The sequence below is a fragment of the Pieris brassicae genome, chromosome 4, assembly GCF_905147105.1.
Source record: "Pieris brassicae chromosome 4, ilPieBrab1.1, whole genome shotgun sequence".
In the NCBI taxonomy this organism is placed as follows: domain Eukaryota; kingdom Metazoa; phylum Arthropoda; class Insecta; order Lepidoptera; family Pieridae; genus Pieris; species Pieris brassicae.
The window spans coordinates 966661-1521052 of NC_059668.1; the positions used below are offsets into that span (position 1 = coordinate 966661).

The window sequence follows — 554392 nt, forward strand, 5'->3', positions numbered from 1 at the left end:
ACCTACGACCTCAGGGATGGGAGTCGCACGCTGAAGCCACTAGGCCAACACTGCTCAAATTTTATTAGATACGATGTTTTAAAGAAATTTTATTTTGTGATATCTCTAATGATATTTTGTTTTTATTTTTTATTTTTATAGAACAGGCAAACCGGTAGCTGATGTTAAATGAACCCGCTGCCCATAGACACTCTCAATGCCACAGAGCTCGCGTGTGCATTGCCGGCCTTGTATGAATTAGTACGGCGATGCTTTAGTAGGCAGCTGGTTCCACATAGTGCTGGTGCGCGGCAATAACTGCATTATAAAACGCTTAGTTGTGGAAAAAATCACTGAAATCGTTAAAAAGATATTTAGTTTTTGCATTTGCCAACTATTTCTATCGAACCAAAAACTTACCTAGTTGTATGCCAATACTGTTATAAAAACCTAGACGAAAAAGGGTCTTTCATTTACGTCATACATACAAAAGTACGGGTATGTCGTAAGCATATTATTAAAATTGTAATATTTCCTCTATTTTCAGATGATGTATAAAATACATGCAGCAGTAATCCTAAAATTATTGATAGGTACCGCAGCACAGTTTCCAGGTCCAGGGCAATATGCTTTCCCTCAGATGTCAGGGCCTATGGGACCAATGCCAGGACCCATGCGAATACCAGGACCTATACAGATGCCAATGCATTCCGGAGCAATGTCTATTGGACCTCATCCCATGAACCTCAACTCTCCCTTTCAAATTCCTCAACAGCGATTACCTGTTGTAGTCATGCCTTATCGGTCTAAAGCGTCTGACAGAAAACATAGAAAACGAAGAAGGATGAAGAAGAAATTTAGAGATTCCTCGTCGAGTTCCAGCAGCAGTGAAAGCACTTCATCGAGCAGAGAATATGCATTGAGAAGTAAAAAAGAGAAAAAAAGGAAAAAAAAGAGACAAGTTTTGACACCGGTTATATCTTACGTGACTCGTAATGGAGATGTCGTTTATCAAAAGAAGGTAAAAAAGGAAAAAGCAGGAGATTGGCTGGATCTTGGAAAAAGTAAGTCAAGATTTGAAGACGAGAGTAAAGAAGATATCGAAAATATCGATAGCCAAGAGATGACAGTTCGTGATCTAAAACATAAATTTGATTTGAAGTCGAAGAAGCATAAACATAGGCATTAATCTTTTTGTAGATTTTTACATAATTAATAATTTTATAACATTAAATATGCGTTTGTAAATAGTAACTTGGTTTCAATCATGGCAGAATGACAAAAAATCCAAAGTATAAAGAATAACCTAATGTCGAAATAAATCGTAATAAAAACTAGTTCAGTTTCTGCATTGTTTCAGTGCCGTACACGTTACATAATATAGTGCGAAGCACGGTTAAAATCATTATTGTTTGCAATTTGCTGAAAAGTCGACGGTTTTAGTGTTTTGCTTTCATACCTTAATTTAAATCCTTAAACGTCGTGGTCAATCAATTAAATATAATGAGGCGACCACATATAACCATGTTAATTTTCACTGTTATCCTAATTTGTGGCAATACAGAGAGTCAATATGGCAACCCCAAACCAAAATTTTATTGGCCTTGGATGCCAGGCTATAGATACGATTACCCCAATTATGTATGGCCATATTACTTTTCTGGCTAGACGATACATAATTAATTGATTAGTTGCACACCGAGTACGTATTACGGTTAATATCCGATATGGAAATTAGTTTACGTAAACGGGACTTGAGACATACACTCTGCATATGAGAGAAATGGGTAAGAACTGAAACCGACCTTGTCCACAGAACATATTTGCATTTGACAGGGTACTCAGCGGCAATGTAATTTTATCCTATTATATTCATAACTTAGTAATAATAAATAGCTGATTAACTAATGAATATTAAATAAGAAGCTGTTTAGTAGGTTCTTAATATGTCAAATTAGTTTTATTGTGTAAAGAGTATGTAATGTTTTTGTTAATTTACCGCCTTTTATTTGTTTATGTCCGGGCACCAAACACAAAAAAATGAGATTAGACTTATTATTATCAAGACATCACATCGAGAATTAAATATTATCTATGTTTAAATTAAGTCATAGACTAGACAGAGCATACACGAGACCTAGATATTAACTAAAACAGACAGGAGCATAAAGTATCGACTACGAGGATTATACGAGGAGACTTTTCTTTGTGTAGATTATGGTCGGTTTATGGGTTTTGTAAATTTTTTAGTCGTTCTTAATTTATAGTATTTACATTTAGTTTTGTAAAATATTATTAAACATAATATTAACAAAGCCTAACGAAAGTTTCTTTTTATAATGTCGGATACATAGTTAGTTATTTTAAAAAATAAAAGTGATTTTGTGTTGTTTCTTTATATATGTTCCTCTTATTTATACCCATATTATGGCCATCAAAAATAAAAATACAAATAAAATTACTTACATCAAAGGTACATAGAGAATTTTATGCTAAATTATGTATCTTATGGTTACAGAATCTTAATTTCTGTAACAATTGTTTTTTATACAGACACACTTAAATATTATTCCTATATATAATTTCTTTGCACTGACTTTTAACAGTTACAAAACAAAAAAAGAAAACTAAAAAAAGGAAATTAAAGTAACAAGAACAATGAATAATAAATAGAAGTACATATGTAATTTAACAAATAACACACATATTACTGCGATGACGTCATACCCTGAAACTCGCTAGCGAAATTATTCTGGCCGCTAAGCATTTATTTATACAACTTATTAACCACTGAGGCCTCTTAAAAGGCGCCAATTTTGTTGACACATGTAATCGACGCAGATTTAATAGTTGCGCTCCGTCAAACGTCAGCATACTCCGTAATTTGTGCAAATTTTTGGCACAAATATTTTTTTTCTTTTTGCTATAATTAGATTAGAATGGACATGTTTCTGTAGGAATTTATACAAGAGAACTGATATGCGAACAAATTTTTGATTTCAAGGACCAGTATCACAAAATATTATTGCTGTTTGTGCTCTATGATTAAAGTGGAATAAAGATTTTATAATTTTATTTGCAGTTAGCAAGCCTAATTTTTGGTACACTACCAATTATTTCAATAAGTTAGGATAATCGAAAAAATGTGAGTTTCATAGGGTTTGTGGATTAAGAGTGGGCTGGTATTCGCATGTTATTGAGGGTATTATATTTCCTAATTTTATATAACCAACGGTTGTGAAATATTTGTAAAAGTAATACCAATTGGCTTCGGGTAAGTTATTTCTTGTATGTTACTAACAAGTTTGGAAGGAGCGTGTAAAACACTGCATTTATTGTTTGCTAAGATATTCATAATTTCCACATCTTTTTAGGGCAATGGTATAAGTTGGCGCCACTATAGCCACTTTATTAAACGCCAAATAATTGGGATAGACGTGTGGAGGAAGGATGACGGTATCGTAAACACTTATTTGGCTATTTAATATTTTGTCTCAAAACCCTGCCAAAAGATAGTCCTAGTTTACAGAAGTTTCTGAAAAGAAACTGGCAACATATAAAGTTTAGCACAGCTGATGCAGTGATGCCAACTTAGAGGTTTTCTCCCGCAAATTAAGGGGATAATAAGATATTCAGGGAGGTTTTAAGGGGATGGATTTATTTACGGGGATTTTGAAAAAAACCAAATCCAAACCAAAAAACTAAATCAAATATAGACTCCAAACGTGGCTAAACCTAAAAGGTTATCGGGTAGTAATGTACAAAAAACTCCTAAAAATCATGTATGGAAAGAAAATGAGATGAAAGGAAAATATATATATACTAATAAAAATACATTTAAAGAAAGAAACGTTAAGAAATATAATCATTATACATATTATTAGATCAATAATTAATTTACTATATAATTGAGAATGACAATAAATTTTTAGCAGTTGTTTCTCGATACTTAGGGGTATTAGTAGTCGGTATATTGGGAACATTCTGTAGGAGTTGGTATCACAATGCAGATCGGTGCTGCCAGATCAGAGGATTTCCCCCTAGTTTTAGGGGCAGAATAGGGGGAAAGAATATTTGGGGGATTTTTTAATGGATATTATAGAAACACGCCGAATATTTGCTATTGTATATCACATTTCAGATTTTGGAACTAACTTAAGTACGAACGCTTCTTAAGAATAGGATCCGTGTGGTTAACCTATTATATAATTATTATAATTGTATATTCGTTAAAACAAAAACCGAATAAAACTTGAACCAGGCAATCCATTTTCTATAACAGATACTTTGCGTAATGCCTTTCATTTCCGAACAATCCCAACATGATCGCCACTTTAAACAATCGCGCCTTGGCCCATGGGCCATGGGTGGCCTGCCACCATCCGCTTGGTGAGGGCATTCTAGGGGATTTCTGGGGGGAAATCAAATTAATCTAGGGGTACGTCGCCGAGAACATCTGGCAACACTGGTCAGTTGTGAGTACCTTAATATGGGTATGTTCACTAGCTACGACTGTGTACATCTCTGATTAGTTAGGTATTACTTCAAGTATTCAAATATGTAAAAAGTTCCTCACAGAGTATTTAATGCCGGCATCTATTTGTTTACCTGAGGATTTCTTAGAGTAAGTGGTAAACTGTTGCTGACATGTGATGTGAAAAAGATGCAATGAGTTTGTGTAACATGAGATTATTATTACTAAAACGAAAATAGTGTTATGTCGTTTATAAAACTTGTATTCAATACTCATTAAACGTGTTTGTAAAATGGTTTCGAGTGGCGACAAGGAATGGAAGTCTAAATTTGAGTTTCCCATCAATTATGATTCTGGCCAAAGTTCAGATGATGATTTGTAAGTATTAACAATTATTTTTTTACCACTACTTTAAAGGTTTATTTACTTAACCACTGTTACTATGCACTATACTTTTTAATAAATTCAAATTATGAAATCTTAATTGATCTAGAATATAAACAATTTATTGACTTTTGCTAATTACAATTCTTATTCTGTAGACTAGTAATAAACTTTGTTGTTTGCTTTTATATTGACACTCGTTAATTTGAATCTCTCCATAGTTTAAAGATTTTTTAAGTCCCTTGTTCAATTGAATAAATTCACTATTCATTGGATATTTGAAGTTTCCTCTATATAATTAGAAGTGTTTATCATGTATGACCTGTTGTTTGCTTACATGCAGATCCATCAATTGTATACATGAATGAGATATGGGTGTTTGCATTTGAGTCTTCTTTCAAATATTAATTAGTCTGATGACATCCAGACAATGATAGACTGAAGTCACTCATTCAAAAGAAGATTATGGATTTATTTTAAAAAAATTTTTTTAAACAATTGTATTGTTGTCTTTAATTGTTAATATAAATAAATTAATAAATTGAAATTATAAAGAGTCGACTGTAGTAAAGTAATGATTTAGTAGTTTAAACCTAAGAACATAGTATTTTGAGTACAAATAAAGATAAATGTATCTTCAAATTATATCCCTATTATATATAAGTTAATTATTACTAAGCTATTAATTTAGTAGCCTAGAGTATATATTTTTATTAAATAAACTGGTATAAATAGTATAACAACAATCTTAAAAGGTACTTGGAAGTAGGCCTGTTTAGACTACATATAGGTCACCAAAACTTATCATGGATTTATCGTTTATATATACATAGATATGAATGAAGATAAGTATATAAAAGTTAAGTACAATTTAAATTCAAAGATATTTGTTTGTTCAATTTACAATACATTAAATATTAAAAGGATTATTACCATGTAAAATGAAGTGGTTGTGCTATTAGGTGCTATAAATGTCAGATTCATTATCTCTATATCAGCGTTACGGCTGAGTGCTGATAGTACTGTGTAAACACAATTGCCTCTTTAGTTTTAGTCTATAATATGTTGTATAATAAAAACATAATTGGAGCTGAACTCTTTTTAATATGTATCAAACATATGCATGACCAGGCTTGACATTTTTATACATAATTGTATTAATGATTGTAATTTTGATACCTTTATGAAATAATCTTTCTGCTATGTTTTGACTTTGAATTTGAACATATGAATTACTGTTTAAAAAGTACAATTATGAGAAAAGTGCAAGAATTTTGAATTGTATTTTCTTGAGCTAACTAGATACTATTGTGTTATAAGATTATTGACAAAGTTCATAACTATACTAGGAAGTCAATCTAAGATTTACATGATAATATAACACATTGTTTTTTTATGATTATAAACTGGTTTATTTACAAAACACAAATATACAAATCATATTTACAATATTCTTAACCTACATAGTATATAATCAAAAAATATGTTAAAAAATTAATAAATAGAAAATTAAAAGAAAATAAACTAATAACTAGCAACATTTCCTTTCTATATTTCTGTACTTATTCGTCGAACGTCGAACCGCTACTAGATACCAGACTCTGATTTAAAATCGTTAATTAGCTTTACTTAAACTCTACGGCTCAAGAGTCTCTATTCCAAAAAATTCAATGTTGAAGGAACGACTCTTTTATCTTAAGAAATTTATTTATCTTTGAAATAATGTTTTTATCTCTTCTTAATTTATTTTTATTATTTTGTTTTGCTTTTAATTGATTAAATTATAACACTTTATAGATAAGATTTCTTCCTGAATTCTTAGCAAGATTTTTAAAATTTTAATATTTAACTATATTATGATATCAATTATATGAAATTCTTGTGGTATCATTTGATAATGGGTCCATTAATTCTTCTGATAAGCTCAGTTATGGATAGTTAGTTACACATTGATAATATTTGTGAATATGAAATGTCTACAGGATATGAATTATTCTGCAACATAATAGTTTAATACATTTTTTTATCGAGTTCAAGGTTATAACTAGAAGTATTTAATTCTTTTAAGATAATGCGTTTACTAGTTGAATATTCAACAAATTTATGTGCCTTTCCATCTTGTTGAATATTTTCTTTCGGGGTAGTCGAGGGGGTGGAGGCGTATGTTGTAACGAGAATAAAAAAAATATAATGATAATCGCGTGATTAGAGATGCTGTTTACGAATGACATTCAAGCGGTTCATACACATCATCGTTTCGAGAAAGACGTCTTACCTGTTCGTCTGGTTCTGGTTGGTCAGGGGTTTGTTTGGTTGTTGAAGTTGCAGTCGACTCTCGATAATGTGATACTCGTTTATTTTATTCTTTCGAAAATGACTTTTACGATCCCTTGAAAACTACTCGATAAATTGAATAAAATTCATGTTAATTGGTCCCCTATGTAATTTGTAAGGGAAGGGAAAAAAATAGTATTGCTCGCCAACAAGCGATAATTTGAAGTCCAGGCTTGTCTACTCTTTTTATATTACATATACTGTCTTATTTACTTAGACATAGACATATCATTTATTACTAACAAAACACACACACAGAAACATAAAATAACAATAATTTTCTTAAAAAATAAAATGGATTAATTGTGTAATGCGTGTGTGCTGTGGTTGTAATTGGCCCTGGCTCAGTATTATGCTGAGGAGCAGAGTTGTTCCACAGCGCTGGTCTCTGCCAGAGACCACAGCAGCTAGTTTGCGCCTCAGTCGCAAAAAAAATAAGAATCTAATACTCAGTAGAAATAAATAATAATAGTAAAACTTACCAGTGTAAGCAATGAAGAAAAAATTTTTTAAATTAAATTAAATTAAAAATAAGAATAATTGGTAAGAAGTAGATAAATAAATATTTTGACTACTTGACTCCCCCACTTGGTTATTTAAACACTTGGTAATTTTAAATTTATCCCTGGTCCCTTGAGTTTCAAATTATGGAGAGACGACTGTATAACTTTTTCACATTCTTCCTTGATTTTACCTAAATTAAATTTAAATTAAGTTTAAATTTTTAATATTTCGTGGAATTATCAGTGACATTAGAAAAAACTGTTTTTTTAAAATCATATGAAAGATATATTTGCAGTAATTTGTTTTCAATTCCACACAACCTGTTTAGTAAGACGCGGTCATCGACCCTGTGGCAATGGTGATGACAACGAACAAGTGACCTTTGTGAAAATTATGGAATTATCAACATAGTGAAGATTGTATAAAATTTGCAAATTACTTAAATCTCGGTAACATTGACTTGCTAGGTCTCTTTCAGCCAGTCATGCAGGATATCGTATTAAACAATAGAACAATAGGTTTGGTAAATATTCTATATTTGCACACTAATTTAGACATGAATTTTTGTGACAGCATCTAATTAATCCCTGTAATAGAATGCCCACCCGAAACTAAGACCTGCCGACGGAACATAGCTCTTGGTTGTTCCGCCTTTAACCATTTATAATATCCGAGAGAACGCCAAAATTTTTCCGAGAAAAATCAACTTATCGTGGGGCTTATCAATAAGGTTGTTAGTTACAAAACTACATTAAACGTACATCAATTTTATCTATTTTAAGTACTTATAATTTAAGATACTAATAATACAAATCATATATTAATTAAATTACCTGAATTTTAATAAACTCGTATTTATTGCGTAAATCACCGGATATTGTTGTATAAAGTATCACATACCTAGCGGTTTCTGTGATCGGTTGGCGCCTTCGCGGGAAAATTGAGGTCAATCGTGAGGCATACAATATAAGTGTTATTTATATCCTAATTGTTTTTATTAAATACATTAAGTATATATCAACTATTTCGATATAGCCTAACCATAAATAGAAATATTAATTATGGTATATATGAAAAGAGGAAAATAAACACTCATCTCATAGTCTCGTCTTGGTCATAGATCTGCGTGATCGCTGGTCTGATAGACTACTCCTATTAATTTAAAAAAAACTCGGCAACAATACCAGTTTAACTTTGATGCTATTTTGTTACAATGAGCAAATAACATAGACCCACCAGATCTTGTTTAAGTAAATAAAGTACTTTTTTAGAAAAGGGGAGATGAGGCAGACCCGTGCTGGTTAGCTTCCTGGCCACAGATCTGTAGGCTATTAGGGGTCCCATATAAAAAAAAACTGCGTCTAGTATAAATTATAACTGTGTACATCTATGTTTGATATTTGATAAGGAGAATTTTTTTCTGGTTATGTTTGAATGCATTATAAAAAGTAATGTAAAAAATAAAAAAACCCACTACAAATGAATTTTAACTGAAGAATATAAACGATTATATTTCGAAGACACGGATACGAAACGAGACATATAGATACGCATTCTCAGAAAATACTGAATCCATTTTCATGAAACTTCCACTGTGTGAATCAATGTGAATCAACTGTGTATATGACTTAATTTGTAATACATTAAATTTAGTACACGCATTTGGAAACTATAAATCATAGTCAAATATGATTCAATTATAACAATATTATGTGGTAACTTCCTTTATTTAATTTTTTTTTTTACAAAACCTAATGAAAAGTGTTAAAAAATAGTATTGTTGCTATTGCGTTCTTGCGTTTATGATAATTACTTAATGTATAATTTTACAGGAACTCCAAGGATGTAGTGATGCGCCATCCTCGGTCCTCGCATGTCCTTCTGGAGGAATGTGGTGATGGGTCTGAAGCTGATCTCTTGGGGAGCACACCACCGCGGTCCAGGATCCGAGATAAGGAGAAGAGGAGGTGAGTTTAACCCATTTAAAATTTAAGTATAATTTTATGGTTGTATGTATAAAAAATAATTTAAGTATATAAGATTACATATGGTCCTTACATATGAAATTCGTTCGTTCGTTAAAGTCGTTCACTATAACATTCTTAAATCTGGTCAGACGATTACGGCAGATGTCTATTGTCAGCACCTACAAACCATGATGGAAAAGCTAGCTATTAAACAATCATGGTCAATCGCTCTAGGCCACGCCTGCTTCAGGACAACGCTAGACCACGCACTGAATAACAGTCTGCTACCAAATAAGAGGAATTTTAATTGTAATGTCTAAGCTCTAATACCGTACTCCACGGAGCTTGCTCCAACACATTAAGCTTTTAAGCAAGGTAAAACTTTAAACTCTAAGGGGAAAATCGTAACCGTCTTCAAAGATTTTATTGTTTCCCGTCCGAATGTTTTTTTTTAGTAAAGGGATCAATGAACTACCTATACGATGGCAATAGTAAATACTTTGTTTAATTAAATATATTCTATTTCTTTTCTTATAACTCGTACCCCAATAGCTGCAACTGCAACGCTTTAGAATTAGTTCATAACCATAAGTACCTGGGGCTTACAATAGATGACCGAATGTCCTGGAAAATGCACATTAATTCTGTCTGTGATAGGCTAAGAGCGATACTTGCCAAATTCACTTTAATAAAAAATAAAATACCACTTAAAACTCTGCTACTATTATACAAAGCACTAGCCGAATCCATTATAACATATGGACTTACAAGCTATGGGAGAACATGCAAAACTTATCTAAATCAAATATTTGCAATACAAATACGTATTTTAAAAACAATTGCTCCCTTAAAATTAAAATCACAATATAAAGCGGACTACAGAAAGCTATTTGCATTTTTCAAAATTATACCTATACACGAGAAAGTACAACTAGGATTATTAAATGAAAACTACTTTACAGAAAATTATCTCAAAACAATTAAAACTCACTATCACTACTCAACACGTAGAAAATTAAAAAACGAATTTCTATTACCCAAATACAATAATTTATATGGGAAAAAAACATTAGATTACATTATTCCAAATTTAATAAACTCGATACCAGCTACACTTCTTACGAATATAACAAGAAACAATATTAAATTTAAATTAAAAAAATACTACATAAGTCAAACAATTATAAATTATGCATAACATAAATTATGCCATATACGTCATTAAAATATATATATATTCGAATATAGGAACTCATCCTGTATGTGAATAAGAATTCTCGACAAGAACAGGTTTCCTGCATCGGCTAAATATGGCGCGTCAGTGTTTAGATTTGTTTATGACGTTTTACGTGCAATTTTAAATCGTTTGAATGGTTTGATTGTTATAAATTTACAGTTTATATGTCACTGGCCTTAGTATATATATATATGTGTGTTAATGATTTAATTATGTTCGACGTCCTGGTGGATAGAAAAACTGTGCACAGTTTGTGTTTCCACCACATCAACTACCTTTATATTAAGAACACTTATACAACAATAAATAAATAAAATAAATAAATAAATTTAAAAAAATACTTTGTTCTTCCCATACAAAACGCCAATTTCATATGTAAGGACTACTATAATAAATATATTAGAGTGTGATTGAAGAATTTCAAAAGCTCGCTGAAGACAGTAGTTACGATTGATAATAAATAGTAATAGGTACTCGCCTAGATTTGCAGTTGATATAAAATATTTTCACATAAGTAAGCTATATAGGCAATACATAGTTCTTATTTATATGGTAAATATTTTCATATATGTTTATCATTCGTACTATAAATCCTTATCACGTAATCAATTGTGAGTCAGCATAAGAAGGCGACCCAGTCGGTATTGTCCCCTGACTCATAGTTGCGGCAAAACAATACGTTGTTTGTGTGTGATAACCAAGTTTGATGTATAAAAAATTGTTTTTTTTTTCTATGAAAACCCACGTTACGAAAGCTTTGTTAATACTATAAATTAGTTAATACATGTATTAGATATTTCCTTAATTTTTAAAAACTTTTAGAATATTTTTAATATTGTTACGAGCTAGGGGATCGGATAGAAAATGCCGTAGATTTATTCAAAGGTTTATTTCTTGATAAATCTATGAGGAATTTATGGGCACAAATTAATTGCAGAGATGCACTAATAACACACAAAAACACAGTCACTAATTACTTCACTTATGCACACTTTACACAGTACTTTATCGCTTCGGTGTTTCGCTCTTGTTATCGCATTCCAAACTAAAGGCGACTAGTCGCGTTTCGGCTCGCTTATATATCCCTGGGAATAATTATAAACATTATTCGAGAACTTTCTAGGCGGGCTTGCTGCTGAGTAGCGATTGCACAATTCTAGAACGTCCGCACTCTTTGTCTCTTTCGCACGTTGCTCCGTCCTTGTCGTACCTCAGTCTAGTTTCGAGAAAGTTCTGATCTTCTCTCTCTCTCTCTCTCGTATCATTTCGTCCTTGTCTCACACCTAGGAAGTTCGGTCTAGAATATTCCTTCATCAAAGGGGTATACATAGGCCTGAAAACGTCTGAAAACGGGGCTCCTGAAAACTGCACCAATCGACTACACATGTTCTGAAACTGACTGAAAAAAGGTTTCAGCTTCCTGAAAACTAGGGTAACATTATGGAAATTACAATTTTCTAATATGTGATTGACCCTCTCCTGAAACGGTCAGAAATCATATTACAGCCGGCTGAAAACTAGTGGAAAAATCTAGAAACATTGCAGTCGACCCGTCTTCGTAACAACAAATTGATGAAAACATATTTTATTAGGCTTTAAACTAAAATATAGTATGATAAGTGTTATATTTTTGTGCGGCAAACAATGTCGTATAAAAATCAATGTAGGTGATAAAATCATTCCAAATCTTACGTTATGTAAGTGTAATATTTTGATACATTTTTGTAAGTTATTATATTGATAGACAAAAGGTTAAAGTCCATTACTAATGACTCAATTTTGTCTTAATTGTATACATTGTTGACCTTTTATTTTATTTATAAATACGCATCGATACGCCTTTTTGCCGATGCTTTGTGAATTTAAATTAAGTTAAGGTAAAATGTATCAAGTTTGATTAAAGTTTTTAATTTTCTTTTTAAATATAAACAGTCGTATACTTTGAATAAGACCTAAGGTTTAGTTAATTAAAAATTAAGAGTAATAATTAAATTAAAAACAAAAACTGATAATACTTACAATTAACATTGATTAAATTTTTGTTTAAAAAACAGAGCATCCTCATGTTGTGGGAAGAAAGTCGTTGAGGTATAAGATATAAGACCTGCGGTGGAAAATAGACTCAGATGCGACAGAACTTATTTTAATGCCATATATAGTAGCAAAACATATATATATATATATGTTTTGCTACTACTACTACTACTACTATACTACTATATTACTACTATATTACTATATATTTGATAATCCATATATATATGGATTATCAAATGTGGAAATTTCAAAATGATTCTATATACCACTTCTGTGTTTTGAAGTTGACACGACAAGATCATTCAAACGTTTATTTAATAATTCATCCAACGAGCCATAAACGAATAAATTACGATTTGTCATTCTGTATTTTATTTAATTTGAAGCAAAAACGCGGGGATTCCCCGGGCATAGATCCGTGCTTCCTTTGGCAATATATATATCGGCAAACCCAAAGTATCGCCGATATATGGGTATCGGATGGAGGTTTAAATAGGCTCCATCCCTGTCATTAGTTCTTGCAGATCACTCAGTAGTGCTAGTTGTGGCTGATACATATATTTTTTTTGAGTATAAACCAATCAATATATAAAATATAAACTCGAATTGCTATCGGATTCATCTCAAGCCCCCTTTGGCTCCCGAATATAACACCGCTTCTGAATTTTCCGACTAAAACTTACTTCACCCATCTTGGCCAAGGCCGGATTTAGAGGTCTGTAGGCCTCGGAGCAACAATGGAGTGGAGGTCCCACTGCCCGTGAACTATTTTCCAAATATAATTAAATTTCAGAAGAGTTTTTCAATCAATAACTTAATTTGAAACCAACAAGATTATTTTAGTATTTAACAATCATATAAAAAATAAATACAGATACATATAAATATAAATACAGAAGCGAAAAAAAAAATCAAAGGAAAAATGCCAAAACTACCGCTTTTTGGTTGAAAAGGTTGTCAATGTGGAATTCGTATACATTAATGTTTTGAATAACAATTGCTTCTAACTTAAATTAGTAATACATATGTACCGAGTTACAATGCGCTTTTAGTTTGCACATTAACTGAAAAAACCCGTGGAATTGTATTCACAACCTTCTTTGACCCCCAATGATATCAATGCTTGTAATCGTTAATCCAAATTTTGGTTCAACCAATCACCGATAGCCTGAATCCTTTATATCGCGAGTTAGTAAGGACACCATAACATAGAGATACTGGTGGTGCAAGGGAGGGTGGGAAGGAGAACTAGTGGAAGGTCACATATGAGGTGGGCTGATCAAATCAAGAAAATAACGCGCTTTGAGATTTATTACTTTGTACCACAATTTTGTAAATGATTGAGAAAATCTCTTATATTAACTGTAAGTGTAGATTTTTTGTCCATACTTATTATTTATGTTGCATTCGTTTTGCATTAATATTTTTACCGGTTTCTTGGGTACACCAGCATTCCGTATCACACCTATTATCCTCAACTAGAGGACTGGTCTTTAAATTCCAAACGACAAATAGTTTTTTTACTTGTACAGGAGTAATTTTTAATAAATACTACTATATTCAAGGGATTTTCCGTAGGCGAAATTGTTTAACCGCCTGGCTGGAACTCTTCCACAATTCGTTTCCATATTTTAATGATATTTACAATTTAAGGAGTTAACGGAAGAAAATTGAACAAGCACTGGTAGTCACTGCCAGCTCCACTTTTCAACGAAAAGTAATATTATGTGAATTATGTAAGTGGTTATTTTAATTCTGTTAATGGAATCGGTCTGGAGTAAATAATAAAAACAGCAAGGTGATATTGAATTACCTAAGAATATATAATTAACAAGCCACCTTACATAGCTTTTATCGACTATGCCAAAGCGTTTGACACAATGTATCACGAGGCCATTTGGGAAGCCCTAAATATGTCACATAAACAAGAATTATGTTAGAGTACTAAAAAACATCTACAAGGGGTCTACATATTAGTGTTAGCCAAGTCAAGACTAGAGTCACGAGGTCCGGAGATACCGATTGATAGAGCTGCTTCCCAAGCTGTTCATAATGATACTTCAACAAATTTTCGAAAACCTCAACTGGCAGTCGGGAGGGATAATATTTACCCAGGATCGACCTACACACCTCATATTCGCGGACTATACTGTCTTATTCGATGAAACAAATAAGGAACTAGAAAAGATGATAATTACCTTAAACGAAAAAATTAAAAAAAGTAGGCCTTAAAATGAGCGAGAACAAAACTTAAATAATGACAAACTACGCGGTTGCTACAAACATTTTGCTGCTAAATTAGCCTCCAAAAAGCTTGGTGTGCTCAGCAAGGCGAGACGGTACTTCACTCCGGGCCACCGCTTGCAACTCTATAAAGCGCAAATACGGCCCCACATGGAATACTGTTCTCACCTCTGGGCGGGGGCTCCCCAGTACCAGCTCCTTCCACTTGACCGTATCCAACGAAGAGCGGTTCGAATCGTCGATGACCAATCCCTCTCCGAGCGGCTCGATCCTTTGGCGTTGCGTAGAGATGTGGGGTCACTCTGCATCTTCTACCGCATTTACCATGGAGAGTGTTCAGAGGAGTTGTTCGGATTAATACCTGCAGCTGAGTTTCAGCATCGGACGTCGAGGCAAAATACAAAATTCCACCCGTATCACCTCGACGTCCGACGTTCCACGACTGAGCGTTTCTCAAGGCAATTTTTGCCGCGCACCACCGCTATGTGGAACCAGCTGCCCACTGAAGTATTTCCGAACCTATTCGACTTAGGGTCCTTCAAGAAAAGAGCGTACAAATTCTTAAAAGGCCGGCAACGCACTCGCGAGCCCTCTGGCATTGAGAGTGTCCATGGGCGGCGGTATCACTTAACATCAGGTGAGCCTCCTGCCCGTTTGCCCCCTATTTTATATAAAAAAAAAAACACTACAGTATACCTTAACGGACAGCCCCTGGAATATGTTAAAGACTACATATACCTTGGTGAACAATTATCATTTGTAGATAAAAATGAAGAACTTGGTAGACCGGCGAATTGACATGAGCTGGAAAAAGTTTTAGTCCGTGAAGGAAATCTTAAAAGGACAATTTCCCCTACACCTCCAGAAAATTGTCTTGGACACTTGTATCTTACCTACCTACTCTCACATACGGCTGCCAAATGTTAACTTACAACACGGAAACCAAACTAGTAGCATGCAGCGTACTAAAAATAAGAAAATTACCTAAAACAGAAGAAAAGACCTAAAACAGAAGTGGCAATGGCGGGGCATATACGCAGTTAAAGATGGACTTTAAAGACAACTGTATGGAAAGGACCAAGGGCAAGAAGGAGAAGAGGTCGCCCCAAAAAGAAGAATAAGAAATAGAAGCGGCAGCAGGAAGCGAATAAACAGAGTCAGTTGGAAAAAGCTGGAGGAGGCCTTAATGTATAAAATATAAAAAATCTAACCTGCATATTATCTTTTTTTTGTCATTGTGCTTCAATACCTACGAGTATATGTATAAAGTTGTTTTGAGTTTCAGTTCAGTAACACTACAGTCTCCATTTCGTTCTTGTGTTATATGAAAGCGCTGCGGCAGCCGCCTTTAAGGCTATCCCGTAGACTTGTTCAAAAAACACATCACAAATCTAACAAAAGTCATTACGTAATTTCTTAAAATCGATTAAAAACCTGATTTACGTGTTATATTTTTCAGAAACATGATAGATTCGAGTTTGTGCTACCACAACATAATAGACGGAAAATCGGTTGACAGTTTCCCTGCAACTCAGCCCACACCACCAGGTAACTTTGTTATTGAGAGAGAGAGAGAGAAAGAGAGAGAAAGAGAGAGAGAGAGGGACAGATGAAACATTTTTTATACGTTGGTAATAATTTTCACTATTTTAATGTGTTGAATAAAACCGCAGTTATTTACATGAATGAACTTGTTGATTAGGTTTATAAAGTCGGACTATATATATATATATATGTTTGTTATCATAAATGTTTTATTTAACTTAGTTTTCTTAATTTTTTATTACTTCCTTTCTAGATTATTAGATGCACACTTACATTGATAATCTAATCACTATACATATCTTACGTTACAACGAATGTTAAATATTTTTTAAATTCGTAACATCATTTACGTAGACAATAACGTAAATTTAAAAATACTCTCCAGGTATTGAAAAATAATTTAAGTAGGTTATGAAAGGATTGTTTTAATCATTGCAGGATTTTTTAGCTTAATTATTAATGAAAATTCATAAACTTTCTTCTATAATATTTTTATTTGTAGTATTTCAGTGGCTGAGAACTGCCCTATACACAACATTTAGTTTAGTTTTGTGGCAGCAACATAATTTCATGTTTTGTAGTTCCGACTCGGGATAGGCCGACATACAATGAGTAAAACATTAATTTTTTCCTGATGACAGATTTTTTATGGATAATTGTTCACATCTTGAGTTATATTATTGCATTTTTATTAGGAATCCCTATTTTTTAAAAAAATAATATAGTCTTATATCAGTCAGTGAAGATGCAGCTTTCTAATGGTGAAAGAATTTCTGAAATCACCCCAGTAGTTTTGTCACAGCAAACATTACAAATATACGTACAAAAACACAAATGTTTCCTCTTCATAATATTAGTATAGATAAGTGTTTTGTAATTTATAATTTACTAATTATAATTATAAAAATATTAGTGTAATTTTACAATTGTTTGTTGTCTTTATGTGTTTTCTATTAACACTACGAACGACAGTGATTTACATAAAATATTATGTACATTTCGTCAAACCTTAAACTTATGGTAACACACAGACACACACATTTAATTAGCGCCCGTGTAATTGAGCTCCACGGCTACAGAGCCTCTACACTACACTGTTTGATTGAGTCACACACACTAGACATATTTTTGGTTAAATCCGGCTTCCGATGGTCATCCGCTGAGCTGATACGAAAACTTTTGAGGTGTTATCAATTTTTTTTTGTAGAGCGCTTAAAGAAACGGGCCAGTATGAAATACATACGTGCCAAAGAGAGAGACTGGAAGCAAGACTTTGGGCAGATGGAGATTAAAGCAGATTCCCTGCCTTCACCCGGTGTTATGCCTGCTGTACCTACTTTGGTGAGTTATTTAGCTTGTCTGTAAGATCATATTTTTTTAATAATGATGTGATATACATTTTTTGCGGAGTACATATATGTTTTTGAATTTGTGGTCCTGACTCTTTGAATTTTGGATCTTGGATCGGTAATAATCTTAAGTTAGTAAATAAAATAATTAATTGTAGACATGATGTCAGGTTTTAGATTCACGATGTATACAGTACTCTTATTAAAAAATGTTTTTTAACTGTAAGTTTGTGAAATGTGTTTGTATCATTTATGTATGAGGTGCAAAAAATAATCCTAAATATTCTACTTACTGACTTCTACGTGATTACGTGGATGGTATATTATTTGTACTGTTTTTTTTTTTTAAATGTTGATTTTAATGTCGAAACAATGGCAGCTATACAGTATAGCTTCAACATTAATAATAAAAACTATGTGATTACTATAGACTATCAAATAGTCGTTAATTTGTAGATCTATTAATATTGGCAAATCAAATAAACCGCAATATTGAACTAATTTGACTTTCATTAAATTATAATGACAATGGATGCTGAGCAGCGCGATTGCTCCGACATATATTATTTTTTTGAAAAGTTTGAAGACCTCGATTCGAAAGCGATAATTCAATAATCGAAAGACAGTATATGTTAATGATTTTTGTAATGATCCTCTTGGGTATTCAGAAGGTGGAATCGTGCAGTCGCTTTATGTCCCTCGTGTCTCGGCCGAAGTGTCGGCAACCGGAAGAAGAAATCAGGGGGTGTTGTGATGATGAGGTGCCCGCCAGTCGCATCAACTTCCACGACACATTCAGTATGCTCATCAATATGGGGAATATGGAAAAAGGATGTCGAAGAACTGTGAGTATGAAAATTTTGTTATGCTTTGAACGAAATCTGTATGACGGTTCAGCTCGACTAGGTTTTGTTAGTTAATAAATAATTGCTTATTTTTACGATATAAAATACAGTTTTCACTTCTCTAAGCATCCTTTGTTCGCGGACGACAAATATGTTTTCATAAAAAGAAAATCCAGAGTTAATTGTAATCAAATTCAACAATATCTCAATAGGTCATAAATATATTACAAACAAAATAAACATTCAATAAAAATTGACAAATGTAACTTTTTCGCGTAAAAACAAAAAAATATAATACCTTTACAAAATCGACAGCATATAATATAATATATATAGCGATAAATTACGTAAAACTAGTAGACTTTGGAATATGATTAGTTGGAGAAATGGGCAAAAAATGACAAGCAAGGCATAACTAATATTTGTCAAGCGGACATGCATGTCATTTTAAAACATAAATTGTATAAAGTGTCTTTAGTTTCGTAATGTCAGAAGTGTGCTGGAGTTTGCAAGTTTCATCTGGTCTCCACACTCTATAAAAGCTGTTGAAAATGTACAAAAAAAAAACGTTTGTAAAATTCCTTATCTAGTATCAATCAAATCAACATACGTTTACTTAGTTTAGATAGGTTGTTATGAGATGAACTGGCAAGAAACTCCGCAAGTATTTCCGTCCCTTCATAATGCCATAAACCACAGCGTCATTAATGTTACATAAGTAAACCTGTCCTGTGTTTACCACAATTTTTCGATAGTTATGTACATTCTTAGTATTGTCTTTTGTTAAAATAGCTTTTACACATTAAGAAAAACACTTTTTGAACGGATTAAAGCTATGTATTATTATTAAAAACTTATAGTTATTTATATAACTCTAAATTTTAATTTTTTTCCGACGTTTCGCGTGCTTTTCAGCGTGCGTGGTCACGGTGACTGAAGACAAAAGGTGTTAAATGTCGAAAAGGACCAATCCGCGAAAACAGAGGACACCGTGAGTCATTTGTGAAAAAAAACCCGTCATCTTTTAGTCGATATCAACTTCGGGGCAATAAATACAGATAAAACAACTTTCTCTGCAGCTGTGATACTTTTGACATTTAACACCTATTGTCTTCATTCACCGTGACCACGCACGCTGAAAAGCACGCGAAACGTCGGAAAAAATTAAAATTTAGAATTATATAAATAACTATAAGTTTTTAATTATAATACATAGCTTTAATCCGTTTCAAAAGTGTTTTTCTTAATATGCAGATTCTTGCAAATATTTTAATTAAAGCTGATTAGAATGTCCACGGAGTCAACGAGGCTTATTATTTTTGATCGATATTCTTATTGGGCGGATAGATATTTATATTTGCTGTATTTAATTCTAAGACTCCCTCTACCACGTGACAAGACTCTCAAAATTTTCCCAGACAGAATTCCCTGGATAATTCGCGAATATTTCGGATTTTATCTAAACACCAATTATGAGAATATTTATATTTTCCACTTCACCAACGAGGATTTGGGGGAAATATTTGAAGGGTCGGGAAGACTTTGACTCGGTTTAGTATTAATCTTTGAAAATATTAAGTATTGTCGTTTTTTTTAATGTTAAATTTCAGTTTTATATGAAGTAGGAAATACAGCCATTTCAGTCAAATTTTGGTTTTGAAACCAACTCCTGTTATCTTTCAAATTACCTAATGAAAAGAGAGGATTAAAATAGCGGTTAGTTAGTTAAAATGGCGGAAGACTGTTTTTTTTAAGAGCCGTCGCTCATTAAATCATTTTTCTACTTTTTTATTCCCTATTTTATTTAACAGATAAGTCGTGAAGAGCAAGTATGGCAAAATGAGCTAAAGGACCTCATATGGCTGGAGTTGCAGGCCAAGCTCTCTGGACGGACCCTTGAACAGCAGGACGATTTCCTTTGTACTCAGAGAAACGTTATACCCAATATTGTACAACGGATTTTAGATTATAAGTAAGAAGTTTTTAATTAATTAAAGTCAAGGAAGGTACTTTGTCCAGAACTCCGATGACGAACCAGCTGCTTATCTTAATATATATAAATCTCCTGTCACGATGTTTGTCCGCGATGGACTCCCTAAACTAATTAACCGTTTTTAAATTAAATTGGCACACCGTGAGCAGTCTGGTCCAACTTTAGAGATAGGATAGCTTAGATCTTTAATTATAGTCGCAAATTATTTGTCTATTATATGTCTTATAATTAATTGACAGTCACAATTATCTGTTAACTCCAAAAGATTCTAACAGATGTCGATACTTTTCGACTGGATTGAGTAAGTAATCAATAGATGGCACTGCTATGGTAAACCGACAAACGTGTCATATAAGCTACAATTTAATATCATGATTACCACGTGTTATTGAGGCTAAAGTATAAATTAAAGGTATTATATAATTATTTCTACGTTTTAAATTTTTGGTGTTAGCATAGCCAACCACGTGTTACTTAGACCGAAGTGTAAATATAATTCAAATTATAGTGACGATAATACAGTGAAATTATTCTTTCGTGTCACGGTATTAAGGCTAACTAAAACCACATTAAGGAGAAACTTATTTGTATTACTTTATAGAAAGTGGTCATCCTGTTCCGCGTGACACGTGATTATTATTGTGTATTTTTTTCAGATTTGTAAGTTCAAAACCAGTTTGTAGATCAGGCACGAGATTGCAGCCGACCCAAGAGTGCTCCAATGAAGATCTATCTTTCGATTGTTGCAACGATGGAGCCAATCATGATGGTAAGGTGTTTTTAATGTAAATTCATTTGTTTTTTGACAAAATGCTTTGAGAAATACAGCGGCGGTTTTTCGGTACAATATATATAATATAGTTTTTAATATGAGCTGTGTGAAACTGTCTTAAGTACGTTTAAAAGAAAATATCACTAAAATAGAATTAACTAATAACTTAATAAGAAGTTATTTTTATAAAAGGCGAAAAAATTAAATACTCCGACACTGGATTATCACGAAACATAAGATCTTTATTGCTTCATATAACTGATATATATATAAAAAACAATTGATTTATTAACTATTTTAAGCTGATACATTTTTTAATGAATATATGTGTAAATTAACAGGTGTAATTGCTAAAACAAAATGTGTGCCTGTACTAGTGTACACACGTAAGTGAACTTATTCTTCGAAAAACGATCTACTATATGCAACTTTACAGAAATTGGTTAAATAAAGTTAACTTAGATAAAGTTTAACTAAAGGCTGTTATTAACATAGACATACAATTGTTTCATTTCACCTTATTACTGCTAAGATTATTACAGAATATCATTAATTGCATTAGAATTATTAGTATCATTGTTATCGTTATTATATATTTTGTTTTTAAATGGCTTCGAATCTCTTCGAATCATCCGTGCTAGGGATCAGAAAAAGATGGTGCGTAACGGAAAAATGTGACGCGTAACCGAAAAATGTGACGGTATTTTTTTCCCAACGCCGCTAAAGAAGTTTCACTTCAAAAAATATTAAGTTGTTGTATTTATAGTGTGTCGTACTATATAACTTCCAATAGCAATACCGATTCCAAAGCTTTTGTAAGCAATTTCGGCACTGTTCTAGCGCTGATGTCGCTGATGTTGATCGGTCTTTGATACTAATCCGGATGCCGCGGTTTTAATCTCTGGCTATGTATCTTGTGGCCCCTTGCAGTTGCATTACACGATTAATGAATGCAAAAACAACATTTTATCGTGCATAATATTGATAAAATATGTTAGTAGACTGATACGGTATAATCGTTCCAATCTGTAATCAAAAACTAGGTATTTAGGTACAATTTTAATAGGTCAAATTGCGCCCCAGTATATGTCACATTCATTCTATTGCTATTCTAATATTTTCATCACATTATCTAATATCAATTCATCAAAGCCATATTTGACCATACAGCGATTAATAAATAGAACCAAAAATACTGGTCTACAGTGTGTGTTGGGGCGTAAGCGTCTCTTAGCTATTTCCACTTATTTCCATTCTTAAAGGCAACACTTGCGAGCCTTCTGCCAATGTGTGTGGGCGACAGACAGGCAGTCAGCTGCCTGCCCGTCTGTCCGCGATTTGCAAATCTGGTCAACTCTAGGCTGCACTGGCCCCATATTATTTCCAGACTATCGATCGCCGACCTGTCTACTTCATTTTGTGGCTGCCGTTTGAAGATAATTCTTGTCCATTTCTCACGACAAGATGTGCTAATACCGCCATTTTTATGCATACAATCAAAATGTACATAATAACTTACAGATATACAAATCCAGCTGGGCTGTCTCAGTATAGACTGCACAGTATGCTCGGACGTGATAGGAGAAGCGATGCGTGAAGTTGGTGGGATTTTGGACGCATTTGACAATGCTGTTGCATTGTACCCCTCGTCTACAGCAGCCAAGCACGATCACCCAGCTCTCGCGTCACCTGAACTTAATGATAGAATTAGGGTAAGCTTTCTAGGAGTCTGTGCGAAGAGTCATTCCTATCAAACGCAAGTATCACGTGTATATTTTCGGTCGTAATTAGACGAAAATGATATGACATGAATAAGTTTGGTTTTGTATTTATTTATTAACACTTCGTTGCATTACAATATAAAAAATGAATATAATTAACTGAAAAGGAGGCCAATTGGCGGCCTTATCGCTTCCGAGCGATCTCTTCCAGGCAACCACTGAGGAAGAAAAAATGTATTTGGGAGCCTGGTCTAATTGAAGGATTTTTTTACAAAATCCGTGTGTTCAGAAAAGCGTATTATAACTAACTACCGCAAACGCAAACTATACCAGAAAATATTATTTTCGCTCCGGCGTAATTAAGCAAAAATCATAAAATAAACTTTAGGACAAAGATCGAATTTATTTGTCTGTTCATTTATGTTTTTTTTTTGCTACTCTTACTTTTTTTTCTACATGTGTAACTATTATTATTAGTTTTCTATTCTATTTTTGTTATTACATTATTTTTCTCATTTGAGTCTGATCTGGCGCAAAGTAACTGTTGTGGAACACGTCTACTTCACAGCACAATGCTCAGCCAGGGCTAGTTACAACCACAACACACACACACATGACACACTTATTCCTTTTGTTTAGTTCCATAATTTTTAGTTTTCTTTTTGGATTATAATAATGATTTTGTGTGTTTCGTTAGTTGTGTGATTGGCACAAAAAAAGAAATTAAATTATAAAAACTCCACCCCTGCTTTGTCAATTATATGTGTAATACAAAATATATAGATCTAATAATTCTTATTATTTTAGGCAATGTGTCTTTGGTACAACACAGCTCTTCACATGCGGCTCAAGTTGTTATCAGTACGTCGCATGCTACGTACAGTACGCGCACGCAATCGTCGAAGAGAAATGCAACACAAACCGTCAGTTGATTCTACTAGTAGCAGGTTACTACTTTAACATATTTTAAAGCCGTTGTGGATTAGTCTGTATGATTCTACCCGAAATAATAATCGTTTTTTGTTACTTACCTTTGTGTACCTAATTTAATTATCTACTTAATATTTAATGTTTTATTTATTTTATTTACATTTTTTGCATCTTTGCTTACACTGTTAACTTTTATTATTCTTATTTGTTTTTTTTGCGACTGAGTCGCAAACTAGCTGCTGTGGTCCCTGGCAGAATGACCAGCGCTGTGGAACATCTCTGCTCCTCGGCATAATACTGAGCCAATTACAACCACACACACGCATTACACAATTAAACCTTTTTCTTTAATTTTGTTATTTTTTTTTTTAATTTTACGATGTTTGTGTTTCTTCCTTTACCGTGCATCAAATGTATGCGCTTAGACAACTTTCAGACTTGACTTACAAACTCATTAACATTGCCCTAAATAGTTTATGTGTGGCAGTAAAGTAGTTAAATCCGAGAGTTAATTGAATCTTAAGACAGTTAATTAAAAATCAATATTCAATCAAGTCGCTAAAGTTCCGTGAGACAAGTGATAGACGAAACGTTTAACGAGTTTCCTTAACGTCCCTAGGCAACATGACTAACCTAACCTAACCTTTTTTTTTTTTGTATGAGGTGAAAATGCGCTTGCGCAGGCTCGCGCCAAGGATATCGAGCTTGACGCGGGGACTGTGGGGCTGGGTCTACACTCTGCTATTCAGAGGGGTAGCGAGACCCGACCCACTAAAAACACCTCAACCCTTCACACGCCCTTAAGATGGGCCCTCGGGGTTCGCCAGGCATTCTACCCAAGGAACCTAACCTAACCATTTACAATAAAGTAAAACACGGAATATCCAAGCTCTCAGTTCTTCATGATGAAACCGAAATAACAATAACATATGAAATAATCATGGCGGAGTGTACTTATCTTGTTTTAAACATTGTTAATCAACACGCTGGCTTTCGGTCAGACAGATAGTTAAACGTTTTCGACGTTGCTTTATTTAAATCAAAATTTTAGCGACTTCATTGAATATCGATCTTTAATCAACTGTCTAGAGATTCAATTTACTCTCCTATTTAACTACTTTACTGCGACATATGCATTAAGATGAAGCATGTCGCCCTTACTTCAACAAATTAAATATTTTTTTATAGATCTTCAGATGCCCACTCGAGCCAGGTGCGCTTCAATATAACCACTCCGAGTGGTTCCAATAGCAGCGCATCCAGCGGACAGTCGCATGACGATAAAAAGTCCGGCTCGGAGGACCATGAGAAAGAGCAAAAACCTTTGGATAACGAATCTCTTAAACAGGAAGATGACACAACCGACAGCGGATATAGTAGATCTGGTTAGTTATAAACCATTATGTACATATGAGACGACACATTACATACGATATGTATACATACGGGACGCCATTTTTATTTTTAACGTTCCATTGAATTGAATTAATTTCAAAGCATTTTCCAGATCGAACAGGTGACGCAACTCCCGAGATTGTATTGGATACGGACACGAACGATTCTGAAGATTACGCTTCCATCGAACAAGAGTGTTTACGCGGAGATGCCTTCTACATTGGGCCGTTGGATGATTTAACACAAATGAGGCTGCTGGACCGACAGCAGGTCTCCGTTTATCGGTAAGTTTTATCTATAATGAACAATAAATGTGCTTGAAAGAGTTCGGTGGAGGTTATTAAATGGATCTTCAAATAAATAAAACACTTTGTTTGAAGCTAAATGTCAACTGTCTTTAATCGTTTGACAAGAGTTTATTAGTGACATAACATTACGGTAGACGGGACTAACAAAAAACTAACTTGACTTGTCAATGGGCCTTAAAACTAATGTATGGCTCAAAACTGACGTTTTACAATTTATTGGGTACGAGTGAAAGATTAACAATTGGTTTTTATTAATTACAAATATATCGAAAGAAAACATTTATACAGGATTAAAGCTATGTATTATTATTCGCGTGCGTGGTCACAGTGATTTTCACATTATCACACACACATTCAAATCATCGATTGAAAAATATCCATAATTCAAAATTTATATTTTTGTGCGTCAGTCACGTGGCTCAAAACTGTCACTAATTAGTAGATTGACAATGACGTTTTCGCTTGTACTTAACAAAATAAAAATAATAATTTTTATGACCTCCTAATGATAGCCTAATGAATAACTTGAAAGGGTACTTTTTTTTCCAGCGACTATCATTACGACATGCTGAAGACAGCGGGAGTTCGACGTTGTATGATGTTCATGAACAAGATTTGGAGTAGTATACTGCACAAGGTCTACCATGTGCTGCAGGAACCACAGGTAAAAAATCATTATTTCTATCTTCAGATTTTTGTACCAGTTTCGAGAATTATTTCTCTTAAAAGGCGTTGGTCATCAGCCTCCCGTGCCTGATAGGCCGTAGTAGTGAAAGTCGCAACCTCGAATCACTAGGCCAACAATTCTTATAAGCATCTCGGCTGTGTATATGTCGCAGTAAAATAATTAAGTCAGGAAGTTAATTGAATCTCTAGTCAGTTAATTAAAGATCGATATTCAATCAATTCGCTAAAGTTCCGTCAGACAAGTGAGTGAACGAAACGTTTAACGAGTTTCCTAAACGTCCCTAGTCAACATGACTTTTTTTTTTATGAAGGAGGTAAAAATGCACAGCTGCAGGCCCGCGAGCGCATGCAGTCGCTATCGCGGGGACTGTGGGGATGGTTAACTCTTATCCCTCTGCTAATCAGAGGGGAGAAACCCGACCCACTAAAATTTCCTCCTGAGCCCTCCATATCGCCTGCTATGCCGGACACATTCATTCTGAATGAATGACGTCTGGCACCGCATTGAGTCCCCCGGGGGTCGCACTAGGCATTCAACCCAGGGAACTCAGGCGAATATGACTGCATACGGACTCAGCGAAGGCGCAGGGGGATACTGTTGGGCAAACGCTCCTCGCGTCTTGCCCCCGCACCCCCGCCTCGCCGCCGCCGAGCACAACCCCTTCGGCCATCGCCACGCACCTCCCGCTGACGCTCGGCAGCCTCCTTCTGCAGCAGGACATGCTCACAGAAGAAGGCCACCGCACGCCATGCCTCTTGGCTACCAAGCATTGCTGCAACAACGCTCGGTAGCGAGAGGTCCGTCCCGACGACCGACACTAGGTCATGGCGTTGCCTCGACCAAGTGGCACAATCGGCCAGGGTGTGCTCCGCCGTGTCCTCTGGGGCACCACAATGGTGGCAGATGGGAAGGGTTTCCCGCCTCGCCACCCTGTGCAGATACCGCCCAAAGCACCCATGCCCAGACAGTATCTGCGCCATCCGAAAGGACACGGCTCCACTCGGGCGATTCACCCATTCCCGTAGGCATGGGCGAATCGCCTCCACGGTGCGTACTCCCGCCCTAGGCATAGCCAGATCATGGGCCCATCTATTAAAGGTGGCCTCCCTGGCTTGCCTCCTTGCCGGTCCGACCAGTTCAGCCCATCGGCCACCTGCCCTAGTCTCACACTTGAGACGATACAGGTCGCCTAGGGCCAACGCCTCTAACTCCCAGGGGGGAGTCCCCGCCAACAGGCACGCCGCCTCGAACGAGACGGTCCGGTAGCATCGAGCCGCCCGAACCGCCATCACTCGCTGTGGCCTCCTGAGTAGGGTGCGGTTCCTCGCCCTCAGCCTATCATCCCATACAGGGGCCCCATACAATGCCATACTGCGTATGATTCCGCAGTACAGCCTCCGCACACTCTGCTTAGGGCCCCCAATATTCGGCAATAGCCTTGCAAGCGCCCCCGCCGCCCCTACAACCTTCCCCCCGAGAGCTTCAAAGTGGGCCTCGAAGTTCCAGCGGCCATCCAAGACGAGACCAAGGTACTTCATCTTGGACGCCACCGGAACCCCCACTCCTTCCACCATCAAGACCGCCCCAGGAGGTGGACCATTCCTAGGGCCATGGAACAATAGGGCGTCCGTTTTTTCAAGAGACACCCTAAGGCCCAGGGCCCTTATCCGTCTCACAACAAGAGAGGTGCCGACCGTTGCGAGTCGAGCCACCTCCCCATAACTTGCCCCGTTGGCCACTACGAGGGTGTCGTCTGCATAGCAGAAGACGCGCAATCCCGGAAGAAGCGCGCCCCTCAACACCCAATCGTAGGCCATGTCCCACAGAAGCGGCCCAAGGACTGAGGCTTGAGGAACCCCACACCGCACAGGGTGGTAGGAGATCGTGCCCTCCATGTTGGAGTACACGATCCATCTTTCCGCAAAATAGTCCCCCACTATTTGGCGCAGATACAGTGGGACCTCGAAAAACTCAAGTGCCTCTCTGACCACACCAAAAGGGAGACTATTGAAGGCATTCGCAATATCTAACGATACTGCCAATGCCCCCCCCCCCCCCGTCCACCACCCCACTTGTGTGGGACCTCAGGTCCCAAAGAGCATCAAGCGTCGACCGTCCCGCTCGGAAGCCGTACTGCGCCTCGCTCAGATCTGGCCCCTCAGCAGAGAGGTGCCGGCACAATCGAGACGCCACAACCCACTCCAGCGCCTTGCCCGCCTCATCCAAGAGGACGATAGGGCGGTAAGCCGCCGAACTGTCTGCCGAGCGCCCCTCCTTACGCACTAGACACAGTCGTCCCGTCTTCCAAGCCACCGGGAACCGTCCACTGCGTAAGCATGCAGTGTACAGCTCCCGGACGGAGACCTCCATATGAGGGAGGACTACTGCCAGGACACGCGCATGTACACCATCCGGGCCAGGAGCTTTCTTGCGGGCCTTGAGACGGGTCAAGATAGCCTCCATCTCTATGTCAGAGACTTCCGGAGCCATCTCTCCGGCCGCTTCCACTACAGTCGCCGCCATACACGGAGGGACAATGTCGGGAGGCAAAGGAAACAGGTCCGCCACCACTCTGTCCAGAAAGGCCGGCTCCAGACTCTCCACAAGAGGCATTCCCGCACCTTTCCGCCTTTTACGAGCTGATCGGTAGGGGCGCCCCCACGGATCATCATCCAGACCCCGGAGTACCTCCTGATGGGCCCTTTCCTTTGCCTCACAGATAGCGCCCCGGAGAGCCCTCTTGCGATAATTATAGATAGAGCGAAGGCCCTCCGTGACATCGGGACCATCTCTCCTCCTCCTCTGACTCCTGTAGTAGGCCCTTCTGGCCTCGCTACATGCGCCACGGAGATTGCCAATCTCCGACGTCCACCAGTAGACCGCTCTCCTCCCCTTCGGCGGCCTCCATTTGGGCATTGCCGCATTCGACACCCTTCGGAGACTCAGACCCAGTTCGCCAGCTCCTTCATCCACATCCACAACACTAGTGGGCGCACACCATCCCTCTATAATGGCCATCTCCTCCGCAATCTGGCGGTCCAGTCGACGTACCGACCAGCGGGGGAAGCTCTTCCGACTCTGGGGAGTCTGGCCCCGCACTCCCCACCTCATCGAAGTAGAGACCCACAACCGGATATATCGGTGATCCGATAGGGTCTCCACTTCGTCCAGAACGCTCCACGCCGTCGTAACTCGGGCCGCCGCCGCAGAAGCAAGGGTCACATCGACCCTTGAACTGCCCTGCGGGCGGACGCAGGTGGGCTCCGTTCCCTCATTTAGGAAAACGAGGCCCAACTCCGCCGCCCACTCCTCCAGAACCGGGCCCCTCCGACACGACACCCTGTCACCCCAAGTGGGAGACCTCGCATTTAGGTCTCCCATGAGGATAAGGGGGCGCGGAAGTGCCCTCTGTACGGCCAAGCCCATGGCGTCAAGGAAATCCTCGAAATGGCTTAGACGCTGATTGGGGGAAAAATACGCTCCAACAAGCGTCCAGTCCCCCCAATCAGCAAGAACAAACCCGGAACCTCTCTCTCTTAGAGAGAGAGGAGGTCCATGCGGCTGAGCAATCACAGCCGCATCACCTCGAAGGTCCCCCACCCACGAGTTCTGCCGCGACACATAATAAGGCTCAGTGACGACGGCAGCCATCACACCCCACTCCGCCATCGACTGCAGGAACAAGTCCTGAGCCGCAGCGGAGCGTCTTAAATTCCCTTGTAAGAGGCTAGTGTCGCTGTCAACCATTTTATTTGTTTGACAGCTCCAGACCAACCTCCATGGGAGTGTTCCTTACCACCGTGCTGGACGCTTTAAGGGCATACGGGGCCCTCCTGAGCCTTGGAGGGTTGCAGGCCCTACCTGCCATTTTGTGGTCCGCCGGCTTCCCAGCCTCTGAACAAACCACACAATGCAACTCTTTTGAGCTGCATTCATTGGCCTTATGGCCCGCAGTCCCACACCGGTGGCAAACCTCCACCAGGTCCACCACTGAGTCACATGTCGCACGTACGTGACCCAGCTTTTGGCACTTATAGCACCTCAATGGACGGTCCTCCCGGATTTCCACCCGGCAGGAACTCCACCCAATGAGGAGCCTCCCGTTCTTTACCTTATTGGCGGAGGCAACCGGGCATAGGAGGAACATCTCCCCCATTCCCTGCTCCCCACGCCGCAATATCCTCCCTGGTTTAATGGCGGTCACTGGGCACCCCCCCATGGCAGCCACCGCCTCTATCACGTCTCTCTCAGTGACACTGTCATCAAGGTCTCTGATGCGGAGGTCCGCACACTTGACGGGCCTCCCCACCAAGGCCTCCTCCGACAGCACCTCTCTCAATCTTTCCGCTAGGCGGTTGGCTTTCTCCTCCCTGCCTTCTCCAGGCACCTCCAGCATCCGAGCTCCGGTCGCTGTCACCCGGATACCAACACGCTCTATGCCCAAGTCAGGCAGACTGATAGCCTGCCTGGCCTTGGATAAAGCAGCGGCGTAGGTGACTCCCCGCTCCACCGCCCCCTGCAGCAGTGTGATAACCACTGCAGCAGTTGTCGGCGGAGCAAGGGAAGACTTCCGCACCCCAACAGACTTCTGCGCAACCACCGACTGCCCCGCCAGAGGACCTATACCACCCTGAGCAGTAAGAGCGGGTACAGCGGGAAGACTTTCCGGCTTCTTCCCCTTACTCTTCTTTTTCTTTTTCCCGGCCACTGTCGCCCAGCTTCCACCCACTGGAGGCTTCTCTAGAGAGACCCCTCCAGCCGATGTCTCCATAGCCGGAATATTTCTTCCGGGGCCCTTGGGCCCCGAGACGTTTGAGACCCCGTGGGCCTCGACCCCTGCGAGACCCTCAGGGGCTCTCCTGCCCCGGGGCCCCGACTGATCTGAAGCCACCTGAGCCCCCTGGGGGCCGCGGGCTGATGCCAGAGGCGGACGCATCACAGGCTCAGGGAGGAGCCTGTCCCCGATCCCCGCTATCTTGGCATCGAGCATGCCACCCACAGCCCTCATCAGCTCCCCCATCAGGCTCTCCCTCACCTCGTGAAAAGGAATGTTGAATTACTGACCACTTGTAATTTCCATTCTCGGCCTAGAACGTATTTGCTACATTCTAAACCTACACAGTCTCCTTTCTATAGTTCGATGCCCACTGCATACTATAGAAATTCGACCGTGCCCTCCATGTACGGTTTAAGCACTCGCCCGGTACCGTACAACCCTACCAAAGGCCGAGAACAAATTTAAAACTTGCACTCGAACCGGGAATCGAACCCAGTACCCCTCACCACAGCAGTCACATACAAAGACCGCTAGGCTATGAGGCCCCTAAAAGGAATGTTGAATTACTGACCACTTGTAATTTCCATTCTCGGCCTAGAACGTATTTGCTACATTCTAAACCTACACAGTCTCCTTTCTATAGTTCGATGCCCACTGCATACTATAGAAATTCGACCGTGCCCTCCATGTACGGTTTAAGCACTCGCCCGGTACCGTACAACCCTACCAAAGGCCGAGAACAAATTTAAAACTTGCACTCGAACCGGGAATCGAACCCAGTACCCCTCACCACAGCAGTCACATACAAAGACCGCTAGGCTATGAGGCCCTTCAAAAGGAATGTTGAATTACTGACCACTTGTAATTTCCATTCTCGGCCTAGAACGTATTTGCTACATTCTAAACCTACACAGTCTCCTTTCTATAGTTCGATGCCCACTGCATACTATAGAAATTCGACCGTGCCCTCCATGTACGGTTTAAGCACTCGCCCGGTACCGTACAACCCTACCAAAGGCCGAGAACAAATTTAAAACTTGCACTCGAACCGGGAATCGAACCCAGTACCCCTCACCACAGCAGTCACATACAAAGACCGCTAGGCTATGAGGCCCTTCAAAAGGAATGTTGAATTACTGACCACTTGTAATTTCCATTCTCGGCCTAGAACGTATTTGCTACATTCTAAACCTACACAGTCTCCTTTCTATAGTTCGATGCCCACTGCATACTATAGAAATTCGACCGTGCCCTCCATGTACGGTTTAAGCACTCGCCCGGTACCGTACAACCCTACCAAAGGCCGAGAACAAATTTAAAACTTGCACTCGAACCGGGAATCGAACCCAGTACCCCTCACCACAGCAGTCACATACAAAGACCGCTAGGCTATGAGGCCCTTCAAAAAGAATGTTGAATTACTGACCACTTGTAATTTCCATCCTCGGCCTAGAACGTATTGCTACATTCTAAACCTACACAGTCTCCTTTCTATAGTTCGATGCCCACTGCATACTATAGAAATTCGACCGTGCCCTCCATGTACGGTTTAAGCACTCGCCCGGTACCGTACAACCCTACCAAAGGCCGAGAACAAATTTAAAACTTGCACTCGAACCGGGAATCGAACCCAGTACCTCTCACCACAGCAGTCACATACAAAGACCGCTAGGCTATGAGGCCCTTTTAAAAAGGAATGTTGAATTACTGACCACTTGTAATTTCCATTCTCGGCCTAGAACGTATTTGCTACATTCTAAACCTACACAGTCTCCTTTCTATAGTTCGATGCCCACTGCATACTATAGAAATTCGACCGTGCCCCCTCCATGTACGGTTTAAGCACTCGCCCGGTACCGTACAACCCTACCAAAGGCCGAGAACAAATTTAAAACTTGCACTCGAACCGGGAATCGAACCCAGTACCCCTCACCACAGCAGTCACATACAAAGACCGCTAGGCTATGAGGCCCAAAAAGAATGTTGAATTACTGACCACTTGTAATTTCCATCCTCGGCCTAGAACGTATTGCTACATTCTAAACCTACACAGTCTCCTTTCTATAGTTCGATGCCCACTGCATACTATAGAAATTCGACCGTGCCCTCCATGTACGGTTTAAGCACTCGCCCGGTACCGTACAACCCTACCAAAGGCCGAGAACAAATTTAAAACTTGCACTCGAACCGGGAATCGAACCCAGTACCTCTCACCACAGCAGTCACATACAAAGACCGCTAGGCTATGAGGCCCTAAAAGGAATGTTGAATTACTGACCACTTGTAATTTCCATTCTCGGCCTAGAACGTATTTGCTACATTCTAAACCTACACAGTCTCCTTTCTATAGTTCGATGCCCACTGCATACTATAGAAATTCGACCGTGCCCTCCATGTACGGTTTAAGCACTCGCCCGGTACCGTACAACCCTACCAAAGGCCGAGAACAAATTTAAAACTTGCACTCGAACCGGGAATCGAACCCAGTACCCCTCACCACAGCAGTCACATACAAAGACCGCTAGGCTATGAGGCCCTTCAACCTAACCTAACCTAACCTAACCTAACCTAACCTAACCTAACCTAACCTAACCTAACCATTTACAATAAAGCAAAACACGGAATTTCCAAGGTCTCAGTTCTTCACGATCACACAAAATAATCATGGCGGAGTCTTGTTTTACATTGTTAATCAACACGCTGGCTTTCGGTCAGACAGATAGTTAAACGTTTTCGACGTTTCTTTATTTAAATCAAAATGCTAGAGACTTGATTGAATATCGATTTTTAATTAACTATCTAGAGATTCGATGAACTCTCTGATTTAAATACTTTACTGTGACATATAAATTATGTTCATAAATAATTTTCAGCAACTAGATGCAGCCATGGAGGATGAAGCAGAAGTCGACCCTACCAAAGATGACAAAGAGACAAATGCAAAAAATATTTATGTTTTAAAAAGGTATCAAAAATTCTAATTTTATTACAATCGTTTAAACAATTTATTTTATATATATATTTATATATATATAATTTTTTTGAAATTATAGAACAGGGTCAAACGGGCAGGATGCTCATCTGGTGTTCGAGTGATACCGCCGCCCATGGACACCCAATGCCATAGGGGTCGCGAGTGCGTTGCTGGCCTTTTAATTACTTACCAGTGATTTTTAATGTTCGTTGTCAGCGAGTGAGAGAGAACTAGGATTGTATGTCATCAATCTGTATTTAAGTGTGAAACTTACCCTAAGTCCGACTCCTGTACGTCAAGAACGTGTTCGATTTTGACGTACGGAAGTTGTCGGATGTTTATATCTTTCATTTAAATCACGTATTAATTAGTTTTATGAATAATTAACTAATTTGTAATATTATTTAATAGATATGGCTGCTGGAGCCCCGAGAGTATTTCAATGCAGCTACCATCCTTCCGGAACCATTTTCTGCTGCTGAACTGCATTTGTATGGAAGCTTTGCATGACTACCTCGCCCTGCGGGTTGACTCGCGTCCTGATCAACCGTCATGCCTTACTATTAAACAGGTAAAACTATTTGATTAATTGCGATTAAAAATCAAAAATCGCATTTTTTCGCAGGATGTTAAGCGATACCGCCGCCCATGGACACTCACATCGCCCGAGGGAGGGTGTTGCCGGCCTATTAGGGATCGGTACGGTACGGTAATAAATATGAAGATTTGAATGAATATATATATATAGAACCTATGACTTTCGATAAGAGCGTTATAGATACCGGCAAACATCTTGAACAAATGTCCTTGCCTATACATAAGCGATTTTTAGGCGGGAGAGTGACGACGTGTCGATCACGTGATTGGTAAATCAGTTGACGTTTGTGTCCCGCGCTGTGTTCGATGCGCAAACTTTCCCCCACTCCCTTGATTACTGCTCAAGAAGTTTGCCGGTATCTGTACGAGACTTCATAACTTTGAAATATTTAGCATCATCTAGTGGAGGTTTTGTGTTAAATTGTGTTTAAACTATGTTTCTTCTAAAAAACTTTAGCAACAACGGTGGAAAATAATAATTTAATAAAGATTTTTATTTCGAAACGAAAACGTATTTTCTTCATTAGAAGCACATTATCCCTGATTAACATAGGCTGTACATTAATCGATAATAATAAATAAAGTCCAGCCATACGAATACTCTAGTGCGTTTCCCAACGTGAGGCCCACGCCTCACATTCGGTTTATTTTTTAATTATTTGGAATTTGAGTTTTAGTTTTTTATTATGTTTTGAAAGTTTACTTACTGTGTTTAAAACCTATCATTTAAGGTTCTTAAGTGTATTTTTAAATATTTAAACGTATGTATGTTACACCCACATACATTTTTTAGAAAGGTTAGGTATGGCTCAAAATAGATTGTTACGTAAACAGTACGTTTATAAACATTTTTTTAACGTATCCATTTTTTTTTATGAATCTAGTGGCGCACTCTTTAAACTAATGTTTCGTCTCTTTCCATCTAATTGTGTTGACGCTGTTATGAAAAGAGAGACATGAGTATAAGAACGTCATTCTTGATTATAAATGATTTATTGTGAAATTATTCCGAATATTGGATTTTTTTTCTAACTTTGTAAGAGCTTTGGGAAACGCCCTTAAATAAAGTGTATTGTCTCATAGAAAAAACAATTTATTAATGTATGAAAAATCAATCGAACTGTGGAATCGAGCTCTGGTGGGGGTATTTCCTAAGAGATCTCCAACTATTCAAAGTTTGAGTGTAGTCCTACCTCAAAGGCCGGCAGCGCACCCACTAAAAATGGGCTGCGATTACTTCCCTTTTTCGGCATACCCTAGGCTTGTTGTCTCCCCTATATAAAAAAAATAATTACCACATAAAAGGATAGTTTAAATATCCTCCTGGTGGGTTAGTTATTTAAATTAATTTTAAGATTTAGTTGTGGTTGTACGAGCCAAGGCTGTACATTTTGCTCACTCAGGTTTTCTCAGTTTTATAAGCGTGGTGATTTCCAAAATCATCGGAGTTACGGCCCTAGAGTATAACTCAGACGTATTACATTCAGAGTGGTTAATTATAGAGTACAATTAAGATTCTCTATTATTTAAAGGAACCGTACAGTTGTAAGGAAGATTTAATAAAAAAAATTAAATCTATTTCCAGTTAATTCACGAATTAAAAGAAGGTCTGGATATAGCGGCCGAGACGCGCGCCTCTTTCGCACGGAACGTCGAAGCCGCGTTACGGGGTTGGTCCATAGCGCCCACTACGAGGCAGGATCTCCTCATGGTGCTTAAGACATATGACGCCACGGTGGATACTTGCACGCAGGTAATACATTGCTAATAATAATTACTGCGAATAATATATGCCAACACTTATAGCATTTTAGATTTAGTTTATACGGTATCTTTGGTCCTTCGGTAAAGAATACAGTGTTAATAAGCCAGATGTGTGGCTTCAGGAAAATTAACATTTACGTCTCCTATTTGTCTGTAAAAACCAACATAGGAGTTCAGGCATCTATCTACTGAATGAAAGCTACGTATTCAGAGCTTAAATATTCGGTAGTTGGCTGATAAATTTAAAAAAAAAACCGTTGCCTAACTACCTATCAGGTACCTAATTCGAATTAGGGAAGTAAATAATTACTAAATAGGAACTAAAATTTCAAGAAACTTTATTTTCTTCTCTATTTTGGAAATTTAATATTTTCATTATTTGTGTGTGATTTATATATATGATGTGGTGTACATTAATAATTAAATGAAAGTATGAAAAGATTATATATATATATATATACTTGATGTGGTCATGATTCCTCTAAAGCATATGAAACAAAATATCTCCGGTTAGTATTGCCTTTGTTAACATAGCTTTTACACATTTAAACAAAACACTTTTTGACCGGATTGAAGCTATGTATTAAAATTATGTAAAATAATTATAAGTTATACATAGCTTCAATCCAAATCCTATCAAATTTAATAGAAATAGATGCTAGATACCAAAAAGGCAACATTTCTTGAAATAGTTACAAATGTCTGGCAAATAAATAAATACCTAGGAATATTAGGATACGTACAAACATAAGGAATGTACATAGTTATACACCCAAGAATGTCTGCAATAAAAAAAAATTGCAATTATGAATTTATTTTTAGCTTTACCTGTCATACCTCCGTACAATGTCGCTTCAAGAGTCAATGAGTCGCGCTGCGCTTTCCGCTGAATGGGCATTCGCCATCCGATTGGCTGCGCGTGCGCCGCCCGCGAGGAAACTAGCGCCACCTGCTTTCGCGTTAGTATATTTTCAAACCAAGCTAATTAGACGACAGAACTTTTTGATTAGCAATTTAATCTTAAATATATTTTTGGATTTTTACGTTTTTGAATAAGGGTTTTTGGCCTTCGCAACTCCACAAAAAGAATAATTTTGATTATGTCAAAGATTTTAGCCTTACGGTAGTCAGTTTGTACAGTCTCGACTAGTGAATTAGTGAGAATTAAATTTGTAATGATTTTATTATTAGCCCAGACTATATATTCAAATCCAGAGATTACACTAATGGCACTTAAAAAAATTTTTTTTTAACTATAAATAGTTAAAATTTGGAGTAAGGGACGTAGCTTAACCGTTTAGTTTAATCTAGAATTCTATCTTGCCTAACTTAATAAATAGTTGAAGATTCGTGATTGTGGTAATATTTTTATGAATTTTAATATAATAATCAAAAATATGTCTTCCAGTGATATCGCGTGTAACCAGTTGGATAGGATTTTAAAACAGTATCAAGAAAAATTCCGTAACTTGAAGGAACTTGAGCTGAATGATAATACTGAAGGTGACGCCCAGAGGTTGGTAACATTATTCAATCTAGGTTAAAGAAAGGTAGACTAAAAAGCTTCTTAAACGTTCGTCAGGTCTGCGTAGACCAAAAACAATTTCAAATTAGTTTCCTGTCTTGGAGCAGTGAATCGTTTTAATATTTAGTATAAAAAATATGTTGAAAATGAGTTTTTACAAACCTTAATTCTGATTTCACTTGAAAAGGATTTTCATTTATTTTATGTTTATTCAAATAATCATTTTACGATTTAATATCGAACTAAAAAGGATATGGCAAATATCCTTTTCGACCAAGTTTATGACATAAAAAAGCATCCAAAATTATTCAAATCATTGAAAGTAACTGTATCAAACGAGGGATTCAACATGGCTGTAGGTGTCTGCACGTTGCACTAAGATGTATTTAAAAAATGTTACGCCATGGCTACCAAATTCTTTCATCACCCTCCCAGAATTCAGAATAGATCACCGCGTAATGCTTTCAAAAGGAAGGTGATGAAATTATTAAAGGCAAGGTGCCTTTATAGCGTGGGAGAATATTTCGACCATAAAGAAAATCCTTCAAGAAAAGAACAAATTCTTAAAGGGCCGGTAACGCACTCGCGAGCTCTGGCATTGAGAGTGTCCATGGGCGGCGGTATCACTTAACATCAGGTGATCCTTCTGCCCGTTTGCCCAAGTTTTGACAACAATCATAATTAACTTAACTGTCTTATTATTACGGCATCATGATGATTAATATGACATATATATGCGACTGACTGTGCGGTTATTTTTTTAAAATAATCAATCTAAATATACCACTTTCGTTGCAATTTATTATGATTTATTTAATGGTCACGTGGTTAGCTGTATAAATTGTTAAACACAGTTTATTTATTAATTGGGGGTTATAAATGAGGAAACGATTTTGCGTTCGTTGATTGTGATTGGTCAACAGCACGTCTACGTGTTGACGCGTGACATGATACGCCCGTTTTACGAACACAAACGTACACAATTCCGTGCATCTTTATATGCTAAAAGAGCCATTTCGTAAAATAATCAATGCACATTAGGCCAACGTATATAAATTGTTATTCTCAGATACGTCGTATACGTTCTCTGTCGCGAGGCCCAAACGATCTATACGGGATCTCGAGAAAGCGCACTTCAGGCCGCGCAATGGGCGCGGTCGCTCGCCAACAGACTGCCTCCACACCACGCACGATATAAGGCGCAGATATTTGTAAGTAGATACGAAAGTTTATTAAATTACGATAAATCGTTTGAATTATATTCATTTATTAACGGTTCACAATTGATAATTTCTAAATAATAAGTATTTTTCTAAAATATTTTTAAACGACTGGCCGCTAGTTATCTTTTAAATAAAAGATTAGATGAATAATGAGCGTGTGTACTAGATGAAATAACCACCATTTTTTTGTATTAATTGATCGATTTTATGTTTTAACTATTACAAAAATTTATTAAAGCATATTGTCATCCAATAAGTAACAAATGCGCACTGGCACACGTACTACTCAGGTGCGCCTGCGTGCACGCGCGTAACAAATAAGACCTGTTTTTATCGTTAGAATTTTAAGGTAAATATAATGTGGAATTAATACATAATTTATATGCTACAATGACATAACTTCATATTAATTGTGTTGGCAAAATTCATATTCATATATTTATTTGCATTCCATAACGTTACAAAAGATGTTTATGAGGCTTAAAGCTAGGTACAATATTATGGACCCTGTTAGGGCATAGAAAAAGAAGGCTTTGCAAAATTTATATTACATAATTAATAGTAACAAAATAGTACATAAAATTTTACATTTTAGGTTAGTATTAATTATATAGAATAACATTTTTTTTATTTTTATTTATTTAATTTTGAATATTTAGGGATTAATAATCATGAAATTAAGCTATATTTTTATCTTCTAGGTACTCATTAACGCTATAATAACATTTACGTATAAGAAGTTTTTTTAGTTTGTTTGTAAATATATGTATCTTTTTTTCATTTCTTAGTGTCTCCGGTAGTTTATTATAAATTTTGATTGACATGACTAGTGGGCTTGATTACAAAAATCGGGAATTCTAACCCAGTTTTGCGTATAAGATAAAAACACTGTAAATACAACTCGCAAGCCCTCTGGCATTGAGAGTGTCAATAGGCAGTGGTATGAGTGGTGAGCCGTCAGCCCGTTTGTTCCATTTTTTTTTTAAAGGAGTCTATCTGAGAAGATCTGGCAATACTGTCACAGTACTTTTTAATTGCGTAATCTTAGAGAGAAGAATGTCATAATTCTGAGCCATACCATATTAGTTTTGGCAAATTTAATTTTCAGAACAGCCTAATGGCCCTACGCAATTGTCTGGTAGATCACACTAAACATATACTAGAGCGTAGTCGACTTCCCGCGACTGATCCCACCATTTCGACCGAATCGTGGGAATATCTCAACGCAAGAGTACGTGAATTGCTGCTTCAAATCTACAAATTGGGATTCGAGGTGATAAAACTTTCTATAATTATGTAGATATCAAAAAAAATCTAGTTACACCTTCAAAGAACTGTAATGCACTGTAATGTCGTCTATCACAAGTCTAATTGTCCTCTTTTAATTAAAAGTTTCTTCTCTTTTTGTCAATTTGTGTTTACGCTGTGATGAAAAGAGATAGATGAGTACAAAGTGTATGCAAAAGTCTTGCTTTCGTCATAATACCATCCATTATTTTATTGTATTTAAGTGTATTGTTACGGTAGTAGTAGTAATGGTAATTTATTCTAACGTGATAGTTAAAAAAAACTAACATAACCAAAAGTATTAGCCGCTTTTTATGTTACTACCAGAATATAGCACGAAAAGCTTATTAACACTTTGTTAGTGTATTCTGCACTTTGTGAAAGTTATTAGTGTCCGCCTGTCTAGTTTTATACTTGTATTGAATACAGCACTCAATTATATTCACTAGAGTTTCTTTCAAAAATTACTAACTAACTTAAATATGCCAATATTACAGTCTTTAAGCCAATTATTTATTCTGGATTTGAACTAAAAATCATACAGTTATTTTATAGAGGAACACTATACTATTAAACTATTCTAAAAAAAAAAAACATTTATTCGTAGTCACTTTGCACGTGCACGTACGCATGCCCGCACATAAGCAGTTCTATGTTCGCAGTTGCACATGGAAATGCACAAGTTCGCTCAAGCGCCATTCAAACTTCAGCGCGAAATGCGCGCGCGGCGACTTCGACCGTCTTCCTTGCAGCCTTCAAGAGTGGAAAATCCAGTACTGAGACGCAAACGTCCCGAGACGGTTCTCATTCACGAATCTTTCAATCCTATGGTAGAATCACAGGTCTTTCGGCGCTTTGTGCTATTGTCCGTTTGGCTTTTTGGTGTTTTGGTTGTTTATGCTTTTGTCGTGTTTTGGGATGTTATTGGCTTATCAATTTTAAATATGGGTCTCGAGAAATTATTTAATGAATTTTGCTTACAATAACTCAAAAGTTTGTTGTTTTTTTTTTTAATATCCAAATTTGTGTTCGTCATCGGCATTCTGGCATCATCAATCATTCGTTAAATACTTTTAAATTTCTTAGTAAATTTGGGACCCAGTTAAGATCTATTTCTGTGTTTTGGCATACCAGAAGACTTAGGGAAGAAGGGGAATTTGGGAATATTTCTGACAAAGTTTATTAAACTAGATTTATATGTCCACAGCTGCACAAAGAGTTGCACAGGTTCGTGAGCGACGCTCCGACTTGTCGTCCGATCGGTCGTCAGGCTGCTCCTGCGCGTCGCGTCCGGCTGATGAGGTCTGAAAGTATCGGCGAAGAGGGGGAAGGAAGCGTATTAGATGACATATGCTTGAAGGATGTCGTAAGAATTTTTTTTATCCGTATATACTTAAAAATACATGAAACTATGTTTTGTAAACGATACAAGTGTGATGCGGATTTTAATTGCTGTTTGAGGCTTATCATATTACAATTTTTTTTACTTTTTAGATTGTAATTAGTAGTAGTAATACCGCCTGCATTTGATTTTCTTGTTTAATGATTTGAACACGGATTCCTACAAATAATTAATACGTTTATGTACTATTATTTTTTAGAGCTTTGCTTACTTTCGCTGACAAAAAGGGGGGGGGGGGTGATAAATTGCAGTAAATCAGTTTACGTAATATTTGAACGACCGTTTAAGTATTTAATGAAATAATAATTAAAATCTAAAAATACTTGAAACTATGTTTTGCAAACGATACAAGTGTGATGCGGATTTTAATTGCTGTTTGAGGCTTATCATATTACAATTTTTTTTACTTTTTAGATTGTAATTAGTAGTAGTAATACCGCCTGCATTTGATTTTCTTGTTTAATGATTTGAACACGGATTCCTACAAATAATTAATACGTTTATGTACTATTATTTTTTAGAGCTTTGCTTACTTTCGCTGACTAAAAGGGGGGGGGGGGATAAATTGCAGTAAATCAGTTTACGTAATATTTGAACGACCGTTTAAGTATTTAATGAAATAATAATTAAAATCTAAAAATACTTGAAACTATGTTTTGCAAACGATACAAGTGTGATGCGGATTTTAATTGCTGTTTGAGGCTTATCATATTACAATTTTTTTTACTTTTTAGATTGTAATTAGTAGTAGTAATACCGCCTGCATTTGATTTTCTTGTTTAATGATTTGAACACGGATTCCTACAAATAATTAATACGTTTATGTACTATTATTTTTTAGAGCTTTGCTTACTTTCGCTGACAAAAAGGGGGGGGGGGGGGGGTGATAAATTGCAGTAAATCAGTTTACGTAATATTTGAACGACCGTTTAAGTATTTAATGAAATAATAATTAAAATCTAAAAATACTTGAAACTATGTTTTGCAAACGATACAAGTGTGATGCGGATTTTAATTGCTGTTTGAGGCTTATCATATTACAATTTTTTTTACTTTTTAGATTGTAATTAGTAGTAGTAATACCGCCTGCATTTGATTTTCTTGTTTAATGATTTGAACACGGATTCCTACAAATAATTAATACGTTTATGTACTATTATTTTTTAGAGCTTTGCTTACTTTCGCTGACAAAAAGGGGGGGGGGGGGGGTGATAAATTGCAGTAAATCAGTTTACGTAATATTTGAACGACCGTTTAAGTATTTAATGAAATAATAATTAAAATCTAAAAATACTTGAAACTATGTTTTGCAAACGATACAAGTGTGATGCGGATTTTAATTGCTGTTTGAGGCTTATCATATTACAATTTTTTTTTTTACTTTTTAGATTGTAATTAGTAGTAGTAATACCGCCTGCATTTGATTTTCTTGTTTAATGATTTGAACACGGATTCCTACAAATAATTAATACGTTTATGTACTATTATTTTTTAGAGCTTTGCTTACTTTCGCTGACAAAAAGGGGGGGGGGGGTGATAAATTGCAGTAAATCAGTTTACGTAATATTTGAACGACCGTTTAAGTATTTAATGAAATAATAATTAAAATCTAAAAATACTTGAAACTATGTTTTGCAAACGATACAAGTGTGATGCGGATTTTAATTGCTGTTTGAGGCTTATCATATTACAATTTTTTTTACTTTTTAGATTGTAATTAGTAGTAGTAATACCGCCTGCATTTGATTTTCTTGTTTAATGATTTGAACACGGATTCCTACAAATAATTAATACGTTTATGTACTATTATTTTTTAGAGCTTTGCTTACTTTCGCTGACAAAAAGGGGGGGGGGGGGGGGGTGATAAATTGCAGTAAATCAGTTTACGTAATATTTGAACGACCGTTTAAGTATTTAATGAAATAATAATTAAAATCTAAAAATACTTGAAACTATGTTTTGCAAACGATACAAGTGTGATGCGGATTTTAATTGCTGTTTGAGGCTTATCATATTACAATTTTTTTTACTTTTTAGATTGTAATTAGTAGTAGTAATACCGCCTGCATTTGATTTTCTTGTTTAATGATTTGAACACGGATTCCTACAAATAATTAATACGTTTATGTACTATTATTTTTTAGAGCTTTGCTTACTTTCGCTGACAAAAAGGGGGGGGGGGGGGGTGATAAATTGCAGTAAATCAGTTTACGTAATATTTGAACGACCGTTTAAGTATTTAATGAAATAATAATTAAAATCTAAAAATACTTGAAACTATGTTTTGCAAACGATACAAGTGTGATGCGGATTTTAATTGCTGTTTGAGGCTTATCATATTACAATTTTTTTTTTACTTTTTAGATTGTAATTAGTAGTAGTAATACCGCCTGCATTTGATTTTCTTGTTTAATGATTTGAACACGGATTCCTACAAATAATTAATACGTTTATGTACTATTATTTTTTAGAGCTTTGCTTACTTTCGCTGACAAAAAGGGGGGGGGGGGGGGTGATAAATTGCAGTAAATCAGTTTACGTAATATTTGAACGACCGTTTAAGTATTTAATGAAATAATAATTAAAATCTAAAAATACTTGAAACTATGTTTTGCAAACGATACAAGTGTGATGCTGATTTTAATTGCTGTTTGAGGCTTATCATATTACAATTTTTTTTTTACTTTTTAGATTGTAATTAGTAGTAGTAATACCGCCTGCATTTGATTTTCTTGTTTAATGATTTGAACACGGATTCCTACAAATAATTAATACGTTTATGTACTATTATTTTTTAGAGCTTTGCTTACTTTCGCTGACAAAAAGGGGGGGGGGGGTGATAAATTGCAGTAAATCAGTTTACGTAATATTTGAACGACCGTTTAAGTATTTAATGAAATAATAATTAAAATCTAAAAATACTTGAAACTATGTTTTGCAAACGATACAAGTGTGATGCGGATTTTAATTGCTGTTTGAGGCTTATCATATTACAATTTTTTTTTTACTTTTTAGATTGTAATTAGTAGTAGTAATACCGCCTGCATTTGATTTTCTTGTTTAATGATTTGAACACGGATTCCTACAAATAATTAATACGTTTATGTACTATTATTTTTTAGAGCTTTGCTTACTTTCGCTGACAAAAAGGGGGGGGGGGTGATAAATTGCCGTAAATCAGTTTACGTAATATTTGAACGACCGTTTAAGAATTTAATAAAATACTAATTAAAATCTAAAAAGTAAAAAAAAAGATGGAATATGATCCTCTTCATAATGATAAGCTTCATATAACATTTAAAATCCGTCACAAGTACATTAACTCTACTTACAATCTTTACTAAGGTGAAGATACTCTGCTCACTCACCACTGTTCATCACTGAAGTCCACTACTTGGTTTTGTAATTCTTAAAGAAAACACTTATTTTACCGGATTGAAGCTATGTATAGTATTGTTACGAAGACGGGTCGACTGCAATGTTTCTAGATTTTTCCACTAGTTAGAGAACTTTTCAGCAGGCTGAAGTATGATTTCTGACCGTTTCAGGAGAGGGTCAATCACATATTAGAAAATTGTAATTTCCATAGTGTTACCCTAGTTTTCAGGAAGCTGAAACCTTTTTTCAGTCGGTTTCAGAACATGTGTAGTAGAGTGGTAAAGTTTTCAGGAGACCCGTTTTCAGGCGTTTTCAGGCCTATGTATACCCCTTTGATGAAGGAATATTCTAGACCGAACTTTCTAGGTGTGAGACAAGGACGAAATGATACGAGAGAGAGAGAGAGAAGATCAGAACTTTCTCGAAACTAGACTGAGGTACGACAAGGACGGAGCAACGTGCGAAAGAGACAAAGAGTGCGGACGTTCTAGAATTGTGCAATCGCTACTCAGTAGCAACGCCGCCTAGAAAGTTCTCGAATATTGTTTAGAATTATTCCCAGGGATATATAAGCGAGCCGAAACGCGACTAGTCGCCTTTAGTTTTGAATGCGATAACAAGAGCGAAACACCGAAGCGATAAAGTGTGAATAAAGTGAATACAAGTGATAAAGTACTGTGTGAAGAGTGCATAAGTGATTGTTTTTGTGTGCTATAAGTGCATCTCTGAAATTAATTTGTGCCCATAAATTCCTCATTGATTTATCAAGAAATAAACCTTTGAATAAATCTACGGCATTTTCTATCCGATCCCCTAGCTCGTAACAGTATGTTTCGGGTGCTTTACAGCGTGACTGTGACGTCGGGATAAAAATTAAAATTATGTAAAATAATTATAAGTTTATAATAATACAGAGCTTCAATCCGGTAAAAGTGTTTTCTGTAAATGTGTTAAAGCCATGTTAATAAAAGAAAATACTATTGTAATTCTTATTTAACTTTATAACGCCATAAAAGACGCAGGAAACTCGTGTTCTTGAATAAAAATCTAGTTTCTCACCACCACTCATTTTTTCCTTATCGCCATGTTAACGTTGAAAAGGTTATAAAGGCATTATAAAGGGTGTGTCATTCTTGGAAGATATATATTTTCCAGGTCCAAGGCAATATAGAAACGCTACTTTCGGGTTCGGAAAGTCCCAGACCATCGGATCGTATGGAACCATGTGTAGAGCCCACAGCGGAGGAAGCAGACTGGGCGAAGCAGATAGCGCGCGCTGTCATCGAATTCGCCAGGTGCTGGATGATGTTCGTCGTTGAGAGATGCGATCGCGGAAGAGGGTTGAGGCCTAGGTAATTATTTTTATCTTCTTAATACCTAATTGGAATGCGGATTAGTAAATGCTTAAATCGCCAAACACACCGAATTTATTGCGAAATTTAAAAAAAAAATTTATATAAAGTGTGACTAAAATACCAAAATGCCGTGATACAGCACCCAGCTCTTCCATAACAACTACAATTTTTTTTACAGTATGGTCCTAGACTGCTATTTTAAGATAAATAATTAACGCAGCATCTTATTCAAAATTGGCTGAGGTCAAAGGTAACCAATGTACAGTTATGAACGTCAATGCTTCTAATTTTACATTAACTGCCAGTTCTCAAATCGAGAGCGTAGAACGGAAGAGAAGAATTGGCAATAAAACTCTTCTTTTGTATTACATATCGTTTGTAAGGAGCTGCAACCATTACACCATGTTCCACGTGACATCTTAAGTAATAAATAATAATAAAATAAATTAAAAACAAAGATTTGCCTCGGACTGTCAAAGATCCTCCATCCATTCCTGTATTGTGATGTTTATAATGATTTGTACGCTTTGCTCATAACATAGATCTTTATTAGAAAAGTTAAACGTGATGCACATGTACATAACGCGTTATACGTCTCACAAGCGAGAATAATAGGAGTGTTGTATAACGCGGAACCAATCTACCGTGTTATAAGAGGGAATACTGTAATGTGGTAATTGTTCACAGATGGGCGAGTCAGGGTTTAGAGTTCCTAATGCTTGCTTGTGATCCTTATAACACGAAGCATTTGACTGACGAAGAGTTTGAGGTTCGTAAATTGGGTTATATTTTATTCAATTCATTGTGGCGTTTGTGTGATGGGCTTTTTTTTTTATAAAATAGGGGGCAAACGGGCAGGAGGCTCACCTGATGTTAAGTGATACCGCCGCCCATGGACACTCTCAATGCCAGAGGGCTCGCGAGTGCGTTGCCGGCCTTTTAAGAATTTGTACGCTCTTTTCTTGAAGGACCCTGAGTCGAATTGGTTCGGAAATACTTCAACAATAATGTTCTATAAGTTATATAAGTCTATAAGAGTCTATAAGTTCAACAATAATGTTCTATAAGTTATATAAGTCTATAAGAGTCTATAAGTTCAACAATAATGTTCTATAAGTTATATAAGTCTATAAGTTATAAGTCTATAAGAGTCTATAAGTTCAACAATAATGTTCTATAAGTTATATAAGTCTATAAGAGTCTATAAGTTCAACAATAATGTTCTATAAGTTATATAAGTCTATAAGAGTCTATAAGTTCAACAATAATGTTCTATAAGTTATATAAGTCTATAAGAGTCTATAAGTTCAACAATAATGTTCTATAAGTTATATAAGTCTATAAGTTATAAGTCTATAAGAGTCTATAAGTTCAACAATAATGTTCTATAAGTTATATAAGTCTATAAGAGTCTATAAGTTCAACAATAATGTTCTATAAGTTATATAAGTCTATAAGAGTCTATAAGTTCAACAATAATGTTCTATAAGTTATATAAGTCTATAAGTTATAAGTCTATAAGAGTCTATAAGTTCAACAATAATGTTCTATAAGTTATATAAGTCTATAAGAGTCTATAAGTTCAACAATAATGTTACACAGAAGGATAAAGATCCAGAAAAAATCTGGCTATTCGATACCTTCTTCGTTCCTCGCATCTTTGGAGATTGTTATTGTTATGATATTGTTACAAATTCTACAAAGCAAGTGATGATATTAATTCAACACATGTTAGACGTCCAATATAACCCGGAGTCAAGCTAATAGCCAATGCGATAGTTGTGTCGGATTGCAGCAGAGGTTCATCATCGGACGTCGAGGCAGAATACAAATTTCCATCCGTATCACCTCGACAACTGAGCGTTTTCTAAGGCAGTTTTTGCCGGGCACCACCACTACGTGGAACCAGCTGCCCACTGAAGTATTTCCGAACCAATCCGACTTAGGGTGCTTCAATAAAAGATCGTACCAATTCTTTGAAGCCGGCAACGCACTCTCGTTTATTGAGAGTGTCCATGGGCGTTGGTATCACTTATCCGCCCGTTTGTCCCCTGTTCTATAAAAAAAAACTATTACCGTTATATTATATGTTATATGATATTTAACGTTTTTGAGAAATCGTTTTGATGTCCATATAACGATAACGATCGTTTCGATGGCAGTACCATAGTGATAAAGTAGAATAAAGCACTGAAAATGCTTTAAGGGCGTTCTAATAACTCCCCGTGAGACAATAAACGGTAAATATCATAAGTGATGGTATAGGCACCATCCTTGGTACATCTTTGGTAGCTTCCGTAATACAATATCTATTAGTATTAAATAAGGTTTTTTTTTTAAATTACTGGTTTGTCTCATACAAACTATCATGCAGGATCTGAAGCAACTGATGGATGGGTGCATTTCCCACGTGATCGGTTCACGCCCAACGTTTCCTTCGTTATCGCCGACGCCACCTCACAGGCATAGACTGAGATTACATGTGAGTATCAGCCTTAATAATTTATTTATTCAAACAGACAATTGTATGACGAAATAGTTGTCGTGTTAGTTACAATATTGTCCAAAATATTATATGAGTAGGTTAAAGTGTGTTCAATTATAAAATTTTAATTCAGATTAATAAGTTTAAGTCTCATTTGGAGGTCAATCCAATATGTAACGTATACGTAAATATTGAATGCCGAAGGTTCTAAATTTAGTACCCATTCCCAAGGGGCGTAGAGCAGGCGAGAAGTGGCAAGAAACTCTCCGCCTCTCTTCGCCTCTCTTCGCCTCTCGCGAAGTTTTTAGTTTACCAGGCAATTGTAAGGCAACCATGCTCCAATGTATTGAATGAGTTATGATAGAAAAATTAGGAATGCTTACCATCGGCAGGCCCCGAAATTAGGTTTTTGCTAAATATAAAACTAAATAAATAAAAACTAAATATAAAACTGCCTGGTCAAATTTAGAAATCCTCAAAAAATAATTTAGTTACAACGGTGTTCTTCAGAAGGTAGCTCGTGTTCAGACACGAGCTACGTCTTGGTCTGTTAGGAATGATCTGGAGCGGACAATCTGTTTCAACCAGTTTCTGTCCAGCTCAAAACAGTGTACAGTTTTGAGGACGATTAGTCTTCCACTTGATCGGTACGTCTGGTTGGTGAACTGCCACCTGATCTTTTGCCTTTTTTGTTATCAATCACGATTCATTTCATCAAGTTCTTATTGCCTCTGCGTATTGTATAACAACGGTGATGTTATATTTATTCAGTAGTCTGTTGTTCATAACAACTTCAAGGCTATACAGGAAATAGAGGGCTTTGTACATCCTATGTGATGGAAATAATTAAATATTTTCCCAGAGTCCAATACCAAATTCTAGTCAGAACAACAAAGAAGCCCAGTCTCCACCCAGCGAACAGGACACATCACCACCTGTATTCTCTGCTCCTGAAGCGCCAGGTAATTTTTAAGGGATTTGTTCTACTAGGGCACAACAATAAAGCCTTGGATTTTGATTTAAATACATTTTATTGTACATTTGAAAAGGTGTTAGTATTGCTAAACTGGTATAAGAGTTTCTCTTTTCTTTTGTAAGGAGTCATTCTTTAGATCTTTAGAAATGTCAGCAACAATATTCCAAAGGTCTACGATTGCGGTACGAATTTTGGTCTTATTATTGATATAACATATAACATTTGATCCTTTGAAGTCGCAAATTAATTGATTTAATAAAATTATCAAGTAAGGCGTGGCGGTGTACGTCAAATGTCCTCCAATAACAACCAAGATAGACGAGAAATCTAATCTGGTAGACATTATTATTGGTATCTGGTATTCAGGCATCCAAAAAGGGAAACTAAAAATCATTTACGTGTATTTATAGTCCGGTTTTTTTTTTAAATTACTTGTATTAATTTTTAAATGTTGTTTTAAGTTTCAGCTTACAGCAAAAGAGTCCGAAACGCAGTTCAACGTCTAGACGAGGCTCGGGATGAGAAGCTGCGTGAAGATAAACGAGTCGGACGCGTTTTAGGGGCTGCTGTCAAGTGCTACGAGCCCAAGTTACGACAGCTCACGTTCAAATGGCAGAGGGGTTTGAAAATCGGTGCTGGCACTTTTGGAAAGGTGATTGATAAAATACTTTTTACTCAATTGATCACCCCCCTGAGTCCTCGGCATTTTTTATTTCGAAAGATAAACCGTAACGTTCTTATTATAAAACATGGACTATAGATAGATGTGTGCTTGTTACTATGGTTACGATGTTATGTATATACGTCATTTGAGCTTGATGCAGCTTCGCATTATATTGAAACCGCGCGCTGCGTACGTTGTATGTGTACGTTGCGTGTACGCATCTTTAACGTAGTGTCGATAGTCTGTCGCATTACAACGTTTATTTGTCTAAAGGTCCTGTATTTGACTTACTGGACCTTTGACTCTAAAGATCTTCCTAACCTTACGAGCAATAATTGCAGAACATAAATCATCGAATGATCTCAACATTAATGAATATTTCAGGTATACACAGTAGTCAATACAGAGAGCGGTCAGGTGTTAGCGATGAAGGAGTTAAGCATAGGCGCAGGAGACAGACGTGCGTTGCAACGGGCAGCGAACGAACTGCGCGTACTTGAGGGCGTTGTACATCCCCACCTTGTCAGATATTATGGCTGTGAATTACATCGGGTATGTATATTGTTTTAATTACGATACTGGTTAATTATTCTGTCAACAGATGGCGCTGCCGGCGCAATATAACGCGATGACAAGCCGTTCTTTGATAAGTGTAAAAGGGAAAGTCTTTCAAGTAAATAGTCGCCCTTACCCGGGAAGGTGTGGTCTCCTAAAACGTACTTCGCTCACTTCAGCGAGCTTCCGTCTTGCCCTTCAGGCGACTGACCCCACGATGAGTCAAGCCGTGGTCCGAGTCTCGCTAGAGACGCCCATCTCGGCTGAGCTGTGTTCGAACCCTTGAGGGCCAACAGCGAAAATACAAAAGAACAATGTCATTCTCGTCGAATATGGCGTTATCAATGAGCTCCCATAGGTAGTGCAATATTAGAATATATATCAACTGAGAAAGTAATATCCCTATTGTTATATAATATTGTTACGAGCTAGGGGATCGGATAGAAAATGCCGTAGATTTCTTCAAGGGTTTATTTCTTGAAAAATCCATGAGGAATTTATGGGCACAGTTTTATTGCAGAGATGCACGCAAAAACACAGTCACTAATTACTTCACTTATGCACACTTCACACTGTATTTTATCACTTGTATTCACTTTATTCGCACTTTATCGCTTCGGTGTTCCTCTCGTGTAATTCGTGGTAATAATTAATGGCATTCAAAACTAAAGGCGACTAGTCGCGTTTCGGCTCGCTTATATATCCCTGGGAATAATTCTAAACAATATTCGAGAACTTTCTAGGCGGGCTTGCTACTGAGTAGCGATTGCACAATTCTAGAACGTCCGCACTCTTTGTCTCTTTCGCACGTTGCTCCGTCCTTGTCGTACGGCGTTCTAGAGTGCTCGTCTAGTTTCGAGAAAGTTCTGATCTTCTCTCTCTCTCTCTCGTATCATTTCGTCCTTGTCTCACACCTAGAAAGTTCGGTCTAGAATATTCCTTCATCAAAGGGGTATAACTAGGCCTGTTCTCTAACTAGTGGAAAAAATCTAGAAACATGCAGTCGACCTGTCTTCGTAACAATATACTTTCAGATTGTAGGAATCAGGTGTCTTATTGTATGAACGAAGTTTAATTTTTGTTACACTCTAGATACTCAAAATGGTTTTTAAAGGCTCATCTGATGTTAAGTGCCCATTGCCAGAGGGCTCGCAGATGCGTTGCCGGAGTATCCTTTTGTTTAAAAGCAAATTTCGAAGTTTTCAAAAACAAAGGCAAAAATTGTCTTTAAAAACGCTCAGTTGTGGAACGACGGAAGTCGAGGTGATACGGATGGTATTTTGTATTCTACCTCAACGTCCGATGATGAAACTTAGTTTCGCGTACTTAATTTAATCAGTTTTGTCTACTATAAATCAATAAATGTTGCTCGAACGAGATTCGGTCAGACATACTGGTTGGAATTGAATAAATATTATTTTAATTTTTTTTTGTTATGTAAAATTTGTAATATACGTTTCTCTTATTAATATATACGTAAAACACGTGTCCCGTTTCAGGAGGAAATGCTGTTATTCATGGAACTCTGCGTGGAGGGTTCTCTGGAGGCGTTGATAGCGACCAGCGGCGCGTTAGCCGAACACACAACGAGAAGATACACAAAGCAACTGCTATGCGCTGTGAACGAGCTGCACGCGCGGTCTATAGCGCATCGCGACATTAAAAGTAAGACAAACAATACCGCAAGCATCCCATCATCTCATTTGCTCCTCCTTTCAGAAGAAGGTGTTTTGACCAAAACTCACCAATATCCAGATTGAGCCTTTTTTAAATAGAAGGCAAACGGGCAGGAGGCTCATCTGATAAGTGATACCGCTGCCCATGGACACTCACATTGCCAGAAGGCTCGCAAGTGCGTTGCCGGCCTTTCAAGAATTGGTACGCTCTTTTCTTGAAGGACCCTAAGTCGAATTGGTTCGGAAATACTTCAGTGGGCAGCTGGTTCCACGTAGTGGTGGTGCCCGGCAAAAACTGCCTTAGAAAACGCTCAGTTATAGAACGACGGACGTCGAGGTGATACGGATGGTATTTTGTATTCTGCCTTGACGTCCGATAATGAAACTCAGCTGCGGGTATTAGACCGAACAACTTCTGATAAACGAGCTAAGTTTGAATATCCATAGTTGCGAGCACACGTTATTGTTTGTCAATTGTCAACTTGAAGTATGTCTTTTACATTTTTACTTATATATCATTCTGTTATCTGTATAACTGGAATATTTAGAATAATGTTACTTAATATTTTATTTGTATTTTTCGGTACATATGTCGAAGTCATAAATAATTTATTCATATAGGTAACACAATGTATACTTATGAACGTCAAAAAAAAATACATTAAATGCTTCTAATTTTACATTCACTGCCAGTTCCAAAATCAAGGGCTTAGAACGGAAGAGAAGAACTGGCAACAAACTCTCTCCGCAACTCTTTTTAATCGCCAAGTTTTTTTTGGTTTACACATGTCTATTTCGCTATAAAGCATATCTAACTAACCTTGTATTTTTTATTTTACTTAATTTAGCGAAACTACCCTTTGACTGTTCCGTATAAAGAAACATAGTTAATTATATGCTCGTGTATAAAAACACAAAATTCTGTTCTGTTGCCATAGAAACGTAAGCTCTCCCAAGCAACTTTGGTCCTTCCCTGTTCCTGTCATTCGAAAAAGTCTATTAGTAAATGTTGTTGACAGGTGGCAATATATTTCTTACAAATGAAGGTCATTGCTTGAAGCTGGGTGATTTTGGATGTGCTGTTAAGATCCGAGCCAACACCACTGCGCCGGGGGAACTGCAAGGATTCGTCGGCACACAAGGTTCTTATTTCACACTAACGGACCAGATAGACGCCCTGTCTTAACTATGAATATTGATTTCCATTTGGTATAATTAACTAAAAATGCTTTATGATATACAACATTCTTTGTTTGTTTTTCTGGTGCGTATATAAATAGTTGCTATTTCGACATATAACTGGCCATGTGAAAAACATGGATTTTCAAGATTAATGCCACAAACAATTAGCGACTGTAATTATTTTATATTTATTTTATCAATATAAAAACTCCGATCGAAACATTCGTTTTAAACTATATTAATTTTTCTGACATCCTCTTTGACGATATTTGCAGCACGCATTCTGTCAATGTTATGTCAAACGTCATAAGGTTACATTAAAAAAGTTTGAATTGTAAAAGCGCTATGTACTGAAAAAACAAAAGTCATGATTACTTAATAAGATTAAGTATTCTTAAATTTTCTAATTTTCGCGTTATTTTCTTTATTTTTTCTTTAATAAGAACCTTCTCCTGACAATAACGAACACAACAAAAAAATAATTAGCGAAATCGGTCCAGCCGTTCACGCTTGATGCCGTGACCAAAGGAAATAATCATTTTTATATAAACAGTTTCAATTTTATTTTATTTTACTGGATTAAAACGCGTTAAAAAAGGAAATTTAAATTACACAACTGTACCAATATTTGATGTATTTGTCACCACACGTGATCACGCCTCAGAAGATGACACTTACATCATTTTGATATTTAAAATAAATAATTCATCATTTATCAATCATCATTTCCATATGTGCAGCATATATGGCTCCCGAAGTATTCATGAAGTCGTCGGGCCACGGACGCGCTGCTGATATCTGGTCTCTGGGATGCGTAGTCACTGAAATGGCTTCTGGGAAGGTAATTATCTTCAAATAATATGATATGACGTCAAGCGTTCGCCTATCGCTCGGTAGTACGTTCTTACGTACGCACACGCGTACGGTGAAGGATCGTCGGCCTTGACCAGCGACACTTGCTGGTAACTTGCTTATTAAAAAACACATGAGCAGGCACAACGTTTAGAACTTCTAAACGTGGTTCAATAACACTACATTATCATGTTTCCTGTTAGATTTTAATAAATTCTAAAATTTTGATACGAGATCTAAATTCACTAGATTGTTTCGAAATTAATATTGTTATGCAAGTATGTTTTGTGTGGAGCGCGGGATGTGTGTATGTTGGATTGTTTTGTTTAAAATAGGGTTATTTTGAAGGTTGACATACTTTTTCTTGCCTCTTTAAAAAGTAATCGTTATCAAAGTGTAATTACGCTTGTCTATTTTACTAACCGACAAAATAAAAGAATGTTTTTGGCGCGTTTTTTTTTCTTTTTTTTTCGGGCGAATTTTTAACAACCAGTAATAATATGTTCAAACTATATTCGTGATATCAATCTCTTTGGTGAACATTTACTATTTTCTTTTTGGCATTCGGCCAGGCTGTCTTGAGACATATATAGCCTTGTCGTGAAAATATTTTTTTTTCTTCTAAAAATTCTTCAATTTTTATGAACGTTTTCAGCGGCCGTTCTCCGAATACGACAGCAACTACCAGATTATGTTCTTAGTGGGAATGGGTGGAAGGCCACACATCCCTGACTCTCTTTCTAAAGAGGGGCAGGACTTTTGTATGACCTGTCTCACTCACGACCCCGAGAACAGACCGCGCGCTGAAGAACTAAATTTGCATCACTTCTTGATGGTACGTTAATTTGTGTTACTCGTCCCCCAATTGGCCATGGGGAGATATATATACTTCCATTACAACTTTTTTAGTTTAATGATGTATCTATACTTCCAAGTACATATGTTAAATCTCGTAAGAGTGTATGCATTTGTGTCCAGCACTTTTTGTATACGAAAAGTCAAGATTTTAATTTTAATCGAATTCAAATTAGTAATTTTGTTAAATTATAAATATTATTTGGATGTTTTTTAAGGTAAAATCAGACGATGACTGTACCTGCGAATCAGCACGACTCATGAGATGAAAATAATTAATTTAATTATTTAAAAAAAAAATGTATTCTAACCTGTACTTAAGTTGATTGTTGTCTGTGATTGAAGAATTGTTACAAATTAGTTTTTGTTTAATCATCTAAAAAAGCGACATTAGCCTATAACCAAACGAAGAAAGTCTTTAAATTTCAACTCACGTATGCGCAGAAATATTGTATTATGAAAATATTCGCGCGTCGTCGCTTGACTGCGCGCGCGCACCACTCGTGCGCAGTGACGCGTCAAACGCCGGCCATAACCCACTAGAGGTGTAAAAATAACGAAAAAATAACCTTATTACTGTCGAGCGAGCACTATTCACGAATCTACAAGTCTCGGAACAGGAACAGCATTTTAATGATGAAAAACATGGCGTCTCGTGTCGCTTGACTCTGCCACAATGTGAGATGAGCCTAATAGTATAGGTATAAAATATTTAAAATAAATCTACGTAATTAGAAAGTTAGTTCGTTTCCCCTTATAAGGACTAAAAGATACGGCACTGTAGCTATACTTTATCTCTTTCTGTCGTATGTGTCTAAGTTGTGATGAAAAGAGACAAGAGTACTTTTTATTACAGTGAGACTATTTTTATATAATTTATAGAATTAATCAAATTATGGAATAAAAACTTTAGAATTGGGTTTTGTATATATAAATATGATAGTTTAATGTTTATAAATTGTTAGTATACGGACGTCCGGCGTCATGTAAGCTGTTTTATGGTAGCTATCAATGTCCGGAACAAATTCTTTGTTGAACTATAGGGAGGAAGGTGTTCCAAATGTGGACTCTGAGCCAAATAGATTAAAAATTTATGTAATATGTTTGAATAAATTATTATGAAATATATATAATGTTATTTTTTATATGACTTTTCTTTATGACCTTTATATGCTTAAATCAACATAAAAATAACCGTTTGGGATGTACAAATAACCATACAAAAATAATTTATGGTATGCTCTATCTTGTTAAATCACAACCCATTGTTAACGTTCTTAATTGGTTTATTCAACAATATCTTCACTCGTCTCAAAAGTCTCTTCTGAGCGACGTCTCGATTTCTTCTTTTCTTTCCTATATCTATGTTGCCACATACATCAAAATCTTATTGAAAAGAAAAACACTTTTCACCGTGACCACGCACGCTGAAAAGCACGCGAAACGTCGGAAAAAAATTAAAATTTAGAATCATGTAAATAATTATAAGTTTTTAACAATAATACATAGCTTTAATCCGTTCAAAAAGTGTTTTTCCTTATGTGTAAAAGCTATTTTAACAAAAGACAATACTATCTTATAGAAAATCCTACATAATACAGTATGTACACTTAAGTGTATATCTACGATACGCTACAAATATAACTAACTATTATACAATTTAATCATTAAATAGTGGGTATGTAGTTAATTGTTTTATCGTCAAACACTGATCGTTAAATTAAGTGATAAATTATACGATTCGCCCACAATGTCCATAATCAACCAGGAGCTAGTTATATGCAGTTATGGTTTTGGTAGTCTAAGAGCCTTACTTAAGGCTTGTAAAGGTTGGTTACTCTGCCAAGAGATGGCGTTACAATTTTTTTTTATGTAATAGCAGGCAAACGGGCAAGAGGCTCACCTGATGTGAAGCGATACCGCCGCCCATGGACACTCACATTGCCAGAAGGCTCGCAAGTGCGTTGCCGGCCTTTCAAGAATTGGTACGCTCTTTTCTTGAAGGACCCTAAGTCGAATTGGTTCGGAAATACTTTAGTGGGCAGCTGGTTCCACATAGTGGTGGTGCGCGGCAAAAACTGCCTTAGAAAACGCTCAGTTGTGGAACGACGGACGTCGAGGTGATACGGATGGTATTTTATATTTTGCCTTGACGTCCGATAATGAAACTCAGCTGCGGGTATTAGACCGAACAACTCTTCTGAACACTCCCCATGGTAAATGCGGTAGAAGATGCAGAGGGACCCAACATCTTTACGCAACGCCAAGGGATCAAGCCGCACGGAAAGTGATTGGTCGTCGACGATTCGAACCGCTCTTCGTTGAATACGGTCAAGTGGAAGGAGCTGGTACTGGGGAGCTCCCGCCCGGAGGTGAGAACAGTATTCTATGTGGGGCCGAATTTGCGCTTTATAGAGTTGCAAGCGGTGGCCCGGAGTGAAGTACCGTCTCGCCTTGCTGAGCACACCAAGCTTTTTGGAGGCTAATTTAGCCTTCCCTTCCAAATGACCGCAAAACTGGACGTTATTCGATATGTCAACACCCAATATTCCGATGTTAGCTGAGGTTTTAAGGAGAGTGCCTTCAAAGAGGGGAGTAGCGACAAAGGGAGTTTTTTTAGCGGAAAACGCGCATACTTGTGTCTTCTTGGGGTTAAATTGGACTAGATTTAGTCTACCCCAGTCCGAGACTCCACGTAAAAGAGTTTCGACTTCAGACACAAGTTTGTTCCGGCACTCATCAACAACAGCCCGAGAAATACCTGCCCGGCCCGTGTAAAAAGTATCCCCAGTGCTGTCGTCCGCATAGCAATGAAGGTTGCTAAGTTGCAACATATCATTAATATGCAGAATAAACAGGGTCGGGGATAGGACACCAGCATTGACGGGTTTAAGGTCGGAGCATGCTCCGTCGATGACGACCTTAATGCTCCGATCAGCGAGAAAGCTGGAAATCCAGTTGCATAATTTCTCGGGGAGCCCATAGGCTGGAAGCTTCGAGAGCAGTGCTCTGTGCCACACCCGATCGAAGGCTTTCGCGATGTCCAAACTTACCGCCAGCGCCTCCCCCTTGGACTCAATTGCCTCTGCCCACCTATGTGTAAGGTATACAAGGAGGTCACCAGCTGAGCGACCACGACGAAAGCCGTACTGAGAATCGCTAATCAGCTGGCTGCCCTCTAGATACCTATAAGAGATAAGAGCTGGCCGTTAATAATGGTTTCCATTATTTTGGAGAACAAGGAGGTTATTACGATTGGGCGATAGTTGGACGGATCAGAGCGATCGCCTTTTTTAGGGATCGGATGTATCAAAGCTGTCTTCCAGCACTTCGGAACAGTGTTGAGGGAGTACAGGTACCGGAAAAGGCGCGTTAGGACCGGAGCCAACTCAGGAGCACAAGTACGCAGCACAATTGGGGGGATGCCATCAGGCCCGCTCGACTTATGGATGTCCAGGGAAAATAAATGTTTACGGATAGCACGTTGCCGGAATGTAACTTCAGGCATCGTAGTATCACACCGCAATAATGTCGGTGGTTCCTTCCCCTGATCATCCAAAGTTGAGTTCGACGCAAAGAGACAGCCTAGAAGATCGGCCTTCTCTTTTGCAGTATGGGCCAGTGAGTCATCCTCCCTATGCAGTTGTGGAATAGAGGGCTGACAGAAATTCCCTTGGACAGCTTTGGCAAGAGACCAGAAGGCTCGAGTTCCAGAAGGAAGGTGGGCCAATCTCTCACCAAACCTGGCAATATGCTCTGACTTTGCCTTAGCGATTTCCCGTTTGAAGGACCTAGAGGCTGAATTGTATGCTTTTTTACGTTCGCCGATAGCCGTATCACGGGATGTCGCCGCTTCTGCCCAGGCTTTACAGCATTCACGCTTACGGCGCAAAGCCTCTTTGCACGAACGCCTAAAACATGGCTGGGACTTGCCACCGACCGGCACCGCAGAGAATGGAATAAAAAGTTCCATGCCCTGCAGGACCACATCAGCGACAGAGTCAGCGACGGCATCCAGAGTACTCAACAAAAAGCAAATGGGCCCCCAAGGGTAGGACGCAAAAAAAGACCGTATCCCGTCCCAATCTGCTAACTTATAGTGCCACACACGGCGACAGCCCGCAAAGCTAGGCCGTAAAGGGCGCGTGAGCGACACAATGCTCCATACCACACAATGATCTGATGAACCCAATGGCGGGTCAACAGAGACTTGGTAGGTCTCCGGATGTGAAGTCAGCAGAAGGTCCAACAAAGAAGGTTTATGACCATCCACATGTGGTATTCGCGTAATCGCAGGGACCATTTGCGTCAAGTCGTAGGCTAAAGCAAAGTCGTGAAAGGATCTTCCCGCGTGATCGGTGGTTTTAGAACCGAGCCAATCGGCATGGTGGGCGTTAAAATCGTCAAGAATCACGATTTCAGCGGTAAGAATCCTTTCGAGCAGGGAATCTGTAGCCATTTGGATGTGCTCAATGAGTCGGTCAGTTTCGGTATTTCCGCTATGGGACCTATACAGGCATGCGTAGAATCGCGGATGGTCATCGTAGTCTACGCGCAGCCAGAGGTTAGATAGGTCCCTTCCTACAAGCGTCCCGAGGCGACGAGAACAGATATCCTCTCTGACGTACACGCAAACTCTAGCCCGCGGCACAAATGAATGTTCCAATTTGTACCCCGGGTAGGAGAGGTAAGAGGTATCAGCCGGGGAGGAAATCTGAGTCTCTGTAAGAAAGAGCAAGGCCGGCTTCGCAGTCTCTAAATGATAGTGGACAGCGTGGATGTTGGAGTTGAGCCCCCTAATATTTGTGAAGTCCACGGCGGGTGTGGTACCCCCCTGGGGTAGATTCTGATTCTTGTGCACCTTCATATTTCTTGTAGGGGGGGGGGGGCTCCGGGAATCTTTCTCACCGCACGAAACGCGAGTACAAGAAGGCGAACCTTTTGTATCACTTTACGCCGGTTTTCTGAAAGACAGTGGTACTACCCCGGTCGTGGCTGCCGGTTTGGCTGAAGCCAGGAGGCAACAGCATGGCACTCCCACTAGGAAGGGATTGACTGATTGCGCTGGTGAAATAACCTCTGTAACAGGTTATTTCACCAGTGGGCGATGGGGTCGTCACGTCCCGACGCCTATAATACTAGCCCCATCGCGCGTTTTTACTACTATTTGACAATAGTAAAAACGCAAAAAAAAGTATTAAGGTTAATTAATTGTCAAATTACTGTTATTATCTGTTAATTAAACAATATCTAAAATATGGCGAGGGGGCCGATGGCTGACCATGCGTCATACTCGTGAACGGGTGCTACTTGTGGTGTGTGGTGTTGAATTCGTGCGGTGATGTTAGTTATTTTTGACTATGTTTTTGCGTGTATTTCCCACGAGAATGTAAGTGCGTGCTCCTATTTCACAATGCCTCCTGCTGATAGAGGACAAATCGTTTTTAATTTATTTTATTATTAGTTTTTACTTAAGCTGTCACGTGGAACATGGTGCAATTGTTGCAGCTCCTTACAGACGTTTTGTAAAAGAGTTGCCAGTTCTTCTCTTCCGTTCTACGCCCTTCTAGTTGAGAACTGGCAGTAAATGTACAATTAGAAGCATTAAATGTATATTTATTTTTTTGACGTTCATTATTAATGTACATTGTGTTTACTGTATGCATAAATTACTTTTGAATTTTGTCTCCGCGTTGCGGGCCAAAGCCAAATAAATAAAAGTCTTTTTACACCAACACTTTATTACGGCAACATTAAATATCTTATATCTAATGATATGTTTACATTTCAATACCCGTACATTGCACTAGAAAATAAAGCGAAGTAATGTTTGGTTTTAAAATTTTCTAACGCGAAATCTGTAAAGAAAAAAACTTTGATATTTGTGATTAGTGAATTCTACACAGAATGTACGCTTAAATGTTTATATAGAAGTTGAATGTTTGTAACCATAATTATTACAATCGAAAAACAACGTTAAATCTCTCAAATTAATTAAATATCCAAATAATGTAAAAATAATTGTATATATTTCAAAGACATATAAAGAATATTTAATATGACAACTAATATAAATAACAGCTCTGTTAGATTTGACACAAATAGGAATCAAAAGTGTTTAAAAATGTCTAACAATCAAGAATAAAATAAGCCCTAACACAGGTACACTTATATTTAGTTCGCGCGCTTTAACATGACAGACGACGCCCTCGCTCAGGTACGAAGCAGTACGATTGGGTTTAGGAGCGAGACAGACATACGGCATTCAATCTCCAATTTAAATCCTTTATACATTATTGGACATAATAGTTTTTAAACATTAATGTACATTTCCCCGGAAAAGAGATATTTTTAGAACGACATAATAACTTGTGCCTCTATATCTGTTGTGCTATAAATATAACACTCTACAATCGCTAAAACTAACCTTTTCAAAAGCTAATATACCGCCGAGGCCTTTACTACATCTAACATTTAAAAACATATATTTTTCTACAATTTGAGATTTCATTTTAAAGTGTTCTATATTAACTTACAATTTTTTTTATTCTAGTTTTATGCTCACATTTCAAGGAATCTTATACTTATGAGCTAACTACATCTACTATTTTGTAACATTTTTTGCGCGCCATTTTACTTAAATATAATTCTGAATAAAATGTGTAGTGATACGGACAATTTACGCCTACAATCACTGCGAAGATGTCATACGCACTAACGAAGTTATTCCGTCCGCAGAATCCTTCCTTCGAATAGATTTTTTTATAAAATTTTATTTTGATTATAAGTACCTTAATATTTAAATGAAATCCATTCCATAATTTATATAATTCCATCAAAACTTACTACCAAACAGTGCCGGATTAGTCACATAGCTAGAGTAGTAAATGCTACGGGCTCCCGAATTTGGGGGCCCCGTAACCTTAAAACATCACTTCCACTTGTTAAACCCTAAGGTAGGTACAAATTTTTACCGTAATGTTTAATTATAATCGACATATTTTGACTAGTATCTATACCACATCTACCTTTCAAGCGGCCAGATTTTTATTTCTTTATAAGAACGTCTTAAGCTCACTTTTTTGAGTAAAGACCATGATTTGATTAAGGGCTTTATTGAAAGTGTTACTTTGCCGATATTAAATCCAGAAAAGTTTATTTGTAACGGTTTTGTTTTATTTAAAACCCTAAACTTGAGAGCCTCAAGCAAGCCTTTGATAGAATTTGTTACAGGCCCCGCGCTGGCTTATTCCATCACTACTACCAAACACGCATTTCCCAATTTCTAACAAGAAACAATGTAAAGAAAACTAGAGTAGCAATAGCTCTATCTATAAATAGCTATTTAATATATATTTACTGAGATCGTCACTATGGTGACTGTAATTTGTAAATACTACGAACTTCTAAATCTGTGTATAACTACGCACATCCTAAGAATGAACACACACTAAACATCAGCATAGAGCTCCCATAAAAAGTACCGCTTATCATTCAAATAAATGCTGGTCAGCATAACAAGTGTATATACAAGATGTAACTGAAGTATAACTTCAAATAATACAGCAATTTACGGTCGGCATACAAATATATAACATTCATTCGAACTGGTATATCTATGTAAAATAAATGAGATTCCTTTAGATTTTTTGCCTTCAGATTTTTTTCATTTCACGCATAAATTAAAAATAAAAAAGCCGTCCAAAAATCTTGGTCGAGTTCGTTTCTTTTACATTTAAATGAGCAACGGAATTTTAGTAAAACTAACTGCAACATATCCCAGTTCGAATATAAACTGTAACAAATATAAAACTGTAAAAATAATAACGTAATACAATATAATGATTAATTTATAATAGACATTTTAATATTTCTAACCTTAATTCTAAACTTTGATATGTTTGAGATATTCTTGGCCATGATATACATGAAGTCCAACATTGATATGTTTGATTTCCTTACAACTAAGTTTATCCTATTTATAACTATGCTGAACTCAAATGCCAATCAATGTAAAAATAAATTTAAGTAGCTAATAAAATTTTCATTTACTTACAATGTAAATTCAATAATATTATTACCAAACTGTATGAGATCAAAAACATTTGGGTATATCAACGAGAAATATTATTATGTATAACTTAACACTCGGTTAATAGTGATTTATTGCATAATACACAGATAGCCATTTGACATTTTTTTTGACGAATTGTTCTCGCCATTTTTATACAGTATATTTTCTTGAAGCATTATTATTGAAGAAATGTATATATTAAATATATAATAAACTCTGTCAACTTAGATTCAAGCTATGCTCAAAATAACATATTGTATATATTTCAATTTAAGTATAAAATAACAATGTAATTGATATAATATCAATTTTTCAAAATTGCGTAGATTGTATACACGTTGCAGCCAACTAGCTTATTGAGGCGTTCAATTAAAAGCCTAGCCGTTTAACTAGCGGCCTGAATGATGTTCAGCCAGTTGATCAAACAGCTAGGCAAATGACGTGGATCGATGGCGTCTCATTACTTTACGTCTGTTGACTGTTAATTTAACTTTAATTCCATTTTCAGCCACTCTCAAACTCGAAACGAAACTTTGATGGTGTTTTCCAAAGTTTCATGTACAAGTACAATTGAAGAGGTTAGTGACAAAAATAATGTGAATGTGACTAAAGCAATTCAATTTTAAAAGAAGTTTATCATGCTTCATATTTTTTATTTCTGCCAAATAATGACTATCGCACGAATTGCCTAAGCAGTAGCCAGCCAGTTTGTTAAATGTTGTAACAAACGCTACGGCTGAACATCATTCAGGCCGCTAGTTAAACGGCGCCGTTTAGTTAAAAGGCTAGGCTGTTAATTTAACGGCTGATTAGGCTAGTTGGCTGCGACATACACATATAATAATCTTAAACATTGTATAATTTTTGTTAGACATAACAATGTAGATAAAATCTTGCATACATAAGTATTTGTTTAAAATACTTCCAAATAAAGACAAGACTTTTAGCAACAATCTCATAAATCGATTAAAAATTGACCTGATTAGAATCCTAAATTTTTTAATAGCCAAAAAACAGCTAGATATAAATATATATTCATAAATATTTAAGGATAAATATATTTGTATATGTTTCATAAGTCATCATTGATATGTATCGTAATGTGCGTTTTTTTATACTACGCTTTAATTCTTTAATTTATAAAGTATTTTTAATTTTAACATGTACCTAACACATAAAATATAGCATTTAATATAGGTGGTATATTTTAAAAGTAAAGAGTTCTACTTTTCCATATTACTTTTCATTCTTTCGGCTATCAAACAAGGCTTTCATGGAGTCTAAAGCCTCTTCCAGCGACTGTCGGAATGCTTCTGTGCTGGTGACGTTCGATGCTACGAAAGATGATATGCAGAAGATGACATGATCTTTCTTTGGATTATAGCTGCAGCCGTAGCCGTCGGGTACTACAGCACCGTAACCCATGAAGGTACCTTCTGTTGTGGTTGCCACCTGACAATGTAAATACAATTTATTAAGTTGTGTTGTTGAAAAACAGTTGTGTTTATCTATCTTATGGAGCATTCTATTCTTCAAAGTTTGGTTTGCCAAGCTTTCCGTCCGATTATAATTCTTGTTTACCTGTAAACCTCGAAATTGGTTATAAAATGATAGTCGTGTTTACCTGACTAGTACTGAGTTTAAACTCTATCATCTTCTGGTAAGCTGGGTCGGTAAATAAAGGAGGTAAAGAGCCAAAGGTTTCTCTTGCTGCCTCACGTAAGCCCAGCATATGATTATCAGTTCCCTGTCCTTGGATGTTAGCTTCCATTATAGTGGTCTGCTTACGAGCTGCCTCATAGAATAAGTCTATTTTCTTTTGGCCCTGCATAAAAAGCGTTTGTAGATTATTTTTTTGTATTACGAAATATAAAATCTTTAAAATATCAACAATTCTATCTGAATAACAATATAGTAATATTTATATTTATCAAAAAATAAAATAAAAGAAATCAATGGCGCTACAAGCTTTTTGTTACCATTATTTGATATAAAAAGTTTTCGTTGATATATTAATGTTTAATAACCAAAAAGATTTATTTTCACTCAACATTCACTTACCTCTTGCAAATCAAAAGAGACCTTCTTTTGCCCATCATCAGTCTGGGCTGTAGCAGGAGACTCAGGTGCACACATAGCTGTTGCCCAAGCGAGCGCTGCGCTGTGGGACGATCTTATGTTGTCTACACGTCCATTCCGGAAGCGTCGCAAAGAACACGACTCATACGTGGATACCAAATGTCCGTACATCCTGGAATATTGATAAATTTTAGCTTCTAGTAGTCCGGCCAAATAATACTTACTTATGTAACACTGACCAACTGTTTGAGCAGTGTTGGCCTAGTGGCTTCAGTGTGTGACACTCATCCCTGAGGTCGTAGGTTTGATCCCCGGCGCATTCTGTTTATGTGCGCATTTAACATTTGCTCGAACGGTAAAGGAAACCGGAGGAAACCGGCTTGCCTTAGACCAAGAAAGTCGCGTTTGTCAGGCACAGGAGGCTAATCTACTTGCCTATTAGATTGACTAATAATCATGAAATATATACATCAGATGCCTAGACCTAAAAAGGTTGTAGTGTTAATAATTTTTATTTTTAATTATCGAATCGACTATGACACAGTTAATTTATAAGTTCAATATATATTAATTATAATATTCACGTCTGTGTATGTCTATCTTACTTGAAGTAGGCATACTGCAATGCAAGCTGAATGTAAACGTCAGGGCTGGTACGACACGATTTCATGTATTCGCGGCCGTAGCTGCGGTATGTATACACACGGAGGTCCAGGTCCTTGATAGCCCTGCATGATAGATATTAATTTTTTTTACGAAACGTAACTAATATAATTAAAGTACATTATAATACTTTTGGCGTCTATATATACACAATATTTTTTTTAGGTAGGTACCTCTAAAATAATTGTATCCCCTTGAAATACAGAAAAAATAAAAAAGGATCGATTGTTAGCTTAAATACAAATACCATATCTTGTTTATGTGTGTGACTTTTTAACGATGCCTGTGGTCTTTTGGCATGATTGAGTCCGACTTGTAGACTAGACAATTTTTCATAATAATAATAATAATCGTTTATTTGCCAAGATAGTGGTACAGTGGTTAGATCGATCAATTAAAAATCCGCACAATGAGCCATATATAAATAGGCATGCAAATGTCATATCAATTGGTACAATGTCTTATTCATAAAATAAAATAATGTCAAAGTTAAATTATTTACAAACGGTGTCAAATCTATGGTCCAAATACTCGCCTACGCTATAAAGACACTTTGCCTTTAAATATTTTATCACCTTCCCCTTGAAAGAATTACGTAGCAGTGATCTATAACGTCTAGGAAGGTCATTAAACAGTTTTATAGCTATGGCATAACAATTTTTTGTATAGATCGTGGTGGAGCAAGCATAACGTAGACAACTCCACTGAGAATACATTTTTATGGTTCAAATTGATCAAAAATCGAGGTATCTCACCGGTCGAAATCCAGTGCCGCCTTTTCAATAGTACTATTAAGTTCTGGAGTTAGCTTCCACTGGAGCCTCTCAGGAGCAGGTAAGAGGGTCGGGGGCGGTTTGGGCCGGTCTGCTACTTCCGCACGTTCCAATGCGCGTTCAGCCAGCCTCACTACAGCCACTCCCTCTGCCGGGCTGTGTTCGTAACACATACCCACAGTACCGTCTGATGATATTATGAGCTGTAGATAAAAAATATAACTAATATAGATGGTATGGGATGCTACTTGTGTTGATACGTTTGCCCCGTATCACCCGCCTCAGACCAGCAAATCGCGAGGGCGGCCACAGAGCAGGCGGGAAATAATAATCGGCTCACATATAAGGGTATTTCGTCCAACTTCGATTTGGTTCCCTTTAGAGTAGAGCAATCGCAATACAGCGAGAAAATGCTTTACTTGAAATCTTTTTAAATTTGTTTTAATTATCTATTGATTATTTTTTTTACTAGTAGGCTAATTGTAAACATTGAAAATGCTGTATTTGCATATATCAATATATGTTGTTTACGTAAGATGTACGTGTTTATCGATTGGCATGTCTAATATCTTATAATTTCAGGTATATAACTTAAGCCTACAACTTATATGCCAAGAGTTCGAACCAGCTGTGCACCAATGAATCCTCTATATCTTCTCTTCGACCACAATGTACGCACCTGAACTGTTTTGTCGAACCAACGGTTAGCTGAATGATGCTGTGTCCCTGCACCGTGCATGGCTCTCAGGAGTGCGTTTGTATCTGAGTCACAGTCACGACGATCTCCACCACTTTCATCAAGACACACCAGGCACAACGCCCGGTTTAGGAGTTCCAAGTTGTTGCGATTGTTTTCATCTAGAAAACGCTGCTGTTGTGAATGACTAAACTCAGTAGCTCAAAAGAATCTTATAACAGATATTAAGTAGGTTTTAGAAAAATTATCATAAAAATATATTTATTCTATTTCGATAACTTTGCTTGTATGGAGTGCACCCATTTTTTTTCTCTTGTGTATGTTACACAAGTTAGGAGGGACCTTACTATCACATTATATCTTTTTAAGGTCCTCAGGTAAAATATATAATAAGTAAATGTTGGTGAGACTGGGTCTGCGTGTTCCAAATAATCGCACTCGTGGTAAGCAGTCGCAATTGATTGCAGTGCCTCGATCGGGGGAAATTTTTTTTCACCATTTACGCATGTCTTGCGCAACCTAAATATGATTGGTTGTGAGACGGATATACTAAGTTGCACACTGGCTAAGTTCACAAGAATTGCATTTATTATAATTATGTAGTTATAAAAAGGTTTGTATATTGTTGTTTTGTGTATATTGTTTTTAGTTTAATTTTTATATTAATAGTTTTCTATGCAATAAGGAAATAAATACACTAAGATCCTTTAAAATCTAATTTGAGTAACTACCAGGTTAAAAGGATTATAATGTTATAATTAAGTAATATTTCATCAACGAATATGTTTTTTGGGTCGACATTTTAATTGATCATTCGTGTTGATCTAGTAATGTAATGAATTTTGGTTTATATCAGTTGAAAAAGATTTAATTCCCAATAAAAAAATGATAAAAGTATTCAATATTATTTTATTAAATATTTCTTTTAACAATAACGTAGTGTACCTTTAAAAAGTTGTTCCCTTGCTCTCGCCCAATCATCTCGGTTCATAGCAGTGAGCAGCCCTACGCGAGGGGCGACCGGCGCAGCTGATGCATCCACTAAGGCGTGTAGAAGTTGTGCCTGAATTTCACCCGCTGAGAGTCTTCCACGGTCTGGTGCCTTCACTGGCACCGCATAAAACTATAGAAAGGATTTTACACGTATGTAATATACTTATTATTATGTGAATGCAAGTGTTAATAAATAAAAATACTTAAAGTAGTACGAGCTATCGTCCATGACAATAAATGTTTCGCTGGGAATCGAACTTCTCCGATTAACACCAAGCCACTGAAACTAACTACTTAATATACGATTGTTTTTATTTTTAATAAACATATTTATTGTAGTGTTCCTTCGCTTGTCACCGGCGTGTTTTAATAATCATTTTTGGTAATTCGATATGAAATGAAATGTGTATACGGCGATACAATATTTATATTATTTGATTCAATAATGAAGTTTGTGAGTGCCTTTGTGTTAACAATGACACAGCAATTCATTTTTCAAAGTTAACACTTAATTCTCGACATATTATTGAATTTCTAATGATTATTGAGTCGCGAGTTATGTAACCTAACATTAGTTGAGTAACATATACATACTTTAAGTTAAGAAGCGCAAAGCGCACACTTGAAGATAAAATGGGTCGTTTAGTTCCCACACTCGTAAACTGTACTATAACATTCTCGTTTCACATAATGTCCAAAAGGGTCGACTACACTCATATTCTTTATAGGTAACATAAGCATCACTTAGATTTATGTATGTTATTATCTCATGTACTAAATGTAGTTAACACCCAACTTCTGAAAAGAGTTAGATTTAACATATTGTTACGAAGACGAGTCGACTGCCATGTTTCTAGATTTTTCCACTAGTTAGAGAACTGTAATATGATTCTGCAGGCTGCAGGTCAGCAGGCTGTAATATGATTTCTGACCGTTTCAGGAGAGGGTCAATCACATATTAGAAAATTGTAATTTCCATAATGTTACCCTAGTTTTCAGGAAGCTGAAACCTTTTTTCAGTCGGTTTCAGAACATGTGTAGTAGAGTGGTGCGGTTTTCAGGAGACCCGTTTTCAGGCGTTTTCAGGCCTAGGTATACCCATTTGATGAAGGAATATTCTAGACCAAACTTTCTAAGTGTGAGACAAGGACGAAATTATACGAGAGAGAGAGGGAGAGAGAAGATCAGAACTTTCTCGAAACTAGACTGAGCACTCTAGAACGCCGTACGCCAAGGACGGAGCAACGTGCGAAAGAGACAAAGAGTGCGGACGTTCTAGAATTGCGCAATCGCTACTCAGTAGCAAGCCCGCCTAGAAAGTTCTCGAATATTGTTTAGAATTATTCCCAGGGATATATAAGCGAGCCGAAACGCGACTAGTCACCTTTAGTTTTGAATGCGATAACAAAAGAGAAACACCGAAGCGATAAAGTACTGTGTAAAGTGTGCATAAGTGAAGTAATTAGTGACTGTTTTTGTGTGTGTTGTAAGTACATTTCTGCGATTAATTAGTGTTCATAGATTCCTCATTGATTTATCAAGAAATAAACCCTTGAAGAAATCTACGGCATTTTCTATCCGATCCCCTAGCTCGTAACAATATATTTGAACATCCCTACAACCACCGAACCTAACTCGCGGTGTCCCGAATTATCTACAGCTAACATTATTACGGCTTCAAACTCAAACTCAAAATAACTTTATTCATATAGGTAAACAAGTAGACTTATGAACGTCAAAAAGAAGTTAAATTAATTGTAAATTTACATTTACTACCAGTTCGCAAGTCAAGGGCGTAGAGCGGGGAAGAAGAGCTGGCAAGAAACTTTCCGCCACTCTTTTTAATCGCCAAGTATTGAGTCATACAAATTGTTTGAACTGGAGCAAATTCGTCAAATTTATAAAAAGCTTTATTGATTAATTTACGTTTAACGAGGGCTTTGAATTTATTTAGTGATAATTCTCTAACTTCCCTTGGGATTTTAACTAGTAGTATAGTTGAAATAATTAAAATTATATAAACTTTCACTTTTAGATCTAATCTTGTAGAAGCAATGAGTCTTTCATGTCAATCGTCGATTTTCTATCATTAATTACTTTACAAACCCTTTGTAGATGCCAATCAACTAAGAATTTAACCTATTCAAAGTCACATCAGTTTCCCAAATATCGGCGGCTTTGAACCTTAATGCTTCAAAACAACTTACGATAACTTGACTCGGGTCTCGTTGAGGCAAACGAAAACTCAACTTATTAAATTACGAAGGTCTGATTACATAAGTTGATAGCGGTTTAGTTCCCCAAACTTTACAGATTGCGGTTGAAAGTTATAGAACGCAGATTTCAATTTAATTTTTTTTTATTAGTCACAACATGCATTTTAGTTAAAAATATTTACATAAGCAAATACACACGAGCATTTAATTTAACTGTAATCCCTCACGTAGCCGGCATAACACTTATCATATACATCTAGCTAAAATCAGAACCGCAGCGAGTCTTTAGAACAGCTTGCCTCTTGAAATACGGGAAATAGTAGCAGTGGATCCGTTACGAATGCGCCTGCGAAGTTTTTTGGTAGATGGACTCTAATGGAATAGCGTATGACGGTGGCGGGATATACTTAGCTTTTTATAGTGTTCTTTTATTTAATTTCAGTGACATGTATGTTTTTAACGACTTAAGTTTCACGAAATAGATAAACCTACATAGTTCCTACAAGCAACGATGACCAGCTCTTCACAGTTATCAGGATCTGGTGGTGGTATTGGCAGCGACAGCCTATCCTTTCCTTCACCTGGTACTCTGCAGACGCCCAGCAATCGATAGAATTGTTCCATGCAGAGAGGCTGACCCTTCTCGCGACTTGTGGCTCGCTCCTGTGGCAGTTCGTCTCTGTAACATGTGTTAAAAATTTATTTGAAAAGACAAATACAATATGAATGTATTATGTGTTGTTTACGCCCCAGAAAGGGTACCCATTAATTGTTATATGATATGTAACGCTGTCGCTCCGATACTCCAAATACATACGTCCCATACAACCATTAGATTTAAAGAGTACAGAGTGATCATACTGGCAGCAGCCCCATCTGATGTTCACGGCCCATGGACACTCTCAATGGCAGAGGGCTCGCAAGTGGGACCCTAAATAGAAATGGTTCGGAAATACTTCGGTATGCAGCTGGTTCCACAAAGTGGTAGTACGCGGCAAAAACGGGCTTACAAAAACGCGCAGTTGTGTAACAACGGACGTCGAGGTGTTACGGATGGTATTTTGTATTCTGCCTCGACGTCCCATTATGAAACTGCGCCAATACTTGTTTAGAATATGGGCTTGGATAGCCAGGTTCCACAGAGATTAGTCCATGGCGAAATCAAACTGAAGCATTTCAAAATATGTTTTTGAATATGGCCTAGATGTCCTAGGGGACCAAATATATAATCATGTTCTTACCTATCTAGCATTTCTTTATAGTCGAGCAAATCGTCAATATATAGAGCGGCGAGATCAGCCACTTCATCCATCTTAGCGAAGTGTTTCCGAGGGAAAACCATCCCCGGACTAGAATTAATAGGTAGCGGCAGACGCACTTTCAAATACATGTCATCTAACCACCAATCTGTCACCTGTTAAAAGAAATGTATTAAATAATATATTTATTTATAATAAAAACCAGTAAAATGATTGAAAGATACAAGAGCCTTTGATTTCTGTCTTGATATATTTTCTACATTCACGTTTATATTATTTTAATATATTTGAAGAAGAAGCATTATTTGCATTACAAGCAATAAGAACAAATATTACTAACATTACAAAATCATATGTTACTACACAGTATTCTCCCAGGTTTTATTAATAAATAGAAGGAAAGATATACAAATAAATAAAGTGGATAATTTGCCTAATGTTTAACTCACCAGACATGGACATTTCTTTAACTCACCTACAATAAACTATATAACTACTTACTACTAACAGGTATGAAAAAAATAGAAATATTTATATATAAAATCATTTATTTACTAAAAATAGCGATTGTAGGGAACTGTTGGACTTAAAAAGAAAATTGTTCTTGGTTTTCTTCTTGTGTATTTCACGGTAGTGCGTATATTTGTCGTTGTTTCAATCCACTCATGCCTTCTGAAATTGAACTCGGGTTCCCTGTAAACTGCATATCTATCGATCTCTCCAGCAGAATCAGAAGCTCTTAGATAATCAGAATTGTGAACATAATTCCTAATGGAATCAATCCTGTCCCTAAAGAACTTCGGTTTTCTTTGTGGAGGTAAATACGCGGGTCGCTCTAAGACTGTTTGAGGTTCTTTAGTCGTATCACGGACATAGTCGACCTGTTCTATTAACGATAAACCTTTACCCCGGTTACGCGGAAAGTGATTTTTATAAAAACTATCACTTTCAATTAAAATTGGTTTGGGTCGAAAACTTCGAGGCTTATCTATCATCTTAAATGTCGGGCGTATAATGTATTCCTTAGGTATAGGAGTTAAGTAACCTTTTCGTAAAATACCATGTGAATTTCCTCCTGATTCACGATGTACATCGATGTGTCTTCGAGAGAAGAAATCATTGGTGTCCATTGCCAATAATTCTTTGTTCTTATGCAGACGAATTCTTTTCATTACTTTCCTCTGGCTTGTTGATGGAATTCGTTGCACGGGGTATAGATTCGTTTTAGCTAAAGGATCTATAACACTTTTTGTATGAACAATTATTGTTCTCATGTCTTTGACCGGCACTTTGGGTACTCCGCTGTATTTCTGATTATTTAAATATTTATTTTTATTGTTACTTATTTTCTCTTCTTTATTTGTAGTTCTGCTTAATAATCGATAATCAGAATTGGTTACCAATTTCTGTACAGTATTTATAGTCGAAAACTTTTTTTTGTTAAATTTTAATATTGTTGTGTCCAAATCCTCCTCAGTCTTGGGTTTGTATGTGTTATATCGAATTTTCTTAACCTTTAAAAGTGGTGTGATGCTCTTTGCTTTAAGAACATTAATGAAGGAAGACGTAGTTAATGTTTTTCTTGTGGAAGAGTACGGGGCAGTAGTAAAATATTTGTAGATTGAAACTTTAGCAGGCTTAATCGTGCTTCGATTTATTTCAGTTGCAATGTAAGAAAATTTTCGTTCAGTCGGTAATAAGTTTAAGTTACGATTTGGATTCGTTTTTAGGTATGCGATATTTTTACTTTCAGTGGTCATAGGCCACGCTGTTTTTGTTAATATTATCTCTGTCTTTGGATTCATTTGCTTAAATTTGAAAGCGTTTTCAAACACATTCTGTTTATCCTTTTCAGATGAATATTTTTGGTCTATGATTTTACTTGATATGAAAGTTGATATATTTTTCAAGTAATCGGAAAGTTTGTTTTTAGAAATTATGTTGCTGTAATTACTATGAGTGGTGTTTTCAACAATATTGTAAGAGAAGTTACATACATTCACGTCATTGTGATTAGCTACTAATATAGGAATATTTAGGTAAATGTTCTGTAAATACACTGCTTTATAAACATCTGAACAGTAGTTTGTTTGTTGATTACTATTTGTTACATTTTGCTGATTTTGTATATTTTGCGAAGGAGACATTGATCGGTTTTGTAAATGTAATTCTTGTGTAGCTTTGTTTTCATAACTTGCAGTTCCAGTTCCAGCTATTTTATATTGACTTAATAGAAGAGTTTTATTTTGTATTGAAGTAATATTATTAAATCCAAAATTATGTTTCAATATACTTAGATGATCATCAAATATTTTTGTGGTTTGTGATGTAAAGGTAGTTCCTAGCAAATTCATATTTTCTGAACGCACTCCCATTGTATATATATTCTTAAACGGATAGTGTCTAGTGAAAGCTTTGTTATCTTGTTTGATTGGAGTAATGGAATTTGTTGTTTTTAAGAAAGTCTCTGTAGGTGTCTTCATTGGTAAATGCTTCGTTGTAGTTAAATTTCGGTCTATCTCCAATTCCATTTCTTTTACTTTCGACGTTTCACTTTTCAGAAGCCTTTGGCTAGTTGCTACAACTTCCGTCGGTATACTAACTTTCAAATCTATGATATTTACAGGTGACGTTATTCTTACTGATTTCTTTATCAAGTCATTGTCAATACTTATAGGACTTACCTTGTGCTTTGATATTTTTTTATTAAATTGTTTTGATAATAAAGAAACATTACCAGTATTATAATTCATTGTAGTTGAGTTATTGTATTCACCTTTGCCTCCGTTATTGACTTCAGTTATGGAAGATAATATTCTCGTGGTATTTTGGACATTGATTATTTTTGTCGGTAACAACAGTGTTGTTATGTCTGACGGTTTCTTGTTGTATAAATTCTTCTTTGATGTGTTCATGATATTTTCAGATATTAGATTCATTGCCTTAGTTTTACTCATAGCATTAGAGTACTTAGCAGCTTTGCTTTTAAGTTCCATTGTAAAATAATTATCTTTGTTTGCAAACCCGATATCATTTGGTTTGCGATATTTACTAAATATTGACATTTCTGTAGTTTTCTTTATATGACTTTGTTGTACTGTGAATTTGTTATTTGTCTTAGTTGCTGGAACTGTATTATTAAAAATAATATCTCTCTCATTTTCAGTTACACCTCTTAATATATTTTGTCCTGTTTGTGTTTTTTTACTAAATTGTGTTGTAAAGTAAGCTATAGAAGGTTTTATAACATTTGTAAAAACCAAACTTTCCAATTTAATTGCACTCGTGGTTGCTTTTTCAGGATAACTTTGTACTGGTTGTGTTGTATGAGAGTGACTTTGATTTAATAATAGTAATCCATTCTGCACATCAGTTAATAGTTTTGGTGATAATGTTTTTACCGTCCAAAGTTTAATATTTGGTTCGGTAAGCGGTAAAAGTGTTGTCCATTGCTTTAATGAATTAGATGCAGTAAACGCGCGATTGTTTTTTGTTTTCCGGTATCTGAATTTGTTCTGTAATGTAATGCTTTGATGGACATTTAATTGTCCTTGATGCGATTCGCTTTGTAAACTGTTTAATGTGGTCGTACTATTTTCTTGTACACTTGTTCTATTAGAATTATTCCAAAATTGAGAAGTAGGGGTTTGTATAGTAACATTTTTACTCGATGAATCGGTGGTAACTATAAGCATATTCATTTTATTTTTTAAAATTTTCGTGTCTTCGACTTGAATTTTTTTATAAATTCTTCGAGTAACGTTTAGTAAGATTATTTTTGGAGTTGGTGTACTTTTATTACTTGCGTATTGATAAGTTGTTTTTTTAGCAGTATTAGAGTTTCGATTTATAAAATAAGTTAATTTTCCAGGGTCAAAATGTGATAATGCGGTGGTTTGAGAAAGATTCAATGTCCTTGTTCTATTATTTTTTTTTCGATGTGGTGTAGAGATAGCATTTGTTTCAGCTTTAACGCTAGAATTTTCCAGATTGCTTATATTAGTTAAAATCTTGCTTGACATCCACGTTTCTGAAGGAAATGTTACTGTTGTATATTCTTTCTGATGTCTCAAGGTAGCTACAGAATTAGAATTATTAACCTTATATTCTGTAACCGTAGCTTTTAGATTATATGTAGTTATTTTTTCTGTTTGATTATATTTTAAAGGTTTTGGGGAAGAGTGTTTTGTTGTTCCTTCAATATTCTTCTCAATTATAGATTTTGTTTGCTTAGTAGAACTCAAATTGTTACTGCCATTATATCCCATAGTGTAATTTGTAATTACGCTGGCATCGCTGTATAACGTTATTTCTTTTTGATTACCAATTCTTATAGCTTGTATACTACTGCCACTTTTAGGGGTTGGAAAAAGTACAGTGGTTGTAAACATTTGCGAGTTGAATCCTATATTATTTGGATAATAAGTTTTTATTGTAAAATATGTACTATAATGTTTAGTTGCCTTTTTCAATTTAAGAAGTCTATCTAAACTCTTTGTCATTGTCCATAATGGAGAAATAGTAGTGGATGCTAAGTTCGTTAAGGTATCTTCTATATTTTTGTAGTGGGCTGCCGAATTAATACCTAATGGTATATTTTTTGATCTTGATACATTCAGTTCAATGTTTGTTTCCACGTCGGTGGGAACGATTCTCAAGGTTTCGTTTTTATTATTATTACTTATTATATATTGTAAGTTGTCTTGCAGTATTAGAGTTGGATTATTACTGCTGTTATGTTTTAAGTTCACATTATGTGCCGATAAAGTTTTAGGTACTACAATATTCGATTTATTAACACTTCTATTTGCGATGTCCTTATTCATTACAGTTTTTAATGAGCTTGAAACAGTTCTAGACAAAAAGGGCTTTACTTGAAGTTGTATATCAGACGGTTTTGGGGAGATGTTAGATGTTGATGTTATTTTATCAAAATAGTTGGCATTCACATTTTTAAACTTACCAACAATTTGTTGTGAAATATTAAACTGGGTCACCAATAACTGTTCCTTTTTAGGGTTAGTTATAATATCGTTTTCTGCTGTTATTAGTGTATATTTCGCTTTTCTTAAGTCTGTTGCATTTTTTATGTTAATGTTGTAAGTTGTATCTGGTGCTAAATTAGGTATTTCATTTTTCCTTAACAAATCAGAGTTGTTTATAGCTTTGTTATTGACTGTTAATCCTGTTGACTTCTGCGTTTTTCGTAAAAGTTTTTTTTTGTTTTCTTTGTACGCTGATGGAACTGATATTGTAAAATTATTATTATTTCCATCATTTATCTGCACGAGTATTTTGTCATATCTTAATGTCGTAGAACTAAATGTATCTTCTTTAATAAAATATCTTTGAGTGGGTTGGTAGTGGGTTGCATGGGCATGAGCATTTACGCCTTTAAATCTCATCTGATTGTTTTTTTGAACGTTATCTCGAGTTACAGGTGTTGTTAAATTTGGATGATAATGAGTTTTTGGCACGGTTACCTTTACTTGTAATTTATAATAAGGTGTAGCTAAACTTAGAATTTGTTTACCAGTAAAATTATTTATTGCAGTTTTATTTTTTTGTGTACTTTTCTTTTCACTACCGTTAATATTGGTTATTAGTCTTTTTTGGCTAGATTGAATTGGTGTCGTACTATTTTCTTCTGAATTTTTGGGTGCCATTGTAATTAAACAATCTTGAATACGAAGATTATCTTGTACAGTATTTTTTTCTTGATTATTTTTAAGTGTACCTATGATTAAAATTGGTTTATCTGTAGGATATAGTGATGTTTTTAGTTTTTGAAATTCATCTCTGGATACAGCTGTAGTTGTATTTTGGTAATAACTACTTTTCATGCTACTAAAGCTTCGGTTTAAAATATAATTCAGTTCAGCATTGTTTTCTTGAATATTTTTAAGGCTTAGATTTTTATTAGTCATAGTAGCTAGACTTTGACCATTACTAATGTTATATTGAGTGATAGTTGACGGAGTAAGGTTATTTTTAACAATCTCCAAACCGTCATTTTCATTATATTCAAAATTGTCTCTATTAGCTGGGCCTATTCTATTTTTAAAGAGGCTTTGAGTCGAAGTCGATATATTTAGACCTTTTATAAGGTAGTTTTTATTGGTCTGGCTATAGGGTGCTTTATGTGTATCATAATTTCTTCTTAAACTTTCTCTACTGGTTAAATAGTTTTTCGTAACACCGTATGGAGTATTCGTTTGATATTTTTCTTGCATATTTTTTTTTAATGTCGTTTCTTTAAATCTAGCACGTAAGATACTTTGAGTAGACGGTGATACATTTTGACTACTCAAATCGTTACTTTCTCTAAATTGAAGACTCGTAGGTACATATGTCTGATGACTGTGTTGTAAATTATTTCTTGATGTCGTCAATATAAATTTATGGGCATTACTTAAATAAACTTGTGTATTATTCTTGTTAATGTTGAAAGTTGGATCTGGTGACAAATTAGGTATTTTAGTCTTCCATAACAGATCAGATTTATTATCATTGTTTTTGATTGTTAGTTCTGTTGACTTATGTGTTTTTCGTAAAAGTTTTTTTTTGCTTTCTTTGCGCGTTGATGGTACTAATGTTGTAAAATCATTATTGTCTTCACTATTAATCTGAACGAGTATTTTGTCATATCTAAATGTCGTAGAACTAAATTTATATCCTTTACTAAAATATGTTCGTGTGGGTTGGTGGTGGATCGCCTGGGCATGATCTTTTTCGCCTTTAAATTTCATCTGATTGTGTTCTTGCACATTATCTCGGATTACAAGTCTTGTAACCTTTTCTTTAAATTTATTATAAGGTGTAACTAAGCTTAGAATTTGTTGCCCAGTAAAATTATTGATTGCAGTTTTATTTTGTTGTATAGTCTTCTTTTTATTACCTTTTACCATATTTATTATTATGCTTTGCTGACTCGATTGAATTGGTGTCGTACTATTTTCTAGTAAATTATTTATGGGTGTCGTTTTAATTAAAATGTCTTGAATATGAAGATTATCTTGTGCAGTACTTTTATCTTGAATATTTTTAAGTGTACCTGATACTGAAATTGATTGATCTGTAAGGTTTAGTGCTGTACTTAGTATTTGAAATGCGTCTCTGAATGCAGCAGGAGTTGTATTTTGCTGATCACTAGTTTCAGTCCTAAATCTTCGGTTTAAGGTAAAATTCAGTTCAGTATTATTTTCTTGAATATTTTTATCACTCGTCGAAGTGGCTAAAGTTTGCCCATAACTATTGTTGTGTTGAGTCGAAGATAAGTCATTTTTAACATTATTTAAAGATAATCCATTATATCCTCCTCCTCCTCCATTATATTCCAAATTGTTTCTAATAGCTGGGAATAGGCTATTTTTAAAGATACTTTGAGTCGAAGTCGATATATTTAGACCTTGTATATGGTTGTTTTTATTTGTCTGGCTATAGAGTGCTTTATGTGTATCATAATTTCTTCTTAAACTTTCTCTACTAGTTAAATAGTTTTTCGTAACACCGTATGGAGTATTCGTTTGATATTTTTCTTGCATAATTTTTTTTAATGTCGTTTCATTTAATCTAGCATGTATGTTATTTTGAATAGAAGGCGATACATTTCGACTACTCAAATCGTTACTTCCTCTAAATTGAAGACTCGCAGGTACATATGTCTGATGACTGTGTTGTAAATCATTGCTTGATGTCGTCAATATAAATTTATGTACATTACTTAAATAAACTTGTGTATTTTTCATGTAAATGTTGTAAGTTGAATCTGGTGATAAATTAGGTATTTCATTTTTCCATAACAGATCAGTGTTATTTTTATCGTTTTTGATGTTTAATCCTGCTAACTGCTGCGTTTTTCGTAAAAAAACACTTTTTCCTTTGTACGTTGATGGTGCTGAAGTTGTAAAATCATTATTATTTTCGCCATTCATCGGCATTAGTATTTTGTCATATCTAAATGTCGTAGAACTAAATTTATATTGTTTACTAAAATATCTTTCAGTGGGTGGTCTCATATTATAATTGTTATCTTGAAAATTATCTCGGACTACAGGTGTTTTAACATTTTCTTTAAATGTATTGTACGGTGTAGTTAAACTTAGAATTTGTTGACCAGTAAAATTATTTATTGCAGTTCTATTTTTTCGTGTACTTTTCTTTTTACTACCTTTAATAGTTGTTATTAAGCTTTGCTGACTAGATCTCATCGGTGTCGTACTATTTTCTAGTAAATTAATTATGGGTGTCGTTGTAATGAAACGATCTTGAATACGAAGTTTAACTGGTACACTACTTTTTTCTTGAATATTTTTAAGTGTACCTGAATTTGAAATTGGTTCTGTAAGGTATACTACTGTACTTAGTATTTGAAATCCACCTCTGGATGGAGCTGCAGTTGTATTCTGATCACTAGTTTTAGTCCTATTAAATCTTCGGTTTAAGACATAATTCAGTTCAGTATTACTTTCATGAATATTTTTATCACTGGTCGTTGTAGCTAAACTTTGACCATTAATAATGTTGGTTTGAGTAATAGTTGTCGGAGATAAGTCATTTTTAACATTCTTCAAAGCATCATCTTCATTATATTCAAAATTGACTCCATAAGCTGGGCCTAGGCTATTGTTAAAGATCCTTTGAGTTGGAGTCGATATATGTAGACTTTTCATATGTTTGTTTTTACCCATACTTTTGCCCTTGAGATTTGTTTGATATTTTTCTTGCATATAAATTTTTAATGTGTCGTTACTTAATCTATCACGTAAGTTATTTTGAGTAGAAAGTGATGTTTGACTACTCAAATCATTACTTCCTCTAAATTGAAGACTCGCAGGTACATATGTATGACGATTGTGTTGCAAATCATTGCTTGATGTTGGCAATATAAATTTATGAGCATTAGTTAAATAAACTTGTGTAGGCGGTGACACCTCACTAAGTGTTAGATTTCGACTATTAGAAAAGGTTTCTTCTGTCAATGTCGTTGTCGTGATGCTTTGGTTACTCAAATAGACAGGAGTAGACCTGGATACATAAGTTTCAGTTTGAGATATCAAAGGTAAAGTATGCGTCAGAGTTTTTTCGAATCTGCCAATAGTTGTCGCGGATATAAAACTGTCATTATTACTAGAACTTTGGTCTATTAAATTATTTTGATATTTTTCTTGGAAGTCATTGCCAGATGCCGGGGAACGTGTGTCACTAAGCACATGTTGATTTGTAATTGGTACCTTTGGATTGTCAAAATTTGTTAAATCTTCACTTACATCGTTTTCATTCGTTTTCGATGTAACAAAATTTGTTTTTAAACTTAAATTTGGACCACTGCTAAAATTATTTTGGGTCAGTGAAAGTTGAATGGTAAAATAACTATTGGTATCGGCAAAATTATTTGCATCCCCATAATCATGTCTTAGGATTGGGGTAGTAAAACCTTGCTGATTAAGAGTATTGTTTGCCAAACGTAGTGTAAATAAACTAGTGGCATTCGTAATCATTCCATTACTTGTTGGCATAGCAGTATCAGAAAAAGTAATTTTGTCTTGTTGATCACTTGTCATACGTATTATTTTTTCATTATTTAACATCGGATTCGATTCCAAAACAATAGGTTTTGTCAATTCCTTAGACTGACTTGATTTTACTTTCGTTGTTATTACGGATACGGTACTTCTAATTAAACTAGTTATATTGTTATCTATTTTATTTATGAACGAAACGTTAGGAATTGGACTTACTTCTTCTGTTGTATGACGTTTTGATAATTTATCTCTTTTGTGACTATTTTGTATAGAGCCATAAGCGCTGTTGTAACTTTTCCATATCTGTCCATTTTTCTCTTTATTGATGTTAGTATGGTTTATTTCTTGTTTTGGGAAAAACTCATGAACCAAATCCTCACTTTGTAAAATATTTTCATCATTTTTCATTTGATCACACTCGTTTATATCCATTTCAGAGGCATTCAACTCACTATTTTCAGTATAAAATGTTACCAATGATTTTATTTTTTGTAAAGTATTTCTAAAAGCACTGACCTTTAAAGCATATTTCTCGAGGTTGGTATTTTTGATCGATATTCGTTCCTTGCAGCTTGATGTAAGGGAACCATTAACACAACACAGAGTTGTTAAGTCATCATGAACATGGTCTGTTATGACATCCAAATATATTTTAACTGATTGATATTTCCGAAGTACTTTAAATACATGTGTTTTGTTATTTTTGTGATGTAATGCCAAAAAATTGTAAATTGAATACAAATTGCATAGGCTTACTGAATCGGATTTGGTGTTCGCATTTTCTTGAAAAGATTTTTCATATTTCGTGTCAATTACGTCAATCGCTATGGAACTGTTGATATATATTAATTTTTTAATATCATTTTCATCCAGATGAATATTTTTCTGGTCGTTATTTTTGGATTGAAATGTAATAATGACGATTACATTATGTGTAGGGTTTTCTAAAAATGTCTTCCTACGTAGTAAACTATACTTATGGATTGAATAGTTGTGAACATCCTTACTTTCTATAAGTGTTTGATAAAGTATTTCTTCTACATCGTAACTGAACGAATTGTTTGACTGGTCTTTGAAATATTTCTGTCTTCTGTCATTTTCTTCCCTATAGCGCGCTTCGTTTAGATCAACCCAATCTATTTTCTGAGAAATTTGCTGTTGCAATTGTATACAAGTGCTGTTATTTACCTTTTTATATAATGAGTTCTCATCATTCCAGATTAATATGTTCGATGTTCTATCAAACGAATTGTCTCCTTTAAATTTCTCGTTTAAACACTGGCACAAATCTTTTAAGAATTGAAGAGTCACGTTATATAAATGCTCATCACTTTTAGCGGCGTCAATAGATTGTAGAATATTTGCAAAAATTGGAGTTTTATTAGGTAAAACACTTGGTGTAAATGATGTATTTATCCCACTTAATGGAAAACAAATAGCGAAGAAAAGGCGGTAAAATATTGAGAACATTTTAAACCGAAGTCGCGCTTATTGTTAGGCATATTTGTTTTGTTTGAGGCGGAAACAAGGCGCGTAATGCAATTGTTATGAGTTACTGAAGGGAAACTTCGTCATTCGCCTGATAAGAAACGGAGAAGTGCTTTGAATTTAAATTTAGGGTAATGGCATTTTTATCGTTCGACATAACGCAATAAACTGTAATCTGCCATCTTGATGTCGGGGACTGATTGGTGTTATATTTTGTCATTATTCTTCACGAAATACTCTTCAGTATTTAAAGGCAACTTCTTGTCCTATAGCTTATTTGTGTAGAATACTATTTACAATCAAAATTTTGTCAAGTTAACTGGAAATATTTTCGATTACAACAAATATAAAATAAATGGAACCAACGTTAATAGTTATTATTACGTACTACCAACTATACAATTCTAAGTCTTCATATTACATCTATATATTACTAATATAAGGCACTGAAAAGTTACACAAGAGTGTAATCAAAAGCACATTATGCAATTACTCACCCAATTGATTTTGTCCTTCTGCATTTGCTGCAGTACATTCTGCAACTTTGGCCCCATATCATCGCAGAACTTCTTAGCCAACTCCTGTGTATTCTCCTGCTGCTGGGGACTGAGAAGCACCGAAGTGAAATCCAGGTAGGCGTTGATAGTCGCCTGTAACTCTGGCACCGGCAGTTTTGCGACCGTTACGTGCTGCAGTGAGAGATAAGAAAGTTGGTTTAAACATGTTGATGTAAAGTTTAAAAGTATGTAAAATAATGAAGCATTGTGCAGATACCTTGATTGAACATTCATAACACCTAAGTAACATGCCTACAGGGCCAATATATTTCAATAAGTTTATTGTTTGCATTCGAATCCGAATCAGAGCGACGGTAGTATACGTTCCCTGTGACTAAGCCGTGAGGGTCAGAAAATGTTTGAAACTAACTATGGATATTAAATACTGAGCTCCAGAAAATGGAGAGCCGGGAGTCGGGATACCGTGAAATCTCTTACATCATGGCGATGCCACCTTATAAGTTTTAGCTTCAGACTAAGAGACTACATTAGAGAGAGTTCTGCGTCGTGATTAATAAGGAAGATGGTGAGCCTTCTGTGTCACACATGTCGAGTGGTAACTGGAGGTAGTGGTATATATGGATGGCTATGGATCTTTTGGATCTAAGGAATGGCAGTTACCTGACGATTTTACCGAGGAAATCTTAAATGCGCACATAGGCAAAATTGTGACCATTGAGGTCTCTATGCTTGTATTAAAAAACAAAACACAAATATTTAACTGTGATTGTAAAAACTTAAATATATTTAAATAAAGAATACTAAAAAACCGACACAACTAAGTTCAACGGCACAATTAGTTTTTTATTCCCAAACCTTTGCCATATATTTCGGTAATAAAACAACGCAACATGGCATTTAATGTAGCCCTATTGGAAAGGTCTTTCGCATCAATGCCAAAAGGCATCGAGTAGTTCTAGAATATTACAAACAAGAACAACCAAGAAGAAAGTTATAATACATTTATTTCAGACCAAAGACTATATAATGTTCTACCAAATCTTATATATTAACATTTTTTCTTAATAGTAATCTTTGTTGGTAATGTTAGTATACATATATTTACTATCTAAGCAAGCGGGTCACTTAAAGTTAAGTGTTTACTGCCGCTCATGGACACCTGGAAGATCAGGAGTTTTGTGTCGCCGGCCTTTTAGGTAAAAATACTCTCTTCTATTGAAGGGCCCTAAGTCGTAGTAGGAAATGCCTGGTATGGCAGCTAGTTCCATTGAGTAGTGGTATGTCGCAAGAAGTGTCTTAAAAAGATATAGATTCGAGCTGCGTTGTTTGCGTTCAAAAGTATGGAGATTTTATTCTCTAATAGGAGAGCCTCTACCTACAGGCCCAGAATCCTCTATGTGGTGTTGGGAACGAAACCTATAGCAACCTCAACCCAGGGACATCCGACAGCAAGCACCTCACCTTATTCTTCGCACTTCTATACTTTGATCAGTAATTTGATTAATATTAAAGACTTTGAGAACTAATCTGCGTTATAATAGTTTGATAGATTTATATTCTCGATGAGTTGGTTGGCTTGGTAAAATCGCAAGGGCTCTAAGATGATGCATCTACGCTTGTGTCTGTGAGACTTTGGGGTCACATTCTACTATTACACACAGACCTTTACTGGTGCAGGGAATACGGATATCAAATTCACTTCTACAAAGTGCATGGCTGATTCAGCAATTCTTAAAAATTCTCACCATCCTTGTACTACTATCGTGGTAAACAATTAGTAATAAGCTATATATTTTAGGGTCCCAAACTAACCGGACATTCGTCGTCCTCTGTTCCAGACATCTGCGTGCTCAGCCATTTCCTTGGCAGAGAGAGAAGAGACTCGCGCCATCCTGAAACAAATGATAATAAATTATTAGGAACAAGGATTATTTTTTGTAAAAACATAACCTCCTGACACCATTATTTTTAGCAACTCGATTCTAAACTAATGTCTTCACAAAAAGACAGCACTTACTTTGAATCTTAACAAATGTGCGCTGGGTTTACTTAATAAAAACAAAACCAAGTTTTATTGCTAAAACGTTGAGTCTATTCATGTTATAATCATTATTATTTATTTTATTTATTCATTTGGGAAACAAACAGATGCATCTCTAAAAGTATAAATCAGAAAAGAAATATAAACATAAAATTAAAGCTTTGGATATATCCACAAATAGTTTCACTGATAAAAAAGGATATAAAGCAAAACAAAACGCGACATGACAGAGAACAAAATATTTAAGTAGACAATACAAAGTTTATAAATCGGTAGAACGACGACAAAACACATACTAGTAGCCAAAATAAGAAGAAAGATACAAGGTTTACTACTCGAATAGTTGTTTTAACCTATTCTTAAATGAAGCAGTAGAGGAGTGCGAAAAAAGATCGATATTAGTAGCAGTATCCAAAGTAGAACACATCCTGTGAAGAGGCTCACGAAACCCAATGTTGGTTCTGGGAGTCTGAAGGTTAAAGATTCTCTGCAAGCGTAGAGATCTGGCAGGAATATTGAATCTTATGAGTTCGAGAAGATTTGAACAAGTTAGTTCATGTACGCATATTTTTCTTATAATGACACTTTTAAGTTCGATGTATTTAGCCTTTAGTATTTAGTAAAATTTCTTTTGTACAGCCTCCAGTTGTGTGACATGTATAGCGTAGTAGGGATTCCAGATTGGACTAGCGTATTCCAACTGAGACTGCACAAGCGTCTTATAGAGGTGAATATATGTGGTTTTGTCTTTGAAAGGTTTGGTGACACGCATTATGCAACCCTACATTCGGTAGCCTTTATTAATAATCAAGCTTATGTGTTTATCTAGGGATAATTTGGAGTCAAGAAGGAGCCCAAAATCACTTACAGAGCCCACACGTTCAAGGGAATGGTTTCCAAGGGTGAAGTTGGCCGTGATTGTTTTGTGTATTTTCCTTGTAAACACGATATTTACTGACATTTACTGTATTTTAATAATAATTTGTTTATTTTGCAGTAGTCATCTAGCCTATCGAGATCTTCCTGAATAACTTCCACATCAGAAAGTACAACAACCGTTTTATATAACTTTAAGTCGTCTGCGTATAACAAGTATTTGCAGTGTAAAAACATTTAGATATGTCGTTGATAAATAAAGAAAAGAGCAACGGCCCTAGGATTGAGCCCTGGGGGACACCGGATGTCACTACTATGTGAGAAGAAGTAAATCCATTTATTACCACTGATTGAACACTATTAGATAGATATGCTGTAAACCATCTTAAAAGATTGCCCTTAATACCATTAAAAGACCGCTTTTGTAAAAGCATCATATGGTCAACCTTATCAAAAGCCTTCTAAAAGTCCATGTAGATTGTATCTATCTGATGTTTATTATCTAAACCGCTAAAAATATAATTAGGAAAAGCAAGGAGGTTAGAAAGAGTAGATTTACCAGCTGCGAATCCGTACTGTTGGTCTATAATAATGTGCCTTAGGCTGGAATAAATTCGTCGGTGAACTATTATTTCCAAGATCTTAGGGATTGCAGAAAGTATTGAAATCGGTCGGTAATTTTCGACATCACTCCTTTCACCAGTCTTAAAGATAGGCGTTATATATGATAATTTTCAGCAATCAGGAAAAGTGCCACTGGACATACACTTATTGAATATAATCAGTAAAGGGACACACAATGAACGATGTGTATGTTTTAGAATAACTGGACTAATGTGAACTGGACCAGGACCTTTACTCGGATCAAGCAAATATAGTTCCTTACTGATCTCGTCTACATCGAAATACAAGTTATGCACAAGGATCTGAGAGTCACTAGAAAGGCTCTCTTCAACTGTGTACACAGCGTCTCCGAGTGAGTTTGAGGTTCAAATACTGACTGAAAATAACTCAACTATTTGTTTGGGATCGTCGGATGAAATCCTACCATACTTCATTAGTATGGCAGCAGTAGCGATTATAACAAAGTTTCATAAGATTTTTAACACGCGCTCTTAATAAAGAAAACTCTTGATAGCTGTCGAGCAAGCTTTTGTAGGTCTTCCAGCGACACCAGAGTTTCTTCTTACGATTAAGAGCTCTAATCAGCCCTCTGCTAAACCAAACTTATACTTACGGGATTTAGGTTTAGAGAATGGCAATCTACCTTATCGATAGCATTATTTATTAAGTCATAATCTGCATTAAAAAAAATTATTTGATTGAAAGTAGCTGATGTCATGACACAGTACTAAGAATGTCTAAAGGCGGGTGATGAGGAACAGGACCGAGTAAAGGATCATCAGAGAAATCAACACGCCCGGGAAGTGTTGTTAGGACTAGGTCCAGACCGCCGCCCATTGTTGTTGTGGATAACTTCATAAATTCATAAAAGACATGGTATGCAACAACAATTTCGATGACTCAGTATTTGCAGATTGTAGGGTATCTTGAGAGGATGACCAGATGAGATAAGGTAAATTAAAGTCACCTGTAATTATGAAATTACAAAATCGAGCGCTAGCAGCTAGTCATGCAGTTTTTGAAAGAATTTTAAGTATGCAGAGGTATGAGTAACGGGAGAAAAGGAACAAGCAGTCAGGAGGAGAGCAGCATGAGATGGCAAGTGAATGTATATTTCCTCCAAATCCGGGGCTTCAAACACAGTCAATCTGATAGATTTAATTCCTCTTTTCACCATAACTAAAACTCCACCGCCACCTTTTTTACGAGAGAATTGGATGTTTCTGTCCCGTCTAAATACATCATAACCTCCCGAATGCAACTCTCCATCAAAGACAGAATCCATCAACCAAGTCTCAACCAGAACAATAACATCAAATTTCCTAAGAAGAATACTATTTTTGAGTTTATCTATTTTACTCTTGATGCCTACACAGTTTTGATAGTAAATAGATAAGGTATTTTGAGCCATTATCCATAGTCAAAAATATGAAAGATAGGAAACAACGTGAAAATTATAGAAAAATGCAGTTTCGCAGTCCACACCGCAGTTAAAGAATATTTAAAGATCAAGATACTAACAAAAAAATATAGAAAATTTGAATACAATATAAAAAATATGTAAACTATACAAACGGGAATATAGTCATACTAATTCGGCTAGATCATCATTGGATCACACTTCGATGGCTTTAGCTTCATCAGTTTTTCTGACAAACATACAAAAGTTTTTACCCATACATACTTGTACCCTTTTTCCTTAGCGAGTTGCCTGACCTTACTGAAAAGTATTTTATTTTTCAGGGTAAGGTGCTAATTGACGTAGAATCGATTATTGTTTGTAACGCCATACACTGCCGCAGATCCTCCAAGCAATTGATCAACTGATAGAGTGCCACGCACACGCCGCGATAAAATCATCACGTTTTCTGCGACTGCAGTATAATATTTTTTGGGCGACCCGCAGGTACACCGGGCGCAACGCGGTGTACAGTTTTTATGTCAGAGTCTTTTAATTCGACGTTTAAAATGTTGCTGAGTGTAAAAGAGAGTTGTATAAGGTTTTCACCTTTACTTTCGGGCACATTTTGAATCTCAACATTGCAATTTCTAGAGGCTTGATCGAAGTGGTCGGGCCTGTTACGCAAGGTTTCAAGCTTGTGACGTAGTGACGCATTTCCTTCTATGTAGTGGGAGGGAGAGTAGAGGATCTCAAGACAGCCATTATGATTATATATTAACTTTTGCATATTTTATAGTTTATTAAAAATAATATTTATTTAAAGAATAATAAACATACAATGCTGCTTAACATCTACCCGCTCACGGTCTACAATCTATAAATACGACTAAAGGACTGGCTCATGAACATACCCTACGCAGAGTTGGAGCTTCTTCTGAGGCCTAGTATGTAGTACAGACTTTATTCATTCACTCACTGACTCACTCACACACTCACTTATGCACTCCAGTGTGTTGATAACAGTTAAAAATCAATAACAAAAAAAAATTACTAAATTATATATAAATTAAATGTTTTAAGGAATGTATAATTAAGTTTGTTATGAAAGAGGTTCCCAATTCTTACACATTGTAATGCAATTGTACTTAAAATGAATAATAATATAATAATAATAAATAAATAAATAAAATATGTTTATTATTAACTTTTATATACAATATTTCGTATTAACATTATAAGCAAACAATTTCCTATTCACGAGAATATTGTCACGAAAGTATTCAAATGATGTAAACAGTTAATTATCCTAAACAAATACCGGCTCAGTAGGAAGGGGTCGGATCTGTAATATCCTGTTAGGAATTGCGCCTGAAAGCGATTGCGACGTTTGTACAGGAGTAGTATATTTAGGTGATGGCCAAAACGAAGGAACTTACGTAAAAATCGATGGAGAATTATTTGGCTTTTGTTTCGCTTTTGTGCTTTTCCCTTTAAAAAAGGGTTAAATAAATATAAGCAATTAGTATTTAACGATATCAAATATAAAATAAATATGTTACTAGCGTATTTCTGTTATTAAAGAACTATTTTTATGAATATTTTTTTATTGAACCGCTTGAATTAGTCATCACACAGTCAATTAATACATAAAAATAATCGATTTTAGATAATATTTTACTAAATCTTTTTTTATTACAAACCTACAATAACTTCGGAGAACCTATAGAACCAACGGACATTTTTATTTAACTTTACGATACTAGAGTCAGGGAGACCTCGACATAAGATTTGTTTCCATTTGGGTAGTAAATTCATTATACTTAAATAACAAACGTCTGAAAACACAGAACTAATTTCCCGCAGGTAAATTTAATTAGAATTAATGAAAAGGGTCCAGAGGGTAAAAGACGTTCTAGCTAAATTGGCTCGTTCGTCACTGCCTTCGTTCGACACTGACCGAAAACCACTATACCCTGTCAAAAGCCTTTTACACATTTATATGACACTAGATAATATATATCATAATAAACTTAGAAATTCGAAATAATTTCCCAATTAAGCCCTTAAAACTGTTACTTAAATACCATCCGTATGACCTCGACGTTCGTTGTTCCAGAACTAAGCGTTTCTTAAGGCAGTTTTTGCCTATGTTGAACCAGCTGCCCACTGAACTTTCCGAACCAATTCGACTAAGGGTTCTTCAGAAAAAGAGCGTACCAATTCTTAAATGGCCGGCAACTTGCGAGCCTTCTGGCAATGTCCAGGGGCAGCAGTATCACTTAACATCTGGTGAGCCTACTGCCCGTTTGCCTCCTATTACATTTTTAAAACCATGACAATATGGACCTTTACTAGCTTTTATAGCCGACATTATACGGTACGCGTTTTAAATTATGTTAGAGTCTAAGTTTCGTAAATTTTTGAAGCTTTTTGTAAATATTATGTATTGTATCATTGTATAAATCTGTAGTATAATTGCATTTGGTCATATATAATTTAAGTTATAATACGTAAATTGCAGTAAGAGTAGACTTGTATATAAATAATGACCCACCGAGCCTTTCAATAACGAAACAGCTGCTAAAATTACATAGATTCAAAGTAAGGATGATAATCGAAAAAAAAGTATATGTAACAGAATTTTACAAGTTATTAAAAAAAATATAAATTAAAGATGATAAATTATGTGTTTTAATCTATGCTTACCGCGAAACAAATTAATATTTCGAAGGGGATTAAACGCGGGAACTGTGAGTCGAACAGCAAATGTATTATAACGTCCCTGGTACGGTTTGCTTTAAAAACAGTCTTACTAGTTAGTATGTTCAACGATTCCCAGGTGGAAATATTATATCTTAATAGAATTATACTTGATATAGAGATAATAGAGAATGAAACTTATAAATTTCTACAAAATATAAACCTCCTCATTCAATTTTAAATTCAATTTATGCAGTCTATTTACGTTGAACGTATTTATTCCTGTCTGGAGTCTAGGTCTTCTATTTCACTCAGAACGCACCTGAGACTAGCGACTTATCTTGGAACACGAGATCCTCATTAATAAGATTCTCAGCTTATAAAGGTTTTTTAAACTACGTCTTAAAAGAATACTAGAGAAAGGTATGGCTATCACCAAAGAACTTCATTTTTATGTGCGCATTTAACATTTTTCACGTACGATCAATGAAACATTGACAGGGCACGCCATTTTGGTGACGTTGATACACGTCTGTCTGTCCAAGAATAAATCTGAATAAGATGACGCATGTATTGAATTCACCACATAGATTTTGAGTAGTTATAAATAAATTAAAAGGCCTTTTTATTTCTCGCAAAAGAAAGTAAACTTAACGCTGTTAATTAAAAAAAAAACATTTTTACTTTTCTTTTTGTGTGGCTATTTATATGTTCGTCTAACTACTATAAACTGATTGAAACAATACGGCTTCTAGTTCCAACTATTAAGGGTATTAATGAATAGTCTATCATGTTCATGACATCTTTTAACTTTTCTATCTTATTGAAAAAGAGAATCTAGTTAAAACGATCCAATTATCATCATATAAATCAGTGGAGCAACCTTTTTTTAGGTCTGGGGCTCAGATTTTTGAGTCTGTTTCATGATCATGTCTCAATCTAATAGTGATCAGCCTCCTGTCGTCGGCGTCGACTTTTTGGGCCTACGGCAAGCCGGTTTCCTCACAATTTTTGAGGTAATGTTAAATACGCAGATAGACAGAAAGTCCATTGGGGATCGAACCTACGACCTCAGGGATGATAGTTGCACGCTGAAGCCACTAGGCCAACACAGCTGCAATCAAGACAATTACACTAATTTATTTTTATGAATACATTCGATGGAAAATAAACGATTTTAGTTTATAAACTATGAAAACGAAATAACGATTACCCTGGATATTTAATTGGTAATACAATTGTTAAAACCACTTTGAACTTTATTAAACATAAACAAACTATAGCCGTAAAGTGGGGAGTAAATTTTTCATTAAGGTATCATGTATAAAAGTAATCCGTTTTGCCCCCTTCGCCCCACCGGCAGATGTTTTTTTTCCCACGGGGATCGTATACGAATATTTGCTCAGTAACTTACACCTACAACTTGCCTGATATTACCCATCGAGATAAAATTCGTGTTGAATTCATCGTTTCAAGACTGTATTAAGAATCCTGCAATAATAATATACCAGTACTTCATTAAATTCATGGCTTCTTTTCATGTAAGTAACTTTGGTAAGAAATATTTACAACGTTTTTAACTTAGTCCAACATACAATCTCAAAATAACTACATATATTCATATACTAGTAGTTAACCAAGTAAAAATATGAACGCTAACAGAATTCATGTTAAATTGTAATCAATTTAACATTTACTACCAGTTAGAAATTAATATTATATATATTTCAAATATTTATTTGAATTGGAGCAAATGCATCCCAAGGATTAGGATCATTTTAATTAAATTAATAGTATAAATTTAATTTCGCTTGGGAGTTTTTTGTATAGACTCGTATATATATTTTTTAATGATTTGACTTAAATATACGTTGTTATGAACGGAATAATTGTTTAATTACCGACTATACAGGCACTCCCTAGTGTCCCTATAAGCGGTATATGTATTGTTACATACTATATTCCTGTCAATCATAAAGTTTTTTATTATTATTATTGATGAAATGGCAATTTCGTGATGGTTTTTCTTCCATAACCAGCCTCACGTTTGACACATGATAATTTTAAAGTGTTTCGTATAAAATTCATGTGTAATGGCCGACAAAAAACTTAGTAATTTATCTTAACATTTTTATAATAAAGTTATCAAAGATAAGTGACAGGGATTTTACAGAATTCTAATTTTATCAACACAGTCGATTTTTAATTAAAAATTGAAACTTCATATGTTACATCTACAAAGAAAGAAACAAATTACTTTATTATATACAGGAAATTTAGGTACAGTAAAGTGCACTAGATATACAGGGAATCCTATACTATATTAATACATTGCATGGAGTTCAAATGCCGATAAGACTTGAAGCCTAAATGACAAACCAATGAATGCGCTATTGCAACATGCGACATGCAGTTAGTCAGACAGTATTTCAACGTGAAGTTTAATAATTACTTTATTTATTTAGTTGGTACTAAATAATAACTTCGTTATATGTATAACAGATAACACAAAAATTTTAACAAATGCAACGGGCTTCCATTTCGCTAACAAGCGACTCTTCCAGGCAATAAATGTGAGAAAATTAATTAAATCAGATAAGTGCAAAAAAACATATAATATATTAAGACAAAACTAAACAGGAACCAAAAACAAACTAAACTAATAAAAGGATACATAAGAAATTATCGTAGACTCCGGAATCTTCTACATGGGTAACACTGAGAATGTTTAGAACGGGCCAGTTAGAAACATTGCTATTGATTTTTTTTTTTAATTTCAATTTTAGAACTCTGTGGTAAAGTAATTTTGTATATTGCATTCATTTGTCATTTGTTTTTGTGAATTGGCGCCAAATCTGAAACTCTTGTTACACGTGAAAATAGACCTAACGCGAAAAAAAATTCGGTCAATGATTTAATATGACTTTCACGGTGGGCTTACTCATGATAAAATGCGATTTCTTCATGAAGCCCCATCTGCTGCCACTATTTACAATTGGTTTAACGAGTTTAAGCGTGGACGTAGCAATCTCAATCATGATCAGCGCGAAGGTCGTCCTTTAACAGCGACTACTGAAGATAGCATCAGTGCTGTGTGACCCATGATAGAGGAACATAAGAGGATGACCTATAAGCAGATACGGGCAAGCTTAGTCATTGGTTTGAGTCAAGTTCAAAAATTATTACACGTACATTTAGGCGCTAGGAAGCTTTGTACCAGATGGATTCCCCATACTTTAACCGACAACCAGATACACTGGCATGGACTGATGAAAATTTGACTATGGCAGCTGTCGAGATAATGAGTCATCCGCCATACAGTCCTGACCTGGCGCCCTGTGACTTTCATTTATTCCCAAGAACTAAAGATACAATTCGAGCTATTCGCTTTACGAGCCCTGAAGATGCGGAGAAAGCGTACGAAAATGCCATAGAAGAGACCCCGAGGGAAGAATGGGCCCACTACTTTTCTCAGTGGTTCCAGCGAATGCGACGATGTGTAGAGAGCAACGTAAATTACTTAGAAAAACAATAAAAGTATTGGCAACTTTCTACATTAAGCCGTTTTTCATTTTCTAAACATTTTCAGTGTTACCTTTACTAACAAAAGTTACATTTCTACGAAATATGTGTTAAAAACCCGCTGAATCATTTTCGCCGTGTCTATTACGGTCCCGTAAATAGATTTCTAAAATTGCGCGCTATAAAAATGTACGAGGTTCATTTTAAACAGAATTTGCAGTAACATACGTTGGTCTAGTTCACCCTTCGAAGCCAGAGTTTAAAAGTTGCTTTCATGAAACAAGCTTAGTATGTAGCAGTTTCAGGTTTAATGAATTGCATTTTAAATTTCATTATTTAAATTCGTATGTTTAAAGGAATATTGCTTAATAAAATATACTTATAACATTTTTATTTTCTTTCATTCGTTATTTGTTTGGATAAAAAAAAACATTATTAGCAGTAAATTAGCAAAACTATTGTAAATCAGTTGGAAAATGTAATAGACTCGAAACAGGTTAATTCCAAAAGCTCGCTATCACCAAGTGTAGTGTGTCCTTATTTGTTTTTAAATATCGCTTCCGCTACCTTGTATGCCTTGTACTTCAAAGGCGGGTTACCATGCCTACGCAGGTGCGCTATCGATCGCAGGTGTGCCACTACCCCGACACCCACGTACCGGGCCAAAAACCACGTACATAAGCTACAAGATTTATTATCATTTCAACAGTCTACGTCGCCTACTGTAAAAAGTACTCACAAATTGCTGTTTAACATTAAAACAATATATTACGAGGTTGGTATAGAATTGGGGCTTTTCGCAGTATCACAAGAATCTCCTCGTGCCTTCGAAGTTTCTGGTTCGATGTTCAAAATAACATTGGTTTCCGATTGCCACTTTCATATATATAAAAAAGATCTTCCGCCCTCGGCTGTAGATAACTCGATAAACGAATATAGCACCATAACAAAATGAGTATTTAACAATTACTTATTAAGTATTATTTGAATAATATTTACCTTGATACTGATAATACAATAACCAAAGTTTTGCATAATGTTCCTCGCTAATGATATCTGGCATTATCGCGTGTCCTGTTACAAAACCCTGATGGATGCTTACACGAGGGGAATGAGTATGTTATGTTTGTAATTCGTTTTGTTGAGATCGTGATAACGTTACACTTAGTAGCAGAATTGTATCAATTCGATTCGTTTATGCAACAGAGTATATTGAATTTTTATAACTTAGTTAACTTATCGAGGTGATTTTAACGATATTTTTAAATATGTTTTATTAAAAGAAGTATCAAAAATGGTACATACACTTTTTGTTATTAGCTATCGTAGTCCGACCTACGGCGTAGCACCTATGCAACCGCGTAGCATAATTTATGTTTCACCGTAACTAGTTTTTATATTTTTATCTATAACTAGAGGACCCGACAGACGTTGTCCTGTCTTAACTATGAATATTGATTACCAATATAATAACTCCGATGAAAATATTTCTTTTAGACGATGTTTATTTTTTTACATCCTCTTTGACGATATTGCTGAACGCATTCTGGGAATGTTATGTCAAACGCCATAAGGTTACATCAAATAACTTTGAATGAAAATAGAAAACAAAAAAATTGGTTACCGTAACAAATTAAGGATTACTTAATATGGTGGTTAAGTATTCATAAATTTTCTTATATTCCGCGCAATTCATAAGAACCTTTTCCTGACAATAACAAACACAACAAAAAAAAGAATGAGCCAAATCGGTCCAGCCGTTCACGAGTGATGCCGTGACCAAGGAAAATAGGGATATTTATAGATGACAATTACACAAATATATCCATCCCGTTACATTATACCCGTTTGGTCTTAGTATTTGTATAATTATATAAGACATACAAATTTCAGGATAAATATTTTCTATGTCAATAGATAAAAAAATATCTAACAGTTACAATACCTTTCCAAGCGGCTTGATCTCTTGGCATTGCGTAGATATGTGGATATTTGTACTGTATTTTCTAACGCATTTAACAAGAGTGTGAGAGAGAGTTATTCGGATTAATACCTGCAGCTGAGTCATGATCGGACGTCGAAGCAGAACACGAAATTCCAGCCGTATCACCTCGACGTCCGTTGTTCTACAACTAAGCGTTTTTGCAGCGCACCTATGTGAAACCTACCCTACTGAAGTATCTGCTAACAAATTCAACTAAGGGTCTTTAAATAAAAGAGCGCGAGCCCTCAAGCATCGAGATTGCATCAATATTTACCTGTGAAGCCATGAAACACCAACAAAATGATGACATGCTATCATAACTTCCTTTCAATTTCGTTCTGGTGTCATGCTTTAAGTTATTATAAATAAATGTAATAGATTTTTATCTCAACAAACAAATATAATTATTAGCAGCTATGTCCTTTACACAAGTATTGGATATGTTTTTCTTGTCACGTGAGTGATGAAGATCTTTTCAACGATAGTAACACAATTACGGAATTTGAACATATCTCTTCATTTAAATAAGTGACCAACCGTGTAGGAGCTTACGTATAAATGTAACCTGCTAACGTCGCATACGTTTAAGTTACCTAGTATTATACCTACCAATTTCATATCATTGTCCAAATAAAATTTCTATATACACGCACCGTAAGGAAGATTAACAATATACAAAATATATAATTCAATGCTCACGTTTCAAAGCGTTATCGGCAAAGGCTTTGTAGTTTGTACGGCGTAAGTAATTTAGTATTGAAACCACGTACTAACAGCGGTTTAAATATTGGAGGGGCGAGACCGGTGGGCGAGCTTGTTAAATTTTCACGGCTCGCTTCACCCCTTCCTCTTGAAAGGACGAAGGACTATTGTATTTTTTAGGATCGTGTCGAATTAGGTAATAAAAAATCGTGTAGGGTTAGCACAATAGATGAAGTTAAGCAATGTCAATAGAAGGTGTAGTAGTCCCGAGTTAATAATTAATGAGATTTTGTTCAGTTCAATATTTGATTATGTTAAATAATTAATTAAGTTTTGGTGTCTGTGGTTTGGTGTCATGTTTATAACTATGAAGAATAGAAGATTATGGAGAACTGTACTACCACGTGTTCCCGTAAAAATTATAAATCATTACTTACGTCTAATACACATATTTATATTTCTATATTTGGATATTACACGATATTATACAACGTGCTAACCCACGCCATCCAGCTAAAATTCCAATTGGCGGCCATATTCCATAGATAAAAGAAGGACTGCTGAAGTCACCCGCTGGAGAGGGCCTCCAGATAACACAAAACGTATGAAACCCACAAAAGCGATGGGATGATAACATAATTACGGTTTTGGGGAGAAATTAATGGCGGAAGCTAAGAACAGTTCCAAATGGAAAGTTTAAGAGGAGGCCTTCACCAAAAAGGTGTACTGTTCAATCGGAAATAACAATAACTGACGTAGATCAGGAGTATTAAAAAAAAATTAATCCTTTTGATATGTAATTTTTAACAGTATGGAATTATTAACGGTATGGATAATTATTATGTATATAACAAACAATAATTATACTCAATTGTACCACAGACAATTTTTATACTGAACCTGTTGTCAATAAAAATAAATATTGTCCAATTAAAAGTGTCTAACTAAACGAACCCTTTTCCGTTTATAAATTGACTAGAGATATACTAAGCTCAGTGTAATCAATAGAAAACAAAGCTTGTATGAGTGGCACTCGGTCGAGAGCCATCGAGAGGGTAGAGTGAGCCTTTTCTAATTAATCCAACGTAATATATTTAGTATACATTAAATGAATACCTAGTTCTGATCATGTTGTATTGTCTTTGGTTAACATAGCTTTTACACATTGAAAGAAAAGAATTTTTAACCGGATTTAAGCTATTTGTATTATTATAAACTTATAATTAGAGGACACCGCGAGTCATTTCTGCAAAAACCTGTCATCTTTTAGTTGATATCAACTCCGGGGAAATAAATACAGATAACACAACTTACCCTACAGCTGTGATACTTTTGACATTCAACACCTTTTGTCTTCAGTGACCGTGACCACGCACGCAGTAAAGCACGCGAAACGTCGGAAAAAATTAAATTTAAAATTATGTAAATAATTATACGTTTATAATAATACAAATAGCTTAAATCCGGTAAAAAAATTGTTTTCTTCCAATCTGATCATGTTGCTATTAGGTTCTCATAGAACAGCAAATGAGAATAAATTGAACATAATAAAACTTTACAAATCATATAATTATAATAGAACGTTTGTCAGTTCACTCAACGGATAATATAAATAGTAATTTCATTTTCATTAACTATCATAATGCCACATGCATTCCTTTTCAGAACGTTACTTCACACTATCCAAGGGTATGGATAGTTGGGGTGGTTGATGCCTCCTTCTTATGTACTGACCAGGCGCACTGAGGCATGAAGCACTGCTGACTTGCAATGCAACAATTTTCTTTCAGTAAGCACGAATCCTTGTACTCTCAGCTTGGTGGAGCCAGCAATAAATATTGGCCTACGATTGCCATGGATAAATAAGGTCGATACTTAAGGGAGAATGGGGCAAAATTTTGTTTAAATTAATGCTATTAAAGCCTTTGAAATGAATAAATAAGGCAAATTAATGAGTTTAATTGTAAGTAGTTAGTGAAATTGTAGATGTCTGTAATTACGTATGTAAAACAATAATTATTAGGAGTGGTGCGAGGTCGAATGAAATAAACATTCATTTGATTTTAAATATGGAATATATACACTCCAGATTCACTATATTTTTAAATGGCTTTCTACTGCTCACTTATCTGCTACTTTTAAATGTCCAGTGAACTGGCTATCTCGCTCTTACAACTTAATTACTAACGTTTATAACAATCCAACTTAACGCCACTTTGTTTATTATGCTCTTAATGAGGTTCAATTTCTATTTAGTTCTGTTTTTTTTTATGGTTGCTTGTCAAATTATTTATCTTGTTAGCTTTCTAATGTTCTAATATAATTTGTGTGATTGATGGGTGTGGGTGAGTAAAATTTGTGATGTCATATTTTCTTGTATAATTTAATACATACATGTTGTATTTGAAATTAATAGATAAAATGATAAATATATTTTTATTATCTGAAATGTTTCAAATTTTCTTTGTGTATATAATTTAGGTATATAAAACGCCAAAAATATATATAAAAAAACGTGTAAATGAATAAAGATCACAATAACAGTTGGGCTAGTAATTAACCGACAGCAATTCTGAAACCCCAGTAGAATTTTAACTACCCGTTAATTAAGATGGACTACGAAAAGTAAAAACGTAAACATTTTCTTCATTAGACTAATTTCTTTTAGTTTAAGTGGTATTAAAAATTCATGTCTAATTTTAAATTACGTAGCGAATTGTCTAATTTTAAATTACGTAGCGTTGCCTTACTAAACAAAAGCCAAAATACGGTCGTACCAGCGTTTGATAGAAATAAATATTCTCGGGATTCAATTACGTGACACACATATAAGTGAATGTATTCGAACAAAAATAGCTGATGCTGACCAACATGCCCTAAAACATAAACGGAGATGGGCAGGGCACGCAGCCCATGATACTGATGACAGATGGTCTAAAACAGTCGCGGAATGGACGTTTACTACAAGAAAAAGCAAAAAGGGCAAATCAATAGACCCATTGCCTGACGGAATAAAACGTGTAGTTGCAAAAAATTTGATGATGAGGGCACAAAATAAAATAGGGTGGTACCAGTTGAAGGAAGCCTTCTCCCGGACATCGCATCTTAGAGTATTAAAAAGTGTATTTATATATTTTGTTAATGTATGTCGTGGATTCTGGCTTATTATTATTATTATGTGTTTTGTATATCTTATTATATTTCATTATAACAATCGCACGAAGCGAAAGCAAATTTGGTACCGATAACAAAGTTTAGTAAACTATCTATTATACTAAATAGGTTGCTTAACATCTACCCTCTTACCGTCTACAATCTAAAAAAACGACTAAAGAACTGGCTCATGAACATACCCTACGCAGAGTTGGAGCTTCTTCTGAGGCCTAGTATGTAGTACAGACTTTATTCATTCACTCACTGACTCACTCACTCACTCACTCACTTATGCACTCCAGTGTGTTGATAACAGTTAAAAATCAATAACAACAAAAAACAAGTTAATAGAAGATGTAACTAAATTATATATAATATAATATTTTAAGGAATGTATAACTAAGTTTGTTATGAAAGAGCTGGAAACCCTGACACAGGTATATTTTTTACTTAAAAGGGTTCCCAAATCTTACACATTGTAATGAAATTGAACTTAAAATGGATAAACATATTTTATTATTATTATTATTAATTTATTGCTACTATTTTGCGCCATCTCTAAGCCCTGCCACAGTTTCACTCATAATTAAGATAATTCTTAAAGTAATCCAGTATTTGAAAATAATTGCCCATATTTTGTTTTAAGACATAGACAAATAATTTATTACTTACGAAACACACAAAATAATAATAAATATTGTTTTTTCTTTTAATGAACAAGGTACGTTTTAAGTGTGTGTTGTGGTTGTAACTGGCCCTCAGCATTATGTGGATGGGCAGACTGTTTTACAGCGCTGGTCATTCTGACAGAGACCACAATAGCTAGTTTGTGCCTCAGTCGTAAGTTTAGAAGTCTTGTGTATGTAGTAAAAGTATGTAGTAAGTAAAAAGATAAGAATAATTTTAACAGATTAAGGCGATCATAATAAAAATCTGATAGTTCACGACAGTCAAACTTATCCATAGTTGAATTGTTGAAATGACTCTAGAGGTATTTGCACATAGCTCCGTCCAGCATTGTTCATTATGAATTGCAGCAATTTCTTACAACTTACCAGTAAACCTCAATCTTCTAAATATTCTTAGCTACCAGGATCTCCAAAGACTTTAAGGTCATTCAACTGTACGTTATCAAAATTGATTTATGTCTAAAGAACATATAGAAAATCCCATGATAATTGGTGTAACAAGTTTATTCGATCACTGATTTAAGTTTGACCACATTATACAATTATGATTAATTTGATTACAACTAATACCTACGTAGTATGTTGACAACCACTGCAACATTGCTATATGCAGTCTAAATACTATAAACCTCTTAGGATTCAAAGAGTTTGTTAGTGCGATCTAACTGTCAAATAATGACACTGACAGATGACAAATGTCATATTTAGTTTCGAGGCGTCAAGTGATTATCAACATATCAGCTATCACGCAGTTGTTAAAGCGAAGGGCAAAATTACAAGCTTTTAGCCGTCAAAGAGAAAAACGAAAAATATAAAAATAACATGTCTAGTTTATACATTAATCAATTACAATTCGCAAGTTTAACTATGTTCTGATTTCTAAGAGACAACCGTTTTTAACATACGAGACAGTTTTTTGGGAAGATTTATATATATATTTATTTATATGTCGGAGTCGGAAACTCTCAGATAACTAAGATCTTCTAGCCTTTATCAAACTCTAACAAATTTTAAGTCAAAAAATTAAGAAAAAAGGGAAATAAATGGGAATGACTCGCACGGCGTTTTAAATTCTTGTTAAATTCAGAAACACTTACAAGATGCGATTTGTATATAATTTATACATTTTCTTATAGCTAAATCTCAAACCAATTGAAAGACACATAACACCTAACATAAACTAATGACTATCCAAGAACAATACAAATTCATAAAACAATATTCCAAACAGACAACGATATTTGCCTTAATAACTCTTTGATTCAATATTCACTCCAAGTTCCTATATCTAACTAATAGCTTTTTTAACATTACTACACGTCTACAGGAAATGCGTGAAATTGATTATACAAACTAGGTTTTAAAAGGTATGCTATCGTATGATTAATAATGATAATATTCTTAAATTACATTCATAATACTAACTTTTAACGTAATTTACACACATGTTATGAGTTTAACAATTTAAATTCCCTACATAAATACTAATATTATAATTATATTGCACTGTAAAGAAATACACGTATTTCCTGAGGTGATCATGATAATCTAATTAATTATAATAATTATTATAGTAATAATTTTTCGCTAAATTATTTAGCAGTTTCAAAATTATACCGTATTAAAATTATTTATAAACTAATTATTTTATTTCACTGTACAATTTCTTTTTCTAACGCTTCACAAGCTATTATAATACTCTACACTCAGCTTTTTATATTATATTAGCTGTAATTGCATTAAATAAATGTAATAACATTTAACATAACGCCATATTGTTCAATGTACATGGAAATAACATTCACATGAACAATAATTTGTGTCCTCGTAAATATTCCACATGAATCTACACTATCGTGAAATATATAATTTTACAACGTACCTAACGCATATTTCTATAATGATTATAATTTAAGATTACGATATATAAGATAATGAGCTAAGCATAGCCGCAATGCGACTGGATATGACGTATATAAGTCTGCATCAAGTATTTGTATGAAAAGTAGTAGTGCATTTCGCTTCCCACAATACCAGGAATTTCCATTCGAATATTAGTTTTTTTTTTAAATAAGCAAATGAAACTGTCAATTTAGCTCTACCTGCTATTAGTGGTTGTTACAAAATTTCCTTACGATCCTGATACCCGGTACTAAAACTTTGGCTTCTTCATATATTACTCGAAAATTATTGATCAAGATCTGCTTCATTTATTGAATAACTATGCGTACAGAGATATAATTATTCAGATATGCTCGTTTGATGTACATAGACATATGTTAATGAATCTTTAACTGACCTTTAAATGTAAGATTTTAAATTATTTTTTAATTAAGTTTTTAACAGTTTTGATATTGCTTTAGTAAGCCTAAGCTTTAAGACGCGAACAGGTATATAGTTTATCATAGAATCGATTGAATTATCACTCATTTCTGTGTGGGCTTCAATATTTACACTTATTAACTATGATATATTATATATACTAAAACATTGAAATAAAAAATACTAGCTTAAAAAACGTAATAAAAGTTACTAACTCTTATCTTAGGATGACTTAAATAAGGAAATGTCAAAGTTCAAAAGACTATCAAAAAGTATTTTAAAAAAGGGTAACTATTAAAAAAATCAACTAAGGCGACAGATGACGTATGACAATTAGAAGCTACGGACGGGTATAGATCAAAGTATCAAACCTAACTGCAAACAGAATTGTATTTTTAAACGTCAACAAAAAACAAACTTGGAATTTTAGGTGGATTCCGATATTAGAACATAAAAATACTTTCAAAAGATGCAGACATTCCGTTTTTTTGAGATACTTCATTTCGATCATAGGTCATTTTAAGCAGTTAGATTTGAAGGATAATTCTAAGATTTTCTGAAATTATGAAGAACTAAAATATATTTTTGAAGTTGATAATATGTAATGATATGGAAAGCAAGGTCCACTACCCTAGACTCCAATAAACCATTAAGGATTAATGAACAACTATGAGTACTTTAAGTGAATAAATTGAGATTAAGTTATTTATAATAAAATGTTTGATATGTTTAAGATATGGCAAGACAAGTCAGATCCATTGAATTTTCAATGCAATTTACGGCAAATTTTAAATTTTTGTAAATATGTCAAATTAAAAACCATAAATAATATACAATATACGAAAAATATTATTTAAAAATATATCTTAATAATTATATATTAATCTCATTAAATATTATGTGCGTTACTGCTATGTATAATATATTCTTATGTAAAATTGTATATCTTAAATCTAATGATATGTATGTGATACAGCTGGTTATGTTATTGCTACGATAAAATAGACACAAAATCACTATCTTACAGAATAAATTCAGTAATATTCAATCTAATATGTTCCTTTTGATGATAACTTTTTATTGTTTTCTTCATTTATATAACAAACAATTTTATATTATATTTTTGAAAAAATCTCTCCGGTCTTAAAAAAATATTCAGTTTTTCATCTTCGTTGTTATGTACGGATGTAAATAGTTTAGAGGTTGTAACATTTACTGCAGATATAGTATTATGTATGATGAGGTAAACTTGAATAAATAATATGTGATGTTATGATATTTTATTGTGGTCTAAATTCGACTGTAAAACACCAGTATTCTGACCAATCAAAACGTACGTTTATTTATTTTTACGTAAAAACCGTGAGGAATTTATTCTTCAAAGTCATCATCAAAAGTCACGCTCAATCTTAGTATAAGCATCTCTCAGCACATTGACTACTTATTAATTGAATTTCGGGAGAATTTGACACGAAAATTGACCTTAACTTACATCAACAGACTCCTCACCTTAACACCTAATTAACCACATCAAAAATATACTTTTAACAAAGATTAGAAAAAGACAGTATATTCTGAAATTATTGTGCTTTCGTGTTTGAGCACGTAAATTGTGTTTGTGCTTCGTAAGTTTTTTGTGCATTTACTACAACTCCTATTGTACTTTGCAGGCTAATTTATCTGTTTCCAATCAATTCCAACTCAATAAACGAAGGCTTTGCATTAAAATTCTCCTTGTTAACTTTGCCGAATTTAAATATTTTTATATATATTTCACAAATATAATGCTTCTTGCTCTCTGTACATTCAAATTGACTTATCGGGAACGTCACAAATATACAAGTACAAATAATAATTTTTTTGCATTTTAAATTTAAAACTCAACATTTAAAAGAGCCTTTGTCACGTGACATAACTACAGACCTCCATCATTACTCTACTTAAACACATTCTACGTCTAACACTCAAAAATATCACTAATACTTTACATTATTCTAAATGAATCAAAAGACTCTGATATGTTTATTTACCTTGGTTGCAACTCTTTATCACAAGTTGATCACTAACTTACCTAAGTAATAGTAATTGATATACAGTTATAAATTGATATTAAATCTTATACTAAGTATTGCTGAAACAATTAGATGCTTTATATTAATAAAAGGCAAAGATTGTAGAGACGGTTAAATATTACAACTTTGAGAATAATGTACATTTTCGTACTTATGTATTCATATGAAAAATTGATATTTACTATACAAGTAAGACAATTTTAATTCAGTACCTTAGAGCTCTATGGTTGACGTATTTATTTCAATGTTTCAAACGTCACTCAAACTACACTTGTTCATATACGAATAAGCTGGTATTGGTTCTCAGCTTAAGTGTTTACGGACGTAATTAGTTTAATATTATATTCAAACTTAACAAATACGTAAACTGTAGAGCTCTACACACTGCTCAAATGAACTTTTAACATTTTTGATTTCAATTTGGAAATTCAATAAATTAAAACGTATTCCAAATAATACAAGAGCATTTTATAAATACAGATTTTCAGATGAAGTTAAATGTTTCACCTGTTTAGGCCCTAATTTAATTCTTGATAAATTTTATACTTACTATAATATCGTGCTTTTTATGTACAAAATATCTTAATATTATACGAGTGATGTATTCTCGAATATAAAGTATAGATTATATAAACTTTTATATCATGTTTTTCTAAGTCGAATTTATCATCGAATAGTTTTATCTCTGTGAGAAAGTATATAAGTAATAGAACATTAACAGGTAAGAACAATATCAACAATAGGCTGTTATAAAAATGCCTTCTCAGTTATCAAACGCAACAAACTACAACATGTAGAGCTTTCAGTCCTACTGAGGTGACATTTCTAACAGTTAAAACTACGACATTAAGCACAGCTAGATAAGAAAAGTCGCAAATGGGAGGCGACTCAGTGATCGAAATTACCTATAAGATACAACAAGTAATATTAGCAAATTTACACAACAACACTCAGTGGCTCTAGAAGCCTTGCCGGAAGGGATTCTTTACGGGCGGCGCTGTAGGGCCCGCGGGTGCGGCCTCCGCCCCCCTAAAAGGGTTACTGGCTGGAGCTTGCGGCTGCGCAGGTAGCTGGCGTGGTTGACTGTAGTTCTCCTGCTGGTAACTTTGCTGCTCGTATCCCTGTGAATAGTTTTGATACCCCTGCTGGTAGTCCCTCGAACTATCCACATTCGACTCTTCCACGTTATCCTGACCCTGCACGTTTGAGTATTCAAGATGATTCTTGTATTCCCCATTTACCGGTCTTTGGTCTTGCATGCTGTACGTCTGATACTCTTTATCTGGTGGATCAGCCATTAAGATATTTGCCTCATTTTCAAATGGCTTGAAATCGTAAATATGTCTTAAGTACATGAGTACGGGAGCATACAGGAGGTTACTGAATGCAATAAATAGATTTAATGCAGTAAATCCGATCGCTTCGACAACTTCACCAGCGATTATCGGTCCGACAGCATATGCGAATGAATAAGATATATCGGCGATAGCATATATACTCCCATATACAGATACATATCTGACATCAACCAGATATCCAAGAGTAGGCAGAAGCGCAGTGTCAATCAAAGCTATACCAAAGCAGATCCCACAAATAGGTATCATCAACATTTTGTAAGAGGTTGCGAAAGGTATAATGAAACAGCAAAGTCCTTCTAGCGCCAATCCTCCAGCAGCCATCAGCCACTGATGTTGAGGATATTGTTTTGCCATTTTTACTGTTATTATTACACCAAGTACATGAGGAAAGAATGCAGGTAGCCATATCATTCCAATTTTCCAATTATCTTTTGTGAGGTGATCTTCCATCCAGAAGGATATTGTAGGTTCTAAAAATGCCAATGCGACGTTTGACATCATGAGAGCTCCTGCGCATACCGCTATGTAAGGGTCCATTAGTAACTTCCATATAGGCGTACCATCTGGTTTCGGCTGCTGTGCTTCTTTTATTTGCGTTTTCAATGGCTTCATAACCAAAAGAAGCATGAATCCATCCAATAAAGAAATCAGGGCTAAAATAAGAAATGGAACTTCCTTTCCAGCAAATTGATATAAAGCGCCTCCAAATGGTGGTGCTACGAGACAACCAAAGCTAATAAATGCTAATGCGATTCCGAGAGCTTTTGATCGCTCCGACTCTTCTGTAAATCGATCAGCTATCATAGCTAGCCCTGATGTATCGGCAAAAGCGGATCCAACACCCTGGAGACTTCGAGCGAAGAAAAGCATGCCATAACTCCTTCCACAAGCAAAGATCGATGTTGATAGAAACATAATAATCAGTCCGATCATCATCGGTATATCATACCCTATACGATCGATTAAGGCACCAGAGAAAGGATTAATCATCAGTTGTACTATAGCTTTTGAAGCAAAGAGTAGTCCTGTAGCCGAATCTTGCCCTTCATGTGAAGCGGGAATTATTTTAGTTGGTATAATCGTTCTGTTGCCTTCTTGTATTGGTGCTAGAGTTACGACATGATCAAATCCTGCTTCTCCCCATGCACCGATGTACCTCAAATAGTCCGGTATGATAGGTACTATTACCATGTACAACATGTTATCTAGGAGCAAGGCTATAGAAACTATGACTAAGATGATCTTTCTCTGGGAAGTCGGTTCTTTGATCTTGTCCCATAGTACTTCCCTAACTTCTCTCACCTCCAAATTAACGACAGGTATGACGGTGTTGTCGATCTTCTGCCAGATCGATTGCGGTCCTTCTTCCGCCATTTTGAGTATCGTTATTTATTTTCAAGTAAAAATATAAGCCAACTGCATATCGGAATATATCAACTGTTACTTCGTTGCTAATGTGCGCTCAGAGGACATTAGTTAATCGTTGACCCTCGCCGTCCTCGAATGGGACTTCGGAACCTGACAACAAACAGAAATGATCATTAATATCATTTCCTCGTCATATAACGTGGGGGAGGAGGTTGTTTCAAAAGGAATTTGAGTCGATCTTTGTTTCTGTTGGTTGACATGGTTCCTCTATCCCATTTCTACGAGACCTTCGAAATCCAAAGACGATTCAGAGTCCTTTTGAAAATAGTACACAAATAATTTTAATTAATTAATTATAATATAGTTAATTTATATATATATGGTTGTTAAATATAGTGTTTTTGTTGTAAAACGAATAGTTTAATTACCGCATGTAAAGGATTATAACCTGTCTCATATATACAATAGAATGAGATAATATAGTCCTAAATTACGTCAAAAGACACCCAGTAGCGAGATAAAGAAGTCAATATTTCAGTGACAGGATACTAACGACTTGTTTTGAAGAAATCCAATTTGCGTGGAAGCTCGTCAGACAACGTCATTATCCGCACTGAGGGGAGCTTTTTTGTTTCTTGATTCGTACCCAGTTTTACCGACATATCTTTTACTAGGTTTAATCAAACAAATAGGTCAAAATCGATCTAACATAATTAGTGCGTAACTCCATGCGAACGCTATGGGCAGGAGATAAGTCAATAAATAGCTATATTTTTATCGAATATTGATATAAGCAATCATTTGAAACCTTAACAAGTCTTATAAAAATTCTGTACTGATGCTGAAGATCTGACATGGGTCGCATCTAAACGAGGGGATGAGAAATGTATAAAGGAAGGGTGTTACACGCTCGATGTGATAATGTCAGGGTTGTAAAACATTATTATTAGGAAAATAGTTTTTTTTTTATGTGAAAGCAAGAATTACACATATTTCAGTAAAGTTCTCGAAAGCCGCTGACATATAATTGTAACGCATACAATACATTTCTTGATGACTATTAATATGTTATTTTATAAGTATTTATGAAAGTAACCAAAAGAGATTATTTGAAACCCTTTTTGCTTGTGATTTAATTTATCGAGAAATATATAGTGAATGTTGAACCACAGCCACGATTTAACTTCCGGTATACGGAACAGTGCGACTCACGCGAGGTGGTGAATTTCTCAGAAATATTTTCGTTATAGTCCTTGGGCTATTTTTAAACCAATACCGCAATATTACGTGAAACAGGAAACTGATAAGTTATGCTACCCAAAATTTAAGAAATATTATTTTAAATATTTATGATTGTCGAGTGAGTTTGCTGATCTTGCCGAAACTGAGTACAGATTTTTGAAGACGATTTAAGGGTGTACAGTGTTGCAACAATGTAAGTCTCATTCTATGTGCGAATTTAATATTCACTCGAACTCTGAAGGAAAACATCGCGAAGAAATCGGCTTGCCTTAGACCTAAAAAATCGACGGCGTGTGTCTAGCACAGGAGGCTGATCACCTAGTTGCCTATTATATTGACAATTTATCTTAAAATAGATACTGAAATCTGATGCCCAGACCTAAAAAAGGTTGTAATGCTGATTTATTTATGAAACATGTTAAAAGGAGGATTGTAGGATAAATAGGAATGTGTGACAATTACATGAGAGTAGACATATTCCCAGCATTAACCAGAAAAAACCGGTTGTTTTTGTAAGAAATAGAATATGAAACAGACAGAAATTAATAGCCAAGGCTAAAACGTCACTAATATGTGTAATGTTTAAGAAATTGTTACCATATATTTCTGTACACTGTCAAATAGACTTTGTTTATTTGTGTACACTGACGGAGACGCCGTCGGCTACTAGTGTATACGGATAAGTAATGATTCATATTTCTACTCGCTTTCCCTCCCCACGAGACCCGTGGTGAATGAAGGTAAACAGACGCATTAAACTTTAATAAAATTGCTGTTTCTATGAACGTGGCGCGCCGGTTGCCTTTGTGCTTCAAAGTACAGTTCCGAACGAAAATGCTATTTTAAAATTGACTTAATTATGCAAAATAAAGTAAACATTATTCTGGACATTATTATCGTTGTGATTTCTATCTCAGTACTACTAAAGTTTCCCGTTAATGGAATTAGTTTTACTTCTTTCATTACCAACGATTATATTAATTCCTTATCAATCACCTATTCACTAAAATTGAGGTACAGTTCTGTCTCTTTTTATCATTGTGTCTCTCTCCCTATGGCGAGGGGGCCGATGGCTGGCCATGTGTCATACTCGTGAACGGGAGCTTCTTGTGGTGAATTGACTTGAATATGTATTTGCGTGTTTCCACAAGAATGTAAGTGCGTGCTTCTATTTCACCATGCCTCCTACTGATAGATAATCTTTAACAACCTGAGACAAATCTTTGTTCTTAATTGATTTTATTATTATTTATTACTTAAGATGTCATGTGAAACGTTGTGTAATGGTTGCAACTCCTTACAAACGTTACCAATATGAATAAATAATTTTTGACTTTGACTTTGAATTTGTGCACACATTACTGGAAAGAAAGGAACGAAAGCTTTCTAGACTGTTTTGTTTTTACGATTAAGAAGCTTACTAGCTCAGATGTGCCAAGTGCCAACACATTAGTAAAACTGTAACTTTTTAGTATTAAATACATTTCGTAGTGATTGTACGTCGGCAACTTCAATCGGCAGGTGAGGGTTATTTTAGAGGGTTCTGTCCCAAGAGAGGTAGGGCGATTGACCTGCTCTTTATAACGAGCTTACATACGAATTCAAGCCTCAACGCTAAGAGAGAAAGTTTAAAATTGTATAGCATCATGATAATGATTTTGACACGGAATTACCAGCCTTATGACAAAGAGATAGAGGTCAAGGCGCTTCAAAAGTGGAACAGGGTATAGCTTATGCTATGGTTTTGAATATTTAATGAACGTTTCCGAGTAACGGGCTTTAAATGTTTTATGACTTCAATAGCGGAGTATTTTGCAAAAATATAAAAGTTAATTTTTCAGTTTATAGCAGTAATCGTGCTTTATACGTTTTGAACATCAATAGCTTTTAAATTTAAAACGATTTTTTTAACAGACATGAATGAATTGAATGTTGAATGGAAAAAGTTTTATTTCAAAACTATTTTGCTCTTCAGAATTTAATGAATTATTGTTGTCTGCATTCCTGGAATTCCCGTATGGGGTACGAAGATCGAATACTATTCTTAATTAACTTGTAACGTCTAAACTGAAACAGAGGACTTTCAAACGTATGCCTATATGAATAAGGATATAAATTCTAATACCTATCACATTAAATTAATCCACCCTTTATAACGTTATATTTGTTGCGTAACATGAATGCACCTCTACGACAGGGCTACGGTGCTACGCGTGGCTACAAAAGGTTACGCACAGCGGGCTACCGTAGCTTTTGTTCCTCTCTGGTAATGACAACCGTATTGCACGGGCTTTGTGCTCTTATAATGAACATTAAATAATATCGTATAGTATCTGCTGTTTTATATTTATACAGATTACTGTATCTGTTTATTCACCTTACAAGCGACTGTTTAATGCGTACATAGAAAAAAACAAACAAGTGTACAAAAGAAACAAATTGTAAAATAAGCTTAATCACTATGCAGTACACTGAAATAAGCTTTACGAATATTTGACGTTTGTCACATTATCAAGTATTTTTGAGGACTTTTGAGCCGGTTTAAACAATGGCTAAGGGCTCTCGTCACACGCGATAGGGCACGCTTGACCTCTATCCCCTGTCAGGGCAAATGTGACCCTAGCGCTTGAAAAATTGTATTCAAACTATAGCCTTTGTTATTAGATATTATATATTACTAAGGGCTTTAAATTATTTGTTTCAGGAAACTTTATATTCTAAAATAACAAAAATAATGAATATTGCATTGACGCCAGTTTTCATTGGCGTTTTCGTTGCACATAGGCGTTTCAAGTACGTCATTGCCTTTTACATATATATAATAACATATAGTGTAAAAGTAAAAAAGAAAATTTTACGTATAAAATACTACAATTGTCAATGATTTATTGATAATTAATTATATGTATTATTATTATTTATTTTTTCTTGAATCAATGTCACATGAGCATATATTACTCAAATTGTTTAGATTGCGTAACATTAATAGCAATATTACATAAGAAAAATGTAACCTTTTCTGTATTGCGTAATTAAACACAATAATTTTATATATTAAATCGGTCGGAGAATATTCGTACAGGTCAATTATATATTTTTCGGAAATCTGATAAATAGAAAATCTACAGCAACTCATTCCTTTCACTGTCAGTAATTGAACACTTCACACAAAAAGCATAAAAAATAAATAGCTTTTTCTGAATCCTATTTGAGGAAGAATGGGCAAAGTGGATTATATCGCCAGCGTCCCCTGGGAGGCGACAGGGGAGGCACAATGTTGCCCAACTCGGTAATCTTGTTTCGCGAGTTTGGTTAGAGCTATTTCAAACATTTGCTTAAGTTTACAGTCGTTTCTGGCTTTAGGCTGTCGCTCTGTTTGATAAGATCAATACGATCGAGTACCGAGTTAAGTAGGTAAATAGAAAGGGTCTAGAAACCGACTAATAAAGGCACAAAAGTTGCTGTGTATGTACAAGTTATATTATTTTTATATAATCACGCCTTTATTCCGGTACGTAGGGAGGTATCTCCATATTGCTGTAATCCCTACACACTTCTCTCGCTTCAAATCGATCACAACTAAAACCTTTTAGTTTTAATGGATATACATTTCACGTATTGTATAATGTAGCCAATTTGACTCTTAAATAAAAATAGAGGGTCTGTACACATTAATTTTATATTTTTTTTAAAAGCATATAGTACTGCTGGTACTACTCACCTAGGAATACATTTTCGACTATGTACGAGTTTTGCCCAAACAATTCGCCCTTTTATTTTCTGGCTTCATTTGTGCTGTTCGTAAACATTAAGTAATAAAGACGGCCCAACAGAAATAACGTAACGTACGGTATATCCCCAAGGCAATCTGAAGTTAACGCCTCCCTCGGGCGAATGATAGGAATGCCCAGGCAACGGCACTTTTCAGAAATGGCAAGCGAACAATTCGCATTTGTTTTGACAACAGATTGAAATGTCAACAACGAGGGGAGATTCGGATTATAAGGCTGTTTAAAATATCCTTTTTAAATTTGAAAGGTTGTATATATAAATAATTAAAGCGATTGATCGAGCCTAGACGTAATCGTGTATATAATTCCTCACCAATGTCTTAGATTCGCCATTTTACGTCAAGAGATTTACGACGCTCCTTTGTTTTAAAAGCACACAACACACCTATAACACAAAAGCAAAAATCTGTAGAGGTAGTCGAATATTACTTAAAATACCTTGACATACATACAAAAATGTTTTTAACAAGAATCAGGTTCAAAAAATATCATACTTCACTATCACTACCATAAACCCGACAAAATAATATTCCTTTATCATCTGGTTGCGCATTTAGCTACTATTCGGAAAATAAAGCGTTTCCAGCAAAAGCCATCAAGTATGGTGAAGCACTTTGCTCTTTCCATTAGCCATTTGTTCCTCCCTTTGTCGTTTTATCTCTGGGGAAGGCCTCGTGTAATCCATATTACACAAGCTAGCCAATGCTAGTGTTATATACATATCTTTTTTTGTCATTCGGTCAATTTTAAAAAGAGTTTCCAAACAATACGTAATAGAACGTAAATTCCTAATTTACACCTACATTGATATTGCAACATCAAATCTCATTTTTATTTTTTCACTTAAAACATTCATTGATTTTTAACTCCTTTGTCAAGCAAAACACAGAGCACATTATATTACTGTGTTGTCTATTTAATTAGGTGTTTAAGCATACTATCAAAAACTTTCTTATTTTATCTTTCGTGTATTATTTAATAATAACTTTTTATTTTACTTATTATAGTATCAGTATAATTAATAATAAAAACGATTAGAAATTGTCTTGTTGCAATTCAATATTCAATTAAGTTAGGCATACCATGAACAATTTATTATTTTATAATGATTTCTTTTTATTGTGAATTATTACGTACTTGCTCTATTATTAATCTGTGTAAATAATAAAAAAAACCTTTAGAAATTGTCTTGCTTTATTTTATCTTTCGTGTATTATTTAATAATGAAATATTTCTTATTTAAATATTAATTATAACGTGACTACTAATATAAGCAATATTTGTAAGTAATAAGATCGTTTAGAAATTGTCTTAAAATGAACGAACTCTTAGTAAGACCGACATAACTCACCCCAAGCTTTGTACGAGGTATTGTTGCGGCAAGGAATTACGTGCGACATGGGGTTCATTACAAAGGAAACAATTTATTAAAATTGCTATTAGGTTCGCAGGATGTTTTCTACATTTTCTTTATGAACTATTTTAATCACAATACAGGTGATTTATTTTACCATTAATAATAATTTAAGACATCTGCTTCAAGTTTTTAAGCTTTTTTTGCTATCTTCTTTTATCTTAATAATAATAATAAAGCCCGTTTAATTTCTAATCATAAAAAAATAAAATATACAGCTTAGATTTTTTACATTTTATACATGATTTTATTTATATTTTTATCCCATATATATATATATATATATATTATATATAGGCCTTTACCCGCGAAAGCCTTTTCTCTTACTCGTACATAATGTTGTTGATTTACACATTTTGCTCACTTTGGAGTAAATTTTACAATGTCTTATTAAGAACATAAAATAATGTCGAAGTTAAATTATTTACAATCGGTGTCAAATCTTTGGTCCAAATACTCACCTACGCTATAAAGGCACTTTGCCTTTAAATATTTTATCACCTTCCCCTTGAAATAATTACGTAGCAGTGATCTATAACATCTAGGAAGGTGATTAAACAGTTTTATAGCCATGGTGTAACAATTTTTTGTATACATCCTGGTGAAGCATGCACCATGCATCCCTCTGTATATAAAGGCAAGTTTCTTTGTATGATTTGAACAATTTTGGATATATTTTTACGGTCATAACTGCTTCAAGAATATATAAACTTGGTACTGTCAAAATACTGAGTTCGTAAAAAAATAATCTATATCTTACCAGAGGTCCAACGCCCGTAATAGAGTAGAGACTTTTGGGTCGTGGGTTTCTAGGTAACACTTATTAAATATTTATGTTGTGTCACTGGTATATAGTACCACTGACCCCAGAGATGATTCTTTCATTGCGAAACGAGCTAAATACATCAAGAAATGTTTCCAGCGTTATAGTTTCACTGCCACAGGGACCAAACTTTTTTAATTTGTTTTAATTTTCTATTTACAAATTTGTATTATTATTAGTCGGTTGAAAAATTGTAAATACTATATATTTGTGAGACATTATATACAGATGATAAAAACGGTTATATAATCATAATTCATTAAAGTTTATATATCTTGTAAAACATTTATACCACGAAAATATTTCTTGGATACTTCCCGCTATCATCCAAATAGATGACTATCAAATAATAGACGAAACATGTGGCTCCATATAAAATGTAATGATGCGTGAAAAATAACCGATATATAATGGCGGGGCTGGTTCTAACACCATAATAATCGCGACCCCAGACATTTATTATTTAGGGAAGCTGCTATCTTGACTTATGAGACAATTTCGATAAATATTTGCACTAGGGAACATATCAAATGTCCCGTGAAGCAATTTCTCTACTATTTAAATAATAATAGTGACTGGATAATATTTAAAACAACTTGGGTTGATTTGGTTAATATTAAGTGTCGATTTATAGATTAACTATTTGAATATTATTTATAGTCCCTAACTCCACTATGGGACATGGGGCTGACACATTGTTTTACAGAAAAACAGTTTGAGTCAAGTAGATATGTATGCTTCACAAGGTGTGTTTACCAGTAAGCAATGTCGCACAGAAGATATACACTATGTTAACACACATTAAACATCCCCTGTATTGTTCAATTTTCTCCGGTATGCCCGGGCTAAATTAGCCGTCAGTAACGCGAGGGGAGAAGGGCCCCGGATGATTTGTGTCTCTGATAACGGACCTGCTAATACGACCCTCGTAATACGTTCGTGAGGAAAATTGACCAAGATTTACATCTTTAGGGTGCGCGTCCTCGAAACTAACCAAAGCACGGAAGTATTCCACGTATTACGTACATTGTATTATTTTGTTTTATATTGCTTTCTGTTAAGGTTTTTCAAATTAAAAGTTGTACATCAGTAATTCATACATGAAGTATAGTATCTGGGTGGCAGGTTGTTATTGGAGTTATAACTTTATATTGGGGTCGAAAACAACACAATAAGAAAACTTGAATAGTTACTTAGGTTCTTGCTTGTAAAAAACAGGATTTCAAATTTTACAATCAAGACAATGTGTGCGTGTACTAGTGTACACACGTAAGAAGTGAAACTTTTTTATGACCTCATTTTTCGAAAAATTATCTACTATATGTTACTTTACAGAAATTGGTTAAATAAAGTTTAACAAAGGTTTAACAATGGGCCTATATTATCATAGACATGAATACTATTAATACAATTATTTCATTTTACCTTATTACTACTAAGATTATTACAGTATTTCATTAATTGTAATAGAATTATTACTATCATTGTTATTAATGGCTTCGAATCTCGTCGGATCAACCGTGGTAGGGAGAAACAAGAAGAACAAGCACAACATCAAGCAAGCACAAGAAGAAGCAGACCAAGAAAAAGATGACATTTAACGGAAAAATGTGACGCGTAACCAAAAAATGTAACGGTAAATTTTTCTCCAATGACGATAAAGAAGTTTTACTTCAAAAACAGACAATGTTATTGTTTTTATCTCCTGATTAGTTACATTTGACAATTTAAGATTTCATTAGATATTTTTCATATAAGTTATGCCATATTAATATTTAACTTCCCCTTACCGGTAACTATTAATTACCAGCCAAGTTACAAAAATCCCATTTGTGTCTTGTAATTTTGGAACGATTATTTGAGATTCGCCATACAAACAATGCTTTAATATTAATTTATTTTTGAACATATAATAATAAACATCCAGTTGTTCACACAGCAAGTTTTAAAAGCAGAAAAGCCACGACTATCAGATTACGTCACGAAATATTCGCAAATGAACGGAAATTGGAAATGTGCCAATGACACAATTAAGCTTCCAAAGATTTTCAAGAAGCTTGTCAGATTGCGTCTGAATTTATGCTTAAAACAAAAAGTTTTATAGATAAACCCTGTTATTTATATAAAAAAATCGGACTTATTACATCATTCTAAGAACTCTTAATCACAGCGTAAAAAATGGCAAGATGAGAGTATTTTGAGTCTGTATTGACACCGGTATCACGGTATATGAGATCAGTAACTGAACGATAATTCCGTAGTAGCATATAGCAAAAACATATATTTAGGCCCACCAACATAATTTTCATAATTTCATCATCAACAATACAAATTTAATTGACGTCTGTAAAAAAGCCTTCCTTGAGTAATATACGGTTTCTGGATCGTCGGGGTGCTTTAAATAATAGAGGCTTTTAGTTTTACTCTTTATTAACCACTCGTGTACAACAATAGAATATAAGCGATATAAAGAAATATTAATTGCTATCTAACGAATTAATGCAACGTAATAATTGACGAGAGTGCCTACGATTATATACTCCAACGATTAAGGAACTGGCCACGCTTATACAACTAAGAAAGCCTGAGTGAGCAAAATGTACAGTCTTGGCTCGTACAAGTAACAGGCAACTAACCAAATCATTAAATATTATTGTACATATTATTAACTAGCTAAACGTTTAACCGTGTCTAAGGCATTCTTGCGTGTAATGAAGATCAAAGTATCTCTTTCACTTTTCACGCGTCACATGGGTAACACTCTTGATATGAAACACAGACTATATAAACTTGTGCTTGGCCATTTGTAGCCGGCTACACAGATCAGAGTAAAGAAATTTATTTGACGTATTATAAACACAATACAGATTATATAAGCCTCACGTTAACTGAGTAATAAAAATGAATTGTTTAATTAGTGGGTTCAGATAAAGGCTCATTACTAGAGACGTTATTCAGTAACATTTTCATTCATGAAGGGGAGAGATGCGTGATTAGGTGATCACGTTCGTGCCCGCAACAAATCGCTGGAGGGGCAAAGGGCGCTGATTACATTATTTACGATCGATTTTGATTTAATTACTCTCGTTATATACGATTTTTGGATATGTTCGAACATAAATCTTCTAGTGAATAAACTGAATCTCATATATAGGGATATAAATGAATGTATAGTTATTTTTGAAGTGAATAAAATTAACGCAGATTTTTATACAGGTACATGATCATTAATTTACAAAGAAGTTTCACTTCTGACATTTGCACTTTGTACGCACGCACTTTTTTTTTAATAGAACCCTGCAAATGGGCACGCTCATCTGATGTTAAGTGATACTGCAGGTGGCCAATCAAAGCCAGAAGGCTCGCGAGTGCGTTGCCGGCCTTTTAAGAATTAGTACGCGTGATTGCTAAGTCGATTTTTTTCGTAAATACTTCAATTATATTTTGACGGTTACTTATTTCTTGTAATAGTATAAGCAGCTTACAATAATAAAATAAGGTTTTCATTAGACTTATTAACTGTGTCTACGTTGTCATTAATTACAAAAATCATTAGATTGTTTACTTATCAATATTTATATTATAAAGAGGTTCGATTTGTAATTTTGTATATTTGTAACTAACAAACTTGGATTAACTCTTTTACCGTGAGAATGTTACATTTCATAAGAATTACATATTTAAAAAAGGTAAAATATAATATAGTTAATAATATCATTCATTCATAACAATCAAATGTACAGTATTTAAAAATCTTGACCTACATAGTATTCATAAAAAGAAAATTTTAAACACATAGTTTGTTCCTATGGCAGTGTACCTTTAACGCTGGCAGTATTTTCTCGCTGTATTGCGATACATATCCGTTGTGTGCGAAAAGCACTAGCTCTGGTGTCACTGGTTTTATCTACCAGACGCCAACTTAAATCTTTAATTAACGCCTGTGCTCTTGAACCCCACGGCCCAAGAGTCTCTACTCCAGAGGGTAAAATTATATTTCTTATCAATTAAATAAAAGCAAAAAGTATACCTTAAAAATTGCTCTCGACGGACATTATCTAAATGAAAGACCATTTAAATATTCCAATATGAGACACACGTAGCTCACTAATTAACTGATTAACATTTTATCAGATGGTGAACCCCAGCTCTGAGTATCCCGTAAAATCCATTTGTCATGGGTCTTCATGGTGGCGGGTCGCCACGCGACACAATCACGATTGTTATTAGAGTGGCTTTATTACTATTTCATATCCAACTTTTAATTTCATTAATACATTTATAATGTGTTTTATATAAGTTGCGTGTGTTTACGTTTATTTTCAATCAATTGACCAATATAAAGTACGTCGTTCTAGTTCATCTAATTATCAGCTGAAATTGTTAATTGATAATATTTTAATATTATTAACGATTTTTTTATAGAACAGGAGATTAATCTACTATTAAATGGTAGCGCCGCCGGACTCTCTCAGTGCAAGAGGGCTCGCGAGTGCGTTGCCGTCTTTAAACGTGGCAACAATAAATTTGTTGTTGGTGGTTTTATAAATTCAGTTCCTTTGGCGATCCACTTATTATATTTTTATTAACTAATTAAAAACATAAAATCATTGTTAATTCTTTCACGTTTGATCGTTCAGGTCGTTTTTTTTTTACAATTATATATAGTGAACCAGGACTGGCTGAATCAACGCAGAAAAACCGTGAGATTCTGTATCACAAAACTCAACAACTTATGTATGTAAAATTTTATTTTCTACATTCGATTTTACTTGCTAAAGTTACTCAAAGGAATAAATTATATTAGATTTTTTGCCTATCGAGAAAACGATCTAATTTGTATGTATAATTTCGAGTAAATGAAAGACAACTTATCTCACAGCCTAGTCTGCCTATAGAAATTTTCGTCAAAAAAAACCATCAACTCAATGTGAATTGAAACATTTTCAAGGCAAGTGGCAACCGAACTACGCCAAAGCTCTCATGTTGGGTGGAAAATCAATAATTCCCATTACGGTATGGCCCGCAGCGCGTTATCCAATTTACCTGCGTAAATAATAAAAGCTCTTTCTATATTTACCAGGTATAAACGTCATTTAACGCTAAAAGAATATTTAAAACACATTAAGTCGCTATTATTATTTTTATCTTCCATGGAAAGATGTGAATAAAGAGAAGGTAGTTTTATTTGTAATTATAGGCAAGTTAGTCTTCTGTAACTACCAATTAGTTTATCGCTGGAACCTTTTACTATGTGCGTCCACCACTAAGATACCACTGACAAGCTAATAATATTAGGTCTTAACCTGAAAGTCGTAGATTCGATCCCCGGCAGTGCACCAATGGACTCTCTTTCCATGTGCGCATTTATCAATCGCTCGAACGGTGAAGATAAACATTGTGAGGAAACTGGCTTGTCCTAGACCTCTACGGTCGGTACTGTTTGCCTATTACATTAACAAATGATAATGAAACAGATACAAAAATCTAAGGCCCAGACCTAAAAAGGTTGTAGCTACAACTACAATCTGTGGCTTCTAAATAGTACAAATAGTTCGCTAAAGATTCCGACCGATACAACATACATAACATATCCAACTGGGGCCTTCGAGCCACTCCAGTGGCTCCGGTAGACTGGACGAGGATCTGCCCTTTAGGTCGGAGGAACCCACAATTTTCCAGTTTAAAATATTGCATTGTATCTATGTTTATAACATACATAGAATTGATGAGTTTCATGAAAACATATAGTGGCGGTGGAAATGGTTAACCATATGGTTGAGTCTTCATAACGTAAAGAGGTCTATCTATTTCAGGCAAATATTTATCTAAAACTCTGTATTTCAAATAATATGTATCTAGGTTAGAATAATGCAGCGTAATTTTGTATTTGCACAGTACAAGGGTTCCGACTTGTGCCGGCGGCGTCGTGTCAAATATTTATGACGAGGGAATTGCTGAGCGAGCCCCATCCCCGAGCTTGAAGTATTGTTAGAAAATTTCTCTTTAGAGATAAATCTTGTTTTACATCCTAACTTTTTTCACAAACCAACTACTACAACTACTGTTAAAACTTTATTTGTTTTTTTAGGATTTGTTATAGGCTACAGGACCACCAGTCACTGGAAAGAGTACGACGCCTGAGATATAAATAATAATCCACATATATATTTTCAATATAACAGTCGTAATTGCTACGACTTGATTTTTTATATAGCCATTAATATATACAACTAGATATACATGATATTTTATTCCTGGACCTATAGGTTCTATATTCAATATAACAGTCGTAATTGCTACGTCTTGATTTTTTATATAGCCATTAATATATACAACTAGATATACATGATAATTTTATTCCTGGACCTATAGGTTCTATATTCAATATAACAGTCGTAATTGCTACGACTTGATTTTTTATATAGCCATTAATATATACAACTAGATATACATGATAATTTTATTCCTGGACCTATAGGTTCTATATTCAATATAACAGTCGTAATTGCTACGACTTGATTTTTTATATAGCCATTAATATATACAACTAGATATACATGATAATTTTATTCCTGGACCTATAGGTTCTATATTCAATATAACAGTCGTAATTGCTACGACTTGATTTTTTATATAGCCATTAATATATACAACTAGATATACATGATAATTTTATTCCTGGCCTAAGAGAGTAGGAAACACGAAACATTCTACTAAATTTTTTTATAAGGACAATTTCTGTCACAAATTATTTTATCTTAAGCTGACAGAATTGTGTCTGACATCATTTAGACATTACCCCAAAACACGTAAACATATTTGCAGTTACGAGACACCGATTTTCGAATTTAGGTTTGCCAGGCGAGAAGATAATTGATCCAATTAGTCAGAAGACGAGGGTGAGACGAGGAACACCCTTTGAACTTGTGTTTCGCGGTTCCAGACGTGTTTGGGAAAATATAGTATTTTTAATATTGTGCATTTCTATATATTTGGTTGACATAGAAGTGATTTAAAAAGCGACCAGATGTCAGAAAGCGTTTTTTGTTTTTATACAATATATCGGAATCGCTGTCGTAAACTACGTTTTTGTCTTCGTACTTTATATATTTTAACTAATAAATAATTCCATGATGACATCGTGAACAATGAGAAAAAAATTCACAGCTCTTAAATCTCGGTTTTAGTTCGATTGGCAATATATTTCATTATTTGACTATAAAAGTGAGATACCAGTGTAAGCGCAAACGTTCACGTTTATAATTACTCGATTTAACCAAAAATGAATTAATCAAAAACCATAACGCAATACACCAATCTTGCATAGAACTGCATGCTTCTGTAAGACTTTTTAATTAAATAATACAAAATTCATAATTTCTTAAACAGCCTAGAGCCATTATGTGAGGATGAATAATGTCGTTAATTTCACTATTGAAATTACCTACCGTCCTGTTATTCTTATATGAATGCAATGGAAGTGAAAGAGGCAATATTGGTTCTAGAACAAAATTGCAAGCTCATTATGTATTAGCTGGTCGGTTCGCCTCGTGGTAGAGGGTACGCGGCGTAGGTCGTCGCCTGTTTCCCTACACAATTGAGTTAATTCTTGTTGGTAATTGGAATTATTTCGTACACTAATTGCTTGTCGTTAGAACAGAGACAATTTGCAGGCGTAGGTTAATGAATATCATTAAGTTGACGAAATAATCGCGGTAGATAATGAAACTTTAATATTTCAAAATTTTATGTTCCTTGTCATTTAAATACCAACCCGTGGTGAGTAAGCAAGTTCCGTAAGGAAAGCACTGATCTGTGACCACAGAATGAAATAAACAAAAAAAATTGATTAGTCAAAATCATGTCCGTACAATACGGAATATTGTTATAGTAGTGTAGCTGTAAAGGCCAGACATAGTTGTAATATCTGAAGAGACACATAGAGTACCAAAATTATTCAGAAATTTCTACAATATCGTACAATCTTAAACGTTCTTGAAGAGTTCGATCCAACCCTGACGGCTAAGTTGGGGCTAACTTTTATTATCGTGAGGCACGCAACAGAGGGAAAAGTAGCTTAGCTCCGATGGCTTTGTTAAATAACATTTATATGTGTAAAAACTACACTTTTTATAAGAATGGACGAGGTTTTTAACTGACCCACTCTTATGCTCTGTTTAGTACTTTTGATTCTCAAGTAACTTATAATAGGGAAACCGAACTCAATTGTGAGCATTACCACGTACAAGTTTTCTTTATATACATAGGTGAAGTCGGCTTGGGTAGGCCTTGTACATACCTGGATAAAATTCAATATGTGCTAGAGAAGGACATTAAAAGTACCCATAGCTGATGAGCATGCATGGTATCAAGTAGAGATTCGTGGTCTGCCTACCCTTCAGGAAAAAGGCGTGATATAAATAAATAAGTTTTCTACATCAGAGCTTCGGTATGGTCCTTTTAGATTATAATTATTATGACATTGGCACTCTCTTATAAAGTGGTGCCGTTAAGGGCAACATAAACTAGAATATAGATAATGTGAATGTTTTTGTTTCATTGTGGAGAGTGAGAATCAAAGATATACACAACAGCTTTATCTCGACATCATTCGCATTGGATGGAATGGTTTGTGTGTCTCAAAGTATGACAGTACATTTTGCAATTTGGTCAGTTATTAGTAACATAGCTATTTATATATATTCATAATTAATTAGCGCCTGTACACTTTAAATTAATTATAAAATTATTGCGTGGTAGATACTTAACGCTTAACTTGTTGTATTGCGAATCAAAAAACGTTTAAATTACTGTTTGTTTATTTTTAACTATTATTTCAGATATTTTGTACAGCAATATACTTTTTAAACTAATAAGCCCTATCTTATAACGTCATACATTGCGCTATCTTTCGTTCGCTTATGAATTAACCTACTTATAAACGACATTATTAGCAAATAATAAAACAATTGTAAATTGTATTTTAGACCAACTACGCGCCCCATGTTTGCCTTCATTACGTCATAGTGACTGGACACGGGAATAACAAGACATTGTTTTACAAATATTTACTCATCGTTAGAAGTCTCCTCTATTTGCTCAACGTGTTTTGATAACTTCCCCTGCTGTATCCGATTGTGGGTAGAACCATTTGCTCATGTAATAACTTGTTAGTTAAAAGGAAGCGTCATAATTTAGTATTATTTGTATTTTATCCTAGTGTTCTAAATTATTACAGTTATATTGTTGCGAATAAAGTTCAATTACTTTCGAATTACTAGTCAAAGACATGAATCAGTTCTTAAAGGGAATTTTGTGCACGAAAATGTTCTTGGTCTTCCAAATAAAAAGGCTCACATTCGATCTCGAACAAGTGTCTCGCCGATTATTCTACTAAAGTTTGGGTGATAGAGGAGGATTTGTATTTGATACTAAAGAATTCATAGTTAAGATCTCTCACCTGTGTCTCTAAGTTGCAGGGATCCGACTTTGTCGAGATAGCCCCTGATAGAGGTAGCGACGCGCGAGGGCGAAGCGGCCGCGGCGCCGCCCCTGAGCGCCCCCTGCAGCCGCCCGAACAGAGCTCCCCCTTCGTGCTCCACGGTCGTGGCCTCGGGGCTACTGCCCCACACAGTTGATCTCAACACTAACGTTTAAAAATGGAAAAATTGAACCCTTCACTTGGTTTTATTCTAATTTTAATCTTAGCTGTATATTCTGTGCTTATAATGCTATCAGTGCATGTTTGATATGTATTAGTTGTTCAGAGCTCGCCCATGGTGCGCCAAAAATCTGCAATATATCAAAAATAAATAATTTTATTCAATCTTACAAATCATATTCTTAATAATTTTGTTTTAACTGTATTGAAGTTCCCATTATCAACAATGAAAGTTGTAATTTAGAGGGGTTACATTTACGTAGTAAAGAGAGCGGAAGTCATAAACTGTGGCGGTTCCGCAAAATGGCGGCCGGATACGTCTCGAGAGACTGTTTCCGGTGGGTCACATCCGAAAGTTATTCTGAATTTATACTCTACAGTGAATAGGTTGTAAACAATTCGATGTCTTTTATTAAGTAGCGTTTAAAAGAAAAATAAAATTATTACAATTATATCAATTTAGCTATCCTCATAAGTATGAAAAAATCTATTTAGCCGTTTACCTAATCAAACGTAGAATTGAGGCATTTTTTAATGCTACGTACAAGTTTCAATTAAAAACAGCAGTTATTTTACTTTATATTTCTCATAGTCTTTCGTAGTTCACCAAATAAAATATATGAACTCAACATACACAGTGGCAATTATTTATTCGCCGAAATAAATGTTACTATGTAAGTGTATCTTTCTAGAACAAGTCACGAGACAATTATGTAACATTATGTAACATGCATGCAGAAATACGTAATAAGGCGCGCCGTCGGCCGCCCGCCCTAACGAAGTTAGTTTGCCGCGCTTTGTCCGCTACGGTCAAACAGTTCTTAGTTATTCATAAGACTTTAATAACTATAATACTTTGTTACATATATACGTTTAGTGGAGGGTTATTAGATATGGTTTTGAATTAACACTGTTCTCGGCTTAGTTGCTGTAAATATTTTTAGCAAAAATATTAATTTGAACAATATTTTAACACTAGGTAACGAATTAAGCTTTCCTAATTCTGAATGATTAAAGATCTTTGTAACTTATTTACATAATTTTTATCCAGAAAAGCACTGCAATACTAAGAGTATTGTATAAATGACCTCTCTTTCTCTCCTATGTAATAACAAAAGCTCTCTCCCTCACACTATTACGTAACCACATTATAAAACTACACAAAATTACATATTACACACACAACATGAAAAATACATCACAGACAATTAAAATAAACTGTTTAATACTAAAAATATAAGATTTAAAAATAACCTTTGTTTTGTTGTCGCGAGCTTGGCACACCTGGGATTCGCAAGCCCAGACTGGCAGCCTTCGGGAGATCTCCATCGAAGCCTCCACGGACATGCGCAGAGGCGACGCGCGTGGTTGGTGGATTGGGAATTGTGACGTCACACCCTGTCCACCAATCGGCGGGTCCTGAATTTCATGTAGGTATAGGTTGGGTCGATCACTAAAAATAGGCCCGAGGGCAAAAGCTCTGGTCGATATAAACATTACTTATGTGCTAGTCAACGGATGGCAATACTTCTGTGAGCTTAAAGCTAAATCGACTTTATGACGTCGCATCAATGATAGCTAGCTATACTGAATAAGAACTAAATGTCTATTAAAACCTGTCCCTGGTTTGCACGTCTGTATTTCTTTTATTTATTTATTTATTAAGGAACACCAACAGATTACATGTATACATTTTCTAATTAACAATATTGGGTTTTATTCTAGCATGCAATCTAATAATAGGTGTACACAACATTGACTCTAATAAATGATAGCGGACAGAGTTTACTCAAGTATTTGTATCTTTAAACATAAATAAATTGAAACGTGGAAAATATTACATGACTTATGGCTGAGATGACTGAATTTTTTTCTTAAAACTAGGAAGTGAGTCATAATACACGTCAAGACCATATCTACAATTACATTGGTTAAAATTCCTAAGTATTATATTGAGGGGCGCATGTTTACCTAGATTGGTTAAGGACTGTGGAACGACAAAAGTATCAGTCTGTCTTCTTCTTGCGTTGAATATTTAAGAACCGTAGCAGCCATAGCCATAACCTGGGACATCAAGCTCAGAGGTTATCTAGCATTATAATAATGAATTAATTGAAATCGGACCAATTAGCATTTGAATTCTTTTATAATAATTTTAGATACTTTTACATTTAAACACATAAATCTGATTCTTTCTAGGTATCTGTGTTCCATTTTTTAGCAAAGGCCTCCTCCAAATGCCGCCATAACTGTCTGCGTTGTACCACTCTCTGCCATGTACCAACTGCTGGTTCCTTAATATCAATCCACCTTTTAAATTATCTTCCTCATTTGCGTTTATTGTACATTAGGCATCAGTTTAGTACTTTCTTGCTCCACTTTTACTTGCCCCGCCTAATTCCACTTAAGATTATTTATTTGCGGATAGAATTACAAGTGAACTTATTTTATTGCATCGAGGATTTTTATTCAGCACATTTACTAGCCAATTCTCATAAGTTTCCCTTTAGTTCAGTATTTTCGTGCATTTCTTTAATCGAGAATAAAATTTTACTTTACTGCCAATGTTTTTATTAGTTTTCGTATATTTTTAATACTATACGCACGTAAAATAATGATATATACAAATAAATTTCAAAACAATAATACTACATAATTAGTTTTAAAAAAGCTCACCTTGAGATGCAATGGTCCTGGAGTCAAGATAAAGCTACTTTATCTTGACTCCGTCTTCATCGTCAGTTTGGAGCTCACTCAATTGTGTTGATTAATAATCTTTAATTTATACAAAATAACTGAACTTCATTAAGTCTTTTTTAATTTTATCAGAAATCCCTATAAGAACAATTTCCTTACTTGATGATCTAAGAAAAATATCACTTTGAAGGCATTCTTCAAATCGGCCTACGAATCTTAGTTATTGAGTGATAACTATAATAAATATTATCTGGTGTTTGATACCAAAAACTGATTTCATATCAAAATTCAAGCAGAAATTATACCTAAAACCAAAATATCAAATATCTAAAGATAACTTGGGGTGGAGGTTATAATATTAATTTGAATTGTAAATGACGGGTCAAATCGACTGCGCGCCAAGCTCGCACTTGCAATACTTTAAATGTAAAACTTGCTAAAATAAATCTACATTTTTATAAGACAAAACGAAATAGCCGCGGGAAAAATAATGTGGTTATAAACTAGTAAATCCCTAATCGATCGCCTATTGTCTCATGTCTGCCTATCCGAATAAATTGTTTTAATCAAAAATTTATTCTAGGACACCCAGTTTGTACGGCTAAACGATTACCTGAGTTAGGTTAGGTAAGCGACACTTTTGTATAAATTGCGAAATAAATATGTTTGTTTAGATTGGCTGTAATTTTATTAATTTATTAGTACATGTTACATATTAAATTAAATAAGGTCCTAGTTAACTATTGTTATAGTTTGAGCGCATACATCTATAACAGTACTACACATATACATACTCTTCTCTTGAATATATTCCTGATTTAAAACATAGTGTTGCATATCAATGTAAACTGTATATAGAAAAATGTTCTCATTATATCAAATCAAAATGTAATTTATTCATGTAGGTAAGTTAATTTATTGTATTAACTTATAAGAGACATAACACATAGTATGCTAATATTTTAACACATATTAGAAAATAAAGGCAGAGGCTTATGTTGCATGTAATCCATATAAAATGCATTTGATGTTACGACTATACAACCAAAGTGCGATTCTTTATTTACTGTCAAAACATGGGGTACCTAAGGAAAGCTATTATTTTAAAATAAATCTAAACGTAAATTAACAAACAACACGCTTAGACTTCTTTTTATGGCAACAGTTGTCATTAATTAAAAACTAAGTAACAGAACATCAAAAACCATCTTACGTTTGGTGGCCATTGATTCACCATGTCTATTAACTTACTATTATAATAATGAGGGCGTAGTCCTGGAATGCGTGGCTGTGACTAACCAACGTACAGAAGTCCTCGGAGCAGTGGAATCGCTCAGGAAAGCCTGCGAAGTGCCAATGAGACTTCTGTGCTTCTGGAACGAGCTTGAAAGGCTTAGTTAGCCAGGACTTTACGCACAACGAACCTAATGAGAGTCTAAGTTGAAAACTGAGTCCTACAACCATTAACCATTATTATACTGAGAGCGTAAAAATATAATCAACATCGTCAAATATCACAATTACGTTTATGTCTAAATCAGCGATATAACAAAGCCAAAGAGAAAATCTGAAATCAAAAATTGTATACCGAGGAACATGAGGAAATAATTAAAAATAAAAGTTGGTTATTTAAGTGTTGTGTTATTAATTCCAAAAGATTGGTGTGGTATAAAACTAAGATACTTCTTTTGTGAGTTCTGCTATGTGCAACGTTTATTTGTAACATAAGGGAAAATGTCTTACTTATGACAATTGTTATACATAAATAAGTCACCACTACTGCTTTCGCTGTATGCAATATATTAAACATTATATAATCAAAAGAATTTAATTCGTAATAATTTCATATAAAAATGTTCATGATTAATATATCAATTTGAGTATGTTCTATATGACATCAACCCACCGTGGGAGCGCGCAAAAGGTGGGAGCGTAAAGTTGTGAAGAGCGTGGTTTGCGCAAGCGCGCGAACATCGACCCTAACGTCCACCTGCACACATTGACTACGTGTGTGATCACCTGTTTTTTTATACATTTTGGCGAATCATTCATGACGTTTCTTATAGAAATAGCTTGATAGTAAGGGAAATGCGTGGCTCGGCACCTTCAATGTCCCAATTACGTGCGTAACTGCTCTTTAATACTTACGAATGTACGTTATTAAATAACGTCTTGTAACATTGTTTTAGGTAATACCTAAAAATATTTTTAACATATATTCCTTATTATTTATCAAATCAATCAACGTTTATGAACCAATTCGACTTAGGGTCTTTCAAGAAAAGAGCATACCAATTCTTAAAAAGGCCGGGAACGCACTTGCGTGCCTTCTGTCAATGTGGGTGCTAGAGTGTCCATGGGCTATATATATATCACTCCCACAGTATTATATAACACTTAACATCAGATGAGCATCTAGTCCGTTTGCCTTCTATCACATTTAAAAATAAAATGTATGCAGTATATAGTACCTAGTTTTCTACATTGAGTGTGTTGTGGAGTGTGTGTATCGTACTTTTGTCATTAAATAAAGAAAGTTTAAATGTGTCTAACTTGTATTATTCTTGAAAGTTCTAAAAGAACGGATAATAAGCATCTTATTACTATATATATTTAAATGTACTAAACATTTTGATTGAATAATAATTGTAATGCACAATTAAAAACCATTTTTGTCACACCCAGAAACCGTTAATTTAATTATTTTGCGAAGGTTCTAGGTTCGAATCCGATGGTAAGGAAAACGTTACAGTTGAAATGAATAAAGTTCATATAAAATTAACAAACCAGCTAAATAACTTCATGAATACACGAAGAATTCAATTAGAATACAGTTTTAATCTTTATCTAGGCTTCAGTAATTGCCTGACCACTCAATGAATACGCAATTTACTATATATTGTTTGGAAAAGTCTTTTCTAAATCGGTCACGGTGTCACAAGTCACTATCAGACCACAAAACAAACCCAACGAAGCAAAATCCTTCTGTAATCCCTTCAAAACCTCGCTACATGCTGTAATGCTTCTAATAAAACTCAGCGCAAACAATTATACACTCTATCACCATATAATAAAACACATTTCCGGGAAAAAAATTTAATTCCTTGAATAAAAAGAAAAATCTTCGTGAGAAAATGTCTAGTGAAAATTTTTGCTCGCCAATTTTAAATTGTATGTCAAGATGAATACTGCGAATTTATGATGTATAACAGTTTTTCAAGTTTCTCGCGACGTTAAATTCGATGTGCAATATATATTTTTAGATGCATTTACAAAAACTAAAGCTTAATGTTTGTTTGCTTGATGTTAGTTTCGTTTCTATCATTTAGATTCGATTTATAATATACATTTTCTGGCATTTATTCATTTGAGTTAATTAGTAAATGTGTTTTTACACACACACATAATCTTTTAAATAGTATATATTACTATTGTATTGTTATTTTTCTGTTCTTATTCTATATATAATATAGCTATTTACTAGGGACATTTATTTTATTTGACGCGCAAAACGCGGCGATCACCGCAGCGCCGCACCGCCGGGAGGATTACGGGTGTGTTGCCGGTTTTTGTCATTCATTGGAGACATATAGGTCTTCGATTAATGACTTGTAATCGTTATCTGCGAGGCCTAAGTAAATTAATATAAATATAATACTAAAAAAAAACAAAAAAGCCTTTTATTTCTTACAAAAGAACAAAGAAAACTTAATCCTATTTTTATATCTATTTCCTAATTATATTGCAAGAACCCTTCCGCAGGTGAAGGACTCCTTCAAGGATCTCCAGGTATCTCGGTTTTGGGTGAGTTGCTACCAGCTCGAGCCAGCCGTTTTAGTAATGACATCCGTCCAACTCGTGAGCAGTTACTCTGTTTCGTTTCCCAATAGGTCCTCACCACCGGGTCGCCCATAAGACCATATGGTCCATCCATCATCAGTCTACATGCCCTGTCCATTTCCATTTAGGCTTTAAAGTTTAGCGCTTTTTGTGTCTTATTTCATATTTTTTTCTATTTTTTTTATAATATCGATAACAAAATGTACACTTAAGTACGTCATTAAAAAATCATCAAATTTAGTGTCAATTGACAAATCAACAACAAAGTTGTTTAGTTTTTAACACTATTTTTAATTATAAGTTTTTTTTGTTCTACACAGTAGTACGAACATTAATTATTATTATCCAACTATGATATTTTCTTGCCTAGAAGCATTTTGACATAGAAATAAGTCTTATAAAAGTAAAATTAATGAAGAGTAAATATAAGCATTATTTTGTAAGAAGTAAAAGATAAATGAGCGCTCTTAACGAATCAGACCATCTTAGCCTCTGGAACCTTTGGACTGAATAGGAGACAAATTGTATTAATTATATGATTTATTTGCGTCCTCTTCAATAATTTCTCAGTTCTCCGATATTTTTCCTTTCAATTTAGGATATAACAAGTAAATCATTCTCGAATCCTCTTGAACATACAATAAATTTCATCAAAATATGTCATGCACAGAAGATTTAAATAAATACCAGCTGTTTATTTTCTATATAGATAAATAACCTTGTTACCAACTGCAGAACCATCTGCTAAACCATCTAGGATGCCATCCAGGATCCATCCAAACGCCTACAAAAAAATGAATTCAAATCGGTCCAGCCGTTTCAGTGACATACACGCGTACAGTTAAATTAAATACCTAGTCCAGCCACAAGATCTGTTACAAATGAAAATGCATTATTTTAATGAAGTAATGTATATTATTAAAGATTATATCTACATATTTATTAGTCTCAGAAAAAAAAATTCGAAATGGCCACCTCTAGCCTTTTATACAGGTTTAAACGCAGAATTTAACGCACTGTTTGCTCAAAGATTTTTAAGACTCGATGTCGTGTCCTTTAGAGCAGGCCTTCTCCCCTTAAACTGACCATATTTTGAAGTCTAAAGGGTTGAGGTTTGGGCTAGATGAGGACCAGTCTTCAGCTCTATTAAATTCCGGAACGTTGGCTTCTAACCAGGCTTGGGTAGTTCATGCCTTGTGACCAGGTGCAGAATCCTGCTGCAAAGTCCACGGTATATTTTTAAAAAGTGTATTGCTGACAATTTTCACAACATGATCCAAGACTATCGTGATATACTTTGACTGAAGTTATCACTCCTTTGTCACAAAATTATTGGTTTGTGACTCCTTGAAAACACATGACACACCAAGCCACTTGACCAGCTTCTTTAGAACTGTGAGTACACTTTGTTGTAAAGATTGATTTAGGGCATGTCCTGTATATCAACGACAAGTATAGTTTTTGTTTTACAATACGCGATGGAGTCCTAACACGGATCGTCATTTCTCGCGATTAGTTTTTTTGCTTCCTAATGGGGTTTCGGCGAATTCAGACTTTAACTGCATCAACAGCCTTTGTTTACGACAGACAAAGTGTTGTGGTATCTGTTGATAGTACAATATACGAACAAACACCTGATACCAAACCTTTGAAGTATCTAGATTATGACCGACGGCTCCCACTTTGTGCAAGGCGATCACTGTTATCCTATTTTCTTTAACACCCCATACCATATTCTAATTTCATAATGAACCCGAAAAAATATGTGAAATGGAGCAAAATCAAAAGCAGTTTTTAAACGTATACGTGTTCCAAATTCAAAATAATTAAAAAGTTGAAAAACAGAAGGAAACTTTTCATGTAACAAACTTGTGTATTTATGGCCAAATTAGTTATAAAAGCTTTTAATTTTCTTCCTTATATTATCATACTTTTGTTTTTGTATTATTGCGTAATATTATTTTTATAATACCCGTTTTTGATTCTCACAAGAGTACTCAAACCACTTCTGTATATATAGTTGACCTTTCAAACATCCAGATTAAACTTTTTGAGCACATCTTCTATCGACCGGCCACGCCCACCGCCCCTTACCCCGCACCACAGACATCCCCCGACCACAGTACACAAATGAATTATTACTTGAATTCCGTCCAATTTTCTCTTTCTTCTTTTAATTAGCCACTTGTATAATAAATCGTCTGAGTTCGATCTATTTCAATTAGGTACGAACAAGGATTAGTACCTTTATATATATAATTAGCTATCTGCTACATGACAAATACATATAAAATTATTTTTTTTTTAAACAATACAATAATTTAATTAAAAACCCCCTTGATATATTGAATCTACCTATGTCCTTAATACTTAATAAACACGTGAACAATTCGACTGAGGGTCCTTTAATAAAAGAGCGTACCAATTCTTAAAAGGCCGGCAGCGCGATTACGAGTACTGGCAGCCTCGTGTCCAGAGGGGGCGGTACCACTTAACATCAGGTGAGGTGTAACATAAAAAAATTCAAAATCAGTTACCGATGTTAACCGTTAGTCAGAATCTATGTATTTACAATCAAAAAGTATTTAATTTCAACAAAATATAACATCTGTCTCCATTTGTATGATTCAACACGATTATAGGCGTTTATGACATCTAAACTAAAGAATTGGCACCCGTTTTTATAAATTTATATCAATAAATATGACACAAAAATAACATGAAACAGAATTTATGGTTTCAGATAGACTTGTCAATTATTTTTTTATTAATGAATATTGTTGGTCCTGTCTTGTCTGTCTTGCTAACCAACCGCTGATTGAAGGTTGTATTCAAAGGCTAACATTCAAAAAGGATAGCTTGACGAATATTTGTATTTTTCTAATATCGATATAGTTATCTAAATATCCTCATACAATACTTGCCCTCCGCCGTTTCATAACTCAACTTTGAATTTTAAATCGCCACTGCTATGGCTCTTGAGGCTTACAGAGTACCATTGCAGGCGGTAGAGCACGCAAACCATCGTGGGAGTTTAATATTTATAAATCCCATCCATTCCATCGCCAACGACCTAGCCAGACCAAAAAGTCAAAAGTCATTTATTCATATAGGTAACATAATGAACGTCAAAAAAATAAATATACATTAAATGCTCATAGTATTGTCTTTTGTTAAAATAGCTTTTACACATTAAGAAAAACAAAAAAAAAAAAAATTAGAATTATGTAAATAACTATAAGTTTTAATAATAATACATAGCTTTAATCCGTTCAAAAATTGTTTTTCTTAAATTAAATGCTTCTAATTTTACATTTACTGCCAGTTCTCAAATGATGGGCTTAGAACGCCAAGTTTTTTTTTGGCCCCTATACTATTCTCAAACCTGCATCATTTAGTGATGCTGACTACGAACCAAATAATTTAAATTATCCCGTGTACTTCCCACAAGTTCCATCCATTATATTTATAATTATAGCGTCATAAATTAAAACAATTCCAAAGGTGCGAACAATTCAGCCGCATCGAGTAATGAGTGCACTAGTGCAGTGGCGTGCCAAAGAGATCTTATCAACAAATGGATGTTGAGGGCCTCGTCTCATATCGGATTAATTGGGCCTTTCATTACTGAACAGATCGTTTTCATTCATCAGAGACATTATCATTATTGGGATAGGGAATGTTTATATAAGGTTGAAATGGTACAAATGTTGTGTATAAACTAAGCACGTCGATGTGGATTGGAAAATCGTTTTCCAAGTTCCGTTTGCAATTGAAAATAGAACGGGGTTTTTTGTTTAATTTTTCATTCCGATAGAGGCATGGATCTTAATTTACCTAAAACCTCAATGCTCATAAGTTTAGAAAGGAATATAAATATCTTTACAGGATAGCCTTGTTTATTTAAAATCAATCAATAATACTTTTGATGTTAAGTGTTGCCAATATGAAAAAATTAAAAATAATAATATATCCAGTGGCGCCTTATTAGGTCTGGGACTCAGATTTCTGTATCTATCAAGCTAATAGGCAAGTAGGTGATCAGCCCTTTGAGCCTGACACACGACTTTTTGGGTCTATGGCAAGCCGGAACTCACGATGATTTTCATCAACGTTCGAGCGAATGTTGAAGTCCGCGCATAGAAGACCATTGGTGCACAGCCGGAGATTGACCGTCAGGCGTCCTGATCACGCTGAAGCTCCTAGGCTGACACACCACCTCCATACATTATTTTACTCTGTAATATTTTACTTGTTAAGACAATCTCGCCTGATGGCATTCAACAAAATGTCTTTATGTTTTATCTGACCATTTTTCGTAATCTTAATATCTCATCGTTAAGCGTTATTCCACATTTCCAAGGCATTACAAGCATTGAGTGTCCATTGCCGGTCATCACTTAACATCAGGTGATCTCCACGTTTTACTCCTGTTTTTTTTTTAAATAAAATAATAAAATTTAGTTTATAAATAAATTATTAATGTTAAATAATAAGTTGGGTGTTTCCTAGTTGAGGAAATTCTCAAAGTTTATAAATACATTCGATATCAAATAAACTAATTACCAAATTAAATTTAATACGTCGTTTGAAACGTATCCATCAATTTTCACGTTATACATGACTGATACTCCAAAGCCGCTCTATATCCCACGAGAATATGATGGATCTGGCCGTTACCGTATACGTGTAAAAGGCATATTCTTGTATTGTATAATAAATTTATTCAGAATATCGACAACGCTACGAACACGGAAGGACGAGAACGGCTTTTGACCAGAAAAAAAAACGTTCCTAATTTTAGCTTACCATGATTGGTTAAAAAAATCCTACAAGGAAGTGGATTTCTTTCACCATACGAGCAAACGTGCTTAGGAAAATATACTATTTATGAAAATCTACACAATACTATCTCACGCTCGGACTAATTTGACTAACACTGTTATTAGTGTAATAATAATGCATATATAGAAGCCGGATTATTTATTGTCAAAGAAAATTCAGGTTAATAATAAGTATTACGATCTCCATAGCAAGTGACGGCTAGGTGAAGCCGTCAAAATAATAAAATGGAGGTTTACAAGTCAAAGTTAAAATAACTTATTGGTAAACAGAAAATTACCTCAAAACAATTAAAACTCACTATCACTACTCAACACGTAGAAAATTAAAAAACGAATTCCTATTACCCAAATACAATAACTTATATGGGAAAAAAACATTAGATTACATTATTCCAAATTTAATAAACTCGATACCAGCTACACTTCTTACTAATATATCAAGAAACAATATTAAATTTAAATTAAAAAAATACTACATAAGTCAAACAATTCTAAATTATGCATAACAAAAATTATGCTATATACGTCATTAAAACATATTCGAATATAGGAACTGATCCTGTATGTGAAGGAGAATTCTCGACAAGAACAGGTTTCTAGCATCGGCTATATATGGCGCGTCAGTGTTTAGATTTGTTTATGACGTTTTACGTGCAATTTTAAATCGTTTGAATGGTTTGATTGTTATAAATTTACAGTTTATATGTCACTGGCCTTAGTATATATATATGTGTGTTAATGATTTAATTATGATCGACGTCCTGGTGGATAGAAAAACTGTGTACAGTTTGTGTTTCCACCACAACCACTTCCTTTATAAATATAAAATAAATAAATAATAAGTACACTTATTACATTTACTACCAGTTCGCAAGTCAAGATAACGCGGAGGATGTTAAATATAATAAGTAAGTATTATCGTCACGTGTCATTTTGCATTTATTGTTCGTGTAAAGCCGGTAAATTCTTAATTTACACTGCACTATCTAATGTATGAAATTCTCGTGTCACAATGTTTGATCCCATACTCCTCCGGTAAGTCTGAGAATCGGCTACTATATATCTTTCTAACCCCTAAGTGATAAGGCGTGAAAACCTAAAAAGTTTTCATTCCGGGAAATCGAACAGGCTCTGGGATAGCATAGCAAAACGTCCCAAATGGGTATTTACTAAATAGGTAGGCTAAGTAAAATCACATTAAGGAGAAACGAAGTTCGCGGGTGGTTAAATCAGAGAGTTAATTGAATCACTACACAGTTAATTAAATGTCGATATTCAATCAAGTCGCTAGCATTTTCATTTATATAAAGCAGCGTCGCGTTAACCATCTGTCTGACCGAAAGCCAGCGTGTTGATTAACAATGTAAAACAAGACTCCGCCATGATTATTTAATTTGTTATTGTTATTTCGGTGTGATCGTGAAGAACTGAGACCTTGGAAATTCCGTGTATTGTAAATGGTTAGGTTTGTTTAGTCTTGTTGCCTAGGAACGTTTAGGAAACTCGTTAAACGTTTCGTCTATCACTTGTCTGACGAAACTTTAGCGACTTGATTGAATATCGATTTTTAATTAACTGACTAGAGATTCAATTAACTCTCTGATTAAACTACTTTACTGCAACATATATATATAAAGATATATTTTAATCTACAATTGTTTGTCAAGTATAACAACGAAACTTGTAATATTAAAAGTAATAAACATTCTAAGAAGCAATTCACACAGGTCATTGCCATTGAAATGTTTTTCTTTGGAGTGCCGCCGACTTAAAATATACGTTTATTTAACATTTGCGGTATAATATTTAATAGCTTTTAGCAGGAATCACAATGTTTTGCATACACCTAAGAGATTAAAAACAGTTGCCATATATAGATTTTTTCATAACTAAAAAGGTTGCGCCTATTGAAAACTTAATGGCAAACTTGTTTGACCATATAAGGGGCAAAACGTTGAAGCCAAAACAGGTTCATTATAATAATAATTGGTTGATCATAAAAGCGTTATAGTAATAAATAAATCTTTGTGTGCAAATTTACATTTTTCAAATGCATATGACCTTTCAAAGAAGGTTTTATTTCCGTTTGGTAAATATAGAATACTCGTTAATTAAAATAATTTGAGTATCTGTCACATAACCTGCTACTGGATGTATAAAACACAGCTTCAAAAAAATTTAAAGGTTGTACTTACAACTGTTAAATTAAAAAAGATCGGTTGGATTAAAAAAAATAATGTTTAGGACACAAGAACAAGAAAATAGTACTTTTCTCCGTCGTTCGATTTTAATATTACGATGATTTTGTAATGTCTCATTTTATATTCTCCAATTTTTTCTTTATATTGCACCTTAAACTTCTTTTAAACGTGCTTGTTCTTGTACTGATAATAGATATGATGATTTGACCTTTGAGCTTTAGGGTCCGGTTACATAAGTCATTTTTTTCCTTAGATAACGTAATTGTATAGATGTTTATCGGTCAGTCGGTCATCGCCTCGCAACCTCAATACATTAATTTTACATATTCTTGCGATTAACCTCTGCAAATTTTAGTATTAAAAATTACGTATGAATATACAGATAACATAATTCGTTCTAATTATCTGGAATTATAACTTAACAAATGCTTTAAAAAACAGTGGAGCAATATTCCAAATAGCCTCAGATTTCTGTATTTGTTTCATGATAATTTGTTGTAGACTTTTTCGGTCTTAGGTAAGCCGGTTTTCTCACGATGTTTTCCTTCACCGTTTGAGCGAATGCGCACACAGAAAGAAAGCCACGGTCATTGGTGGACAGCCGAGGATCGAACCTACGACCTCAGGGATGAGAGTTGCTGTCGCTGTCGCTGAAGTCGCTGAAGTCGCTGAAGCCACTAGGCCAACACTACTTATATTTCAGGTAAAACTTCGTGGCCCCTATTTTAATATACTTAGTTTTTGTTTTATGTAATAGGAGGCAAATAGGCCTGATGTTGAGTGATACCGACGCCCTTGGACTGCCACTGTCAGAGGACTAGCAAGTGAGTTGCCGGCCTTTAAAGAATTGGTAGGCTCTTTTCTTGAAAGACGCTAAGTGGATAGCTGGTTCCAGATGGATGTGGTGCGCGGCAAAATTTGCCTTAAAAAATCCTTAGTTATGTAACGGACGCCGAGGTGATACAGATGGTGTTTTGTACTCTGCCTTGATTAGTTACTGGTCTATCTTCTGTTAGACTACTCTTCTGGAGCAAACTGCGTTTAGCAGTGAGAATTCCCGTTAACGTCTCGTTATTTTTTATTTATTTCCTGTTGTGTGTATTGGCGTATATTATTATGTATTTTTTATAGGACTTAGGCATTAAATACACAAATTAGACAATTGTATGATAGTAATAAGCGGTTTTGTAACAAAGTATGAAAGTATAAAAACATCTCGTAATATGTAAATGATAAAGACAAACAAAACTTGCACAAGACGGTTAATTCCTACTTTGAACATCAATTTTTATATAACTTAGTGAGGCAATGACTCATTATTTATTCGTATTTCATTATTTCTATCGCATTCGTATGTAGTACATTGTTTTTCTATGTATGTAATGGTGATCACATCTACAAACAAGAACGGGTAAAAGTATCAGACATCGTGAGTTCATAAGTTCATAAATAGGTGTATCATAACTCATAAGTTATTAGCTATAACTACCCTAAGTGTAAACATATTTTAAGTTAGTCTATTGCTTTTTTTTGAAATATATAAATAATAATAATAAGCCTTTATTCCACATCTTTGACATACATTTGATAAAAAAAAAATTATAGTTTTACTAAGATGCGGCCCCTGTCCGGGAGAAGGGCTCCTCCAACTTTTTCCACCCTAATTTATTGTGTGCCATCGTCATCCAATTTCTACCAGCTACCCTCTCGATCCCGTCGGCCCATCGCTCTATAGGTCTTCCTTTGTTCCTTTTTCCTTTCGGACCCGTCCATTCGGTAACTGCTCTAGACCATCTGTAATCTGTACAACGGGCTACGTGGCCTGCCCATCTCCATTTAAGTTTAAGGGCATATTGCTCAGCATCAATAATGTTGGTTTTTCTGCGAATATATTCACTTTTATGTTATATATAAATAGTTGGACTAAAATAATTTTATTGTTACCAATCCAGGTAATTGTTAAGAACTTAATTATATGTAAAGATATGTTTAATGGCGTAAAAAGAAGTGTATATTTACTAAGTTAGTTAATAGCTGTTAATCTTTCTCAATAAATAAAATATAAATATATTAGTCCTGAAATCCAAGTATTACAAGAACTTCAATTAATCCAAGACTTCATAACTCTAGAGACCATGACCAAACACATCCTAGGCGTTAGATTCTAGTCTATTTTATTGTGAGAACGGCTGCCAGTTGCCACCTGAAGTATTTCCGAACCAATTCGACTTAGGGTCCTTCAAGTAAAGAGCGTACCAAGTCTTAAAAGACCGGCAACGCATTTGCCAGCCTACTGGCTATGTGAGTGTACATGGGCAACGCTAACCTAACATCAGATGAGCCTCCTGCCCGTTTGCCTCCTATTACATAAAAAAACTAATCTAATACCAACGATCCATAATAAATGTCAAAGATCCTATGCTTTGAAAGGATTTTGTTAATAACCTATATAATTGTATGATGTGTTTCCAATTAAAGAAACCAGATTTCATTTAATATTTAACGGTGTAAAAATGTATTTTGATATTTTTGTGAGTGAGTGGTACGCTCACTTAGATATATTGATTTCACAATTTTTTAAGTAATTATATATTAAATTCACTTTTCTATATTAAGTTCTCCAATATTGGAACAGTTACAACACTGTTTCTCATTCACTAAATTTTGTAATAAAGAGGTATGCCTTTCACCTGAAAACAATTAGATAAAATGGACGATACAATGTGTAACATTTGTCAATCTCAAAGACCTTAGGTTAACCTTAGGTTGTTAGGTGATCAGCCTAACACACGCCGTCGAATTTTTGGGTCTAAGGCGAGCCGGTTTCCTCACGATATTTTCTTTCAGGTCGAGCGAATATTAAATGCGCACATAGAATGAAAGTCCATTTGCACAGCCGGAATCGAAACTGTGACATCAGGGACGAGAGTCGCACGCTAAAGCCACTAAGCCAACTCTGCTCTACGAAGTATAGAATAATGTATGTAAATACACAATGACCACGTAAACCACTGCAACATTTTCAATTCAAGGTAAGGGATTAGGAAGCAAGTCGCAACGGCATTAGAGATTCGCCTTGTACGACTTGAGTTACGACACTTCTTGATTAAGGTTTTTAAATAAATATTTTATTTTCTTGGCCTATTTATAGTGTTACAAAGTGTTTATGTTAAACAATAATTTAATATTAGTAGACCACATTTGTTTTTAACTACGTTATTTCGGACTGTACATTTTTGTCTGCCAGTTGACTGAAAAGTGTGTTAAAATATTTAATAATAGTCAGTAGTCTCTGTATAATATATATAGTGTATGTATTAGGAATTAGGCACTAGTTTATCGTGCTCTTAATGAGGTTTAAGTTTTCATTTAGTTTAGGCTATTATTGTTATTTTGTTTTTTATCTTTTTAGATTTATTTATTATTATTTTTTGTTTTCACTTTAATGTGTTTGTTTTAATTTTCTCCTTCGATAGTTTAAGTTTTCATTTAGTTTAGGTTATTATTGTTATTTTGTTTTTTATCTTTTTAGATTTATTTATCATTTTCACTTTAATTTTATATATATATGTGTCTTTACTACGACATCATGGAACATTACGATCTAGCCTAATTTAAGACTAATAAGTAATTTAAGTCTAACCTAATTTACTAAAAAGGATTGTTATCATAAGTAAGTGTCCAATAACGCTACTTATAGTCTCTATTAAAGGGAAGACACTCTGTTCTTGTATTTTCATTTTTTCATTCACTGTTTAGCACTTAATATTAAAGTACACTAACACTAATTCACTAGTTCAAATGGTTTTATCCTTTTCAATCTTCTCACTAGGTCAGTGGTATCAAGGAGTTGAATAGCCTCGACATTCACGTGATAGTGGAGCCTATGTTCGTGTGCTCCAGCAGCCTTTTTTATTAATGTGGTGACGTCCTCTTCATTAAGGTCCCGATGGAGGTCGTAATTGCGAATGTACCAGGGAGCTTTTCACTTTAATGTGTTTGTTTGTTTTAATTTTCTCCTTTGATTGATTACTTATGTCCTAATAAAGTGTATGTGTGTGAAATTTGTGATGTCATATTTTCTTGTATATTTTTAGGCATACACATTGTTTTTGAATTTAGAACGTATAAATAAATATGAGAGGGTAAGACCGAACCTAACAACCCTACTAATGTATCCTAAAACATAAATAGTGAATATACGTACGGGAAATCTGCACTAAGATGCCTAAGGTAACAGACGGAGCCCTACGGTTAGGATCATAGGTTCAAGGATTATCTCAAAGCCTGCCCGATAAAGCTAATTAAGGGCTAAAAGGAGTTTTCGCTGACTTATCAATATAAAACAATATCATTTAACAAGCAATGAACGAAATCATAAATAGATAATGCATCTCGAAATGTTATTCAACCTAACATGAATATAGTAAGAATCTAACAAAACAAAAACGACAAGTAGCACGACCTACTTTAAATTTAGAACCGGATGAGACGTTTTTAAAAATTGATAAACCTCAGTTTTTCAAATGCGTTCATAACTAGAGTAGCTATAAGGCTCCCTAGAATTACAATAGAATTGACGTCAGATGAGTGCAGCCTTCAGTTCGCGAGACCACTTGCTGCTTGCTTCATCGTTATTAAGCGCGGGTCAAGTAGACCGTCGCAGTACGATTGTAATACGACACGATTTTTATCTCTAACGTATGTTATTCAATATTGCCTTGGCTGGGTTTCTAGTAGAAAGAAACACAATTAACCGTTATATTTTGGTTTTTTTTTACGGAAAAACTGTCTGAATAAATGTCATGAGGCTCACCAAAGAGATCAGAACAATACGTGACAACCAACGCTAAACTACACGATAGTATTATACGATAAATTATTCCTCTCAAAATTCGTCAAATCGTCCATTGTTAAGTTTTATAACCAAAAGATAGCTTTAAAGTGCTTGACCCCGAGCCTAAAGCGTGTCTAGGTCACACGTTATGATGTTTAATGAGATCATACACATTTTGCCACGCCATACCTGTACGCACGATGCAATTTCGTTGCATCACTTTTAATACTAATGCCAATCAAACATGGATATGCAATCATCTGTTACGAATACATGTAGCTGCCCCACGGGATATCGTGCTATGGAGCGAAGGTTATCAATTAAGGTTATATTTTAGCCACAAGCGAGCTGTACAAGTGATTTCATTTCTAGTATTCATATTAGATAATTATCATTCAATAAATTAAAAACTCTCGTTAAACGTAAATAAATCAGAAAGCTAATTATTCATTTTACGATTATTTAAATGACTCTAATCCTTAGCATTGATTTGCTATTTTGATAGCTTCTTGCCAGCTCTTCTTGTGCGCTCTACGCCTCTGTTCCTACTATATGAATAAAGTTATAGTTTGAGTATATTTTGCAAGTGTCAAAATAAGAGGAAGTGAGAGACACTGTACGTATTTTGAATTTGGACTCAATTGAATTCGATACCATCGTAATTTATACTCTTGAATACTTTCGTGTTCTAGTTTCAAATTTCGATTACATCCATTTGATCTATACTAATATTATTATTAAAACTCAAAACCAATACTGTCTAAACGTATAGATGCGACATGGTCCCTAAGTTTCATTTGTTGAGAAATTATTTTCAAAGAATAATGTCTAGCTGTACAATGCCTACAGAAGTACTACAAATACAAGAGATAGTGATGCATCTCATTATAGAATACCTTGTATTTGGAGTCTCCAAATGCGATCTGGAGCAACAAATCGATATAAAGGTAACTACCAAGCCTGAAATATTAAGAAACTTTAGATCGCAACTGGCAGATTTTTGAGTAAGCTAGTGAAAGCGTCACTAACTACAAGAGCATAGCGGAAGCCCTCACTTGCCTATGAGTATAGAATAGGAATATTAGGAAATTTCTAAACATATATATATTTGTACAAAATATGCGTAATTGTGACGCACCACAAGAGTCGGGGATTACAAATTACAAATTTATATAATAATAAAAAAACAATGCCAAATTTGATTTACGGTTTGACTATACTTATAATAGGTAGATCGATTCGATTGATCAAACTTAAGTTAAATTAGGTAGTTGCTCAAATCTTCTATGTATTCTCAGTATCCAAAATTCTGGATACATAGCTTCAGTATTAGCTTTGACGAACGCCAAAGTGTGTATCTCTCACTTTCATTGAAGAAATTCTAGTAACTATTTATCAAATAGTTAACAACAATATTTCTAGCAAACATCTGGGCTTTTATTGTAATTCCATAAACACCCAACACCATAAGCGAAACAACAATTTGGGTCTGCTGTATTACTTGACAGAATAAGGTAATCCAGGAGCTAACAAAATCAACAGAATCATCCAAATTCCGTCTGTAAAAACATCTCTTATTCAAATTCTACGCAAATACAATAGAATAAACGCTACTTTTCAGAACATATTATATTCGGTGGAGGGCTGAAAATTTTCTCTATTTTAGAAATGTCTAATTTCTTTTTGTAATATTAATGTTCACCGTAACTGTCATGTATATTATTAGTATTTTAAAAATATTTATACAGTAGTTTATCAACCTACCTAAACAGAAAATGTGTCTTATCTGGCCTCCAATTCTGACTTTGAATACGCATGTATTTAAGCAAAATTCGCTACAAAGTGTCCATTGCGTGTGAACTATTACGTCATTGTACTATAAAAGGTGCCAATTATACATTGGTCACATTGCGAAAAGTCATAACATCACCTTTGTCTAAATTCATTGGAAACTCAGTTCCGTAATTTTATAGCATAGTGTACACAATGATATTTGTTGCATTCAAGGAAAAAAATTTAAGCTATTCAAGACGAAATTAAAAACATCAAAGTAAATAATTTACACTTGTTGAAGTTGGTCAAAAATGAAGTATTTAAAAAAAAATACTATTTCGTTTATCTCGCTAAAACTCGAGAATGGCTGGACATATTTGGCTCATTTTCATCTTGAAGTATTTGTGAAAGTTCAGGGAAGAGAACATATAGGAACAAGCAAAGAAATATACTTAAAATGACTATTATTTCTCTAATAGAAACTGTACCATATAGTATTTTTTTTAACTGTAACTTGGTTGTCGTATATCTATAATGCCTTCAACAATTTGTATTTCGTATTAAGTTTCTACGCAAATATATATGTTCAATGGGTCATCTAAATAACACACGTAAAACATAAATTCTTTGAATGAATTTCTTCATATAGAAAAATAGTAATCCAAAACAGTTAGGTGATGTAACATTCACTTAGCATTAACGTTTAGCAAAAAATCCTTTTAAATGTAATTACTATTGTGTCATAATGTGATTATTGGTCTAGTAATGACGGAACCAGAGAGCAGCTACTTCCGTAGAGTGGTTGGAAATGTCAAGTGATGTCGCGAATTTACTGCTCGCGTCGTTATCAAATGCCATTCAATATAAAGATTTATTACGTTTTCATATTCTTCAAATTTATATTGATTGTTATAGTAAAATTTATTTACTGCTGACCCGGTGTACGTCGCATTACCAACATATATATGTGTCAAAAAACATTTTTTTTTAAACAAACCAAAGAGATTGGACATTATCAACAGTAATTCTGCCAAATGGCAGTTTTTTTTTTTTTTAAACATCAAATCATGACAGCTGGGAACAGTTTATACAATTTATATTGGAAAATTCAATTTCCGTTTTTAGTATTTTTTTATTACTATTTAGTTTTCCTCTTAAACGCTTATATTAACCACTAAATGGTAGAAACCTTTATTACATAGCTTCCATATTAGTCTACAGATATAGTTATTGTTACAATATCTACTAAGCCAATTTATTGATCTCTTACTGTATTTTTCAAACGCCATTTTCAAGAATTAAAATCTAAAAATCTTTTTTTATATTTCTTAGTAATATAATTTCATTTATTACCACCAATATAGGAATTCAGTTAAAATCCAAGTTATGGTGCGCAACTAATTGAAGACTGTTGTAACCCCGAAAAGACGTTCGTGCGATCTCCTAATAACTGTTTAAATTTTAATGGGTTCACGGTGATTTGGACATCACACATTACCTTTCGTCATTGTATGTAACATATGTGAAAAAATCTTGGTAATATTCAACGAACTGATTCATTACATATCGTCTTTGGAAATTCTTAATATGACTTGTTTCTTAATATGATTTTGTTAAGAGAGAGATACCAACATTTGAGTTGATATTAAAATTATAAAACGCGATGTTTCACAGTTGTACAATTGCTAGAAGCGCAACCATCCAGTCGAACTGTATATCAATTAAAACGTTATGAATAGCAACAAATTATGCCGGAACCATATGCTTGTCGGTGCAATGAGGTCAATGTACTCAATGTCCACAGACAAATCTTGATTGAAGTCATTACAACACTTTGTTTTTATGACATCTTATAACATATATATATCTGTATATCTTTTAGAATTTCTTGCCAGTTATTTTTATACTTTAAACTGGGCGTAAATGTAAATTGTGTACGACACAAATAGTGTACATTGTGGAACCTATATTTATAGATACATTCTCAAATTATATTAAATAGTAAATTTAATCGAAAAATATAATTTTATGGCGCTAACAAGTTGATCTAAGTTACAGAATTTATTTGAAACTAGCCGACCCGACCTTGTCCTGTCTTAACTATGAATATTGATTTCGAATTGGTATAATTAACAAAAAATGGTTTATGATATACAACTTTCTTTGTTTGTTTTTCTGGTGCGTATATAAATAGTTGCTATTTCGACATATAACGGGCCATGTGAAAAACATGGATTTCCAAGATAAATGCCACAAACGATTAGCTTGTAATTATTTTATATAACTCCGATCGAAGCATTTGTTTGACGATATTCGCAGGACAACAGGAAAAAGTTTTAATTGTAAAAACGCTATGCACTGAACAAAAAGAAATTGCTATCGTAACAAAAGTCATAAATACTTAATATGGTGGTTAATTATTCTTAAATGTACTTTATTTCATAAGAACCTTCTCCTGACAATAACAAACACAACTAAAAAAGCCGTTCACGCGTGATGCCGAGACTAAGGCAAATAGGGATCCATTTTTATATATATATAGATGATATACTCGTAGATAACAGTGTTTGTTTCAATGCGTTTCATGCGTGAACTATAAAAATGTATTAAATCAAAGAAATTTATCCTTAAATTTGACTATACAATAGGTACACTTACAGATAAAAATGGTCTAATCATCCCGACCCAATATTATACATTCCGTTACTTAACTGAACTGTTAAATGACTTAAATGAAAGTAAAAGTTCCTTAATCATATCGGATGACACAGCAATTAAATAATACGTTAATTACAATTTAATTTTACGACTTAACAACGCGGAAATCTTTTTAATTTTATCGTCAGTTGAACATCTTATGTTATATAAATTCTTATGTCCATTTGTAGTCCGTAATCGTTAACAATGTTTTTGCACTTGGTACAAAAATCAAGATTACTTAAAAATTTGACATCAGCGAAGCTCACGCTTTTTGGCGGATTATTTATTTATTTATTCACACTTCGTTACCTTTTACAAAAAAGACATATAAAAAACAGGTTGCATAAGTAATTTGCCAACGGGCGGCCTTATCGCTAACAAGCGATTTCTTCCAGGCAACCCTTAATGGAACTATTAAAAAAATCACCTACAGAGGGTAAAGTACGTAAGTGGATAACTATAACAAAAAGGTACACAAATTAACATGCAAGACTATCTATAAATAAAATAATTTAACAAATTATATATATGTAATAATATGTGTAAACAAAATTTATTTTTTATAGACATGACATTGGAAAGTATAACACAAAACCACCACGAATAATTTGAATATATTAATCAAAATTAATACTGCGTAAAAATGATGCTGAAAATGATCAAAGACTGTTTTTGAGACATAAATATTATCAAGTTTCACTTTGCTACGGAAATTAAAATTCTGCAGAGACGTCGCTATAAAAACTTCTTAAATAAAAATTCTTTGTGCGTAAAACCAATTTCAGATAGAGACTTTGCTACATTTGTTACGCAATGAGTATACGTTGTTGCTTGAACTATTTATTCAAACATTCATTATATAAAATTATAAAAAAGACAAACACTTTTTATTTATCAATTTATATTATGACTGGTGTACTTCAGAATGCTACAGCAGAAATTATACTTAAGATAATATAAAATAAAATTATTAATAACGTTAATATATTAAACATATATTACTTTTATTTATTAACTTTATTTCACTAAATATAACTATCTTGCCGAAGCCGCGCACAAGTTATTTGAAGAGGTCGATTGGGTATGAGGGTGTGGAACTGTTTAATCTAAAATTTGCCATCTAAAATTCGTAATATTGGCGTGTTTGACAGATTCAGGGGGGCATTCAAAATGCATGTCAAAGTGAATGTAGTGGACTGAAATTGGGACGTGTATCACGCTCGTATATACACTATATTAAGTTTCTCATGTAAATAAAATAAATTTTGTAATGATAAATAAAGTTCTTTAAACGTTATATATACACTTCGTTGTATACAGTACAATTAAAATAATTAAATAAAAAGAACCCTGGCTTAATCGCTTTCGAGTAATTTCTTCCAGGCACCCACAAGAAGCGCAAAACTACATAACTACAACATACTTAGTAAGGATTGAAATGAATGAAAACATATGTAGACAATAAAAAGAATACATGAAAAAATAGGTACATACATAAGAAATACGCAGATTCGTAATCATTTTATGATAAATGTTATCTTTCTGCATTTTTATTCGATCGTTACACTCATACTCATGTTGCATTAATATGACATTAATCACCACACAGCGCCTAAAATTTTTGCATCATTACGATTCTACTTGTCTTATACGTCACTATATTGTTAACTGTCACTGTCAACTAACCTCTTGCCGGTTTTATTTCCTGTTACCGCGTATGATCCGTGGCTTTGATTCCACTGAAAACAACAAGCTTTCGATTATTGTCAGACAGAGACGATCTAACGATCTTTAAGACAAGAGCTTTTAAGGCTTTAAACATACGCATAAATGAGACTGCCCGTCTTATTTATTGTCTAACATGCGCTTAAAAACATGAAACACATATTTAAAACATGTGATACATATTAATAAAGTATACTTTTCATCAGTAGCTGCATTTTAACGGTCGACTTGCCAAGACACTTGTAACTGTATCTGGCATTACCTTGATAAGCTATCAATCCTATTGAGACGTAAGTAAGATTGTGTAACCGCAGAAATATGTCAAATAGACAAAAAGCAGCTGGTATCGGGTGACCAGACTGTATTAAGTGACGCCGCGGTCTGATGCACCTCAACCTTGGCTAATAGAACCTGCATTATGCATTATTTTTATTTAAACCATTAAGAGAATGAATATTGAAGCTTTAAGCCAATAAATAACATTTTTATGTTGAAGCTACTTGAATGTTGAATAAATACATATAATAGTGATACTATTGTTATAATTTACTAATTCTAATACAGTTATACCAAGGACCTTTTAAGGTGTGAAAATACGCCAGGCTGCGAAACTGATGTCGAGAGAAAGAGGGCTGCGATATAAAAAAAAGTGTTTTCCAAGGATAATTCGTTAATTAATTGTCGCTGTGTCGCTAATATATCTTGGACACGTAATAAGTTTGCCAGGTAATTAAATTATTATATTTCATAGATCTCGCCTAGATCTGGCAGCTAGATCTTATTTCTATATAACATGTTTAAGTCGAACAGTGTTAAAACCCAACAATTTCATCGTGAATTTGTATTCTGTAATTACCATGGATACGGGAAAATCCAAATGACTTATTGAAGCCGCAGTGGAACGTGGTACCAGCAAAAATTATTTCAATAATAAACACGGTAAATAATAAGGTATCTTATAAAATAATAATGTAATATGACTTGAGAATAAATTGATGCTTGCCACCTGTTCATTACGATAAAAACAACTTCCTATATGAAATGTATAAACCCGGATACATAAAACTGTCCGTGACCTTTTCATCACTCTATTAAAAACCCAGGGCCCGGGTAATCCAAAAAAGGATGTTAATAAACTATAATTTTTATTGAAGATAACTCCAAAAGTCACTTAATGACTTGTAGTAATATGTCGGTTGAAAATTTTCTTCCCATTATGACCAAAGGTCCTTCAAGAGTAAAGCGTAACTTTAAAGGCCGACTACGCTATTAGGAATCCTCCTGGTATTTAGGGCAGCGGTTAGAAGTTAACCCTAAGTGATGAGCCTGGTCGTTTGCCTCCTGTCCCATAAAATAGATATTTTTTTAAATATGAAATATTTTTTCATTGTCAAACGTGACAAATTAATTTGATAGGCTAATGTAATTCTTTATTTCTAGGTACACCTATGACAATTGACAAATGTTCCACGGCCAAAAAACCCACTTGTCTAAAGAAAAGTCATCTAATATATATTACAGACAAGACAGACAATTATTATAGACAAGTAGACCTATACATAGAGCTACATAAATTAATAAATATAAACATAAATTAATACAACAACTAAATAGAAAGTTCTGTTGGCGCCTGGTAGATAGTACCGGTGACCACAGAGCTGGTGCTTTCCTCAACCTAACCTTAACTCAACCTAAAACTGTCGCAATACAGCGGGGAAATGTTGCCAGCGTTAAAAGTACACTGCCACAGGGAACAAACGTTCTAAATTTGTTTTAATTTTCTATTTATCGATTTTTAACTACTCTTATTATTACATAAGATTAAGAAAATTGTCAAATACTTTTAATTGAAATTAAGCTTGAAGCTGTAAATGTACAAATGAAATTATTCTGTATTTATAATAGAGATACGGTAATTCAGCAATGAGACATGACAATGGAGTCACGTGGAACTCCAATAATGTCAATTAACTCTGACACGCTGAGATGAGAATTATCATAATTATTCTGATTACATATTATTATTTTAACACCTCGAATGAGATGTCAGACGTACCCTTTGCATGTTACCATTTAATTTCACTAATTACAATGCAATTTTATTATTTTCACAAAATTTACTGTACTTCAAAGACTAGCATGAATTGCTTGTTTAAATTACAACTAACATATGCATTACAAAAATCATATGAAGATACAGCCAAAAGAATACATCTCTATGTAATTATATATCGAGAATATATCTATATATAATTCCCGTGTCACAATGTTCGTGTCCTCCTCCGAAACGGCTCGCCCGATTCTGATGAAATTTTATGCAAATTCAGTACTTCTGAGAATCGGCTACTATTTTAAACCCCGAAGTGATACGGGGGGACCGACCCAAATTTTTGGTTTTTTTTTTATGATACATCATACAAAAATACATGTAACCCTTAGTTTTCACCCCTTCACTATCAACGCCTATACTTGTTAATTTAAAAATTTTGACTTGAACTCGGAGGATTATATTGAGAAATATTCACAGAAAAACCTAAAAAGTTCTGTAAAGGTAAAAGTAAAAAGTCTCTGGGGTAGCATAGCAAAATGTTCCATGTTGGTACTACAAAGGTAAGCTAGGCAATTAAGGAAAAGCTAAGTTCGCCGGGGCAGCTAGTAATATATACAAAAAAGTTCAAACATTTAAAGGAAAATTCAATAAATATTATTAAATACGTAATAACAAATTCGGCTTGTATGTGTGATGGTGAGAAAGTGTGCGTATGTATACGTGAGCGTGTATAGGGTGGTCAAGATGGAGGTTATTTAGCGCTTTGGATATTTTTAATACTCCTTTTACGAATATTCCGCGATGGCTTTATCATGTTGAGGCGAGGTTTGTCTAAGGAAAATCTACTTATTAAATATTCTCTGCTCACCCATCTACAATAATAAATCTCCATTTAGCAGAAATGTATCTCATCATGCTGAAAATTAAAGACAAATAAATAAGTACTCATTAGTAAAAAGTAAAACAAAGTAATTTTTATTTTAACTGCAATGAGGGTAGACCCTCTACTCAAAGAAACTACTCATTAATCGTGACATTTATAGAATGACGCCCTCCCTCAATATATCCATTACGACACACACTTTAATATGACATCCGCAATGCAAATACAAGAGGCTAATCCACAAGTGAATGCAGATGGAACGTATGAGATCTGAGATCAAAGTGACGGGGTATGAATATTAAGTCAAGTTATGCCTCGATGTCTGAAGAAAGTATAGCGGATACTTGAGGGATTTCTTGTTATAAATAAATTAATAAAATATACTTAGAAATACCCTAAGATACACTTACACAGATACACAATATTCTACAGCCATTATGTTGTTTAGTACTTAATCAAAAAAAGTTTTTTTGGTCAATATTTTTCTTCTGATAAGTAAACTGTATCTTGTGCATATGTGCATATATGTTCTGTGTTTTTAGTGTAACGTTTTCTTTGGGTGTTTCTGTGTATTGATTGTGTGCCTTGTAACACATAAATAATAAAAAGCGAAGTCGAACGCGATGTTATTAATAATTCTTGTTGCATGAATTTGGTGTTGTCGAAGGATCCTTTAGAGACATGAAATGGGTGAATGGATTTTCTTATAATAGCACAAATTATATCGACCAACTTTATCTCTATCCAAAGCTAGATATTTTAAGACAAGAATATTACAATAAGTAGCCCAAGGTATCAAATAATTATCAATATATTATTAACACATTTTGGAACCATCTCAGATACAGCCGTAAAAAAATACGCAATACTAAATTATATTTTTTAATGACTCTAGGTTTCATATTAGTTATAAAGCGAGTTGTAAAGCACATGTTCTACTGTTCTACTACGCGGAATCAACCTTAAATAACCTTGAAGTTGTTCAGTCCTTGCCCATGACATAACATACACGTAAAGTCGGCGAGATGCAAGCAAAACCGGTTGATACATAAATTCTCGAAATACACCAGCGAATTTGGCAGAATAATCCTTATCAAATGACAAAGAAAAGTACTTACTACTTAGTAGACTTTGAATAAGTGGTCGAAAACCTTATGTTTTTTACATGCCCCTCGACATATGCGTGGATCTTAAAAACTACTAAACCGATTTGCATGAAACCTGGGAATTTGGTTAGAATGCACTAGATTGAAATCAAAATCATGTCGATATGACTTGACGAAATAAGGCATTTTCTGCTGTGCGCCACCGCTTTGTGGAATGAACTGTCCATTGACGTATTTCCGAACCGATTCTACTTAAGGTCCCTCATGATAAGAGCGTACTTCTAAGGCCGACAACTTGCAAGCCAGGCAGTGTGAGTGTCCATGGGCGTAGGTATCAGTTAACAACAGTCTCTTGTCAGTTTAAAAAAATTGCCGCGTTTCATTTAGCCCGTATGTCAAAAACTCATTGAATATGACATGCGGAAGTCATACTTAAGACTAAATGTCGACTTAGAATCTGTGGGATAGACTCACTGTCCGGTTATGAATTTTGAGATTAACCTTTCAAAGAAGTCATATTGATAATTTCCCGTAATTTCACACGAATCATATCTGTTGAAAGAGGTTCAAAACTCAACCTAAATGCCAGCAATTAAGAGACCAAAATGTCTGTACTGTAGAATATATTCTATATATATGCAAGTTAAACAGATCGCAAAGTTCATATTAAAATAACGGAATAATTAAACATGATTTGCATGACACACAGGTGTGGGCACATTTTTTGCCTATAGATCATTACAAAAATCTGTGGCGCTACAACCTTTTTAGGTCTGGATTTATATTAGGTCCTTACATATGAAATTGTCGTTAATCTTCCCAATTTGCTTCAAGTGAATTAAAACAGTTTTATCACTAACACCGCAGCCTGCAGCTAACTCGGATGTGGTTTGCGATGGATCCGCTTCCACAATAGCCTTCAATACTTCATTATCAACTTGGGTCTCAGGCCGTCCACGGGGCTTCTTTTGCAGGTCGAAATTTCCAGAACGAAAACGTTGGAACCAAAAACGAACTGTGTTTTCTTTTGCAACATGACCGCCATACACATCATTCACCCTTCGAGTCGTTTCCGCAGCACTAGTGCCACGGCGGAACTCGTACTCGTAAATAATGCGATACTTTAAGTTTTCCATTTTGTAAAATGAGTGACGCAAACAGAAAAAAACAGAAGAAAAAAACAAATGAATGACGGCCATCGAAGCACAAATACATGAGAAAATAGCTGTACAAATTTGAATTTGGAATTCCTTACCAAAGAGGAGAACATCGTGATTAAAGTGGCCAGTACGAAATACGCCAATTTCATATGTAAGGACCTAATATATATGTTTCATGATAATTTGTCAATCTAATAGGCAAGTAGGTGATCTACCTCCTGTGCCTGACACACACCGTCAACTTTTTGGGTCTAAGGCTGAAGCCGGTTTCCATACATATTGTTCGGAAATCGAATCCTGCGTTATCAACTAAGTAATTCTAATTATCTAATAATACGATTATTATTAAGAGAAAAGATTTGATTGTAAAGGATAAACTCCAAAACTACTGATCCAATTCGTCTATAAATAAAATTAAAATGTAACATTTACGCATGACATCAGTAAAAACAGTTAGTGCTTTTAAATTTACTGCCAGTTCTCAAATCAAGGTCGTGAACTGGCAATGAAGACTGTCACTTATTTATTAGTTACATCACGCTCCTCGTCACAATATAAAGCAAGTAATATACAATATTTATAATTTTTAAATAAATGAATCAAATCGTTTTACCTCTATCGGCATTGTCAAATAGGAGCATGCAGTTACCCTGGGAACTACACGCCAACGCACGAATCAAGACGGAATAATGAAGATTCAACATACATTAATTCAACTTCGACCTGACACCACAACTAGCGCAACCCAACATGAAGTTACATTATCAGACAATAACAAAAACATAGATTCTAAAGACGACCGGTTCAAAAAAAATCGTATATATATAAACTTTATTACTTGCCTACTTAATAGTAAAGATGAGAACGGTCAAATACAAATTCCAAATTCAAAAACTTGTACAGAACAACAACCATTGAAAAAGTTTTCATAAAATAATTAAATAAAAATAGTATTGCCTAGTTTATGTGAAAAATGTATAAGACACGAAGAAAAACATCGGTGTTAGTCTTTAGAACAGCTTGCCTCCTGAGATACGGTTACATTAAACCTAAAGGATCAGCAGGCTAACTACTATTTTAAAGCGGCAATGTAGCATTTACCTAACAAATTAAAATAAAAAAAGTACAAATAGATGGATAAAGTTTTATTTTTCATAAATAATAAAACACGAAGATGGTTCAAAGGAGTTGGACTAATACCTGCAGCTGAGTTAAGAATACTATCCGTATCACCTCGACTTCCGTCGTTTTTGCCGCTCACCACCACTATGTGGAACCATCAACCCACTGAACTTTCCGAACCAATTTGACAAAGGGTTCCTCAGGAAAACAGCGCCTTAAATGGCTGGCAACTTGTGAGCCTTCCGGCAATAGCCATGTGCAGCGGTATCACTGAACATCTGGGGAGCCTACTGCCCGTTTGTCTCCTATTACATTAAATAAATGCGTTTAAATTGTTAGACTTTCACAGTAATTAATTAAAAAGAATTTGATTCTTATCTATGATTATGCAACAAGATGAACTAGCTTCCGCTCGTTGTTTTACCTTCGTGGTTATGTTAATGATTTTAAATATACATTAACATTCCATAAAGATAAAAAAAAAATACATATTTTAGAAAATTATTATTATTATATTTGTTATACAGAACTGACCAGACGTTTTGCCACAATCCCACCTAACAAATGAACCCATAATACACTGTCTAGGGAAGATGAAAGGGGGCAGGGAGAGTCTTGCTGTTTTTATAAAAACAAATGAATGAATTAGTAATCAATAAGTCGCTAAAACCTTTAAACATTAAACAAATGTTAATAATATGAACAAAAATTAAACACTCCTAATCGTAATCGCGTCCGAACCGCTAAAGACGCACGCCCCGTTGTAGGGTTGAGGCTTAACAAAGAAAAAAATTCACATGAAACGTTCAATTAACATTCCATAAAGATAAAAAAAAATATTACATATTTTAGAAAATTATTATTATATTTGTTATACAGAACTGACCAGACGTTTTGCCACAATCCCACCTAACAAATGAACCCATAATACACTGTCTAGGGAAGATGAAAGGGGGCAGGGAGAGTCTTGCTGTTTTTATAAAAACAAATGAATGAATTAGTAATCAATAAGTCGCTAAAACCTTTAAACATTAAACAAATGTTAATAATATGAACAAAAATTAAACACTCCTAATCGTAATCGCGTCCGAACCGCTAAAGACGCACGCCCCGATGTAGGGTTGAGGCTTAACAAAGAAAAAATTTCACATGAAACGTTCAAGTGTACGTGTGTCAATCAAAGATTTAAGTTGGCAGTTGCCACCTAGTAGACAGTACTGTTTATCTCGGAGCTGGTGCTTTCTCGTTCAACGAATAAGTAAATACAATACAAAATGGAAATGCTGCCAGCGTTAATGGTACACTGCCACAGGGAACTTTTTAGTGTTTAATTATATTTTTGTTATAACTATATTATATATATATATAAATTAATGAATAGTATTAAAGATACCCAGCAGACAATAAAAATAAGATAGCCTTATTACATCAAAACATAGGCCGGCTTGATAAGTTTTATATTTAAAATAATTACTCATCATAACTGTTATTTATATATAACATACTACTTATTTACTTACTTAATGTCCTATAACCCCTAGGTGGGGCAGAGGGCGTCCACAGTGAGTCTCCATCGCGTTCGGTCTTGAGCCTCGTTTTTCACCTCGCTCCAAGTCTTTCCGGCTCTCTTTGCCTCGTCCGCAACTGTTCGGCGCCAGGTTTGTTTGGGACGGCCACGCTTCCGCTTTCCTTGCGGATTCCAATCAAGCGCCTGCTTGGGAATATGATTGAGATCCCTTCGGAGTGTATGGCCTATCCAATTCCATTTGCGTCGCTTGATCTGCTGGCTGATCGGGGTTTCTCGACAGCGCTCCCAAAGTTGCTCGTTAGAGATCTTTTCAGGCCAGTAGATGTTCAGAATACGGCGAAGACAGCGGTTAACGAAGACTTGGAGTCGGTGCGAGATGTGTTTGGTGACCTTCCAACTACCCTATGGTGGGGTAACTATGGTGACCCTCCATATATAACATACACACAATAGAAATCTGATGAAAAATTTAATATCAGGCAATCCATCTCCATCTTCATACCATATGAGAAAATATAACACCGTTTTTTGGACTAAATAAAATTGATAAATAATTTTAATGTATATTTTTTATTAAATATATGGATGTTGTTGATCTTGACATTAGAGTATGTTGCTGCAGTTTCGTGGGCCGACAAAACATTTTCATTGATAAGGTGTTGAAGTAACTTACTTTAAAAAACCCATATGTGGCGACACATATTTGTTTCTTTGTTATATTTTAAAAACAAGTAGATGTTCAGCCTTCTGTTGCATGTCGTAGATATTGCCTGTAATCTTAAGCTGTATGAAAGGATAAGTATTCATGAAAAGCAATTACTTAATTGGCAGCTTGATAAACTTAGTTCTTTCAGAGCGTTACATAAGTCTCTCAAGTCCTTTCAAAACCCGCAAACTATATATTAAAAGGCTAGTTAATACTACGATATTATAAAAGACAGTTCTACAACACCAAGTATTTCATAATTATTCAAATTGTTCAATTTACGTTCCGCTAATTTTGAGACAAATAGATGACAACCTAGCAGTTTTTTCATCACTGTACACAGAATCTCCAGGTTACTACTACAGTACAGGTTGTAATTGATTCCTTTAACACTTGAGGATCATCTTTTAATATGACTTTTAGAGATATCATTGTTCATTGTTGACCTTGTATTAACGATACATAACTGCGTTCGTAATTTAACAGTTTATATATCCTATCATTCTTAACTGTGCGACAGCATTTCTTTATTTAATAGTTGTACAGTTGTGAGATTTTGTCATCATTAAATGGTATTAAAACTTTCTTACGTTACCTTTTATTATAAATAACGATTAGTTCTCATAATCATAGATATTAACGGTTCATTAAGATTAGCAATGATTAACAAGTGCTAAAATGCAAAGTTTTCCTAATTCGTTCATTTTATTTATTCTATCTGTCATTATTTACAGATTTTATTTCAAATTAACAACATGTAATTTACCATAACCTTATCCGAGATAAATAATTGTATGTATAGAGCTCAGAACCACGAATTATTACAGATTAAAAATACCTTTCTTAAGAAATATATGTTCAGTAAATATAGTTTTAAAGAGGACTTTGTAAATCTTAAAGAGAGGTTGCTTAAACTAATCGGCTACTGAGAGTTTCATACTCTACATTAAATCCTAAACCCTGACTTTAGACAATGTGTATCAGATGTCTCAGTGGTAGTGGGAGGACTTATATAGCGCGGATGGGACATCGTCTCTCAGTACGCTATCGAACTCGTGTTCATCTCCACCTGTGTGTGTGATATTTGGATAAATTACCTGAATTGGTAAGTTTTTATTTATTTGCGAGGGCTAAAAACTTCTTTGATTTAGCAAAATTATTATATCATTGTATATACGAAGTAAGATGAAAATTAAAAATATTGATGCAATATATGTATTAAATTATATTAAATAGTATTCAATCCACAGAAAAACATTAGAACAGTTCTATAATTTCAAATTGTACTTAAATAATTGTAGCATTTCGCCGATTTATTATATTTAAGTAATTAATTATATTAAAAAAAACTATCCAACCAACACAAATATAATTAGTTTGACAATATTATTGTTTTTTACTAAAATAGTAAGTAACCTTAAATTATAATTTATAATAAAATTGTATCAAAAACTTGTGTTTGTTAAGTCAAAAACTGTATTTATTATTATGTAGCCAAGGTCAAAATATTATTATGCACTATAATTTCGTTTCCCAATTTATAATTACATTCGAGACATAATTCCGTAATCGTGACAGATCTTCTGCTAGACTACAATTTATAAAATAGTTGCGAGAAAAACTCGATTTAATGTCTAAATTTTCTGAAAACAAATAATGCCAAGTGAAAACTCCAAAAAAATCGTATTATTTTACTTACTTTGAATTTAAATTGATTTTAATTACATTTTAAAGCTTAGAGCTACTTGAAATAAATTGTTAATTCAAAACATACGCTAATGTAACTAATAAACACTGTTTTTTGTCAATTATATTAATAACAATTGTTTTACAGACTGACCTACGACACAAGATGACGCAACTACAGATGCTGGTAATTATAATTTTTTTTATTAATAAATAACTCTGATTTTTTTTGTAACATGGTTGTTAGAACCTACAAAATTCTCAGCTGCTTAAACATATATATTTTGATAAAACACTTTTTTGTTTAGAGTTATGTATTTGAGCCCACGATACATTATAAATGTATTCTTTTAGGTGCATTAATAAGAGAAATGACGACTCGTAATTTCAGGTTTGAAAAAAATGAATGAAAAGCTAAACTATTTTGTTAAAACTTGTATGGTACATAACGCCTTTCTTTAATACTATGCAATGTCTCACACATATATATAACGATCAACAATTTATTGTCCAATTTCTAAATATTTTAGGTGACTAATAAAGTTTCACGTATGCGGGCAGACATATCGATTTTCGAAATATTTGTATTCTCTGTACGCGCGAGTATAGTTGAGTTGTATCCCATGAGAGGAGGGAAGATCAGTTGCTAAACTCAATTATTTTTTAGACAGTTTCTTTTACTTAATAGTAGCAAGCATTTTTTCTATAACACAATTAATTGTAAATTGTTGTAAGTGTTACAATATTTGAATATAATGATATATCATGATTGTAAAGTAAAGGGACTTTTGAATTATCGATTGCTTTTAAATTAATATCAAACCGCCTTCATTTATATGCATTGTATACGATGTCATATCTTGTTGTCATACGTGTATACAATAAAACGTGTTTCGCAAATACACGAATCACTATTAATATATCCAAAATATTTGTAGTAATAATTCATAAAAACATAGTAGATGCAGTTTGAGTGCTTGGGATTAAAATTCTGACAAAATAAGACCTCCTTTTGCAAAATAAAATTCTTAATTAAAAAAAAACAATATTTCTACAATGTCAATCTTAGATGAATAAAGTATAGGGCTAGTCATCAAACTTTGTTACGTGATCATTGCGTCAGTGTTGCTGTGCTGTGCGGCGGTATGTCACTCATTGTTAGACATTTATTGCCATGGGAAAAGCGACCTCAAACTCGCTGCTATTAACATACATAACTCAAGTGTTACCGATTGCTAACTAAGATATTAACAAACCAACGACAACTACGGAGTATGGCATATTTCTACAATTTTTTTTTTTTTCTAGAATCCGTGTGAATTGTGGAAACCTGAATGAGACAACTTTGTAGACGAAAAAACTTTCTTTAAATTGTATTTATTGACAAAATTACTTTAACGTCCGTCACAAAATTTATGCGCACGTTGTTAATTAAAAAATATATCTGGCGCTTGTCACACGTTTTTCATTGTTGAAAATCAAAGACATTATAAAATGATTGATGACAGTTGACATTTGCATTATGAACTCACAAATGTTGGCATTTTTCAACGATACCGGAAAATCCTACACGTCATTTTCTGTCTTTCGTTACTTCCTGGAAAAAGTACATTTGAATTAGACAAAGCACTAAGAAGGTCAAGGGCGTGCCGGCCCCGTGTGATGTAAGCACGGAAGCGTCCGCGCATCGTGCTCTATGTATGTGACATAACTATTATAAATTTGGCTAGTATTATTATTTTTCCTCATTTCATATAACGGTCATCTTCACTTAGAAGCTAAATTGACAATAACGTCTTGGTTTTTTATCTATGTAACTATAATTAATTGACAACTAGTTAGGAAGTTGGTACAAGAAACAATCGTCTTAAAAGTATCGTTGAAAACCACTGCGTAATATGCAAAAATTCTTTCTTGCCTTAGAAAAGGTTTTGCAAAAATATTATCGAAACAGAATTCTCACATTAACATGTTCTACGAGAAACTTTTTGTCAACTATTGTAAACATTGTATTGTGAGGAGACATGATCTATGAGTCGCTTAGTGTGGAGACACGACACTTAACAAAACGCCTACAAAACATTGGACAGTTTCACTTTAGTATCACGCGAGGGCGAGAATGTTCATCTGTTTCTATTTTTGAACACATTTATTTACTAATTACTAACCTAGAACGATTTATACATATGTTTAACCGTATCTAGAACTTTTGTTATAAGGAAACTGCAAAGTTATTCTTAGTGACAACAGATTTTTGTTAACTGTAGCAAAATATAGACAATAAAAACACGGCCATTGTTATCGTGTATACATATGAATTTAAACTGAGACAAGAAATAAGCCGAGTCATAAACAAACCGTGAAGTGTCCATTCAACAATATTTACGTAGTTCAATTAGTTCCACGATTTGTCACGGGGATATTCTTCCGCGATATTCATATTCATATTCTCAGACGCTGAGAGGTCATGCACTGTCATAACTGTCGAATAAAATATGAACTACCAATATCTACGGGTACAAAATGTAGCTTTAACATTATCATATGAAAGAGTAATTTGTTTACTTAAAAATTGTAAAAGAATCCAAAAAAATATTGCGTTATATTTAAAGCCTACACTACAATACATTGATTGTAAAACCACACAAAAAAGCTACGTAAGCCTGGGTCAAAGTTCATACAACCTTATTAGTTACATAACGTGATAGGCATCGTACATCACCGGCACTCGACCTCAAAGCACAATAAAATCGTTACTAAGCCGTCATTGTATAGTTAACAAATAAATACTACCATATTGTTGATGACTCTTACTTTCTACGCACGTGTGTTATGTCAGAGTTCTAATATTCAGCAATGCGCATATTTTTACTGTTTGTGCACATAAAATAAGGCAATTATTAATAAAATCTCGGCCAAATTCAAGCAGGTCACGTATAACGGAAACAATTTGAGTTTATTTTGTTCCAATTAAGGTTCGTTAAATAGAGAATCCGTACAAGACGCCATTTTCTTGTTTAAACCTACTTTTTTGTCAAAAAGTCGACGGTATGTTTGTACACATTGTTGTATTGTCACATTGATAAATGATCATGAAACAGATACAGAAATCTGAGGCCCAGACCTAAATAGGTTGTAGCGCCACTGATTTATTTTTAAACCCTTATAGTTAAAATATTATTTTCTCGTAAGGTAAGACCACTTTTATCTTGAGACAATCGAATAAAAAGACTCGTAAATAAAAGGTTTACCTCGCGTGACCTTCTGTCAACTTACATAATAATAACAAAAAGTGTAGAAAGTTCTTAGCGGAACCTATCAAGTTCCGCGCTCCGTTCGTCTTCCTTATAAATCTCGAACCGCGTGTGAATTTGTCTCAATATCTAGACGTGTTGCAACAAAAAGATGCTGCATTGTTCCGTAAATTCGCGTAATAAATTAAACCGGTTGCTGCACAATTTGGGAACAATACTGAGTCTTGCGTATTGTGGATTTACTCTCAGTAGCCCCTAGTTCCCGTGAGACGCATTCAATTCGCGGTTTGTTAATCTATCATTTGCATATACAGTATAACCTTAGTTTATGATCAGAAAGTTTATATGAAACATGATAGCAATTTCATTCGACTATTTACGAGCCACATTCTCACTTATTTTTCTCAGTTTAACCTAAGCCTGAACCTCAGGTTTCTGAGTTTACTTCATGATTAATTGACAGTCTAATAGGTAAGTAGGTGGTCAGGCTCCTGTATCTGATACACGCCGTCAACTCATAATATTTCCATGACAGTTCGAACGAATGTTAAATTGCGCACATAGCCATAACAATTATCAATTAGATTCCTAATATATCACATATCTAATTTTAATACATATTATAAAAGAAAGAAACATTATTTAACAAATAATTTTAGTTATATTTAAGGCAATGCAAGCTGCATTTGAAAAAAAATCGTAAGGGTTTGCGTGTCATACGCGTTTAAGTGTAAAGGTGTTATATGGATAAATCCCACTTTAATAAGGCTTTGACTGCCTATAAGAGGATGTAATTGAATGTATTTTTTATCAAAATTACCCATTAATTACCATAGAATCTAATGAAATGTAAAACGTGTAATGTATTGCTGAAACTAATTAACTGAGACTGTTGAATTGAAGACTCGGCTTTTAATTGTTATGTATAAATATCATTCACAAATAGGTTAACAAAATATCCTTATACTAAAAATTATTTATAGTAACGTTGTATTATAAACGTAGTTTGTTTAATATAAGAAAGTTCACCACATATACAATGCTATAGCTACAGTGTTACAAGCTATCTTTTCTATAATATATGACAAATTATGGTAAACATAAATGTTACGAAAAATTACCAGCAAAGCATCGGATTAGGTATGAGATAGGCACTTAAACTTCTTTTTTATTTATCAGCCCACTACCCAGTGTTAAAATAAATAAGGTCCATAAATTATGAGACAAAATGACCTTAACAGCCATTTTACTCTTATTTCATAAATACAAAACCACTTATTATGTAATTAAGGTTTAAAGCGTAATTGTTAATTTCGCCATAAAATTTGAGAGTCAACCGTTGCTTTGTTCTCAGCGCCACATAATTATGTAAAAGTCAACTAAGCGGTGATACATTATAAAACTCAAGATAATTAAGAAAATACGTATAAGTTAATATCTTGTGCAATGCCTTTAAGTGAGATGATGCAAATGTCTTGAACGTTGGAAATATTATCATTTGTTATACTTTTAAATTTTAACACTGTCGGTCACTAGCCACAGCGTGCGACTCTCATACCTGATGTCGAAGGTTCGATCCCCGGCTGTGCACCAATGGACTTTCTGTCTATGTGCGCATTTTAACATTCGCTCGAAAGGTGAAGGAAAACATCGTGAGGAAATCGGCTTGCCTTAGTCCCAAAAAGTCGCCAGCGTGCGTCAGGCACAGGAGAATCACCTACTTGCCTATCAGATTAACAAATTATCATGAAACAGATAAAGATTCTGAGGCCCAGTCCTAGTAGCGGTTGTTGTCGACATTCTAGATTTCTTTAATTCCTTCATTAAATGAGAATTCCTTCACGGGTAAAGGCTTAATCGTTCTATTCGTGAAGAAATTTGAATAATTGAAATTATAAAAATTAAATGAAGCCGGTTTTTTGCTACGTTTTCCTACACCGTTCGAGCGAATGGTAAATGGGTACATAGGAAGAAAGTCACACTGCTCTAAAATTTGTATTTGACATTTCTAACGAGAAAAGAAAACAAAATTGTATTTTGTCAACATTTGTAAAGATTGAAGGTAAACGGATTTTATTATTATTAATCACAATAAAAGAAAGAGAGCTATAAATAATAAATATAATATTCATTTAAAATACCGTCTATTATAATTTTAAATTTCTTTAATATTTAATGCTAGGATTAGCTCAGGAAATTAGGCGTGTATCGTTATGTTGTTGTTTAAAAGCAAACTTACTTCAACCGGTAATTGAGTAAATGAGTCGATAATCCGTGATCCAATTTAATTTATCCCGCATCTCCACGTACGTACATAAATCTTTAATTTTCTATTATCCGTTCGAAATACAAATTCATCAGATAGATATCTATGGCGCGTTGACTGTTTACAAAGTGTCTTAATCAAATAATTTAAACTTTCCTCTACGTTGAGATAATGCCTGAATCCTAAACATTCATCAGTATTCATTTGTTATTCTGAGTTTACGGAAGTATGCGTGTCGCATCTAGCAGAAATGTTATTTTACCTATATCCTTGCCTCTTAGTAATAAAAATATACTGTTAATGTAATTTGTAGATTTATATCATGACTTGTCATAAGAATTAACATATGCGACCACAGCACACGCATTACACACTTAAAACGTAATTTGTTCTTTTAAAAAAAATGTTATCTCTCATTCTTTTTTTTTATCTTTGATTATTGTTATTTTGTGTGTTTCTGTGTCTGTAGTGATAAATGTTATGTCTATGTCTACTAAGAAGAAATTTAGAGCATAATCATCAATGAAAAATAATGGAGTTTATTACAAAAGGCAATTTATTATTATAAATTACTTTATTTTCAGGTTGTGGGCGTCCTTTTGGCGACGGCTGCGGTATCGGCTACACCACGCAAACACTACAAACGAGACGGTAAGTTTCCTTCATTAAGACGTTGTCAAAATGATTTATAAGTCTGGGAAACTCTCATTAATTCATACCTTTGTCTACAGCGCCGCTGAGCTCATCCTACCTTCCGCCGTCCGGCGGTGGCTTCGGTAAACCTTCCTCGTCCTACGGTGCACCAAGACCCTCCAACAGCTATGGTCCTCCCAAACCAAGCTATGGACCTCCAAAACCAAGCTACGGACCTCCAAAACCGTCAAACAGCTATGGACCACCATCCCGCCCGTCTACATCTTATGGACCCCCGAAACAAACTTACGGAGCTCCAGCTAGGCCTCCATCGACTAGTTACGGAGTACCTACTGGACCATCCTCGATATACGGAGCTCCTAAACCATCCAGCACTTATGGAGCACCTTCGTCTAGTTTCTCTGGTTCATCAGGATCATTCTCTGGCTCCTCATCTAGTTCATTTTCTGGATCATCATTTGCAGCCCCTTCAAGCTCTTATGGAACTCCATCCAGTTCTTATGGCGCACCTTCCAGCTCTTACGGTGCTCCAGCCGCCCCTTCAACATCTTACGGAACACCAATTGATTCATATGGCGCACCCGCACCATCATCATCTTACGGCGCCCCATCTGGTGGCTTTGGATCTAGCCACAGCTCAAGCAACTCTGGGCATGGTGGTAGCAGTTTCGGTTCTGGTCATGGAAGTAGCTTTGGCTCTAGCCACGGAAGTAGCGACTTTAGCAGCTCCGGTTTTGGAAGCAGTGGTTTCGGATCGAGTGGATCCAGTGGGCTATCATCAAGCTACGGCGCACCAGCTGCACCTTCTAGCAGCTATGGAACCCCATCAAGCTCGTACGGTACCCCATCAAGCTCATACGGAACCCCTTCAAGCAGCTACGGTGCACCAAGCGGTGGTAGCTTTTCGAGTGGCCATGGATCTGGGGGCTTCTCGTCGGGTGGATTTTCTGGAATTCCCAGTGGATCCAGCTATTCTTCTAGCGGTTCCGGCGGCCATAGCTCTGGTGGTTCAGGTGGTTACTCGTCTGGAGGTGGTGGTTATTCATCAGGTGGATCCAGTGGTATCCCCGCTACCATTAACCAGAGCTACGATTCCAACGGCGGCTATGTTTACTAAAGCTTTGAACAGATTTAAAAAAAACACGCTGAGTGCGTTAACCGGGCTCACGGTAACTTGATGCGAACTCACCAATGTCCAAACCTGACTCTCTAAATTTAGTTTTGTCAATACTCTTAACTTTTAGTAGCAAACGCGATTGCGAGCCTAGAGTTGAGTATCAGAATCATCCTGAAACACTTCAAGTGCTTACAAAGAAACACTGCAATACTAATAATATTTTAATGAGCACACATGTAATGTCTATATACCATTAAATAAATAACAAGGCATAGTTAACAATAGTTGCACCGGAGTAGTTGTGTTTGCTTGATGATGTATGTATTTAACGAACGCTATTCGACGTTGTTCAAGTATTATTTAATTTTAAAAGAACTGTACAAAATGTAGTTGTAAGAACAAATTATTTTGTATGAATTAAAAAATTGTGGTTATATATTGTCTTTTTTCTGTATCCTTGATACTCCATTATTCCTTGAAGGTTGTAAACAAAATAATAAGGAAATTAAACAAAATAGCCAGTCAACATACTATATTTTATCAGTTACGCAGATTACTGCGAAATTGCTACAATACACATTTATACACATTTCAAATGATCAACAAGAACTGGGATATATCTACTATCTAACAGTGGCCTCACGACGCGGAAGTCATCACTGTACCCTCTATGACCGGTCAAACTATTAGCACAAATAAGACAACGTAATTAATAACTTTAAAGTTCCAATAATGTCCAACTACAAATGTACACATATTTTTTATAGACCTTAAGAAATTTGATTTAACTTCAGCAACATATTGGTGAAAAGTCAATTCAAAAAGTCCAGAAGCCAGGGTACAGCGATGTCCATTCCTCACATATCTACAGACAATGACAATATTTTTTGACAATTTACTTAAATTAGTTACAGGTTACGGAAACTGTCAACAGCCGAAATTGAGAGTCGAGATTAGCATAATTTATGTAAATACAGAAAATGTTATCTGTATCGTTATTATTATGGCCATATTTGGTCCTTATAAAATTAAATTCAGTTGACAGTAGCAGGTCGCTAAAAAGTTAATAGTCTGTAGGTGAATGCTCGCCGTGAGTCGAAACAACAACAGTCATATAAACTAGATACACTTAACATTAGTGATATGCATCTTCTAGGACTATCGTATATTCACAATTATCTTAACAGCAATAAGTCTGGAATGATATGTTTCGTTACTTCTGCACAGAGTACAGCGAATCACAACTTGTATAAATATAGAATTGATATATAACCACGACCAGAATGGATTTCTATGATTTAGAATCATTACAATCTCTTGTCATCTTCATTTTTATCAAGATATCAAACTGTAATTTTTTTTCCGACTATAATTACGTTTACCTTTGTATATTATGACCTTGATGACGTTGTACCTTTAGTATATTATGACCCTACTTTAAATCCACTATCCAGGACACTGCTTATACATCGTTTCATTATAATATATATTTGTATATTACATACATTCAACGATTTATAGCTGATTATTATTACCTACTATTTAAAGTAGAAAATAGCAATCGGCCAATAATATACATTAAAAAAGCCAATAAAATCGATTATAAATAGTAAATTTTGAAACATATAAGCGTTTACAATAATTTACTTTTTGGAGGGAAGGAAACATTTAGATTTCAACACCAAAACACATGACATCTACTAAATGCTAATTGCATTGTCTATGACATCTTGTCACAGAGTATACCCGTAGAAATATATTATTTGGCTTAAAATAAAATTCAGAGGTCCGTTTAGTTATAGCTACTGTTGGAAAAACAGTATTGCGATATTATATGAATTCAGCGCTACATATCGGATCAAACCACGACGCAAAAAATTGGTCAAGTAAGACTCGCAATTACATTTCTCTATTTGTCTCTAGCTACAGATTTTGTAATAAAATATAGATCATACGAATGGCGCGAAAGCATTGGCAAAACATTCTTTATACACGTATTTAGTATTTTTTGATATTTTCCTTTAGAATAAATGCGTTTGTGCTATATGCCCTTTTTTAATGACCAAACTGAGCCGAACTAATTTCATACAATATAGCCCGAGTAATTTAGCCCACATAATATAAGAAAGCATTCGAATAAAACAAAATATTGTACATTAAATTATGGATAACAAACTTAGACTAATATTTCAATCATTTACTAAAAATCTGTCATTTAATTGTGCTTTTAGCCTTGTGGTCCTTGGAACCAAAACTTTGAACTATTTTTAAATAATTATTTTCACATTTATGATATTGAAATTTTCTGTCGGCAGCCAACCATGCTTAATTTTTCTTATATTCGTCGTTCATACAACTTTGTCTAAAAATATTATAAAAACAAGACAACACAGACAACAACAAAACAGAGAAACTGAAAATAGAACCACCAAGCTATACGCCATTACCACGAACGAAGCTGTCATTATGACATGATGTTTACATTTTGAGATAAATCCCCCGATAAGTTCAGGAAGGTTAGAGATAAGTTCTACATATTTGTCAAACTCTAGATTGTTTATGGTAAATTAAGCTGCCGACATTTTGTGCTAGTAAGCTTGTGCGTAATACAATTTGTATCGCGATAATATATTAAATATAATCTCTGTAATTACTGTAAAAATACTAGAATACCTAAACTTAGTGAATAAATTCTGATATTATCAATTTGTAATAATATGTACTTGTTTCAGTAACCTATGGAGTAATTTCAAACTCATTGTATAAACTCTACAACCTAACAGATATACGCAGATCTATATATTGCAGATTACATCAAATTCCTCCTATACCGTGTGTCACTCATAATGTACAATAATTGTGTGCACACGCTCATATAATTGACATAAATAAGGATCATTAAACACGTGTAAATAATTTAACAATAGACTAACATCGATTCACAACATGATATGTTTTGTTTCTCACACCGCTCTACAAAATAAATTCTCTTAAAAATTAAACTTGTGAATTATTGCTTCGTCATAACGAGCGTATCTGTGCTTCGAAATTTGTTCGTCGTTTGAGCATTGCGTCCGTTATATATATCAAAACTGCCTTTAGAAATGAGTCTGAGTCATGTGCAGTCTACGTAAAAGCATCAAAAACACTCACTTAGTGATTTCAGAAGGCGGTTTGCTTCCCGAGGGGGTGGGATGGAGCGCTGTTACCGAAGAGGGGAGTGGGGCCGTCGTTGGGGTCATCAAGATCATCGTCGGTCTCAAGGGCTGGGTTAATACGACCTGTGCTCTCGTCTGGACCGACCAGGGTGGAAGCGGCCCCGTATAAACGGCCGGGTACTCCTCCAAGCACAGACATCTGCTCGCAAGCTTCTGAAGGCTCGTCAACTCGTCGGATGTCCTCAGGAATGTTCACCACACAATTGAAATAATCCGACTCCGGGCTTAGGTAGCCGGAGTTGAACAGAAATCTATACAAAACAAAAATATTTTCAGAATATTCATTCTATCATAAAGATGCCTATTAGTAAACACCTTTTGCATATCATATATGCTGCCTAATTGATGAATTTACATAATATATTAGCGGATGCTTGGCAGACTTCTTCGCTACATATAGTCCTATCGGGAGTTGCTGCAGGCAACTCGATTGTGAGGAAGTTGCATGGATCTGGTTAGCGCTGCGTCTTCTTTTGTTTTTTTATGTAATAGGAGGCAAAGGGGCAGGAAGCTCACCTAATGTTAAGTGATACCGCCGCCCATGGATACTCACATTGCCAGGCTAGCATGTGCGTCACCTTTTCATAATTACTACTTACCCTTGAAGGACCTAAAGTCGAATTGGTTCGGAAATACTTCAGTGGGCACCTGGTTACTTCTTAAGTTCTTGTTTCATTTTCACAGGTCTATATCCTAGATGTTTCATTACAACATGTTATGTTTGAGAACATAAATAAATTAAGTATCAGCAGCTATCGTAGTATGTAAAATAAATAACAAAGCAGCCGAAACGTAAATTCATAAATCATAATTGGGCTGAAAATCCTGGCAATGTTTGGTGAAATTTCCGTAATTTCTGTGACATTTCAAGACATTATATTTAATGAGCAAACAATACGGGTAGAGAAGTCGAAACATAATAAAGGTCAAATGTTAAATAAACATTGATCAAAGAGAATAAATACTGTCTCCGAATTTTGTTATCAATATGATTTTAATGTAAAAATACTGAAATGTTTGAGAAAACAGACGTTTGATTCATCAAAAATCGTTACGGCCTTTCATTTCCATCTACGGATAACAATACTACGGAACTACGAATAGACTATTATTTATAACGATTAGACTAGTTATGAAAGATAAATTTATTTAAGAGCTGTGTACGCGTGCGGTGTTGAGTAAAATATATCGACTTAGGGTCTTTCAAGGAAAGAGCGAACCAATTCCTCAAAAAGCTGGCAATGCACTCGCGACCCCTCTGACATTGTGAGTGTTCACGGCGGCAGTATCACTTATCATCTGACGAGCCTCCTGCCCGTTTGGCCCCTGTTCCAAAACGCTTTGCCATTTTCAATTCCTTAACTTTTAGAACCTTACATATTATGTTTTGTAAATTTACTTACACTGATAACCAAGATACAAATGCGAGTGTAAATAGCGACAGGGTCATCGCAAGAGTCCTGAAGGGGAAGAGCTGGATTTCGTTCTTCTCATCCCAACCAGGGAAGTGTATCAGTGGCGGCAGACCCAGCAGCTTTTCACCACCCGAGAGGCGTACAAACAGAGCCACGATGTAGGCAGCAAGGGAACCATAAGTGTTGCAGTGCCGCTTGAAATGCACCACCATCAGCAATTGGGGAAACAGGATCACGTATACCAGGTCTGAACACATTGACCTGCCATCAAAACAAAAGTTAATCTAACTAAAACCATTTGGTATATTTCTTTATAAAAGCCTTTTTTATATAACTCAATTCTTATTGTTTTTATGTAATATATAAAAACCACGTATGGCGGTAATATACTATTTAAAAATGTACAACAAACAGGTGCCGCTTCTGGAAACTGGACTGCGAGGTTCTCCTGTTTTGTAATTCAATACAAATAAAGAGCGAACAGCATCTCCCTCCTTTCTGGTTCCTTCTATGTTTAGTCATTTTGTATGATGATTTGATATTTTAAAAGAGTATCGTATCGAGTTGTTTACGCCGGCATTTTCTCTCGGCCTACACCCTCTGTCTTCTTTGCCGATGAGTAGGGATAAATGTGATACAAATTTAATGACGATGAATAAGTGTATCTCATATTCCATATTAAACATTATGGATATGGTAGGCAAAATGCAAAATAACTTAATTGTATAATAGTTTTATATTTTTAGTTGAAATTTGGCCATACATAAGCTGTAAATAAATAAATAAATTACGATATTATTAAGAAAAAGTAGTACAACTATTTTAATGTCTAATGACTAAAACCTACGTGGTTGTACAAGATATTTAAGTGAAAGAACACATAATCATCAAAAGCCTTTAGAGGATTACAGTGATTGATCATATTTTATATCAAGGTAGCCTCTGAAGAACTCCTGTCTTTTTTGAGGAAATCAAAGAACCATTACTATTATTGTTAACTCATTTTAAGAACATAACATTTATATTTATATTGACATACACTCTTAATGAGGTTTAAATTTCTATTTAGTTTTAATCAGTATTTATTTTTTATTCCGTGGTTACTCGTTCAATTTTTTCCTTGCTACGAGTAGTTGTAAATTTTCAAAAATTTGTGATGTTATATTTACTTGTATATATTAAGCATAGGTGTTGTTTTAGGACTTATTAATAAATAAATATAAATTTGTATTTATATTTCAAAAGACCAAAATAAAAAGTGTCGGAGGCGTTGTTTGTTGTCCTGAAAATAGCAAAACAATATTTCGTTAGGAATCCATTAAAGATAATTTATTTTATCAAATAATTACATTCACTTCACAAGATTATAGTACATATTTTTTACAAAAGTGCCGCAGTCGCAGTGCACTGAAGGCACAGTGGATCTCTCGGCATTGATGCTGCCGACGAGCTTGTGATGAGAGCCTCCGTAATGGTGCCCGCTGGCCCGTATCCGCTTCTTCCCATGTCCTTTTCGCAAGTGCGAACCGCCAAAGATCTACACAACTCAAACATCAACGATGGACGCGAAACGCGGACTGCAGGTAGTCCAAAAAGGCTCTGCCAGCAGTTAACCCGCTATTGACAAAGCGACTTCTTGGCCTCAACAGAACTAATCTCAAAACCCATTGTCTCCTTAATAAAGATCTTTTTTTGTTTTAGGCACGACAGAAAGCCCCATGTACAGAGGCTGTTTCAGCGCAGAGGAATCAGTCTCTCACGTCGTTCTGGAATGCGAGGCTGTGGCTCCGTGAAGCCTGAAAAAAACCTAGGAGACTTCTCTGCTTCTGGCTGGCTTAGTAAACCAGACTTTAAGCACAGCGGACCCAGTGAGAGTCTAAGTCCAAAACTGAGCCCATCAACCTTTTAGCTATACCTTAAAGAGCAGTAAAACCTTAGTCTCTATCGGATCTCAAACAACACAAAGCGAGCGAAAACATTTCAATAATTGATATTGTCTATTAATCTAATTAAATATTAAAGGTCAGATGATATTGATTCGAGTTATTTGCGATTCGGAGAACGGACAATATCGATTGCGTTTAGTGCTCGTACTCATCGCATTCCGTTGATTGCAAAATCCGAGTAATTGGACGACTGTAAATCGGTAATCTGATAATACATGTAGTTTTGGATTGAATATTATTTTAAATTTGAATATGCCTTGTATACATACAATTAAATATGTATCTTTTATTGATACTGCGTCTACTATAAACATTGTAAAATCAACTGAAGTTGATAGTAAAATTGTCACATTATCGATGTTTTTAGTTATTAAAGAAGTTAATTCACATGAAAACATACATGTCACTTACATGAGAAAAATCATATTTAACGATAAGAGTCTTTCCTTAAACCTTAATTTTCTTTCCTTTGAAGTAGAGACTTGTGAGGCCGCCGTACAGGCGCTCATTAAAGACTTAAGTTGGTGTTTGGTAGATAGACTCACTGACCCCAGAGCTGACCCCTCTCTCCACGAATAAGTATCGCAATACAGCGAGGATATGCTGCCAGCGTTAAAGGAACACTGCTAAAGTACTGAATCGTAAAATATATCACGCCACTCACGTATCTCAGAAGGCAAGCTGTTGTAAAGACTCGCTGCGGTTCTGACTTTAGGTATAGGTATATGATAAGTGTTATGCCGGCTACGTGTGTGATTGAAGTTCAATTTAGTGTCAATGTTTGTTAGTGGAGTTTAGAGTAGGATAAAAAAGGGAAACCGGAATTCATATTTATTAGTTGAAGCAGATGCTTAAAGGGTAGATACCCTTTATATAAAGCTTTATTCGCAACGCAGATGGAAGCAAAGTTCTGTTATAACTTATCTAAATGAAAAACATTTCATCCTTTGTTTCTTTTTGCTTTAGATGCAACTAATAAAAGTTCAAATTCTAATAAAACATTTGAGCCTGTACAACTGAGCCCGGGCACAAAAGGATTTGCGTGTTGTTGCCACGAGAATGTAAGTGCGTGCGCCTATTTCACCATGCCTCCAGCTGATGTCATGTGGTACATGGTGTTATGGTTGCAGCTCCTTATAAACGTTTTGTAATACAAAAAAGAATTTGGAGATTGAAAAGAGTGGCGGAGAGTTTATTGCCAGTTCTTCTCTTCCATTCTACGCCCTTGATTTGAGAACTGGCGGTAAATGTAAAATTAGAAGCATTTAATGTATACTTCTTTTTTATTGACGTTCTTAAGTGTACATTGTGTTACCTATATGAGTAAATGATTTTTTACTTTTACTTTGACTTTACTATTATGCAAAATGTCTCTCGACGTTATTTAATTTCAATTATTTATGTGATATTCCTTGATTACATCAGGAGAAAACTTTTCAACACATGCATCCTACCAATCTCACATTGAGCCAAACAAGGGCACTTACTAAAGCACAATGTGAAATATTAACTGTAACCCAGAGAGCCATGGAAAGAAGAATTATAAAGAATTAAAGAATTGACAAAATAAGTAACAAGAATTTAAGAGATAAAACAACTAAAGTGGAAATGAGCTGGACATAATGGAAAATTGAGCAAAATTGTAACACTATGGCAACCAAAAAGCCATAAAAGAAACAAATGTAGACAATGTCAAAGGTAGTCCGATGAAATCATGGAAATCGCTGGAAATTTCCATGGACAAGATTGGTATACAATAAAGAAAAATGGAGGACAATGGGGGAGGCCTTTGCCAATAGGCACACAGAAGACTACAATCTTATATATTTTGTATTTCTGATATAAATCAATAAATAAATAATTATGTGATAAATATATAGCAGTGTTTGTCTAGTGACTTTAGGGTGCGAATCTGATCGACCGTCGTAAGATTTCGGCGTAGGTTCGAGCCCCGGCTCTGCACCACTGTGTGGACTTTCTTTCTATGTGCGCATTTAACATACGCTCGAAGCTCGAACGAAGGAATACATCGGTAGATAACCGGCTTGCCTTAAAACGGCGTGCGTCAGGCACAGAAGACTGATCTCCTGCTTGCCTATTAGATTGACAAATGATCATAACGAAATCTAAGGCCAAGACCTAAAAAGGTTATAGCGCCATTGATATTCTATTTTGATGTGATATTATAGTTTTATAATAACTAATAATAAACACGAGAGCATATGATGTGCTTGTTAGCGGTTACCAATATAACTGGTAACATAATAATCACTTTAATATGTTAAGGGAGTGTAAACAATCGGATGGAAATTTTCGTGTAAGTATTAATCTTAAACATATATAATATTAATAACAATCAATTACAAATAGCGTGCTAATTAAAAGCTTTGTAGCTTGATTACTTTTATAATTTGTACATGCGATTAATTAGTTAATATAAATGTTACACGAATTATAATTACACTGGGTCGTTAGTGATTGGTGTAAATATTTACTAAGCCTAAGCCACCCAACCAACGAATTCTTAAAAGGTCCGATACGCATTTACGAGTTGCATTAAAAGTGTCCATGGGCGACGCTATCACCTAACATCAACTCGGCCTCCTTACCGTTCTATAAAGAAGATGCCATATATAACACTCTTCTTCACTTGACTTCCCTAACATTGAACAAGTTACATAAGCAATGTACTTTTGTAACAATTTTCCTGACTTATCACTCGGTAGATTCTTATCATTAAAGAACTATAATCATCATTTGAGTTTGATGTTAGCAAAGCCGGAAATAAAATAACACTTTAGAACTTTCCTTCTAAGCTGAGTATAGATCGGTTTCATTATAATATAATATATACTGTATATTCGATATTTTTATGTAAAAATTAGTGCTAGTGCACCGTCCTAAGTCATACTATAGGTATATGATAATTATACACTGCTGTATTATTATACATCAAGAGGATACCAACTTGATATAGAATCAAAAAGTCGACGGCGTTCATCAGACACAGAAGGCTGATCAAAAATTGAGACCCAGACGTCAAAGGTTGTAGCGCGAATGATTTTTATTTATTCATAATAATAACAGTTAAGATAATTAAAATTGTTGCCATAATTTATGATCTAAAAAGCACCTTAACAAATGCCTAAAATCTGTCATGTCAAATGGCAGAGACTAGCTACCCTGTGCTAAGCTGTGGGGACTGGTAAACTTTCTCTTTTAACTTAACATCATTTTTAATATGTGTACTAAAGTTTTCTTTCTTCTTCTTTTAAAATCTAATCACGTTTTTCTTGAAAGCATTTTGATGATTAAACGTAAATAAAATAATCCTAAAGGTGGAACCGTTTGGTTTTATACACTTGGCAATGCACCAAATTCACGTTGTACATACGAGCTTAATCAGAGATTTCGATTTGGAATTCGCATGTCACCAAAATCGTTCTGAAATGCGATTAGTAATAATAAAAGTTTATTCTTAAATAAACTTGAATCAGGTAAATAATGTTTGGTTAACTTATTTGAAAACACGACTATTTCGATAAAGCATTAATCACTTATATGAGGCTTTTAGTACATTTCTAAATAAGGTACGAGGTAACCATATAACCACAAGTTCAACTGTTTCAATAATACATGACAATTAGGGCGTAGTCTACTCGTAACCATTTGACTTCACTAAATTGACGAAAAATATGAAAATTACTTCAAATATCTTTATTTGATCTCATCATTAAACTTCGAAAGCTTAAATTATCTACAACCATACATTTTCTGATCGTAATTATTATTTCTATTCATAAGTATCCAACTTCTTGCTTAATGATGCTTCTGGACTGCTGAGCCGATTTGAAAAATATTTTTTTTAATGATTAACAGACGTGTTATTTAAAAAAAATTGGGGTCCATGTGAATACTACGTTAGGGTGATCCAATCTTAAAATACCAATAAAAACGCTATATGCTGTGAAATCAATTGACAATTGAGCAAAGTGATGTACTACAGTTTTATAGAAGACATCAATGTCTACAAAAAAATAAACAGTACATATATAAGGCCGCTAATAGAGATATATTTAGAACAGCCACCATAAAATGCTTTAATAGAAATGGCACGCGTTTAGTACACCTGCCGAGGCCATCACGTATGTTTGCGCAAGTGATGGACTCACGCGCACAATCGGCAGTAAAACCATTTGCGATCTCATTCCCGCTCTAATGTATACTTCGTATCATCATCTCACGTTATTAACCCAATAAACTCCAACCTTGGGTAGGAAGAGAATGGCGAAACAGTTACATATCGTTTAAAAAATCAGTCGCAAGATAGCGGTCCGGTGTAAGCTATACACAACAGTGTTAGAACTAGATTTACTTTACAGGCTTCTTCTGTATACGCAACTTCGTATTTATAAGGTTTACCTTCAAAGGATGAGTATTAATTACGTGTAGAAAGATTTGGATCAATTGGTCCAGCCGTGATCGAACACATGACCACTGAGTTCAGAAACTAAAGCCAACACTGGTCAATGTTAGAGACAGATTATTAGCCTTATTATCTCAAAACATCTCATGTATTCTGAAATTAAACCAAGATGGTTTTAGAGCTAATAAAAATTTGAAATTTATGACATATAGAGTTACATTCAGAAGCGACACTTAGCGATAAGGTTGACGTCGATGAATATAATAAATATTGGCATACGAAAGTCACACTTAACCCTAAGTCTCTTTATATAAGTGTGTGTCTCTCTAAAATAAATAAATAGATAATAATCTTTGCTTTTGACTGATATTACAGTGCATTTATGGCTTTCAATATAACAATTAACACGAAAATGCTTATATTGAATTTGGGATTCTTAAAAAGGATCAGAAATGTCGTTTCACTATGTTATGATATTGTTACGAGCTAGGGGATCGGATAGAAAATGCCGTGGATTTCTTCAAGGGTTTATTTATTGAAAAATTAATGAGGAATTTATGGGCACAAATTAATCGCAGAGATGCACTAATTACACACTCAAAAACAGTCACTAATTACTTCACTTATGCACACTTCACACAGTACTTTGTCACTTGTATTCACTTTATTCGCACTTTATCGCTTCGGTTTTTCTCTAGTGTTATCGCATTCAAAACTAAAGGCGACTAGTCGCGTTTCGGCTCGCTTATATATCCCTGGGAATAATTCTAAACAATATTCGAGAACTTTCTAGGCGGGCTTGCTACTGAGTAGCGATTGCACAATTCTAGAACGTCCGCACTCTTTGTCTCTTTCGCACGTTGCTCCGTCCTTGTCGTACGGCGTTCTAGAGTGCTAAGTCTAGTTTCGAGAAAGTTCTGATCTTCTCTCTCTCTCTCTCTCTCTCGTATCATTTCATCCTTGTCTCACACCTAGAAAGTTTGGTCTAGAACATTCCTTCATCAAAGGGGTATACCTAGGCCTGAAAACGCCTGAAAACGGGTCTCCTGAAAACTGCACCACTCGACTACACATGTTCTGAAACTGACTGAAAAAATGTTTCAGCTTCCTGAAAACTAGGGTAACATTATGGAAATTACAATTTTCTAATATGTGATTGACCCTCTCCTGAAACGGTCAGTAATCATAATACAGCTTGCTGAAAAGTTCTCTAAGTAGTGGAAAAATCTAGAAACATTGCAGTCGACCCGTCTTCGTAACAATATACAGAGAAGTACGAAATAGTTCACAAAACTTTTAAAACCTTACATAAAATAGACTTTTATTCTTTCTATATATGGCTATATAGAAATCCAGAGCCAGTTTGAGTCTAAGGGCAACAATAAAATGGGGCCTCCATTTCCTAAATTATTCCAAATAAAATAGGAATTGATTTTCATTCGTGTTTTTCAATCAATAATAATGTATTGTGAAACCAACTAGATTTTTTTAGTATTAAACATACATATAAAAATATAATAATAATAATATTTAATAACTTTGTACAAACGTAAAAAGCTAAAAAAATAGCAAAAGAAAAGTTGTTCACTAGTCGGAATTTAATACAATTTTTTCCGAAGTATTTTGTGGGCGGCCCAGTGTAGTATTCCGGTCCAATATTCGGAGTACAAGACAGTGTAGAGTAGCAGGCGATTTAAAATTGTTGATATCCTTATCTTTATATGTATTATTTGTATGTGTACATCACACATATATACAATAAAAATGCGATGAAAAATGCGTCGTTTATTTACAATTATTATTTTCATTTGTTTTTTTTATATTTCTACCTAATTGCTATTGATGTAGATAGTAGATTTGCGGACGCTTGGCGAACCCATGCGATTTCTTCTTTGATACAAAAACTCCCCTCGGAAATTATGTCAAAGTCAAAAATAATTTATTCATATAAGTGGCCCAATGGCCACTTATAAACGTCAAAAAAAGAATTGTACAGTAAATGCTAATAATTTTACATTAACTGCCATTTCTCAAATCATGGACGTAGAACGAAAGAGAAGAACTGGCAATGAAGTCTCCGACACTCTTTTATGTGCTAAGGGATTGTAAGGAAGTTGCATTGATCTGGTTAGCGCTTTGTTATGCCTGTGATGTGATTAATTATCCTTTTTATAACATATTTTCATAAGTACTTGATTGCCCTCACTTTAGCATGTGTGATGTTTGAGAGCATAAATAAAATAAAACAAATTGTCTGGTTTGATAGCAGTTATTTAGATCGATATGTAAATGTTATGTTAAATTTAATAAACAGTTTTATTTAATTGTGAAAAGTACTAGTAAACCAAAGACAATGGGTATAAATGTTAGGTTAAATTGTGAACTTACCAGAGGCCGTAGATGGAAGGTATTGTGAGAGCCATGATAGTTGAGAGAATCCCCACAATAATTATGGACACGCGCATCACCCAGATGATCTCCATTTCCGACGCGTTCTGTCTGAAGATCAGCTTGTAGACATTCCTATTTAAGATAAAATATATCTTCTTATATTATCTTAAATCAATTTAAAAAGTTTGGTTCCTGTGGCAGTTGTGCTTCTAATGGATGAATCTAACAGGCAAGTAGATGATCGACGCTGTCGACTTTTTAGGTTTATTTCAAGCCGCTTTCCTCACAACGTTCTTCTTCACCGTTCGAGCGAATGTTAAATGCGCTCATGGAAAGAAACTCCTTTGGTGGATCGAGGATCGAACCTACAGCCTCAGAGACAAGGGTCGCACGCTGAAACCACTATGTCAACACTGCTCTTGGCCCCAGCACTGCTTTCTGCTCTCGATAGGTGTCTTAGAATTCAATTTAAAATTCAGATCCTCAACCTCACCAGATATTTTAATTGTATAATACTGCGATTATGTCTATGCTTTTAAGGAAGCGTTTGAAATATTCTACAAGAACAATAAACAGAAGATATACTTTCATCCAAACTGTATGGAAACAGAAACAAATACCAATGAATAATTAAGAATCATTAAAAATTTCGGTATGTTTTCATTAGTAACATTTCAATGCGAGCAAAACTTTCTCTTCATTTATTCCTAAAGCAATCTGGTTAAGTAAACATTTTATTACGAATTCCAAATTAATGAAAAATAAAATAAACAGTAGGACGGGATTGGATGGGCCAAGTACAAGAATAATATGTATTCGTTCTGTATTGTTAAGCCTCAGATTTCTGAATCTGCTTCATGATCATTTGTCAATCTAATAGCCAAGTACCTGTACCTAACACACGCCGACGAGTTTTTTAATCTAGGGCAAGCCGGAGTGATTGTTAAATGCACATATAGAAAGAAAGTCCATTGCCACAGCCGAGGATCGAATCCACTCATCTATCGCTGTTTTGTCATGCTTATTTATAGGCTTTTATATATGTGTTACAATTACTATTATATTATATATAATAAATACTTTACTCATAATAATATGTTTAAATAAAGAATTTTGTGATCATCAAACTAGAAAAATCATACCAGGCGTGATAAGGGTAACATCTGATATCAATAAAACTCGCTACAATCCGAAATACTTGACGTAATCAAGTCCATGACTACAATTATGTTATGAAATAATATAATACAGTATTTCTTGTTACCTGGCAAACATAGATGAAGCACTAAGGACACTGGAGTCTGCAGAAGACATAACAGCTGCAGAGATAGCTCCGAGGCCAAAGAAGGAGACCACACTTGGTGTTAGGTGTTGCAGCACTAGAGGCAGGATCATGGACGTCTGTTCTGGTGTCAGATCGCCTTCAGGCGTCAGCGGTCCAGTAAATTCGGTCTCGTTCCAGGCTACAAACGTATATAACACATTTTATTAATACAAACTTTGTGTTTCGAAAGCTGGATTCCAATTATAGTGAGTGAAGAATGTATTTTGTATTAATCCGGCAGACACGCTGCTATCGTGAAACGGTTTTACATTAAGAGTAGGTTCCTACGACCTATTTGATCAAATAAATATCGCACATGGGTTCACATGAATGACTAAATATTACTTACAAGTGCCTTTAGCAATAGCTCCGATAAGAACTGGTGGGATTGCCATGATGATGCAGCCGAAAGCCGCCACGTACGACAGAATCTGCGCCCGCCCAGCTGTCTTACTACTCAACACACGTTGGAAGTACACCTATGAGATAAAACGTGGAGTGAACAAGAATACAAACTAAGAGTCAAAATAGTATCGAAAGGAGTGTTCTAGGTCTGAAATTGAAAGATTGAGTAAAACTAGAACTGGAACGGCTTTCTTGCTATGACCAAAAGAAAACGAAGAAGACAGATAAAAACATGGACAGATGATTTAAGTACAGCAGCTGGCCCTATGTGACTACGTAAAGCTAGACACCGAGAACAGTGAAAGCTCTTAGAGGAGGATAAATTTTCTACTCCTATACATCATAACCAACTGAAATTAAGAAATAAGAAGTTTGGTGGAAATGAATAATTATGTGATTTACCTGCCAAGGAATGCCTCCAAATACCAAGAGTAGGCCATAATCTATGTAGAACCAGTAATAGTCTGGATCGATGCTGCCAATCCAGTCGACCTCCATAGAACTGAGAGGCTTGACGTGTGGGTTGGCCCAGGCAAAGGGTATGCACATCCACAGACCAATAAAGATGCAAAATAGTTGAATTACATCAGTATAGGCCACAGAGTACAACCCCCCGAAGAGTGTGTAGAAAACGGCGACGCAGGCGCTGAAGATAACGGACGTACGGTGGTCCATGTCGATAATTACGACCAGTGTTGCACCTAGTCAATTAAAGTATATCAATTTTCTGTTATCTGGTAATCTTTTTACATTTTATTGTACAGTGATACTATGAGTATAATGTAGGGTGACATTTTTATCTTCTACTTAATAATTAATATTTTTCATTGATAAAATCTAAATACAGTTCTGTTCGTATTAATTGTAGTTTATTAATGATTTAGCCTAGTAAAACACTTCCACCATCCCTATTAAATCTTACAATCGTAATTCAGCAAATTAGATATACATAATAAAGGACTGGAAATCATAAAAAGCCAACATAAGAAGGAAGTCTAAACAAGGTATTTCTATAAATTGAATTTAAATCATTCAATGGTATCAGAAATATAACATATATAACAAAAAAAACATTCACATTGCATAAAATAAAATAAATGAAAACTTACTTCACCGTTCGAGCGAATTTAAAATGCATACATAGAAAGAAAGTCCAATGGTGCACAGCCAAGGTTCGAACCTACGACCTCAGAGATGTGTCGCACGCTGAAGCCACTAGGCCAACACTACTCATATTGCATACGCGATTAAATAAAACTCAATTCAACTCATTACAAAATGATTGACTCAATTGTGATTAAAATTATTTTATCAGTTTAATATGTATTTTATAACACCAATATCGAATTGCAGCCCAGTGAAACTTTAAACGTGGGGAATTGATTTTTGTTAAAATATTATATTATAGAATTATAAATTTTCTCTAGCTATACGCTGTAACCAATTAACATTGTCTTGCAAAAAAGCAGTAGAAGTCACCAATAATGGGACAATGCTGTAATGTTTAACACACAAAAAAAACTTGGCGATTAAAAAGCGTGGAGGAGAGTTAATTGCCAGTTCTTCTCTTGCATTCTACGCCGATGATTTGATAACTGGCAGTAAATGTAAAAAAAAATTGACATTCATAAGTGTACATTGTGTTACCTATATGAATAAATTATTTTTAACTTTGACGTAAGTATACCGGATGTCTTGGAAACAATGACACCTATATATAACTATAACAAACCGATCAACGCCTGCCTAGTTTACGCACATTCAAACAAAAATTACCTCCATGTTATTTGTGCAACCAATGTATCTAAGGAAAATACTACGAGACTACGCCCAACGCTACGGCCGGCGCTACGATAGAATTCATAAATTCATTGGTCTTAAAAAAATTTAATGGAATGAAAATAATATTCATGTATTGATTTTAACAAAACAACGTCGTAGCTCTGAACGAACAAATAATTCTCTTAATTTGTCATTTGAGGACGGTTCTAAGTAGGTTGATTTTAACTATAAGTGACATTTTAGAGAAATAGCCAGTATATTCCCAGATCACGACACATTGTGAATACAATTTGGGGCGCGGACAGGCAAAAGCTGATAAGTATCTATTGTTATCTAAAACGAAAAAAGGTTTTCTATTCCTCTTACCCTTTGATTCAAATGTGTTTGAGATTTATTACTCCCGAGGATTGATATACGAAAATATTTCTAAAACTATACAGTTATTTATTTTGCATTTGAAAATTAAAGGCATACTTATGTGGGCAACGGGTTTAGTACGTTTCATTAGGTGTGTAAAGTGATAGACCTAATAAAGGGTGTCTCAGCGCCGATTTTTAACTTTAAACGCAAATTTCTCGGTAACCCGCGGGGCTAGCTTTTAATAGATATATCATAGTGGTGATACGGCGTGGCGCGTACGCAATAGAAGCGTACTTTTGCAATGAGTTTTCGTTGAGTGAAGCACAGCGCTAGTTTTGTAATCGCCTTGAAATCCGCCGTTTAAGAGACGTTTTAGACTAAGATTATATTCATTATAAGATCCAAATAGTCAAAAAAATATAACCAGAAGACTACAAGAAAATATTAGAGAGGAAAATGGGATGGACAACGTTTTTGTTTTAATTTCATAGCAAATTCGCTAGTCCGTTTTGAATTCATGCATACATCTTGACGGTGTAATATTCCGTACATAAAATCCGCACTATTACTTTATAATTTAGTACAATTATAATTTACAAATACAATTTTTTTATATAAATATTTAAAGTTTTAAATCAGCGCTAGACCTCCGGCAATAGACAACTGTATGAAAACGAGACTAAAAAAAAAAAAAAACATGTTACATTCATTAATTTTCAATCAGAGATTATACTTCGCTTGTTTATAAATAGCTTCTGATACGTAAGTGCAGTCGCGCCGGCTCTACTGAATAATAGATAAAAATTACATCGCCCGCCCTACGCCGCCGTCCGCCCTAAAGCTTGGTTTTCCAACTTATATTTAGCCAGAAATATTAAAATATTCATTGTTTTTTAGTGAATACAATTCCATAAACAAGCAATATATAGACATTTATTATTATTATTATATAATTGAAAATGTAGGTAATCTCTGAGAGTTTCAATATATCTATCGCAATATATTTATGAAAATATTATGTATGTATATCTCGACAAAAGAAGGTTTCTTGCATCGGCTATCTATGGCGCGTCAATGTTTCAATTGGTTTATGACGTTTTACGTGCAATTTTAATGCTTTGTGTGTATATGTAACTGGCCTTAGTATATACGTTAATGATTTAAATATGTTCGACGTCCTGGTGGAAAGAAAAACTGTGTACAGTTTGTGTTTCCACCACACCAACTTCCTTTATATTAAGATCATTTATACAATAAATAAATGTATACAAAGATAGTGATAAGTTTACTAGAACAGAACATACGCATAATGTTAATACTCGGAACAAAAGCAGGCTGCAATTTCCGCGTACTAGACTATCTAAAGTTAGTTCTTTTTTGGGAACAGGAATACTTTTCTATAATAAAATCCCAGAGGCTCTTTTATGTCTGCCTTTTAATAAATTTAAGAAATGTATTGAAGAAAAGCTGTATAAAAAGGCTTACTATAAAGTTAACGATTATCTAGTTGATAAAAGGGCCTGGGACTAGTGCTAGGCAAGCTTCTAATTAATTTGTTGTTTGCCATTTTGTATGATGATTTGCTGAAAGAGTACTGAGAGTTTTTTACACCGCCTTTTTCTCTCGGACTACACCCTCCATCTACTTCGCCGAAGAGTATGGATGTCTGCCTTTTTAAATTTAATGACGTAGAATAAGTGATACCTGTATCTTATATTTCATAATAAACATATTTGTTACTAATGGTATAACGAGGGGAAGGTATATTTTTGTAACAAATTAACTCAAAAGATCTATCGTGTATCGCCGGGACAGATTCTAATAAAGACATTATAGGTCTAGAATCAATAAATTATTATTAAGTACATAGTTCCCGTTATTTGGCATTCTTTCTTGCATCAGCTATCTATGGAGCGTCATTGTTTCAATTGGTTTATGACGTTTAACGTGTAGTTTTAATGGTTATAATGTTAAGGTGTCACTGGGCTTAGTATATACGTTTTTATTTAAATAAGTTCGACGTTCTGGTGGACAGTGTGTCCAGCTTGTGTTTCAACCATACCAACTTACTTTATATTAAGTTATATTAATTTAGACTTTCAAAAGTGCCTTTTTAATAAATGATTTGACTTTGACTTTAGGAAAGTAAGTGTAGACTTATAAATATATTGCCCCAGGACTCCAATAAATGATATTTATTCATAAATAACTACTAACACAGATTTTCACCGGCTCCCTGTAATCCCGAGAAATAACGTAATAACCTGTATAAGTTAAAACAATAATTCCTGGTAAGAAAAATGTTCATAAAATAATATCGAAACTTAATATGAATTTTTTTTTCAAAAGTCGTTCAGTCAGACTTACCCAGTGCTGCCAATATTCCAGCCGCCCAAAACACCTCCCCACAAAGCGCAGGTAAAAACAGCAGTCCACCCATACGTCCACCAAACGAGTCTTGCAGCGGATCCAACATTGTTACGTAGCCCTGCTTCCGCATTGGGTTTGCGAAGAAGATTCCACCTGCATTGGTCAGGATTGATAAGCGTTCACAACTCGTTATTTCGTCTAAGTGTCATTATGAAGAACATCTTTTCGAGCTAAATTCTACGGCGGGTTAAATTGTATGGTATTATGGATATTGTTACGCCAATTACCAGGATTGTTAACGATTTAGATAAAAGCTATGTGCTTCCTTCGATGCGTTTAATAAAATTAAAGTCGCAATTTAATATTTATAAGTGCTCTTTGGCACGCCTCGTTAAGTCAGAACGTGTCAAGTGGCAGCCCTCTGTAGTGCTCGACACCGAATCTGCATTTGTATTAGTTTCTATAAGTTCTGCGTTCATTACAAATGATTTTGTTCTTAGACATCAACTCTTTTTCAGTATGGTAGTCACCATCTCTAAGCATTCATTTATGTATTGGTTAAAACATCCAACCCTATACTCTGGGGTGCTGCTTTCAAATCCCGGTGCAGCATCATTAGATGTCTGTCTTATGTGAAACCGGTTAACACTATTAGTAACGGTTTTTTATAGGATCAAACGGGCAGGTCTCACCTGACGTTATGGATACTCTCAATGACAGAGAGCTTGCTGGTACATTGCCGGTCCTTTTCTCTCTTCTTGAAGAACCCTAGGTCGAATTGGTTAGGAAATAACCTGGGCGGCCTTAAATAACTCTCAGTTGTGGAACAACGGACGTCAAGATTATACGAGCAACAGTAAAATATATATTTTAAATTGGTACCTTATAATAGATTGTAATCATATCAGAAAGCAAAATGTGTTTGTCTAAAAATTCCTGCAATTTCATTTTATTAAATAAAACTCATATTTTCCAAAATCTTTAATGTTTAAAGCGATATCGGCAACGCTTTAATGAAAAATTAAACAAATATAACTAGTCGAGCCATAAATACTGTTAGAAACTTTTTTTTTTCAACCATTTCATTATTATGATTTGGAACACGTATTTTAAAAACTTCTTTCGATAATGCGCCATTTCATGTTCATTATCAATTCACAATATGGAATGCACTGTTAAAGAAAATAGGATGGCAGGGATCGTCTTGCACAAAGGGAATGGATTCATGTCATATTCCAGACACTCAAAAGCTTCGTATCAGCCGTATGTTAGTATATGGTACTATTAACAGATACAACAATACTTCGTCTGTCGAAGACCAGATCCGATCGTAGCGCCCGCGTGCTGTTAGAACTACAAATGCTGTTAATTCTGTTAAAGCCAGAATTCGTCGAAACATCATTAGGAAACAAAAAAATCTTCGCAATTGAAAGGGTGGATCGATGAAAACACCTTCTCTCACGCACTATAATAAGCAATATGATAAAGTGTTGACAGTTCTACAGACAGTTCTAAATCTTTGGAGCAAGTAGTGGTGAAATTTACATGGGAAACATTGCTTAAATCCATAGAGTCGTGGCCAAACAGATATACTTTATACAGGTGGCCATTTTGAATAAATTTTATTTTTTACAGAGATTTTTATAAATATGTAGTTATACATTTTACATTTATTACTTCATTTTTAAAAAATGCATTTTCATTTGTAACAGTACTTATGGCTGGCCATATTGTTTAATTGCCAAATACATATTTCAATTCAAATAATTACTGGGCTTAAAGCCCTACCCAGAGATTTTGAATACAACTTAACGTTGAGTAACTTTACCGGACGGATACTTTTAAGCGCCTATATACTACACTGTGTAATAAAATTACAAAATGTAAAATTGCGTATCTTAGTTCCTTAGATGTACAATATTATATATTTACAATTATTTTTCGATATTACATAATTTACAAGGTTATATGTTTATAAACGGTATATTGGTTTGCCAATAATTGACATCGCCTAATCAACCTTCTTTGCACGGCTATTATAGGTCGTTTTTGAAATGAAACTTTATCGGCGTTGTAAAAAAAATACCGTCACATTTTACGGTTACGCGTCACATTTTTCTGTTACGTGCCATCTTTTTCTTGTCCCTACCACAGTTGATTCGAAGCCATTCAATAACAAAAGTATATAATAACGACAACAATGATAGTAATAATTCTATTACAATTAATGAAGTTCTGTAATAATCTTAGTAGTAATAAGGTAAAATGAAATAATCCTTTCGTTAAACGTTATCTTATTTAACCAATTTCGAAAAATAAGGTTAAAGAAGTTTCACTTCTTACGTGTGTACACTAGAACATGCACACATTTTTTTTTATGAATAAAAGACAAATAAATCTAATTGTACATATTGAACTAAACGTTTGTCTATTTTAATTACAATATAAAAGCAGTTAGACAAAAAATGGATAATTATAGTATTTCAGTTTAAACTTACCGAACACTAACGAAAGTGCATAACCAAATGGAGCCTGACACCAAACCAGGCCGGAAGTGTAGATTGCCTCAGCCGTACCGTTTATGTAGCCTCCGCCAACCCATGTAGCTAGAAAATTACTTCAATTAACTTTTGTTGTTTTACGATAGCAGCTTTTCAACCTCGCTGCAGAATAACATAAGACGAGATAGCTTAGGTACCTGACTGACATATATGTCAAGTGAACATCGTTAATATTCTATATAAAAGGTGTCCCAGTAAGAGTGCACTTTTTCATTTTAAAATAAAAACAATTATTTTATGACAGAGTTGTAATATTTTTATTGTATTGTAAAGAAGACATGTTCCGATTAAGTATGGAATAAAATTTTCGGCAAACGACCCCCACGGCATCAATGACAGGCCATTACGCTTTTCATGAAATTTTCCATGACTTTTGCACAGAGATGTGGCTGTATCTCACTGATGACGCCTTGGATTTTCTATTTGTTCCGAATTGTTTCGGGTTTATGCGAATAATTCACTGCTGGTTTGAGCTCCTGAGTTAACTGAATCTTATACGCATGAAGGTGGATATCTTTAGTCAAAATTCGCTGCGTAGTGCATCGTGAAATCTGAAGTTATCGAGAACGATGTTGAATTGATGTTTTCGGATTTTCGGCGACACTCTCGTTTACAGCAGCAATGTTTTCAAGAGACCAACCGGTACATTGACGCAAAGGATTCTAATTATCCATAATTGACCCAGTTCCTTAAAATTGACAGGTTTGGTTGACACATTTGGTGCTCTTTCTCGGCTGAAAAATTGGCTAACTTTGCAACTTTCCCCAGTTTTGTAATGAGTTTTCACAATTATATATAATATAAATATTCTTTCGGAAAATGCTCCATTTTTAATAATTAGAATAAACAGAGTTAACAGCCGTCAAATTTTAGAGTTGCCGCTTGCATAAAAAAAATATTCATATTTTAAAAAGTGCACTATTACTGAGACACCCTATATATACTGAGTATTTCTAGCATTATTTAACTATATTTTTAGCCAGTTTCATTTTTCATAACAATATAAAATTATAATCCTTTATGTACTTATTATATACCTAATTTAGCTGATCCTTTTCCAAATTCCGATCCAATTTCCAAACCAATAAAATAAATCTAACCTAACTTTTTTATATGGCCGACGCACAAACCGTGCAGGCCAAGAAAGGGAAAAAAACTATATTTTTAAGATGAACATGAACAATTCAAATTATTAAAAAAATTATATCTAATGATTATTCGTGTCTTATAAGTATATATGTAATGAAATAAATACATGGATAACAAAAAGAGGACTGTAATTTCTAACTTAACATATCAATCATCAAAATTGCTACATTATACTTCCAAATCGGTATTATATACGTTCCCCTACACACATAAAAAAAATATTATACCCGTCATAGTAAAAATGCCGACGAATAATCCAATGGACCGGCCAGCCAGCATCACCTCTTCTTCAGACTGGTCTCCCGGAGGCTTCTTCCGTCCTGCCCAGATGCCCACCGCCAGGATCAGTACGTAGAACAGCACAATCGAAATAACACCCGCTATGTTAATCATCTTGCTTTCTGTTTTTCCTCCACCTGTGAAGATATTGAGAGAAACAGGTTCATATACCAAATGAGGATATAATCGATATAGTTTAAGAACAATGTGTGTCAAGGCTGTATATTTCTGTCCACGCAGGCTTTTCTTGTCAGAATCGTTATAGCTAAAACCCGGAATTATATATCCTATAATTATTTCCATTAATTATGACCCTGACATTTGAAGTTTATTGTTTAAATTTAATTAAGTTAAATTAAATTTCATTTTTATTGATTAAACTAGCGTTGGTTAAAGGTTATGTAAAGGAGAAAATCTATCGTAAGCTCAAATACAAAATGAAATTTTACTTAAAATATTAAAAAAAATTGAATTAAAAAAAAAATATGGATAAATTTAGAAGAATATTATCAATAACACACGAAAGAATATGCGTACAAAATAGAAAGAAATGTGTTATAATTACGTGGCGGTTATTTAATATCGACTATTGTCTGGATAACTTATCAGGGCCTTTTATTTATATAAAAACTAAAACCTAGTTTTGTTTACAACATATACGCACAAAGTTAAAGTAAAATATAATATATTACGTATATAAGACAATCTTTAAAGAAAGCAATCCTGATCCGCTGTTTTGCTAGTAATTTTTTTGCTTAACAAAAATCTACTAGTATTTTTATTTTATTTCAGTTATTAAAAGATAGCTTGTAACATATACTATACATAAAGCATTATGTACGATGTGGTTGAATAAATTAATCCGTACAGGTTGAAGTCTTACATACATAAGTGTAAAAAGGCCGTTCTAACATAACATAAGTTTTGTACTTACTCACAATAAAAAGCCCTCAGAGATGCCTCCCACACTCAAATGTCTTTTACGTGTAACATTCGCGGTTCATAACATAAAACTAATTAACACTAATTACGTCACTCACGGGAGACGGAGACGTTAGTTGAGGCAACTATCGCCCCATCGGAGGGAGGTCTTTTGCGATGGGCTGTTTCTTGTTCTAAAGCTTAGCCCGCACATGAGCGCGCGTGTCCTCGTCTCCCGGCATTAAATCCGTGATTCTTAGCCGTTATATAACCGTGTCGCCGCCAGTTCATGTGGCAGCTGTGACAGCTAGCCCCAGCCTGCGCCGATCGATCCCTTGACGTCATATAAAAGATCGTGGAGCGCATGCTCTGTCACCCACGCTACCCATACAATTATACCGCTGTATTCGCGTTACATTGCTGCTGAATAGGCATATTTAACTACAATAGCAAATCGGAATCAGGAATGGGTGTTATACAAGTTTTTAAATTAAGGGTGGCATAAAAAAGATTGTAAGTATGTATAGACCGTTATCAGTACGTCTTTCCATTGACAAATTGATTGATGAGGAGTAGAGGCTGTCTCTATTGGAAAACCCTTGAAGATGGATCAGTAGAGTTATGAAATCTACTTAAATACGTATAAATAGGAACGGGATGTAGATAATTAACAGATAATCTATACATATATATATATATATATCTTCTATATAACTCGTTTATTTATTTATAAAGAAACAAAAGTATATTGTTAAATATTGGCATTGAATTCATTTCAGACGCATCATCGATTTTATGTATATATTTATTATTATGTATGACATCAGGATTTCCTGAGGGTTGGAGGTTTTTTTATAGAACAGGTTCAAATAGGCAGGAGTTCAGTAGGCAACTGGTTCCACATAGTGCTGGAGCATGCCAGAAACTGTCTAAAAAAACGCTCAGTTGTGGGACTGAAGTAGAAGTGATACGGCTGGAAATTCGTATTCTTTCTTGACGTCCTATGATGAAACTCGCACGCACTCATATTTTTTTCAACAAACCAGTTGATAAAGAAAGAAAAAATAGACATTAAATAGGTTGTATGTTACTTTGTCTATCTATTGTCATCATGACATAATGTCAGTTAAATTCTTTACCAATGTATAATTTTTTTATAGAAATTAGCAGGAATCTCAAAATTTTATCGTAATTTCATAAAGCAATCATAAATTCTAGGCGTACAACATGCATGATACGGTAAGTACACAGAATTTCCATCAACCTTCGTGTATGCCAACCTCAGTATGAAATTTTACTTGCTGAGAATCCTTAAAACAGGCTTAGTCTAAGACGGATTGCTTTTTATCTCAATGTGAACACGATCTGACAGAAAGGGATGAATTATACGGTATAATAATAGAATATTATTTATTGGCTGTTTAAGAAAAACGACCCTTTTTTATACGACTTTTATATAATTTATAACATATCATTGCCGCAATTAAATTGCTAATATATTTTTTAAAAAAACAGTATAAGTAAGTAGGTGATCAGCCTAATGTGCCTGACAAGCAGTTGAATTATGGGTTTGAGGCATACCGGTTTCCTCACGATGTGATGATCATCACACACTGAATCCAATAGGAAAAAACTGCTCGATAATTATATGAAACTAGATACTTTAATCACAGATCGTCCGTCTTGCTGATGTGTGGAAGACCTGTAATAAGATCCGTGCGGCAGCTTTCCGTGTTGGTTTGAACCTATGGGACTTCTACCGCCCTCTTGACCCTGAAGGGAACTCACTCATCTCCGGTATTTTCCTATATACTTGTCGTATAATTTTCCTGAGAACCAACCCAGGTGTCGGTTTTTTCCTATTTCAATTTTACTTCTGGCAAATCCTATACTAAGTAAAAAAAATTGGTAAAACGATATTAATTGTAGTAAGAAAAATAATTTCGTTAATTACTAGTATTCTACTACTCTACTACTAATATTCTATAATTTAGTAACTCTTACTATTTTATTTTTGAGTAAAACATTACAGTGCAGTTTTTTTTTCAATTTAACTTTGATACCAAATAATCAAATTCATATTTTGTGTCTCACAAAAAAACCATTGTTTTTAAATAGAAATCACACACCTACAGTATAAACTAAATTTCTAAAACTAACATATTGAGAATAAGAATGTGATAATGGGAGAAATAACAATAAAATTACTGTATATTTTAATTCTTGATTTAGTAGTGTCGTCATAGAAAAGTATTTGAAATTATAATAATATCCTGTAAGGCAATACATTGGTTTTTCAGAGTCAAAATTCGTGTCGGTATTAGCCGGTCCACTGCGGTCAGTGATCGGACTTTCTGACGCTGAAATCGCGCAATTGGCAGACTACTTCCGCGCACAAGATGGCCGCGTGCTTTATCACCAGCTCTGCCAGATTGTTCATGGAGAAGGTGACATAAGTATCCCTTAAACCGCATGTAAACTCCACTTAACAATTAATAAAACTGAACTTGAATATTATTCTTTCATGCAACACAGTTCCTATCTATTTTATTATTAAGTAAAAATTTTCTGATACTTTATAAAGAATGAACTTATTAGAAGTTTCCGAAAGAAATTTATCTTTTCATCTGACTTTATAGGTTAACTTCCTTATAAGGGTAGGTTAATGTATCTTTTATATAAAATGCATGAAGTTCACTACTTACTGTTTTTAAGTTAGAGGAAGTTTTACATATTACAAACTTGGGTAAGTAAGGTAAGTACCTAGTCGGTGCTTATTAAAATTAATATATGACGGAGAAATATCGTCACTATTGATATGGACATCGTCATTAGTGTACATGGACATCGTATATTGGTTCCTTTTAACACTGTAGCTCAAATATTAAGTTAAAGTTATCTTAATATAACATTCTATTGACTCGATAAAACATTTCCTTATAATCCAAGCATTCCCTGGAATATATTTAAAATCATAACAGAGCCTGGTAAAAGATCTGTTAGTGTTGTATGTGTAGATGACGGTGGTCGCGAGCGAACATCTGCGGAATGTATACTTGAAGCCTGTCCACCGCCACCTGAACCTGCCTGTCACAAGCTCGATATTTGGCAGATGAGACGCCTCTGCTGCCTGCTAGCTACCATCGCGCAGCGGGATATTCCACTTAAACCTTACTTCCAGGACTACGAATTGGTACATAGCAACAAAATTGCATTGCATTCAATCATACTAATCATATAATAAAATATTCATATATAGCAGTTTGATTTATTATGAAATTACTTTCTAATTTTAAATTTCAGGTGGCGAAAAACGATGGACGAATAACATTTGCGCACTTTGCGCGTATTCTGAATTATATAGGTGTACTAGTTTCTCCAGAGGATTTTAATCTCCTTGTACGGAAGTTCATCAAAGATTCCTATACAATCGACTACGTGGAGTTCATAACAGCTGTCGAGGCCGTCAAGAAAGAGGGAATTCGCGGTTTAGGGCCGGTAAGATTAAGCCCCTTATATTGTAAAACCAATATCGATTATGATGGTTGACATAAGAATTGACTATGCCAGCTATTTGCATTGGAAGTCCCTGAAAAATAGGTAGATTGATAGACTTTATTAAATTACCTCAAATTCTCTAGCAATGATGTCGATAACTTGGATTAACGTCTGTGTCAATTCTGTCTTTAATTTTGATGTTTGTTTTTTAATTCGATTACAGGAATACAACAACCCAGCAGCATTGATAGACACGACTCTACCAAAAATAGTTCGTCCAGAGATAGAAGCGGGACTGTCCACCGCGCCACTTGGGGCTTTAGATGTATTCCACCCTGCACTACAGGGTCCCAAACCTTCACGACATCTTCTCGACCTTATGCTTAGGGTCCAAGAATTCGTTTTGCAAAGGCGAGTTCGAGTCTCGGAATTCTTCCGTGTAAGCTAATATTTTTGTTTGTTGAAGGTTTTGAAAAAAAACCCTGTATGTACAAAACATGAGTCGGCATATACTGACATTTGTTTTTTTCAGGACTATGACCCACTGAATAGTGGGCGTATATCCCCGCAGAAGTTCAGACGCGCGCTGGACGTCATGGGCTTCGGCGCTATACTCTCGGATCTGGATATGTTGTGCATCACCAGACATTACATTGATCCCAATCAGCCTGATCGCGTCTGCTGGCGGACTTTCGAGGACGATTGTGATCAGGGTATGAGTTTTCTTAAGCCATTGCCATTAAGAATTCACACGAAATAGGTACATTAATGCTCTAACTACAAATATTTATATTGGTATCAAGTTTAACAAATTTTGTCTCCAAAGTACCTATATGCCTTACAGTGTTCACAATAAAGGAGCTAGAAAAACACCCAGAAGTGTCAGCGGGCGGAGTTGCAGCGGCGGTTTCAGAGCTTCCGCAAGTAGGTTCGGCGGCTGAACATGGAGGGCCCTCTCCAATTGAACTCGATCAGGCGCAAGAGGCCCTACTAAGAGTACGAGCCGCGTGCGCGGAAAGGTCCCTTGACCTACGACCAGCTTTTGGAGAACATGACGAGTAAGGACCATTGTTGTTGTTGTCCAAACGTTTATAGTAGGTGTTTCTCATAGATTTTGATATTTGTGTTTGTAATGGAAAAACTGCCGTAAAGAATGTTTAGCGTTTCCTCCCACCGTCCAAAGGGTGGATGCTCGACCAAAGTAACCAAGGCCCTAGTGGCTATGGCCCAGAAGTCGAAAACAGTGTTATCAATTGGAATAATTTTATTAGCGCGATTCAGGTTATGATATACTGTTTGTAGCCGCAGATTATAAGTGTCGCTAGACTACTATCACACCAACTCCAATAATCTACTGCAAAATATATTTACGACGATATGGTGAAGATAAATATGTTTATAATAGACATAACAACGGGCACGTATCGCGTGCGCAAGTTCGTCGCGTGTTGGCGCGCCTAGGAGTTCTAGTGACGGCTGCGCAGGTGCGAGCACTGGAGACGCGATACCTCGACGACTGCGGCTTCCACTACGTCGCTTTGTTGGACGAGGTGAACCCAATATTATAAAGTCTAACATGTTCTTAAGGAACTGAAGGAACCTAAAGTACGTTTCTTATGAATCCTTTCTTGCACGTCCGCTTCCTTGCACAGGGGGGTATCTTTAAGACATAGAATCAGAACTATTGCCTGGCTCTATACACATAACATAACCTAAAGTTGTGATTGTAATCGCTGTAGTAATTCAAAGTATATATTTAATTATAAAATATTACAGTAGAAAAAACTCAGGTAATATTTATTCCATAAAGTATAATGTTTTAGTTAGAGGAACGACCTGCAGAGAGCGCAACAATCGCAGGTCCTGCGCTGGTATCACGACGACCTCAACAAAGTACGGTTGACCCCCTCGAGACTGATATTGTACAGATCCTTGCAAAGATCAAAGGAAAGGTACGCGAACGTAGCTTAATAGAAAAAAATATGAAACTTAGTCAGGCCATTAGTCAAGATAGTTAACCTAGTTATTTATATATTTTGATATAGTAGAAGTTTGTTCAAACCCTTTTGCTCTATCAGGAGCCAAATTGTACCGCGTATGTTATATCATAATTATTCGTTTGTATAGAATTAGTATACAAAGTAGCTTCTTTAACAAATTTAAAAATTTATTCAAATAGTGTTGGTATCATACATAACTTCATAACATAAATAAGAAGGCTCATTTTCGCCTTTTCTTAATGATATGATGATGTGTCATCGCAGATGGTGCGTGAGGGTTTGCGGCCTCGAGAATTTCTGTCTCAGTTTGATCCGCGCCGAGAATTGATCATTTCTCGTGCTGACTTCTACCGTGGCCTTGGGGCTGCCGGGCTTGCCCTTTCACCTAGGGAGATGGACACTCTTATTGAAGTGTTAGTTGATTTGATATCTAGTTACTTGTTGGAGTACAGCAATGACGTTTCACCGCTTCCTGATCAATTAGGCCTTTATTGTGGAACACAAATGTTATTCTAACGGATCTTTATTTTAGAGGTAAAACATAGATTCATTAAATTATTGTTATATACGTATTTAAATTAGAGTCAACGTGGAAATCGAACCTCTTAGAATGTTAATAACAAGCCCTTTACTTATTGGAATTTGCATCAGGTTTGGAACACGAACCAATAAAGCCAAATATATAATCATTTCGCTACACTGTAGATTTTGTTCCCCGGGACGGCGGCGCTATGTGGAATACGAGCGGTTCTGTACCACGGTTGGCGAAGCACTGACGCAAGGCGGACTGGAACGAGCTCCACTGCTGGAACCAGTGCCACACGTTCCTACCATCGATTCGCCGCTTAACTTCTTGAACTTTGAAGAACGCAATATCGTCGCCATCGCACTTGCTAAACTCGCCAAGTTCCCAGACCAACTCTCCAATATACTCGAAGTGTTCAAGGTCATTATAACGCGCAGTATCACTATTATACTAAAGATGGACGGGAAGTCTACTAGTCTGATTATAAAAAAATTACTACCGCCTGTCCTACTTTTAGTGAAAAACCACTATCGTACAAACTAAATAGTTAGGTAATATAAAGTTCCTGCTGGTAAAATCGTAGCAATAATGTTTTTCATAAGGTACCTACAAGTCTTGACGGTTTTTAATATTACAGGATATTGACAAGGAACGGTGTGGGACGATACCACGCATCTCCGTAGAACGCGCTTTGTGCCAACGAAACCTTCTGCAGCTAGTATCTGCCCGTGAAAGAGAGGTCATTTACAAGTGCTTTGGGTACCGAAGAGGCTGCGGCGATGAGGTACTACATTAAACTTCATGTCGAATATAATTGGTTGCTAGTACGAAGTATCATATAGGCAATATATACCGTTATCTACAAACCAAGGGGAGGTCGCTCAGAATAAGTACGAACCTTTCTTAGAGTGGGTAGTCGTTTATTGTTGAACTCTAAAACCATACGTTAGACAATTAAACTTTAAAGTAGTTTATTTCAACTTGCTAATTGCGCCTTTTCAGGTGAATTACCGAGCCTTGTGCAATGCACTCGACGTTCTCTTCGCAACATCTGCTCAGCCGTGTTAGGATTTAGCATTTTTACTAAGCAATAAATAAAAATGGTTTATATTGAATATTTAAATTTCCTATCCCATTAGCCTAGCTTTTTAACTATACTATGATGAAGAGGGGCCTTACAATTAAACGAAAATGCATAATGAAATAATGACAAACACTGAAGTCAATATTTTATTTACACTTTATTAGACATACACAAATTGTATATCTTTAGAATTGTTCAAATCTGAACTTACACTAATTTCAATCCTACGATTTGGAGAACACTATTCCATATAAAATACATCAGATTTTGTTCGATTTATATCAAATAAAACATACAAATCTACATGTTCCAGAGATCTTTAACTTCCGGAGGGGGGAGGCGGTGGTGGGAGAATAAGGGGTCACGCTCACAAACAAAATAACAATCACGCTACTCTTGCATACTGACACCCGCGCACGCCTCCATAGGGATTGGGCCATGGAATTAAGCTCTATCATAATTGTTTCACTATGACAACGTAACCGGCGTAAAATAAACCCTAAAGTAAAAAAAACCGATAAAACAAATATTAATAATTAAGCACATTCTCTTATCTATTAATTTAATACATCAGTCAAAGTGGTATTGTGAATATATTTCCATTGGTACCAAAAATGCCAGTTACGTTGCAAACGGGATTGCAGTTACTTAACAATCAGTTAATGTTAATCATTCAAAATTGAATTTATTCAATAATACTCAAGTAATCTATTAATCCATACTATATTATAATAATTTTATCAGAGGCCAGAGGCGGCCACGTCTTAGCGACGTACTTTTTGACTTAAAATCTTCTTATTTAAGTTTTCTTAATTTACTTGAATGGAATGGAATGAGGCTACCCGTGAGCTGGCACGGGTCGCGCTCATCTCCGCTGGACTTAACCTGAAAGAGAAGCACAAATAATAAATATATGTGCACCAAAGAAACGTTTAAAGGCTAGGATTTGTTGGGTCAGACAGTGTAAGACACGGCTTTCGTCGCAGAAACGGACACGCCGGTAGGTTCTGCTATTTCTAGCACCGGCGTGTTGATTCGGCCCCTCGGAAATTATTTTATCATCAGAAGACTTTAATTGTTCCAAATCCATAATCAATATTAATATAAACCGACCTTAATGGAGTGAGATGACTATCGTGTCGGCAGGTACTGTCTAGTAGGGCTGGTGCCTCTGGTTGGCACGGCCGCCGCCTCCGCCGCCGCCACCGCCGCGTTGTTTACCACCCTGGTAACCCGCTGTCGAATTTGACCCTACAGTACAACCGAGATCTAAAAAAACCAATCTTTTGAACTATGTCGATAACCCACGCTAAGATGTTATAATCAGCAAGATTACCAACAATAGCGACGAATATCAAAAACATAACCCATTATATCACCACAACTCCGGTCACTTCTTTCAGTAAAATAAAAGTAATAATGGGGCACATTTTTTTTGTGTGCATGTGTTAAGACAATTCTACTCTAGAATAACATCAAGTCTAAAATTTGAAATCATTTCACGAACCTAACTTCACACATCATGCAATGTACATTCAAATTTCCGAAAACGATTATGGTTAAATATAATTAGTTTTAAACTAATAATTCTACATAGGTGCACTAATATAGGAAGGAGAGCCTGCGGGTCAATTTTGAATAGGTACGTTGTTTTATAAGTCGGACGTGCAGTGTTACTTTTCTAAGCGTAAAACAAAACGAAGTACGTAATTTGTGAGTTGCCAATCGATAAAGCGGGAACTATGACTAAAATGAGTGAACTTTAGATTGATTATCGCCTTTATGAATACACTCATTGTTCTGCTCAAACTGCGACAACCAATCTATTCCAACAACCTCGGTATTGCCAGCAGTATTATACTTGATAACAGTTGATAATTAAAAGGCGGCACTGCCAAGATTGCATTGCTAATGCAAGGTGAGTTGGATGAATGGGCAGAGGTGGGCAGTACCTTTCCCACGAGGAGCCGCGCGCGCGCCGTAGCCACCCTCGTACCCTCCGTATCCGCCGTAGTCTGCCCGCAACACAAAGCCGTTAATAGCTAGTCTTGCTCTTATAACCCAACCCTATTTGTAACACCCTTCGTGTCTGCGAGCGCACCCCTACATAGTGAGCCCTAACTCTCCTACCTATTTAATTTAATTATACAGCTGTTTTAGCTATGCTTACCTAAATTTCACTAAATGTATTGTCTATTTGTGTGATCATTGACTATAAGTACGACATATTTGAAAATCGAGAATTAACACCAAGTAGTTAGTAGTACTATAAAATTTCTGTTATGAAATAAATCCTATATGCATTGATGAAGGTTAGTGAGCAACCCCACCTGTGAAAAGTTACTCCATGTGGCATGCGGATGAGATCTGTTCAAAATGAAGGCGCGGGTCTGGGAATGGGCAGGGCGGGTGCAATGAGGAATGGGGCATATATGGAAACACATTGATTTTTGGTAACAGTGCTTTATTCAAAAGCTTCATCATATCTTTATCACTTTCACAATGTCTCTCCATATATTACCCCAATTACCCAGATGTAGCATGTGGCAAGAGTATATAAGGTAAAATAAAAATATACCAAAATAAATAGATAACTCGGGCAACGATGCTACATATGTCAAAAGTGGTATTACAAAAACACTTAAAAAGATAAGGCGGTAACATATATGTACAGAACATAACCTAGTGAAACAATGATAAAGAGTGATTGCTCTCACCTGAGACACTAGCAAAATGGAATTTAAACAAATGCAAATCAGCCAAAGAATTAAAACATTAGATTAGATTACAAAGAGTGCGATTACGTCACCCGTTCACTACACATTATCTCGATAGAATATTAATGTAAATACGTAGCTATTATAGAAAAATAAATATTTTCTAAGGACTAAAGTATACCTAACGTTCACTGTACGTCCATAGGAGGCATCTCGGGGACGGACTCTCCTCATTACACGCTAAGCCTAACGAGCCCCCGCTCGCCGCCTCTGCCTGCTTATTGCTACGTGGACCATTATCACTATTAATAGTTAATCTCAACAAAGGTTTTTCCATATAGCAATAAAGCAGACCCCACTAATTAAAAATCATTTACTCCGATGGCTTGAAACTATGATATTGCTATAATATCTTCCAGCAGTCAGAGCAAAGAGTCTTGCGGGGCGAGAGCGGCGACGGCGGGCACCTTACGTCTACATTTACATTCTACTATCAGGTAACATCAGTCGAGGTAATGTGTCGGTGAGAACGCGCCCTAGTGTTGCTTGCCGCGTTTACCGTAATTCGGGTATCCGGAGTAATCGTATCCGCCATAGCCGCCGTAGCCGTCGTAGCCATAGCCGCCATAGCCGTAGCCATCGTAGCCGCCGCCGTAACCACCCTGTCCGTAACCGTAACCGCCATAGCCCTGATTGCCCCACGCGCCCTGGCCGCCGTAGCCGCCGCGCCCTCCGCGCCCACCCCGCGCACCCCGTCCTCCGCGGCCTCCCCGCCCGCCCATTGCACCGGGCCCATCAGGTTTGGGCGTCGCTCTCTTCACATCAACCTGCAATCATATTCATGTTAGTCCTGTGAGAAATCTTATCAATAATAAGAAGATAAGGTATGTGCAATAACATGAATTAAGTTTTTGATTCTAATGGAAAATAAACATTTCTTTACAGTTATTATGATAGCAAATTTTGTACAAACCTCTTTGCCTCCAATAGTCTGTTTGGGTGTCTTGAGAAGTTCATTCACAACTTGTTCAGACTCAAATGTAATGAAACAGAAACCTTTCCTTTGATTTTTTGTTTTGTCAAAAGGCATCTCAACTTCTATTATCTGTAAAGAAGTTCATTCTTGTAAAAAATGTATGAAAGACTAATTTTATATGAATTTCTATATATTAGATCAGTGGCCCGGGTTTATCTACAGCAAATTGTGCAGAATTATTTATCTCACCAATTCCGGTTTTTTCATCAGTTTAATTGTACTTTTTAAATTTCATTAGCAAAAACAATTATAAGAAAACAGTACTTAAATAATAGGAACCTACCGTCCCGAAATTTCCAAAGAAATTCTTGATTTCATCATCTGAGATTTCACTGCTGAGACCACCAACGAATATTTTTCCATGTCTGGCTTTAGCCTTCTTAGGATCAACTTTCTTATTATTGATAGTGTGGTCGCCCGCGGCCATAACTTTGTCGATCGACTCAGGGCTTTTAAACACAATAAATGCGAAGCCTCGTGATCGGCCAGTGTTGGGGTCAGTCTTGACATTGATACTCTCTATTTCACCATATGCACTAAAATGATCACGTAATTCCTCTGAAAATAAAAAGCCTTGTAAAAAAACCCAGCCAGTAATTAAAAAAAATACTGTTTAAAAATAAAAACTTCAGGAATGTGGGTAAATGTTGTCTTCAAATTTATCAGAAGCAGAACTGATATGATCATCATGTAAATAAAAATTAATGTTTCACCAAAAGTATAAAGTAATCAATCAAAAAACTTACTGTCTGTTGTTTCCCAGCTCAATCCACCCACAAATAGCTTTCTGCAAATATCACAATGTTTAGTTAATATGGATAATTTATATTACGTACGACAAGATGTGCCGCGATGTGAAACTGACTTAACGATTACAATTTAAAACATTATAAATTATGACTATAAACTATGCAGTACTTGTTTACAGTACTTTACAGCTAATTTTTGTCAAATAAAATAAAACAACTCCAAGCACTGCAGCAAAGCAAATTGAGAAACCTGTAAGTTACAAAAAAATCTGCAAAATTTATGTTGAGACAACGAGAATGTTACAGTTTAACGCAAGATTTGAAATTGGCAAGAGTGACGGGCCCAAATTTAAGTGGCCGAGACAATCTAGTCAGTTTGATCGAGGTTTACTTTAGTGTGAGCCCAGCAGATATATACCATAGCGTCCTCCGGCGACAGCAGCTGCGGCGGCGCAGGCTCACACCTGCAGAGAGACAGGCTGTTAGTAGCTCCAACTGACCGGGCCGCTCTACCGCCTACTTATAATACTTGGAGCACCCATTTAAAATCTTGCTACATGTATTTTGCTCATTCGTGGATATCAAGGTCCACGTTATTAACCGTAACATTCAAACCACAAAGAAAGCGTAATGACCGAGACAAAAATCGATAACGGGACTTGCCGGCGGTGCGAGGGACGCGCGAAAGACGCCATTTTACATCATGCGCCATCAAAATAACTTTAGATAAACTAAAAACCCTGCTTTAATCTGAAATGAAAACTATTATTCTGAAGACTAAATTTAACTCGCGTACAAACCACTGCAAAGATTGAAAGAACTAATTTGAAATCGATCTTAAAGATTATTGTAGATGGAAATAACCAATATCATCATAGTATATGCCGACGCGCCGCCATTGCGGCGTACCAATTTTTTTAACTATAAAATAAGTTTATACATATAATAAGATAACGACAGCGCGTAATATACAATTAAATACATTGATTTAAAGACAAAACAATAATATTTTGAAAATAATATAAATTAAATGGACTAATTAAATACCTGTCATCATCGCGTCCTGGGGCATCGGCACTATTTTGTTCTAATCCACCATCTCCTCCGCCATTTTCCGCGTTTCCGTTTACTTGATTTTCAGTAATATCTTGTGCGAAGTTATCGTTATTAGCCATGACTTATGAATAGACTTAAAGTAACAATAAACTAAAACTAAGGTCTAGACACGACCGTCAGTTACGAATGCAAAACGCAGAAGAAAGACGAAGTGACGCAGGAAATGTCCTACGAGTCGGCGCGAATTTTTTCCGAACGTTGGCTAACTGCAGGAAACCGGCGTCATTTATACCCCTTCTCTAAGCTGAGCCAATGAGCGTCGGCCCGGCCCAAGGGTCAATGGCATCATTACCTATCAACAAGGAGAGCGAATAGCACTTTGTAATGAGAGAAAGAGAAAGACAATACGTACCACAATCAATAATATTGCCAACATTATAGTGCAAGTTTTACCGCCATTCTATGGTAACAGATAACCATAAGTTAAGTTGTAATAGTGAGAAAGTATTATTAGTGAGTTTGTTTGTTTATTATTTTGAGCACTATAGAATATAAAAAGAATAGTAGTACATATTTTGTTATCCAAAGCTGCCCAAGCTTTTATTTGTACCATAAAAAATACTCGACGAAATGATTCAGATAAGAAGTAATAATATCTATATTTTATACGACATTATAAGCCCCAAATTTTTGGATTTCATATTTAAAGGTTTTTTAGTTAATAATACATAATTTAAAAGTACCGTCAGTAAGTAGTAACAACTTTTTCTAGCAGGGTCTATTAAATTCAAGGCTTTTGTCATATTTATTTTCTGAAAGCACCATTCTTGGTAAAGCCTAACATAAAATGTAAAATTGGTCACGTACAAATGGAAAACTTGTGTCTGAATTTTAGAGATTTCACCATTTCAACAAATATGTTCGTCAAAGTAAAAGTTTAGCGTTTTCAAATCATAAATTAATATAATTTTACAAAACATGTGTATATTAAGTTTAAAATTGTTATTTTAGAAAGTTAATGTAAAATTTATATTTTACTTATGCTTTGATGCATTTCAACACCAGAATTTTGTAAAAAAATATATTTAAATTTTCTTATTTTTATTCTGTGGTCGTCAAAAGTGTAAAAATATTCTTTGGATATCATCTGTGTACTATTTGACACCGAACGGTGAGGTAGGCTCTTTTTCTGTTTTCAGTGCTTATTTTTCGTGAAAATTACACGATTTTCGTGATAGTTTGTTGCAGTTTATACATTTTTGATGCCTATAATTTACTGAGGTAAGTCTATTACTTAAAATTCAACAACAGTTGTATGAAAACACTACCTTCATTGTCGGCAGACAAATTACTGCCTATAGGTTAAAATCCTGATGTTTCCTTTTTCTGGTGTTAGAAGAAGTGACAAGCGGTTGAATACGACTTTTGGATTTAAAACTTTAGTTCTCCTGGTAAAATTGTTTACCCATCCTCAGTTATTGGAAGTATTTCAACTATTTTAAATATATAAAGGGACCTACTAATCGCCATGCATGCTTTGACACTACGAAAATGAACTACAAATTTACTAGCACGTAATATCATTAAATAGTCTAAATATTATTTATGTTCAAACCTGATGCTCTCAGGAATACTGCTATTTGGAATACTTATAAGTTATTCACGTTAATTTATTTAACTTTAGAAATCATATTAATGTAAAAAAATATATTTTGTTACTATTCAATAAATGTTTCTCTTATAATGGAATATTATCTCCGGTATGTCTAAATACACTATTTGAAAGTCTAGTAACTCAGTTTGTGAGGACAAAATATCAAAGTTTATGCAGTAGTCCTAAACAATCATTAAATTAGGTAGTATCTGTCACTGTGAACTTCTGTTTTAGGTAAATAACATAATTATTGCTATTTTGTGATTTGGTCCTTGTTTTAAATAGCTGGTTTAAGTTTATAATTGCAGATTGAGGCTCCCAACTTAGAGTTTGTGGTTATATGTTTTGTTAAAATTATAGAACATAATGAATGTCAATTTTGGCTGTAGAAAATAAAACTAATAATAGAATAAAGTGATTGAAAAGTTAGAGCTTTGGTACCTAAAATCTAATATATCAATTGATTGAAAATTGGTTCATTACACTACATAGAAATATAAATAAAACTTAACATGATAGTTCGGACATACATAATATGTTTTAAATATACCATTTAATATATTTTTAATAAAGAATCTTTGATAGTATGAATAAATCAAGTCTACAAGTGGAACAAATACAGTGATTTAAATAAGACACTAAAGTTATTTTTAGAGAAATCATTTTATTTTGTTGCAATTTGATTGGTGAGCTAGGAAGAATGCAGAATTAGCTTCACACTTTACTAATATGCATTGAAGTTTTTCATCATATAAATACTATAGAATTGTTGTTGTTATTTTCAGAGCGAAAGCGCAGGGGTGTATCGGCGCACAGTGAACAGAGCAATGGTAATGGAGGCGTCCCCGTCACCGCAGAGCGTTGGCCGCGAATTCGTTCGACAATACTACACGTTGCTCAATAAAGCGCCCGCCCACCTGCACAGGTCAGACACTTCTTGATAAATGTATGAGTAGTCCTAATATACTACTACTTATATGATGTGATATAAATGTTTATGATGCTATAGGTGCAAACATCAGTTTTTCATGTCACTTTTTATTATTAAATGGGACATTAACTAGCATACAATTTTCCAATGGACATACATACAGTCTCTGATTATATACAATATTACATATTTTATATCAAATCGATACCACCATTCAAAAAAGTAAAGTAAAGTTCAATTTTACGATTTGTGTGAATGTTAAAGTATAAATGCAAATTGTGTTTGTTTATTGTGCTTTCACGCCTGCACCACTGAATAGATAACAATAAACTTCTTAATATTAGTGATTCTATAATAGAAGACAGCAAGAAAATTGTTTCTATGAGAAAATTTTATGTTGAATGGATTTAAGTTTATTCTATTTGGCATACCAACATACCCTTAACAAAAATATATCCTTAAATTTAAATACACAATAGGAAGGAATTAACACAATGTAGTAAAACAACAAAGCCCTACCCTTTTGTTTGGATTCTCAGAAATTTCATTTTCTAAACTTTTTGACAAAAGATATTTTTTCATGGCTTCTTTACCTGCCCATTTATCAGTATTATATAACAAATCTGGGGCATACGAAATGTGGTCTTTTACGCCAAAAATACCATGCCAGTACAATACATTTTAAAAGGAATAAGCAGACAATGGAACTTCAGTTATTGTTTATATATATAAACAAAAAAATATTTCTTTAAAACGTGTGGCATTTTAATATAAGGACGGATCATCGTGATCCCATGAAAAATACAATTACGCTAAACCCTTTACCTTAATCTAAGATTCACCTCGTCTCGTACGGAAAATTAATATACAAGTAGGTTCAATGCCTCATATTTGAAACATCGATTTTACAAGGAAGTGTTAATGTCGTACAGAAAGAAAATCTTATTTATTTTCCATTGTTACATAAATATCTGTTGTATTTTTTTTTTAATATAAAAAAACCAACAGTGTACAGCTAGGGTTCAAACACACAACCTGACTGCAAAGAAGTGCACACTTATCACCCTTTAGTCAAATAAATGCATCATAATAAAAAGTTAATATGTATGTATTACAGTTATATAGGTATAGTACGCTATTGATTATGTCAGAGAACAAAATTTAACACTTACGGCTCAAACATTGTATTATCCTTATACATATAAATAATACATGTATCATCTTATTGCATAGATAGTGAAGGTAAACAAACTGTAAGAGTGATGTCATCGTAAAGAATACTACAGCTTCCAAACATGAACATATTTTTATTGCTCATACATTCAACATTTTTATCCGAATGATAATAAATAACTTTGCCTACAAGAGTTACTATATAATATATTATTTATGTGATTCCTGATGCCAAAAAGTATTGTGTTGTTATATTCATTGTACCTTGGCAATACTTAATAAATGTTTGTTATTCTCAATAGTTAAACAAAGTCTGTTTGAAAATTAATCTGTTTATTTCCTTCAATATATAAGAAGAAGACATATTTAAAATTATGATTTTATTGTACATCCAGCTTCATTTGAATCTCAATACTACTGTTTGAGATTTTATAATACAGGTTTTAGTTAGACACCTTTCTGCTAAAGTTTCGTTACTACACATGCTTTAATAAAAGGAATTGTGTAGCTAATTTGTGTCCCAACCCAGAACAATAATAACAATAACATATATAGTGATATATATATATGTGTAATAATTAAAATGATTGTCTCAGGTTTTACAACAACTACTCGTCGTTCGTGCACGGCGGTCTCGATGCGCCTAACCGCGAGACTCTGCCCGTGGTAGGGCAGAAGCAAATTCACAATCGTATACAGCAGCTCAACTTCCGCGACTGCCATGCCAAGATTAGCCAGGTAAAAATAAATAAATAAATGTGTTCATTATAGAACTAGCGGGCCCCACAGACTTCGTTCTGTCAAAAAGATTTGAAATGTGGCAGTTTTTTTGTTCCTACCAATTTTATAGTCGACGCAAAAAATTCTCATGGCAGAACCATCACCCTGGTGATAGGCGGATGTGTGAGGTTCAGCTTGGGTGACCAAAGTATCTTCGCTTCCACGAACTTTGGCCACTGTGACCCACTAAAAAACCGCGACTGGGATGTCGGCTAGAGGGCTTCAAACGGAAAGTGGCAACCTAAAAGTGACAAATATTTAAAAATTGTGTGCCTCATTGATATATTTTCCTATTAGTATGTATTTAAATAACTTGCTCAGATAGGGATATTAAATTAATAATTCAAAAATGAAATCCTTGTAACGCGATTTGTTTGACAGATGTAATGACGTGAAAATATATGCATTTTATATCGCAGGCCGAAACTAAAATAAAAGAAATGATATCGCGAAGCCAACCAAATTAAAAATCAGTACTAATGTTCTTTAGCTCTCACATTTTTTGACTATTCAATTTGGTCGGGTTCGCGATATTGCTTAGACAACAGTGAGTGTTTGTAATTTAATATGAACTTCATTGAATAGCATAAAAGTTCAAATTGACTCTACATTTTATTTACAAAACGTTTGTATGGGAAAAAGACAAGGGCCGTTTTAGGGTTTTCCCGGAAATTATTCGAATTTTTCTCGCCGTAAAAACCATCCTTAGACTTGAACGAATATTTAAAAAAAAGAATTGGTACAATTGGTCCAGGCGTTGTAGAGTTATGCGCTTACCAACACATTTTGCGATTCATTTTTATATTATAGATATAAGATACAGGTATTATTCCACGTTATTAAATTAAAATTGCCAGTCACAAACAGTCTATTTAAAATTTCCCATATAAATTTTGAAGTTGTAAAGAATTTTATCGTTTAAATCATTTAATTAATAATTTATTGTAATGTAACTCTCAATTAGGGGGGAGGTCAACTTTTATCGATCAAAGTTCACACATAACATGGTGATTAGGCATTTCTTTTTATTAATGCTGTATAAGACTACTTCAACTTTATCATACAAATTTATATAACTGTAATACAGTCTTAGATATTTCAAATGTATATAAAGGAATAAGCTATGTATTATTGATTTGTATATGATTTTCTCTCTTCAATACTTATCTTCTATACATACATCATACCAAAACAGGCATGATATGTAAGTTAAAAAGTAAATAAAAATGCTGTGGTTTAAATAACTTGTATATTGACAGATTAACTTTGAAAAATGTAACATTTTCAGGTGGATGCACAGGCGACCCTAGGCAATGGAGTCGTGGTGCAAGTGACTGGTGAGTTGTCGAACGGTGGCGCACCCATGCGTCGCTTTACGCAAACTTTTGTACTGGCCGCCCAGTCACCCAAGAAGTACTATGTGCACAATGACATCTTCCGGTACCAGGTATGTAGAAATTAATGTATATTATTACCGGTTGTTACAACATTCACCCCGTTGGCTTTGACTATAATATTTATATAGGCTTAAAAGCGAAACGCATTTGTAACATGTTTGGCTGAAGGGTCATGTGAAACTCACTCACTTTGGTCTTCGTAACAACATATCACTTCCCACTTGCTAGCTCTCAGGTTCTCCTCCAATTTGTCCATGCAGTGGCATCTGGGCTGGGTCTATGAATCATATAAATAATTCTTTTTGGAACCACATATTTTGTATTACTTTCTCTTTTGTTGACCACTCCTGACATGTATACATTAGTTACTTCGGTATGACTAGCCCCCTCCATCCTTTCTCCATCTTTTGATTTCAAGTGTTCTTTGTCTTTCCCTTTTGTCAATGTGAACTCTTGAAAACATCCAAATGAATAAACAGTTAAATTACTTTTTTCTTGTAACTTTAGGCTAATATTATAAGAATAATAATAATATAGCCTCAATAATCCGAAACTCTTTGATCTTTAATATACTTTCACTACAGTATATCTCGGAGTTCGGTGTGCTTCTTGTCAAAGGTCTCCACCAACTCTTTTCTCTGTTCTTTACGACTCTTCTTCAGTTGTAACCTGCTGTTAGTTCGTTATCCCATTTTATTCGTTGTCGGTCTACTCTTCGTTTTCAGTCTCTTGGGTTCCTTCAATATTTTGCTTCATTTTTCATGGGACCTCCGTAGCATATGAGCCGTCCATCTTCTTTTCTTCTTATCTTAGTGAGAATCTTTGCTTGTCTAATATTCTTATTCTCAGCCTAATCATTTCCATGGCTCTTTGACAGTACTAGCATGGCCGTGGTCTGTCACTCCTGTTTTGCTGTTATGTATGTGTATCTTTGCTTGTCTAATATTCTTATTCTCAGCCTAATCATTTCCATGGCTCTTTGACAGTACTAGCATGGCCGTGGTCTGTCACTCCTGTTTTGCTGTTATGTATGTGTATCTTTGCTTGTCTAATATTCTTATTCTCAGCCTAATCATTTCCATGGCTCTTTGACAGTACTAGCATGGCCGTGGTCTGTCACTCCTGTTTTGCTGTTATGTATGTGTATCTTTGCTTGTCTAATATTCTTATTCTCAGCCTAATCATTTCCATGGCTCTTTGACAGTACTAGCATGGCCGTGGTCTGTCACTCCTGTTTTGCTGTTATGTATGTGTATCTTTGCTTGTCTAATATTCTTATTCTCAGCCTAATCATTTCCATGGCTCTTTGACAGTACTAGCATGGCCGTGGTCTGTCACTCCTGTTTTGCTGTTATGTATGTGTATCTTTGCTTGTCTAATATTCTTATTCTCAGCCTAATCATTTCCATGGCTCTTTGACAGTACTAGCATGGCCGTGGTCTGTCACTCCTGTTTTGCTGTTATGTATGTGTATCTTTGCTTGTCTAATATTCTTATTCTCAGCCTAATCATTTCCATGGCTCTTTGACAGTACTAGCATGGCCGTGGTCTGTCACTCCTGTTTTGCTGTTATGTATGTGTATCTTTGCTTGTCTAATATTCTTATTCTCAGCCTAATCATTTCCATGGCTCTTTGACAGTACTAGCATGGCCGTGGTCTGTCACTCCTGTTTTGCTGTTATGTATGTGTATCTTTGCTTGTCTAATATTCTTATTCTCAGCCTAATCATTTCCATGGCTCTTTGACAGTACTAGCATGGCCGTGGTCTGTCACTCCTGTTTTGCTGTTATGTATGTGTATCTTTGCTTGTCTAATATTCTTATTCTCAGCCTAATCATTTCCATGGCTCTTTGACAGTGCTAGCATGGCCGTGGTCTGTCACTCCTGTTTTGCTGTTATGTATGTGTATCTTTGCTTGTCTAATATTCTTATTCTCAGCCTAATCATTTCCATGGCTCTTTGACAGTGCTAGCATGGCCGTGGTCTGTCACTCCTGTTTTGCTGTTATGTATGTGTATCTTTGCTTGTCTAATATTCTTATTCTAAGCCTAATTATTGGCCCTGGCTAACATAAGTTGTGTGATATAAAATATGTTTATTATTGTAACAATTTAAAAAAATGTTAATTGCTAAGTAGAGGTCTGTATGTGTATGGCTTTTTTTACAGGACATTGTCTTCTCGGACGAGGAGGGTGAGGGCAGTGGCCGCTCCGAAGGTGAAGAAGAGGAAGTGTCTCCCGCGGCCTACTTCCCAGCAGGAGGCTTCCCTCCTCCGCCTTTCCCTGCACCCCCGCAGCCACCGCACGCTCCGCTGGTGTCGCCTCCGCAGCCCACTCCACCAGTGCAGCCCGCAGTGCAGCCTACAGTACAGCCAGCACAGCCCGCGCAGCCCCATCTGAACGGCCATCCACATGAGGACCCCACCAGGCACCTCGTGTCAGCTTTACAAGGTTTGTTTATTTCATTTTACATTCAGTACATATTATGTAAGGATTTTTTTTATACAATTCCATACATATACCACATACTTTCAAACTAAATAAAGCTTTATAGTTAAAGCCCGAGTAAAGTTTGATAGTGGTTGTTGGATGCATGTTATATGAAACTCTTTGTTTGGAGCTGGGTGTCAACTGGTTATAAATGTTTAAAACATGAACTCATAAGAACAAAATACTAACCTAATATAATTGTAATATATACATTAAGAGAAACGAGAATGTTAAATTAAAATTTATGAGTGTGGACAAAACTAAAGGGCTCATATTGGTTTCAAGTATGCGATTATTGTTTACATTTTTTTACCCTTATAGTAAACTAATATATATATATAACTCAAATAATGTTAGCTCACATAACTCCCGAAAGGGGCTTATTGTCATTAGGCAGCCTGTTGACAGTGACTTCGACATCCTGGTGAAATATAAGAGAATTATGAATTGTATAGTCTCTCCCCTTTATACTATTATTTGTAATTTTTGGAGTCTCAAGTGTGAAATCCTTACTTACGCTTAGGGGCCGTTCAACTATTGCATAAGCATTATAGGGGAAAGTCTTTGGGGGGGGGGGAAATCGGGGGGGTGGGGTCTTTGATTTTGTTGTTTGATAATTACGTCAACACAGATTTTTACAAAAAATTAATACGTTTAATTATTTTTATTTTTGAGAGCTTTCCTTACACTTGCTGACAATAGGGGGGGGGGGGGATAAATTCCAGTAAATCAGCTTAGTAATTGTACGATTCTGGATGGCTCGAAGGACCAAAATGTACGATTCTGGATGGCTCGAAGGACCAAAATGTACGGTTCCTGGGTCAACGGGATGCTTCAAATAATAGAGATTTATTGATTTACTCTATATTTACCACTCGCGTGTTACAATAGAATATGAGCGAAATAATGACGTGCTAATTGCTATATACCGAATGAATACAATTTAACAGTCAAAGAGAGTGCCTACGTCTGGCTATGCTCTCGGGGTGTAACTCCCATGATTTAGTTAATTGCTATGAAACGAATAACTGTATGTAGAAGAGAGTGCATGCGTCTGGCTATACTCTCGGGGTGTAACTCCCATGATTTAGTTAATTGCTATGAAACGAATAACTGTATGTAGAAGAGAGTGCCTGCGTCTGGCTATACTCTCGGGGTGTAACTCCCATGATTTAGTTAATTGCTATGAAACGAATAACTGTATGTAGAAGAGAGTGCCTACGTCTGGCTATGCTCTCGGGGTGTAACTCCCATGATTTAGTTAATTGCTATGAAACGAATAACTGTATGTAGAAGAGAGTGCCTGCGTCTGGCTATACTCTCGGGGTGTAACTCCCATGATTTAGTTAATTGCTATGAAACGAATAACTGTATGTAGAAGAGAGTGCCTACGTCTGGCTATGCTCTCGGGGTGTAACTCCCATGATTTAGTTAATTGCTATGAAACGAATAACTGTATGTAGAAGAGAGTGCCTGCGTCTGGCTATACTCTCGGGGTGTAACTCCCATGATTTAGTTAATTGCTATGAAACGAATAACTGTATGTAGAAGAGAGTGCCTACGTCTGGCTATGCTCTCGGGGTGTAACTCCCATGATTTAGTTAATTGCTATGAAACGAATAACTGTATGTAGAAGAGAGTGCCTACGTCTGGCTATGCTCTCGGGGTGTAACTCCCATGATTTAGTTAATTGCTATGAAACGAATAACTGTATGTAGAAGAGAGTGCCTACGTCTGGCTATGCTCTCGGGGTGTAACTCCCATGATTTAGTTAATTGCTATGAAACGAATAACTGTATGTAGAAGAGAGTGCCTGCGTCTGGCTATACTCTCGGGGTGTAACTCCCATGATTTAGTTAATTGCTATGAAACGAATAACTGTATGTAGAAGAGAGTGCCTACGTCTGGCTATGCTCTCGGGGTGTAACTCCCATGATTTAGTTAATTGCTATGAAACGAATAACTGTATGTAGAAGAGAGTGCCTACGTCTGGCTATACTCTCGGGGTGTAACTCCCATGATTTAGTTAATTGCTATGAAACGAATAACTGTATGTAGAAGAGAGTGCCTACGTCTGGCTATGCTCTCGGGGTGTAACTCCCATGATTTAGTTAATTGCTATGAAACTAATAACTGTATGTAGAAGAGAGTGCCTGCGTCTGGCTATACTCTCGGGGTGTAACTCCCATGATTTAGTTAATTGCTATGAAACGAATAACTGTATGTAGAAGAGAGTGCCTACGTCTGGCTATGCTCTCGGGGTGTAACTCCCATGATTTAGTTAATTGCTATGAAACGAATAACTGTATGTAGAAGAGAGTGCCTACGTCTGGCTATGCTCTCGGGGTGTAACTCCCATGATTTAGTTAATTGCTATGAAACGAATAACTGTATGTAGAAGAGAGTGCCTGCGTCTGGCTATGCTCTCGGGGTGTAACTCCCATGATTTAGTTAATTGCTATGAAACGAATAACTGTATGTAGAAGAGAGTGCCTACGTCTGGCTATGCTCTCGGGGTGTAACTCCCATGATTTAGTTAATTGCTATGAAACGAATAACTGTATGTAGAAGAGAGTGCCTACGTCTGGCTATGCTCTCGGGGTGTAACTCCCATGATTTAGTTAATTGCTATGAAACTAATAACTGTATGTAGAAGAGAGTGCATGCGTCTGGCTATACTCTCGGGGTGTAACTCCCATGATTTAGTTAATTGCTATGAAACGAATAACTGTATGTAGAAGAGAGTGCCTGCGTCTGGCTATACTCTCGGGGTGTAACTCCCATGATTTAGTTAATTGCTATGAAACGAATAACTGTATGTAGAAGAGAGTGCATGCGTCGGGCTATACTCTCGGGACGTAACTCCGACGATTTGGGAAATCGTCACGCTTATAAGTGATCAACAACATAGGAATGGAACATAGGAATTTGTCAAGCTTGTAAATGAGCAAGAATGTACGAACCTTGGCACGTACATAGGGATCATCACGCTTATAAACTAAGAAAGCCTGAGTGAGCAAAATGTACAGCCTTGGCTCGTACAGTAATGCTTGAACAGATATTCGTATTGAGGGGTCGTGATGAGTTTAACTTAAAAAAATGTTGCAGGTGCGTCTGTAACAAGTGCTCCACCGTCTGAGGAAAGCATTGAAGTGATCTCGGAGCCACCGCCCCAACCCGAACCGGAGCCCGAGAGGGAGCCTACGCCCCCGCCGCAGCCTGGTGAGTGACATTGAGGGTGTTTTTAATTTAACGTTAAAAATTTCTCAGTACGTAAATAATTTTTCCGTCACCAATAATAAATAATTTTTTTTTTAATTTAACATTTGTATTTCTTAATTTAGTTCATTTTTATTGAATTATTTATTTTCTAATTGTAATGTTTTTCTTCAAATGTTGTGTACAGTTGCCATTGCACATGTATTGGGTTTATTGTATGTTAGTGTGTCTTTTTAAAATAAATGAATTTTGAGTGAAAGAGACAAAAGAGCATTTTAGTTACAATAAACTACATATTCGAGCAGTGTTGGTCTAGTAATTTGAGCGTGTGACTCTCAACCCTGAGGTCGTAGGTTTGATACCAACAGCATTAAACGGATTGCGTGAAGGAAAACATCGTGAGGAAACCGGCTTTTCTTAGACCCAAAAAGTTGACGGCGTGTGTCAGGCACAGGAGTCTGATTACCTACCTTTCAAGATTAACAAATGGTCATGATACATGAATTTTGAGGTCCAGCCCTAAAAATATTGTATGATTTATATGTTTATTTTTTAATCTACATATTTATATAATACAGAAACGTATCACATGTCATATACATACAATTTCAGTCTGGTAGCCATAGATACTTTTTATCTGGTCAATAACTTGACGTGTCTGGTTTTATTCAGTGTCTCAAGCCCCGCCGGAGCCGAAGACGTACGCAAATCTGCTGAAGTCGGGTGGAACACGCACGTCTCCGCCCGTTGCGCCCGCTCCTGCCCCCGCTCCGGCTCCGGCGCCCGTACCGCCGCTGGAGCAGCGCAATCGTCCGCCACGCGCGCATCCTAACGCTGGTATGCTTGTATCATTTATGTCTTAACAAAATCTCATATCAATTTGCATCTGGTTTTTTTTTTTTTTTTATAAAATAGGGGGCAAACGGGCAGGAGGCTCACCTGATGTTAAGTGATACCGCCGCCCATGGACACTCTCAATGCCAGAGGGCTCGCGAGTGCGTTGCCGGCCTTTTAAGAATTTGTACGCTCTTTTCTTGAAGGACCCTAAGTCGAATTGGTTCGGAAATACTTCAGTGGGCAGCTGGTAATACATTTCTTTTATCACAGCCGCGACCTCGGAGACACGCGAGAGCCGCGAGCCACGCGAGTCCCGCGAGCGCGAGGGTCGGCGATACTCGGACTCGCAGCAGCTGTTCCTCGGGAACCTGCCCCACTCGGCGACCGAGGAGGAGCTCCGAGCTCTGTTCGAGCGTTTCGGCCCGGTCGCCGAGCTGCGCGTGCACGGCAAGGCCGCGGCACCCGGGGCCGCCAGGCACCCGAACTACGGCTTCATCACGTACGAGAGCGCCCAAGCGGCGGCCGAATGTCTGAACGCCGCTCCGCTGTTCTTCCCGCCCGATGCCCCGGAGAGCGACCGCGTGAAGCTCAACGTGGAGGAGAAGAAGACACGCGGAAGGGACCCACCCCGTCGCCGTCCTACGTCTTCGCACCGCGCCTACCCGCGTATGCCCTACCGCCGCTAGCCACGCCGCACTCAGGTGACGATATATAAATAAATTATTTATTTATTTTACACTAACGAAACACATTTAAAAAAATATTATATTTCTACGTTGCAATTGTTATTATTGGTGACGGATCTTACGCCTGAAGGCATGGAGACTGTCATTACATGGATCCGCTTCGCATTCAAAGCGGCGATTAACGCATATATAGAGATCTAATCTAATGATTGAATTTAAATTAATTAAAACGATATTGTAAAACACCGTTGTGTTATTTAATTTGACTCTGAACCCAAATTCCTTTGAATACTGCTCAGCTCTATATCTCTTAAACTACTAAACAGATTTTGATGAAATTTGCCTCGATCTCTAATATCAGTTTACAATACAGCGTTCGTGTAGAAACGATTTTTAATTTTTCGACAGTCAAAGTGTCACCAAATATTTTCCAATTGCAACATGATGGTAATCTCCTATTTTTTTGTTGTCGGTATAAAGCTATGATTGTCATTATAATAATAATTAAGCCTCAATTTATTGCTTGAAAATTTACAAAATAAACACACACATAATATGTATATATATATATATATTTCAAGGACCTCTTATAGGCCTCCTCCAACGATTGTCATTAACCGTTTTTTTTTTTTTTAATTTAAGGTGTGAGCGCGCGTCACGACATTGGACGCCCGCCCCGTACGAAAGGACGTCTTCCTTCAAATTAACCGCCGGCATTTATTCTGTATCGCTATACTCTACGAGACCGTCGCGCGATCGGCCGGCACGGAATCCCGTCACGTCCCCCGTGCTGTAAACACGCTTCGATTTCTCTAAGTAGTTAGATAGTAAATTAATTTTATTTGCTCGTTGGAACTTGACAGGGAACTATTCTGGCGGCGCACTGCGCACATTGAACGAACGAACGTCTCGTTTCGCGTAATGGAAAAACGGAAAACTTAAAAAAGGAAAACTGTCACGTTTCCGATACGTATACGTACACGTATGAATACGTAACAGAGTGCCGTGCGGATAGTTCGACGGACGGAAACAGCGGTTTTTGTTTTGTAATTATTGTATGTAAGTATTGAATTGCAAGCGTGCCTGTCGAGTTCTTTCGAATCGAATGTATCGTTAGGGTTTTCAATGTTTTGTTACATATTAAAATTATTTGTATGTGTGAATAACATTTATTTATACGACTAACGCAACGAACAGCAAGCCCCAGTTAACTTAATGTTTGACGCACGCCAGCCATACGGGAATACAAATTTGATGTTTAGATAAAAAATAGGCAGGCATTTTACAGAATTCTTAATGAGTTTCGATCAGAATCCGTGCATGAACTACATAGGCCCATGTATTCGTGTCAACCGCGTACACGTGAAGCTCGTGGATTGTGATACTCAATCACTTGGGTAATTTCTGTATACTTATAATTCGGTCTTTATATGTTTGAAAGTATCATGGCGTTGCATATGTCCAGTTTAGTTGGAGCTACGGAGCTGTTATATTGGAGATCTTGGTTTTGGAAATCCAGTTTCAATTCTATAGAATGTATTATCAGGGTCATTTATATAACGTATTACCTGGTATAATAGGGAGCTTTCAAGTATTACGTAGCACATTGTTTATCTCCCCCCCCCCCCCTCCCAAGTAACGTTGGGGGACCCCCCCCCCTAGTATAACATTACGTGACGATTTTAATGCCTTAATTTTATTAAAAAAAACAATGTTACGAATATATAAAATCCCCCACTTTCGCCTCTAACGCATCTAACGTCCCCCTCCCCCCCAGGTACGTTACGTAACGCAATACTTGTACGGTCCCTTAATGTATAAGGTCGCTGGTATGAAATTGATGAACGCCCGAGCTCTCACTATATTGGACACTGCGACATCTCTAGTTCTCTATGTACCTTATTACCGTATTTTTATACTTTTTTATATAATCGGTTTAGGCTTGAGATGTTTTACGATTTTTTTTTTATGAACGTGCCTGCTTTGTGATCGTTAATGGTTTAAGTTAAATTTTCGTGTATTTTCCTTATTATTAGCGCGTATCCGTAAAATATTTTATAAATATTGCCGCCCGCTCGAGTGCACTTGGCCCATTGTGATCCATTTTGTATAATTAATAGTTACGATAAATTACTTTTCGCTTAAGAGTTTAGATTTATGAATATTTTTATAGGCCACTGCGCGGGTCCACTCGGACGGGTTCCATTTGTCTGTGGTATTTCCCTTCAACGTAAAACGCTCGTGGTGTCGGCAGCCAAGGCTCTATTATTCTCCTACCAAACCTTATTCATGAAGAAAAAAGTCAGTCCAATTGCACTTTTAAACTATTATATTTACGCCTCATTTCATCACAGCGTACACGCAATTTGACAGAAAGAGACAAAAGAATACTTTGGTCTGGAGTGCAATTTGGCAGATTTTAGTTTTTTTCCGAACTGAAATTGTGAACCGTAGTGGGAAAGTTGGTCGAATGAACAACGTTGTTGGGTTTTCCCATTCGACAAAAGTATATAATTGTGAGTACATTATGTCATATATTTAACCAACACATAGTTCATATGACCGACGCCACGACGGTTTTCTAAATTACATGTACTTATTTATTGTAAATAGTTGTCTGGCGCACACCATGGTCTGGTGCCGCCCGGCCCTAATCATAGAGAAAGGACTTGGATGCCCTCGTAACATTGACCGCTCTCTAGAAAGAGATTGATGGGTCCAAATACTTTCATAATTATTTTTTTTTTATTGTCTCCCTCACACGCCCCCTATAACTCGAACGCTCAGTCCAATCTCTATGAACACATTCACTAATGTTTACGTATATTTTGACATTCTCATCCGTTATCGTCCATGTATCATGTATCTTAGGTGCGAAAGCTCATCGTACTCCAATAATTCAACTGGAAATTATTTGGTGTAAATTGGATTACGGAACTAAGACCTTAAACTTCAAGTCAAAGGTGGTCCCGTGCTGGGCCGCGGTTGTTGCTGGCCACTCTAGTTTACACTAGTAGTCCATATCTGGAGGTGCCAGTCTAAGGATCACAGCTGGGCTGCGCCAGGCCGCCGACCGACGCCAGTTGCCCGTACGCAGCCCTCGAGGCGATGTTTACCACATTGTAATACTCCCGGGCCCTGTTTGTGAAGTGTAAATGGTGACGTGTGCGCGACTGCAATGAGTTGTCCTCTGTAATAGAGATGTACTTTTTGTAACAAATCGTGTGTTTTATTTATTTCAACCCCATTAGTTAGCTTATGAATAGTTTTTGAAAATTTTATTATCAACTATCGCAGGAACAACAATTATTATGAAGCCAAAAGCTTATCTTGGTGTTCGTATTTTAGTTGACTGATTGAGTTTCATAATTAGCATCTCCTTCATTAATTTATTAATTGATTTTGTGTTGAAAGTATTTGTACTTTGATATAATGGGTTGATCGTAAATTGCTCCCAAATTTCTCTTAATATGTTTTTTTATAAAATGTATTGACTGCCAATTTTAAATTTTTAAACTATTTTATGAATTACAAAAGGGTTGATTACGTCATCTGTGGATTATATTATGTGAATTAATAACTCTGTAATTATATAAACAGATGTTAGAACATTCGGCCTTAACGTAGAAGTTGGTTGGAGAAAAGTGGGTCGTGATACCTTATTTGGGTATGACAAATCCTCTAGAATTTCAATCACTCTGTAATGAATGTTCCAGAAAGTCTTTGACATGAACTTCTCTATTAAAAAAAAATTCGTAGTAGCATGTAATAAAGCCGTGGTTCTGAGATCACAAACTCCCCAATGGGGCTGGCATATTCTTGCGTTAAGCAAACTTGTTTTTTTGCTCTAATTCGTTAAATGCCAAATACATTGAATAGTCAACATAAAACACGCTGGATTTTCTCGATGTTTACGACCAGTTTACAAACGAGTGCTACAAACGCATTTAAAAATACATTAGTGCATAGCCCAAACACTTAATTGCGCCTTAAATATGGGCCTCGTGTCCTATTGGGAGGATATTTTTTTTTACGAATAATGACGATTCGGGAATGAGTATACGCCACGGAACAGCGGCGAGGCATGGCCAGTAAGCCAGTACGGCGGCGTACGTTCCCACACACGGCCGCCTCATACATAACATTCGCAGAAGGAACCGACTGCCCGTGGTGAGTTAAATCTTTTAAACATACACATTTTTAATTACGATAAATATTGAGGTATTTATTTATTGAAATTTAATACGGTAAATTATTTTGATGGCATTGTAAGTCATATTTTTTATTGTTCATTATTTTATTGTGTAACTATTTCAAATTTAATCCCTAAAATGGATAAACAGGTTCCTGGAATGTATCCTTAACCTTCTTGTAGTGTTGCTTATTTCGTTTTTGGCACACCAATTTTGATCTCAGACTCATAATAAGATTATTGTTTAACATTGATTCAATAACAAATAATATATATTCATGACATACCTTTTTATGATTAATAGTTGTTTTATATATATTGCTTGCTACGGTGGCAGTGCGAAAAAAAATTAAACCCGAAAGTACAGTAAATAAAACAATAATAGTAAAAACTATCTAACGTTATTTTTTTTCCTAACAAATTGAGACATTTTGACGTTGACGTTTTTAGTTTTGGTTTAATTATAGGTGCTAGGCTGTTGACTGACAGCAACGGCATTAATTTAAATCCATAACGTTTACTAACTTACCCTAAAAAATAAATATATATATACTACAACACAGGTTTGGTATAGTTATAACAATTTATTGTATCCTAAATTAACAATAACCCAATTGTATGGTGACACAGAAATTTTTTTATTATCATATAAGCGGGGTCACCGCAGCTATCAACGGACACCAGATAACTTGGCTTCCGTCCGTGCAAACCATGTTTTGCACGATTAAGGCTAGCCTCATTTTAAAATATCTAACAAAAAGAATTGAGCTATCCCCGAAATCTCTCGCTTTCGTGAACTTTACATTATTTTGTTTAAAGATCTTGAATAATTAAAAAAAATATATTATGTTGATTGTTCATAATGCTTAGTTCATTCGTATAGTTCATTTGGGTTTTCTTTTACTGAATTATTTTATATACACGGGGTCCTCAACACAAAGTGATAATAAGTATGACGCAATTGTCTTTTGTTTTTTCGACGTAGTTTCGATTTTTTTTTATTTTCTAAAGCTGGAATTCTCTTTTTAAAAAATCTTCCTGATTCCTTCTAAAACCTTGGACCGCCACACTACTGTCATTCTGTTCAAATCGATAGCCCCTGAGGTGTTCACAATTCAAAGCCAGCTTCTTCAATTGCAGTCATCGCAACTTTGTTATTTCTCTTGTCCAAAGTTGCCTTAAAAGTGCTTTCAGGATTAAGGTGGCCAGCCTTTGGCAGTCTCAGAATAACCAGACCACGTTTTTACTTGCAGTACTGTTTTTAGTTATAGGTAGTACTGATTTTAGTTTTTAGTCATAAGAAGCGAGCTAAACATTAATTTTGTTGCAAACCGATATCCCCGTTTGCCCCCTATTTTATAAAAAAAACCCTTTGTGAAAGTCTATGCGCGTATGAAATATTTCTGAACACTGCCACTTTTTTCATACTCCAATAGTTTGTTCCTTTCAAGTCTTAATTTACCAGCTCCGTATTCCAACAGATATTTTTTCTTAAGGCGCGGACTTAAATTTTACACATTTTTAAAAACACGTTTAATGCCTTGTGTTTTTAAAAACCAAAGAGTTTGCTTTTTTTATTCCTGCCAGCATTTATTTATTTTATTTCCAAGTATAATGTATCGAATTATCAATATTCGTTAAACAGCATTCGTATTTCTCTATTTGAAAATGGAAAACAATTTATTTTTAAATATAAAAAAGTTTTGCTATGTGTCTCTAGTCTGTGTCTATTAACCAGTAATTCTAAAATAATATTGGCTTAAAGGTCTCGTTACCAGGCCATAAAATTATTTAAAAAAAAATCTAAAATAATATTCTAAACATTGTCTTGAAGTTTTAACGCCTTCATAACGAATCTTGATGTAGTACTATTCAATACTGCTATATTCTATTTTATGTCTTGACCTGCCGTAACTAAAATCGGGATTTCGAAATGGTTCTGCTCATACCATTTTACAGTGTACATAGTACAGTAAACGAGTGTTACAGGATGCTGTTTGCGATCGTAAAGTTTACGAGTTTCGCCTAAACATCGCCAGGCGACACAGATTGAGAGGTGGCAGGTTATCGTTGGTTTCATAAATAATTTCGATCTATTTAAAAATGTTAACACAATCTTTGTAGGTTACGAGATTATGGCTCTGTTAAGTAAACAACGTAACGATGAAAATTAATTATTTTTGTTCAAAGAACTTGTGAAAGTTAAAACACAAGTTGAAATAATGGTATTTCCGTGAAACTTCATTATGTAGTTGATTTATTAACCTATATCGATAAATAAAATGAGGTGTACAGTGGTATTAGACGGTGACTTTCAATAATTATCGGATCTTTATAAATTTATTATAAATCGTCTTTTCCTTAAGACATTGAACGTTACGATGTCGAGTTAACGCTGATAAGTAATTTAAGTTGAACCTAATTTACTTACAAGTATATTTAACATAAGAAAGTGTCTATTAACACTACTTACAGTCTCTATTTAGGGGACGACACTCCATTCTTGTGTTCAATTTTATCACTTATAAGAAGTTCAAATGCTTTGCCCTTTTCAATCTTCTCACTAGACCCGTATGGTCATGAAGGTAAAATAACTTTGAGATTCACACCGTACATAAATAATAATTGACGTCGTAAATAAACAATACAAATAAGAAATATTATAGAGACGGCTAAATAGTTTTTTTATATACATTTTTAGCTTAGTCCCCGACTATATTGTCGTTGGAAGTATTAAGTAGCTTATGTATATGTATGATTTAAGTACTTACTTCTGTTAACAACATAAGCTTTTGTTCACCAATATCTCTTTAAAGTTGTCTCTGTTACGTTAATTCCCATAATTTGTTTGGTATTGTACCTGTCGTAGCTTTGGACATAGATACGGTTATATTAATAAAAGGAGTCCTAATTCCTTTATATAATCTTTCGTCTACAAACTTAAAAATATAATATTGCAATCATTGAGTATGTAACATCGACCGTTTTGTTTAAACGATTCGCCAGATGATCGCGTGTCTGCAAACATCATTAAAGCCCGCCTCGAAATTCAATTCATTTAAAAAAAAACTTATTTGTCTATAGACATATTTGTTTTTAATTTTGAACTCATTTGAGACCTTATTTTGAAACTTTTCTGAATAATCCTCAATATCCGTTGACGCTTAAAATTGTGTATAGAGGATATTAAAGTCGCTATTACTATCTGAAGTCACGTAGCCTCTGTGAAGGATTGTATAGGCTTACGGGGTTAGTTGGAGCTTAGTCCCGTTTCTGAAGCTTAGGGTCTATTTTTCGAATGCCACTATTAATTCATACGTTATTTCTACATGTCGTAAGTTACCATTTACTATGGAAAAGTGGAACTGGCTCTCAAACGCATTTTATACAACTCTTTTTTTATGCAATAGGGGTCAAAGGGGCAGGAGGCTCATCTGATGTTAAGTGACACCGCCCATGGACACTCACATTGCTAGAAGGCTAGCAAGGGTGTTGCCGGCCTTTTAAGAATAAAGAAAGGCAACCAAAACTGAAACTTTTCTTCTACACCTTGATGGTCATGATAAAAGCCTCTTTGTTAATAAGATAGAACGCCTTCAGCGGTTTACATAGTGTTAGCGGTAGTTGATTTAGTTCTTAGGGTATGAAATTAAACACTTCAATGATGACTTAATTCACTATAATTTACTTCACTGATTTTACGTGAACTGTATAACTTCAAACTTGTATAATTAACTCTTTTATAATCACAACTCCCTCCTCCGACTCGACCATCCCGCTACGGGGAGATGGTCGAGTCAATTCGTAAACAACCGAACGAGTCAAATGAATAACTATTGCACATGCGCACTTGTAGCAAGATTCTTAAGAATATGTTTCATAAAAATGTTTAGAATTTAATTAAATAAATATTAGAAGCTAACAATAGTATAAGAAATTATTTCTAACGTGCTGAAGCCTCAAGTCGAGCACAAAAAGAAGAAAATTTATTGTTTTGCCATCTGACAGAAAGGTTGTATATCAAAGCGCGCTATAACTATGATTGCGTTGTGTCTCATTCGCCGAACGCATATACGCATATAGAAATCAGATAAATTTATATGCCATTCAATAATTGAAACGGCCTGCAAGACTGCACGGTTGTATCATCAATAACTTGATGTCATGGAATCAAATTGCGAGGTGACCGCATATTTGGGTCAATAGAAACAAATAGCATTCGTTACATTCAATTATCAATCTTTATTACGCCATACGGCTCGGACGAAACAACCTCTTTCAAAAAACAAATATAGTTTATTCAATAGCTATTTTTAATAGTTATACAGTTAAACACACAGTTACTAAAGCATATAAAGGAAACAAAAAAAAGTTTATATTAACGTTTTTCTGTTGTTATTCAATTTAAGATAAACAAACAAAAAACCACCAAAGTACGTCTAGTAAAGCATTTTATACAGTGCATTGTTTGCCACATGCGCATTACCGTACACAATTAATGCTGTTAGAGTTTAGTAGAAAACCAGTAAACGTAAATTTGGGACAGTAATAAAATGCATGACATCATATAACATTCTTGGTTTTTGAAATAGAGTTATACAAATCTAATGATATATTTATTTTATATCGTACACTGAATCATAAAGCGCATTTGCGGTCATATTACGCTGAGTGTCGGAAACATGATAGTTCAGGTCAGTCGGGTAACTCGAGGGACAGTGAACTTGTGAGAGCGATGCCCTCAGTCAGTGCTGATTCTCAAAGAAATAATAATTATAGAAAAATGTTATCTCCGTAGCTTAGGAGACAATGGTAATAAATTTTTGTTACGCCCGTTGTACGTTAAAATATCTTCTCGCATCCCTAGATACGGGACACGAACGTGAATACATTCGACATTCTGTGGCGATTCTTCGAAACGTGCTTTTCCTCGCGGCTTAACTATGACGCATTCATGACATTTGGAAATCGGAGCTCACAAACGCTGTGTGTTAAAAAAACTTTGAGATAACATTGTTTTATGCAAATAGATTTATACTTATTGGATACAAGCTGACCCCGCGAACTTTATTCCGCCTTAGAAGCAATAAATAAGAAAATATTGTATTTAATTAAGTTAAATTTAAAAAGAAATGAAGTATGTTAATGTTCTTTGTGTCTTTTTTGGTTAGGTATTTTGGTGCCTAGGCTGCTCTTCAGTGAAGTACATTGCTATAGACGACATTTTTGTTTTATTATTAAATAAACGGCTAGACTGATGCTGACGGCTTGATGATGAGACTTTGTGATACAACGTTTTATGACACCGCCCTCGGAAATAAGATAAAAAGTATCCAATATCCGTCTCCTGGTTCTAAGCTAGATCTCCCCACCAATTATCAGCCGTTCTTGTGTTATATATAGTGTAACAAACACGATTATTTGTATGGATTATGGAGTCCTCGTCACAATTTTTTAGGTTGTATCAAAATGCAAAACGGATTTCTGTACAATTTTTAACAATAGATAGTGTAATTTCTAACAGGCTCTGATATCTAGTATATGGTTATCTACATTGACCAAACTAGAGTGGTTTTTTTTAAAGGGTTGCTAAAATTCTAGAAATTTCCACGCGACCCAAGCTGCGGTCGGAAGATAGTTGGTTATAAACATCATATAAACAGATAAAAACCATACGTCCACACAGTTTTGTATCTTTAAATTAACTAAAAGCTAGGGCTAGCTTTCGTCAATGTTTCCTTTTTCTAATATTCAAGTAGGTGATCAACCCTGTGCCAGCAAGGCGTCGTGGTTTTGGGTCTAAGGCACGCCAGATTCACGATGTTTTCCTTCGACTTAAGAGCAACTGTTAAATGCGCACAAAGTTCATTCACAGTCGAAGCTGAACCCCCTAGGGGGTCCTAGTCCTACTTGTCCAATACAAAATTTGTGATTACAATTTTTAATTACAGGTGACATAATGAAGGGCCAACTATTTTTCCTGGCCGTGTTGATCGCCGCATTTTGCTCCACGGAAGCTGTGGTAAGTTAATATATTGTTAACTTGGTGGACGGAGGTTAAAGGTTCTGATTCATCGTTTATTAAAACCTAAACAAAACAATCAAATATACAGTATTTACAATTTTCTTAACCTACATAGTAATAATTAAAAATTAATGAAAAGAAAATTAAAAGTTAACGATGGCAACATTTCCTCGCTGTATTGCAACACTTAATCGTTGGGCGAGGAAAGCACCAGATCAGGGGCTAGATTTATTATTATCATAATTTATTAATTTAACATGTGATGAGGTTCATGAAGTACAGAACTGGACGATTTAAAAGACTGGCGGAGAGTTAAGTTCTCTATTATATACCTAAGAATATACTAGTATATTCTAGAAGGGCGTAGCCTTCACCTGAGAACTGCCAGTATACGTTAATTTAGAACCATATTTCCTAATGTTCAGAAGTTAAGTTACCTGTATGAAAAAATGATATTTTGATTTGCAAAGGGCTGCGTACAGTACAATCGCCTGCAAAAGCGTTTTTATATCACAATATACTTCCTTAGTCTAAGTCTAGTAAAAGCTTTTTTCATTTGTTCAACGTGTTCCGTTTTAGCGGCGGCGACACCGGCGCCTGCGCACTACAACGACAACAGAGCCGGCGATGTTTGCCGCAGCGCGGCTTTTCCCACCAGCCCTTCATCGCACTGACACAGAGGCTGAACACATTGAACTGGCAATGGCTGAAAAGCTCGATGAGAGGCGCTTCCAGGTAAGTTTTAATTATTCAGCTTCACAGCTCAATTCTTTGGTTTATTTTATTTCTTAAGGTTAATCATTCTACTATTCAAGGTTATTAATCCTCAGGTACTAGATTCGGTTGTCGGATAGAATTGTTTCAGTTTGTAAAACAAAATTGATTTATTTCCTGTTTTTTACAGTAAGTTATTACTAATAAAATAGAAAACATAATATAAAAATTAAGCTAAAAATGTAAGATAACAAAACCAAACCAAAAACATTTATAAATAAACCTTTTATAACTAATTATAAATAATGCAATGCCATTGCGCAACTTAGTATATCCGTCTCACAACCAATAATATTTAGGGTGCGCAAGACGCGGGTCTCTTGAGTAAATTTTTACGCGCTCGAGGCACTGCAAGCAATTGCGACTGGTTACCACACCGAGTGTGGTTATTTGGCACACGCAATCCCAGTGTCTCCAACATTTCCCTATTATGTATCTTACCTAAGGACCTTGAAAATATATAATGTGATAGTAAGGTCCTCCTTACCCCTATGTTGATGTATCCTAAAATGAAGTCATCTACATGTCAAGTGAATTTCGTATATGAAATATAAAACAAGAACGTATTTTTTTGTAACATGTCTTCTCTGTCCATTAACTAGTTTTCCTGTGGCACCATAATAATGATAATTCGCATTACATAGTAAATAATAAATATATAATATATTTACGCCCATAGGAAGCTGAAAAAGCACGCGTTAATGAGCTGATGAATGGGGATTCGAATGAGGAGGCAGACAACGAAGTCTTCATGGATGGTATTTATGTTCTTTTCTATGGTTTTCTCCTCACTCATAATGTGTAAATTTTAGTGTCTTCAATTAAGACAGACTTTATAGTCGTAGTAATAATTGTGTTTGTGTGTGTGCAGATCCTTGCCTGAAAGTGCACTGCAGCGCTGGCCGCGTGTGCGAGATCGACGAACATGGAGACGCTGTATGCAACTGTATCAAAGAGTGTCCCTATGAGACAGACTCACGCCGAAAGGTTCGCATTACATAGTAAATAATTTATTACATAAACACATTATGATTCAAATTTAATCTCTATACAAGTCCAAATATTTTGTTTTGTTAAAAATATATTTTGTGTTGCGTAAATTTTTCTACATATCTATTTTATAAGACAATTGACGCGTTCCAAAACGCGGGAAAAATATCACCTGTCCAATTGCACCCTTGAAACGAATCTTCCTTCTCTTTCTGTCAAATTGTGTTTACGCTGTGATAAAAATAAACAAACGAATACTTTTACTGTACCATGTTAGGTTTTCATTAGTTTCATTCATATGTCCTATATAATATTTTATATACAGGTGTGCACTCAAAGCAACGAGACCTGGACATCCGATTGCGAAGTATACCGTCAGCGTTGTCTCTGCTTAGACGGCTCCGAGCTCTGCCGTGGCCCACAATACCACCACGTACAGATTGAATACTATGGAGAATGCCGTGAAATGCCCGTATGTATATAGCCATGATACAATCTTACTTCAAATTGTCGCATGTGTAAGCTTAACCTAAATCTGTAACATTTAATTATACAGAATGTCATATTAATTAACGTAAAACTGAAATCGGGTTATAGGGCAGGTAGCGGTTAACGCTTTAAGTAACGTAGCGGCGAACGTATTTTTAAGAATAGTCTTATTTATAAAAGTAAATAAATTTTATACATACTGTGATGTCCTATTGAAAATAGTGATACCATAGTTGGCAATATTAAAAATATGATGTTTTTAGTTGAAATTCCTCAGTGTATAACACTTTCTAAATAAATTTTCTGGGGTTAGCCACTGCCCTATCGCATCTTTCGACTTCGATTTGACTTTTTATGGGACCTCTTTCATGTATATAGGAGTGCACAGAGAGCGAAATGGCCGACTTCCCGCGTCGTATGCGTGACTGGTTATTCAACATAATGCGTGACATGGCCGAGAGGCGCGAGTTGCCAGCACACTTCATGCGCATGGAAAGAGAGGCCGAATCTAACCTCACCCGCCGGTGGACCAATGCTGCTATTTGGAAGTGGTGTGACCTTGACACACATGACAATGACAGGTGAGATTACCTGTCAATACTCAAATTATCAGTTTATTGACAATGAAAGAAAATTCAAGTTAAACAGTACAACTACCCTTATCTCGAGTTCTCAGTTACTCCATATACTACTTTTTTTTCCTTTCTTGGCCTGCACGGTTTGTGTACACTACTTAAATTCTAATATTGTTTGAAATGTTGCCAGAATTATTTATAAAAATGGTTAATTAATTAATATTATAAAACTTAGCCATACAAACGGTGCCAAATATATTATTAAAATGTTTAACATATTTTTTTTACATTTATTATGGATTCACGGGTTTCAGAAATGAGGGGATTGCCATATCTCAAAAACTACTGAAGCTATTTTAAAACTCTCATCGTTCAAAATAGTAATATGATACAAGTTAGTTACAACAAGTTCGAGGACACTTGTAAACATACACTTACGAAACTTAGGACACATGTTTGTAGTTAGTTATGCACGAGCATAGTGTTTGTATAATGTCAATATTGATCATAAAATAAATTTACGAAACTTAGGACACATGTTTGTAGTTAGTTATGCACGAGCATAGTGTTTGTATAATGTCAATATTGATCATAAAATAAATTTACGAAACTTAGGACACATGTTTGTAGTTAGTTATGCACGAGCATAGTGTTTGTATAATGTCAATATTGATCATAAAATAAATTTACGAAACTTAGGACACATGTTTGTAGTTAGTTATGCACGAGCATAGTGTTTGTATAATGTCAATATTGATCATAAAATAAATTTACGAAACTTAGGACACATGTTTGTAGTTAGTTATGCACGAGCATAGTGTTTGTATAATGTCAATATTGATCATAAAATAAATTTACGAAACTTAGGACACATGTCTGGACGCAAAAATAGATCATCATACTTAAATATTATCTAATTATAACAATATCTTATTAATGCAACTGATAATCTCCTTTTTGAAGATGCTTAATAAAAACATTTTGCAGATTTGTCTCCCGTCACGAATTGTTCCCAATCCGTGCTCCACTGATGGCTTTGGAGCACTGCATCGCACCTTTCCTCGATCTTTGTGATGAAGACACTGATCACCGCATCACATTGGCCGAATGGGGGAAGTGTCTTCAGCTCGATGAGGTAATTATTATGACAATTTTTTTATGTATATATAAAAATCACTACGATGCTCTACTAATCGATTTTATTTAGTCTCGTCTGTAGAGTACAGTTTTAATAAATACATAATGGATTTGATAATATTCAGTTCGCGCTAAGACCCGTACCTGAATTTTAACCTTAATCCTTCCTGCAGAATGCTGTTGTCCCTTACTAAAATGTTAATTGTCAATCAAACATAATACGAGGAACAAACAAGGATAAAATAAATACCTAAAGTGACGGTTAAATGCGATTTAATTCGGTCTGTGCCTTCCTAATCGCAACGATAAATTAACTCGATAAATCTATTTTAAATTATACAATACTCGCATATATAGAATTCATCTAAATATAACATTATTTTGCAGTACGAGTTGGAAGATCGGTGTGACGAGATTTCTGATGACGCAGTGTAGTCTATGACACTGAATCTTAGTCTAGTTCTAACTTCCCTAGTCTCAACATCTACGTTTCTATCAACGAATCAACTGAAACCACATGATGTGGTTTTCTAAGCCTCTGTGATTATGGAACCAAATATTGAAAAGGATACACAATTATCTAATATTTTTGTTAAGCAACTTTAATCAAATAAAATAATATGCTATTATAATGTTTTTTATTTATTAATCATGTTTTGTCTATAACGTTTCTGTCTTATCTTTGAAAATGAATAATATTATAATTGTGTTTAAAATATGTCAAACGAACTATGCAACTTGGCCCAGTGAATTCACAACGGATTTATAAAAGCAAAGGCAGTTAAAGTTTTTTTTAGCATCTGATCAACTATGAAATAAAATAAAAGATATAGGCTTCATATGTCTGTAAAACTGATCAGTTTAAAAGTCACGTGTGCTTTGGAATAAAGAAAATTAAGAATTTAAAATAATGGTAGTACAAGTACGTAGTTATGCACGAGCATAGTGTTTGTATAATGTCAATATTGATCGTAAGATAAATTTATTATTATTAAGAGCATAATAATAACAATGTCTTCTAATGAAGGGATAGAAACGCACTAAATTCTTAGTCTACTAAGTCACCATATCCTAGCCATTTGTTTTCTGATGCTAGCCTAATTTTGCGGTAGCTTTGATAATAATATATAAAAAGTCGCAACAAGTAACACAACAATTTTAATTCAAAATATTGCAAATCCCCATATTTTATTATATTCGTTTTAGTTCAAGGGCTGCACATAAAAGGGGACATCAAATAAATAAGATTATCTCGATAACTTAACCTAAATATCGATTGAAATCCTCTAAAGTTTATATTGTTCACTCGGATTGAGAGGTAATTGCATACAAATTATATACAAATTGCTTCTTGAATGTACTTGAATGGATTTTATACTTAAAATAGTATACAATTTTGTTGATGGTGTATTATATCCCTTTGATGTTTCAGTTATCGCCATGCTTGGAGTTTATAATTAGTTTGTTGGTTGGATTCGAGGGTCATTATAAATTGTATGGATTCTAGCGTTTAGTTGCGCAAAAAATATGTCCTGTATACATTAGTCCTTTAAATGTCCTCTCTAAATGAAATTATATAAAAATCCCATCCACCACCCACCCTTAAAAAAAGACATCATGATTTCCCCTTAATTTGGGTGGAAAATCCTTAAGTTGGTATCACTGCTTACGTACCCACCTATGCTCAATACTGCGGCTGCTGAAAGATTAAAAGTATGTAATTGTCAATGTCACATTATAAAATGGACGCGTGACGGACAATAGTTTTATGGGATTTACCGCCGTGGGCTTGGCAGCACTGTGCATATTTGCTCACGCCATTTTGAAAGATAGCTTTAGCGCGCGAAACGATCTAATTGGTCTGTGCTACTACGTTATTTCCGTTAAGACGTTTTGGTTGGCCAACCCCAACAATTCATCAAATAAACGCGGCACTGCCATCTTTATTGTGTCGATTTGGATTTTGGCTTGGCGCCTTCCTGTTGGTTTCTCTCGGTAGTAGTGATAGTGTGTTACACGTTACAAAATGGTGAGTTTTCAAGATTTTGTGAAAAATAGTGTGTGTGGTGCGGGTTTTTTAACGTGATTCTCTAGAGAATTGTGTGGTACATCTACTGGTGAAGTTTCAGCGTCGTACGACCAAATTTAATAGGATTTTTCTTAATTTTTAGGCTGGAGGTAAAGCTGGTAAGGACTCTGGCAAAGCTAAAGCAAAAGCTGTCTCAAGATCAGCAAGGGCTGGATTACAGGTATGTTGTATAGTAATTTTAATTTATTTTACGATTTTACCAATGGTTTTTTTGAGAATATTTTTTCAGTATTTCATTATTGATAAAATTAAAAGTACGTATGACCAATCCAGTATGGCGGATTGTAGTTGAAATGAAATCGATGACAACAAAGCTGAAAATCAAATGTTTTTTAGTTTCCAGTAGGCAGAATTCATCGGCATTTAAAAAATAGAACTACAAGTCATGGACGCGTTGGAGCCACGGCTGCGGTTTACTCGGCCGCTATTCTCGAATATCTTACAGCAGAGGTGAGTGACGCCTAACCAATATGGCGACTGCGCGTATTTACATTCGATTAGGAAAAGTTTGGCTTTTTCTAGAAAGTTTTCTTGTAAGCTTACATTAGAAAAAACATTTAATAAGTTCTTAAGTTATAAATAAACAATAGTTTGATATCTCGAACAATAATAAGATGAAATGAGTTTTGGCGGGAAATTGTGTAATTACTACGAAATGGTTACTTTAATTTATTTATCAATACAATTCATGATTTTATAGTCTTTCTTCCCAATATTTTTGTTTTGGTATCCAAATACATTACATAAATAGGAGTCATTGTGAACCCCACAGATATTTTCATGAATTTCACTCACACTAGTTTTATTATTATGGTTATGAAGTAAATCTTTTTTGTCTGCTGCTGTAGGTGTTGGAGTTGGCTGGCAATGCATCAAAGGATCTAAAAGTGAAGCGTATTACACCTCGGCATTTGCAGTTGGCCATCAGAGGAGATGAGGAGTTAGACAGTCTTATCAAAGCAACCATTGCCGGAGGTGGTGTCATCCCTCATATTCACAAATCTCTCATTGGCAAAAAGGGTGGTCCTGGAGCACCAGTCTAATGAAGGTATTCATATTGTATAATATTCAAAATTCCAAGCATATATCAATTGAAATATAGTTTGCTGAAAAACTACATTGTGTCCATCTTTATTAATTAAAATTACCTTGTTTTATGCCTATAGTTATCTGGTTGAACATGTTACTGTATTGAGTCAATTTTGATATATCTACATTATTGTGCTTGTTACAGATACAAGGAAGATAATATTCACAAGCACTTGTCGCTGGGTTAACAATCATTATCATTGTAAATTTGGTCAAGCAGTGGCTATTATGGCTAAATTAGTTTTAAGATTAGTGACGTTGGGGAGTGCAGTGACACAATTGTCTGGACTTATTAGTTATAAGCCATAGAATATTTAGGATAAGGAGATTTAAATAGTAATTAATTGTGTAAGTTAAGGGTTTCACATTCTCTGTTCTTTAGGAGAAATATTACATCATAGTGTTACACAATTGACGCGGGATACCGCCATTAATTTTGTTTATGTAATTCAATTCTCCACATTTTGTTAATTGCTCTAAGCTTTTGTAATTGTAATTTGCAGCATTTTATGTTTGTGTAACAAATTGAATAAGCAATGATAAATAGTTTGTAATTTCGTATTATGAAACTGTTACAAATTGTAAAAAATGTATTTTGACCTTTAAAATATATTGGACGTAAAATTTGCTGTTTTATATTTCTATGACCAAACATAATAACCAACAATAAAGTGGGAAAATTAATTAATTCAACATAAAAATGTGTATTTATATTTTACTTAATATCTAACCAAAATAAAAATTTCATAAATATGCATGCATCCACCAAATATAATACCTGCATAAACTAATGAATGAATGTGATGTTAATACATACATATTTTTAATTTAAAGTTGGCGCGCGCGCCCTTATTAAACAAATGTGCTTGCTTAAATTCTATATGGCAAACCAGACTTATCAAAGAATGAAAGCAATAATTGCTCTAAATTATTTAGATTATTTTAGATTGGCTTACAAATTAGCTGAATAGGTTAGTGTAATTTATCAATAAATTTAATATATATTAATAAATCGATGTCCTTCATCTGAGTTCCCCAAACTTTTTTGTGTCGTAGACCCCTTGCCATGTTTTTCCGTGTTGGGTAGACCCCCTACTTACCTGATATTGATTTCCTGTAAATTTCTAACTGTAGTGAAGTTTAGTGTTAAAAACACATGTTAATTTATACATATATTCATTGAATTTAAATTAAAACAACTCAAAATAAAATGTTGTATCTGTTATGTAGAATATACGTAACATTAAATAAACTAAAAATAATATAAGCAATAAGTCAATATTTTTAGTGAGAAGGATGAACCTGATATTATAAGATAGTATGATGTATGTAAATAGGTACTATCAGTGTATGTGTTGAGATCCACTATCGTGGACCCCCAAATTTTTTTTCGCTGACGTAGACCCCTTGCAGGTTGTCATAGACCTAGGGGTCGATATAGACCACTTTGGTAATCACTGCCCTACATAATTAAATTTTATTGTTTAAAATTCTATGATGATTAAATTATGTTTGCTCCGCATTACATATTAGTTCCTAACCGCACGCTACTATAATTTTTAACGTGCTATCAGCTATGCGTGTGTGTAAGTATGATTCCGATTCAAAACATCTTTAAGTTTTAAAAATAACTCCCAAGTACATGAGGAAATATTTTTTAAATCAAAACCATACCATATATATGTATGCACGCTTGATTATTTTTAACGACAAAATACATGGATGTACAATGTGAGACAATGGTGATTGCCATAGGGTAAACTATTTTTTCAGTCTGTGGATTGTAGTAGTCTACTGTCCATTGCCCAAATTACAAAGCCAAACTCCATTTTGTTTTTTAATGAATGTTGAGACTGATTGTATAGTCAATCGTGTTCCGTGTTGTATTTTACTGATTTCGTGGTAACTTATAGGTTATTCTTACTTTAATGGTTTTTTAATTAGTAATTTCATTATTAATTCCTATAACCTGTGGTGCACCGTTTATTGAAATAATGAGTTCACGACATAGAAGTCGTTCAAGATCTCGAGATCGGGAAAGGCATAAAGAAAGAGAAAAGGGTAGGGAACGGGATCGTGAAAAGGACAGGGATCGAGATCGCGACCGTGATAGAGACCGCGACCGACATCGCGATCGTGATCGTGATCGAGACAGGGATCGTGATCGCGACCGTGACCGCGACAGGCATCGTACTAAAAGGTACGTTACACTGTTACTGTTCTTTTCGCCTGCTCTTCTTCACGTTCAAACTATAACTTTATTGTAGGAGAAGTAAGGAGCGCGATAGAAGTCGCAGCCGGGAAAGGCACAGAGAAAAGAAACGAAGCAGGAGTCGATCTCGTAGTCGCAGTCGGGGCAAAAAATCTAAAGACAGGTAAGTTTGTCATTGATTTATAATAATTATTTGTCGCCTAGCAATAGCAATAATAGCCTTTGCTAAAATTCATTCATAAAACTTTATCATCTTGCAGAGATGGCACTATTGCTTTACTGGACCAGATGGTTGGCACCACAACCAAAGCAATGTCTCGGCAGGTCACCACTAGCAGTAATGTAAACCCAGCCACTCAAGCTGCTATTTTAGCGGCTGCAGCTGTTGCACAGGTAACGCATATACCATTGAGTGAAGGATACTGTTTTTTTAAGCTTAAAATAACATATCTTAAATACAGTTTTATTGGTGCTTAATTAAACTAGATTTCAGCTTTACAGCCTGCATGGAGATGGGTGATTAACAATGTTGAATGTGATTATCATCACAGGATAAATATCAAATGTATATGTGGAAATGGTATACTATATATATATTGCACACATCATATTTAATTAATTATAAAATTGTTATTTATATTATGATTATAGTACATAATAGAATTGGTAGTGCATGGTGAAATTATTTCATTTCACAGCTTGTTAATGTTTTCAGCACAATTCAATTGAACTACAGGTAAATCATAATTTATCCTAATACTTTCATGTTGATATCTGTTTTTTGTATAATTAAATCAAATTTAGAGTAAGATTTATTTCTATTTTGTCATAGGTAAAATTTTATCGAATCAAATAAAGTACATATATTTGATTTGATACTTAAGAATGTAATGTATAACTATAAAAAACAGTTTGAATAGAACTGTTTTCAATAAGCAATTGGTTAATTATTGCACTAATTTCGTGGCGGCGTGTTGGCGTAACAGACGTTTGTGGCGCAGCGGCGAATGGCGGCGCCGGTGCAGCCGGCGGCGGCGGCGGCTGCAGCCCTGTCTGCTGCTACTGCCATACCACCACCCACCTCGGTGCAGCAAAAGCTAGAGCTGCTTCAAGCAAGAACTGAATCCCGATACAGAGACAAGCTGCCCCTGGATCATCACCCAGATGATGACAAGGATGATGGCCTTGGTAAGGAATTCTTCTATGTAATATCTACATCTATTTTAACATTTATATTACTTAGCAAGTTGCTTATCAGAGGGAGAAGTCTAATACTTATTAAGTAGTATTGTATTATACTTTAGTATATATATTTTTTAACTAAAATAATCCTAATTATTTAGTGTATCCAATGTCACCTATCTTAAATCAAGTTATTAATAGATGACTTGGACATAGGCCCTGAGGGCGAAACGGCAGCTGAAAGGCGGGCGAGACGGCGTCGCACCCGATGGATGGGTTCCGAGCATGACAAGACCTTTATCCCAGGGTTGCCAACTGTATTACCCTCAACGCTCACAAAGGAGCAGGAGGAGCAATATCTACGTGAGTAGTTGCATTTTTAATATTCTATATGCTGACAAACAGGATCTTACATTGATCCTCAATTTATATTTTTAAAAATATATAATTTAAATAAAACATTTAACATTATTGACATTGAAATTATTTGAAATTCTTAGTTACACTTACATATTTGATACCTTGGCAAAGTCCTCCTGGTGAAGCTGTGTTGCTGGTTATTTATATTATTAGTACATTTTATTTGCTTTGACAAAATATCTGAGTATTTGTGGATATATTGAGGAAATATTTGTTATTTAAGATTTACTAATTTAAAAAAGTGTCAAAGACACAATCTCTTTTAATTTGCCAAAGTAAGATTTTTACCAGTTCAAGCAATCACTCGAGTATGTGAAATATTAAACAATTTTTTTTTAATTTTAACATTATATTAAAAAGAATGAAGTGATTACATGTGATCATTAAAAAATTTAATTTTCAGCGTATCACATTTTAATTTTTAATAAATTTTCAGTCAAACTATATTTTTATTTTCAATGTTTCCTATTGTTAGCCTAATAAGTAATTCTATAACCGTGAACAAAGACTAATTTTTTTAATTAGCTGTGAACAATGTTAGTCTCTTTTAGATAAATTTCATTAAAGCATTTTGAGGCTTTAACGTGAGGATAGTTGTGGAGATGGTAAACTTAGAGGGGAGAGTGGGGTTGTTAGGATGCGTGAAAGGTAATTATTCTAATGTGGTGTTTGTGGCCGCGCGGCTAACGGGTTCCCTTGCAGTTCAGCTGCAGATCGAGGAGGTGTCACGCAAGCTGCGCTCAGGAGACCTCGGCATCCCGCACAACGTCGAAGAGAGGTACTGCCGCCCGCCTGGACCGCGCTGAGTATCGCACACTAACACGGACACAACACACAAATACTCTCACCATATACATGTATATACACACACGCGCGTACACTATACACTAATTGAAAGTTTTTTCATATTTGCAGGGTGCGAACCGTCCGCAATGCTAATAATTCAATTAAACTAATAATATTTCAGGTTTTTAATAACCATAATTTTCAGCTCTAATAATGAATAAATTATTATTTCAGCATTTAATTGAATTATTTTTTCGCAGGGCGTTAGTTTGTTCTAGACTAGACGAGACCGTGGCATCGCACGTTCTATATAAAATAACTTTTGAATTTAGCTAATAAGCAAATATTACGTATTGGTATCATGGAAATATGTTTACAGGCTAAATTATTTTCTATACCGACTCATACGGTGGGGGTTTTTTCAACCCTTTACTTAAATAATATTTGTATTGTTGGATGACTAAACCAAATTTACCATACCAATATTTCTGCTAAAAATGTCCAACTTTAAATAACAATAATTGTTCCTTTATTTTTAGTTGTTATGCTAGTTACGTATACGCAGGTCTCCGTCGCCTGAGCCGATCTACTCGACGGATGGCAAACGGCTGAACACAAGAGAGTACCGCACTCGACGCAAGTTGGAGGAGGAGAGGCATAGATTGGTCACTCGCATGAACCAAATCAACCCTGAGTTCAAACCGCCCCCAGATTATAAGTGAGTATAGTTTACCCCAATTTTCTCTTTCAACTGCTTCAAGGCAAATTAAAAAATCATTAAAATTATCTTTTTGGCTCAGGCTTTTGTACTGTTAAGATTTACGAAAATGCTTCGCTAAGTTACTACTAAGATATTTTTTTCATTTAATCAAGTTTTTGAAGAAGAAAAAAATTGCCCTAATTTGTATCGATTTTAATGTAATCAATTTATTAGTTGATATATAATAATTAAATAAATGTTGACGGCGAAAATAATAATAGACTTGAAATATTTCGCAACACGTTTTACGTTCTTAGCAAATGCAAAAAAACACATGCAAAAATAAAATTAAATACAGATACAGATACCGGCAAACATCTTGAACAAAATCCTTGCCTATGCATAAGCGATTTTTAGTTATGACGTGTCGATCGCGTGATTGGTAAATCAGTTGACGTTTGTGTCCCGCGCTGTGTACGATGCGCAAACTTTCCCCCACTCCCATGATTAATGTTAAAAAAGTTTGCCGGTATTTGTATACGTTCATGATTTTTTTAAATATTTTATAATTTTCTATAAGTGCTGTTCTCTCTCTCTCTCTCTCTTTCTGTTTTCTATAAGTGTTTTTCTATAAGTGTGTTCAACAACATTCAAGTTGTTCCTGTTTTAGATTTTGAATCATTCTGTGCCGTGTAATTTCAGACCGCCCATAATTCGGGTGCACGACAAAGTTATGATCCCTCAAGAAGAGCATCCCGACATCAACTTTGTGGGATTACTTATTGGCCCGAGAGGAAATACACTAAAAGGTAAAAATCTATTTTTTTTTTAACTTAAAACTATAACGTAACCTAGTACCTATAACTTAATCAATATATCATCTCATGAATAGCGATGGAGAAGGAGACTGGCGCGAAGATAATCATCCGGGGAAAGGGCTCCGTGAAAGAAGGCAAAGTGGGACGAAAGGACGGGCAGCCGCTTCCCGGGGAAGACGAGCCCTTACACGCGTACATCACAGCGACCGCCGCCGACGCGGTAAAACGCGCCGTCGACAAGATTAAAGAAGTTATTCGCCAGGGAGTCGAAGTCCCAGAGGGGCAGAATGACTTGCGACGCATGCAACTGCGCGAGCTGGCGCAGCTCAACGGCACTCTACGCGAGAGCGACGGTCCCCGCTGCGCCAACTGCTCCGCCGTCGACCACAAGACCTGGCTGTGTCCGGACAAGCCGAACGTGACGGGCGCGATCGTGTGCTCGTCGTGCGGTGGCGCCGGCCATATTGCCCGGGATTGTCGCGCGAAGCGGCCGGGACAAGCGCCGCCACCTGCGGCTCGGGCCAAGATCGACGAGGAGTACCTCTCGCTGATGGCAGAGCTGGGCGAGGCACCGCCGCCGCCTCACATGGGTGGGGGACGTCGACCGAACGCTCAACACGCTCAGCCCTCGCTCTTTCCGCCGTCGCCTTCTCACCCGCCTCGAGCGATTATGCCACCACCGCCAGGTAAAATGGCCTACTATTTACGTGAACTGAATGATATTTGACGTAAAAAAAATAACTTTTATCATTAAATTACAGGCATGTACCCACCGCATCCGCCGCCGCCGCATCACGCGCCTTGGCTCGGTAAGATGTTTATACTTTTATTCTGCTAACTGTATAATTTTTTGAAGCCCCGTAACAGGCCTAAGCGGACACATTTCAAACTTCATACATAACTCATATCGTGTCCTAAACCTTGCAGGTGCAGGTAGTCAGCCGCCTCCGCCGGGGAGTGCGCCCCCACCGCCTGCCTTCCCGCCGCCTCCGCATCACGGACAGGTAATAATCATTTATTTATACACCTGCTTAAAAATATATAAAAAAAATTATAATGAAAAAGTTGACGATAAACTTAAATCTACCAAACCGACCTTATGGGTTTTCAATTGTAGGCAGTCACAAATGTACTAAAATATACGTAATCCACGTAAACTGTAACAGTATAAAGTAATTATCCTTTTGCTTTTCAGGGCGATGGATCAGGTCCTGGTGCTATGCCGCCACCGCCACCTGGTAAGTTCACACATTGCATATTTTAATTATAGTTACAAACATTTATTTCATAATCAACATGTTACCACTCTAGTAGTAAAAAAAGTATTTCAAAACTACACCTAAATACAAATTATCATTATTGACTCTTGAGACAGTTTATTACTAAAAACTCTTAACTATTAATAGTAGTGGAGCCCAAGCGGGGATTTCGGGAATTACTAGTGTGTCACATTAATATACAGGGGGATACCTTGTACCCGGTTAACCTTCACCAAATATGAGCTCCATATATATGGTCGCCCGTTAAGGATAATGAATCAGATTAGTAAAAAAAAAAAAATCTTCCGAAATTCTCGAGCGCGTCAGATTTAAGTAGGGTGAGTTGAATAACATAGTAATGCTGACAATTTGCTAGTGACGTAAAGAAAGGGAAGACCTGCAAAAATGTCAGAAAACACTTGTCATTTTGACATTCTAGCGTGGCTGATTTTTTTTATTTTGAAAATATATATTAACAAAAATTCGTCGATAAAGGTTAATACTTGCTTGGGTGATGCCTTCCTAAACGCCGTTCGTCTCCAAAAAATTAGGCCCAACAATTCATAAGGCGCTTCCAGCTTTGCATGCAAATCGCAACCTTTCATATCGGGATTGTATCGATCATTTCTGATGAATCCAGAAAAGCTCGTAAAAGCATTTCTGGATTTGTCATCAACGGAACATAATGTGCAGGATTCTTTTAACATTATACAGTCTTTTACTTGCCACTTGTATGGGTTGAAAAAGTTAGACCAGGATTGCCATATTTAATAAGACCTACAAAGTGAATGAATCCGGATTTACGATGCATGCAACCTGCCACCCTGTCAGTCGGAGTTACGGACAAGATTCATTGCAAGCTTATGGAGCAATGCCCATAATGCAAAAATTACTCATCTTTTGATGGCGCGATTGATAAAATATTATTTGTCACATTTTCACTCCTTACGTTCATATTATGGAAACATTATTTTATTTTTATTATCTGAACTTCGCAACATAATAGATCTATATAACGCTCGAATAAATCCGCATTTAGCATCGTGGGCTCACCTACTATAATAATTTATCTTAACAATTACATTTTAAAAAAATTTAAGATTGTGATCATACTTCAGCAACGTTGTAATTCACCGGCCACACTAACTTATAATTCAAATTAAAACTATTTGTAACGCTCAAATTACACTAAAAAGTCATTAGCACTATACTATAAGGTGATTAAATAAATTTCAAAAATTCACCGGCCACACTAACTTATAATTCAAATTAAAACTATTTGTAACGCTCAAATTACACTAAAAAGTCATTAGCACTATACTATAAGGTGATTAAATAAATTTCAAAAATTCACCGGCCACACTAACTTATAATTCAAATTAAAACTATTTGTAACGCTCAAATTACACTAAAAAGTCATTAGCACTATACTATAAGGTGATTAAATAAATTTCAAAAATTCACCGGCCACACTAACTTATAATTCAAATTAAAACTATTTGTAACGCTCAAATTACACTAAAAAGTCATTAGCACTATACTTTAAGGTGATTAAATAAATTTCAAAAATTCACCGGCCACACTAACTTATAATTCAAATTAAAACTATTTGTAACGCTCAAATTACACTAAAAAGTCATTAGCACTATACTATAAGGTGATTAAATAAATTGTTTCCGTACAGGTATGGTAGGAGGTCCCACCTGGCGTGGTGGGTTTCCACCCCCGCCCTGGGCCGCTCCACCGCCCCCATTTTTGGCCCCTCCACCTCCACCGCCGCCCATCTCATCCTCATAGGATCTACGGCTGTGTGAATCTACATAAACTTTTTCTTTTAAAAGCCCTATTTATAAATGTAAAAAAATACTATTTGTACTACATAACTACATTGACACATAGAAAGATTGGTTCTCAAATTAACTTTTTTCTGAGTGTTTGTGTAAGAGTTTATGTCTGTTCTTAGTTATTCATGAAAGCTAAGTCACATTAAGAGAAACATTCTTTTTATCACAGCATATATACATGATTTAAACAGAGTATTTTATTAAAACAGTGTAGATTGACATAGGTTTTTTGAATAAGTAAGTAGGTAAGTTTAAGGGTTAGTAGATACTACCCATCTTATCCTCATAGACTCTAGAAAAAAAATTTACTACTGGCAATTTTGTACAAACTCTTGTTTTAAGAGTAAAATCCTATAGTTGGGTTTGCTTAGGTTATAATAATGTGTGCAAAGTGAACTTATCTCTTATGTATAATTCTCTGATTGAACTAGGTTTGTAGTTGAAGAGATATTCAATTTTTTTGTATAGTTATTCTGTCCTAAAATCATTTGTAAACAGAAACTTCTGTTGAAAGTATTAAAAGCATTCTATTTAATTTAATGTATTTTCTTGCAACCTAGCTGACTTTCAGTCAACAAATATCATGGATTCAATGTACATAAATCTAAATTTTCAATCTTTCTGAGCTTCTGCAATCTAAATCCATTTTATTTTGTCTTATTTTTTGCACTACTGTGCACCGCAATATGATGGAATAATAAATGTATTTCATTGGTACCTTATGGCGTCAAAAGAATAAATGATTAATGAGAGGTGCAAATAAAACACATTTTACTTAGATATTATTTTGTTAATTAAATAGCTCTTTACAAAAAATTAAGTATAATTCGAATGCAATTGCACTCATATCAACTGATACAATAAATAAATAAGGAACTTAAACTAAGCGTTTTTATTGGGGCCAATGCAAAAATTCATAATAGGGCACAATGTACAGCGGGTGCCAAATAAATTTTGTCTTAAGAATTGTGTCAAGCTTGTAGGGCTGTCTATAAAAGTTTTCGCATTCGACAAGTTTGACAGGTCTTGTTTAATGCATGTGGTATAAAGTCCATTTTTTAAATGCAACCCATTCCGTAAATGACTGATTTCTTTTCAAAACAAAATTATGTATCACAAGGGCCTCCATTTCTATTAATTATAGTGTCATCTCCTTTCATGTTTGCCAATTTCAGCAAATTAATATTCAAATTTTATATACAAAACAGTCAAATTCAGGAGTACTTAATAGTGATTCTAATTTGACTACGCAAATCATTAATTCATATTTGAGTATTTTAGTAAAGACATGTTCCTGGACTATGCCTAGTAATTGAAATAGTCTTACATGTATTATGTATATCAAATCTAAATCATCTTTCAATATAAATAGGTTTCTATATCTAATCTCGACAGAAGGCAGTGTCATCCTGGATGTCTACTTCATTGAAACTTGCACAGTAAATTGATTATTCAATAACTTTATACATAGATTGTAGCCATCCCTTTTATACAAAATTGCTGCTTTTTTTTACATATAATAATAATACTCCATGTAAAAAATATGAAATTAATTCAAATCTTATAATACACAACAAAAATTAGTCATCAGATCATTTTGGTCAAAATTTTGTCACATACTCTAAGAATTTGATAATGATTACCTCAAATATAAAATTCATACATAGTATTTGCTATTCTGTAGCGATATATTGCACAGTACTTGTAAAGAAGATCCCTCAGTCGTCATTTACCCACAATAACAAACTAGCTATTTTAGTGCAAGTCTTGTAAGATTATTTGAATATAATTTTTTTAAGTATAAATACGAGACAAAAATAATTCATTGCTATGTGTGTGACAAATGTTGGTGTTATGTTGATGCTTTAGTGTCATTGAGGGGTTCATCGAGTGTCCTTGGCTGTAAGCTTTTCAATGAGTTCCTGCAGGGGTGCCAGCTCACGCCGCTCAATCAGGTTGAATTCCTGTGAACATATGTATTTTACAACTTGTATTTTTGTTTTGGAATTATTTAAATAACTCTCTCTTCTATATTTCTTCTTTCAGTCTGGTTGCCTGAAAGAAGAGGTCCTTTGTAGTTTTGTGAGCTAAGGTATCATTATCCTTCTATATATTTTGGTTGATTTGGCAACCAAATATTAAAAGTCATCTATTTAACCTATGTACCATAATTAATATGAGTTGTACAGTTTCTATAAATATTATGGTTACACATAAGTCAAATATATAAAATATATTAGCCAATTGTTGATTACAGTTTAAGTAGTGTAAACTTCTAACCTGAACAAAGAAGATGAAGTGCTTAAATGAAGTGTTAAGGTGAGCCTCTTCACCTAGCTGGACAACTTGTGGAAAGTGCTGGTGGTAGATATGCGCATAAACGCGAAACAAACGCTTCAGGATTGTCTTTGCCATTGATAGAAAGTTCTTAGGAAATGGCACACCTGTGAACAGACTTGCAATCAATATAACATACATATAACAGATATTATTATTTGCCATTTACATAAAAAAATAAGATAATGTAATATTTTTATATTAATTTAGTGCTTAATTTACAGGTTAATAAGAAGTAAATAAAATTACATTTTTGCTATGTTGTATGTCTATAAAAAGGCGAAATTAGGAATAAATGAGCTTTTCAAGCTGCATCTCTAATATAAATTACCTATTTTAGATGGGAACAATGTTTCATCATCAAGTTGATCTTGTGCCCAGGTCATAAGGTAGTCAATGTACTTAGGTGCAGAACACTTGATGGGCTTTTTCACAGTGTGACCATCTGCCCAATGATATTCATATTTAGGCCCCGCTGACATTACAGCACAGGATTCCTCAGTACAGAACTCCGTTATTGTTCCATATAGCATATTAATTTGATTAAAAAAATCCACAGCTGAAACATTATTATTACAAGTCTTGGCAGGTAATTTAACCAGATTTTATTTAGAGGAATATACTATTAGTAGAAATAAACTAATACTTAATACATCACTTAATTATTGGAAATGTATAACACATGATGTATGATAATATAAATGTGTAATAGAAATAGTCAAGTCTATATTTGTTTCACAATGCAATCATCATTCTACTTGATTTGTATCTACGCATTAATTTATATGGAAACAATATTCAATATCAGTTTCCTGTTCCTATCACTATTGTCACACATAAAACAGATATGGAATTAATGAAAATGAACATTGGTATAATAAAAAATAGGTTGGCTCGATGTTAAGTAATATTTGGGTGTAATATATGAGACTAATATATCTCACTGTTAACTGCGACCCACTCATTGAGGTCCTCGCCTTCTGGTAGCATAACAGCTAGCCGCAAATTACCAGACCCTAGTGTTGCGGCCGCGTGTCGCATTAAGTCATATTGATGTGTGCCCTCGGGTATGTTCTTTTTGGGTTTAAATGTCTTGTTAGACCGGCTGCCGCTGAAATGAAAACAGGTAATGTAGAATCCGGAATTTAATTGTGATATAGAATGTAGCATTAATATTTCATTGTATCCATAGTTTTTGAGCTCAAAATCACCTAGAGTTATGATATATGAAGTTTCTAAAATAAATATACACTTACAATAAAAAACTCATTATGTTCCTTAATATTTTTGAACCCCGTAGTTTAATTATTATACATGTAGGTTCACTTAATATACTATAAATAGCACCAATGGTTTTGATACCTGTTTAATAAGTATTTATTATTTGATATAATTTATATTTAGTTTTTAGAGTGATTTCGAGGTAATAAAATAAAAGAAAACCAAAGGCAAACCACAAGTACTTAGTAGTTCACAGACTACAGCAGAGTCCAGTCTAAACCAAAGACTAAAATGTAATAAGTTGTAATGTTGGTGATCAACGAGTATATTAATATTAAGTTGTCGGCATAGGAACGACAAAGTATAGGTATATTAATAACGATATAAGAATACACATAAATTATGGAACTTATCGCTAATTCACATTCATGTCCTTTTTGCTTTGTGGTCGTAAGCTATTCTATCAAATGCTGATGCTTTTACGCGTTTTAAATACCAGTTTAGGTTAGTTTTGGTTTATGTTGATTGGTTCTTATTTGGTTAAAATAAACTTCCTAATAATTCGTAGAGAAGAGGTGACGATGGAATGTGAAATGTGTTTAATTTTTAAAAACTGTAGATTTATATACAAAAGTTATCCTACACTGGCCACTAGTGGTAATATGTGGTACCAAGATGCGAAGGGTGCGTTGAAAAAAGAAGACTTCGCTTCCGACCGCCGACCCGTGCGGACGCGTCCTCAGTGCTCTCGTGTTTAAGTGTCTCAGTGTATATTTCTCGTGTTCGCTTTTACGTGCCGCGGAATATGCACACGCTCAGTTGGCCTTAAGGCCCCTTCTCCAAGTACGATGGAGCAAAGAGTTCGCCGCGAACCTGGCCCGCGAGCCACCGATCGCTCCCGCTCTCGCGGTCGAGCTAATCCGTCGCCGCAGTCGCCAACCGCATCTTCCTTGCCGCGTGATACCGATTCGTCCCAGGGTGGCTCTCGCCCGCTGTGTGATCGTGCCCCGGGTCCGGAGATATGTAAAATAGTGACGCCAATAAAAGAGCAACGAGCCCGCCGCGAAACTGGCCCGCGAGCCACTGATCGCTCCCGTTCTCACGGTCGAGTTGTGCCTTCGCCGCAGTCGCCAACCGCAACTTTTGTGCCACGAATTACCAAACCACTACAAAGTGAATCCCGTGAAACAAGTGATCAAGCCCCGGAACCATGTAAGCCTCAGTGCAAAACAGTTACACAGGGCGCGCAGCTCTCGTCGCGGTATACTGGCACCGAGGTACCTGAGACCGCGTCCCCCCGCCTCTCTCGCCCCCGGACGTTGTCGCCTACGCCTACGCACTCAGTTAGCGGCACGCAAGAAGACCCCACCGACGCGTACAACCCAGAAGCGTTGCTCGCGTTCCTAAACAGTGACCAACGCCCGCCGCAGCCTGTTTCACTCCGCGCCAGTTATGAAAGTGATGCGCTTTTCATTGCTCACACGCTTCGCGCACATGCTACGACGCCGGGACTTGCCAAAGTTATGTGTGAGTACCTCAAACAGACACACCAGTGCTTACACAGTAACAGCGAGTTACCCCTCAAGACAACCGCCTCGGGCGCCGACCACGACGCCCTTCTCAATACCAAACGAGGACAACATTCTCTGCGTTGCCCGCCACCTCCCAACTCGTACGAAAAAGACGTTGGCGTAACATCAAAACGATTGTGTTCCACTAACTCTCCACCGCCCTCACAGTCGCAGCCGGCTCCATTTTCCCAGCGCGACCCACGCCGTCACCGAGTGCCTGAAACACCTGCGACCGATGCCAGCACGCCAGCCACGACACCCGCGCCCGCAGATGTTGAAATGCCGGATGCACCCAACTACGCATCCGTTACAGCCGCGCCAACTGTGCCTACACTGCCGACAATGGGCGCCAAGGCTCCACCGAGGCCTAAATTTCCTCCACTCGTGGTGGAAACCCTGCCCAACTGGACCCATCACTTCAAGATTCTAAAAGAGAAGTTAGGCCGCGCCCCCAATGCCCGACCGTGTGGACGCGGATGCCGCTTCACACCCGACGAAGAGGGTGAGTACAGGGTAATTCAAAAATACCTTACCGAACTCGAGGCTCACGAAAACATCTCGTGGTTTTCGTACTCACTCCCGGCGGAACAAGATTTAAAGGTGGCCATCAGGGGCATTCCGGTCAACACGTCACCAGAGGACATCACCGCCGGCCTACGTGACCTCGGCTTCGCGGCCGAATACGCGCGCCCCATCTGCGCCCGCAAGGGTCGACCGGGTTGTATTTTCTACGCGCAGATCAGGCGCACCCCGGACCTCATCCCTGCAATATACAATGTAACGGAGCTTCTCTGCATGCCCGGCGTCACCGTGGAAGCATGGCGCGGAAGGAAGGGCCCCGCACAATGCCACAGATGCCAATCGTTCCGGCACTCGTCGCACCAGTGTCACCGCGCCAGGCAGCCATCGCGCAGCCGAGTGCCCGCGCCCGAAGGAGGACCCCGCGACCTGCGCTAACTGTAAGGGTGCACACCCAGCCAACCACTCATCGTGCCCCGTACTCAGAGCAGAAAACTCCAACCGCCGCGCGGGAACATTCGCGCAAACCGCTCGCCGGCCTCGATCATCGCAAAGGTTGGCCCCCGCAGCGACTACTCACGCGGACATGTCCGCGGAAAAAACACGCCCAAGTGACAATGCAGAACCGACAGCCACCCCGCACGACGAGTGGACGCTTGCATGCGGCAAACGCCGCTCAGGCCGCAGCCGTCGCGGCCCAACGCTCGCAGCCCTCGAAGCCTCTTCCGCGCACGCCCCCGCGTGCGTCCCGCCAGCAATAACCAAACCTAAACAGATAGGTAACTCTGTAATCTCCCAGGACAACAACAACCGACACCGCGACACTGCACTTGCGTCGGCTCAATCCGCGGCCGCTCCGGCGATGCCGACTACGATTGTGCCAAGCACTCGTGACACCGCTTTGGAGGCGCTGCTTCAGATCCTGATGGCGATGTAGAAGAACCAAGATCCCACACCACTCTTCCTAAAGGCGGCAGAGTGCCTTAACCGAGGCGTCCAGTACAATGATGGGGCTTAGGCTCCTCTACTGGAACGTACGAGGCCTAGCCACCAAGATGGCCTATGTACGGCAGGTTGTCAAAACCCAAAACATCGACATTGCGCTCATCAATGAGACACACTGTGGCCCCCGAGACACCTGTAAGATCTCGGGCTACATCGCTTACAGGCAAGACCACACCAGCCCGCAAAACCGGACCTACAGGGGCCTCGCAGTCTACATCCGCCGTAGGATCCCACACAGGCGACTCGACGACCTCCCATTGAGGGAAATCTACGCCCTAGGGATCGAGGTGGAAGTCGCCGGTAAACCCTTGGCCATCTATTCTATATATTATCCACCTACCGACAGCTACTGCTCAGCCGACGTCAAAACCATCAGCCATGGATGCAACAACCATGGATGCGGGCGAAGCAGTGTTAACAGCCGGTGACTGGAACGCGAAGGACCCCGACTGGAACGCCACCAAAACCTCGCCACGCGGAACACAATTACTGCACGACGCCGATGCACTAGCCTTCGAGGTCATCGGGCCGGACGTCCCGACTCATTACCCGGACCAAACGGCTTGGGTGCCAGACACGATAGACCTTGTGGTTTATCGTGGGTTTCCCGGCCGCATCGCCCTCGACGTTCTAGTGGACGAATTCCTGTCGGATCACCAACCAGTCGTTGCGGAGCTTTCAGACTCCACACCGAGCACCACAACGACGCAACCCCGACGCACGATAGACTGGAGCGTGTTCCAGACAACACTGGACGCAGCGCCTTCGCTACCGACCCCTTCCAACGCACAGGAAATTGGCGATACTGCGGTGAAGCTGACCAGCCTCATACAAAACGCCCTCACAGCAGCCACCACCACCACGGAGAACCCCAAGATCATCGAGGACCGCCTCCCGGGCAGGCTAATGAAGCTCATCGCAGAAAAAAGAACCCTCCGTCGTCAATGGCAGGCGTCTCGCTGCCCACGTCAAAAAGCTGATCAAAACCGCCTAGCGTTGAAGGTACGTCGGGCTCTCGAGGACCACGCCAAAACCAGCTGGGAGACCACCGTAGATGACGCCACCACCGACTGGGTCCGCCTCCATAGGCTATGCCGTAGCCTCAATGGACAGCGGGATCCCGTCAGACCATTAAAACATCACGATGGAAGCTACATTTACAGTGCAAGCAGCCGTGCAGAACTGTTCGCGGACCATCTGGAAACCCAGTTCCAACCCAACCCAGCGAAGGATCCAGTGAGAGCCCGTCGCATAGAGACCGCGGCCGAAGACCTCATGCGGCAACGAATCCCTGCGGAGGAAGACCCTATATACATCTCGCCTAGCGCGGTGTTTAGGGCTGCGCGCTCTTTGAAGGCGCGCAAAGCCCCAGGGCCCGACGGCATCCCAAACCTAGCCCTGCGACACCTATCCAAAAGGATGCTTGCCTCGTTGGCACGCCTATATACCGCCATCGCACGCCACACGCACTTCCCCGAATCCTGGAAGGTAGCAAAGGTCATCCTCCTCCCGAAACAGGGTAAGAACATCCTGCTCCCAAGCAGCTACAGGCCCATCTCCCTGCTGTCGACGCAGTGCAAACTGTTTGAGGGACTCATGCTGCCACACACATAAGCACTTCACGCCGCGCCCTGAGCAATTCGGCTTCCGAGCGGAGCACTCGACTACACTCCAACTCACGAAGGTACTGCACGACTTCACCACAGCCCTAACCAACAGTTCTTCGTCTTGGTCGAAGACGCCCGCTCCTCTCAACGCCCCATCGCAGCAGGAGTACCCCAAGGCAGTTGCCTAGCGCCGACACTCTATTCAATCTACACCGACGACATCCCCGCCACGGGAGGGGCGTCGGTCGCCCTGTACGCAGACGACACCGCATATTACGGCAGCTCCCTTCACAAGCGACACGCCAAGACAAAGGTACAGAGGGCGCTGAACGCTCTCCCTCAGTGGTTGCACGACTGGAGGCTGGCCGTCAACGCAAATAAGACCCAGGCGATCAGCTTCTCGCCGGGCAAGAAACCACCACCTCTTCAGCTGCTTGGAGTCGAGATCCCATGGTCCACGGAGGCTAAGTACCTAGGCATAACGCTAGACAGAGGCCTGCGCTTCAACGCGCACATCAACGAGTCAACCAGGCGCGCAAAGGCCGCGGCCGCCCGCCTACGCCCTCTGTTCAGCTCTACAATGCCAACCCAGAGGAAAGTGGCCCGCTACAAATCCTACGTACGCCTGCACCTAACGTACGCGTCTCCGGCCTGGTACGCACTCACCTCGGACACCCAGAAGAAGCGCCTACACGCCGTGCAAAACAAAACGCTGCGACGAATTGTCAACGCCCCGTGGTGCGTGCGTAACACTACCATCCAGTAGTAGTAGTAGTAGCCAGAGACCTTCGCATAGAGGATTTGCACACACACATACAACGCCTGTCCAGGGGCATGTTCGACAGAGCGGACCACTCCCGAGTGACGCACCTAGCCGACATTGCTCCACACCACACCCGTCCACCCGACCACAAGCGCCGTTTCCCGCGGGAAATCTTCAGCGCGGTACCGCAGGCGACCCACACCCAAACCAGCGCCCATCACACCCTACCGGTTGTTTAAAAAAAAAAAAAAGCAACCGGCTCAACCCCGACACCACCTCACGCTAGGTGCGAAAAAAATGAAACCCCGCGAAAGGAGGCAACTCTTACGCGGCACCCCGTGCAAACTACGACGCGGGATTGATATCTAATAGTAAAGTTGTCATTTTCTGCGCGCAACCGTCGAAGAGTACTGTTATATTATAATCCTGCACCCTATTCGGCTAACTAATACCTTCTGTTTGGTCAGCATTTCTCACCGAGAGGTGAGATGATGCTTGGAACATGGGAATCAGTTCGGTATCATCCTCCGTCGCGCACACACATTTGTTGGCTTCATTTTCAATATAGTAATTAAATTAAAAGTTCAATTTTATTCTGAACTAATCTTTCCTTTTTAATTTTTAAAAACCCAAATACCAGAACACGTCTAACATTGGTGGCAGCGGTGAGATTTTTTTATAAATCCTGGTAACGTCTCCTGTGTGTGAAAGTGCATAAGTGTATTTGTGAAAGTGATATCGAACTCAATCCGTCCACTGTGTGATAAGTGGCACAGGCTTGTCTTTCATCGTCAGCCCAGTTGAGCCCAACACCGACGGAACTATATTTTTCCATTCAAGAATGATATTTTTGTACATCATCCTGTAAGTTTTTTAAATACTTTTGTTACTTACAACTCAATACCCGTTTATCAATCTCCGCATACCATAACAAGTAACGTGATACTTTAATTGTTATGACTACACAAGCCGAGACAGTTTCAAGGCGAACAAAAAAGGAAGACAACGAAGATAAGATTGACCTAAATATATTATTAAAATTCATTAAACCTTTCGATGGCTCTAGGGAAAAACTAATCCCATTTCTCAACAATTGAGGAAACGCCTATGATTTAGCAAGTGATTCAAAACGGTCTGTACTTTTAAATACATAATTCGGGGAAAAGAAACATTATTCGGCCTTATTATCCGACTTACAAAATTGTAATCAGAATAATGATTCGGTTAATGAGTTCGCTTTGCGTGTAGAATCATGCTTATCCAAATTATTGACGGAAGTAAATCTATCCCAAAAAAAAAAGAAAAGCGAACTTGCTGGCCGAATCGCAGCTATGCAGGATCTAGCTCTGCATCATTTTGTCATTGGTTTAAAACCACAATTATCCACAATTGTCAGATGTCGAGGCCCGGAAACATTAAACGACGCTATAAATTTTGCAATTTCCGAAGAGAAAATAATGGAAGCTTCTTGGAAACGATATAATAATCCTCAAAGTCAAGGGCCGCTAAATAAAAATAATTATTCGCGCCCTAATTATCAATTTCGAGATCGTTATCAAAACAAACCAACATTAGCATATGAACGCACTCCTAATAATGTGAATTTAAGTAGTGCACAATCACTGTTTTGTCGCTATTGTAAAGCTAAAGGGCATGTGATAGAAAACTGCCGAAAACGCGAATTTAATAATAGAGGATTCCAAAATACAAATCAAAATCCACGCACATTCCAACCACGAACTCACAGTAGTTCTAATCACGTAAACTTTGCAGATCAAATACCTGACGAAATTACTGATGAAAATAATGAAGAAGGCACAGACACAGTGGATCATTTAAACTAATCCCAGACTCGCGTAAGTGCCGTGCGGGTCATAAGATAAAATACGGCACAATATATAACAACAATGTTGTCAATTATAGTAATCCCATTTCTTTACCCTGTAAATCAATATCCAATTCCTTGGCTCCGCTACATGATAGTCAATTTCGTAAAGCTCCAATATCCTCTCAGGGTAATCCAAGTCCAAAGGCTCCGCTACATGGTTGCCATATTATTAACCAACGAGACGATATTATGACTAGATCCTCTGTATCCACTACAACTAAATGTCCCACTAAATCTTATGCTTCCGCCGCGAAGTTTGGACTGCCTAATTCCACTGTATATACCAATACACAACACAGTACGACCACAAGCTCTAACTCCAAAGATACACCTACTGTGTTCGAAGTGACATCCAATGCCATAAAGAGATCCTTACCATATGTGTTACTCCAGACAAATGTCTCTGAAATCCCAATCAAATTCCTAATTGATTCAGGCTCGTCAGTTAGCCTAATGAAACAATCTTGCACCCAGAAAAAACTATTCTTTGAACCGCCCAAAATCTTACTTAAAGGAATAAACTCAAACAGTGAAGCAACCAAAACTTTAGATGTTTAAAGTTTTGGTTGCTTCACCAGTTTCCATTAAAATTCTTCCTGAGCAATAAACAGAACATTACTTTTGATTTTCACGCTGTAGATGACATCAACTTACCCTATGATTCCATAATTGGTAATGACTTCCTCAACGATCTGGGAGGCATAATTGATTACAACCAAAATTTATTAACTCTAAAGAATGATGAAATTAAGATAGATTTCTATAACCCCGTTTATGTAATTCCACCTCGTTCAGAAAGTATTATTGAATGTTCAGTATCCAACCCTAACGTAAAAGAAGGCTTTGTTTTAGACCAACATTTTCACGAAGATTTAATTTTCGCTAACTGTCTTGTCTCAGTCAAAAATAATAAAAGAATTAATATATCTGTTTTGAATATCTCTGAAGCTCCTGTTACCTTAAAATCAAATCTCGAGATTACTCTGAATCCTTTAGACTTTGATGATATGATTCATGAATCAGTTAACTTTAATTCTACCTTACAACATATTCAACATACTGACGCTTACACTCGGACTCAGGAAGTACTTAATCAATTAAGAGTGAATCATCTTAATACTGAGGAATCTAACGCCCTTCATGACATATGTTCTCAGTATTCCGATATCTTTGATGAAATAAATACATCACCCCAGAATCCTATACACGTAAAATCATACCGCTTTCCAGAAATTCATAAACAGGAAGTAGCAAAACAAATAGACCAAATGTTAGAGCAAAACATCATTAAACCTTCTATGTCCCCGTGGTCTTCTCCTATCTGGGTGGTCCCGAAAAAGCTTGACGCTTCAGGACATCGCAAATGGCGTGTAGTTATTGACTACAGAAAATTAAACGACATTACCATTGGAGATAGCTATCCTATTCCTCAAATTTCCGAGATCTTAGACCAACTCGGCCAAAGTAAATATTTCTCCACTCTTGATTTAGCCTCTGGGTTTCATCAAATTCCCATTAGGGTAGAAGACACACCCAAAACCGCTTTCAGTGTTCCTCAAGGGCACTTTGAATTTACTTGAATGCCCTTTGGCCTTAAAAACGCACCAGCTACATTCCAACGTCTTATGAACACAGCTCTCGCTGGTCTTCAAGATATCCGTTGTTTCGTGTACTTAGACGACATTGTCATATATTCCCACGACTTACCTAGTCACATAAAAAATCTTGAGTTAGTTTTCCAACGTCTTAGAAAGTTTAATCTTAAACTTCAACCCGATAAGTGCGAGTTTCTGAGACGTGAAGTTATTTATCTAGGGCATGTAATTTCCGATAAAGGTGTAAAACCCAATCCAGATAAAATTAAATCCGTGACACAATTCTCCATTCCAGAAACTCCAAAAGATATCAAATCCTTTTTAGGTCTTGTGTCCTATTACCGAAGATTTATTCCGGAATTTTCCAAAATCGCCAAACCTTTAACTGCTCTTTTAAAAAAAGATGTCTCATTCATATGGGAAAACCAACAGCAAATTGCTTTTGATGAATTGAAACTTAAATTAACTTCTGCACCTAATTTACCCAGATTTTTCCTTACCATTTACCTTAACCTGCGATACCTCTAAATATGCCATTGGTTCTGTTCTTTCTCGAGGACCTAAAGGCGAAGAAAGACCAATAGCTTACGCTTCTAGAACTCTGAATAAAGCTGAGACTAATTATAGCACCACAGAAAAAGAACTTCTTGCAATACTCTTTGGCTGCAAAACCTTTCGTCCTTATGTTTATGGGCGCAAGTTCAATATAATAACAGATCATCGACCATTGGTCTGGCTCATGAACCATAAAGACCCTAGCAGCAAGTTACAACGTTGGCGGCTTAAACTCTCGGAATATGACTATAATATAATCTACCGTAAAGGTCGCCTTAATTCCGCAGCAGACGCTTTATCACGATATCCCGTAAATCCCATACAGAGTGATAGCTCTCCATCTAACCTTGATGAAATTAGCCCATTCAATCCCGATCATCTTGTCGATTTTGAACCCCTGAGTCCAGATGGCATTATTCCTTCCGAAATAATAAATCCCGATCCAATGCCAGATCAACTGCAAGCTGAATCTCCTATAGATGCACAGCGAGTTCTCGACGACTTAATACAATTAGAAGATTTACACTCTCCAAACTTACAAAATAATCCAATTCCCTCTGAATTACTAACTCCCAACAAGTCTCATTCTAACAGTTCTCCTCCTGTCATAATTCCTTCGTCCAACCATGATTACAACACGTTCTTGAAAGCATTCTCCAAAGATGGTACAACCTTTACCACTCACATTAAAGAACACAATGAAAATCTCCTGAAGTCTAAATCCAATACTATCCTTGTACCGGTGTCAATCGATTTTGACGAATCCAATCCTTATCTCGAAGAAATCCTCTCTAATTTAGAAAACGAAGAAATATTGAATGAAGAACGAGAACTCCATTCTTATAAAGAACTTTTTATAAATGAAAAAACCTTTTTCCTTCTCTTAACAAAAGTTTACTACTTCGACAATTGCTCTTACCCAGATATATTTAAAACATTAAAAAATGTACGGGATAAAATTCTTTTATCCGGTAATATCAGCGAAATAGCTATATCCGACTTTAGAAACCCGTATGACAACCAATCATTCTTTAAAATATAAAACGTTAATTTATTTATTTAATAACACAAACATAATAGTTAATGTCTATCATAACAGTATCATATATCCTGTTCCAACAGAAATTACTAAACTACTTAAAGAAAATCATGATATTCCTATTGCTGGACATTTAGGCTCTAATCGAATGTTATCTCGCATCAAAGAAAGATATTATTGGAAAGGAATGCGTTCCGACATTGAAAATTGTGTAAAAAATTGTAGCTTATGTCAATCTAACAAAGCTTTTCGCAAAATCAATAGAGCTCCCATGCAAATAACTATGACATCAACTCGTCCTTTCGCAAGAGTTGCTTTAGACATAGTTGGTCCTTTGCCCGAAGCTGGTATTATTAAACTTAAATACATACTTACTCTACAAGACGATCTTACTAAATTCTCTTTGGCTTATCCTATTACTAATGCTTATGCTGAAGAATCTTGTGAATGCTTAACACATTTTATATCCTTATTCGGTATTACAAAATCAATCTTAACCGATCAGGGCACTAATTTTACTGCAGAACTTTTTAAAATGTGTTGTAAATTTTTAAAAATTAAACAAATATGGTCAACACCATATCATCCACAAACGCAAGGCGCACTTGAACGAAGCCATTAAACCTTAAAGGAATATCTTAAATCATTCGTAAACGAAAACCAATCAGATTAGCATAAATATGTCTACACAGCTATACTCACCTACAATAGTACTACCCATAGCACCACCAAGTTTACTCCTTATGAACTCATATTCGGTTTTAAACCATACATACCAGACTCAGTATTTAAGTCCCAACCAGATCTCACTTATCCTGAATATATTAAAATGCTACACCATCGTTTAAAACTTTCTTATCAAAAAGCTTTAGAAAACATCAATATTTCTAAAGAAAGATCCAAACAGTACTACGACACACACACTCGGCCTGTACAATATAAAATCGGTGACTATGTGTATATTAAAAACCATGTCAGACTCTGTAAAGCCTTATCACCTATATGGAAAGGTCCATATAAAGTGGTAAGGAAACATGGTAATAACACCCTATCTCTTTTAATTAATCGTCGTCATGTCAAACATCATTATGACGAAGTTAAACTCGCAGTCAACAGTGAAAACTAAATATAATAAAAATAGTAGTAAGGTAATTTCTTAAGTAAACCTAAACATTAATTAATGTTTAATTAAATTATGTGATAGACTTAACTTTAATTAGCATTCAATTCTCTATTTCTTCTTACAGACTAATAATTTATAATCCTATCCTGGGAAACGAGAATGAAGAGTACATTCATACTATCACCTCGAGTCCTGGCATTTACTTCGATCCACAAGGCACTGCAAAAATAATTAATGATCATATTCACATAGTGATCCCAATTGATATATCCTTTACTCCAACTCACATCGACAATATTAAGAATGCTTTTGGCACAATTCGTTACTTATGTCAACAAAGCGGATCATTCACCCACTTTGAATGTCACAATTTAATTCAACCACTTGATTCATTGTTCAAAGACATAATTCGGGATTTTTAATCTATATCGCACATTACGACTTCCAAATCTAAACGATCTGCTTGGTTTGCCGGTATTGGAACCGTATTCAAACATATATTTGGAACTCTAAATGAGGATGAAGCACATAATAAGGCAATTGCTAAAATGCAACAAATCGATAAAGATCTTAATTCAAACATTAAACAAAGCATCTACATCTCCAAATCCGCGATTACAAATTTCAACGCTTCCATGAACGAACTTAATAAGAATCAAATCCTACTGAACGATGTTATCGATAAATTATCTCTTTCCATCAAAAACGTTTCCGAGGTCATCAACTCTGTCAAATTTCAAACAAACATGGATGAACTCTTGAGTGTGTTACAAGCTAGCCTATTAACACTTTCATTCAAAATTAAGGATATTGTAAGTAGTGTATTGTTTTCAAAATCAAACACTATTCATCCTTCAATTATTACTCCTAAGCAATTATACATAGATTTAGTAAGTAATATTAAAGATGTATCTAGACATTTCCCTGTAGAGTTAAATTTAGATAATATTAACATCCTAATGAACCTCGCTAAAATTGTTTCATATGTTATCGATAATCATCTAGTATTTGTAATAAAGATTCCTCTTGTAAATGTGGAAACATACAATCTTTATAAAGTTATACCTATCCCTGTACCTCATAACCCAACATCTCCAAATTCTTCTGCACTTATTACTGCAACAAAACCTTTTATAGGCATTAGTGAAGATAAGAAATTATATTTTAACTTTGATAATATAGATTCTTGTAATTTAATGATTGGACATCAATATATTTGTAACCCTTTGAATATTGTCAGTGTTGTCAATTACCCAATATGTGAAACAGAAATAATCACTAAAGCTGTACAAAATTTACCTAAAACTTGTAATACAAAATTTATATTTGGTAAAGTTGATATCTGGCATAAATTAAATAATAACAAATGGTTTTATGTTGAATCCAATGATGAGAAACTGACTATTGAATGTAATCACAAAATAATTGACATTGTTATATCAGGAACCGGAATACTTACCTTGTCATCCGGTTGTACTGCATTTTGCAAAGAAAATAGATTTGAAGCAAAAAGTGTTTATGAAATTATTATAAGTCCTGTAGTTTCAAACTTTAACATTATCAATGACAGTTGTTGCAATTTGATTGAATTTTCCAAAGTAATTTTTTCAGCACAACAATTACGTCATGTGAATCTTGATAGTTTGAACTTAATTCACGATTTACCTATTAAGTCAATTGATGATGATTTAGATGATTTCCTTAATGACCCTTCAGACTATGTTAGTTTTAGCTTTAGCATAGTTTCCTTTATAATAATCTTAAGTAATGCAATTATAATCTTTGTTAAAGCCAATAAATGCGTTTTCCGAAACAAAGACATAGAAAATCCAGATAATACCTCTTCAAACAGTGAAACCCCACATCCTCAGCCTCGTCTTCGTACGGAATAACTATATTACCCTTTTATCCTTTTCGCAAACTTACCTAAAACCGTAAGTTTACTCTTAAACGGGGGGTTGTTATATTATAATCCTGCACCCTGTTCGGCTAACGTGCTAATACCTTCTGTTTGGTCAGCATTTCTCACCGAGAGGTGAGACGATGCTTGGAACATGGGAATCAGTTCGGTATCATCCTCCGTCGCGCACACACATTTGTTGGCTTCATTTTAAATATAGTAATTAAATTAAAAGTTCAATATTATTCTGAACTAATCTTTCCTTTTTAATTTTTAAAAACCCAAATACCAGAACACGTCTAACAGTACGAACGTGTTCTTCTCAGAACAGTTCGATATCGTGGTCTTACGATAACGCCAATTAACTGTTCTTTTCAGAACAAATTATTGTTTCATGACGATAACGTTTACAACTGTCCTTGTCAGGACACATCACTGTTTCATTACGACACGTACTAATCACCTACAGGATTCCCCCTCTAGCGAAGCGTACCGGCAGGCATATAACGCGGCCTCGGCGAGTTGTTCTTGTAGGTATTGAGGTGTTCCCAGTGTCTTGTTGTTTCAGGTTGTCATTTTGATGTTTCAGGTTGTTGTCATTTTGATGTTTCAGGCTATTTGATGGTTCATGTAGTTCGCTCGCACTTGATGTGAGTTGCTTGTTGCAGGTACTCGTGGTTGTATCAGTAGGCACATCTTGCTCGGCGATAGTGTAGGCAGGTTTGAGTCTGTCGATAGAGATATTCATTTCACGGTTAGGTAACTGCAGCGTGAATATCTTGCTGTCTCGTTTCAGCACGCGATAGGGTCCGTCGTAATGTGCTTGTAATGGCTTCTTTACGGCGTCTATGCGTACGAATACGTATTCACATGTTTGCAGGTCGCGGTGAACGAATATGGGTTTTGTGTTGCTGTGTGGTTGACTCGGCATTGGTTGTAGGTTACGTATTGCGTCGCGCAGCTGATCGATGTAGCCAGAGTCCATGATGACATCATTGCGGGTCGTTGATAAGAAATCACCGGGTAAGCGTATGTTGCATCCGTAGGTAAGTTGGGCGGCGCTTACGCCGGTGTCACTTCGCATAGCGGCGCGCAATCCGAGTAGGACGGTTGGTAGCTCTTGATCCAGCTTCTTGCGGTCTGTAGTCTTGCTTTTAATGCGGCTTTAAGGACACGGTGCCATCGTTCGATGATACCGTTACACTGTGCGTGGTATGAAGTTGTACGCGTTTTTTCGATCCCGAGTAAGCGAGAAAGAGATGCAAATACTCTGCTTTCGAATTGGCGTCCTTGGTCCGTTGTTATTTTTACAGGACAACCGAAACGGGAAATCCAACCTTCGTATACCGCTTTGGCGACGTCTTCAGCTGATATTTCGCATAGTGGGTATGCTTCGGGCCATCTTGTTGCTCTGTCGATCATTGTCACGAGGTATCGATGTCCGCTGGCCGCGGTAGGTAGCGGACCAACGATATCGATGTGAACGTGTTGGAATCGTTCGGTTGGTGAAAAAATTGATAATCGACTTGATGTGTGGCGTTGTATTTTGGCGCGCTGACACTGTAGGCATACTTTTGCCCACTTGCCGACGTCTGCGTTCATTGAGGGCCAGAAGTAACGTTGCGTAGTTAATTTTCTCGTAGTCTTGATTCCAGGGTGGCTAACGTTATGTACTGCGTTGAATGCGGTACGTCGGTATTCTTCTGGTAGGTACGGACGTAACTGTGAGGTTGAAGTTTCGCAGTGTAATTTGATGTTTGAGACGGGCAGGTTGACTTTCTTGAAACATAAGTTGCTCTGTAGACTGAGTGCTTTAATGATATCGCTATCGCGCTCTTGAGCTTCTACAAGTAGATTGTAGTCGATCGGCGATGGACAGGTGATTGCTTCGACACGTGATAATGCATCTGCAGCTGCATTTTGAGATCCACTGACGTGTCGTATATCAGTGGTAAATTCGCTGATATAAAGTAGCTGTCGGGTGCGTCTTGGTGATTCGCTGTTTGTATTTGTTTTTGTGTAAGCGAAAGTTAGCGGCTTGTGGTCGGTAAATATTATTATTTCTCGTCCCTTGAACATTTTGCGGAAATGTTTAACAGCCATGTAGATAGCGAGTAGCTCTCGATCGTAGGTACTGTAGCGAGTCTGTGCGTCGGTGAATTTCTTCGAGATATAGCCGAGTGGTTGCCATGAGTTGTTGATAAATTGGTTGAGTGTGGCACCAGCTGTCTTGTCGCTAGCGTCGCTGAATATAGCAAGTGTCGCCTGGTGAGACGGATGAGCAAGTAAAGCGGCGTTTTTTATGCTCTCTTTACATGCTTCATAAGCTTGCGTTGATTCAGTGGTCCAGTCGATCTTAGTTTTGTCACGCTTCTTGACGTTGTGCAGGTAGGTATTTAACGGCGCTTGTATGGTGGCGGCATTTTTGATATTTTCACGGTAAAAGTTTATCATACCGAGAAAACGTCGTAGTTCTTCTACGGTTTGTGGTTTTGGAAAGTCTGTAATAGCTTGTACCTTCTCTTGGGGTGGCTGTATTCCTTCCGCTGTGACTTGGTGAACGAGGAATTTCACAGTTGGCTGGCCGAAAACACATTTTGATGGGTTGATGGTGATACCGTATTCTTCTAGTCGCTGTAATACGATGCGTAGATGTTTTCGGTGCTCTTCCTCGTCGATTGATGCTATGAGTAGATCATCAACGAAAGGGAATACGAAATCGAGTTCGCGCAGTACTTCGTGAATAAAGCGTTGGAAAGTCTGTCCGGCGTTCTTTAGACCAGGACACATGCGCGGAAACTCGAAAAGAGCAAAAGGTGTGATGATGGCGGTTTTCTCCACATCTTGCTCGCTGACTGGCAGTTGTTGGTACGCGCGATTGAGGTCGGGTGTGGAGAAAATTTTCTTCCCTGCGAGTTGGTATGTGAAGTCACGTATACGTGGTATGGGATACCGATCGGGCTTGGTTATGGCGTTGAGCCTTCGGTAATCGCAACACACGTGTAGGTCTCCATTCTTCTTTGGCACGACGTGAAGAGGTGATGCCCAAGGGCTTTTGCTTGGTCTGCATAACCCTTGATCGATCATGTTTTGAAATTCCTTCCTGACCATTTCGTAACGATGCGGTGCAATGGGGCGTGGCTTGCAGTGAAGGGGCGGTCCATTTGTTTCAATGAAGTGTTCGACGGAATGTTTGGGACTAAGCTTCATTGAAGTGATTCTGGTTGTGCCTGGGAAATCTGCTAGTTTGCTGTGGTAATTTTTCTCAATGTCAATACTATGAACTGTAGGTATGTCTGCAGTACTGAGTTGAGCGTTTGTTACCAGCTTTGTTTTCCCGTCGATCAATCTTCGGTTTTTTACATCGACAATGAGGTGGTGGTGCTGCAAGAAATCTGCTCCCAGGATTGCCTTAGACACATCTGCTACGACGAATTTCCATGTATATGGTCTACGGAGGTTAAGATCAAGTTGGAGTGACTTCTCTCCGTATGTTGGAATGACCGTGTTGTTGGCGGCGTAGAGTTGAATGATGGTAATAGCAGTACGGCATTGGAGATTTTTTCCGGCTTCGATCTTCCATCTGCGACTCTCGTCGGTTTTCGTTTCGATTTGTTGATGCGTTCCGCGAGCGTGATTGTAAATGGTGGCGAGAACGACTTCCAAAAACAACCTTCTTATTTCACCGATGAGGGTGTCGATGGTTGGTTGTTGTTCTGGAGGTGGCACACGGAGTGACAGTGAGATACCGGAGACTTCTTGGCTCGACGGATGTGATGAAACTTGACGCTCTGCACCGGAATTTTGTGTTCGTCATCTTCAATTTTCTTGGTGTTCTTCTCGAGGTCACCACTTTAGGTTGTTTTGGTTTATGTTGATTGGTTCTTATTTTGTTAAAATAAACTTCCTAATAATTCGTAGAGAAGAGGTGAAGATGGAATGTGGAATGACGTCCCCGACTTGAGGGCTCCGTGGCGGGTGGAGAGCTCCGACGGTGAATCTATTTCATACCACCTCATGGATAAAGAGGCAAAACACAAACCAACAAAAGGCTGCATCCACGGATGCGCCTAAAAGTTACATAAACAGGGTTGCGTCGCAGGACGTGTCGAGGTGCAAGTCACCAGTGACACGATACTCTGATGCCCCTATCTCGAAAACGGATGCACCCAATAGGGCAGCGTCCGAGGCACCAAAGGAGAGGGTAGCAGCTGAGGAAGCGCCAAACCGGGATCAACCAAACAACAAACAAAGGGCCAGAAACGCGATCAGCCGGAGGAAATCGTGACACCGACTGGGGAGAGTAAAAGGGTTAAACCCAACAAACTCCGGCTGGAGTCAGGGAACTCGGCCAGTTACGCGGAAGCGGCAGCATCCTACAAAGCCAACAAGCTTTGTGTTGCCGTGATGACTGAGCCCTTTATAGACCTGACACAAGAACAGGCAGATAACATCCGCCTACAAATCGAGGGTAAAATCCAAGATGAGCTCATGGCGGATCTTGAAACTTCCCTAGCAACTGAACCCAACAACATCAGATTCCGGGGTAGAGCCCACTTCTCAGATGGTGTCCTCAAAACTTGGTGCGAGGATACCTACACACTGGGATGGCTTACCGGAGCATGCGATGTCATCAACAATCCGATACCGGACACCAAACTGGTGGTACGGCCTCAGTCAGACATTCCGAAGAAGGTGCCGTGCTTACTGCATGTTCCAGAGTTCACTGGTAGCACGGAAACTTTACGGAAACTGATCACCAGGCAAAACCGCCACCTAAACATCAGATCTTGGACCCTGACTCACGAACGTAGAACATAGGACCCGACAGGCGTATCTCTGTTCCTTCGTGTTCCGGAGTATGAGATCTCAAAGATCAAAGCACACGAACGCCGCATCTACTATCTGATGGGGAACATCTATTTCTGAATTTTGGAAAAGGATGAACCCTCAGAGGTAGCTGCCGCCACAGTAACCACTGCCAGTACATCGGGGACGGGATCCTCGGGGCCAAAGCCGTCCTCGTCAACGACGGAGGTAGCCGCGGTCGCCGAGACAAACGTCCCCAGGGAGACAGTTCAACAACCACCCTCACCAGTGCAACTAACCTCGGATGACGAGTTCTTTCAGGAGACAGGGGGGAGTGAATTCAGCGACAGCTGTTTGCGCTCCTCCCCCTAACCGGACTGACCTTATCCAGACCAACCTCCAGCACAGCCAAACAGCGTCGGCTTCACTACGCAGACTGCTGGAGACCAACCCGAAGACCATTGCCGCGATCCAGGAGCCGTGGATCAGGAATGGCAAGATATGCGGCCTGGGTAACACCGGTGGTAAACTTTTGCTGGATACCTCCGTAAGTAACCCAAGAACCTGCATTATCATACCTAAACATGTACCAGCATACCTAATTAACGAACTGTGTTCAAGGGACCTTACAACCATTAGGTTACCTAGGGACGCACATCCAGACATCGTCCTGGCGTCCGCCTACTTACCGGGTGACGAGGACGTGTCCACTCCAGAACTCGGCCTTCTGGCTGACTACTGTGAGAGGGAGAAACTGGAGCTTATAATCGCAGCAGACTCCAACGCGCACCACACGCTATGGGGTAATGCAAATACCAACGCTCGAGGTGAGAATATGCTTAACTTCATTCTTAGCAATAATCTTATCTTAGCAAACAGCGGCTCTGAACCAACCTTTATCAACGCACGCTCGCAAACCATAATCGATCTAACAATGGTGACCTCTGGTCTGTCAGATCACATACAGGACTGGCATGTCTCCAGAGAGCTATCATGCTCAGATCACAGGTGGATCCGCTTTGCAATCAAAGGGGAGCTACCTAAACCACAACCACGACGCATACCTCGGAGAACTGATTCAGCAAAATTTTACAGTATAATCGGCTCAGAGGTAAGCAAACTAACAATACCAACCACCATTGATGTACAAGACATAGACAAACATGTAAATAACCTAATGTCCCTACTCCTGAACAGCTTGTGACAGCAGCTGACAGTCGTGTCCCCTTACCATGCCTAGGTGGGGGAGTAGACATAACTGGTGGTGCCCCGAACTGGAGAGACACCGAAAGAAGGTCAGGAAGCTGTTCAATAGAGCAGGTAATACTCGTTTACCTGCCGACTGAGACAAGTACACAATCGCGAGAAGACGATTCAAAAAACTTTTACGTGCTAGGAAGCAAGAGTGCTGGAGACACTTCTGCACCAGCATTGAAAGCAACAACCAGGTAACCAGAGTGAAATCATGCCTCTCTAGTGAGCCTTATCACTCGATTGGTCGTCTTAAAAAACCTCATAAATCATTTACAAAAACCGATGCAGAAACATGTGAACTACTGATGGAAACACACTTTCCAGGCTGCATAATTGCCAACACCCAAGCATGGCAACCCTATTCAGAAAGAGCCACCACCGACTCAGACTGGAATGTAGCTCACAAAATAATCACAAATGAAAAAGTAACATGGGCAATCAACTCCTTCCTACCATTCAAAGCGGCTGGCCTGGATGGCATCTTCCCAGGTCTACTAAGATGGAGTGGAAACCTTTTCGTGGACTATCTTGTCTCAATCTTCCGAGCATGTATAGCCCACCGCTACATACCTTTGAAATGGAGGGAAGTGAAAATAATATTCATCCCAAAACCAGGCAGAGAGGACTATACCCAGGCGAAATCCTTCAAACCCATAAGCCTCACATCTTTCCTGTTAAAAACAATGGAGAGGCTTGGAGATCTGGAAATACGTAGCCAGGTATCGCTATCCAAATTCCTGCACCCAAATCAACATGCCTACAGCCCAGGCAAATCAACGGATTCATCACTCCACAACGTTGTGTCTCGCATTGGCGACACCCTGAAGTTAAAACAGTCAACCCTTGGTGCATTTATTGACATCGAAGGCGCTTTTGACAAAACAAACTTCACGAGCATAACCAGAGCACTCGTTACATGTGGAGTATCATCAACCCCGATAGGGTGGATAAACAACATGCTAAAACAACGAGCTATACAGTTCACTGTTAATTCCACAACACGGGGCATTGTCAGCAGAGGCTGGTCCACAAGGTGGTGTCCTATCGCCGCTACTGTGGAACCTCGTAGTTAACGAGCTCATCACAGAACTCAACGCTGGCAACCTCTACACAGTGGGTTATGCGGACGACATAGCTATCTTGATATCGGGGAGCTTTGAAAGTACCCTATGCGATCTCATGGGAAGGGCTTTCAAAGTAATTGAGAGATGGTGCAACAAGCACGAGCTATCTGTCAACCCATCAAAAACAGAGTTAATACTCTTTACAAACCGGAGGGTTCTGGGACCACACAGGCTTCCAAAACTCTTCAACACACAACTCAAACTCAAAAATGAAATAAAGTACTTGGGTGTGATTCTGGACAGTAAACTGCTCTGGAACAAACACCTAGAACACAAACTGAGCAAAGCAACGATCGCCTTCTATCAATGCAAAAAGATGCTAGGCGTGAAATGGGGCTTGTCGCCTAAAATAACATTATGGCTATACACTGCCATAATCAGGCCAATGCTGGCCTATGGAGCCCTGGTTTGGTGGCCAAGATCTGAACTTCAAATGGCGATCACGAAACTGGGACGCTTCCAAAGGCTTGCCTTGTCCGCTGCTAGTGGTTGTATGAGAACAACTCCGACCACAGCAATGGAGATAGCCCTGCAAATCTTACCTATAGACCTACACATACAGCAGGAGGCAGCACTAGCGGCCATCAGGCTTATGGTATTGGACCTATGGGGAAAAATCCACTACAGTTCACACACAGTGACTCTCAACAGGGCAATAGAGTACCAACCTCTTATAGCTGCGCCATGTGACAGAATCACTAATCAATTAATATTCAACAAGAAATATCTCATACAACTGAGAGAAGAGGAGCAGGATCAGTCGCCCCTGAATTAGCGTTACCTTACGAAGTACGGAGTGTCACGAAGCACTGGAGGCAATAGCTCTAACAAATAGAGTTACGTTACAGTGGATTAAGGGACACAGTGGCTCTCTCGGCAACGATGCAGCCGACGAGCTTGCGAGAAGAGGCTCTGGTATGATGCCTGCTGCCCGCATCCGCTCCTCCCCTTGCCCTTCTCGCTAGTTCGAACCTGGATTCGCCAGAGATCCACTGTACTCCAGAATCAACGATGGTCGCGAAGTGTAGATTGCAAACTGTTGAATGCCAACCTCCACGACACCTCAGAGACTCAAGCCTGCACGGGATAATACGTTTATGTGTTCGTTTGAAAACACCCGTGCAGTAACCAAAGTTCCTCGGCGCGGCTTTGTATACCGGTGGGGATTGACTTCGTACGTACTGCTATTCTTGCCAATCCCTACGACACCTCAGGTACTCGGGCCTGCACGGGATATTACGTTTAAGTCGTCGTTACGTTTATGTCGTTTGAATACACCCGTGCAGTAACCAAAGTTCCTCGGCGCGGTTTTGTATACCGGTGGGGATTGACTTCGTACGTTTTGTCCACGATAAGAATCACGTCGCCTCGTTGTAGCTGCTCACCTTCCCGTCGTCCTGTCATTTTCCTGGGCAGTAGCGTGGGCAAGTACTCTCGCAGCCATCTCCTCCAAAAGTGATCAGAGAGTCGTTGGACGGTCTTCCAATCTTCTCTGCCCACTAGCTTCGCATCAGGAAAATGCCCTACGCGCGCAGCTCCACTGTATCGTCCAATGAGAAAGTGATTTGGGGTTAGCGCCTCCTTTTCTAAATTGTCAGCGAGGTTGGTTATTGGTCTGGAGTTGACCATATGTTCTGCTTCCAACAGCAACGTATGCAGGACCTCCTCTCGTGGAACGCGTTCCTTTAATGTAGCGTCCAGTGCAACCTTAATGGAGCGCACCAATCGTTCCCAAGCTCCTCCCATATTCGGCGCGCCGGGAGGAATAGATTTCCACTGTATGCCAACCTTCTCCGCTTCCGTGACGATTTCCTCTCTTTTAAGTCCTTCAATGGCGGTTTGGAGTTCTTTATTAGCCTTAACAAAGTTAGTTCCATTATCGGAATAAATTACTTTTGGCATTCCTCTTCGTGAGGCGAATCTCCTTAACGCCATTATTGTAGAGTCCGTAGTCAGGCTGGGCGCTACTTCGATGCCTCGTGGTCAAGCAGGTAAACAAGGCTCCCCATCTCTTATCTCTTCGTCTGCCAATCGCCACGAGCATTGGACCGAAGTATTCCACACCTGTACACGTGAAGGGGGGCTCACCATGTCGGAGTCTTTCTTGAGGTAAGGCGCCCGCCGGATACTCCGCTGGTTTACCTTTCTTTAGCTTACAATGTTGGCAGTTTTGCTGCATACTGCGCAGTACTGATCTCAAACCCAACATCCAGTATTTTTGGCGGATTTCGTTCATTACCGTGGCGTGATTACCATGGTTGAACTTTTCATGATAGTGTTTGATAATCAATAGCCCGATAGCGCTCCTGCAATCCAGTACTATGGGCGTTAAATAGTTGTTGTCAACGCCCGCTACGTTCCTTACTCTGCCTTGAAGTCTTATGAATTGGTCTTTCATAGTGACATCTAGCCTGTTCAATTCGCTTCTATTATCTGTCTTGCGCCCTTGTTTAAGGTTTTTAATATCTTGTTCGAAGCTGCGTTTCTGACACTGGGCGATTAGAACCTCCTCCGCTCTCAGTAGATGAGTTTCATCTAATGGAAGGAAGTGTCGCCTCATTTTTGCAGTTTTATTGCAGCGTTCGTGGTTTGACGGCCTCTTTTCTTTAGACAGGTTGATGAATTGTAGTACCCTGGCAGTGGATCTCCACAATTTCGTCCACGATGAACAGTTTTCAGGAACCGGTGTTGCTTCGCTGTGGTGAATTGTATTGACCTGTTCCGTCGTTCTGTCTTCCTCGCATTTTTCCTTTTTAAAGCTTCGTGGAGCTGGCCATTCTGTTTCGCCTTTCGACAGGAAATCTGGACACTTGAACCACCGATGTTCTGCATTAAACTCTTCGGGTGGACTTCTGGTTGCATCGTCGGCAGGATTCTCCGCTGTTGGCACCCACCTCCAGTCCTGTGCATTCGTCAGATCCTCTATCTCCGCAATTCGATGCGCTACGAAGGTCTTAAATGTTCTGGGATCTGCCTTTAACCAAGACAGGACCACACTTGAATCCGACCAAAAGGTTTTCTTTGTAACTTGTAGGTCGAGCTCTCTTGCCACTGAATCTGCTAGTCTACTACCTAACAGAGCTGCCTGTAGTTCAAGTCTCGGCATAGAGACTGGTTATAAAGGCGTTACGAGGCGACTTGGCTGCGACGAGGTTTATTAAGTATTTTTCTTTATCTCTGGTTCGCCAGTATGCTGCATACGCTGTCTCGCTCGCGTCAGTGAAAGTATGCAGCTCCCCCTCAGTGCAGAATGGTGACATGCATCGCGGCAGCCGGATGTCTTGTATTCTACTGATATGCTCTAGGTAGCTTTTCCAAGCCTCGGTATCGTCTTCAGTTATTTGATCATCCCATCTGACACCACTGCGCCATATCTTTTGGATGAGCTTCTTCCCTTGGATGAGAATGGGTGACAGCAGTCCGAGTGGGTCGAAGGTAGACATCACAGCTCCCGTGACTTCTCGTTTGGTTGGAGTCTGCATGCCTCGTGCCACCTCGTCAGGGGTTCTTCTAAATTGGCTTCTAAATCCAAGACAATCCTCTGACGTCAGCCATCTCAGTCCCAGGGTCTTTTCTTCGTTTTCGCCTAGGTGCACTTCCTGTTCGCCGCCGGCATCTACGATTTCTTTTTTGTTCGACGCCCATCCTCGTAGCTCGAAGTGCGCCTTCTTGTGAATGAAGTCGACTTGCTGCATTACTCGTTTGCAATCGTCAATACTATGGAAACTTTGCAAATAGTCATCCATATAGTGATTCGCCGCTTCCGGATATTTATGTAAGAAGGCCTTTGCATTCTTGTTTTTTATATAAATCGCGGTGCAAGGCGACGACGCAGCTCCAAAAATCACCGATGACATTCTATATTCCTTCACTGGCGTTTCCTTGTCTTTCCGCCATAGGAACCTGAGACTGTCTCTATTTTCTGCAGATATTTTCACCTGCTGAAACATTTCTTTTATATCGGCCGCTACCGCTACGGGACCTTGACGGAATCGAAGTAGCACTCCAAATATTGACTGCAGTAAGTCCGGACCGGACAGCAGAATGTCGTTGAGGCTGACTCCATTGTGTTTAGCTGCAGTGTCGAAGACAATTTTCAGCTTCTTTTTAAGGGGGTGAACCACTGGAAAATGAGGCAGGTACCACTTTTTGTCGGATGTGCAGTCAGCTGGTCCTTCTTCAGCGTAGTTACTTTTCAACAGATACTCTATCTGCACGCTATATTCATTTTTTAATTTAGCGTCCTTACGCAGCTTTTTTTCTATTCCTTGAAATCTGTTGAAAGCTGTTGCGTAATTGTTTGGAAGTTGTATGTCTTCCGTTTGCCACAATAGTCCGACCTCGTATCTGCCATCTTCCAATTGTCGACTGGTTATTTCTAATATTTCAAGCGCTCGCTTTTCGATATCCGTTGAAGGCTTCTTCGGCTGAACCCCCAAGGACTCAATACTAAAATGTTCCCTCACCAGCTGATCTATTTTATCTTCGACGACGCTTGCGTGTGCACATGTGTTCACATAATTGATTGGTGACACGCCGCTGCTGTCGGAACCGTGAAGAACCCATCCTAACTTTGTTCGTGACGCCACCGGCTGCCCTGGCTTCCCACGTCGTATTTGTAACGAGACAATGTATTCCCAATTGTCTTGGCCAATGAGCAGCTTCGGCGCCTCAGCTTCATAGCACACGTCTCGTAGTAAACCCCGCAAGTGATGATACTTCTTTAGTCGGGATTTATCTATGAGTTGTGGGGTTAATTTGAGCTCCTTGATAGTTCTTGCCCGTTTGAGTATGCACTTCTCGCTTTGCTTGATCCCTTTCACTTCGATATCTAAAATCATGGAGTTATGATTTTGCATTTGCCCTCCGCCGATAGTTTCTATGTTAAGGATTTCGCGAGGGCCTTGGATGCCGATGCTCGAAGCTACGTTTTCGTCAAGCAGTGTAACCGTTGAGCCTTCATCTAGCAGCGCCAGTACTTGTTTGCTCCCAGCCGGTCCATATATCTCCACCTTAAGCATCTTTAGAATAGCTTTCAGCCTCTTAACTGTTTCCCATCTCTCGTTGGCTGCCGCCTTCAGGAATCTTTCAGTCTTTGAGTATATGGGTGCCTTCACAGTCTGGGCACTTGATTTCTTCTGGTCTACTCCTTTCAGCGACATTATAAGTAGCTTGCTTCACTGGCCTGGCACACTTTGTTGTCTTCGATTACCGCGAATGCACCGCATTTGTCCGCTTCTGAATTGAGGAAGTTGCTTATTGTTTGTATATCAGAGAATGATTCCTCTTCCCTCGCAGCCGTGAAATCGTACCACCTGAATCTAAGTATTGGAGGCATCTTCTCTATTATAAGTTTCACGATTTCGGGTGAGTAGAGGTATTGCGGTCTCTTCAATCCCTTTATGGCGGCCACGCTATTGTTGATTTGGCTAGCGAATACGCATATGTCCCTGGAATTTTCCGTCGTTCTAGTAAGCGCCTTTAATTTCTCCAGTTCAGCTAACACCAGCGCGTCCGGTCTACCAAATCTTCGGCGTAAAGCGTTAATTACTTCTTCTGGCGTTGCCTCTGAGTACAGGAGGCTCTTAATGCTTTCTCTCGCTTTGCCTTTAATCGCTTTACGTAGCCGCGCCATATTCTGAATGCCAGTGAACATCGGAGAAGTGTCTTCGTATACAACCCGGAACGCCGTCCATTCGGAGCTGTCCCCTTCAAATATTGGCAGCTCTTGAATGTACTTCGGTTGCGGCGCTACATGTGTCGTCATGGATTCCTTTATTGCGTCAGCTATTGCTTGAATGTCGCTTTTTGTTTCTAATTCTTCTGGCCTTTGTGCCGATGTGCGCATCCAGCTTTCGACCTTTTCATTATGGTTATCACTGACATCTTTTATAACGGAGTCTTCCTCTTCCGTTGCTGCTTCTAACCGTATTCTGGCCAGGCGTGCTGCTGCCTGCGCTTCCCGCAGCTCGCAGCGAGCCAGCTCTTCTCTGGCCTCGGCTTGTCTTCTTGAGCTGGCTTTGGATACGGCTCTCGATGCGGCCCGCCGGGTGGAACCCGCTGGTGTCAGAGTCAATGCTTGGTCTGGCTGGCTGGCTGCGCTCGTCGACGTGCACTGCTCTATCGTTATCTCTCCGCTTGTAATCCGAGTGGCTTCGGACGTAGTAGCGGAGGTAGCAGTTAACGTCGATTCCCCTCGCTGCATCCCGTTCTGTGACCTTGTGACTGGCATTTTCTTTTCGCAATATTCACTTCTTGATGACAATCGTTGCAGGATCCGGCTCGAAGGACCACTTGTTGAATGCCAACCTCCACGACACCTCAGAGAATCGAGCCTGCACGGGATAATACGTTTATGTGTTCGTTTGAAAACACCCGTGCAGTAACCAAAGTTCCTCGGCGCGGCTTTGTATACCGGTGGGGATTGACTTCGTACGTACCGCTATTCTTGCCAATCCCTACGACACCTCAGGTACTCAGGCCTGCACGGGATATTACGTGTAAGTAGTCGTTACGTTTATGTCGTTTGAATACATCCGTGCAGTAACCAAAGTTCCTCGGCGCGGTTTTGTATACCGGTGGGGATTGACTTCATACGTTTTGTCAAGACGGTTTGACGTAGTGCTGGCACCGCCTTAACCCACGCACCCATGCTAGTGCGTAATTGTTTGACGTTGTCTTGAAATGAAACTGCGCCTTGATCTTGTTTCTTGCTTCGCCGATTACTCGTGGGTCCCAGTTCGTAGTCAGAGGAAAGAGGAAAGAGAGTTTTGCGTAGATCTCGCCGAGCTTAAGTACTCGAACAGTATACCGCGACGATAGCTGCGCTTACAAACATCTGCGCCGGTATACCGCGACGAGAGCTATGCGACCCTCGGCGAAGCATTTGTTCATTTATTTATTAACCATTTTTCATACTTAAATTATTTACATATTTTAATTAACTTATACTTAATTTTTACTTATGAGCTATTAACAATATTCTCATCAAACATAACTCATAGTTAATTTCTACTTATGAGCTGCCAAAAATATTCTTATTTATCATATATTTATAGAGCCGCCAAAATTAACTTCAAAATAATCTATCTCTATTTATATTTACGAGTCGCCAACACAAACAGTCCAAAATGGCTCTGCCGGCTGTGAACTCGCAACTTACTAAGCGACTTCTAAACCTGAACAGAACCAATCTCAAAACAATGATAGGGACAATCACGGGCCATTGTCTCCTTAACAAACATCTTTTCGTCCTAGGCGCAACAGACAGCCCCATTGTGCAGAGGCTGTTTCAGCGCAGAGGAATCAGTCACGTTTATGACGTTTTTGACCATCCATATCTGGACCATTTGCGTCAAGTCTTAGGCTAAAGCAAAGTCGTGAAAGGATCTTCCCGCGTGATCGGTGGTTTCAGAGCCGAGCCAATCGGCATGGTGGGCGTTAAAATCGCCAAGTATCACGATTTCAGCGGTAGGAATCCTTTCGAGCAGGGAATCTGTAAGAATTTGGATGTGCTCAATGAGTCGGTCAGTTTCGGTATTTCCGCTATGGGACCTATACAGGCATGCGTAGAATCGCGGATGGTCATCGCAGTCAGAGGTTAGATAGGTCCCTTCCTACAATACCAACTATATATCCTACAAAGCCAACGAGCTTTGTGTTGCCGTGATGACTGAGCCCTTTATAGACATGACACAAGAACAGGCAGATAACATCCGCCTACAAATCGAGGGTAAAATCCAAGATGAGCTCATGGCGGATCTTGAAGCTACCCTAGCAACTGAACCCAACGACATCAGATTCCGGGGAAGAGCCCACTTCTCAGATGGTGTCCTCAAAACTTGGTGCGAGGATACCTACACGCTGGGATGGCTTACCGGAGCATGCGATGTCATCAACAATCCGATACCGGACACCAAACTGGTGGTACGGCCTCAGTCAGACATTCCGAAGAAGGTGCCGTGCTTACTGCATGTTCCAGAGTTCACTGGTAGCACGGAAACTTTACGGAAACTGATCACCAGGCAAAACCGCCACCTAAACATCAGATCTTGGACCCTGACTCACGAACGTAGAACATAGGACCCGACAGGCGTATCTCTGTTCCTTCGTGTTCCGGAGTATGAGATCTCAAAGATCAAAGCACACGAACGCCGCATCTACTATCTGATGGGGAACATCTATTTCTGAATTTTGGAAAAGGATGAACCCTCAGAGGTAGCTGCCGCCACAGTAACCACTGCCAGTACATCGGGGACGGGATCCTCGGGGCCAAAGCCGTCCTCGTCAACGACGGAGGTAGCCGCGGTCGCCGAGACAAACGTCCCCAGGGAGACAGTTCAACAACCACCCTCACCAGTGCAACTAACCTCGGATGACGAGTTCTTTCAGGAGACAGGGGGGAGTGAATTCAGCGACAGCTGTTTGCGCTCCTCCCCCTAACCGGACTGACCTTATCCAGACCAACCTCCAGCACAGCCAAACAGCGTCGGCTTCACTACGCAGACTGCTGGAGACCAACCCGAAGACCATTGCCGCGATCCAGGAGCCGTGGATCAGGAATGGCAAGGTATGCGGCCTGGGTAACACCGGTGGTAAACTTTTGCTGGATACCTCAGTAAGTAACCCAAGAACCTGCATTATCATACCTAAACATGTACCAGCATACCTAATTAACGAACTGTGTTCAAGGGACCTTACAACCATTAGGTTACCTAGGGACGCACATCCAGACATCGTCCTGGCGTCCGCCTACTTACCGGGTGACGAGGACGTGCTCACTCCAGAACTCGGCCTTCTGGCTGACTACTGTGAGAGGGAGAAACTGGAGCTTATAATCGCAGCAGACTCCAACGCGCACCACACACTATGGGGTAATGCAAATACCAACGCTCGAGGTGAGAATATGCTTAACTTTATTCTTAGCAATAATCTTATCTTAGCAAACAGCGGCTCTGAACCAACCTTTATCAACGCACGCTCGCAAACCATAATCGATCTAACAATGGTGACCTCTGGTCTGTCAGATCCCATACAGGATTGGCATGTCTCCAGAGAGCTATCATGCTCAGATCACAGGTGGATCCGCTTTACAATCAAAGGGGAGCTACCTAAACCACAACCACGACGCATACCTCGGAGAACTGATTCAGCAAAATTTTACAGTATAATCGGCTCAGAGGTAAGCAAACTAACAATACCAACCACCATTGATGTACAAGACATAGACAAACATGTAAATAACCTAACGTCCCTACTCCAGACCAGCTTTGAACGGTCGTGTCCCCTTACCATGCCTAGGTGGGGGAGTAGACATAACTGGTGGTGCCCCGAACTGGAGAGACACCGAAAGAAGGTCAGGAAGCTGTTCAATAGAGCAGGAAATACCCGTTTACCTGCCGACTGGGACAAGTACACAATCGCGAGAAGACGATTCAAAAAACTTTTACGTTCTAGGAAGCAAGAGTGCTGGAGACACTTCTGCACCAGCATTGAAAGCAACAACCAGGCAACCAGAGTGAAATCATGCCTCTCTAGTGAGCCTTATCACTCAATCGGTTGTCTTAAAAAACCTGATAAATCATTTACAAAAACCGATGCAGAAACATGTGAACTACTGATGGAAACACACTTTCCAGGCTGCATAATTGCCAACACCCAAGCATGGCAACCCTACTCAGAAAGAGCCACCACCGACTCAGACTGGAATGTAGCTCACAAAATAATCACAAATGAAAAAGTAACATGGGCAATCAACTCCTTCCTACCTTTCAAAGCGGCTGGCCTGGATGGCATCTTCCCAGGCCTACTAAGATGGAGTGGAAACCTTTTGGTGGACTATCTTGTCTCAATCTTCCGAGCATGTATAGCCCACCGCTACACACCTTTGAAATGGAGGGAAGTGAAAATAATATTCATCCCAAAACCAGGCAGAGAGGACTATACCCAGGCGAAATCCTTCAGACCCATAAGCCTCACATCTTTCCTGTTACAAACAATGGAGAGGCTTGGAGATCTGGAAATACGTAGCCAGGTATCGCTATCCAAATTCCTGCACCCAAATCAGCATGCCTACAGCCCAGGCAAGTCAACGGATTCATCACTCCACAACGTTGTGTCTCGCATTGGCGACTCCCTGAAGTTAAAACAGTCAACCCTTGGTGCATTTATTGACATCGAAGGCGCTTTTGACAAAACAAACTTCACGAGCATTACCAGAGCACTCGTTACATGTGGAGTATCAACCCTGATAGGGTGGATAAACAACATGCTAAAACAACGAGCTATACAGTTCACTGTTAATTCCACGACACGGGGCATTGTCAGCAGAGGCTGTCCGCAAGGTGGTGTCTTATCGCCGCTACTGTGGAACCTCGTAGTTAACGAGCTCATCACAGAACTCAACGCTGGCAACCTCTACACAGTGGGTTATGCGGACGACATAGCTATCTTGATATCGGGAAGCTTTGAAAGTACCCTATGCGATCTCATGGGAAGGGCTTTCAAAGTAATTGAGAGATGGTGCAACAAGCACGAGCTATCTGTCAACCCATCAAAAACAGAGTTAATACTCTTTACAAACCGGAGGGTTCTGGGACCACACAGGCTTCCAAAACTCTTCAACACACAACTCAAACTCAAAAATGAAATAAAGTACTTGGGTGTGATTCTGGACAGTAAACTGCTCTGGAACAAACACCTAGAACACAAACTGAGCAAAGCAACGATCGCCTTCTATCAATGCAAAAAGATGCTAGGCGTGAAATGGGGCTTATCGCCTAAAATAACATTATGGCTATACACTGCCATAATCAGGCCAATGCTGGCCTATGGAGCCCTGGTTTGGTGGCCAAGATCTGAACTTCAAATGGCGATCACGAAACTGGGACGCTTCCAAAGGCTTGCCTTGTCCGCTGCTAGTGGTTGTATGAGAACAACTCCGACCGCAGCAATGGAGATAGCCCTGCAAATCTTACCTCTAGACCTACACATACAGCAGGAGGCGGCACTAGCGGCCATCAGGCTTATGGTATTGGACCTATGGGGAAAAAACCACTACAGTTCACACACAGTGATTCTCAACAGGGCAATAGAGTACCAACCTCTTATAGCTGCGCCATGTGACAGAATCACTAATCAATTAATATTCAACAAGAAATATCTTATACAACTGAGAGAAGAGGAGCAAGATCAGTCTCCCCTAAATGAGCTACGTATATACACTGATGGTTCAAAAACAGGGTGTGGCTCAGGCGCTGGTATTTTCTCCTTTGATCTCAACATCAACATACACCTACCTCTGGGCACACAAAGCACAATCTTCCAATGTGAATGTGTCGCTCTAACCGAAGCAGCCAGAGCCGTACAGCGGATGGGAGTCAATGACTTTTACATTAAGCTCATATCGGACAGTGCATCCGTGCTGATGGCGCTCGGTAACGAAAACACAAACAGCAAATTAATACTGGAGTGTCACGAAGCACTGGAGGCAATAGCTCTAACAAATAGAGTTACCTTACAGTGGATTAAGGGACACAGTGGCTCTCTCGGCAACGATGCAGCCGACGAGCTTGCGAGAAGAGGCTCTGGTATGATACCTGCTGGCCCGCATCCGCTCCTCCCCTTGCCCTTCTCGCTGGTTCGAACCTGGATCCGCCAGAGATCCACTGTACTCCAGAATCAACGATGGTCGCGAAGTGTAGATTGCAAACAGTCCAAAATGGCTCTGCCGGCTCTGAACCCGCAACTTACTAAGCGACTTCTAAACCTGAACAGAACCAATCTCAAAACAATCATAGGGACAATCACGGGCCATTGTCTCCTTAACAAACATCTTTTCGTCCCAGGCGCAACAGACAGCCCCTTGTGCAGAGGCTGTTTCAGCGCAGAGGAATCAGTCACCCACGTAGTCCTGGAATGCGAGGCTGTGGCTAATCAACGTACAAAAATCCTCGGAACAGTGAGGTCGCTCCGCGAAGCCTGTGAAGTGCCCGGGAGACTTCTGTGCTTCTGGAAGGAGTTGGGCTGGCTAAATTAGCCAGGGCTTCTACGCACAACGGACCGACTACGTGTCTAAGTGCGGAAATTGAGTCCACCTACCTACCTACCTACCTACCTAGATAGGTCCCTTCCTTCAAGCGTCCCGAGGCGACGAGAACAGATATCCTCTCTGACGTACACGCAAACTCCAGCCCGCGGCACAAATGTATGTTCCAATTTGTACCCCGGGTAGGAGAGGTAAGAAGTATCAGCCGGGGAGGAAATCTGAGTCTCGGTAAGAAAGAGCAAGGCCGGCTTCGCAGTCTCTAAATGATAGTGGACAGCGTGGATGTTGGAGTTGAGCCCCCTAATATTTGTGAAGTCCACGGCGAGTGTGGATGGGGGTGCCTTTGTTGGATTGCTCCGTTTGCCCCGAGACCGAAAAAATTTTTTTTAAAGAGCGCAGAATTGCCCCCCCCCCCCAGAATACGAAGGGCAGCCTGTGACACTCAGCACCCGGTGGTGGACGCCCAGAGGGGGATTTTCCACCGCAAGCGCGTGTGGTACCCCCGTGGGGTAGATTCTGATTCTTCTGCACCTTAATATTTCTTGTAGAGGGGGGGGGGGTGGCTCCGGGAATCTTTCTCACCGCACGAAACGCGAGTACAAGAAGGCGAACCATTTGTATCACTTTACGCCGATTTTCTGAAAGACAGTGGTACTGCCCCGGTCGTGCCTGCCCGTTTGGCTGAAGTCGTCACGTCCCGACGTCTATATTAGAATAGGGAAGACATCTTCTGTAATTTATCGGTGAAAATCCCATATAGACGGAACGAAATACATATAAATAATCCATAATTTTTAAGTTAGTTTATTTAATTGTTATTGATGATTTAAACAAAAAATATTATAAAAGTGTTGAATTAATACAATATATTTTTTTAGTGTCAGTAAGAGCAAATTTCTTGCGATCTTAAAGGATTATTGATATGATTTCGGTGGATTGAAAACGTATTGTTTATTAAAAGCAAAAGAAACAATATCATATATAAAATTCTATTAGCCAATATCTCTCATTAAAACCAATGCGTTTCCAACCAATCCATTAAATCTATTACTTTTTTGCCTTGATATGCCTTTTTTGTCTAGATGCAAAGGTTTCACTTAGTATTTTCCTGTACATAAATTATTAGTAATATTATTAATAATTCTTTTATTTTTTTAAATCAAGTGAAAAATTTACCAATTTTTATCATACATGCTCTGCTGAGAGTACGAAAAGATGCCTAGATATTTAATAGAACTAATAGAAGCAGCGGATTTTCCAAATTGTATGGACCTTATTTATCGAAATTCATAAGAAATGTTCTGCTGTGATCGGGAAGATGGTAGAGCTTTTTTTATATAATAGGATTCAGAACACTCACATAGCATACTTTATAGAAAACGCAAAGAGACGCAATGTCTCTGCGTAGAGAGAGAGAATCAAGCCGATCAGTAAGACATTGGAGATTGAGAATTCGATATAGATATATATAATCGATAAGAGTATTTTACAAAACTTAACAAGTGCTTTCATAATAAATACACAAGAATAAAAAACACTTGTTACTGTGTATGAGCTTGACGGCGTGCCATTGAAGGAGGTTCATGTGATTACTTGGGTGTAAATATTGACAAAAATATTAACCTTTATATCTCAGGTTAATAAAGTAGTTACTACATCCGCACGAATACTCGGATTTCTTAAACAGAATGCAGATTGTTTTGGTTGTATGACTAAGACACTTCTGCACAACGCTCTGGTGCGCAGTAATGCAGTATTATATGAAATCCACTTTATGCTATCCATCCGCAACGCGTTGAAAGCATTCAAAGATCTTTTACGCGACACCTAGCTAGCTTTTATAAGCAGAGGATTTTCACATAGTCACCCGTACCATCATCGACTTAAAGAAATTAATATGATGTCACTGTACAATCTGAGAACTTCTGCCGATTCTATCTTTTTATATAAACTGCTAAGTATATGATATACAAAGCAGTGACCTCTTACAGGATATTAAAATTGTCATCCCTTACTCATTCCCTAGGTCTAAAATCAGATATATTTTCCAAATTCCTCCTACAAAAACCAACCTAGGAGTCCAACCACCTCTTTTCCGAAATCTTCGCGATCTTAACGGATTGAACAGTGCTTATCCGGAGCTGGATATATTCGGTAGTGGGATGATCGGTTTTAGAGAAAGCATTGTTCGGTGCCTATCTCGAACCTAATTCGCTGTTTTGCTGAAGATGTTTTTATTTAACTTTTTTTGTCTTTTGTTATCATAGCTTTTACACATTTAAAGAAAACACTTTTTTACCGGATTGGAGCTATGTATTATTATAAACTTATAATTTTTTTACATTTTTCCGACGTTTCGCGTGCGTTACAGCGTGCGTGAATGGAAATGGTGGCCGTTACCGTGACCAATAAATTAATTTAAAATTATGTTTTTTAAATTAGCTTTAATCCGGTAAAAAGTGCTTTCTTTAAATTCGGTTTTTTTTCTACTTTATTTTGTATATGATTTGGTTGTATTTTTGAAACACTTATGTTTACTTCAATTGTCATACATTTTAGATGGAAGATTTTGTAAAATATGCAGTAGATTTAGTACTATGTATGATGTAGTAAACGTTAATAAATAAATAAACGTTATTAATCATAGATACAGAACAACGACTAATAACAACAGACCACCACAATGAAATGACACTAAAAAGTGCCCCCAAAATATGCCTCATAAATTTATTTATAGCACTAGCACAATTTTCTTATTGCATCTCATGATGTAAACTAATTAATAGTGTTAAGACAATTGTTTAATAGGTATTAAGTTGAGTCGATCTGTGGTGGACTGTTGTAACTTGAGGTGTCAGTTGTCATGTCATTGGTTATTAATCAATAATTTTTGTAGTAGATATTAGATACGTTTTTCATTTCATTATATGCGCAGTTTCTCTCAAGCTCTGGTAAATTACATTAAACTGAAGTAGCAGTACCTTATTGAAAAATGCAGGGATTAAGTTTTCAAAGTTTGAAGAAACACAAGGCTGTGAGTAATTGATTTTAATATTGACTGAAGAATTACATAACTAACCTCTTTTGTATTGTTATCATTTGGTGATTTTATTAACAAAATAGTATGCATTTTCATGGTATAATGGAACTCTGTTATATCTGGACAACTATTATTTTTATTTATTTTGTATGTTTAAAGAACAATTTTATATAGTTTAAAAAAAGTAATTAAACATTAATTCGGCAGGACTGATATGATATAGTGATTATGTTTATCCACCTGTACATAAAGTATAAAATTTAAGATTTTCCAGCATAAGAGCTGAAGATACATTTTTCTATCTGATAAATATGTAATAGGAAGATCTACATAATAGAAAAATCTAGAAATATTGATTGAAAATTTATAATAATTTTAAATTAAGTTTTCTATAGATTATTATCATTATAATTGAAAGCCCATGTAGTTGTTTCTTGAATAAACCTAAATACAAATTTGTAAGAAATAGACAATATAGGTGGTTAGAAAATTACTGTAATTTTATTATTGGTACTAGAGCTGTACTCTATCTAGTAAGTCACAGGGCATGATTCATAAATGCAACTTAGCACTATGGGTATATTCCTGTATGTCAATAGTATTAAATTTTGAGTTATAGAATCTCACTCCCTGTGGTAGGCCATTTATTAAGGGACAAGGTCTAATTAAATTAAATATGATAGTAAAGACATTTTTTTTTAATTGCTAAATGAGTCATGACTTTATACTAGAGTTTGTAGGACACTTTATTCCATGCACAGGATACTTTCAAGTTATATTATATAATTCATTTAATACATAGATAATGCTTCTTCAATGTAATTTCACATGTGAGTATTGTTACAATTGTAAAGTGTAGTCTCCATATAAAAGGATTTGCCAGGAATAATTTTTTTTTATGTTGGTTTAATTGCCAAATATATTTTTTTCTGTAACATTCAGCTTATCCCCTTGTTTGTGTGTGTGGGATTGGGATGCGGTGCATCAGTATTCTACACACTGAGACTTGCAACACGTAATCCAGATGTCTCATGGAACAAGCGCACTAACCCAGAGCCCTGGGAAGAGTACCGAAACAGGCAATACAAGGTATAAATATTTTATCTTTTACTGAATTTTTCTGACAGTAATAAATAATGAAAACATTGTTGACATTAGATTACTCGGAAATATAAAACATATGTTTTATAGATAAAAAGCAGTCATTTTAAAATTAATTTGTTTCACTATATTGGCCAACTATGACAATAATTACAACCTTTCATTTTCCTATGGTTATTGTAGAATAAAAATATTAAATATATTTACTAAATACTCAATATTGCATGTAACAATTTGTTTCAGTTCTACTCACCCAACATTGACTACAGCAAGGAGCATTCTCCCGCTCCCAAGTATTAAAGTTTTCCTTATTATACAGTGAATCAAGCTTTAGATTGTTTATTTAATAAATAGTTAATGTGACCAATGCTGTATTATTTGAAAAAGAATTTGTTTTAACCAATTTTAAAGTTCAATTGATCCTTTTTAAGTGAACTTTATTCAAATAACATTTTGTGCATATTCAAAAATTCTCTTAAGTATTATTATACCACAGATATTGTTTCAATTCCTTTTTTGGTTCTCATATCCCTTGGATAGATTTAAATGTAGGGTCAATAATATATGATATGGTTGGTCCAAAACATAAAATACACTAAATATATTAATTTCATGCTTGGAATGAATACTAAAGGCCTTATTAATTAAGAATTATTAATCCACTGTTAGGAGGGTTGGTATTTAGAAAGTTTTAAATATATGGTTACAACTAAACTAACTATTGTCTCATACTATAAAAAAATTGTTAAAAATTATTATGAACATCAACTCTGACATTTTACAATGCTATTCTTTAGGATTAAGCCTCTTGTTTAAGGTTGTGTTGCAATAAATAGTTACTTTTTTTTCTACATGGTTTTTACTATTACAATAAAAAATCAATAAGAATATAAAATATATTTTATTATATAAAAATTATTTATAAATTAACCATTTTATTATTAATTATTTGCAGAAGTTTTACTAAAATAATTCATGTTTGGTGCAGGATCTAAATTTTACTAATATCAGATAAAATTGAGTTGAACCATTACTTGGGTCATATGTAACGGACATTGAGACAGAGTTTTATTTGCCATAAACCTGGCCATATGTCTGCCCAAGACAATTAAGAGATAAAAGTTGTACTTGCCATATAATTGTTAGAGCACCATGTTTTGGTAATGGGCTACAAAACACATTGACAGAATTGTTTAAGTTATTTTTAATTAATTCGTAAATAAGAATTAACATACATATTATGCAAAAGCCATCTTACCTAGGAATTGTCCTGTATTAGAAATAGCTCAAACAGTTCAACAGCTGTAGCACCTACCATAGATTAAACACACCTAATTCTAGTAATTTCTTAAAATAATTTTAATTGATTCAAGACATTTGTCAACACAATAAAATTTAACATTTTTAACTCAATATTAATTGATAGGATCAGGCGCGATTACTGTGGGTAAGGGTTGTATCCGGCAGATGGTGGCTGCGGGTAGCCAGCGGGTGGTGGCGGGTACTGGTAGGGCTGGTACTGCTGTTGCGGTGGCGCAGCTCTCATGTGATGGGGGTAGGGTAGCGTAGCGTAGGGGTTGTACATGGCCGGCATGGGGGCGTACACTGGGTACGGCGCAGCTGGAGCACCATACGGTAGCGGCATACCCTGAGGCTGGGCAGGGTATGGTAGTGTACTGATTGAGGGCGTGGGTGGAGGGGGCCGAGGAGGTGCTTCTTTCTTTGTAACCGCCGGCTGGAATAATTAAAAGTTAATATATATATCGCATAGATACCTCTCATATATTTAGTTATCTAGTGCTGCTTGCTAATACTTACACTACATATATTGTACAAATACTCCTGACATTTAATATGTACATATAAATTTAACTACACTTAAAAATGTCTTGTAAATGTCAATTTACTCACCCCTAATTTTCTTCCATGTTAAATTGGAAGTAGGTTGACTCCCTTAATAAAAATAAATGTCTCCAGATGTGTAAAAGGGTGGATTTGGAGTATGTATTTTGGGGATTCACCATTACCTCTGATACAGCAGCATCGGAATGATGTTGAGGCGGCGCGGGCGCAGATCGTTGGGCGGGGCGGGACGCCTCTTGAGTTAGATCCTTGAGCAGCTCTTCCTTCTCGGTCTTACGAGCGAAGCAGAAGTCGGACACTTTGTTTTGGAAAGCCAGGAGCAACTGTACAGAACGAAATATTGTTAATGAAAGAGCAAAACTTAACACACATCAAGAATTATATTTTTTGGACAAATGTGGAATTTCTTTGTAATTTTTAAATAGTGGAAATATTGGATAGTTACCTGTGTTAGGTCGTTGTAAAACTTGACACCCTCCTGCAGATTGCCAGTTAACTCTTGATAAGCATCATGCGCAGCGCACAGTTTGCCTAAAGCCGCGTCTCGACCGCTAGCACCACCGCGAGAGTCCATCAGCGCCGAATGCGCTTGCTGCAACTCCGCTACAAGCCGCTCCTGAGTCTTCAGGGTTTCTGTGACACGACGTTGCAGCGGCGCAAGCGCTGAACCCACGGCCGCAGTCGACATTGCCGGCTCATCCAACACTCCGTCTTCCGCTAGAGCGGCTATGAACTTGTCACGCAAGTCTACGGTCGAGTCCTTCAATGAGCTTTCGATCTCATCGCGTTCCGCCTTCAAAGCTTCAACCTAAACAGCATTCGTTGAAAATGAGAAAGAACTTATACATAAATATATGCCTTCCAGAACAGAGAAGATATCCATCATCATCATCAGAACTATCTATTGAAAACTAATTAACCCATTTAATGGAAATCGGACTGCTCTCTTAAGTTGGAGTTACTGCATATATTCAGTCTATCAAAGATACATACATACATTTACTAATTACACACTTAATTTTTATTTATATCTATTCATAAGATGGCTGTATGCTGTCTTTTGCTCCTGTGTACATGAGAAATGCGTTGTACTTACGGAGTCCATTAGCGTACGTAGTTTGACCAGCGGCTCTCCGTCAGAAGCGGCCGAAGAAGCGGGCGCAGCGGGAACATCAGCATCGAGAGCCGCCTCCCCACGGCTCAGCAACTCCATGGCCTCGCGGTGCTGCTGAAACTTCTGCTGCACGATGGCGTCAGCGCGCACCGCGTTGTCGATGATTTGCGTGTATTTGTCGCGGTTGGCGCGGAAGGCCTCCGTGAGCCTCTCGGATGGCGTGCGAGACCATCGCGATCCGAACTGCGCGCGCAGTGCATCGTCCGCCTCGGACTCTTCCCGCAGCATGCGGTCGGCCTCGCCTAAGATGTCGCGGTTCCGCTGCAGCAGCTCCGGCAACTCGGCCATGAGCGAGCTCAACGCCGTGACGCCGCCTCGCTCCTGCACCGCGCGAGCCTTCTCGCGAATTGAATCGGGCAGCGAGCCGGGGGCCGCGCTCTCGATGCAAGCGGGAAGATTTAGTGATGCGAGAATGCTGTTGAGCAGCTGCGTAGCATCCCGCAGCTTGTCGACCTCGGCGTAGACGATTTCTCCGCAGCGAGTGGCGCTGGCTTGCATAGCAGTGTGGACAGGCAATGGCAGCAGGTCAGCAAACAGGTCTCGGGAAGAGGAATCCCAGCGAGATGGCGGCGGGAGTGGTTTAGCGACAGACGCCCGCGGGACCGGCTCCAGCGCAGCCGCTTCCGGTATGCGCTCATGGTAGATAAAGTCGTTGTCACGGGTTGCCGCGGCCAGACCTCGCGTGGCTGCCCGCGACACGTCCGCCACTCGTCCGCCGCCCCATCCGCTGCCACTATTCTTCAACAGATCAATCGCCACCTGCACCCCGCGCATATTTGTCATATTATGAGATTTCCACAAGTTTATGAAATACTTTTGTTTGTATTCCATAAAAAAGCAAAAAACAGCATGTGTGTTTTTTGCTTTTTTATGTTAGTGTTGATTATTTTGCAATCACTTTGGAATTCTTATATAATTTGGAAATATCAAAGACAAGCTCATTTATGCATAAATTAGTTTGGCTATATTACTCCAAAAGTAATTAGTAAGTAGTGAGTAAATATTTTGGTAGACCAGATCTAAGGCTATTGTTACTATTTCATACAAAATAAATGTAATATTACTTTTGACAATTCACCTGTAATCGGGCAATCTCTTCTCCGACAGATTTGTTTTCATGACACACCTTTGCCTGATAATAATGAGTCAGCCCACGAAATGTTGACTGTTTATTTGTCACCTACAATGAAAATGCTATTTTTACATCATATTTCAATAATTTCTTTATAATTAATTAATCTCATATTTAGATGTGCCCAAAATATATTTGTAGTTAACATGACCGCAAGTGCACAATAAGACTGAGTCAGAAAGCCTTTCTGTTGAATTTTTTTCTACACTTATACTATGTAGAAAGTAATAAACTCACTGTAGCAATCCAGTCTCGCTCCCATAAAGCCTTGACCCCTTCTTTCTGGAGAGACCGTTGTGCATCAGTGTATAACTCATCACACTGGGCACACACTTTAGCCACCATACTTTCCTTCATCTCATCGCGAATACACTTATATGCTATTACTTCTTGTGCTTGAGCCAGCATAAGTTGTGATAGTGCATTCAGAGTATCAGGGTTAAGGTCTGGTGTTGTTTCTTGGTGGACAGCCATCATGATGTTCCCCTTAAGGTAGGAAAAGACTCCTGCTGCCTGCTGAAGCATTTTAGCTGCGAGTTTTAAGGACTCCTCAGTATCAAGAGGTTGCTGAGCTGCTATAGAACTCTGCATAGCACCTATGTTGAATAAAATACACATTTTCTCATATGCTATTGAACTGATAGCTGAAACAAAAATACATATTGTTATCAATGTTAAACATTTTTAATTATATATATGAACCCAATTAAAGCTTATGACAGTCGTTTGTATAAGCAATGATTAAATACTAGTTAATTACTTACTAAGGCTCATTCGCCCACCAAATATCGAACCCTTGTCAAAGGCATCTTTCCATTTAAAAGGAATTTGAACTTCATGCGCTGGGATTTTGCTCTCCAGTGACACCAGTTGGTCATAGTAACTGTTAATAATATAAAATATTATTATAATAGCTATATTATACATTTCAATTCTCACATCAGTGAGTCATACAATAAGTGTAAATACCTGTAAAGAACATCGAGCGAAGACTTCTCAAAAACTTTCCATATAGCATTGGTACGAAGCCGGCCAAGTTCGACGATAGCATCTCCTAGATTTTCACTGCCATTTTTGTTATTGTAATTAGCTTGAATTAAATTTTTAAGTGGTTTTACAATATCAACATCAGAAGATTTTTTAAATGGTACAACCAGTAAGTCAGCCATTTCTGCGACTAACTGGCACAGAATAACTTACAAGTTACAACAGCTGTCATGTTGTGCTTGACATTGTATTATTGTTGAAGTCTAATTTCTATTACTGTCAGCGACGAGGTAAACTTTCTTCTTATCAAAATGAAGCGGGCAGTCTTCAACATATGTAATTTTAAAATTATAATGTTAGGTGTGTAATGTATGTCATTTCCGGTGGAATTGCATTTCCAGCAGAGCTACGCTTGCCAAAACAGCCCTACAGGCTAACAGCGAAATTCCAATAAAAAATTCGGATGTCGGATTCGGAATATGTATTTAATATACGTGAGCCACACGGTAATTGATATGGGTAAGATTCAGAGTGGAGACTTAAGCAGTGGGTCGTGATTGAATCTGGGGGTTAGACGCTTCATTCTTCTTGTACTTCTACTATATATAATATAGAATTTTAAACTGAGATTACATCGTACCTAGCAGATAAACAGCGTTATTGTTTATCTTTACTTTTAAATATATTCTTTTTTAATAAAACCTCACTAGTCGAGCATGAAATGATGTGTTTTACTACGAAGTACCTAAGCTTTATTTGTCTGTCATCTTGAATATTTGAAAATTAAATTGAAATAACTCCTTTTATCGGAATCAAAAAATTTTGTGCCAAGTGTTGTCCAAATTAAAAATATTGCAAAATGGTAGTTAAACCAATACAAATTAAGAAATCGTAAGTCGTTACCCAAATAAAAATACAGATTCCTATATAATTTATTTTTATTATTTTAGAAATATTTAAACTGCAAAAAGCCTCACTTCATATACACTTTTGCCATCATATTATACGAGCTGATTGCCACCTGACTATGAATCCCGTTAAAAAATTGGGCTACCCTACAAATCCCATTTCATTTAAACGTGATATAGCTGGCAATCAGTGAACCCGTCTATTTGAGGGGTTCCAAGATGACAGACGACGCATGCGTAGTATAAGTAGAAAACGAAGCGTGAGGCCTGAATAATCGTAATCTAGAAGCTCCTGCTAGCAGCATCTAGAGTAGAGTAAGTGTAGTGGTGATGTTGTGATCTTCTAATGAAGAGATAATAAGTATTGTTTCTTTGTACTCTGCCCCTATCTTCCCGGAATATTTCACTTAAAACTGTGAATCAATACATTTTGACGTGCGTTTGTTTTGATTCGCTTTCTACGCAGTTGGTGTACTATATACTTACCTACATGCAACAGTCCTTACAAGTGTGGATCTCAAGAGTGATCGTAATTTTCGTAACAGTATCGTTGTTAACCAATAAAATTATTGTCTCGTTTGACTAAACGTACGTTGCCATCGGCAACTAAGTTCGGAATAATACAAAAACTCAAAACATCGCATTAAAAATAATATACCCCGTTTCTTAGACATTAATTTACATCTAAGTTTATTGAGTGACAAACATCTTATATTAACATAAAACACGTTTTAGTAAAGCTTAGCTTTCTATGTCAACAGTCGTGAGCAGCGGGCGGGACCCGCAAGTGCCGGTAAAGAAGTGATTGTCGTGCCTTCCGCCCTCGGCGATGCGCAGCTCACTCCAGATCAGTGAGTAGTCTATCTCTTACAAAAAAACCTGTAGATACTACCGATAAAACAGTGATTCTCTTGCTTAGATCTGCAACTGATGCTGAAGCCGTAGATGTGATTGACTTGGGCGCTCCGCGGCGTCGTCGCACTATCGCGAGTCGACACCCGCGTCCTCCGACCACCGTGCCCTATACTCCCAACCCAAGGCTGTAAGTCTAATCTTTTTTCTTTAATCGAATTTATGTTGCCTTTCGTCAGAAAAGATTGGAAGTACCAGCTTGACCAGCAGAAAACGCAAATACCTTAATATTAATACAATTTCTTATACTTAAAGGTATTAAAACAATAATAATAACAGTTTAGTAACCTAAAATATTACTACAACGATTAAAATGCAGTACTTTTACGACAAATGATTATAATTTTTTCGTGTTATTTGTTATTATGTTGCAGTTTTTGTGTTGAACTGTGTATCAATTATGTATTTAAGTTGTGGAGTAAAAAAAACTTGAAATGTATTGCACACAGGTACCCAAGTCCACGCAACAATTCAGAACGCCAGGCGAGGCGAGCAAGGCGTAAGCGTGTATTCCGGCGGCCAGTGCCCAACTCACGGCTGTACCGGCCGGGTCCACCCCGCCCTGTGCCACCTCCGGCTACTCCCCGCGCCGCTTGGCCACGACCGGCCTCACCGCCGCGGCCTCCTCACGCGCTCGACACGGCGTCACGGGCCGCGTTGCGCGTGCTCAGCGCGCGCCTCGCGTCACCCGCCCGCCCCGATAGTCATCTAGTGGTAACGCTGCCCGCTCGCGGTATGGATGCTGTGACGCGTCATTCGGCTAGCCCGGAGTGCTCGGAGGGAAGTACAGCACCGAGCGAGTTTTTGGCGGAGGTACGTAAGAGCATTTTTTTACGTAGATCGCGCGGTTTAGACTAACACCTGTGTTGTCACACTTTACAGTTCCTGTCGGCGATAATGCGGAGGCAATACGCTGAGGCGCTCAAATATTGCCGTCTTATACTACAGTACGAGCCTCATAATGCGACCGCCCGAGGTTTCTTCCCGCTGCTACAACACAAGGTGGATGCACACCGAGGTGGGACTAAGTGGTGGTGGTGCGCTTTACTACCCGACCACCGGTTTGCATACGGTTTTAATCTGTTTTTTTGTAGCAGGAGACACGAGTTCCAGTGAAGAAGCCATCTCTCCACAGCATTTCAAAAATGTACGTTATTATCCAATATAAATCCAATAGGTAATTGATGTTATATTTTTTATTTTGATCTTCGTAATTTTTTAAATTAAAGTTTTTTTTTATGTTAACTTCAATTTAACTTTGTTTGAAATGCGACAATGTTAAGAATTTTTAATTCAGGTTTTCCCAGGACTACATTTGTTCGCAGGCTGGGGACTCGGGGGGTAGCGGGCAGGGCGGGGAGAGTGGGGAAAGTGGGCCAGCCGGAGAGAGTGCAGAAAGCGAGGAAGGCGAAGAGTGGGAGAGATCTGGCGCTTCGTGGTCATCTCTGGAACTGGACTCGTCACGTCGCACTGACCGCTCCAGTGAAAGTGTACCGAACTCCACAGAAAGCAGCTCTGCTTCACGTGACGATAACGGCAATGACTACACCTCTACGCCCGTGCTAGATAATGCGCGTACGCACACATCACCGACGCCGCCCCCACCTCTATACGGCCAAGGTAATCAATCCTACGTTGACGGTGGTTTTTACAACGTGACTTAATAGGCACTTTTCTTATTCAAAAACGATTGGTAACAATTTAATTTTTTTCTTATAGGTGACATCGAAAACGAAAACGCAATTGGCGAGCCAGAAGGGGCAGCGTGCACCCTTAAGGTGACTGGATACATCAATTAAAGAATACTGTTAGGTCATTTCGTCATTAGGCAAGTAGGTGATCAGCCTCCTTATGCAAGCCGATTTCCCTACGATGTTTTCCATCACCAGTCGGGGCTCTAACCGACGAACACAGAGACCTCAGTCGCAAGCCAACACTGCTCTTATAATTAAGTTTATTTTAACAAATTTCCGTTATTGGTCGTCAACTTTATAGTATATCTCTACAAGAGTTCGTTGATACGAAATCCGTATCTCGAAGATAGTACCAAATTACGTTAACATCCATCAGAGACTAAAAACTGTATGGTGTCTTATGCAGGCTGTTTCGAGCGGCGCCAGCTCCCTGAGGCGGCTGCGCGCCCACTTCACCTGCTCCATCAAGTGAGACTACCCCACATTGTCCCACCACCCCTCATCTCACATGCCCCACTGACTGCCTCAACCTACAATTTTCCTCACAGTTTGTTTTTCGTTTTTAAAACTCTAAAGCTTCTAGACTACACTAACAATACGCACAGGGTTCAAAATACTTAATATGATTTTATTTTCTATGAAACTGCAACAAGGTGACGTTATTAAGAAAATTTTATGGTATCCAACTGATTGTTCCTATCATGCGACGGACCCCCCGAGTAAAGGCACAAATACCAAATCTTAAATATCGATTTATATCCAAGATACACAATTCAAATGCTAAGCGAACCTAAAAACGACGTAAATACTTATCACTCTATATAATTTTGTTGGAACTTCGACTTATCGATCAATTTAGTACCTCGGAGTGTGTGTTTTGGATTATTTCGTAAGTCCTCTGCTAAAATGTGAAACTGTCCTCTTACCTATCAAACCTTGATAGAAAACTATTGTTGTATAAGTAGATGTACTACTAACATTGGATATATTTTATAGAGAAATTTATGATGATATCGTATGGACCTAACTAGTGGCCTAAGGCTGCAAATCATGTTATTGTAGACATATCTGTGTGCGTGGAGCAAACGCTCACTTTCGGGGCAAGCGGCGGTCTTACGTTAAATTAAAACAAGGACTAAATCATTCCAAATACAAATTGAGTATCTGCTCTTTCGTCTCTATGGACTCGTTTATTTGTTTATGAATAGTATATATTCTTTATTTAAATACTAAAAAAGATACATTGTACGTTCGCTGTCATTGTCATTTTCAAATTTGTCATAGAGAATAGCAGAGCGCCGCGCCGCTTGTTCCGGGTGAGCCGAGTGAAATAAGACTGAACGAATCGACGACTGTAGTCCTTACTTTCTGTCCCTATGATACTCCATTCTTACTAAACAAGGTTAATCTGCCTCATTACGACAGAACCACGTTTATGAATATAAGTACATATACGTATCGACTGTTTCTATCTAGTAGTAATCAAATCGTCTGTTAAGCCGATTGCTAATTGATTTGTTATGTGGAATTGATCTAAGTGTACATTTTAATTGTTTATAACAAATTATTACCTTAATAAAATTATATGTGTGTAGTGTTCGTATTATTTCTTAACGAAATCCCTAATCCTTATCCCAAGGGTAGATTGGTAGAACGTAATGTAACAGGATAAATTAGGCGGTGTATTACTTATCAGGTAAGCTTCCTGAGAGATTGCCTTATATTATATAAAAAATATTACATCATCCCATTAAGAGGAACGCGTTTAGGCCAAAACTCGCACTTTAAAATCAATTTCCAATTAGTTTTTATAATAAAGGAATCGATTTGTTTAAGTTTGCGTATAAGTGTACTGATCAAATCTTTTAATTTTATTTTTCTTATGTACCAATGTATGAGTGTGCCGAGCGATGGCAAGCATTGTAAATAAATAGACGTGGTCCATGGCCTATCTAAAAATCTCCATTTTACAATAAGATCGTACCAGGGAAAACAAAAATGAAAGCCAGTATAAAAACATTGTTAAATTTTATTAAAAAACAATAAAACATTTTATTGATAATTTAACATGTCCTCAAGGCCGCTTCACACGCATCCCAAACAACGCTGGACCATTTTGAAAACATTTCCATCTCAATAGAAACCATTTACTAGGTACGGGATTCTAGGTAAGGAAAAATTTAACCCCGAGGGAATATTACAAATATAATAGTGCTTTAGTTAATAAATCTTAAATATATCTCGAATCTAAGCTGTGTAAAGAGACCCCAAAAATTTGGTAGGGTCAAATACATAAGGGAATATCTTGGCTTAGTTTCTTACAACCCTGCCAGCGATGAGAGAGATGGCACGTTTGTGAACGTTTTCGAATGTTTTCTGACATCTGGTAGTGAAAAAACTAAGCAAGGAATATATTTACAGTGTCATGTGTCATTCCCGGTGGCAGCTGTCTATTATCAAGATATCACGAGACAATTCTGTCATATAACTGTATATTATCGGCCACCGAGTCAGATAAAATCCCAATTAAAACATCTGAAGGAAAAATCTAGTCTCTCTGAGTTCATAACATTTGGCAGCTCAACAATTCATTAAACTCGCAACACTATATTATTTAAAGCCTATTAATTCCAAGATGCCCTGCCCCTATCATAAGAGTTACTTTGGCAATAAATACTATTAAATCGATTATTACAACACTATTTCCGTGACTTAAATATTTCAAACAAGAATTTAGAAATTACACAGGTAGAGGGCGCGAAAGAGACCTAAAATATATTTAGACAAACCATAATAGTTTCAAAAGGTAGACTAATTATTTGGTATGTTGTAAAGAGTTGTGATCACCGATGGCGAGGTGAGGGTTTTATGCACAGTTATTTGTACAGCTTTTAAGTTATATAAGTATAACATAGTGTAAAAAGCGTCTTGTCAAACTCCTATTTTATCTCTGTCACTATCTGTGACCACTATCCATGAACTTAATCATTATAGACTATATAAAATCTCCGAACCAACAGGTTGCTATCTTGACCCACGTTATTCTCGCTAATTTGCACGGCCGTTTGTTTTCTCAATTTGGCAAGCATGGTATAAAATTTCACTCAAAGTCAGTGTAGCCTCACAAGAAAATTACAGTTTTACATATATAGAATTTTCACCAGAGCCGATCATTTAGCTAATCCTCTAACTCGTCCGCACCCTCGCCAGTTGCCACATAATCCCTAGCGCAGTTCAATTATGTCCATAGGACATACGTTTATATATATAAAAATCATTCAAATCATCTAAAAATGGGAAAAATTACGTTGACACGATATATTTAAATATTCATATATATTATATTATTTTAAAACTTTGTGTAGATTTGGCACGCAGAATAAAAAAGGAATGTCAGAATTCGTTTTAAAGAAACAAATAGAAGGATATAGTCTGGTCCCACACAATATCCAAACATTCGTTTTTTATAAATATTACAAATCGGGATGGAGTTTTAATGGAGAAGTTTCATTGTCAATATTATATTCCTAGCATTCAAATATAGATGACAAAATCATCAATATAGACTATGACAATTTAAGTATTGTTCTATTGTTTATGACGTCGAATAGAACCACATTCAAATGTCAAAACCAAAAATTATGTTTTCACAGACTAGTATTGGCAAGTGAATGAAAATTAGTGATCCCTTCCTTCGTCACCTCTGTTATTTGCTCAAAAACAAAAAGTGTTAGTGTATTAAATAAACAAGTGAATTAGAATAATATGACATTAGATTCATTTAAAAATAAGTGTCCAAAAATAAAACTTGGCCTAAAGGCCTCGTTACCAGGCCATACAATCTTAAAAAAAAATATTCCGCATCTTTCTGGCAAGCGAACTCCTATTTCGTTTCTAGATTTTTTTTATTGTTTTTTTTTATAATTTATTAAAACTTCTCCATTATTGGCACGTTTTAATCCTTCTGTATAATCGACACTAGTGCATTTAACTGGGACAGCCGACACACTCACTACACAGCTACCAACAGTCAGCGCAATGTGGCGACATGCATTTATACGATTCTGATATGCGACCATAAGATCTCAGTCGAGCCACGACCACACCGCACTGATATATATACACAATATTAAAATTTAATTACATAACTCTCTCATAACTAACGTTTACACAGGCGCAGGCACTGTTACGAACTTATGGCGCATTAGGCCGTTCTGGGAAAATATAATCGCAACGCATCTTAAATCGAATAGAACACTTCAATGGCAAAACGGACCACACACGGACGTAGACAAAGAGGCGATGTATGGTCGAGTCTTTTCATACGACCAAAATAAAATTTAATTTAAATTTTTTTTGGCACATACGTCTAGCGGTGTCTTTCGCAAAAGTCGCAATATAGTGCGTGTCGATTTAGTTTAGTTTTACAAGATCTAACAGTATGCATAAACTATTAACTGCGTAGTTTTGATACTTGTCTATATATATAACATTCTCGTAGCAGTGTTTATGTCGCAGTAAAGTTGTTAAATCAAAGAGTAAAATTGAATCTCTAGATAGTGAATTAAATGTCGATATTCAATAAAGTCGCTAGCATTTTGATTTAAATAAAGAAACGTCGAAAACGTTTAACTAACTGTCTGATCGAAAGCCAGCGTGTTGATTAACAATGTAAAACAAGACTCCGCCATGATTATTTTATTGTGTGGTCGTGAAGAAATGAGAGCTTGGAAATTCCGTGTTTTGTTTTATTGTAAATGGTTAGATTAGGTTAGTTTTGTTGCCTAGGAACTAAAACTCCTTAAACGTTTCGTTCGCTCACTTGTCTGACGGAACTTTAGCGACTTGATTGAATATCAATCTTTAATTAACTGTCTAGTGATTCAATTAACTGTCTTATTTAACTATTTTACTGCGACTTTTATATCGAAACTCCTCCCAAATTCCGCTTAAGCTATTCTTATGAAGTGTTTTGTGGTCAAAATAGGCATAAAATACCCCCCCCCCCCCCCATTTTTAAATTTAATAGCGATTGACTGGACTATTCGAAGTTTTCTGTGGCAAAACAAACGTTTGCGAGGTAGTTAATATATTAGTTTCTCAATCAATTTCCAGCCCAATAGACACATCTTATTAACAAGTTAAGGTTAATTGATGTGTGTATGTAAAGCGACTAAAATTATTGTTGAAAAGGTGCTATTCGTCGTATTTTTCAAAATTTACTTTTGATCACTGCTACACCAACGTGTCGGGACCTATACATTAAATATACATGTACGACTTATGACATCTATTAAATGCAAGATTCAACACAAACTTGACTTCTCTATATGCCAGTACTAACTTTTTACCATCGTGACGAAAATGGCATTTTAATTTAGGGAGCGTTCTTACACAACGAATTTAGGCGGGGGGAGGTGGTCCTCTTTTTATTGTTAATATTATTTTCCACTTTCCAGGACCTTACACCACAGAATGGTATGTTTTAGGTATTACTATTGGATACAGAAAACCTTACGGCACGTTTCGCTCGGAGCGGAACGGAATGCACCCTTATCCTAAATCACATTTGTACTCTATTATTACGACTAAAGGACTTGTATCCATGTTACTAATTAAAAAAAGAAAAACTATAATCATAAAGCAAATAGTTATGTCAATTTGACTGGTCGTAGTTTTTATCTGACCACAGGCACTTCAAACTAAAAAAAAAATAAGATTTTGTTTAAATTATATTACATAAAGAAAAGAGACGACCATAAACTTAATTTTGTCCAACGAAACCGTGTGTGGAATTTACAGTTGTATTGTCGTGTCTTACCGCGGTCACAGCAGGACATCAAGACGGCTTCCGCGCCGGACTAAGCGAGCCCCAGATGGGGCACTGCCCGTCGCATGAAATGCTATTGTCACTAACTGCTGACCGAAGTTTGCTTCAAATCTGAAAAGGACGTTATTGTCAATTATTTTTTGTATTGTACATATTATTATTTGCGCATTCATGCACTTCAATATTCTCCAATATTTTTGTTTCTTTATTTTACAAAACAATATAATATAATTACAATAGAAAACCGCTGTGGTTTGTATTAATGTAACCATAGTAGTCTTGTTTAGGAGCGCGACAATTGCATATTAAAATCGTTTTTTTAATTAACTGTTTATGTTGTTTAACGTTAGGCTATCTAATATATAACTGAGTGGTCATTTACTAGCCGCGATAGCCAATACCTCAACCTTCTCTAACCATATATCTTGTTTGCTCTCGATGTACAGAGCCGGATTTGCGTTACCGCACGAGTCTGGACGTCATACTCCACTCGTTTCTTTGTCATCTCGAAAAAAGAGCTCGACTAGAAGACATTTATTTGCTTTTTTCTGTTATGGGCAGTATTTAACAATTGCTCTTTCTTAGTTTTTATTTGAGTTTTCAGGATGCCCGTTTGGAATTATTTTTCATTCTTGTATGTTAAATATTGTGAATATAAAATAGGAACAAATTCATAATAAAATCCACAATAATAGGACAATAAATATGTTTAAACAAAATAGACAAACTTTTTTGAATCCGTCAGTTTTCTCATGAAATAATAATTATAAATGAATGAATGTAATTTTGTTGGATAATTCATTAACAGCCTATTATGTATGTAGGGCTAAAAACTATTAAACGATTTTGTATAAAATTAATAGAAAGCTTTTGCGATCCATAAATATTTTCTAAGAAAACTATTAAGCTGCGAGAGTAAAAGGAATGGGAGCTTAATGACGCTGATGATGAGTCGAAACACAACCAAAGGATTATATTCTCACACGTCTGCTCCACAGCATAATTAATACTGCGCCAGGGCCATTTACAACCACAAATGACACACATTACACACTTAAAATGTGTGTTATACCTGTTTTTTTTTCTGTCCATATTATTTTATTTATTATTATGATTTTGTGTGTTTCTGTGTATGTTTTTCGTTAGTAATAAATGTTACGTCTATGTCTACTCCGGGATAATGTTTATCCTGGGTAATCAGGTGCTTTAAATAATAGAGGATTTTATTTTTAGATAAGCGAAAAAAAATTGTGTGTGTACTAGTGTACACACGTAAGAAGTGAGACTTTTTTATGACCTTATTTTTCGAAAAATGATCTACTATATGCTACTTTACAGAAATTGGTTAAATAAAGTTAAATTAGATAAAATTTAACAAAAGGCTTTTATTATCATAGACATGAATACAAATCTTACAATTATTTAATTTTACCTTATTACTACTAAGATTATTACAGAATTTCATTAAATGTAGTAGAATTATTACTATCATTGTTATCGTTATTATATATTTTTGTTATTAATGGCTTCGAATGAAGTGGTAGGGATAAGAAAAAGATGGCGAGTAACGGAGAAATGTGACGCGTAACGGAATAATGTGACGCGCGACCGAAAAATGTGCAAGTAAATTTTTTTTAACGCCGATTAAGAAGTTTCACGTCAATAATGAAATGTTAATTGCTATGTAACGAATGAATGCCATGTAACAAGTCAAAGAATATAATGGTATTTAAGTCTTACAGTGTGCTTATATAGTTAGTGTATGCACATGTGAATACTCCAACTATAACTATAATAATATTAGTAAATTAAGATATCGGTACATGGGGGATGTTTAAATAAGATTTCTCCGTTAATAACCTGGCATTCAATGACTATAGAAAGGCGTTTGACACTCTAGAGCACGATTTTATTCGGTCTGCACTAAAAAAGTAGAGTCCACAAAACTTTACACAGATAAAAAAAAGTAAATTCAGGCATCACAGCAGAAACTAGACTAGAAAATTCTGGAACTATATTTAAAATATCTCGAGGTGTAAGGCAAGGAGATACCATATCACCAAAACTTTTTAAAACAGTTCTTGAAATAATTGTACGGTTCCTGGGTCAACGGGATGCTTCAAATAATAGAGATTTATTGATTTACTCCATATTAACCACTCGCGTGTTACAATAGAATATGAGCGAAATAATGACGTGCTAATTGCTATGTACCGAATGAATACAATTTAACAGTCAAAGAGAGTGCCTACGTCTAGCTATGCTCTCGGGGTGTAACTCCCATGATTTAGTTAATTGCTATGAAACGAATAACTGTATGTAGAAGAGAGTGCCTACGTCTGGCTATACTCTCGGGGTGTAACTCCCATGATTTAGTTAATTGCTATGAAACGAATAACTGTATGTAGAAGAGAGTGCCTACGTCTGGCTATACTCTCGGGGTGTAACTCCCATGATTTAGTTAATTGCTATGAAACGAATAACTGTATGTAGAAGAGAGTGCCTACGTCTGGCTATACTCTCGGGGTGTAACTCCCATGATTTAGTTAATTGCTATGAAACGAATAACTGTATGTAGAAGAGAGTGCCTACGTCTGGCTATGCTCTCGGGGTGTAACTCCCATGATTTAGTTAATCGCTATGAAACGAATAACTGTATGTAGAAAAGAGTGCCTACGTCTGGCTATGCTCTCGGGGTGTAACTCCCATGATTTAGTTAATTGCTATGAAACGAATAACTGTATGTAGAAGAGAGTGCATGCGTCTGGCTATGCTCTCGGGGTGTAACTCCCATGATTTAGTTAATTGCTATGAAACGAATAACTGTATGTAGAAGAGAGTGCCTACGTCTGGCTATGCTCTCGGGGTGTAACTCCCATGATTTAGTTATTTGCTATGAAACGAATAACTGTATGTAGAAGAGAGTGCATGCGTCGGGCTATACTCTCGTAACGTAACTCGTCTCGTAACGTGACGTAACTCCGACGATTTGGGAAATCGTCACGCTTATAAGTGATCGATGTGTACAGCCATGGCACGTACAAACATAGGAATTTGTCAAGCTTGTAAATGAGCAAGAATGTACGAACCTTGGCACGTACATAGGGATCATCACGCTTATAAACTAAGAAAGCCTGAGTGAGCAAAATGTACAGCTTTGGCTCGTACAATAATAATCAAGGTTAACTCATTTGCACGCGGAGGAGAGTGCTAAAGCAAGAAGACTATTTATGAATATCTCAATGACTAAAATGATAACAAATCCAATAAAAGTGCCGTTAAACGTGAACGAAGACTAAGTTTAACATGTAAACGAGTATGTCTACTTAGGACATTTGATAGCTAATAAAGAATGCATGTAGAGTTACAAATACATACTTGGAACAGATACTGGTCACTATCAGAAGTAATGAAAAGCAGAAACTTAAAAATGCTTTACAAGAGTAGACGTTTGATGCCTCTATATTATGCAAAGTATAACTGTTGACTCGAAAAAAAGATTATTAATTTAATTATTGTTTTGGTATTTGTAGTTGGTATACACGAAGTATAAAAAGAAGGTAGACGCAGGTGTTGCTTGTTTAATTTATAATAACGGTCTATGCAGCACAATTGTTAATGTATGACTTACTCGGAAGCAATATTAACGTGCGGCGGCGCGCCCACGGCGTTTTGCACGACGAGGAACAGCTTCGTGGCCAGTTCCAGCACGTGGCATGTCCGTAGCACTACGTCTCCACGTCTCCGCCAGCCGCCTTCACTCTACATATTTTGGTAATTATATTTGCTACTCTATGAATTAAACAAGATTTTTTTAGATTTTTTTTTTTAATAAAAGCAGTATATCAATCTACACAATGCACTATATTGTTTGTAGCTTAACACTCACTTATTTTAGTTTATTAACTTAAGACTTGTTAAGGTACCCTATACCCGATACACTTCATCTAAATAAATATTAAAAACATAAATGTAATTACCGTACAGATATATATAGATGAGCTTTCGTAAGGCATTGCGCTATACCTATTTAAGGTATTTAATAAATAAATTAAGGACTTGTGGATTGTCCAGAAATTTTAGAATCCATACAAGTTTCTCGGGTCGGAAGTCGTTTATATAATGGAAGATGTTTTCACATCCCATATTGTCGAACAAACGTTCGACAGTGCCAGAAACTCTCCAATTAATAGATTATGTCGCTACCATAATGAAATTGCACAGAGTTTTGACATTTTTCATGATTCTCTGGCCTCAGCTCAGTATAATTAGGACACAGCACCGATAACTTATTTTCTTGGTTCAAATAGTTTAATTCTTTTATAGTTTGTATTTTAAATTTTATGGTTATTTGTATTAACACTGTTTATTGTATCTACTTCGCTGATCGTGTCCACATGTTATAGGGACGGCACCGGTTTTTATATTGTATGTATGTCAATTTATATCATGTATTTGTCCTAATTATGTGGTCCAAATAAATTAAAAAAAAAATTGATGAAATTTTTTATAGACTACTAACCCCAAATAAGCACCCGGGGGCATCCAACGCGTCCCTCGAGGAGCACTGCGAGAGATCCTCATCAGAGTCATCGGGGGCGGCCGGGGCGCGCACATGCACCGCCAGCACGTCATCCGCGTACGGCGAAAGAGACAGGCGATACACCTGTTGCGCCGGAACCCGTCTCTTCACGCGCAACGATCGCGGTTCCAAGAGCAGCAGCGCCGCCGTCGACACCACCGCCAGGACACGTCCGGCGCCGCCCCCCCTCGCCACCCTCACCGCCGCATCCGCGAACACCACGTAGCGGTCTGCCGCGCCGGCACCCGCCCCGCGTCGCCACGCCCCGGAAGCTCGGAGACGCACGTAATCCCCGACAAAAGGATGCGCCACGCTCACCGCGTACGACGCTTTGCGATCCTTGAACAGCACGCTCGCCGTCACCTTCTCCCGCATGCGGTTCCTTGCGGTCTGGTCGAACGCCTGACGGTACAGTTGACAGCGCCAGCGGTGATGCAGGCGCCGGAGGAGGGAGTCGGTCCGGGCGAGTAGACGGGGTGCAGGGGGCGGAGGCCACGCGGTGCAGACTGGCGAGCAGTGCCGCGCCGGCAATCGTGCCCACAGCCCGCGCAGGTAACGCCGACGGGCGCTAGAACACCACGCGCGCCACACCACCAGCCCCGCCGCCGCCCTTGCTGCCGCCGGACTCGGTGCTGCTGGTGCGCCCGGTCGCCACTGTGTATATCATTCTGATATATACGACTCTTACTTGACTGAACACGTCATCATAAAAATTATTTACACTAGTAAAATATGCCATAAATATTTTCAGGGGGTATCAATGAATGTTACTGATGTTCTGAGTGTTATTTAAATTAAAACTCACTATAAAAGGTACCAATTACCTAAATAAGTAGGAAAATGAGCGATAATAAATCACTAATTACAGCTTTTCGACAAATTAAGAGAATCGGATGTATTTGTTTATGTTAAGGAAATATATACATTACAGTAGAAGAAAAAGAAAAAATGGTCTCATTACAATTTAATATTAAATACTTACATAGGAAGGCTGTAGCGCTATTGTATCTTCTACTGACTCTTGTCGAGCCTGAAATCGAGTTTGAACGTTTGTTACATTTTGCGGTCTCTTTTAATGATGCACATTTGTATTTTGTGTAATATTTTCTGTGTGAGTATCTGTATGTCTGTGTGTAGCGTGTATACATTAAATGTATCAAACCTTATGTGCGCGCCAGGCCGAGGCGATTGTGCGCTGAGCGGTATGGCGGCGTCGCGCTCGATAATCCCGCCACGCCCTCTGAGCCGCCGACACCAGACGTTCCACGCGCGCCGCTCGCAACGCCTCCAACTCCCACACTGTGCGCGGACTACGCACGAACACACGAGTGCGTCCGAACGCAAATTCGCCACTCGGAATGGGAAGCGTACGTAGAAGAGACCGCGCCGCGCGCACCGCTTCCTCTCCCGCCGTCGCCGCCGCGTTCGCGAGCGTCGAACGACGCCACCGCAGTATCCCATACCGCGCCACCACGCCGCGTGCGCACAGCGACTCGCACCAGCCCGCCCGTCGAAGGGCAGCCATCTCCACGATGCCCTGAGTTCGGATCTGGTGACGCAGCAGCGGCGCGTCGAAGCGGTGCGGCCGGAGAGCGGTGTCGGCGCGTAGACATCTCACTAGACGCGGCGCCGGCGGCAATCTCCTCAGCAGAGCGGCGATGAGAGCACGCTGGCGGCACGCGAGCGCCCCGGCTCGACGCGGCGACCCGGCGGCTGCGTGGGTTGGCGGCGGCGGCGCGGCGAAAAGGGCGGCCAACAAGGGTTCGCGAGCTGCGGCCAGGACGGTGGCACAACGGCGACATACCGAGTCACGGTTTTTGCTAATGATGCCGCGTGCGCTGTACACCACCACGCCACCGAAATGCGTGATCCTGTTTTGATCGTTTTATGTATATCCAAGTTGACTATAGCATTTATAAACGTGCAATAACCTACAGATCAAACATTACTAAAAAACTTACTCGATAAACATATTTAAAAGCTACAATAATGCCATGCAATATGAATTAAGAATAATATTTACTGGAATCTATCGGGCGGTAAAGGCAAGACGCGTGGATGCCGACGGCGCTGGAGACGCTGTATGAAATGGGAATCGGGAGCAGCGCGAAGGGTGGCATCGCGCAATGCGGCAAGCACGCAATCCGGTCCCGCGTCTAACGCGTCCGCGGCCGCCTCGTGATCGGTAAGAGGCACCGGCGTCCATGCGAGTCCCTCGCGCGCATACTCCTCTTGCTGCCGGCGCAAGGCTAGGGTACAGACGGCCGCATGCACGCGTTCCGCCGCGTAGTTGATGAGCAGCCGCTCCAACGAGTTGTGCGCCAACGACTCCAGCCCGTACACGTCGAGAATTCCCAGTGAACGACGACCGCCGGCCGCTCCACGTAACGCCGCGTTGACGCCGCGCACCAACCAGTTGAAAAGACGCGAATACAGCGCGCAGAGCACACGATCCCTCCGTAGCGCCGCCCACTCTCCCCATTCCCCCCACTCGCTCCACGCCTCGGATTCGCCCCCCACTGAACTCTCTTCTTCCTCCACTGAACACTCGTCTTCTGTACCATGAAAAGTTTTAGATAATCAATAAGAGTAAACTGTGTTGGATCAACTAGACTGTACAATTAGGTTAATAAACAATTACCGTGTGGCGCTACAGTGGGTGGAGCGGCGGGCGGGGGCACCGATGCTTCCGGCGCCGCACCCAAAGCCAGCGCCAAGGTGTCCGGATCGACTCCAACCAGCGCACACGCATCCCGCAACTCGAGTTCATGATGTGCACGGGCTCCAATCGAGCCATCTATGTGATGAAGCGGTTCGAACCGGACGTTGCCCAGCTTGAGTATGAAGGCGAGAATTCGTAGAACCGCCCCGCATTCCGCCGCGCTCAGTCCGAGGGTTTTCATGGCGGCTTTGGTGAAGGCGAAGTGGTCTCGATCTGCGTGCGGGTCGGCGGGGCCCGGGGGCGGACGGAGGGGCGGGGACGCGTCTTCCGAGCCCGCGGGGGGCGCCCGGCCCCGCAGTACCCGGTACGCCTCCCATGAACGCTGCAGCTTAAGCCGCTTGAGCAATTGAGCATCAGCACCGGCTAGCAACTGATACAGTACGTGGAAATTTCGTTCGCCGTCTGATACGAAGCAGACGCGTTCCTAAAAACCCCATTTCATGATATTACTTCAGACCATCATAAAAAATGACATAGCATAAAATAAATAATAAATTATTAGTTGTATACCTTTTCCAAGAGGTCTGCTTGAAACAAATCAAAAATTTAAAAAAAAAATAATAGTATTGATAATATAAAATCATATTATATTAAACGCTGAAAAACCAGAACGCAAAATACTCACAGTGTGTTAGGTGTCCACCGATCGGCTCTCCCTTGAAGTCCAACTCTATATCCAACAGCTTTCCCTGCATTTAAGAATGATTGTCAACTTATTGTTGTTGACAGTTGACAGTTGACATTGCCTTGCAATACTCAATTAACAAAAAGTGGACTGCAAGGAAATGCTAGATCGTAGATCAAACCAGTTTCCTCACTTCGGTAGGGATGGTTTAAACCATTTTTCATGCTATTTTAGTGTAGGTAAAAGTAAAATAATAACTGTTCAGAGATTTTTGATAATTTAATTCCTGTTTAAAGAACCGATGACCGACGAGCATGTAAAGTGAATGTCATGAAAGTGGATGAAGCGAAAGTGGTATGTCAGGATCGTAGCAAGTGGATCCGTTGTATCTGCCTACCCCTTTGGGGAAAACAATAATTCTAGATTTCCCGCCATTGAATTTGATTGTAGTTTGTTAATTATTTTATTCGGTAAAGGCGAACATCGTGAGGAAACCTAGCTGCATTAGAACCAAGACGTAGACGGCGTGTGTCAGATACAAATCTACATGACCATTAAAAATTATCATGAAATCTGAGGATCTTAAATACACTTGCTTCTCTTTCTTTCAAATAAGGTCTATGATGAGCTGAAAAGAGATAGTCTTATTTTCGTGAATAACAGCCTTAAAATATTGATTTTAGTGAGATACGTGTTTCGATGCCAGTACTTACAAATCTACTGGCGTTATGATTCCTTGCAGTAGCGGCGTTCCCAAAGGCTTCGAGAAGCGTTCCGGCCGCAACTAGCGTGGCAGCCGCTCCTCCACCTGCTGCGCCGGCTGCGCTTCCACCTGCTACTACTGCACATTGGAGGCACACACGCGCGGCCTCTGTTTTGCCAGCACCGCTCTCACCTTAGTTAACAACGTTTGTTATTTAGTGTTATTTACGTTACGATATATATATATATATATATACAAATCATTTAAATTAGTATATAATAATAATAAGCCTTTATTTATCCACATCTTTTTGACATACACATGTTGGGCTAATGCACTCTGCTCTGTTCTTTTTAAAAGATGTTAAGTATTTGATACAATAATAAAAAACCCTTATTAATATTGTCTTTTGTTAAAATAGCTTTTACACATTAAGAAAACACTTTCTGACAATTGAAAACATTTTTTCCGACGTTTCGCGTGCTTTACAGTCACCGTGACCATGCACGCTGTAAAGCACGCGAAACGTCGGAATTTTTTTTTAAATTATGTAAATAATTATAAGTTTTTAATAATAATACATAGATTCAATCCGTTCAAAAAATGTTTTTTAAACGTAATTAACGCGCCCTTTCCGGGAGAAGGCCACCAGCTTTTCTTCTATGGGAACAGCCCATTCTGTGACTGTTTTAGACCATCTGTCATCTGTATAACGAAGATGGTACATCTCCGTTTAAGTTTTAGGGCATGTTGTTCAGCATCAATTATTTTTGTTTAATATTTCTTTGTATCGTATGCTGGCACGAACGTATTTTGACTATTGTTTTGTTTTATATTATAAAATATTTACATAGATAACTAGCGCAAAATATTAAAAATGTGAGCAAAATTAAAACTTACCCGTAATAACTATGCACTGACTCTCGTTTCTATCACGTACCCATCGATAGGCCGTTGCAGTTATCGCATACCTGAAAATATTTATCATTATTTGTTTAAAAGGAATCTATTTATATTGTTAAGAAGTCGGGTCGACTGCAATGTTTCTAGATTTTTCCACTAGTTAGAGAACTTTTCAGCAGGCTGTAATATGATTTCTGACCGTTTCAGGAGAGGGTCAATCACATATTAGAAAATTGTAATTTCCATAATTTTACCCTAGTTTTCAGGAAGCTGAAACCTTTTTTCAGTCGGTTTCAGAACATGTGTAGTAGAGTGGTACAGTTTTCAGGAGACCCGTTTTCAGGCGTTTTCAGGCCTAGGTATAACCCTTTGATGAAGGAATATTCTAGACAAAACTTTCTAGGTGTGAGACAAGGACGAAATGATACGAGAGAGAGAGAGAGAAGATCAGAACTTTCTCGAAACTAGACTGAGCATTCTAGAACGCCGTACGACAAGGACGAGCAACGTGCGAAAGAGACAAAGAGTGCGGACGTTCTAGAATTGTGCAATCGCTACTCAGTAGCAAGCCCGCCTAGAAAGTTCTCGAATATTGTTTAGAATTATTCCCAGGGATATATAAGCGAGCCGAAACACGACTTGTCACTTTAGTTTTGAATGCGATAACAAAAGACAAACACCGAAGCGATAAAGTGATAAAGTACTGTGTGAAGTGTGCATAAGTGAAGTAATAAGTGATTGTTTTTGTGTGCTATAAGTGCATTTCTGCAATTAATTTGTGCCCATAAATTCCTCATTGATTTATCAAGAAATAAACCCTTGAATAAATCCACGGCATTTTCTATCCGATCCCCTAGCTCGTAACAATATGTATAACTTGATTACTGACCACGAGAATGTAAGTGCGTGCTGGTATTTCACCATGCCTCCTGCTGATAGAGGATACTTGGTTTTTAATTTATTTTATTATTATTAAGTACTTAAGATGTTACGTGAAACATGGTGTAATTGGTTACAGTTTACAAAAGTTGTGCAAAACAAAAACTTGGCGATTAAAAAGAGTGGCGGAGAGTTTATTGCCAGTTCTTCTCTTCCGTTCTACGCCCTTGATTTGAGAACTGACAGTAAATGTACAATTAGAAGCATTTCATATACATTTCTGTTTTTGACGTTCATAAGTGTACATTACCTGTATGAATTTGAATTTTATTAGCATAATTGTTTAGTTATTATTCTATCGTGAATGGAAATAGGGTTTTTATTGTTCTGTGCTGTATATTTTGCAATTAACCAAAACTTTTTTTAGAGCTAATGAACCAGATTTAGAAATAGTTAATATACAGTTACTAACAACGTTATGAGTGTGAGAAAAGCTATAAGTATCGATAAAGATATTTCGACATTCCAATTACGTTTCTGCCATAAATATTAAAACCAATTGTTTACCGCTACAACGCTTAATTTTTCTACTGTTATTTTATATTTATCTTGCCCAAACTTGTCCAAAAGTCAAATTTAAAGACACCTGCACCTCGACCCTCGACGCACAGGCGTCAATAACTAGTCCATACTTCATAGCTATCAGCAACAATGTAAACCAATTATTATAACATTATTGTATCGAATGTAGACGCTTCTGTGGATGGAGAAATTGTGACAAATTTATCTTCCACCATCATATAAATATATTTATTACTTCTTTAAATAAATAAAAGTACTTACAGATGGGGTGGCAGCAAGTATGGCGGTCGCGCTAAATAGGTCCGAACCAGATCAGCCGAGTAGAGTGGCAGAGGTCGGCATGGATTCACCGAAATAAGGGCGTTGCCCACGTATGTCTGCAATTATTGAAACACATAATTAACATTTAACTTGAGTTAAATAAGTTTATTCATTAATGATTAATATAAATCATTGCCTCTTACAGTCATGGTCCTTAAGTACCAAGAAATAACAATAATACTCATTTATGACCGCGATTTTCGTCCCCCAACCGAGTCCAACTCCCGCGCTATTCCCCTCTATAACGCGCAGACCTCTCAAGTTTTATTTCGGTAGTATGAAATTTATAATGATTTGTCAATAATGTCCATAAGTCAAGTTTTGCGTACTTTTGCACCTCAATAACTTGATTAAATTTGTGATCCACTTTTTGAATGTTGTTAAAGTTGTTAAATAACTGTTTTATGAGAATACTCCTATAACGCGGTCAGGGTGTACCGCGTTGTAGGGGGATTACAGTTCATGTAAAATCAGGTATGTAAATCATTAGGGAGGCAGCGAGGCCTTTTCACCAACAAGCCATGTCTAGCGAAAATAATATATATAAATTGCAAAAAGTGCATGATAAATTAATGTGCAAATAACGATGTAAACATTACTCAATAAGAATTGAAGAACTGAAAACTCATTTAAAAGTTTATGTATCACAAATACTAGGACCCAAAATACAATAAAAAAATGATAATAAAATTGAACAGATACGTAATGGACGATATCGAATGGTATCGCTGAATTCCAAAACTAATTAGATTATGTTAATAAAATTAAAGGACCAATTAAAATTAATTTTAGTTTATCATTGTGTGTTTTCCGTTTCGTTAATACTATAGACTAATGAACTCCCTCTGCTACTCGTGTTTGCACGCTACAGTAACCAACGTATCAAAACTCGCTTCAACAATTTTAACGCGAGGGCCTAATAAAAAAAGTCTAATTCGTATTTTTTATATTATAAATACGTTACAGTAATATTTTCGAATTTATAGTAATTTCAATATCTATCAGTACAAATCAGTCAGAGCAATTTTTAACTATTAGATGATAAAAGCTCTATAGATTACACATTTACATTGATAACATTAAAAATAAGGAATAATATAAGGCATTGCTTATTGCATTAAAGAGGCAGCGGGAAATCTGGTCGACAAATTTCATTGGCTTGCCCATTTATGACTAACGAAACACACAAAATAATAATAATAATAAAAAACACGATAATTCATTGAAGAAAAAAAAGGAATAAGGTACATTATAAGTGAATAATGTGTGCGTGTTGTAGCAGTAATTGGCGCTGGATCAGCATTATTCTATAGACCAAACGTTATCCACATCGCTGGTAATTCTGTCAGAGAGCACAACAGTTGGTTTGCGCCTCAGACACAAAATAAGTAAAAGAACTTCTAAAGTCGTCTTTTCCCATACAAAAATTCATAATTAATTCAGATGTTTGATAATTACAAATAAAGAATATCACACAGGCAAGAGTGTGATGGTTGTCCACGTGCCTAGCAATTTCATTAAAATTATAAATATTTCATTAAACAAAAAACATATCGGTGTCTATTATTTATGCACGTGGACTAAATCGACTAAACCTAACAAAAATGTAATAACACAGACTACTTCGGTCAACGAAATTGATAATTTGTTTTTTTTTTCAATTTTAGTATCGAGTTAAACATAGCCACAATACCGATACCGTATTATACCCCTTTAACTTTATAAACGCAAAAAACATTCAGAAAAACAGCGGTTCGTTGTGTCTTTCGTGTAGTGGCGGATTTTTGTATAATTTTAAATTCACTAAGATTTTTTATTTAACCAACACGTAAATAGCATATAAAGTTGTTTTATTCATTCAGATAATACCTTTTTTTTTAAATATAGAACAAGGTTAAAAATCTATTGTTTTATTGTCTGTATCATACAGCAGAAACAAATTATAAAATAATGTAAGTGGGCCTCTGTTATTATTTTCTTAGTTCAGAAATCTTTTGTTCTTGTTGCAATTTCTGTCTATATTTTAGTTTAGCGTTATTTTTAGACATAATTAACCATTATAAATGTCTAGTTAGTAGAACAAAGTCAAAGTTATTCTTCTATCAAAAATTGCAATTACAATGAGATAATGTAAATGCTGAATTGTATAAAGTGTCATAAGTTGATGTTTGATGACTATGGTATGTCTTACATAAATGATATCTCGTTTATATCGGACATGTAAGTTGTGCAGAAAGGAGTCTTCGGTGAGGGGCGCAAGCAGTACGGCGTCTGCAAGCCCGACTTCATCCTCCGCCATCGCCCTTCGCCTTGCCTCACCTACCCCCGCCTGGCTTCTGTTCACACATGCCTCTGCAATTATTCATTGATTTATAAACATTACATTGTTAGACAGTCCTCGCCGTAACTACATGTATGCCTTAGCTCACTTGTTGTGACTGTTTTTTGGTAAAAACTGGATTTTTATTTTAGGTTAGTTTTTCTGGTCTAGGTCTAGTATTTGCCATCTTTTTAAGCAACTTACACCACCTCCTGGAGTTGTCAATATAAACATCGTGTCAAAACATGACAGAATACTAAGACTACTAATGAACATTTAAGCTATTCATCATCTATATTGTACCCATAATTATTGTATAGGCTATATTGTAATTCATGTAAAGTTGCACTCTCTTTTGTGAATTTTATTGTAGGACAAAAAAAAATTAATAATTTTTCTTCTCCTATATGCTTTTAGGAAAACTAGTAAATGTGCAACCCTTTTTTTATAATCATTAAGTTTAATTTTCTTAAACACTAGAAATAAGGATATATGTAATGTAATGTAATCCAAACCATTGTATACAAAACATATTCTTATATAATTAATTAGTCTGTTAGTGATGAGTAAGTAAAAAAACACAAAACAGTGTGACACAATAATTTAATACACAAAAGTTTACATTTACTTGATTTATAAATTAACATAAAGACAAATAAAAAATTTAATAAATTATAGTGAATTTTTTTTAATCCAATAATTCTTTTTAATTTTAATGTGAAAGATGAAATATCAACATTATTTTTCTTTTTATCTCTACATGTTCCACTATAAGATACATGATCTATAAACTTATAAAAATTTAGTTTGTAATAGAATTAAAACACAAAATTCGTTGATCACATTATCCTTCAAGAAAAGAGTGTACAAATTCTTAAAAGGCCGGCAACACATTCGCGAGCCCTCTGGCATTGAGTGTCCATGGGCAACGGTATCATTTAACATCAGGTGAGCCTCCTGCCCCTTTGCCTCCTATTTTATTTAAAAAAAAATATTTATTAGAGGAATTGATGAGAACTAAATAGATTTACTAAAAAAAATACTAAAGCATAAATTTATGTATGTATATAGTATTTTGTTTATGTATATGATATAGATTTTAACTTAAGAATATAATCAGTTTACTGAGAAATTAGATCCTTGAAAGGACTTTTATTATATTGTGATTTTCCAGTCAGGTGGATTTTTAGAGAACACCAGATTTTTTCTATATCCTGTACCATTGCTATGTAGTTTCGGTTTAATACTTTGGTTATGTAATACTGTTAAAATCAACTAACAACTTCTCACGTTTTTAAATAAATACGGGTCGATTTACTTACCCCTTCATGATGAGACTTCTTTTCAGAAATCGGTTTTTAAAATCAACACCATTCGAAGAAAACTAAACAATACCTGGTGTTATAATATAATCAATAATGAAATAGTATCATATGAAACCGTAGCTAAATAAGAATTATTTATTAATTGATTTACAAATTACAAATTCTATGTAGGTTATAGGTACTTATTATGACATTTCAGTTTACAGTTTTCACAATTCGCTTGACACTCGTAAGTCGAGAGTCGAGTCAAATTTAGACAACTTTCAGATATTATAGTTCTCTGTGAGTTATTTAAGCGTAAATATATAATTTTATTTCTAAATAATATACCAATACTAAGAAGTTTTTTGCTATTAAATATCATCGAATCGTTTGGAATACACCTTGATACATTTTGCTAATCTCATTCTAGTAAGTGGTAGTTGGGAACATGTTGTTACATGATTTACTTGTAAGTCGCAACTATTTGACATATGTCGAACGTCAGCTGTTAAATAGTAAAAATATATTATTTTTGTAATATATATATAACCTTACATTATAATCATTGTAAAAAATTATTGTGAATTTTTCTAATTATTCCTTTTAGGAAAGATCTTGTCTTAGACAAACATTGATTCAATATTACATAATTATTTCAGGTTATAGATGGCATTTTGCCTGAAGCGACTGAAACTAAATATTTTTACACAAATAAATTTACGGCACATAATGACTACGCCGATTAATTGTGAAAAGGCCATGGAAAATCTTCAAAAAAATCCTTATTTTGAAAAATATGCTGAACGTATAGCGGCGTTACAAAAAACATCGCCTGAAGAATTTTTGAAAAAATTACAAGAACAAAGCAAATCTCAAGAAAGCCCTGTGAAGAAAGGATTAACTTCCGTGGATACTAGGTAAAAATAAAACATGTCTTGTAGAATGAAATATAATTTATTGTAACTAGTTACTAAAGCTTGATTAATCCATATCGTTAGTGGCATATTTGATGTAATTTTTCAGGGTTAAGCCTCTTGTGTAAATTAGACTTCTTTACCATACCATATTGTTATAGTTGCCTTTATAATTTTTTTTTGTTTACCAGACAGTTTTCATCAGTGCTCAATCCCAAAGAAAATTTACAGTCTAATGTCAGCATAGAAGATAAAAAGCTTGATACAATATTTAAAACTGAACTGGTTAAAGATAAAGATGCATCAGAAATACAAGTAATTTGGGAAGAGTATCACAAAGATAAAGATGTGATCTGTGCCACTATACCTTTACAACTATATGAAAACATGAGACTGAGGACAAAGGACAATCCTACCTTTCTGTTTCCACTTCCCCGTGCTCAGGGCTTTGAGTTTATAATGTGCCAGACTTTTGGCCATTCTGTTCACTTTACCCCACTTTTAGCTTATCAGGTAAGAAACATTTCTTTATAATAAAATAACCTTTATTTAAGATATATGGGTAGGTACTTAACCTATTCTTAAAAGATAAAAATAGCATTTATGGAGTTCAATTTTAGGTACATAAGGAAAATGCCCCTGAGTGTTTGACAATGACTCATTACACTGAGCTAGCTGATAAGGATATTGTATTGATGCGAGGAGATTATGATAAGGTATCTATTTCTACATACTATCATGCATTACCAAAGACATACTCTAACAAATATGTCATTAGAGTGTAGATATGTTCTTAGACAAATATGTGTATAAATCAAAATAATTCATTTTAATAACATTGTGTATTTTTTCAGAATGTCTTGGATGGACAAGAAGCTCAATGTCTTGCTAATCAGTTCCAAATGTATTACAATGGCAAAGATGCAGAAAAACTCAACTTACTAAAATCTTTTACTATCTCCCCACAATCCTTCAACCACATGGACCTTATTGCACAATTAGAAAAAATTACACTTATTTAAGCTTTAAGTACAAGTAGATTTATTTTAATTTATTACATGGTTTCAATTAAATCAATCAGTATGTTTAACAATAAATTGTTATATGAAGATAAAAGATCACTTGTATATTTATTTTTATAACAATTGTGATAACAATGCTATGTGTAACTAGAGTGTAACACATGATTAATCATAATTTGTTGTGTAATTCAAGTTATGATAGAAACCAACAATGTAGATTGTTTTGCTGCCTAATTTTACTGCATTTCCATGTTCTCATTGGCTGACCCATTTACAACATGTAAAGAGTTTTATTTTTAATGGTAAATAAAATGTACTTATGATTAGTAAACTAAATGTTTACTATCACTGAAAGAATAAAGATAAACACTTAAAAATATTCAGTGAACGAATCGTAATGTTTAACTAAAAATAATTGATCTAGATATAATGAAAATAAAAGAAATTAAATAACTTTATATATTGTATTGTTATAGAAATATTTTTTGCTTATCTAAAACAAGCGCTTTTTAAGGACAATACTAGACAGACTATTGACATAAACTCTACTAGATAGGGTAAAAATTCCGAAATTAGACAGCTTAAACAGCAAGGCATGTCAACATTCAATAAGATTTTATCGTACTAGAGTCAAACTTAATGCAACATAAGCGTCGTTACTGAGATTTGCTACCAACCAACGGTAACTGTCATTCAACATGTCATTATCTGTACTCTGTATATTGTGTAGACACTGTCATAAAATCCAAAAAAAAAAATGTGTAGACACTACAACAAAGTATACTGTGTAAATTCATTAATTCAATAGAACCTGCAATATACAAGTTATTGGTTAGAAATTTTTATTAAAATCTTTTAGAAATGGAAAATTTTTCAGATGTTGAGAAAATTGGCGAGGGAACATATGGTGTAGTGTACAAAGCTAAACATAATGTAACGGGAAAAGAAATTGCCCTAAAGAAGATAAAACTTGAAAAGTAAGTTTGGCGCGAAAAGTGAAGGCATCTGTCAAAAAAATTATATCTGGAAATTTTTAACATTTCCCAAATTTCCCTTAATTGGTCATAGAATTATAATTATGATAAATTTAATAGTTAATAACATGACAAAAGCGGCATATATTTAAATAAAAAAAACACTAAAGCTTACTTGAAAGAGAATATATAAATAAATGTGATACTATGACTAGCATATGATTTCAGTGAGCCAGAGGGTGTACCATCAACAGCATTGCGTGAGATCTCTGTGCTGCGGGAGCTAAAGCACCCAAGTGTGGTGCAGCTTTTAGATGTTTTGCTTGCTGACACCAAACTCTTCCTTGTATTTGAGTTTATGCACATGGACCTAAAAAAACTTATGGAGCTGTCTAAAGGCCCTCTGCGGTTGGATCTAGTCAAGAGTTATGTGCGCCAGTTGGCTGAAGGTGTGGCATATTGTCACGCACGTCGAGTGCTCCACCGCGATCTCAAACCCCAGAATCTATTGGTGGATTCAGAGGGCCGCATAAAACTGGCGGACTTTGGCCTGGCGCGTGCCTTTGCCATTCCTGTCCGTGCCTTCACACATGAGGTAGTTACACTTTGGTACCGAGCTCCAGAGATTCTTCTTGGCGCGAAGTTCTACTCCACTGCAGTTGACATCTGGAGTCTTGCATGTATATTTGCAGAGATGGTGAGCATCTTCTTTATAATGTTAATTTCACTGTTCTTTTACCAATTTTTAGACTCAAAAAAAAATAGATATTAGACAATATCAGATCAATAAAACACAAGCCTAATTGTATTGTTGCTTGTTCTAGGCAAGTGGGCGCACACTATTTCCAGGTGACAGTGAAATTGATCAACTTTTCCGGGTATTCCGAGCATTAGGGACACCGGGTGATGATGTGTGGGCGGGCGCGCGATTACTACCTGATTACCGGGCTTCTTTCCCACGCTGGCCATCAAAGTCTGCACGCTTATTACTGCCAGCTACAGTTAGAGCGCACCCAGCAGCTGCTGACCTGTTTGAAGCCATGCTGCGATATGATCCAAGTGAACGTCTTCCAGCTCGAGCTGCCCTGCAACATCCCTTCTTGGCAGACGCGCGCCGTACGCCACCTGACCTTGTGCCATCTTCCCCACCACTTTCCTCATGAGTACTTATTGAAGGTTGCTAATTTTAAGGCATGGTATCAAGTAGAGGCGTAAGCGTATAGTGGTTTTGTAATTATGTGCAATTATAGCTAAAGTTGCAGCTACCTAGGTCTGGTCACCTTATTGGAAGCTGAAGATGACTCTCCCCCCTTTACCAAATACATATATCAAGGAGTATATGAACTTGACAGATGCTGTTAAGCACAGTTCTTTGTGTTTAGGCTTTGTGAAGTACCAAGATTGTGATAAAAGTATAGGTTAATTTATGTTTGACTGATATATTAAGGCCATACTTGAGAGTTGTTTGTGTAATTTATATCTAAGAGTATATTAATAATTTTGTATTATATATTTAGATATACGAGTTTACTCATGGCGTAAATAAATGTATAATCTTAATTAACAACTCTGAGTACAGGTAAAAGACTATTAAAGTTTTATTTTATTTATATTTCTTTTATTATGGTCCTTATAAAATACTATGTCCAAAGAATATTAAAAATATCTTTGAACTCCAATGGGTTTAAGCATCAATCATCCAATGAAAGGATTTGAAAAACATTATCTTATTAGAAACATGTAATATATGCTTTTATAACCCATACATGTAAGTGCGTGCTATACTTATATGCAACAAATATCTTTGTCCAAGTGTTGGATTACAAAAGAAATAGGTATTCATCCAGAGTCATAATCAAACAAAATACACTCAATGAAAATTAAAGTTTGATGTTATAGTAGTATATAATTATTATGGTTTCCATAACTTCAGCATGCCATCTTCACTATAAGTGGCAAGCAGATTCTGATGGGGATGGTGAGCGAGGCCAATCACGGCCTTATCGTGAACGGTGATGGTACGTTCTAGCTTACCGCTTTGTGCGCAGAAGGCGTATAGCACTAAGTCCTCAGCCACACAGTACACAAGACGGCCTCGCGCTCCGAGGGCCGCACATACCAATGCTCCTCCTTCAGCCTCACGCCGACCACTTGACAACGATCGCACGATCTGGCCCGCCATATTCATTACTACCACTGTATTACTACGATTGCAAACCACAAAATGTTCTGGCGTCTTCGGCAATAGCAAGACGGAGTTGACGGCCGGCTCCCCAGACCCCAGAGGTTTGAGGGTTGCCGCACACTCGCCTGTTCGCACTGCCCAGACTTTGACCGTACCATCTGACGATCCGCTAAGTACCCCGTGTCCATCCGGTGTCCAAACTGCTTCGTTAACGAAAGATGTGTGCCCGCGTAATTCCTTTAGCAATTTTCCCGATTTAAGGCCGTGGATGCGAACTGTGCGGTCAAAGGAAGCAGAAAGAAGTTGGGTGGCATCACGAGAGAACTGCAGACTGGTGACTCCTTTTCCGTGGGCTCGTTCGAGACGGCGCTGTACGGCGCCGGTAGAAACGCGCCATACACACACTTTGCCGTCGTGCGCTCCACCAGCTAGAGTATCTGAGTCGCGGGCGAATGTCAACGATAGAACAGCCGCGCTCATACTCATGTACTCGTCGTGCGCTTGGTAACGTAAGTCTTTACGCAGTTTTCCCGTTGTGAAGTTCCATACCTCAACTAGCCCATCAACAGAGCCCGTCACTAGGTATTGACCATCAGGTGAAAATCTGGAAATTATTTATTTCAATTTAAAATTTTCATTTCTTTTATTTTAAAGTAGAGAGTTTATGTTTGTTGTACACAGAAAGTGGTAAAGGATTCGTCCTAGGCATCATGATCTTAATAGACAAAAAAAGTTTACCTAGCACACTCAACATGTGATTTTTGTCCAAATTTGATAATTTTGGAGACATGTGTAGGGCACTGATCATCTTCTTCATCCCTGATAGCAGCCTTTCCTCTGAATAAATCAATTGTAGTTCCTGAAAGTAAAAATAACAAGATTATGCATTTTAGTGGAACATTTGACATATCAATACCATCCAAACTAACCAGGTGGCAGCAATCCTTGATGCTGCTGCCATTTGAGTGCTTGGCCAAGCAGCGCAAGGAGACGGGATGAGGGTACTACAGAGACTTCTCCAGCAAGTGCCGACGCCAAAGCTGCACGACGCCATTCCTTGCCACCTGCACCAGGCGCTGCACCACCTCCGCCACCATAAGCCTCACGCGGATCAAAGTAGGAACGTGAAAGTACAGTCTCTAGATGCAAGTAGCGATCAGGACGCAGTCGTTTCATGAGTAGGCATGGTGGAGCCTGGCGCAACAAAGCACGCGCAGCGCCCAACTCACGTAACTCAGCTAACTCAAGTACAACCTGCTCATATAGCTCCATTAACTTCCGTTCAGGCAACTTCAACGATGCAGTTGCCTTTAGTACACTATCCCACTGTCCATTATTTATGTCTGCGCAAAATCCATCCACACTCTCTACTGTGTTCAATGAAACACCTGTCTCTTCCTACAATACAAAACAAATAAACACTCACTCTATTGTTACTTTTTAGAAGAACATATATATAATTCATAGTGAATAATGGTTTAGTAAGTTCAGATCATAAAGATGTGAAGAGAAGTCCAGATCCAGGATTAACACCAAAAACTCTAATTGCTTGCTGCTACTTTCTACTTTATCTAGCTGATCAGAGAGAGTTTCAGTCAGAAACCACGAAATTTAGGTGATAAAAGATTATAGAAAAAAAACGTAGTAAAAGCAATACCAAAAAAATTTAGCTTAACTAAATTTAATTTTTAAGAAGTACTGCTTTGCTTTAAAGTATTCTATACATATAGTAACCGTTTATAATATGACATTTCAAAATTCAAATTCTTTTAGTCTTTATCTGATTTCATTAACCTACCTGCAAAGTATGCAATGTTTTTGTTAAATTCGATTCCTTAAGATATTGTTGGATTAAGCGAATTACACTGAAATCAAAATAATACGATTAATTTTCAGATACCATGTTTAATTCAGATGTTAAACAAATTATTAACTTACTCTGCAGATTCAATTTCTATCGACATTTTTTACTTTTAATCTTTATATGAACTAGTATAATAATAAATATAAGCCGAGCTATCAAGTCACTTCGATGCTTTAAAAGGCATACACATTTTTATTTAACTTGAAAAATTGTAGACACAATTCACAATTTTTGTAAACAATAATGAATAGTTAGGACGGCATGTATTTATGACTTGTCAAAGTCATTACAGTCAAATATCATCTGTCTTCGTGACAACCACAGAACATCACCATAATTACAGGAAATGCAATGATTGAACAAAATTTTTGTTTCTGATATAATATTTGAAATGATTTAGTGTTCAAATATTTCTTATAAGCAAAATTTTATTCAAATTATTTAAATAGTAACTGGTAAATGCAGACTTAAAAAAAACGTAATAATAATACAAATTATTGAAACATTTGCTATTTAATGAATGTTACAGTAGTAAAAATGAATTATGAATATAATGTATTTAATAAACCAAGCTTGACCTGGGTGACATCTAGCAGGAGCCAGCAGGACCACCTCGCATTTCCGCTTATACTTTCTATCGTGAGTACGCAAGCTAAAATGTGAAGGAAAGTATAGCGCGCCAAAGGTTGGTGATGTTATTTATTTATTTGCATACCACATCTTATGTAGTTAATGCACTAAAATGAAATAAAGATAATAAACTTTCAGTCAAAGTCTGCAAAGAATATATAACAAAAAAATAAATATTTAATTGAAAAAAAACAAAGATCAATAGTTTTATATTAAATGTATATTGTTGAACGATTAGGATAAGCCGAGTTTTAAGCCAGCGTAAGTGTATTAACTTTAAATGGAAGTTAACTTAAATAACGTATAAACTTTAAAAATGTGGCTGATATTTGATTATTGAATTGAAAAGTTTAGCCTGCCGTTTTCAATTATGTACTTAAACCTAGAGGCCTAGTCAAGATTTAATATTTTCCAGGCGAATAATTGCGATGCATTATAGTGCATCAAAAGTACATAGTCCATCTCTAATTACTCAGACAATCTATGAGTAAACATTAAAATACAAACATTGACAGATCTGTCATTAGTAACAGACACCAGTCTCCAAGTCTATTCACGCGGTAGTCAGTCGCATTGCGTGTTCGCACTTACTAGTGTCTTATCAAACATTAGAAAATTGTAGAAACTTCGCCAGTGAGTACTTTTATCCTTGTTTATAGATAAGGTCACAATGAATAAATTTTGTTTTATTATGTTACATTACCTGTGAATATTATGAATTGGACTCTGGAATTTTGGTATTATATGCTTAATAAAAGATGCGGTTTTATGTTAAATTATTTTTAAAATGTAATGAATATAAAAAAAAACGTTTTTTAACGTTAATAAAGGGGTATATCCTAATAATGTTTTAAAATACCCTCTATAGATCCACCTTTGAAACTACTCTAATAACTCTCACATAAAACTTTAATGATTATAAGTTTTAAAGACTAAAAATGACTAAAATCTACTTAATAATAAATACACGAAAAGATCATTTTGATAATCAAATTTGTATAGATTTATTTTGAACCTTGAATCTTTCTACCCTCATCAAATTTATTTTTATCAAATTAAATAGGGATCATACCGTCAGTCTAGGTGGTAATAGGTTTTGTGGGTTGTAACCGCATTTTGCCCGCCCTTGATATCCGATTATATATTCTAATCAATTTTTGTACCTGTTCGCATTATAAATGCAACTGGCTTTTTAAGTAAATATTATTTAATTTTTATTTATAAACAATGTAAAAATTCTCATCCGAGAATAGGAGAATGGAAGCTTCAATGAATGCTTCACTTCCATCAGAGTACATAGTTACATTATTTTAGAAGCCGTTTTATTTCTAACTAAAAAACACATATGAGAGAGATTAACTACGATGTTTCTCGAACTTTCATTGAATAATAAATTACTTTAATAATAAGTAAAAAAAAATTATATACCCAGAGACATTTTAAGTATTTGACTATGAAAGATCTGTCTTCATATATTATTACTTTTTTTTTAATCCAAAAATTAGAATAAATTTAATATAAATGGTAGTCAGTATCAGTAGTAATCAAAACTTTTTTAGCTTTTATATGAATGAGTCGTTTAGTATAAAAGTCACTGAAAGATTGATATAATTACATAAATATTATTCTTTACAATTAAAGCATTTCTTTCATGTTGATTCATAATAACGTATTAATAACTTATAGTATTATAATTAAGGTGTTCCGCGTTCCCGCGTAAAAAAACTGAAATGTTTTACATATTTTTAATAAAGCAATAATTTTTTGTTTCTTTGCCGCATTTAACTCGATTTTTATTATGATTGGAGGTAAACCTCCGTACCTGTTTTATAATAATAAAGAAATCCTGAACTACTGGCACTATACAAGTATACAATTATACATAAAATGATATCTATTGTTATTTTAACACTGCATAGACATTATAGTACAAACTCACATAGAATTAAAGCAACAGGCGGCCGTATCGCTTAATAGCGAACTCTTCTAGGTAAAAGCAATTATAGAGAATAGTAAAAACGTATTAAAGACTGAAATAATTGTATAGGGTATGTGAAATGTATGAATATTAACTATAAAAAGGCCACCCCTTGCTCTCTTTATTATTTAAATTAATTTCACAGTATTTCTTTCAACGAAGTGTAAATAAATAAAAAATATATAATAATAAAACTAACGATAATAATATAAAATAACTTAAATAAAATTTCACTTAACATAATGCGTGTATTTTCCAGTAATTTAATATTAAAGCTATATAATCTAGGCCTCAATTTGTTTTATTTTACGAATTACGCAAAGTGCATTAACAATTCGTATCGCAACTTATTTTAAACAAAACGATAACCTTTGCATTAATACGGGAAAAACGAGAAAAAGTTGTTCAGTTACTTACTGAACGCATACACTCATTCATGTGTTTTAAAATAATTCACTAAAAGTATTTTAAAATCAAAGACTTAAAATTTGCAAATTTCTGAACTTAAATACAAGGCATTTTACGCGGGAAAATGACGACAAATGGCAAAGGGCTCCATAACGGTGACACAGTGTCAATAGAAGTTAATAAGCGGGCGCAAGGGTTTGTGGCTAGAATGGCAAGGAACTACCTAAGAGCAGTAAAGGACAGTCAGGAGCGATCGACAGGTATTTTATGGTCACTCGTAAATAAAAAGGAGGATAAAAATTTTATTTTCCAAATTAAATAAAAAGTTGACGTTAAAAATTTACTGGTATTACATAACTAAAGTTATTTATATATAGCTTTTATTCGTGACATCATATATGTCGCAGTAAAGTACTTAAATCAGAGACTTAATTGAATATCTAGACAGTTAATTAAATGTCGATATTCAATCAAGTCGCTTGCTAGCATTTTGATTTAAATAAAGCAGCGTCGAAAACGTTTAACTATCTGTCTGACCGAAAGCCAGCGTGTTGATTAACAATGTTAAACAAGGCTCCGCCATGATTATTTCATATGTTATTTCGGTGTCATCATGAAGAACTGAGAGCTTGGAAATTCCGTGTTTTGCTTTATTGTAAATGGTTAGGTTAGACTTGTTGCCTAGAAACGTTTAGGAAACTCGTTAAACGTTTCGTTCACTCACTTGTCTGACGGAACTTTAGCGACTTGATTGAATATCGATTTTTGATTAAATTAAATGTCTAGAGATTCAATTAACTCTCTGATGTAACTAATTTACTGCGACATATACATGGACTTAAATTTGACAATAGGTGTTCTATAAACACAATTATACTTAATATGCTTTTGTAATAGTTATATACTTGACAACGTTGTTTTAAAATATTATGTCATTAAAGCAACAACCCTGACGCTGTGTGCTATAAAAATATTAATTATAAAAATAAATAATTGAACAACATAGTACCTTTAGTAACACTTGCTACGATATAGTGAGTATAGTAACACAAATTCTATTATATAACATATTTTTAACATTTTTATAAGATCCTCTTTTGACTTTACGTTAATAAGACAAATTTATTATGCTATACTATTATAGAGGAGGATTCTACATTCAAACGCATAAAATTATCAGGAATTTATCTATATTTATCCATTTATCGTCAGGCATCCTATTTGTCCATCCTTTCAGTAGATCAGGTTAGGACCAAAATTCACTTTTATCCAGATTGAGTATCCTGCTCTGCATCCTGATAAACGAGTTAGGTCTGGATATCCATAGTTGCCTTTCACATTTTGAAATCAATTTTTCCTTATTTTTTTTTATCTCTTCGTATTTGTTATGTTTTCCTGTTACATTAAATCTTGTCATTTTTTTTGTACCAATCTATAAATGTGCCGAGCATTGGCAAGCATGTGTACATAAATAAATAAATAGAAAATACACTTTACAAAACTATGTATACGACATCTTAAACATCAGAAAACGTCACGAATTGTTTGAGTTCTATTACTAAATTCGGACTCAAAATTTGCCGGCCAAATTATCCAATTACTTAAGACTAAACTCTAATTTAATTTATAATGTTATTTACAAAATATTACGAATGTTTAAGCAATCGTGTATCTAACCATTATGGGATAAAGTTTTAAATATATTAACATTATTCTGTTTAAGGAATATTTAATATATAATTAAAATTTAATTTAGGAAAAAACATATTTAGTGAGGATATCTTTTGTTTACAGTGTCCGCTACTAAGTCTGGTCTGCCCAGACTGGAGTCATTAGAGAGAGTGTCTCACATTCCCATAGTGGAGTCTGGCATAGGTGTTACAGAAAAGATTTATTCAAGAATACGGGTAATTAAAGAATAATTTGTATTTTTAACCCTTAGATTTTAATTTAATAATTTACGAACGAACCTTTTGTAATGTCAATGTTATTATTTAATACATTTGTATTAATGGAGAATCCTACGATCTAGAGAAACTTGATTTTTTCCTTTCGTAAATCTTTTAACCCTTTTGTATTACATATACATTCCATCTATGACTATATCTTTAGTATAATTATTTTTTGTATTCAAAGTATTGCCTCGTCTATTAATTATCTAATTACGTAAAGAAATAATTAATCTGCATTATTTTTCTACAGGAGTCAAACGCCCTTATCCGCTGGTACTTCACCCTGGGTGAAAAATCCCTAGGCATCGGAGTTCAACTCGCGTTACCAGCTGTCCAACTGCTAGAGACTCCCATCCACCAGCTGGATAGATTTCTCTGCAAAAGTCTTGATGTTGTCGAAAAACAAATACCCTCCATATATCTACCACCTCAGGCCGTAAGTTTCAAATATAAATACTTATTAATAATAACTATACCTCTCCAGTACCAGCTTCTTCCACTTGACCGTATTCAATGAAGAGCGGGTTCGAATCGTCGACAACCAAACGTGATAAAATTTTTAAAAGGCCTTTTTTACCTTTAGGAAGGTATTTAGACCTCAGTTTACCAAACTATTGTGCCATGCCACATGCTTACATTCGTTTGGCCCCGGGACCTATGTAACTCACTAATTAAGAAACATAAATTATAGGGTTTAATAATAAATTATTAGAAAATCGTTACCGAAACACAGTAAATTAATTTTCCATTTTTTTAATGTTTTAGTGGACTCGGGAATGATTTACATTATTAGATTCTTTTTGTATGTAAGGACTGTGTTCTCCTGAACTAAGGTTAAGGTGCAAGGTCTGTCGTATCCGCTAGTATAAAAAGCTGTAATAGTAGAAACGTCCCGGAATAGCTGTTGATTTCATACTTATCACAGCAACGATACATGAAAACATAAAGTGTGCTACTATCACTGAGGTCGAGGTCACGAACTTGATAATAACCTACTAATAAAACATCGGCTCTCTTTTTCGTAAATAACTGTTGTTAATAAATGTTTAATATCACAGAAATATGTATCCAATTGATTTGAAGTGGTTACGATGAACTTTTTTAATTTTATTGATAAAAGCTTGCCAACACTCACTTATACATTGGTAAAAAAACCACAATATAAATTTTTTCTTGAAGGACATTAAGTCAAATAGGTTCGACTCTGCGAGAGTTAGCGAAAACTTCAAAACATTTTGCATCCTATATCACACCCTTAAATACAACATCGTTGTACTACTTTTAGGTTAGTTTTGGTTTAAGTTGATTGGTCCTTATTTGGTTAAAATAAAACTTCCTAATAATTCGTTGAGAAGAGGTGAAGATGGAATGTGGAATGTTTATTTTTAAAAACTGTAGATTTATATACAAAAGTTATCCTACACTGGCCACTAGTGGTAACATGTGGTACCAAGATGCGAAGGGTGCGTAGACGATAAAATCGAGGCGCGGCAAAAAGTTGTCCGGAACAAGATTTAAAGGTGGCCATCAGGGGCATTCCGGTCGACACGTCACCAGAAGACATCACCGCCGGCCTACGTGACCTCGGCTTCGCGGCCGAATACGCGCGCCCCATCCGCGCCCGCAAGGGTCGACCGGGTTGTATTTTCTACGCGCAGATCAGGCGCACCCCTCATCCCTGCAATATACAATGTAACGGAGCTTCTCTGCATGCCCGGCGTCACCGTGGAAGCATGGCGCGGAAGGAAGGGCCCCGCGCCATGCCACAGATGCCAATCGTTCCGGCACTCGTCGCACCAGTGTCACCGACCCATTGCTTGTGTAAAGTGCGCAGGCAGCCATCGCGCAGCCGAGTGCCCGCGCCCGAAGGAGGACCCCGCGACCTGCGCTAACTGTAAGGGTGCACACCCAGCCAACCACTCATCGTGCCCCGTACTCAGAGCAGAAAACTCCAACCGCCGCGCGGGAACATTCGCGCAAACCGCTCGCCGGCCTCGATCATCGCAAAGGTTGGCCCCCGCAGCGACTACTCACGCAGACATGTCCGCGGAAAAAACACGCCCAAGTGACAATGCAGAACCGACAGCCACCCCGCACGACGAGTGGACGCTCGCGCGCGGCAAACGCCGCTCAGGCCGCAGCCGTCGCGGCCCAACGCTCGCAGCCCTCGAAGCCTCTTCCGCGCACGCCCCCGCGTGCGTCCCGCCAGCAATAACCAATGCAGAAGAACCAAGATCCCACACCACTCTTCCTAAAGGCGGCAGAGCGCCTTAACCGAGGCGTCCAGTACAATGATGGGGCTTAGGCTCCTCTACTGGAACGTACGAGACCTAGCCACCAAGATGGCCTATCTACGGCAGGTTGTCAAAACCCAAAACATCGACATTGCGCTCATCAATGAGACACACTGCGGCCCCCGAGACACCTGTAAGATCTCGGGCTACATCGCTAACAGGCAAGACCACACCAGCCCGCAAAACCGGGCCTACAGGGGCCTCGCAGTCTACATCCACACAGGCGACTCGACGACATCCCATTGAGGGAAATCTACGCCCTAGGGATCGAGGTGGAAGTCGCCGGTAAACCGTTGGCCATCTACTCTATATATTATCCACCTACCGACAGCTACTGCTCAGCCGACGTCAAAACCATCCTGGACGCGGGCGAAGCAGTGTTAACAGCCGGTGACTGGAACGCGAAGGACCCCCACTGGAACGCCACCAAAACCTCGCCACGCGGAACACAATTACTGCACGACGCCGATGCACTAGCCTTCGAGGTCATCGAGCCGGACGTCCCGACTCATTACCCGGACCAAACGGCTTGGGTGCCAGGCACGATAGACCTCGTGGTTTATCGTGGGTTTCCTGGCCGCATCGCCCTCGACGTTCTAGTGGACGAATTCCTGTCGGATCACCAACCGGTCGTTGCGGAGCTTTCAGACTCCACACCGAGCACCACACCGACGCAACCCCGACGCACGATAGACTGGAGCGTGTTCCAGACAACACTGGACGCAGCGCCTTCGCTACCGACCCCTTCCAACGCACAGGAAATTGACGACACTGCGGTGAAGCTGACCAGCCTCATACAAAACGCCCTCACAGCAGCCACCACCTCGGAGAACCCCAAGATCATCGAGGACCGCCTCCCGGGCAGGCTAATGAAGCTCATCGCAGAAAAAAGAACCCTCCGTCGTCAATGGCAGGCGTCTCGCTGCCCACGCCAAAAAGCTGATCTAAACCGCCTAGCGTTGAAGGTACGTTGGGCTCTCGAGGACCACGCCAAAACCAGCTGGGAGACCATCGTAGATGACGCCACCACCGACTGGGGGACCCCGTCAGACCATTAAAACATCACGATGGAAGCTACATTTACAGTGCAAGCAGCCGTGCAGAACTGTTCGCGGACCATCTGGAAACCCAGTTCCAACCCAACCCAGCGAAGGATCCAGTGAGAGCCCGTCGCATAGAGACCGCGGCCGAACACCTCATGCGGCAACGAATCCCTACGGAGGAGGACCCTATTTACATCTCGCCTAGCGCGGTGTTTAGGGCTGCGCGCTCTTTGAAGGCGCGCAAAGCCCCAGGGCCCGACGGCATCCCAAACCTAGCCCTGCGACACCTATCCAAAAGGATGCTTGCCTCGTTGGCACGCCTATATACCGCCATCGCACGCCACACGCACTTCCCCGAATCCTGGAAGGTAGCGAAGGTCATCATCCTCCCGAAACAGGGTAAGAACATCCTGCTCCCAAGCAGCTACAGGCCGCTACAGGCTCCCTGCTGTCGACGCAGTGCAAACTGTTTGAGGGACTCATGCTGCCACACATACATAAGCACTTCACGCCGCGCCCTGAGCAATTCGGCTTCCGAGCGGAGCACTCGACTACACTCCAACTCACGAAGGTACTGCACGACTTCACCACAGCCATAAACAAAAAATGTGCAGTAACGGCCGTGTTCCTAGACATGGAAAAGGCCTTCGACAGAGTCTGGCACGCCGGGCTACTAGAAAAAGTGAAGACTCTGGAACTACCACGCTTAGAGCCCTGATATGCTCCTATCTCCGAAGCCGATCGTTCTTCGTCTCGGTCGAAGACGCCCGCTCCTCTCAACGCCCCATCGCAGCAGGAGTACCCCAAGGCAGTTGCCTAGCGCCGACACTCTACTCAATCTACACCGACAACATCCCCGCCACGGGAGGGGCGTCGGTCGCCCTGTACGCAGACGACACCGCATATTACGGCAGCTCCCTTCACAGGCGACACGCCACGACAAAGGTACAGAGGGCGCTGGACGCTCTCCCTCAGTGGTTGGACGACTGGAGGCTAGCCGTCAACGCAAATAAGACCCAGGCGATCAGCTTCCCGCCTGGCAAGAAACCACCACCTCTTCAGCTGCTTGGAGTCGAGATCCCATGGTCCACGGAGGCTAAATACCTAGGCATAACGCTAGACAGAGGCCTGCGATTCAACGCGCACATCAACAAATCAACCGGGCGCGCAAAGGCCGCGGCCGCCCGCCTACGCCCTCTGTTCAGCTCTACAATGCCAACCCAGAGGAAAGTGGCCCTCTACAAATCCTACGTACGCCCGCACCTAACGTACGCGTCTCCGGCCTGGTACGCACTCACCTCGGACACCCAGAAGAAGCGCCTACACGCCGTGCAAAACAAAACGTTGCGACGAATTGTCAACGCCCCGTGGTGCGTGCGTAACACTACCATCGCCAGAGACCTTCGCATAGAGGATTTGCACACACACATACAACGCCTGTCCAGGGGCATGTTCGACAGAGCGGACCACTCCCGAGTGACGCACCTAGCCGACATTGCTCCACACCACACCCGTCCACCCGACCACAAGCGCCGTTTCCCGCGGGAAATCTTCAGCGCGGTACTGCAGGCGACCCACACCCAAACCAGCGCCCATCACACCCTACCGGTTGTTTAAAAAAAAAATTAAAAGCAACCGGCTCAACCTGGCCCCGCCCAACCCCGACACCACCTCATCTTAGTGAGGTGCGAAAAAAATGAAACCCCGCGAAAGGAGGCAACTCCCACGCGGCACCCCGTGCAAACTACGACGCGGGATTGATATCCAATAGTAGGGTGCGTAGACGATAAAATCGAGGCGCGGCAAAACGTTGTCCTTTTCTGCGCGCAACCGTCGAAGGGTACGAACGTGTTCTTCTCAGAACAGTTCGATATCGTGGTCTTACGATAACGCCAATTAACTGTTCTTTTCAGAACAAATTATTGTTTCATGACAATAACGTTTACAACTGTCCTTGTCAGGACACATCACTGTTTCATTACGACACGTACTAATCACCTACATACTTATTCGAGATCCCCCTCCTATATTCACCGGCTACAGGTGCTTCAGTCGCGATTCATGAGAATCGCGACCGGTGCGCCCTTCTATGTGAGAAACGTCGATCTCCACCACGACCTGGAGCTCCCTACCATAGCCCAATGGATGAAGTTGGCGTCCACACGCCACTTTGACAAGGCTAAACACCATCCCAATCCGCTGGTGCGTAATAGCATCAACTATTACCCCTTCCCGACAAAAAAGGCTCGTAGGAGGCCCCGACACATACTAACGGATCCGGATGATCCAATTACCGTACCAAACGATAAATTAAAAGCCGCCCGCGCGGCCAAAAATAATAAAATTAGCCAATCACAGATTAGGGTAAAAAACCGCCTTCACCGGGGAAGGCGAGGACCTTTACTTCGCACTTCGCTCACTCCAGTGAGCTTCCGTCCTGCCCTTCAGGCGATTGACCGCCCCGCGACGGCCCAAGCCGAGGTTCGAGTCTCACAGGAGACGCCCTTGCGCTAGCCGCGGGATAAAACGCCATTCTGGCCGAGCTACGCTCGCCAAAACAGCCCGAGCTGAGCTGTAAAGGCCCTTAAGGCCAACAGCGAGATTCCTTCTTCAAAAAAAAAAAAAAAAAATTATTCGAGATGAGTCAATAAAAAATAGCAATATTTTTAATAATTAGAATGGTTAATCCAGCCTTGGTTACTGTTCCTTTTATAATAATAATAATTTAATTCCAAGAATATGATTCAAGAATGTTATGGTGGTACAATCTAAAGTCCACAAATAATGACGTGCAAATTTGTCTTAAAGGAATTTTATGAAAATTATTATTATAGATAATTATTAAAATATATTATTACGTTATCAAATTAATATTAATTATAATGCTTTCCGCAAATAACTTTATAGAATTATATTTTTTTCTAGAATGTACTTCAAGTTGATTCGATTTTTAAATGTTTTCGGTAAATTATTATAAACTTTGATTGCCATACAATGGGTGCTTTTCCTACACAATTCCAACGTATTTTTAGGCACAGCCAATACACAGACATGAAAAAAATCGTCACTACGGTATACTCTCAAGTCCATGGTTCTACGTAAATTTATATCACAGCCAGGGATATATCAAGTTATCTGAATATATTTGTTATACAATGTTTCAGATGTATACAGAAACTCGTCGATTCGTCATACGACGCGCAGATTCCGTCAAGCAGCTTGGTACAGCGGTGCTTGACTCCAGGGTGACAGCGGTCACTGCTACAGCCCTGGATCGGGCTCTGACCACAGCTGACAAGTATGTGGACAAGTACTTGCCACCTGATCAACAGGATGCTTCTGATGGTGAGTATCAACTACGAAAAGAGTATCCAAACGATGTTGAGGAATTCGCTGATGAACGCATATCATTAATACATTTATTTTGTATTAACGGAAATTGTTTGTTATTTAAGACAGTTTTTACTTTCTATTTTTAATGTATCATCTTTTTAGTTTAGTTTGTTTTTTTTGTTCCTGTTTAGTTTTGTCTTAATAACTGTATATAACATGTATTGTTGCACTACTTGCCTATCTTATGTAATTTAATACATTTTTTCTCTACTCACAATGGTTGCCTGGAAGAGATCGCTCGAAAGCGATAAGGCCGCCAGTTGCCCTCCTTTTGATTTAATTATGTTCAATAATAAATAAATAAAGTTAACTGGTCAGTTTCGACGTCATGGTATGAACTATATATCCCGTTTAGGTCGTCAATTTGGTAACAAGAGTCCATGGTCCAACAAAGAACTTATACAAGAAATAAGAAGCTAGTAAAAATATAACACATTCTAGATAATATAAACAATGCATCATATAATTGTTATTGTTACCATTTCTCTGCAATAATTGTTATCATTCCAAAGGGCAATTTGCGATAGTCGAATATTAGCTTTGGATGCACATTTGAACTTTTGTCTGTGCGATGTCTGCTCTCGATTACACTCCTTGAACGTTATTAATTGCCTTTAAGAGGTTTTTTCGTAAACATATTTGTAATTTTCCTTTATTACTAGGATTCAAAAATGTATGTCCACTGAGGTACAACGTTACGAGTCTCGATTTTCAACAATATTTTTTACAAATTTAGAAATATTTTATACGTTGCGAGTTAGTTAAAAAAAAAAACGTAACGAAATTTATTTGTTACCATGAAGTGTTAGCTGTAGTGAGCAGTGTTCATCACATCTCATCCCTGAGGTCGTGTTAGGTACTGCTTTGTACCAATGGAATTTTCTGTGCGCTTTTAACATTCGCCCAAACGGTGAAGTTTTGTTTACACCCAAAAAGTCGAAGGCGTGTGTCAGACAAAGGAAGCTATTTGCCTATGACGTTGACAAATGATCAAGAAACAGATGCAGACATTTGTTAGCTGTAGCCCTATCTTAATTTTGACGTTGAGCGGATATTTTCTATTTATGTGGAATTAGAACTGTCTTACACGAGTGAAGATAAATATAGTTACGTCTAAAACCTACACATAGATCCAAACTAGTATTATGCCGTATTCAAATTCAAAATCATTTATTAATTTAGGTAACACAATATAAACTTATGAACGTTAATAAAAAATATCTACATATTAAATGCTTCTAATTTTACATTTACTGCCAGTTCTAAAATCAAGGGCTTAGAACGTAAGAGAAGAACTGGCTATAATCGCCAAGTTTTTTGTTTTACAAAATGATTGTAAGGAGCTGCAACCATTACACCATGTTCCACATGATATCTTTAAGTAATTAATAATAAAAAATTAACGAAAAAGTTTTGTCCTCTATCAGCAGCAGGCGTGGTGAAATAGAAGCCCGCTCTATTATTCTCGTGTGAGCAACACGCAAATACATAGTAGAGTATATATGTATATCAAGATTTTTTAACATGAGTGAAATATTCAATAAGTTTTCTTATTAAACCATGAATCATTTGTTATCACATGGTAAGCTAAGGGTTATCATTTATCAGTAGTCTCGGAAACTATTGAGATACAGGATCTTGTGTGCATTTGGACTTTGTTCGACATTTTAAACTGCATTCTTTCAAATATCAAAATATCTTTATTTACTTGTAAGTAATCTTCAGCGAACATATATTAAAGGAATACATAGACATACAAAACCAAAACAGATAACATTGATAAACATAATATATTAAATAGAAAACATAAGTACATTATTTGTTATTTATTTATTAATTATTGTCACAAACGCGGGAATTGTGACTGGCCAATTTCCACTTTAACTTTTTTGTATGTGTTACGTCTATTGTTTTTGTATCGTTCAAATCCCAAACTATTGATATATATTAATGTATAAAAAAAAATTACTTAACATACTATACTTCTAATATTATCAATATTAAAAAATCTTAAATGGAACTTACTCAGGAAAGTACAATATTATAGTAGGGGATTTCGGGATTTAGTAAAGCGTGATAGATACAGAAGGATGCCTTGTACTCAATTAAGTACCTCCACCAAATATGAGCCACCCGTCAAGGATAAATGATCAGATTCGTATAAAATAATGAATCATCAGAAATTCTTCATCTTCAAGTTTAATACGTGCTGCGTTATGCCTATGTTCCGATCTCCGCGTTTCTATTCCTCTCTCTATCTCTATCTATTACTATTTCTATCTCTATCTATTACTCTCTCTATCTCTATCTATTCCTCTCTCTATCTCTATCTATTCCTCTCTCTATCTCTATCTATTCCTCTCTCTATCTCTATCTATTCCTCTCTCTATCTCTATCTATTCCTCTCTCTATCTCTATCTATTACTCTTTCTATCTCTATCTATTACTCTCTCTATCTCTATCTATTCCTCTCTGTATCTCTATCTATTCCTCTCTCTATCTCTATCTATTCCTCTCTCTATCTCTATCTATTACTCTTTCTATCTCTATCTATTACTCTCTCTATCTCTATCTATTCCTCTCTCTATCTCTATCTATTCCTCTCTCTATCTCTATCTATTACTCTCTAACTCCGTCACTCTTGTTTCTATTATCATGACATTATCACAGCTGATCACACAGCTCGTTCGTCGCATGATATTATTTACAACGTATTACTAACGTTTTAAATAAATAATTTGTTATTTAAAGAGAAATAAAAAGAGAAAGAAAGAGTGAATAGTAGTATCAAACGGATTGAGATTGGCCGAAATTCCTCTTAACCCAGTAGTGGTGATCATAGTGACAAGCGCGGAGTCTGTAGAGAGCGGCGACGGATCTGGGCGGGCGAGGGCGGAGCAGGCTTTGCAGCATGGCGCCAGATTCGGGAGGAAACTGCAGCGACGACTTACCAGACAGGCTCTGGCAGAAGCCAAGGCTATTAAGGAGCAGATTCATGTGCTGGTGTATGTCGCTGAATTGGTATGTAATATAATATTATCTAATACACATAATTAAATACTTTGCATCTGTTAAAATGTTTGTATTTATTCTTCAGTGACATTGGCAATGAAGAAAGAATTGAAAGTATTTTTTATATGAATAAATTTAAATCGATTTAAAAACAATGTGATTTATCGTTATTTGTTTCGATAATCTTTCATTATTATTTAATACGATTTTTTTTAAGTTTTCAATATACATATTTCAACGAAATTTTTTTTCTGGTACCTAAAACACTAAATTCTTACTTAGGTCGCCAAGGACCCAGCACTAGCCTGGAAAAAGGCTAAAGAGTTGTACGCTTCCCTCTCAAAATCAGAACCGGAGAACCAAGCCAGGCCAGCCACCTTGGAAGAACTAGTGGTCCTTCTTGCCAGAGAAACCGCTCGGAAGGTGGTCCACCTGATCAATTACACACATTCCGATCTTCCAAAGTATGTATTTTTTATCTTAAACTCTTTAATATTTATTTACTAATCAGACCTCATCACATTACTTTGCAAATAATATATAGTATATATTACAAACTTCATATACATACTAAATATATATTTTAGTTAATGAAAGGGTTATATGCTGAATCCAAAATATATTTTACAAATAAAATATATGTAATTTGTAATAAATGAATGGAAAAATATCCTATCCTGCTCAATCGTGACTTTTGTAATTCTTGCATCTCTTATTCTTGTGTATTGCATCGCAATTCATGAATCCGTGGAAAAAAATTGGTTTTTAGAAAAAAAATGGTTTTTAGAAAAAAAAATGGATTTTAGAAAGAAAAAAATTTCGTGTTATTTTACACCAACCTTGATGTTGTATTTTTTTTTAAAGTTTTTTTCCTTATTAGGGTTGCCTGAAAGAGATCACTGGTTAGCGATAATAGCCCGTTGCATCCCGTATATTTTTTAGCATGTTATTTGTTTTTCTATAAATGTAAATAAATAAATAAATAAATGCGGGTGGGTTGACTTGGTGAATTCGAATATTGCGAATTGAATATTATAATGAAATAAGTAGATGTTATCCAAAGCCGTAGTAAAGAAGAAATAAGTAGTTTCTTGCAGGATTTGAAGCTACGTTTTAGACTATCGAGATACGGATATTTGGATAATTTAGATTAGCTTTATGTAAGTCAGTTTTCATATTATACTAATAAAACTAACATGAAATTATCTGCTTAGAAGTGTCCGATACTAATAATTAATTTTCATTTATTTAACATTATTTCGCTGGTAAATGTGGTTTATATAGCATCGATATACATAAACATATATAATTATGTGCAATTTCTTCTTCAGGAATGTCCGCCAAGGTCTATCAGTGGTAACTACTCACTTGTCAGCCGCCGCTGATGCTCTTTTAAAGGTAATATGAAATACATTACTTAAAAATACAACACACCTTTTTGCTGCTAGACTATTAAGAACGGGGTTTTAGCACGGTAATGCACATTCCTACAGATTATTCCCTATAAAACTAACTTCATATACTCCTAATTATCAATTAAAACCTCTATAAATAATGGTCAAAGCCAATAAAAATACAATAAAATAGAATAGACAATGACCTCTATAGTTTTTGTTATAGTCTCAGTTTGAGAGATAATTTCAAATATGTATTCAAAAATACATATACGTAGTAAAAAAGTTCGATCTTAAAGAATTATAGCTTTTTGATATTTCAGTTATTATGGAGAAGATGTTTGGAGTTTATGTATGGTTTAGTTGATGGTTGGTTTCTGGTCTTAATATTAATTGTATAGAATCGTGCGTTTTAAAATAAAGCTTTTGTATAAAATACCCCCTAACCCCCCAAAGACACCTCGATTCTCCATTAATTTGGTAGGGGAGACGGCCTAGTTAGAATCAGTGGCACGACTAACGGTAAACGTCAATTGTTAATCATATGATTATATACTCTATGTCTTCCAGAAAACATGTAGGTTTCTACTTTCGAAAGCATTTTCAATTCTCGTATTTATTAGAATCTATTATCTTCGTACTTACTATTCCGCTCAAATACTTAGAAGTGCATTTTATTAGTTTGTTTATGAAACTCTTTTTTCAATAAATCCAGCCAATAATCTATTAACTTTTTATTACACGCAGAAAACGCTCGTCGAAAACGCAATCACTGAGGTGAAGAGTTGGAGCACCAAACTGACAACCCTTTTACAACAGCTACAGGATTCTTCTAAATCGTACCTTGTGAGTTAAGTTAAAGTCAAAGTCAAAATAACATTAATCATATAAGTAAAGAATACACTTATGAACGTCAGAAAAGAAGTTAAATTAATTCTAAATTTACATTTAATAATAATAATACTAATATACAATAAATATATATAATATAATATACAATATTTTGATTTGAGAAAGCAAATAAAATTACAATAGACAAATTATAATTGTCGTTACTTGTAACACTCACATACCTTCTTTATAGGAGCACTTGGCTATGTTTTTGGCTGGCAATGAAGAGCGAGAGAAAATTACACCGCGCTCTGTGTTTCAGCAACGCGACGACTTGGCGGCATTCAACGGTGTTAACTAGCGACATGGGCAGCCATTTTATTGAATTGACATTAGTTTATATTCGTAATTATTGTTACCAATTTGATATTGAAATATATAATCACCAAACCGATTTCTTCAATGGAAATAAGTTATATCTTTATTTAATTTGATTTATTTTATAAAATTGTTATGTAGTGTTATGTTTGTTTTCTAATGTATTTTGATTTATTATAACGAATGTCCAATTTTACAAAGTAATTCCAAACTTCACTTTTTATTATTATGTAAAATACAAGTAAAGTATATTATATCCCATCTGCTTTACCTATTTATTATCTACTTTAGCCTATTTTCGTATTGCGATAACATATTATAAAGTTCGTAAGTAAAATTTAATTATATTATTTTTATTAAAAAGCATAGCGTTTTATTTACTCCTCTTAGCATTTAATATCTATAACTAGAGTAAGAACTAACTCCTTTGTAATTTTTATAAAATAAATTCATTGTGACAAACACGGTATTTGTGACATTTTAAGGATTTCAATTTTGTAAATAAATTTCTGTTTCGATATATGTTTTTACAAAACGATATCTATTTTTAAATTGTTTGGTGATAGAATGACTAATGAAGTAAAATTACTGAAGGAACTATCCAGCCGAGCTTATTATGTAAATTATTATATAAGAACAAGAATTAGATAGTTATAACAGTGAAATACTACGATTTTAAAATAGTTGAATATAATTTTAGGCCAGAAATAAAAATGTACTAGAGTTTTGTGATGCTGCGGAGAAAGGATCAAGAAGGCCACTTCAAACGACCCTCTTATTAGCAGCGTTAGCTGTTTTAATGTGGATTCTTAGCTACATGCTTACTCTTACAACTATAACGTTTTTGAATCTCGGCCCCATACCTATAAAATTATATTTGTATTCTAACGAAACTGATATTATGTAGTGCAAATAAAATAGTCTAAATTTGAATTATTTTAAAGTATGTACATATTAATTTTAAATTGTTCTTGTAAATGTCGGGACGTGATGACCCCATCGCCCACTGGTGAAATAACCTGTGACAGAGTTTATTTCACCAGTGCAGTAAGTCAACCCCCTTCCTAGTGGGAGTGCCATGCTGTTGCTTTCGGGCTTCAGCCAAACGGGCAGGCACGACCGGGGCAGTACCACTGTCTCACAGAAAACCGGCGTGAAGTGATACAATAGGTTCATCTTGTTGTACTCGCGTTTCGTGCGGTGAGTGAGACTCCCGGAGCCCATCAATTCCCCCCCCCCCAGAATATGAAGATGCAGTTTAAACAGAGATTACCCCAAGGGGGTACCACACGTTGCCGCAGTGGAGAATCCCCCTCTGAGCGTCCATCATCGGAACAATCAGTATTCAGTGGTGGATGCACAGGCTGCCCTTCGTATTCTGGGGTGGGCAAAAACTGCGCAAAAACTTTAACTTTAGGTTTCGATCTCGGAGCAAACGGAAGAATTTACCGAAGGCATCGCCTTCCACGCTCTCGGTGGACTTTATGATGTTAGGGGGCTCAATTCTAATCTTAATGCGGTTCACTTTCACCTCGAAACTGCGAAGCCGGCCTTATTCTTCCTTACTGAGACTCAGATATCCTCCCCGGCTGATACTTCCTACCTCTCCCACCCGGGGTACAAATTGGAACATTCATTTGTGCCACGGGCGGGAGTTTGCGTGTATGTCAGAGAGGATATCTGTTCTCGTCGCCTCGGGTCGCTTGAAGGAAGGCACCTATCTAGCCTCTGGCTGCGCGTAGACTGCGATGACCATCCGCGATTCTACGCATGACTGTATAGGTCCCATAGCGGAAATACCGAAACTGACCGACTCATTGAGCACATTCAAATGGCTACAGATTCCCTGCTCGAAGCGGTTCCTACCGCTGAAATCGTGATACTTGGCAATTTTAACGCTCACCATGCCGATTGACTCGGCTCAGAAACCACCGATCACGCGGGAAGATCCTTTCACGACTTTGCTTTAGCTTACGACCTGTCACAAATGGTCCCTTCGATTACGCGAACACCTGATGTGGATGGTCATAAACCCTCTTTGTTGGACCTTCTGCTGACCTCACATCCGGAGACCTATCGAGTATCTGTTGACCCGCTATTGGGTTCATCGGATCATTGTGTGGTCCGGTGTACTGTGCCTACTACGCGCCCTCCTCGGCCTCGTTTTTCGGGTTGTCGCCGTATTTGGCACTATCGGTCAGCAGATTGGGATGGGATGCGGTCTTTCTTTGCGTCCTACCCTTGGGATGTGCTTTTCGTCGGAAGCTCCAGATTCCGTCGCTGCCTCTGTCACCGAAGTGGTTCTGCAGGGCATGGAACTCTTTGTTCCATTTTCTGCGGTGCCGATCGGTGGCAAGTCACAGCCCTGGTTTAAGCGTTTTTCAAGGCAATTTTTGCCGCGTACTACCGCTATGTGGAACCAGCTGCCCACTGCAGTATTTTCGAACCAATTCGACTTAGGGTCCTTCAAGAAAAGAGCGTTCTTAAAAGGCCGGCAACGCATTCGCGAGCCCTCTGGCATTGAGAGTGTCCATGGGCGGCGGTATCACTTAACATCAGGTGAGCCTCCTGCCCGTTTGCCCCCTATTTAAAAAAAAATACTATCCAAGAATCCAAACCATAATAAGTATCAAAAGCTATCAAGAAATATTGCTAAAGGTTTTTGAGAGAGTCCCCTTTCTAGGGAAAGGAAAATGATTATCCTCTTCAAAGATAAATCTCTCAAAAAAGAAATTTAAGGAGCTGATACCAAGATATTTTAAATTGTTTAACATAACTTGTCATGTTGTGTATATATACTATATCTGTATACTCTTGGCTTACATAATTTGTCTGTGCTTTCCACTTTCGTCAATTGTCAACTAGCATTGTCAATAATTGTTCATTGATTAGACATTTTCAAACAACAACTATTAATTTTAACCAAATAATTAATGTTTGATATACATAATATTTGCAATTTCCTTTTTTTTGAGAACTGATTGAGAATATTAAGTGGTAATGAAAACTGAAGTTAAATAGTCGCAAATCAATACTAGCATAAGAAGGTTGAAAATGCCTTCCATTGACGTAATGATGCCTCCTGGGCAAGAGGTCATAGAGGAACCTCAGGCGCCTCCACCCCCAGTTATTGGCATTATTTATCCTCCACCTGAAGTAAGGAGTATCCTTTTTATTAAATGTTTGTTGGTTTGATTTAATTCAAACATAACCTATATTAGTAAGTATGCTCAGTAAATATGCTGTAAGCAAAATCTGTTATAGTTTTAGTCCACATTATATTTGTTTATTTTACTATTCGCAGCACTTGACAGTGTCCTGTCAGCAGAGTCAAATTTGAAAAGGTAATGGCCACTTTTTAATATAAGAAAATTTTAAAATTTTCTGTGATTAATTTTTGTATAATTTTTTTAAGCTGGTCATATAACCAAAACTCACAGGATATGGATACCAATGATATTCAACAATTTCATCAACATCAAAAGCTAATGTTCTACTAATCATAATAAACTATACCTATTACCTAGTAAGTGAAAATATATAAAAAATATATAAATATACTTGAAATGATTTTACACATAAAAACAAATAATGTTCCTTAGCAAAGTATATAGACATTGTTGACAAAACTGCTAGTTTTGTTGCTCGTAATGGTCCAGAATTTGAAGCTCGTATAAGGCAAAATGAATTGGGAAACCCTAAATTCAATTTCCTCAATGCAGGTGACCCATATCATGCTTATTATCAGCATAAAGTTAAGGAGATTCGGGAAGGAAGAGGTTTGTATCTTCTATTTTGTTTTATATTTTTTCTGCATTCTCTTTGTATATAATATATTTTTTAAGGACAAGATGTTGCACCAACTCCAATGCCTCCAATCCAAAGACCAGGTTTAGCACCTGCCACAGCAGCTAAACAGCAAGAATTGCTTAAAGCTGCTGCTCCAGTTGAACCTCCACCACCCCGTGATCCCCCACCAGACTTTGAATTTATTGCTGATCCACCATCAATATCAGCACTGGAGCTTGACATTGTAAAACTGACTGCTCAGTTTGTTGCAAGAAATGGAAGACAATTCCTAACTGACTTAATGAAAAAGGAAGAACGGAATCACCAATTTGACTTCCTTCGGCCACAGCATTCCCTCTTTCAATATTTTACACGCCTGCTAGAGCAATACACCAAAGTACTTCTACCGCCTAAAGAACTTGTTTCAAAGTTGTCCTCTGAAGTGAGATCTGGAGTTTTGGAACATGCTCGTACTAGGGCTGCATGGCATTCTCACCAAGCTAAGCGCAAGGCAGCCGATGAAGCCAGAATTGAAAAGGAAAGATTAGCATATGCTTCCATTGATTGGCATGATTTTGTTGTGGTAGAAACAGTTGATTACCCTTCTGGGGAACTAGGAGAATTCCCACCTCCAACAACACCATTAGAGGTTGGCGCACGAGTTTTGGCACAAGAGCGTGGGGAAGATATTGCTCATCATGACGAAGATGATACAGAAATGCAGATTGAGTCGGAATCTGAGTCTGAGTCAGACGAAGATCTGGCTGAAATGGAAGATCGCACACAGCAGCAGCAACGACCTGATGACAATCGTGTACAGGATATGGAAGAGGAAAGCTCCTCCTCCGAAGACGAAAGGATTCCAGAACCACCAAGGTACACTACAGCCGACGAAGCTCCGTTGGCCCCGCGCCCAGACCGCGTGGTTGTTAAGAAATACGATCCTAAGCGTTCTCGACCTCAGCCAGCCCCAGCTAGCGAAGAATGGTTGGTGTCTCCTATCACTGGAGAGAAGATTCCAGCTAATAAGGTGGCTGATCACGTGAGAATTGGGTTACTCGATCCACGCTGGTTGGAACAAAGAGATCGAGCGGCCGCTGAGCGTACAGACAGGGACGAAGCCCTGGCACCAGGAGCTGCCATCGAAGAATCACTTAAGCATGTAAGTTTTCCATCAATTATAATAATTTAGTATTTGTGATTTTAAACCAAAAAAAAAATTCGTTTCTGTATTGTTTTATTGATCTGAGTTTTTACTGTAATATCTTAAACTATTTACTACAGCTTGCCGAACGTCGTACTGACATTTTCGGTGTGGGAGATGAGGAAACAGCAATTGGTAAGAAGATTGGAGAAGAAGAGAAGAAACGAGACGAAAGAGTAACCTGGGATGGTCACACGTCCAGCGTGGAGGCTGCTACCCGAGCTGCCCGCGCGCATATTACGCTCGAAGATCAGATTCAACAGATACATAAGGTAATTCAAATTAAAGTAAAATAAATTTAATTTTTATATGCAGTGTTGGCCTCGAAGCTTCATCGTGCGACTCTCATCCCTGAGGTCGTAGGTTCAATCCCCGGCTGTGCACCAATGAACTTTTTGTCTATGTGCGCATTTAACATTCGCTCGAACGGTGAAGGAAAACATCGTTAGGAAACTGGCTTGTCTTAGGCCCAAAAAGTCGACGGTCCTTGTCAGGCACAGGAGGCTGATCACCTACGTTCCTATTATATTGATAAATGGTTGTGAAACAGGTACAGAAATCTGAGGCCAAGACCTAATAAGGTAGCGCCACAAGTATACAATATCTTTAAAACTGGTATTCTAGAAACAGTTTTAGCCCCACTATAATAGATTTACTTTTAATTATATAAAAAATTAGGTTAAAGGTCTTCTACCTGATGAAGAGAAAGAGAAGATTGGACCAAAGCCGGTGCCGCTGTCATCCCGAGCTCGCCCGCCTCCCCCACCAGCTCCACCCCGTGCTCCCGCTCCTCCTTCGGTCATACTGCAGCCAATTCCTCCCCTAATGGTGATCCCCCCAATGCCGCGAGCCTCACTAATCCCAACTCCAGTCGGTGCCCCCTACGGCTACGTTCCAAACGTTCCAGTGGGTAATGTGGGAATGCCTGTCCCGATACCAGAAGACGACGAACCGGCTTCGAAGAGGCCGAGGACTGAAGATGCACTAGAGCCGGAGATCTCTTGGTTGGCTAAACACTCAGGGAATATTACCGTTCAGGTAGGTGTCTTGAGTTTGAGTCTTTGATACTTAGGGAGTCGTTGCAAATATAATTTTTTCAGAGATAATTTATGATGGACTGTGAGTATAGAGTGCAGTGTTGGCCTAGTGGCTTCAGCGTGCGACTGTCGTCCCTGAGGTCGTAGGTTCGATCCCCGGATTTTCCACCAACCATTGGACCAATGGATTTTCTTTCTATGTGCGCATTTAACATTAGCTCGAACGGTGAAGGAAACCCAAAAAGTTGACGTCGTGCGTCAGGCACAGAAGGCTGATCACCTACTTGCCCATTAGATTAACAAATGATGATATAACAGAAATCTGAGGCCCAGACCTAAAAAGGTTGTAGCGCCATTGTATATTTATTTTATGTACTACAGAGTATAGAAATAGAGTTCTAACTATATTCAATTGTTTTATAGTAAAACACACAAAACACTGAAATTAGCAAGTATTGGTTTATATTTAACATTCCAGGTATCACTCCCGCAAGCCCCAGAGCGCGCTGAGTGGCGTTTGGATGGACGCGTGCTTTCGTTCCCGGTGACCCTGAGTTCGACCGTTGCTGACCTCAAAACTAACCTGCAGAGAGCCACAAATATGCCTATCGCCAAGCAGAAGTTGCACTATGAGGTATATATTAGCTTTATGTAACATTTTTGTTTGATTTGAAACTTTTTCATATAAAATGTACGCCTCAGAACGCAGTATTTACCTTTTTTGTGCCTTTATTAATTTGTAATATGAAAATAAATCTTCAATTAAATTTTCTGAAATTCAAATTCCAAATACAGTTAAAACCGTTTATGTCTAGAACAACATACCGGTTATATTGACCAAAATCAAAGGTCCCGGCTGAATTCTTTGTATTGGGTACTTAATAAGAACTACTACGACTGTCGGTATTAAGCCTCTTCGATGTTGTTTTGATAGATTTTGACTGTAATTTTAATATATTTACGAATCCCCCTGTCGGGCGTGTGCCCCACGTTGGGAAACAGTGCCTAATGGGCTTTAATGTTTCTTTATATCATATTCATCCCTTACACTCACTCAAATCTTACTGTATTTTATGTTTTTAATGTTAAATACTGATTGTTGAAAAGTATTCGAAACGGCAAAGAACAATGTCATTCGCGTTTCTATCCGATAAATAATTTTTAATTTATTTAGTAAAGTTTAAGTAATATTACTCGCGTAAATCAAAGTAGATATTGAATGAATAGGCTTAAGAGTAGTGTTGACCTAGTGGTGCAGAGCCTAGGTCGTGCGTTCAATTCCCGGCTGTGCACTAACGGATTTTTCTTTTCTTACATTGTTCGAACGGTATCGAATCGAGACCCAAAATTGTGAATTTGGAGAATCTCGGAATCTCCTCTTTAATCGAAAATTGATCTACGGAATGTGTACACATGCGACTCACCGATGCCTCATACTTGTCTAAAAGAAAATTATGTTTTATATTCTCAGGGTCTATTCTTCAAAGACACGAACTCGTTGGCGTATTACAACGTTTCGCCTGGCGCGGTCATTCAACTCCAGGTTAAGGAGAGAGGTGGAAGGAAAAAATAATTATAATTTTCAATATTTGTGTTTACTTTAACAGTTTGATTAAACAAATATCATTAACGGTGTTATTATTCAATGTCGTACGGCGGTCAAACTTCAGTAGTTGTAGTGCATCTAATACTAAAAAGTGAATGAAAGTAATACTGAAAGTGTTCCTTTTTTAAATAGTAAAATATTTTAACCTGTCCCCGAAGGTAACATGGAATCATATTCGACCTTATTTAAAAAGAAAAAAGTGGTCTAAATGTACTGTTTTAGTTAGCATGTATGTAGAAATAATAAAATGCGAAAGCAACACCGAGGACCTCAGATTCGAGTGTGATACAACCCGAGATGGTTGCAGTGGCTTTAGCTTCAGCTTTGGCTTTACAGGTTTCCAGTCAGTTAGGAGGTTTTGGGTAAGATTCTGAGTCGACATGTCGGAAGTCATATTTTGTCGTGATGTCGATTTCTCTTATTGCTTTGTTCTACTATCAACTAAGGATATTCTTGAACAAAACGCTTACGACTTTTTATGAAAATAATTGCGTCGCGGTTTCATCTGCGTTAGTTTATCATGATGTTGGTCAGTCTTTAACCTTGATTGTTTAAATGGATTATTTAAAGCTAGGTTTCTGATCGTTAAAATAAACTTACTCTTAATATTTAGGATTAGATTTTTATCGACGATCCGGGAACGTAGATAACTAGGATTTTGATCCCTTTGGAGTTGACTCTTGGTCTGTGGGGTTCAAGTGCACAGACGCTTATTAAAGATTTAAGTTGGCGTCTGGTGGATAAAACCAGACGCAGGTGGAGAAAGCACCAGAGCTGGTGCTTTCCTCGCTAAACAAATTAGTATACGATTAAGGGACCAAACTAAAATTTGTTTTAGTTTTCTTTTTATCCATTTTTTATTATCAGAATATATGATGTAAGGCGGGAAGAGAAGTCAAATTAACCTCTTTTAAAATCTCATAGCAACACTGACACACAGTATTTATTTGTATAAAAATTTTATTAACAAAATAACAAGCATTATATAATATATGGAATGTAAATATATAGTATAATTGCACTAGCTAATGTAAATTTTTATATCACATGAGATGAAACATCACTGGAGAACAATTTATTTGAGAATGTTAAAAAAATATGATTTTTATCACATTCGTAATAAGTATAAAAAACGCTTAAATATTTAAATAGAGCGAACACAAGCTTTAAAATAAGTAAAATATTAAAAGGAATCTTATAATATAACATCAAATATGTTCGTTTGGCGAGAAAAAGTTAACAAAAAATAAATTATTATATAAAAAAATCTGTAAAACGTATAAATACCTAATTTAAAGTTAAAAAAAAATAACAGCTCCGTGTGAGTATTGAATGTGATGCAAAATTACGATTGCGATCACGCTCATTATTGATAGGTGTGAATGATCATGCGCAGGTAAGGCAAAATTGTTACCTTTTACATTTTTACATTATATAAAGCGATTATTGGAATGTTATTGTAGTTTTGGAATGGTTTCAACATATTGTCGATATCGTTGTAGCATTGGAGTATATATCACTTCCGAGTCAGGGTACGGATTAGCTACTGGAGATAACGTAGGTTCGCTTCCTGTTGAAACAATAATTGACTTAAGGATATCGAATTGTAAAAGGATAAATGGCTTACTTGCATATACATTAGGACCTGTATAAATCGAACAATTCCACCTGTTCCGCCTCGACGTCTGGCGTTTCACGAGAGAAAGCTTTTTAAACACTTCTTGCCACACACCACCACTATGTGGAACCAACTACCATTCCACCAATTTTCGAACCATAACAACTTCGGGGCCTTCAATGGCGTTCACTGTGTACTTGCAAACCTCCTGTTGAGAGTGTCCTGGTGTCCATGGGCGGTATACACTTAACTTACGTTTGCCTTCTGTGTCATACAAAATATAATATCTGGCTCACCAGTCAGCTTAGTTCCGGTATGTGCGCTCCATACTTCAGCAGCTCGAATAGCGGCGCCCAATAGGGCTGCGTTCGCGTGCTCTTCCTAAAAAATATAGTCTATTGCTTCAAGGTCGTAGTGCTTACCATAAATATCATAGTAGTAATATATATTTTGTAAATGAAAGGAATTTTGATGAATTGTACTTGTTGGAACAGAAAATAATATAATTTTAAGTAATTAAAGACCACTTATTGTGACAAAACTCGAACATATGGAAAATATGGGAATAAAAGATATGAAGTATGTGCACGCGCTAAACCACCTGTAAAGTCATGATAACAATATTCTTTGAAGTCGCTTAAAAATTGAGGTGCAAACAATAAGCACGAATTATGACAAAATTTCTTTTTGACGTACGTACTATTCTTACCTGTACATACACTGGAGTATGAAATACGTCAGCAAATATTTGGAGAAGCTCCTTGTTAACGGATGCTCCGCCCGTCGCTACCAGGTGGGATCTAGAGTCTTAATTATATAAGAACAATATGTTAGAAGACGTTAACACAGTCCAAGCGCACCGTTGTACGTCGGTACTGTACAGTAGAACAGTCTGTCTCTTTTCAGCACAATAAAAACACAATTAGATAGACAGAGACAAAAGAGTACTTCAGTACCGTGCAGTAGAACGGGAAAGAAATGGGACAAAGCAAGGCAATATTGTCACACTCTGAAGATCTTCATATACGATTCAAAACTTTATACATTTACCAACAATCTCAATAATTCTCAACCTGTCCTATGCTGAACCGAAAAGTACTCTCATTCTCCTCTCCTCATCTCCTTCTCCTCCTCCTCTCATTGTGTAACAATTGTTTTTTTTAATATAATAGGTGGCAAACGGGCAGGAGGCTCACCAGATGTCAAGCGATACCTCTCATGGACGCGGCCTTTCAAATTAATAATAAATTTTAAAACTTTAATTGTACAATGTAAGTGTTATGTAGAAATTATTACGTTACCGTTAACATAGATAAAAAACTTTCTTCCCACGACACAGGGAATCTTGGTGCTAATGCACTTTTTTACCAATCATCCTTTTTTATTATATTATATATGTATATATTAGACACACACACACATATATATATATATATATGTTTTTCTTTTTATCTGTTAATTGTCGTCAAGTGCTCGATTATTTTTTTATTATCAGGACAAACTGAACATTTAATATATGTGTCATGTGTTAGTAATGACGGAAGTATTTATTTATTTATTAACATCGTTGCTGAAATATAATACATAATACAACTAACATAATTAAATAAAAAGGAGGGGCAACCGGGGCGATCGCTTTCGAGCGATCACAACCACTGTGAGAAAAAAATAGAAAACAAAAGAATGCAATTAAAACTTATCTAAACAGTGATAAAGACAATTTAAAAATAAAATCAAAAAAGGTACATGAATAACGATAATTTAAGACCATTTAGTACGAAAGTTAGGTATGATTTTGGCCACTCACAGATCTGGTCGCAGAGTTTCATGTTGTATGAAATATTTTTCCTTTTAGTAACTTTAAAACATAATTCAGTATACCTCCATTAATATACAAACAAATATATTTTTCCACGTTTTTTTTCATAACAAAAATATCACCGAACATTTTTTGTTATGCCAAAATATTTCGGCACTGTTGGGATCTAATAGGAAACGTAAATTAAGATCATCCTTTTTCAATATTGACGTTGATAATAAATAGCTCCCAATATATGAATAAATTTTGATTTAACTTTACCAAGCCTGAACCCCATATCCTCAGCATGGGCCCGCCTAGCCAACGCCTGCCCCTCGAGTAGGGCCCGGGCCTCAAACTGCGGCGCGCACTTATCAAGACTACGCCCATTCGAATCCCACACCCATTTGCCCGCAACAGCGCGTGGCACGATCTCCGCAGTGTCGTAGTAAATACCTTCATAAAAAAGTATTATTGAAAAAAAAAAATATTATATATCTCTCCAGAAATGGGTGAAACTTTGAACCGATTTGGAGACATGTACTGTTTCCAAGTACAAATAACTAAGTAATTTCGATATGACTTTTAGCTACCGATAGGTTTACTGATGAATATATGTTAGACTGGACATAGGGTCCTTCAAGAAACGAGTGTAGCAATTCTGGCTATTGGCAATGTATGTGTCCATGGGCGGCGTATCTCTTAACATTATAAAAACCTGCATGGAAGCCTAATTTATTAACACCTGTAACCTATTACTATAGTTGTTAATTAATTTTCATGTTTCTGTGTTAAACATACAGATTTAAATGTAGTGAAAACTATATTTCCATATATATTACTGTTAGTTTTATCATATGGATGTCTATTTCGCAGCCAAATAGTTTAATTAGCCGTTCAATTAACAGCCTAGCCGTTTAACTAGCGGCCTGAAAGATGGCCAGCTAGTTGATTAAACAGTTAGGCAAATGACTTGGATCGATGACGTTTCATTACTTGACTAGCCTGTTAACTGTTAATTTAAATTTAGTTCCACTGTCTGCCACTCGCAAACTCGAAACGAAACTCTTCTAACTGTCAATATGGCGTCAGCAAACCACAACTTTAATGGTGTTTTCCAAAGTTTTATGAGAAACAACAAGTACAATTGAAGAGTATTGACAATAATAATGTGAATTTGACTTAAGCAATTTAATTTTAAAAGAAATATTTTCTTAATGACATGTTTCAATATTTTTTATTTATTCCAAATAAGGACAGTATCGTACGAATGGCCTAAGAATTAGCCATCAAGTTTATTAAATGTTGTAATAAACGCTACGGCTGAATGTTTCAGGCCGTTTGTTAAACAGCGCCGTTTAGTTAAAAGGCTAGGCTGTTAATTGAACGGCTAATTAAGCTAGCTGGCTGCGACATATATATTATTTTATAGGACGAAGCTCACCTGATGTTATGTGATACCGCCATGCCATGACACTCACATTGCCAGAAGGTTCACAATGTTTGTTCCCAATTTTAAGAATTGGTACGCTCTTTTCTTGAAAGAGTAAGTCGAATTGGTTCGGAAATACTTCAATGGGCAGCTGGTTCCAAATACTTGTGAACTACGAACGTAAAGGTGATACATGCAATTTCGTATTCTGCCTCGACGTCCGATGATAAAACTCAGCTGCAGCTATTGGTATGATGAAATTTACATGATGTCAGAACCACTTACCCATGTAACCCATATTTCCTCTAACCGTCGACCGAAGCAATTCATTAAATGCGTCCCAACTTGTTCCTACCAGCCTATCCCTATGATTTTGTCTCGTCAAGGATCCATTAGAGAAGCATAGCAGCGCCATATACGGAGCGTCAGTTGTGGGGCCTACAAGGATATGGCCCGCTGGTGGAGCCCTGGCTTCTTGTAGGCCCAGTAGAAGTGTGTCGCTTGTACCGAGACTTAGGCCTACACAGCCCGAACGGAGGCGGAGCCCTAAAAATAATTATAGACAGTATTTAAAAGGCCAAATTTGGGATCAATACATCTAGACGGCTGGCAACGTAATGATTTAAGGAATTTGACGGAATTTTCCAACTTGATAAAATAAATCAGTGGTACAACAACCGATTTTGAATGAGACTTAAATTTATGTATCTGTTACATGATCATTTGTCAATCTTATAATTATAATATATAAGTAGGTAATCAAGCTCTTGTCTCGTCGATATTTTGGGTCCAAGGTAAACCGGTTTCCTCACGATGTTTACTTCACCGTTCGAGCGAGTGTTAAATGCGCACATAGACAGAAAGTCCATTGGTGCACAGCCGGGGATCGAACCTTCGAAATCGACATCAGGGATGAGAGTCGCACGCAGAAGCCAGTAGGGCACACTGCTCTTCCAATTTGATTATGTTCTTTAAATTGTATACGTATATATAATACAATTTTTTTCAAATTCATTTTGCAAAATAAACCTCGATCCTAGCATTAAATACGTGAAAATAACTAGTTTTTTGTTGTTAAAATAAAAATAATGACATTATATTTTGCTCATGTAAATATGCAAAATAATATTTTTTATAAAATTATGAAAATAAATTGAGTTTGCTTCAAATATATCTTAAAACGAAAAATCGTAAAATGATAACGTAGCATATAAACATTTTTAAGATATGTTATCAGGGATTGAAACTACTTGAGATTGTCATCATTAACACATTACATTCAAAAGTGTTTACAGAACAAATCTTAATTTATGTATTTAAATATTTAAGCATTTTCTCTCAAATTCAACTAAGATTTTTACGTCTAATAATTTATAAAATGGCCGGCAGCACAGACTAAGACATTACAATGAGGTTCCAAAATTACAAAACTCTTTTGTTATAATTTCTACAAGTTGTAGATGCATCTATTCACAATGCACTTCATAATCGTATGTACTATATGTGTATCTAACCAGTATATACAATTGCTATTTGGATACAGCTATTTTATCTTAAATTATTCGTTAACTTACCAGCAAGTGCCGAACAATTATCACCAGTAAAAGCTATCACTGCACAGTCTGATGTAAATCCATATCTCTTCACAAAATATTGTGATATATTCCCAACCACCGTAGCACTGGGTACTGGTGACCCGAGCTTTGTTGCTAGATGTTCATTACCACAGGCCTGTCAAATTCGTTCATAGCTATACAAAACACATATTTTTGGTAATGTTACCAATTATTGTGAGTTTCAAAAATTTTGTGCATGAATCTAATATTCCAATAACATTCACATAGTATGCTATAATGGCAGTAAGAAAAATCTACGGTCTAGAGGTTCATATTATGTTTCACCTCTGTCCATGGGCCCAAACAATGCCAGAAGGCTCATGGGTGTGTTGTTAAACCTATCCAAAAATAATACTAAGGGTAAAGATAAGTTACCGTGACATATCTTCACAAAATAGATAAAGTTCATTAGATATCTTAATAATACAAACTGTACATTTTTGAATAACTAATGAAGTTGAGTTAGCTATGTTAGGCATTTCATTTCAAAATACCAAATCAAAGTTTCAAACCTTCAAAGCCTGTTCACACCATTTCTTAGTATGAATATCCAATAAATTCATTCCAGATCCATCAGCCAAATCAATTGGTGCATATCTGCCTAGAAACAATGAACAGGCAAATGAAGATACAAGTGATATTCTCTCAGTTGCTGAATATGTCCTGGGTCTAGTTCGAAACATCTTGCGTATTTGTGCTCCAGTGAAGCGTTCATAAGCACGGGAACCCGTTATTTTGGCAAGTTCCTAAAAAAAAATAGATTGTTAGAAGGAGAACAGAGACTACTGTGTTTTAACTTAAGCAAATAAAATAAAATAACTTTTGATACAACTGTTTCTTTTGACTAAATAATTTATAAAGAAATAATGTATTGATACTGAATATTAAGACATACTTCAGGTCCACCAACAGCCTCCTCAAGGGCTCGACAGTCAGCACTTGTACTCGAGTCCATCCATACGGGAGAGTTTGCCATAAATGTAGAAGCCAATTGACTATGAAGAAAGTCTTCAGATGATAGAGATTTTAATCTCTCCTCAGATCCTTTTGCCCACCAGACTGACCCATGTTGCTAAAATTAAATTGAAATATAAGAGCAACAATGGAAAACTAGTATTTTAATGGGACTATTAATGTATTGACATAATTTGACATATGAAAGGTATGGAAACTTAATTGGAGAAATTAAAATTAAACCTGTGCTGCACCCGACAAAGCTTCAATGGTTGAGAAGTCTACCCCAGCAACAATAAGCCTATCCATCACCATATCCAAGGCTTTCACCCATAGTAGTGGTGGTGCTGTCACCTCACCACATTCTCCTTTGACCACGCCTCCCGAAGTCCTATCAATAGTATCATCAAAATTATTAAGTCATAGAAAATAATAATAAGATAAATACATAATTTATAGGAACATTTTATTTTTCAAATCATAATTATGATTTTTGTTTTACTAATGAATGTAGTGTGGAAAGCTATATAAATATTATGTTTATTAATTATAATCAAATACATAATTACCTGAACTCTGGTAAATCCACATCGAATTCGACGTCTGCTTCTTGTATCACTTTGTAGTCTTCACTAATTACAATTGCTTTTAACTAAAATAAAATTATATATTTAATATACAATATTCGTCGTCTTCACTACTTTTTAAATGTCGCTAAATTAAAAAGAAAAAAAACAAATAAAACTTGACATAGTTAAAATGAAATCAAATATATTTAACACACTGGCCATTCCCAATTTTAATTAGACTTTCTAATTAGTGTAAAATGACAGGTATAATAATTATTACTTTCATAACTTTCATACCCAACTTTAAAAAAATATTGAGATACATACATACCCTTTGAGTACTAAAATCAAATCCTAAAAAAGTTTTATTTTTATTTTCTTCGATCATTTTCTATTTTGTTTAGAGTTTTGACAGCGCGCTAACAGATCAACGCGACACTGATGCGTTCAAAAACTGTAATGATGACGCACAATCACAACCACGACCTTACAAAACCGACTCTTAGGTCATATTATGAAAACTAATTATCAATCTTCTGTATAACAATATGATTGTGGGTGTTATCACAAATTAAACTTTGTTTTTTAATGCAATGTATTTTTTCTATCTTAGCACAAGTAGGTTCTTCGGAAATATTAAACTGTATTTAAATTTTTATTTTAGTTTTTGAAAATACAAATCCTTTACTTATCTATTCGTACTAAAGGTACGATTTCATCAGTGAGAAAAAAGATGAAGGCAAACAATATGAAGGATAAGAACCGTGAAACCTACATTAAGGGAATAAATGTGGTGATAAAAATAATTACTTTCACAGATTTTTTAAACCTTGTTTTATTTTGAGGACTTGAACTACGGTGGCATGAAGTCTAAACCGAACGACTTTCTAGAATGTTATTTCGTATAAGTGGTCATGATGGACATGCGTCAATCACAACTACTTTGGGCATATGAGATGCCTCAAAATAATTTAGATTTTAGATAAAAGAAGCGTAACTCATTTATAAAAACATGATTTGACACACATTGTACCTGTGTTTTGTAACAAAAAGTTTAAATATTTGTTTTTAGGCGACGCTTAAATAAGTTAAATTTCTTATAGTTTCTTATATATAAGGCGGTTATAGAAACTATGTAATTAAAAATGGCTTCGACGTATCACGCGATTTACAGCAAGAGTCACAAGTTGACTGACCACGCCGCCAATAAAATACATTTTCTGGTTTGGGTGGGATTTTGGGGATTTTTTATAACATGAATTCATACATCAATAGGACGTTGATTGATGCTAAGTATTTTATAAATAATAAGATAAGTCTTTATATAAATGAGTCTCTCTTCTTGGTCATCGCATAACGCGTGAACGGATGGATCAATTTCGCTAACTCTTTCTTGTTGTATAATTCTCAGGAGAAAGTTCTTATAAAATAACAAAATGAAGATAAGCGAACCATTGGAAAATTTAAGAAAACATAACAACAATATTAATTATACATCAGTTGTTAGAAATAACTGTCAGTGAATGGCAAAATAATGCTTAAAAAGGCGGCCAAAAATTTTAATATTAAAAAATATGTATACCGACTCTATTGAATAGTTATAGTTCAAATTGGTTAATATTGCCTTCCACTGCGAGCGTAATGCGACCCATTACGGACTCCGCTACACTCGTTACGAAGATTTTCATACATACCGTCCCCGCTTTGGTGGAAGTACATCTATGAAAGTCATCGTTATGATTATAGCGGAGTAGGCGGGCATGTCTGTTGGGTCATTTAGTTTTATAAATAATAGCCGGAAAAATTAGCGTCTTTATAAATAGTTCAAAAATAATTTTTCGTTGGCGTTAATCAAAACTACGTCCGTTATACACTCATTAAGGAACGATTCCATGATGTCCGGTTAAATTCCAATAGACAATGGAAAATTTTCTGTTACACGTCGTTGATTTCGTGTCTCCGACTCCTCGGCTTCCCTCTCAAGTGCGGACACTCCAGTCAAGTCCAGTAGTGGAGTGATGGAGATGGAACACAGTAAGGATAGAGCGTAATGGCCGCAATGGCCTAACACCGCAATTAATTATAAGGTACTTGATTGTACACTTCTGTGAAACAATGAATTATTGAATTAATTATTTCGTTTTGAATATTTCCAGATAACCCAAATTAGGAAACAGTCATTACCTTAACGATGTTTTAATTTTTTCAAGGGTAAAAATTTAGCGCAAAATAATTTAGATTAAAAATAATTTATTAGTAATGATTAAAATAATTAAAAATAAGAAAATTAAAACAAATTTAAAAAGTTTGTTCCTGTGGCAGTGTAACTAACTCTGGCAGCATTTACTCGCTGTAATGCGATACATATTCATTGAACGAGGAATTTCATTATGAAAATATCTTATTGAAAAGATGTAATAATAATGATGACAAATAATAATAAGTCAAATTCTAGTACATGCGTGCATATAAATTGTTCCTATTTTTCCATTCTACCTTTTATTGCACAGCATAACTGGCCCTCGAAAACCTTAAAACCGCCGTACTTATTCGTGTAACAAATTGTTTCGGCTCCATGAACATAGGCCTAAACTATTTATGTCGTGCAAGTGCCTACACCAAGCGTGTAACCACGATCAATACCCAGGTATCAGGGCTCCGGTTAATCGGCTGGAAAGGCACACGGCTCACTCCACACCTCTATTTATACCAAAACCTCATTTGCGTGTGTTTTGAAGTACAATTAAAAAGAAAATATACTGTTTAAACACATTTAGTATCAGTAATGATTGAACCTTTCTTATTGGCTTACGTCTTAAAACGGTGTGATGTCTTTTAGAAAGATAATATACTACTTTTAAAAGAGTTTTATTATCAGATCTGATTTTATATAAAATTATTAAAGATGAAACATTTTTTTTATACAACACACACGTAAAACACTTAATACGATAATTCATTAAAATATTTTAAATTAAAAACAGTTCTTTCGTAAACCTACCAGAGACAATTGGTATTAATAATTGGAGTTGTCACTTTATTGCTATATTTTTCACTCAAAACAGCAATAAGGTTTTATATATAGAATACTAAAGAAGTTATCTTAACGAAATTGTGTGTTTCTTTAACCTTTACATAATGGATTCTGACCTTTGTATTTTACTCCATGAGTTGTTATGGATTCTAAATATGCAATAAAATTTTCTTTTAGCGTTAATTTAACTAGAATTGGACTCTGTGGTGCGTACTTTGTTTTTATAATCTGAACGGTCAAATTCGCTGATCGAAAATCAATAATATAAACATGTACAGCAAATATAGATAATAGCTGCATGTTCTAATTCCTCAAATGACCTACAAAATAGGAGACAACAAGAGAAACTAAGATTTTTTCATACAATTATTTAGGGATAGCAATTGTCAATAGTTACTCAGCAATGTTAATTTTTTATTTCGATTTTTTTGTTTTTGGTAATAAGCGTTTATGAAGTTATAGTTCAGCATAAAGACCTTGCCCTAAGTTATATGTATAAACTAACTTCAACATACACCCTTTTTAAACTTAATATAGTTTATTAGTGTTTTGAAGTCATGTAAACTGAAAATCGAAATCCCCATTATGAGAGGATTTCTGAGTACTGTGTTTAAATTTTTTAGTTGTATTCTGTGCCTAGTAATGGGAAACCAAAATTCATCCTTTACCGGAACTTTTGAACTCCGGGTTATACAGTGGCAGTGTCGTAATAAATAGTGTATTTAATTTAGCGTCTGGAAATAGAGAATGTTTTACGACGTTCGGCTCCTCTCGCAAGGAATTATGACATCGACAATCGCTAGGATGCTGCGCGTTTGATATTGTAAACAAGGGCTTTTTCGATTGGCGAGCGGAATCACGCAGGCGCACGAAACTTATCTTGAAAAAGCGTCCAAAATTATCCTGTAAGGATTTTAAATGACTTATAATAAACATCGAAAATTATCAGAAACACAATTAAACATTTTCAAATAGTAAATTATATAATAATATTTTTTGCTGTTAACTAGTTTTTTGTTCAAATAATTGATATTCTATGTGTAAAACGTAGTATTATTATTATCAGTCTACAAACATAATTTTTAATATAAGTAATTAGAAGGATAATAATAGTGATAATGCCTTGAGTTATTTTCCTTAAAAGTACTAATAAAGCTAATACAATAACGTATCGATCGGTTTCAGCGGCAGGACGTCATTTCTAAGTCACACGTGTGGCGTGCGCGAAGGATTGTCCGCGCGGCTTGCAAGGGAAGCGATGGAAGGGGCAGGGAGGGGGGACAGGGTAGCGCGTGCGCGAGGAGCGACGGGCGCGGGCATTCTAGTGATGGGATGTATACGGATTTAACGATATTCTGATTTACTGTAAGTTGCCAACTTAAGCGAAATACTTAGATAAATCGAATATATATATGAAAAGCTTAGCAGTGGCTAAGGTTATTCGTATCCTGGTTCCCTTTGATAAGCAACTTAAAACATTTATATTGAATACATTGGGCGAATCCTTGAAATAAGACCTATTATTTAAACCTACTAAATATGTGAGAAAAGCAATTTTTAATACACAACATATACTATATTCAGTATAATCATTACACACAAAACAACGATTATTCTACATATATAATCCTAACTTTGTTAGAAAGTTAAAGGAAAATTAGAAAACTAGAACGAAAAACGTATCCTACAAAGTAATAATTACGGGTACATCTACGGATATCTACCGCTTGGTTCCGCGCAGCTTTGACGAATTCAACGACGGCTTTGCATCAGTGGCGGCAGACGCGCCGCGATGGTGGGCCGCAACAGCCGCTCGAGGAGCGCGGCGCGCCCGTTGGCGCCGCGGCATGAGTAGCGCTCGCTCGGCCCGGCCCGAGCGCCCGCCATGGCGCAGGCCGCGCCCGCTTCCGCACAACGCACCCATTCCTTCGCCAAGAAGACCTTCCACAAGCCTACGTACTGCCATCATTGCTCCGATCTGCTATGGGGGCTCATCGGCCAGGGCTACGGCTGCGAAGGTACGCGCATGCGCCCGATACGTCGATACGCGCGAAGCACGACCAGTTATGCAACCGGGCGTAACCCAACCCTCGACACAACCTTCGCCCCCCCCACGGTCTTAAAGCAGCGTGCGCGGCCGAGACCTTCGACCTCACGCGCTGAACCACCCTGACTTGTCTCTCTTTACGATCCTTAGGCCCTCTAGTCATTGCCAGCTGAAAAAGATGATGTTGGCGAATAGTGTGAGATATCGATCGGTCTGTTTTGTATGAGGTTTTTTTCCAAGAGAAGCGGGGTGAGCGCGCGCGGGGAGGGGGTAACACCCCGCCCGGCGCTAGGTAGCCTTCCGTTTGGTAAGTCACCATTTACTTTTTACAAAATGAAGGTCAGAATCGCGAAATGCCCTTTTACGGCCGTTGTCATTTGCATTGAACCTCCAAGCGCATTTCCAACACCCTTTATGGCGTTTGATGAAATGACGGAACATTGGTGTTCGCCACTTCAAAATGGATACGATGTAAGAAGCGTTTGCGATTAGTTTGTATTTAGTTTATCTCTATTCAACTTAAAACTTCAATTCATGAGATTTAATGATGACAATTAGTTTTATATTTACAATTAGAGCGCTTATTTTTTTTCGAACAGAATTAATGTATAAAACAAAATCAGACCTAATTGAAATACAATACGATAATCTTTAACTCAAAAGTATAATATGACATTAAGGATGTCAATGTTATCTTTTCACTCCAAAACTTAGAAATTGCAATTCTAGACTATTGATATACATATAGTATATACAATTTATCTTATATTAATTATTCAAGCCGATTAAATATTTTAAATTAGTTCCTTCGTGAGTTACATCTTCATACGGTGAATATTTTCTTTATTAGATAAAAATGTTTTTTTTTCCAGCAGCCAGCATTATTATAAAAGTAATATAACAAAATGAAATACATTTATTTATTTTCACGGTAGTCTGTACTTTATAGGATTTTCGGATGTTTTTAATAAGTGTAATAAACGATGATTTAAAACACCAAAAATGATTAAAAAATTTAGTTGTTAATCAAAATTTGTTCCGTAATACTCTTTGTTACTCTTGAAACTACCATAAGGCATTAAAATACTTCTATAATTATTTTCGTACCATAACAGATGAAATGACACGCAATCAATAGACAATTAATCGTTGATCTTACCTTTTCCATAGCTAACAAACACGTATAACTATTATTTAGTTGACGCCTGCAACTGCGTCTGCGTAGTGATATTCTAAATAAAATTGACAGTTAAGTTGCTTGATTGATCTTTTACGGAACAAAAAAATATTGATTTCCATTGTTTTGCGTAACAATACAATGTACTAAGGAGACAGTAGCCCAAACCAAGAAAACGCTTTATTGCTCCTTGTATGCTTAATTGAAAGAATTTTTTTTTCTATTCTTCAGTATTTTATAAACTTTATCGTTTTTATACTGTTCTATATTTTGGGTCATACAAGTTGAATGTATTAGCAAGCAGCGCGTAGAGCCGCTACGTAATTTCTCGATTTCGTAGAACTTAGCTACGGCCTGCGGTCTTTGAAGACTCTAAATGTGAAAGTAAAATTCAGTTTTAGCTATTATTTTAGAAAAATATCATTAGTTTACAGTAAAGAACGTTTAGAATTAAAATTTGCAAGAGTTGTAATGGTTCTGAAAAAAAAACTTCGAACAAATTATGTTTTTCAATATCTAATATTAGTTCTTTACCTTTGGCAGGTATAACTTTAATATTATATATAATACAAACGTTTAACGCAACAAGTTGCTGCAACAAGCCGTAAGTGCTTGCAATTAAGTCACATAATTTCATTAAAAAATTATACTTACATTTTATTTAAAATCTTAAGATTATACAATGTATAGTCTTAGCAATATTTATTCTAAGATTTTTATATATAAAAAATAAATAAATTTTGAATGTTAAATTTCGTTGGTAATACTCGGGATTCTATTAATCGTTATACAAGACTAACAGACTCCCTAAAGCACTGTTGCCCTAGTGGGTTCGGCGTGTGACTCTCGTCAATGAGGCAGTAGGTTCGATACTCGGCTATGTACCAATGAACTTTCTATCGATACAGAATAATATTGGTAGAAGACATACCGTCAAATCCAAAAAATCGATGTCATGTGTCACCACAGATTCAGAAGGCTAATCACCTACTTGCTTAGAAAAATGTTTTTGTTACGATACACAAATATCCAATTGATACATTGTGTGTGTATATATATTTAGGAATATAGTAATTGCTAGTCCAAAAACCCTCAGAGAAGGTTATCTTAATGTTATTTTAATATTAAAAATTACGTAAAATTTTAGAAATTATAACTGTCTATTATTTAAGTAAAATAAAAGTGTTCAATGTTCCAGACAAAGCGCTTCATCCCTTTTAAAAATACAACTCAAGTAGGTTGTTTAAAAGCCACGTAACCTGACGTTCACACTTCCATTTGTTCCCCAACGGACACAGGTGGGTGTGACGTTAACAATAATATTCATTATGCTACTTCCTACGTCAACGTCACGACTACACAAAGCGGCATAGACAAAGAGACGTGGACAATAGAGAAGTAGAGCGGAGTTGATAACGTGTGCGCTGTGGGTAGCATTGTGCTCGATATGACGTAACGCTTTCTTCTATCGATAAGTTTTCAAACTCAAGTTATAAATGGAAATGTTTTCTGTTTTAAAATTAACCAACAACTGTTCTGTTTTTAATGACGACTTAATACATTTTAATTTGATTTGATCGCAACGTTTTTATTACTTATTTTTGCTTAGTAAAATATTTATTATTAATAAATTATTATCTTTTGTAATGCTTTACGTGAAAAATCTAAGAAATATATTTCATAGTATTGTCTTTTGTTAAAATAGCTTTTACACATTAAGAAAAACACTTTTTGAACGGATTAAAGCTATGTATTATTATTAAAACTTATAGTTAATTACATAATTCTAAATTTTAAATTTTTTTTCGACGTTTCGCGTACTTTTCAGCGTGCGTGGTCACGGTGAGTCACCGTTAGAATTATGTAAATAACTTTAAGTTTTAATAATAATACATAGCTTTAATCCGTTCAAAAAGTGTTTCTCTTAATATATTTCATGTAGACTTTAATCATGATTGATGAAGTTCACACAACATTTGTGGAGTTTAAAATATAGCTTTCAAGTCTAAATTTAGTTAGTTTACTAAAGCTATTTATACTAACTAATTGTTATATTTGTGGTACGTCGTATTCATATCCCTGGAGATTCAGGTAATTAGTAAAATGGATGGCGTGACAACGTGTATTCTTATCTTTCATTTAATTAATCCAATTTTTGCCGTTTGGGAAACATATTTACCTAAATAAGATCTACGATAATAAGTAAACTTTTTTTTACTTAAACATATTTTAATTAAAAATATTTTACGAATTTATTAAATTATTTACTTAACTTGACGTTTGTCTTATCAACTGTCGTTGTGTCGGTTAAAGAAGTTTTTATTTAATTGGTAACATTCGTGTCAAGCAAAAACAATATTAAAATCTAACCCAAAAATTCTTTTTGATGTTATACGGTTCTTAAAACAACCAAATATAAAAAAATAAAGGTTTAATTTGGCACCTGGTAGATAGTATTCGTGACCCCAGAGCTGGTGCTTTCCTTTCAATAAGTATCGCAATAGCAAGTAAATCCTGCCAGCTTAAAAGGTCCACTACCAGGGAGACGAAACTTTTTGAATTTGTATTACTTTTCTATCAATTTTTAATTAATATTTAATATTATGATTTTTAATATTACTACTATTACTAGACTAAGAATATTGTATATTTGTGTGTTGAAAATATAAATATATGTTAACATTCTTGAAAATTATATAAATTTAAATTATTATATAGAAACAATTAAATTAATATTTTACAAATAGAATTTAACATTATAAATTATAACAATCATATAATCAGCCATCGGTGAGTAAATTTAAATATAATTAAATTAAACAAAACACGAATATTTTCTCTTTGTAAGTTTGCTTTGCTTATTTGTAATAATGGCTTTAGGAACTTTAAGCTCAAGCAAAAAAAAACTGTAACCAACCTTTCCTGTCAAACTTAACAGCGGGAGTACTTTTCAGAATCTACTAATGAGGTTGTAATCCTTCCACTCTATATTTAGAGCCTTACAAGTAATCTACGCGGGCCCGGGAACTGTATGTAGGCCACGACTGACGTCACGATGGTGACCTACTTCCTATGCCATTGAGAGATGCGCGTCAATGGCCCCCCTCTGATGGGAGTGCCCAAGTGGCCCTCGTTACTGACTCATAAAAATTTATGAAAATATTACCACGTGTAGTAAATAATGTTTGGTATAATGCCAGCAAGTGGCCATTGTTTTGGTATTGTCAGGCAATTTATCTCATTTAATTAGACACCTATATTAAACATTTTATTTATTCGATTTTGATACAATAGGATAACTTACATAAAACGTTAAATTTGTTATACCCTACCCATATATGTATGTACTTTTTGTTACCACTCAATATGACTTTGCTGTGAATGGAAGTCTGGTTATACATATCACAGGTTTTTACCTACTTTGGAAACTAGTCTAGCCTACCTTCTCAACTGTAATCTTTTTTGTTGTTGTAAATGTTATATGGGAGAAAAAAAAAATAAAAAAAATGCAATTTCCACATCATTATTCTATCTTAACTGTTACTACTAATACGATAAAACAATCAAAATATATACATATACGTAGATCTTCTAACTAACAATGTGGCAAGCAACTCTGAACTCAGCCAGTAAATTTATTAAATTTATCCTATTTGTAACCATCATTTCTGGCATATTTAATTTCACGTCAAATATACAGTATTTACAATATTAATATAATTTAATAAATATGTAAAGTAAAATTTAAAATTCTTTATTTTTTTTCATAGAAATGACTTTTTTATATTAATTTACACTAGTAACCATAATAAAAAAATATATAGTATTTACAATTTTCTTAACCTAGATGGTAATAATTAAAAATTAATAAAAAGAAAATTAAGACCAATTTAAAAAGTTTGGTCCCTGATACTTATTCGTTGATAATTATTGTTAATGTTAGGTACGTCTTTGTCTTTAATAGATACACTTCGTTTAGACAACGTTGTTTCATTGTTTACTACTGAAGGTTACTTAATAATTACTAAATACCTTACATGACTCAACAGGTACACCGCTGTAGGTGTGAAATAATATGTGACATTTTTTTTAAATATCATTCATTCAATAATTATTTATATACAATATACATATAAAATAAAACATTTAAATAATATATTCTAAAGCTGTTAAATGTTCCTAATTCAGATTTTATTATTTTAATATTATCTATAATAACATTTTCATTTGAAATCATTTTCTCTTCCGCCAACTCATTTTCATGCCAAATTCACCTATGGACTTAAAGTTGTTTTTTTCTTCTATATATTATTTAAACAATAAATAGTCATACCCTTATAAATAAAGAAGGATTCCAAATGTATAATATAATAAATATAATATTCTAATCTGTAAAATACAGTAATTTGTAAATGTCGTAAAACTTTATCAAAACCTATAAAAATAAAAACATTCTTAACATAAGATAATTAAGAGAATAAAGAACATTTCGTTTGGCCTGAAACACACATAAAACAATAATTAATTTTTTTTAATTATTTTATGCCATATCAGTTATTGATGGGGAAATTCATGGGAAAGTCCCAACAATGATTTTATGCGCCTTGGGTGTGGCGCGTTAGTTCAAGCATATATATTTATATATATTTGTTTATAAAAAGTGAAAAGTTTAGACAGACAGATTATAGAATGTTTTAAAATATACATAATCTACATAAAATAATCTTTATACATTAATAATGTATAATGAATAATGATTATACATGTTACCGCCATTATATACAAATTCAACTCAATTCAATATTTTTATAGTTTTGTTTCAAACAAACTGAACCAGTATTTGGCAGTAAATATAGGTCAAAACACATTCACAATAGGTCTATTTATATCACTTTAAAGCTAAAATAACAGATAGTATTCCTGTACGCAGACAGAAATAAATGTGTTTTACGCTCCTTATAACATTGTACAAAATATACGATACTTAACGCTTTGCAGTGATTTATAACGCTATCTTGGTATAATATCTCTTACATATATATATTGTTTTTCTATTATAAAGAGGAAATATGTTTGTTACGAATTATTTCTATTTTACCCGCATACTTTTCACCATATCCCTGAATGTAACTTAATTCCAAAGTATTTTTTATATTATTCCGTTTATTATGTATCCAGTACCTACTTCATTTTATTGCTATTTATTTTAATTATTAAATAAATAAATTGTATGTTTAAATAGTTAATAAATTTCAAAAAGGTTTATAGATATCTTAAATAGTCTCGAACAGTAGAAATACTTATATGAGATAATTTTGAAATCTAAAATATTATTTCATGTACAGTGCCTTTGTTCATTTATCGAATATCGGCAGTAATGTGTTATTTGTTGCTTATGGAGTTTCTTGGTGATGAATGCACGCTCTTTACAGTATTAGGCAAGCAATCTATAACACATTATGGAGGATAATCGTTTCTACAAAGTTTTTCTAGTCAACGTGAAAGTTTTGTTACTCGTAGATCGGATCGGAACAAAACGTAGCGAGGTCTGCGTAGCATCGTACCGTAGCTGATCTACGTAGACAATTCGTAGAACCGTAGCTCTTTTTTAGAGAAAGTGTTCTACAGCATCTACAATATTGTGTTCAAGTAGTCTGTTCTTGTTCAAACTCTGGATTGGTGTGATCGAATTACGGTTGTGAAAGACCACCATACCGCTGACTGAAAATGTGTTTAGGCCTTCGAAACGAGACACTCCCAGTTGTCCCTGTTCTTAACCACTTCTTACTCGCCAATTGTGGCCTTTCAGCTGCAGCAGCGGGTATTCCTCCACTCATAAAAATCTTAAGAAAATATTCACCATCGCGACTCTAAAGTATGTCAAAAACGTATAGCATTTAATACACGGGAGTCATACTTAGGGCGTAGTTTCACGCTGAAATTTACTCTAGCTAGATGTTAGTGTTAAAAAAATCTCCAATATCTATTAAAAGCGATTGTTTTTAAGTAGTCTCACATTGCTTACAGGTTTCTCAATAGATCCGTCTCAATACTTTGATGTTTCCATCGTTAAATTAATGTTTTTTTTAGTAATCGACATTTACTGATGTTTTGTAACAACATTTATACGAAAAAAAAATGCGATTAATGAAAATGCTACAGAATTTTAAAATAATAATCAGTCTATCTAGGTATGGTAAATCGTTAGTGGCGCTACAGCCTTAGGCTGTGCCTCAGATTCTGTATCTGTTTCATGTTTATTTGTTAATCTAATAGAAGGTCACTCATTTTAGGTCTAAGACAAGCTCTTCATTCACCGTTCGTGCAAATGTTTAATGCGAACATAGAAAGAAAGTCCTTTGGTGCAAATCTAACCTACGATCTCAGGGATCAAAGTCGCACGCTTATGCCATTATGCACTACAACACTGCTCCCAATTGCTAAGATTTAAAAAAAAAATAATCTTAATCTTACAAATACCTCTTAGCGATAAAGCTCTTCATAATAATTTCTAAATGAGAAAATTATTTTTCTCATTTGTATTCCAGTACCAATATCAGTTGCATCAAAAATATATACGAATATATTATATAACTTAACAAGATATTTTTTTATATTCTAAAAGCTAATTCCCGAACGAGATAGAAACTACTTCTAGTTGTCAAAACTTCTTACAAAAGGGACCGCCATTGGATGTTCCGCGTGACGTCAATGGTGACCTAGCGCGCGCACCCCGCCCCCTCCCCGCTGTACCCCGAAGGCCGCTACGTTCGCAACGAAAAAATATTCACAATTTTCGGCTGGAAAATTATCAGGATTGTTTGTACTATGCTATGTCTCAAAATAATGGCTCAGTTTTATTTGGCAGCTTAAACGTAGTAAGACAGCTTCTGACTTTGATTCTGTTGAGGCTTTTTTAATAATTTGCTTATCTATAAAATGTCTTTATGTAGTTCTTTACAATTTGAAATTTAACGAAAATTATTGTTTACTGAAACGATAAAATGAGTATTTGCTCTACGGGTTGACCTAATTAATTTGCGAATTATTTCGTATGTAGCAAACAGACCGCAAATATTTCATTAGCGATACAAATTGCATTTTAAAAATTCTTTAAGAGATATTTAAATTTAACATACTTTACTTGAAAAATAAATTTGTGGAAATTCAATGGATGGAAATCGTTCTTAATTCCATAAAACCGTTAGCTTTTTTAACCTAATTATATTAAATAAATGCTAGATTTTTTTATGAATAACTAAGCTGCCCCGAAAACGACAATTTAAACTAAAATCATCTAGATAAGGAAGTTCGTTCACGTGTAGCCAACTCCGGCCTATATTTAACCACGCTATTTAGGGCCGCTGATTCATTGACTTAATTAGCTGTATATTCACACCATCAAGTTCAATACGTTCTAGGAAATATAATTGTATGTTCAAAAATTGTTAGCTAAACATTTACGTATATTTAAATACTCTAAATACAGTTTTAGGTTATATTTGAAGTATTATTTTACAATTCTCAATATTGACAATTTAAGATGTTCAAGTGTAGTCGCATTGTGTTTTATTGATTCTATTTTTGAATATATATTATTTGTTTTTTAGACATAAATTAAAAAAAGTACTTAATTATAAGTACTTAAGTAAGTAAGTTTTGTTATTTAATATATAAACGTGAATGGCTAAGTTTGTAGTTACAAACTTTACCTTATACATTGTTTGATTTATGAATAAATAAGGTTTTATTTGAAACCCATCAAAAACGTGTTCTGCTAATCAATAACAAATCTTTGTGAATCTTAAATCATGCTGAAACTCTGAGGCGTATTTATCGTAGAAGTGAGGCGTACTGTGGGCTGTGCGTCTGCGCAGGGCAACTCCCCGATCGTGATGCAGTCTGTGTTTGTTTGCCTTTGGGTGCACGCGTGTGACACGTTTTTAAATAGAATAAACGGGAATACTTTTAACATATGTCGTATACAGGTTTAGAGTAGTGCTCTACTAATACTCGAAAGGAATAACACTTCATTGAACTTCGCTGGTGATCAACAGGCTAATGCCCTCAAACTATTTTCATCTGTTTACTTTGGCAGGGGTGCAGCCATTACGTGCCTCATAAACCTGTAATACTATTACCGAATGGATTTGTCAAGGCGATGTGTGTTTTTTTTATTTTTTTTAAAATGGCAACATCGAGGAGGTGGTGCCGCGCGGACTGCAAGCGCGTCCGTCAGTTTTCTCGCTCGGCCCCGCCCCGAGGCTATTTAAATATATCGTGATTCGTGACGTGGGTACGTCAGAGCAGCGCTAATACGTTTCCTTGGTCGCCGGTGCCCTTCATCGTAAGAACCTCGTCTTTATTGACATGCAAGCAAAAATAGCGCCATTTGTTTTGAGGCGGATGTGAAAAGGGCGCGAAACATAAATAGTGTTGCTATATGTTGCGTTTATTTTTAGCGCGATTTGCTGGAGATATTTTGTTTTTGACCGAATTAATATTGACAATGTCCTGTGAGAGTTTAGTATCACAAGTATCCACGATATTTTGTTCATCATTGCGCAGACGAGCTTGGTTTACTTGGTGTCCACAGAAACGTAAGTTCATAATATTTCATTTGTCAAAGCGATTAAAATAAATATGATAGTTTATTTTTACTAACCCTACTGTGAATAAGAAGAGATCTACACCCTCATAGACATTTAATTAATAAGAAAGACTCATATCCATATTCTAATTAATATTTCAGTCGTCTCGAGCATGTCAAATACTTCAAACATCATATAGAAAAATGGTTTGACAGTTCTTAAAACCAGATATTTGACGTGCAAGAAAGCCTTAGTACGAACTGTGACTGTTTTTCACACTTAGTACTCGACTCTGAGTCGATTTCCATGGAAAAGACGTTAAAACAAAAAGAATATAAAGAAGAACTAAGATATAATTATAATTCAAATTAATAATATAAATGAAACATGGTAACATTATCAAAACAAAAAAAACTCAAGTAACTAGATTGCGAGTAAAATAAGTTTCAAAACATTTATCGGTATAGTTATACCTTACTGCACTTCTTTAAAATTGATTTAAATAGATGTAAACAATCATTTCTCGGAATGCATCACTCGGAAAGCAAATTCTGGTACTAAATGCCTTCGGAATTGCTTTCGCCGAAACATCTATAAAATTCAAGTAATTTACAAATACTCTATCGGCTGAGAAACTATTGAACAACGGAAATACGAAATAAAAACAATACAAAATAAACAACATATAGCAACAACACAAAGAGTTTTTTTGTCATTTGTGTTTTGTTTGTTTCGTTTCCTTGATAGGAAGAAAAGAGGAATGAAAAAAAATAACAACTAACTAAACACTTACTTTTATTTGGTTTTATAATCTTTTTTTACACAGAACCATTGAAATTTATTATCTCAACAGAATAATAAAAACAAAGGAACAACAACATACAATATTGATGTATTTAACAAATAACACACAAATATTATTATGATGACTATTGTGTAATGTACTATCAATTGTATTTTCCTTATAATGGTACATGAATTGCATAATATAACTTCATTTTAAAACATCCAAAAATCGTAATTTGTTTCCAAGAAAATTTAAAATATTAAATATCAGTTTTTGTTTTATTTTGTATTGTATTTAATTATGCGAAAATTTTCACAATAAAACATTTATTTTGCACATTATTGTCAAGTCTAACACAAATTACGGCCTTTGTTGATAATGTAGTAATGTAATATTTTTATTATTAACATTCTAGTGTACTGAAATTTAAGCGATATATATGTATAAATCCTCGATCATATAATATAATAAAGTGTATAATATATAATAGTAATAAGTATACAATGAAAATTATTCCGTATGACGCTTGTCTTGCGCGCCATTTTATCATTGCAAGTCAGAGAGGAAATGTTGCCAGCATAAGAGGTACTCAATTCAGCGAAGAAAAAAAATTATTTATTATTTATATTCTGTATTCTGTCAAAGAAGTCTTCTCGAAAATGAAACGATGATTCGACGTAATAACGATGATTTAACTCTATTGTTCATTTATATTCAATAACTACATATGAATGAGTTTCTTTATAATATGTTACTAACTTTGAATATATAATTGAGAAACTCTTTATACAAACAATATTAAAAAAAAATTTTGGTCAACAACGCATCGCTTATAGTTAAATGAAGATAGTTACTAACAAAGGCTTATAAGTTGTTTTATTTTTCTCAAGTAAAACGAAATTGGGTAATCCTTTTATTTATTCTTTTAAAATCCTTTATTGCCGAGCAACGGCTACTTTCGAGAGGCTAATAAATGTCGATTAGATGGTATTGTGAGAGCTGCGGAGCATGCGCGAAGCTATCGATCTAGGGGAACGCGCAGCCCGCCTCCTGTACGTCTCTGATCTTGTCTATGCCCGAGATGTAACTGTAATTTGTAATCTCCGGGCCACAGATTCTGTATAAAAAATTTTCTTTGATCGACTTTCATTTCGATAATTAGTGAGTCAATAAAACAATAATCTATTACATATAAATTATTTCTTTACAAAAATTTATTAAATTTAGCTCTTAACTTATATATATACACAAAAAGGGTGTGTCTAAACCATCAAATATATCTAAGAATTTAGCATTCTAAGTCATTTCCTGCTAATCTAAATGACCGAAGAAAAATCAGCGATAAACAGAAAACTGGTCGTGTTTCTCGAATATGTTATTGTAATTTGATTCAAATATTTCTTAAAAATTATAACAGCTGTGTTTTTAGTATTACCTACTAGAATTGATGTAATTTATTTATTTTTCAGTGTGCAACTTCATTGTGCACGAGCGATGCGTCGGACAGGTGGTAACGCCGTGCTGTGGAGTGGCACCGAGCCTTATAAAGGTTAAAACTTCAGTTATTTTATATTAAGTTTTTTTTTATGTAACAGGAGGTAAACGGGGATTATCTGATGTTATGTGACACACACATGTCCAGAAGGCTCACAAGTTGCCGGTCTGTTAAAAATTAGTAATTCATAAATTGGCAAAAGAAGCAAAGATTTGTCAAATGTACAATTCAGTAACACCAATTAATCGGGAAATTATGTGAAGAAGATATATTTAAGTGTATATATATACAATGGTGAAAACTAATTTGAGTTTTATAAATTAACGTCGTCGTTTTAGACATATGAATATAAAGCCAACTTTGGCCCCAAATTTCTATTTCCTGTTAATTTCTTCTAATAGGTGATCAACTTTTTGTGTGTGACCGTTTTTTGGTCTCAGATTAGTCTCCTGTTTTTTCACTGTACGTCAACACTGCTCAGACCGAAACGGAATCAACAAGATACTTAACAAACTTGTCTATGATATATTGTGTTTAAATAATTTGTACGTGCAATATAATCCACATACATTTAAATACACTAAAAACAAAATTCATAGTCAAATTAACTTAATAGATCAATAATACTCACTACATCTTCATCCTATTTATAGACTAATGCCATAAGTAATTGGAGTTTTAATCCGAAAATGACGTAGACGGTACCGTGTCTAATATAATATTTATTTATTAACACTTTGTTACATTTATAGAGAAACAAATAACATAATATATAGTATTGTCTTTTATTAACATAACTTTTACACGATTAAAGAAAATACTTTTTTAACGGATTGAAGCTATGCTATATAAACTTATAATTATTTTACATAAGTGACACCGTGACCACGCACCCTGTAAAGCACGCGAAACGTCGAAAGCAAAAAGCACGCAAAAAGTGTATAAACATATTAACTTAAGAATTTTTAATGCAAATCTATTATCTATATAACACTGTTTATTCCTAGGTCTCTTTCTTCCTCCAAATCCCGCCACTTCTGTCTGCACTTTGCACATTCTGCCATGCTTTGTTATCCATCTTCTTAATTGACGTCTTCTTTTTCTTTTCCGTACCATGGGCACCAGTTTCTTGTTCCTAATATGTGCCCCGACCATATCCCCTAATGTTATTTTTTTTAATTGTCACACCTTAGCTATTTGATGGTTAACCTCTTTTAATTTTTCATAGAACCCAGTGGCTCACTGTTGGTCAGAGCCGACTCACCACAAGCGGAAGTTCTGCACGGTGTGTCGGAAACGACTTGACGAACTACCAGCTTTACATTGTATGAGTAAGTATTTTTTTAATATTAATAAATAAATTTACTTTGTAATCATGTGCAGCGCCTTTTCACAATAAAAGTATTCTTAATTTTATTCCAAAGGTATCACGCCCTCTTCACCATAACCACAGAAAAATGGATTAAGTATTGATTTTCTAATTATAAGGTGTATTTGAGGCTAGATATTGAAATGTAATTGGCTACAGACAGTTCTTAGTTATACCTATTCTAGTTTTGAAAGGATTCGCTGTGTTAATCCCATCTGTGTTATCAAAAATTACGTACAACGCTAAAAATGTTGATGGTTCTAATAAATTGCTTTTTTAACAAATGAATTCCATGTCTAGTATGCGAATACTACGTCCACGGAGAATGTGTGGACTTCGCAGCGGCAGACTGCAAAGAGAACGCAACATACTGCGCGGGCAGCGAGCCCCGGCATTTCCATCACTGGAGAGAAGGCAATCTGCCTGCAAACTCCAAGTGTTCGGCGTGTCGAAGGGCTTGCTGGTCAGCCGAATGCCTCACCGGCTACCGCTGCGAATGGTGCGGCAGTACTGTGAGTAGCTCTGTAATTACGAAATCTCAATGTCTGTAGCAGTGTCTACAGTTACATATTAAATTATTATTATAAAATTTCAAACTAAAAATGGCTAATACACACATTTCTTGTACATAATATTATTTCTGTCATGAGTTTGTTGAAAGAAAGAAATATGCTGGTATTGCATCGGCTGAGAATTATAGATTAATTAGTAAGAACTTCACACTTCGGAAAATTGTACAGTGTCACGCAGGCTGCCGTGCACTAATACCAGAAGAATGCAACTTTGGAACATTACAACCGATCTTCCTGCCTCCGTCAGCGGTCTCCATCCCGCGAACGGAGGTGCCCATGGAGGCGATCATAGGCGTCCACGTGCGGCCTCCACCCTCGCAGCGGGACTTCGGTTGCCGTAAGTATCTTTCGCAGATCGCTTTGGTCCCGCTCATGTGCGGTTTTGTCCCGCTCATGTGCGGTTTTGGTCCCACTCTTGTGCGGTGTTAGTCCCCGCGCACGCGCGGTTTCGGTCTCTGCACATGGGCGGGGTTAGAGCGTGAGGTGAGGTTGTGTTTGGGGCAGCGCGGCGGCGAAGATGGACGCCGCGGTTGGTCACCCTGGCGCGGAGGCTGCTGCCTGCATCCTGCACGCCGCATCATGGCGCTTCGCCCCCCTACTCTAGAGGTATGCCTGTATATTCTTACGTCTGCTCTGTGCTTTCTGATCTTCAATATACCCAAAATAAACTGTATCAATATAATAACAATACGATAACAAAGTGTAGAGTATCAATTTAGACATTTTCATAAATCAAACAAATAATCCTAATAAGTTATATATTATGCCTGGATTCATTTTAAATAAAGGAGTTAACATTTAAAAACAAACATGCAATATTAACGTACTACAATTGAAGGTTCAGGTCATGACAAATAAGCTTATGCATGCCTTTCGCTATATTTCTTGCATATGCAATGCTTTACACTACATGACCATAATCAACCACAGTACTCAACATTTCGATATCGTTGAAATACATCATTCAACTTCATAATTGTTAATACAATGGATACATCAAGAAGTCTAACTTTATTCCCCCATCACAATTAAAAAAAAATTAAATTCTTCAAATTTTATTCGGGTACCTGCTGACTTTCATCGGATGTCGAGACAGAATACAAAATTCTACACGTAACACCTCGACGTCCGTCGTTCCATAAATGAGCGTTTCTTAAGGCAATTTATGCCGCTCATCACCAATATGTAGCTGTCCATTAAAGTATTTCCAAACTAAAACGACTTTAGGGTCCTTCAAGAACGCACCAATTCTTTAAAGGTCGACAACGCACTTGCAAGCCCTCTTGCAGTGTCTATGGGCGGCGGTATCACTTAACATCAGGTGAGCCTCTTGCCCGTTTGTCCCCTGTAACATTAAAAAAAACACTTGTCAATAAAAACATCATTTCACGATTTTCATATTCAGTAAATTCAAATACCTCTGTCATACCTATCTACATTTCTGAAAGTAGTTTGATTTTTTTATTAATCGAGGAGAGGCGCGAACGAGTCGGGTACCTGGTATCCCATCTAAGAAGGTACATACACACATCAGTGTTGCTATAATTATGTCAGTGTTGCGAGTGTTAAAAGTATTGCTAGTTTTTAAAGTGACAGTAAAACTGGCAATACTTAAAGTTTTCTGTTACCTAAAATTTCATAAATAAGACGAATTAACTAACAATTAGATTAAACGCAATTTTAACCAAGAGTGATTAATATAAATAAAGATTGGAGACATTTCTACTTAGTTTAAAATACAATGAAGTTTTGTGTTACGTCTTAACGAGGAGAAACGTTTCCATTCTGTATATAAGTAGAATAAATAGAGATTATTAGTAACCAGTTACATGGTTATAAGGAATAGTAGTTGAAGTTAAATTTAGTGTATACGGGGTCGAATGGGGGGCGTAAGCAATGTTGTGGATTTTCCAGCTCGCAGCGTCAGTGAGGAGTTCAGTTCAGGCTGCGAGGGCCGGTCAGGGTCCGGTGGAGGATCTACAGGCGCACCTGCGGATCAGGAGCACAAACCTGACCACAAACAACATAGAGATCGAACGCCAGACGATAGAGATGAAGGTAGAGTACTTCCCCAAAATATCTTATCAGGTCTTATTTTGTCGACCGATCCAATAAAGTAAAAATAAGAATTTCCGAGAATACGATTCTTGCTTCTATATTTCTGAGGATACTATTCGGTGCAAGCATTTCATAAAAGAATCCGTCATGATAATAATACATTTTTCACATAAGAGGAGTCCACACCCTATATATCATTTTACTACTAACATATCGCTTTAAGTAAATCCTGACAATACTACTAACAACAATTAAGGAAATGGAAATAGAAGAAGTTATTATTATTATTACACATACGCGAAATAACAAAATGGATTTTCAAAGAACTGTCAACAGGAATTAAATTGACTAAATGTTTAGGATGAAAGTGCATAGTTCTTAAAACACATAAATCACCCAACAGAGGTAGTGAAGGTATACGACGGTGAAGCGGCGTGGTCACGTCGCTTGTACCGTCCAGTCGTGGTCGGGAGGAATTGGAACGAACGGGAGCTCGTAGCTGCGGCCCTAAGAGCTTTCCACGTGGCCCGGGATCCAGACCAGTTCGAACTGACAGATGCTCTGGCAGGGGACGAGCCGCCCCTCAAAGACCCAACGCCGTTAGCTCGCGTCACGCGGCTGCCGAACAAGCGTCCCGCTGTATTCTTACGGTTTAAGTAAGTAGAGAAATGGTTAAATGTTTTAATTATAGGACACGTCCGGTTATTTATTTGATTGTATATCTAAAACAATAGTAATTTCCACTACAAAGGCTTTATTAAGTATTATATCATACTTTATACAGAGAGCCAGAAACTGGTGGTGGAGAAGTGCGAGTGTACCCGGGTCGAATAGCGGGTGCTGGTGACACGTTCGTGACTGTAGCGTGTACGGGGGATGAGTCTGTTGCTGACCTAATGGCCTCCGCCTTAGAACGGTTCGGCCTGGACCCCTCCTCTGCCACGCAGGACTACCGCTGCTCTGAGATTCTACTGGATCGAGGAGGTATGACAATAGAACAAGAAGATTTATATAATATGTGTGCCAGTTGTGTAATCAATTAGTCTTGTAAGATCTACATAATCTTGAAGAGAAGAGCGTACCAATTCTATAGAAGCAGGCAATACACTTGCAAGCCCTCTGGAAATGTAAGTGTTTATGGGCGGTGGTATCTCTTAACAATAGGTTAGTCTCCTGCACCCTTTTACAGAAATAAATAATTATATATATATATATATATATATAAACACAAATATGGGAAGTATAGAGTCAGTGTTGTGAAAAGAACTTATGTCTCTCTTATTTCGGGAAAATTAAGGCTCTTGAAAACACGCCAAACTTTAAACTCGTACTGCAAGGTATCAACAATTATTGTCATTGTTTTATAAGTCTACAAGCTAGCCCGAAGAGATTATTATAAATGGAATCTGAAGCCTGCATTAATTCCTAATACAACTTGTTTTTATAGTATCGGAACGTGTGTTAGAAGAAGACGAGCGGCCATGGCGGATTCTAGTACGCCTGGCGCGCGATTCGGTCCGGCGAATGGAGCTGGCGCGGTTTTATTTACAACCGCGTCGAGATCCGCACGGGCCGACCTTAGCTTTATTTGTTGCTTCCTTACCTCCTGGCCTCTCGGAACGAAATTACGAGACTATACTTGTAGAATTTTTAGGTGCAGGTGAGTCCACAACAATATTTTTGACGAAAATGAGTTGTACGAATGAGCAGTATGTTTGTACTCAAATACTACAGGAAATTACTAATAAATTGTTGTTTATTTACAATAAAAATAAACAGTATTTATACAATATCTAAAAAAAACATTATTAAAAATTGATAAATTGAAAATTAAAACAAATGTACAGCTTGCCCCGTGTTGAAGAGTTACCTTTAAGATTGGAAGCAATTCTTCGTATTGCGATGGTTATTTCTTGAGGAAAGCACCAGCTCTTGTGTCACCGGTACTATCTACCCGGAGCCAACTTAAACCTTTAATTAGCGCCTGTGCACTAAAACCCTAAGGCCCAAGAGTCTACTCCAAAGGGAACATGATCAAATTACTAATTGAAAAATTGCAAAATACTTTTATATAAGAACAATACTAATATCAATATAAAAATAAATCTCATTGAATCAAATATGTCAATGGCTTTCTGTTTCTAAAGAAGGGAGATTTTATATCTTGCATACAAAATACCTCATTAGACATCTGCACAGAAAAATCAACTCTAGCTACATTGAATAACAACAAATTTCGCTTGTCCAGATAATAAGTTCACATCAATCGGTCCGATTTACTACGAGTACGGGTCGATGGTGATCACGTATGAGGACGCTAGTAAGGCCGTTCGCGCCCTCTACGCGCTCAGAGAGGCCAAATATGAAGATAAGCATTTATTAGGTACGCCAAAAGATTTTCGCTTTGCAGCAGTATTGTTTACAGCATCCACGCCAGACATGGAGGCAATTTGATTGTTGAGGGGGGAGACCACCAAATTGGAACCTAATATAAAATCTCTGTGCAGCATCAAGCGCAAGGATCTTACCAAAATTAATATAATTGTTTAATAGAAAAATATTTATTAAAATTGTTTGGAATTTGAATTTCAGTTTTACAATATGTTTTGAAGATTGCAACTGGTTAACAATTCTCTATTGATTTCTTCCTATCATTTAAATTTCTTAATTGAAGAATAATTTTTTTAATAATAAAAATAAGACTAGAAAGGCTAAGAAGAGGCATGGTACAATGGTTGGGAAGCACTGGTTTAAAGAATATGTATAGGTATATTATATTATTATTAAAGTTATTTGTGAATACCTAGTAGAATTATTTAATATTCCATCATCATAGTTACTGGTGTAACTCTTTGGAGTTGGATACAAAAAGCTTTTTCCTGTAGGGTTTATAACAGGGATGGCACTTAATTATTATTAACGATTTATAAAATATTATTTCTTTAGTTACAAGTTACGATTACTAATTGATATTTAAAATAAAATATCACAAGCCTTTTATAGAATGTTCAGCCTTTAATGAATATTATACATAATAATAATAATATTACTCACGAAGTTTACCTTAATCGTACATACAAATCATGTACCATCTGTCATACAATGAAGTCGATTGATGTCCAGCCAGTGTTGAGGGTCGCCCACAATGCTGTTTGGTAGATTTTTTAGTATCCAGAATTAATAAAATGCGACAATACAGTGATGCTGCTACCGAGCATCGAACCTTCCATGGTCCCGGCGGGGGTGAAGCCTCTCCTAGTGTTCGTGAACGTGAAGTCCGGTGGGTGCCAGGGCCTGGAACTCATCTCCTCCTTTCGGAAACTCCTCAACCCGTATCAAGTCTTCGATTTAGAAAACGGTGGTCCGTTACCTGGGTAAGACATGGTTCATTTAATAGTGATTTGTAATATTCATGAAAGTGATACAGCCGCCCATGGACACTGACTTTCTTAGAAGGCTCTCAAGTAAGTAGCCGACTTTTTCTTGAACGACCCGAAATCGAATTGGTAGGGAAATACTTCAGAGAGCAGCTGGTTCCACATAGTGGTGGAACTACGGACGTCGAGGTGATTTCATAACACATTCTGCCTTGACGTCCGTTGATCAACCTCAGCTGCAATCCGAGCAACTAATCTGAACAATCCATGGTAATACACGTCTCGACGCAAAGCCCCCTTGGCTTCGCCGCTCATCATCAAGCCGCTCGGAAAGTTCCCTCGTCGTCGAACCCTTGTTTAAAGTTTTTGTCTGAGTTTCGAACACAAACTAGCTAATCTATTTAATGCATTAATTGCTTAATTGTCTAATATAAGCGATTGGTAAATCAAAATCCTTTTCAAGTACGCTATTGTTGATAGAAAAGTGTATTTATGAAGAACATGTTTTATTTTTTGTCGAAACATTTTTTGCAGGCTGTACGTATTCCGTCATATTCCTAATTATAAGATACTGGTGTGCGGCGGAGACGGTACTATTGGATGGGTGCTGCAGTGTTTGGATAACGTGGGGCAAGACTCACAATGTTCCAACCCACCTTGCGCGATCGTGCCCCTCGGAACAGGTAACTGAACTATGTCTTCAACAAATTTATGTAGGTAATATAATATTATAGTGTATATACACTTGTGAACGTCACTAAAAATATATGTTTCTAAATTTACATTTACTGCCAGTTCAATTTAACTCAAACGACAAGAACTGGCAAAAAAACTGTCGTTAGTCATTTATTTCTTTATTAAAAAAATACAAATAGGCAAATATTACATTCAGATGCAGCCGCAAGAAACCTCTCAAAGTTATAATTCCTTAACATACTTTTACTAACGTTATAATCATTATTGTTTAAGTAATGACAGAAGAATGAAAAACAAAAGACAAAATGTTGGAGATGTTACTCCTATTATCTTTCTTCTTATCCGGAACAATCTTGCCATAGTGGTCTTGTTAGCTACATAGTAGTGGTATTAAATGGGGCAGATGTGATGCGCTTCACGACGTTTCGCCATCGTTGTCCTATTAGAGGTCATCCTGCACTCATGAGTGAACCTCCTACGGCAGACTTGATATGGTCAGACCAACGCGTAGGTGACCTTCCGCGCGGTCTAGTGCTTTTCACCTTTCCTTGGACGACAAGGCGTTCTATGGACTGATCACAACGCCGCCGATACGTATCTGAAGAATGTAAGGAGATTGTACTGTTGAGAACAGACGCTGCTTAATACCGAGTTCTTGAAGTATCGAGACGTTTGTACAGAACTTCTATAGCGTCTATTTACAGCCGCTTATAGAAATATGGGGAATATAAGGGTCCTCACGAGCCTTGTCTTCGTGGCTTTTGTTATATTCCTGTTTCTCCATATTTTCGCATCTTTTCCATCGCCGTTATTGGTATGCCCATCCGTCGTTTGACCTCATTGAAGCATCCGCCATTAACAATTAACACACTTAAAGTAAAACATTTTGTTTTATATCATTTCAAACACAGATGCTTTCACCAATCACAATTGACAACCATCGTTTCATCTTCCATCTACATACCCATCTTCCAGGATTACGTAAAACACTTATTTATTTACATTTGCTACAATCTCTTATCCATATGCAAAAAATTGCTATTTAAACCTTCTCCAGGCAATGACCTCGCGCGTGTCCTTCGTTGGGGCTCCGGTTACACCGGTTGTGAAGATCCCATGTCCTTGTTGCGTGACGTGATTGACGCTGAGGAGATACGGCTCGATCGCTGGACAGTCGTCTTTCATCCAGAGGACAAGCAGGATGAACCAAAGGACCTCTCCAAACAGACCATACCTGGTATGTATCACCCACATTCCAATCTCCGGCCATTCCCCTTAATTATTACATTTCACAGCCTGAGACAATAATTTTGGAGTTCCAGAAAACTAAAAATTTAAAATAACCTAAATTGATAATAGATAACTTAAAAAAGCTTAATATTTTTGCTATGAATTTGACAATAATGACAAACAATTTTTTATCACAGAACAAATACCTATTACTAATTATAAAAAATACTTTAAGTACCATATAACAATAAAGAAATTACAATTAATTGATGAAAATGTTTTAAATAATATTTAAATTTACACAAACGTAAAATTATAATTTTTTGTATGAATTGACACGTATTTTTATCAGGGAAAGGTCTTTGATTTTCTTATTTGGTGATTACGTCAATAGTAATTATTTGCTTTTGCTGACAAGAGGAAGGGGGGGGGGTCATAAATTGCATTAAATCTGCTTACGTATCATTTGCACTCACAAATCGAATGGTTTTGTCTGTCCACAGAAATAAAAGCTATGCAGTACTTAATAGATATTATAATACATACACATATACATATATATAACTCAAATGTGTTGCTGAATATTTATTTAAAGAAATAACATTTACACTTTGTTTTTTTACATGAAAACAATTTCACATTAATTCATACAAATTAATGTGAAATCACAATCATACAAAATTATCAAGCAAAGAAAACTTCGAATTAAATTTTAAATGACAGTCCAAATCTTGCGTCTTTCCACAGACTAACAAACAAATTAAACGACCACACCATAGATAATCAATAATGTACAAAAATATAATTATTTCTTTACATTATTATTATTATAGTATTAATAAATTTTCTTCTATAGGATTTATTGCTCAATTTATGGATATTAATTTGTTTAATCACGTTGACAATACAGCATTATAACACAAAGGTAGATAACGTCGTGACCAGTAGAATAGTTCCTCTTAGATGGTTATAGCACTCTGTAATTAGCATATTTCCCAATACGCACTATTTAAGCGAAATACTAACGAAATGCAGTGTTCACCTGTGTCGGGCTAGGTTCCCAGAGCGAGGACAACTCGCAAATCCTGGTCATGAACAATTACTTTGGCATCGGGATCGACGCCGACCTCTGTCTAGACTTCCATAACGCGAGGGAGGAAAATCCAAATAAATTCAATAGCAGGTAGGTGGTTATATTTAAATGTTTCAGTTGACAATCGAACATTATTCTAATAATACTATGTTCAAATATAGGTTACGCAATAAGGGTGTGTATGTTAAGATGGGTCTTCGTAAGATGGTGGGTCGCAAGATGTGCAAAGATCTTCACAAGGCTGTAAAGCTAGAGGTGGACGGTAAACCTGTTGAGCTGCCCGCTGTCGAGGGAATCATCATCCTAAACATTCTTAGGTAAGAAGCATTAAGTGAGATTGTCAAGAATTAATTTACTAACAGTTAATTTTACGTATTTTAAATAATGTTTTAAATTCAGTTTAAACCCTAATAAACTTTGAAAATAAAGCCCAAAATAATAATTTTGGATCCGAAAATTTGCTTAAATTTAGTCCCATTGAATGTCTCGGGCTTACAAAGATGTGTTTTCAGTTGGGGCTCGGGTGCGAACCCGTGGGGTCCGGAGAAGGATGACCAGTTCAACAAGCCCAACCATTGGGACGGCATGTTGGAGGTGGTAGGCGTCACGGGAGTAGTTCACCTTGGCCAAATACAGTCCGGTCTGAGGGGCGCAATGCGAATTGCACAGGTATTTGAAAATACACGAAAAATCGCCCGTAAAATTATCAAAAGTTGAATAAACCGTGAATTTAATTAAAACAGTTCACGCGCTTTTTACATTCCACTAGTTCTTATTTTAATTTTCTGGGGACTTAACAAACACAACACAATTTGGAAGTCCTGTCGTAACTAGTAGTTATTATTATTAATAATACATTCGACAGTTGTTTGTTTTTACCTCGCCATCATATCATATATCAAACTGTGCCCACGAGTATCTTTCATTTCATAATTGTCAAACTAACAACTTCTTTAACTCGAATATCTTTGCGTTCTCGTTTAAATTACGTAACCGTCGTTTATTCTCAAATCTCTCAGGGCGGACACATAAAGATCAATCTCAAAAGCGAGATCCCCGTACAAGTTGATGGGGAGCCATGGGTGGCTGCACCGAGCGAGGTCGTCGTACTAAAATCCGCACTCAAGGTAAATGTCATGTGATAAAACCTTTCGACGCTGCCTAACGCGTTATACCTACCCTGCACGATCAATTTTTATTTTACGTTTTGATTAAACACACAACATAAATTCAAAACGTTTAAATATTCAAATTTCAACGGCTCTAGTTTACTCTATAAAGATGACAGTATGCGTGACGCTCTAACACACCGTTTCCCAAAGTGGTTCCCCCTCCCCATAGGGGGGCAATTTGATTGTAAAGAGGGGCAATTCAAAAATGGACTAGACGTTTTTCATTGTCAATTTCAAACAATTTCTTCTTTAACCTTAACCTGTCATTTAAATTTCTTCAGTGGACATTTTAATTGTTAATATTCAAATTTATGTATGTTATATAGAGGGGGGGGGGGACTTGGCCCCCCACAAAATAGGTAACACTGCTCTAACGCAATATAAAACTGTATTGAAATGATTTCAGAGCACTTAGCTCGAATAATACGGTTAAATAATTATCATAATAATTTAGTAAAGCCATATTTAGAACTAAATCGAAGCATATATCTTTCGAATAGAATACATAGAGAAAACTATATCAACTGACTGTATTGATCTATACAAATACGTGTGTAGTGCGTCGTGCTAATGCCACGGTCCACGCTGGATCATTTCCACACAAATGCAATTGCGACGCACGAGTCGAGTCACGCCTACTGCTTTTTTGTTGCCTAGTGTCCGAGGTGGGTCTAATGTTAACAGCACTTGGCAGATACAAAATTATCAGAGATGCGACACTGATTACATTTTTTATCATACATTAGTTATTTCTTTTAATAATCAAGCGAAATATTGAGTTGATGTCACTCGCAAATGCATGCTTGCTTGAGTTATTAAGTCTTTATTATATTCACTTAGGTAAATACATATAATGCTCAAATTTCGACGCAACATAATTCAACATATGTAACTGAATTTCTTGTAATTGTAATTAAATTAAAATTTAAACCATAACCTAATTTGAGCATACCATCTAAGAATCCAGAATGATGAATAGCAGACATTTAAATTCGTTGTATTTAACGGTCTGCATGTGGGTTGTTTTGATGAAACACGTTATGGACCCAAAAGCCAAATTGCACGAGCACACTGCGCCCGCGTTTTCACTGTCGAGACGCAGCTACGAAACGCTTACGATATTGTTAAGTTACTGTAACAAAATTAGTTCTGTACGGACGTCTTACACTTACGACTGAACTAATTGGAGCTTTGATACGCTATAAAACTTGCCGCTTAATCTTCAATTACTTTTTTACCCATCCAATTCAAATAAGTTTCTATGGAACAAAGGCACCATGATGTTCATGTCTTTTTTGGCGTAATTTTGTGATATAAGCTGACCGCATTTATATAAATTTAATTGTAAAAATTGCTTTTAAATATCTGCTTACAGTAACATAACATTCATAAACATTAGAGCACCGCGCCCACACGCGGCCTATTAGTTACACCTCATCCTAAAATAATTGTTTTGTTTGTATCGAGCACATAGTATCGTATCTGATCCTTGAAATGTGTGTGTAAGATACGTATTATGTGCGTTACAACTGTATTCTGAGACGTTAATCTCCACTCATCCATAATAAAAAGGACGAAAAAACACTTAATCTAACGCAATATGTATTTCTGAATGAGGTTGGAGTGTAGAGAAGTCTCAGAGTACGGTTGTCGTCGCTGGTCACAGCCCCGTGTCGGCGCCGAATAACTCGCTTTGATCGTTGAATGTTCGCTCAGTGAAAACGCGCAGGCTCGGCTCGGTATAAATTGGCTTCGCGGTTAGTAAATGGGGTTCGTCCGGGGTAACGTTCTGGCTGAACGTGTGCTAGCATAGAGAGCGTGTAGCGAGTGCCTCACGGCTGTGTGACCGGCAGGCGACCATGCTAAAGAAGAGCAAGCGAGGGTCGGGCGCGGGCCCCCCGGCGGGCCCGTGACGCCGGCCCGTCTCAGTGGCGCGCTGCCCGCAGGCCACGATGCTGAAGAAGCGCGCCAAGGTGCGACGCCGCAGCACGGAGCCCGCGCTGGCCCCGCCCGCCCCGCCGCCGCCGCCGCCTCCACCCCCCGATTCCTGAATCTGGCTCAGCGAGCGCCTCATCTGACCGGCCTCGGGCTCAAGGCCGGCGGGGCGTTCGCTTCGTCAGATCTCGTGTAAATAACACATATATAACTTATTGAAGAATAAATTTATAGTCATTAGAAGTTGTTTCATTTCTAGTCAGATGTAATATGTATAATAAATACTAAAACTATTTAAATATTCTTTTTATTTTATGGCCCCCTCCTTTAGTACATATGGACTGTTAAATGTCTCGAATTTAAGATCGGGTAATAGTAGCCTCTGTCTGCATAGCACAAGAGTGTAGTCTGTATTTTCAAAGATAATTTTTACGTGAAGCCTCCTGTGCCTAACACTTTCGACTTTTTTTTGGATCTAGAGCTACGATATTTTCCTATAGCATTCGAGTGAATGTTAAAGTTCACTTAAAGTTAGTAAATAATATAAAAAAATTATTATTATTATAGTATTATATGGTATTGGATAACTGTAATTGGTAGTTAAGAAAAACAACAATATTATTAGCTTTACCCAATCTATTTACACATCACAAAAATATAGAGGTTTAGACTTCGTTTTTAAAACAATATTTGAAATACACTTAGAAATTAAATTACAACCACGAAGAACTGCGCAAGAGTGCTGCAAGCGTTACCTGAAACAAATTTATTTTAATTTTATTTATTTATTAACACTTCGTTGCATTACAATACAAAAATTGGACATAATTAAATAAAAAGGAGGGCAACTGGCGGCCTTATCGCTTTCGAGCGATCTCTTCCAGGCAACCAATGTGAGAGAAAAAAATGTATTAAATTAGATAAGGTAGGCAAGAAGGAATTTTTAGGATTTTCTCAAATTTAAAAAAAAAACAGATAATATTCTGTGAAACAATTTAAGAATATTTCCTTGTATGTTTTTGTATCTTGTACTTCTGATGTGTTTGTCAGGTACCGGCAAACATCTTGAACAAATGTCCTTGCGTATGCATAAGCGATTTTTAGTTATGACGTGTCGATCGCGTGATTGGTAAATCAGTTGACGTTTGTGTCCCGCGCTGTGTACGATGCGCAAAGTTTCCCCCACTCCATTGTTTAATGCTCAAGAAGTTTGCCGGTATCTGTAGGAAACATTGATACATGAATAAAACTGAAGCCACCTAGAGTTGTAAAACCACACAAAAAACTTTCTTACTTATAATGAGCTCAAGTGTAGGAAGTGAGTGGCTCGTAGGACTCAGCCGTGTAATTCCGGACACGGCTGAACATAAAGGGAGGGAATTTTTTGGAGCCGAGTTCAAAGTTAGACCATTGGCCACGGGTGGAAACTGCATAGTGCTTCCATACTAGGGACCAATTGCGATGAGAACGGACGTTACGAAGCTCCAACTCCTGCAATCATTAATATTGACGTTAGTAAAAAAGTGTTATAATGTGATAGAATTGTTTTAATGAAATTTACTAATAAGTTTGTTATGAAAGAGCTGGGAACCTTGACACAGTTGTTCGTTACTTAAAAGGGTTTCCAAATCTTACACAATAGAGGAAAAATCCAGCAAGTCCAGAGTAGGAAGATTCGAAAAATCCTTTAACGTATAAACACGCCAAATTTGATTTCGAACCTTGTGTCATGACTACATATTTTGACATGACCGAGGTTCCAGAAACAGCCCGGTTCTGACAGCTATCATTTTTTGACATGTCAGAGATTGCAAACCATTTTGGCCGGGCACATTTTTCAATTTTAATACGACTCTATGCATACATTTTATTTGTTAGTGAATGTATCTATTTTATTAAGTTTACGTACGTCCTTTTTCATTAAAAAATATTATATTTTTTAAAAAAATGTTTACTAAACCCGGAATTAATAGGCAGTGGTGCCAGCAAAATAATAAAATAAAGTAATTAAACCTATTATGACATAGAAATATTTGTTATTTTTGTATTAGTAAGTAAATATTGAGGTTTACGTTTTTGTAGGTAAATGATAAAAAAATACGTAGCATTTTATTCTGTTGCCTTAAATTGGGCAAATTTGTCCCTCTTTCAGTGGAGAACTCTTTTAGTTAGCAAAACTTATGAATTGTCAGAAATACAGACACATCACTCTCACGCATACTTTGTCTTAAACGACTTGTTTGATTAGTTGTAGCACAATTTTTTTTTTAATTGTTTTAAACATCCACCATATATCACGGAACATGCAGTGACAAGTGTTAGATATATTTTGTCACAATCTGTCATAAATAAGTTAGTTTTTATTTATAATAAAATATTTTTTGATTAAACATGCAACACAAATACAATGATTATCCAAAAATGAATCGGCACAGCGCGCTGTAACACTGTTTTGCCGGGTCCATTTAATCTTGGTGTGACTCTGGAAGCTTGTTACAAAATCTTGGCCTCGTGGCCAACCAAATACATACGATATGGTATATCTGTTCCTGTTCATGCGACTCTTTGCGTCGAGCCCGGAATCTCGTGTTGGAGGATTGTGGAGCTTTTTTCTCTGCACTCGACTTTTTTATCACTATAATCACCTAAAGAGAGATTTAATTAAACATTATGACGATTAAACAACTATATATGTATAACACCTGTATCTTAATTTTAAAAAAAATCTCTACTATCTCCATAGTAGCGCATCATTTTAAAAAATCAAACACTACTACACGCAATACTCCTTATTTTAAGAAGTCTATTAAGCAATTATTTAACCAATTACCGTCTAACATTCGTAGTATATTCTGAACGAATATTGCACAGTTAATAAAATAGCTCAGTGGCGTTACAACAATTTTTAAGTCTGTGCCTCAAATATCTGCATCTGTTTAATGATAATTTGTCAATTTAATAGGGAAGCAGGTGATCAGCCTCCAGTGCCTGACACACACTGTGGACTTTTTGGGTCTAAGGCAAGCCGGTTTCCATACGATGTTTTCCTTCGCGGATCGAGCTTAAGTTAAAAGCGCACATAGAAAGAAAGTCTATTGGTGTACAGCCAGAGAGAGAGTTAATATTGTTACGAAGATGGGTCGACTGCAATGTTTCTAGATTTTTCCACTAGTTAGAAAACTTTTCAGCAGGCTGTAATATGATTTCTGACCGTTTCAAGAGAGGGTCAATCACATATTAGAAAATTGTAATTTCCATAATGGTACCCTAGTTTTCAGGAAGCTGAAACCTTTTTTCAGTCGGTCTCAGAACATGTGTAGTAGAGTAGTGCAGTTTTCAGGGGACCCGTTTTCAGGCGTTTTCAGGCCTAGGTATAACCCTTTGATGAAGGAATATTGTAGACCGAACTTTCTAGGTGTGAGACAAGGACGAAATGATACGAGAGAGAGAGAGAGAAGATCAGAACTTTCTCGAAACTAGACTGAGCACTCTAGAACGCCGTACGACAAGGACGGAGCAACGTGCGAAAGAGACAAAGAGTGCGGACGTTCTAGAATTGTGCAATCGCTACTCAGTAGCAAGCCCGCCTAGAAAGTTCTCGAATATTGTTTAGAATTATTCCCAGGGATATATAAGCGAGCAGAAAAGCGACTAGTCGCCTTTAGTTTGGAATGCGATAACAAGAGAGAAACACCGAAGCGATAAAGTGCGAATAAAGTGAATACAAGTGATAAAGTACTGTGTGAAGTGTGCATAAGTGGAGTAATAAGTGATTGTTTTTGTGTGTTATAAGTGCATTTTTGCGTATATTTTGTGCCCATAAATTCCTCATTGATTACCAAGAAATAAATCTACGGCATTTTCTATCCGATCCCCTAGCTCGTAACAATATTATAAATATCACAACAGAACACAATGAATACAAGTACACTTTCAGCTTTAGACTATCATATACAAATAATTTAGATCTTTTACTTGAAGTAAATACTTCAATCTTAAAACTATTAAAATCGTATTATAAACAAATCTAATAAAAACTTCATCAAAGAAACTTTACCTTATTCTCCACGAGACGATAATGGCCCGACATGATGCCCTGGCTTTGCCTGGCATTGCGATACTTGAGGTGGGACACACAGTTGATCGGCTCATCTGGGGTTGTCCACATTAACACTAAACCCTCGGGGAAGAATCTGCAATTGTAATTCTTGATTGCTGGGCATTTACTACCCACGGTAGGTCCTTTTATGTTCCTTCTATCTATATATAATAGTATAATTTTCGTTTCATTTTTTCCGTAGCAAGCAAGCTTTTTCGACCGATTCTTAATGAATATTCAGTAAGACACTACCTAACACTTAAGTGAGAAGGGGTTTAGTTTAGGGGTTATTTAAGTTTTTGTAACATTTGTCATATATGTTGGAAAAGATAGCTGTATATATAGATACTTTAATATAGTATTATGTATGATGTGGTAAACTTCATAAATATAATTTAGTTGAAGCATAAATGACTCTTACCTGAGGTATCGAAAGTAGTCAATGAAATACCAAGGCCGGTAGAACTGGTCCTGGAAGCTGTTCTCTCCGTGACGGAGGTATGTGGTCTTGCTGATGTAGCAGCCGTGCAAGTTAAGTCTGGGTCGTTCTATGTACATCTGTCGCCAAGAGGCAAATTCATGTACGCGCGGCGTACCACACTCCGCACCCCATGTTCTGTAAACATTCTTAATAAATCCAAAAGCAAGGACATATTAATTATTTTTGTACTTCAACAAATGATTGTAAATTTAGAGTTACGAGAAATTTACTGCCAGTTCTAAAATCAAGGGGCTGAACGAAAGAGAACCAGCGAGAACCACTCTCTGGCACTCTGTTATATCTGCAAAAGCGAACTAGTTCAAATATGAACAAAACCTGTCAATGCCATGGTTATCAGGATTTATATTGTTACGAAGACGGGTCGACTGCATGTTTCTAGACAAAGAGTGCGGACGTTCTAGAATTGCGCAATCGCTACTCAGTAGCAAGCCCGCCTAGAAATTTCTCGAATATTGTTTAGAATTATTCCCAGGGATATATAAGCGAGCCGAAACGCGACTAGTCGCCTTTAGTTTTGAAAGCGATAACACGAGAAGAACACCGAAGCGATAAAGTGCGAATAAAGTGAATACAAGTGATAAAGTACAGTGTGAAGAGTGCATAAGTGAAGTAATTAGTGACTGTGTTTGTGTGTGTTATTAGTGCATCTCTGCAATTAATTTGTGCCCATAAATTCCTCACTGATTTATCAAGAAATAAACCCTTGAAGAAATCTACGGCATTTTCTATCCGATCCCCTAGCTCGTAACATTTTGGTGTCAGAAGTGGGATAGAAAAATGCCAATTACTCCAAGGGAGAATCAAGAGGAGTCTGTGGCAGAGTCTCCAGCTGCGGAGGGAGTGCAGACAAGGGCGCAATCAGCGCGTGACGCCGCCCGACGACAAAGTTTTGATGTGAACCGTGGGATGGGCGAAAGCAACGAGGCCAACATCCTTCTTGCTCTGCGCCAAATGATAGAAGAACAGGCACAGTCACGCCGATTGATTGAAGAACAGGCACGCCGTCAGGAAGAACAGGCACGACAATTAATGGAAGACCAGGCACGCCGACAAGAACATACACGCCAAATGATGGAAGAACAGGCTCAGACACGTCGCATGATGGAGGAGCAGGCACGACGTCAAGAGGAGCAGGCTCATCAGATAATGGAGGAACAGGCTCGCCGTATCGGAGAAAAACTTTGTGACCTGAAAATACAGGTAGATAAAAAGATCGAGAATTTGGAATCTGATATGGATTGTAAGCTATCCAAGCAGGATAAACGTATCCTTGGAATAGAAAATGAAATCCAATGCCTGAAGACCACTGGTGTTGTCACGACTGTAGAACCACCTGGAAATCTGAAAGTGCCTCCCTTTGATGGTACATCTTCTTGGGGCGCGTACAAGCTGCAGTTTGAGACTGTAGCAGAGTCAAACGGGTGGACTGACGATCAAGCTGTTACCGCCCTTATTCTGGGACTGCGAGACGAAGCCCTCTCCATATTAGATACCAAGAAAGGTAAGGTGACCTTGAAGCAACTGCTAGATGCCCTGGAATCACGGTATGGAGACGCACATTTAGAGCACGTTTACAGGGCTCAATTGAAGGATAGAATACAGCAGACAAATGAAAGTTAGCAAAAATGGGGACTTGAAATAGAGAAGCTGGTAAGGAAGGCCTACGCATCCTCACCAGATGTTGCAGACAAGATGTTGGTTCAAGCTTTTGTCGACGGTATTCGAGACCGTGAAATTCGAATGGCTGTGAACCTTGGTCACCATAAGGACCTTAAGGATGCTCTTGCCCATGCGTTGGAGGTGGAGGCGATTCGGAAAGATCCTCAACCTTACCGCATTAGGGCTATCACGGAAAAAGCTAAGGGTCAACGAGGGCCAACCTGTTACACCTGTGGGGAAGTAGGGCACATGAGGTTTTCATGCCCTAAGAAAGACTTCCGAGGTGATGTGAAGGTTAGACGTGGGAATACCTTAGTCATCGACGGAGAAGTCAATGGAACTAAGTGTAACCTAACACTCGATACTGGAGCTTCACGAACAGTGATCAGATACCAGCTTTTGAAGACATTTTATAAAAGCCCTTCTAGAGGATTTGTACAGCTTGTTACGGCAACAGGTCAGCGCATATCCGATCGGGGAGAAGGTATCGCAACCTTCAAGATTGGTGGAAGTTTATACAGACACAAGGTTGTTCTTGCCGACATAGTAGATGACTGCATAATCGGATTAGACTTCATGAAGTATTATAAGTGTAAGATAGATTTGGAAAAAGGGATGTTTAAGTGTGGAGAACAGGAAGTCGCCTTAAAAGGCAACTTTGCAAATAGTGGTAATGACGTATGTAGAGTAATCAATGTGGACGGACAAGTCAGTAATCAACAAGAGTGGAACACAGTTCGAACAGTTCCGGATAACTATACGGAAGCCCTGTCAATACTTCTATCAAAGGCAGAGGGACAGTTAAAGAAATTTTCTGACATGTTATCTACCCATGAAAAAGAGCTAAGGAGGAGATCAGATGATGTGTCTCAAAGACCGTGGGAAAAAGTTAACGAACAGGATGGAATGGTAAATGACCACGTGAGGATACTACGGACAGACACCATAAGTACAGATTGCTGTGGGAAATTAATTCAGGAACAGCAACAACAAGATTCTGACATTAAACCAATTCTGGACTGGATGAAATCTTCAGCTATCAAGCCGCAATGGAGTAAAGTTACATCTACAAGTAACACTACTAAGAGTTACTGGGCTCAATGGGATAGTTTAGTTCTACATAATGGAGTGTTATGTCGCAAATTGAAAAATGCTCAAGGCGATCATTTGCAGTTAGTTGTACCAAGATTGAAGGTTCGCGACATATTAGAAATGTGTCATAGTGACTTGTCTAGTGGACATTTAGGAGTAAAACGGACTCTTATGAAGGTTAAGGAAATGTTTTATTGGATACATTATCGTGAAGATGTAGAAGACTGGATCAAGAAATGTAGAGCTTGTGCAGCTGTTAAGGATCCGCACACTCGATCTCGATGGGAAAAGATAATGGCCTTCTATAAAGGAAGTAATGATGCTCGGGACGAGCATGTCTAAGGAGGGGGTAGTGTTACGAAGACGGGTCGACTGCATGTTTCTAGACAAAGAGTGCGGACGTTCTAGAATTGCGCAATCTAGAAATTTCTCGAATATTGTTTAGAATTATTCCCAGGGATATATAAGCGAGCCGAAACGCGACTAGTCGCCTTTAGTTTTGAAAGCGATAACACGAGAAGAACACCGAAGCGATAAAGTGCGAATAAAGTGAATACAAGTGATAAAGTACAGTGTGAAGTGTGTATAAGTGAAGTAATTAGTGACTGTGTTTGTGTGTGTTATTAGTGCATCTCTGCAATTAATTTGTGCCCATAAATTCCTCACTGATTTATCAAGAAATAAACCCTTGAAGAAATCCACGGCATTTTCTATCCGATCCCCTAGCTCGTAACAATATTTTAAACCAATATACAAAAGTAATAAATGTTATTTGAAATAGAACTTTTTTTTACATTGCTTCAGTATTTATGGCTAGACTAGGTATAGGGAACATATAATAAACGAATTACACCATAATTTTTAACATAAATGTTACTAGCTAACAATATATTAGTGAAAGAAGTTTAGAGTCATCTTAATAACATGTGTTTGTAGAGTTACTATTTATTGACGTACATTAAGTTACGTGATACCGCCGCCCATGGACACTCACACTGTCAGGAGGCTCGCAAGTGCGTCCAGCCTTTTAAGAAATGGTCTTTTATAAGTAGAATTGGTTAGGAAATACTTCAGTGGGCAGCTGGTTCCACATAGTGGTGGTGCGCGGCAAAAACTGCCTTAGAAAACGCTCAGTTGTGGAACGACGGACGTCGAGGTGATACGGATGGTATTTTGTATTTTGCCTTGACGTCCGATAATGAAACTCAGCTGCGGGTATTAGACCGAACAACTCTTCTGAACACTCCCCATGGTAAATGCGGTAGAAGATGCAGAGGGACCCAACATCTCTACGCAACGCCAAGGGATCAAGCCGCACGGAAAGTGATTGGTCGTCGACGATTCGAACCGCTCTTCGTTGAATACGGTCAAGTGGAAGGAGCTGGTACTGGGGAGCTCCCGCCCAGAGGCGAGAACAGTATTCCATGTGGGGCCGAATTTGCGCTTTATAGAGTTGCAAGCGGTGGCCCGGAGTGAAGTACCGTCTCGCCTTGCTGAGCACACCAAGCTTTTTGGAGGCTAATTTAGCCTTCCCTTCCAAATCTAATATAATTGATGTGTATGTGTGAGATTGTATGTATGTGTGAGGGTCCTTCAAGAAAAGAGCATACCAATTCTTGAAAGGCCGGCAACGCACTTGCGAGCCTTCTGGCAGTGTGAGTGTCCATGGGCGGCGGTATCGCTTCACATCAGGTGAGCCTCTTGCCCTTTTGCCTGCTATTACATAAAAACAAATGTAGATATATTTACCTAATACACATAGACCTCCACAATTCATGGGCCCGTGCAGCAACGTAGAAACCACGGCTGACAGTTGATACTTGTTCCAAGGATATGGAGTCGAGATCCGAACTCACCACCCATCGTAGGATGAGCTGCAGCACCTCATATGGAAGCCACGACATGTGACCACCCTAAAAGGTTTAAAACTGTGATCTCCTCATCTGTTACTGTTCGTTTATTTATAGTCGATGATTTTAAATTGAATAAACTCGTGCAGACACTAGTTGTGAGATTCAGATACGACTTTCATCACCCAACGCTTTATCTCCTGCAGATTCCCTTTGATATTTAAACACTTTCTAAAAAACAAAACGATTAAAAACTTCATACATTTACAAACAATCTTAAACAACATTTCACTCTTAACAGCTCGGCCTGTTTTGGCCATTCCCGTGACAAGCTCAAGAGCGTTTCTCAGCGAGACTCGGTAGTGAAGCGAACACAGAAGCTCTCCCAGCCACGGTGAAGGCAGTTTTTTTTACCCTAATCTAACTATGTCTTGCCTCCAGTACCTAAAGTCGAGAAGTTGTATTTATCCTTAGCGGGTTTATTATTACGATTTACGAATTAATTGTAGGCAAAGATTGTAGATGTCGCTACTAACGGTTGCATTAGTTTCGAGGCTTAGCAATCATTACGACTCTCGTACTTCAAAAATGTATTCGATTTTGATATATAGTCTACGCGGTTTTAGTGCTTAGAACGCGCATGGCGCTTCAAGATACATGAGCAGTCATTTTGTTGAACATTCGCGCGCTTTCATGTATTCATATATTTATTTGCATTCCATAATGTTACAATAGATGTTTAAGAGGCTTAAAGCTAGGTACAATATTATGGACCCTGTTAGGGCACAGCAAAAGAAGGCATTACAAAACCTATATAACATAGCTAATAGCAACACAATAAAAAATAGCACATAAAACTTCACACTCCAGGTTAGTACCAATTACATAGAATAACATTTTTTTATTTATTTAATTTTGTATATTTAGGGATTAATAATCATGAAATTAAGCTATATTTTTATCTTCTAGGTACTCATTAACGCTATAATAACATTTACGTATAAGAAGTTTTTTTAGTTTGTTTGTAAATATATGTATCTTTTTCTCATTTCTTAGTGTCTCCGGTAGTTTATTATAAATTTTGTTTGACATGACTAGTGGGCTTGATGCATGTATTTGTAATCGGGAAGATGGTAGGTTTAGGCGTTTTTTGTGTCGAAGTGTATATCTTGTCTGTATGTCTTCGCGTGTGGTGTAAAATTCTTTGTGTGTATGGGCAAATTTACAGATTTCCAATATGTATAATGAGGGTAGAGTGATAATGTTTAGTTTTATGAAATGTGGTTTGCAGCTGTCTGTTTGTTCTAGTGGACGATAACTAGTGGACGCACGTTGACGAAAATGGAGAACAATCATTTTGATACGCATTTATTTATCGATAAAATCTAACAGCGACCAACTATACAAAGTCCCGATTATAAAAATAAAGTTTTAATAAAACGTAATTGAGAGATAGTGGAGATTTTTGATTAAAGAATTTTATTGTATATAAATTACTTATTGATTACACACAAGCATTCACTTCGACGTCCATTTCCGAACTGAGCTGAGATACAATATACTCGCCCTACTAAGCATCGTCAAGCGACTGCAAAGCCCGGTGTATGTATGCTAGCAACACACGTCAAACGCAACGCTGGCCGCTCAATGTATAACCGCTGTTATAGAAGATAAAATAAGAAATTATATATAAAATATTACTTTTTCTTTTGCGCTTTTTACAACCTATTTCTCTTTGGAGTATCTAAAATTATTGCATAATACGTGCATTAAGATGAATTTGTGAGTAGTACTTACTTTAGTTGGGCAGTTTGCCTGTAAGAAATGTCCCTTTCTAGTGAGGATCCGTTGAATCCTAGAAACGAATTCTTCCCCCTCAACTGCGTCCTCATCGTCGCTTTCGTCTGCTACCGTTGTGTTTGTCACCTCCTCCTCCTCTTCTAATACCTCTGCAAGCATTTATTTATGTAAATGTTTGTAACTTTCCAAACGAGGGCTGAACAATTTTAAAAATAAACAGTGTCTTTTTAATTTTTTGTAACATTTATGTTTACCATAATTGTCATATATTTTTGAAAAGATAGCTTTTAATACTGTAGAAATAGCATTATGTATGTGGTGAACTTTAATAAATAATTAAGACTGGCGACTGGTGAGTTTTTTAATAGTTCTCACCCGCTCTCCTCCTTTGATTCGGAACTAAATGTATATAAAGATCTTCTTTTGTTTCAATATTAATTAATTACAATATATGAATCTATCAAGTGACCAATTTATAAATAATTATAAGCAGACAGGTGTGATGTTACAATTTGACTACTTGTATAAATAAAATATATATGATGAATGAAACTCATATGTTGCTGAGTTATGTAATTTAAGTTTGATATTTTACTTGAAAACAATATCATTTATAGTATTTCTTTTATATTCCAAAATGTTCTATAATCTTTGTTTTAAAATTTAAATGTCAAGTCAAAACTAGCATCTTTTCCACAGACTAACAAACACATTTAACGAAACAGCATGTTAACGCATAATAGATAATTAATAATCTAAACCAAGAAATATAATAATTTCAATATAATAATTTAAAAGATAACTTTTTTTAATATACATAAATTAATAAATTTACTACAATTTACCTTGACGAGCTACAACCTTCACTTCGCTACCTTTATATAGTTGGGATTCAACATCGGGCAAAATTTGTATAGCTTTCTTGTAATGTTTTATTGCCTCATAGAGCTTCCCACCATTCTCCATTTCAACACCCAGAAGGAACAAGCTTTTAGCCTGAGAAAAGATACGCACATACATTCTAAAATGTAGTCTGAGCAATGCTGGATTAATGACTCTCATCCCTGAGTTCGTAGGTTAGCAACCGGCTCGCCTTAGACCCTAAAACTGGACGGCGTGTGTCACAAACAGGAGGCTGATCACCTATTTGCCTTTTATATTGACAATGATCATGAAACAGATACAAAAATCTGAGGACCAGACCTAAAAAGGTTATAGCGCCACTGTTTTATTATTTTATCTTATACACCTAATCAGATACTTGGTGGCATACAAATATGCAAGGCAGCTAGGCATAATATAATATATAATAATAAGCAGATGTGGTGTTTAAGTACATTCATAGTCAAGCCGTAAGTGTTACTCCTATAAATCAAAAACGGAATTGACATATGAAAGTCAACGTTTGTCAATTGACAAAGTTATTGTACAGTGCTACATACTTTTGTTGGCCGGCGGCTGAATTGGTATTACCATCGCCATTTTGAAATGTCATGTAATTCCTTGGTGGGTACAATAAATAATTTTACTATGTACTAATTTATTGCATTATTAACTACAATGACAAAGTTTTAAGTATCGAACAGTCCTGATTGGTAGGTATCTTAAAAGATATTACATTACTCAGTATTAGCACAGGTAAGAAAACCTATCATATCAGTTGACTCTAAGTTTGTATTATATTTTTTAAGCATATTACTGTTATTTCTAGATACTAGTATACAGTTTCTTAGGACATTTCAATAAATTATTAAGTTAGCCTGCATGACTTCAAATTATTCCCCATATAATGGTAAATTTTTATTTACTGGCAATACTAATATCTATGACAGCGACACTCTTACAGGCCAAGAAAATGATGTGGCACTGTATTTTGATATAGTGAAGTATTTAATGAAAGTTTCTAATGCTTATTTTACATGGCAGATTGTGCTGTTCTTAAGTCCCATTATCCAACCTATGTACTCCTTTTATAAAGATTATTAAAGATACCTCACTGTTCATGTTTAATACAGATTATTATAAATAAAGAGTAATAATATTAACCTTGTCTTCTTCAGTCTGCAGACTGCTGTCTGTTGAGTCAGGCACTGGTTTCATAACATGTCTATGATGTGATGGGCTGTCCTCCAACTCACGCCGCCATTGTTGTCGGAATAGTGACAACTCATCTTCATAATCTTCCTAGACACCAAAATTTTAGAGTATTTCAGTAAAAATATAACTATTATATAATATTATACACTTTGCTTTAATAATAATAAGTTTATTTGCCTCTTCACAATTTGCATCATGCGGCAATACATGTTTGTTGGTATTGACTTTATTATTGATCTTGTGAGAGGCTGGTCCATATAGTAGGACTATAGAAGTAATATGTCACCACCCTACAACTAAACCAAAATAATATACAAAATAAAACTGAAGCATAAGTAGTTGTGGGTGCATGAAATAATTTAATATAAACTGTTCCTAAATTGACTATGAGCAACAAATGTTCTGTTGGATTGTAATTAAGGTTGTTAAGAAATTAAGAAACAGCTATTTTAAAATTATTATTCTTATTTGCACATGTATACTTGAGGAATTATGTTTGTTTGAAATAGATTTGGTTTAGAAAATATACGCTTACACAGTTTGTTAGTTAGTGTGATGGGGTTGAACCTTAGCATTTCTCTTATTGTGAGGACATCACACATAGTATAAAGTAGAAGCTTAATTTGTATTCTATACATTTATTTTATTCGCCTTAGCAATAAGTTAGGTATTTAAATATATACTTTTTGGATTTATGTTATTAAACTGGTCTTTAGGTTTTTCCATGCAATTTTCCTATATTTCTCTCCATAAAAAACGTCAAGGAATAATTAAAAAGATACTGGAAAAGTCCATTTGTCTTAGTTATGAGCTTCACAACACATTTTGCTATTCATTTCTATTTTTATAGATTACCTGACTTTTATCAACACTCAATGAGTTCAAAGTTTCAGTAAGTTCAAGGACTTCTGGATAAGAAGAAGAGTCATCCTGTTCCTCTCCCTCACAGTCACCTGTTCCTGTTCCAGATCCAGAACCTGTTGCAGAAGCCTATAATAATGAATACATTATTCCTGAGGCAATGTTACTACCGATGATAATTCCATACAAATGAAGCTAAAAGTAAAGAACTAAAAATCATATTGATTTATGGAGCGCCTTACCATAATAGCTTAAAAAGTGGCAATCACTTAATCACGTTGATGAGGTTTAATAAGGGGTTTGCACTTAAATATTACTTGTCGTAATGATTTTTATCTGTATTGCGTTCTCAATGTTTGTCTTGTTAGGTTTTTAAAGCAGAAGCAAAATATTATTGTAAAACGTAAATTTTACTATTATTATCTTCTACAAAAGTATAATCAGCCAGCTGCCAGCTTTCATTTATTTACATGATTGTCAATGTCTAACGTCATCCATTTGGTGTAAATTCACATTTGTTATTAACAAACCCACAGTCACAAATGTCACTATGCTAAAGGCCTAAGTCCTGTGTTGAGTGTTCTGTGGCTAAATTCCAAGTGCCAACAGTGAACAGTAACACCTTTAATCTTTATTAATTCTCCTCTTTTGGAAATATACTTACTTATTTCTTTTTCTTATGTAAAACCTCACTATGAGATTAGAATAGTGATCGTCGTTTAATCACACTGCATTATATAACGTACATTCCATAGAAATAAAACAATATTTTATGTTACTTAAGTTTTCAAAATGGTAGGTTGAGTCACAATTATTTCATAATTAACTAACAAGTTTTTATACTCTATAATTTTATCTTAAATTAGGTAACCTTAGTCTTAGGTTAGCCTAGTTTTAACTTTTTTTAGTAAATGAAATTCATATATTGTGTTTGGGAATATTTCGAAATAGATTTAATCCGGATACAATATTTCTATGTTGTATGTTTTCAGATGCAGTTCATGCTTTTATTTAGTCGACAAGGCAAATTACGTCTTCAGAAATGGTATGTAGCTCATCCTGATAAATTAAAAAAGAAGATCACCAGAGAATTAATCACCACAGTATTGGCCCGGAAACCAAAAATGTGCTCATTTCTGGAGTGGAAGGATGTCAAAGTTGTATATAAAAGGTATGTTAAAACGTTGTTGTATTTGAACTGTCTTAGTGTTATTAATACATATGTTTATTGTTCTATTAATCATTTTTAGGCTTGATGAGATCAAATTTCTATGACCTCTATGACCACTCTAATATTTAATGAACTGCATAGGCCATTTCTAGCATAAAAATGTTATGTTTTAGGTATGCATCATTGTATTTCTGCTGTGCTATGGAGCAAGAAGATAATGAACTACTCACCTTAGAGCTTATTCACAGATATGTTGAACTTCTTGACAAGTACTTTGGAAGTGTAAGTTACACATTATGTTATATATTTTAGTAAAGTGTAGGGTTGCCATATATAATATAATTAATGAAGCAATAATGGTAAGTTGTGGTAGTATTTTGGTAATCATCACCATGGCTAAGTTTAAAAGCATATCATGTGAATGCATGCATGTGTGATTTTCACTTATAATGAACAACAGTATTATTGTTACATACCTCTCTCTATCTTATCTTATGCCTGATTTAAATTCTCAAGACTGAAAAGAAAGTAGACAAGAAAGAAATATAACCTTACCATAGGTATGCAACCTGCTTCTGCTTTAGTTCTTATTTGACAAATATCTGTATAAATGGTGCAGATAGATAATAAAATTAATAATTTTAATTTTAGTTTTTTTGAATTTTTCAGGTATGTGAGTTGGATATAATTTTCAACTTTGAGAAGGCCTATTTTATATTGGATGAGTTGGTGCTCGGTGGAGAGCTTCAGGAGACAAGCAAGAAGAATGTGCTGAAGGCTATTGCTGCTCAGGACTTATTGCAAGAGGTCAGTAGTCAGGATAATGAACTTGTTTGAACAATTGTTTGTATCATGATCTGCAAATATGGTATTTTTAACCATCAATTATCAAGTGGTAAACAAAAATTAACATTAAAATAAATATAAATTATGTAGCTGGAAAATGCTTATAGTTAACAATTGAATTGGTTTCAACATAATAGTGCTAATGTATCAGATCTGTTTTATAAATACCATGTATGTGGCTGACAAAATGTATGTTGTTGATTGGAGATTGAGATGTTTTTGGATATGAATATTGTTTCTTCAAATCTTTTGGGTTACTTATATGATGATGCAAAATACTGTGGAGGATATCCAGGTATAATTTAATATTTTTTTATTGGTATCAACTATCCAAGAGCGAGTATACTGCAATAGGATAGGATTATTTGATTATTTAGATATTGTTCAGTTTTATCAGTATCTATTTGTGTAATTATACAAATTTTAATTTACACAGATAATGTCTATAAAGTTTGCACAGCTTAGCAAAAGTCAGAAACAGTCAAATTATAGAGTAGGTTTGTTTTGACATAAAACTGTAAATAGTATGACAGACCAATGTCTGGAATAGAAACATCCATATCATAGTTAATACATATCGGTTTAAAATTAGATGCTGTAGGCAAAAAATGGAAATGTGGACCATGTTGTTAGTTAAGTGGCCTCGGTAGTGCCTTTTAGATGTTTAATTATAGTAGGAGCACTGCCTTTTTATATTTAATATTACACTTCAATTTCAATAATTGCCTAAATTTCTAGAGGTCCATATTAGAAATGCAAATGATGATAAATGATTCAAAATCATATATTCAGGAAAGTAAATGTCACGGTTATTGTACTATACATTTACAAAAAATAACTCCTATTCTGTACTCTACTCCTACACTAAACACTATAGGCTAGATAAACCACAGACTATTTAATATAGAATATAAATTAAATGTCTATGAATACCTGTCTTGCACTGCACAGCTAATAAATTCTTCTCTATGATGCATGCTGGTGGTTCGCAGGACTTAATCGACGGACTCTGGCACTAACGTCTAAAGGTTATAAACGCTTTTTTATATAGAACAAAATATCATCCCACAGTAGATACCATAGAGATTGAAAAAAAAGCGTTTATATTAATTGCTTTTTGCTTACCTATCGCATGAGCTTTAAACCAATTTATTGCAAATTGTATGATAACATTAATTGAAATTCAACTATGCACTACTCAAAATTTTGATATTTTCTGGTTTTCAATGACCAAGTTAACACTAGAGAAGAGAACTTCCTCAATACATTATACATCCACAAAATAGCATTAGGAATATCTAGAAGCACCATTATGTAATGAAGAATAGAATTTAATACACACTAGATATAGTAAATATTTATTAGTCCTCTCATAACAGTCTCAAAATAATTCATTCATAGGTAGTTAAGTTGTAGTGATCTTAATAGTAATTTTAAATCTTTAATACATTCAGGTCTAATCGAGCTTATATTAAGTAGACCAACTATATTGTATTCTTTGAGGCTTTCTATACTAAGTATATTTGTTAAGGTTCTGTCGAGTCGTTTGTGTATTTGCTTATCTTGTGTAGCTTAGTTATATCATATTATTGTATTTGTGACATTGTTTTGCCTTTATTGTTAGTAAAATGGTATTTCAAGGTTATTTTTAATTTAATCTGCATATAAAATTGTTTTCATCACTTACTTACTACTATTAATAAGTGTTTCTTTAAAAGAAAGATTATTTATTTGGAAAAATATTACTCATATTTATAATTATTATAAATATGAAGATCTACTTTGGAGCTTCTTTGCAGAAGACAAAGTTAATTAGTTAGTTTTGTGTGTTTCTCAGACATTCGCTTGCAGTACAGTTACTAACGATACAGTTATCGTTATTGCAATCCATAGATATAATATTTTTTTTTGTTATTTTAAATCTTGCCAATCTTATTTTAAGTAAGAAAATAACAGTAATTTAATACATAGCCACTAAATACGTATATTTTATAGAATCTTGTTTGTGGCTCATCTCCAGTAGAATAGTTTACTACGCGAGAATGCGGTTTTTATGCTTGAAATTAACCTTCTAAAATGGAAAATTGAAATACCATAAGTATAATAAGCGAAACAATGTCGTTACTCAATGGTGGATGTTGCATTTATGTAATGGGTTGTTTTAAATATATCGTTGAGAACTATAACTCTGTTTTCTTGCATGAACCCGCTCCTAACTAATGTGGCATGAGCTTTACAAAGAAATACCTCAACTTTAATATACAGAGCTCATGTACTGGCTAAAATTGCATTAACATCGCTTATGGTGAAGGAGAGCATGCTCATTGGGTAATGAAATGGGATATCTATGGATTAGAAGTACCCTCACATTTGTTATGCAAAGTTTTAAGAGTACCCTCTTTGTTCCCCTGAAAGGGTTTAATCGTAACTATTGAATGAAACTAATGCACTCGAAATATCATTCAAATCGCATTAATAACAAAATCACGATTCACCTTCTTAGTAGAACGTAAATAGTAGGGCCAAATGGGCTGACCATTTCACCAAAACCATGGATTAAATGTATTAGGACGAGACAGTCGACGAAGCTCTACGAGACGTTGGCCTCCTCTGAGGCGTCACCGGGCGCCAGTGGTGATTTGTGGGACACTTTAATGAACTTTAAGTTGAGTGGTTGTGTTTTAGGCAAAATGAATAGGATATGTAAGTACTAGAATGATTGGAGACTAAAACTGACGAATATCATACATTGTATGTCTTTCGTTCCTATTGTTATTATGGGTTTATAGAATGCTTGCTACGCTTTTATTTCGTTATTGTTAACTTTGGTATTATATTACCGAATAATATGTACTAGATTAAAATAAGGAATGACATAATTTTTATAGATTAAATTAGGCCAAAGTATTCTATTTTACTGTTTTTGTTTGATTTTTTAAAGATTTTATTACGTTGAAGTATTACGAATTTATTTTTTCTAGATAGATTATTTTATATTATTCATTCTGCTTTAATTTTAGGTATTTAATCTTTGCCATTATAATTTTTGTAATTGATCGAATAAAACTATTAAAAGTCACAATGCGTTTTAACTGCAAACCTACATTGCTATAGATTTTTTTTTTGAGTTTCATACGTTATAGTTTTTATCAACAATCGTAAAATTAATTTATTTCTAAAACACTGTTCAAGAAAAATTCATCACATCATATCCAGCTACAACAAAACTGTACATTTTTGTACTTTAAAGTAAGGTAGACCGTGTTCAGTGCCGAAAACGGTAGCTCGGTTTAACACGGCCACGAGCGGCAATGGCTCAGTGATAACCCTTGTTGCAGGAGGAGACCCCGCAGGGATTCTTCGATGACCACGGCCTTGGATAAACGTTCACAGACAAGAAACCACAGCAGTATAGATTATATTAAGGATAGCTTTAGTTTTGTCTATTGTTTTGACAGTATGTGGTTGCCATGACCGTTACCAATGTCAAGTAATTAAATCTTGCTCATTGTGGTCGTGGTATGTTCTACTTTCTATTTGAAATGATTATACAACTACATTCAAACTGCATTTTATATATATGCACAAAAATATTTTTTCAAATGATATATAACTCAAATATACTATGTACTTAATTTGTGTTTATTTTTAATAGAATAAGACGTGTATACGTTTCGTCTTTTCATTTATTATCTTTAATTACCGCTTGATAAGTGCCAAAAAGTGGATAATATATGTTACAATAATGTGCGCATTTATTTATAATGAAATATATAAAGCTATGTCGCCGTATAAAAATAAGTATAGAACTATTGTATTATGCATAAGTATTTAATAAACACTTTATCCAAACCCATTTTTATTAAAACAACATTTTATCAAGAGCTTATATTTGATAATCATAATATAAAATTTATATAGGCATGCACAGACATCAGTCTCATAATTTCATTATACAGGAGTAAATATATTACCAAAACAATGTAGATAGAAATATAATATCTTCACTGTGGTTATTCTTAAAATTATAAAAAATAAATATTTTTTTTCACTGGTCACCCTCCGACTTTGCTTCGGGTGATGCTTTGACAATTTCAATGGTTGGCGGGGACGTGGGTGTTTCATTTTTAGATGGGGTATTCTCGGGGGTAGGTTCAGCTGACTTTTGTTCTTTTCTCTCTTCTATAGATTGGTCTTTCTGCTGTTCATCATTTGTGACCTTTGCTAGATGAAGCGCGGCCAATAGTGCCGTGATATAGCGACGCACGTCTAGTTCAATGCCTGTTAGAAATAATTAAATTTAAACCGAGTTCCGAATAACTCAAAAGGATCTGCAAATAGACATACTAAGACATCTCACCTGAGCTCCTTAGCTCAGTGACTTTGACGGCAAGGTTGGCCCAAACACGTCTCGCAGCCACGGCGCTGAGCCGACCCACAGTTTGTACTGTGTGCATTGTGGGATCTGTATCTGCTGGTACAATCTCATTGCTCACTAGAAATAAATAGTTTCATTTAAGAAAGTAGTATGTCAGAATATTATATGTCCTTTAGTTCTTTCAACTGAAATGTCCAACCACAACTTCATTTGCTTGCTAAAATATATCTAAAACTAGTTCTAAAAAGTTTCTTGTTCTATAGTTACATTTTGTAATATGAAAAAGATAATAGCTGGTCATACCTGGAGTCTCACCCTGAACGGGCGGCAGGTAGTGGTCAAGAAGTCTCATAGCATACACGGCTCCACTGTCAACTCCCTGCATAGCTTTCTGGCCATATGCCGTGGACAGCAAGGCGTTTGCTTTGACCCAGCTGAGTTCCTTGAGCGATTTTACTTTCTGTTCGGCAGCTACGCGGGCACCATACACCTGATTTAGATTTACCTTTAAATAAAGTTATGGTAGTGTTAGGGGGACTTACAACTATGTTAGTACAGTATCGAAATGTTGGTAGCAACACAAATTATTTTATGTGGGTATTTCTAAAACATAATCAAAATCTGGAACATATATAAATTTTCACATTAAGTATAAATAAGTGGCGTTACAACTTTTTAAAGTCGACTCCTATCACTGACACACGCCGTAGACTTTTTGGGTCTAAGGCGAGATACCTCACGATGGTTTGTTAATTTCGCACATAGAAAGAAGGCCCATAGGTGCACGGGGATCGAACCTGCGTCCTCAAGGATGGGAGACGCACTCTGAGGCCACGAGGCCCACAAAAGCCTACCCACATTCAATATGATACAATTCAATTCTATCTAGGGCAATATCGCATTAATGACACAACATGCATACTGGTCACGAACTAATAAAATTTGCTAGAAGAATATTGTACAATCTAAAATAATTACAACAGTCTTACTTATGCATTTGAATAAAAACAATTTGCCGTTGCTACAAACATTACCGGATAGATTAACAATAGCGTGATACAATCTGAGAGTTAATTAATAATTAAATTTCAAAAGTAAGGTTAGAACATTCGCCTTTGGCGATTTAGTATGAGAGCGACTAATTGTGATGATGGTAAATTTTAGACGCTTAAACTATCTTTTACGCCCTATATTGACTCAAAACGGGACATTGGTTTAATTAAGGTCAAATAATAAGCAGTTATAAGTAATAATTTAGAAATAGTTAGTTCGCTTAAAAGTTACGAATTAAAAAAATGTTAAGTTAGTTGAACAAAAGAACAAATTTGGCACGGTTTTTTTTACAAACATGGCTCGCAAAACGCAAAACAAAATTGCGTCCCACAGTTCATATCGGGGACACTGGCACTCGTAATTGGAAAAATGGATAGACTCGTTCAAAACGCTACGTCTGGTCACGTTACCCATACATCCTAAAATCAGTTTCTAATCTAGCATTAATGTTCATGGCCGTACGTTTAGTTGTTATTATCAAAGATAATTTAATATATGAGTACGGGCGTACCATATGAAAGGATGATGTAATAATTAGTGTACGTTGCAATTTCAATCCGTCTTAACATATTAATTCTATATGCCTAGTTAAATATTGCATTGCTATCGCGAAATATGTATTAAACTGTTTCTGCTCAGTGAACCATGACATTAGAACGTCCTTTCCTTCCTCGTCCATGACGAAGCCGTACCACGTATTATACGTAAGCTAGCTGAAGTATTCAATATTGTATGTATTACTATCAAATATCTCGGTCTTAGTTCTGAAATAAAGTGTTATGTTATGCTGTACACAATTTTTTTTGTATCTTATAGTCAAGTAGGTAGGTGCCTACGATAACGAAATAGGCGAAACTATAGTGCCAAGATTTTTATGGCGGTCGGTACCCAGGAACCCCAAGCATACATGTAAACGCTTACTAAAGATTTCGGAAGAGAAAATTTAAAATATTTTTATCGTAACGAAGCCACCAACAGCGGTCCGTAATACCGTTAAAGTGTTTATCAAATGACCTTTGTATAACCCAAAACATTACATGCAAACGGATCCTCAATATCGACGGATGTAGCCCAGATAATACGAAGGTTCTCGCGTTCCGGGTCAACGTGCGCCGTATCGATATCTAATCATGTAAAAATTATGATAAAAAACAATATACCTACTATTAACGTTCAAAATATAATTATTGATAATATATTAAGTAAGGGTTTTAATGCATCAGTCATGTACACATATTATCTCAATATAAATATCTGTCCGAAGATACATTTAACGCGATTATCACCTAAGCTTTTATAAACATACTATACCTAACTGTCTATGAATATGGTCACAAAACTTCACTTGTCAATCAAAGCTATGACGGAAGTGGGACTAGCGCATAGAATGCGAATGAAGTACGTGATCAAAAACGAGACGTTTTTTGGTTTAGATGTAATTAAATAATATCAAATTACATTGAAAAAACAATATGCAAATCTTATCGTTAGTTGTAACCGCAATGTTATACGATCGATCATTGATTACAATCTAGAGATTATTGTAATTATAGGTACAAAATTTGGCGGTCTGTCTAAAGCTACCTACAACACACTTCAAACAGTACTCCGCAATACGAAACAATTACACTATGAAAATAACATAAAAAGTCCGAATAACAAAACGCCAAAAAAGTATCAACAACTGCTATTACTGTATTGCGAAAGTGTTGAGATAATTTCTACTTCCATTACTCAAACTATTCTACTAATAATTTCACATGTCATTTAGTACCATTTTAAGTAGCAACACGTAAAAAACCTGTCCTGCAAGTCTATAAATAAAAGGGCCGTAAGCATTTCATAAGCTATACTACATAAACTAATGAATACAGGCCTAAATAGAAACATGTATAATTAATATTGCACAATTATTATGAGTCAGCAGTAGGTTGATCTTTGGACTTTAAATTATGTATGTTTTATTATCACAGTTTTTTCATACAAGTATTATACGGAAAGTATTTAATCCGGCTGATGAACTTTCTTAAATAACTATTTATAAGTATTTAAGAGAGTATAGCAGTGGCCTGGTATAACATTTTGACAGTTGAGGAGAAAAAATAGATTCTATTTGTTTTATATTTATAATATTATATAATTAAAAGCTTTAACAACAATGCATTTTTTCTATAACTGGCCTTCCTCTAGAATATCTTAAACTTTGTGGCCTGCCATTTAAAAAATTTTGCCCACCACTGATTTAGCCTAAACTTATTAATTGAATCTAACATTAAATATAAGGAAAGACAATGTTAAGAAGTTTTCAAAATCTCAATCACAAGTTTTAACAGACTAATTAAAAGAAAGACAAACAGTAATAATAACACATTAAATAAAAATCCTGTAGTAAAATAGCCCTAGAGACTTGGAAGTAGATGTTTAATTATAGATATAAAAGGGGAAAAAACATACCCGATTTAACTGTGGGGAAATTTTTGAAAGCACAGCCTGTTTGGTGGTTTCCACAATAACTTTAGGTTGCTCAGTCACTATTGGGATCCTTCGCTCCAACGCCCCAAGTGCCGCAGCGACCTTTGCATCCCCTATTGCAAGGGGTGCAGCAACAAATGGTGCGGCAGTATGTGCTGCTAGTGTGACGCTGGCTTCCGCTGTTGACAGTGCCCATTCAAGGAGAGAGTGTGCCCCTAAAAGATTTTTATATTTAATTATTACACTATTTTTTATGCAATTCAGAAGAAATATTAATAATAAGAGGTGAATGTAATCAATTAGAAGTTTTTTTTTAAATTGCACGATATTTGAGACATCAAGACAAATAAAATCATACCCTTTACTTTGCTGTATAAAGCCCCAACTTGTCCAACTGCAGCTTCTACTGATGGTAAAGCCATTGCTTTTTGAACCGATTGCAATTGGCTAAATGAGGGAGTACCAACTTCTGCTGCCATCTAACAAAATGTATATTTTAAAATTTAATTTATTTTTTCATAAAAATTTATGTTTACAGTAATGAGCCAATACAATAATATCGAAATTTGTATTTAAAAAGAGGATAATGTAAATAGAGAAATTTAAAGAGTAAATCATTTCAATTAATTTTCATCACTTTCAATAAATTATGTCACTAAAAAACAAATAATCACTGAGATTTGGAATCACGTTATTTATAACAAGTTTATTTGAACTGAAATCGTATTGGAGTCCATTTGTAAGTCTTAAACTAAGTACCAGAAGTTTCCATGGCACTACCTACCTTTTATTATTTTGTAATACTTTATTTAACTTGCGAGGTTGGAATAATGTGATACAAAATAAACTGTGTAGAAATTAAGGAAGGAGCAAGAACACAATACCTAATCAAAGTAATTAAGACAATAAGTGTGCGATACCTAATCAAAGTAATTAGGACAATAATTGTGCGACCAGTTTTAAAAAAAAGTTGGATTATGAAGAGGGTAGTTAAATGAAATAAATAGCCAAGTTGAAAATTTAGACATGATAACATTTAAGATGAAGCACAGAATTTAAAATGTACCTAAAATAATTTATTATGTGGTTTCAATTCAAGTAAAGGTTTCCGCTTAGATTCTTACCTTTAGTAATTATGACGTGTACTTTAACAAATATGAGTGAAAAAACTGTTATAAAGAAACTAATTGATATTTTAAAATTAACACTGATCTTGAATAACAGTAAAATTAAAGAAATCAAACTACAACTCAAACTTTTAGGTGAATACTTGCGTCTAGTCAAGCCGAAGACTGAAATTGAACTGGTTCCTGAATTTAAGTTTGTTAAATTAATGTTCTAAACTAACAAGTGAGCGAATATGAATGATGAAGTGTGAAAGATAGGTATGAACTTTGAACTGAGCATAAACGTTGAAGCGAAACAGTGTCTAATCAGAACACTAATATGGGTAAAAAGTAAAATTGGTTATCCAAATGCATAAATGAATAAATAATTGTGAATTTCACAAGAACATATTCGCAATTATGTCTTGATTTTGAAGAAGTTTTCGACAGTAAAACGACAATAATCTATATCACTATAGACAAAGCGTATAGAATTTGAGAGCTTGTTACGTCTTAGTTCTTGTCATTCTTGAAAAGTCGCCGACACGAACTGTCATTTTTCATAAAACTTTAGGTTTCGACGTTTTACAAGCCCCCTGAAGTGAATTTGACGTGTAATTTTTGGCATATGTCAATCAACTTGACTTGTCGTAAATCAGATGTTTTAATCTGACTTTTCGGAAATACAATTTTTTTTCTATAAATTGACAGCTCAAAACAAAATAAATAAAAATGTATACCAAAACTTAATATACAAACAATGTAAAGATACTAAAGAATACTTAATCTCATTATTTTATTACAAGTTACCATAATGGCGACACTTATGAAAGAAAAACGCAGAGAGGTTTGTTAAAAAATCTTTTACTCATAAGATATCATAAATTAGCACATAATTTTTTCTTTGTATGAAACTAATGCGTAGATAACTAAAATCTACGCATATTTCATAGATACTGTAAGTGTGAAAACGTAATTACAATTTCCTTTTGACCTAAGATCATTAAATACATCTCATCTGGCCCTGGCATTTAGTAAATAATAAATGTAAAGTAATTATTTTGTTTATTTCTTTCGCCGAATAAACAATCGATACACATGAATGCATATTTATTATGATATTAATACAGCTATTATAACTAGCATTATCATTTTTACTTTTTTAGAAAAAGAAATCCAAAGTTAAAACTGCTACTCATGACAAAGAAAGTAATTTAAAAAGTCTACATGAACCTTTTGAGGAAGTACCAGAAAATGTTGATAATAAGACAACTGTCCCAGAAGTATTTGTCCAAGATAATACAATATTCACTTTAGATAAAAATATTGACACTTCAAAATCCCATAATAATATGGAATGTACATCTGAGGTTGCAAGTAATATTTTGGAACAAAATAAGACTAATACTCAATTTATTCAGAGTGAAATAAATACTTGTGCAGAATATAACAGTATTAGTGATACAAAAGAATACAAAGAAGCAGCACATACTAGTTTAAATGTAGTAGAAATAAACAAATCCAAAGATTTTGCTTTTCAAGATTTAAATAAAAGTCTACAAAAACTTCAAATACCAGATTTTCTAAATTCATGTGAATTAACAGATCATAAAGAAGATATACAACCATCTGCACCTGTTTTTAATTTACCTATAAAGGCAAATGTAGAAAAACATGAAATGCATCATGAACCTGTAATTATTAGAAAGAAAAAAGCTAAAAGTATTCCTTTAGCAGAGGCCATTAGAGTTTTTGGAGGACGGGAAATAGCTGAAGTAATAAGTTTGAGTGAAAGAGAAGAGGTTGCTGTTGAAACAGGGCCTACAAGTGGACCTGACCATCCTCTTGTTGATCTTTTATCTACATTTAGGTATTGTCTTTTAAAAGTAATTAAAGTACATTATGTGGTTGTCAATATACTGCTACTTTAAACATTTTCTGACATTGTATTGACTTTTCTTACAGATCATCCCTATCAGTGTTAGAGAAGGAAAGAGTAAATGTCAATTGTGGGTATATTGACGAAGAAAAAAGAAGAAGTGTGTTATGGAAAATAGAGAAAAAAAGTATTACAATCACAGAAAAGTGTACTTGTGGTGCAAATGTTGAGCTACGTGTATTGTATGATTATGCTGAGTTGCAGAAAGATAGGCTACCAGTTGCAAAGATGAGGTTAGAAGGACTGTTGCGGGATGTTCAGGAAACCTATTGCCATCATCAACATGCTGCTTTGTTGGCTTATTCACAAGTATGTTTTTGAAGAGGTATAAAATATCCAATTATGCTAAAACCCAATATTGGGCTTAGATTGCATTTGTTTCTTTGATTATTTAGTTTTTTACCTGGTACATGTCTTCTATTTGCAGGCTTAAGACATACTACTGAGCTAACACTGTTATGTCTCTGAACCTGCATATCAAAATATACTTTAGCTATCCGCAATAGCATAAAATCACTTCATCTGCAATTGTTTTACTTAGATATGTTCTTTTAATACAATAATATTGTTTATGGGCATCTCCTTGTTTATCCGAGGTTTGGATCTGCTATATCACACTTTATAGCCTCATTACTTCTTCTATTAATTATTAATATGAATAGTAATAAAAAAAACAATAACAATAATCATTTAAACTTGCATTGACACAATTTATATGATATATGAAATTTAATTGTCTACAATTCATGATATAGGTACATAGACACCAATAAAATTTAGTAATTTCAACTGTATTATAAAACATTTTATTAGTTGGTAACACTGTTAAGTGATTTAATGGTCTCTGTTTAACATATAATATTATAAAGACAATATTATTTTCAGATAGATGAATTAATATCTGACACAGCTCAAAGCAATAAGGGTGTAATTCGTGAAGCGTTGTCATTGATACTACAAGCCTTACGTCTGAGTGACGGGGCTCCAGTGGCATTTCCTCAAGCACTAGAACGATGGACTGCAGTATTGGCTGATGCTTTAATAGATGAGAGGGATTTGAGGCAACTACTGTTCATTATTCATCATCTATTTAGGTATTTATTTATTAAAACTTCGTTACAATGAAAGAACAACAAATAACATACATTATTATGATATGAATATAGGGTGCAATGGGCGACTGAAATACTAGGGTTGCCTGGAAAAGATAGCTGGTTAGAGGAAACTTAAAAAAATATTAAGACAAGAGTGCAAGAAGTCCATAACCAAATTAATAAGAATAAAACTACAAGTCTCATCAAAACTTAATACCGATAGTATCCTAATTCTGTTAGCTGTGTTGCCAGTGGCGAAAACAATTATTGAGTGTGGCAATATATTATTAATAAAAGGCTATGTTTGCCATTTCTTGTGTAATTCGTTTGATTAGCACCAATATCATCTAACTTTTAATTTAGAATGATTGCAATGTTGAAATATTGTATGTGAATTGTCTTGAAACTCTCAATGGCGTTTTGGCAGGCTTCCTGCGTCGGTTTAAATCATATTTTTCAAGATTTTCTGCCAAAAGTGTGATTTAAAAATAGAGACGGTCTAGTAATATTTTTTTTAATGTTTACAGACAAAGCCGCTCAGTGCAATGGGCGGGGCGAATTATACGTGCGCGTGCGAATGATCTTAGTTCCTCAGCGAGGATTATTGCTATTTTGGATTTATTGCTTACTGGGAACGCGTCGCTGGAAAATGCTTATGAGTGTGTTGAGGGTGAGATTGCTCTTTAATCTTGTTTAACATGAATTGATTTCAATTGGCCTGGAATATATTTGTTGTTATGTTTAGCTTAAATTTATTAACCTTAACCGTCAAGCTATGCACCGCAGCTATACACATGTAGCACACACCAGAATTTATTATTATTATTATTTTATAATTTACTTATATCTTGTGGGATTATGGGAGAGATATCCTCTTCTTTTGTAGTACGAATAATATAATCGTCCAGTTTTTGAAGATGTATATACGTCGTTTTGACTCATAGATCTCACATAGCGCGTTTGTACGTGTCCATTTTACATTATATTATATTATGGGATTTATAAAACTCGGCCCCAGATTTAGGAGAGTTGCCCTCCCAATAGAGAGTAATTACATAAGAGTCTATACTTGGTGTAATAAATTATTTACTGGAAAACTTCACTGAAAAAAAAACAATTTATTTACAAATATATTTGATGCTAGGGTTTTTTGGTCCACTCTTTTGTTGCTCCGAGAACTACAGACGTAAAATCTAGCACTCAATAGACATAACCTATATCAAATTATTCGTTAGGTAAGACTAACAGACGACTCCCGAAGATAACTTCCTTATGTCAAAAATTAGAATTGCATTTGACACATGGAAAGGAGCACTAAACTCGTACCCTCGAGTGCTGATCTATTTGCGTCACAAATTATACATTTATTACAACTTTAGATGAGTCCTGGGAAGAGGTAGACGTAAAGGGCGATAGTGGAGCGGTGGGGGAAGGCCGTCTGCGAGAAAGAGATCTAATGATCGTGCTGAACTCTTTACCCCTCAGAGAGATAGTCGCTAGGCTCGCTCTGTTCTCTAGAGCGGTAAGTTTTTTTAATATATATAAAATATGTTTCATCAAAAATTGCATAACTCAATATATATTTTAATTTGGAATAATAATTAATATTAATTGTCAATGGAAGTAAAATGGAAGGCTTGTAAGTTGTGTAACCTCATCCGTGGTCAAAGATTCCTGGCGAAACAATAATGTAACTGTGTCTGACATGCGCTCAATTATTTCCAAGACACATTTGATTCCTCAGTGTTTAACTTCAAGAAAAAAAAAACTCCATTCCCAGGCTCGAAACTACTGAAGGTTAATAAAGGCAAGATGTGCTTAGACTTAAAAGTCAAAATCCTCGGCCTTAAAGTTAAAAACGCGTGATTAATCTATTATTTCTATCAGGATATAATGGATACCAGTGAATACGAATGGGGTGATTTATCCGGTGGCCATGGGGTGTTAAAAGTCTGTTGTGGCGCGAGAGTATTGCTAGACGTAATATCGCGTGGTGCGCGTACGCATCACAGTTACGTGCGTCTACGTGATAGGTTGCGTACGATAGCGGCGAGTTTGTTGCACGCCCTGGCTGCACTCCATATGCATTCTAGGTGAGTAATTTCAAGTTTACTGATTCATTCGTGCAATGGTCTTTGATCTGTGTGTATTACGTCACTTAAAATTTCGTAATATACAAGTAAAATACTGTATATATCAAAGTCAATGTAAAAAATAATCTATTCATATAGGTAACACAATGTATACTTATGAACGTGAAAAAAAAAAATATATATATTAAATGCTTCTAATTTTACATTTAATGCCAGTTCTCAAATCAAGGGCGTAGAACGGAAGGGAAGAACTGGCAATAAACTCTCCGCCACTCTATTTAATCGCCAAGCTTTTGTTTTACACAACGTTTGTAGGAGCTGCAACCGTTACACCTTGTTCCGCGTAACATCTTAAGCAATTAATAATAATAAAATAAGTTAAAAACAAAGATTTGTCCTCTATCAGGAGGCATGGTGAAATAGGAGCACGCACTGACATTCTCGTGGGAACAACACGCAAATACATAGTCGAAATAACTAACGACATATATAATGTATATTGTACAGTAATCTCCCGTATTGCCCGGTACACCTATAACGCGATATCCGTCGCCCATATAACGCGGCATTTCGCCCGTATAAAGCGGAAATTTCTAAAGATTCTGTAGTGTGAAATTTGTAATAATGTCCATAATTAGTTTTGCGTACTATTTTGTACGTATTTGCACTTTCAATTATGTTGTTATAAAATTCAATTAAATAACTTTATTAATGTCGTGTTTTAGTTTTTAAATTGTCCATATGTTTACGATAATACTCTTACAACGTAATTTCCTTAGCCAAACTTATGCAAAAAAATAGGTGCTTAGCCAATTAGCAATGAAATTTGCAGTTCATAAATGTATTTGTTTTCATCCACAGTCTTTGGTCACCACTATTATTACGTTTGCTTTATTATTATTTTGTATACTCATGAATGATAATATTTGCAATGCACAAACATTTTGAGGAACTCTTCTTCAAAGTCATGATAGTCTTTAAAAGTTATAAAGCTCTGCCTATATTGGCTGTCTTTCCCTGCTAAGCTTAAAGCTAAAACACCGTACAGTCATGTTAATTAAATATGATTTATTTTTGTAAGAAAATTTCTCTACGGCACTGGTACATAGGGGTGCTATGTGGAGCCAGCTGCTCACTAAATAATCTCCGAACCAATGTCACTCGGGTCTTTCAAGGAAAGATCGTACTGATTCTTAAAAAGCTGGCAATGCGAGCAGTCTGGGTTTGTGACTGTTCATGTTGCATCACTTAACATCAGGTGGGTGTATGCCTTTCCCTTTCCCTTGAAATTCCCTAAAAGTACGCACTCTTTATTTTCAACTTAATTTTTATCACGTAAATTATATAAAAATAAATTTTGATTTCAAAATATAAATTTACACAGGAATAAGTACACCAAAGATTTAGAAGATAGAATTGAGACCGAATTGGAGTCCTGTTTCTCTATGGGCCTATCAATAATGGGAGAGGAATTGTATAAAATCCCTGCTACTCTGCTGTCAGACGACTCAGCTCGGGAGTATTGCATGGCATTTGAAAACTTACATGGTAAGTATATACAACTAAACAGTTTCGTTTCGGAAGTAACAGTAAAAATCGTAATAATTTTTGCAGTTTTTGCGCTTACCTTATCAATTTTTTTCTCTCCTTACATTGTTTGCCTAGAAAAGATCGCTTGTAAATGATAAGTTCGCCATTTGCCCTCCTTTTTATAAATAAAATATTTGGTATAATTATGGTATATTTATATAGAGACTGGCGGACCCGACACACGTGGTCCTGTCTTAACTATGAATATTGATTTGGAATTGGTATAATATAACTAACTAATACGAAATATTTTTTCAGAAATAAAAGTGTAATGCTCATTGTCTGGATTACAATATTAAATTTTCTTGTTTTCTGCGCAATTTTCTTATTTTAAGTGATGAGAATCACACGCTGAAACTAACGATGATAGAGAGTTATAAATGCTTTTTTATTGTCTTTGATGCAATCTAATTACTTTTACGCCTGTAGGCATAATGCACAATTCTAATGGTCTAACGGCGAAAATATTTTTTGATGTTTATAATGTCATTATCAAAAGAAAGTTTAGGTTCATCTTTGGACGTAGGACATATTTCTGGACGAAGGCCATTCACCCCCAACTCGACCGGCTTTGCGCCATTTGCATCCACTTATAGCCTGCATACGGCCAGACAGTCTTTTGTTCTGCCGACTCAAGGAGCCTTTGGTTCAATTGAATCTTCATTATACCTTCATTTTAAGATCTTAGCGACTACATCAGTCTTTTCTCAAATGGGCAACGAATACAGTTGCGACGAGAAATTGGCATTGTTCTTATGTTCGTAATATTGATAAGGATTATTCTGCCTTTCAGACAAATCACCACAACGTGTGGAAGCCCTAAACACAATACCAGTAGTGAGTTGTGAGTCTCGAGTGAAAGTGGTCACGCAAGTAGCGATTGATCGACTGGCCGATAACGATTTGGCATCCGCTGTACTACAGTTTTTGTTCGAGGTAAGATTTAACCAATAGCTGTGTTGGCCTAGTGGCTTCAGCGTGTTACTCTGATCCCGTCTGAGCGTTACCCGGCTGTGCACCATCTTTCTATGTGCGCATGTAACATTCGCTGGAACGGTGTTGGAAAACATCGTGAGGAAACCGGCTTGTCTTAAACTTGAAAAAACTAAATGTTTGACAAGTGCAACAGTAACGCTACAACCTTTTTAGGTCTGTGACCCAGAATTCTGTATCTGTTTCATGATCATTTGTCAATCTAATAGGCAAGTAGGTGATCAGCCTTCTGTGCCTGACAGCGTCGACTTTTTGGTTCTATCTTAACCAATAGTCTACAGAAGTATTAACGAACCAATTCGACTTAGAGTCCTTTAAAATAAGACTGCGAGCTTTCTGGCAGTGCTTTTGTCTATGGGCGGCGAATCACCTAATATCAGATGAGCCTGCTTGTCCGTTTGCTTTCTGTAATTAAAAAAAAAACGCATCTATAAGAATTTATGCTCTTTGATATTAGCCTAACCTCAATTCGAATTTGGCCGCCATTTTGGATATTGGGTGAGATTTAAAAAGCGCCTATGTCAAAATGCAATACATACACTAAGCCTCGTTTGTCAATCTTACCCTTAGAATCTCTACTGGCCCCTTAGGGATAGTGTTATCAAATTTATTCCTAGAATTGTTAATCCGCTACTATAGGGAATTCATATCACAGATTATATATTTCAGACTGGAATCAAACGTAAACCGGCTAATCTGAAATGTTCATGTGACTCTGTGGCTCGGGAAAACATTTCACGCCTTTTGGATGCTCATCCATATTTATATACGACAGCGTTGAATATATTCGCTGATATTGCACAGGGTATGGAATAATAGAACCACCATAAATTTTTTATACAGTCATTGTGTTCGTTCTACACGTATGTGTGCGTGCACGCATATATATATATATTGGATCTTATATATATTTTCTGTTGACGTTCATAAGTGTAATTGGTTACCTATCTATAATAAGTCACGCGCGACATATTACTTTCAAGTTATCTGCGTGCGCGCACACATACGTGCTGAACGAATAAAAAGATTTCAGTAAAGTTTTTAATGTAAATATGATTGTTAATTATTACATATGCGCAAGTTATAAGTATTATATATAAAACTATTATATTTCATATAAGGTTGAAGTTTGAAGTTTCTGGTTTCAGGTGAGTCCATAGACAGCAATCGGTTGAAACATTTGTGCGTCTCAAAATGGCGGCCGAATCTGACGGACTTACAACAAGTAATCAATGATTGGACCCAAAAATGCCCTCAAATAATTCAATATTTATTACTGGATATGGATTATACGCCTCACGGGTAATCTTAAAATTTTAGAACGTGACAAATATTTAATAATAAATTTAAAAAAAATAAGTGGCACTACAACCTTTTTAGGTTTGGGCCTCAGATGTTTGTTTCATGATGATTTGTCAATGAAATAGGCAAGTAGGTGATCAGCCTCCTGTGCCTGACATCGTCGACTTTTTGAGTCTACGGCAAGCCACATTAAAAGAAAGTTCAGTAGTGCATAGCCCGGGAATTGAACTTACGATCTCAGGGATGAGTGTCGCACGCTACTCCAACATTGCTCTTTATCATCTTTTTCATGATTGACTCCAATATTAATCAAACTCAGAGACAAATGATTATATAACGGATTTAAAAATTTGAGGCCTAAACCTAAAAAGGTTGTAGCGCCAGTGATTTATTTATTTTTAAATAATGAGAAACTATTTATGTACTATCACTTTTCTATATATTATTTTGTTTCAGTGGGGTATCTCTGGATGCCCAACTTTACATCGGATGGTGGGCCTCTCAAGTCCCAGAGGCCCCGGAGTGGATTTGGGCGCTTCTAAAACTTTTGCGCCTGCACCGCTCCCACTGGGCCCTTCCGCTTGAGGCCCCAGGTGTCGATAAGACCCCAGATACACTGTCGGAAGTTATGTTTGCATTACTGGCTACTGATTGGGGACATTGTGTACCACTTGTAAGTATTGTTATTAATTTTTGGATCATGTGGTCTGTTTTGCCGTGCTTTTCCAGAATTCTAAAACATTTTTCAATTTGTACTTCTTTTGGCGCGTTAGAAGAAAAAAGATGAAAATAATTTTTTACGATGCGCGCGCACACCGTCACCGAGAAAAACCGACACCCTGTAGTTGGCATAGTAAACAATTTAAAATAGAAATAAATGTCTATTTCTTTAATTATGTGAGCCTCCTGCCCGTTTGTCTTCTATTACATTAAAAAAAGTTCTGCTTAATTCGATATAATCGCGAAAAATTCTAATGCGAAACTCCTATTTTGGATTTTTTATACTATATAACGCTATATTGCTAGATTATATAACGAAACATTCTTAAGAAATTAATATGTGTGCTTAAGGGTTATTAAATGTAGGGTAAATGTATAAGAAAGAAAAGCCTCCGTAAAAACTCTTTCTTAAATGGAATTATCTATATCATAGAGATTCGTATTTATGGAATATAGTCAAATAAAAACTACTGACGAAAGCTTTTTTAACGCTATACCTGTATATCATTGTATCGTCGGTAACTCCAATATACATATAAATATACACACACTTAAAATAAATGTATTATATATGTCGGAGAAATATCATCACTCCATCTATATAGACATCGTCATTACAGCGAGCGTCAAGCACTGTGCGAGCACAAAAGCACAACACGAATAGTTCTCGTACAGCATTTGGGTTATATAGATTCCTTTTAACATTACAAATTACACTTTTAGTAAATTATAACGAGCAGTTCGAGACACCGATCTCACTTTTAATCACAATCTACTCAACCACAAATCATATAGACCCAACTCTTTCATAATGCTCCCCGTCAAGATGGCGCTTCAACCCCGTTTGAGGTGCTCGTCTCTGATTGGTCGCAACAAAATACGTACTTTTATTCGTTGATGATTCTTGAAACAATCAAAATCAACGTTCAGAACGTTTCCTGATAATTGGAGCATTTTTTTCAACCTCTTATAATGTATAGGCCTCCTCCAAGTTGCTCCATTTATCCACCAACTTCCTTAAGCTCGTCAGCTTACCGTGCATGAGAACGAGCTCTCTTTCTTTGTCCATCTAAGAGATATACGCTAGAGGAATTCTAATGGTGAATTTTATGTCTCTCCTTCATTGCAACCTTTTATCGATTTCATTCATACAAATGATAGTATTGTCTTTTGTTAACATAGCTTTTACACAATTAACGAAAACACACGGTCACCGTGACCACGCACGCTGTAAAGCACGCGAAACGTCGGAAGAACTTAAAAATTATGTAAAATAATTGTAAGTTTGTAATATGTATTATTATAAACTTATAATTATGTAAAATAAATATAAGTTTATAATAATACATAGCTTCAATCCGATAAAAAGTTTTCTTTAAATACGAATTATTTTAATTATAAAATAAAATTTATTTGCCTGGCAATACTGCATTTTTCTGCCTTACATGCTGCATGTATTAACCATCTTTTTTTTGGCCCGCACTGTTTGTGCATTGTGGCCCAGGAAAATCAGGGATTAACCATCTTTGTGGGAGGCTGGTGCCTATAATAGGACCAGAGAAAACCTATCGTAGCAACCTATAGTTACATTTTTTTATAAAACAGACGGCAAACGGGCAGGAGGCTCACCCGATGTTAAGTGATACCACCGCCCATGGACACTCTCAAACTCAGAGTGTTCGCGAGTGCGTTGCCGGCCTTTTAAGAATTGATAAAAAAGTTACATAAAAATAAAATATATTTACAGGCCTGTGGTCCAGGCGTGGATGCCTTACATCGCCTAGCGATGTCTAGGCCTGTGGAAGCTCTACACTGTCTGGGGCAGCTCGTTACTGTTATGGCTACTTCACCCGAGTCCATCTCCCTTACTCCTAAGTAAGTTACGGAATTTTATTCAATAATCTTTGCTTTGAGTATATAACGTTTATTTTTTAGTTGACGTTCTCTAAACCGTTTGAGAAATGATACAAATTTTTGCAATTTTTCTAATAAGAAATATTAATGAATCTCTTTCAAGTGACTTTCACCAATCGGACACGTTTTCTAATGAAATATGGTGTTTGATGTCAATTTGCGTTTATTATAAAAACAGTGCTACAATGTTTTAGGTCTGGGTCTCATAATTTTGTATCTTTTTCGTGATCATTCGCTTCTAATACGCACGCGGGATAGAATTGTACAATACGTCACTAACACGAATACAAATATAAGGAATAGAGCAGTGTTGGCCTAGTGGCTTCAGCGTGCTACTCTCATTCCTGAGGTCGTAGGTTCGATCCCCGGTTCACCATTGAATTTTATTTCTATGTGCGCATTTAACATTCACTCGAACGGTGATGATAAACATAGTGAGGAAACTGGCTTTGCGTAGACCTAGTCGTCGGTACTATTGGCCTATTAGATTAACAAATGACCATGAGACAGATACATAAATCTGAGGGCCAGCCCTAAAAAGCTTGTAGCGCCATTCATTATACATATTGGAAATCTGTAAATTTGCCCATACACACAAAGAATTTTACACCACACGCGAAGACATACAGACAAGATATACACTTCGACACAAAAAACGCCTAAACCTACCATCTTCCCGATTACAAATACATGCATCAAGCCCACTAGTCATGTCAATCAAAATTTATAATAAACTACCGGAGACACTAAGAAATGAAAAAAAGATACATATATTTACAAACAAACTAAAAAAACTTCTTATACGTAAATGTTATTATAGCGTTAATGAGTACCTAGAAGATAAAAATATAGCTTAATTTCATAATTATTAATCCCTAAATATTCAAAATTAAATAAATAAAAATAAAAAAAATGTTATTCTATATAATTAATACTAACCTGAAATTTGAAATTTTATGTACTATTTTGTTACTATTAATTATGTAATATAAATTTTGTAATACCTTCTTTTGCTGTGCCCTAACAGGGTCCATAATATTGTACCTAGCTTTAAGCCTCTTAAACATCTATTGTAACATTATGGAATGCAAATAAATACATGAATAATTGAACATATTTAAAATTTATTAGGAATATTATGTGAATAAAATAAGGTCGCTCACTACAAGAGTCGGTGAAATTGGGAAATTTATAAAACAAATAGGCAAGTCTAAGTCTAAATTTGTCGTAAAATTTCAATAAAGCCCCTCGTATACTTAATAGATTGTTTGCTTTAACATTATGTTACGAGCTAGGGGATCGGATAGAAAATGCCGTGGATTTCTTCAAGGGTTTATTTCTTGATAAATCAGTGAGGAATTTATGGGCACAAATTAATTTCAGAGATGCACTAATAACACACAAAAACAATCACTTATGCACTCTTCACACAGTACTTTATCACTTGTAATCACTTTATTCGTACTTTATCGCTTCGGTGTTTCTCTCTTGTTATCGCATTCAAAACTAAAGGCGACTAGTCGCGTTTCGGCTCGCTTATATATCCCTGGGAATAATTCTAAACAATATTCGAGAACTTTCTAGGCGGGCTTGCTACTGAGTAGCGATTGCACAATTCTAGAACGTCCGCACTCTTTGTCTCTTTCGCACGTTACTCCGTCCTTGTCGTACGGCGTTCTAGAGTGCTCAGTCTAGTTTCGAGAAAGTTCTGATGTTCTGATCTTCTCTCTCTCTCATTTCGTCCTTGTCTCACACCTAGAAAGTTCGGTCTAGAATATTCCTTCATCAAAGGGATATTACCAGGCCTGAAAAGGCCTGAAAACGGGTCTCCTGAAAACTGCACCACTCGACTACACATGTTCTGAAACTGACTGAAAAAATGTTTCAGCTTCCTGAAAACTAGGGTAACATTATGGAAATTACAATTAACTAATATGTGATTGACCCTCTCCTGAAACGGTCAGAAATCATATTACAGCCTTCTGAAAAGTGGAAACTAGTGGAAAAATCTAGAAACATTGCAGTCGACCCGTCTTTGTAACAATTATTTATACATAATTTATGAAAATATATAACATTTGTGTTTCGATATCCTTCGTCAATACATAAACTACCACAAGTGTCAACAATAACAAAATACACGTTAATCCATAAAGAATAGATTTCATTTCATTAAGAAAACAATAAAAAAGATTCTTTACAATCTGTAACACTGGTTAGGAAGGTCTATTGTAAGAATAAATGCTAGTTCAGTTTACGAAGTTCTGTTATAATGTAAAATCTAAAATAAGTTAAATATATTTATTAACTTTATAGATTTGCACAAATCATAACAGTGATCTTAAACTGGCGACCGAATATCGTTCAACGCGCTTTTGGGCGTGGCGGACAAAATGGCGCCGATCTCTTACAGAATCTCGTTATACAACAACTTCAAGATAAGTGAGTAGAAAATACTTTAAGTTTTTTTTATATAATATATATTTAATATAAATTTTCTTTGTATAGAGGAGTGTTGGCTTATAGGATTCAACGTGCGACTGTAATCCCTGAGGTCGAAGGTTCACAACCTTTTTATGTGTTTTTAACATTCGCTCGTACGGTAATGGAAAACATCGTGAGGAAACCGGCTTACCTTAGACCTAAATAGTCGACGGTGCGGGTCAGGCACATTTTGAGAAATCGTCATTAAACAGATGCAGAAATTTGAGGCCCAGACCTAAAACTGGTTGTAGCGCCTCGGATTGTTTAATCTGGAAATTGTATAGGTCACTGGAAGCCCGTAGTGCGATGCTAACAGCATGGCTGCACATGCTATGGACGCCAGCACAAGTTGGTGCAAGTCGTGGTATATTGGATTCTGCCGTACGCTTTACGCAGGACTGGAGGACACTGGATAATCACGTTTCTATGATATTACAGGTTGGTTTTGATAGTTGTTAACTGGATAGTTTTATTTTTACCATTAGCCTTCTCTAAAGCTTGTGATAAATTACATAAGTGTATGTTTGTCCGACAATTATACTGTATCTATATAGATATAGTACTTTTGCTCCCATTAGCGTCTTGCTTAAATTGTCTTTATTTATTTTTTTTGTACTTAATTACCAAGGCCACAATCGAAGCTTTAAAAAGACCCAAATGTTTTTTAAAAATTTATTTAAAAATAAAAGTTACGCCTAAACAATCCGTTGTTAGGAAATTGAATAGACATTAAATATCAAAAGAATGAGGCTTCAGGAGGCAACAAATGCTGACACCAGTGTGAGGGTGATATGTCTTATAAGTTACGAAATGCAGATTCCATGGTATAGGGCTACGTAACAAACTTTTTAACATTTGTTTTTCTCAATTGTGAAACAATTTAAGAATCTAATAATAACTTTTTGTAGTGAAACTTCTTTATTGGCGTTGGAAAAAAAAGTTACCGTCACATTATTCGGTTACGAGTCACATTTCTCCGTTACGCGGCATCTTTTATTGTCCCTATCATGGTTAATTCGAAGAGATTCGAAGCCATTAATAACAAAAATTTTTAATAACGATAACAATAATAGTAATAAATCTATTACAATTAATGAAATTCTGTAATAATCTACTTAGATAAGATTACTTAGTAGTAATAAGGTAAAATAAAATAATTGTATTATTTGTATTCATGTCTATGATAATAAAAGCCTTTTGGTAAACTTTATCTAATTTAACTTTATTTAAGCAATTTCTGTAAAGTTGCATATAGTAGATCATTTTTCGAAAAATAAGGTCATAAAAAAGTTTCACTTCTTACGTGTGTACACTATACACATTTTTTATTTTCTATCCTGTATTAGGTGCGACTGTTGTATATTTTTTTAAATAAATAAAAAATGAAGAAACAAAAACACTTTTTGAACGGATTAAAGCTATGTATTATTATTAAAAACTTTCAGCGTGCATGATCACGGTGACAAGCACGCGAAACGTCGGAAAAAAATTAAAATTAAGAATAATATATACATAGCTTTAATCCGTTCAAATAGTGTTTTTCTTTATGTGTAAAAGCTATTTTGACAAAAGACAATACTAAATAACAAATGGCCAGTTTAAATAAAGCTTTTTTGAGGTAATAAACGACATAATTCACATTATTATCATTTCTTTAAAACTAAAGGTAAAACAAAGTATTATATTTATATATTTTTTCAAATAATATAGGCTGAATACAGCAAGCAGTTCGTAGATGACGCACTACGTCACTCGTCAACCGCACCACTTTTGTGCGAGAGCGTACTTCGACGAGCTCATGGTAGTGAGCTGCAATCAGGATTGTATGTTCGTTTGCTGGATGTACTGGCGTTGCAGAGGGACGAAAGGCAGAGGATACATGTCGATAATGCCATTAAGGTAACACTTAAGTTGACTTCTTGCAGATTTTTTTAATTGCCTTCAACACAATTGGTTACCATATTATGCCGACTTTAAACGACTTATAAAAATGATTACACCTGTTGCTTATATACGAAAATGATTATATGTATATAAGAGTGCGAATTTACATGAATTACAATCTAGCCTATACAATAATTATGGCTAATAAGTAATATTATGTTGACTTAATTTTCTACAATACTGTTACGAGCTAGGGGATCGGATAGAAAATGCCGTGGATTTATTCAAGGGTTTGTTTCTTGGTAAATCAATGAGGAATTTATGGGCACAAAATTAATTGCAGAAATGCACTTATAACACACAAAAACACAGTCACTAAATACTTCACTTATGCACACTTCACACAGTACTTTATCACTTATATTCACTTTATTCGCACTTTATCGCTTCGGTGTTTCTCTCGTGTAATCGCATTCAAAACTAAAGGCGACTAGTCGCGTTTTGTCTCGCTTATATATCCCTGGGAATAGTTCTAAACAATATTCGAGAACTTTCTAGGCGGGCTTGCTACTGAGTAGCGATTGCACAATTCTAGAACGTCCGCACTCTTTGTCTCTTTCGCACGTTGCTCCGTCCTTGTCGTACGGCGTTCTAGAGTGCTCAGTCTAGTTTCGAGAAAGTTCTGATCTTCTCTCTCTCTCTCTCGTATCATTTCGTCCTTGTCTCACACCTAGAAAGTTTGGTCTAGAATATTCCTTCATCAAAGGGGTATACCTAGGCCTGAAAACGCCTGAAAACGGGTCCCCTGAAAACTGCACCACTCTACTACACATGTTCTAAAACCGACTGAAAAAAGGTTTCAGCTTCCTGAAAACTAGGGTAACATTATGGAAATTATAATTTTCTAATATGTGATTGACCCTCTCCTGAAACGGTCAAAAATCATATTACAGCCTGCTGAAAAGTTCTCTAACTAGTGGAAAAATCTAGAAACATTGCAGTCGACCCGTCTTCGTAACAATACTAATGAATTAAACTAAGGTTATGTTCATTAACAGTCTTACTGTTCTGTAATGTTTTGACACTATGTTCGTGATACCGCACTTGAACTAGGTTTATTAACTCAAAGGTTTTAGTTCTCTTTAGGCGTCTTGTTCCTTTCGTGTCAAGAAGTTGGATTGCAGCATCCACATGGCTATGTAGCCTGTTTAAGTGAGCTAAGGCAAACCGTTTCGCCGTATTTAGGAATAAAGAAGTAATTTGTTATGTATTGACAGGTCCTTCCTATGGTTATATAGTCTTTATATCTGTTAGCTAACTTAAAAAAAAATCGAACCCATTCAACTTCGAATTCCTTCAAGAAACGTACCAGTTCTTAAAAGGAAAGCCATCGCAGCTTTCTGTCAGTGTTCTTGGGCATCGGTATCACCATTACATAAATATATATAATAGGGGGCTTTCAAGTTCAAAAGTCAACACTAGAAGTGGCATTTATTTTTTATAACACATTGTTTTGCTTTTTTTGTTTACAGTGTGTAATTTTTCCAGTGTGGCCTGTTCAGTGTTTATATTTTAATTAATTTGCTTTGTCCCATTAGTTTTGTGTTAATGACTATATGTTTCATGTATTTATGCCCTTCTTGCTTATCTTATCGAAAAAAAAGTTCTCACATTGGTTGCATGGAAGTGATCGCTCGAGAGCGATAAGGCGCCAGATGCCTTGTCATTTAATTAGGTCAATTGTATTATATTTCTGCAACGAAGTGTGAATAAATTAATAAAATAAATACATGTTTTGTTATCTTAATATTGTTACGAAGACGGGTCAACTGCAATGTTTCTAGATTGTTCCACTAGTTAGAGAACTTTTTAGCAGGCTGTAATATGATTTCTGACCGTTTCAGGAGAGGGTCAATCACATATTAGAAAATTGTAATTTCCATAATGTTACCCTAGTTTTCAGGAAGCTGAAACCTTTTTTCAGTCGGTTTCAGAACATGTGTAGTAGAGTGGTGCAGTTTTCAGGCGGTTTCAGGCCTAGGTATACCCCTTTGATGAAGGAATATTCTAGACCGAACTTTCTAGGTGTGAGACAAGGACGAAATGATACGAGAGAGAGAGAGAAGATCGGAACTTTCTCGAAACTAGACTGGGCACTCTAGAACGCCGTACGACAAGGACGGAGCAACGTGCGAAATAGACAAAGAGTGCGGACGTTCTAGAATTGTGCAATCGCTACTCAGTAGCAAGCCCGCCTAGAAAGTTCTCGAATATTGTTTAGAATTATTCCCAGGGATATATAAGCGAGCCGAAACGCGACTAGTCACCTTTAGTTTGGAATGCGATAACACGAGAGGAACACCGAAGCGATAAAGTGCGAATAAAGTGAATATAAGTGATAAAGTACAGTGTGAAGTGTGCATAAGTGAAGTAATTAGTGACTGTGTTTGTGTGTGTTATTAGTGCATCTCCGAATAAAACTGTGCCCATAAATTCCTCATGGATTTATCAAGAAATAAATCCTTGAAGAAATCTACGGCATTTTCTATCCGATCCCCTAGCTCGTAACAATATATATAAATCTCCTGTCACGATGTTTGTCCGCGATGGAGTCCTAAACTACTTAACCGATTTTAAATTAAATTGGCACACCGTGAGCAGTCTGGTCCAACTTAAGAGATAGGATAGCTTAGATCTTTAATTATAGTCGCAATTTTATTTTATTGCAAATTATTTGTCTATAATTAATTGACAGTCACAATTATCTGTTAACTCCAAAAGATTCTAACAGATGTCGATACTTTGATTGATTGAGACTGGATTCAGTATGTAATCAATAGATGGCACTGCTATGGTAAGCCGACAAACGTGTCATATAAGCTACAATTTAATATCATGATTACCACGTGTTATTGAGGCTAAAGTATAAATTAGATTTATTTTGTAGTAAGCGAAATACCGTGAAATTCAATTATTTCTACTTTTTTAATTTTTGGTTTTAGCAAAGCCAACCAAGTGTTACTTAGACCGAAGTGTAAATCAAATTCAAATTATAGTGACGATAATACAGTGAAATTATTCTTTCGTGTCACGGTATTAAGGCTATCTAAAACCACATTAAGGAGAAACGAAGTTCGCGGGGGCAGCTAGTCATATAATATATTAAACTTTTTTAGAGTAATAAACAACTTTAACAATTGTTTTCAGAAAGTGGGCGGCACAATGTCTTCTGAAGATCTGGTCATACATCGCACGGCTAATACTGTTCTATGTGTCCCATTCTCTCATCCGGCCCATCTGACTCTATGGAGACTCTTCCTCCATCTTTATCTCCAAAGACCACCGTCCAGTCCGTAAGTTGTTTATCGAAGATGTTACGAAATGTTGCGGCGTTATAATTGTTGGCGTCAGTGACAATTGACAATTTTGACTTTGACACACGACCCGGATATTTTTTTTTATTAGTCATGGTAGGTGGTGTTAGGTTAGATTTTGGCTATCGCATGCGCACTCACATTATACCATATCGTATTTACTCATTCCAATAATTAAGAATCAAGTCCTTGGAGTATGATACACCACCGTTGATGGTAAGTGGTTGTCTTACTCTTATCGATTTTTGGATTCCTTCTTTTATTATACTGAAACGCGACAGCCGAACCACTACATATTGTTTTACCGAGGATCCTGTATACATCTTCTGGATACCCAGGCCCACACATAATAAATAAATTTGTACATAGTAAAGTTCTATATACTTAGTCCGTACAAGAGTACATACATGTATATTAAAAAAAAACCAAAAGTAAAATCATTTATAGGTAACACAATGTACAATTATGAACGTCAAAAACAGAAATGTATATAAAATGCTTCTAATTTTTCATTTACTGCCAGTTCTCAAATCAAGGGCGTAGAACGGAAGAGAAGAACTGGCAATACACTCTTCGTGTCTCTTTTTTTAATATTTATTGTATTATGTTAGCATACATTTAAATAAATAGCCTATGTTCTGTCACGTAAAACTATACAGATTTTTTAAAATATATTTAAAACCAATATTTCCATAGTTTGGATATTTTGTATAGTGCTAATAATTTTTATTTTTCTTACAAAATTTTTGCTTAGGCAACACAAAGAAACAGTTATTTATAATAGAAAGAAATGCTTGTTTGTGTGAGACTGATGCCTGTTGAAGGGAAGAGTACATGTTAGGTACATCATCAGGCCCCCACCACATGGGATCGCCATAAGTTTTTTTTTTGTAAGCAATGTGTTTTAGATTAGGTTTTAGATGCCTTAAGTAATGTTCTGACTTAATAAGACGAAGATGAATTCTAACAAGAAGACGAGACAATTAAACGTGACAAACCAACATTTACGTGGATTGAAAAACTGTTGAGCGATTGACAACAGCAGAATTATTGTTTTATAACAGCTGCTGCTGGTGTTGTGTTGGGCGTGGCCATTTCCCACGATGTCGATCGTCGATGACCAATCCCTCTCCGAGCGGCTCGATCCTTTGGCGTTGCGTAGAGATGTGGGGTCACTCTGCATCTTCTACCGCATTTACCATGGAGAGTGTTCAGAGGAGTTGTTCGGATTAATACCTGCAGCTGAGTTTCAGCATCGGACGTCGAGGCAAAATACAAAATTCCACCCGTATCACCTCGACGTCCGACGTTCCACGACTGAGCGTTTTTCAAGGCAATTTTTGCCGCGCACCACCGCTATGTGGAACCAGCTGCCCACTGAAGTATTTCCGAACCAATTCGACTTAGGGTCCTTCAAGAAAAGAGCGTACAAATTCTTAAAAGGCCGGCAACGCACTCGCGAGCCCTCTGGCATTGAGAGTGTCCATGGGCGGCGGTATCACTTAACATCAGGTGAGCCTCCTGCCCGTTTGCCCCCTATTTTATAAAAAAAAAAAAAAAAAAACGATTTTAATTTTTGAATGCGAATGCTTTGAAGCATTGGTATCACGTTCTGGTTTGCGGTCATTTGAAAGGAAAGCCAGAATAGCCTCCAAGAAGCCTGGTTTGAAAGCTTGGCTGCAAATTCGGTTGTAGCACCCACCTCTGGATATGAGTTTTCCAGTATCAGCTCTTTCCAGTTGACGGTATTCAACGACGAGCGATTCGAATCAACAGTCACTTTCCGAGCGGCTTGATCCTTTGGCGTTGCGTAGATATGTAGGGTCTTTCAGCATCTTCTACCGCATTTACCATGGGGTGTTCTGAGGATTTGTTTGGATTAGCACCTATAGTCGAGTTAGGGTCCTTCAAGAAAAAAGCGTAAAGATTCTTAAGCACTTTCGAGCTTTCTGGAGTTAAGAGTGTCCATCGGCGACGATATCTCTTAACATCTGATGAGCCTTCAGCCCGTTTGACTCTCCTATATAAAAAAAAAACTTGGCGTTATATTCATTTTCGGGTTATTTAAGACAATTTGCAATTTAATAGCTACAAAAACTGTAATTTAATTTTTGTTTCTTTATCTATTAGTATACCTTTCCTTTCAGGCACGAAACGTCACCGCCAGTTGGTCCGCTATTCTTCAGTGGTCTAGTCAAGACACGTACATTGGCCCAGTTAAAGAAACGCCTCCAAGAAACGATTACGTATCACCAACAGACAGCTGAATCGAATCATTACCCAGCAATTGAATCTTCCGAAGAATCGAATACGACGTTCGATAAAAGTCCAACCTCAAGTAATATATTCCCGGAGTTGTCGATTGGCGATGTATTTGAAGAGTCGAGTGATGAATCGAATTCCGATGTAGAAATAGAAGAGAACGTTGAAGTCAGGAGTGGAGGAGACAATATGTTGGTGACATATCATAACGGAGCTGAGAGGTGGGTTACATTGACCATTGAGTTACAGTGGCTCTAAGACTGCCGTAGTAAATTTGGTTCTATTTAGAATTGTTAAACGAAACAGGACTTCAAACAACGACACTCAAACTGTAAGTTATACATTTAAGGCCGGAAACACTTGTGAGCCTTCCGGCAATGTATCCCTAGAACAGTTGTTTTTTTTGCTTTGTTTAAAGATATTGTGTTGAATTTATAAGCTTCATCCATAAGGTGTAAATTTCTCGGGCTTTTTTATTTTTTTGCCTTAATTTTTTTATAGAACTTTGGATTTTTTATTTAGGGGAGAAGTTAAAGGCCGTTTCTTTGTCTTGTATCGGCAATGAGTAGAATTTTTATAAATTACCAGTATATGCTATCAAGGTATCAAGTGGCTGGAATATACAATATAACAATGATTTTTAATATATAGAATGCTTCGTGAATACGTCCGATGGTTAGAGGAAGGCGATACGGTGCGGGCGTACCCTCACAACGCTGACATCGCCAGATTTATTCCAGAACAGGTAATTCTAGAAATATGCCTAAATACAAAAATAAATATTTTGCCTTTATCACTATGCAACATTGAGAGACAATAACAATTTGTTACTTTTGTACAATAAATGAAATTGCCTAAACGAATCTATGTGTGGTGACACATATTGTCCTCCGCCTTCCTATATCTTAAAGAACTTAGGATAGGTTTTAGGAATAAATCACTAAGAAATTCTTAACGTAACACATTTTCGAATTGTTCTTAAGAATGAAATAGCCCCTCTGTAATCCCTCACGTTGGGAAACACTGTTTCATTTGCCTCATAACTTTACTTACTTAACGATACGTTAAGCCTATGTCCCTAAGGTGGGGCAGTAGAGTACAGCAGTCTTATTGGTTTATTTTTTGTTTTGTTATGTTAAGCCGTCTTTCTGATTTTTAAAACTATTACATTTTTATTTATTATTTTTAAATAATGTACACTGTGTTATCGTTTATAAGACTTTTTGATTGACCTTGATTTTTAAAAATTGTTTTAAGGCATTGTCAGCGGCATGGGAACTCTCCCATCCATATAATCATCCTTCTCCCTCTGTACGTGAATTGCCCGTAACACTAACGTACTACGAACAAGCGTTGCGTGCTGTACGTAATATAAATGAACGCACGCATCAAAGGTATGAAAGCTTTAAATTATTATTTATTATTATTAAATTATTATTATTATTACGTTATTAAATATATACTGTTGACAACACATCGCAAACAATTGCAATTGCATTGTCTTTAGTTTTCAAAAATATTTATAGTAAAATAATAAAAATCTCCAATATTAATTTATTTCGTAATCCTAAATTATATATAACAAGAAACAGGTGTATTAAAGATATAGCCAAAGATGTAATACATAATATGTATATACAAAAACATTCAAATATTTATGAAAGGAAAAAATATTAAATCATTTGACTACTAATACCTAATTCGGCTGTGTTGTGTGATGGTGTGAAAGTCAGGTTGATAATATTAAATAAAATTATACAAGTAGATAGGACATCACAAATTTTACACAATTACACAAAAATCATTGACAAACTTAAACCTCATTAAGAGCATGATAAACAAAGTTACAGATACCGGCAAACATCTTGAACAAATGTCCATGCCTATACATAAGCGATTTTTAGGCGGGAGAGTGACGACGTGTCGATCACGTGATTGGTAAATCAGTTGACGTTTGTGTTCGATGCGCAAACTTTCCCCCACTCCCTTGATTAATGCTCAAGAAGTTTGCCGGTATCTGTACGTTAAGTCAAAAAAAGTTAAATTTCAGTAAAGTAGAAAACGTTAGTATGAGTATTAAAGTTAAATATTTTATACCAATAAACTAGATGAATAAAAGAAAACATTTTTTTAACCGGATTAAAGCTATTTGTATTATTAAAAAAACCATGACCACGCACGCTGTGAAGCACGCGAAACGTCGGAAAAATTATGTAAAATAATTATAAGTTTAGAATAATACAAATAGCTTTAATACGGTTAAAAAATTGTTTTCCTGCAATGTGTAAAATCTATGTTAACCAAAGACAATACTACTATACTATACTATATATACTATACTGGAGTTTTAGAGTATCTAACATGAAATAGTTCCAACGATCCTCGTACGTTCGCAATAATTCACGCAAGTGGCGACTATTGCAAAGCTATCTAAGGAATCTTTTTTGTACTGCTTCAATGGTATTTATATGCATTTTCAAATGCGGCCTCCAAAAATTTTTATTGTACTCCCATCTTACGTACCTGACTCTCTTTCGTTTCTCACTTCGTGGGTACCACTCGTTTACGATTCGTTTCCATTTCAGAAAGAAGAAACGCGTCATTGAATCACTAGTGGAAAATGTTAACTTTAACGACATTCGAGTCGTATTGAAGTTTGTTGAAGAACATTTGGTGGAAGTGGAAAAGTTTTCTCGGTAAGTTTTTTTTTTTTTTTTAATATAGTGTAACGTAAGAAAGACACTTTTTGTACGGATTAAAGCTATGTATTATTATTAAAACTTATAATTATTTACATATTTCTAAATTTTAATTTTTTTTTACCGACGTTTCGCGTGCTTTCCAGCGTGCCTGGTCACGGTGACTGAAGACAATAGGTGTTAAATGTCAAAAGTATCACAGCTGCAGAGAAAGTTGTTTTATCTGTATTTATTGCCCCGAAGTTGGTATCGACTAAAAGATTTTTTGGTTTGCAAAAATGACTCACGGTGTCCTCTGTTTTCGCGGATTGTTTGTCTTCGGGTTTAATTTGGATATATACTCGATTTTAACAAAAGACAATACTATAGTGTAACGTGTGAATTTTACTTACTCGAAAGACATTTAAGTTGACATATGGAGTTTACCTTAGTTGAAGTCGAGATATTTAAAAAAAAATACTTTACTAGCGGACCCAATAGACGTTGTCCTGCATGATATTTCAAGCGATTAGGATATTGAACAAAGTATGAAAGTACCTACTGCAGCGCCAACTGCCGGACTGATGGATATATACTATCCAGGGCGCCAACCAAACACATACAAAAAAATTCATTCAAATCGGTCCAGCCGTTTAAGAGGACTTCAGTGATACACGTACAGTAAATTATATATATATAGCCTAAACTAATGTTTTTTATTTCAAAGACTTCAGCAAAACCCAAATCTTTTTAGTTTTTACAGTGATAGACAAATTTTATTTTCTCAATAATAATTACTATCTAGGACAATTTTTTTAATCTCGAGATATCTTGTTCAAACTGAGGGAAGGTTTCTCAAACGACATGATTTTTTCAATAATACTATTAGATTTCATTAGTGCTCAACTTCTAATAATGATAGGGTTAAAGCCTTTATTAATCGATAATAATATAGTTTTCAATTGGCGGAATAATTTTTAAAATCGTTTTGGAGTTTCTTCATTACAAATATCTTTTTAGTTTTTACAGTGATAGACAAATTTTATTTTCTCAATAATAATTACTATCTAGGACAATTTTTTTAATCTCGAGATATCTTGTTCAAACTGAGGGAAGGTTTCTCAAACGACATGATTTTTTCAATAATACTATTAGATTTCATTAGTGCTCAACTTCTAATAATGATAGGGTTAAAGCCTTTATTAATCGATAATAATATAGTTTTCAATTGGCGGAATAATTTTTAAAATCGTTTTGGAGTTTCTTCATTACAAATATCTTTTTAGTTTTTACAGTGATAGACAAATTTTATTTTCTCAATAATAATTAATATCTAGGACAATTTTTTTAATCTCGAGATATCTTGTTCAAACTGAGGGAAGGTTTCTCAAACGACATGATTTTTTCAATAATACTATTAGATTTCATTAGTGCTCAACTTCTAATAATGATAGGGTTAAAGCCTTTATTAATCGATAATAATATAGTTTTCAATTGGCGGAATAATTTTTAAAATCGTTTTGGAGTTTCTTCATTACAAATATCTTTTTAGTTTTTACAGTGATAGACAAATTTTATTTTCTCAATAATAATTACTATCTAGGACAATTTTTTTAATCTCGAGATATCTTGTTCAAACTGAGGGAAGGTTTCTCAAACGACATGATTTTTTCAATAATACTATTAGATTTCATTAGTGCTCAACTTCTAATAATGATAGGGTTAAAGCCTTTATTAATCGATAATAATATAGTTTTCAATTGGCGGAATAATTTTTAAAATCGTTTTGGAGTTTCTTCATTACAAATATCTTTTTAGTTTTTACAGTGATAGACAAATTTTATTTTCTCAATAATAATTACTATCTAGGACAATTTTTTTAATCTCGAGATATCTTGTTCAAACTGAGGGAAGGTTTCTCAAACGACATGATTTTTTCAATAATACTATTAGATTTCATTAGTGCTCAACTTCTAATAATGATAGGGTTAAAGCCTTTATTAATCGATAATAATATAGTTTTCAATTGGCGGAATAATTTTTAAAATCGTTTTGGAGTTTCTTCATTACAAATATCTTTTTAGTTTTTACAGTGATAGACAAATTTTATTTTCTCAATAATAATTACTATCTAGGACAATTTTTTTAATCTCGAGATATCTTGTTCAAACTGAGGGAAGGTTTCTCAAACGACATGATTTTTTCAATAATACTATTAGATTTCATTAGTGCTCAACTTCTAATAATGATAGGGTTAAAGCCTTTATTAATCGATAATAATATAGTTTTCAATTGGCGGAATAATTTTTAAAATCGTTTTGGAGTTTCTTCATTACAAATATCTTTTTAGTTTTTACAGTGATAGACAAATTTTATTTTCTCAATAATAATTACTATCTAGGACAATTTTTTTAATCTCGAGATATCTTGTTCAAACTGAGGGAAGGTTTCTCAAACGACATGATTTTTTCAATAATACTATTAGATTTCATTAGTGCTCAACTTCTAATAATGATAGGGTTAAAGCCTTTATTAATCGATAATAATATAGTTTTCAATTGGCGGAATAATTTTTAAAATCGTTTTGGAGTTTCTTCATTACAAATATCTTTTTAGTTTTTACAGTGATAGACAAATTTTATTTTCTCAATAATAATTACTATCTAGGACAATTTTTTTAATCTCGAGATATCTTGTTCAAACTGAGGGAAGGTTTCTCAAACGACATGATTTTTTCAATAATACTATTAGATTTCATTAGTGCTCAACTTCTAATAATGATAGGGTTAAAGCCTTTATTAATCGATAATAATATAGTTTTCAATTGGCGGAATAATTTTTAAAATCGTTTTGGAGTTTCTTCATTACAAATATCTTTTTAGTTTTTACAGTGATAGACAAATTTTATTTTCTCAATAATAATTACTATCTAGGACAATTTTTTTAATCTCGAGATATCTTGTTCAAACTGAGGGAAGGTTTCTCAAACGACATGATTTTTTCAATAATACTATTAGATTTCATTAGTGCTCAACTTCTAATAATGATAGGGTTAAAGCCTTTATTAATCGATAATAATATAGTTTTCAATTGGCGGAATAATTTTTAAAATCGTTTTGGAGTTTCTTCATTACAAATATCTTTTTAGTTTTTACAGTGATAGACAAATTTTATTTTCTCAATAATAATTACTATCTAGGACAATTTTTTTAATCTCGAGATATCTTGTTCAAACTGAGGGAAGGTTTCTCAAACGACATGATTTTTTCAATAATACTATTAGATTTCATTAGTGCTCAACTTCTAATAATGATAGGGTTAAAGCCTTTATTAATCGATAATAATATAGTTTTCAATTGGCGGAATAATTTTTAAAATCGTTTTGGAGTTTCTTCATTACAAATATCTTTTTAGTTTTTACAGTGATAGACAAATTTTATTTTCTCAATAATAATTACTATCTAGGACAATTTTTTTAATCTCGAGATATCTTGTTCAAACTGAGGGAAGGTTTCTCAAACGACATGATTTTTTCAATAATACTATTAGATTTCATTAGTGCTCAACTTCTAATAATGATAGGGTTAAAGCCTTTATTAATCGATAATAATATAGTTTTCAATTGGCGGAATAATTTTTAAAATCGTTTTGGTGTTTCTTCATTACAAATATCTTTTTAGTTTTTACAGTGATAGACAAATTTTATTTTCTCAATAATAATTACTATCTAGGACAATTTTTTTAATCTCGAGATATCTTGTTCAAACTGAGGGAAGGTTTCTCAAACGACATGATTTTTTCAATAATACTATTAGATTTCATTAGTGCTCAACTTCTAATAATGATAGGGTTAAAGCCTTTATTAATCGATAATAATATAGTTTTCAATTGGCGGAATAATTTTTAAAATCGTTTTGGAGTTTCTTCATTACAAATATCTTTTTAGTTTTTACAGTGATAGACAAATTTTATTTTCTCAATAATAATTACTATCTAGGACAATTTTTTTAATCTCGAGATATCTTGTTCAAACTGAGGGAAGGTTTCTCAAACGACATGATTTTTTCAATAATACTATTAGATTTCATTAGTGCTCAACTTCTAATAATGATAGGGTTAAAGCCTTTATTAATCGATAATAATATAGTTTTCAATTGGCGGAATAATTTTTAAAATCGTTTTGGAGTTTCTTCATTACAAATATCTTTTTAGTTTTTACAGTGATAGACAAATTTTATTTTCTCAATAATAATTACTATCTAGGACAATTTTTTTAATCTCGAGATATCTTGTTCAAACTGAGGGAAGGTTTCTCAAACGACATGATTTTTTCAATAATACTATTAGATTTCATTAGTGCTCAACTTCTAATAATGATAGGGTTAAAGCCTTTATTAATCGATAATAATATAGTTTTCAATTGGCGGAATAATTTTTAAAATCGTTTTGGAGTTTCTTCATTACAAATATCTTTTTAGTTTTTACAGTGATAGACAAATTTTATTTTCTCAATAATAATTACTATCTAGGACAATTTTTTTAATCTCGAGATATCTTGTTCAAACTGAGGGAAGGTTTCTCAAACGACATGATTTTTTCAATAATACTATTAGATTTCATTAGTGCTCAACTTCTAATAATGATAGGGTTAAAGCCTTTATTAATCGATAATAATATAGTTTTCAATTGGCGGAATAATTTTTAAAATCGTTTTGGAGTTTCTTCATTACAAATATCTTTTTAGTTTTTACAGTGATAGACAAATTTTATTTTCTCAATAATAATTACTATCTAGGACAATTTTTTTAATCTCGAGATATCTTGTTCAAACTGAGGGAAGGTTTCTCAAACGACATGATTTTTTCAATAATACTATTAGATTTCATTAGTGCTCAACTTCTAATAATGATAGGGTTAAAGCCTTTATTAATCGATAATAATATAGTTTTCAATTGGCGGAATAATTTTTAAAATCGTTTTGGAGTTTCTTCATTACAAATATCTTTTTAGTTTTTACAGTGATAGACAAATTTTATTTTCTCAATAATAATTACTATCTAGGACAATTTTTTTAATCTCGAGATATCTTGTTCAAACTGAGGGAAGGTTTCTCAAACGACATGATTTTTTCAATAATACTATTAGATTTCATTAGTGCTCAACTTCTAATAATGATAGGGTTAAAGCCTTTATTAATCGATAATAATATAGTTTTCAATTGGCGGAATAATTTTTAAAATCGTTTTGGAGTTTCTTCATTACAAATATCTTTTTAGTTTTTACAGTGATAGACAAATTTTATTTTCTCAATAATAATTACTATCTAGGACAATTTTTTTAATCTCGAGATATCTTGTTCAAACTGAGGGAAGGTTTCTCAAACGACATGATTTTTTCAATAATACTATTAGATTTCATTAGTGCTCAACTTCTAATAATGATAGGGTTAAAGCCTTTATTAATCGATAATAATATAGTTTTCAATTGGCGGAATAATTTTTAAAATCGTTTTGGAGTTTCTTCATTACAAATATCTTTTTAGTTTTTACAGTGATAGACAAATTTTATTTTCTCAATAATAATTACTATCTAGGACAATTTTTTTAATCTCGAGATATCTTGTTCAAACTGAGGGAAGGTTTCTCAAACGACATGATTTTTTCAATAATACTATTAGATTTCATTAGTGCTCAACTTCTAATAATGATAGGGTTAAAGCCTTTATTAATCGATAATAATATAGTTTTCAATTGGCGGAATAATTTTTAAAATCGTTTTGGAGTTTCTTCATTACAAATATCTTTTTAGTTTTTACAGTGATAGACAAATTTTATTTTCTCAATAATAATTACTATCTAGGACAATTTTTTTAATCTCGAGATATCTTGTTCAAACTGAGGGAAGGTTTCTCAAACGACATGATTTTTTCAATAATACTATTAGATTTCATTAGTGCTCAACTTCTAATAATGATAGGGTTAAAGCCTTTATTAATCGATAATAATATAGTTTTCAATTGGCGGAATAATTTTTAAAATCGTTTTGGAGTTTCTTCATTACAAATATCTTTTTAGTTTTTACAGTGATAGACAAATTTTATTTTCTCAATAATAATTACTATCTAGGACAATTTTTTTAATCTCGAGATATCTTGTTCAAACTGAGGGAAGGTTTCTCAAACGACATGATTTTTTCAATAATACTATTAGATTTCATTAGTGCTCAACTTCTAATAATGATAGGGTTAAAGCCTTTATTAATCGATAATAATATAGTTTTCAATTGGCGGAATAATTTTTAAAATCGTTTTGGAGTTTCTTCATTACAAATATAAAATTAAATTCTAAAGTACATACGCTACTTCATGTTATAATATATCGTTTAACAAAACATATTGCTATTTGTAGTGAATGGTCAAGCGAGGTTAGCCGTATATCGCAACTGGATGGGCGATTGTGGGAGTTAGTCGGCAAGCTGCGCATACGCAGACCATTGCCGCCTGTTAAGAAAAGCTGTCCACAAAATTGTACACCGGTTACTATACGAATTGCGGTAAGTGTGAATTATGTATATTTCAAGTAGTTTTTTAATACAGTGGCGGTGCAACCATTTTTAGGTCGGGGCCTCAGATTTCTGTATCAGTTTCATGATGGACAAGTGAAAGCCTCCTGCCTGACACACGCTCACGATGTTTTCCGTCACAGTTCGAGCGAATATTAAATGCGCACATAGACAGGAAGTCCATTGGTGCACAGCCGGGGATCGAACCTACGACCTCAGGGATGAGAGTCGCACGCTGAAGCCACTAGGTCAACACTGCTCGTACAGTCCACGTGTTCAATAATAAACAAACCGTTAATCCAATATTTATGCTGTTGAATTTATCGTTGTTTCAAGTATCGTTACTCCCCAGTCAGAATTACATATTTCTAAATTTTAGCATTCCTTATATGAGAAATTTTATTGATTATTATTATAGAACAGGGGGCAAACGGACAGGAGGCTCACCTGATGTTAAGTTATACTGCCGCCCATGGACACTCTCAATGCCAGTGGGCGAGTACGTTGCCGGCCTTTCAAGAATTGGTACGCTCTTTTCTTGAAGGACCCTAAGTCGAATTGGGTCCACTGTTAAATATTAGCCTGTGTGCAATGTGGACTCAATGTCCGCCATCCGCCCATTTGGTCCTTCGAGCGGAGTTAACAAAATAGAAAGACAATTTTTTCTCGGAATTGAAGGATTTTATTCGTTGTTAAAGGAAGACGAGTGGTGTATATCAACAGCGGCCGAACGAGAAATACAAGAGAATAGGTAAGAATAATGTTACAAAATATAAAACCAGTGGCGCTACACCTACAGCCTTTTTTAGCTCTGGGCCTCAGATTTTTGTATCTGTTTCATAAGCATTTGTCAATGTTATATGCAAGTAGGTGATCAGCCTCCTGTGCCTGGCACCGTCAACTTTTTGGGTCTAAGACAAGCCAAGGTGGTGTTACCTTTACTATTCGAGCGAATATTAAATGCGCACATAGACAAAAATTCTATTAGTACATAGCCTAGGATCGAAACTACGACCTCGAGGATGAGTCGCACGCTGAAGCCACTAGGCCAAAACTGCTTAAGATTTATGTTACATACGTTAAAGAAATAATAATTCATAAATAAGATAATAAATTCATTGTATACGTCGCCAAATGCCACACTCCATTATTCGTAACGTGGTTCCTTAAAAATACAGCGATAGGGAGAAATCCTCTCTCAGACTAGAAGGTATTCTAAATAGGCCTATTTTTTAAAGGTTACATCTCATTAACGTCAGGTGAAAAAGCCTGTGTTTTGTGTGTTTAAAAAATTAATCGAATAAATATTTAAATAATATTGACAGACGTTCGTCTCGTGCTAACGTGCGTCGCTTGTGCCGTGCACGACCGCACTTTGCACGTACAGCTGCCGCACTCATATCTGCTGCTACGTAAGTGCTCTGTGTTTCGTAATGTGTGTTAGATTTTCCTCTCTTTTATATGGAAAAAAGAGAGTTAACAATGTTGTTAAACTTTTCCAATACCGTCAAAATATATAAGACATTATGCAATCTCTATTATCTATAGTGTATATATGCTCTGTGTAGATTTCGTAATGTGTGTTAGATTTTCCTCTCTTTTATATGGAAAAAAGAGAGTTAACAATGTTGTTAAACTTTTCCAATACCGTCAAAATATATAAGACATTATGCAATCTCTATTATCTATAGTGTATATATGCTCTGTGTAGATTTCGTAATGTGTGTTAGATTTTCCTCTCTTTTATATGGAAAAAAGAGAGTTAACAATGTTGTTAAACTTTTCCAATACCGTCAAAATATATAAGACATTATGCAATCTCTATTATCTATAGTGTATATATGCTCTGTGTAGATTTCGTAATGTGTGTTAGATTTTCCTCTCTTTTATATGGAAAAAAGAGAGTTAACAATGTTGTTAAACTTTTCCAATACCGTCAAAATATATAAGACATTATGCAATCTCTATTATCTATAGTGTATATATGCTCTGTGTAGATTTCGTAATGTGTGTTAGATTTTCCTCTCTTTTATATGGAAAAAAGAGAGTTAACAATGTTGTTAAACTTTTCCAATACCGTCAAAATATATAAGACATTATGCAATCTCTATTATCTATAGTGTATATATGCTCTGTGTAGATTTCGTAATGTGTGTTAGATTTTCCTCTCTTTTATATGGAAAAAAGAGAGTTAACAATGTTGTTAAACTTTTCCAATACCGTCAAAATATATAAGACATTATGCAATCTCTATTATCTATAGTGTAGATATGCTCTGTGTAGATTTCGTAATGTGTGTTAGATTTTCCTCTGTTTTATATGGAAAAAAGAGAGTTAACAATGTTGTTAAACTTTTCCAATACCGTCAAAATATATAAGACATTATGCAATCTCTATTATCTATAGTGTATATATGCTCTGTGTAGATTTCGTAATGTGTGTTAGATTTTCCTCTCTTTTATATGGAAAAAAGAGAGTTAACAATGTTGTTAAACTTTTCCAATACCGTCAAAATATATAAGACATTATGCAATCTCTATTATCTATAGTGTATATATGCTCTGTGTAGATTTCGTAATGTGTGTTAGATTTTCCTCTCTTTTATATGGAAAAAAGAGAGTTAACAATGTTGTTAAACTTTTCCAATACCGTCAAAATATATAAGACATTATGCAATCTCTATTACCTATAGTGTAGATATGCTCTGTGTAGATTTCGTAATGTGTGTTAGATTTTCCTCTCTTTTATATGGAAAAAAGAGATTTAACAATGTTGTTAAACTTTTCCAATACCGTCAAAATATATAAGACATTATGCAATCTCTATTATCTATAGTGTAGATATGCTCTGTGTAGATTTCGTAATGTGTGTTAGATTTTCCTCTCTTTTATATGGAAAAAAGAGAGTTAACAATGTTGTTAAACTTTTCCAATACCGTCAAAATATATAAGACATTATGCAATCTCTATTATCTATAGTGTAGATATGCTCTGTGTAGATTTCGTAATGTGTGTTAGATTTTCCTCTCTTTTATATGGAAAAAAGAGAGTTAACAATGTTGTTAAACTTTTCCAATACCGTCAAAATATATAAGACATTATGCAATCACTATTATCTATAGTTATATAGCTTTAGTTGTTTATTTTGATAATGATTAATATAACAATTTAGAATTCATAATGAATGTATTAATTGTTATACCATAAAGTCAGACACATCTTCGCTATACACACACAAGTGCATTAACTGGTCTGGTGTTTACGCACATTTTTAAAAGAAATAAACGGAAAAAAGATTATAATTATTGTATCATTAATATGTTTTAAGATAAAATTGTATTGCTATAGGCACGTCCGTAATGCCGATACAGCGGTTAGTGTGTGCGAAAGAGTGTGGCGATACACCCCTCTCACTCACACGTGCACGCATGCGCAACAATTGTTGGCTAATGTCGTCACCCTACTTGCTGAGGTAAGAAAAGAACATATTTCAAATTCAAAACAATTTGTTAAACAGTGAAACGTTTAGCTTTTATGTATGTATTTTATGTATATATTGTTATGTGTGATAATTGTGTAAAGAAAAATTTATAGTCATGTAGTCTTCCTATTTTGAGCTCTATTGAAGTATCCATAAACGAAATCATTATATTTGATATGATATTCAATATATTATGAGATATAATGACAGATTGCCCATGGCCTTCAGAAATGTAACTCGTGAGAAAATATCGAAGAGCCAGTTCTCGAGAGGACTTTCTTCAAACAATTGCCAGTTTAGTATTTAGATTACAAAATTTAAAAATTGTTACACTATTAGAAACATGACAGGACTGACAGCTGGCCTACTGTTAACTTAATATGTTGCTACGTTTGGGGGGGGAGAGGGGAAGTAAGGCAAGTCAAGTGCTCTTCGAGATCTTTGTACCCCTTGGTACTGGTGATAATGAAGGCCAAAGTTTTTTGCCAAGGGCCAATACTAGTCTGTTGCACAGATCCCCTTTAACAAAGACGTTGCGGCAACTGAATGCTGTCTCCAATACTGTTGACATTTTTATAAGTTACCAAAGCGATCTCACTGTAGCGATATTGTGTATCGATATTATCGTATTGGCTTAATAGGTACTGTAAGGATAGTGTATTTATTAACACCTCGTTGCTAGTATACAGAAACACAGTTTCTTTAAGTAACTAGGAGGCAAACGGGCACGAGGCTCACCTTATGTTAAGTGATACCTCCGCCCATGGACATTCACATGGCTAGAAGGCTCGCGCTATGCTCTTTTCTTGAAGGACCCTATGTCGAATTGTTTCAACATAGAGGTGGCGCGGCATAAACTACCCTAAGAAAACTCTTAGTTGTGAAACGAAGGACGTCGATGTGATACGGATGGTATTTTCTGTCTTGACGTCCGATGATGAAACTCAGACGCAGTCAATACACACAAAGAATTTTACACCACACGCGAAGACATACAGACAAGATATACACTTCGACACAAAAAACGCCTAAACCTACCATCTTCCCGATTACAAATACATGCATCAAGCCCACTAGTCATGTCAAACAAAATTTATAATAAACTACCGGAGACACTAAGAAATGAAAAAAAGATACATATATTTACAAACAAACTAAAAAAACTTCTTATACGTAAATGTTATTATAGCGTTAATGAGTACCTAGAAGATAAAAATATAACTCAATTTCATAATTATTAATCCCTAAATATACAAAATTCAATAAATAAAAAAATGTTATTCTATGTAATTGGTACTAGCCGGGAGTGTGAAGTTTTTATGTGCTATTTTTTATTGTGTTGCTATTAGCTATGTTATATAGATTTCGTAATGCCTTCTTTTGCTGTGCCCTAACAGGGTCCATAATATTGTACTTAGCTTTAAGCCTCATAAACATCTTTTGTAACGTTATGGAATGCAAATAAATACATGAATACATGAATACAATAGTCCGTATAACTCTTCTGAACAGTACGATTCAAATAATTAAATAAAAAGGAGAGCAACTGGACTGGAGAGGACTTATGGCTTTCGAGCGATCTCTTGCAGCCAACAGGCAAGAAGTGGAAAAATAGATAAGATATAAAATTACTTAGACACAACTAATGGAACATTGCAAAGCAATTGAAACATACACAGTGGAAGAGACAATAAAAAAAAGGGTCCATGAATCACGAATTTCAGATCAGTTAGTAAGATAGTTAGGGATACGATGTGGACAGATAATGCTATTAGAATTGGGATACAGTTCCGATAATTTCATTTCTGGGTTCTAATAGTTTAATTTCTTTTTATATATTGTAGTTTCTTTTTTTTAATTTTATGGTTGTTTGTGTTAGCAATGTTTAATTGTATCTACTTGATTTCGCTTCTATGTATCATTTGTTTGCCCTAATTTTGTGGTCCAAATAAAAAAAAATGCTTGTGCAGTAGAGATTTTAAGGAAGATAGAGAAGGAGCTAAGCGGATATGAGCGGACTTATGCAGACCTACTCGAATAGCTTACCATAATTTTATTTCGTTTACAGAAGTGGATCAGTCATGACTCTCGTCGTATAGTGGAATTACTGTCTCGTTGGAGCCGAGGTGATTCTACCCAGCAGTTACTCTGCAGTGCCCTTGTATCGCCCACAAAGTTGCCAATGAGCGAGTGGTCACACGTGTATGTAGCAACTTGTAAGGCCAACTTGCCGTCCCACGCTACGTTTAGTTATTTATCTAAGGTATGAGTTTTCTACCTTGCTTAGTTAATGTAAATAATAGGTACAGTTATATAGGTGTTGGCCTTGTGCCTTTATCGACTTACACTTCCCTGAGGTCATAGATTCGATTCCTACCAATTTACTTCCGGTGGTAGAAATTTTCGTGAGGAAATCGGAATGCTTTAGATGCAAAATAGTTGACGGCTTCAGGCATAGTATGCAAGTAGGTGCTTGATTTTTCAGCTATGTTTTTTTTTGCTTTAAATAGTGTTTACAATATTCTCCACCTAATAATAATAATAATTGAAAATTGATATGTATAAAATTAAAACAAATTTAAAAAGCTTGGTCCCTGTGGCGTTGTACCTTTAAAGCTGGCAGCATTTGCTCGCTGTGTTGCGATACTTATTCATTAAGGAAAGAACCAGATCTGGGGTCACTCGTACTATGTACCAGGCGCTAAATTAAATCTTTAGGCACAGGAGGCTGATCACCTACTTGCCTATTAGCTTGACAAATTATCATGAAACAGATACACACATCTAAAAGGCCCAGATCAAAAAAGGCTGTAGCGCCAGTTATTTATTATGTTTCTCTAGTCAATAATTGTCATATATTACGAATTTGAGTTTCTGGGTGTGATCAGTTCCTTGCTAGAGAGTACCAATATTTGATATTGGTTTAAGTGTTCTCAGACTGTTCATACATTATTTCTTGATATCCTGTAGTTTGACATTACCCGATGGGCCATCGCAGTAGATACAGCACAGCGTAGAGACGTGCTTCTAATAATCACTGACACTGCGCAGAAATGGGGCCCTAAACCTGACACGGAGCACCATGTGCTTATCGAGGTATTTATTTAGGTATTAGACGTTGTTCGATGTATGGAAGAGAGAAGGAAGAAAAAAATGTCATGAAGTAATTGGACGCGCAGGAGTCTCTCGTTCCAAAACTGAGCATTTGTTAAGGCATTTTGTTCTGGCACTAGTATGCCAGGTTCTGAGCCAACTGCCCACTGAACTATTTCCGACCCAATTTGACTTAGAGTTCTTCAAGCAAAGAACGTACCAATTCTTAAAAGATTGGCAACGCACGCACGCGCGGCCTCTTGCTTATCACTGAACATCAGATCTCCTGCCCGTTTGTTGTTATATAAAAAATACATTTTTATTTGTTGTATTGAACTATTATATAATTTAGTATTTTTATTCTAAAATCAACACCACAAACAGTTCTGTTTCCTATCGCCTTTTCGATCTTGATCTTGCCAAAACAGAGTGAATGACCACTCTGTTCATAGCTTTCATAGCTTTTACACATTGAAAGAAATCACATTTTTTACCGGATTGAAGCTATGTATTGTTATAAACTTATAATAATTTAAAGTTATGTATTGTTATAAACTTATAATAATTTAAAGTTATGTATTGTTATAAACTTATAATAATTTAAAGCTATGTATTGTTATAAACTTATAATAATTTAAAGCTATGTATTGTTATAAACTTATAATAATTTAAAGCTATGTATTGTTATAAACTTATAATAATTGAAAGCAATGTATTGTTATAAACTTATAATAATTTAAAGCTATGTATTGTTATAAACTTATAATAATTTAAAGTTATGTATTGTTATAAACTTATAATAATTTAAAGCTATGTATTGTTATAAACTTATAATAATTTAAAGTTATGTATTGTTATAAACTTATAATAATTTAAAGCTATGTATTGTTATAAACTTATAATAATTTAAAGCTATGTATTGTTATAAACTTATAATAATTTAAAGTTATGTATTGTTATAAACTTATAATAATTGAAAGCTATGTATTGTTATAAACTTATAATAATTTAAAGCTATGTATTGTTATAAACTTATAATAATTTAAAGCTATGTATTGTTATAAACTTATAATAATTTAAAGCTATGTATTGTTATAAACTTATAATAATTGAAAGCTATGTATTGTTATAAACTTATAATAATTTAAAGCTATGTATTGATATAAACTTATAATAATTTAAAGCTATGTTTTGTTATAAACTTATAATAATTTAAAGCTATGTATTGTTATAAACTTATAATAATTGAAAGCTATGTTTTGTTATAAACTTATAATAATTTAAAGCTATGTATTGTTATAAACTTATAATAATTAAAAACTTAAATTAGTTTAAAATACTTATAAGTTTATAACAATACATAGCTTGAATCTGGTAAAAAAGTGTTTTCTTTCACTCTGTTTTGGCTTCCTCTGTACTTGTATATATCATCAGCTTTTTTCATTTGGTAAAATAAAGCATTTGGTATCACCAAAATACTTCAAGCATAATAGGCATCTCTTGAACAGACGTGTCCTCCAATAGGTCACATCTCATGTTTTCGTGGTTATGGCCAAACGCCTGTCCAGATCTATATAAGAAAAAGACAAAAATAATCCTTGTATTGTCTTTTGTTAAAATAGCTTTTACACATTAAGAAAAACACTTTTTGAACGGATTCAAGCTATGTATTATTATTAAAACTTATAATTATTTACATAATTCTAAATATTAAATTTTAAATACAGATAAAACCACTTTCTCTGCAGCTGTGATGCTTTTGACATTTAACACCTTTTGTCTTCAGTCACCGTGACCACGCACGCTGAAAAGCACGCGATGCGTCGGAAAAAAAGTTTAAAATTTATAATTATGCAAATAATTATAAGTTTTAATAATAATACATAGCTTTAATCCGTTCAAAAAGTGTTTTTCTTCAAAAATAATCCTGTCAAAATGGATCCATTCATTCTTCTATATTCTGATAGATTTTTCAATGCTGTCAAAGTTTGATTCCTTACATAATGTGTAACTTCAACGATACTCAAGACTTGACACTATATAAATAATAATTGTTATAGCTTTTAGGCGTTCACTCACACGCTATTGTATCATCTGCGGAACTTAATGTTCACGTGTGCGATGCTTTCCGACGCGCAGCTTCAGGAAAGTTGCCGCCGGGATTTTGCGCACATTTGACAAGAGCCGTGGAGTCGCATGCGCATCTGCTGACCTTCGATCAGGTATTAAATCACGTGACTTATGAAATAGTTTTTAATTTGATACCAATTACCGAAATAGGTTATTAACACTAAGTTAATATCATTTGAGCAGTGTTGGCCTAGTGGTTTCAGCGTGCGACTCTCATCCCTGAGGTCATAGGTTCGATCCCCGGCTGGACCAACCAATGGACTTTTTGTCTATGTGCGCATTTAACATTCGCTCGAACGGTGAAGGAATGTCGTGAGGAAACCGGCTTGTCTTTAACCCAAAAACTCGGTGTGTGTCAGGCACAGGCTGATCACCAACTAGATTGACAAATAATCATGAAACAAAAACGGAAATCTGAGGTCCAAACCTAAAAATGCTGTAGCGACCCTGGTTATTATTATTATTACGTTTATTTATAAGCCCTTAATGCAAAAAAATCACATGTTAATTATAGATCGGCCATTTGCTACGCGACGTAGGGAGCATTTGGTGGGAGGCGCGTAAAAGTTCCTCGAACAGGCAAATGTATCCCCAATACGCAACGCACGTAGCGGCCGTGTTGACCTCGCTACAACGGGCATTCGTCGAGGCTGCTCAGAACTTGAGTTATGCTCCTGAAAGAGGTAAAATGTGACGATTTGGCTTAATCTTTATTGGACATGGGACAAACGGGATGCTTCATAGAAATTATGCTCTCGTCTTGAAGATATTTACAATGCAATACTAATTCATATTGAAAGCTTTGCTCGAAAGAAGTTTTTAGGTTAGGTTGTGTACAGTATTGACTTGTTCATTGTCTTAAAGCGTGGCTATGGCCCTAAAATCAGTGGCGTCGAGCAGATCGCGAGATGATGCACTGCCGAGGCGATTTAGGGTGCTCCCCTCCCCTCCCCATCACTTCCCCGATATTGTCTCTGGTTTAAGGGCCGTGTGTAGATACTTTTAAGTACAAGGTAAATCACCCCTGAGCCATTGTATAGTTTCATTATCTGCCTAGTGAATGCATTTATTCTTAGCGGGAATTCGAACCCGGCTTGTATTATCAGCTGAGCTATTGACGATTGAGGTAGAATTTAAGAAGTCGAATTTTGAGTAGATTACTGTGGTGGCCAAGGTTAAATAATTATAGGAGCAAATAAGCAGTAAGCTCACCTGATGTTTAGTGTCCATGTCATGACACCCGCCTTGCCAGCAGGCTCGCAAGTTTTAAGAATTGGAACGTTCTTTTCTTTCTCTAAGTCGAATTAATTCAGACATACTGCAGTGATCCACGTAGTCACTCAAAACTTAGCGATGAAAAAGAGTAGCGGACAGTTTCTTGCCCGCTCTACTCCCATGACTTGCGAACTGGTAGTAAATGTAAATTTACAATTAATTTAACTTCTTTTCTGACGTTCATTAGTGTAATTGTTTACCTTTATGAATAAAGTTATTTTGAGTTTGAGTGGTCATTGTGGAATTTCATATTCTGCCTCGAGGGCCGATGTGGAAACTCAGCTGCAGGTTGTCCAAACAACTCTGTCTACTTTCCATGATAAATTCGGAAGATTTTAAGATTTTAAACTCAGATCTGACGTAATAAGATTGATTGTGTAAATGTTTTGGGGATATGTAATTTCAGTGACGCTATACTCCTGGTCATCAATGGTAGAATCGTGGTCAGCGTGGATTTCCCCGCAATCCCTCGAGCCACTGCTTCCTTCCACGTGCGAGGATGAAAAGTACACGCAAATGCTTCAAAATTTTCTCACTTGCATACTGACTGTTATGGAAGCTAGTCCCGGTAAGTTATTTTTAATTTTTCTTGGTTATTAATTATGTTACTTTTAGGTGATTTTTTATTTGAGAGCTTTGGAATGCGTGAAATGAAATGCACTTTTAGAAGTTTTAAGAGATAATCTAGTCTTGCGTTAAAACTCATAACGTTTTCACCTCGTTATATAGGTCTATTTAGGTCCGCTTTAAGTTTTATATCATCGTAATAATAATAACTTTTTAATTCAGATAGATATTCAAACACATTTATTTTTCTATCTCATTCATTTTAGGTATGTGTGTGCCCTTTTTTGGCAAAGGCCTCCTCCAAATCGCGCTATTTCTTTCTGTACTCTGCCACTCTGTGCCACCTACCATCCGCTGTCTCTTTAATTTGGTCTATCCACTGTACGGTATCTTAGGCTGTCTTCTTCTTTTTCGTTTATCGTAACAGTTTAGTACTATCTTGTTCCAATTTTATGTTCTACCAGCCATGTGCCCCCCATTTTCACTTTAGTTTATATATTTTTATTGTAGCATCTGCTACCTGTGTCGTTGTTCTTGTCTGTCTTCTTCTATTTTTCTCTACCCCTATCATACATCGTTCCAGCAATCCTTGATCCATGGTAGTATACAAGTATTGAAAAGCTTTCTGTTAATTATCATGCTCGTTTTCTATTTTTCATGACTCCTCGCGCCCAAAAGCTCTTCCAAGCTTTCTGCTATTATTGTTGCATCGGTCATAGATATTGCCTGACCGTTGTACGAGTATTCAGATGCATATTCTATATTACTGGTTTTTTAATAGTGTTTGCGCCAAATCGGTGTCAGTCAATGAAGGATGACAATTGTCGATTTTGATTCAGACACGAACCGGAAATGGTAATTTCGAAAGGATGAGTGTAATTTTAACGCGCACTAACTATAGAACGCATACCGTACGCAATTTCTTTATTATTATTAAAGGAACTAGTGCTTGGAGTGGGACACACCACCGTTGATGATAAATGCTAGTCTTGGTCTGATCGAATATTGTATTCCTTTTTTATTATAGTTACACGCTTCCGGATACCCTCACAAATAGTATTATTTCATTTCTGGATTTGGTATTTGGTGTTCTCGGCAATATAATACCGTCAATCAGTTTTATGTCATAGTCAATTAAATTTTATTTATTTCACATACTAACAATTGTTTGGCTAGAAGAAACTGCTTTTAACAGATTATAGATAGGCACTTACATTATTTGCAAATGTACTTTAAATTTTTAAGTTTTCTGGGCATTCATTCAAAGACCAACAATACGTTTTTGGTCATAGCCAAGGAAAATTTATTCATATACTAAGAATTGTTTGGCTATAAGAAACTGCTTTTAACAGATTATACATAGGCATTTACATTATTTGCAAATTTACTTCTAATTTTTAAGTTTTCTCGGCATTCATTCTAAGACCGACAATCCGTTTTTGGTCATAGTCAAGGAAAATTTATTCATATACTAAGAATTGTTTGGCTATAAGAAACTGCTTTTAACAGATTATACATAGGCATTTACATTATTTGCAAATTTACTTCTAATTTTTAAGTTTTCTCGGCATTCATTCTAAGACCGACAATCCGTTTTTGGTCATAGTCAAGGAAAATTTATTCATATACTAAGAATTGTTTGGCTATAAGAAACTGCTTTTAACAGATTATACATAGGCATTTACATTATTTGCAAATTTACTTTAAATTTTTAAGTTTTCTCGGCATTCATTCTAAGACCGACAATCCGTTTTTGGTCATAGTCAAGGAAAATTTATTCATATAGTAAGAATTGTTTGGCTATAAGAATTTGCTTTTAACAGATTATACATAGGCATTTACATTATTTGCAAATTTACTTCTAATTTTTAAGTTTTCTCGGCATTCATTCTAAGACCGACAATCCGTTTTTGGTCATAGTCAAGGAAAATTTATTCATATACTAAGAATTGTTTGGCTATAAGAAACTGCTTTTAACAGATTATAGATAGGCACTTACATAATTTGCAAATTTAGTTCAAATTTTTAAGCGGTTAGTCAAACAGCCATAAAACTTATGCCATGCAATTTCGCCCTCAACTTCGAAACACTTCAGTTGCCAAACACTTTGGAATTTTCAGATAGCACAGAATCTCTTCTATACGAAATATGGAGTTGGTGTGTGGAGACATACTGTGCCAACAGAAGGGACAGCACACAAGAGTGCCGCGTCCAACTGTCCGCATTGTTGTCTGCGGTCGTACAACTTGACTGGCGTCATCAGTGGTTTAGGTCTTCTTGTCTCCCAAGAGTCATTCAGGTGAGAAAAAACCAATTGGATTCAAAACAGTTTCTTGTTAAATTATTTAAATACAATATAGTATAATTATTTAGTAACAGTAATTAAGAATAATAATTTATTGCAAGAATATGGTACAAAAATGTGTAAGGTGGTACAATAGTAATTACGCATATTCAGCCACACACAATGGCGCCCATATTTGTCTTTACAGGAGTTTTACATTTTACATTATGAGTCATATGATTTGGTCAATTCTTATATTATTTGTATCGTACATATCATATCAAATGTTATTAAATTTATAATCAAATACAGTGTCTCACGCAAATAATCATTAATTGATTAATACACCAAGTCAATTTTTATAGCCTCTAGTCGGAAGATCTTTTAATTATTTTGGTTAATTATTGTAAACTTTAATAGCCATACAAAAGGTGTTTTTTCTAAACAGTTTCCAGATTGATTTTTGGCACAGCCAATTTCACCCCATATCTACTTATTACTATAAAATATGTATGTTTCTGTGCCCGAATAACATTTCTAAATTATAAATACAGGGAAGAGGTACAATTTTTAGCTTCTTAATTAAAGCATACATTATTCTATTAATTTCAATTTTATTATTTAGTTATGAGATTTCAATTTATTTTTTTCTTTTGCCTTTACTAGGATTACATAAAAAGCTCTAAGCATCCTTAATAATTTATGTTATCTGATTTGTTAATGCAACAAACTGTTTATAAAAAAAATATATATATGTAGCGTCAGGCCCCGACATTGTTAAGATAACAAACACAAAGTTTTCTCCCAATCACTTGATTTATTCCAATTCTAATTTCAGTATCTTAATTCAATACGATTTTAATAAACAAATTCAATAGGTAAAGATTTCAAAGGCTATTCGGTAATTACGTAACGTGTGCACCGGGCAATGGTCGATGAACGACTGCTTGAGTTGTGCGCGCGCGCTGCTTTATATTGGTTCTGTAGTGGGGATCGAGTGACACATCGAATCAGCCCTTGCAAATCGATAAAAATGATACTTCATTTACTATTTATAAAGGCCATACATAATATGTTATTGTTTAAAGTTTCCTCTTACATACGTATAAAACTTGTTTAGTTTTAAAGCTTTTTTTATATAAAAATGGTTGCCTGTTAAGTCGGTTTACGGACGATAGTTTAACGTGACAACGATTGCATACGTATGGATACAAAGGAGGAGTGAATCCTCGGACGCATATAGGCCCATTAAGTCGAAGAGAGATGCGGCGCAAGCGTACAATGCGCGTAACGGGACAATGAGCGTAACGGGACAATGAGCGTAACGGGACAGTGAGTCATGATTTATTCAGTGTTCAGGCAGAGTTTTTCGATTTATTAGACGTTGTCACCTTAATAATCAGTAATTGTTTAACACTGAAGACATTACATGTTTTGCATTGTACCACGTATGTATGAACCGCAGTCTATCTTTTCACTCACAACACGGATGTAATGTGGGGACCAGCATCTTTAATTTTTAGCTACGATCCATATCATGTTTAAAAAAAATTATACAATGTGTACGTTTGTTACCATTACCCCAGTGTTATTTCATATAACAAGGTAACCATGGTAACCAACACGCTACGACCACGCTATAAATAATCTCATTGTTCAATAATTATGAAATAAATATTTCAGATCAGCGAATCAGGCGAAAGAGAGATCACGACCTGGTCCAGTATTACGTTGAGTCATACGCGGGCGGAGACGTGGCTGCGTTCAGTCCCCGATGTACACGTCGCTCCAACGTTGGGTGCGCTCTTCGATTTGTTCGTGTCAAAGAACATGCAGTTTTCAGAACAGGTATAGTTTATCACCTTTGTGTCAAATAGATGACCTGGTGAACTTCGTAACACCTACATATACATGGTCAATCCTTAGGACAATTGTTTTTCTTCATTATCCAATAAAATAATAGTTTATTCTATTTATATAACATCCATTTATATAAGTACAACTTGAAGATTAATTTTAGTTACCAATACCAACAAATAAAAATTTTGTGTTCATAAGGGGGGGGGGGCAATCCAAAAAACCTAATGCAAACAAAATCGGGGGTAGATGGCGTAGTTTTTTTTAATGTACCCTCTCAATCCAATTATACTACTGGATAGCTGAAGAATCAAAGAATTTATTACGATAAGCGAGAACGGTGACGCATCGCTTATGGTGGAGATTCCCTCTCCACCATAAAAAAATGTTGCCATTGAAAAAAAAAATTAGACCTTTTGGGACTTCTCCGAAATTGTTATTTTTTATTTTATTCTGTATGGGGCCGTTCAATTGTGACATCAGCACTATACGGAGGGGGGGGTCTTTGATTTCCTAATGTGATGATTACGTCAACAGTAATTATTTACTTTTTTACACATAATACCAACATATTGTCTATGCTTGAACACGGAATGTATTTTCGAGGATTCCTACAGAAATTATGTACTATTATTTTTGAGAGCTTTACTTACTTTTGCTGACAAGAGGGAGGGGGGGGGGGGGTAATAAATTGCTGTAAATCTGGTTACGTATAACTTGAACAGCTCCTATGTATATTTGTAATAAACTCGAAAAATGATTGGACCAATTGCAAATTTATATTAATTTTGTAGGATAGTGTTTTTTTATATATATATATGTTCTTTAGTAGCTTGTCCTCTATCTTGTCTTGAAGTTATCTTCAGTAGGTCATTAGCCTATTTCCCAATATGATAGCTTTAACTTATTTCAAAGCTCATATCGGAATGTTGCGGAGTTTCCTGGTGGAGATTTCCTACCGAAGCTCTGGACCAGCTGCTGGAGAAGTTCTACTACCAGCACTATAACCCTGGAATGCCGTACTGCGACCTGCCACAGTTTCGGTAGTTATTATTTTTTACATTTCATATTCCATTTATATTTTTTTTATATCTTGCTATGCCATGTCATACTAGTGCTAGTCATTGTTTGTATGCCAAAGGTCTGTCACGTATCATGGAGAGCGTTGTTCGGGCTAATACCTGCAGCTGATTTTCATTATCGGACGTCAAGGCAGAATACAAAATACCATCCGTATCACCTCGACGTCCGTCGGTCTATAACTGAGCGTTCCTTAAGGCAGTTTTTGCCGGGCACCACCACTATGTGGAACCAGCTGCCCACTGAAGTATTTCCGAACCAATCCGACTTAGGGTCCTTCAAGAAAAGGGCGTACCAATTCTTGAAAGGCCGGCAACGCACTCGCGAGCCTTGTGGCATTGAGATTGTCCATGGGCGGCGGTATCACTTAACATCAGGTGCGCCTTCTGCCCGTTTGCCCGTTTTATAAAAAAAAATACTAAATCTAGATTTTTACAATTAATGGATATAAACGCAAATTTATCATTTTTTAAATGTTTTTGTGTCCGGTTTTAATGTAATATTTCCCTGTGAGGTTCTGTATATGTATTGCGTGTGGGTATTTTTTTATAGTATATGGGGGGGGGGGGGCAAACGAGCCTACAAGACTACCCAAAAGGGAAGTGATCGCAGTCCAGTCCAGTATTTCTTTAAACAATTGGAGGTCGTATCTCCCAGGGAAAAGCCCTACTGGAAGGCGATTCCACAGTTCGCTAGTTCCCAAAAGTGAAATGTGTCCTGAAATTAATGCAAATAGTGTAATCATTGCGTTTATATCCGTTAAAAAGTGTTGTAGTAGGAGAGCTCACGATGCTAAATGAGGATTTACTCGAGCGTCATAGAACCTATTGGGTTGCGAAGCTTAGCTAGTAATAAGGTTTTTTTTTATATTTTCATGGGATGGGGGGGGGTGGTTGGAAGCGGCTATAGATCAAAAATTAAAAAAAAACTGTGCCCTGGACATACTAGAGCGCGTTATCTGGTTGCTTGCATGATGGGTGTGGTCCTATAAATGTTGAAAATGTTAAGTGAACCTTAAAAAAGCCCTCATCTAAAAATCTGTCGATTTGTATGTAATGCAAACTCAACATATATATGGGGCTCATATTTGGTGAAGGTACTTAACCGGGTACAAGGTATCCCCCTGTATATTAGTCTGCTCGGGCTCCCCTACCTATTATATGCGCAAACCAAAAACAACGAAGCCATTGACCAATCATATTCAAGAGAAACGCGACATCGTTTCGTCTATGGTTTTAATTTTCTTAATAATTATTTTTATTCCAAAGCATTGTCCTATCGGCCAGTCAGCTAAGCGTTCACCCAAACACGCATAGCACCATCATCAATAATGCCACGACACACGTGAAGCGTTGCCGCGCCGTTTCGCAGTACATAAGAGCCGTTGTGTCGCCGCCCTTACAGTCGCATCTTAGGACTCACGTGACAAGATTACTGCAAGTTATCACTGAACTTGGTAAGGAATTGCATATTACAGTGAAACCTGGTTAAGAGGGATCCCAAGGGACCAAGACATGTGTACCAATTATTGAGGGTTTTCCAATAATCCAGTTTTCCAATTAAAAACGTTTAAATTTATAGTTGTCTCATTTACAGAGGTCGCTGTCATCCCGCTTACAGAGGTCGAAATGTGCCCTTATTCCATTTTTAGAGGCGGAAATGTTAATAAAAATACGTATTTTTGATGTTATGAATTTAATGTAGGTATGAATGTATATACATAATGTATTGTGTCAAAAAAAAATACGGTAAAGTTTATGGCTTAAAGTAATTGGTTATGTTTGTTTGTATTTGATTGCTAGTTGCTAGCAAAACATGATATATGTAGTACTGACAATCAAAGCATGCGCGAAAGACGGCGAGAAATGTATGAGCAAACACGTCAAAACGTGTTGAAACCTGATTAATTTGTCTCACTTATACAGGTAATTGAGCTACAGAGTCTCAATTATAGAGGTAAACATCGAAAAAGTCTTAGAATTCAAATCTTATTTAACCAGGTTCAAAAAGTCCCATTAACAGAGGTAATTTCATGAAAACGTACCGGGACTTCGTTGCAACTCTCAATAATAGAGGTTTCTCATTTATCCAGGTCCCACTTAACCAGGTTTCGCTGTATTATCGAATAACACTGTAATCAGTTCGATGTATGTGTCTATTAAAAACTACCGAACAGTGTTGAGTTAATGCGACTTTGTAAGTACAGTCAAATGGGGATAAGTGAGAGCTCAAGGGATCGCGATCTCATTTTTCTCTTAGAGGTTTCTCATTTATCCAGGTCCCACTTAACCAGGTTTCTCTGTTTTATCGAATAACACTGTAATCAGTTCGATGTAGGTGTCTATTATTAAAAACTACCGAACAGTGTTGAGTTAATGCGACTTTGTAAGTACAGTCAAATGGGGATAAGTGAGAGCTCAAGGGATCGCGATCTCATTTTTCTCTTAGAGGTTTCTCATTTATCCAGGTCCCACTTAACCAGGTTTCTCTGTTTTATCGAATAACACTGTAATCAGTTCGATGTAGGTGTCTATTATTAAAAACTACCGAACAGTGTTGAGTTAATGCGACTTTGTAAGTACAGTCAAATGGGGATAAGTGAGAGCTCAAGGGATCGCGATCTCATTTTTCTCTTAGAGGTTTCTCATTTATCCAGGTCCCACTTAACCAGGTTTCGCTGTATTATCGAATAACACTGTAATCAGTTCGATGTAGGTGTCTATTATTAAAAACTACCGAACAGTGTTGAGTTAATGCGACTTTGTAAGTACAGTCAAACCGGGATAAATGAGAGCTCAAGGGATCGCGATCTCATTTTTCTCTTAGAGGTTTCTCATTTATCCAGGTCCCACTTAACCAGGTTTCGCTGTATTATCGAATAACACTGTAATCAGTTCGATGTAGGTGTCTATTATTAAAAACTACCGAACAGTGTTGAGTTAATGCGACTTTGTAAGTACAGTCAAACCGGGATAAATGAGAGCTCAAGGGATCGCGATCTCATTTTTCTCTTAGAGGTTTCTCATTTATCCAGGTCCCACTTAACCAGGTTTCGCTGTATTATCGAATAACACTGTAATCAGTTCGATGTAGGTGTCTATTATTAAAAACTACCGAACAGTGTTGAGTTAATGCGACTTTGTAAGTACAGTCAAATGGGGATAAGTGAGAGCTCAAGGGATCGCGATCTCATTTTTCTCTTAGAGGTTTCTCATTTATCCAGATCCCACTTAACCAGGTTTCTCTGTTTTATCGAATAACACTGTAATCAGTTCGATGTAGGTGTCTATTATTAAAAACTACCTAATAGTGTTGAGTTAATGCGACTTTGTAAGTACAGTCAAATGGGGATAAGTGAGAGCTCAAGGGATCGCGATCTCATTTTTCTCTTAGAGGTTTCTCATTTATCCAGATCCCACTTAACCAGGTTTCTCTGTTTTATCGAATAACACTGTAATCAGTTCGATGTAGGTGTCTATTAAAAACTACCGAATAGTGTTGAGTTAATGCGACTTTGTAAGTACAGTCAAATGGGGATAAGTGAGAGCTCAAGGGATCGCGATCTCATTTTTCTCTTAGAGGTTTCTCATTTATCCAGATCCCACTTAACCAGGTTTCACTGTATTATCGAATAACACTGTAATCAGTTCGATGTAGGTGTCTATTATTAAAAACTACCTAATAGTGTTAAGTTAATGCGACTTTGTAAGTACAGTCAAATGGGGATAAGTGAGAGCTCAAGGGATCGCGATCTCATTTTTCTCTTAGAGGTTTCTCATTTATCCAGATCCCACTTAACCAGGTTTCTCTGTTTTATCGAATAACACTGTAATCAGTTCGATGTAGGTGTCTATTATTAAAAACTACCTAATAGTGTTGAGTTAATGCGACTTTGTAAGTACAGTCAAATGGGGATAAGTGAGAGCTCAAGGGATCGCGATCTCATTTTTCTCTTAGAGGTTTCTCATTTATCCAGATCCCACTTAACCAGGTTTCTCTGTTTTATCGAATAACACTGTAATCAGTTCGATGTAGGTGTCTATTAAAAACTACCGAATAGTGTTGAGTTAATGCGACTTTGTAAGTACAGTCAAATGGGGATAAGTGAGAGCTCAAGGGATCGCGATCTCATTTTTCTCTTAGAGGTTTCTCATTTATCCAGATCCCACTTAACCAGGTTTCACTGTATTATCGAATAACACTGTAATCAGTTCGATGTAGGTGTCTATTATTAAAAACTACCTAATAGTGTTAAGTTAATGCGACTTTGTAAGTACAGTCAAATGGGGATAAGTGAGAGCTCAAGGGATCGCGATCTCATTTTTCTCTTAGAGGTTTCTCATTTATCCAGATCCCACTTAACCAGGTTTCTCTGTTTTATCGAATAACACTGTAATCAGTTCGATGTAGGTGTCTATTATTAAAAACTACCTAATAGTGTTGAGTTAATGCGACTTTGTAAGTACAGTCAAATGGGGATAAGTGAGAGCTCAAGGGATCGCGATCTCATTTTTCTCTTAGAGGTTTCTCATTTATCCAGATCCCACTTAACCAGGTTTCTCTGTTTTATCGAATAACACTGTAATCAGTTCGATGTAGGTGTCTATTAAAAACTACCGAATAGTGTTGAGTTAATGCGACTTTGTAAGTACAGTCAAATGGGGATAAGTGAGAGCTCAAGGGATCGCGATCTCATTTTTCTCTTAGAGGTTTCTCATTTATCCAGGTCCCACTTAACCAGGTTTCTCTGTTTTATCGAATAACACTGTAATCAGTTCGATGTAGGTGTCTATTAAAAACTACCGAATAGTGTTGAGTTAATGCGACTTTGTAAGTACAGTCAAATGGGGATAAGTGAGAGCTCAAGGGATCGCGATCTCATTTTTCTCTTAGAGGTTTCTCATTTATCCAGGTCCCACTTAACCAGGTTTCTCTGTTTTATCGAATAACACTGTAATCAGTTCGATGTAGGTGTCTATTATTAAAAACTACCTAATAGTGTTGAGTTAATGCGACTTTGTAAGTACAGTCAAATGGGGATAAGTGAGAGCTCAAGGGATCGCGATCTCATTTTTCTCTTAGAGGTTTCTCATTTATCCAGATCCCACTTAACCAGGTTTCTCTGTTTTATCGAATAACACTGTAATCAGTTCGATGTAGGTGTCTATTATTAAAAACTACCTAATAGTGTTGAGTTAATGCGACTTTGTAAGTACAGTCAAATGGGGATAAGTGAGAGCTCAAGGGATCGCGATCTCATTTTTCTCTTAGAGGTTTCTCATTTATCCAGATCCCACTTAACCAGGTTTCTCTGTTTTATCGAATAACACTGTAATCAGTTCGATGTAGGTGTCTATTAATAACTACCGAATAGTGTTGAGTTAATGCGACTTTGTAAGTACAGTCAAATGGGGATAAGTGAGAGCTCAAGGGATCGCGATCTCATTTTTCTCTTAGAGGTTTCTCATTTATCCAGGTCCCACTTAACCAGGTTTCACTGTATTATCGAATAACACTGTAATCAGTTCGATGTAGGTGTCTATTATTAAAAACTACCTAATAGTGTTGAGTTAATGCGACTTTGTAAGTACAGTCAAATGGGGATAAGTGAGAGCTCAAGGGATCGCGATCTCATTTTTCTCTTAGAGGTTTCTCATTTATCCAGATCCCACTTAACCAGGTTTCTCTGTTTTATCGAATAACACTGTAATCAGTTCGATGTAGGTGTCTATTATTAAAAACTACCTAATAGTGTTGAGTTAATGCGACTTTGTAAGTACAGTCAAATGGGGATAAGTGAGAGCTCAAGGGATCGCGATCTCATTTTTCTCTTAGAGGTTTCTCATTTATCCAGATCCCACTTAACCAGGTTTCACTGTATTATCGAATAACACTGTAATCAGTTCGATGTAGGTGTCTATTATTAAAAACTACCTAATAGTGTTGAGTTAATGCGACTTTGTAAGTACAGTCAAATGGGGATAAGTGAGAGCTCAAGGGATCGCGATCTCATTTTTCTCTTAGAGGTTTCTCATTTATCCAGATCCCACTTAACCAGGTTTCTCTGTTTTATCGAATAACACTGTAATCAGTTCGATGTAGGTGTCTATTATTAAAAACTACCTAATAGTGTTGAGTTAATGCGACTTTGTAAGTACAGTCAAATGGGGATAAGTGAGAGCTCAAGGGATCGCGATCTCATTTTTCTCTTAGAGGTTTCTCATTTATCCAGATCCCACTTAACCAGGTTTCTCTGTTTTATCGAATAACACTGTAATCAGTTCGATGTAGGTGTCTATTAATAACTACCGAATAGTGTTGAGTTAATGCGACTTTGTAAGTACAGTCAAATGGGGATAAGTGAGAGCTCAAGGGATCGCGATCTCATTTTTCTCTTAGAGGTTTCTCATTTATCCAGGTCCCACTTAACCAGGTTTCACTGTATTATCGAATAACACTGTAATCAGTTCGATGTAGGTGTCTATTATTAAAAACTACCTAATAGTGTTGAGTTAATGCGACTTTGTAAGTACAGTCAAATGGGGATAAGTGAGAGCTCAAGGGATCGCGATCTCATTTTTCTCTTAGAGGTTTCTCATTTATCCAGATCCCACTTAACCAGGTTTCTCTGTTTTATCGAATAACACTGTAATCAGTTCGATGTAGGTGTCTATTAAAAACTACCGAATAGTGTTGAGTTAATGCGACTTTGTAAGTACAGTCAAATGGGGATAAGTGAGAGCTCAAGGGATCGCGATCTCATTTTTCTCTTAGAGGTTTCTCATTTATCCAGGTCCCACTTAACCAGGTTTATCAGTTTTATCGAATAACACTGTAATCAGTTCGATGTAGGTGTCTATTATTAAAAACTACCTAATAGTGTTGAGTTAATGCGACTTTGTAAGTACAGTCAAATGGGGATAAGTGAGAGCTCAAGGGATCGCGATCTCATTTTTCTCTTAGAGGTTTCTCATTTATCCAGATCCCACTTAACCAGGTTTCTCTGTTTTATCGAATAACACTGTAATCAGTTCGATGTAGGTGTCTATTATTAAAAACTACCTAATAGTGTTGAGTTAATGCGACTTTGTAAGTACAGTCAAATGGGGATAAGTGAGAGCTCAAGGGATCGCGATCTCATTTTTCTCTTAGAGGTTTCTCATTTATCCAGGTCCCACTTAACCAGGTTTCTCTGTTTTATCGAATAACACTGTAATCAGTTCGATGTAGGTGTCTATTAAAAACTACCGAATAGTGTTGAGTTAATGCGACTTTGTAAGTACAGTCAAATGGGGATAAGTGAGAGCTCAAGGGATCGCGATCTCATTTTTCTCTTAGAGGTTTCTCATTTATCCAGGTCCCACTTAACCAGGTTTCTCTGTTTTATCGAATAACACTGTAATCAGTTCGATGTAGGTGTCTATTAAAAACTAACTAATAGTGTTGAGTTAATGCGACTTTGTAAGTACAGTCAAATGGGGATAAGTGAGAGCTCAAGGGATCGCGATCTCATTTTTCTCTTAGAGGTTTCTCATTTATCCAGGTCCCACTTAACCAGGTTTCTCTGTTTTATCGAATAACACTGTAATCAGTTCGATGTAGGTGTCTATTAAAAACTACCGAATAGTGTTGAGTTAATGCGACTTTGTAAGTACAGTCAAATGGGGATAAGTGAGAGCTCAAGGGATCGCGATCTCATTTTTCTCTTAGAGGTTTCTCATTTATCCAGATCCCACTTAACCAGGTTTCTCTGTTTTATCGAATAACACTGTAATCAGTTCGATGTAGGTGTCTATTATTAAAAACTACCTAATAGTGTTGAGTTAATGCGACTTTGTAAGTACAGTCAAATGGGGATAAGTGAGAGCTCAAGGGATCGCGATCTCATTTTTCTCTTAGAGGTTTCTCATTTATCCAGGTCCCACTTAACCAGGTTTCTCTGTTTTATCGAATAACACTGTAATCAGTTCGATGTAGGTGTCTATTAAAAACTACCGAATAGTGTTGAGTTAATGCGACTTTGTAAGTACAGTCAAATGGGGATAAGTGAGAGCTCAAGGGATCGCGATCTCATTTTTCTCTTAGAGGTTTCTCATTTATCCAGATCCCACTTAACCAGGTTTCTCTGTTTTATCGAATAACACTGTAATCAGTTCGATGTAGGTGTCTATTAAAAACTAACTAATAGTGTTGAGTTAATGCGACTTTGTAAGTACAGTCAAATGGGGATAAGTGAGAGCTCAAGGGATCGCGATCTCATTTTTCTCTTAGAGGTTTCTCATTTATCCAGGTCCCACTTAACCAGGTTTCTCTGTTTTATCGAATAACACTGTAATCAGGTCGATGTAGGTGTCTATTAAAAACTACCGAATAGTGTTGAGTTAATGCGACTTTGTAAGTACAGTCAAATGGGGATAAGTGAGAGCTCAAGGGATCGCGATCTCATTTTTCTCTTAGAGGTTTCTCATTTATCCAGATCCCACTTAACCAGGTTTCTCTGTTTTATCGAATAACACTGTAATCAGTTCGATGTAGGTGTCTATTAAAAACTAACTAATAGTGTTGAGTTAATGCGACTTTGTAAGTACAGTCAAATGGGGATAAGTGAGAGCTCAAGGGATCGCGATCTCATTTTTCTCTTAGAGGTTTCTCATTTATCCAGGTCCCACTTAACCAGGTTTCTCTGTTTTATCGAATAACACTGTAATCAGTTCGATGTAGGTGTCTATTATTAAAAACTACCGAACAGTGTTGAGTTAATGCGACTTTGTAAGTACAGTCAAATGGGGATAAGTGAGAGCTCAAGGGATCGCGATCTCATTTTTCTCTTAGAGGTTTCTCATTTATCCAGATCCCACTTAACCAGGTTTCTCTGTATTATCGAATAACACTGTAATCAGTTCGATGTAGGTGTCTATTATTAAAAACTACCTAATAGTGTTGAGTTAATGCGACTTTGTAAGTACAGTCAAATGGGGATAAGTGAGAGCTCAAGGGATCGCGATCTCATTTTTCTCTTAGAGGTTTCTCATTTATCCAGGTCCCACTTAACCAGGTTTCACTGTATTATCGAATAACACTGTAATCAGTTCGATGTAGGTGTCTATTAAAAACTACCGAATAGTGTTGAGTTAATGCGACTTTGTAAGTACAGTCAAATGGGGATAAGTGAGAGCTCAAGGGATCGCGATCTCATTTTTCTCTTAGAGGTTTCTCATTTATCCAGATCCCACTTAACCAGGTTTCTCTGTATTATCGAATAACACTGTAATCAGTTCGATGTAGGTGTCTATTAAAAACTACCGAATAGTGTTGAGTTAATGCGACTTTGTAAGTACAGTCAAATGGGGATAAGTGAGAGCTCAAGGGATCGCGATCTCATTTTTCTCTTAGAGGTTTCTCATTTATCCAGATCCCACTTAACCAGGTTTCTCTGTTTTATCGAATAACACTGTAATCAGTTCGATGTAGGTGTCTATTAAAAACTACCTAATAGTGTTGAGTTAATGCGACTTTGTAAGTACAGTCAAATGGGGATAAGTGAGAGCTCAAGGGATCGCGATCTCATTTTTCTCTTAGAGGTTTCTCATTTATCCAGATCCCACTTAACCAGGTTTCTCTGTTTTATCGAATAACACTGTAATCAGTTCGATGTAGGTGTCTATTAAAAACTACCTAATAGTGTTGAGTTAATGCGACTTTGTAAGTACAGTCAAATGGGGATAAGTGAGAGCTCAAGGGATCGCGATCTCATTTTTCTCTTAGAGGTTTCTCATTTATCCAGGTCCCACTTAACCAGGTTTCTCTGTTTTATCGAATAACACTGTAATCAGTTCGATGTAGGTGTCTATTAAAAACTACCGAATAGTGTTGAGTTAATGCGACTTTGTAAGTACAGTCAAATGGGGATAAGTGAGAGCTCAAGGGATCGCGATCTCATTTTTCTCTTAGAGGTTTCTCATTTATCCAGGTCCCACTTAACCAGGTTTCACTGTATTATCGAATAACACTGTAATCAGTTCGATGTAGGTGTCTATTAAAAACTACCGAATAGTGTTGAGTTAATGCGACTTTGTAAGTACAGTCAAATGGGGATAAGTGAGAGCTCAAGGGATCGCGATCTCATTTTTCTCTTAGAGGTTTCTCATTTATCCAGGTCCCACTTAACCAGGTTTCTCTGTTTTATCGAATAACACTGTAATCAGTTCGATGTAGGTGTCTATTAAAAACTACCTAATAGTGTTGAGTTAATGCGACTTTGTAAGTACAGTCAAATGGGGATAAGTGAGAGCTCAAGGGATCGCGATCTCATTTTTCTCTTAGAGGTTTCTCATTTATCCAGGTCCCACTTAACCAGGTTTCTCTGTTTTATCGAATAACACTGTAATCAGTTCGATGTAGGTGTCTATTAAAAACTACCGAATAGTGTTGAGTTAATGCGACTTTGTAAGTACAGTCAAATGGGGATAAGTGAGAGCTCAAGGGATCGCGATCTCATTTTTCTCTTAGAGGTTTCTCATTTATCCAGGTCCCACTTAACCAGGTTTCACTGTATTATCGAATAACACTGTAATCAGTTCGATGTAGGTGTCTATTAAAAACTACCGAATAGTGTTGAGTTAATGCGACTTTGTAAGTACAGTCAAATGGGGATAAGTGAGAGCTCAAGGGATCGCGATCTCATTTTTCTCTTAGAGGTTTCTCATTTATCCAGGTCCCACTTAACCAGGTTTCACTGTATTATCGAATAACACTGTAATCAGTTCGATGTAGGTGTCTATTAAAAACTACCGAATAGTGTTGAGTTAATGCGACTTTGTAAGTACAGTCAAATGGGGATAAGTGAGAGCTCAAGGGATCGCGATCTCATTTTTCTCTTAGAGGTTTCTCATTTATCCAGGTCCCACTTAACCAGGTTTCTCTGTTTTATCGAATAACACTGTAATCAGTTCGATGTAGGTGTCTATTAAAAACTACCTAATAGTGTTGAGTTAATGCGACTTTGTAAGTACAGTCAAATGGGGATAAGTGAGAGCTCAAGGGATCGCGATCTCATTTTTCTCTTAGAGGTTTCTCATTTATCCAGATCCCACTTAACCAGGTTTCTCTGTTTTATCGAATAACACTGTAATCAGTTCGATGTAGGTGTCTATTAAAAACTACCTAATAGTGTTGAGTTAATGCGACTTTGTAAGTACAGTCAAATGGGGATAAGTGAGAGCTCAAGGGATCGCGATCTCATTTTTCTCTTAGAGGTTTCTCATTTATCCAGGTCCCACTTAACCAGGTTTCTCTGTTTTATCGAATAACACTGTAATCAGTTCGATGTAGGTGTCTATTAAAAACTACCGAATAGTGTTGAGTTAATGCGACTTTGTAAGTACAGTCAAATGGGGATAAGTGAGAGCTCAAGGGATCGCGATCTCATTTTTCTCTTAGAGGTTTCTCATTTATCCAGATCCCACTTAACCAGGTTTCTCTGTTTTATCGAATAACACTGTAATCAGTTCGATGTAGGTGTCTATTAAAAACTACCTAATAGTGTTGAGTTAATGCGACTTTGTAAGTACAGTCAAATGGGGATAAGTGAGAGCTCAAGGGATCGCGATCTCATTTTTCTCTTAGAGGTTTCTCATTTATCCAGGTCCCACTTAACCAGGTTTCACTGTATTATCGAATAACACTGTAATCAGTTCGATGTAGGTGTCTATTAAAAACTACCTAATAGTGTTGAGTTAATGCGACTTTGTAAGTACAGTCAAATGGGGATAAGTGAGAGCTCAAGGGATCGCGATCTCATTTTTCTCTTAGAGGTTTCTCATTTATCCAGATCCCACTTAACCAGGTTTCTCTGTTTTATCGAATAACACTGTAATCAGTTCGATGTAGGTGTCTATTAAAAACTACCTAATAGTGTTGAGTTAATGCGACTTTGTAAGTACAGTCAAATGGGGATAAGTGAGAGCTCAAGGGATCGCGATCTCATTTTTCTCTTAGAGGTTTCTCATTTATCCAGGTCCCACTTAACCAGGTTTCTCTGTTTTATCGAATAACACTGTAATCAGTTCGATGTAGGTGTCTATTAAAAACTACCGAATAGTGTTGAGTTAATGCGACTTTGTAAGTACAGTCAAATGGGGATAAGTGAGAGCTCAAGGGATCGCGATCTCATTTTTCTCTTAGAGGTTTCTCATTTATCCAGGTCCCACTTAACCAGGTTTCTCTGTTTTATCGAATAACACTGTAATCAGTTCGATGTAGGTGTCTATTAAAAACTACCGAATAGTGTTGAGTTAATGCGACTTTGTAAGTACAGTCAAATGGGGATAAGTGAGAGCTCAAGGGATCGCGATCTCATTTTTCTCTTAGAGGTTTCTCATTTATCCAGGTCCCACTTAACCAGGTTTCACTGTATTATCGAATAACACTGTAATCAGTTCGATGTAGGTGTCTATTAAAAACTACCGAATAGTGTTGAGTTAATGCGACTTTGTAAGTACAGTCAAATGGGGATAAGTGAGAGCTCAAGGGATCGCGATCTCATTTTTCTCTTAGAGGTTTCTCATTTATCCAGGTCCCACTTAACCAGGTTTCACTGTTTTATCGAATAACACTGTAATCAGTTCGATGTAGGTGTCTATTAAAAACTACCGAATAGTGTTGAGTTAATGCGACTTTGTAAGTACAGTCAAATGGGGATAAGTGAGAGCTCAAGGGATCGCGATCTCATTTTTCTCTTAGAGGTTTCTCATTTATCCAGATCCCACTTAACCAGGTTTCTCTGTTTTATCGAATAACACTGTAATCAGTTCGATGTAGGTGTCTATTAAAAACTACCTAATAGTGTTGAGTTAATGCGACTTTGTAAGTACAGTCAAATGGGGATAAGTGAGAGCTCAAGGGATCGCGATCTCATTTTTCTCTTAGAGGTTTCTCATTTATCCAGATCCCACTTAACCAGGTTTCTCTGTTTTATCCAATAACACTGTAATCAGTTCGATGTAGGTGTCTATTAAAAACTACCTAATAGTGTTGAGTTAATGCGACTTTGTAAGTACAGTCAAATGGGGATAAGTGAGAGCTCAAGGGATCGCGATCTCATTTTTCTCTTAGAGGTTTCTCATTTATCCAGGTCCCACTTAACCAGGTTTCTCTGTTTTATCGAATAACACTGTAATCAGTTCGATGTAGGTGTCTATTAAAAACTACCGAATAGTGTTGAGTTAATGCGACTTTGTAAGTACAGTCAAATGGGGATAAGTGAGAGCTCAAGGGATCGCGATCTCATTTTTCTCTTAGAGGTTTCTCATTTATCCAGATCCCACTTAACCAGGTTTCTCTGTTTTATCGAATAACACTGTAATCAGTTCGATGTAGGTGTCTATTAAAAACTACCTAATAGTGTTGAGTTAATGCGACTTTGTAAGTACAGTCAAATGGGGATAAGTGAGAGCTCAAGGGATCGCGATCTCATTTTTCTCTTAGAGGTTTCTCATTTATCCAGGTCCCACTTAACCAGGTTTCACTGTATTATCGAATAACACTGTAATCAGTTCGATGTAGGTGTCTATTAAAAACTACCTAATAGTGTTGAGTTAATGCGACTTTGTAAGTACAGTCAAATGGGGATAAGTGAGAGCTCAAGGGATCGCGATCTCATTTTTCTCTTAGAGGTTTCTCATTTATCCAGATCCCACTTAACCAGGTTTCTCTGTTTTATCGAATAACACTGTAATCAGTTCGATGTAGGTGTCTATTAAAAACTACCTAATAGTGTTGAGTTAATGCGACTTTGTAAGTACAGTCAAATGGGGATAAGTGAGAGCTCAAGGGATCGCGATCTCATTTTTCTCTTAGAGGTTTCTCATTTATCCAGGTCCCACTTAACCAGGTTTCTCTGTTTTATCGAATAACACTGTAATCAGTTCGATGTAGGTGTCTATTAAAAACTACCGAATAGTGTTGAGTTAATGCGACTTTGTAAGTACAGTCAAATGGGGATAAGTGAGAGCTCAAGGGATCGCGATCTCATTTTTCTCTTAGAGGTTTCTCATTTATCCAGGTCCCACTTAACCAGGTTTCTCTGTTTTATCGAATAACACTGTAATCAGTTCGATGTAGGTGTCTATTAAAAACTACCGAATAGTGTTGAGTTAATGCGACTTTGTAAGTACAGTCAAATGGGGATAAGTGAGAGCTCAAGGGATCGCGATCTCATTTTTCTCTTAGAGGTTTCTCATTTATCCAGGTCCCACTTAACCAGGTTTCTCTGTTTTATCGAATAACACTGTAATCAGTTCGATGTAGGTGTCTATTAAAAACTAACTAATAGTGTTGAGTTAATGCGACTTTGTAAGTACAGTCAAATGGGGATAAGTGAGAGCTCAAGGGATCGCGATCTCATTTTTCTCTTAGAGGTTTCTCATTTATCCAGGTCCCACTTAACCAGGTTTCTCTGTTTTATCGAATAACACTGTAATCAGTTCGATGTAGGTGTCTATTAAAAACTACCGAATAGTGTTGAGTTAATGCGACTTTGTAAGTACAGTCAAATGGGGATAAGTGAGAGCTCAAGGGATCGCGATCTCATTTTTCTCTTAGAGGTTTCTCATTTATCCAGGTCCCACTTAACCAGGTTTCTCTGTTTTATCGAATAACACTGTAATCAGTTCGATGTAGGTGTCTATTAAAAACTACCGAATAGTGTTGAGTTAATGCGACTTTGTAAGTACAGTCAAATGGGGATAAGTGAGAGCTCAAGGGATCGCGATCTCATTTTTCTCTTAGAGGTTTCTCACGAACCCGAGTTACTAGCTTACGGTTACAGAAGGGGTCATACATATAGAGGTCCATAAAAATATGGCTGTTTTTAATTGAATAAGAGTCCGCGGATATATATACGCTCGTAGCTGTTTGAGTTTTGCAAAATTTGCGACCTCTTCAACGACAATCGTAATATTTCAGTCAATTTACATAGAACCGTAATAAATTATATACATTATAACTTGAGTAGGTGACAACTGGGTAAGCGAGAAAACTCTATTTACAGGGTACCGTTGTGTTCAGTATCAGTGAAAGACCTTTGTCACACGTGAACCTCTATAAGTGAGTTTTGTACTTGCTTATACCTCTATAAGCGACAGATAAACACATTTACCTTTTGCTATTTATGATTTATTCTTAAATTTCGACGGACTCTTATTTAATTAAAACCAGCGGTTTTATATGACCGCTATTTGTATGACTCCTGTAATCGTAACCTAGAAAAATGGGTTAGTGAGAAACCTCTATAAGAGAAAATGAGATCGCGGTCCTTTGAGCTCTCTTATCCCTATCTTATCTCTATCCCTAATATATGTATTTAGTATGTCGGAGGAAGCCATTCAACGAGTTGCTTGTTGATTGTACAATAACACATTAAATTCTCTTTATCATTTAAACACGTTGCATTAATCTTAATTTAACTTAATACGCGATTTTACGATATTATAAAACCTAAAACATATTTTAGTTAAAATTAGTTAAGTTTTTCTAATATATAAGATTGCAATCGTTATTAAACAAACGACCAATGAGAGCAGAGCATTTTGCTCGAGTGGGGTCGAAGCGCCATCTATATATAGCCCAGTCCGTTGGTTGTTACGGGGCCTTTTTGAAGTGGAGACGGATCGAGTTGGATCCCTGAGTGTTGGTCGCTGGATTGGTGCATTGAACTCACTGCTCGGTCTTAAAACTTATAATTTATTATTAATAACTACCATAACCATAACTAAAATATCAGTGTGACATCAGTGTAGATAAAATATTGTGAAAACTACAATCGTCGTGTTTTGTGCTCGCGGTTTACCCTCATGACGCCCACCAAATCTGCAACCACTGTTGATGACGTCACTGGGGAAGGTGTTTCTCCGACAAGTATATATATATATATATATATATATAGTGCTAAATTACTTAAATCATTTACTGTTACCGTTACCGTTGTATATGCATCAAATTCGGCATACAAGAGCTTTTAAAAAAAAATCTAAACACGAGCGGTTCGACCAATCTTTTTGACATTTTTATCGAAATATTAGGATCTTTCCATAACCACAATAGTTTGGTCATGAAGTCTGATTAAAATGAAAAAGAAGCCATTCATTATTTCATTACAGTATTTGTTTCAGTACCATATACAGACACAGAGGGCCAGTTAGAAGAAATTCTCAGTCGTATAATGGTTATTATGTGTATGGAGCCTGCAGCTAAAATTATTCTACCCGTAAGTGCATATCCTTTGGTATAGAAAAAAATATTAAAGCGTATGAAATTTATTTAATTTTATTTGTTTTTTTTAAATACACATACATTGTGCATAGGGAATGCAATCCCGATCTCGCGGGATCTCAATCTCGCGAGATCCCGTGTAATTTTTCGGGATCAATCCCGAAGCATAATATGACGAGATCCCGTTCGAGATTGACGGGATTGGGCTGCAATGGTCAGCGATTCTACTCACATCCGCTCGGGACGCTTCACGCGACATTGCACATTACATAGGGTACATTGCAATGGACATTAGATGCCGGTTAGCAGATAGTAATCTTGAGACACTTTAGAAGATACTCTTTTTTTGGAAGTTACTTTCAAAATCACCAATTTTAATCTCCTTGAGCTATACCTACTTTTGTTTTGATTATGTTCATGTAATTAAAACTGTTAGTTGTTTAGTTCGTAATATTAAAGGATAAAGGCTTTTGTTTTCTTTCAAATAATATTTTATTTTAATTAACCTCACTATCGCAAACATGCAGTTTTCATCGTATTCAGTCACGTGAATTTTTTTTAAACTATACGAGATCCCGAAAATTTTGGGATCCCGCTGGATTGATATTTCTAATCCCGCGGGATCTCGAGTCGGGATTGCATTCCCTAATTATTCGTGCATCGTCTTCAGATGTTTTAGTGGTGTAACTAAGTTAAAACGGCTTTTGTCGTTGATTTGAGAATGATTCTCAATACAAAAGCTGTGCGTTCCAACTTCTTGTATAAAAAAAACTATTTCCTACGTGAGAGCTTGTACCGAAAGAGAACCGTTGTAGGATTTCAGATTGTGTAGTGTAACTTTTTTTATAACACATACGTCATTATAGTTTGACAGTATTTTTTATACTTAATATTAAAAGAGCGAGTTGATCTAGTTGTTATGGGAGGAAATAAAACACTCCAATAATGTTTTGATTAAGTATAATTCACTTCACTAACTTTATATAAACTGTAGAATTTCAAACTTATACAAAGGAAATTGCCCGTGCGCATGTGTCACAACTTCTGTTATAATCTATTCCGACTCGACCATCCCACTTCGGGCAGATTTTCGACGTCAATTCGTAAACAACCGAACGAAGATAATTAAGAATATGTTCAGAATTTAATTAAATAAATATTGAAAGCTAACCAAAGCTCTCTTACCAAAGTTTTCGAAAATCACATATATAAATCGTTGGTCTAAGAACATATACAATTCTTAATTAAATTGAAAAACGTGTAGGTACTACAATAATAATAATATTTATTGATTACAAAATTTTTCTTTCGCCTTATTCTACGTTTAAAGAATAAACGACACTAACAATAGAAAAAAATTACTCTCATAATTTTTCAAATAATTTTATAACTCTAAAAATTTAAATTGCATATTTGTATTTACTTATCTAGTATATTGTCTTTTATTTTTATTGTAATTTCTATTTTCTTCTATCATTGTAATGTTGTGCACACTTGTCGTATGCATGTGCATGTATTGTGTTTTTGTGTGTGTTCTATATAAGTACTTAGTGTGCCTTTTTAAAATAAATAAAATTTGTCAAACAGGTTTTATTACAATGGCTGTCACAATGCAACAGCTCGTTGCGTGTAGCGAGCATGTCCGCTGTAACTTCGATCACGGTGTTCGATTATTTCCTTCCTCTAGCTGATTTGTCGGCGAAGACACACTTAAATAGTGGTAACAATAATGTTTTATTATTGCTTTTTGCTAAACATATCTAAAGCATAAAGCATTTGGCCATAACTTAACCAAGTTCTTGATACGATTATTGGAAAAACAATAAATTTTTTGTAATAGCAAAATGGAATTTATACATATCACATAATCGTAAAACCTTATTTTTAGGGATTTTTAAAGTTCATGCATGCAACCTTGAGAGGTCGTAGGTTCAAATCCCGACCAATAAATTTTCGTAATTATTTATGCTGAAGGGCTTGTTTTTGAAGTAAAAATGATCAAAGAAACGAATGCAATAAAGAAGATTCATATAGGGTTATAGCGCCAATGGAATATTATTATTACCCCTGAAATTAGCGCGTTTAAGCGTTTAATTATTTTTTTAATAATTAAGCTCTAAGCTAATGATAAACTCTTACAGCTGACAGCACGGGTTGGCAAGAAGCAGAGATCCGTTGGAAATCAAGCCCCTGGTGGGAGGCGAGTGCGTGCATCAAACGTGCTGGATTGTATGCCGCGTACGCACTACTACGTGCACGTCCCAACGAGCACACGCCCGAACGTATATGTGAAGCTTTATTGGCTTTGAACAACGCGGCGATCAACTTGTAAGTGGAATTATCAATGTTATTATTATTTAGGACTAAAACCATGATCAACAATCCTCTGTCAATCCCGCCAAGTTAAGAAAGAAACAGTTCAGACTACAGTTTCGACTCTTCTATAACTTTGGTGTGGATTAAACTTAAAGCCTAAATTAGTGACTTGAAACATGAAAACGTAATGTATCTCCACAAGTAATTCATACTATATCATTTTTTACGCTTATAATTGTTAACTGAATAGTGTTTTATCCACACTCATAAATTGCAATTTAACATTCTCGTTTCCTATAATATCCTTAAAATTTGAATACACTTGTATTGAAGTTTCACTTAGATCACTTAGAAACCCCTAATTTTATATTAGTTATAAGCTACGGCCCAAGCCGAGGTTCGAGTCTCACAGGAGACACCCTTGCGCTACGGGAAAATCCACCTTTCAGGCTGAGCTACGCTCGCCAAAATAGCTCGAGCTGAGCTGTAACCAACAGCGAGATTCGTTACAAAAAAAAAACCTTAAAACCTTAGAGTCAGTTGTTACTCAGCTTCAAGCAAAGTTTTTCATTTAACATATATTAATATATATATGTTTACATTATTAGTTATTCATTTGAGAAATGAATTAAAGGAAAGCCGTGTATAAATTTAACGATTATCAAGTTGATAAAAGGACCTGGGACAAGGGCTGGATAGGCTACTTCTTATAAATTTGTTTTAAAGTGTTGTTTGCCATTTTGTATGATGATTTGCTATTTTAAAAGAGAGTTTTTTTGCGCTGGATTTTTCTCTCGGCCTACATCCTCTGTCCTCTTTGCCGATGCGTAGGAATGTCTGCTATACAAATTTAGTAACGTGGCACCTGTCCATATATTATAGGTCCCGCCTATAATATATGTATCTTAGAATATGCAACTAGATAGGGCCCTTATAGTTGGGAACTACAAAATGTAAAGATACATAAATCTTAGGACTTTTTATTATTATAAGTACTTAATTATGGGAAACATTTGTAATTTATTTGAGTATTTTAATATATTTTTAAACTCGCATTGTTTTAACGTAACAATACCCAAGTAATTAATGAATGAAGAATTTAATTAATAATTGTATTCCAGCTCCGACAACGAAGAGGTAATAGCATTGTGGATTTGCGTTTTATCTCGCATTGCCACTACTCAAGGGGAGGACGCGAGGGAATGTAGGAATGCTGCGCAGGAGTTGATCGATAAATGGGCAGTCGAGCCCAAACGTTCCCTGCTTCAAGTTGTCGCTTTGCAGACTACGGCTCCTGCGCCTACACCACGGTATGCATATCTCCATACTCCATTTCTGAAAACACTTTTTTAATTTATTTATCGTTATTAATAAAATCTTCTATTGAGTCACAATACGAATATGTACTCAACGTTTTCGTTATGTTTTGAAAATGTATTTATTGTGTTTCGTAAACACTTTCCTAGTGATTTCTTCGTAAAATCTTCATTTAAGTGAACAATTCATGTTTGATATTAAAAAAAATATATTTGTGTTACATTTCATAAGAATTTTAGAAAGGCTAAGGGGGGGCGGCATGACTAAAAAAAAGATTATGTCAAATAAAATTGGTTTCAGAAAAAAATTGTTCAGATATTAGTGATTTTGTTTTCTCATTTCCCAGGCATCGTATCCTTTGCCGTCTTGCTCAATGCATCACATCTCCATCGGACACGACCGCTCGTTTATACGAGGCAGCTGTAAATTCTGTACTGGGTTCGACTCCCGGAGACGTAGTCACGTGGTGTAAAAATCCTAGTCTAAAGAAGTTATTGCAATTAGCTAATAAATTGTATCCCAATAGAGAATTGTACTTTAGTGCGGAACTTGAGTAGGATTTGTTTTTTTGCTTTTTTACTGTCGATAAAAATGGTCGAGTCAGAAGAAAACCTATTTTTCGAAAAACTACTGTTTTACTTTTGTATAACTTATTTGTTGGAATTGGATATTTTACTACAAGAAAAGTTATTATTGTAATGACTAGTGTTTTTTTAACTTTACTGTAACCTTCAACAGGATGTGTTAAATTTTGCATGTATTTTTATTGTCTCGGAACTAATAGTCGTATATTGAGCCATTTTGATGACATAAGCAACAGTTCGTGTATCCTCGTATATCAGCACCATATGTTCCATGTGGGTAAAGTTAATAGGTATTTGAAGACGGTTTAATTTTTTTAGGTCGTTACGTAATGCTACTTTTTCGTTTTAGTTCAATGAAACTGTTGTTGCATCGTGAAATTTTATAAATATTAAATAAAAAAAAGTTGATATTTTTTTAGGATTCTAGGCGGTTTTGGATTGTAAAACAATTATGTAATTTAGTTTTCATATGAGTAAAATTTTGCTTTCCCAGTGTTACCATTATAATTTTATTGCTATGACTATGTTTTTTTTTAAATTAAATCTTTTAATTTTCTATTAATAAGTTAATACTTTAGAATCTTTGGTAGTTGTAACAATTTTTCTACTATCTTGAGAGTTTTGACCGCGCTCATATCATAGGCAGTGTTGGCCACTAGGCCAAAAAAAAAAGTTGATATTTTTTTAGGATTCTAGGCGGTTTAGGATTGTAAAATAATTATGTAATTTAGTTTTCATATGAGTAAAATTTTGCTTTCCCAGTGTTACCATTATAATTTTATTGCCATGACTATGTTTTTTTTTAAATTAAATCTTTTAATTTTCTATTAATAAGTTAATACTTTAGAATCTTTGGTAGTTGTAACAATTTTTCTACTATCTTGAGAGTTTTGACCGCGCTCATATCATAGGCAGTGTTGGCCTAGTGGCTTCAGCGTACGACTCTCATCCCTGATATCGTAGGTTCGATCCCCGGCTGTGCACCAATGGACTTTCTTTCTATGTGCGCATTTAACATTCGCCCAAACGGTGATGAAAAACATCATAAGGAAACCGGCTTGCATTAGACCCAGAACGTCGCCGGCGTGCGTCAGGCACTGGAGACTGATCTGAGATACAGAATTATGAGGCCCAGACCTAAAACGGTTGTAGCGCCATAGATTTATTTTATTTTATTTCATATCATAAGTTTTTATATAAATATATGTACATATGTTTACTCATTTATATACTCACCCTCTATTTGTTTTTTATTTGCTCAAATTAGTAATTATAATGAAGATTAGGAAAATGTCATGTTTTTATAGCGTACAGTTATTGTAAATTAAATGTTTAACAAGTAACATAACTACGAAGAAAAATACTATTGATTGTGTATTTCTTAACAAAATGGAAAAAAATAATCACAACTAAATAAGATTATAGTTCCTTACCCTTATAAGTCCTTCAGCTTGCGACCATGATTCCTGAGGTCATAGATTCGATTCTCAGCCATGGAGTTACTTTCATGCGCATTTAACACTCGTTACGGTGAAGGAAACATTGTGTGAAACCGAAATGGTTCAGACCACACAAAAAGTCGACAGCGTCAGGCACAGAAGGCTGATCACCTACTTGCCTTTCAGAAATAAAAAAAACAATTATCGTGATATATATTATACATAAATCTAAGATCTAAGGACCTTAAAAGGTTGGAGCGGTAATATTATTTATGTAAGACTGTTAGAATGTTTTGTCTCTCTTTTATTGCTTAGGATAATAAAGACAAAACATTCAATAGTATGTAAAGCTAGTTCGATTAGAAAAAAAATGTTTGAATTCTTTAAACTGATTATAAAGTTAATGACGCCTATTTAGGTGTATTGAATTTACTTTTCCATAGTATTGTTGTTCGTTTTTTTTGTAAGATACGTCTTGGTTGCTTTTCTGGTGTACGATAAACTTCATCTCTAAAATTGTGTGTAAGCAAGCCTCCAGTTTGGTAAAGATTTAACTGTGATATGTATTGTAAGAGATATAGACTATGTATGTGAATTATCAATAAATATATCGAACTTAATTCATCTTTTATTTTACTGTAAGTTAGAGCAATTGTATATTCGAATCATCAACATTTACATAAGATCTATCTTCATCCTTGATAGGTCTATATGAAGAAGTTTTATCGCTGTTAGACCGAGAGACATTACCGCTACACCTAATTTATATATAATTTTTCTAGTTCTAGTATATTCTAGTAGTAGTATATTTGAAAATATTGTTTGAGTCAACTAAAAAGTGAAGGTCAAAGTTTATTAATTTATTTACACAACTTAGCGATGTTAATATTAGTCCGTATTCAATTATTTCTTCATAAAATATCTATGATGATAGTGTTTATTATATTACATTTAATAAATGTTTGCTAAATAAGTCCATTTAAACGCTGGCTTAAATCTTAAGATTACTGTGAAAGTAACCGTTTCCCATGATAATGCATAACCAGACCAAGAAACCCCGATGTAGTAGCTATGGCTGCAGCATGCGTGGTCTTTAAAGAGCTGCCCCAGAGCCAGCCCTTGGGGAGCCAGTTGACCAGGTGTATGATGTCCAGGAAATACTTTGTGCTGGTAAGGGATGCTTGTGTGAAGCGAGCTGGTGCGCATTTAGTGGTTTTTTCTTTTAATTGTTGCGCTGATAGATGAACAGTGCGAATTGACCTGCAATGTTTTTAATGTGTTTATTTTGTAAATACGGTAAAGAGTAAATGATTGAAGCCTTATACTTTCATATTATTTAAAAATAGTATTATACATACAAATGAAAGGTTCGTAGGTTACATTCATGTTAACGGGCATATTATATATATTTTCAATATATAATTATATTTATTGTATATTATGTGGAACGTGATGTAATGGTTGCAGCTCCTTACAAACATATTGTAAATAAAAACTTGGCGATTATAAAGAGCGGCCGGAGTCCATCCTACGGCCTTGATTTGAGAACTGTCAGTAAATGTAAAATTAGAAGCATTTAGCATTTAATATGTATTAATTTGTTGACGTTAATAAGTGTACATTGTGTTACCTAAATGAATAAATGATATTGAATTTGAAGTAGTAATTTGTATTGTATATTCTTGTTTGATTTGTTTATAGGTATATATACCTAAACAAATCATATTAATGTAATTGCATGTTTAGAAAAGGATGGATGGATGGAGGATATTTTGATGAATAAGCCTCGTTCAGTACTACTATATTTTTCTTAGTCGTTTAGTGTAATGTGCCTGACCGGAACATTTTGTTTCCGCAGATCAAACCCTGTAAGTACCTCGGGGCTACATATCTGCTAAAAATTAGCTATGCAGGGCGTGTAATGTAAATGTAATATAGTGAGAATTATTTACGTCCAATTAAATATTTATATACCAGTAATAAGAAAACACTTAATGACATATATTAAGTACGACATATTTTTTTAATTCTCATAATTTCCGTAGCGCTGATGTGACCTGAACGAGAACAAATACGAATTTTGACATATTTCATTGCGACGTTTGTACGGAAGCATTTTCGTCAAATGCAGGATGTTCTGTACCTATATATTAACTTACCTTATAAAACCTAAAAACGCGCTCAAAGACCAAAACAACTTGTGCGCTGTCCGGATCTTGTAGGCGATTTCGTCATTGACTTTTAGTACACCCGTGTCCAAGAGCCACTGAAGTTTCTCAGCCTGAAGGAAGGTTAGTGTGATCACGCTGTTCGTGACACCTAAAGCACCCCACCATGGCCCCTCCTGAAATAATTCATAGATATGAAAATTGAACTTAAACTAATATATAACAATGTTATTTGTCCAGCTGGAGTGTAACTTTTTTTAACGTTAGGAAATAAATATTACTCAGAGATTATAGCTGTGTGTAGTTTTTTTATTTTATTATCTACAAATACATAAGCTGCTAAGCATAATTAATAGAAGTAATATCCAATTCATAAAAAATGAGCCTGTCAGATTGAAAATTTGAATTAAGCTTTTTCCTAATCTGTTGACATAAACAAGCTAACCTGGCGATATTCGTGCCTTCTAACAGTAAATTAATTACAGCTTATCTGAATGTAATTTATGACTTTATGTATTTCAAAAAGGAACACAAAACAATTATCACTAAAATAAATAAGCGTCCGAAGCGCAAAAATATTCATCTAAAATTCGCCATTATTATATATTGTGAAACCTTCATACATTCTTTAATTTTAGGGTAGAGTTTACCTTATCATCGGGATATAATTTAAACGTTTGACAGTTACGAAATTAATGAATATTTTGTATTGAGATTTCTTTTTGTTAATCATTAATAGTCAATAGGAACGGAGACATATTCAACAAATCAAAAACCATAAAAATCGGTCCAACGATTGTGGAGCTATATGTGATCGAACAAATCCAACTACGTTTAATATATTAAAGAGAAATGTAGTACACCTTGTACTATATATTTCAAATATATGTTTTTTTTTATTATTGTATGAATAATACATAAAACTACAAAATCTGTAGAAGATAAACATGACATACGAATTAAGAAAAATTTGATAAGGTAGATTAAATTTATTTTACGGTAGCTTACTGTTTTTATGTTTTCTATTGACAAAGATGACTCTCAAAGTATTAATGAGTTACATGAAATAGCCCTCAATACTTTATATTTTTGAAATGTATCATTAATCAAAGATTAATTCTAACATGTATGCGGAATCTAATAACGGAACTAAAGCTAAGGTTAAAATAACATTCACTATTAAAGGAAGCGGAACTAAGTGAGCAGGCACAAATATGCAGCATGGAATAAAATAATGTATTTCCGATAACTTCGAAATAAAAAACGTGCCAGATTTACAAAGAAGACTGCCAAGACCTCCTGTGGGCTTGGCAGTCTTCTTTTTACAATCCTTTAACATAGAACATGTCTTTGAATTTTGGGGGTAAGACATATCGGCAGTCCCACAGTAGTACCTTCATCGTGAGAGCACGTGGTAATTACTAATTGTACGTATAGAAAAATCTATTAACGCATAGGTACACAAAAAGCTACATCAAAATGGGTTTACCTACTGTATATATTTTCGAGAACTGGCAGTAAATGTAAAATTAGAAGCATTTTATATAAATATCTGTTTTTGACGTTCATAAGTACATTGTGTTAACTATATAGAAGATTTTGAATAACGCCTACTTACGTGTTTCCCAAGTCCATATGTGTAAAGAGCTTTCAGAGCGGCTGCATCATCAAAAAGCCGTAGCGTAGCTCTGGTAGCAGCAAGGCGAGTGCTTGCAGTTAATAATACTTGACGATTCGACGTGGATCCCCATAGCTTTAGGATGTAGCTTGTAAGGGCTACTACCTATTATCACCATTATTTTAATACAGTAGAGAAACTTTAGCCTAGAATCATGATTATCTCTATACCGATGTATGGATATTCACGAAGGTTAACTAATAAAAAAAGAAATTATACTGTAAGTAGTAAGAAAAATAAGATGTTTTAAGCAATTTAGTATTGTTTCTAGATCCTCTTAATTTCTGCAAAAGATTTACAGTAAGGTAGGCTTATCATTCGAAATTATTTAATGTTATATTATAGAGTAAAAAACGAATTAAAAAAATCGTCTTACCTTATCTCGATTAGCATGTGACTGCAACAAAACGCAAAACTCGTTCACAATCTCCATTCCTATTCACTGTTATTATAATATTGTATGTCGTAATAAATTCAATTTTTCTATCAACTATTTCGTTGATTAGATAACCATATGATAAACGAAAATCCTTCCCGATGAGAATTTTCAGTTAGTTAAATACTTTTAAAGAAAAACACGTTTTAAAAATATCGTATATTGAACTAAATACAAATTACTGTATTTTAATTGAGGAACATGTATTACAGGAAAAAGTTCTATACTTAGTAATAATATGAGTAATCATAAGAAAACGCTTAATATCCTGAGGTAAAATTTGTACTAGAATTCTCCCATTGATACAAATTAAACTGTACGAAGCTAGTTTATTGGTAACAATTGAACAATAAGGCATGTTATGTATATTACATAATGAAGAAATACATATACACAAAATAGTGTGTTAAAAAAACAATAGAAAATTAGATTAATCACATCAAAATATTTTTCATATTAGTAAGTTATTTTAAATATAATAATGAATTTGTACTCCAACACTTACATCAACTGTTGATAATTGAGCGTATTTAATTAAATTTTAATGTTATCAATACTGTGATACCGGATTGAAAACCCTGTTTTCAGTATAACATGTTACAAAAGCTACTAATATACTCAATAATTGCAAAGTTTAATCGAGTTCTATACATTATTATATATATATTTTACCTTTAGGGGTGTTTGTGTGATATAATGATATCGGTATTATTATTATTTAGAAAACCGCTGTGGTTTGTATAAATGTTTGTAGTCTTTTTAGGAGCGCGACAAATGCTTTTAAAAACAGTTTAAATTTTTTTTTCGTTGATTAACGTAGGGCTTTCTAATAACTGACTGGGTAGTCCATTTATGAGTCACGGTAGCAAACACCATGTCGCCATATACATTGTTTGCTCTCGATATTCAGAGCCGAACTTGTGTTACCTCTCAAGTCTACGTCATGTTCATCTCTATATCATTTAAATTAATAAAAATTTAGAGTAGGTACACAATATGGACAGCATTCATTACATAATTTCACATTAAAAAAATTGTGGCAAGTATCGATTATTTTAATAAACGTTTCTTTGCAAAGTACATTGCAATACCTATAACAGATGAGGTAGTCGCTATTGCTGCTATTTTGGTGGCACCAATTTTCTCCCCCCAAAGACACCCTGATGGAAGACAACTGACAGCGTGAGTAATATCTAAACATAGCTTGCTAGCCGTAACCATTTGTAGCACAAGCCGTATATCTAGCTTTTGTTTAACATCACTGCCACCTTCAGATTTTTCTAGACAATCTTTGCTCCACCATAAGTGTTGTACTGATTGGATGGTTCTGAAAAATACATTGAATCAAGAATTGATTGAAAATACTTGAAAGTGCATTTTAATGCTTTAAAAACTATACATTATTTAAAACTTGTTATTATCTGCTTATTTTCTTGTATACTAAATTCCTAATTACAAATGTGTAATAGTAATTTAAATGATATTTTACAATGCTTATACATACTGTATAAATGATATATAAAGGCTAGCAGCCCACAGTGCTGTGCTGAACACCTCAAGTTTGTCAGCCATTTCCGTTGACAACTTCAATATGCCAAGTTCATGTAACCAGCAAGCTTTCTCAACTGGCAAGAACACTTGATCAACCATATTAGCTAATACCCCTAATGTTGCAGCTACTTTGGATGACTCCTATAACGAAAATATTGTTATAGAAAAATATTGTTTTAGCATATAATATTGATTACTATATACCTGTGTACTTAATACTACACAGTCAGTGAAATGTACTAAAAAGGCCTTAATTGATACATTTTTTTTTATCTTACATTTAAAATCTTAACTTAATAAGAGTTTTATGATAATGGAGGTTTTTTATAACTGGAAAAAAGAAGTTATCTATTCTGTTTTTATATAAAAAAGAATCTGATCTAATAAATAACTAGTTCTTACAAAAAAATTAAATCTATTTAAGTCACTCACATGTTTTCCTAATCCATAATTATATGTATGCCTGATCATTGGAATATCATCAAAGAGCCTGAGCATCATTCTTGCATTGGAAAGTCGTGAGCCAGCTGCTTGCCATGACTTTTCTCCTATTAGGCAACCATACAGTTTAAAAGTATAACATGCTAGACGGACTACCTAAAAAAATAAGACACTTAATTCCGCCATTACGAAATGTTTCTGATTAACAGAAGTAATATGTGGTTGCCCTGAATAGTAGGAAACTATTTTTATAAATACAATTTCAACAAGCCAATGTAAGCAAAGTTTGAGTTATTTTGGAAATTCAAAAAAAACTTTAATATTTCAAAAATAAAATATAATTTTTCTATGGAAATTGTCATTGTGAATAGGTAGAATATGATTTTTATAGTCTTGAATTTTAGTAAAAATTTCAATTTTATTAAGTCATAAAATGTTTATGAGAATAAAGAAGTTATTAATATGGTAACATGCTAAAAATTCTAATTATTATTTACTGAAAATTAATAATTTAAAACATAATTGTTACTGAAGTGTTGTTATTATAATAAAATACATAGATCATGATTATATAAAGATAGATTAAAATTTAAAAAGAAACTTAATAAGTATCTTTATAAAGTGTAATAAAATACAAATTTATTTTAGTTTATCTCATGCGAAAATATGAATTCACGTGTGAGTTATGGCTTTAAGATTTCATATTTAAATACGCAAATATCAAGGTTATTATGTGGTTTTTCGCATACTTTACCTTGTCCCTTCCGTTATAACTATCCAAAAGTTCACAAATATCATCTATTACAGTTGACATTTCTATAGCTTCTTTTTACTGATACTTTATCAATAACATAAAACACGAGCTATGTGAGTTTTATAAACACGATCAACTTTGCAAATTCATTATCACAACTAAGATAGCGTGGAATGTGGATGAACCTTGACGTTTGAATTAGAAAGGCGATTTTGACTAGTAGTTATATAATAATTATTATTGTCAACGTGATTCCATATCGTAACATTTCTACTTCGTCCTAATTGATTGACATTAATTCTCGCCGTGTTACTTTTTATTAGTTCAAATAAAATTTACGAGAAAATACCAATTCAAAAACACGAAGACATCCAAAAACTAAAAGTTTCATAACAAATGTGAAGTTCTACACAAACTTGATACTCTTGAAATTTGTCAACTTAAACAACTGCTCATTGACATTGACAGCGATCTTTGACAACTTATAATTATTTATTTGTAATGTTTTGATGTTTTAAGCACATATATTAATAGACACTGACAGTCGAAATCTTAGGTTGAGTAATGAGTATTGTCAAATTTTATATCTGTCAAAATATAAAAATAAAGTGAAAACATTCGTGAAATGTAAATATTGAAAAATGAAAGAATTTTCAATTAATGATATTCCAGAATTCTCCAATAAAGATCGTATAGTTATTGTAGGGGTAATAGGAAAATCCCCATATCGTTATCCAAACAAAGCAACATCCTTAGTTCCTTCAGAGTTTTTTTCAGAGGTAATTTTGATATATTAATAATAATCATCGTTGTAACTTATATCTCTTACACTTGGAAACTGTTATTTGCAGAATGGTATCCAATGCCTTTGGGATGAGAGACAAAGTGTCCTATATCTACATGCAGTTACCTACTTCGATACTAACCGGCTTTGCGAACTCGCCAATAACCTATCGGAGAACTCTACCAGTACTGTAAAGGATGCAGATGCAGCTCACTGGCTTGTTGCATCTGGCGAGCTAGCTATAGAGTCATGCAAAGCGTTTGCTCTTCTTTTTCATCTGTGTCATATAGTTATCTTGTCTTCACCAACGCCAGTCTTTGATGTGGGATATTTGCAATTATTCAAGGCTATTGATGCTTATAGGTAAGTGAATGACTAGATAAAGTTCATAGTAGAATTTTGAAAATAAAACAATAATTTAATTGACACTATATGTATTAAATACAACAATCAACTTCCTGAATATATAGGTATAACTTAATTATAGTTACTCTGAACTTCCAGAAATGAATTGACAGGACCAATAACTAGTGCTTTAATAGAAGCTGGAGTGTCAGATGCATGGGAAGCACGTGGTAGATTCTGTTGTCCACGTCTTCTATTCCACTTTCGTCGAGCACCAACACCTTTAAGGAAAAACCCAACAGCTCTTAAGAGACTAGAACATGCCATTGAGGATCAAATTTATTTCATTTTAAGAAAGTCAAGGGTTATTACTAATGTATGGTAAATATCTTTTTTTATAGATACTAGAGGTTATTAAGTATGTTCAAAAATCAATAATGAATTTTTATTTCAGTGTGAAGTCTTCATTTGCTATACCAAAAAACGAAGAATTTGTTTATATAAGTACTGAAGAAGGTACTGGTAATGCACGGGATATGAGTACTCTGGTTCGTGGGTTGGTACAGATGTGTTCTGGCATTCAACCTGAACCTAACAGCCGACAAACATTTGCACAGTTCCTGCAAATGCATCTGGATGTAGCTTTTGAACAGGGATTTAATGATAATGTTGGAAAATATGCAATGAGTACATCTTTTTTTGAAGTGAGTATGACTATTATCAATGTCACGAGGGGTAAGATTCAAAGACTAAATGTAGCTCAAGTATGTGACTACTACCATATTAGTAAGAGTGACAGCCGATATAGATATAGGGATTGTAGACATATGAGATACTTGTCATCAATGTATTGGATTTTGACATGCAGTAGTCGGATGTGCGGTAATGATTCAGAAACAAGAATATATATGTATATAGTCTTGTTTCTGAATCCTTACTCTTGGGGCTTTGTCAAGATGGCTTTAACAGAGGTGTACAGCCACATACTTTTCTTGGCCTGTAAGAGCGTTGCTGTCTGGATAGTGCCAGTAATTAAAAATTAACCATTATAAGGGGAATAATTTGAAATCATGCAGGCTAACTTATAAAAATTTGCGACGGAACTACCAATTTCAGCCACTGGCCAAGAAAGTATGTTGCACTGTATGTAGAAAGTTGACAATTTAATTAACTCCCTATGTCTAGGCATAGAGATCAAAAGCTAAGCCACAGAGTCTATGAATATTTTGAAGACACTGCAAAGTCAAACTAAAACCTTTATTCAGAATAATGATTGTGCCGAATTACATACCATATCTCAGTGTGAAATACAGAGACAATGTTCCCTCTGACATAAAGATTTCTATCATGTTTATATATAATAGCAACTTTTCATCCTAATAAAAAATTTCTTTCTGAAAGTATTAGTTTTGGCATTCAATAAATTTTGTGTTTTATGGATATCCTTAGCAAATAAAAAACATAAACTTTTCAGTAAGGATACTTTACTTAAATAATCACAAAAATATTATTGATTTATCGTGCTGATTGCTTTTGTCATTAATTCCAGTTACCCAGCGCCAAGTCGTGGAGAACACGTGCACAAGCTTTAGTTCCTATTTATATGAAGGAATCCCCAACACTTAGTGATGACCAGGACAATGGAGACGCCCTCTTCGACGCATTGGCTACTGACGTCAGGTTCTCAAAAGCGAGATGTGCTAAGGTACGAAATTAAGTAATGTAAACTTTCATATAAAACAATAATACTAAGGTACACACGTAAGAAGTGAGACTTTTTTATGACCTTATGACCTTATAAAATGATCTACTATATGCAACTTTACAGAAATTGGTTAAATAAAGTTAAATTAGATAAAGTTTAACAAAAGGCTATGAGTATCATACACATTAATACAAATTATACAATTATTTAATTTTACCTTATTACTACTAAGATTATTACAGAATTTCATTAGTTGTAATAGTTTTATTACTCTCATTGTTATCGTTATTAAATATTTTTGTTATGAATGGCTTCGAATCTCTTGAGTCAACCGTGGTAGAGACAAGAAAAAGATGGCTCGTAACGGAAAATTGTGACGTGTAACCGAAAAATGTGACGGTAAATTTTTTCCAACGCCAATAAAGAAGTTTCACTTCAATAAATTCAAATTTTCAATATAGAGCTCCAGAGTATTGAGTATAGTACTAAACAGTGTTTTTTACTTCAGGTGTTACCGATAGCCCAAGCATCCTATGCTGAAGGTCTGCCATCGCACTATTCCAGTCAACATCACAACCACAAGGTTTGTATTGAGATAAATACCCTTAAATTATTTCTTTAGTAAAATAAGAATCCATCTAAATGTAAGCAGAATTAAATAAAATCTAATAAAATTCATTTTCCAAAAATTATGTATGCAAAAAAATACCTTAATTATAATTTAGTGTATATTACAGTTAATATAACTAGTGTATGAATAGCAGGATAGTATTTCGAAAATAAAAAAAAATATTAGGTTATCTGAGAAAAACTGTTGAGTCTAGAAGAACTAAATCGCAAAAGGCTAAAATCTGAATTATCCTAGTGCTGGCACCATCTGGACGAGGATTGGACTCAGTTTGACACCATACAAATGTTTATAATATAAAAATAATGATTTGAATGAGTGCGATCGCTGCGGCGATGCGGTAGTTATCCAATGCGGGACTACCGCTCAGTATACGTTCGCAAGAGCAAGTAGAGGTGTCAGCAAAAGCTTTGTTACTGAATATACGTGGGTAACACTGAAAAAGTTTAGAACTGGCCAGTTAGAAACATTGCTAATAAAAACTTTTTTGAATTTCAATTTTAGAACTCTTTGGTAACCTAATGTAGTGTATTGCATTCATTTGTCGTTTTTTTGTGAATTGGCGGCAAATCTAAAACTCTTGTTACACGTGAAAATGAATCTAACTCGAGAAAATTTTCGTTCAATGATTTATTATGAATTTCGTTGTGGGCTTAATCAACAACAAAGGCTGCGATTAGCATTTCTTAATGAAGCCCCATCTCGTGCCACTATTTACAATTGGGTTAACGAGTTTTGCGTGGACGCAGTAATCTCAATGATGATTCGCGCGTGGGACGTCTTTAAAGAGCTGAAGATAACATCAGTGGTGTGCGACGCATGATAGAGGAAGATAAGAGAGTGACCTATCAGCAGATATAGCAGAATAGCTATAACCTCCTTGTTCTCCAAAATAATGGAATCCATTATTAATGGCCAGCTCTTGAGGTATCTAGAGGGCCACCAGCTGATTAGCGATTATCAGTACGGCTTTCGTCGTGGTCGTTCGGCTGGTGACCTTCTAGTATACCTTACACATAGATGGGTAGAGGCAATTGAGTCCAAGGGGGAGGCGCTAGCGGTTAGTTTGGACATAGCGAAAGCCTTCGATCGGGTGTGGCACAAAGCACTGCTCTCGAAGCTTCCAGCCTACGGGCTTCCCGAGAAATTATGCGACTGGGTCTCCAGCTTTCTGGCCGATCGGAGCATCAAGGTCGTCGTCGACGGAGCATGTTCCGACCTTAAACCCGTGAATGCTGGGGTCCCACAAGGCTGTGTTCTATCCCCGACCCTGTTTCTTCTGCACATCAATGACATGTTGCAACTTAGCAACATTCATTGCTATGCGGACGACAGCACTGAGGATACTCTTTACACTGGCCGGGCAGGTATTTCTCGGGCAGTTGTCGACGAGTACCGGAACAAACTTGTGTCTGAAGTCGAAACTCTACTACGTGGAGTCTCGGACTGGGGTAGACTAAACCTAGTCCAATTTAACCCCAAGAAGACACAAGTTTGCGCGTTTTCCGCGAAAAAAATACCCTTTGTCGCTACTCCTCTTTTCGAAAACACTCTTCTTGAAGCCACAGCCAGCATCGGAATACTTGGCGTTGACATATCGAACGACGTTCAGTTTCGCGGTCATTTGGAGGGAAAGGCTAAATTAGCCTCCAAAAAGCTTGGTGTGCTCAGCAAGGCGAGACGGTACTTCACTCCGGGCTTCCGCTTGCAACTCTATAAAGCGCAAATACGGCCCCACATGGAATACTGTTCTCACCTCTGGGCGGGGGCTCCCCAGTACCAGCTCCTTCCACTTGACCGTATCCAACGAAGAGCGGTTCGAATCGTCGATGACCAATCCCTCTCTGAGCGGCTCGATCCTTTGGCGTTGCGTAGAGATGTGGGGTCACTCTGCATCTTCTACCGCATTTACCATGGAGAGTGTTCAGAGGAGTTGTTCGGATTAATACCTGCAGCTGAGTTTCATCATCGGACGTCGAGGCAGAATACAAAATTCCACCCGTATCACCTCGACGTCCGCCGTTCCACGACTGAGCGTTTTTCAAGGCAATTTTTGCCGCACACCACCGCTATGTGGAACCAGCTGCCCACTGAAGTATTTCCGAACCAATTCGACTTAGGGTCCTTCAAGAAAGGAGCGTACAAATTCTTAAAAGGCCGGCAACGCACTCGCGAGCCCTCTGGCATTGAGAGTGTCCATGGGCGGCGGTATCACTTAACATCAGGTGAGCCTCCTGCCCGTTTGCCCCCTATTTTATAAAAAAAAAAAGATACGGGTAAGCCTAGGCATTGGTATGAGTCAAGTTCAAAAAATATTACACGAACATTTAGGCGTCAGGCTTTGTATCAGATGGATTCGCCATACTTTAACCGATGACCAGAAACACCTTCGCATGGACTGGTGCCAAATGTTACATAAGTTCAACGGCGGTGACTCAAATGCTGTATTTGACATCTAATATATTGCTACGAACCCGAAACCAAAACATAATCAGCTCAGTAGTTGTTTCCTTTCGAGGATCGGACAACTAAGGTAAAGTAAGGAAGAAGTGAAGGAAAAAAGATGATTGCCTCATCATCTTTAGTCGAAAAGGTCATTTCGCGACAGTTGTGCTAGAAGATGGAAGGACACTTACAGCAGACTGGTATGTCAATCGCTGTTTGCCTATTGTCTTGGAAAAAAATCGACAGCAGCGCCCTCGAAGCCGGATCCTCCGTCACCACTCCGCAAAACAGACTGTTGAATATTTGGCTATGGCAGGTATGGAGATAATGAGTCATCCGCCATCCAGTCCTGACCTGGCGGCCTGCGACTTTCATTTATATTCAAGTAAAACAATAAAAGTATTGACAACTTTCTAGATTAAGCCGTTTTTCATTTTCTAAACATTTTCAATGTTACCTAGATATACATGACTGGAAACGCAGCTGAATATTAGAAATTTCTAAAATGTTTGTATGCAGTTAGAATAATTGTTACGCTTGTTAGAACAGTGACTCCTCAAACATTGTCATTGTATGCAGGTGAATATTGCCTTGGGGGTGGTAGAAGCAATGGCCCGAGGTCCATTAGCGGGAGGCGCTCGATCAAGGCTTAGGGCTGCTTGTGCCACAACTTGGAAGACGCGGCGTCTTTGTGAAGCACCCTCGCTTACTTCCCATCCCTGTATTAACCCTGACCAGTGAGTATATTTATTTTGTCGTCTATGCAATCTGTTACACGTCCACAGACGCAAAATAAACGCTAAATATTCTCACTTACAATATTTATTTAACACTCAGCCAGTGTTACCTCAATCACTTATGGAATAAATTTGAGGGATGAACCTTATATTTTATCATAACTAATCAAATTGTAATATAGCAACCTTATTGAGCGTTAAAGGCAGTGGTGTTGCTATTTCCATAATGGCGGCACAGATTAGGTACCAACTAGAAAATTTGATAGATAGGGTTAAGTGGTGCATTCAAATTGATTAATCAAATTGTCAAAGTCATATTTATTGTCAATTTAGTTATTTTTATAATTAAGTTAAAACGCTATAAAGGCATTTAAAAATTTAATCACCTTAAAAATATTACATTACACGAACATAGAGGCAAAACATTATGGAACACTAAGACTGTTAATGAACATTACCTTAGTTTAAGCTATTCATAGTATATATATATATATATATATTATTGTAGAAAATGAAGTCAACTTTATATTGTAATTCGCACCTCTTTTGTGAACTTATAAAAGCCTTACACGGGAGTGATATATAACTTCTAGAAAGGTGATTAACTAGTTACAAGACATTCATGCACATATTGCAAATACATCGTGGTTGGTGCAATTTGTGAACCCGTGTATACTGTATGTATTTTTTAAAAGCACGATATTAAAAAAAAATTTTTTTTTTCTTTTTTAAAATTTCCAGTGACGGTAGCAAAGACCACTCATCCGGCGTTCGTTATATAAGCGTGTGTAATTGTGGTCGAAGTAAATGTTCACGGGACGACCCTTATACGGTGAAAGCTGCTAACTTCACCTTCTACAGCCACGCAGCTGAAGAATGTGGTGTATGTAATACCCTTCAGAGCATAGAATTTCCCGTATTTCAACCTTCTACACCCAGTTTTAGGTATGTTGATTTTTTTATTGGGTTTACGCTAAATGTGTGATTTACTTTGATAATTATTTCAGGATACTGTAATGTTTTATTAACTATGAGCAGTGTTCTCCTATTGGCTTCAGCGTGCGACTCTCGACCCTGAGGTCGTAGGTTCGATCCCCGGCTGTGCACCAATGGATTTTCTTTCTATGTGCGCATTTAAAATTCGCTCGAACGGTGAAGGAAAACATCGTGAGGAAACCGGCTTGTTTTAGACCAAAAAAGTCGACGTCGTGCGTCAGTCACAGAAGGCTGACCTATTAGATTAACAAACTGGTACAGAAATCTGAGGCCCAGACCTAAAAAGGTTGTAGCGGTTGTTTTTTTTAAGTATATTATAATAATAAGTTTAAAAAGTGAAATGTGTATAGATATTTTCGTGGTTTTTTTTATATAATAGGGGATAAGCGGGAGGTGACGCTGACCTGATGTTAAGGGGCTCGCGTCATATTTAAGAATTGGCACGCTCTTTTCATGAAGGACCCTAACTCGTCATCGGACGTCGAGGCAGAATACAAATTTCCACCGGTATCACCTCGACGTCCGCCGTTCCAGGACTGAGCGTTTTTCAAGGCAATTTTAGGCCGCGCACCACCGCTATGTGGGACCAGCTGCCCACTGAAGTATTTCCGAACCAATTCTACTTAGGGTCCTCCAAGAAACGAGCGTACCAATTCTTAAAAGGCAACGCACTCGCGAGCCCTCTGGCATTGAGAGTGTCCATGGGCGGCGGTATCACTTAACATCAGGTATATCTCCTGCCCGAGTCAAGAAGAATTCAGAATTGGTTCGGAAATACTTCAGGGTATAGCTGGTTCTTATATTTAATATTAACTATGTCAAAATTTCAATGTATATATGTCTTAAAGTAGTACAATTCCCAATGTTTATCAAAAAGATACGAAGCCCTAAAAAGGCTTCATTATTTAAGTGTTCGACGAGAGATATTTTATGTGTTCGTAATAAGTTATCTTGTTTCAGGGCAGCGTCTGTCAAGGGTGTTATAGAAGAGGCACCAGAACGGGCTGAAAGATGTGATGGTTCAGGGGAATCTCCAGAAGGTGATCAACACTCAGAAGGCTGGTCGCCTGATGAACTGTCTCCCGGGTCAGCGAAAGATGACGATGACGATGAACCGGCTAGCAGCGGTGATGCACTTAATGTAATGCCTGTTAGAGGAGAAACTGTTTCAGGTAAAGGTTAAACATAAATTATTAAATTACATGCGTTGTTGCTTTTTTTTAAGCAACGCGATGTATAACATATACTGTGACCATGCGCAATGTTTTACGTGACCTTATAGCATGGTCACGGGTTTTAATATTCTTAAGAAAGAGAAAGATTATTTATTTAGTTAACAACTAAGCGACGAAAAATCACTGATTGCTGTCAACTTTAGTTATTTCTGACTATAAAACTTAAAAATCTAAAAAAAAACCTTTCAAAATTCCAGCGAAAGTAATAAGCCGTCAGCCATCCACGACTGAATATCTCCCTGGAATGTTACATATAAATAGTCCCGCTGGCTTGTTGCCCGCCTTTTCGAGCTGGTCGCTGGTGTGTCTTGGCCTGTCGTCTCTATATTCGCACAGCCTGGGGTTGCCTGAGCATTTGCAGCCTGGCTTCCTGCCTCATACGAATTATTTGCTCCCATGGGATTGTGCCGTGCGGTGAGTGTACGAAATAAATCAATGGAATTTCTTATATGAAAATGTATTTTAAATCAATTATATCACATATATTTTCTTTGTAATTAAAAAATTGTATCCACACAGTTGAGAAATATAGCTCACAAAGTCCTATCTATATGATTAAATAATAATAGCCTAAAATTGCTTTTCTTAAACAATTCATCATCGATTTTGTCTAAGCCAAATATTATTTACTAATACCTTATGATTAAAAATTTTGGTCCTTCGAATCCGTACTAGTCAGTTACCTCACAATTACATTCACCGTATAGCTCAGATTTGAATAAGATGCAGGATTTATAGTCTTTATCGGTATTTTACTATTATATTATTTATGATTCGAATCACGAAGAATACTTCATACTACCTCGACGTGCAACAGCTTTGTAAGTTCGTCGAAGAAAAAGAATCTTCTAAATACTTCATACTACCTCGACGTGCAACAGCTTTGTAAGTTCGTCGAAGAAAAAGAATCTTCTAAATACTTCATACTACCTCGACATGCAACAGCTTTGTAAGTTCGTCGAAGAAAAAGAATCTTCTAAATACTTCATACTACCTCGACGTGCAACAGCTTTGTAAGTTCGTCGAAGAAAAAGAATCTTCTAAATACTTCATACTACCTCGACGTGCAACAGCTTTGTAAGTTCGTCGAAGAAAAAGAATCTTCTAAATACTTCATACTACCTCGACGTGCAACAGCTATGTAAGTTCGTCGAAGAAAAAGAATCTTCTAAATACTTCATACTACCTCGACGTGCAACAGCTTTGTAAGTTCGTCGAAGAAAAAGAATCTTCTAAATACTTCATACTACCTCGACATGCAACAGCTTTGTAAGTTCGTCGAAGAAAAAGAATCTTCTAAATACTTCATACTACCTCGACGTGCAACAGCTTTGTAAGTTCGTCGAAGAAAAAGAATCTTCTAAATACTTCATACTACCTCGACATGCAACAGCTTTGTAAGTTCGTCGAAGAAAAAGAATCTTCTAAATACTTCATACTACCTCGACGTGCAACAGCTTTGTAAGTTCGTCGAAGAAAAAGAATCTTCTAAATACTTCATACTACCTCGACGTGCAACAGCTTTGTAAGTTCGTCGAAGAAAAAGAATCTTCTAAATACTTCATACTACCTCGACGTGCAACAGCTATGTAAGTTCGTCGAAGAAAAAGAATCTTCTAAATACTTCATACTACCTCGACATGCAACAGCTTTGTAAGTTCGTCGAAGAAAAAGAATCTTCTAAATACTTCATACTACCTCGACATGCAACAGCTTTGTAAGTTCGTCGAAGAAAAAGAATCTTCTAAATACTTCATACTACCTCGACGTGCAACAGCTTTGTAAGTTCGTCGAAGAAAAAGAATCTTCTAAATACTTCATACTACCTCGACATGCAACAGCTTTGTAAGTTCGTCGAAGAAAAAGAATCTTCTAAATACTTCATACTACCTCGACGTGCAACAGCTTTGTAAGTTCGTCGAAGAAAAAGAATCTTCTAAATACTTCATACTACCTCGACATGCAACAGCTTTGTAAGTTCGTCGAAGAAAAAGAATCTTCTAAATACTTCATACTACCTCGACATGCAACAGCTTTGTAAGTTCGTCGAAGAAAAAGAATCTTCTAAATACTTCATACTACCTCGACGTGCAACAGCTATGTAAGTTCGTCGAAGAAAAAGAATCTTCTAAATACTTCATACTACCTCGACGTGCAACAGCTTTGTAAGTTCGTCGAAGAAAAAGAATCTTCTAAATACTTCATACTACCTCGACGTGCAACAGCTATGTAAGTTCGTCGAAGAAAAAGAATCTTCTAAATACTTCATACTACCTCGACGTGCAACAGCTTTGTAAGTTCGTCGAAGAAAAAGAATCTTCTAAATACTTCATACTACCTCGACGTGCAACAGCTATGTAAGTTCGTCGAAGAAAAAGAATCTTCTAAATACTTCATACTACCTCGACGTGCAACAGCTATGTAAGTTCGTCGAAGAAAAAGAATCTTCTAAATACTTCATACTACCTCGACGTGCAACAGCTTTGTAAGTTCGTCGAAGAAAAAGAATCTTCTAAATACTTCATACTACCTCGACATGCAACAGCTTTGTAAGTTCGTCGAAGAAAAAGAATCTTCTAAATACTTCATACTACCTCGACGTGCAACAGCTTTGTAAGTTCGTCGAAGAAAAAGAATCTTCTAAATACTTCATACTACCTCGACATGCAACAGCTTTGTAAGTTCGTCGAAGAAAAAGAATCTTCTAAATACTTCATACTACCTCGACGTGCAACAGCTTTGTAAGTTCGTCGAAGAAAAAGAATCTTCTAAATACTTCATACTACCTCGACATGCAACAGCTTTGTAAGTTCGTCGAAGAAAAAGAATCTTCTAAATACTTCATACTACCTCGACATGCAACAGCTTTGTAAGTTCGTCGAAGAAAAAGAATCTTCTAAATACTTCATACTACCTCGACGTGCAACAGCTATGTAAGTTCGTCGAAGAAAAAGAATCTTCTAAATACTTCATACTACCTCGACGTGCAACAGCTTTGTAAGTTCGTCGAAGAAAAAGAATCTTCTAAATACTTCATACTACCTCGACGTGCAACAGCTATGTAAGTTCGTCGAAGAAAAAGAATCTTCTAAATACTTCATACTACCTCGACGTGCAACAGCTTTGTAAGTTCGTCGAAGAAAAAGAATCTTCTAAATACTTCATACTACCTCGACATGCAACAGCTTTGTAAGTTCGTCGAAGAAAAAGAATCTTCTAAATACTTCATACTACCTCGACGTGCAACAGCTTTGTAAGTTCGTCGAAGAAAAAGAATCTTCTAAATACTTCATACTACCTCGACATGCAACAGCTTTGTAAGTTCGTCGAAGAAAAAGAATCTTCTAAATACTTCATACTACCTCGACGTGCAACAGCTTTGTAAGTTCGTCGAAGAAAAAGAATCTTCTAAATACTTCATACTACCTCGACATGCAACAGCTTTGTAAGTTCGTCGAAGAAAAAGAATCTTCTAAATACTTCATACTACCTCGACGTGCAACAGCTTTGTAAGTTCGTCGAAGAAAAAGAATCTTCTAAATACTTCATACTACCTCGACGTGCAACAGCTTTGTAAGTTCGTCGAAGAAAAAGAATCTTCTAAATACTTCATACTACCTCGACGTGCAACAGCTTTGTAAGTTCGTCGAAGAAAAAGAATCTTCTAAATACTTCATACTACCTCGACGTGCAACAGCTTTGTAAGTTCGTCGAAGAAAAAGAATCTTCTAAATACTTCATACTACCTCGACGTGCAACAGCTTTGTAAGTTCGTCGAAGAAAAAGAATCTTCTAAATACTTCATACTACCTCGACGTGCAACAGCTTTGTAAGTTCGTCGAAGAAAAAGAATCTTCTAAATACTTCATACTACCTCGACATGCAACAGCTTTGTAAGTTCGTCGAAGAAAAAGAATCTTCTAAATACTTCATACTACCTCGACGTGCAACAGCTTTGTAAGTTCGTCGAAGAAAAAGAATCTTCTAAATACTTCATACTACCTCGACATGCAACAGCTTTGTAAGTTCGTCGAAGAAAAAGAATCTTCTAAATACTTCATACTACCTCGACGTGCAACAGCTTTGTAAGTTCGTCGAAGAAAAAGAATCTTCTAAATACTTCATACTACCTCGACGTGCAACAGCTTTGTAAGTTCGTCGAAGAAAAAGAATCTTCTAAATACTTCATACTACCTCGACGTGCAACAGCTTTGTAAGTTCGTCGAAGAAAAAGAATCTTCTAAATACTTCATACTACCTCGACGTGCAACAGCTTTGTAAGTTCGTCGAAGAAAAAGAATCTTCTAAATACTTCATACTACCTCGACGTGCAACAGCTTTGTAAGTTCGTCGAAGAAAAAGAATCTTCTAAATACTTCATACTACCTCGACGTGCAACAGCTTTGTAAGTTCGTTCCCCGCCTGTATGTTTGTAATACTTCCTGCTACGCCGAAGGGAAGTATCCTGAGATAACATCATCAGCGTGTCTAAGGCAAAGATGGCAGATCATCTACTTGCCTATTACGAAACACTTATAGTAGTCACATTTCCGGTTTATACACTTTGTATATGTATCCTTTTTCTAAAGCTAGAATTCTCTCTTTAAAAAATCTTCCTGATCCCGTCGTGGTGTACCGCGATTACTTCTGCTTCCTCCTCTTCAGATATAGATAGGTAGTACAAGTCAGGCTCAGTGAATATGAGAGGATGATCCATAAATTCGAATCCAGTTTCATGAATATCAGCCATCGCAAATCAGGCGTTATCCTGCTGCAACAAAACAAATGTAGCTATTTTGCCACACCGCCACTATTACGGGGAATTGGCACGTGGTTTGACTTGCGTAATCCCCGTAATAGTGGCTTCATCATTAAAGTAATCGATTATAAACACCATTGTTTTGTGACTGTCCCACAAATACAGCCCATGCTTCGTCAATAGTTATGAATCGAGCTAAAAATCGGTCAAGATTTTGTTGTAACAGCTTTGTGAGTTTCCGTCTCGTTTGTTTCTGGGCGTCAGACAGACAAAGCATCCTGAGCACACAGCGCGCTGAATCTTTATTCATACCCAAATGGCTGTGTAATATTATGGACATTTCCTATATAAATCTTTGTTTGTTTTGCTATAAAACAAATAGCAAGGTCTTGGCGGATCGTCAGAAGTTACGACCTTGTGGAAAACAGCACACCAACTCGCGACCATACATGCTCTTAAGTCTTGATTAACCGGATTCGTAGTCAAACTATTCTGGAAGAGATATTTTACTCACGTGCGATCCTCAATTTTATAGATTTTTAAGAAACAAAAGAGCTGATACCTTTTTTTATTGTTTTTGATACATATAATATCTGTGCTATGCGTAGTAATATTATTTTTTTCTTTCCAAGGAGGTGGTATGTAATCGCATTATCGCTATGAACAAACCCAGTATATATGAGGTCGGTATACATAGCTTTTATAAAAAATATAAACCCTTTTCCAGAATGGAGCATGCAAATATCTGGCGCACATCGTCTCGAGGTCGTGGGAAAGGCGGCTCCCAACATAACCTAACAGTGAAAATATTTATTGGGTTTGAATACGAATGTCCGAGAGGCCATAGGTTAGTTTATATTTATTTAAAAGTAACATCAATATTTGTAGTAAATGCGTTTCACCTTACATTGTTACTTTAATTTTTTGGTCCTTCGAACTAATATGGTTTCGTTAGCAAAATATTTTAATAGGGGCTTTTAAAAGTATATAGTTTATCAACTTTATCGAGAGAGAAGTACCTCAATTGAATTTTATTTTATTGTCCATTTCCAAAATGTGTAATTGACAAGTGGTTTTTATCAAAGAGGCAAGAAGAGAAGAATATTCTTTCCGAATTCTGTAGAACTCCGCTGTTCGCCGTTCAGCCAGATGGATTAGTGCAAAGATTTCTGCATTAAAAATCATGTTTATAGTATACTTCTACTTTTATTTGGACAATACGTAAATGATCGAATAATAATTACAAAAAAAATATATTAAACAGCTCTAACACTATTTTTATCTCATTAATGTATATCCTAGCTACCTTTAGTACTGTCGATCGAAACCCATTCACGGGTAAAGCCCTTCTACAGCTTTCTCCAACTGACTCTGCCTTTCTTTCACCATTCGCTTCGTGCTTCTATTTATACCTCTTCGCCTTCTTCCTTTTGGTCCTTCCGTAACAAAATACGTAAAACAGTATCGGGCTTGTCGTCCATTCAGTTCACTCTATCTTTTCTAAGCTTCCAAAATTCCCATATCTGTATCTCTGCAATAGTTTCGAAGTGACATTTAAAATAATAATAATAATATATAATAATAATAATCTTTATTTATTCTCTCACATATACATACATAGAAGGTTATTGTGATTAAACTAAGATGATAACATGAACAATGATATGTTATAAAAAAATCCTTATTTATTTTGATCACATATAGGTTCATGATGTCCTCCCCAGACTCGGTAATGAGTGGTGGGGGGGTTTCGTGGGGTCGCGATGGGGCAGGGGCGGCAGGAGCTCGTCTGGCAGCCAGCGAGATGCCAATTTATGCCCCTTGTGTGTGCCGCCCCAACACTATGCTGGCGCAGTTGATGCGGCTGCATGTCGTCACGCCGAAAAGCTCGGTGCACGTGACGCTGTCGCCTAAGGTCGGTTTCTAACCTTAAAACTCATTGTGTGACAATTTACACCACCCTTTTTATTAGTTTTGTTATATCTGTGAATGCTATCTATATTCTATTCTCGAATTACACGAATATAAATTAAAAGGCTTAATTTCTGTATTGATAAAAAAATATTATAAGGTCGGCAACGCACTTGCGAGCCCTCTGGCGAATTAAGTGTGTATATGTGGCGGTATCACATAAGATCAGATTAGTCTATAAACCGTTTGCGCCTGTTACATAAATAAAAATATTTTCTTAATTATTTATTCCTTCATAGATTTACGTAGTTCGTGCATACTTAGAGCGTAGTTAAACTTTATATATAGTTATAGTTTAGTTGTATAACAAAGGCTTTCCCCATCTAACACGTACTAGTGCTAGTTTGATTTTTTTATGTATGTATATAATTGATATATATATATATATATATAGTCGTAGTCATAGTCTATATAGTCATGGTGCCCTTTCCTCAACATACTCAACCAAAAACAATGCAAACTATAAAGAGTATCCCAAATTAGCTAATTTTGTATCTCACCTACTGAAAACCCCGCCACAGAATCTATTTAGATAGTTGTTTCTGATATGTTTATAATATAATCTAATGCAACTCCTTAAATTATTAGTGTCTCGGATATTATAATCGCTTTAATATATTCTCAGGTACAACCGGCCCTCGGTGTACCAACATTCGTTCCGCGGCCGGAATCCGAAGGACCAATAAAGCTTAGTAGTTCAGCCTACTGGATACTCCGCCTTCCATACATATATTCTGATGAGAGAGGTCCGGTGCCAAGGCCAAGGAATGCTGCTGGTTACATGGGTTATATGCTTACACCACTATTTGGACTACAAGAATAAGATTGATCATTTAAAAAACATTTTCTGGGACACCTGCAGTTGGACAAGAAGATTTTGTCTTTGTATAGAAGACAGTTTTGTTTTTTTTTTAAACTAAGTCTGATTTTTTATATATATAAGTAACTATGTGAACACTTATTACATAATGAAACTTTAAAATAAATGTTGGTAATAAAGTTTTTTTATTAAAGCGAATTTGTTAAATATTTACAGTTATTCACCACGATAATTCGAATAATTTAATAAATTCACGTTTATATCTCTTACTTTCTGTAAGAGTTATAATCTGTATGTGTCTGGTATAAATCTTTCATTCTGTATTTTTACATTACAAATACAAATATTTGTAATGTCATTAAAAAGTATTTATAAACATATGATGTAACAAGGATTGATTTAAAGTTCTACTGAATTGAAAAAACAATGTGATTATTGTTTATCTTTAACAACACACGCTGTCAACTGAATAAATAAAAGAAATTATGAAGTATGTAGTACTTACATGTATTTAAACTTGCCTTTGTATTTGTTAATTCTGTTTAAAATAAACAAAATATATTTAAATTGTCTTTTATTACAACCTTATACTCTCCTTTAGATGGACATCGATACATAAGTTTGATATTAAATTTAAATTATCATAGAGAATCTTTTATAATTTAAAGATAGAATGTACTCTTTTAAAAAAGTAGGTCAATTAATTCATTTCATGTTAATAAAATAGAGCACACGTAAATAAACTGCATAGAGTATACAATTTAATAGTGAATTATAGCCTGAAATAAGTTATAATTAGATTTTATCAATATTTCGACATTCGAAAATAACTGCCGCGTTTCACGCATGCGCTCTCTTGCGACAGCTTCTAGAAACAAAAACGCGGGAAATCATTTGACGTTCTTTTTTCAAAGAACTCGCGAAAAGGTTGTAAATTTTAATTATTATATTCAATATAATGAAAAAAGTATTAAATTCGTTACGATTTTAAAATTATATCCTATTTTTTTTCAAATCCAATATAAAGACCAACCAACGACTCCTACGTTCAAGGGGGCAGGGCTACCACCTCTTTCCTGATTGGTGGGGAAATGGAAGGGGACTGTGACTTCGTGCTGCTGAACGCTTCGTGCCCTCTTCAGTTGTGCTGGTGACACCGGCGCGTGAAGAAGTCTGCAGGAGACTCTGCCAGTTTGATTACTCATCGGAATCTACAAACTTTCGGCGGCACTATGCCGCTTTTGCAACAGGTAAGGTTTTGAATTGAAACCTTTTATAATTTCTTAAACTAAATAAAGCTGTATTTTAAATATGAACGTAGAAAAATTAGCTTAATTAATTTAATGTAATTATTGTTTTTATAATTTAATTTAAATAGATCTCTATTAGAATTTTTGCACAACGAGTTTAATCAAAAAAATCCTAGCGCTTGAATATTCAAGCTGTGAAATAATGTCTTCCAATTTACCCTTTAGTAGCGGGGGGTAGTCTGATACCACTATAGATTTTGGTTATGTAGGTAGTAGAAAAAAAAAACTCTACATATAATTCTAAGTAGCGTTTACCGTACTTTTATTAAGTGGTGTTCTATTAAATTATATATTTTTTAGGACAATCGTGGTCCCGGCGGTTCCAGAGAGAACCGTCGTTCGTTTACAAAGTTTTTGGGACTGGATACTTCTCAATCTACCGATGCTGTAACTGCACCGAAGCCGTCTAGCGGTCACGTAAGTTTTATAACATTTACTTGTGAATTTTTATTACTAAATCCACGCAAAATATTTCAAGAATATTTTTTATAACGCAAAACGTAATCTCAATTTTATTTGCTTAAATTTAAACTACATGCGGCATTTGTAAAGTTTTCGTATAAAATAAATTGCTCTACAAACTACCGTCGACTCCGCCGTGTTCGGCCATATTTTTCAACTTTTTGCCGTTAGGAGCAAGTTATCATAAAATGGCGCGCCCTAATGCATTCTGCAGTGGCTCAACTCAATATTTGAGTACAAAGCACTATAGTTTTATTGTCCGTTCATAATATACCGTACGACATCCGTTTTGATGCCAGTTAATGTGTGGGGGGTGGCTGGCAGGCGGTATTAATGGGCCTTCCGTGCCAAATAATGCAGCCTGCCTGCAACTTGCATTAGCTTGAGAATTCGAATTATCTTGAAATTAGTTTCATACTTAGTGATTGAATTACGACGCCAATTTATCTACGCGTAAACACGTTTAGTTTATTGTCCTGTATTATGTATTAGATCGAAATATGGTCCTATTTCGATCTAATACATAATGTTCTACGAAGTCCGCAGTTTTAGCGAAACCACTTGATTTAAAATCTAATTTTAAACTCATTTCTAGATCAGATTAAATATTAGTGCAGTTGAGCCCTGCTCTATCGATTTTCATCCGTATTCGGTTAAATTTATCACGGAGTTAAAAATAGTTGAAAAATTTTGTAGTTTCGTGAAACTTCCTTTTGTATTGGTCGATTTTGCTTTCTTATTACGTATATTCTTCTTCTTTCTTATACGATCATACGTTTTATTTTTTGGCGCTAACCGCGAATTTCTAGTTCACAATTTATCTACCAATTTAATTTTGAAATTATTGTAAAGCTTTTAGTACGATTAAAATTTTAGCAAATAATACGTAGTTTAAAATAAAAATAAATATCGTTTATAATTTTATCTGTTCCTCGATGATTAGAAAGATTATATCTAAAAGCTTGTTGTATAGAAGTACAATAGTATTTTTGGTAACAAAAACTTCGCAATCGTGCTCTTGGCAGACGTCGGCAAGTATCGCTATTGGCATTGGGCAGCAATTTAATATTATTTGTATAGGCTTATGCCAAGCATAGCGGTTTTAATCGCGAAGACGCGACCCGGAAAAATGTCGTAGGACCTTGTCGGGCGTAAAAATAAGATTTAAAATGTTCAATATGATAAATGTAGTAGCCATTAATTTAATTTTATTATTCCATTTGAAATTGTAGCTTCAATTTTATTGCGTCTCGGATATATTGCTGGATTTGGCTACTCGTAGGCGATTACATATTATAAATTTTCAGAGAAGCGTCTTGTTTATTTGTCTCGTCTGTATCTTTCGTGTCGATATCTAGACCTTGAAACCTCATTTCCATACGTACAATCATTATGACGCGTATACATTTCATTTCTAGTCTGATTTCGGGATTACGATTAACCCTCGATGTATTACGATTCTCTAGTACTCATAGCAATTTAATCGCTATAAAGTTGACAATAAATTTTTATTAGCCATTAAAGTTACAATGTCTCCCCCAAGATCATTTTGCATAAACGTATCACGATTGAGTTTTAATTATTAAAACTATTAGGTTAGTTTTATTTATACCGAATAAGGTTGTAATAAACTTATTAACAGAGAAACGAAGAGTGGCATTGGGATTTGCCGGATAGCCCAGAGGCGGCTCAAACCCCTGGGTCGTTGGTGCCTTCAAACTGCTTCCCACCTCGTCATCCTACCGCCTACACTAGTTACAGGTAACATTAATTTACCAATGCCTTACATACTTATCGTCTATATCACCTAGATATTTTAAGTCTGAATAACCGCAAACGGTGATTGTGGCAGAGCAAAAGGAGTTTTGATCAGTCTCGAAGTAAACTTTGTTAGCAATTTAATTTCTTTGATATTATTTGGATCCGAATGGTAACATTCTCCTTTAAATTTTACCGTATTAAAAGTGACAAACACATTAGAAAGGAAGTAGAATTGGGTAGTTCCATTAACTGTACGCACTGTTGTAGCGAGCGAGCGAGGCCGGGAAGCTGGGCGGAATCCGGGCAGGGGATAACGGACCTTGTTGCTAGCCTAGTAAGTAAAATATTTAAATCGCGCAAAAACCCTACGTGGTACAGTCTCTAGAGACATTTTAGTAGCTTTATAATTTTACTCCATTAAGTTTGTCTTGCAACCTTGACATCTGTTATGACTAAATACGTTCCATAAAGTATATTTTACTTTGTGATTATGAAAATATTAATATCTGGTGTAAATTTCAGTCTCTAACAATGCCGTCCGCCAGCTCGGACTTCATGCCTGGTAGCAGCGAACCTCAACAAACACAAGTAAGTTTCCAGATAAAAATTATTGCTAAATTCCTGAAAGTTCTCAATATCAAATATAATTTTTAATGGAATAGGTTATAGGTTAAGATTACTAAAAGTTTAGGATTACTTAATTAAATAAATATGTATGTAGATCCCAGATGTATAGACGTTACAATGCTATTATGCTACGACGTAGCGTTATTACGACGTAGCGTTGCTACGTTTACCGTAGTTCCGTAGCGAGCTATTTTAAACTATATAAAATGCGAAACTAACAAATTATAGAATTTGCTTATTATTTTGAATTTAAACATACAATCTACCCTACAATCTCATATTTATATCGAATAAAGAAAACTACCAAACCCACGTTTTTGTGGGTTTTTTTTATTAAAGTCTTGCATTATTTAGCTGTTTAAATATTAATTCTTTTGAAAATGTTTTCGTAGATAACGCAGTGGTCCCAAACCGTGGAGTCCAAAAAAGAAACTCGTAAAAAAGAAATCGTGTCGCGCCGAGCATCGTTTTGTGAGTATACTTTCGTAACTGAGCCATCAAATAGATCAGAAAATTCTTAGAACTGCATAGGTTGCTATGAAATAAAAACTAACTTTATTGTCGTAATTTTTGTTAATAAGGTGGCGTAGTGAGTAGCAACAGCGCAATTAAAGTATGGACTGGGCAACTGCCTTCCCGTACCATGGACAGTGGCGTATATTCTTCAAAAGTATTCTTGGGCGGGCTTCCCTGGGACGTATCGGAGTATACACTGATGCAGGCGTTGAAGAGCTTTCAGCCAATTCGGTGAGTTTTACGCGATGTGTCATTAAGTATAGATCTGAGAAATAAGTTGATATTTGTAACTGTGCCAAGTCGGAATAAAATAATTGAAGGACATTCCTTAAGGCTTTATGGTATCGTCCATTTTCATCTCTAAACTTCGATGCATTTAGTCTAGCATTCAATTTTAACTAAATATGGTTATTTTATTTTCTTAATAAAACTCAATACAAAACATCATTACTTAATGCGTCAAAACTGGGTAATATGAAACTATAAGCGATGTGTTAACTGAGCCTCTGAAGCTAATAAATGTCTCTTATAGCGTGGAATGGCCAGGCCGTGGGAACGGATCTCTACCTGGCAACGGTGATGACGGCCCACGTGGTTTCGCCTATGTCACCTTCGAAAACGAACAGAATGTGCGCGCTTTGTTATCTGCTGCCAGACGTAACGGTGATAAGTGGTATTACCGCATTTCTACGCGCAATATGAAGTCTAAAGAGGTGAGCAATTTAGTCAAAAACTTGATAGTAATTTTTTTTGCAAAGTAACGTTAGATGGCTTGTGAACACAGGGCTCAAAGGTCCAAATTTAAATTAGTTTCGTCTTTCATTGATATCGTACAGTATTGTATTATGTTTTTTTGTTTTCCTTTGTTTTGAAAAAAATCTGGATTTTAGACTTCAAATGTTATCAAATGACTTGTTTTAAATTTCTAGGTGGAAGTGATTCCGTGGTCGGTGAAGGACAGTATTTGCGTTGTGGGGGGTTCCACTCGTCTGGATCCATCTCGCACTGTGTTTGTGGGAGCCCTCCATGGAATGATGTCGGCTGAAGCCCTGGCACACATCATGAATTACCTCTTCAAGGGAGTGGTTTATGCTGGTAAGTATTTTCTTGGACATTTTTAACCCTTTTTGGTTTTTATTGGGACTGATTTAAACCACGATAATAGACGTTCTCAATCCGTAGCCGATTAGGGTATATCATTAATACACCAAGACATTTACTGTTTATTTCAGAGTAAACTTTACTATTAAGTTTTATACAGAAATAGTATCTCTAACTATTTAATTAGCACTTATACTACTACACTATTTTATGTAAAAAATTGAATGAACACCACTAGATGTAATTCTCTGCAACATGGGATAGTAATTTAGCTCATAACTTGTTGCAGCCGATTAGAGAAATTGTCTTGCTTAATACCACTTAAAAAATCTTACCGGACCTTATCTTATCGGACGGTTTTTAAAGTTATTTATTACACAAATAAATACATTATCCTTACATACTATGCCAATACTGTCGAGAAAAATATATTAAATACACGGTATTTCTACTGTTAATTCCCTCTGTGAACATATAAATATCTCGATAGTGTCGGATACAGCATTGATTAATATTACCTTATTCAGTATTATTATGTACTTAGGTATCGACACGGACAAATATAAATACCCGATCGGTTCCGGTCGCGTAAGCTTCGACAATACCCACTCGTACGTCAGCGCCATCTCTGCGGGCTTCGTCGAAATACGCACTGACAAGTTCACTAAAAAGGTAACTAATGTTATTGTAATAATATGCAAGATCTTGCAATTATTTTCATGATATACAAATTAAATCCAATATGATATTTCAATATCGGACATATTTAATAACTCTATACTTCAATTTCAGGTCCAAGTAGATCCTTACATTGAGGACGCGATGTGTTCTATGTGCAACATGCAACAAGGTCCTTACTTTTGCCGGAGTCCTTTTTGTTTTAAGTAAGTATTATTTGAAATATATTTAATATCCCATAATATAATCTATGGTCATACCGGAATTAGTCTGCTGTAGACTTAAAACAAAATGTCGGAAATGTCATGGCGGGAACCGCTGCCCATACTAATAATATTTTAGATTGTCATATAATTTAATATTTCAGATACTTTTGCCGCAAGTGTTGGCCAATCCGCCATCCGATAGCGACTCCGGAGCATCGAGCTCTGATGCGAAACTTTAAGACCGACCAGGTGCAACCAGTGTCGATATCTGGCAGCACTCTTTGCCAAAACGGCAACATGGCCATGTCCAATAGGAGACAGTCGCTGTGTGACCAGAACATCATGTTTGGAGTCTTCAGTAGTGTGGATTGTAAGAAAAATAATATAAACTTAATATTAAACTAGTTGCACAAGTTTGAAATCTTAAAAGAATTAATTTTGTCTTACTAGAAACAATTGGCAGGAATGAATATTCTACCAAATCACCACAATATTTTTTTTATTACAGCGACGCCGTCTCCAACAAGTGGCCTAAGTGCGTCCAGTGACCACGCCACGGAGATCACCGATTGGTAGCTCCATCAACTCGCATCGCACCGGTTCTTCCAGGACAGAGCAGCCGGTTGAGCTGTTCTTGGCTTGTTGGCTCTTGTCCTATGTTTAACATCTCGTCCTCCGGTGTTACAAGTTGTCGATCCGCTATTAAGTTGGGCGCTTCGCCAGCATCCGCTTTGAAATAGTTTTAAGAATTCGTGCATTTTGATTTGCACTTGTTGATTTTTTCTAGATATATATTAATTATACCAATCGGGTAAAATTGTTTTGTACTTTTTGCAAATTTTATGGCAAGCCTCGAGGGCTGTTTTAATACGTTTTAATGTGCCTAGTGTTAGTGATTAAGTTTGAAAGCTTGAAATGTATAGAGTTTTAACCGATAGTGATTTTATAATGCTTAAATGATTGATACATAAACTTTAATAAATCGAATTATTATATATGGTTCTATTATTTCATTTACTTTAATTTTATCCAATACGTATTCACCGTAAATTGCTAATGGAACACTTATCTTTGAGATAAGTACATTTATTTTCACTTAGTGTACACACGTAAGACATGACACTTCTTTATGACCTTTTAGAAAAATCTATATGCAACTTTACAGAAATTGGTTAAATAAAGTTACTAAATTAAAGTTTAACAAAAACCTTTTACTATCACAGATATGAATACAAATAATACAATTCTTTCAGACTACCTTAATACTAAGATCATTACAGAATTTCATTAATTACAAAATATAATTATTCCTATCATTGTTTAACGACATGCTTTCCTTACTCCGCTTGAGAAAGTATTCTTCGAATCAACCGTGGTAGGGGCAAGAAAAAGATGTGACTGTAATTTTTTTCCAACGCATAAAGAAGTTTAACTTTAAAAATAATATGATACATAAAATGGATGCAACGGGATATTATCGCTAACATGCGATGCAACCAGGCAAGCATGTAAGGAAAAAGAACAAAGATGATGGTCAAAATACAAGAAGCTCGTAACCAAAACTTATAATCTTGTAAGTAATCTATACTGGTAGCAGTTGCGTAGATCGTTTGGCCGTCATTCATAAAAATGTTTTACAATTTACGCTTTTTTACATTAAATACATTGCTTGTTCAGTATTTAAACATCTCAAACTAAACTGTTCACACTAAGAAATTCAAACAAGTTTCAGAGGAACCCTTCGACTGCTACGGCTGAATTCGGTTAATTGGTCAAAGTTCAAATAGTGTTTATTAGGTAAAAAAAAATATGTTTATTCATTTTAAGTTCAATTTCATTACAATGTGTAAGATTTGGGAACCCTTTTAAGTAAAAAATATACCTGTGTCAGTGTTTCCAGCTAACAAACTTAGTTATACATTCCTTAAAATATTTAATTTATATATAATTTAGTGACATCTTCTATTAACTTTTTTTTTCTTTTTTTGTTATTGATTTTTAACTGTTATCAACACACTGGAGTGCATAAGTGAGTGTGTGAGTGCAAATGTGTGAGTGAGTCAGTGAGTGAATGAATAAAGTCTGTACTACATACTAGGCCTCAGAAGAAGCTCCAACTCTGCGTAGGGTATGTTCATGAGCCAGTCCTTTAGTCGTATTTTTAAATTGTAGACGGTAAGCAGCCTATTTAATTTATTATAAATGTAGTCTGCTTGCATATTGCGTCTCGCAAAGTCAGTCCTAACGGTCTGTCCGACGACAACATCCCTATTTCTTTTTAAGAACAGCCTACTATCAAATGGTAGCGCTCTATGTGATTTTAAAATTAGACTCGGGACATACAGCTTCCTAACGGAAAGTTAAGATGATAAAGCTCTTCCGATGGGAATCTGTATGGCCGGAACGGCATGACCTTTAATAGAGCCCTACTTGGAACGGGGACATCCAATTCCAAAAATATTGTTTTATTGGCCGTTCCCCATATGTTTATGCAGTATGTCAGTACGGACTGAACAAGTGCTATGTAAATTCTTTTAAGTATTATATCCGATGTAATGTGTCGCAAAATTTAAAAAAATATATGTTAGTTTCCTTAATCTCCCAGTCATGGACTCTATATGCGGATACCATGATAGTCTATACGAATGCCCAAATATTTGATAGAGCTAACTTTTGCTATTGGAAGACACGGACAGTTACTGTCTCTTTGTATATCGCAGTGATGTATTTTAATTTTAAAATCATTAGATGGTCGAGTTCGATCAGAATTTCTGAAACATACATAGTTAGTTTTCTCTTTATTGAGAGACAAAAGGTTAAAATCAAGCCACTTAGCAATAGTTGTCAGTCCAACTTCCGCTGATATTTTTACCTCTGCCCAGTTAAGCCCTGTGAAAAGTACAGCCGTATCATCCGCATATGAAAATATTTGCCCGTGATCAAGTTTTAGATTGCTTAATGCATTAATATATATTAAAAATAATGTTGGACCTAATAGCATATTAGGTCCAACATTAAGGAAGCATCCTTGCGGAACCCCACAGGTGATTTCCAATTCATCACTTACGTAATCTCCTACTTTCACTCTCTGCGTTCGCCTTGAAAGGTAATCACAAAATAGCTTTAAGGGTGTATCTCTAATGCCTATATGCTCCATTTTATGTAAAAGTGAGGTGATACAGACTGTATCGAAGGCCTTTCTTAAATCTAGAAATGCACCAAGGCATTTCATTCCCTTATCTAGGTTTGGTACTATTAGAGACGTTAATTGAGATATGGCATCTTCAGTTCATTTTCCTTGCCTGAATCCATATTGTGAGCTTGATAGAATATTAAATTTATTAAGGTAGTTTAGTAATCTAATATTTAGTCGTTTTTCTAAGACCTTAGAGATGGCTGGAAGAATGGAAATTGGCCTGTAGTTATTGACTTTGTCTTTATCGCCTGATTTAAGTACCGGTACAATATAGGTAATAGCTTGCTTAAGTTTTGTCGGAAATATCCCTTTTTGAAAACATAGGTTGACCAGATGACATAAACAAGGCACTAAAAGACCTCTAGCAAGTTAAATCGTGTGGGAATGTTATCTCACCCCGGTGCGCTATCTGATTTTAGGTTTTTGATTATGTGATCAACCTCTAGAGGGTCGGTACTAAATAGAACAAACGAATGCAAGCTGGATATAGGGGCTAGTGCTGATGTGGAGGAGTGTGACGAGCTTTGTTGAATTTCCTGGGCCAGTAGAGGGCCAAGATTTGTGAAATAATTATTAACTTCATTTACAGACTCTGTAGGCGTAGCCTTAAGATTTAATAGTTCGTCATTATTATCTTTTGTTTGACTCATATATGTAATCTTGTTCCACAACTGTTTTGGGTCATTAACTGAATCATTTAATTATTTTTTAAACGCTTTTGCATTTTGTTTCTGTTTCTTATGCACCGCAAGATACCGTCAGTTATCCACGGCTTTAATATCTGATGTTTTTTAGATACCTTCGTGATTATTGTATTTTCTTCTAAGGATTTTTTTCATCTTATTTATTTATCAACGACTACATTTGGATCCTCGCAAAGTAAGAGATTATTCAGATTTTTATGAGATAATGTTATTATCGCTTTATCAAAATCTGTACAGGTTTTAAGTTTTTTAACCTCTACTGCGTTATGCATTTTTAATTTCTGTAAGCTTAAACAAACCATGAGATGATCTGTAATTGATGTGTTCAATACAGCTACTTTTGCCTGAAATTTTTTATTATGTTGTTTTATCATAACATGGTCAAGACAGTTATTATTTCTAGTTGGGAAGAGATGTCCCAGCATTAAGCCATATATTGATAGCATACTAAGATAGTTTAGTCTGTTATTAAGGTAACTGTTGTCGACATTGTAAATTAGATTTATATTTATATCACCGCTGATGACTATATTTTTCTTGTTCTTTACATGATCCAAGTGCAGACGAAGTGATTCAAGAAATGATTCTGAGTTCGGAATAGAAGGAGAACGATAAATTCCTAAGATTAAATGATTAAGTACCTCGATTTGTATACAAGATGCATTTTCTAAGATTATTTCACGTACTTTGGGTTTAAGATTAGTTGAGGAATAAGCTTTGTATTATTCAATCTGCATTCACTTAATATAATGACATCTACCTCAATTTCCAAACTGCTTTAGGTTACTTGTAGATTGTCGAAATTCCTATAAATGCTTCTTATATTTTGGGTTACAATAGTTAAATCACTTTTTTTAGGGTTTATAAATTGCTTTAGATTTTTTACTTCACACGAAGTGGATATAGCTATTTCAGTTTCATCTAAATCATGAATTGTTGTGAGTGTATTATCCATAATAAATTTTGGAAAAAGAAATGATTTCTTTTATATGATCACAATCAATGTAAATCGAATAATTGGTAGGTATTGGTAATTCAGTAATAAATTCCATGTCATGCCGTATTTGAGGGTAGTAACGAGGATATTTGCATTTTGCGTGAAACGTGTAAAGGAAAGAGAAAGCAGAAATGTATCCTTTTCTATGACCATAATCAATGTAAATCGAATAATTGAAGGGTATTGGTATTTTAGCAATAGGTGTTATGACATGCAATATTTGAGGGTAGTGAGTATTATTGTATTTTGCGTGATACGTGTAAGAGAGAGAGAGAACATAAATTACGGTTGCAGTATTAATTTTGTCCCGAGTAAAAGAGACAGACAATACAAGAGGTGCATTTTTATGATGAGTATAAAGGAGAGTGTACAATGGTGTATAATGTTTTAGTGTTTTTACATAAGATATTTTGTTGTGATAACAGTTGCAAAAGATAAGGTGACAAGTACATTTAAAAACTATTAAAACCTGCAATAGTCAGTAGGCTTGCATTATTTGCTGTATTTGAGCTTCAGTCTTGAGTAAAAGTATTGGTGTATAATCATCTTTCCTTACATATACTTTACCATACGAAGTCCAGCAATATTTATATGCCTTTGATCTCACCAACTCTTTTCCACGATAAAGGAGTCTAGATGCGTTTTGGCGTTAAATTTTCAGATATCAGTACATCGGAGTATCTTCATTGGTATGGAATCCTAAGTGTTTAGCGCACAATTTAGACTTGTGTTTTATATTGAAAGCTTTACCCATTTTTATGATGTCGTTCTTAAGCAACGTTGAAGTGGTCTCAACCAAAATAGTCGTGTTTTTAATACCTTCCTTCTTGGAGCGTTGCCTGTAAATATCTTTAATCTCAGATTCGGGAAGTGAGCAGCCAATGTTTGAAGTCAGACACTTAACCATTTCGAGTTAGTCTTCCTTTGTTTCATTCACCTTTTTTTTGGGACATATTTAATTTCAAAATTAGCCTTTCTCATGCCCTTATGCATTTCTTCTATTTTATCCTCTAGTGTTGCTATATTTAACCGTGACTGTTGTTCTAATTTTTCAATTTTCTTCTTATACTCATCATTTTGCACCATGAGAAATGCAATTGAGTTTTCAATGTTGTGGTTAGTATTTTTTATGTCTGATAAAGTAGGATTGATTTTTTTAAGTTCAACGCTATGCTCGTTAATCATGGTAGTCATTAGATTTTTTATTTGCTCTTTGAAATTAAGGAGTTCAGCAGATAAATCAATATCCTCTTTTTTCCTTTTTAGGCGAGTTGAGACAAACATGTGCCTCGTTGATGTTGGCGTTTTATATTCAGTGAAACCGATAGTACTCATGTCTGATTCCGAAAAAGATCTATTTATTTCAGAGACAGGTTTATTGTACTGTGTACATGGACTCTTACCTTGGGACATATTAAAGGGAATTCTTATCGGCCAATGAACCCAAGCTACGTATGTCAATGACTTGTTCTATTAGTCGCATTGTAATAGGGCGTCTGTAGAGGGAGGAGCCTTGAGACAGGTTTTAGTGTGAGGGTGACAAGAAACTGACTGCGTGCGCGCAAGTTGAGACAGCAATATCCAGTTTTTACTCACATTACCAGGGCAGCAAGAGGTCCGTTCCGTTTGAAAGCCACACTGCTTGCACTCTATTCGCCCCTAGTATTGCACTTTGAAATACAAGTTTGTAATATGACAAATAAATACTTTAAAATACTTTGTAGCGTACACGTCCACACAGTTCGGTTATCCAAGAGGAAGAGGAACAAGTTAAGTTTTTTTTGCTTTGCTTAATCTTTTCTTTTGTTACAATCATGATTGGATTTGTTTTGTTATTATTTATTTGATAATTTTGAATCATAACTTAACCAATAAATATACGGTTCTGATGGAGGTTTCCGTGGAGTGCTGTGGTGTTAAGACGTTGGGACTTGTGTCTGGTAGATGTGATTAAAAGTGAGCTTATAACTTAAGCTATTGTTATTTGTATAGTTAGAAAAATTTAATCTGAATTACATACTGTACGATAATTATTCGTGTCTTTTGTGCTCGCACATTACCCACTAAGCGCTAATAACGATATCGATGGAGCGACGATATTGGGCCATTTATTTCATTTCTTATGTTCATACCTACTTTACAAGGTGACATTACAATTTTGTTACAATAAGGACCTAGGTTAGGTACAGAAATGTTATGAGAGGTATGATGCTTCATTATACATATATATTTTTAATCTTATAACTAGATACATTGTTTATTTATTATATTTGGCTTCAAGTTGCGATAAAGAGTACGTAATTAACGTTATTAATAAACTTAAGTGAAATTGTAATGTATCAGATCAGAGAGTCAGATACTCTGTAACGGTGTCATAAAATTTCTTATATAATAATTCCTTTAACAATTTGGGAAACCTCAAGTGATTCGTTATTATATATATTTTTATTGACCAATTAGGACCTTCTAATTGATTTAATTTTAGTCTGGTTGTAGGTGGAATTAGTTGGTTTTTACGAGGTCTTTGTGAGTAAAGGGTTTTGTCTTACCGTTTTTACACATATTAGGACATTTACATGTTTCCAGTATATATATTAGAGTAAGGATATTGTTCCGAATGAAATGAGGCTTGCATGTGGCAGTATTTCCTATATTAACTAAAATTCTCAAAAGTTTTTTTTGGCTTGTAATTACGGCAGTGGAATCTACAGTGTTACTGTTGGTAAGACACCAAAGCTCAACCATGATAATGCATATGCGTAGTAGGTGACTAGAGCTGTTATCATATCTGTGGATTTTCTAACTTCGAGAAGTGCATATGCGAATCGAGACAATTTTAGTCTAACCGTATTTACGTGATATTTCCTCTGATGTCTAAACCTAGTAGAGTGAACTTATGTACCTTTTCTATACTGTAATAATTATATGCAAAATCATTCATTATATACAATGTCATTAGTTTTGTTTGTACTTAGGCCTAATTAAATTAAAATCTGATATTAATAGCGAGATGTCGTCAGCATCATTTTCGAAAAGTCTATTTTGATCTACATAAATATTTGTTTATGTAGATCAAAATAGACCTTGAAAAATGAAAGGCATACTTTCACACCTATTAATTGACGCTTTCGGCCTTCTATTTTTAGATCTAATGTATATAAAATTCAAAATCATGTATTTATATAGGTAATACAATGTACACTTATGAACGACAAAAACAGAAATGTATATAAAATGCTTGTAATTTTACATTTACTGCCAGTTCTCAAATCGAGGGCGTAGAACGGAAGAGAAGAACTGGCAATAAACTCTCCGCCACTCTTTTTAATCGCCAAGCTTTTGTTTTACACAACGTTTGTAGGAGCTGCAACCGTTACACCTTGTTCCGCGTAACATCTTAAGCAATTAATAATAATAACATAAGTTAAAAACAAAGATTTGTCCTCTATCAGGAGGCATGGTGAAATAGGAGCACGCACTGACATTCTCGTGGGAACAACACGCAAATACATAGTCGAAATAACTACCGCATACACGAATTTAAGTCACCACAAGTAGCACTCGTTCGCATGACGCATGACGCATGGACAGCCATCGGCCGCCTCGCCATATTTAAGAGAGACAGCCCGACGCATGGACGCCATGTATTGAATTTCATAAGATTTATGGTCGAAATTCCATTTTAACTTGCTGTTGTCTATTAAATAAATATGATTTGAACTACTTCATGTATGTATGTATCAAGTGTTGAAAATCTTATCGGCAATAATCTAGCTGTTGTAGAGTCCATCTTCATTTAAAAAAATATTGTGATGAGAGAGAGGACTGGTTTTCTTTTTTTTGTAATAAAGTTTTAAACACAGGGATTTTGGGGTAAATAAAAAACCGACTGAGCTAGAGATGTTTAATCGAAGCTCATACTCATATCAGACAAATTAGTAGCGTCGTGTGGGGTTTGGGGCAGACTAGTTTCACCTGGGGTGGGCGTAGGTGGAATATTGACTGCTGGGAACGGAAACTGCGGAATTTCTTCATCTGTAAGAAACAGATTATTAGATTGGCAACGACTATCGTAATTTTAAAATCATTAATCGAAATCAAGTCCTCCGTATTTGTTCTAAGATTCAGTTAGATGTTTGTTTTTATACAGTATGCAATCGTATATCTTAATTTTTTTTTTATAGATTATAACAATTCTTACACAGCTAGAACGTATAATAATTCATTCACAAATGAACACTGAACTCTTCTTAAACGGCTGGACCGATTTGAATGAATTTTTTGTATGCGCTTGGGTCTACTTGGCCTACTAAGCAACATAGGTCGAGCGTTCAAATCCCAATTGTGTTCTCCATTAAACCAAAAACATGACAATTCTATAGCCAATTCTGGCCCGCTTTGACAAACATGACTAACCCAAAAATCTACACATCAGGTCACTGATCGTACTTCTTTAAAAGATGAATGGAAGAGCATGTGTGAGGCGATACTTAACAATTGGATTATATTTTCTCACCCGTAAGAGCAGCATCCAACTGGTCAACAATCGCATCCAACAGGGCTATAGCCACTACATTATCTGGATCTTTCGCTAAAGCCGAATGCAGGGCATCTGCTGCCTCCGTCTCCTGACCGAGAAGGGCCAGGCAGAGCCCCCGGGCTGCGATGAAGTTCGCTTTGGCGGGACGAAGGGCCAAGGCCCGTTCGTGCCATCGCAGCGCTTCGGCGGGACGACCTAACCGACGGGTCACGTGACCCAAGCAGTCCAGCGTAGCTGCCCATATTGGGCTTTGCTAAATAAGAAACATTAATATAAATTTTTAAGTACATAAATACATTCCTATAAATGCTTCTTATATTTCGGGTTATAAATAGTTGAATCACTTTTTTTATGGTTTATAAATTGATTTAGATTTTTTACTTCACACGAAGTGGATATAGCTATTTCAGTTTCATCTAAATCATGAATTGTTGTGAGTGTATTATCCATAATAAATTTTGGAAAAAGAAATGATTTCTTTTATATGATCACAATCAATGTAAATCGAATAATTGGTAGCTATTGGTAATTCAGTAATAAATTCCATGTCATGCCGTATTTGAGGGTAGTAACGAGGATATTTGCATTTTGCGTGAAACGTGTAAAGGAAAGAGAAAGCAGAAATGTATCCTTTTCTATGACCATAATCAATGTAAATCGAATAATTGAAGGGTATTGGTATTTTAGCAATAGGTGTTATGACATGCAGTATTTGAGGGTAGTGAGTATTATTGTATTTTGCGTGATACGTGTAAGAGAGAGAGAGAGAACATAAATTACGGTTGCAGTATTAATTTTGTCCCGAGTAAAAGAGACAGACAATACAAGAGGTGCATTTTTATGATGAGTATAAAGGAGAGTGTACAATGGTGTATAATGTTTTAGTGTTTTTACATAAGATATTTTGTTGTGATAACAGTTGCAAAAGATAAGGTGACAAGTACATTTAAAAACTAATAAAACCTGCAATAGTCAGTAGGCTTGCATTATTTGCTGTATTTGAGCTTCAGTCTTGAGTAAAAGTATTGGTGTATAATCATCTTTCCTTAGATATACTTTACCATACGAAGTCCAGCAATATTTATATGCCTTTGATCTCACCAACTCTTTTCCAAGATAAAGGAGTCTAGATGCTTTTGGCGTTAAATTTTCTGATATCAACACATCGGAGTATCTTCATTGGTATGGAATCCTAAGTGTTTAGCGCACAATTTAGACTTGTGTTTTATATTGAAAGCTTTACCCATTTTTATGATGTCGTTCTTAAGCAACGTTGAAGTGGTCTCAACCAAGATAGTCGTGTTTTTAATACCTTCCTTCTTGGAGCGTTGCCTGTAAATATCTTTAATCTCAGATTTGGGAAGTGAGCAGCCAATGTTTGAAGTCAGACACTTAACCATTTCGAGTAAGTCTTCCTTTGTTTCATTCACCTTTTTTGGGACATTTTTAATTTCAAAATTAGCCTTTCTCATGCCCTTATGCATTTCTTCTTTTTTATCCTCTAGTGTTGCTATATTTAACCGTGACTGTTGTTCTAATTTTTCAATTTTCTTCTTATACTCATCATTTTGCACCATGAGAAATGCAATTGAGTTTTCAATGTTGTGGTTAGTATTTTTTATGTCTGATAAAGTAGGATTGATTTTTTTAAGTTCAACGCTATGCTCGTTAATCATGGTAGTCATTAGATTTTTTATTTGCTCTTTGAAATTAAGGAGTTCAGCAGATAAATCAATATCCTCTTTTTTCCTTTTTAGGCGAGTTGAGACAAACATGTGCCTCGTTGTTGTTGGCGTTTTATATTCAGTGAAACCGATAGTACTCATGTCTGATTCCGAAAAAGATCTATTTATTTCAGAGACAGGTTTATTGTACTGTGTACATGGACTCTTATCTTGGGACATATTAAAGGGAATTCTTATCGGCCAATGAACCCAAGCTACGTATGTCAATGACTTGTTCTATTAGTGTAATAGGGCGTCTGAAGAGGGAGGAGCCTTGAGACAGGTTTTAGTGTGAGGGTGACAAGAAACTGACTGCGTGCGCGCAAGTTGAGACAGCAATATCCAGTTTTTACTCACATTACCAGGGTAGCAAGAGGTCCGTTCCGTTTGAAAGCCACACTGCTTGCACTCTATTCGCCCCTAGTATTGCACTTTGAAATACAAGTTTGTAATATGACAAATAAATACTTTAAAATACTTTATAGCTTACACGTCCACACAGTTCGGTTATCCAAGAGGAAGAGGAACAATTGGATATAATATATTATTGTAAGGAATGTTGTTACGTTACGCGTCGATTGACCGTTGAGTTTTTGTTGCTTTGCTTAATCTTTTCTTTTGTTACAATCATGATTGGATTTGTTTTGTTATTATTTATTTGATAATTTTGAATCATAACTTAACCAATAAATATACGGTTCTGATGGAGGTTTCCGTGGAGTGCTGTGGTGTTAAGACGTTGGGACTTGTGTCTGGTAGATGTGATTAAAAGTGAGCTTATAACTTAAGCTATTGTTATTTGTATAGTTAGAAAAATTTAATCTGAATTACATACTGTACGATAATTATTCGTGTCTTTTGTGCTCGCACATTACCCACTAAGCGCTAATAACGATATCGATGGAGCGACGATATTGGGCCATTTATTTCATTTCTTATGTTCATACCTACTTTACAAGGTGACATTACAATTTTGTTACAATAAGGACCTAGGTTAGGTACAGAAATGTTATGAGAGGTATGATGCTTCATTATACATATATATTTTTAATCTTATAACTAGATACATTGTTTATTTATTATATTTGGCTTCAAGTTGCGATAAAGAGTACATAATTAACGTTATTAATAAACTTAACTGAAATTGTAATGTATCAGATCAGAGAGTCAGATACTCTGTAACGGTGTCATAAAATTTCTTATATAATAATTCCTTTAACAATTTGGGAAACCTCAAGTGATTTGTTATTATATATATTTTTATTGACCAATTAGGACCTTCTAATTGATTTAATTTTAGTCTGGTTGTAGGTGGAATTACTTGGTTTTTACGAGGTCTTTGTGAGTAAAGGGTTTTGTCTTACCGTTTTTACACATATTAGGACATTTACATGTTTCCAGTATATATATTAGAGTAAGGATATTGTTCCGAATGAAATGAGGCTTGCATGTGGCAGTATTTCCTATATTAACTAAAATTCTCAAAAGTTTTTTTTGGCTTGTAATTACGGCAGTGGAATCTACAGTGTTACTGTTGGTAAGACACCAAAGCTCAACCATGAGAATGCATATGCGTAGTAGGTGACTAGAGCTGTTATCATATCTGTGGATTTTCTAACTTCGAGAAGTGCATATGCGAATCGAGACAATTTTAGTCTAACCGTATTTACGTGATATTTCCTCTGATGTCTAAACCTAGTAGAGTGAACTTATCTACCTTTTCTATACTGTAATAATTATATGCAAAATCATTCATTATATACAATGTCATTAGTTTTGTTTGTACTTAGGCCTTATTAATTTAAAATCTGATATTAATAGCGAGATGTCGTCAGCATTATTTTCGAAAAGTCTATTTTGATCTACATAAATATTTGTTTATGTAGATCAAAATAGACCTTGAAAAATGAAAGGCATACTTTCACACCTATTAATTGACGCTTTCGGCCTTCTATTTTTAGATCTAATGTATATAAAATTCAAAATCATGTATTTATATAGGTAATACAATGTACACTTATGAACGACAAAAACAGAAATGTATATAAAATGCTTGTAATTTTACATTTACTGCCAGTTCTCAAATCGGAAGAGAAGAACTGGCAATAAACTCTCCGCCACTCTTTTTAATCGCCAAGCTTTTGTTTTACACAACGTTTGTAGGAGCTGCAACCGTTACACCTCGTTCCGCGTAACATCTTAAGCAATTAATAATAATAAAATAAGTTAAAAACAAAGATTTGTCCTCTATCAGGAGGCATGGTGAAATAGGAGCACGCACTGACATTCTCGTGGGAACAACACGCAAATACATAGTCGAAATAACTACCGCATACACGAATTTAAGTCACCACAAGTAGCACTCGTTCGCATGACGCATGACGCATGGACAGCCATCGGCCGCCTCGCCATATTTAAGAGAGACAGCCCGACGCATGGACGCCATGTATTGAATTTCATAAGATTTATGGTCGAAATTCCATTTTAACTTGCTGTTGTCTATTAAATAAATATGATTTGAACTACTTCATGTATGTATGTATCAAGTGTTGAAAATCTTATCGGCAATAATTTAGCTGTTGTAGAGTCCATCTTCATTCAAAAAAAATATTGTGATGAGAGAGAGGACTGCTTTTCTTTTTTTTTGTAATAAAGTTTTAAAGACAGGGATTTTGGGGTAAATAAAAAACCGACTGAGCTAGAGATGTTTAATCGAAGCTCATACTCATATCAGACAAATTAGTAGCGTCGTGTGGGGTTTGGGGCAGACTAGTTTCACCTGGGGTGGGCGTAGGTGGAATATTGACTGCTGGGAACGGAAACTGCGGAATTTCTTCTTCTGTAAGAAACAGATTATTAGATTATCGTAATTTTAAAATCATTAATCGAAATCAAGTCCTCCGTATTTGTTCTAAGATTCAGTTAGATGTTTGTTTTTATACAGTATGCAATCGTATATCTTAATTTTTTTATAGATTATAACAATTCTTACACAGCTAGAACGTATAATAATTAATTCACAAATGAACACTGAACTCTTCTTAAACGGCTGTACCGATTTGAATGAATTTTTTGTATGCGTTTGGGTCTACTTGGCCTACTAAGCAACATAGGTCGAGCGTTCAAATCCCAATTGTGTGCTCCATTGAACCAAAAACATGACAATTCTATAGCCAATTCTGTCCCGCTTTGACAAACATGACTAACCCAAAAATCTACACATCAGGTCACTGATCGTACTTCTTTAAAAGATCAATGAAAGAGCATGTGTGAGGCGATACTTAACAATTGGATTATATTTTCTCATAAATACATTCCTATAAATGCTTCTTATATTTCGGGTTATAAATAGTTGAATCACTTTTTTTATGGTTTATAAATTGATTTAGATTTTTTACTTCACACGAAGTGGATATAGCTATTTCAGTTTCATCTAAATCATGAATTGTTGTGAGTGTATTATCCATAATAAATTTTGGAAAAAGAAATGATTTCTTTTATATGATCACAATCAATGTAAATCGAATAATTGGTAGGTATTGGTAATTCAGTAATAAATTCCATGTCAAGCCGTATTTGAGGGTAGTAACGAGGATATTTGCATTTTGCGTGAAACGTGTAAAGGAAAGAGAAAGCAGAAATGTATCCTTTTCTATGACCATAATCAATGTAAATCGAATAATTGAAGGGTATTGGTATTTTAGCAATAGGTGTTATGACATGCAGTATTTGAGGGTAGTGAGTATTATTGTATTTTGCGTGATACGTGTAAGAGAGAGAGAGAGAGAACATAAATTACGGTTGCAGTATTAATTTTGTCCCGAGTAAAAGAGACAGACAATACAAGAGGTGCATTTTTATGATGAGTATAAAGGAGAGTGTACAATGTTTTAGTGTTTTTACATAAGATATTTTGTTGTGATAACAGTTGCAAAAGATAAGGTGACAAGTACATTTAAAAACTAATAAAACCTGCAATAGTCAATAGGCTTGCATTATTTGCTGTATTTGAGCTTCAGTCTTGAGTAAAAGTATTGGTGTATAATCATCTTTCCTTAGATATACTTTACCATACGAAGTCCAGCAATATTTATATGCCTTTGATCTCAACAACTCTTTTCCACGATAAAGGCGTCTAAGTCTAGATGCGTTTTGGCGTTAAATTTTCAGATATGTAAATCGGAGTATCTTCATTGGTATGGAATCCTAAGTGTTTAGCGCACAATTTAGACTTGTGTTTTATATTGAAAGCTTTACCCATTTTTATGATGTCGTTCTTAAGCAACGTTGAAGTGGTCTCAACCAAGATAGTCGTGTTTTTAATACCTTCCTTCTTGGAGCGTTGCCTGTAAATATCTTTAATCTCAGATTTGGGAAGTGAGCAGCCAATGTTTGAAGTCAGACACTTAACCATTTCGAGTAAGTCTTCCTTTGTTTCATTCACCTTTTTTGGGACATTTTTAATTTCAAAATTAGCCTTTCTCATGCCCTTATTCATTTCTTCTATTTTATCCTCTAGTGTTGCTATATTTAACCGTGACTGTTGTTCTAATTTTTCAATTTTCTTCTTATACTCATCATTTTGCGCCATGAGAAATGCAATTGAGTTTTCAATGTTGTGGTTAGTATTTTTTATGTCTGATAAAGTAGGATTGATTTTTTTTAAGTTCAACGCTATGCTCGTTAATCATGGTAGTCATTAGATTTTTTATTTGCTCTTTGAAATTAAGGAGTTCAGCAGATAAATCAATATCCTCTTTTTTCCTTTTTAGGCGAGTTGAGACAAACATGTGCCTCGTTGATGTTGGCGTTTTATATTCAGTGAAACCGATAGTACTCATGTCTGATTCCGAAAAAGATCTATTTATTTCAGAGACAGGTTTATTGTACTGTGTACATGGACTCTTATCTTGGGACATATTAAAGGGAATTCTTATCGGCCAATGAACCCAAGCTACGTATGTCAATGACTTGTTCTATTAGTCGCATTGTAATAGGGCGTCTGAAGAGGGAGGAGCCTTGAGGCAGGTTTTAGTGTGAGGGTGACAAGAAACTGACTGCGTGCGCGCAAGTTGAGACAGCAATATCCAGTTTTTACTCACATTACCAGGGTAGCAAGAGGTCCGTTCCGTTTGAAAGCCACACTGCTTGCACTCTATTCGCCCCTAGTATTGCACTTTGAAATACAAGTTTGTAATATGACAAATAAATACTTTAAAATACTTTATAGCTTACACGTCCACACAGTTCGGTTATCCAAGAGGAAGAGGAACAATTGGATATAATATATTATTGTAAGGAATGTTGTTACGTTACGCGTCGATTGACCGTTGAGTTTTTGTTGCTTTGCTTAATCTTTTCTTTTGTTACAATCATGATTGGATTTGTTTTGTTATTATTTATTTGATAATTTTGAATCATAACTTAACCAATAAATATACGGTTCTGATGGAGGTTTCCGTGGAGTGCTGTGGTGTTAAGACGTTGGGACTTGTGTCTGGTAGATGTGATTAAAAGTGAGCTTATAACTTAAGCTATTGTTATTTGTATAGTTAGAAAAATTTAATCTGAATTACATACTGTACGATAATTATTCGTGTCTTTTGTGCTCGCACATTACCCACTAAGCGCTAATAACGATATCGATGGAGCGACGATATTGGGCCATTTATTTCATTTCTTATGTTCATACCTACTTTACAAGGTGACATTACAATTTTGTTACAATAAGGACCTAGGTTAGGTACAGAAATGTTATGAGAGGTATGATGCTTCATTATACATATATATTTTTAATCTTATAACTAGATACATTGTTTATTTATTATATTTGGCTTCAAGTTGCGATAAAGAGTACGTAATTAACGTTATTAATAAACTTAAGTGAAATTGTAATGTATCAGATCAGAGAGTCAGATACTCTGTAACGGTGTCATAAAATTTCTTATATAATAATTCCTTTAACAATTTGGGAAACCTCAAGTGATTCGTTATTATATATATTTTTATTGACCAATTAGGACCTTCTAATTGATTTAATTTTAGTCTGGTTGTAGTTGGAATTAGTTGGTTTTTACGAGGTCTTTGTGAGTAAAGGGTTTTGTCTTACCGTTTTTACACATATTAGGACATTTACATGTTTCCAGTATATATATTAGAGTAAGGATATTGTTCCGAATGAAATGAGGCTTGCATGTGGCAGTATTTCCTATATTAACTAAAATTCTCAAAAGTTTTTTTGGCTTGTAATTACGGCAGTGGAATCTACAGTGTTACTGTTGGTAAGACACCAAAGCTCAACCATGAGAGTGCATATGCGTAGTAGGTGAGCTGTTATCATATCTGTGGATTTTCTAACTTCGAGAAGTGCATATGCGAATCGAGACAATTTTAGTCTAACCGTATTTACGTGATATTTCCTCTGATGTCTAAACCTAGTAGAGTGAACTTATGTACCTTTTCTATACTGTAATAATATACAAAATCATTCATTATATACAATGTCATTAGTTTTGTTTGTACTTAGGCCTTATTAATTTAAAATCTGATATTAATAGCGAGATGAGAGAGAGAGAGAGGACTGGTTTTCTTTTTTTGTAATAAAGTTTTAAACACAGGGATTTTGGGGTAAATAAAAAACCGACTGAGCTAGAGATGTTTAATCGAAGCTCATACTCATATCAGACAAATTAGTAGCGTCGTGTGGGGTTTGGGGCAGACTAGTTTCACCTGGGGTGGGCGTAGGTGGAATATTGACTGCTGGGAACGGAAACTGCGGAATTTCTTCTTCTGTAAGAAACAGATTATTAGATTGGCAACGATTATCGTAATTTTAAAATCATTAATCGAAATCAAGTCCTCCGTATTTGTTCTGCGATTCAGTTAGATGTTTGTTTTTATACAGTATGCAATCGTATATCTTAATTTTTTTATAGATTATAATAATTCATTCACAAATGTACACTGAACTCTTCTTAAACGGCTGGACCGATTTGAATGAATTTTTGTATGCGTTTGGGTCTACTTGGCTTACTAAGCAACATAGGTCGAGCGTTCAAATCCCAATTGTGTGCTCCATTAAACCAAAAACATGACAATTCTATAGCCAATTCTGGCCCGCTTTGACAAACATGACTAACCCAAAAATCTACACATCAGGTCACTGATCGTACTTCTTTAGAAGATGAATGGAAGAGCATGTGTGAGGCGATACTTAACAATTGGATTATATTTTCTCACCCGTAAGAGCAGCATCCAACCGGTCAACAATCGCATCCAACAGGGCTATAGCCACTACATTATCTGGATCTTTCGCTAAAGCCGAATGCAGGGCATCTGCTGCCTCCGTCTCCCGACCGAGAAGGGCCAGGCAGAGCCCCCGGGCTGCGATGGAGTTCGCTTTGGAGGGACGAAGGGCCAAGGCCCGTTCGTGCCATCGCAGCGCTTCGGCGGGACGACCTAACCGACGGGTCACGTGACCCAAGCAGTCCAGCGTCGCTGCCCATATTGGGCTTTGCTAAATAAGAAAAGATTATAGAAATTTTAAAGTACACAAATAATGTTGCTTATTTATATTTTCCTTTATAAGCAGCGTCGAGACGTGACGACCCCATCGCCCACTGGTGAAATAACCTGTGACAGAGGTTATTTCACCAGTGCAGTCAGTCAACCCCCTTCCTAGTGGGAGTGGCATGCTGTTGCTTTCGGGCTTCAGCCAAACGGGCAGGCACGACCGGGGCAGTACCACTGTCTCACAGAAAACCGGCGTGAAGTGATACAATAGGTTCATCTTGTTGTACTCGCGTTTCGTGCGGTGAGTGAGACTCCCGGAGCCCATCAATTCCCCCCCCCCCCCCAGAATATGAAGATGCAGTTTAAACAGAGATTACCCCAGGGGGGTATCACACGTTTCCGCCGTGGAGAATCCCCCTCTGAGCGTCCATCATCGGAACAATCAGTATTCGGTGGTGGATGCACAGGCTGCCCCTCGTATTCTGGGGTGCTTCGGATTCTATTTTATAAAAAAAACGCCGTAGAGTCTATGCGGAAACATTGCTCTATATTATCTATGCTAAGTTGATTTGCGTCATTAACTGAACAACGTTACGAGGTAACATTTGCATCGAGCATGTCACGCTGTATTCTAAAATTGACGTAACATGCTCGTTTGAAGTCTGCACTCCATATTCGTCAGCCACTTTCAGGCAAGAGGTCCGAGAGCGAGGTTGTGTTCTGATCTTTGATCTTCCTAAATTATTGTTTAATCCAAATTAAGAAGAAGAAAAAATAACAAAGTAATGTTCTGGATAAACTAGGTTGCAGAACACTAGTTCTTATCTGCATTTTTATATAAAACAGAAGTTTTTTCTTTCTCCCACTGCATTTTCTCAAGATACAATAACGAGAGGAACGACGTGTGCAGGTGTGCTCGTGACGTTGAGCACTCAAAGCTAATGATTTACCCGTAACACTACGTACTAAGTGTATGATAGCTCGCTGTGTAACATGTTAAATTACACCTCCTAACGTTGGTAACGTAGGTTTACAGTTCGACAATAATTTTGACATTAAAACAAATTTGAATAAACGTACACAATACGTAATAACTATGTTAATAACTTATATGCCAGTTCTCTTTCACCACAGACTATATTTACCTCAAAATGCAATAAAAACTTTCGGCAGTATTATCCACCTAGATTGAAGATCCTGTTGGTTACCATGGTACAAATTTAATGACGTGGAATAAGTGATACCTGTATCTCTTATATTCCATAATAAAAAATATTTTTATTATTAAAGTTAAATCGGTGATCAAGATCTTTGCTCCAGGTTTTATAGTAAAGATCTATCAGGACTCAATTATCGATTTTACCGATTCATGTAGTATGTATGTATACATGAATCGGTAAATCTATGAAACCATAGAGTTTCCCAATGATGTAATCGTACTCTATTAATTCATCAATTTGTTTTTTATGTTGGTTAACGTTACTCTATTTAGTTACCGGGTAGTCCATTTATAATCCAACATAAGTCACTTTGAAAACATTATTACATGTATAACCTTTGTATACTTAATTTTATAATTATAATCGGACGTCGAGGCAGAATACAAATTTCCACCCGTATTACCTCGACGTCCGCCGTTCCACGACTGAGCGTTTTTCATGGCAATTTTAGGCGCGCACCACCGCTATGTGGAACCAGCTGCCCACTGAAGTGTTTCCGAACCAATTTGACTTAGGTACCTTCAAGAAAATAGCGCACCAATTCTTAAAAGGCCGGCAACGCACTCGCGAGCGCTCTGGCATTGAGTGTCCATGGGCTGTCCATGGGCAACCGGGGCCACTTTGCCCCGGTTTTTTCTATATAAAAAAACAACAGATGGCGTTGTGCAAGGTGACCTTGTACAAGGCCTGCATCCGACCGTCCATAACATACGCTAGCGTAGTCTTTGCGCACTGTGCCCCCTCCTATATCCACCGGCTACAGGTGCTTCAGTCCGGTGCGCCCTTCTACTTCTTCGATCTCCACCACGACCTAGGGCTCCCTACCATAGCCCAATGGATGCGGTTGGCGCCACTTTGACAAGGCTAAACACCATCCCAATCCGCTGGTACGGAAAAGCATCAATTACTTTCCCTTCCCGACAAAAAAAGGCTCGTAGCAGGCCCCGACATACACTAACGGATCCGGACGATCCAATTACCGTAGCTAACAATAAATTAAAAGCCGCCCGCGCGGCCAAAAATAATAAAAATAGCCAAACACAGATTAGGGTAAAAAACCGCCTTCACCGGAGAAGGCCGGAAGGACCATTGCTTCGCACTTTGCTCACTCCAGTGAGCTTCCGTCCTGCCCTTCAGGCGATTGACCACCCCGCGACGGCCCAAGCCGAGGTTCGAGTCTCACAGGAGACGCCCTTGCGCTACCCGCGGGATGAAACGCCATTCTGGCCGAGCTACGCTCGCCAAAACAGCCCGAGCAGAGCTGTAAAGGCCCTTAAGGCCAACAGCGAGATTCCATTTTCAAAAAAAAAAGGTAAATTAATAATGAATGTAGAACAAATACCTCCTTTCCCGGTCCAGCCGCGTGTAGCGCCCGTAGCCACAACGTACGAGCGGCTTCTAGGTCGTTCGCTGCGAACGCGGCCACGCCCGCTTCGTGGGCTATTAAGGCTGACCCCACAACACGCGTCACTCTTTCCCAACGACCCAAGTTCTCTATATCAGATTCGTCTACTACGTCAGTTCCTGTCTGGAGTCAGAAATAGGACAAATATATATTACAGGTACGGTAATACATAAATAGCTGATATTTAACTATTCATATGATTACCAAAAAAATTGTTACTTATAAATTTTATTTATTCAAACTTCGCTAGCTAGAGCAAAAAAAATACTAAGATTAAAATGCGAGAGGTACATAACTAAATTATACGAGTTATATTATTTACTTGAGGAAAAGCAATGCTCGTATCGAGGAGCGACTTCTTAGCTCAATGTGGAACTTGCGAAAGATCATACACACTAAAACCCAAAGGCGTCACCAACAATCGCCTTAGGCGGAATGTGGTATCAGCAGAGCCATATGCGGTTCCCAACATGCTGTTGCGTTCGCTTCTTCACGCCCATTGTTAGTTTATGAAGCTTGACACGCTTTTAGAAATAGCTAGGGGAGACGGGGTCTAGTAGTTGCGGAGATGGATCACCATCCAGTAAAAGAGTTATATAACCTAACATTAGTTAAGTTACACATATTTATTTCAGTTAATTAGAAGCGCAAACCAAATGTTAGCAATTATCTTATACTTGTAGCCAATAAATTGTAAAACTAACGTTTTACTAGAAAGACTGAGCCGTTTAGTTCTTCATACATTCGTAAATTATAATATAACATTTTCGTTTCCGATAATGTCAAAACTTGAAAAATATTTTTTTTTTTGCTTAATAGTACCTGATCAAAGCCCGAGAGGTTACACAACAGTAATGCCTAACACATAAAAAACTATACTATACATATTTTAAATTATAGTATTATATTTGGAAAAAAAAATATTACGTAAGTCGTAAAAATATACATATAACACACCCAAATGAAAAATAAAATCTGTGTAAAAAGAGCAATGTTGGTCTAGGGAATTCAGAGTGCGACTCTCATCCCTGAGATCGTAGGTTCGATCCTCGGCTGTGCACCAATAGACTTTCTTTCTATGTGCGCATTTAACATTCGCTCGAACGGTTAAGATGTTTTTGTCACTTCAACTCACTACCTCTAATGTTATCTTAGTAATAAGCTCATATTTCAAACGATCAAAGCTAGTTGGCAGTTTCAAACAAAAAGTTCCATTTATATGAACATCCCTCCAACAACCGCCACCGAAACTCAAGTAAAAATGAAGAATTATATAATTTCTAGTTCAGGAATCATCCAAAAGCAATAAATAAGAAAATACACGAAACAAAAGTCACGATTGCCCAGGATACTATACTTACATCAGCATTACTGTGCAAAATGGCGGCTTTGGTCATGAATCCTTCGCACATATTCATATTGTTCAGCAGACAGCATTCAACTCCAACATATAGAAGGGGAAGGTAGCTGCCCGGCATTAGTTGACTTGCCTGTCGATTTGGATTAAACAATTCAAGTGTTTAGTTCGTAAATTTAACCAAGACTTATTGTGACTTTTGAAGATAATATAGTAAATATATTTTTTGATTTAATACAATAAAAGTCTTTTTTGAGATAATATAATAAATGTTTTATTTTTTGAGAAAATATAATAAATGTCTTTTATGATATAATATAATAAATGTATTTTTTGATTTAATATAATAAAAGTCTTTTTTGAGATAATATAATAAATGTTATATTTTTTGAGAAAATATAATAAATGTCTTTTATGATATAATATAATAAATGTGTTTTTTGAGATAATATAATAATTGTTTTTTTTTAGATATAATACAACACATGTCTTTCATGGTATAATATAGTAAATGTCTTTTTGCGACAATATAATAAATGTATTTTTTGATTTAATATAATAAATGTCTTTTATGATATAATATAATAAATGTGTTTTTTGAGATAATATAATAATTGTTTTTTTTAGATATAATACAACACATGTCTTTCATGGTATAATATAGTAAATGTCTTTTTGCGACAATATAATAAATTTCTTTATTGAGATGATATAATAAATGTATTTTTTGATTTAATATAACAAAAGTCTTTTTTGAGATAATATAATAAATGTCTTTTATGATATAATATAATAAATGTGTTTTTTGAGATAATATAATAATTGTTTTTTTTTTAGATATAATACAACACATGTCTTTCATGGTATAATATAGTAAATGTCTTTTTGCGACAATATAATAAATTACTTTATTGAGATGATATAATAAACGTATTTTTTGATTTAATATAATAAAAGTCTTTTTTGAGATAATAAAAAAAATGTCTTTTATGATATAATATAATAAATGTGTTTTTTGAGATAGTATAATAAATTTCATTTTGAGATAATATGATAAATTATTATTTTTTGTGATAATATAATAATTGTTTTATTTTTTGAGAAAATATAATAAATGTCTTTTATGATATAATATAATAAATGTGTTTTTTGAGATAGTATAATAAATTTCATTTTGAGATATGATAAATTATTATTTTTTGAGATAATATAATAATTGTGTTTTTTGAGATAGTATAATAAATTATTATTTTTTGAGATAATATAACAAAAGTCTTAAGTAAGAAATGCCTATGACCTTGATACAAGCAGTCCTGTCCTAAACAATTTTACTTTTTTTATGTCACAGGAGGCTCATTTGATGTTAAGTGATACGAGCCGCCCATGGATACACACTGCCACGAGGTTCGCAAGCGAGCTGCCGGCCTTTCATAAATTTGTACGCTCTTTTGAAAAACCCTAAGACGAATTGGTTCAGAAATACTTCAGTGGGCAGCTGGTTCCACATAGTGGTGGTGCGCGGCAGTCGGACGTCGAGGTGATACGGGTCATCATATTCTACCTCGAAGAGGAAACTTAGCTGCAAATCGTACCTTGAAGTAAGCAGCCATAGCTTGATCGTGCTCGCTGTCGGCTGCAAAACTGTGTCCGTATGCCAGCCACACACAGCCCGCACTTTCCGACAGAGAGCATGCCTTGCTTAAATATCGTCGGGCTAGCTCGTTTTTACCTATAAATAAGATTTAATTTAAATCTCCGTGGTGTATTTAGAACTATATATTATTTTTGTTTGTTTTGTTATTTCAGTCAACATTAACTGTATCTAATTTTTTTTTTAATTTTTGAAAAAAAGGAATGTTGCACATTTCCCTGAGTACATTGATAGCCCCTTTCTTACAACGCGGTCCGGGTATACCGCGTTATAGGGGATTACAGTATTTATTTTTTCTTCCAAGGAATGCCTGGAAGAGATAGCTCGGTAGCAATACCAAACATGTAATGTAACAAAGTGTTGACAAAAAACCGTTTAAATTTATAAATAATGGTGTATATCAACATTCATAAAAGGCCCGCAACGCACTTGCGAGCCTCTAATGTAAAGACTAAGCGGCGGTATCACTTAACATCAGATGAGTCTCCTGCCTGTTTGCCCACTTTTTTATCACACAATAACAATGAAAAAAAAAAACTAAGAAAACAAACACAAAAACATTACTTCAGACAATTAATAGATATGTTTAGATTCGTAGAGACAACTACAATCACTGTGACACACGCTAGCCAAGTTATTCCGGCTGTAGACACTGAGGCCTTCGGGCCAGTCAGTAAGACTGGTAGACCCCAACTAGAGACCAAAGCATATTTTTATGAATCCCTCAATAATTGGCTAGTTTCTTACCTATAAGATAATAATAACATCCTACAGCATACCACGACGTCCATACTTGCGGATACGAGTCCACAAGGCAATGGGCGAACGCGAACAGTTCCGACGATTTCTTTAATTCCACCAAACAAGCCGCTCGCACGTCCGCACAGGCCCACGGTCCGGCTTCATCTAAGGCTTTTAGGGCTTCGGCCCAGTCCCCGGAGGCTGCGAGGCGACGCCCTCGGGCCTCTGCCCCGGTTACACTACGAGACCTGGCTATGTCTACGGCTGTTCGAGATTGCTGAAAATGTTTGTAGAAAATACTGTCTTTGCTTTTTAAATGTAAACATAAAAAAATTATATATATATATTTTATATTTTCTCAGAATTTTTCAAATCACAAAAACTGCAAAACCGATTTTGATTACAATTTTAATCTTTCCTAATTTAGTATATTAAAATCAAGAAAAAAATAATCATATCAATATTACTTTTAGTTTTCGAAAACTTTTTGGACAAACACACATTAAGAAATTTAGCTTAAATGGAAGCCGGATCAAATATCATCCAATTTCATCAATATAAAATACTTAACAAAAATAATAACCTCCTTTTTGAAGTCGGTTAATAAATAATAAAAATTAATCATCTTACATTATTATCATTATCAGGCGGATTCCGTAATGGCGCATATCGCAAAAGCCGTTCCCGATACGCGACCCGTAATAACGCCGCTTCCGCCGCACTTAACTGATTGTTTATAGGCAAAGATTCTATGAGATCACTTTCTGTAATAATAAATACCAAATTAATAACCGCTCAATAAAAAAACGGTACTTTCCCCGGAAACCGGAAATTGACACAATATGTTAGCAAATAAGCAAAATATATAATATATTACCTTGACTAGGAGTTAAAGCATGTTGTTCCAGCAATAAATCTAAGGCTTCGTAGCAAGCTACGTCAGCTCTTAGAGCCGAGGTTAGGGCTTCTATGGCGGCGTCCCGTCGCTCTTGTAATGCCAGAGCCTTCGCTTGCCAAACTAGGACGCCTGCTAAGGCACGCTATAAATAAAAATATATTAATAAGACTAATAATAAGTCATTAGAATTACAAATATTTCTATTGAAAATTTACAAACTTTAGGTCATTCTATTTAAGACCGGGGAGTTCAAAGTCGGGACTAAATACTCGGGTTAAGTATGGATCACATATATTGTGTGATACAAGAATAGATAAGATTCAAGTCTGATCTTACGGTTAGATATAGCTAATTCATAGACCAAGAGATTTATAATATAAAATAAATAATTATAAAATTGATAGTCTTCATCTCAAAATGTGTTCTGTTACTCACATAATGAAAATATATAAGCATAAACAACAGTTTCCAGAACATTTTCCCCATATAGTCTATATCTATAAGGACTCCCCAAATATGCAAAATACATTATAGTGTATGTGCTAACGCAGGAGCACTCTATACTCTATCATAGACGGACCCTTTTTCCAGACCAGATTTAGTCATGACTGACTGCTTACTCAATAACTTACATTATGTGTTTGGTTCATATTAGTGGGTTCAAGTAGGGCTGGGTAGCATTCATCTAATAGAGTAAGAGCTGTTGCAGGTTCCTTGGCTGTTATGTATGCTCGCATTGCAACACCAAGGCAAAGCAAGTGGTTCCTGGAATCCAACCAATATGGTGTTATACAGGCATTTCTCAGTGAATATTGTGAGTTGAATGAGATAGTTACATTGAGATTATGATTCATTATATGACATTTGAATACCTAGTTTTATATTCCTTTTAAACAATTTATTTATTTAATACTAACACATGTAGGGCTCTTGATGTGATAGCATGAGCTGCTCTATGAAGCTCACCCTTAGCAAGCATAGTACTAGCCAGCAGCCATATGTCGTCACCGCTGGCCACATCAGACCCACTTGATGCTGCCGCTGCATCAGCCCAGAAAAAGGCACTTGTCCACTGACCCTAATACAGTGTGACTATATTGATTTAAAAGATACATCAAAATGATGAAAAGCCAGACATACACATTTAATATATCAAAATTGAAGATTGTGTATACACCTTAATACATTAAAGTGTAATTCAAGTATGTATGACTATTAATTTAGACCACAGCTTAGAAGTATTTGTTTAGAATTTAAAACATTTTTCAACATAATGTCTTAACCATAAAAAAGCGATTTTCCTTGAAGATTGTAAATGGCAACCTGGTAAATTATTGATTTTGGTGTACAAAACAAAAAAGGATGGGAAAGTTCAGATTTCTAATTATTATTTTCTTGTTAAATAGAAAGACGTACTGTAATCGCAAAAAAAGCTTTTAAAAATATAATTTATAAATTGAATCTTAGTACCAGTTCAGAATATTGCTTCACCAGAGAACGCATGAAATCGACGTTTAGTCGCTCCACACTGTTCCTTGGACAAGATTCCGCTTTAGCCATTATAATAAATACAAAATAACTATATATTGATGCGTAAATAACACTTTTTTTCAATTAACAACATTTAAATATTAATTAAAACTTGAAAGTTTTGTTTATCGCGCTCTATCTCTATGCTATTAAATGTCAGCTATCATCTATCGTCTATCAAGTATCATCTGACAACTACTACATAAATGTCATAATGACTATTGACATTTACAAACATTATTTCATTTACTTACATATTACCATACCTGAAACTGGCATATTACCAGGCCATAAAATTAATTACAAAAAAATTAAACTGGCATAAACGTAAAACTATTGACATAATATTTAAAAACACATTAACCTTACTTCCTATAAAATATTCCTTAAATTGGAATTATGAATGTCCTCTCTTTTTATTAACTAAGTCTATATACCAATTAAATTGCCGAAATATTTATATATTAATTATGACATTACTTTATTCTACGTTTTATTAATTTTCAACACTTTAAAATCCAAATCATCCAGCATTTGTTTTGAATGGATCATTCAAATGGAAAGTAGGACCATATAAAAAAAAGAAGTAGACATACCTAAAACATTATTACTAAAAATTGGTATTGATACCGTCTACTTTAGATATAGCAACTTAATTTCTTATATACTCTGTAGCTATGAGTGATGTTTGACATATGAAAGAAATATTTACAGTTTACACGTTTGAAAGGTAATCCAAAAGAACAGAGTAAAACTGTTGGTAATAAGATTTAAGAAAACGGAAAAGGTTAACTTATAAACAGAAAAAGATTAAATCAGCTAATTTGTCAGAAAGATAAGGTTATAAAATAAATAAACATTGTAGAAACTAGACAAATTATTCTACTAAATCGTCTTAGTGAAATTTGTACATAAATTACACAAGGCTTAGTCCTAAACCACGAAACGTGTCCTAGGTTAGGCCGTTAAAAGAATCATGTTATTGCTGGCGTAACATGACAGAAAGGAAAATGTGTAAATTCTATAACTTAAACGTTCCTGAACGACGAAGCGGTGATACTGGACCTCAGGACTTTGGGGATGATGAAGACGACAGAAACCCCGAAGATAATATGGCGCCTTATGTACCGCCACATGAGCATAGGCTGGAGTATAATTACTGGATGTGGTTTTCTAGGCGACCGCCCGCCCGAGATCTCTCATCCACCACCACTGGATATGGACAGGTTAGTTATAGAGTCTTTAATTAGATTAAACTTTTTAAAAACCAATATAAAGTTCAAACCTCAGTCTAGACTCGCGAAATATATTAATAAAATCTGAAATCTGGTCATCAGTTTATATCAAAATCATCTAAATTGTTCATATCGATTTTAATTTTGTACCACACTGAAAACTTTCTATATCAAATGCTGATAGTGTGTTTTAATAAGTATTTCTTGGAATATGTTTAAATAACTTGGTAATCTTAAGCCAAAAGTATTTCATGTTCTTTATGTTGTTGTACTTTTAGGCTCTCCGCATGGTAGGTTGTGTGGGATCTGTGGAGCAGTGGTGGGGCCTGTATACACATCTATCAAGACCCTATGAGCTTCCTCCACTCTCTGATTTGCATTTGTTTAAACTGGGCATTAAACCAATGTGGGAAGATCCAGCTAATGTTAATGGTGGAAAATGGGTTAGTAGCAATACATACTATATCATAATCTTACATTAATAACATCTTTCTATTCTGCTGTTGAATATCAACATGTTGTGTATCTATATTTTTTACTTAAAAATGCCAGTCTCAAAATAACTGTCTGTGACTTAAAGAATCACTAATGATTACTGATTAATGTTATATATATATATTTTTAATTCTAGGTTGTGAGACTGCGTAAATCTCAAACAGAGCAAGCCTGGGAGGACCTGTGCATGGCGATGCTTGGTGAACAGTTCATGGTTGGGCCTGAATTGTGTGGTGTTGTGCTGTCTGTTCGTTTTCAGGTTAGTTTTCTACATATAAGCTCATCAAATACAAAAATATTACAGACAAATGTAGCATTGATATGGACATGCCTTCTGGGCTTACTTTGTTGCTACTTTTTTATATTGATGTAATATAACAACTTTGATTTTATTTGATTAAAAACTTGTTAATTCTTACAACGTTTAATTTTCAGGAAGACCACTTAGCCGTGTGGCACCGGACGGCGGCGGACACGACAGCAGCGGGTCGGGTGCGAGATGCTCTGCGCAGGATACTGCAACTACCTACTACTATGCCCATCGAGTACAAGGTGCATAGTGACTGCCTTCGCGCCTCCACCTCAAGGGCACCAGACCCACCAGCTACTGATAATGGCGAACGTTCAACGTAACGTTGCTTCCATCTCACTCAATTTTACCGAATTTTGAAGTACCCTCTATAAATTTCATTCTATTAATGTTATTTTTTTTATTTAATGATTGTTTCTAATTTGCATCTGCAAATAACCTTCTTCAAATGTGTATAATTTCATGCAGTTCTGTTTATTGAGGTATAATGTCAGTTGTGGTTTGCATTATGAGGGTAATTGAACCAAAGTGTAGGTAAATTGAATTTGTTGTACTACATGAAGCACAAATAATTTTATGAGTACTCATAATCTGAAAGAATAAAATTGAGTGAGTTTGCATACTCTCACAATGTTAGTGTACATAAAGTGTTCAGATAGTCGCAATTGTGAGACATTGCCATAACCAGCCGACTTGTACAGTGAAAAGAACTGCTATACAGATAATAAATCATTTTTCATACTTTAACTGCCTTTTATGTTACTAAGCCTTTATAGATAAATTTAAATACACATCTCATGTTAAGTTTTAGTGCTAGCTAACCATAACAGATTAAAAAATATGGTGATATATTTTTTCATAAACACAATAGGTATTTTGATATATGCAATGCAAATGGAGTTTGTAAATCCTTCAGCGACATATTAAAATGCGTACTAAACCAAAAACAATCTTTCTCTATTTAAAAACAAATATTTCAATTAATGGCTTTGAAAGACTCACAGTATTTCCTTTAGGATTTTAAAATTGTATACTTGTATTTTAAATGCAATGACTATCATTAATTTCCGAAGATGTACATAAAAATGTCAACTGTCTAGAAAATATATTTTAATACATCAATTCTCAACAGACATGTTAAAAATAAAAAATACATGATAAATCGTTGAAGTCACATATAATGACTACTTGAATACCTAAACTAGCCTAGAACTATAAACTTTCACAAATTACACTAACGTGTGGACACTTATCCTAATAACATACAAATAGAACTGAGCACATAATATACAGCTATATTACGTAATATAAATTGTGACTGTATGTGTAGGCCTTTAAAATACCCCTTTATAGGTTGTTGATGCAAAACAGTAATCTGTCTTATGGAATAAATTAAAAAATTTATGTATATAGTTAATACAGATGCAAGAATGTTCTATTTCAAATTAAAAAAAAAAAAACTAACATATATTTAAATTCATACTAAAAACCTATTTGACAATGAAAAATGGTTGCACTGATTTTAAAATTTATTATAAACAAAGTAGTTTAAAAAATAAGTAAATCATAATTTGATATGGTTTATAAGAAATATCTAAAAACTTTCAGCATGTAAGATTGATGAAACATTTTTTACTTTGTATTGTGACATACTGCTTATAGACAGATCTTACTGTTTTGTACCTGAATTCAGGCCTATTATGATATACTTATGTATCCAAACATTACTATTAATTTGATATAAAGTCCACAATCCATACTTAACTAACATATTTACATTTGGCAATTTTACTTAATCTATGTATGGTGATATGCGTTGATAACCAAGTATGGTATTCCGTACTGATATTTCACAAAATATGCCTCGACACTCACTTATAATGTCTATACAATTGATTAAATATAGATGTTTGTGTATCGCATATTCATAGCTTAGTCAACAAGGCAAGTGTAAAATGTCCAAGTCACAATTTAAAATTGCACAAAAACAATTCACAGCAAAGAATATTTTGGAAAAAAAATATGATTAAAAAATTGTGTAAAATTTATTTTAGAATTAGAATTACCAAACATATGCTGTTTTTGACTAATTATTTTTTCGCTTTTGCCTTTAAGATAGTTAAATCTGTCGCATACTCAATATTAACATCTTCATGAACAAAGTTAAAAATATGCGATCTTTTTCACATAACAATAAACAGATTAAGCAAACAAATTCGAACAATATAACAAGTATATAATCTTCTTATACAACGTAAAGGCACAAATGCAAATACTAAAACATTTTTAAGGACTAGGACCTATGGCAATGATTTAATTTAAAAGCCAAAAAACAGTCTTGATAAGGAGTCCTTAATAGGACAAATTATTGTCGCGAATAATTTAACGTTTCAAATTATTAAAAATTATCTAAACGGAGGTTTAAGGATACCAAATAAATCTTTAACCCAGTTAAAGGAGAATAGATTGGATCAATACTTATTAAATTAACAAAGTGGATTTCAACTAATTCACCATTTTCAGTGAGTTTTCAGATTTTTTTCTCCTTTAATCGGAAAACCGGTTGAAATGCGAATAGATTATTCAAAATTAATTCATTTTTCAGATGCTATTTGCAAATTGTCCTACATGGGTATAGGTCACTAATGTGCCTTTCTTAAAATATTATTTGATGGCATTGTTCACTCTATTCTCTTATACATAATTCATAAATCATAAACCAAGCTATAGAATGCCTTTATAATAAATAGGCAAGAAAAACTTAATTATTTGTAATCACTTAAAAAATAATTATGCCTGTTTGCAATTCATAGAATAATTGCAAAATGGACATGAAAAATGTCAAATTAAAAATATTGTATTAAAGTTGCCGGTTTTTCGTATGTATATAAATTTTATTAGTAGATACTAAAATAATTGTATTAAAATTAACTATAATGATTAAAAATGCAAAACGCAAAAGTCATTTGTACATAATAAAAAATAAATATAGCTTTTTACTATACATGCGTCAAAAATTATAATTACTTTGAAATAATGAGTAAAATAATACTTTTATTTTGTTTGTATGACACTGGAAAGATGTAGATTTTTTTTAAAACAGATAACTAAGTATACAAACTTCTAGCTCAAGTTAAATTAATTTTATTGCTTATCATTTTATAACAACAGCCAAATTACACTGTTTCAACGAAATCTATTTGTCTTTTTCTATCAAATTTTGTTTGCGTTGTGATGAAAAGAGACGAAATAGTATACTATTAAGACCGATTTTGAATTTTTAAACAAGCCACAAGCCTTCTTATCAACACCATTATTATGGCGTATTTCTTTCTCTTCAGACGTATTACAATGCATTGCGGTCACGGTACCCTCTGATAGGTGTATTATTCTATAGTCTATGATATTTAGTCCATAGTCAATTAGTCTACTCACATCTCTACGCATAGACATAACACGAAATATTTTTGTTCTTAGAATGTTAAACTAAAGACGAAAGATGGCGCGTTTAGTTGAATGTAATCGCGCAAAACCAATTTCTGTTTGACCGAACAAAACGTAATCTTTCGTTCGTCTTTTGTATTACATTCTCAGTTCTTTGATCTCCATTAAGACCACATGGAAATTTACAACAATGCCTTTTTAAATCGACTATTCGTCGTGTATTTACACTAATCTCGTCAATTCCAATTTATACCTATAATACATTGCTACTTTGGAGTCCGTAATTTTCCTATAGCCACCTAGAAGATTCTTTATGATTTTAGCATCACAAAACAGCATTTTTCAACGGAAAGTAAAAAATTTTGTCGAACGAAACCAGACTGGTGGTTTGGATCAATAAATCTATTTATTTATGTACCGCCTTTTTTCCGTTTACTTTTGACCATGGCTAGTAACTTGCAACTCGACACACAACTAAAAAAATGGTTTGTTATTTTAGGTGTTCCTTTATAATCCGATTGCAATTTAAAGATTTTCTATTCTTGTTCTTTCAATTGTATGAAACCTCTCAAAACTGTATCAATGGAAGGTCGTCAAGCAGCGGTCAGCAGGGTTGGGGGTCATTCAACTCGTGAATTAGCAGTGGGGTAGTGTCGGGTGTCAGAGAGGGCTGATTCGTTGTTGGTCTCTGAGCGACGATGCGTTCAAGCACACATGACGCTGATAGACGTGCTTCGGCATCGTGGTCCCAGCACTCCTCCATTGTGTCACAAAGGACTGCCAAACCCTGGATTTTTAAATGTACATAAATTCAAACTCAAAATAACTTTATTCATATAGGTAACCAAGTATGCATGCACGTCAACAGAAAATATATTAAATTTATTCTACATTTATTAAATTGTTGTACGTACAGATGGTAAAAAAATACAAATAGTATCTTTGTATCTGTGTGTAACGAAACTCCCAAACATCTAGACTGATAATGATGAAATTTAGTTACTTTAGAATTACGTTTAAATGTTTTTTTTATTGAAAAAAGTTATTAATAATAAATAAACTGTGTTCATCAAAACAGTCCAGTACATTACAGATTACTTAAAAAAAGCTAAACGTGACCTATATTGATATTTTTTTGTGTGTGTTCAATTCGAGAATGCTTTAGATTAACAATTAGATTTAATTTATTAAAAAAAAATTATTCAAGACTGATAATGATGAAATTTAGTTAATTTAGAATTACGTTTAAATGTTTTTTTTTTATTGAAATAAGTTATTAATAATAAATAAACTGTGTTCATCAAAACAGTCCAGTACATTACAGATTGAAAAAAGCTAAACGTGACCTATATTGATAATTTTTTGTATGTGTTCAATTCGAGAATGTTTTAGATTTAATTTATTAAAAAAAAAAATATTCAAGACGTGTGTCAATAACCTCGACTATTTGACATCTGTATCTCTTACAGAAGTCATATTTTAATTATTGGTTTATATGATAGATCTATAAATTACTATTATAGTTATTTCCGAACAAGAAATCGTTTCAGCAATAACCTTACGACCTAGTTTTGATCTATTGTAGTCCAATCAGTCGACTATGTTATATGTTAGTTTCTACTTTAGCCAAAATATTTTGCAGCGCTATGTATTTTAAAAAAATTACGCCTTGGCTATGAAACTATTTAATCACCTTTTCAGAAGTTATAGATCACTGCCGTGTAAAAGGTAAGGTGAAAATTTTAAAGGCAACTTGCGTTTATACTTTGGAATAGTATTTGGATCATTAGGTTGTCAATAATTATCACTAACTTAACTGATCAAATTATTAAGCCATTTGCATTCCTATTTTTAAATGGCTGATTGAAAGGTTTTTTTTCATAATTAATCAATCAAATGTACGACTTTCATTGCAAATAAAATTTTCATAACATTTCTAATCTGTGATTGATACTGAGTTCGATTCCCGTTGAAACAAGTTGTATAACGAGATATTAATTTCAGCGTCGGTTTAATCTATATACCAGATTTTTTCTCGCCAAGATTCGATCGTGAAACGTTCGAGTTTTACAATACTGCGACGAAGACAGTTATTAACACTTTTTTACACTACAGTATAAAAAAATTGAACATAATTAAATCAAAAGGAGGGCAAGTGGCGGCCTTATCGCTTTCGAGCGATCTCTTCCAGATCCTATTAAAAATATAATATATAATTTTTTTTATATATTATATTTTTAATCATATTCTTTAAATATGAGTAATAACAACAAAATATGGATAAAAAATAATTAGTTACTAAAATAAGAAATTTACTTACTGGATGATCTCTCCACTGAGGCGGTATGTGTGGCCGCATTTTCCTTTGAACGACTGTCTCCTGCATTTCTTCTAGGCCGGGATGCGAACCCACTTCCTCTTCCAGAGGTAATCGGTATTGCGCGGTTAGGTCAATACCAGCCGCCTCACATCTAATACAATAATACAAAATGATTAATCATCTGTGTAACCAAATATTTTTTATCTTCAAAATTTACGGAACGTTGCTTATAACATGTATGTATGAAGTTAAACTTATGCAAAACATACAAAAACAGTTATCATTAAGCTCAAACACAATTCATAATTTCCATACTGACAAGGCACAGCTGTGTAGAAAACCAAAGTTTATTTCGGTAATAATATCTTTCAAAGATACGTTCCGCACAAATGCAAATAGAAAAAGGTTTTCAAGTCACGATGATTAGTTTGTTTGTACATGTAACTGTCTCTAACATAGTTTACATTAATCAGTAATGTACCGTACATTGGGAGTGTTAGCCGAAATCAGTATTTTCATATTTTCTCGGTTTCGTCAATAATAGCAATAAAATGGAATTAAAAAGATACGGATCCTTAAAGTATTCAGTGTCATTTTGTCCAACACTACTCGACTACATTTCACCTACAAGATAAAAAAACAACCTGTGTACACTAGGCTAGTGTGAAACTGTACCAGAATCATGATTTAATACAGAGCTAAAGTAAACTCAAAAACAATATTTAGAATTGTGGTATATAGTCTATATTATGCATGATTATGAATAAAAAAACCTTAAGTCGAGAATTTAATGATATTAAACACTTTATACTTAACAATTTTTGCGATATTTTTTTTTATTCTTTTGATTAGCTTTATATGCCTACTGACCCGAGACAATACAATCGCCTCAAATCGAATCCTCCAGGCTAAACGGCATTGTTTGCCACTTAAAAGGAGGCTTCGGAATGTCTAACATACCTTGAAACAATTTCCCAGAGCACCAGCGCACACGCGTACATATCAATTCTTAAGAAGGCGTCCTTCGTAAAGTTAATAGCTCCATCGAGCACTTCTGGCGCCATATAACGTCGTGTTCCTACTTGACCGTGCGCGTCCCCACATCCGTGACCAGAGACGAATATAAGAGCCAGCCCAAAGTCAGCGATGCAAGCGCTTAAATCCGCTTTGAGGAGGACATTCTTGGATTTGAAGTCCCTGTGTGCTATTGCAGGCTTGCCGCTCCCCTCTTCATGTAAATGGGCGAGACCACGCGCTACACTGGCTGCCACTCGCCACGCTTCCGGCCATGTGAATGTGTGCGCTTTTAAGTAGTCACATAGGGATCCCTGTTAGGAAAAATTTATGCTGAATAGGTCATATAACAGTTTCATAATCTTGTTTTGATATATAGATGAAAGAGCTATAATATACTGATAAATGTACATAATTCTTTTTAAATGTAAATAATTGTTAACATAATATACAAAATTAAAAAAAAAGGATGTAACATAAGTTATTAGGCAAAGGGCGCTCTTATCGCTAACAAGCAATTTCTTCCAGGCAACCCTTATATGGAACAATAAAAAAAGAAACACCTACACTACTACTACTAGGGTAAAGATTAATAAACAAAAATTCAATAGATAAAAGTGCAGTAGGTGTATCACTCAGATGCATTTATTATAATTCAGCTTTAAAGTAGTGTTAACAATGTAATAACATCTCACTGCATAAAGCATACAATATTATAAAATAACATACCATAGCAAGCAATCTAGATTACCATAGAATTTTAAAGATGTAAATATAGTATAATGCACAATGTTAAATCTCAAAGCGAATAGAAATTAAAAATAAAGCGCTTACTTTCTCATGATATTCAGTAACAAGCCAATATTCCGCTTGTAAGTTATCTCCAGTCCTGTCAACACCAATGTAATGTAAAATATCTGGATGATCCATACGTGGCAATCTGTATATTTCTTGCTCAGCCAACCAGGATTGCTTGTCTTGTAATGGGAAGACTTTAACAGCTACGTCACTCTGACCCAACTTGGCACGCCACACAGCCCCAAATCTGCCTCGAGCCCTAACTTCACATAATGTCACTTGTCCTTGCAAACTGGTACCATCATTTTCCACTCCAGCCCCGGCTGAAGGTGGTCGGGACAATGATGCCTCACCACTAGCTAACTCTGCAAATGAACCACCTTTGCGCTTTCTATATAAAAGATAGCATCCCACAAATACAGCAAACAAAATAAAGAGTGGTGTTAGTGTATATGCTAATACTCTCTTTGTATCATCATCAGGTGTTGGTACAGGTGAAGCTGGCACACGTTCAGGAGGAATATCAGTTTGTGATGTCATACTAGCCTCTAAGCCTGGGTAGGTGGCATTCTCATTACACATATCACCTTCACAGCAACAATGAAGCAAAGGTAATTTCATGTTATGCAAACGGCAGTTGGATGATCTGTCATTGCATGCAACAGTATCTAGGAAACACCCTTTAACTTTGACTGTGGCCGTGTTTGTTGTATTATCAAATTGCCATAGTGTAAAGCAATGATTGCTTTTATCTGCCTCTAGAGGTTGGCATTCTTCCTTGACTATCTTCGGGATACATGTATCATTCTTTGTTCTATCACAAGGCTCTGGTAAAGTGTTATTGTAGAATTCACAGAACCGTGTAGTGACTCCTCCTTCTTTAGGGCGCGGGGGTAGGTTTTCGTCAGCTGGTGGTGCAGCATGGATTCCTAAAATAAGTACAAGTAATCATATATGATAACAATTATCTATATTGAATAAAGTAGTCTTCTATTGTACAATTTAAACACCAAAGATACATTATCAAGTTTTATCCAATTATACACTAACCAAAATAAACAAAATAAAAGTGAGCATTTTAACACATTCATCATAGCAGTAGCAACATTTAAAAAAGTAGAAATCCAGGAAATGCAGTTTGGCCTTCGTTGTAAACCGAACAACACATTCTTCATTTCAAACATCGTCTACCCAGTAAAATCTTTATGCATTATAATAGAAGTCCTAGTAGTTAAAAAGTAATACGTACCCATAACAATCAAAGAAACACGAAATATAATTTTAGTGGCCATCATGACGTATGGAGCCGGAATCACCGCCAGACTGGTTGCGAGTTGCGACGAAGCAATGTTATTTTTGTACACGACCCCGACATCAAAAGTCTATTTAAGATTCCTTCTTTATACACGGAATTCGTCAATCAAAAAAACGCACATTCCACCCGCAAAAGCAAGATCACATCACGTCAGATGCCGATTCTGTATTAGTGTAATAAGTACTTTTAAATCTGATACCACCACAATTAGTTAATTACTGTGATTCATTTTGTTTTTCAAAAATAATCTAACAAACAACTCATGAATCAAATTGAAGCCACTTTTTGACAATTCGGAATTTGACCACAGACTTTATCTTGAACAGTGTAATTATATTTTGGTTTAAATCATAGATTAAATAAACTGATTCACCACAGATGGATGTTGACAATATACATCGCAGAACTAACAATAATCAATATCAATAGAAATTAGTAGAAAAAAGCGCGGGAAACATGATTGTAGACGTACGCGTTTATTGTCTTTATTTAAAATTTTATTTTGTTTGTTGGATTTGGAACAGTAGTATAGTGTAGTTTGTTTACACAGTGCTGGGCAGGTCTTTGACTAGCCGATCCAACGGTGTCGGTTTTTCGCGTACCGCTTTAACAACACCCTCGATCGCAGCCTTATTGCTTTTAGACGAGCATTAAGTTAGAGCACTCTTTTTTTGTATGCTTGTGGACCTTAATCTTCTTTTAAATTTTTTTTTGCTGTTTTCCTACTGACACCCATCTGCAAAGCCATCTGTTTTCGGACAGGATTTCTTGCTATCCAAACCTTGATAGCTTTTATTACTGCTGGCCGGCCAGTTCTTTTTTTGTCCTCAACACCTAGTTTTTAATATTATGGCATTAGTTTTAATTTTATGCCAGTTACAAGTTAAAAAAAGTGATTGATTCTGTTTCAAAATAATAGTCAAAATAGAATGCAATTTTTTTTATAAAATCATGTTCGAAATTTAAAAATAATGTACCGTTGATAGAACTTTGCTACCAACTACGTATATATTTGTGATTTCTTAGTTTTATTTGTTTAAATTTTATTTAAGAGTGTAATTAATAGAACATTCATTGGTAAGCTTTTTTTTTATATATTTTTGCTATGGAAACCGACGGATCCTTGAAGTCTAGCAGTGGTGCTCCTAATCGTACTGCCACTGTGAATAAACATTGCTCTCATTGTAATAAAAAGAGACGAAATCGAAAACGACATGAGCGCAAGGAAATAAAACAAAATGAATATTCCATTCCTTTATGTAATAATAATATCAATACCCAAATTAGTACTGCTAATGTCGTTATATATTGGGTTCTTATAACATTTGGTAAAATATTACCGCAATTTTGTCTAGTCCCAATAGAAAAGCGCAATTTCACTAATTGAGAACAACACAGTACATAAACTAAATGATTAATTATTGGTGTCACAGGCGCCACTACAATAAAACGAATGTTACTAATTAATTAACGGCGTCTGTTGTAATTACCTCGAGTTTATCAGATTTCATTGTCAAGTCTAAATAGGCTTTGATTGATATCCGTCACTGTTGTTTACAGATAGTCAACATCAAAATTATTTGCTAACAGATTTTTTTTGCCACCAGTTTTTGGGTGTGTGCTAGCTAGTATTTTGCCCAAGCCGCAGCTGCAGGCGTGATTCTTCTTCTTCAATGACAATTAATATTAGGTCCTTACATATGAAATTGGCGTTTTGTATGGGAGGAAAAAAAAGTCGAATATTTTTAAATATAATATATTTAATTAATCAAAGTATGAACCATTGTTTTCTATGCACTTTTGCCAACTCATAGGTAGTTCATTGATCCCTTTACTAAAAAAAAACAGTCGGACGGGAATCAATAAAATCTGTGAAGGCGATTTGTACTGCCCCATCAGAGTTAAATTTTTTCCCTTGCAAGAAGTTGTCCAAATTACGAAAAAAATGGTAATCTGTTGGAGCAAGGTCCGGGGAGTACGGAGGATGTCTTAGAGATTCCAATTGAAGCTCTTCTTATTTGGTAGCCGTCTGTTGTGCAGTGTGTGGTCAAGCGTTGTCGTGAAGTAGCAGTGGCGTGGAGCGATTGACCAGCCTAGGTTGTTTATCCGCTAGCTTTTTCATCATGGTTTGCAATAGCTGACAATAGACATCAGCCGTAATAGTCTGGCCAGATTTGACAAAACTGCAATGAACAATACCCGCACTAGTCTACCAAACGCTTACAAGTAACTTTTTTGGGGTTAATTTTCGCTTGGGGCAGGATTTGGCTGGCTGACCAGGATCCAACCATTGCGCTGAGCGCTTCCGATTATCGTAAAGAATCCATTTTCATCACAGGTAATGATTCGGTTTAAAATAACTTCATTATTGTGCCGGTTCAGTAATGTAACGCAGCAGTCGACGCGCGTTTGCCGGTTTGCTTCAGTCAATTCGTGAGGTACCTTTCAAGCTTTTTAATCTTCCCAATTTGCTTCAAGTGAATTAAAACAGTTTTATCACTAACACCGCAGCCTGCAGCTAACTCGGACGTGGTTTGCGATGGATCCGCTTCCACAGTAGCCTTCAATATTTCATTATCAACTTGGGTCTCAGGCCGTCCACGGGGCTTGTTCTGCAGGTCGAAATTTCCAGAACGAAAACGTTGGAACCAAAACGAACTGTGTTTTCTTTTGCAACTTGACCACCATACACATCATTCACCCTTCGAGTCGTTTCCGCAGCACTAGTGCCACGGCGGAACTCGTACTCGTAAATAATGCGATACTTTAAGTTTTCCATTTTGTAAAATGAGTGACGCAAACAGAAAAAAAACAGAAGAAAAAACAAATGAATGGCGGTCATCGAAGCACAAATACATGAGTAAATAGCTGTACAAATTTGAATTTGAAATTCCTAACCAAAGAGGAGATAGTTGAGGTCAAAGTGGCCAGTACGACAAAACGCCAATTTCATATGTAAGGACCTAATATGTTGTGCCTGTCTTGAAAAGCGCTAACCGATAAAATGACTTGCTGCCTGAATACCACTCAATTCCCAGCTTCTTGGTATTAGGGATGCTGAGATCCATAATCGATCCCGACTTGCTCTGCCATCCTCCCTACGTCGCCTCAGCAGGTCGCTTCAAACGGTGGGAATGTATATTATACAGAATAAAACATGAGTTATTAAATATCTGAATAAACAAATAATTGTGTGTGTGCCTTGATGAATTATTCGAATTCGTTTAAGCAATATTTGTTGCATCACTAATGCTAACCGTAGCATTAGTAATATAAGCCAATGCCACTGCTACTCGGAAAAACAAGTCCAGAGTACAATTTCTGAACGAATATGTTCTGTACCATTGATCACCTTCTTGCGTTAAAAATAACCTCTTATGCTTTAGATGTCAGGTAATAGACATAAGAGTTGTACGTAAGTTTATGATCAACCTTCAGATTTAACATTACGTAAATATAAAGCATGTATTGGAACATATTTTCAGAATGTAAGCTGATGTCATGAGAAATGATGTGTACGTAACAGTTATATTATATTCTATTATGAATGTCAAGTAGCTTTAGTTCTGAACCAAAAAAAAAACAATCGATCGTGAATTATTCATAAATTATAAACATAATATTTTTTTTGCGGTGTTTTAATTACTGTTACTTAAGTATTTTGTTATCGTTAAAATTTATACTGCTCTTATATTAGAGCAGTTTTGGCCTAGTGACTAGAGCGTTTGCGTACGCTGAATTTTTCTGTCTATGTCCGATATTAACACGCTCGCATGGTGAAGAAAAATATCGTGAGGAAACCGGCATGCCTAACAGTCAAAATATTGACGGTGTTGGTTACAGCAAATAGTCTACTCTCCCATATAGAAACAGAATGATTTTTAAATTTAATATTGTCATTTAATGATGGTATATACTCGTAGAAATTGGAATTCAGACACAAAATACGCCAGCCGTAGACGTGTAATAAGTATAATACTTAGGTTAGGTCAGGTAGACCGGTCTGTACTGTACCGAACTGACTATATATAAATTTATTAAAAACTTACTTCATCACCATACTTTTCTGTTACGTAATATTTGATATAAAAAAGATTGTGTGGACTGCCGGTCTTACGCAATCTTTTTTTTCTTTATTAGTTTTTAGTATACGTGTTACTCGTTACTATAGCTTAGCTATAACCTTCTTGTTCTTCAAAATGGAAACCATTCTTAACGGCCAGATCCTGAGGTATCTAGAGGGCAACAGCTGATTAGCGATTATCAATACGTCTTTCGCCTTGGTCGCTCAGCTGGTGACCTTGTATACCTTACACATAGGTTGGCAGAGGCAATTGAGTCCCAGGGGCAGGCGCTGGCGGTAAGTTCGATCGGATGTGGCACATAGTACTGCTTTCGAAGCTTCCAGCCTCGAGTTATTATGCAATTGGAATTCTAGCTTTCTCGCTGATCGGATCAAGGTCAAACCCGTGACTGCTGGGGTCCCAAGGCTGTGTCATATCCCCGACCCTCTTTATTCTGCATATCAATGATATGCTGTAAATTAGCAACATTAATTGCTGTGTATATGGATGTCTATGGATATGTATGTTCCGGAAAATCCGTGAATACATTTCTACCTTGATTATAAAAATATGAATAAGCATATTTCAATCATACAAATAACAAATGTTAATTGAACCTAGGTCAGTAATGACATAGGGACCGTCATTATTCTAATAACTATATTTATACTTAATAATGTATATAGATTTTATAATTAGATAATAATTGTAACCATGAAATTGTATGCAATTTTCTAGTTTTTTCCGTGTTTTGTAGACTCTAAGCCTTTATCACTCATTGTTTTGCGTTTATTGCACCCGGGTTTGAATTTTTGACAACACAAGTGTTACAGCTTACGTAAGCATACATCATCAAAATGCAACGCAAAATATGTAATTTCTATTTAATTACTAAATGGTACTATTAGTACGCTCTTTTCTTAAAGGACCCTATATCAAATAAAATAAAAAATATATGGCGCTACAACCTTTTTAGGTCTGGGCCTCAGATTTTTATATCTGTTATATGATCTTTGTTAATTTAATAGGCTAGTAGGTAATCAGCCTTCTTTGGCTGACGCACGACGTCGACTTTTTGGGTCTCTTTTTGAGGTCCTCACGATGTTTTCCTTCACTGTTCGATCGAGTGTTAAATGCGCACATAGAAAGAAAGTCCATTGGTGCACTGCGGGGGATCGAACCTACGACCTCAGGGATGAGAGTCACACTCTGAATCCACTAGCCGAACACTGTCCTATGTCAAATAGGTTCGGAAATACTTCAGTGGGCAGCTGGTTCCTCAGGTGCGCGGGAAAAACTGCCTTAACATCATTCAGTTGTTTAACGACTGACGACGAGGTGTCAGGTAATCAGTGCGTATATCATATATGTCAAACTTTTGGCTGTCAAATCGGAGATCTGATATTTTCATAGCAATAAATCCTTTCGCGCCCATAAATACAATACATAAAAGTTTAACTAATCTTTGTATTTTCTAGCTCAAATATTCGACACGGTAAGCAGTAAGTGGCATCGTTTGTTTGTGAATATACCATCCAGCGCCTATCAAGCTTTTCACCGTTAACTAATATCATATAATAATCGTCGTATAAGTCGCCGTCCATTATCATTTACGGGAAATATATCAACTTTAACCCGGATTGGACCTTTTAATACAATCTCAGTTCGGTCTACATCAGTAATTGTTATGGGCCACAAACCGGGGTTATTTTGCGGATTCTGATTTACCATTCCAGCAGCAATTGATGTGGATATAGACACGGGCTGAGATTCCTGTTCTTGTCTGGATAGCGTTGACGGTAGCAGTGCCCTAAGAGTCACTGATGTAGTTAATTCATCATCGTCTTCAGTGTTTTTACTTAATCATGGTGATGAAGATGTGGAAGGAATAATTTTAGCTGGATGTTTTGTTGAGGTTTCTTGTATATATTTATATAAAGATCCACGTAGATTTTTAATCTGCTTTCTTTTGATAGCTCGTTGCAGTTACTATTGAGTATTGACTACGAATACTATAATTCAGACTTTTCCAGCTCACTCAATACTTTAAATACTATAAGAACGTAATATTCAATAAAATTTAAGTAAATTTACGGTGCAGTAATGATTTTGTAACTCATACTGCAAGAAAAATATTTCCAAGGTGACATGAGTTAACGAATGAACTAAAACACGGGGAAGCCCCGGGTTTCCTTCTCTGTCGCCCCGACTCCCGAGTACTATGCGGTAAAAACGATAATTAAGTGTTTCTATGCGCGATATTCAAGTACTACACGATGAATTTTTAAATTAAGGTTTGAGTGAATGAATTAATTAACTAAGAATATTTTAATTTGTATGTAATTAAGGATCGAATTCAAAAGTTTTAAATTAAAAAAAAAGTTCGATATTTTTTTTAAT

General features: G+C 36.0%; 34 protein-coding genes, 1 long non-coding RNA gene and 1 other non-coding gene across 71 annotated transcripts; 20 read left to right on the forward strand and 16 right to left on the reverse strand.

The window, feature by feature from the left end:
• The first annotated feature begins 4432 nt into the window (after positions 1-4432).
• LOC123707991 (mitogen-activated protein kinase kinase kinase 4) lies at positions 4433-56522 on the forward strand. 4 transcript variants are annotated; one of them, XM_045658390.1, is made up of 32 exons: positions 4433-4831; positions 9508-9642; positions 16620-16708; positions 17913-18046; positions 18723-18899; positions 20711-20871; positions 21549-21661; positions 23186-23376; positions 24193-24332; positions 25504-25700; positions 25823-25994; positions 26568-26682; positions 34357-34448; positions 34869-35028; positions 36640-36807; positions 37641-37777; positions 38227-38334; positions 39413-39554; positions 40675-40839; positions 41516-41683; positions 42061-42219; positions 46789-46985; positions 47676-47757; positions 49363-49470; positions 50336-50435; positions 50911-51101; positions 51498-51665; positions 53168-53333; positions 54364-54486; positions 55267-55367; positions 56034-56213; positions 56452-56522. In XM_045658390.1, exons 1-32 carry the CDS (start codon positions 4746-4748, stop codon positions 56500-56502), a joined length of 4476 nt encoding a protein of 1491 aa, XP_045514346.1. In that variant the 5' UTR covers positions 4433-4745; the 3' UTR covers positions 56503-56522. The 4 variants fall into 4 exon arrangements, with proteins under 4 accessions (XP_045514346.1, XP_045514348.1, XP_045514349.1 ...); XM_045658392.1 differs by having other exon boundaries at positions 25832-25994; XM_045658393.1 differs by lacking the exon at positions 41516-41683.
• Positions 56523-65391: 8869 nt separating this feature from the next.
• Positions 65392-84034, reverse strand: LOC123708059. The gene is given in 10 exon segments (XM_045658536.1): positions 65392-65759; positions 65932-66132; positions 66369-66558; positions 66992-67114; positions 67805-68025; positions 68502-68680; positions 69465-69642; positions 72221-72407; positions 72970-73226; positions 73725-84034. Coding segments are annotated over 10 exon segments (12009 nt in total). The 5' UTR covers positions 83982-84034; the 3' UTR covers positions 65392-65543.
• An 18651-nt stretch (positions 84035-102685) lies between these two features.
• Positions 102686-127597, reverse strand: LOC123708058 (vesicular acetylcholine transporter). Its single transcript, XM_045658535.1, has 3 exons — positions 127519-127597; positions 126064-126395; positions 102686-109480 (listed from the first exon to the last, which is right to left on the reverse strand). Exon 3 carries the CDS (start codon positions 109334-109336, stop codon positions 107564-107566), a length of 1773 nt encoding a protein of 590 aa, XP_045514491.1. The 5' UTR covers positions 109337-109480; positions 126064-126395; positions 127519-127597; the 3' UTR covers positions 102686-107563.
• A 32884-nt stretch (positions 127598-160481) lies between these two features.
• On the forward strand, positions 160482-168847 carry LOC123708884 (pro-resilin-like). Its single transcript, XM_045659876.1, has 4 exons — positions 160482-160541; positions 161271-161309; positions 167227-167293; positions 167374-168847. The coding sequence occupies exons 2-4, from the start codon at positions 161289-161291 to the stop codon at positions 168411-168413; spliced, it is 1128 nt and encodes a 375-aa protein (XP_045515832.1). The 5' UTR covers positions 160482-160541; positions 161271-161288; the 3' UTR covers positions 168414-168847.
• An 83-nt stretch (positions 168848-168930) lies between these two features.
• LOC123708896 (high-affinity choline transporter 1) lies at positions 168931-193255 on the reverse strand. 2 transcript variants are annotated; one of them, XM_045659895.1, is made up of 10 exons: positions 192978-193255; positions 191988-192176; positions 190549-190656; positions 188048-188203; positions 183941-184239; positions 183483-183612; positions 183074-183272; positions 181807-181941; positions 173035-173307; positions 168931-171882 (listed from the first exon to the last, which is right to left on the reverse strand). In XM_045659895.1, the coding sequence occupies exons 2-10, from the start codon at positions 192151-192153 to the stop codon at positions 171576-171578; spliced, it is 1773 nt and encodes a 590-aa protein (XP_045515851.1). In that variant the 5' UTR covers positions 192154-192176; positions 192978-193255; the 3' UTR covers positions 168931-171575. The 2 variants fall into 2 exon arrangements, with proteins under 2 accessions (XP_045515851.1, XP_045515850.1); XM_045659894.1 differs by having other exon boundaries at positions 192974-193255.
• Positions 193256-194062: 807 nt separating this feature from the next.
• Positions 194063-200099, forward strand: LOC123707944. The gene is made up of 14 exons (XM_045658275.1): positions 194063-194199; positions 194634-194757; positions 195261-195407; positions 195978-196153; positions 196264-196458; positions 196682-196897; positions 196991-197171; positions 197303-197516; positions 197864-198008; positions 198282-198410; positions 198723-198871; positions 199164-199404; positions 199622-199768; positions 199987-200099. Exons 1-14 carry the CDS (start codon positions 194188-194190, stop codon positions 200050-200052), a joined length of 2142 nt encoding a protein of 713 aa, XP_045514231.1. The 5' UTR covers positions 194063-194187; the 3' UTR covers positions 200053-200099.
• Positions 200100-200196: 97 nt separating this feature from the next.
• On the reverse strand, positions 200197-205845 carry LOC123707945 (RNA-binding protein squid). Of its 5 annotated transcripts, XM_045658281.1 has the most exons (9): positions 205618-205750; positions 204989-205034; positions 204568-204608; positions 204105-204379; positions 203759-203890; positions 203345-203612; positions 202021-202083; positions 201182-201337; positions 200197-200953 (listed from the first exon to the last, which is right to left on the reverse strand). In XM_045658281.1, the coding sequence occupies exons 4-8, from the start codon at positions 204246-204248 to the stop codon at positions 201222-201224; spliced, it is 723 nt and encodes a 240-aa protein (XP_045514237.1). In that variant the 5' UTR covers positions 204249-204379; positions 204568-204608; positions 204989-205034; positions 205618-205750; the 3' UTR covers positions 200197-200953; positions 201182-201221. The 5 variants fall into 5 exon arrangements, with proteins under 5 accessions (XP_045514237.1, XP_045514232.1, XP_045514234.1 ...); XM_045658276.1 differs by lacking the exon at positions 204989-205034 and having other exon boundaries at positions 205618-205845; XM_045658278.1 differs by lacking the exon at positions 204989-205034 and having other exon boundaries at positions 201182-201319; positions 205618-205844.
• Positions 204447-204516, reverse strand: LOC123709154. The gene has a single exon (XR_006753698.1). It is a non-coding gene; the product is annotated as a small nucleolar RNA snR61/Z1/Z11 (small nucleolar RNA).
• A 942-nt stretch (positions 205846-206787) lies between the features above and the next one.
• LOC123708226 (ras GTPase-activating protein-binding protein 2) lies at positions 206788-220423 on the forward strand. The gene is made up of 9 exons (XM_045658819.1): positions 206788-206907; positions 208066-208205; positions 209981-210122; positions 211453-211611; positions 213730-214012; positions 217160-217273; positions 217943-218107; positions 218378-218808; positions 219436-220423. The coding sequence occupies exons 2-8, from the start codon at positions 208108-208110 to the stop codon at positions 218791-218793; spliced, it is 1377 nt and encodes a 458-aa protein (XP_045514775.1). The 5' UTR covers positions 206788-206907; positions 208066-208107; the 3' UTR covers positions 218794-218808; positions 219436-220423.
• A 2432-nt stretch (positions 220424-222855) lies between these two features.
• On the forward strand, positions 222856-233604 carry LOC123708802 (SPARC). Its single transcript, XM_045659697.1, has 9 exons — positions 222856-222963; positions 228937-229007; positions 229590-229745; positions 230464-230542; positions 230656-230771; positions 231100-231246; positions 231642-231844; positions 232826-232973; positions 233363-233604. The coding sequence occupies exons 2-9, from the start codon at positions 228945-228947 to the stop codon at positions 233408-233410; spliced, it is 960 nt and encodes a 319-aa protein (XP_045515653.1). The 5' UTR covers positions 222856-222963; positions 228937-228944; the 3' UTR covers positions 233411-233604.
• Positions 233605-234855: 1251 nt separating this feature from the next.
• On the forward strand, positions 234856-236779 carry LOC123708944 (histone H2A.V). The gene is made up of 5 exons (XM_045659983.1): positions 234856-235004; positions 235147-235224; positions 235401-235514; positions 235913-236112; positions 236299-236779. The coding sequence occupies exons 1-4, from the start codon at positions 235002-235004 to the stop codon at positions 236105-236107; spliced, it is 390 nt and encodes a 129-aa protein (XP_045515939.1). The 5' UTR covers positions 234856-235001; the 3' UTR covers positions 236108-236112; positions 236299-236779.
• A 1195-nt stretch (positions 236780-237974) lies between these two features.
• On the forward strand, positions 237975-245909 carry LOC123707941 (splicing factor 1). Of its 6 annotated transcripts, none has more exons than XM_045658268.1 (14): positions 237975-238353; positions 238421-238528; positions 238626-238758; positions 239081-239101; positions 239352-239553; positions 239749-239910; positions 240670-240745; positions 241319-241471; positions 242156-242262; positions 242346-242957; positions 243033-243080; positions 243199-243275; positions 243467-243509; positions 245215-245909. In XM_045658268.1, the coding sequence occupies exons 1-14, from the start codon at positions 238148-238150 to the stop codon at positions 245325-245327; spliced, it is 2061 nt and encodes a 686-aa protein (XP_045514224.1). In that variant the 5' UTR covers positions 237975-238147; the 3' UTR covers positions 245328-245909. The 6 variants fall into 6 exon arrangements, with proteins under 6 accessions (XP_045514224.1, XP_045514225.1, XP_045514226.1 ...); XM_045658269.1 differs by having other exon boundaries at positions 239764-239910; XM_045658270.1 differs by having other exon boundaries at positions 239367-239553.
• Positions 245910-246049: 140 nt separating this feature from the next.
• On the reverse strand, positions 246050-249176 carry LOC123707943 (MOB kinase activator-like 1). Its single transcript, XM_045658274.1, has 5 exons — positions 248968-249176; positions 248656-248822; positions 248043-248270; positions 247655-247818; positions 246050-247338 (listed from the first exon to the last, which is right to left on the reverse strand). The coding sequence occupies exons 1-5, from the start codon at positions 248979-248981 to the stop codon at positions 247258-247260; spliced, it is 654 nt and encodes a 217-aa protein (XP_045514230.1). The 5' UTR covers positions 248982-249176; the 3' UTR covers positions 246050-247257.
• A 35429-nt stretch (positions 249177-284605) lies between these two features.
• Positions 284606-286234, forward strand: LOC123709012 (cytochrome c oxidase subunit NDUFA4). The gene is made up of 3 exons (XM_045660087.1): positions 284606-284764; positions 285713-285859; positions 286115-286234. The coding sequence occupies exons 1-3, from the start codon at positions 284723-284725 to the stop codon at positions 286169-286171; spliced, it is 246 nt and encodes an 81-aa protein (XP_045516043.1). The 5' UTR covers positions 284606-284722; the 3' UTR covers positions 286172-286234.
• Positions 286235-286752: 518 nt separating this feature from the next.
• LOC123708499 (programmed cell death 6-interacting protein) lies at positions 286753-291220 on the reverse strand. The gene is made up of 8 exons (XM_045659244.1): positions 291010-291220; positions 290805-290923; positions 290278-290684; positions 289987-290088; positions 288831-289667; positions 288180-288542; positions 287899-288057; positions 286753-287606 (listed from the first exon to the last, which is right to left on the reverse strand). Exons 1-8 carry the CDS (start codon positions 291207-291209, stop codon positions 287310-287312), a joined length of 2484 nt encoding a protein of 827 aa, XP_045515200.1. The 5' UTR covers positions 291210-291220; the 3' UTR covers positions 286753-287309.
• A 558-nt stretch (positions 291221-291778) lies between these two features.
• On the forward strand, positions 291779-296129 carry LOC123708972 (serine/arginine repetitive matrix protein 1). Of its 4 annotated transcripts, none has more exons than XM_045660029.1 (9): positions 291779-291918; positions 292697-292786; positions 292855-292977; positions 293297-293660; positions 293730-293865; positions 293942-293994; positions 294155-294467; positions 294567-294625; positions 294948-296129. In XM_045660029.1, exons 1-9 carry the CDS (start codon positions 291887-291889, stop codon positions 295011-295013), a joined length of 1236 nt encoding a protein of 411 aa, XP_045515985.1. In that variant the 5' UTR covers positions 291779-291886; the 3' UTR covers positions 295014-296129. The 4 variants fall into 4 exon arrangements, with proteins under 4 accessions (XP_045515985.1, XP_045515987.1, XP_045515986.1 ...); XM_045660031.1 differs by having other exon boundaries at positions 294173-294467; XM_045660030.1 differs by having other exon boundaries at positions 293945-293994.
• A 429-nt stretch (positions 296130-296558) lies between these two features.
• Positions 296559-315754, reverse strand: LOC123708203 (unconventional myosin-Ia-like). Of its 2 annotated transcripts, XM_045658780.1 has the most exons (15): positions 315331-315754; positions 313880-314040; positions 311629-311744; positions 309904-309974; positions 309014-309195; positions 308301-308364; positions 308186-308199; positions 307595-308099; positions 306977-307508; positions 306116-306824; positions 305936-305983; positions 304894-305607; positions 304003-304133; positions 300363-300482; positions 296559-296705 (listed from the first exon to the last, which is right to left on the reverse strand). In XM_045658780.1, the coding sequence occupies exons 2-14, from the start codon at positions 313985-313987 to the stop codon at positions 300368-300370; spliced, it is 3309 nt and encodes a 1102-aa protein (XP_045514736.1). In that variant the 5' UTR covers positions 313988-314040; positions 315331-315754; the 3' UTR covers positions 296559-296705; positions 300363-300367. The 2 variants fall into 2 exon arrangements, with proteins under 2 accessions (XP_045514736.1, XP_045514735.1); XM_045658779.1 differs by lacking the exon at positions 296559-296705 and having other exon boundaries at positions 299189-300482.
• Positions 315755-315846: 92 nt separating this feature from the next.
• On the forward strand, positions 315847-317345 carry LOC123708089 (ATP synthase mitochondrial F1 complex assembly factor 1). Its single transcript, XM_045658589.1, has 4 exons — positions 315847-316232; positions 316421-316742; positions 316850-316945; positions 317084-317345. The coding sequence occupies exons 1-4, from the start codon at positions 315982-315984 to the stop codon at positions 317249-317251; spliced, it is 837 nt and encodes a 278-aa protein (XP_045514545.1). The 5' UTR covers positions 315847-315981; the 3' UTR covers positions 317252-317345.
• A 399-nt stretch (positions 317346-317744) lies between these two features.
• Positions 317745-319835, forward strand: LOC123708088 (cyclin-dependent kinase 2-like). The gene is made up of 3 exons (XM_045658587.1): positions 317745-318228; positions 318454-318922; positions 319050-319835. The coding sequence occupies exons 1-3, from the start codon at positions 318113-318115 to the stop codon at positions 319386-319388; spliced, it is 924 nt and encodes a 307-aa protein (XP_045514543.1). The 5' UTR covers positions 317745-318112; the 3' UTR covers positions 319389-319835.
• A 259-nt stretch (positions 319836-320094) lies between these two features.
• LOC123708087 (WD40 repeat-containing protein SMU1) lies at positions 320095-322523 on the reverse strand. Its single transcript, XM_045658586.1, has 5 exons — positions 322349-322523; positions 322209-322275; positions 321340-321808; positions 321149-321269; positions 320095-321014 (listed from the first exon to the last, which is right to left on the reverse strand). The coding sequence occupies exons 1-5, from the start codon at positions 322372-322374 to the stop codon at positions 320138-320140; spliced, it is 1560 nt and encodes a 519-aa protein (XP_045514542.1). The 5' UTR covers positions 322375-322523; the 3' UTR covers positions 320095-320137.
• Positions 322524-323419: 896 nt separating this feature from the next.
• On the forward strand, positions 323420-339950 carry LOC123708299 (lipid storage droplets surface-binding protein 1). 7 transcript variants are annotated; one of them, XM_045658967.1, is made up of 9 exons: positions 323420-323537; positions 327085-327197; positions 327493-327678; positions 333744-333924; positions 336800-336993; positions 337267-337448; positions 338316-338382; positions 339126-339224; positions 339463-339950. In XM_045658967.1, coding segments are annotated over exons 1-9 (1131 nt in total). In that variant the 5' UTR covers positions 323420-323536; the 3' UTR covers positions 339571-339950. The 7 variants fall into 7 exon arrangements, 6 of the variants coding, with proteins under 6 accessions (XP_045514923.1, XP_045514922.1, XP_045514918.1 ...); XR_006753589.1 differs by lacking the exons at positions 323420-323537; positions 339463-339950 and adding exons at positions 325295-325550; positions 338072-338144 and having other exon boundaries at positions 339126-339141; XM_045658966.1 differs by lacking the exon at positions 323420-323537 and adding an exon at positions 325295-325550 and having other exon boundaries at positions 339532-339950.
• Positions 339951-340055: 105 nt separating this feature from the next.
• Positions 340056-340520, forward strand: LOC123708716. The gene is made up of 2 exons (XR_006753644.1): positions 340056-340205; positions 340288-340520. It is a non-coding gene; the product is annotated as an uncharacterized LOC123708716 (long non-coding RNA).
• A 1928-nt stretch (positions 340521-342448) lies between these two features.
• LOC123708676 (splicing factor 3A subunit 1) lies at positions 342449-347241 on the forward strand. Of its 2 annotated transcripts, XM_045659500.1 has the most exons (8): positions 342781-342931; positions 343003-343113; positions 343190-343366; positions 343433-344538; positions 344661-344852; positions 345259-345618; positions 346096-346251; positions 347089-347241. In XM_045659500.1, the coding sequence occupies exons 4-8, from the start codon at positions 343456-343458 to the stop codon at positions 347188-347190; spliced, it is 1893 nt and encodes a 630-aa protein (XP_045515456.1). In that variant the 5' UTR covers positions 342781-342931; positions 343003-343113; positions 343190-343366; positions 343433-343455; the 3' UTR covers positions 347191-347241. The 2 variants fall into 2 exon arrangements, with proteins under 2 accessions (XP_045515455.1, XP_045515456.1); XM_045659499.1 differs by lacking the exons at positions 342781-342931; positions 343003-343113 and adding an exon at positions 342449-342750 and having other exon boundaries at positions 343202-343366.
• Positions 347242-348247: 1006 nt separating this feature from the next.
• On the reverse strand, positions 348248-355716 carry LOC123708805 (xylulose kinase). The gene is made up of 11 exons (XM_045659701.1): positions 355542-355716; positions 355211-355293; positions 354885-355032; positions 354583-354759; positions 354200-354433; positions 353646-353802; positions 352357-352617; positions 350922-351095; positions 349551-349648; positions 349138-349222; positions 348248-348793 (listed from the first exon to the last, which is right to left on the reverse strand). Exons 1-11 carry the CDS (start codon positions 355596-355598, stop codon positions 348678-348680), a joined length of 1590 nt encoding a protein of 529 aa, XP_045515657.1. The 5' UTR covers positions 355599-355716; the 3' UTR covers positions 348248-348677.
• Positions 355717-360029: 4313 nt separating this feature from the next.
• On the forward strand, positions 360030-386083 carry LOC123708270 (diacylglycerol kinase theta). Of its 8 annotated transcripts, none has more exons than XM_045658912.1 (19): positions 360030-360262; positions 372316-372395; positions 373570-373672; positions 374011-374222; positions 374451-374619; positions 374787-374888; positions 376197-376340; positions 376744-376996; positions 377125-377324; positions 377788-378000; positions 378589-378723; positions 379540-379714; positions 380252-380400; positions 381471-381650; positions 382679-382826; positions 382898-383053; positions 383249-383405; positions 383756-383863; positions 385855-386083. In XM_045658912.1, the coding sequence occupies exons 1-19, from the start codon at positions 360130-360132 to the stop codon at positions 385957-385959; spliced, it is 2922 nt and encodes a 973-aa protein (XP_045514868.1). In that variant the 5' UTR covers positions 360030-360129; the 3' UTR covers positions 385960-386083. The 8 variants fall into 8 exon arrangements, with proteins under 8 accessions (XP_045514868.1, XP_045514871.1, XP_045514872.1 ...); XM_045658913.1 differs by lacking the exon at positions 360030-360262 and adding an exon at positions 369389-370068 and having other exon boundaries at positions 385762-386083; XM_045658909.1 differs by lacking the exon at positions 360030-360262 and adding an exon at positions 369389-370068.
• A 441-nt stretch (positions 386084-386524) lies between these two features.
• Positions 386525-400226, reverse strand: LOC123708548 (F-box only protein 9). Its single transcript, XM_045659314.1, has 11 exons — positions 400046-400226; positions 399798-399932; positions 398892-399029; positions 397691-397841; positions 396843-396994; positions 394945-395108; positions 390364-390558; positions 389901-390036; positions 388375-388488; positions 387138-387334; positions 386525-386598 (listed from the first exon to the last, which is right to left on the reverse strand). The coding sequence occupies exons 1-10, from the start codon at positions 400046-400048 to the stop codon at positions 387149-387151; spliced, it is 1374 nt and encodes a 457-aa protein (XP_045515270.1). The 5' UTR covers positions 400049-400226; the 3' UTR covers positions 386525-386598; positions 387138-387148.
• A 120-nt stretch (positions 400227-400346) lies between these two features.
• LOC123709140 (AP-1 complex subunit sigma-2) lies at positions 400347-405641 on the forward strand. 3 transcript variants are annotated; one of them, XR_006753688.1, is made up of 5 exons: positions 400347-400598; positions 400796-400974; positions 401148-401256; positions 401644-401897; positions 401936-404006. XR_006753688.1 is itself a non-coding variant. In XM_045660289.1 (5 exons), exons 1-5 carry the CDS (start codon positions 400596-400598, stop codon positions 405201-405203), a joined length of 474 nt encoding a protein of 157 aa, XP_045516245.1. In that variant the 5' UTR covers positions 400347-400595; the 3' UTR covers positions 405204-405641. The 3 variants fall into 3 exon arrangements, 2 of the variants coding, with proteins under 2 accessions (XP_045516245.1, XP_045516246.1); XM_045660289.1 differs by lacking the exon at positions 401936-404006 and adding an exon at positions 405159-405641 and having other exon boundaries at positions 401644-401781; XM_045660290.1 differs by lacking the exon at positions 401936-404006 and adding an exon at positions 404390-404736 and having other exon boundaries at positions 401644-401781.
• A 52-nt stretch (positions 405642-405693) lies between these two features.
• Positions 405694-411227, reverse strand: LOC123709138 (lipid storage droplets surface-binding protein 2). 3 transcript variants are annotated; one of them, XM_045660286.1, is made up of 6 exons: positions 410848-411227; positions 410082-410202; positions 409706-409938; positions 406502-406703; positions 406181-406315; positions 405694-406101 (listed from the first exon to the last, which is right to left on the reverse strand). In XM_045660286.1, exons 2-6 carry the CDS (start codon positions 410200-410202, stop codon positions 405869-405871), a joined length of 924 nt encoding a protein of 307 aa, XP_045516242.1. In that variant the 5' UTR covers positions 410848-411227; the 3' UTR covers positions 405694-405868. The 3 variants fall into 3 exon arrangements, with proteins under 3 accessions (XP_045516242.1, XP_045516244.1, XP_045516243.1); XM_045660288.1 differs by having other exon boundaries at positions 406502-406688; positions 410848-411213; XM_045660287.1 differs by lacking the exon at positions 410848-411227 and adding an exon at positions 410508-410691.
• Positions 411228-411548: 321 nt separating this feature from the next.
• Positions 411549-478490, forward strand: LOC123708723. The gene is made up of 39 exons (XM_045659570.1): positions 411549-411676; positions 411996-412699; positions 412795-413077; positions 413654-413862; positions 414390-414532; positions 415242-415384; positions 415750-415955; positions 417340-417503; positions 418339-418481; positions 419208-419343; positions 419687-419840; positions 420297-420513; positions 422308-422435; positions 424791-424916; positions 425243-425396; positions 426669-426857; positions 430050-430195; positions 432364-432699; positions 433130-433223; positions 433736-433872; positions 435064-435174; positions 441564-441708; positions 442416-442468; positions 443043-443129; positions 445065-445188; positions 447266-447460; positions 448168-448293; positions 450351-450512; positions 450935-451103; positions 452102-452263; positions 454383-454561; positions 456230-456394; positions 457319-457446; positions 458752-458939; positions 473653-473747; positions 475340-475472; positions 475894-476080; positions 477190-477378; positions 477732-478490. Exons 1-39 carry the CDS (start codon positions 411644-411646, stop codon positions 477940-477942), a joined length of 6654 nt encoding a protein of 2217 aa, XP_045515526.1. The 5' UTR covers positions 411549-411643; the 3' UTR covers positions 477943-478490.
• Positions 478491-480018: 1528 nt separating this feature from the next.
• Positions 480019-483705, reverse strand: LOC123708725 (peroxisomal membrane protein 11C-like). Its single transcript, XM_045659573.1, has 4 exons — positions 483631-483705; positions 483195-483359; positions 481568-481752; positions 480019-480668 (listed from the first exon to the last, which is right to left on the reverse strand). Exons 1-4 carry the CDS (start codon positions 483685-483687, stop codon positions 480413-480415), a joined length of 663 nt encoding a protein of 220 aa, XP_045515529.1. The 5' UTR covers positions 483688-483705; the 3' UTR covers positions 480019-480412.
• Positions 483706-484658: 953 nt separating this feature from the next.
• Positions 484659-486854, reverse strand: LOC123708724 (peroxisomal membrane protein 11C-like). The gene is made up of 4 exons (XM_045659572.1): positions 486437-486854; positions 485674-485838; positions 485195-485382; positions 484659-485017 (listed from the first exon to the last, which is right to left on the reverse strand). Exons 1-4 carry the CDS (start codon positions 486494-486496, stop codon positions 484741-484743), a joined length of 690 nt encoding a protein of 229 aa, XP_045515528.1. The 5' UTR covers positions 486497-486854; the 3' UTR covers positions 484659-484740.
• A 156-nt stretch (positions 486855-487010) lies between these two features.
• LOC123708881 (protein SMG8) lies at positions 487011-503376 on the forward strand. Its single transcript, XM_045659875.1, has 13 exons — positions 487011-487215; positions 487288-487583; positions 487725-487946; positions 488020-488269; positions 489115-489270; positions 489779-489853; positions 492923-493080; positions 493822-494025; positions 495037-495248; positions 495509-495725; positions 500798-500917; positions 501775-501985; positions 502667-503376. The coding sequence occupies exons 1-13, from the start codon at positions 487078-487080 to the stop codon at positions 502862-502864; spliced, it is 2457 nt and encodes an 818-aa protein (XP_045515831.1). The 5' UTR covers positions 487011-487077; the 3' UTR covers positions 502865-503376.
• Positions 503377-504027: 651 nt separating this feature from the next.
• On the forward strand, positions 504028-510517 carry LOC123708546 (cytoplasmic polyadenylation element-binding protein 1-B). The gene is made up of 13 exons (XM_045659312.1): positions 504028-504111; positions 504472-504588; positions 506276-506394; positions 506662-506728; positions 506917-506982; positions 507414-507492; positions 507603-507768; positions 508070-508250; positions 508467-508632; positions 509183-509310; positions 509431-509522; positions 509684-509892; positions 510031-510517. The coding sequence occupies exons 1-13, from the start codon at positions 504094-504096 to the stop codon at positions 510096-510098; spliced, it is 1476 nt and encodes a 491-aa protein (XP_045515268.1). The 5' UTR covers positions 504028-504093; the 3' UTR covers positions 510099-510517.
• Positions 510518-527327: 16810 nt separating this feature from the next.
• LOC123708933 (cell division cycle protein 16 homolog) lies at positions 527328-537153 on the reverse strand. The gene is made up of 11 exons (XM_045659954.1): positions 536938-537153; positions 536385-536545; positions 536100-536232; positions 535447-535609; positions 535200-535333; positions 534576-534846; positions 533770-533906; positions 532182-532310; positions 530758-530943; positions 527923-528199; positions 527328-527472 (listed from the first exon to the last, which is right to left on the reverse strand). The coding sequence occupies exons 1-11, from the start codon at positions 537025-537027 to the stop codon at positions 527342-527344; spliced, it is 1812 nt and encodes a 603-aa protein (XP_045515910.1). The 5' UTR covers positions 537028-537153; the 3' UTR covers positions 527328-527341.
• Positions 537154-537727: 574 nt separating this feature from the next.
• On the forward strand, positions 537728-539781 carry LOC123708912 (eukaryotic translation initiation factor 4E type 2). Its single transcript, XM_045659921.1, has 4 exons — positions 537728-538223; positions 538511-538675; positions 538864-538986; positions 539163-539781. Exons 1-4 carry the CDS (start codon positions 537993-537995, stop codon positions 539358-539360), a joined length of 717 nt encoding a protein of 238 aa, XP_045515877.1. The 5' UTR covers positions 537728-537992; the 3' UTR covers positions 539361-539781.
• Positions 539782-540132: 351 nt separating this feature from the next.
• LOC123708418 (activin receptor type-2A-like) lies at positions 540133-548200 on the reverse strand. Its single transcript, XM_045659114.1, has 5 exons — positions 547863-548200; positions 546650-547542; positions 545762-546129; positions 544802-544952; positions 540133-543268 (listed from the first exon to the last, which is right to left on the reverse strand). Exons 1-5 carry the CDS (start codon positions 547906-547908, stop codon positions 543086-543088), a joined length of 1641 nt encoding a protein of 546 aa, XP_045515070.1. The 5' UTR covers positions 547909-548200; the 3' UTR covers positions 540133-543085.
• Between the last annotated feature and the right edge of the window lie 6192 nt (positions 548201-554392).

Coding starts and splice junctions, on each gene's coding strand:
- LOC123707991 (XM_045658390.1), top strand. CDS start 4,746: ATGGTTTCGAGTGGCGACAAGGAATGGAAGTCTAAATTTGAGTTTCCC. Junction 24,333..25,503: donor GTTGATTCTACTAGTAGCAG/GTTACTACTTTA, acceptor ATTTTTTTATAG/ATCTTCAGATGCCCACTCGA. Junction 39,555..40,674: donor GATATAAGGCGCAGATATTT/GTAAGTAGATAC, acceptor TTTAATTTTCAG/AACAGCCTAATGGCCCTACG.
- LOC123708058 (XM_045658535.1), bottom strand. CDS start 109,336: ATGGCGGAAGAAGGACCGCAATCGATCTGGCAGAAGATCGACAACACC.
- LOC123708884 (XM_045659876.1), top strand. CDS start 161,289: ATGACGCAACTACAGATGCTG. Junction 161,310..167,226: donor TGACGCAACTACAGATGCTG/GTAATTATAATT, acceptor CTTTATTTTCAG/GTTGTGGGCGTCCTTTTGGC. Junction 167,294..167,373: donor CAAACACTACAAACGAGACG/GTAAGTTTCCTT, acceptor CTTTGTCTACAG/CGCCGCTGAGCTCATCCTAC.
- LOC123708896 (XM_045659895.1), bottom strand. CDS start 192,153: ATGATTAACATAGCGGGTGTTATTTCGATTGTGCTGTTCTACGTACTG. Junction 184,240..188,047: donor TGGAATATTGGCAGCACTGG/GTAAGTCTGACT, acceptor TTAATTGACTAG/GTGCAACACTGGTCGTAATT. Junction 181,942..183,073: donor GCTTCATCTATGTTTGCCAG/GTAACAAGAAAT, acceptor TATCTTAAATAG/GAATGTCTACAAGCTGATCT.
- LOC123707944 (XM_045658275.1), top strand. Junction 194,758..195,260: donor AGGGAACTCACTCATCTCCG/GTATTTTCCTAT, acceptor TTGGTTTTTCAG/AGTCAAAATTCGTGTCGGTA. Junction 196,898..196,990: donor GAGTCTCGGAATTCTTCCGT/GTAAGCTAATAT, acceptor TGTTTTTTTCAG/GACTATGACCCACTGAATAG.
- LOC123707945 (XM_045658276.1), bottom strand. CDS start 205,745: ATGGCTAATAACGATAACTTCGCACAAGATATTACTGAAAATCAAGTA. Junction 204,609..205,617: donor CCAGGACGCGATGATGACAG/GTATTTAATTAG, acceptor TGATATTTGCAG/AAAGCTATTTGTGGGTGGAT. Junction 201,338..202,020: donor CGCGGCTCCTCGTGGGAAAG/GTACTGCCCACC, acceptor TGGTTTTTTTAG/ATCTCGGTTGTACTGTAGGG.
- LOC123708226 (XM_045658819.1), top strand. CDS start 208,108: ATGGTAATGGAGGCGTCCCCGTCACCGCAGAGCGTTGGCCGCGAATTC. Junction 214,013..217,159: donor CCTCGTGTCAGCTTTACAAG/GTTTGTTTATTT, acceptor AAAATGTTGCAG/GTGCGTCTGTAACAAGTGCT. Junction 217,274..217,942: donor TACGCCCCCGCCGCAGCCTG/GTGAGTGACATT, acceptor GGTTTTATTCAG/TGTCTCAAGCCCCGCCGGAG.
- LOC123708802 (XM_045659697.1), top strand. CDS start 228,945: ATGAAGGGCCAACTATTTTTCCTGGCCGTGTTGATCGCCGCATTTTGC. Junction 229,008..229,589: donor TTTGCTCCACGGAAGCTGTG/GTAAGTTAATAT, acceptor GTTCCGTTTTAG/CGGCGGCGACACCGGCGCCT. Junction 231,247..231,641: donor GAGAATGCCGTGAAATGCCC/GTATGTATATAG, acceptor TCATGTATATAG/GAGTGCACAGAGAGCGAAAT.
- LOC123708944 (XM_045659983.1), top strand. Junction 235,225..235,400: donor CAGCAAGGGCTGGATTACAG/GTATGTTGTATA, acceptor AATGTTTTTTAG/TTTCCAGTAGGCAGAATTCA. Junction 235,515..235,912: donor TCGAATATCTTACAGCAGAG/GTGAGTGACGCC, acceptor CTGCTGCTGTAG/GTGTTGGAGTTGGCTGGCAA.
- LOC123707941 (XM_045658268.1), top strand. CDS start 238,148: ATGAGTTCACGACATAGAAGTCGTTCAAGATCTCGAGATCGGGAAAGG. Junction 238,529..238,625: donor GGCAAAAAATCTAAAGACAG/GTAAGTTTGTCA, acceptor ATCATCTTGCAG/AGATGGCACTATTGCTTTAC. Junction 241,472..242,155: donor AAACCGCCCCCAGATTATAA/GTGAGTATAGTT, acceptor GTGTAATTTCAG/ACCGCCCATAATTCGGGTGC.
- LOC123707943 (XM_045658274.1), bottom strand. Junction 247,819..248,042: donor ATTGTTCCCATCTAAAATAG/GTAATTTATATT, acceptor GTCTGTTCACAG/GTGTGCCATTTCCTAAGAAC. Junction 247,339..247,654: donor ACTTCATCTTCTTTGTTCAG/GTTAGAAGTTTA, acceptor ATATGTTCACAG/GAATTCAACCTGATTGAGCG.
- LOC123709012 (XM_045660087.1), top strand. CDS start 284,723: ATGCAGGGATTAAGTTTTCAAAGTTTGAAGAAACACAAGGCT. Junction 284,765..285,712: donor GTTTGAAGAAACACAAGGCT/GTGAGTAATTGA, acceptor TGTAACATTCAG/CTTATCCCCTTGTTTGTGTG. Junction 285,860..286,114: donor ACCGAAACAGGCAATACAAG/GTATAAATATTT, acceptor AATTTGTTTCAG/TTCTACTCACCCAACATTGA.
- LOC123708499 (XM_045659244.1), bottom strand. CDS start 291,209: ATGGCTGACTTACTGGTTGTACCATTTAAAAAATCTTCTGATGTTGAT. Junction 288,058..288,179: donor TTTACAACGACCTAACACAG/GTAACTATCCAA, acceptor CGTTCTGTACAG/TTGCTCCTGGCTTTCCAAAA. Junction 287,607..287,898: donor CCGATGCTGCTGTATCAGAG/GTAATGGTGAAT, acceptor TAATTATTCCAG/CCGGCGGTTACAAAGAAAGA.
- LOC123708972 (XM_045660029.1), top strand. CDS start 291,887: ATGGTAGTTAAACCAATACAAATTAAGAAATC. Junction 292,978..293,296: donor TATACTCCCAACCCAAGGCT/GTAAGTCTAATC, acceptor TATTGCACACAG/GTACCCAAGTCCACGCAACA. Junction 294,626..294,947: donor GGGCAGCGTGCACCCTTAAG/GTGACTGGATAC, acceptor TGTCTTATGCAG/GCTGTTTCGAGCGGCGCCAG.
- LOC123708203 (XM_045658780.1), bottom strand. CDS start 313,987: ATGGCGGAGGATGAAGTCGGGCTTGCAGACGCCGTACTGCTTGCGCCC. Junction 305,984..306,115: donor CGGCCTGGCGCGCACATAAG/GTTTGATACATT, acceptor ACTCGATTTCAG/GCTCGACAAGAGTCAGTAGA. Junction 305,608..305,935: donor TAGCGCTACAGCCTTCCTAT/GTAAGTATTTAA, acceptor TGATATACACAG/TGGCGACCGGGCGCACCAGC.
- LOC123708089 (XM_045658589.1), top strand. CDS start 315,982: ATGGCATTTTGCCTGAAGCGACTGAAACTAAATATTTTTACACAAATA. Junction 316,743..316,849: donor CCCCACTTTTAGCTTATCAG/GTAAGAAACATT, acceptor GTTCAATTTTAG/GTACATAAGGAAAATGCCCC. Junction 316,946..317,083: donor TGCGAGGAGATTATGATAAG/GTATCTATTTCT, acceptor GTATTTTTTCAG/AATGTCTTGGATGGACAAGA.
- LOC123708088 (XM_045658587.1), top strand. CDS start 318,113: ATGGAAAATTTTTCAGATGTTGAGAAAATTGGCGAGGGAACATATGGT. Junction 318,229..318,453: donor AAGAAGATAAAACTTGAAAA/GTAAGTTTGGCG, acceptor ATATGATTTCAG/TGAGCCAGAGGGTGTACCAT. Junction 318,923..319,049: donor CATGTATATTTGCAGAGATG/GTGAGCATCTTC, acceptor TGCTTGTTCTAG/GCAAGTGGGCGCACACTATT.
- LOC123708087 (XM_045658586.1), bottom strand. CDS start 322,374: ATGTCGATAGAAATTGAATCTGCAGA. Junction 321,270..321,339: donor TCAAGGATTGCTGCCACCTG/GTTAGTTTGGAT, acceptor TTTTACTTTCAG/GAACTACAATTGATTTATTC. Junction 321,015..321,148: donor TCACATGTTGAGTGTGCTAG/GTAAACTTTTTT, acceptor AATAATTTCCAG/ATTTTCACCTGATGGTCAAT.
- LOC123708299 (XM_045658962.1), top strand. CDS start 325,415: ATGACGACAAATGGCAAAGGGCTCCATAACGGTGACACAGTGTCAATA. Junction 327,679..333,743: donor TATATCTACCACCTCAGGCC/GTAAGTTTCAAA, acceptor ACAATGTTTCAG/ATGTATACAGAAACTCGTCG. Junction 333,925..336,799: donor TCAACAGGATGCTTCTGATG/GTGAGTATCAAC, acceptor CTCTTAACCCAG/TAGTGGTGATCATAGTGACA.
- LOC123708676 (XM_045659499.1), top strand. CDS start 342,642: ATGCCTTCCATTGACGTAATGATGCCTCCTGGGCAAGAGGTCATAGAG. Junction 344,539..344,660: donor TCGAAGAATCACTTAAGCAT/GTAAGTTTTCCA, acceptor TATTTACTACAG/CTTGCCGAACGTCGTACTGA. Junction 344,853..345,258: donor AGATTCAACAGATACATAAG/GTAATTCAAATT, acceptor ATAAAAAATTAG/GTTAAAGGTCTTCTACCTGA.
- LOC123708805 (XM_045659701.1), bottom strand. CDS start 355,598: ATGATCGAAGAAAATAAAAATAAAACTTTTTTAGGATTTGATTTTAGT. Junction 354,760..354,884: donor CTTTGTCGGGTGCAGCACAG/GTTTAATTTTAA, acceptor ATTTAATTTTAG/CAACATGGGTCAGTCTGGTG. Junction 349,649..350,921: donor GGATATGGGGTTCAGGCTTG/GTAAAGTTAAAT, acceptor TATATAATTAAG/ACTCTAGATCCCACCTGGTA.
- LOC123708270 (XM_045658909.1), top strand. CDS start 369,912: ATGTTGCGTTTATTTTTAGCGCGATTTGCTGGAGATATTTTGTTTTTG. Junction 372,396..373,569: donor TGGCACCGAGCCTTATAAAG/GTTAAAACTTCA, acceptor AATTTTTCATAG/AACCCAGTGGCTCACTGTTG. Junction 379,715..380,251: donor AACGGTGGTCCGTTACCTGG/GTAAGACATGGT, acceptor CATTTTTTGCAG/GCTGTACGTATTCCGTCATA.
- LOC123708548 (XM_045659314.1), bottom strand. Junction 397,842..398,891: donor TGCAGACTGAAGAAGACAAG/GTTAATATTATT, acceptor ATCTTTTCTCAG/GCTAAAAGCTTGTTCCTTCT. Junction 390,559..394,944: donor TGGAGGTCTATGTGTATTAG/GTAAATATATCT, acceptor GAATGTTTACAG/AACATGGGGTGCGGAGTGTG.
- LOC123709140 (XM_045660289.1), top strand. Junction 400,975..401,147: donor GTCAAAGTTGTATATAAAAG/GTATGTTAAAAC, acceptor GTTATGTTTTAG/GTATGCATCATTGTATTTCT. Junction 401,257..401,643: donor TTGACAAGTACTTTGGAAGT/GTAAGTTACACA, acceptor TGAATTTTTCAG/GTATGTGAGTTGGATATAAT.
- LOC123709138 (XM_045660286.1), bottom strand. CDS start 410,202: ATGGCAGCAGAAGTTGGTACTCCCTCATTTAGCCAATTGCAATCGGTT. Junction 406,704..409,705: donor TTTCCCCACAGTTAAATCGG/GTATGTTTTTTC, acceptor CTTTATTTAAAG/GTAAATCTAAATCAGGTGTA. Junction 406,102..406,180: donor CACTGAGCTAAGGAGCTCAG/GTGAGATGTCTT, acceptor TATTTCTAACAG/GCATTGAACTAGACGTGCGT.
- LOC123708723 (XM_045659570.1), top strand. CDS start 411,644: ATGGCGACACTTATGAAAGAAAAACGCAGAGAG. Junction 433,873..435,063: donor AATGAACGCACGCATCAAAG/GTATGAAAGCTT, acceptor TTTCCATTTCAG/AAAGAAGAAACGCGTCATTG. Junction 451,104..452,101: donor GAGTTATGCTCCTGAAAGAG/GTAAAATGTGAC, acceptor ATGTAATTTCAG/TGACGCTATACTCCTGGTCA.
- LOC123708725 (XM_045659573.1), bottom strand. CDS start 483,687: ATGGAGATTGTGAACGAGTTTTGCGTTTTGTTGCAGTCACATGCTAAT. Junction 481,753..483,194: donor CATATGGACTTGGGAAACAC/GTAAGTAGGCGT, acceptor GAATTATTTCAG/GAGGGGCCATGGTGGGGTGC. Junction 480,669..481,567: donor GCGTTTTTAGGTTTTATAAG/GTAAGTTAATAT, acceptor AAAACATTGCAG/GTCAATTCGCACTGTTCATC.
- LOC123708724 (XM_045659572.1), bottom strand. CDS start 486,496: ATGTCAACTGTAATAGATGATATTTGTGAACTTTTGGATAGTTATAAC. Junction 485,839..486,436: donor GTTATAACGGAAGGGACAAG/GTAAAGTATGCG, acceptor TTATTTTTTTAG/GTAGTCCGTCTAGCATGTTA. Junction 485,018..485,194: donor CTTTATATATCATTTATACA/GTATGTATAAGC, acceptor TGTATTTTTCAG/AACCATCCAATCAGTACAAC.
- LOC123708881 (XM_045659875.1), top strand. CDS start 487,078: ATGAAAGAATTTTCAATTAATGATATTCCAGAATTCTCCAATAAAGAT. Junction 489,271..489,778: donor CAAAAGCGAGATGTGCTAAG/GTACGAAATTAA, acceptor TTTTTACTTCAG/GTGTTACCGATAGCCCAAGC. Junction 495,726..500,797: donor CCATGGGATTGTGCCGTGCG/GTGAGTGTACGA, acceptor ACCCTTTTCCAG/AATGGAGCATGCAAATATCT.
- LOC123708546 (XM_045659312.1), top strand. Junction 506,983..507,413: donor GCGAACCTCAACAAACACAA/GTAAGTTTCCAG, acceptor ATGTTTTCGTAG/ATAACGCAGTGGTCCCAAAC. Junction 509,523..509,683: donor CGGAGTCCTTTTTGTTTTAA/GTAAGTATTATT, acceptor TTAATATTTCAG/ATACTTTTGCCGCAAGTGTT.
- LOC123708933 (XM_045659954.1), bottom strand. CDS start 537,027: ATGGCTAAAGCGGAATCTTGTCCAAGGAACAGTGTGGAGCGACTAAAC. Junction 530,944..532,181: donor TTTTGCACAGTAATGCTGAT/GTAAGTATAGTA, acceptor TTCTGACTCCAG/ACAGGAACTGACGTAGTAGA. Junction 527,473..527,922: donor GTTGGATGCTGCTCTTACGG/GTGAGAAAATAT, acceptor TGTTTCTTACAG/AAGAAGAAATTCCGCAGTTT.
- LOC123708912 (XM_045659921.1), top strand. CDS start 537,993: ATGACAGAAAGGAAAATGTGTAAATTCTATAACTTAAACGTTCCTGAA. Junction 538,224..538,510: donor CCACCACTGGATATGGACAG/GTTAGTTATAGA, acceptor TTGTACTTTTAG/GCTCTCCGCATGGTAGGTTG. Junction 538,987..539,162: donor TGCTGTCTGTTCGTTTTCAG/GTTAGTTTTCTA, acceptor TTTAATTTTCAG/GAAGACCACTTAGCCGTGTG.
- LOC123708418 (XM_045659114.1), bottom strand. CDS start 547,908: ATGATGGCCACTAAAATTATATTTCGTGTTTCTTTGATTGTTATGG. Junction 547,543..547,862: donor TGTTTCTTTGATTGTTATGG/GTACGTATTACT, acceptor TACTTATTTTAG/GAATCCATGCTGCACCACCA. Junction 543,269..544,801: donor CTCAGTGGAGAGATCATCCA/GTAAGTAAATTT, acceptor TTAAAAATCCAG/GGTTTGGCAGTCCTTTGTGA.